At 29.0% G+C, this 576716-nt stretch overlaps 2 protein-coding genes across 9 annotated transcripts; one reads left to right on the top strand and one right to left on the bottom strand.

The window, feature by feature from the left end:
• The first annotated feature begins 174521 nt into the window (after window positions 1-174521).
• LOC126740528 (acid sphingomyelinase-like phosphodiesterase 3b) lies at window positions 174522-495599 on the top strand. Its single transcript, XM_050446601.1, has 9 exons — window positions 174522-174868; window positions 359760-359828; window positions 367064-367238; window positions 438022-438230; window positions 445136-445293; window positions 468533-468728; window positions 481699-481811; window positions 491356-491543; window positions 495145-495599. The coding sequence occupies exons 1-9, from the start codon at window positions 174772-174774 to the stop codon at window positions 495377-495379; spliced, it is 1440 nt and encodes a 479-aa protein (XP_050302558.1). The 5' UTR covers window positions 174522-174771; the 3' UTR covers window positions 495380-495599.
• Window positions 495600-548631: 53032 nt separating this feature from the next.
• Window positions 548632-567704, bottom strand: LOC126740504 (uncharacterized). 8 transcript variants are annotated; one of them, XM_050446561.1, is made up of 22 exons: window positions 567658-567704; window positions 567439-567605; window positions 562411-563424; window positions 561517-561861; window positions 561356-561463; window positions 561108-561299; window positions 560934-561050; window positions 559128-559205; window positions 559003-559074; window positions 558893-558952; window positions 558744-558836; window positions 558444-558524; window positions 558243-558389; window positions 558134-558193; window positions 557954-558064; window positions 557749-557895; window positions 557640-557699; window positions 557472-557579; window positions 553374-553499; window positions 553144-553227; window positions 552985-553089; window positions 548635-549135 (listed from the first exon to the last, which is right to left on the bottom strand). In XM_050446561.1, exons 1-22 carry the CDS (start codon window positions 567687-567689, stop codon window positions 548951-548953), a joined length of 3492 nt encoding a protein of 1163 aa, XP_050302518.1. In that variant the 5' UTR covers window positions 567690-567704; the 3' UTR covers window positions 548635-548950. The 8 variants fall into 8 exon arrangements, with proteins under 8 accessions (XP_050302521.1, XP_050302518.1, XP_050302519.1 ...); XM_050446562.1 differs by having other exon boundaries at window positions 548637-549135; window positions 558893-558946; window positions 560934-561056; XM_050446563.1 differs by having other exon boundaries at window positions 548638-549135; window positions 560934-561056; window positions 561517-561753.
• Window positions 567705-576716: the final 9012 nt, after the last annotated feature.

Below are 576716 nucleotides of genomic sequence, written 5' to 3'. Positions count from 1 at the left end.
GATTGAAACAGCTTTTCTGGATTTTAAAAATTACTAATTAGTATTAGTTTGCAGCGTCAAAATCTAAGGTAAAAGGAATGCACTTTCGTGCATTCTTCGGCTTATTCTAATTTCCTCGTACATATTCTATGGGATAGTGGAGCTCTAATGGGACATCTAGCATAAAGATTATTTTCATGTGACCTAATGCTTATTGTTTAGTAATGGCACTAACGCGATGAACATTTTGAAGCTCACTTTTTAGCTGCTTGGCAGTAATACTGAAGTTTTCTAATGCTTAAAGGCGAATCCTTTCATGTATAGATTCTGTTCCTCTTGTTGGACCAGCATGTACTTCTTTCACATCACCAGTTTCTTCCAACCTTAAATAAACCTAATAACATATGCGATGAATTATTTAAAATATTTATTTATTAATAACAAGAATAAATTAATATGATGAAGGTTTTCTTTCCTTGTCCCCTAAGCAATTTTGATGTGTGCATTTAATTAATTACTATTGGATCATCAAAGGTCTTTTATATCGGAAAACCGATCAAGCTTAGACATGATAAACATTTCGAACCCTTACTAAATATTTACAAAACATGACCTCCGAGGATTAGGGCAGATAGATCTGCAAATCCAAGCCAATTTATCAGTTGCCAAAATGAGACCCGGAGCCCCGCTTTTGACCATTTACCTTGGCAACCGTAAAACCGAACCAATTTAACAAATCAAAGGGTCTGGGCACGCGGCGTCCGTTAAAACCGATCGGTAAACCTCGCATTTTTCACCCACTTGTGCCCTTCTTCGTAAATTTGCATTTCGGTTAAAGAAATGGGCTGGTTTTTGAAGTAAACAATCACTTAAGGAATGGGGGGATTATTGTTTAATGACTTTTAAATAATTTTGGAAAACATGCTGTTTTCAAAGTTGAGTAATTTATTTTAACCTATTGTAGAAATCACCAAAAAAGTTAAGAAACCAGAAATTACTTTTTATAAAAGTTGCATTATAATAGAGTTACTTCATATTATTGAAAATTATTTTTAAAAAAATCTTTATTAAGTTAAATAGCTACCGTTTATAAAAATTGTTCAATATTGTCCCCATTTGTTCGGTTAACATACAATTTTGCTCGGCGAATCCACGACTCTTTAGAAGATTCGAAAATAGAATCCTAGTGTCTACGAAGTTCTTTCGGAGTATTAACTGCTTCATCATGACACACTAATTCTTTCAAATAGCCCCATAGAAAAAAATTGCAAGGCATTAAATCTGGGGAACAAAGTTGGCCTCTTTGGGTTATGGAAATGGGTTAATTGCGCCGTATCCATCTATTCGGCTATCTAACTCATTATTTAGATGTTCATGAAATTCCCGTCTAAAATATTGTGGAGTTCCATCATGTAGGAGCCATATATTCTGTCTGTGTGTTGTTTAAAAGAAAATCTAAATAAACTTCACCGGTTAGTCAAAGTAGAAAAAGTATGGTCCAATAACGATCCTATTTACTGCCCAAACATGATTATTGAGAAATTTTTTTTAATGCAATTTATTGTTTTACTATCTCTTTTATTATGCAACTTTTATACATGTAATTTTTGTTATATCAATTCCTTTTGATAACTTCTACAAACAGTTAAAATAAATTCCTTAACTTTGAAAATACCACATGTATATTTTGAGTAGCCTAAACATTTTTATAATTTTTCTCAATTTTGCAAAGGGCTTTGAAAACAATTTCTTTTTTTACTAGTATTTCATAAGTGTTTTATAAGAATATTCAATTGTACGAGATGGTACACCTTATATTTAAGGAGTGCATTTAACCATAATCTAGGGCATATTTGCCGGTGTTCCATGGGTTCCATAGAACACCGTCCTGGAACCTCAAGGTTTCATTTACAAGTTAGCTTTCACACATTTTACACACGTCACATCACGTCAGATTTTTACACAAACTTATAATTTCTTTTATATTATAGTATTATTTATTAACAACTTTTTCATTTTATCTCTTGCCGTGTTAAGGGGATTTAAGAAAAATTTTTTTCAAAGATTTTTTGTGCTGAAGAATTGTCAAATTTAAAAACATTCTATACAAAACCGTTTCAAAGTAAAAGTCTTTTATACAAGTTGAACGACCGGGAATAAATCTGTGAAACTTTTAAAGAATTTTCGAAGGATGTTTTAGTAAATAAGTCGGTTTCTACTGATAAATTATATCGGATGGGTAACAAATTTTACTTTAAATATATTGTACTAGTTTGATACAATAATAATTTTCTTGGAATTTCTTTACTTTTTCCATTATACTGGCTGTCACCCCCAGTCTATGGCGTATCCGCTGGTGAAGTTTACTGCAGGTGAAAGTTAGGTTGGATAGAAGTATTTTATATTTTCTTTTAAAATATTTCAGAAATTAGACAGTACAAGCTTCTAATTTTTTACTTGCAATTGATTGAATTTTTAGCATATCTACTAGTATAGTTTACCTTATTGCTTCAGCGCTAGTAAGATATTTTACTTACTGATTTTAAACTAAAAATGTGTTTTGAGTGTATCCTTAAATATTATTTATAAAATATGAAGTATTAATTGACATAAACAAATATCGTGATCATTTGCCTTGTAATGACCATGGTATTAAAACATAAGTAATCATGATAAGGTTTAGCTTAAAACAAGTTTCAAAAATGTAATTTTTTATTTTAAGTGTATTTCATCAAGACACTTGCTATCATGCAGAAAAAGTGTTGAAGATATATTATTTGAAAACTAAGAATTTCACTTTTTGTAATGTCTTAAAACTTAACATATTTTGTATGTAATTCCTTTTAAAACAGGAACATAATATATAACTTACATTTACATTAAATATTATATATATTTACATTAATTATTTAAAACAGGAACATAATATATAACTTACATTTACATTAAATATTATACAGTATTTTTCTGAAGTTAACTTTTCACACTAATTTTATAACGACCAAAACTAGTAGGAGAATGAACTGACCTTTGACGAACAGGATATAATATATCGAGCATAAGGAAATATTTCATAGATAGTACATAGATGGTATATTAATAGCTTCAACCACTCAGAGTTTCATTGTTACGTATGCCTATAATATTTTGGTATAATATTACATTAATATTTCATAGCCACATACCTTCAATATAATTTTCAGAGCGCAGTTGCCAGAGTTCTTCGCTCGCAAGTCGGCCTATATTATATTAATAGTGCATCGCACGAGAGATTTCATATCACAGTATACAGGTTGGAGAATTGAATATTACGCATTGTCCAAATTAATGGCAGCACCGCTACCTTTCGTCAACAAGCGGCCGCCTGCGGTCTATAGGTATGATAGGCATTTGTTGTTTTAATTTTTTAGAGAAAAACTCATTTTACTGTTTGGATGCATGTCGAAATGTATAAGCGCTATTATATTTTCCTTAAATGGGAAACACTAATATTCGTTGTTCGATATTAATCTCGGAAAAAAAAGGATGAAAGTTTTTAATTCTGTACTTAGTATCTTCAAAAATTGCAAGTTTCAGTTGGTATTTTTAGTGACTATATTATAGAGCAATGTGACCATATTATAGATTTAGACCTAAGATCGGTCTATTTTTAACAAGATGGCTATCACGCTCATATTGCCGTTATGGTAAAAAAAGTTAACAAACCATCTTATTAGTGGGCTTCGCGATATTAAATAGCCTCCTAAATTTCCAGATTTTTCCCCAAATGACTTTTATATTTAAGTATATAGCGGGTTAGGAAAAGCGGGATGACTTTTCTCCAAAATGGCTTTTATGATAAGTTAACTTATTGCTTTTCAAAAAAAAAAGAAGTCTATTTGAGCTTTATATGTAAGCAAATGATTTCTGTTAAGGTTATTTCTAACAGTTTCAAGTTTATTTTTGTCTACTGTTTAAATGTTTCTACTTTTATTAAAGTTTATTATTTTATTTTTATTAAAATAACGCTTTAAATTTCATTATACACAGCACATTTTGGGAATACGATTCTAAGTGGGTTTTATACGTATGTAGGATGTATTTAAAGGCTGTATTAGAAAAATATTTTACAAATGTCTGAACTTTCGCGTAACATTTTGCTAAATTTTATTTCAAGTAATACAGTAACTCTTATTAAAATAAGACGTTTACTAACCTTAAACAGGCGAGTAGCAGATCTTATAAAATACAAGCATGCGAGTTGCCATATTTTTCCTTTAAGCACCTCTTTCTGGGTAAAGATCAATCCCCCAATCTGTATATCTGTGCTAACTGGGTTACCTAAAAATATCTTTGTAATTTATCAAAACTTGGGAGAAAAAGGAAAAATCCATTATAGGTCTCATATAGGTTAGTGTAAAACTTATTTGAGCAACTTGTTATGCCGCTTAAGTATTAGATGAAAATGTATATTTAGTGTAAAAATTTTGTCTGTAAAGGACAATACTTCAAATAATCTTGTCAAATATCTATATCTAAAGTAAGCAATGTTGAGACTTCAAATTTGTCATATCCATTTAGGATATTGCTTAAGGAAACTCGTAACCAATTACTTCGACCACGTACTTCTATAATTATATAAAATATGCCGCAACGTAATCGGAAACCTACGGATAGACTTACATATGACTAATATTGATTTGCATAATCGTACAAACTTTATTGCTTACTTTATGTATTATTAGATTTATGTATCAGTGCAATTGCACGTTCTATGCATAAGGAATGTTAATTTTGTTGATTTAAATTAACGATGGCAGTATGTGACGCTCTCTGTAAAATAAACAACACAAAAACATAATGGAAAATGCAAATTCTCTTCTTCTCTAGTTTAGCTTAATACACTGGGAATAACATTATAGATTTTTGTATCGTATCGAGTATTACTATTCTTACTAGTTCTAAATAAGTTGTTAAAATAAAACTTATAACCACTGTTTTCTTTATTCAAGTATAGTACATCATGTAAATAGAAAAGAATTAGAATATATATAAAAAATTTTAACTACATAGGAGCTTTAAGCACTATTTCAATACCTACCATATGAAAAATTATTTGAAAAGTCCACACCTGAAGAGATATGGACAATTATTTGCAATCTCTAAAATACATAAAACCATAACTCTAGCATTGAAAGGGCTCTTTTATGTCTGGAAATTTAAAAAAATAAATCTATTGCAACACCTGGAATGAAATAAATAGTTATTTAAGATGCTTAAAATGAAAAATTTATTTTTAATACTTAACAAACATAAAACCATGACTCTATAAAATATTTAAAATTATTTCAAATATCCGAAAAATTAGATTAAATAATTATAATTATCTAACTAATTAAAAAAATATTTTGAAGTGAACATGCTAAATAGCTGGAATAAAATATTTTTTTTTATAAGGTTGGAATCTTTTAGGCGATGTCAGATGTTCTAGTTATAAAAATGCTCAAAAAAGCTAAAAGTTAAAGGATCTTGGATCAATAGCCTAGTTTGACGAAAAAAAACTAAATATTATTTTTTTTTAACAAAAGTTAGGATATCTTATAGTAAAAGTAAGAAGAAAAAACTATAATTAATTATAATTAAAAATGTGATAATAAAGTAAAATTATACTAATAAAATAATAAAAGAAAACCTATTTTTCATCAATTCTATGTACACGTGCAATAATATTTTTTTTAAACAAACTGTCAACATTTGAATAATAATATTTATAAGTTTATTGTTTCATCTTCATAATACAATAAACAATAAAACAAAAACAAACTAGTGGCATATTAAATATACAAATTAGGCAAGTTTTCAAACGCTTAATTTCCTGTTGGATCTGAGTAGTGCTGTATATAATCACTAAGGACCTCCTAAAATGTTTAACATATATAAATATTTTATAAAAATTTTGATTTTATGAAGTATAGGTAACTACTATCAAGCCTAGATTGATTCAGACTAAATCTTTTCTTACTAGTATATATTACAATAAAATAAAATATATTTTTCTAAATAAATCAGGCGGAATAGCGTAAGATATTATATTCTTCTGCAAAGTTTAAAACCATATTTTAAAATTTACAACTAACCAAATCTCCAGCAAAGCCAGCTGTCAATATTTCACCCTTATCAAAAATTCTAAGATAAAAATCCTTAATGGGAATAAAAATAGTTTCCATTATGTCACGTGTCATATTTTACCAGAAATCCCCCATATAATCCCAAAATCCTGGAAAGGTGAAGATTCTCGAGACAGCAGCGAGGAGGAAATATATAACGCACGTCCCGACAATTGCCATCTGTTTTCGTTATTACCGTCTGAATAAGACGCAAAGTTATATGGCAAAAGTTACATCCTAATGGAGATGTATTATTGCATGTATATTCTTCAAGTTTTATTGCTTATAGTAAACCTATTATATACTAACATTACAAATTCGATTTATGAATAAATCACTCCGATACAAAGTTCGAGACCTTAGGGTGTTAAACATTAATATTAAGAGATAATAAATGTATATTTCGAGTAAGTTTTAATTGAAATTCTTCACTTGATGATTGATTGATTTGTTTAAAAGTTGTCGCGAAATCTAAAATGAAGTTGCGTTGGAAACAATATCACGTATCAATCTTAGAACTCGCCTTTCAGATTAGAATTTGGCAATTAACAGCGTTTTAAATAGAAGTTTTATTTAATTTAAGTTGCAATTACACTTTTGTCCTTGAATTTTTTAACTGAATTTTTTCCAGAAATTTGAGTCTCAAGTCAGAAAAAAGAAGTCTCAGGCATCTTAAATTTCTTGCACTTGTTTAAACTTATTGTCAATTTATGTTTCAGACTTTATTATATTTCATAATTATATTATATTTTATATAATAATTTTGTCTTATTAAAAATAATATATTTAAATACATCCAGGATTTTCTATGCATGACAGTTGTCCTTCCTTCTGTCCAGAGAGTTTTTAGTGGGATTATAATAATAAAAACAATAACTTTACAAGAACCTTTTAAAAAATTGGGTATTTATTTAATATGGCTTCTTATGGATTAAAAGAGCAAAAAAATATATTGTAATTAGATATGCAAATATTTACTTTTGCTCTTATTCTTTTAAATAGTATATTAAATTATTGAGTTTTGGCTAAATGCAAAACTGCAAAGCCAAAAAACTAACAAAACAATCTTACAAAATATGTAGCCCTATCCATTTAAGTTATGCACAAAAAAACTAAATTTGCCTTTAAAATGTTAAGACTTTTAGTAAAACTAGAATCGTAGGCTGATTTAGCAGCTCGACATATTCTGCCATAACCGTTAGATGAATTACGTTTTTTTTTTGCAAGAGTCACTAAACAGTTTAGATTTTATTTGATAACTGTTATTAAAACTCAAAATAAGTTTAAAAATATTCCTCAATGTCAAAAGTTATAGCCGCGTTCAACCTTCTGATAACTAGAACATAAGATGTATACGTATAACTGGTATATGAAACATTGGATCCAGCCATGTTCTTCTTCCAAAGTTCGTTACTAGCAAAACATGTATTCCGCATCATTAACTGTTCTGGCAGATATGTTTTCAATTTGGTTTTCGTTGTGGCACTAAGCTTTTAATAATTCATCGCGTAGTTAGTATTTTATTTATTTTTATAACCTGAAATAGGTCTGATTTTTATATTTTGGGAAACGGTCGGAAGTATGACGTTTTTCCTATAATGCAGAAATAGTGTAGTTATTTGACCTAATGATCGAGAGAACAAAATCTAAAAATTGCATTGCAGATAATTATATTTTTATACCTTTTTATATTACTAAACAATTACAAATCCCGAAGCACTTTTGGCAAGAGCTGGAAAAATTAAAACCAATTTGTTAGTCCTCGTTGTAACTTACTAACTTACCCATAATTCTAATTGCTTACTAGAAATAAACTTCGGATTCCATGTTAAAACATATAGACATGTAGAACATAATATAAATGATAAAAATTATAAACATAATGTATAAAATCAAGAATAACCAGATATAGAATAGTTAATTTTTTCTTATCAAATGGAATGAGTGACCTGACAAATAAATCGGAGAGCCTTTTTTAGATAACAAATTACTTTTGAATTATGTAACTATTATTCAAAAGGCAAGATTTAAGAAGAGATTATCGTTTTAAATTGAGGAATAAGCTGAACAATGATTCTTATAGCAGAGCTAAATAACAGTTTATAAAAATCCTGCCAAACCAATTCCCAATTGAGAGATTATTGATTTGTAAGAGTGGCTGTGTACACGTAGATCTAATAAAATGCAAGATGAGATTTGTATAACGTGTACATATTTTCGATCAGCTAATAGCAAAGCGCTTTCGGCTAATAAATAGCCATCAATTTTGACCCGTAGCACTGACGATGGGTATCTATAATAGCAGAAAGCGCTCTGGTTGATCGAAAATATATACACGTTATACAAATATCTTCTCGCATTCTATGAAAGATTGTTGATATTACAAAGATCTTATTTAAAAAATACCAATTTTGGCTTTCTGTAATTCAGTATTCATAGGAAACATCTAATTTTACAGTATGTAGATCCTCCGAGATTAATTACCGAAATGCAACTAGTTATAGCGCCTGCCACCATAGTAGTATCGTCTACGAATGCCTTATTTTGAATTGGGAGTACTACGAGGGCAATATTATATGAAAGAAATAGGACAATCCAAGATCCTAAGATATATCTAGGATAATATCCTAAATCTTGAGGTACTCTCCACTAAATTTGGTGAGAAGAGCACTTGGACCCTAAGCAAACTCGTTAATGTTGACTCAGCTAGAATAAATCAAAAGAAATTTTTGTTAGACCATAAAATTAAACCTTTCTTAATAAAGTCTTATGCTCGACCTAGTCAAAAGAGCCAAAAAGGTAACAAAATCTGCTGCAGAAAACTTCGAATATTTTTAAACGTGACATATTTTCCCAAAATAATCAAGAACATGAGGATCCGTCATAGTTCAGTTCTGTTCAATTCTGGTAAATGTTCAGTCATGAAGCCTAACAATTATTTTATTTATGTCAAATTTATAATACTACGAATGATAATTTATTCTCAATTCCAAAAGGTGTTATCTGATTCACAACAATTTGTTAGTGGTTTGAAATACATGCTCAAATTTTCAATAATTTTAATGTTTGTTTCATCAAGTCTAAGGATGTAATATTTTATTGATTTCGCGTTGATGATCATTTCCATCATGTCAATATAATAAGTATTTAATTAATTTCAAGCCGTTTCATGTCAATAAACTTTCAAACTTCAATTATTAACAAACTATGGCAATTGACTTAATTGCAGCTATATTTTATTAAATAGGCAATTCAATAATTAACTGTATTATTTTTTATCAACTCCAGGTTATTTATTTTAATTATTCAGATATTCGTTAGTTATTTAGATATTATTAGTTATTTTATCTTATCTTTTATTAGTTATCTGCAATTATTGTATGCAATATTTATTCAGCAAGAACCATAATTCATACTCTTTTATAACTTTTTCATACTCTTCCGAACTGTTTTTACTTTTTAATGTAAGAAACTTGCTTTTCATTTAGATCTGATTACTTGATTTTATTGAAATAACTTTCATTCATACAAAGCGCACATTATTCAATACTTGTGTAAAGACGATCCTCAGGGAAGAATCCAATTTTGCGAGTCAATTACAGAAATGTTAAAGACTACTTTTTTGGTTGTTTCTCAAAATGGGTCCGTCAAAAAGATAACTGTAGATACTGGAGTGATGAAAACTCATACCGAAGTTTAATTGAATGGTTGGCGAGATCTCTCTATGTAACACCCCTTGACTTCTTTTTGTCTGGGGCCAATTGAAAATTGTTGTCTTTTATATTTTAAATTACAATCTGGATTACTAGAAGATGTTCGGCAAGTTTCAAAAAATATTGGAAGAAAATTTGAAAATAAGTTATACTTGAGGCTACAAAATGGAATGCATTTTAAACATTAGCTCATCAAATAAAATATAGTTTTATATATTTAGTAGTTTGTTGGGAAATATTTCTTATACATACCATAACATTGTAGGGCATTTAACATAAAACATTGAACATTATCTTTTAATCTTCTAAGTGTACAGATGATTATTACTCAATAAGACATGTATTTAATTGTATGGTAAAGAGGCGCTCTTTGAAATTGGACTGTTGCGATGGGGTATCCATCGCAAAAAAATAGAACTGTTGTTCCCTCAACCTTTGGTGAAAGTTACTCCAAACCGCGTTTTTGCAACTCTTCTACTTTGCTACTAATATACTTTGGACTGTTTACTAACGACCTATCGTATTTTTTTCTTAATAAGAAATAAACTGTTCTCTATTGATCGATCCACAGTCCTTCAGACGCATTTTTCTTTAACTTTTTAAACGTTAAAATTCTAATTTTTTTTTGTTCTTATTTTCCATCCCTCAAAAATAGCTTTGACAAAGTCGCTTAAATTGACATTACTGCACATGGCAGTGACAAAAAGGATGTCAAAAACTACTTCACATACAAAGCAATCCCTTAAACTGAAAAATATATGGTCTAATAAGGCTGAACATGCTAAACCATAATTTACAAAAACAAATAAGCGTTTCGCAGTAGGACGAAACAAATAGGAGGACATAACTTAAAGACATCTTTCAAACGGGCGTGTGTATGTGTCTGTGCATGCGCGCCATTTCGAGGATTACGAAATTTGCCTTCCCCACTAAATTTCTGTTATTTATTATTTACGCCGCATTCGCACGCGAGATGCCCGTCTGGATATTTGAAATTTTCATCCTCGTTTATGTTAAATGCGATATATTGTTTCTATTCATACCATAGTTTCAGTGAACTGAATCAAATAGTTGGCCAGATTTAACCATTTCGATGAAACTTGGACAAACTACGAACCGGACGTTAAATAAAAAAAAAGAACGAGGGAAAACAAAAATTGTTTTTCCTCGTTCATTAAAATTTTTTTCGCTTTTAACCCATTCGCATTTGCGCGCACTTTTATTATCTTTGCCGATAAAAATCCACCGAAAAATCGGATGAATTTGCAAATCTCTGAAGCCCAAAATATGTTTTCAATTTCGATCGCGCTTAAAACTAAATCGTAATAAAATATACCTGGTAACCAGTTTCTTTTTACTACTGGTAAAAACAACTAAATTAGGTGTGATAGGTAATTTAGGTGAAATATTTAAAGTCACATTTGGCAAGTTTTAAGCAAAATGAATTTTAAAGTTTGAAAATGTCCTGTTATTGCATACTGAAAAAAACAAAATATCTATTTGGTTTACATAAATGATTTATTAACATTTTGTCAAAAACAAAAGCAAGTATTAACACGTTAACTGCCAGTCCCAATTAGAAAAAATTTACCGGGTCCTACGGGCGAAGTAACTTTTTTATTAAAAAGAGTGTCTGTGTGCATCAAAACGAACGCATGTGTAAAAATTTATGTAATTTTTGCTTTTTTTTAGTTTAAAAAAGCTGTGTCCAAATATGGTACACATGGCACCTGATTGTACAGGTTTTATTTTTTGATGTCGTGTGCCATGTGTACCTTATCTGGACACGTACAAGGTCAATGTTAATTCGCCTGGAGAGATCGCCTGGCAGCAGTTGTACGGTTTTCACTAGAAGCGCAAATACCACGTGCATTTTATGTTTGTTGCCTTCTTCAGTCATTCTTTCTATAAAAATCGGTGTAAAAACATCATATTTTGTGGGCTATAATTTGGAAGAGCAATGGCGGCAAAGAAAAGAATTATTTCTGATACTGAGATGCAACAAGCAGTGGAGGCTGCAGCAGAAGAAATAGAGATTTATAGAGACCTCGACATGAGTGACGAGTTTTCAAATATCTCAGATTCTGATTTAGATCCGACATATTTGGCCGGCGAGATATCTTCAAGCAGTTCTGAAGAAGACCGCCCTGAAAAGAAAAAGATGAAGTATGTACGTCAGTTAGGTACGTAGGAGGTTTGGCAATTCCATTTTTTAGACATAGTTTATTTTCTAAAATGTTATTAGAAAAAAAGAGTGTTGTAAAAAGTTCCAATATACTAACTCGCGTACGAAACTAAGTGGAATACTTATGTATATCAAATTTAACATCTAAAATTCATATTTTCTCTTCCTAGTAATGATTATCTTCTTATACACTACCCTCCGTTTTTTTCGATACTTCCGAGCCTTCAACATCTGCTCAGCTAGATATAGACATAGATTCTTCAGGCAATGATGAAAGACCGGAGTGGAGACCAGCTTCAGGAAATTTTTCGACATTCACTCTACCAATGAATATTGGAATTTCACTAGCCTGGCAGACCCAAATGCGCGGTAAGGATGAACTTCATTTTTTTGAATTACTTGTATCCGACGATGTTATTAATAAGACCGTTGTTGAAACAAATAGATATGCGGAACAGCAAATTATTCTTGCCATAACGAATGAAAATATTGGCCAATATTCTCGCCTAAATGCATGGGTGGATACTAATTATAACGAAATACGAACATTTATTGCTATTTTAATTTGGATGGGATTGGATAAAAAACCATCACTAAAAGATTATTGGCGCAAACATCCATTATATAAAAACGAAATATCAAAATATTTGCCGTGGAATAGATTTGAGCTGCTTTTACGTATGTTTCATTTGGCAAATAATGAAGATTGTCCTCCCAATGACCGGCTTCATAAAAATTAATGCCTTGTTGATATGCTGAACAAGAATGCTTCTTTCTGCATTATTCCAGAAGAGTCTCTTTGCATCGATGAAACCATGATATCTTTCCGAGGTAAATTATCCTTTTGACAGTATATAAAAGGAAAACGACATAAGTTCGGCATTAAAGTTTATAAAGTATGTCTAGATGGAGGATTTACTTACAGCCTGAAAGTATATTGTGGTAAAGAGAAAATAAATGGACACTCGGTTGCGGAATCTATTGTTATGGAAATGTTGCAACTATTGCTTGATAGTTGCCGGCCCCTTTTTGCAGACAATTGGTACACCTCTATTCCTCTTCCGGAAAACTTGCAAAATAGATCAACTCATCTAGTTGGAACGATTCGTCAAAAAAAAAGAAGAAATCTACCAAAGTCTGTAGTTGATGCAAAATTAAAAAAAGGGGAAATTGTTGTCAAACAAAATAAAAATAAAGTTGTTGTTATGAAGTGGCATGACAAAAGGGATGTGCTCTTCTTGTCCACAAAACATACAGATAAACTAAAGGAAGTAGACCATAGAGAGGGTCCTGGGCTCAAACCTTCTGCAATAATCGACTATAATAAGGCCAAATCATTTGTTGATATGTCAGACCAAATGTCAGCTTATTCAAATTCTCTTAGAAAGTCAATTAAATGGTACAGAAAATTACCTCAGTCGTAAATGCCTTAAATCTGTACAATAAAATTAACGAGAAAAAAATTTCAATAACGACTTTCAAAGAAAATCTTGCTATGCAACTTTTGGAAACGGCAGTACCGCTAATCCCAATGAATCCCTCAAAAGAGCACAAAGTTTTCGAAAAAACAGATAACGAGAAAAAGCTAAAAAGAGGCAGGTGCAGATATTGCTACGAAAAAAAACTCACAAGAACAGGGGCGTAATTATGCTGTAAAAAATACCAAAAGAGTTTCCTACGTATGTCTAGGTTGTGACGAAAATATTTTTATTTGTATGGACTGTTTTTTCCAAAAACATGTTTTTAAAAATATAAGATAATCTTTTCATTTTAAAGTATTTTGTTGTTAAAATTAGTTTGTTTATTTTATAATTATAAATAACAATTTTACATGTTAAATTACTGCCCATTGAAAAAATAAACGTATCATTTAAAAACGTCAATATTTTGTGTCATATTATTTCGAAAAACAAAAATATTCCCGAGCCACTCTCAAACAAACTATTTTCTACGCCAGACCAATCCATAAATACATTTCAATCAACGCTTAATGTGGCCGCCCCATGTACACATGGCTTGGAAGGTAAGAAGTTCTGTCTCCAGTGGTGGTACACATGGCGCTGAATAAAAATTGACTCTGTCCATGTATGGTACACATGGCAGATAACTGTAAAAATGACACAAAAAAAATTAAAAAGGATCTCCAAATCAAGTCCAAAGCAAATTTTGTTCAAGCTTCATTTGAGATAATAAAAATATCCACTGTCATCTTGCTCTGTAATTAGTTTTAGATGATAAATTATCTATAAGCATGTGAACAAGAGGTTTCTGTTTTCTAGAAAGTATTGTTTCTTTATAGTCTATACAAAAAACGAAAAAATGTTTTAGTTTTTGTCAAAAACTTATACAAGTAGTATATACTAGTATAGTTTTCTCTTTCCTTCTGTAGCTGTTGGTATTTTTTCTTTGGCACCAGTATAGCTTCTTTATACAGGGTGTCCATTTAATATCGCGGTGCTCGATTGCGGCCAAACCGTGAAACGGAAAAAACCTTTAATAGTTGGAATGTTAATTGAGTTAGAGGGAACAATTTTTAAAATTAGTTTGGTTGATACAGGGTGTCCCAAAAAAGCGTGGTACATACTTTGAACTTTTTTTTAAATGGAATTACCTATATTTTTTTTCTGAAATGGGAGTCTCATTTGACTCTCTCTTTTTAACCCTAAAATTGTTTTGCTCTAAAATGCGATGTTGCCTAGTTATTAACAATTTAAAGAAATTTTTACGAAAATAAATGTTTCACTTAAATATTAATATTTACCACCGACGTTGTTTATCTTTTTGAAAAATCTATGTAGAGTCCTTGGCTAAGTTCATTTTATCCTATGAAATTCCAAAATCTATTTATTTTTATACAGGCTGATCAAAATCGTTACTCAAATAACAACATCGTTACTCAAGAACACGGTGTCCCAAAAAAGCGTGGTACATACTTTGAATTTTTTTTTAAATGGAAATATCTCATTTGACTTTCTCTTTAACCCTAAAATTATTTTGCCCTAAAGTGCGACGTTGCCTAGTTATTAACAATTTAAAGAAATTTTCACGAAAATTAATGTTTCACTTATTATTTTATCTATTTTCTTAAATGGAACACCCTATATCTAGTAACGCATTTTGATAGAGCATTCTTTTATTTTCAATTTGATACCAACAAATCTGCATTTATCTTTAAACGTTTTCTCAAAATTTGATCTTAAAGGAAGAGTGACACATATTTTTCATAGGCATTACGACACTTACGATGGAAAACAGTTAATAGATATTTTATGGAATCAGATCTCAGATTAGTAAGAAAAAAAGTCAATAGTTGTGACCATAATAAAATAATAGTAGTTAGAGACAAATAATATTAACCTCTGATGCTATCTCATTTAAAAATAAGAAATTTTGTCTTAAAAATAAAAAGTTGGCCATAATTCATTTATTCTTTGTTGTGTGACGTCAATTATAATGTTTACTTATCAGTCATGTTAAGTAGATTTGTGTCAAAATGAATTACTTTCAGCGATAATGAGTAAATTATTTACGTTATTTACGGTGAATGCCTTGGAAAGTGTTTCTTGGCTTCAAGAGTTTATTAAGAAAAATTTCCTACTAACCGACACGCTGTACAAAAGCAAACTAAAACGAAAACAGTTTTAAATGAAGAAAACCAATTGTTCACCATGTCGGTTGTTGCAACACTGGAATTAAGTTTGTATAGAACGAATAAGTAAGAACTTAAAAATATCGAAATCGTCCGTGGGAAAATATCCCAAGAAAAACAAATATGATCCCTATCATACACAGCTACATCAAGGCACAAAATAAAGCAGCACATTTTTTTTAAATGTGTGTCCCTCACTAATGAATGTACGTTCCAAATAAAAGATTTTGTAAATCTCCATCGAGTTTTTATCAATAATTTTAAACAATAATGAAGCATCAATATTTGGTGGTGCAATATTACATGGTTTAACAGGAAAAGTTTTTCTAAATCTCTTTTCCACGCTTCCCGAGTTTGTTAGCCATCAGTTGAAGGGTGCACAAGCTCACATTTGTACTGATATCAGGGAACATATCACACACATTTGGTAATAGATAGATTGGAAGGCTAGGTTAGTTATTCAAATTAATTTTTGTATACATATTTATTAAACTTTATACTGGATAGGTCCTATGTCACCGGAATTAACGCTTCTGGATTTCTTCTTGTAGGGAAGTCTGTAAATCTAGGGAAGATATATCTACGCTTACAGTATACTTTAATAATTCTCAAGTAAAATTAAACGTTGTAATGCCTATAAAATATATGTAATTTTTCCTTTTAGAACAAATTTTGATAAAACAGTTAAAGGTAATGGCAAATTTATTGCTATCAAATTAAAAATAAGATAATGTTTTATCAAAACGCGTTACTAAATATAGGATGTTCCATTAAAAAAATGTAGATAAAATAATAAGTGAAACATAAATTTTCGTGAAAATGTCTTTAAATTGTTAATAACTAGGCAACGTCGCACTTTAGGGCAAAACAATTTTAGGGTTAAAGAGAGATTCAAATAGGACTTCCATTTCAGAAGAATAATATAGGTAGTTCCATTAAAAAAAATCAAAATATGTATCACGCCACGTTTTAATCAACAAAACTAATTTTAAAAAGTGGTCCCTCTAACTCAATTAACATTCCAACTATTAAAGGTTTTTTCCGTTTCACGGTTTAGCTGCAATCGAGCACCGCGATATTAAATGGACACCCTGTATAACAATTTTAGAGGTCCGTTCCAAGTCAAATTTGGTGCCAAAATATTGAAGCCTTATCTCGCTCCGATAAATTTCTCTTATTTCTATTGTTCTCGGATAATCATGACTTATGCGAATTTCCCTTAGTAGTCTTGTAGAAAATGGGCACTTCTTTTTATAGGTTGGTGCTCGAAAATCGGTCCAGAAAAAAAACATCTCTTGCTTGCATTCTATAACATCAAATGGTCGTGGTTTGCATCTGACGTTTTTGGTTAATTAGACCAAATTCCTTGTCACATTGTAGGTATGTTTATTCATAGTATGATTATCCTCTTATAGGGAATGTGACAATCACCAAATGTGACAACAACCAAAGCACTTCTTTTCATGCACTAGGAAATGCAAAAATCGTAAAAGCGCATAATTTTTGTTTTGCCCAGCACAAGAAAAAATCCACGCAGAAAATCTCTAAATGACGTAAAAATGGTTTAAAAGGGACACAATATCATCTGCTTCTTTTTTTAGCGGCAGTTTCCAAATATGTATAAGAAACGTACAAACCTATGAATATGAAGATTAAAGTGTACAATTGTCAGTTGCCGTTTATAATAAATCATTACTTGTAAAATTTGGGGTTGGTAAATTCTTTGAATAATCTATTGTTATAGTTTTAATTGTTCTCAGATTTTTTTCTATATCTGACTTTTTCTCTTAATTCTCGCCATCTACGTTTTTTAGTTGTCTCCTAAGAAGACTTTTTTGCTTTAACTTCATTACGGTAAATACAGGCATCTGATCTGGGAACCAACCGAACCCAAACCCATTGTTAAATTTTGTCGTAAAAATTACTCTGTACGACTTTTTTTAAAAAGAGATGCATCTTTTCAATATTAAGAGTTTCCGGAACATAACAAGGTTTTCGTGACGTTTTTAAACTTTAATGAGATACACGACCTTTGAATGATCTGAGATATCCCTTTACAAGATACACCATTTCTGAACCCTTTGTGATTAATTTTTATGCCTACCGACAATTAAGAAACTTATACAGATCTAATATTTTAGATTTTGTAATATACACAGCTTATCTTTCATATAAAAACTACTTTTTATTGTTATTAGTCTTCTGTTTGTTATTCAATATGGACTGATACATGCCTGCTGACTTACTGACATTTTCTGTATATTACATTAAAATGTAATAGTTATTTAATATACATTTTTAAACTGATCATGTTAATATTATAACTATATAACATGTTAATATTTAAATTTTGAACTATTTTTCGACCGCATCCATATTTACAGCTTCCACATTTTTGTCAATAGTCCCACTTTAGTGTGTGACTAAAACTTGTTTTAGGAGCTACACTGATTTTCCTTGCTGGATTAAGACATGGTTTGTTAATTCTTTCATTGAGAATAAAACTCTTTGAGCACTTATTATCTGGGTAAGCCTGAAAAATCATGTGGGAAAACCGTCTTAAAAATTGTTGATAATTGTTGATCTTCTAAGTCGTTAAAAACTAGCTAAAAATATGGTATTTAAAGCTAAGTATAGGAAAAATACGATGTTATCTTACCATTCTATGAACTGTGTTCTTTTATTTTCATCTAATTGTAGCAATTTAACAAAAATCATTAAATCATGATTTTTTAGGAAAATATTTTCTTAAGAATATAAACACAACCATTTTGTATTTTTTTATTTCTGAACTGACAGCAGGAGTCGTTTATCAACCGGCAGCCGGGTCTTAGGACTTTCCTTCTTTGGGGCGATTATAGAGGTCCAGCAAAGTATCAGTATTATTATTTTTAGCAGGTTTATTTTCCCATGTCTCCCATGTTCTTAATGGAATTTTGTCTACTTATTTTCTTTATTGATAGACTTAGTATCCATGCGGGTTTTCGTTGGAATTTAGTTTCTTTAATTGTTTCTTTTTTAGAGAAAACCGATTCTACATCGGTTTTAGCTGACTAGAGGTTTTTTATCTTTTATAAGCGATAAGGATGAATCAATTATATAAATTATAAGTTTCGGTCTTGTTGTAATCGTATTCAGAAATCGTAATTTCGGCGAGAATGGCATTTTATAACAACCTCCAGAAGTTTAGTTAAGTTAAATTTCTAATTTCTACTTGATCCTTTTTTCAGACAGGATAATTTTTATAGGGCCTTTTTTTCCTTTTTTTTCTTGTTTATAGTTTTGTCCTGGACTTGTCGCCTTAGTTTGCCTTTTCAGTAGCTCTTTCTATCTTTATGGATTCTGAGACAGCAATAAAACAGACGAAAAACGTCAGAAATACATCGACGTTAGAAAGAGAGCTAATTCTAAAATAACACAAATCAACAAAGTATATTGGAAAAAGTTTTTCACCAACATGCAACATGGCCTGTATGGAAGACAACGGAGAATACGAATTGTCATTAGATCGTAGGAAAAAACCAGTTAACGAACAAATCGCAGTCAATATTACCTGAGGAATGGACAAACCACCTCAAAAGTTTGTAACAGGCGGAAATATGGACCGTGTCCAACAATCTTGACAACTACATTACAAACAAAACAGAGATGAAGACAACAACCAACAAATTAAAGAATTGATATTCAGGCCCAGATAAAAAACAAACGCAACGAAATTAATGATAAAACAATGACACTCTTACAGTATGATTTTGTCTAGTAGCGAAATACTCCAGACTTTATCATCAATCCCTATCTTTAAGAAGGTAGAAAACAAATAAGTACATCAAGTACATTCAGCAATTACAAAAGACAATAGGGCTTTAGGCAGAATAAAATAACAATCAATGCTATATTCATATTGCGTCAAATCCTCGAGAAGTCCATAAAATTTACAAACTTGCGTTTCGCTGCGTTGTTGACCTAAAGCACTTGATAGAGTGCACTTAAATAATGTGCTAAAAATCAATTTTTTTTTAGTTTATGCATATCTATTTAGTTTTTAATTGACCTAAGTTACTTAGTACATTGTTTTTCTTTTTCGTTATATTTTGCCGTTAGAAAAAGCAAGTACTTTTTGGTGGCGATTTTTTTCGATATTTGGAATGAGATATATCATAAAAAAAATAAAAAAATTTCGATTTGTTACTATTTTTAAGATTTTCATCTTATTTTACTTTTCCTCAGTATTGAATTATAACGTAAATGACTGAACGCAACAGCCGTGAGTGAGCCAAACACGCGTTTGCTCTTAAGTGCTTAAAATATATTAATTTTTCGTTACTTAAACGTAATAATATCAATTGTAGACAACGAGAAGAATTTTCTATTACAATTCTTTATGATTGTTGGGTCAGTTTAATGAAAAACCATGTTAAAGAATTATTATAAAATTTATTTATTATATTGTTGTTTTTATTACAATTTTATAATTTTTATGTGCTTTTTTATAATTCTTGGACAAAGGGAGAATTCTTTAATATTTTGCTCTTTTCGTTAAATATGAAATGAAGAAAGTAGGTGGTTATTTGGAAACCAAATTGAACCAATTTTAAATATAAAAATGAATGAATTGTCAATTTCTAACAATTCTTTGAGTTTTTACTGCAGCTTATTTTTTCAGTTATGGTCTAAGTTACCTTCAAATTATATTTTTTTTCAGTTAAGCTAACGGAATCATCTTTTTTATTTGATTTTGGAAACATCGATAGATAGATACCCTCTGACACTGGCCATTTGACTCGTCGTGTAAATGATGTTCCCCTACTTATTCCTACGTCTTCCTTTACCAAAAACTCATTAATTTACATGAGTAAAAAAATTTACAATCATGTTCCTCTATGTGTTAGACATATATCGGATGTTAAGAAATTTAAAAGAGAATTAAAGACGCTTTTATTGGCTAAGGCATATTATAACCTGGATGACTTTTTTAATTATAGGTTTAGTAGTAATTTATTGTTTTATTTAGCTATCTTTAATTCAAGTATATTCAAAAAGTTTTGTCTTCTTGTGTTTAATTTTGTTCATTGTTTTGTCAATTTTTGAAATTGTATTTTTGTTTTGTTTTTTTAGCTTGTAGGATGCTTGTACACAAGATTATTCTTACGTAATATAGCACATTTTCTTTCTTTCTTTCTTTCTTCTAGATAATGGCTTTGTTGAACAAATAAACATTTTTTAAAATAATAATTATAGAATAAAAAAAGATACAATTTCTCTATTCTTGTTTAAATAGATTCGTGAAACCTACCGGACGAAGCCTAGCCCTAGGCTACTTAACCCGTGAATTTCCGTCATTTGATCATTTAATTAAGATTATAATGATAAATGACAAAACTGATCTTTCTAAAATATCAAAACTATTTGCTTATGCAAAAAAGAGTAAATAAAAAAAAGTACATTTTTATAACATTACAAAGCTTACAAAATGTAAACAGTTTACAACTGAAATATTGCATTGCACCCGATAGTATACCCTTTGTTGGTATTACTGCCCAATTTGATTAGGAAGTAATGTTTCTAGCACCTTATTTTTAAACTCATGGAAATTAACTTTCTAATTTAATCTAATAAGGAGTTGTAAGGTTTAATCGAGTTGTATTTGAAAGATCTTTAAAGAAGGTAATACTATGAAAAAGCTTATTTATTTTTTTGCCTTACATTAATATTATGTAAATTTTTTAGGACAGATTTTACTTTTTTGAGATGAGAGTTTGCAGCATGTATTTTGTATCCTTTGTATGTTATTTTCATCAGTGTTGTAGAGGCAAGGTTCACATATAAAATCGCAGTATTCAAATAGTGGAAGTACTAAGGTTTAAAATAATATTTTTTTTAAATTACGGCTTAGAAAGTGACGATTGCTATAGAGGAGTTCTAGGGAACCAAATAGTCTTCTAGGGCTGTTTTTAATGCGTTTATTAAAACTCAGGTTCTCACCTTTTTAAGCTTCTTACAAAAGATGAAAGAGAGTTTTGTAAAGTGAGAAAAATATATTTTTTTATCTATTTTAGATCTATTATCAGAATTTAATTTTTATTGTATTTCTGATAGATCAAATGTGTAGTAGAGTATTTGTCGCCGGCCTATGCTTTAATTTTGCTGGTTTCTGTAGATGGGTTTGTACTAATAGTGTAATAATAAAGAGGAGAGGGGACAGAATACAATCTTGAGAAGTTACAGAATATTTACAGTCAATGATTCTTTGTTGTTATATGATAATTTTTGTTTCCTTGAATTCAGAAAACATTTTACAAGTTCAACAGAATCTCCATAGTAGTACTTTAATTTTTCGAGTCGTTAAGTGAGAGTTTTAAATGCTTTGGGAAAATGCAATGATATAAATACATTTACTAACCCATCGTCATAGGCTTTAATTACATTATTTAAAACTACAGTTAGTACTGTTGCGATGTTGTAATATTTACCAAATCCAAAATCAAGCAAATGCTTTTTTGTCAGTGAAAAATTGAAATATTTGATTATAAAGTATTTTCTCTGATATTTTGTATATAGTCATAATAATGCTAATTATGCGCAGAAGGAAGTACTTTTTTGAACTGTTTTTTTTTTGGAAGGCTGTTGCCTATGTTGATAAATCTTTAATACTGGAACGGTATTATATTTAATTATGTTTATTTTATTATTGACTTTTTTAACTTTTTTCTATCGCATTTCATTTTCGAACTATAATCTGAAATCGTATTAAAATATAATTTGGTTAGGTTCACTAAACATGACAATAATTATTTTCGGTGTTTCTCGCTTTGTGTTTCTCCAAGTTCTCTCAGGAAAACAGTTGCTTTAAGTAACTTAGACTGTTCAACCTAGTTTCTGTGTTCTCGTTTCTAGTACAGGGTATGGACACATGTAAAGGGGAAAGCACGATCACGTGTTGATTTAGTCGAGCATAGTTTTAATGTGATTTTCTTTTAATGCTGCAACATTTTCAATTTTCTCACATACCTATTGAGTTTTTATTAAATTTAGTTTTTCTTACGTTATTTAACCCACTACAGAAGCACCATAGAAATTTTCCGTAAATCTAAAAAAAAAATATATTTTTCTTTCTTTTTTTGGATTTTTATTGTATATCATGTTTTAATTGTCTTCTTTATTATAATGATTTTTTAAAGAAGTCAGTAAATTTTTTTTAAATTAGCTTAATTATATAATTTTTAAATGTATGATTAAAATTTATTATTTCCTAAAATTGTTGACATTAAGGTTATTTTTTATAATAAAAAAAAATAGTCATACAAAATAATAATCTAAGCTTCATTCCAGTAACTGACGTTCTTTTATGTTTTAATTTCTTTCAAGCTGATAAAATAACTCATTAATTATTTTAGCTAAATGTCCTTCTTGCTTCACTTAAGTTATTAAATTTATATTGGTTTCTTCGTCTTTTTTTATTGATTGCAAGTTACTAAACACTTTAGGTCTTTTGCTTTTTTCTAGACTATTGTAAAACATTGTTTTGTCTTTCAGATAATAATTATTCCGATTTTTTTGATACTGGTATAACTCCTTCGGTCGCTTCCATTTTTATTCTAAGTAAAGATTCTATTATTAAAAAAAATTTCTTGTTAAAAAATGTAATGGCATAGAACTTTTTACAGAATATACAGTATAGGTAGATCATAACAAATATCTATGAAAGACAGTAAATTTCTTATTTCATTTTCTTTTCTAAAAAAATCATTCCTCTTCAGAGACTCTTTCCAATTTCCACACTTCAATTATGGTTTAAATTGTTTTGAAATGTCATTTTTCTCATCCACACCATACGTCCATTTCCGTGTACTATTTTAGGTTCACTGAAATGTCTATATTTGTACCAAATATTAGACCTAAATAGCTACGTGTGTTTGTAAATAACGTAGTGCTTATTGGGCTGTTACTAAAATAAACTTTATTTGGTGGGATACTTTTTAATTAAATTCTATATGTAAAAATTAATTTTAAATTAAAATAGACCTTATTTATTTTAAATTCAAATAAAAAAAAAAAATTATGTAATCATACCGAAAGAACAGGATCGTTTACACATTTAATAGTAGGTATTTTATAATTTATCATAACATATACATATCCTTTAAAAAAGTCCTATATTTATGTCTATCAAACTGCGAAGAAGTATATAAAATTTGATGCCTAATCCAATATGGTTCAAAAATATATACTCGCTTGTTACTATTTTCCTTAATTAAGGCCCAAAACATAAAATGAGGCATTCAAATAAAAACATACGAACAAACACTGAATAAAGATTTTTAAATCTTAAGCTGACTGAGTTTCTAGTTTTCAATTGTTGAAACTGAACCTCAGTTCGTATTAATGTGAGTTATTAGTCAAAGGCTTTTAATGATCAATTATGGGTTTTAGTATACAAGCTTATATATTTTGGGTTCGTGGATGGGTCAGCTTCTTTAATTATGTCACACTTATTTAAGAAATATCAAAAAATTAGCAATAAAGATAATTTTTCTGAAATTTTTAATATGTTATCGGGTATATCATACAATATCTATATTAAAATGTTTGTTTTTTACAATTTACACTAATTCAAACATCCCTCAAAATAAAAAATGTCATGTCATGGTTTATGCTAATGACACTTTACTATCTAATCTCTTTTAACCCTGATTCACTTACTGAAGCATCTGACTCTTTAGATGATGAGCTTAAAGTAATATGCGAGTTATCAGATGAACATAATTTAAATATAAATTAAAAAAATCGAACTTAATGGAGTTTGAAAATAAAAATGCTGAGCTGAGCGAGTAAAATCAAACATAAACCTCAACATATCAATATAAACCCGCAATTTGCTGTTCTCGTTCGCAATCTATGTGTTAATTTTAAACTAGGATTCAGCAGAACAGTTAAGGCGGAAAACATTTTATAGGTTGAAAATCCTTATTATAAATATGCCATTTTAAATTCGAGTAATAACGATATCTCTTGAATTATTACTGATTTGAAATGGTTTTGCATAGAAAATATATGATAGTATTGTATTAACAATTTTACATATTTTTAACTAATCCTAATCGTAATTTTAATATCTTGCGCAATTTCGTTAAAGCACGGCATTCCCTGCACTCTGTGCATATTGGACGTAAGACAAAGTATTCCATGCCTGGTTTTTATATATGTTATACTAGAAACTTTGACTATAACGCCAATAAGTTACTTACTCAACTTACTTTCGGATGAATTATGCATGATGATTATTGCATAACCTTAAATAATTTAAATTTAAACTTAAATCACACTTTTGTGATATAAAAACCAAGTGCCGGTCGGTAGATTACAATCTATATCAAAGTTATTTTAAACAAAATATGCTTAGCTATGGCTGCATACTCCTGTAATATCCTTGGTATTGAAAATCTTAAGTACCAATTAAGATTTTCAAGAAAGAAATAATGAACGTGGAAAACTTTTTAATTGGTTTATTCCAATCACTCTACAACCATTATTGACTTACGACTAGCCTCTCGTCCCTAGTTCACCCAATCACCTAGTAATCTAATTCTATGATGTATACATCTATAGACCAAACATGCATACTAACCTAAATACCATTCTACTTGAAATTCATATTATTTAATTACAATGAAATTTCGTACCAAATCTGAAAGTTACCTAATATTAAAAGATGCCTTAAATATTTAGCAATAACTATATTATAGATACTAATCTATAAAATATACTTCAATAATATCTAATACTTTCTTTTTTCCATCTCATTTTTTTAAGGGTAGTCACTAAATAGCTATTATTATTGTATTTGCTCTATTATATATTATTAATTTAAATACGCTATATAAATAATTTGTAAAAAACACTTGGAGGCAAAGGCTTGCATTTTTCTTGACCCCGCATCCAACTTGAACCTTAAAACTCAAAACAATTACATAGTTTTTTAATGACAATGAATTAAATAGTTCCAAGTTTATTCTGAATGGTTTTTCTAAGTTCTTTCAGTAGGATACCGAATTCAACACATAAGTGGAGATTCGAGTAATTCTTCTGATCTAAATATTAAAATGATTAAGTTTTGAGACAATCATTTTAAAATACTGACTAAGAGGATAAAACCCAAACTGACCACTGGTCCTGCATTATCAAATCTCTGCATTTTCTTCATGATGGCAATTCAGTTATAATTAGGCCTCCATTTCTCTTGTTTAATTTGTTTTTCAAATCTAGAATTTTTCCAGAAATATGTTCTAAAAATAAAAATCGGTATACTATTTTTAACTTGCTAGTAATTACACAGCATATTTTAGAATGTATAGACAACCAAGAAACAAATCGATGGAATATAGTCTTATTTTTTGGATCTATCTGGACCAAGCAATTCTACTAAATAAATTTGACTCTTTTGGCTTTGATAACTTTTAATTAGAATTATTTTGGTTTCTGTGAACGAAAATAATAAGTTACGAACGCTTACTTTAGTCAGCTCAGGCGTATTACAAGGTTAGGTACTAGTGCCTTCGATATATTTATTAAAGATATTGGTTGGAAATATAGCTATTATTTTTTGATCCTGCGATGATTTCAAAACTCATTTTAAGGTGAAAACAGTACAAGACTGTAAGAATATTCAAAGGAATTTACAGGAATTGCATTTTTCGGTATATTTGACAGTAAACTAACATTTGTGGACATTGATTTGTAGTTGCTAAATCGCTTAGAATGTATGATTTCCTAGTGGTGTGTACTCTTAGTTTTGAAAATATTTACACTATTAAGACACTTTTCTTTGCTTCTTTGCATTTATTAGATAGAATATGTTGCTGTAATCTGGTCTACGACACATCAAACTTCATTTAGAAAATATCCAGTAATATATTTAAAAAGTATCGAAGTTATCCTTCGAATTTATCCTTCTGTTACCTTAAAACTTTTAAAATTTACATTTATTAAAACTTTACTAAATATTTTTAAAACATTTTGAAACAAGATCCTTTTGCTTTTTCATGTTTCGTTAGGTATAATTTTATATATTTATTTTATTTTGTCAAAATCACAAGTGAGTTTTAATGCTTATTTTAATGAAATACTCGTATATCTCTATTATCTAGTGTTAATTCTATATTATTTTTATTTAGATGGAATAAATTTAATTATTTGCCTCAGTTCGTCGTGGGACACCCTATAAATACCAACTAACGAAACAAATTTACAACTTAAAATTGAGAATTAAAAGTAATTAAACAAAAATAATGTTCAGTTCTATATAACATTTTACTAAAAAGTAATAAAATTATTTTAAATTGAAATCTTTTAATCTATATGACCAAGCTAAAAAATACCTCTAAACTAACAAAAATTTGCAAGATTTTTATTATTAAAAATAGGTAAGTTATCGAATTTAAGGTGTTTTCTTTTGTTGTATATAACTCATTCTTTAATTGTGATCTAAAACATAATTTCCTATGATATTTTGTATATACGCATCTTTTATCATAGTAAAGTCAAGTGAGCCGGCGCTCCATCATGCTGAAACCACATTTGCTATCTAACGTTTAGTGGAACATTTTTAAGGAATTCTGGGAGAACTTCCTCCAAGAAACGCAGATAAATAGGTCCTGTTAACCGTTCCGGTAGAAGGTATGGCCCAATTAAATAATCATCATAGTCCTGCCCATACGTTGACAGACCAACGATTCTGATGTTTTCTTGGAAAAATTGCATAAGGATTTTCTTCGTCCCAAACATGGCTATTCCTACCATTAAAAATACCGTCTCTTATGAAAGAGGCTTCATCGGTCCACAAAACGTATCGTAAAAAATTTGGTTGTGCAATGATGTGATCCAGAAGCCATTGACAAAATTGAACTCTAGGATGATAATCGGCTGCAGTCATACCTTGAACTTTCTGGAAGTGGTAATGATGGAGTTATTGCTCGTGTAGTACCCGCCAGGCAGAAGCGTTACTCGTATTCATATGCTTAGCGACGTCACGTGTGCTATTTGATGGTTCATCGGCAACTCGCTGAAGCACCTCTTCTTCAAATTCGACCGTTCTTACGGTTCGAGCAACACCAGTATCATGCATCTTGGTCTTAAACATGCCTGTCTCAGCGAGCCGCCGATTAACCGCAATAAACTTTTTGTATCCAGAATGCTGTCGTTCGGGATAACGTTGCATTGCAGTTTGTTGCTCCGTATGCCAAATGCATATCCGCCAATTCTTGATTGGTAAAGTTTTCCATTAGCAATAAAAGTTTAAAAATTATAAGCTATAAAATTTTTAAACATGACATTGAGAATTGACATTGATAAGCATTGATTTTAAATAATTGTTGTTATGGTATCATATACAAAAGGTAAAAATAAATGCAGCAGATCCTATTTAGGTAATTAATGTTTTTTATAAATTTAAAGACGCGTTAGTCTTAGGGCCGTAGTGGCGTAGTGACGCATTTCCGGACATGGGTTCCTATACTCAAATGGATTCTTCTGTTCCACTGAACAACTCCCAGAAGTTTGATCCCATAGTTCTGAAACACCCTGTATAAAATAATACTATAAATATTCTAACAGCTTTAGAAAAGATCTAAAGATGAATAGGGTCACTAATGCAACATACAGTTTTTTTTAATTATTTTATATTTAGCGAATTTTTCATAGAAATGTTTCCAAAAAGCTATAAATTATTTATTTCCCGTTCATTCATTTCTTATTCTTTTTAACTTTATAAACCCCTCCATTAAATTGTAAAAGGCCATTACCTGCTTCTACGCTACCAAAAGATTTCCGTTTACTTACTATAACATTCTCATTTACTTATTTTTATTAACTCTACTTTAACTTTAACTACTAATGATACTAATTTTACCTTTAGGCTTAAGGTCGTCACCGAAAAAAAGGCATTGTTTGAATTGTATCTTTCCGTTTTCATACTTTCAACTTTAACTTTACTTAGAATTATTAAACTTAATCCTACCTCTAGAGATTAGGACATTTTATACTACGTATAATAGAATATTCTTAGACTATAATTATGGCCAATCACCATAACTTTTATGTGTATAAAGTCAAAGGTTAAAATATTGTTGGGCATTCTTTTGGATCAAATTTGATTACGGATTTAAAAATTACTTATAACAAGGTTTGCTCGCCTTCTATATTTAAAAAATTACGAAATATATAAAGAAATAGTGAACAAATACGTTTAGGTTATCCAAAATTAAATACTACAACCCTCTTTTTAATTGCATCAAATTTTTTAATTTCACGCTTAGAGGAGGGGTCGTAGTCAATCAATTAGGGTCTAAAAATATTTTTTTAAATTTCTAAATACATGTTTCAAGAACACATTTAGCAAAAAAAATTCTAAAAAAGTAATTTTTAACAAGGAGGGATATTCTTTATCATAACGAGGACACACTATAAAAAAAAACAAGCGGTTTACTTATTGGTTTTTACACTATAATTTTTTTAAGCATTGGAAGTTTTTTGAATTTGAGTGTATACAGTTTAATATTGGTGCCCTTTCAAAAGATGTATCACAACACACCGCTTTCCATTTAAAAAATAAGGATGAATGTTGCCCCCGTTAAGGGTTTGAACTTGACAGATTCAACGGAACTTTGACGGATGCAAGCGTTTTTGTTTTGTAAATCAAAATCTTTAAAAACTAGCGCTAAAAGTATTGAACAATGATATTTTCTCAAAATCTTTGACAAGCTGTCATACTGCGAAAACTCAAGTTTGCAATTTCAAACTTAGCAGTTGTAACTAGAATGAAATAACCTTTAAAATAAGCTATTACTTGACACCCACTTCTATTTAAGATTTTAAGAGTGTTTAAAATTTTTAAAAAATGGGCTCCAAACCTTACTGGAATCTTTCCGATGGGCCACCCTGTATATAGTAAGCATAAAATTAACTACAAAACTTAAGTAATTCTTTAGACGGACCGGAATATTGCGGTATTCCTTGGATTAACCGGGATGCTGCTGTTCCTGCTAAAACCGGGGCGTTGCAAGTGTCGGGGATCGGGATACCCAGCATTTGATATTTATTGCTTATTTATATATGTACTCTTGCTGACTAAATATGTTGTTGAATTAGCTTTATGAACATTATTATTGATATATGTATTTTTATTTTTATTAATTTTTTGGGAAATTTGTTGTTTTTGTATGTAGCTATTTATGCTAAATAAAGATTATTATTATTATTATTATTATTATTTAAAAATTTAGATATCTACTACGTAAAATTTTAAAATTGCTATTATTTATCTCCCACCCTTTAAAGCTTATCTTAAGCCTTGTGTTTGTAGATTTTAATTTTAATATATTAATTATTATAAGCCTATAAATAGTAAATAGTTATCCAGCGCCTAGAAAAATATAATGTAAATGCTCTAGAAATAATGCATTTAAGTGTTGCTGAAATGGTGATAATAAATTAAACAGAAATTTTATTTTTGGTCTCTATTTTAGTAATATTTTACTTTAACTACGCCATAACGCACCACCTAGCTCTACGGCTATTCTGGGCTAATACTGGTATAACCTTTTTATTTTTTTTCATTATTCATATTCCTAATAACAACTGATTTAAATAATGGTCTCTCGCTGGACCGAGCCTGGACTTTCCTTTCATTTAAATTCAGAAATTTAATGAACATTTAAAATATGCCTTCAAGGGATTAATTTTTTAATAGTCCAGTTATTTGTTTTTTGTTGGAACTGTAAGCTGTTTTAATTGCCAAGTTGTGTGGAGGGGTTTGTTTTTCTCATTCAGGTTTTATGGATTAGTCTTGGGACTTGATTAAAAATATAAAAATTAAGATTAAACTGCTGCATTATGGTTAATTGCTACTTGAAGTTCTTAATAAGATTTTTATTAGTTGGGTAAAAGAGTTATTACCATAATTTCTGTTATAATTATTTGTTTAAATTTCTAAAAACTAATATAAGTTTTGAAATAACCGCCAGTTTAATTTGTTTAATGGAAATATACTTATCATACACTAACTGCGTATCTCTAGTAGTGTCATCAAGCGGCTTATGATATGAGCTCTAAAAATCGTCAAAATTAGCACAAAAAGTTCGGGCGATTGCTGTTGTTGCGTCCTAGAATGTAATTTGCGAAGCACGACAAGCCGTGGAGTTAGCTTCTATAGATTTCGAATAAACATTTAATCAAGCGCTGCCAAAAGTGGATCACGTCAGTACGTCAAATCGCGTGAGTAAAAGATAATGAAAAGTAATTTTTTGTTAGTTTTTTGTAAAACCTGATGCTTACAACTAGTATTAGAGCTGAATAACTTAAAGAAAATACATGTTATTTGCAGAGACGATGGAAAACCTTGGTAGCTCACAAAATATTTAACAATTTGTGTAGTTTGCATTTTGTTGAAAGTAAGACATTCGAGGATGCGCGAGTAAATGCCAATAACCCAAGAAGATTCTCTGATAAATATAGGTACTGGCAAGTTAATATTTTTTTGTTACTTTAGAGGGAGTCGGTAATAACTTAACTTTTTTAATAAAATTTTTTATCCGATTTTATTTTTCAATTTTGATAACTTGTCTGTAGATAATAATTAAGTTTTAACTCATAACGTTCAGTTTCAAATTAAAGCAATCGTAGTTGTACTGTAAAAGACGCTAAGAGTAAAAGAGTAATTATTGTTGCACTAAAGTCAGTAGAGACGAAGATAAAAAGTGTGGATCCAGATAAACTTAGTCAAAAAGGATTTATGGATTTCCTAATATTGCTGATGATGTTTAAATAAACCAACTAGGAGGAGTCTGTTCTGAAGCTCTATTATTACTCTTTTTAATGAAAATGAAACTCTGACTCTTGGAACATGGAATACTTGTTTTTTTTTCAATAAATGCGGAACAACTGGTTCGAGAATTTTTAACAATATCTTAGAAACACTTTTTTATTTTAAATAGAATCGTGGATTTTTTGACCAAGTAACTTAACGATTTAAAACATATTGCCAACTTCGTTCAGGAAGGAGCTATCCAAACTGCAGAGATTTGATTGCGCGAAAATTAGAATAGACGTTTCTGTTTACTCATATTTTTGTTGTATCAATGTTTTATTTAAAGATCTTTTTTAACGTGAATGTTTATTTTTTTGTTGTTTTGATTTGTAACGTTTAAAAATATCCATAAAAGTTTTATTAAATGTAATAAAAGATTAGATTTTAGATCAGTTAGATCACAAGGCCGATCATCGTTTGTCCCTTTTAACCAGCGATTTTAAAACTAATACAAAATATGATCTCTGCTTGAGAACAGGTTTTAATCTTCATAAATAAACGATATGCTTGAAACCCTCGTTTATCTGATGTAAGAAATAAGCTTTTACTTCCAGATCTCATAAAAATACTTACCTTTTATAGTTTTTCTTAACGGTTTTCCTAGTTTTCTATTTTCGACTTTTTGTTGTGGTATCAAGCTTCTCCCAACTTGGTTATCCTACTCCAGGGATTTAAAACCTTGGAACGGATCTAAGTAACTGGGATTTTCTTTGAGCTTAGTAATAGCTATTACTCGACTGTCTGTTACCAGAAAGGCCAGCCTGGGATACAGTACCGAGTGCAGGAACGTGCAAGTATCGCATTAATTAATCATTTAATCCTACGAATTAAATTTATATAATTTTTCTTTGCATATAACTTGATTCAATAGATTTAATCTTGGTAAAAAACCTTCTTGAAACATATTATAAATTACATTACATTTACATTTGTAAACTCATTATGATGACATGCGGTAAAAGTAATACGTAATAGGTGTGTTTAGATATTTAATTGTTCTTCCTTGCACCCTCTTCTCAATTTACTTAAATAATAAATTACGTTGCATAAAGAAAATATGTGAATTTGGAGAATGTATGACATGTTTAAGAATGTTTCAAGGGTCTTAGTATTCGATTCTTGTAAATTGGCGTTAATTAATAGTAAAGCTGATTAAAATTACGATATTTCAGATATTGAGTTTCCTTTGTTTGACCTTATGGACAATATCAGTTTCTGGTTTGTACCGCGCTTATAAACTAGTAGCGCAAACCCACGAGCCGGCATTTTGATATCTTCAATTGGCAAGGGCAGGTCAAATAGAGTGACTTTTATTTAAATTCTTCATAAATCCTTGACTAATAAATAAATAGATACATTTCTATTTTCTGAGTTTATTTTTTGTAACTAATAAATAATCAGGTAGCATATTATTTTGTTTTTTCCTTTTGTTCCATTTTCTGTTGTAAATATTTTAGGTAACAATACTTGTTAGAAATACTCGACCACAGGATAATAGAAATTTTCAGGTTTTCGAGACCTATTGTTTACCCCAGAAGTGTTTAGCCTTTAGCTTTAAGACTGTTCTCTGGATAGTATATCTTCTGGGTAAATATAATGTCGTCTTGTCATTCCTCAAATACATCACTCACGTGAAATTCTGTCACCAATTGTCTACATTTTCTTATAGATTTTTATCGAAACCAACTAATTATTATAGTTTAAAAGTGATTCTTAATAACAATACTCATTTTTTGATTTTAAATAAGTTCAGAATCACTGAGAATTTGAAAATGAAAGTACTGAAAAATTGTAGTTTTACATATGTCTAATATGCTCATGACTACTGCAGCGCATTAAGCTTACGAGCGCGGCTATCATGAGATGTCGCTTCAGTCGTTAAACCGAGATATGCAGTCAGCGCAATGACGGCTTTGGTACTGTAGAAAATAACAAAAAAATGTTATTTATGTATTAAGTTTATAAAATAATACTTTTTGGTAATTAACAAATAAAGTAATAAAGTAATTTAGACTTCATGCACAAGGGCGTATCCAAAAATGTTTAAAAAAATCATACAAATATCTAAAAATTAGAATGTAGAATGCCGGAAGAGGACCGTATTCATATTTAAAGTTCGATCTATAGGAAAATGGTGCAGAAAAAATAATAAGTTCTTAGGTATAAGCATAGTATATAATATATAAATATAATTTACAAAAGTATAATAAATATAAGTATAATGTACCTCTTATGTGCAAAGAGGTGCGTGCGAGCATATTTAGAGCCGTATAATAATATTGTCTTTTATTTAGAGGACAGAAAGAAAGACGATAACGTTATATAAAATAGTAAAAAATTTAACAGTGATCTAGACAATTACTTATGCCAGGTTTATATATATTTTACAAGTGTGAGTACATTTAGAAAACTAAATTTTTAAAAGTCTCGGCAAGTTAATGTTTATTGTGTAATAAGAAATGAAAGCGTCGCATCGTGGCCTTAGAATTTTATGAAGACAATTTAAATTGTAAGTGAAGACGATTTTACATGCTTCTAGTTATAAAACACGTCATTTATTAATCTAGGTGCGCGTTATCATTACATCTTTGACAATTTTAAGATTAACTATCTAGAAAATACACCGCTGGCTGATCATTGAAATAAATTCTACCAACACGATTTAAAGCGCCTCCATATAACGACCATTAAGTCAATAATCGGCTTCAAAATATGTTTTACGATCAATGGATATCTTATCTTTGGCTGCTCCGCTCCCCAGATCTGACAGTACTCGTTTCTTTGATCTGGAAAACACTTAAAAATATTTATAACCTTGCAGTTACCATCAAGGAAGTTTGCATGCGTAGAGTTAGAACTGCATTTGAAGATGCCAATTCTTAACCGATAAAGAGTCACCGTAGATGCGAGAAATGTCTAGAAGTTTAAGAGAATCAGTTTGGACATAACGTATTAACTAGTTCATTTTTTGATAGTTTTTTTTGTCAGTAATTTTTTTAAAGTTGATGTTTTTTTTTCGGAAATATTTAATTTAAACTAAGTCTAATAATTCTTAAATATGATAATTTAAGCCTCTTACTTCTTCCCTTTGAATTTCACCGTTTTGTATCATCCGGCTTAATAATCCCAATTGGAAATAGACACAAGTAACATAACACCAAATGTATGTCGTGAAAATACTAAATTAAATGAACTCCTCAGGGAAATTTAGTAATTAAACGTCTATTAGCGTCGCTTAGTTTCACTAATAATAACCACAAATATATCTATATAACCACTATGTGTACATGAGACCGATAATTTAGGCCGTCATAACATAAATAAGAAATTCGTGAGCTAATTTAAATATTTTTATTTTTAATATATTACTTTATCTTCATTAAAAACGGTATTTATGCAATTACATATTTAACTGCAAGCCCGCTATTAATTTGCCTTATCTTTGCCAAATAATAAAGTGAATCTACTTTGGTGTAGCAACCAGTGAGCGAAAACTAGCCATTTTCCTCCAAGATAAGCGTTGATATATGTTTTGCTTACTGCTACACCATTCCTGCTCGCTTAACTTTCCTTAAAGCAAACAGTACACTTGGAAAACTTTATGCACACGTAAAATATAGACTGGAAAGATGTATTATTTAACTTACATTGGTAAACAGGATGGAAGTAATATTTTTTACAGGTTTAATTTAAATAAAATATTCCATTATAGGAATATTATCTGAGTAGCAGATAATAATTACATTTAAGTAATTAAAAATGTTATATAATGGAAACACGTTTACTATTAAGTTCTTATTTGATTTCTAGGCATTCAATTAAAATCATAATTATTGGTGGTCGTTAAAGTATTTATTTAACAAGCACCAATCATTATTATATTAGACTCGTCAAATTAGCCTACAAGAAATAAATAAATACTCTAAATACCTAAAAGAAATAACAATATAATTTTCACAGTGAGTGTATAAGCTCTAGTCAATAAGTCGTGAATTTTTAATTTATTTCGTCTAGACAGATTAAGTTAAATATTTTTGACATAATTTAGGTCATGAGAAAATTTTTATGTATTTTATTTAGGGAGTTAAAAGTTTAAGTGTGAATTATATTTTAAGTATACTGATAATATTAAAAATAATAATATTAATAATAATTAAAAAAAAATATATATATAATTGTTTTTTATTTCGTAATATATCATATGTATTTATCCCGACATTAATCCCTTTCCTTCCCTTTCTCGTTCCTTATCCCTTAATGCATTAAATATGTGTAAATGTGCTTGCTTCATGCTGCTTGCATTTTTAACTTATATTTTATTATATTTTATTTTAACTTATATTATCTCACATTTTTATATAAGTTTTTTCACTTTAAAGCGTCATTCCTTTATTTTGTTAGATTTGTTAATAGATATTTACTTGGGACTAAACAGTTTCTGGCATCGCTTGAAGGCTGCATTGACATGGCCTTTTACTTTTCATGTTCTATTACTATTTTCCGTATATATTATTATAAATCTGTCATAAAAAATAATAAATTTTGTTTATTATTATTATTATTATTATTATTAATAATAATAATACTAAACCACTCTTATTTTAAACAAATGTTAATATAAATATATATATATATATTTTAATATATAATTATATATAATATATTATAAAAATAAGATAGAAAATACATCTAAGCTATAAAAATCTTATTTTTTAAGATTTTTTTACTTGTTTTTCTTTAAAATAGGGTTAAGTATTCAAGTGAAGATTTACGCTAATCTACCCAACAAATGTAATTATATATTAACACGTTTACTATATATAAGTTCTTATATAATATATATATATATATATATATATATATATATATATTATATAAGAACTTATATATAGTAAACGTGTTAATATATAATTACATTTGTTGGGTAGATTAGCGTAAATCTTCACTTGAATACTTAACCCTATTTTAAAGAAAAACAAGTAAAAAAATCTTAAAAAATAAGATTTTTATAGCTTAGATGTATTTTCTATCTTATTTTTATAATATATTATATATAATTATATAATTTAATAATATAATAATAATGCAAATTGCTCTTCTAGTAGTTGACGCTTAACAATTTTACGAAAATAAGATGATGAAAGTCAGGTGTAAATTGGTTCTTCAAAGCCACAACATTATATGAATACCTACGTGTATATGGTAGTGTAATTTAGAAGCGTCATAGTCTTGCGCTTTACATTTCTATCATGAGCCTCACTTTTAAGTATCTAGGAAAAATCCTTAGCATGACTGGAAAACCAAAAGCAGTCCCCAACTGGTCTTAAGTGATCAGGAAGATCAAGAAATAAATTCTGGAGAATGCCAAATCAATGACCATCATATCTACTAAGCTGGCAATGACGAGATTAATTACTACAATGGCGTGAAGCTCGTAGTAATGTAGCATTTTGCCCGTTCGTTAGGTGTGAATTAAAACAATTGAAAATAGTCAACTAATTTATTTATCTCCTTCACTACGAAAACACGACCACTAGAGATATTTATTTTTACTGTATTTATTTACAAGTATTTAAATTTCGCGGAAATATTTCGAACTTTACTTCACTGACTTATCGGCGATGCGGCTATACTTAAATACTCGGCAGGCTGTTGCGGAAGATTCTCGCCAACCTTCGAGACGTCGTGCGGTGCATTAACATCCAATGTCGCGAAATCAAAGATCTGAAGGCTAAACATGACACTTTTAATATGTGTAAGGAAATTACGGAGGCCGTTGGCATATACAAATCGCGTCAAATCGGAATTCTCGTAGATATTGAAAATATAATTCTTGACGTTAATGACAAAGAAGAACGGTGGTTATATTAGGAGCCTTTTTCATAATAAAAGCGACCATTCTTGAATAGTGAAGTCGAAGTTCAGATAAAATTTACTTAAACTCATTGAAACCGTTAAGAATGAAGACTCGCTAACCCGATAGTGAAGCTCTTTATTATGGTCTACCGATCGGGCGTCATTCTTTTCGAGTGGCTTCAATTAATATTTATAACGCTTCCAAATAGGAGCACGGCAAAAATATGTAGCGATTATTGACATATCAGTTTGATAAATCACTTTCTTAAGATTTTTCTAAGATTATCCACAATAGAATATATGTATGTAAAATGCGAGTTCTTTATGAGCAAATCTGAGTTTTGCTTTCATAACGGGTTTGGCATAAAGGAGGCCCTGTTTATTAGTTAGTACAGAGGTGCTGTTCCTGTTGCAAATAGGTTAGGGTAGATCAACAGATACCAGGCGAAGTTCGAAAGAAAAGGAGTGTCCCACATGGTTGCATTCTTTCACCATTACATAAAATGTTCGATAGTTTCTGGAATTTCCATTGCGGAATAGATTTGATAGTTTCTGGAATTGAATTTTGGCATTTCGTCAGAATCCGATGTATCGACGGATGCTAAAAATATCCTGGATTGATAGAGTGTGAAATGTGGATGTGGTTGCAAAAATGTCAAAAGATCTCAAAGTTATGCTTACAATTAAAGAACGAAAGATTGAATACTTTAGCCACATTCGCAGAAACGAAAAGTCCGGACTTCTTGTAAAAGAATATTCTAATACAAGGTAGAATCGAAGGCAGAAGAGGACTCAGGGATAAAAGCATATCGTGGCCTAACATTTTGCGACAGTGGTATGGTGAGACTGTAACAATTCTCTTTAGAAAAGCGGTTACCGTTTCGTAAATTTTTGTACTTTGCGGAATATATCCAATTTAATTTTGTGTCCGAGTCTTATTTTTAATATATTTAACGATGTCAGTAAAAATAAAAAGCTAAATAAAAGGGTAATGTCTATTTTTATTAAAAATACATATGACAATTCCATATTTTATCCAACCTACTTAGTTCATAGGTTAAGTGCGATAGCAAAATATAAGCAGCGCTAAAGCAAAATGTAGTATCTTAAGTAAACAGGCACCTACCTTTTCAAAAAACAGTGACGAATGATCAACCAAAAATAATTTCATATTAAAGCGCCAAACACATTTCTGTTTTTTCATTATTATGCTGTATGCGCCAGCAAGTTCTTTATCCCTTTTCGTTACTTAAGTTTATTTCTATTTGGTTTAGTTAGAATAGCTCAAGTAAGAGTAGTAGAAGTAGTAAAGTAGAATGTATTAATGTATGTATATTAGGTGAATTTTAAATGTAAAATATTAAATGTTCTTCAAGTTTAGCATGAATAATACCATTGCAGGAAATTACAATCATTTTTATTTAAACTAGTTTTAATCTAGCCTTCAGTTCGTCAGTCAGCAATCTGTATTTTTGATGTTTGTCATTGTACTCCCTACCTATGTTTTCATTAAGGGGCACTGTGAAATCATTTATTGTGGCTTTTTGGTCTAATATTATTAGATCTGGCTTATTATGTTCAATTCTCCTAAAAGTTTGTATTGATGCACACCAGTAAACTTTTCATGTCTCATTCTTAACCACTATTTGAGCCTCATATTTATATGTGGTATTTTATTAGCCTAGTTGCAGAAGAATTTTAGGATAAAGGGGTTTGTCTAGACGGTTATGCCGACTAGGTAGGCTGTTGGTGCCGATTGGTGACATGCTGATATAATATGCTGGATTGACCCCTGTTTAGTTTTGCAACGGCTGCATATGGTGTTTTCTATTTTGCTTTCCAGGATATATTTTTGATAACATCTTGTTGAAACTACTTAGTTCTGTATTGCATGAAGTGCTTCTTCAGTCTCTAGAAATAGGTATCCTTGGGTATCCAGAACAACCAGGTGGCTATAGAAAGGTAACTTTTTGCCTCTGAAATATTTATGTAGAGTTTGCGTTTGATTGAGGCAAGGTTGTTTAGAGCATAAAAGTTTCCTTTTCGCTTTTTTTTCTAGCTAAGTATAGTCGTTCTATTGCTCAGTTTGGGTGGTCCATTTGGTGTTTAATATATCAATGCCAGTTCGAATTTAAATTTTATCTGTTTTATATGTTTTAATATTAAGCGTTATTTTCCAGGTTTCCATACTGATCTTAAAAAGCCATAACTCAAGCACTTTTATGAGCCAAGAATGTGGTACTAAGTCGAAAGCTTTTTTGTAGTCGATCTAGGCCATCGACAGATTTCTTCTTTTATTATTATTATTATTATTATTATTATTATTATTATTATTATTATTATTATTATTATTATTATTATTATTATTATTATTATTATTATTTTATTTATTTTTTCTGTTTTAGCTCGCTTATAGCGGTGTTGTCAATTTCATTGGCCTGAAGGCAAGATGAATTTTGCTATGGAGATTTAGGAACTTTCGAACAATGTTGCATGTATTCAGTATAACAGATTTCTGTATAGTGACAATCGTCCGGGAGGAAAGATCCAATGCATTAAGGTTTTTGGACAGCGTTAAAGGGACAATTCACTGCTATGTGCAACTGACAATGCACTGCACTGCTATGTCAATTAGAAAGGTTTTCTTTTGGGCTTTGTTTATTAAGATTATATCTGGTCTGTTTGAAGTCAGCGTCCTATCGGTCAAAACAGTTCTGTCCCAGTAGAGGCGAAAGTCGTCATTTTCAAATACAGTTTCTGATTTGTACTGGTAATAGGGGCAAGTTTCGCCAATTAGATGATAAAGTTTTGCCAGTCTTGATGAATAATTTTTGCCACACAGTTATGTCGGTGCAGATATTCGGCAGCTGATAGTATCCTGATGTAATATGTTGAATTGTCTCCGGTACGCACAGGCATTTTCTACATCGATCGTCGATTACTTTCTCATCTTTAGTAATGTTCTTAAGGTAATTTCTTGTAGCAATCACTTGGTCTTGTATTGCCATCATAAAGCCTTCAGTTTCAGGAAATAGATCTCCACGAGTCAACCAGTAGTTTGACGTCTCATAATCGACATGTTCGCCATTAAGTTCGTGAGGGTGCTTTCCGTGTATTGCCTTCTGCTTCCATGTGTTAACTTTAATGGCTGTGTGCTCTGATCTTACAGTAATGTGTTCTGTTATACCTGCACGGAGAATCAAGGGTGTGTATTCGCACCACTGCTCTATGAAGAGAAGAGTGGTGCAGATTACTTTAATTAGTAATACGGACGTGTTATTATTATTATTATTATTATTATTATTATTATTATTATTATTATTATTATTATTATTATTATTATTATTATTATTATTATTAATATTATTATTATTATTATTATCAGATTTTATGCCAAATAGCAATCGCATCCCTCCTGGGGAAGGGAGAATCTTGCATGCACTTATTCCATATATCTCAGATAGCAAAAGGATGGAGTGCTTTCCATGTTATCGGACTTTATTTTTTACCTTTATTAACGAATAATAAACTTAGACTAAAAGTACATGATATGTTTTTTAACTAGTTAATGTTATCTGCGTTTCCAATGAACTTTCTGATGATTCGAGATGAGGATAATAGCATCGACTTCTGCATCAGCTTATAGATGCTTTCCTTAAGGTTGAACAGTTTCATGTTTTCGATAAGGCTCTTTGGTATTACTCCTGTTGTTAATAATTAGAACTGTCCACACTTCCCATTTTCTTCCTTCTTCATATCTGGTATTCTAGAACCCTGTACCTAATAATCCTTTCATTGTATTGCGCTCTTAGCTTCTTATTATTAGGAATAGCCACATTAATAAGGGTTGTCTTTCTAGAAATTATATTGATTAGCATTAGGTCAGGCCTATTGCTATTTATTCGTTGGTCTGTAAGTACAGTGCGATTCCAATACAATTTGTGTTGCTCATTTTCAAGAACTGGTTCTAGCTTATAGTTCTAATATGGTACCTTGGCTGCTGATAAGAGAGTTAGTTTTTCTGAAAGCTTTTGATCTTTGCAACTAAATAATGCCGTTCTTTATATTTCGTATGTGCAAAATTTGACATGCTGAATGGATTCCGCTATCTCACCTCCATACTACATCTATTTCTTTGTACCGTTGAGCCACGTACGACAAACTTTAAATAATTTCTTGTATTACTTGATCTTGGATAGCCACAGAAAACCCTTCAGTTTCGGGGAAAAGTTATCTCGAAATCAACTAGTGATTTGACGCAGCTATGTCGACATACTTTTGTTAAACTTCATGAATATGTCTTCCATGTAGTGGTTTTCCCACTCAAGCTTGCTTATTTTCTTGCTCAGTTCTTTGGTGTATAAGTATCTTAAGCTCCTAGAGTTTAAGTGGTGTTGAGTCGTCTGCTTCACATACGGCAGAATGAATATCTGATGTTTTAGTCTTTCTTAAGAAAAAGGATGGCAAGTTACTAATTTGCTGATTAGTCAGCTGCTTTCCTGTGTCAGGTTCCTCTTTCTCCTATATGTCGAGTTAGCGTAGTTCATTTTACGCACTGCGCGGATGATGCCTACTGGCTTACGTTGCAATTCCGTTGCTTTTCTTTGCAATTTTTCGATGTTCATTTTAGTCCATCCTATAATACCAGAAGGTAAGTTAATAAACCGACTCCATATGTATTAATATAACATTATTATTATTGTTATTAATATTTTTATCAAAATTATTATTTAGAAATTACTCTAGACTCCCACTACTAATTTTCAATTTCAAGTTTTTAATTTTATTTTATGGTAACTCACAACCTAGTTTAAAAAAAATCACAAATTATTTAGAATGTCAATAAACGCTGCGGGCAGGACATTAGCCAACTGGCGACATGTTTTGCTTGCATTTCGGCTAACGCTGTTCAATATATAATGTTCTTGTTCTATATGCATTTGTATGTTTTACACTCCTAATTGCTTCTAGCTTACTAGAATAGTTTATTTAAAATTACGTTTTGTATATTCCAATCTTTCGGAATTTTTTTTTTAATATTCTTCTGTATTCATTACTTTGCAAAAAGGTATATTAAATTAATATAAGATTTTGATCGTGCCTGGGCGCTCTTAGTATCTTTTAACTTGCTATAAATTCATTAGTTCTTACACTTACCCTATATAAACATTAATTGCCGCTTTAAATCTTCTTTTAAAAGTTAATAAATAGTAATTTACCTCTATATATATTTTGTTAATCCATACATTAAATTTAATATCTTGTATTCATAAACCTTCATTAAAATATATTCTTAAACTTTTTAAAACATATATGTATTAATAGAACTATCTTAAACCAAGTACATAATTTATTGCAGTATTAAGGCTGGATAGAAATAGAACTGTAAAGTTACTACCAAATTGTCCCAGTCAAGTCATTTGGGGCTTTAAAAGTTCATTTCAGAGTTTATGCCCTTAATGTGTAAGAAGTTCCATAAAAGTTTTGAATGAGGTCGTCGAGTTTACCGTTAAATCTTCCAATTTTTAGCGTAAGTTTGATTTATCTTTACAAAATACGATGACCAAGCTTTCGCTTCTAAAAATAATATTTTTCACTACAATTTATTTTGTTATACGCATGGCAAAAATAAAATATATTTATGAGAATTAAAGAATAGTTTTTTTATAGAATCTTGGAAGAAATTATATTTTATAGTTTAAAATGATGGAGATGATAAAATAGAGATTACATAAACTAAACTTAAATAAAGGAGATTAAAATACAGTTTAATTCTAAATATGTTTTTAAATTATTGGTTAAATTAACAAAATATACCAATCTAAAAAAAAGTAAAGAAACCTAACTTTACCTTATTTTTTTAAAGAATATAATGTACGTAAGAAATATATGAAACTCCTGAAGTACGTTAGCAGTATTCATTATCCTCACTAGTAAAGTTTTATAAACAATTATTATTTATAAAAAGCTAATTAAATTTTTTTGATAAAAGCTTCTTGCATGGATATAACTCTAAGAAGCTAAAATTAAAGTTTGTTAGATTCAGTAAGCGAATTTCACCAATGTAAACTTAATACTAATCTAGCCGAACTTAAGTATGTTCTTCTTGCTTTTCATTAACAAGAATAACAACGTCATGTTTGATTCATTCGATATGATTACCACAAGAGTTGTTCAATAACGACTTCTTATAATGTTATTTCTTTGTTAAATTTTCCCTTAAGCAGATGTCTTCACCGCAATATAGATTCTTTCTACATATTATTTTTTTTATCTTTGATTCGAAACTTCCTCTTCTAAGCTGCCCACATTAATTAAGCCAACTCAGAATACGCATTCAAAATATAGTTGGTAGCCTTTTGAAACAAAAAGCATTTATATTATCATCTTAAAGCGATCATTAAAATGATGAGGCCAAAGATGTTTATATGAAGATCGGTTTAATATTTTCTATTACATGTTTGTTTCAACGTTTCAAAGACTAATAGTTAAGTTCTTATTGTACCACATATATCGACCATGAAATAGACTAACCGACGTTCAATTTGCAAAATAAATCCCCATTTTCGACATGCAGCCCATTAAATATATTTTACCTGTCGAAAAACAAGCATTTAATGGGTAGAGTTTTTCTGATAATATCTTTTTCCATAAAAATGAACTTGAATGAGTACAACCACACCTTATCAGTAAATGGAAAGCAACGCATAAAGACACGATTGTGGAAAGAGAAACAATGATGAATTATGTACGCAAAACTAATGGCTGATAAGAAATAAGCCATTTTGGAGAATTAGTTTTTTTTTCAGTTTCTTTTAAGAAAAATTTTCGCTATTTTTTCTTGTCTTTTACCGAGGCACAAACATTTTTTAGGTCCTTATTTTAATACCTTTGATAATATCTGAAGACATATGAAATAAGAATATTAATAAAATGCTATTTTAACAAATGTGATTCTCCAGTAGCTATAAGCTGTATATCTAGATAAGGGTCCATTCAGGTCATTAGACTTTCTGATATTAATAACAGTTTCATTCTCTGCATATTGAGGCTGCAGGGAAACGTGACTATCTTTTGATGTAGTGCACGTGAGTTTTTTATTTCTTGGTAAATGAAAAACTACTGAAATCAATAGCGGTGAAATTTTGTTTTGTAACTGTAACTTTTTTACTATATAGAACTGGCAAATTTTATTATACCGCGTGTTTTTTGTCGAGAATTTCACAGATTTTGCATTTTTTAAAACTAGACATAAAGTAAAGTAAACTTTTGCTTAAATCTTAATTCAGTGTTTTTCCAGGTTTTTCCCATATTAATGATTTTTAATTAAGGCGTTAGTTGTTTTTAAACTTTATATTTTTTCTGCAATAAAAAGTTAAAAGTTATTTTTCAAAAGCCTATCCGATAACAAAAACAAAACTAAAATCATTTTTAATAACTAAATTCATAAGACGTATTTTTTTATCATATTTACTATATAATTATAAGTTTCTTGCATTTTCAATAGAGCTTAAATAATATTCAAGTTTTTCATGTATTTGCAAATAATTTATTTATTTATGTTGGCAATTACTGTTTATTTAATTTTTTATTGTTATGTTGTTTAATTATTACAGTTTATTTCGTCAATAGTTAAAAAAATAATGAAAAATTATGTTCATTTAGTGAGAAATACATAAAAGTAGATTTTTTAGCAATCATTTTAATCAGGCTGTTAATGTGGATTTATTGGGTCCGATTTTCTAAATTTTGTTTAAAACGATCATAGGCATTTTCTCTTGTATTAATTATATCAATATAATGCATAATAAAATAAAGGTCATGACAGAATCAAATGGCTTAATTGAATTAATGCGAAGAAACATTAATTTCGATCTAAGCATATTAAAATGTTTTTTTTTATATACGCTAATATAACTAATTAATCCAATTGGAGGTGATCCTGTCTCGATCCATTAACAGGAATATATTATTTATTAAAGCATGTGAATTCGAGACCGCATATTAAATTAGTTTGTTTTGCTGTAAATATAAAATAATAGGAAAAATATCTTTAAATAAATGTAATGGTAATTATATTTAAAAATAAAAGTGTATATTGATTAAGATGAAGCATGTAAATATTAAAATCATTTCTTCTTAAATAGAACCAGAGAAGTGAAATTTGACAAAAAATTAGTTCTTAAAGAAAGGGAAAGTTAAAGTAAATAATAGCTAAAAACATTATCGCAATAAAAGGCAATGTAAGAAATGAGCGATATACTTCCTATTTAAATGACTTTTATTGGCTCTATCCATGCACTAGGCAGTTTTATTTTGAACACATTATATAACCGTTTTAAGATAGGAAATTACGATTATTACCTTGTAATAGTCCGTAGCTTTTTAAAAAAAGAAAAAACATTTAAAAAATACGTCCAAACTATAAAGGTAAAAATGGTGCACACCTTATTTCATTCGAATAATAAAACTCATTTTCTAGATACGTCAGAATTTTCAATTCAATCCGGTGGAAAAGAATCTTTTCAAAATATCCAGTCTTGCAGAGCGTTTCGCTCCGTTCGTCAGCATTACGAATTTTCTCAGCCGTGACTTAACGGTTAAAGAATTGGTTAAATAGAAATGAAAATCTTTTAAAAACTATTCACGTCTTAGACAAAAAAATTATGGCTTATTATTTCCTCTTAAATAAAGAAAGCTTAGGAATTTTCTTAATAAATACCCTGACTTTCATAATTTTTGCATTTTTTATAATATTTTACATCTGATTTTCAAATACAAAAGATTGAAATTATATAGACAAAGTAAATGTACAATATATAAATATGATAAATATTAGGATTCACAAAATCATATAAATTGGAGCAACATTATAAAAATAATCCAAATCATAAGACTAATTTAACTACTAACTTTTTCCTAACAGTATTATATTATCAACTTTTATTACTTTATTATTCTTTTGTCATTTGTTGGGCGCCAAACTTTTAAGGGCCCAAAAAGCTAATATTACAGCAAAAGCACATCTTTAGTTAAACCACTTTTCATGCTTCTATTTTTATACAAACCGCGCAAAGAAAATTAATTTAGGAGAGAATAACAAATGCTGCACGCCAACATTCAATTGTTGTTCCCATCCTTCAGGTAAATATAAGACTTGAATCTAAATTGGTGCTCGCTGGTGTTTCGAGTTATGATTAATTAACTTTTACAATAAGACGGTATTGTAGTCTTGAAAATTACAAATGATGATAATTTGATATAAAGTACTGTATAGTATGAATGAATTTTTCAGGGTAATAGTTTTGTAGAACTGTTTAGATATTAGTAAATAAAATATTGATATTAGTAATGAAATATTGCTAAGAAAACTTGGCAATATGAGTTTAATTAAGTATCAATCTAAGTCAAATATATTCTACAGAAAAAGTTATTATTTCATTCAATTTTTATTGAAAAAGTAAAGAAAATACAAAATAATACATAAAATGTATATAACTCATACCGAATAACGTTTGAACCACGTTAATCTTCGATCCATATGTGATGTTATAATTTAGTTGCCAATGGTACAAATTTTTGACATGGATAACAGATTTTAGAAATTGAAATCCTATCCCATTTTTTTCAACAAATGGAATATTCGTTGATTGTCAAGTTTTATTTGTTTACTTAGGTAAATTCGGTGTTCTCCTAAACTTTAAACTTGCAATCGACTTTTTCATCATCTTCAATTCAGTCAGCACAATCATGGTGATGTTTAGCTTTTTTTTCCCAAATCCGTAGTCAGACCTCTTCTTACCCCTAACCAATGATTAGCTGAGTCTATTCCAGCCAGTAACCAGAATAGATAATACCGTAGATAGGAGGAGAAGCAGACTACAGTGCCACGTTAGGTTAGTAACTATCTAACATCACTACATAGGTGGGTGTAAGTTGGAGAACGTTTCGTAATTATCATACTAAAAAGAATGACGTGTAGCACAGCGCACAAAACGCATGCGTGCACGTTTTCACATATTGCCTTTGAGCAGCCTATTATTATGCATTCCCCAACCTGTATATTAATATGTACTGTACGTAGAGTTCTTCTGAAATAATACATAATTTCATTATCCTATTTTTACAATAAAAAAAACATTGGTTTTAAAACAAAGGTTTTAATAAATTTTTGTGGGACGTCCAATATTTTCGTGGTCACTTACTTCAAATCCCGATAATAAGTAAAACTTTAATTTAAAATTGAAAGAAAAAACTAGTACAAAATATAAAAGCAAATTAATTTAAACTTTTATAGACTTATTAATAAATGTATGTATCATAATTTGTGCATAGGCATTAACCATCACTTGTGCATTTTTAGTGACACGTAAAGCCTTCTTGGTATAATTTTATTATAAAACTTGAAGACAAAGAATACGAAATAATATTGAAACTTTGTACCATTTTAAAAATATATACTAAAAAGGTAGAACTGACGTCATTTACTAAACTATTTTTTACTGATTATATTAGAAGTAACCTAGAACCTGGTTTTATTTTATGCAAAGATAACATCGGTGCAAATATTATATTAATTCGCGGTAATATTACTTCACATATAGCAAAAGTGAATAGACATTTCTTGTACAATTCTAAATATTTAGTGCTTGGGATTGGCCCGGTCAATCGCCCGATTTGAACCGTATTGGATATTATGGCTTAACGAAGAGTTCTTTAATATCAGAACTAATTTTAGAATCAAGGTTGTTTTCTGCTCTTTAATAATTCTGGGTTGTAATTCTGGAAACAGAAAATGACAATTTGATACTGATTTTTGAAAGGCTTTGTAGAGCGACTATAAATTGCAACCCTTTTTTTGCCTTAATTTCAATTAAAACTAATTTTTTGTCTCTTTATAACGTATAGATATATATATTTATTATATTGCTTGATTTTAGGCATACGTATCCAATTTACATTTTTTAAAAGGTGACCAGAAGTATTTAGATTTAATCGACAATCGAAATTTAGACTTCGAACTCCCAGGTATTTATGTAATTCAATGTATTTAATCATTGAGAGATTGAAGTAATATTATCATTAGTAACGATCAACAAATTTTATCAAAATATCTCATAATTTATCTTTAACCATAATAGATGAAAAGATTTGTCAAATCTTCGTCTGCAGTCTGCTTCAAAAGCCAAATCAGCTAAAATAAACAACTTGACCAAAATTCGAGTTAAAACTGTGAATATTAATTTATTATAGACTTTTAAGCTTCCATAATTAGAGCAAAGCACCACAAGTAGCTATCATATGATTTAGACAATAAAAAGTGGAATGCTTACTCGAACTTTAAAAAGTAAATGGTACAAATGTGCCCTGTGTGATGTGTTAAAAGGTTGCAGAACTGTTCAGTTTCATTCGGTGCAGTTCAGTTACGTTCTTTTTTATCTACAGTTTAACGTGAGCGAACCTACTAATAGACTGGAGATGATTAATACTAAATTAGATATTTTTTTTTTACTTTATATACAAAAATACAACTATGCTCAAGCTAGGATTCGAACCTGGTACCATATGATACGATAGTCTGATGATCCCTCGTGCTACTGGAACCGGCTTTGAGAACCGTTATCTATAAGATATTCTAAATAATTTGCTTTCATCTTCTGATCACTATTTCTGGGCTTAAAACTTAATTAGAAAAAATTACCACCTCTATTTAAATCATACTATTAAAATCTAAGCAATATTTTTTAGTTTATGAATTATCACATCAGTGATGCAACATCTCAACAGATCGCCGATAATATCTTCTTCAACTATGTTAGGGCCATTCACCAATTCATTGTTATTTCTTATAGAAGGCTCCTCCAGGACGTCAAAATTATAAGAGAGCTGATCAGGGGCTGCCTGCAGAGAAGAATGCAATTGCTTCGCGAATAAATACTCGAAATGCAACGAACGAAATGCAAATGAAATTGTTTGCGGAATATTTCCAATCCATTAATCCTAAAAAGACTAAGGTAGTACTTTTCACTCAGTCACTCTAAATATTAAGCACTTAATTAAGTTATACTTCGGAAGTAAAGTATCAACAACTAAATTAGAACTCTTATATTCTGAAGATTTTACGGAAAGTAAATATCTCTTATAAACGGTGTACGTGCATAATAGGCAGTATTTATGTTAGAAATAGATTTTCCCAACTATTGTAAGATCTAGGCTAATGTATGGCGCTATTATCTGGGGCCAAAAAATGAATCAGGTCACAATTAATCGAAAAGTAGACCATATTTAAAAAGTGGCGCACCTCAACATAACGGGAGTAATGAGAACCAGCAACTAGAGCTTTAAAAGTTATGCTGTGTCTGGTATGCTCCTGAATATATAGAGGTCGTGTAGTACCATGTATTAAAGGCCTCTTAATTCTGAATATAACTGCCTCCTTTGAAGTGGCTGCTGTTATTTCTCTGGATATGATAGCTTTTCAAAATTTAATAACAGCGAAAATTAAAAAGATGGTTTAGACTCAAACCATCTTATCATCAAAAAGGCACATCTTATTTCCCAAAGGATAAACCTATTAACTAAGAGGCCATCCTGAGACCTGTACGAGGTAGTAAGAAAGAACTAAATGAGGACGATTATGAGAGACGAGTGAAATTTTGTGAAACCCCTAGAGATAGAAGTAGATCATTGTTATTCCGCGTCTTATTTATAACATTTGCTTCTCTGATTAATATACGTTTTTACTTATTGGAAAATTAAATCGTAATAACTACCGCTACTGGTCAGATGCCAATCATGAACAGTTTTGGGAAGTTCATACCCTGTTTCCTGAGAAGTTAAATATTTGAGCGATAATCTTTGGGAACTCCATTATTGGGCCGTTTTATTACCCTGAAATTGGTAAAATGAAATCTCTTGGAAAATGCGGTCAATCCAAGAATGATTGAAGGGTAAACGATTATGATGAACATTAAGTCATTTTTCAACAAGATAGAGCACACTATGCTTGTAATGTAAGGCAATATCTTGATAAGATATTTCTTGATCATTGGGTTGGTAGGAGAACTCCTTTTATGGGCAGCTAGGTCGCCTGATTTGACGCCACTTGATTTTTTTTATGATGGCGTTTAAAAACTAAAGTTTACGCTACCAAACTAGAAGCCCTGGATCCCAAAGAATCATGAATGAGGTCTAGAAAATGTTATACTTCGTTTTGACCAAATCTTTATTCCTGTATGGAAGTAGGCGGGGCTCAATTGGAGCACTTAATAAATTGACTTAATTTATTAAATTTGTTTTATTTAAACGACTTAAGGTAAGTATTTCCTATCTATCTATTACTTAATTTATAACGAATCAGGATCAAATAATCTTTTTAAAATTTTGATAAGCTGCCATTATTAAAAAAAAGCCTTAGTTACTTTAAAGTATTTAGTAATATTATGGAAAAAAACATTAAAATTAGGTGACACGCGGCTGTTTTTGGCGATTATAGTAACTATACTAATTTAATATATTTTAGAGGATATTTGATTTCCTCGTAGAAGGCTGCAGAACTAAAGACGATTATTTTATAAGTATTCTCTTTAAAAAATTAAATTATTTCGTTTAAGAATAAAATAGATAAATTATCTAAGATACCTGTAGTTAATTTTTAACTATTTTCATAATTTTGAAAAGCTCTTACACCCAGAGAAATGACAGCAGCAACTTCAAACTTGGTAGTTGTAATTAGAATTAAAATAATTTTAAAATAAGGTATCACAAAACCCTTCTTTACATTTGAGATTTTGGGAGTGATTGCACCCCTTCCTAGGATGTTACTGGCATAAGGGTACCTCGCTCATTAAAATTGTCTCCTTCAAAAATAAAATCGACGTGTTGTTTTCGCTAGGACACCCTCTATATCAAGGACGTCGTCCTACTTACAAAGAACTTGGCTCTGATAAGAAGCAATAAATTTGTTTTTTCTATTAGAAGCTCCAGTCTTATCTCACTATTCTTTCCATTTAATAAATCCAATACAATTAACATAAAGGGTATCAATCGAATGACGGGTATTATTAATATCGATTCGAACGGTTTCAAAACTAAAACAAACTCAAGCTGCGGTCTATACTCCAAAGATCTCCAATTAAACACAACTAGTTTCTATGCTAAGTATTATTTATTCTAAAATCTATGACATATCCCTGGAGGCAGAGCAACTAATCTACATGTAACATAACACACTGATAAAATAGTGATTATCCATACAGACAAGCAGCTCTTACGCTGTTAAGACCACGCCTCACGTTAGAGCTACTGCAACAATGCTATCGTACCCTTGTGAAGCTTCGTTCAAAAACACGGTGTGAGTCAGCTGGATCAAAGAGCATAATCACAGTAATGAAATAGGTCTGCTACTCTTTAACTAGTAGGTTTAGAGCCCTACTGGATAAAAAGCGTAATTTGTGGGTTTGGGGAACATCAAAGAACTAATAGACGTACAGCCTCACGAGCTTTTCAAATTTCAAAAAGCGGTGTGTAAAGATTTAAGCCTGAAATTTGTTAAGAAGCTCCTCAGCTACCCGGAGCAACTAGAGACTTCAAATTATCTTTCCAGCTCCAAATTATCTTTGACTAACGGGAAACAATGTCTTAAATCAGGCATAGTTACTGGTCACTATCAGCTTAATAGCCACCTTTTCAAAAGGAAACTAAGGAGGTATCCATTATGTAGAGCAGGCTACCCTGAAGACCAGACAGTAGAATACATCTTTTGCGATTGCTTTGCTCTCTCGTTAATATGCAGCAGAATTACCGATCTCCACCTATCCCTCATTGATTTGTTGACCTGGATGACAAGCTGTGGGAAAGGTTCTCTACACTTTTAACAGAGGTATATAACGGGCCTATTGCTACTTCAGTGCAGTGGTGTTTGCACCACCTTCTGCAGTAACAGATGCAAGTACGTATAGAGTCACTAAGTCGCTCATAATCAGTAAGAAAAAATAACATACATATACTATTTCAAAATGTGTTCTAAACAGCTAATCTATTACAGATTAACTTAAAGTAACTCCTTATTTATTACTTGTAGTTATTATACTATTAAAACAGACACCTTTAGTACCTTTACTACCAGTTTTCTATTTAAAATAAACCATTTTAAATAGAAAAACCCATTTACATAAACCCCGACAAAATCAAATAACAATTATAAAAGTAAATGGGAGCGATAAAAGGAGCTATTTGGAGTTTTAATTAAATAAAGTTTCATTCGAAAAGGGGGCCCTAGTTATGGTTGGAGTCAGTTCTCGATAAGCACTCGCAATGCTATTAAGTGGCTTTCAAAAAGAACAGCCAGGCGGGAGTAATAAAAAAGTAAATAATGATCTAATTTTCCGGAAGTTGGGAGTTAGGAGAGGACTTAAAGTTGTCGAATACCGATTCCGAATGAAATTTTATTGGAGTAAGATCAGCGATACAATTTTCTTGTTAGTTAGTAATTATTTTTTAATTGCGCCTGTATATAATTTTAATTGGAAAAATTGATCATCATTTGCAAAGTATATATTCAATAAAACAGTAATAATAAATTTGATTTTATTTAGTAATATTCCTACTATAAATGATACTTTTGCGTCAGCAATTAAAATTTGTTATTCTGTAGTCTCTATTAATTTTTTATAAAAATAATTATCTAATTGAGTTCGGTCTAAGTGCTGTGCTAATTAACTTTCACTTAATTAATTTTCATTTCTTAATTTGAAATTCATTTATATTTGAACATAAGCTAATGAAACCATAGCAAGAGACTGAATAAACCCTAAAATAATTGAAGCCTAAAAACTTTTGGTATATATGCTTGGAAAATCTTTCATAAGCAATCATTTATCTCTATAAATTTTATAGTTTAAGAAAATAATATATGTCGATTTAATTTATAGGACCACATTATTAAAAACCTACCTGGATTAACCTAAAAAAATTAATTGATATTACTTACAAAAGTATACACGCCTGGCCAATTTTTTTCTTGCTTACCGAAATACCCATACATTAACATGCAATAAGAAATCATAAAAAAAATTAAAAGAGATAACGATAGTAGTTTAATTATTCCAGGATTGGTTCATTTGCGCTGGCTGCGGAGACTGGAAAATGTATTTTCACTTAGAATGCCTTTATATTCAATTTTAATTAAACTTTAGTTAATAAATGGTTTTACGCATTCAAGACCTGAATTGACCAAACGTGTATATCAAAATCCTGATATGATACTCTTTGAGAAAAAATTAAAATTAATATAGATTAGTCGACTCGAGTTGAAGTCTTAAGCTTAGTCCAGACCGGACGATAATCGTCGGCAATAAAGCGATTTTCGATGTTGTCGACCGATGTTGTTATTGTGGCGGCAACTTTGCAACATCGGATAAAGCGACGACGGCATTAACATCAAAGAATGTTGGTTGTTGCGTGTTTCCCGCCTAAAATGGGTAACATCGGCCAGTGTGGACCGTATGTGGCAAAACTGATATAATTGTGTTGATTTTTTTCGGTATTAAGATATATACATCAGATAAAGATATAGGATATAGTTAAGCATAGGCAGTGTTAAAAATTTGCTGTAGGTAAGTAGCTATTAGTATATTTTGTATATATCGACTTTATTTGTATTTTGATTTCTATTTTATAAATTAATGTTTATTTATAGGTTAAATGTGGACCAAAAATAAAGTTTTAGAACTTATAGAGCTGTTTCACGCAGCCCCTGCATTGTGGGATTTGCAAGAAAAAAGAGTATAGAGATAGAAATATAAAGTTTGATGCGAAATAAAATATCTAAGCATTTTAATGTTGAGAGTGAGGAGATTTAAAAAAAAATAAAATCTTTAAAAACTCAGTTCCACCGTGAGCATAAAAAGAAACTTGTCGCTGAAAAAAGTGGGGCCGGAGCCAATTCCCCAGAAACTGAATGGTTTGGTTATAATCCCTTAAGTTTTCTTATTAAAAATAGCGTTTCCATAGGAAGCCGTAGTACTCTAGAGGTAAGTTTCGTTGTTTCTGATCTTACATTTTTCACTATACTATATTTTCAATATTAATAAGTACCTTCATTGTTTTTTCGTTGTACAAATATAATTATGTACTTACATGGGTTGGGAAAATTATTGAAGATTAAGTTTTAGAAAAAAAAAGTAAGGTGTTCCGTTAAATCTGACAACTAGTTTAACATTTTAACGATGGGATGGCATGTATTACTAAAACATCAGTTTTTATTTTTTCATACTATATTTTTACCTAATGATTTAAGATAATAATTATGTAAAATTATGTTGCCATGATACCATTCCTTGAGGTGAATTAAAATATCTTGCAAATTCATTTCTGATCTCTTTAGCATTTTCAGAGCTCCTTCTAGGAATGTTTTGTAAATTGAGCATAGCTATTCCGTCTATTTCACTACGCCAATTACCTCTAATAACCGTTCCGGTTTCAGTATCCTCATAATCAAATATACCTGGTGGATTATATGAGCGGATCGATTCTAAATTCCTCCTAAGATAGTTAGGTATATGAATGCAAGCAAGAACAATAGAAGTAACCTTTTTAGGCTTTAAAGCTCTAGGTCTTCTAAATATCCTAAAAACAGGAGCCAGTAAACCAAATATATTTTCAATAATTCGTCTTGCTCAAGATAGTCGATAGTTGAAAGCTACTTCATTTAATCCTTTTTCATAAGAGCCAGGGAAAGGTTTCCTTAAATTCGTGCTTAATGCAAATGCATCGTCAGCTACTAATACAAATGGAAGGGGTTTCTGTAAGCTGTGCAATGTTTTATAATTAGGTATTTTTAATTTGTTATTAACAAACTTGTCGTGAAAATCCGTACTATTGAACACAGCACCATCTGAAATTCTACCTTGGCAGCCTACATCGGCATACCTGATCTTATAGTCTGCATCTGCTATAGCCATTAAAACAATACTATATGTGCTATGGTAGTTATAGTAGATACTGCCACTATTTTCTGGTGCTTCAATTTGTAGGTGCTTCCCATCAATCGCTCCCAAGCAATGTGGAAAGTTCCATTTCTTTTCAAATCCTGCCGCGATTTTTAATCATTCATTTTCCAATGAAGGAACCTGAAAAAAAAATATTGAAAAATATTTATTAAAATTTGTAAAAAATAAAAGTATTTTAAAAGTTCTTTTCTTAAGTTTAGATGGAAACTGCTGAAAACGACAGCAATATAGAAACTCTTGTGAAACATAATTATACTGCTTCGGAACCAGAAAATCTATTAAATCCTGGTCCTTCTAACATTCAAAGCCCAATTGCAGTAAAAAGAAAAAAAAATGGTTTTTCAATGCCAGGAATAATAAATAAAAAACTTAAGAAAAAAGCTGAAGATGAGAAAGTCGATGAAGCGTATAAATTTATGACAGATGTAAGGCAGAAAATAGAAAACAGAGATGATTATGCCGTCTATGGGGAAAATGTTTCTTGAAGGATGCGCAATGCCAAGCAAAGCCACCGAGCTGTATGTTTAGCTAAGCATCACATAGATAATATTTTATTAAAATTGGAGATGGGTGAATATGACGATAATCAAAAAAAAACCTACTGCATACAATCAAACCCCCGAGCACTTATCTGTATATTCATCACATTCATCAATCCTATACTCATCAGTTTCAATCCTATAAGTGCCAACCTGCTCATACCACCAGGTTAAAAACTCAATACTCTCAGCAAGCCTTAAAGCAAATAAACTCCACCCTGGAAAAAGAAATGACTGAGCAAGCATCAACCGCTAAATATTCAACCATTGGTGAATTCTCAGTATTAAAACCATGTGATGTTTATAAATAAGTGTGTAATAAGTCATTAGAAAATATTGAAAATTAGTGTTTCTTTACTTACCTGACAATATTCTTGTAAAACTGCAATAATCACTTCACAAACTTCAGGAACAATTAAAGATATGGACTGCTTTGATATTTTAAATAAGTACATCAGACTTGTGTAAGAATCTCCAGTAGCCAAATATCGAAGAGTCACTGCTAATCGAACTGAAGGTGAAATTGAGGCACGGTAATTCGTGTTCTTTTTATAGATTTTTGGAGCTACCAATAACAATAATTCTTCAAAATCTGTTTTAGTCATTCTCACAAAGTTTTTAAAACCACTTCCGTGATTAAGAATTAATTCGGCAATTAAATTATTTCCATAATTTTCATTGTTTTTAAATAATTCTCTTCTCCACCAATGCTTTTTTTTCTTTGTTTTTGATGAGCACTAATTATAATAAAAGCTGCAGTAATTCCAGCGGCTTCCAAGCAGTCCATATTATTTACTAAATGTTTTATTGTTGCTATAATATTCAAATTTACATTTAGACGCGACACATCTAGTGCATCATGTTGACGGATACAAGCCGTCAATGGAAACTCGATGTTGCAATGTTGCAAAGTTGTATGTTTCTGGCGATATTTCTTGGTCTGGACATACCTTTACGCAGCATAATTGAAATGTTCATAATCAACTCCAACTATATCAGTAGATAACCTTGGTTAATCTACTTCAACAACAATCTGATCTTCAGTTTGTTTGTTACTTAGAAGACTAGTCTCACCACCTTTAAGTGCTAAGTGCCTAAAGAAAATTATTATATTTAAGAATTATCGAAATTTAAAAGCTTTTTTCCTCCTATTTAATACCTGTGCTTATGAGATTAGTATTTTACTAAAAGTAAAACTAGAATATTTTTTTATTTCAATATCTATTTGTACATGTTATTCCGTATTTTAAATTACTACCCTTTTTACTAAAGTTTACTTTATGCTCTTAAAATTTGAACCAACGAGAGAGAGAGTCTGATAAAAAATGCTTACGAGTTCATTAGAGACATAAAATGTTATTAAAACACTATCTCTACATTCAGAATTATATGCCAGAAAAGGTAACATCCTTATTTAAGCATGCATTTAAGAGTACAGAGGTAATACTCTTTAGATAAAGTATTTGTTTCGAAAAGTGACTGTTTTTATACGTTCTAACTAAGTTGTTCCCTTAGTAAACTAATTCCTGAAAATAAATTTCTCGCCGCCCGTAGTCGGCATTTAATTTTATCAAGACGTTAGGGAAACTTGCAATAAAAATGATTATAATACAAATGAGGCTCCGAGACGGTTTAATTACTCTTGACGGGACAGTTTTATTTCACTAAGTAAGAAATAAATTTTCAGAATAGTGACAGTTTCAACGCTCCAGAAGCGGCGATTAACATTTTTGAGCGTATGGATATAGAGAGAACTTCTTCCGCTTTATTTGTTTTATGGGATTATTAAAAAAGAAATATTACTATAATGGGGATATTTGACTCGGTAAGCGCAATTAAGGTAACATTTTTATAAAGAATGGTAAAGGAAGCCTAGTCGTTAAGACATCGAATAAAAAAAAAACCGCATTTATTGACGGGCAGGCTGTTAAGTGGTATCGGTCAGACCTTTTTAATATATAAATAATTCACCCCAGTAAAACCCTCTATTAGGTAGACACGTGCCTCTAATCCTTAATGTTGATGCTATTATGTTTTTCCACAATAGAAATGGAGTCAACTATAATGGAAATGCCAATACAGAATGCTAGTAAACCCAGTAGATGTTAATCTAATGAATGAAACTTATTAAACGTATTTGTCATTTAATGAATAAATAAATATAAAAACATATTTCAAAAGTTTATGCCAATAATATCTATCTGAATAAGGTATTTAAGATCTTTCTTTATGATGTGAAGCCTATGGGCATTTAGAACAATTGTAAATTAAGATAGAGATCTTTCTAGAGTATTTTCACTGTTCATAAAAAAATTATGATATTAAATATAGTTACAAAGATATATAAAGATTGTTTTAGACCTTAAAATAGTACAGTAAAGCCTGGACAAAAGTTTTTTAGTCAAAACTTAAAAGATATAAAGACTGTAATTAATTTGTATTAAATTGACATTAAATAAATTTTAATTTTTTTTAAATGAATAAGTCACTTATTTTGTAGATTATTTTAGTTGGTTCTTGCATTATTAAGAAGATATTCTTTATTGCCTTATTTTGGAGTCTTTGTAGTGTTTTGAATAGGTAGACACTTCTGTTAACTCCACATGAAATTAGGTATTTTAAATAGAGTATTTTCATATTGCGCCTAAAAAAGGAACTGTTTTATTAGTAAATAAATAGTGTCACTTATAACACTATTAATTGAGTCGCTTATTTTTAAATCTTTGTAGTATTTTAAATAGAAACATACTTGTGTTACTCCTATCATTAAATTAGGTACGGTAGATGTGGTTCAATAAAACTTTTATATAGCATATATTTAGCTCTTAAATTTTATTGATGTGAGTATCTTATCACACCTATAAGAGGAACTATTCAACAGATGACACTATTCATATGCATTTCCCAACTTAATTTACTAGTAATTAATAAATCTAGGTATTTGAATTTTTTCATACGGATATTTTTTAGTTAAATTACTGGCTCTATGTTCCGTTTTCCTTTTTGAGTATATTTATCATCACACAGCCATACTATTTAATTTATACTTAGTTTTTATAGCACAACTCTTAAATGATTTCACCAGGTCATCAGTAGCTTGTTTTAGGTCATCTTCATTTTCAGCAAAATATACCAAAACATCAGCAGCAAATAGTAGGTATTTTGAATTTATCAACAATAGATATTGAGGACTTTGTACATATAAAACCTACTCAAAAGGACCCAATACAGACCCCTGAGAAACACCAACATCTAGATCTCGTTCTTTATTACCTTTTTCTTTATAATAGTAAAATGCTCGCTGGCTTTTGTATATGATTCTAATAGTTTATTAGAAATTCTACTAAAGCCTATTTTTCTAAAAGTAGTTCATGATCTACGGTATCGAAGACTTTTTTCAAATCAATTTTTTGCTGCACCAAAACTTATTTTTGTCCAATTCAGTAGTAATCTGTTCTAATAAGTCAAGAGTTGCACTAAGGATATTGATCTTTTTTTGAGAATCATATTGATTTTTGTCATAAAGAATGTGTGTATCTATGACATTTACAAACCTAATACTAAACCTAATATTCAGAGTTTTTTTTAACTTTAGAGAAACCTAAGTATTAAAACTTAAACCTAAATATTCAGAGTTTTTTTTAACTTTGGAGGAAACACTAATTGACATTTTCTCAAATTTTAATAATAAAATGTGTCTAGGTGATTTTAACATTGATATATCAAAATTAAATTACAGTCATTTAACTCAGCTTATTTCTTTGTGTGAAACTTTCGATTTGAAGCAGCTTATAACCGAGCATACTCGTATGACCAACAACAGTAGTTCAATTATAGATCTTATTTTTACAAATCATGTTGGCATTTTGAAATCTGGCATAATAAGCTCTACATTTTCTGACCATTTTGGCGTTTTTTGTGAATTTAATGTCACGGAGTCTATTGTACAACCGCACATAGTATCTTATAGATCCTTAAAAGATATAAACCTAAACAACTTTCAAGAGGATTTGGAGGCTGTCCTACTTAATTTAATATATGAATTCGAATCCATAGATGATAAGATACATTTTTTAAATAATAACTTACTCAAATTGTTCGACAAGCATGCTCCTATTAAAACTATAGTTGTTCGAAAAAAAAAAGATTTTCCGTGGCTGACAGATAATATTATACTATTGCAAAAATTAAGAAATAAGGCATTAAAGGATTTTAAAACAACTAAACTGCCAGCTAAATGGAATTATTACAAACAGCTTAGAAACTATACAACAACAGCGATTAGAGCGGAAAAAAGGGCTTTTTATAGTGATAAGTTTGAGAATTGTACATACAAGGACAAGTGGCGTAAACTAAGAAAAATATTGCCATCAAAGCAGAAGGAAATTCCTAAATCTTTTGTAAATACCAACAATTTTAATTCATATTTTATGGATAGTACAAGAATGATAAATATTGATAATTGGGATGAGTTAATTAATTTTTATGATCGGAATGCATTACCAACCTTAAATAAGTTTTCTTTTCGTCCCACTGATTATAATACTATTTCTACAATTATATTACGTATTAAGTCTAAAGCATTCGGGGTGGATAATCTTAATATTACGTTAACTCAACTATGCTGTCCTTTTATTATACCCTTTATTTTACATATTATTAACGAGTGTATTATTAAAAACTACTTTCCCAAATGCTGGAAAGAAGCCTTTGTGTTGCCATTGCCGAAAGTGCATAATCCAACAGATTTTAGTCAAATTAGGTCTATCAGTATTTTACCAACGTTTTCAAAAATTCTCGAACGCATTCTAGACTCTCAAATTCGTAGTTTTCTTAATAATAATGATATTTTACCACCTAAGCAATCTGGATTTAGAACAAATTATAGTTGCATTTCGGCTATGGCGGACGTTATTGATGACGTAATTCGGGCTAGGGATGATAGTAAGATTTCTGCTCTGATGTTGTTGGATTATACTAAATCTTTTGATTTCGTTAGCCACTCAATTTTAAAGTCTTGAGTGAAATGAATGAAATGGTTTTTCTGATGCTGGTATTAATTTAGTTGCCTCTTATTTAAACAATCGGATTCAACGTGTTAAAATAGATAACGAAATATCTGATCCTTTGGAAGATGAAAGTGGTGTGCCTCAGGGTAGTATTTTAGGACCCTTGTTTTTTATCATTTACACGTCTAGATTTTATCTTAAACTAAAGCATTGTGCCCATCATTTTTACGCAGACGACACGCAGTTATATTATTCATTTTTACCAGAAGATTTTAAAATGGCTGAGTTTAAAATTAATAACAAATTTACAAGCTATTTGTGATGTTTCTTCAAAGCATTTATTAAAATTAAATCCTTCGAAGTCATCTATAATATTCATAGGTAATCGAACTAATGTAAATAATATTTTAAATTATGGTATAAACATTAAATTGGGGGGCGAAAGAATTCCAGTTGTTGATAAATGTAAGTGTTTGGGCCTTATAGTAGATAATAATATTCGTTTTAAACATCACGTGTCTAATATTCTTAAAAAGGCATATCTTGCTTTAAAATTAATTCATTTGCATATACACTATTTAAGTAAAGATATTAAGAAGCCTTTATGTGATTCATTGGTCCTTTCACAATGTAGTTACTGTGATCTAGTGTATGGCTGGTGTCTTGATTATGAGGATAGGGGTAGACTGCAAAAGCTCCAAAACTCTTGCATTCGACTAATATTTGGCATTCGCAGGAGAAACCGCATTTCCTATAAACTTCACAAACTTGGATGGCTTAATATGCATAATCAAGGAATAGCTAATTTCTTTAACATTTTTTTATAAAATTTTAATATATCGTAGTCCGCCCTATCTCTATCAAAAAATAACTCTTAGAAATGATGTAAACCATTTAAATTTAAGAAGAAATACTATTCTTATTCCGAGACATAAAACACAGTTATTTAAACGATCATTTTCTTACAATTTTGCTTATCAAATAAATTCTTTAAATTTGGATCCGGACCGATTATCAATTTCATGTAATACTTTTCGTAATAGGATGATTGTACATCTAATGAATCAGCAGAGTATATAATTTAAGTTCTTCTTTTTTAACTTTTTGAATGGTTATTTTCTTGAGTAATTTATTACAATTTTTGGTATTGGGATCATTTTATTTATTTATTTATTGTCTGTAATAATTTTTCTATTTTTTGTTATTTAACAAAAATTTAATCTGTTTTTTTTTGGGTATTTGCAATGTGTATTGTTTTGCTTGATGTTAAACTGTCAAATTTAGAATTTAGAACTTTTATATGTAGGTTTATTAGGTATATGATTAAAGAAAAAGCTGTATTTAATCAGTTATTAGTTAAGCGTTGCTGTTAATGAGCGTTACTGAAATTACCATTTTTTAATAAAATGTGGGGCTACAATGTTAAAGACCAGAATCTGCCATGGCAGAATTCTGAATTTGTAGGCCTTTTATTTGCGTAAATTTATTACTAGATTTTGTAAACTTGTATTTTATTTTGTTTCTTCTATGCAAATAAAAAATATTTATTATTATTCTTATTATTATTATTATTATAATTCTATGCTTATATTCCTAATTGAAAATGACTATATACCTAAAGATACTAACATATTTGACAATATAAACAAAAGTAAAAAACATAAATACCAACTTAAACAAGAAATTATTTTTTAAATTTACAAGAAGATATATTTAACAATATGTTTAATAAAAATCAATGCATTAATTTGTAATAACAAACCTAAGCCTAAAGTTGCATAGAGAACGTTACCATTTCTTCTACCCTCCTCTATTTAGTAGAGTTAAATGCAAAAAACATAAAATGAGGCGTATTGTATTTACCCTCTTATCAGCAAGGACAGATTTAAAATCAAAGAAGCACTATCGCGCTCTCTTTAACCTAAGGCTTCACCTTGACTTTCTGTTGCATGTTCATGTATTTATTATATTCATTATTTTTGTTATTTTTGGTTCTTAATAACTTAGATGGGATGGCCAATAAACGAAAGAGATTCCGGACTTTTAATATATTTTATTGATGATAACTTAAATGCACAAGTTTGATCGGATGGTCCTTCGGTCAATATTTGTGTGAAATTAATGTGCTATAGGAGCGAGGCACATTTACTTTATTTTTGTAAAAAGTAATTAAGTCTCAAAAGTCATTTTGATTCATAAGACCGTAGTGTCAATAAGATCAGTATCTCTTTTGCCCACTTTTTTCAAAAAAATTGATAAGGAAACATGTTATTTCTTTTTTACAGGCCAACAATTAAGATAGCATGAGAACAAAAGTAACAATAACGCCGTATATCGTTTTCTTTACCGGATTTATTCCCAGATAAATAGTCATGTTGTCTGGTCTGCAGTTTTCTTCGACCTATCAAAAGCATTTGACTGCATCTATCATAGGGTTATCTTATGAAAGCTTCATCACAATGGACTTAAGAGGAGTAGCCCATTCCTAGATAACATTTTACTTAGAAGGAAATCGGCAGCGTGCGCGTTGTCTCTGAACATTCTGAATATCAGTTAGTGAGGTCTACCGTATGGTTGTGTGCTGATTAAGTTTCTCACCGACCTTAATATTCAATCAATCAATTAATCAAATCAGTTAAATATGCTTTAATGTCAAAAAATTTTAAAAATTTTGTAGACAAAGCTATACATAAAAAGCAAAACACACAAATATAGAAACCAAAATACAAGTACTAAATAAATATATACAAAACTGGGTACAAAAGACATAAATGTACCTGGTCAAATTTCTTATACTAAATGTAAAAAGTAAGAAAATAGGAAAGTAAATAAAAATAGTAACAAGAAAGTAAAATTCAGTATTCATTGCACATTTAATCTGTTTGCAGATGATAACACTCCCTTTTGGCATGCTTTAAGCATTCGATTACCGCAAGGAACCATGAAATACTGTCACTAAATCACAAAAAACTTAATTGTTATCTTTTAAATACCTGGTTGGTTAATCTGTAATTTACTTTTAGAGCTGATCGTCAATAGGGACTTTAAATTCAAGGAGCATATGGTTGCCCTTAGTAGGAAGCTATCTTTGGGATGTTTTACAGTTCGAGTGGCTACCCAGCAGTTTGGCCTAAGAGTTGGAAGGTCAGCTATTTTTCTCTGATTAACTTTCGCCAGATATGGTATTGGTTTCCGGGGTAATCCAGCTAATTACTTGCTACAAAAATTGTTTATCCTCGAAAACCGAGCTTTAAGATACGTCTGCGGAGTTATGCCAAGAGACCCCTGTCGCTTACTTTTTATTAAAAAGGGCCTTTCTAACGATCTTCTGCCTATATCTTGTATGTAAGAAGCAACGTTTCTCTTTTTCTTAGATCATTTGAAATGTACCACTCTTAATTTGCATATTCTATAGGCCAGCTTAGCCATTAGCTAAACTTGTAAATCCCAATAAGCAATTTGACTAAAAAGTCAATTTTCTATCAGGGTGTGAACATATTCAACCACTTCAGAGGCATAAAATCAGCAAAACCTTTGAAACACTCTTCAATAGGGTTTTTTGTTAGCAAAGCCTATATATTGCTTAGCTATTACAATGTTCTATTTTAACTTGTTTACACTTTTGTTTTAAATGTTTGTTTATCTGTTGTATACCTATGTATATTCAATATGTGCATTTAAAAAATTACGATTTATCTCTATTTGACAATATGTTAATGTGAATTTGTATACTGGCTATTAATGATTAAATTAAATCTTTAATCTTCAATCTTTATTTTTTTAAGTTAGTTTCTAAAGCTTTATTCAAAACAATTATTATGACAGCAAATTTGATTGACTTGATCCATACTCATAACTTCTATGGATATTTATATTTTTATTCGAACCCAAAATGACATCCGGAGTCTTAATGCACACTTTGAAGTGAAATAATATAAATAAAAGTTATTAAAAAAATTATAGATATTCTTAAGGTCTAAAAAAAATACTTTCGTTAAATCGTTAATCGTAAAAAGTTTAGCAGACAATCTGATATTAATATCTGGTAACTTCAAATAAGTGAACAAGTGAACATCTTTTTATACCAATAATTAATTTATCTAGATATTTTTGATGATCACTATAGAGCCTAAACTTTGTGGTTTTAAAACTGATTTTGGGCGTAAAAAGTTAATTTGAGAATGTCTTAAGTATTAATTGGAATGTGAGAGAAAAATTAACCGGGCCTCTCCAAAATTGCATTATTGTCTTGAAATCCGGTATTTCCATAAGTTTTAAAACAGAATTTGTCACGCTTATATTATTACCTAATAAAAAATTAGGATAGTTGTAGCTGCATGATATAGCACTTAATTATTTGACAGTCATATAACGCTATATCATGCATATCCCAGAAAAACATACTAGTTTTTTCCAATAACCAAATGAAAATCATCTTTTAGAATCTAAATTCAAGATTGGAAGGTCAAAGAATACTTTAGACGGGCATAAATAAATTATGCCAAGTTTAAAAATAAGTTACACTGCTAATCCTCATTAATCCAAATTAGTTCTAATATTCCACCTACTAAAAAAATTACATTTATTTGCCTTAGCTAGCAAATATCACTAAACTGTATTTAAATTAAAAAAAAATACCTAAAGGCTAATTAAAGTAATTAATTAAATTAAAAAAATATATTATAAGCTCTTGATGATTTTTTATTAATATATTAGAGGAATTTTATATTTTCACATTTTTTTCTTAAAATAACAATAAAACATTTCAAACAGAATTTTGTTCCGATTGTCTTGTTGTCTTCTCAATCTCAATACGTTTTCGCACTCACGCTCTTTTGTGGTGACAGACAGCGCTCGTTGAGTAATGCTTTCAGCCCAACGTACTTTGCAAACGCCAAGGCGAAGGATTTTTTTTGTCCGATGCTAATAGCGTTTTAGTTCCAAGTGCCTTTTTTGTTCTGCATTCTCTCCGTTCTCTAAAGTGGGTTTGTGACATATCATTTTACGATTCTCGAGGGGTTTTTTCGCTTTGTTTTTTCGCGAGTCAAATAAGGTTTGGGACATTATTGAATCTGATTTTTCACTTATAGTAGATTTAACTTAAGCCTCAACGAAAACCATTTAACCTTATGATCGGCATTTTGCTATTTCCGTTATCATTTTATGTATAAAATGCCCACCTTATAGCCTAAGTAAAACAGAAGTGATTAATAAAACATTATACAGTATTTAGCCAATATTTAATTTTTTTAAATAAAATAAACAAAGTATAACTTAAATGGGTATGATGACTATTTATTTAGAATTTAATCAAAGTTCATATAGAAACAATTTGTATATATAATTTGTTATGGTTTATACTACTATTACGTATATACTTGTTATGAAAATACTAGGAGCTGCAAAAAAAACTACTTTTATAATTTAAAACTCCAAGGTACATTTTTAAAATTTATTATTAACTCGGGGCTTGGCAAATTAACGAATGTACGACTTTTCTAAAAAAGCACCCTTTGGCTTATATTTTTTAATAAACGCTCCTGACTGTGCTAATCCCATTTCACTAATATTTTTCAATTTTCACCCCCAGCGAAATTATTAATAACGCCTTTATTAAGAGCGCTTCATACAACGTGAGACCCGAACCCCATGTCGTTCTAATATTTTAAGGTATACGGTTGTTCTGAGACGCGTTTTTTTATTTTATTTTTTTAATTAAGATATAATGAAATTATTTATAACATTTAAATTAATATAGTCGTCCTCATAAATAATTTCTCTTCAAATTTTGTGCTCGGACCATATAAAATATTTCAGGAAGCCGCAATGATAAAAATAAAATATAAAAATTATATCTTTAAGATAACAAAAAGCGGAATTTTATCATTCCACGTGCACCGCTTGGAGAATTTTTGTCGTGCCAAAAAATAGGGCCATTAATTAAATTTAGTCGTTTTTGCCTCGTCTTACAACCGGAGAAAACATAATTTGCTACAAAAATTGCTAAAAACACAATGTCGCGTATAAATGAGACGGGGGGTTCTCTTAATTATATTTTTGATAAGACCCTAAAAATTGTCGCCCTTGTTCTCTACCAAATTTAATTTTCCCTCGTTAAGCGCTTGTCATTATGATTGTAAAGGTCGGTTTGTTTTAAACGATGCCTCATATAGTATGTTTAAGAAATAAATGATATAGTTTTTTGTTATTATTAGAGTAGGATCAACCCACATAGTGTTCTAAAACTTTTTTGAGCGTAGTATCAAATTGTCTATTTGATTTAATTGGATAATTCAAGATTTTGTAAAACTTAATTTTTGCTATTTTATATCATCTTTAAATTTTGTAATAATAATTTTAAATACTTAATCAATCATCCTGAACTATTGTTGACTTGAGACCGACAATGATGTGTATAAATGGGTTACTAAATGTTTAATAATTTTATCCATTTTATTTATAAGTTACTACCGAAATCAACTTCTCATATTATACATATATGCTTATATACAGTGACCGCTTAAAGTTCGGCATAAATTCGATAAAAATTAGAGACATGATTTTTTGAGAAAACGCTCGGACCGGTTGATTTTTATTTTAAGTTGCGCATTATTTCTCATAAATATTTGTATACAGTGTGGAACAAAAAAAAAGATATGACGTCATCGGTTATTTTTTTAAAATATAGTGCTATATTTTTTATTGCATTTATGAAATATAGGTGAAATTCCAAGCAAGTTTCGTATTACACACCTTATCTCAAAACTCAACTGCTTCCGAAATATTTAAAGTTAACCAACAAGAAAGCAAGTAAGTACGTCTATTTACAAATAAAGATAAAATGGAGGATAAAATGTTATAAACTGTGAAAACTCTTATTAATGTATCAAGTATACAAACTGATCCCCATTTACTTTTTGGCAGAAAGCAAGATGGTTTACAAACTCATGTAAAACACTATCAATTATTTCGGGTGATATACGTCTAATTTCATATCCAATTATATTTTTGAAATCTTCTACGTTGTTTGGCTTCTCAATATAAACTTTACTTTTCAGGTACCCCCATAGAAAATAGTCGCAGGGATTTAGGTCTGGTGACCTGGTCGGCACTCTATTGTCTCTCTTCGTCCTATCCATCTTCCTGGGAACACTGTCTGGTCTTGTTCGTTTGGGTAGCAGGCTTTTAAGATGCGTCTTACTGACGTTCCGGCTATATTATTATCAACTGAAATTTGTGAAGTTGGATTATTTGGATTTTCTTCGATGGAGAGCAGCACGTTTAAATTTGTTTCTTTTGGACGTTTTAATCGTTATTTTTGGACAACCTCATCTTGGCAAATCCCTAACATGACCTGAAGTGATGAATTTGTGCTCTATTCTACTAATTGTTAACTGAGAAATAGGATGATTTGGATATTTGGTATTAAACAGTTCACTTACTTCTTTTTGCATGCGCACTCGATCCCCATACCCTAGCATCATCAAAATTTCAGTTCGTTGGGTTTCCGTTAAATTAGCCGAACTTATTCTGATAAAAACTATTATTTTTCGAACTGACACTGACATTCGAAAATGGAGATTTTTTACAGGTGTGCAACCATAAGAATAGAAACAATCGGCAGGGTTTATAACATTATTTTTTTCCTCGATTTTACCTTAATTTGTAAATAGACGTACTCATTTGTTTTCTTGTTATTTAAAAGTAAATATTTCGGAAACACTTGAGTTTTGAGATAAGGTGTGTTATACGAAACTTGCTTGGAATTTCGCCTATATTTCATAATTGTAATAAAAAATATAGCACACAAACAAATGGGTCACACTGTGTATACAGTGTGACCCATTTGTTTTCGGGTCACCCTAATAAAAAGTTTATTTTTTGTGCAATTTTGCTTTGGTTTTTTTTAAATGTTAGGTCCAAAAGAACTGCATCATTATAATAAAAAAAAATCTGCCATGCAAATTCCAAGGCCTACTAATGTCAGTTTTTGAGGGCCAAATTTTAAGAAACCATGCTAGGCATTTTTTTAGCAAAAAAATTTGCACACCACTGGATTTGACATCCCCCAAAACGGCCTTATACCAAATTTCACCAAAAAATATTAAGTAATAAGAATTTTATAACAAAAACAAAAAAGGGAAATTATGCATTTATTTAAATTTAAAAATGTGTAGATAGCCATAAAAAAAACAAATTGAACAAAGATAATACAAGCAGATAACAATTCCAGACTAAATACAAATAAAAACAAACAATAAACTAACAAAAATAAATGCAAATAAAATAAAAACAACAAACAAAAAAATTAAAAATTAACCGCTACTAAATTTTTGAAATTTCTACTAATCCACCATTGTTTTCTATGCATTTTACATTCCTTTTGCCTACATTTAAAATAACTTTACGGACTTGCTCTGGAGTAATTTCTGAATAAACCTGGATTATTCTGACTTGTAGATCTTCTAAATTTTGAGGTATTGATTTGTACACTTTTTCTTTAAGTAAGCCCTAGAGAAAAAAATCGAGTGGCGTTAAGTCAGGGGATCTCGGTGGCCACTCAATAAAAGGACTGTTTCGTCCTATCCAACAGTTTTCAAAATGTTGATTTAACCAGTCTCTTACTAAACGAGCATTATGGACAGGACAACCATTTAATTGAAATTTCAAATTAAGGTGATATCTTAAGGGTAAATCTTCTAATGCGTTCGAAAATTCATTCTCAAGAAAATTCAAAAATTCAATTGTATTCAAATTACCATTAAAGAAAAAAGGGCCAATAATTTTGTCGCTTAGTATTCGACACCAAACGTTAATTTTTTGCGAATACTGTCTCCTTGCATTTATTATAAATTCTGGATTCTGCACGGACCAGTGGCGGCAATTTTGACTGGAGACTACGCCATTTCTGGTAAAAGTGGCTTCATCGCTAAAAAGGATTTCATCTAGAAAGTTTCTGTTGTTTAAATATTCTCCCTGAAGCCAATAGCAAAACTCTAATCTTCTTGCCTGGTCACCATCCTCTAAGGTGTGCAAAAATTTTGGCTTAAATGCTTTTATGTTATTTTTTTGCAAACATCTTCTTATACTTTCTCTGGGGATGTTAAGGACCAAACTAGCCGTTCTGACACTACTTCGAGGATTGCCGTTAAAATATTCCAAAATGTAATTTTCATTTCTTCTGAGCCCACGCCGTCCATTATGTCTATTTTTAAGTAGATTTTTCGAAACAGATCCTGTTTCATTGAAAATTTTATTAACACGTTGCATAGTACTTAGACTTATTGGTCTATCAGGATGCCTAATATTAATTTCTCTGACAGCTTCTCTCATCGAACCCGTGTTACCACCAACAAGACGAACAATTTCAGTTTTTTCTCTTAAATTTAAATTTTCCATGATTACTAATACTATCTAAACACGTTCTATTACCACTTTTGACAGTTAGATGTCAAATGTGATAATTCAATATTTCAATAATTTTTAGACACAATAGAGTTCAATATTTCAATAATTTTTAGAGACAATTTAGAAGTAGCGCATTTCTTTTTTTTTTTATCATAAAATTGTTATTATTTAATATTTTTTTATGAAATTTGGTATAAGGCCGTTTTGGGGTATGCCGAATCCAGTGGTGTGCACAACTTTTTGCTAAAAAAATTCCTAGCATGGTTTCTGATTTCTTAAAATTTGGCCCTTAAAAACTGACATTAGTAGGCCTTGGAATTTGCATGGCAAAATTTTTTTTTTGTTATAATGATTCAGTTTTTCTGGACCTAACATTAAAAAAAAACCCGAGCAAAATCGCACCAAAAATAAACTTTTTATCAGGGTGACCCGAAAACAAATGGGTCACACTGTATAAATATATCATTCAAAGAAACCTTCAAAAAATAAACATAATTAATCTTGGAAACAAATTTTTTCGTCTAGAAATAAAATAGCGTTTTTTCTTGTCTGTTATTTTATAGTCTCGTATTGCGCTTACTTTGTATAATTTTATTACACGGAATACTAAAGTTTAATGTTATCTCTAATTTTAATAAAAAATTAAAAAAAAATATTTCAGTGTGAAAAATAATTATAATTTTATTGGCTTTAGTACATCAGTATTTAATGGGTATTAATTGGTCCTTAAATATGTATTTCTATTAAATCTTTTTTTATATACCATTTTAAATTTCTTCTACTAGTTACACATATTTTAACACTAAATAAATTGAAAATTAAAAATATGATTTGGCAGCTGTGCTTTCCTGTAATAGTCACGTTTGTTTAAATATTTTTTTAGTGTGAATATTAAGGCAGTAGCATTTAGCAACTTAGTAAGTGTGATATATACATTTTATCAGAATGACGAGATAATGCAGATCCTAAAGTCAAGGAATTAGATTGATGATGGTTCAACACAAATTGGTAAGTCAGATAAATTGAAATATCTGACTAGCAAACATCTTTCAAAAGAACTCATTTATATTTTTCCCAGGCATATGTAAATTCAAAAATTTAACCTTAAATCAAACTTTCCTTAAGAATATTACTTGCAATAGACTGGCTAATTAAACACTTACTAAACTAGACCAAGCACTTATTAACTAAGCATTTTTGTAACAAAACATCCCAATAACTAAAATAACTTTCTTTTCAGCTATCCGTGCTTAAATGCTGTTTGAAACGGCTTTTAGGATTTATGACTGCCAAGAGTAATACTAAAGATAAAAATCAGATGCAGCCAAATCAGGAGACCGCACTGACCAGTTCAAATTTGTTAAAGATGTAATGGCTGGAAAATTTTGCTGTGTTAAACTTCAAAACGTTCCTATTACAGTAACATAATTTTGTCATCTAATTTCTATCTTTTATAACCATTACCTCGATGTGTCATTACCCACTGATAAAAATAGGAATTTATGTTGCCATCGTTAATATAAAAAAAAAAAAAATATTTTATAAGCTCTAGCATTTTATTAGTAAAATAAATTCTATCCTTAACATGATAGACGGATTTTCATGCGGGAATAATCCGTCCGTGCATTTTCATATAAAGCTTTAAAGACTCTTAAAATTTTATTCATGCTGTATAGGGTATGTTGGATTCAAATTGAGTTGAAATGGCTTTTGATACGATTATAATTAAAGGACTTAAAAATAGTGATATATAATTTTTGTGATATGAAGGTAAATCTTTCAGAAAATCTAACTCTGCAGTTCTATCAAGCAATATAATATAGTATATAGTAGTAGTAGTATATAGTAGGTATTTTTGTTAAGATTTTGGAAACCATATTTGAAGAATACATTTTTGTTTTAGTGACCAAAGTATTTGCATGTACATATCTAAGATGTCCAACTAAAAAGGCTTCTCTGCTGTATTTCTGGGAGTAATAGTCAGATGACGTACGGAAACATTTATTTGTTACTAAGTTGTGAATATTTATTTATTATTACTTATATATTTTTTTCCATCAAAATCATATTTAACTAAACAAGAAGTAAAATTATAGAACCGAGACTTTGTTTAATATTTTATAACTCTTTGCCTCAATCGATCTGATTAATGATTAATACTTTTATATTATATTTTGGTATACTTTTTTTACTTAAGTGGCTGTCTTTATTGTTCTGTTAATTTGATTTTGTTTTTATAATCTTTGTAAATTTTTAATTATATAAATAAAGCTGATATACTTGCCTCTAATAACTAAGCACAAAATTTATCTAGAATAAATATGTATTTTATATAACGTTTTCAAACCATTTGTTACTGAGGGATTCCAAAGAAACCAGTAAACCATTTGCCTTATTTTAAAAAGAATTTATGTTCTTACCGTTTCCCAAACCCAACAAAATAAAAATATCAAATAACTCCGTATACCCACTGGAACAAACAAATCGTCCATTTAAAACCAGAGACTTCGATATGCTCAATAAACGCGGTCAGGAATAAGAACAAACTCAAAGAAAAAAAACCGAAAGACATCTATTTAACAGCAAACATCCCTTTTCTCGGCGCTAGCGGGCTCGCTTAAAAAACTTTCTGGATCATTAACCAAACCAATTGTCTCGTAACTGCCATTGAAGACACGTCTTTTTAATTTATTAAGCAGTTTGTTTCGGCTATAGTTTTTACAGATTTTTGGTTTTCTTTTAATAAGACTTAATGGCCAAACAAACAAGAAATAACCCGAGCTAAGTAAGATGGAATAATATAGCTATAAAAATCAAACAGGATCCCAAAAATCCAAAGTCTTTTGATATTTGTGACTTTTTACATGTTATGTATAGTATTTTTCAGAATAATGCGACGTTTTAAGGTAAATATAAAAAAAATCTTTTGTATTTATTAAAATTAAATGAAACATACGATCGCCAACTTTTAGAAATTTGTTAATATTCCCAATACGCAATTAAGGTTATACTGTTTAGCTAAAATATGACAATATCAGTTGAGGAGTTTGCGTGCATAACCGGATATATCCACTTTCAGAAAATTTTCAGGAAACACGCAAAACACCCTGTGTGTTTATATTTAAAATAGTAGTATTTTAAAAAAATAGCTTTAATTAATCGGGGTTAATCAATTTTTTAACATAAAAAGAAACAAAAAAATTAACAATTCGTCATTATTAGCAATAGAAGTTTCTGTATATCCGTTTTTGCACACAAATGAGACATGGTAAGCAAAAATATATATTTATTTATCTTTAAGCAAACTGGATCAAGTAGTATTTGACAAAAGTAATAAAAGGAAAATTAAATATGTATTGCAATTTCTTCGCGCAGGCAATCGCATAGCTCATTTTCTTCTTGGGTCTCAAAATTTACGGAAGTATCCACATTGGCTCCGGTATTGTTACTATCTAATAGGTTTTTGTACCGCAAAGAATCTTCTTTGTTTTGCCCATCATCCTCAAAATGCTTCTTTATCAAATGACTCAAACTTTTTTTTCTTTTTTTCTGGTATGGAATTACCCAGCGGTAGCGTGCTAAACTGTATGTTGTCTTCTGATTTTCCTTTCTTAAGAATTGATTCCCAAGCTGTGTCACCCAATGATGTAAACCGATAAAATTGAGACATCTTTATTTTAACAATGGTTTTGTTATATTTATTTTCATTGTGAAATTCTCTTTATTTTTTTATATACCTTTTCCACTTCTTTAACATTATACATTTGCCAGTCAAGGCCCAGTGTTTTTACCAAACCTACCTCCGAATATATTTCAACGTATTTTTCTTTTATTGTAATGACTCGATGTCTTTAAGATTTTCTCCACTCTACCAAATGATCGGTCCGTAGGAAGAAAGCTATGCCCTTGGACTGGAGAAATTATTTATTTACTTCTATCACTTCTTTTAAATTATCTGGGGATATGTTTTTAAGTCAGTATATTAGCATATGAATAATATGCGAATTCTTATTCTGCCTCCCATCGCAGAATAGTCTGGGAATGTGTATTCCTTCATAATTTAAGTTTTGAAAATGACTGAACAAAGCAGAGTCAATTTAAGTAGCTCCTCTGTTTTTTTATGACCTAGATTTTTTTATGTACATAAAAATTATTACATAAAAAAATCTAATTAATTCGTATGCTTTTAAGAAGCAAGCATCTAACCTTACTTCTGCTTTTTATGCACTTCTCTTTTGCTTTCGCGAATTTTTTTTTCTACTTCCATCACTTCCTTCCTTTATACTTATTGTCTCATTTATGATATACAAAATTCAACTTCAAATACTAAAAAAACACTTTTATTTGACTGGTCTTACAAAAGTTGAAAGCGCATGGAATCACAACTCAACGTCCAAATAACAACTACTAGAATAAATAATGAAAAGTGCAATAGAATATGCACAACTTGTTTATTTGAATATATTCGATTTTGTTATCAAAATTCGGATATAGCCGGTTTTGCTCCAAATGTCGAAGTTTACTTAACGTTTTAAATGAGATTTATTTGGTTTTGCTTCCAAACAAATATATGAACCTATAGAAACGATAACAAAGAACCAAAAACCGTCAAAAAACGATTTTCAGTAAAAAGTGGATATATCCGGTTTTGCACCCAAACTCCGTAGCTGTTATTGATCAATTGAGGCACCAGTTGATCAATTGATAGTTATATTCTCTATGATTTTAAAACTCAGATTTGAATTACATAAATTAAATGTTTCAGCTACTTGGAAAAAACTAAATTGGTTTTGTTCCCTTTGATTTGGTCTTCTACTACTGAGGCATTCAGTTCTTCCAGCTCTAGTGAATCCTTCCTAAATTTGTGTTGCCTTTTATGATACAGCACCCTTTTTGAAAAAGCGATACGTCAGATCTCCGGTATACACATTAATTTTATATATATTTCTTAATTGCCATGTGTATCGTTCTATCGGTGCATTTATCTTCAGTGAATTTTGTGTTATTTCAAGTTGATATTTCTCTACATATAGTAGCTAGTCTTTGCAACCCCCAATGCAAGCTCTGCTCCAATAACGAGACTAGTAGATTCTCTTCTAGCAAGTTCATCCACTTTAAGTCTATTATTCCTTTCTGTCCCGGTACCCAAATAGGTTTTAATTTACTACAGCCTTCTAGTTTCTTAAGTTCTAGTAAGTCTGATACCAACTTCCAGATATAGCCCCAAGCAAAGATTTTTAATTGAAAGGCTAATGCAAGAATCCTTGTTGGAATAAAGGAGGTCAATTCGATTGAACTTTCAATGCAAATATCTCTGAAACTAAAAAAGTTAGAAAAACGCAATTTTATATAAATATTTAATAAAGTTGGTTAATCATTAACGAAGATAGGCAGTCTTCTCGTCGGCAGTTGGTTGAATCGGACTTGGGGCTCGATGATTTTTCTAATATTGCTGGAAGCAGTTCCCGGTGACGGCGATCCATTGCAGAATCTTAATCGGAATGCTATTAACCAATCATTCTTTTTCCACCCTGTAGATGCCACCGAGGTCCTTGAAATAATTTAGTGCTTGAAGAATCATAGGTCTTCGGGTTCCGATGGAATCTCTTCACGTCTGCTGTCACTTCTGCCTGCGAGCGCTTTAGGTGCTTTGGTTTGGGCAATCAATCAGTCATTTCTTCGGGGCGAGTTTCCATCCTGTTTAAAGGAAGCTATGATTATCCCTCTTCATAAGGGTGGTAGCTTGGACTGACCCTCTAACTTCCGTCCCATATCAATTTTGTCTACCCTCTCCAAGGTTCTTGAGCGGCTTGCAAAAAAGAGCACATTATATTTGGTCAAAAAAGAGACAATTTTTTGTCCAAATATAATGTGCTATCCCCTAATCAGTATGGATTTCAGTCATCTAAGGGCACGCAGGATGCCATTTTCAGATTCTTGGAGAGTATCTATCTATAAACTCCAAGGAGGCTGCAGCAGCGGTGTTCTGTGATCTGTCCAAGGCCTTCGATTGTGTGGATCATGGAATACTGCTGTCAAAGCTTGATTTTTATGGATTTAGGGGAATGGCTTTGGGGTGGTTAAAGTCATACCTGTCTGACCGCACCCAGAGGGTGGTTGCATCTGGATTTTCATCAGGGATAGCACATCTTAAATGTGGTGTACCTCAAGGGTCAGTGTTGGGTCCTATTTTATTTTTATTATACGTTAATGACTTAAGCTCTCTATCGCTGCATGGACTAGTGGTTCAGTTTGCCGATGATACTACAATTCTGTGGCGTAACAGATCAAAAAGTAGTCAGATCTCTCATAGTAGAGGACCTTCACAAAATTAAAGAGTGGTGCATCTGCAATCAGCTTGTATTCAATATTGATAAGACTTTTATTCTGGGCTTTAAGTGTAATGTAGAGGGTTTTTTGTTTGATGAGCAGAGCCCACTACATGGTAGGGATTATTGTTGATTTCTCGGCCTCTTCATTGATGAGAGTTTAAGGTTTGACAACCACGTTTTGGGCCTCGCTGCTTGTTTTGCAGTCACGGTTGCCAGGCATGAGTTGGGGGGGTTGTTTGCTTGTTCAGTTTATTTCGCCTTGATAGACTCTCATATCCGTTATGGGTGGCCATTTTGGGGTTTGTGCTCCAAGGGACTCCTTAACATAGTTTTTACTATTCAGAAAAAAGCATTAAGGTATCTGTGTGGTGTTGGTCTGAGAGTCTCTTGTAAACCTCTTTTTGTAGCTGAAAGAATTTTAACAGTTTTCTCACTCTTTATATTGGAAACTGCAGCACTCATATATAAGTCCGTAAGTCCACCATCCTACACCAGTCATAATACTCGTCAAGTGGGCAACTGATCTCTTCCAATACCCACCTCCTCACTTACGAGAAACTCTCGTATAATTATTAGTCGTAAAATATTTAATCATGTTCCTTTTTCGATTAGGACTGTTACAGACCTTAAAAAGTTTAGGAGAGAACTAAAGAAATTAATCTTACCAAAAGCTTACTACAGCATTGAAGAGTATTTTAACGACTCATTTTAATGTTTAAAATTAATTATATATCTGTTGATCAGATTTATTTTATTATTATTTTTTTTTATTATTCTTATTTTTTGTTGGTTCTTGCCTTTTCTTTTCTTGTTTTTTGTTTTTTTCTTTGATTATATAAAATATACTTCTATGTACAATCAAAATCGATTCTGTATTCTGTTTTTGTCCTGTATCCTGTATAACCAAATAAATACTTGTATTATAAATTCTAGGATTAGGAAGCTTTTAGCACAAGTTTGTAAAGAAAGAAGTAGAGGGAACTACAACCACCCTACTTTTGATTATAGGGTGAGTCACCTTAACTTCAAAATTTTCAATGGCACTATCTGTTATATTGATACCTTAAATTTAAGGTCTTTTTGACTAGGATTCACCTGGACAAGAAATTTTTCGAAATTTTATATAGGGTCATAGAAAGCTATAAGTTAAATAATATAAACTAGTGTTCTCAAAGTGCATTTCATTTTGTGCTAAACAAAAGTGTATTTTATTTTCAAACTCATTTCTAAGATTTTGAAACAGTTATTTTGGCACATTCTGTAATAATTCGTTGCAGAAGATCATCAAGTGCAGCTGGTTGCGTTTTAAGCAAAACAGTTTTTAAGTGACCTCAGAGAAAAAAGACGAGGGGCGTTAGATCTGGTAATCTCACCGGCTATTTCATTGAATTGCTTTAATGTTCTGTGAATTCGATTTGACTGTCATTAAATCTGATCCATTGTAGTCCTTGTGTAGCTTTACTGTAAATAATCATATAAGTGGCGGCAAGTCTAGCAGCAACATTTAATTATTTTATTTAGAAGAACTAGAATAAAGTTCCATAAATAAAAGCCAAATAAAATATTTAAATGTAATAAAAATTAAATAGTAATCTATATCTTAACAGGGATTTATTTAGGTCACTAAAATCGTGATAGTATTAAATGTCCAGTAAAAGAATTCATATAATGTTTCATAAATCATGCAATATAACAAAGACTTATTTCTCAAATATCTTTAATGATATATTTCGCCAAGCAGAGGGCATCATTAGAGCTACAAATGATACTTATTACTATTGAAAAAATAAAAAATAATGACAACCCACTTTATACATACAGACACATGTAATTGAAGAAATATTGATGATAACCGTTTGTAATACCATATTTTAATTTTTTATTTTTCAAGGTTTAGTCAACCCTAATAATACAGGAGATCCTTTAAATATGCTATTAAGGTTCTTTCAATAATAACTGAAAAATGGGTTTATTAAATGTTTCTTGCGGTAAATTCTGATATTCGACAGAAATCCCATTATTTTCACAATAATGTAAAATTAAGGGCGCTTTTAGCAGAATTGTGTTGCTTTTTTCTTAAATTTCATACTTTCAAGTTTACCCAACTATGTTTGCAGTATTCTTTAGGAAAATTATAGGACAAAATTAAGCACATTAGACACATGGAATGTCTTTAGGATATTTTTCAAATGCACGGTGCTACAATAGTGCGGGTTGCTGGTTCAGAGGCGTAACATACGCGTTTTTTTAAAACAAATATTAGTTTTTTTGTTCTTTCACTAATGAAGTAATTTTTGGCTCGTAATCCTTGAAATAAACATCACAAAATTATAAAATTAAGCAAGCGGAAAAAAGAATACGATAGGATATACGAAGTGTCGAGGAGCGCATGCACCTATTTTTTTTATAATTTTATTGTTATTAAGTTAAAATTTGGCACGAACAAGCCTAATTCGGAAAAAGCAACACTTTCATCTAAAAATAGGTACTTTTTAAATAAGTGACTTTTTGAGCAAAACGCATTTGAGAAAAATCTGCTATGCGTATAAAATTCTAATCATAAATTAAAAAAAAATAGGTAGACCATGAAAACTTTAAAATTTCCTATTTTATCTCATCAAAACGTATGTAACACAAATTGAAAAGTTACTTACTTTAATGTAAGTTAAAAACATAATATACACCCTAACTTTATTTTACAAATTTTTAATTCGCCTACGAAGACTATTTATATTGCCAACAGGTGTGGAGTAAACAATTTATTTTAAACGACCCAATAAAGAAAAGTCAAACAGATTGAGGTCGGGAGATCTAGCTGGCCAGGATACCGGACCGCCGCGACCTATTTATCGCCAGTGATAATTTTCATTTAAAAATTGGTTAGCAGTTGCCCTAAAATGAGTAGGTGCACCATCGTGCATTATACAGATTGCTGCCTCATCATTAATGGAACATTTTTACGTGATATGGGTAAGTTTGTTCTTTAAAAAAAATCTGTATCCCCTGTCAACCTCTAAGGTAAAAAAACATAAACTAATTCTAAAGTTTATAATAAGCCCTCCCCAAATGTTTACAAAATTATTATAAAAAAATTAATCGATAAATGAATTGATTAATCAAACGCATAACCTCTTTAATTCCTTATCGACTTTCAACAAAATTTCTAACTTAGCAGTGATTCTAAAGGCTTGGCCGGTTGACTGACCAAAACAGTTTATTCTTTTAGTGGGTAGTGGGTAGCTAGCGGTTCCTTCTTATTTTAAATTGAATTGCAATATAGAACACCACAATATATTTTTTAAGTTTATTAGATTAATTTTTTTTAAGAAGTTTTGATCCATGTTAATGAAAATCGAAGATTTTAGCTGACACATTTTTTGTTTTAAATCCTTACCTTAGATAGAAAAATATTGCTCAATTCATAATACAGTAAATTTTGGGGTATTTAGACATTTATCAAACTATTTTAGTTAAAAACTACTTGAGTGGGTAGTAAGCCACTACTCTCCATTGAGCTCGAGATTATTTTATTTTCATGAAGCATTCATGTATTTAACTTATAATTTTTTTCCGAAAATAACAAGCTGCATTTGCCATATTTATCTATTTGAAATAGTTTCAGCACTTAAAAATATCTGACGTATTACAGAAGTTAAGCTATAAACTAAGTTAAATAAGACTGTTTTAAAATGCGATGGAGGGAACTCATTATCTGATAAAAATTTGGATATATATCAATATAGTATTTTCCTATTTTTTAAATTTTAGGTAATAACTAAAAGAATCATTTTTAGTAAACCCTATGAAAGGTAGGAAATCCGACTTTATCTCTATAGCTATATAATTCCTGTTAAAATCCCTTTAATCAACTTCCATTACGACCGTTTTGAGTCAAAGATCTAAGCATTAGAGCGGAACACAATTAAAAATTCCAACGATAATTACAATAGATAAAAAGTTTTTTAATTGAAAAAAAAAAGAGGCAAAGGACGGAAAACAATAAAAATTAAACTAAAGCAGCACTGAGAAGTTTAATTAATTCTATGAATTCCGGATTATGTAGAAAACTGGTAATGGTTCGGTCCGGCCGGGGGCCCGGGCCATTATTCAAATCAGACAATGGCCTTTTCAAATCTTTGAATGGCCAGAAAAAGTTAGAAATTGCTTGTCATTTGCACTAGGTTTTAAATGGCAGACATTTTAAATTGATAGTCGATAAAAACTACCGCATCTTGGGTTTCGATAAGCAAATAAACATACGACATGTAAAATAAACATTAGTTTGAGTATAAACTGAACAGTCTTATGGTAATTTTTGACCCATCTTTCGTTAAAGAAGGGTTTTTGTTTGAGTTTTTTTCCAGACTTTTTGACCTTCATTAGTTCCAGTTTTCACGTGGTCTATCACCATTAAACTTCTAGTCTTTTCTAGTTAGAACTAAAGCTTTAAAAGTTGTTGTCGCAGTGCTTTTTTCTTATATATGACAAAAAATTTTAAAAATTTCTTAAAAATTTAAGAAGGATCTCCATAGATGATTTTAGTACAATTTTTAATATTTCTGTTAAAGACTTCCTTACTCCTATGTAAATACTGCATAAGAAAATGAAATATCATTATATTTTTGTAGATTTAGTGACATCCCACAAATTTTCTTGTCTCATAATCATAGCATGGATCACTTTATTCTCGACTGTATTTTTTGCACTGAGATAGAGCGTAATGGCTAAAATGTGCTATGTGATAAGTTTTTAAAATATACGCATACTTTTCTTTCAAGGCTTTAAAGGTGAATAACACGTAATTCTGCAACAGAAAATATATCGAAGCAAATCCAGAGTTTTCCCAAGCGCATATTCGTAAATCTTAAAAGTTGGCAATGCCGGTTGATATTTCTCAATGATTTAAAATAGGGCCAACATCATTCAACGTACCTATTTGACAATGATATATCCAAATTTTTTTTTCTTTTGCTGACAATATTAAATGTTTATGTTATTTGCAGATGACTGCTATATATAACCATAATTTCAGTAATTCTTCTAGGTCAATAATATTTTCTATTGAATATCTTGAAACTATAGATATTCAAGGATTTACTAATGGTAAGTTTTATGAATATTTATATTATCTTCCTATTTATCGCCGAATTAATTTTAATTTATTTAGCCCCCATTTTTAATACAAATATTGTCAAGTTTTGTATTACTTTTTAATGATGTAATCTATGTTACGCTACTGCTTTTAGACACGCTTACAAATAGTGTAGGATTATATTTTCTCTCCGTCACACCTAGCCAGCTCGTGGGTTATGCGAGAGGGACGACTCGCGACATTTGACATTTGACATTAATCAGAGAGATCGTTTACGTATCTTTTAAGAGCCAGAGTCACACGTGTCTCATTGATCTTTTATAAGAAGTAGCATTACCTTCCTTTATTTTGTTCTTATCAATTAAACTTGTAAAATTGAACTTTAATTTCTCTCAACCCTACAAACATATTACCTGGAGTATTTTCGGCATAAAAACTAGCGTATACTAACTATTTTAACCGAATTCAATAAGTACGAAGAAATTTTTAAAAGGATATATATTAACTATAAGTAAAACAAACCCTTAACTAAGAAAATGTTAAAACAAGTAAAGCAGATAATTCGTTCATTCGCACCAAACCATAATGCCATCAAATATGAGAACGAGGTTCGGCTAATAGCCCGACAAGACATATTGAATAGATGGAGGGAATACTGTGAAAATCGATGACGAAGGAATATGAAGAGAATCACTAACACAAGTAAAACACAGTTTTGAAAAAGAACCTACCAGCAGTAAAATTGAAATAGAAATAAGAAGAGAAAAGAGTCATAAATCCACTGGTATAGATAATATACGCACCGAAATGATTTGGTCCTAGATGACGTCGAAGTGGATATAATGCACCAAATCTGCCAAAAAATATAGGAGTAATATGCACGTAGGTCAAAGACTGAACAACATCAATATATATTCCAAGTCATAAGAAAGGAGCAAGGGACTTATGCAGCAACTACCGCATAATAGCACTGATCACATATTGCAGTAAAATCATGTTAAAAATAATACTAGTAAGGATAAAACCCATTTCTCCTACCTTAAATTCCAGAAGAACAGGTCTTCTTACAGGATGCGACACTAAAAAGCAAATATTTGACATAAGATTCAGGGATTTTAATATCACTACATACTTATCAATTAGAGCAAAACCTTTAATCTGGTGAAATGGAGGAAGTTCTCACCGAAATGGGAGTGCCATTCCATTGATTCTACTTATCAGAAATATATATAAGGATAGCTGCGTTCGGGTTAGAGTAAATAAGGAACTAATTGAAAATTTCTGTGTTACTAACGTAATAAAGCAGAGCTACCTATTTAATCCAATCTTATTTAAAATGTACGGCAAATAAATTGTGCAGAAGTGAAATGGCGGTATCACTATTGCCCAAAGAAAGATTCTTATTCTGAGATATGCAGATAATACAGCAATTTTTACTTTGTCTAAAGAGGAACTGTGTCAACTATTAGATATAACAGAAAACAGATATAGAACTAACAACGGAAATAAATAATGTCGGCGTTGTAAGTCAGCTTGTGTACCTGGGATCTGCAATAGCCAATACTGGCACTGAGGAATTTAAACGTAGATTAGCAATTGCAAAAAATGCAATGACGAAACTGACTAATATCGGGAAAAGTCATGAAATCACCGTAATGACCAAAATGAGACTGCTCAGATGCCTAATCTAAGGAAACTGACAAAGAGAGCATATAGATGCATTTTGCTGAAGAGGTATGCTAAGAATTACTTGGACAGCTTGCATAACAAATGCGTTAATATTAGAATAATTGAATTTTAAGAAAGGGCTGAAAATGCAAGTAATGGAGTAAATAATATGCTATTTTGGACATATCTTCCGAAGAAACGGTCTTGAGAAGCTTGTGACACAGTCGTGGCATGTAAAAGAGAAAGAAGGCAGATCTCCCACAGAATACACCAACTACATTATCGCAACAATTGGCATTTCATAATCAGAATGAACAAGATTGACGAAGACCGAGACATCATCAACACGAATTTATGGTATCACAATGTCATGGTTAGCGACTAAAAAGAAGGAGAATTATAAATACGATTTTTTTATCACTCTCTACGTCGTTTTGTTCTTTAATGAAAGCCAGGAAAGACTAAGCTTACGTAAAAACGCTTATTAAGGGTACTAACGCTTTGGTCAATTGTCCATTATTACCTACATTACATTCTTAGTAATAGTTAACCATTAAGAATATTTTCCTATATAAGATATATCAAGATTAACTTAATTTTATTTAAGATTTTTTTTTGTATTTACCATTAACTTTAAATTTTATAACAGGTTTTCCAAACTCTAATTTTTAAGTGGCTATATCAATGTAAGACTAAATTACACATTTTTTTTTCTAAAATTATTTTTTTAAGTCAGTTACGTCAGATATAAATAAAAATAAAATTAGCAATTAAGTATTATAGCGTATTATTGCTACTTCTCAAATATGACGTAGATTTAATCGTGCATGATTTATTCTAAGAGATAAGCGACATACAAATATATAGAAAATGAAAATTCAAATTTTCCCTAAGATTCTTGAACAGGAAACTTCTAACAAGAACTTTCTTTAAAGAAAACTTTAAAAAAAAAAAATTTGTGACTAAAAATAAATTTTAACAATGAGTGAAACAAAATATAATTCATATGTATTCTTCTATTATCGTTCGTAATTCTCAATCAACAAATAGAGAGACCTAAGATTCAACAAATCAACTATTACGTATCTTTATGTATTGTCTGAGTGTATCTCTAATTCTATCTAAAACAAACAGCAGCTAGATGTTATCCATAGTGATTGCTCAAAGGCATTTGAAAGAGTTGATTATGCTTACAGCATCTGTCAGCCCGAACGCAAAGAGTTAATATCAGCAATGTATTCTCTTGTAAATATAATGTTACGTTTCGGATATCATAGGATATTAATTTTGGATTCTTTCTATTTTAAGTATTCATCAATGACAGTACACTTAGCTCAGAGAATTAAGAGAGGCCTAAGGCATCAGCCCTAGCTTGATTTCTATTAGCCAATATTAATTCGCTGATAAATTGAAATTCTTTAAATCTTAAATTATAACATTGAGGATACAGTGGTTACTCAAAATGATTTAGACTTAGTTCTGAGTTGTTTTGAAAAAGACGCCATGTTAAAGAGTACTCTATGAAAAATTGTAAGCCTGTGACATAAACTAAGGTTAAAGATTTAGTTAAGTTATACATCATAATAACTATAATGTTTATAATCATTATATATATTCAAAAAACAAAGCTTTTAATATTAGGTTTTGTTATACTGCCTTAAATAGCCTATATATATGGCTATGAACATGAAGAATTGCAGAATCTTCTTTATATCTTTGTAAAAAGTAAAGTAGCTTTGGATTTTGCAATCGGTCCAATTGTACTCATTTATGCAAGGAGTAAGGTTTAATCTACAATAATTATACACTAAATAACTACAAGTACTTTTATGGCCGTTTGATCAATTTTAATAATTTCAAATTTGCAAATTTAAATTAAAGATTTTTAGAATCCTCTATGGATTAAAAATAAAATCCTGCAACTTAAAACTGCATCACAAGAATTGAAATCCTATTTGACTATGATATTTCGCTTTAGGTTAATGTTTTTTTTATTACTTGTTATTCCTAACTGTTATCTTTTCCTTTTAATAACATTACCATTTCAGGTAAGGAAACTTATTGTTTTCAACATTATTAAACAGCAAGAAAGTATGTTGGTAAAGTAAAAATCTTATAAAAAGGTTTCGCGAACAAATTACCTTACTAAAATTTATTATATAAGCTTTTATGATATGAAATAAAATTATAACATTTCTTCCCCTATTCGCCATGTGAAGCTATAAATTTTTGGGGATATTCGCATATTATGTAAAGCTACATCACGTCGCATCAGTTTCCTGCCTAACCAGCTTAAGATAAGATACTATAACAATGTTGAACAAAACATTATCGCCCTATAAAAGTGCCAATTCCCTTAAAAATATCGCTTAAGGTCATTTGGGGTAATGCTGTCGAAAATAAGAGTTATGTCAAGGGATTTCAAACTTTATAGATCTACAATATAGGTATTTTATTGACGACAAAGGGCAACATTGTCTTTATCTTATACAAAATTGTTCACCCAAAATAATTTTCTTTGGCTAGATTGCAAAATTAATTTAAGAGATTATTAGTTCAAACAAAGCCAGCAAGTTCATTAATTTTTTCACCTCCACCGCAAAAAGGTTTTAATTGAGTTTGGTAGAATATTCATAAGGTAATATTATGCAATTTCTAGCTATATTAAAAAGATATCGCGAGCCAATTATCTTAGGGTAACAGCGGTAGCTTGCCCACGTAGATAACGGTTTATTTAACCTTTTGGAAAATTTGAAATTAAAGCCACCGAGGGTGGCTTCATTAAAATGTAATTTAAGAGCCGAACAGATGATGTAGGGGTTTATTTTAAAACTTAGTGTGTGGAAGTTGTTGCTGGGTACTAATTAAACAGCGGCAAAACTTAAAGCCTTTTAAATACATCACATATACAGTGCAATCCAGAAATGCACAAATTCAATATTAATTAAACGAGGATGTTTTTGGGAAACGTTCAGAGTTATTGATTTTTTTTTTAATTTATTTGTTTTAGAGAAATATTTTTATAAAGGCTATACTACCTTTAACTTTTATTACTATTACTATTCAGTTTTGAGTTTTGTCACAACTATTTTCTCTATCGTACTTAAACATGACAAAGGTTGAGGTTGCATAAAACTACTATTTAAACCATTGAGAGCCATATTAAAAAAATGTCGGAAGAACTAGTTATATCCTTGAAATTGTTAAAAAGTAAAACAATGGTCAAAACTCAAACGTTGGTTTGCTAATATATCCAGATTGGATTCCATTCTCATGTCTTTGGTCAGTAGTACTCAATGGTAATGCCAAATTAAAATTCAGTAATTAAAAATTATCTTATAGAAAACTATTTATTCATTTTTTCAGGTCGCCTTCTACAGTCAATACTTTTTTCATACAATAAATAACTTAATACTATGCCTATGAAATAACCTCATTCACATATACCTTGAGTAACATGTTTATATAATACATCAATAAATATTTTAAAATGAAGTGAATAATTTCCATTTAGGTTATGCGTAGACTAGTATGAATGCGATAAAGGTGAACAAACATTGTTTTGTTCATTTACTTGCTTTTTGAATTAACCTTTTTATTTTATTATTCTCTTGCATTTTGGATGATATTCTTTGCTTAGCTTATTCCTAAACACGATGAATCCTACATACGACAATGTGAGAAGATGTGTTACTTACTGTAGGAACATGAGAAATGATAATTAAATGTATTAAAATGTTTGAATAATAAAGCGTTTCTATAATATTTTTATAAACAGATATTGGACAACAACACATATATCGTAAGAAGGATGGCTATTTTTATGTCCTCTCTATGGTACACAGAAAAGTAACTACCAATCTTAAATGTATCATGGTAAAAACTCACCTTGTACTCTCTATCATATATGTCTATTGAATTTTTGTTAAACATAGGGAAGACAAGACTTTTAATTTCAAATTTGGTTCAACATCAAAATTTAAAGTTTAACCTAACCAACTTGTAAAGGAGCTATAAGCATTTGCGGAGAAATGTAAGCTTTTTCTATTTATAATTCATAATTAAAGTCTCAGAAACCTCACATGCTTATGGAACTATACTCACAAATCCTAAACACACTCATAAACTGCATTCATGCATAATCATTGCATGCATCTCTTCAACATCGTCTGCGTAACTCTAAGTTACTAGGCTATTGTTGTTATAAGTATCTGGACTTCTGAGCCATACACACTGACCGAATATCCTCCTTTTCAGATTGACGGAAAATCACTATTGAAAACGTCTTTAAGTGTTCCAAGAACTATCCATAAGAGAGTAGCCCTTCTATTTAGTTCGCATATCTGGTAATCTATGTATCTTCCATGTGAATTTCAGCTCACCAATCATCAAGCCACAGCTGGGAACAAGTTTGTCATGAATTTTGTTTCTATTAAACTGATATTAAGACCGACTTTTTTACATACCTCTTTCAGATCTTACAATATCGGTCGCATTTCACTATATCATCGGAAACACATAAGTTTTTAGATTCTTGCCATCTATGTTTATACATCTCTGACTTCAATTCAATTACTTGAATGTACTCTCCATGACTGTAATAAACTATTTTAGTGATCTCGTAGCGCCTTGCCGAACACCATGTTCAATAGTTATATTATACATATTACCGAAGTGTATTCCACTATTCGTTTACTTCTATTGCATTGAAGACTTTGTGGCAGTCCACAAATGTCTCTTTTATAAGTGTCTTAAAGCTTTGGAGATTTTTTCACAACGAAACCCTGCCTGTTTTACAGGTCGCCAGAAATCTAATTTGTGTTGCAGTCGGGTAGTAATAGTACGAATAAACTATTTGTAAAGGTGACTCAAGAGGCTTATTGGCCAGTAGTTCTTTAGTTCTGCTATATCTTCTATTTTGTGAAGCAGGACGACAATGAATAATGCCAATTTTTGGACATTTTACTACTGAATAGACAGAGCTTAAAAAGACATTTCATTCATAACATAACACGTTGGCTTTTTTTTTGTTGTGCCTGTAACTATGTTGTGTTCTCTTGGCGCTTTATTATTTTATGTATTTTTTAGTGCTATTTCTATTCTCTGCATGATAATATTAAGGAACTTTCTTTATATTAGATTGATAATGTCCCTCTTCGATGACAGAAATTCGGGTTTACGATTTTCTCTGTCACTACCACCATATTGAGTTTCGTAAAGGAGTTTATAGATTTCTGTTCATTTGCAAGTTTTTTTTTAAGTACCTTCATGTTTTCGTTAGTTTCTATGGTTTAATTTCTTTCACTTTGTATCTCTTCTTATTACCGAGATTTGCCTGTTTATTTTCCTTAGCTTTTCTTCGTGGTTTTTTCTTTATTTCTTTTATTTTTTCTTTCTTGCATTAGTTCTATAGTTTATTCGCTTGTCCTTTCGTCCTTTTTGGCCACTGGGAAATGTTTATCTTGGCCTGATCTCAGAGTCTTCACTATAGTCTGGTTTAAGATGTTTATCTTTTACTCTCCGGTTATGTCCGGATGATTATGTTGGAATTTATAAGTATCAAGCGACGTCTTGACCATTTTGTGTCGCTCCTTTTTTAAGTTGAGATGAACTTTCACTCTTACTATACGATGGTCACTACCAGCGGTAAATTTAGTTTATTCTGATACATCCTTAATATGTTTATTATCGGTTATGTTAAAGTTGATCTCTTTTTTCATCAAACCCTTTGGGTTTTACTAAATCCTCCTCCATTTGGTTTTTTTGTGAAAGAAACTACTACCAATACAGCGCGAACATGTTCGGAGTCATTTGGAATATTATAAAAATAATCCATTTTTGGCATTTGCATATGCTTGGAATAAAACACACTTCATATAGCTTTACATGAATCGTAAATAATTTTCTTTATGGTATTATGCCACATTCCTAACAAAAAGGCAATCCCCGTCCATAGAAACCTAAAAAAAATTATTCAATAATTTCTGCTTTTTTACAATGGAATACTATTTTTTGTAATTAGTATGCTCTTAACTCCAAAGTTATTGGGCTACCAAAAAAGGGATTTTTTCTATATTTTACAATAAGCAAATAAAAGTTTGGTCACCAATGTTACTTAAAGTGAGGACATCAAAAATAAGTGGCAAGTCTTCAAGATACCTACCCCAAAGAATATATGAAAACTTTGCCTACCGATTTTAGTATAGAAGGTACTATTTTTTTTTATAAAAATATTTTTAATATCATTGCTAAATGAAAATCTAGCATCAAGGAATAATGTTTCTTATACACAAATAATGGCATGCTCTAATTCTTTAATACTTCAAGATCAAATTCTCAATTGTGAATCTGATTTAAATATAGAGTATGAGGTTGTTTCCAAAGTATAATCTACATCACATTCTGATACAACAACAAGATATGTTGGGAATGTATCTGTTCCGAAAAAAGGGATCATTTGGACATCATTTAAAGCACCAAATATTAATAGTTATTAAAAATTCGAAAAGATATAGACTATTTTTTTCCTATATATTTGCTAACGTATTTACGTCTGAAACTCGTATTAAGATGCAGCAACTGGTAATAAAAGAACAAAAAGTTTGCAAATGGAGATTAGACTTGTCTACTTGTCTTTATCCAACTCCATTGCCTGCAACAATTTGGACCCAGGAAGCAAATAGTAGTTACGATGAACACCAGATCATCAACATATACCATACCAAGAATTACATAGAATACAACTAATGATGAATTTAATTTTTCTTCTTTTAATGAATTTTTACGCGTCCCTTCAGATTAATAAATATTGTTTAGTTTTTTCCACTTGATTGAATTTTATTAAAAAATTTTTAGGTTAACTTTAAAATAAATTTATATTGTTTTCTTTTTGTTTACATGTTACTGTTGTCTTGCCGCAAATACAACTCTAATTTACTCTATAAAATTTGATAGTACGTACCAACACGTACGTAGGAACAACGAACTCTCTGGAAATATATATTGATAAAAAAATTAACTGTTTTTGAATTTTTATCGAATGCCTTCTCATCTATAATAAAAGCTCTCTTTGTCCATTCACATATACTTAACAAATTTTGACGGCTGTTCCAGTAGTTGCGGAAAGAGGGTATGTATTCTCTAAATTTTGTCCTGGATCGAACAATATAGTTATTGTGATATTTCCTCTTTCTCATTAATTAATAATAACTTTAAGTCGTCATTTTGCGACAAACGTAAAATAAAAGACCACTATCAAGTAGACTAAACGGACAGACTATGTTGATCGAAAACATTCGGCCATTGGTCTCATAAAATATTGACATAAAAAATACTTTATTTTTTTATTATAAAATACAGCTATTTAATATTATATTACTAATAATTTAATACATAGATTACAAATAAATCAGAAATTTATTATCTTAGTAAAATCTTTTGATAAAGTACGTTAAATCCTAAGTATTGAAAACAATCAAATACCAATTTATCAAAAAGTTATATAGATTCTTTTCTGTATTTGCTCGCTGTAGCTGGAATTGTAAAACTAGTATTTATTAATTATAGAAACTTAGAACTATTATAGAACACCACTCTAGTTTTTCTAATGTAACGTTTAAACAAAGAACATAAGGTAATATGTTGGAGTCGTAATTATAGGTAATAAAACAAAACTACTAAGAAATGATTCAATTTCACTTCCTCTAATATATCAAATTAAATCAAACCATAATATTTGGCTCTCTTTTCCTTGAATTTAGTTTACTTGGTTTTACTTTTTTGCAAGTACCTTTTTACTTACATTAATTATATAAACTATAAATCAAAACCTTTTAACTTTAGGGAAAAAATTAAGGAGAAAAAAAACTCTTTATATATAAGAGCACTTTGCTTCTCCATCCACTTACTATGAGTACCCGATAAAACTAACCAGTCAAACCAATTTTGTCATATAATAATTTTTTCTCCATACCATAACAACCCAAGTTTACCCGAAATCAAATGCAATGACTAGAGTGCAATGACAAAATTGTGGTGCTCATTTTTAAATTTGTGCAACATGACTTACGTAGAGTGCAGTCTAAATAATTGAAACATTCCGAATAGTGTGAATTTTAGTTTCTCTTGGAGTACCAGTATTTTATTTGCTGGCATTGAAATAGTTTTATTATAAAATGTTTGCACATGTTGAAAAACGTCGTATCACAAAAAAAAACTTTCAAAAAAAGCCTAAGCGTCCTTTTAACGTTGACAAATTGCAGAACTGACACAAAACACAAAAAAAACAATAAAAAGCAACTTCAACTAACCCGTTTTTCACGCTACATAAGTCCCAGCGTTCGTACGTATATATATACATATGTACTTGCGGCGGGTGAAGTTATTCAGGGTTTAAAATGTAGAGAAAAGCTTAAGTAATTTCAAGCGAAAATGCATTTGAGGGAATGAAATGTTAAGCGTACTGTTAGGTGTACAAAAACACCGGAGGGATAGAAAAGGAAATTCGTATTTGGGTTAGACAAATGCAATCATAAGAGTGAGCGAGCGCTTTTATTTCCTCGGTTCGGGGAAATTCTCGGATAGTCCAGGGCAATTGTTTATCTTTTTAAATCGCCAAAAGCCCGGTTTAATTATCGTTTGAGTTTTGGTATTTTTAAACAGAATATGCAGTGCGTCGGAAAGTAAAAAAAATCAATTGTTGGTTTTTGTTTCCGAATTCAGTTCAATGCAAACCTCTGAATTAAAAATACTATTATGTAGGGCAAAGGGGAAAATAAACAAAAATGGTAAAGTCAAAGCATTATTACACACCAATACAATAATATTTACTAATTTATTCCTGTATAATTATCCCTGAGCAGCATTAATTAAAAAAAAGAAGAAACGATCTTAGTCAGAAGTAGGACAGACTTAGTTCTCAAAAAAAATTATAACAGAATGCAACAAGAAAATTCATAGAAGGTCAAATTAAAGAAACAAAAAAAATATATATTGAAGGTATACTAAAAATGATCTTGGTTTAAGATAGTAACCGAACTGCAAAAGAGAAATTACGTTTTTTTTAAATTCTTAAGAAGAAAGAGAAAACGGTTAATAAGGCTCTGGTGAGAAAAAAGAATTGCAAGAGGATAATATGAATGTTAACCTTCCTAAGCGACCGTATTTTTAACGCTAAAAAAATTTAAGGAAGGATAAAAGAATCTGTAATCACCGGACTTTGAGTTCGAAGCTCTAAAGCCAAAAGATGCGGGGCGAAACTAAAAATTCTCTCTCTGTAAGTACTAAAAGTGACCGCTAGTTATAGAGTACAGAACAATTTAGAGGAGATAAGTAAATAAGCACAAAAGTAAATAGGGCAATTTAATCAGGAAAAAGGGCTCTTTTCAATGAGAGTTTAAAAAAAGTGGCTTTCCATTTGAAAAAAAAAAGTTTGGGTTAATTTGGACCCCCCCTGTAGGTGAAAAAATACAAAAACTATCTTGAAATGTGAAAAAAAATAAACAAAAATCGACGGATCTCAGGAATTTTGCGAGATAAAATTTGATTAGTTTTAACTGAATTTATTCCAGTTAAAGTCACTACACTGTATAAGTGAACTCGAAACTATTTATTGGGTCAATAAAATGACAAATGACGTCACAAAGAAGGCAAGTCACTATTGCAAACTAGCACGAACAATACGTAATTATATTGAATTATCTGTTATATCGGTGTTTTCGTTATTATACCCCAAGAAATCGTTCCAAAAATATCGAAATTACTGTCCAATGTTATATTCTAAATATTCTTGCAATGATATTATAGAACATAAAATAATTGCTATAGACTATCGAATGTTGCTTGTTGAGTTCTAAATATTTGGTGAGTATCTATGAACTATATTTTTTTAAAAAATATTGGTAGTATTTGTAAATATTAGTATATGTTAACAAAAAATAAAAAAAATAAAATAATATAGACGGCTTCTAAATAAATGAACTCAAAAGCGTTAATAAATTATCAAATAACGTAATAAAGAAGCCAAGTCACTCAACAGATCAAATTTAATGTAGCATAAGCATATTTAAACCTTACAAATCTGCTGGTCCTGATGGAATTAATCCCTGGATATAGAAGACACGTTTGACAATACAACATTTAAATATAGAAGAGATACAAGGGGTCTTGGAGTTGATGCAATCAGTATAAAAGCAAAATACAATTATTGCGTTGCTTAACGAAAAGACTTAAGCCCAAGTTACATGTAGATTTCTCCAGAGAGTTCTTGTCTTCCCTTGTGTGAAACATGGTGATCAACGGGCTTGGTTACTATAGCACAACGCAAGTTCAGTCAGTAATTAAATTTAAGAAATCGCGATCAAATATGTCCTAAAGTTATTAATAAAATCTGTGAATTATCACACAAAAAGTTTCTAAGTAATAATTTTAAACAAAGCAAGGATCATAAGAATCTCATTATTTTAAATGTTTTGACTGTGATAACTAGTCTTCCGAAAAAACCTCCGAAAGTCCTAAGCATTTTTTAAAAAGGTCCTAGTAAGTTATCATCTATTTTGTAGATTTGATTATGCAAAATGTTGTAGGAATATTCTGAGAAAAAAAAATATCTTAGGAAGTTATAATTTATTCTAAAGTTTTGAATATAATATAAAATCTTAGAGAGTAGATAAATTACCTAAAAAGGTATAAACGATTTTTGTATCGTAACTGCTTTAAAGAGGCATTATATAAAAATGAAATTTCATCTTTACTGATTAAGTTTAAAACTTTGGTAAAATAATAAAGTTTAGATTTTAAAGTAAATCATTTTTAACCACACGAGGTTTATTTAAACGGTCGGTCTTGAGTAGATAAAAAGTTATTACCTATAAATCACCAGCTTTACGCAGAACGTGTCGGCTGATTTAAAGCAAAATTAAAATGGTCATAAGACTTAAACTACTAGAGAGACCACTGAGAACACCTAAAAAGATTTCAGTTGATAGTCACTCATATATTATATTTATCACTGTAACTACTAAAAAAGATATCAAAGATTTTCTTGTCCTGGCTATGTTGAAAAGGGAATTTTATTTGATGGCAAATAATAAACATTATCAAAATATTCAATCTGTAATTAGTCTATTAAATATTACTAAAATTTAAAAGAACATGATATTTAATTAAATGACTTTAATTTAATAAGTCTAGCTTTAGTAGATATAAAGTTATTATTATAAATCATAGCTCCTAAACTACTAATAGGAGATTCTGGTAGATGCAGTCACCTATTCTATAACTTAAATTTAAAAAAAAATAGTGTGGATCAATTAGCAAAAGACATATAAGCAATTTTTCTATCATTGCTTCTTTAAAGGGTATATTGTGTTTAAAAGTCATTTTATCTTTGGTGATATTTAATTTAGAGCTTTACCAGATTTAAGAAAAAAATACTTACCATATGTCGTTTATTTCAATGCTTTAGCTTGCGGAGATAAAAAATTATTAACCGCAAAGCATAAGCTTGGCCAGTAAGAGTCTGCTGACATGAAAAAAAAATTGTCATAACTCTTAAAGTAGATTCTGGTATTTTGACCGCTTGTAGGACACGTCCAAAAAAGTTGAAATATCAAAAATCACCTATATAAAAGTTGCATAATTAAAGAGATAGTAAAACATTAAATATTTAAAAAAAATAAGCATATTAATAAGCACATTTTTTAATATACTTGGCAAATGCCATGTTTATTCTTAACATTTTTTGTTTACTACTGTTACTTTTTATAGACTATTCAACATAGATTTTTATTAAATGTTTGGACTGGCGTGATAAATAGCATGCTAATTAGAGCTTACTTTTTTCCACCTTGACTGACTGATGAAATTTAGTTAGATTTTCTTTGACATAATCTGCCAAAAATATTAGAAGATGTTTTATCATGGGTTTCACTACATTTTAGACGAGAAGTTCATGAACATCTAAATAATGAGTTTCTGAATAGATGAATAGGGCGTAATAGACCGATTTATGGCCTCCTTGGTCCCCAGATTTAACGCCTTGCGATTTCTTCTCTGAGTCTCTTTCTGCAGTTATATCAATTAACTAACTAACTTAACTTAACTTATACTAACTAAAACATAAAAAACATAAAAAATTATAAATTTTATTTATTATTATTATTATTATTATTATTATTATTATTATTATTATTATTACTAACTAGTTTTAAACTATTTCGAATTAGCCAATAAAGAACTCGTTGAAAACGCAATAAAAATCCTTACTGAGATCTAACAATTCTCCTCTATCTGCTAGTGGTTGCTAATTTCAGGCATGTTAATCAGTGCTATCTATGTATTTAAAAGAGAAGCTTTCATGCAAGTTTCCTTAGACATTTTAATTAACGGTAGGAAAATGTAATTAGATTAAATAAAGATGTTCTGGAACATTGCTATAAAAAATTGATGGTTTGCTCCAATCTCTAAATGATAAACATGAAATGACTTTATTCATTTATACTAACATCCATATTAATAATTTCCATTAACCAATTATAAAACTAATTATTTTCTTACACAAAATCATGCTATTTTTGCTTGGGATCCAGTTGCACAAAACTCAACTAAATTTGACTTTTCTGGGTCTCTTGATGCATCTATATCTATCACTAAAAGTCTCGAAAGGAGGCTTGGAAGACTTGGTGTATCATGATAGAGCAATTAATACTCTGGAAAAGTTTCAAGACCACATTGAAAATTCTTGTGATTTAATTTGTGGTCGCCAGGATTTCATTTCTAACGCTTGTAAAGCTTCCAAAACTGAACCAAATTATATTTATCGAATAAATGGGGACAGTTACGAATAATTTATGTAAAAACAGTAACCATTTAACTGCATAATTTTTTTAAAACAATTTTTAGTAATGTGAAGTAGCTCTTTTATTATGCAACTTTTATATAGGTAATTTTTGACATATTAACTTCTTTCATATGTCAAAAATTCCTTTATAACGAGTTCTATAAAGTGTGAAAATAAATGAGTCAACTTTTAAAACAGCCTATACATTGAGTTTTACAAGGCCTTTAATCGTGTTAGTTGACAATAGTTTAGGCAGTTGTGTATAGTATAGGCTTATGATTTGATTTTTAATTAAGTTCAAATGCCCTTATTACAAAAATTTTAACAATGTAAGTGACATTACTCCTAGCTCTAATGTTTACCATCACTAACATTGAAACAATAATTACCGGCGGAGCTGAGCGAAGGAGTATATTCTTTAATTTTAAATCTAATGTAAATTAGTGAAGATTAATCAATCATTTGTTAGGCAGATCAAGAATTTAAGATATCTTTAGTGGAATTAAGTCGGTTAAGAATCTTAGTAATATTACAAAAGTTTACAAACATAACCTTCATAAGCAAACAGAGCCTCTTTCAAGAATCTATAATATTTTAAAATATATTAAATCTAGAGCTGTTCCCTACTTTCAGCCAGAATCACTTTACCTCAATTATTATTACAGGAATAATCTGAATGGTGCCCTAGTAAACAAAAGAGGTAAAACTAATAAACAAACTTTTTAGTGCCCGTGGAACTTTTTAATTTCCTTGCGACACAATGAGGTACGTAACGCTAACATCCATTTAAAATGAACTATTTTATGCTCCCAAACAATAACGGTGCGAAAACAGTAAGAAAATGAAGTGCGAGAGCATAAAACTTTGCGCTAGACTTTAGTTCAAACTGTGAGACAGTAATTAAGTTGAAAGCTTAAAGTTTTACGACAACTTTACAATATGATATTACAATGACGTAAGCTTTAGGTTTAGTTAGAAAATAAATGTTTGGTATTCTATTTAATGTCTTAATATTACAATAGAATATTAGTTTTAAAAATATAGTTCCAAAAAGGAAATCCCAATAAGTTCTTCTGGTTTGATATTTTATATTTCTAATTAGCTACATGTAATTGCGCATCAATAGTCAGGATCCTTGTTTCTGCCTTGTTTGTTTCATATAAAATTAGTTAACAATTAATAAACTGGTTATGAGTAATATTCCAAAATAAAATAGAAAGAGATGCACTCTACTACCAAAAAAATTATCAAAAACAAATATTCTTAATAACTAGTATTGGAAAAAGGGCAGTATGTACGAGCAAGTGGTTACCCAATTAAAACAAATCAAATAATATCCTGTATCAATAGCTAGTTAAAATAGTACTGACCTAAAATAGTATATCTCTAACTGCAAAGAATGAAACGAATTGAATTAAAACACTATCCAGCTCTTTCCATCTCTTTAAAAGAGTAATTTTAATATATTTTGTGGCCTAAAATTGATAAAAATTAGTGGAATTTTGTTGACGATTATGTTCATATCTTGTAAGAAACTGACATTGATATTAAGTATACAGGATCTTGTGCTTATTCATAATTGAAACATTTTAATAAACAATAGACTAAAGTGACAAGAATATACCTACAGTTGATTAAAAACTATAATTTTCTCATATAAAGTTAATCCAAAAATATGTCAAGGGTGTTAGTAAACGCTGCTTATTCTAAGAAGTCAAAAATTAACTGTTTGAATATCCGTGAGACCTTGTGGAAAAGGTATCTCTAAGTAATATTTTTCGGATGATATCTTATTTAATATACATTATCTCTCATTTAATATAAAATGGTAAAGAAACACGAGAGTTTTTATATGGTGTCTACAGATCTGACCATAAATTTAAAACTGTTAACGCTACGTGGTGTTCTTACTGACATACCAAGAGACATTGTCCCATAACGTGAATAATGGCTATAAAGCTTTTTAGGATATACTAAATTGTATATTTGGTACATGCGTTTTACTTAAGCAAGTATAACGACCAACATTTTCCGTTTATTATTTTGAAGATCTTATTAACAATATACCAGATGACACAGGAAAAAAGAAACACTAAATAATTTTTTTACTTTTCAAGGTAAAAAAATTAAATTTGGTGTATCGACAGAATAGTTATAAAAGCAAAATTTGACATATTTAGTTGTTTTTCATCACTTCCTGTTTAACTGAAAGTGACACTAATTTTCTTATTTTAAATGATAAACTTGGTATATTAGTACGTATTTAAAAAAAAATATATTCTGAGAACAATGAAGCTGCGTTTGGTACTTTTTGTTTTATACTTATAGAAAAAAAAATAGTTTTGAAATAGGGCCATGAATGCGTTAAAAGTTTTAGTTTTTAATCAAGTAATCACGTCAAAATAATATTCATTGTATTTTATTACTTGTGTTATGTGACTTAGGTTTTTTGTTCTTCTGGACTTATTTATCAACCGACCTGAAAAACTAGCCATATCAAATTATACAGAAAAAAAATCTGCATTTTAAAAGTGGTTGTTCCCAATAACGTAATATTTAAAAACAATAAAGTAAGTGCCAACATTACTGGTTTAGACATTTTAAATTGGCCATTTTTCCGTGATCACCTAATAAAAATTAAGACATGGCACCCTATTTTAAAATTTAGTTTTAATACTTTAAAATAAAAATTAAGTGTTCCCTTGTTCTTGAGTTACCCGGATTGAATGACCTTTACATAAGAAATAATATTTGTCTACTAGTGTGAGAGGTGCTTTAGGAAATCCTATCGACGACGCATCACAGGCATATAATAATCTATCAAATGAAATAAAACAAGAAATTATTATACATTTATTAAAAAACTAACTAGCATAAACTAGCATAGTGTGATTTCGATTTTAGAATCAGTATATTGATTGCAGTCCTTTACTATGAATAATTATTGTTATAATATAATTTTGTAATGTAGTTATTAATTTAAAAAAATGCTTGTTAAAATTAAAGTTAAATGTAATTATATACAGTTATATTAGTGCTTAATGTATGAAGTGTTTTTTTAAATCGTTTAATAATTTTTGGGAAATTTTCTTAATAACCTTATATATTTTTATATTCCAAACCTTAACTGCATAGAATAATATTAAGTAATTTCAGTCCAGGCTGTCAAAGGCTCCTTAACAACCTAAGAAAAAAGAATTCTTAATACATGTGCAAAAATGTTTAAATTTTAAATGCCTCCAACTAGTTTGCCAGGTATCGTTTTTTTAAACATCATTATCCACCTATTGCAGGGTGTTCGGTCTGGGATTGCCTTAAACATACTTACCATCGTTTTTTTTTAATGTTTTAATGAGGTTAAAAAATCTGCAAACAGACACCCCAGGCCGGCTCGGCCTTTTCCAGCCCCGATCCACTAAAAACTATTCCTCTAAGTCAATTCCTTAAGGGAAAAGTACACTGGTTACATACTAAGTCAATTTTTTAAGGGAAAAGCACACTATTTACATGCTAAGTCAAATTTTCAAGGAAAAAACATACTGGTTACATGCTAAGTCAAATTTTCAGGGTAGAATCACACTGCTTACCAGCTTTGTCAATATTATTAGTTAAGTCGAGTCAAGTCATCTCAAGTTATAATTCTTTTTAATAAGATAAATAAACTAAAAAATACTACTAAAAAGAACGCTTTAAAATTACAAAAAATATAAACGTATGAGGTTATGCTTCTGTTTTGTTTATTTGTGAATTTAACTGAATAAATTCACGAGAAAAGTTTTGAAAAGATATTTAAAGATTATAAAAATTTTTACTTATATGTTATCCCCCTTATAAATTTTATTTGAATGTGAATTTAGCGAATAAATTTACAAGATACAAGAAAATGTTTCACTGTTTTAAAAGGTGAAAATTTAACGAATACATTTTCCTAATTATCAGAAAATTTTAAAAAGAGGTTATCAAAATCCGTATTTGTATTATAACCCCTTAGGGTTTATATGTAAATGTGAATTTCGCGAATAAATCCACAAGCACTTTTTGAGAAAAAATATTAAAGTTTTTCTATAAACAATTTGTCAAAATGTTTGACTATTTAAAAGGTGGAGATTCAGCGAATAAATTTCCCTACAAAAACCATTTAATTTTTAGAAAATTTTGAAAAAATATTAGAGTTTATTAAAATCCGTATTTGTATTATAACCTCTTAGTCATTTTATGTTAATGTGAATTTAGCGAATAAATCTACAAGAAACTTTTGAGAAAAAATATAAAAATCTTTTTATAAAAAAATTGTAAAAATGTTTGACTTAATTAGTTTTCATCATTTAGTTTTCAGAAAATTTAAAAAAAAAATTTTAGAATTTATTATAATCCGTATTTGTATTATAACACCTTAGTGATTTTATATATATTGGAATTGACGAAACAGTGGGCTGCCAAGGCAGTTGTGCATATAGGTCTCCTGATAGACCCGTCATGCCCCACCGGTGTTTACCAGAGCCCAATGGCCTTAGAGAAACCTATAAGGCTCTCTGGTCTGAAGGACTTAAAGTCGCTCGGTACACTGAAAGTGTTACCCAAGTATTTGAACCTGGCGCGCGTGAGTGCTGGGCACTCCCCGACTACATGGTCAACGGTTTCATCCTCCTCACAGCACCATCGGCATTCCGGGTTGTCCGCAATACCGATAGTATGGAGATGGCTTCTTAAGTGCCAGTGACCGGTTAAAAGACCTGTTACTAGCCGAATTTTATATATATATAGATTTGTATCATAACCCCTTTTGAGTGATTTCATGTAAATATAAATTTAGCAAATAAATTCACATAATTTGTTTTATTTTTTTATGCAAACTAAGGCAATTCAATCATAAATAAATATGTTAAGAAAATCAACACTAACAAGATTTACCCAGAATTGGATATGCATTTATAAAAATATAATAGTAATTTAAATTTGAATAGATTTTATTGTTACTAGAATTATTTTGTTCTTTAAACGTAAAGTTACCGAATAAAAAGCTTCCGACCTACTTCTACCGATTGCGAAACAAGACGCAGATTGCGGAACATGACACAGTATAAAAGATTGTCTATCACATATTAGTACTAATGTAGTCAATCGTTCTAGAAGGAAATTGTGTAATAAGAGTGACTAAATAAAAATTATGTAACGAATTAAACAAATAACACAAAAGTAAGATATAGATAGAATTCCTGTCAACCTAATTTATATTAAGGTCTTCAGCCAGGATAATGTGTGCTGTTTGAGGAACATACTTTGCGATTGCCCTACTTTCTCATTAATACGCAGCAGAATTTTCGACGTATCCACCCATTCCTTGGAGAGATCAGGAGGTCCCTTCAAGGTTTTATTGATTCATTGGGCTAAATGACAAGCTGAGGTAATGGTTTCCTACTTCTTCAAGAAAGGCGCATAATAGGCCTACAGAGGCTTATTGAGGCTCTGCACTCTCTGCTAATATACATATATACAAAAATATACAAAACATAACGATATCAGAAAAGCTCGTGATACTACCTCATTTTCTCTTAAATCTTTTATATTTTTTACACATTCCTACAAATATATAAAATTAAAAACTAAGGCATTTCCTAAACAATTAAGAAATTCCCTGCTTAATAGTACGTTCACGTATTCAACTAATAATACGTCTTTTTATCGATTCGCCACGTTATTCCATAAAAGGGGGAGCCTTTACTAGATTGCTTATGTGAAATAAAGTGCAATATTGTGCTCTAAACGAGCACCTCTTTGGAATTTATTGTGCTCTTGAAAAGACTAAAAGATTTTTCCGGTTTTAAAATCCCGGATGTACAGAATGTGCTTGAACTTTTTAAAATGTAATAATGGATACATTTTTAAATTCACTCCATATACGACAGCGCTTTCTCATTTTGTGGGTCTAATGTTATTGGTTGTGTCACGAAAGGGCGCATTGGATTTTAAAACGGTTCAATAGCCTAACAAAAAGATAGTTTTTTATATACAATTCTTGGCTATTAATAAGAAAAAAAACATAAAGCAGCATTATTTACAGAGTATTATATTAATATTGTGAACAAATTTGGGACGCGTGCTTTCTTAAAAATCAAAGAAAGTCTTATAAACCTATGTGCGGAAATGCTTCGCTATATAAATATAGGGTGTTAAAGTTTAATTTTTGAAATTATACTGATGTTTGAATTAAACTTGATATCTGGAGGTTTTTTGACATGCAAAATTCGAATTAAATGCTAAAAGGATTCCACATGTAGGGCACGCTACCTACATGGATTTTTATATTTTAATCAACATTTTTTTTATGCTAGCTTGAATTAAATCTTTAAATTAAAAAAAAATTCTCTGTCATTCTCAAGTAGAAGAAATATCTTGGTAGAAATTGATATGAGCGACCGTTTTTAAAATATGTTGATTTTAAATAATCAAGTTGTTTTTTTATGTACTTGCCTAAATATTTCTTCTTCAATGTAATGTTACAAAAGATTCTAAAAAAAATGTTAGATGCACATTCCTGTGTTTTACTCCCATGTGTTTTATTTTCATGTTGTCAATTTTATTGCAATAAATTACGCAAATAGTAAGATGTGCGACATGCATTTGCCCATTTGCCTTCTTTATCAATGCTTTAATAAAACTAGAAGTTTTGAAAAACATACTATGATAACAGAAAACATCGCAAATTAAGCAAAAATTGATGAAAGCCCTACAATATCTATTCAACAGATTGATTTAAACGTAGAATTTCAAAATTTTACAGGCATTTTTACTGAATAATTTTAAAAAGTCATTAAATAAAACCAAAAATTGACAAAATGTCTCAGTTTTAAGAATGAATAATAATTAGTGATTAAATAAACATTTTCAGAAAAGCTGCAATAAACAAAAAAAAGGTTGTAGGAAAAAAACTGGCTTATAAATCTTATTTTAACATCTAATGACAAAACAAATATTATCTAAACATTTATTTGATTCACCGACATTTTTAAAAATATTATAAACTTTTTTATAACCTAAGAATATTGTCATTTTTATAAAATACTATGAAGTTATCTAAATCATTAAAATTACTACTACAAAAATTACTGCTAAAAAATTCATAGCCACTGATTTTCAAATAAAAGATATAATGTCAAACATTTACTGCGATCCTTTATATGCACTTTTGTTTTAATATAATATTATTTTATGATAGTATGTTCTTTTAAATAAAAAATGATCATCTATTTTTTAATTTTTGTTTTTTTATTAACATATATAAATGTATCTATATATGTTTCATTTAATTTGTTGTTGTCTGTATAATTTATCAATGAGACAGCCATTATAGCTCATCGATAAATTTTAAACATCCGGTGTCTCATTAAATTGCAGTAGTGTTTGCCGGTTCAATAAGAAGCATTTCTTAATAATTGTTTTGTACCAATTGACTTCGTCGTCTATTAATTCGATCTGATTAACATTAAAATTGAAGAAATTTTATTTTTTCCAGGAATGTTTTAGTACGTATTATACAGGGTATCCCAAAAAACAGTGTCAAGCGAGCGCCCAGAGATAGAGCAGCCCTAGGGGAATCCGAATCAGCCCCATATATATGATCCGATTTTTTTTAGTTTAGGAGTTATTAAATTTTTTGTGATTTTTTAGTAATATTCGACTTTTATGTTTATTTCTGCTATATTCATAGTAAATAGGTAAGGCGAATGCCTGATTTTTATTTTATTATTTAGATAAAAGTTGACTCTGACAGGAACAAAGATAATTTGATCCAGAAATTAAAATATTGCTTACAAAAATAAATAAATTATGACATAAAAAACAAAAGTAAAAAAAGTTCAACAAAGTTAAAGGCGTTTTAAAAATTACAGCATTTTTTTTTTCAAAACATAATTATTTAAGAAACCTTATCGGTCTATCAGCTTTTCACTATAAAAAATTCATTGGGCTACCCTTATCGCATCTTATCTAAACAACAGTTAAAAGGAAAACAAAAAAAAGATTTACTAATAAATGAAATAAAACGAAATGTGTTTTAATCAATTTATCTTTAATTATTACATAAAGTTTTCAAAATGACGACTTTGTTGTTCAATAAAAATACGTCATCGGCGAAAAAAATTATCTATTAACTGTCTAAATGCTAATCTGTTATTTTTTACGGTTTGTTTTGCTTCATTAATTTTTATTCTTAGTTCTTCTAAGTTTCTTTACTCTTGAGCGTACACGACCTCCTTGTAGTAACTCCAAACAAAAAAATCAATTGGGTTTAAGTCCGGCGATCTGGGAGGCCACTGAATTGGTCCACCTCGACCGATCCACTTGTGTCTAAATTGCCTATTCACGAATATTTATCGCATAATGGCAAGGAGCCCCATCGTTCTGAAAAAACATGTCTCTCCTTGTCTCCAAATCAACATCTTCTAACAGCTCATGGAGATTTTCTGTTAAAAAATTTAAATAGGATTCTCCATTCAATCGGTCGGGTAATTCAATGGGACCAATTAGTTTTTCATTTACTATCCCAGACCAGAGGTTTACACCGAATTGCTCTTGAAAATTTGATTGTCGTGTAAGTTGAGGATTTTCAATACTCCAGGAATGATAATTATGAATATTAAAAAATGACAGTGCGCTTGAAATTCGATTCGTCGGTCCATAAAATTAAATTAAAAAAATATTCATTTGCCGCTTGACGTTGCAACATTTCTTCACAGAATCTTACTCTTCTCGGAAAATCTTCGGGTTTTAATTGTTGCACCCTTTAAATATGATATGGATGATAACCCATCTCATGGAGTATTCTATGGGCCTTCGATTTCGGTATTCCGATACGGTGCTCAATTGCTCTAAGGCTTACATTTGGATTTGCTTCAACTTCTTCGACCAAATCTGGGTCTCTCATCCCTAACGGTCGTCCAGGAATAGTCCCCGGTACTCGCCCTTCCCTATAAGTATCGCGAACTCTTAGTATCATGCGATGATCAGGCCCTCTCTGGTATTGGATCACCTCTGCGTTCTACTTGCCTCCGGTATAATCTAGCTGCTTCCAAAGCATTTCCTCTCGCATATCCGTAAAAGCAATGCATTTGTTTAAAGTCTTCGCTTGTAAAAGGGTCCGCGTGTCTAGCCATATTCACAAAATACAGTACAGAAAAAAATCGACTTTACCACTTACAAAATAAATAATCTTAAACTTGAAATTCCACTTAAAAAAAGAAAATAAAAAAACTAAATTAGATCAATGTGCACACAAATATAAAAGAAACCAGTTCGTTAAGACATATTTATCAAAAATCGCTAATGTACGCGAAATCGCTACTGTACACTACTATACAAGTACTGCATGTGAAAGAATGTGAAAATAGTAACGGGCCAGTGGTTTATTATTTGTTAGTATATGGTTTAGAATACTTAAAATACTAAATTTCTTAAGCAAAAACTTGTTTTGGCAATTGCATTTTCAGTTACTCAAATCAATACGGACAACTTTTTTTAAAAGAAGATATTAATTTTAGGCATGACAATATTTGAACTTATTTTCAGGTATGATGCAATAAATTTAACTAGATTAAATAATCGCGGTAAAAGGGTGATAAATTGATAAAGTTTTTTTAATACTTTGGTTTAAAAAAAAATCTTTTAATTTTTAAAACGCCTTTAATTTTGTTGGACTTTTTTTACTTTTGTTTTTTATGTCACAATTTATTTATTTTTGTAAGCAATATTTTAATTTCTGGATCAAATTATCTTTGTTCTTGTCAGAGTCAACTTTTACCTAAATAATAAAATAAAAATCAGGCATTCGCCTTACCTATTTACTATGAATATAGCAGAAATAAGCATAAAAGTCGAATAATACTAAAAAATCACAAAAAATGTAATAACTCCTAAACTAAAAAAAATCGGATTATTTACATGGGGGTGATTCGGATTCCCCTAGGGTTGCTCTATCTCTGGGCGCTCGCTTGACACTCTTTTTTGGGACACCCTGTATACTAGTTTTCTATCTTGGTACACACATCTGCATTCTATCTCAATTATTAATTAAGGAGTATAATACTTTTTTTAGAAACGATTTTTTTTTCTATTATTATTAAATTCATTTACAAATACACCTACAAAACTAACCATCAAAGTTCATTCAAGGTAAATATTTATTTATATTTCATTCCCTAGCATGACTTAATATTACGTCCTATTTAAAATTATGTACCTTTCCTAACACATATTAGTTTATACTGCATACATTTAAAATTAATAAATAAAAAAACACAATTTTAAAAATAAGGTACATATTTATTCTTTATAATAAGTACTTAAAAAAAACAAGAAAATTCAAATAAAAAGTGAAATTTTATTTATCCAGAAACGTTTTAATGCATTATAAAAATTCGTTTTCTATGTCGCTTCACATTGTATCTACATTATATCACAATTAAGTATTTTATAGATTTGTATATTTTCGTTATCAATGCAACTCTCTGTTAATTATTATTAATTCAATTTTCATACAGATCGAAAAAACCTGAACACTACTTAAGCTTGACGTTTGCAGTAAATTTTTCTTTTGTAAATACATCAATGTTATTATCAAAGTAGTTAAGAATTTTGCAGACAGTGTAAAGAAGATCTAAGCAGCATATTAGTGTTGGGACGCTGACACAAATATAGATTTATTAAATTTTATCTTCGATTCTTGAAACTTACTTGATTAAGCAGATTAATGCAGTCGATTCTATGATATAATAGCTTATATAAAAATGGTATCGCAATACATTTGCGATTGTCCAATCTAATAATATTTATCTATTTAAAAGAAGAGCTTGAAAGGATTTCCCTTAAAGGATAAAGTCCATCCTGTTTAAATGCCAAATACTTAACAAACTCTGTTTGTATTAATTTAAAAGAACTTATTTGTATAGGTTTGAAAAATTGGATACCAAACAATTATACAGAATTTCAACGTTAATCTTACAAATAGGACAGGAACAAAAGATAGGAGCAATTTTCCAACAAATTGGACAACTCTCAGAGGTTGAAAGTAAAATATAAAGGTACCGTAAGGACGTAATTGCAATTCTCAACGATAAAGCTGCGAATTTGATTTATACCCACACTTAATTTATTTTTAAGTTATTTGCATGTAATGGTCAGATCAACTTCCTCAATTTTAAGAATATTAGTGGTTTAATTTGGCTTGATTTTAAGATTAAAAAACTAGAAAATGCATTGACAATCTCCTAAGATGAACATCTTTTAAAACACCTAGAATACCAGAAAACCCTTTTTTGCCTGTACAAAGGACCAAAACTTGGTGCTGTCTCATTATACGTTAAATTATATAATTATTTTTCAGATATACTATAGTTGAATTTTTAATTTTTAGTTCTATTGATCAAAAGTTCTATGTTTACGGGAGTTTTCGTATATCCTTTATTTATTTTACATCATATTTTATGATATATCACATTTTAGCTCGAAAAAGACAAAAATTTATCGTCGAAACATTAATAAATTTTTATAATATTGATATAAATATGACAATCCACATCCAGGCCATTTTTTTGCTTCTTCTACGCCCATTCCTTCCATTCATTTACTACTGATGCTTACTAGAGAAGTTTATTGTCGTTTTCCTAAAAACTAATTAATAATACTTTTTGAATGCATTCACCATAATGCCTAATTTCGATTTAATAACACGTGAATCTTTAAATATATACTTGTATATCCAAATCGTTGGATAGGTGGAAGTAGAACTTAACCTTGCTCCTTAAGACTTAAGTTCCTTAAATTTATTTGTTCGGAGACCCCTCATATGTTAAGTTTATAAGACCCCAGTAAAAACTGTAAAAGAATTACAAAATCGCATTATCGCATCCTTTAAAATAATTAGGCCTACATCTGGAATATTTAAACGATTTCGCCAGTTAACTCGTAATAGGATAATATAGGCCTGTAATAAGTGATAAGGGAAAAATCTTTTTTTTTGCTTAAAGATTTCACTTAAGCTTACATAAAAAAGTTATGAAAAGTTTTCAAAACCATGTAGGTAGCGAGCCCTATTAGTGCATAAAATTTTAATTTTGCATATCAAAAAAGCTCAAGATACCAATTTTAGTTTTAATACCAACATAATTTAGCAACAGACTCATATTAACAGTTTTTTGGAAATTTTAAGTAAGTTATTTTTTGCAACAGCTTTCTTTACAATATCAGTGAAATACCCACCTAATATGACTTAAATAACAGCTTAGAATCACAGCATTCAATTATTGTATAACACGTTTTTACACTTTGATTTTTTTTTCGTTTTTTTGGCCTTGTGCTTGGCCTTTTATAATAAAAATTAGGTCTGGTAACCCGATAGTTTCTTAACACTATCTAATTCCATCATAAAAACGCACGGAAATAAACTTTTTTATGCTGATAGATTGTTTTATGTTGAACATAAAATGCTGCCTTTCCTAATAAAGCTGTTAGACGAGAAATCGGACAAATTCCTTTTGATCTTATCTAGAGGCATATAAAAGAGGCACGATAGCGTGAACTCGTGACTTATGGTTTATTCAAGCGAGAAGGCATGATATGACTGCTGATAAAACATTATAACATTAATAACAGAAATCAGAATATTTTTTCAATTACGTCAAATTGGTAAAAAAAAATGCTTGGTAATAAAATTTTCCGACTAAACAATAATTAATTTCGGAAAAGTGGCAACATAAAAAAAGTGATTAAACCTTTGGCCCAAAAAATAAAAATCTCATTTCATTTTCTTTAATGATGTCGATACTTATCGGATGTTTTCTTTTGCCATCAGCTGTTTTCTATAGCCGAGTTGGGGCGAGCCCGATAGTTTTCCGCTTCTTATCAGGATGTTCTCACCTAATTAGGTTTTGCCCTTTAGAAAAATAAAACTTTTGTATTCTTTTTTCTTAAAGAGAAGTGCTTTGAAGATTTTTTTAATTAATTAAAAAAAAAAGTATCACAAAAACAAAATAAATATTCAGACGCTGGTGAATGTGTTAAAAACGTGAAATTAATATTGATAAGCATCAGGGTTTTTTTGAAACCTATATCATTTTTGATCTACTTAGGTATTTAGTTACTACGCTGTTCTCTTCGCTGACGAAATTTATTCGACAATCAAATTTTTCACTCCTGCCGGATATTCTTATTTTTAACACATTAACTGCCATGTGGATTAAGTGTGTCTCACAGGTAGCATATATAATTTTAAGCTTTGAATCAGTCGTGATTGAGGTAAGTCTAACCTCCGTTTTTAAATAAATATATTTAAAAAAAGTTATTTTGGTGTTGTCTACATTTAACTCACTAGAAACTTTTTGAAGCAGCACAATATTCAGGTATTGCCATGGCTTGTGCATTCCTCTGACGTAAATCCTATCGATCAGGTTTGAGATAGATTAAAAAGTTTTATATCGTTGCCCTAAGGTGCAAATTGCCTAAGTCCATTTTTAATAAAAACAAAGGTAATAGTGCCATCTGGTTACAAAAGCATAAACTCATGACTTGACAATGGCTTAAATCCCTAACTGAACTTTTACGCAGGGAAATTATATAAAACGCATTTTGCTTAAGTCCGCTGTATGCAAAAACAAATGCGCATTTTGCCTAAGTCCCATATTTGTATTGAAACCGTAATCGTTGAATGTAAACAAAACGTGGTTTCAGTTTCAGTACCTCTTTAAATTAAAAAGGTAAGTAAAAAACTTTTTAAAATAGTGAAATCAGAATTTAAGCTAAACTATAATAGTTTTAATATAATAATTAGATAAAAGATCTAAAGAATTTTTGCCGTTTTAACTAGTTTTAACATCGGCGTGGAGTTAGGCAAATTTCTTCCTTAATTATTATAATAAAAAATGGTAAATGCAAAAATTTTACAAAAGCGTAGTTATAGGTTTTTTTTTAGGGAGGTACTATATTTACATCCCCTCCCCGCCAGAAAAAAGATAGGAAAAAAAGCATGCCGCAAGCGCAATTTGGGGGTGTCATGTTCAATTTTTGTTATAGGTATTGCTTTCTGTATTTTCTAAGGGCTAACTAAGCCTGTGCTGTTTTAAACATTAAAGATTGAAAAATTGTGGACACACCGTTTTGTCTTGTATAATATAGAAAGGAAACATTGGACTTCAGACATAATAATACAGACTGCAGATCCCTTGTGTACTAAACCTTTCTGCTTCTTTGTCTTATTCAATCAATATTGTTTCTCACTTGTTGCTAGGGTTTTTAAATATTTGATTTTTTTAGTTTTGTCAAGTGTTTTTTTTTTAATTTATTTAGGTACATAAACTCAAATATGGTTTTGGGATGAACCCCCATATTTACGCCTTTACCTGGGTACATGTCAAAACGTATTTCTTTTATAGGTCCAAATTTAGGCGTTCTGTTTTGTCATTGTATTTAGGTAAAAGTTTGCGCGTTCTTTATTGTCAATTTTTTTACCACTTAAATTAAACTTTTAATTGAACGTTGAGTATTGTAGTCTAAAAAATAAATTACAACTTTTAAAAATCTTATTTTTCCAGAAGGCTACGTTTTTAAATAATTTATTCATATCTTTGTCTCAATTTTCAAAAAATACTTCTTTGTATGTCGGTATTGACTTCAGGACTATAAATTTCGATTTTTTGCAGAATGGATCCACGGTCCAGGGCATCCAAAATGTTATCCCTTGCTGGCGTAAGCTTAACAAGAAAAAACTTTAGAGCTAGAACCTTCTACTAACTTTTTGAAGTGAAGACGGCGGCGGCGTTCTCACAGAGTTCGGAGCTACACTAAATGATGATGAATTGCTTAAAATGGCTGATGACGCTGTTAAAAACCTACAGGAAAGTTCCGAAAATATGCAAGTTCCAACAATGGATTTTTCTGAGCAACTTCCTAACAGTGGTGATGGATCTTGTGAGGCTCGTTTAGAAAATGTTGAGGGGCAAACAACCAATGATGATGACTCAACTGACCCAAGCTATGATATTCTATAAGAAGAAGAACCTGATTCTTCCGACACTGAAGGCGATAGTGAAGAAAGTGACGGCGTTGTGTCTAGAGTTAATGAGGCTGGAGTCCGAGGAAATGAAAAAATAGTTAAAAGTAGAAGCAGAAGAAAGAGACGTCAAGTAAATCAAAATGACTGGAAGAAAAACTCCGAAAAACTTAAAAGGCAATCAGGGAAAGAATATTTAGGAAAGCGAAAAAATGAAGGACTACCAGATAGTTAAAAAAAATAGAGTATGGGAGAGAGGTGTAAATGTGAAAACAAAAGTGGCCTAAATTGCAAAGATTTAACAGAAGAAGATAGAGCTCAAGTTTTTGATCACTTTTGGAAGCTGTTGTGGTCTGAGAAGCAAATCTTTGTTACTACACTGGTTAACAAATGTCCAGCTAAAAGAGCTAGAAACCGAAAACAAGAGGAGCAGTCAAGACGAGCGTATTCATACTCATACTTTCTTAATAAGCAAAGTATCAGGTTAAAGGTCTGCAAAACGATGTTTTGTAGTACACTAGGCATACCAAAAAGAACAGTTGGCTATTGGCTTCTTGAAAAAAATATTGATAGTGCTAAGGATATTGGAAAACAAAAAGAAAATAATCCTAGGCAGGTGAAAATAAACAAACAAAAAAAAAGCTTAATTTCTTTTTTAAATAGCTTACCGAAGATGGAGTCGCATTATTGTAGAAAGTCTACTATGAAGCTTTATTTAGAGCCGATTTGGACCTCCAAATTAGAACTTTATAGGCTGTATAAAAATGAATGGTGTACCAAGAACAACTTGTTACCATTATCTGTTGCATCTTTTACAAACATGATTAAAGATCAAAACATTGCATTATTTTCACCAAAAAAATGAATGCGATAAATATGTAGCCTTTAAGACGGGAAATATCAGCCAAGATATATTTGAAGAACATCAAGTCAGAAAAGAAGAAGCACGAAATGAAAAACAAAAAGACAAAGAAGCCGAAAGTCCAATGTATCCTCTCTATATTACAAGAAAAAACTGGTTGCCCACAATTTTACAATATTTATTCTTAAAACCTAGGATGGTTATTGCTACATTTGGCACGAGGGACAAGGAGGACTGACAGCCAACATTTTTACATCAATCTTGTATAGCTTTGTCAGAAACCACGTAATGCCAGAAAATGAAGCTTAAACCAAAATTATTTTTTATAGTGATGGTTGAACCTGTCAGAACAGGAATGCATTGCTCTCAAGCGCCCTTTTAAACTTATCACAAGAATGTAAAACAACAATTGAGCAGAAGTACCTTGAAAAGGGGCACACGCAAATGGAATGCGATGCCATGCACTCAAGTATTGAAAGGAAGCTGAAAAAGAAAATTATAAATATCCCTGCTGATTACGTAGAAGTATGTCAATCAGCACGTCTAAATCCAAAACCCTATACTGTCCAGTACCTAGACTATACATTTTTTTAAAATTTTGAGAAAATGCAAGTTCTTAATTCTATAAGACCAGAAAGGACAGGTGATGCAGCTGTTACTGACATAAGAGCTTTGAGATATAGCCCAGATGGTTCCATCTGGTTTAAAATTCGCCACTTAGAAGAATGGATATTTCCTTTGCCATATCGCTTGAATAAAAATAAAACTGTTTCATCGTATGACGCCCTTCCCCAACTTTTCGATGCACCTATACCAATTCAAAAGCAAAAATTTCAACATTTAATGGATTTAAAACTGTCTTAAAAAAAAGACTATCATGCATTCTACGATAATTTGTCCCACTTATAAAATGTGAATCATTCTATTACTATTATATACTAATCCCAAATTTAGTTATTTTTTTGTTTAGAATCGTTACTGGTACTGGTATACCGTAAACAATAACCTTATTAAAAACACGCAATGTTAAAACATAATCAAATTTTATTTTCTTCTTATTAAAATAACAATTGAAAAAGTTTTTAGGCTCTCCTGAAAAACTGTTATTTTGTGAGTTAGGCAATTTGCATCTTAGGACGACGATATAAAGTTTCTATTCTATTAAATTTTGTTATTTTGAGTTTTAAACATTTTACTTCCTTAAATGCCATACATTATTAATCCGTGGCTACACAAGATGAATTTTTGTATTTTTGATGAAATAATGTTCAACAATGTTTCAAAATGATTTCAAATGTCTTTAATTTTATTATCCACATATAATTCCAAACTTTAATTTAATTGTCTTTTAATATCTTTGTCCCCTAAAAATTTTGATGTATGTATAATGAGAGCCAACTAGAGCTTTAGGAATAAAGATGTTTTAAAAATTTAGAAATTATTAGTATCTAGAAAACCTTAAGTGCTACGACCTTACCAATAGTCTCGTTGGATTGAGAACAACGAGAATATAAAGAAACCATTAAAATTATAATGAAATATCTTATAGCTTTCCCGTCATTGTTGTCAAAGTTTGTGATTTTCTTTTTTGTCGGTAATTCTGGGCAATTGTTTTCAACAAAAAATCGATTGTGTGGTTTTGTTTTTATTAACTTAAGTTTTTATGTAGATTTTACTCTACAAATTACAAAAATGCTAGATTATAAAGGAATGTGGGCGGAGTTTTATTATTTACAGAACGAATACTAGATTAATTAAAACCTATTGAGAATTTAAAAAATAACATTTCGAAAAAGTTAACTTTTTTATCGATTCCTTGACTCAAAAAATGGCACAAAATCTTTAATACTTTAAAAAATATAAGTTTCACGATCTTGAGGAAGGTTCAGAATATAAAGAAATCGATAGATTAATCAAAAAATGGCTTAGAGTGTTTCTGCATTTGATTTTTAAATTTAAAGATTTCTAATTTTTCCGGGTATTTTGTTTTCTCTAAACGTGGATTTCTTCCATCAATATAATTTCTAATGACTTAAGAGCGTATAAATCTCACTCTATAGATAAGAAAAATGCCAGGTTAAGATAAAGTAAAATTATAGTAATTACAGGTAGTTTTGATTAATAAGTATTGGTTTTTCTTTAAAGTACTTTTCCTAATATAAGTAAGATTTAATTTTCTTCCGAAGATGCTAACATCGTTAGCGAAATACGTATCGAGAGTAAAAATAAAGAGTTTTCGTTAGTGGTAAAATTGTCCCGTAAAGTAATTTTACAATTTTTTAATCATACTTAATAATACAAGTTAAAAAGAAATAAAATTAAATATATAAAAACAGCCACTTTGGACTAAAATGTTTTTACTCATCTATTCATAAATATGCATTTACTCTTATAATAAATAATTTATGTGTGAATAAACAATTTTATATTTAAATTCAAATGTAAAATATTAATACCTAGAATTAAATATTAACAAAAATGATAACGTTCAAAAATATTTTATTAAAGCATTGACGTAGATTCTTTTATTAAATAATACTTAAAAATGAGTTCTGAAGGCCATTGCTTTAGATTGTACGAAACTATAAGTATTTGTCAATGTCTTAAGAATATTAGATTTTGTGTATGAATGTATAAATATAGAAAATAATATATAACAAAAATTATTATAGATACTTAAAAATACCTTAAATTATTTTTTCCTAAATTAAATAGCAAATCCAAAAATTAAGTTTTCTGTGGTGCAAAAGATTGAAAAGGGAAGTAGGAGATCCTAACCTTCAATATCTACTACACTGGATTTTTAAAAAATAATTATTGTCAGTAGTGTACCTTCTACAATATATTGGATATAAAATTTTATCGTTTCTCAATAGGGAATAGAAATAAGTTTTACAGCAAATAATTTAACAACTATTTAACATGGTAAAATTTAAACTTGCAGAGTAACTACCTTTTAGAGTTATTATAGAGCAGATTATGCATTTGAATTATGATATTGAAAAGACTTTAAAAGGTACTTTAAAATGTTTTAAACGATAACAGTATGTATCAACGGTGTTCAGCAACATAATAAATAGGTTACAATGCGCCCTCTTGCGTTGACTCATATTTACAATTTTTAACACTTATCGAATTTACTACGTGAGCTATTCAAAGTCAAAGTCTTTAAAAAGTTAAATAAATAAGCTTAGCAACATAAGCTTCAGACGACTTTAATGAAATTTATCTTATTCTGTTTATCTACTATAAGCGGCTATAATGCCGCGTAACTTTAACAGGGATTACAACCCGAGCAAAACTCCCCAAGGCTTTTATTTCGTTCGATTTTAGTAATCTGATAAGCAGGCCTATTATTCAGTTTTTCCGATAAAATTTTTATTACAGTCCATAACGAAACAATAAAAAAAGTTGATGTATACCTATAATAAAATGGGTTTTAAGCTCGAACCATAATTATTTACGTGTTTTTTGATACTATGCAATATTTTTTTATGTGTATGCTTTTCAATGTGAAATAAATTCGTCTTGTTTTTAAATCTTTTTAGATATAATTGTCTTTTTAGATATAATGAGCCTACTAGAGAGAAGAAGAGAAAATAAATAAATGTAATATCATAATTTGTGATTATTGTGAAATAAACATAATTCTTTTTTAGAAACTTAAAATTACTTATGAATTTTAATAGTGTATCACAAAGATGCTAGTCGTACGTTTTCTAAAAACCAGCAACACAAAATACAGCTGTAGAACACCTTAATAAAGATGGATTTTGATTAAATTCAAATTATATATAGCTGGATTTATTTTTTGTGAATATACTGTAGACTTAGACGTAATCGATATTTTTATTTATAACTCCAATAAAGTAGGTTTTATAATTTATTAGCATAAATAGCAGATTGTACTTATGTCATATAAATTTAATTAATTGTTAGTTATTCCCATATTTTAATTTTTTATTATCTTCCGTATTGTTATAAATACAAAAATAATCTCTTTACACAAAAAAGAAAAAAAAATATTTCACTACATGTTATTAAAAATTTCAAGATATGTAAATTTTTGAAGTTAAAAATTATTATTGGACTAAAACCCAAGTAAAATAAATTGGTGCATTAATATAAGAAAAAATACAAAAACAACAATAATAAGGGCGAAATTCTCAATTACCATATATTTTAATGTTTTTTGTAATTCTTTTAGACCTACGTATCTGGTTTAATACGTTAATTATACATTTTTTAAAATTAATTATTTGTTTTTAATTATATCTCTGCATGGCAACATGCCATTCCCTTATAAATTCCGGAAATAGTTCTGGATTATTGTTATTAAATGTTAATAAAAATTTCTAAGATATTAGATAATCATATTAAAAATTAGAATACCTTTATATAAAATTCCGTTTAAGGCTTCCATTGATTTACTATTATATGTCTTGTACTTACTATTACGTATATATACGTACGCTCAGTTCATGAAGTATTTTTAGTTCAAAGTAATTTTTTACTCCATAATCAATATAATAACCTGTAGTCAACTTTCATATCTAGAATATTAATAATGAAACAATGAAGAGTCATGGAAGCCGAATGTTATCAATTGAGGTTTGACTAAATAATTGTTGTTAAAATCAAATTTTGTACGACTAGGACATATTATATGGGTGCATTTTGATTTATGATTTAATGTGTAATTCGATAATTATTTTTAATTCGTTAATGTTTACCATCATTGTTATAACAATTGTAAATATTAATAATAGGGTATTAAGTTACACTAAATCACGTAACTAATATGGCCTAACAACAACTAAAAAGCAGTAATACAAAAATTTAAAAAAGGTGCAGTATTATTTCAATTAAAAACGTTTTAATTTCATACAATTAAAATTCTTAAATGAATAAGTAGGTTAAAACATTAAAAAATCAAAATTCTTTTCTTACACTAAGAAATAAATATTAAGTTAAAATAAAAATAATAAATAGTCGTAGTGACTTATATAATAGGGGTACCAATGATTTAAATTGCCTTCAGTTTGCACAAGAAAGTTGTTTGAGTAAACTTAATAGAATTCGTATAACCTGAGTACAATCTGCTTTAAATTCTCTTGTGAAATGATACTCAAATCTAACGCATATTTAATATGGCATGCCCAGTATGTAGACAAATCGATTAAATTGGAATGTTAACTTTTTGATTAATTTAACCTTAAATTCCCACCATGACAGTTTACCATTATACGTTTACTAGACTTAAAATCTATATAAAATTTATATTGACCCAAAACAAATCTTAAATCCAAGAACATATTATACTAACATTCTTTGCTACTAAATTCACAATGCAAAAATGATAAAGTGGATGAAGCAACAGTATAAATAGATTTTAAGGGTAGTAATAAGGTATAGATAAGCTTTATAAAAGAACCATATATAAGATATGTAACCGAGTAACGTTTTAGATAAGCAAAATAATTTTTAAATAAAATTTCACTTCTTGAAGGTTGACGCCTTTATAAACTTTGAACTAAAACCAAAATAAGCGCAAAGGTTGAAAAGTTTAAAAGAAAAATTATTAAAATGATTTAATCATGTGCAATGTGCAAACTTGTAAAGTTAGAATGTGATGTTTTCTAGGACATATGACATAAAAAAAACACAAGAATTCTAAAATTTTTTTAGTCTCTTTCTTTTAAACTACTCTAGTCAAGACTATAAATCAGACTTGGATAGAATTCTCTTTTAATCCGCTTAAAACAACCATTAAAGTAATCATCATCTCATAAATGAAAAATGATTTGTTTACCCGAACCTTTGGTTCAAATCGTCTGACCCGAATCTTTGGTCAAAATCAACGGAACCAAAGGTTCCTTCCCGATTTTGACATATATAAATCATATGTCAATCTTAAAACCTTACTACCAAAATCATAAGCAGAAAATTAATGTTTTATTTAACAGTTAATTTGTTTACAATTCTACTAAAATGTAAAGTCAATGTATTTTACCTACAATAAAAATATATAAAAAGAAGGTTCATATAATTTTGCTAAACCCATTACTGCTGACCTTACACAAAATGAAATCTCATTATAATTTAATTAATCAGTATTGACAAAGCAAACCAAACAACCCAGGCATCTGCAAAACCTTCAAACCGCACCAGTTGCAGTATCAACAACCTAGTCCAAATTATGTTTTAATATGAATTTTACTATCCATAATTTGTTACTGTTATATAAAATATATATCTTTGTGAATAAATTTTCCACGTAAAGTGATTTGTTTTAATTGGTGTTATAAATATATATGTTATAGTAATGGTATGAAAGTAGTTACTTACTTTTAAAAAAGGTATTGATGTAATAAATATATTTAAAAAATTGCATAGATTTGTGCATAACCTAAATGGGCAGGATTCACATTTTCTGGTCCGAAATTTTAAAAAGTTTATTTAATGAACAGAGGAAATTATGAGACACTCAGAAATATTAAACAATCTAAAGTAAATTTATTTTATGTACTGTGTTCTCGTAATATTTTGGCTAAAATAATAACGCTATTAAAACTTATCCAACAGCGAGACATATTAAATCCCAACCCTCTAATAAATTAAAAGTTTCAGACATTGTTTATTAATAACGTCGACAATTACAAAATAACTCAGCAGTAAATGACGGGACAACCACAAATATGTAGGGGAATTTATTAATACCGTTACCTCCCTCTCGATTAATTATTCCAGGTTTAACTATTTTACCTTAGTTCCTTCCAACGTGGAATATTCCAAAGTTAATAGAGGGGCGTAAAATAAACAGCTAACATTCAGCTGTGAGACACCTTCGTCGTGGAATTTACAAATTACATCTGCGTATATCAAACGGTTATTAACGGAATTCCTTGCGGGATTCAACTTCATTATGGAGAACTGTGATATAGAGATGTGAAATTTGATTTTGAGATACAACTATGCATACAATAGATATAACATAACATAAAAAATTAATACATTTAAAACGCAATGCAATACTCAGCAGATCAAAATAATTGTATTTTATTCTTAGCTAAGTACATTTAAAAATAATTACAATTACAGTCAATGCTTATTTCTATAATGTTAAACCACTATAACCTTTATTATAGGAGCTTATTATAAATACATATTAGCTCATCAGGCAGCTTACTTATTAACCAATAATGCCCATCACCTACGAAAATTCATATTCTAAGAGGCTTTTAGTTTGTTATTCGAGGTAAAATTTAACATGCATATAGGTTTGTACATGCTTTAAACTGAAAATTTAAAATCCTTCATACTCGTTCTCTATACTTAAGGTCTATATGCTCCCTAATGAAACTTTAAGTATAACTTTGCTGCTATACTTCTCGAAATAATTATTTAAGAAACTTATATAATACCCTAGATCAAAGAACCCAGTTACAAAGACATTTTATAAGTAGATATGCGCTTTTGAAAGCTCTCGCGAAAGTTTTCTTGTTATCTGTATTTTCTTGTGCTACAGGTTAAAATTTACACCATGCTCTTGTATATATAATAAGTAAATACGTAATATTTGAAATTAACTTTAGTTGCTCCAATTTTTCGGCTCATCCAACCCTATTAATTTAATTCAAAAACCTCTATTCTAACCTATAGAGAAACGTTGGAAAAAAAACGAACAAAACGCATCGAAACTAAAATTCCAGCCAAATAAATCATATAAATGTATTTTCCGCGAAAATTACTCCGCAATCATAAAATGTACGATCCAAAATTGCAACAGCCTCCAATTTATTCTCCGCAAGCTTTTGGCGATATTCCAAAACTAAATGAACCGAAATACGCCCATTAGCCTAAGTGCCTTTTGAAGGGCATAATCTGGGATTTTCTTACGGGCTTGATAGAGTTAAAGTAAACAAAGCTAGTTTTATAATAATGTAACCATAACAAGACATTAACCTAAATATTAATAAAGTTTCATGAAAAGACTATAAAATTGAATAAAAAAGTAATTTGCTAATTTAACATTGGTAATTAGGTTTTAGTGTTTAATTATTAACTTAATTAATTTATTCAAATTAAGTCGACTCATATATTTGTTATATATATAGAATTTGGATATAAAATATTATTAACTCTATGGTCGGGCCACTAAAACTACGCAAAGAAAAACACTAATTCTAGAACATCCAATACGTAATTCAAAAATAGAACCTCGCAAAAAGTTCAATTTTAATAGGTACATTTAAACGATAAAAACTAATCTCTAACTGTAACAAAGAAATGTAATTTTCTATTTAATTTAGAGAAACTCCTCTGGAAAAACACAATATAATACACAATAATTTAGAAATTTAACTGTGAAAACAAATAGAAAAGTTCAAATTTTATTTTTATATTCGGGCTTTTCATAATATCTATATTTCTACAGCCACATGGAGCATCGTGGAAAATGGATACTCTTAATTATTTTCGTAATACATGCTTAATTAAAAGTTATTCTATATCCAACAGCAATTTCTGTAGCCCACTAATAGCAAACATCTGCAAGACTTTGAAAAGAGAGTCTTCGCATAATCTAATTCTATAGGATTCCTTAAAAAGATAGAAAACATGAGTCGAACAAATTATTGAACCCTCTGAATATACGCAGTTAATCATAAATCTGTATAACCTTACATGGTTTAAAAATTTCCTTGTATAAAATATTCACCTACAAACCAATACATTAAAATGAATATTTTAAATTTGTTTGTAGAAAGAAATTTTTAGATGTTCCAATCATGGTAGGTTAAAAATTCTTTCATCCACTCCCTTTTTCATAATTTTATTATAAAGTTTCTATCTAACCCCAAAAATTTTGCTCATAATTTCGCCACAACTCGTGCAAAATTTATTTTATGTCACAATTACTTGCACTGATAAAGCAATTTATATTAGCCAAGCAATCAGCCAAGAAACAGCCCTTTCCCTATAGCTTGTGTATACATAATTACTAGGCTAAATAAAATGCAAATTTTAACAAAGAAACTTACGCATACGTAATTACCGCTTCGCCTTATACACTGTCAACGTCTTTCTGTTTTACTAACGAACTAATCAATTTAAATCCAAGCTTGAAAAAAAGTCCTGTAGGCTTAAATGTAAAGAAAAATAACAAAGAACAGGGTATATTAATTATTCATATAACGTTTAAATATAGATTTGATTTTTGGATATTCTGAATAAAACTGAGATCATTAAAAACTCAAATTTGGTTGTCTATGTTGTCGATGACAAAATAAATTTATAACTTTCCAAACTCCTTACAAATCATATTATAATATAACACACCCACTTAATAATGATTTTCCATATATAATAGCAACTAAATTTGGCTTTACTGGGTAAGCCATAATTCCTAATGCTACATAGTTTGAATTTGCACACAAAAGAAGTTTTAAGCCTCCGATGCATCGGTTTTCCAGGCCAATGAGCAAACGTTGGCGCGTGAGAAACGTATAATAGAAACCTGTCAGAAAATGGAACTGGGATCCCTCAACGGTAAATATACAGAAGGTGAATGTTTATAGTATATTGGGCCAATCATTTTATAGGTTAAATAGTAATTAATTACATAACAGTGTGCACAGAACCATTTAATTTTATTTTAAAATTCACCGTATTAGTAAAGTAATTGCTCAAACTGCTGTTGGTCAACCTATACAGGGTGTCCCAGCGAAAACGAAACAGAGGTATTTTTGGTATGAAAAAAAAATTTTTTACAAAAATCTCGAACACGTCGATTTTATTTTCGAGGGGCACAACTTTTCCTTACCAAGGCACCCTCATACCAGAAACCCTCTTCGAGGGGGTGGGATCACCCCTAAAATCCTAAATAGAAAGAGGGGTTGTGTGATACTTTATTTTAAAGGTCTTTTAATTCTGAATATAACTGCCAAATTTGAAGTGGCTAAAATTTTTTATCCGGATATGACAGCTTGTCAAAATTGTAGAAACAGCGAAAATGAAAAAGGTATTTTGAACTCTATTTTGGAAAATATTTTTAAAAGAATAAGAAAGTCCTAATTTCAAAGGGGTCACTTATTAATTAAGAGGCCACCCTAATACCTGGAACCCTTTACGAGGGGTTGAAAGCACCCCTTAAATCTTAAATAGAAAAAGGGGTCGTGTCATTCCTTATTTTGAAGGCCTTTTTACTCTGAATTTAAATGGTGACTTTTGAGTGACTGATGGATATCTTGTGGATATAAAAATAGCAAGAAATATCTTTACTGCCAGTAAAAGTGGAGAGATAAAAAATACCTATCCTTTTAAATTTTAAAACAAGTTTATTTAAATTAAGTCAATTTATTAAATGTTCAAATTGTGCCCCGCCTACTTCCATGCAGGAATACAGGTTTTGCTCAAAACGATGCCTGACGTTTTGTAGAACTTCAGGTGTTATCATCTGACACTCATTTATAATTCTCTGGCGTAAGTCTTCTAGGGTGTCTGGTTGGGTAGGGTAAACTTTTGTTTTTAAATGCCCCCATTAAAAAAAATCTAATGGGGTTAAATCGGGTGACCTAGCTGGCCATTCCATAAAAGGTCCTCTCCTTCCAATCCAACGATCAGGAAATATCTCATCAAGATATTGCCTCACACCAGTAGCATAATGTGGAGGCGCTCCGTCTTCTTGGAAAACGACTTGATCATCATCAGAATGATTTTCGCCTTCCATTATTTCTACTATTCTTGGATATACGGCATTTTCCAAGAGATCTCGGTACATTTTTCCATTCAAATTTCCGGGCAGAAAAAACGGACCAAAAATGGAGCCGCCCAAGATTCCCGCCCAAACATTTAACTTCTCAGGGAACTGGGTATGAACTTCACGAAACTGGCCCGGATTTGCATTTGACCAGTAGCGGCAGTTATGACGATTTACGTTGCCATTAAGAAAAAAAGTATATTCATCTGAAAAGCAAATGTTGTAAATAAGACGCGGATTAACAGTATCACTATATCACTAAGCGATTCACAAAATTGCACTCGTCTGTCAAAATCGTCCTCATTCAGTTCTTGCACCAGATGAATTTTGTAAGCATGGAATTTATTATGCTTAAGTATCCTATGAACACTACTTTTGCTTACTCCTGTACTCGTCGCCAATTTTCTGACACTTACCTGGCTCGGCATGAAGTTGACCTAGGACAGTTATTTGCATTGCTTCATTGACAACAACAGCATTTTGAACCTTACGCTTTTTATTTAAGACACTGCCAGATTCCCTAAATTTAGCAACTATTTCTAGAACGTATTTTCTGTTGACTCGTTTTTTTGGATGAAGGTCATTAAATTCTTGTACCGTTCTATTGGCACAATTGTTATGCCAAAAGAAAAACTCTATCATCTCAACCCTCTCTGCAGTAGAATAAACCATTGCTAACAGTGTTTCAACACGTAAAAGACTGGGTAATAATTTAAAACTATTTAAATAAATGCTGCTTTATGAAAAAAGTACCAATGATATTTAGCAAGCTAAATAAATTCTTCAGATTCTTGTGTTTGTATTTTATTTGGTATTTTGTTTTTATTTATGATATGCTGATAAGGTGTAATAACAATAATATTAACAATACTAAAAAAATTTTAATCATGTTTTAATGATTCAATAAAAAAAATTGTAAGAAAGGGTTTCAGGCATAAAGGTTTATTTAAAGCATTTTTTCCAGAATTTTATTTGGCTTTCATATCCAGAAGAAATCCATCAGTCACTCAAAAGTCACCATTTAAATTTAAAGTGAAAACGCTTTCAACATAAGGTATAACACGATCCCTCTTTCTGTTTAAGATTTAAGGGGTGCTTTCAACCCCTCGTAAAGGATTCCAGGTATTAGGTGGCCTCTTAATTAATAAGTGACCCCTTCGAAAATAGGATTCCCTTGTTCTTTTAAAAATATTATCCAAAAAAGAGTCCATAATACCTTTTTCATTTTAGCTGTTTCCGCAATTTTGACAAGCTGTTTTATCCAGAGAAATAATTTTAGCCACTTCAAATTTGGCAGTTATATTCAAAATTAAAAGACCTTTAAAATAAGGTATCATACGACCCCTCTTTCCATTTAGGATTTTAGGGGTGATTCCACCCCCTCGAAGGGGGTTGCTGGTATGAGGGTGCCTTGGTAAGGAAAAGTTGTCCCCCTCAAAAATAAAATCGACGTGTCCGAGATTTTTGAAAAAAAAATTTTTTTTCATACCGAAAATAGCTTTGTTTCGTTTTCGCTGGGACACCCTGTATACAGTGATTTAGGATATGTTCAAATAATTGTCGTATATTCTGGAATATTACCGGCGTTATTTCGCGACATACGTTATTGATATATGCTCACAGAAATGCCATTGTATTAAGTAGTTGATCTTTGTGTACCCACACAAAAGAAATCCAGGAGACTAAAATCTGGTAACTGAGAAAGTCACTTAATTGCACCTCTTGAAATTGTCCTGGAAATGTCTGACTTTAATTATTGCGTACATTTAGCGAGTAATGCCAATAATGTCGTCTTCTTACGAAATCAGTACGTATTCATTATTTGTAAAGTGATGCTCTGCGATAACTGTTAGAATCTAGCTCTAAAAAATATCGCAGAGCATGGCTTTACGATAGCATTTGCATTCAATATAGTACATATTGACTGTAACATTTTCGAAAAGGAAAAAACACCTACAATAGAATTTGACACCAGTCCATACATTCAACTTGTGGGGATTTTGTGTGTGTGTGTGCTTCGTGAAAAATCCTTGGATTGGTATTAGCCCAGTAAAGGCAATTACGGGAATTTACTAAAGCAGTCAAGGAGAATACGAGCTTATTCATAAAATAGGGAAATACCATCAATCGCTCATCAATGCAAAATTGCAGCATCGATCAATTCATTTTCATTATGTTCTTGCAGTAATCGAACCTTACTACCGAACAAGAATATAATTTAGATTTTTTTTAAATATTCGTTGCATGAGATACAAGTGCAAGACCTGTTTCGCGAAATTCAGTAATTAGTTTGCAAAAAATTTTCATAAAAATTTGATTGTTAGCATGCAGTTGGTTAAAAAGCTCTGTAAACCAGTTTTTACTTTTTTTGTTTTTGAAAAAAAATCTGCAAATGAGTACACCATAACTCACAAATATAAAAAGTTCAATAATTTCCAAATATATTAATCATGAGTCACTAAACAACTAACTGACCTGAGTAAATATAAAGCAAGAACCCGAGAATTGTTTACTGAATAAAATGATAAGTCTTAAGTCTTCTGAAAATTAACAAAAGTTGCTTATTCTTTTTAAATAATTTATTTTAATTAATACAGTTTTGAAACTGATTTAAATCGTATAATGAATTAGCAGTACATAGGCGATTAAAAGAAGTCGATCATTTAATTTAAAAAAAAATTGAAAGACGAAGCCATAGCTTGAAGGATTAAAGATTATGCAATTTATTCTGCGTCAGAACTTATCTCTTTTAGGAACAAACTTCATGTATTTTGTATCTTGCCAAAAAGCTTTTTAATACCTCGTAATGCAGTAGGTTTTCGATGTATCACCATCTATAAGATTTTAATGTGCATTCAACAAAAGGCTTAAAATTATCTTACCAGTATATCTTAAATTTAACCTCCTTTTCTGATAAAGTGGTAGAGGTTTATTCGGATTACGGATATAAACTTAAACTTTTTAAAGTTAAATTTATTAAAGTAAGGTCAAACTGTATCCGGGAAATAAAGAAAATATAGCCTGTAGGTGTAAATCGATTGGAAGATAATAATTATTTATCTATAACTAAATTATTTTATAGCAAATAAAAGTACCGATATTTTTATACTAAAGAATTTTACGGAAACTACGTAATAATGGTCATTCACTATTGTGTTAAACCAATCGAATTATAATCATAAATACCAATGCCTCAGTGGAAGTTTATTGACGCTCTGAACTAGAATTAATCTAAAATTAATCTTGTGTGATCTGGAGTAGTTTAGTCAAAAGGATGAAGGGTTCCAACGAACAAAGTCGACTTTGTACACCTGTTTTCGTCCAGTCATAGCGAACTGGTAAATATTTTTTAATAATTTACTTAAATGTAGAGAAATATATTAGGTACGAAGTGTGTTTCTTTTTAAAAAAAAATTCTCGGCATGAGCCGTAGGCGAGTCTGAGAATTACCCTAAATACTAACCTAGACAATATTAAAAAAATTAATTAAATTACGTTACCCACTAGCTTATAAAATAGCCTATAGCTCAAAAGTTAAAAAGTTTAAGATCTATGTTTACTTGCACTTTTATACTTAGAATGACTAAGAGTAAAGATTTGTGTATTCGTCATTATTTGTACACGAGTTCTAGTGGACGTACAGATCCTTAGCTGTTCGTACCGATATGTTTGGCCTTAAAAGGTATCGAAGCAAAGTTCATTTTACTTTATTTTTTATTATTTTTTCATATTTCTTGGTTAAAGTGAGACTCCTTTTCCGCTTTTTATTTTGAAGTTCTTTCCAGTAATCTTCAATTTGCCGAAAACCCATATTTACGCGTTAACTCTATAAAGAACTGCTGAGAATCGCTGTTTCCCGGCTATTGAGTATATCTTTAAAATGTTTTTGCAGCTTTTTTCGCAGTCCTATGTGAACTACGTGACTTGTCCATTGTCACTGGTGTTTGATGATTATTGCCTTAATATGTAGACTTGCTTTTTTCGAATATACTAATGTTTGCTTGACCTTTTTGCCATTTTATTTCTAGTATCAGCCTGCGAAAACATTTACCATATTTCTCAAGGACCTTTACGTAAGTTGTCCAGATATTATTCATAGATATTTTTCACATTAATGATATGGTATATTGGATGTTATTTCCGCGATAAAAAAAAAAAGAAATCATCCTAACTTGCGGCGTTATGGTGATGGAGCTTTATGGGTTTGTGAATGATGCAGGTGCAGTAGAAATATTGATGGTACTAAAGGCGCTATTCAAGTAAAGCTAAATATTACTTATATTAAAATAATTAAGCGCTATTAACTATATTAAAATTTATAAATAAATAAAAAGCAGAAAGTAATGCACTTAGGACTAAATTCTAAAATGTATCACATCAAGTGAATATCTTGGAGCAATATATCATCGACTAAGCAACATCAAATTGTCAGGGACAACTGAGCATGCAAAAATCTAGTTCACGTGGAACAAAATGTTAACACTATGCTATTAATAAAAATATGTTTGACGCTGTTCATTGTGTTCTTTCTCTCATCGTCCACTGCTCAAGAATGTCATGTTAAGGTTAACTTGCAAACGCTGATATTCTTTCCGCTACTAAAACTAAATAATAACACACATATTATACAATAGGATAAGGTTGTGTTTAAAGAAGCTAGAAGCATTTCACGACAAAAGGATTTTAAATTTGTTTTGGTTAGAAATCGAAGTATTTTCTTGTGTCAAGGCGAGTGGTATGAAATAATATATATAGGTTGGCGAATAGAAGAGTACACATAGGCATTATAAATAGCAATACCGCTTCTCGCTTATTTTCTGGTTGATAAGCAGCGCGGTGGTTTCCGATTGTCTATTCCTATTTTCGGCACGGCACAATCAGCCGACCTCATTTAGATGTATGATTGCACACTTAAGCGCTATTTTAATTTTTTTTAATATTTATCATTATGCCTGTTTATAGCCCTTCCGAAAAAGTTCACGTGATTAAATGGTGTAATGAAGACAACTCGGTAGTAAAATGCAGCGATTTATTCTCAGTAAATTTGGAAAATAGATTACTTGTCCTAAAACTATTTTAAATGTCGTATGAAATGTTTTTGAGACTTCTTTTTGCCTCCAAGAATATAGAAATTATTATATCAAAGCTTAAGAACCACCTATTGAAAGGGTCCAGGAGATAGAACAGCGGGTGGAGATATTTTGTAGTGCTTTAGACTTGAGTTCAAGACAATCGAGCAGAAGTATTAGAAAAGAACTGGGTATGCACCATAAACCTGTGAGGAGTATTTGGAAAAAATATGAATATAAATATTTTAAATATTCCAAAACTCAAGAGATGTTTCCTGAAGATCAGTGGCGAAAAAAGCATAGTGTGAAACCATGATGGAAAAGGAAAATGAAAATTTCTTAAAAAATATTTTGTTTTTAGATGAGTCTTTTTTCCATTGCCTAGTAAACATAATACTTTCATCGTTACTGGTCTTAGGAAAACAAACATAGGAGTTTTCAATTTCGTACCCTCAAAAGTTAAATGTTTGGGCTGATATTTTGGGCGACCATATCATTGGGCCATTTTTCATTGATACTTTAAACGCCGAAAAATACCTTGAGTTGTTACAAAACTAGGGTCTTTCTGTCGTTCAACTCCTCCCAGATATACGAGTATATAGACCTGGGATCAGTCTATTTTCAACAAGATGGCTATCCTGCTCATAATGCGATAAAACTAAGGGAATTTTTAACAAATACTTTTTCTAATCACTTTATTAGTGGGACTGGCAATATACCTATCTTAATACTAACTTTGAGAATTTGTACTTTTATCCCTCCTTTTTGCAATTCATATAGCTACTTGCTTCAACTATTGTATTGATTATATTGAGAAAATAAACGCCATTATTAATATTATTGTAATATTTTACAAAATTTTGTAAATTACTGTATTTTGATTAGGTATTGAATTTTTGGATTAAGTGGCCTTTTGCACTGTGCTTAGTTTGTACATTTGTTGCTGTACTTTTTTAATGTAATTAAGTCACTCTAGTTCTATAAATGTAACATGTGGAGACATTTTTTTGGCGATAGCATATTTAAAAGAATTTGATAAATAAATAAAGATATGAACATCTAAATAGAGATTCTGTGGAAAAGATGTCAATATTCTCTTAATACATCCCATTATTGTTTATTTATGAAATACATAAATAAAACCCATAATTCATAAATTACTATAAGTTTTGACTCAAAAATTTTTGATGCGAATAAAAATTAAAACAGCTTTAATAAAAATTACTAAAAACGCAAAGCGACATTAAAAAACAACTATAAGGTGTGCAAACTATAAGGGGATGAATGCATTTATCAGAAACATTGAGTAATTAATACTACCGGAGGGGTGAAGGCGATAAGCGATCTATGCAATAACGTGGAGGCTTATTTGAATTTTGCAGTTTGAATAGGGTAATTAACCTCTAATGATAATGCACTTTTGAAATAAAAAGCTTAGTTTTATGTAGTTATTGATAAAGTCAATTTACCACTATATATACAAAACTTTTAGATAATCAATTTGTATTTTTTTAGGGAAGATTTATTTTTTATTTTTTATAAGTAACAATGTCGCTAAATAGCATAATTCCATTTTAAAACAGTATGCAAATGAACACGCTTGGCAAAGTCCGTTCTCTGTTCTCTCATTCAAAAAACTTTGGCAAACTGTTAGCAAATAATTTCGACTGTCTTCTTGTCGAGTTTTTAGTTTAACCGAGAGACCACAAATTAGGATAATGGAGTGTATCAACTCAAGTGAAGAGTTTGAATTTACTTTAAAAACTAAGTAGAGGAACGAACGTCATTTTCGGTTTACTCGGAAAGTTTCTTTTTGATTTAGAATATTTAGCGAAATGATTATAATTTTCATCTTAAATAGGCACATAAGAGACGAGGAGAAGTTTTTTGTGAACTTTAATTGATTATTAAAATTCAAATTACGATATTATTTAAAAATTTGTTTGTTTTTAGGTTTAATAAAAATAAAATGATTAGTGGTGAGAAATACTGGTATAGAGCTGTTTGATTCTTTGGTTACTATTTAAACATTATTAGAGAGATTTGTCGGATCGCTATATATACAGGACGTTAATTAATATAATGCAGCTATTTAAAAAAGTCATAAATGCGACATTAAATTGGAATCCTGTATATAAAGTAGTTAATTTTAAAGGTTTAATTTACCGAAATACTAGAATGGTGTAAAATAGTTTCATTTGCCGTATTAATTAAGCTATCGATTAAGTAGCGAGTCCCGATTTAAATTACATTGACAATATTTGGAATATGTTAAATCAGAGAATCTGGATCATACTCTCTGGAGACTCTAATGGAACAACAGCTGGATCAATAAGTCAATTGAAATTAGGTTGCCGTGGAACTATCGGCATTTTGTTTGCTTGCAACATCTCTGATGCAATGATGCTAAATGATTATGTAGAAATGGAAAAAAAACACCATTTATAAAACAAAACAATACTATTCCTCTTTAACAAAATATGAAGCATTTTTTTTAATACAATGTGATAAGATACTGTATAAAGAAGTCAACATTCAAAGTTAAATGAATGTAGACAATTTTAGAGAAAAATGCAACAACATCGCAACGCCGCTCGATCGCATTGTTGAATCCACTCGCACAAGTAATCTTTACCAGTGACGTCGTCAAAAAATATTTATATGATAATTATTTATTAGTAATAGAATATGCTTTAAATCTTAAACAATATTACCGGTTATGTACTCTTAATGTGTTTTTTTCACGTATTTTATTAGAGTAAAGATACTTGTCTAATAAAAAGTATTTTTATGGAAATATTTAGAGGAGATATTTACTTGTCAAAAGATCAGCTTAAATTGCCTTTTTCCCCATGGTATAGTACCAATGGCACACGTTTTTACTATCGTGACGGTTCACAAAAGCAGTAAAACAACTCAACCTTTTTCCCTTTTTAACCAAAAACTAAAGAAAAAGCACACAATTTCACAAATTCCAAATGTAAATACAAAGCCGTTTGACAAGATGACATCAGCTTTTGCCTGCGGTGTTGCCATTTTACATCTCTTAGACGCAGTGTTAGGAATAAGAATGTTATTTTTTTTGCTTTGAAGATGTTATTTTTCCGCTTAGAATATATGTCTATTTCTACTATTTATTTTTATGTCAAAATCTAACATCAATAAGTTAAATCAACACGATTATATGTGTTGATATATAGCTGAAAATTTCCTCTTCTGAAAATGCGTGTAAACTTGACAACATAGAATCCAAGAATATGTTTGTAAACAAAGCAGCCCCTTTGCCCCTATGCCCATGTTGAAATCAAAGTCAACTTATTGTTTACTAATTATAGCCTGTCAATGTTCTAAGGAGCTGATATATGATAGTTATTTTCTTGTACAACTTTCCATATTTTGAGATCAAATATCTAGTTTCAATTAAGTAGCAAAACCTAATAAAATTAAATTAATTGAGACTCTGTATACATAATTTTTTTCGAATTCATTCTGGTTCATCAAAGTTGCTACGTAATTTACAAGGTTTTTACTTCATATTTTCTGAAATAATTTTTGATTAACGAAACGTAAAAAAAGCATTATGCTTCTGTTTTTTTAAGGCATTTATTTACAAAAAACGTATTTTTATTTAATTAACATTTTTGCGTTCTAAGTTTGTTCATGCGTATTTTAATTATTCGCTTTTTCTGCGGTTCATTCATTAATCAAGGGGTATCGAGTCCACTTAAACCGAGACCGAAAACCTTCGACAGTTTTGGAAACATCGATGACAATTTACGAACGACGAATGCCAGTCGTCGTGGTTGTACAACTAATTGGATTATCTTAAACCCAAAAGTGTTTTAATTATGAAATCAGATTTACTTTTCGTAATAAAAGTTGGGGTTTTCCAGCAAGATAATGAACATCTTAAAGCATTTTTTGGGTGAAATCAGTTATTTAATTTTAAATATTAGTTCATAACAAGCCTTATTGTAGGCTTGAATTAGTTATTGTGAGTAATATTTTAAAATTGCATTTTTTAGATATTGAATAATATGATATAAGTAAATTCTCAATTATGTACAAATTTTGCGAATATGTAGGAAGTATCTTCTCAGGGTGGTGACCAACTTTAAAAGTATTTATTCGACTAAGAATTCTGTTGATCTAACCAACAGTTTGAAAAATCTTATTATCCCTCATGGATCTAAACTTATTTCCTTAGATGCAAAAAATCTTTTTCCCAGCATCCCTGCCAAAGTTTGTTTAAAGTTAGTGAGAACTCTCCTGTTAAAAACATTTCTTAGTCGTAGAGTCATTGAGGATCTTTTAGACTTACTCGATATAGTGATCAACCAAAATTTTTTCCAGTTTGACAATAACATTTTCAGGCAGATCTCAGGTTTGGCTATGGGTTCTTGTCTTTCCCCTCTACTAAGCGAGATTTTCATGAGTCATCTAGAAAGAAAAATAGTTGAGGGTAGGTTTAGAGATTGCCTCACGGTATATAAGAGGAATTTGGATGACTTTTTTATAATCTGGAATGGCAGGGAGGAAGACCTACCAAATTTTCTTAGTTTCGTAAATTCCTTACACCCTAACATTTCATTTACCTCCGAAGAAGAAAAAGATGGTTGTTTGTCTTTTCTTGACCTTCTAGTTAAGAAATGCAACAATAAACTTATTTTTGAAATATATCGTAAGCCCACTACTATCGATAATTTAATTCAGTACTCTTCAAATTCTCCCTACTCATATAAATTTGCCTCCTTTAACTCATTTTTCTATAGACTGTTTAATATCCCCTTGTCAAAAGAAGCTTTCGCTAAAGAATTGAATATTATAAAACATATTGCTCGCAACAACGGATTTCCCCTTCATTTAATAGACAAAATTTATTACAAATTTTTAAATAAATATAAATTGACCTACAATATTGTTCATAATAACGACTCAATAAGTTCCTTTAGATCCTTGACCTTTTTTGGTTCTATTTCCGTAAATTTAGTAAGATTCTTTAAATCCCTAAATGTAATAATCGCGTTTAAGATAGTCAATAATTTAAAGAACCAATTGGTCAGTACAGTGGACAAAGCAAACATCCTTTCAATCATCTTTTCCGCAGTATACATTAAACCAGTCTGGAAGAATAATCTTTACATGCATTAAAGAACACGTAGCGATTTTTGAAAAATTTAAAAATACCAATGTCAGTGATACCATTTTGTGGGTGGGAGCTGAAGTGCTTCATGAATGCCCTCAAGGTGTAAGAAGCTTGACCTTCTGGAGAAAATAGAAATTACAAAAGCTAAAAAGAGTCCTGTTCTCGTGTGCGTGATTTACGTGTGTACTTTTGAACCTAATTTAATTTTTAACAATTTAATTTAGCTAAGTTAAATAGCAGTAGCAGTAGTTAATTTAGCTATCGTTTAACATTTTCCTTGTAGTCACTTTCTTCAATTTATATTGGCTAACGTGATAAGTTGTTTTAGCTTTAGGTCCGTATAGCCGATAGGTTTTACACTTCTTGTACTTCTAACCTTGTTGTACCGGGTTCGATTCTCGTTGAGTCTATATTGTTGCGTTCCACTTTTTAATTTTTTATTTTTTGCTTTGTACCATTATAAACTTAAAATTATTGTTTATTTATGTACTGTGAAGTGTGTGGATGGCTTCTAAAGGTTTTTTATTGTTTTTAAGTAAGTTTTTAGTTTTTTGTTAAAGTAATATTTTTATTTTAGGCCATTATTCTCTTAGAGAATAATGGATGAGATTTTTGGAATAAATGAATGTTTTAACATATATTTATTTGATTTAAAAGTTTTATAGTCTATAACCTCTATTTTCTTTAAAATTTCTCTATATCAAAAACATTAATTTGAAGCTTAGGATAAAAATGCTAAAATGCTATTTTTTCAACTGTGCTATAGCAAACTGGTATGATGGAAAATAGGGAAATGGATCAACTTGATGTTTTTGACAGATCGTATGAACTAAATGAATATAGAACTGAGTTCCCCAATTTAAAGGTACCTAAGAAGGATTAATCAACATGTAAAAGAACGCAAAGTTTAAATAATTTCTTAAACTTTGAAGAAGGGGTCAAATGTGGTTTACTTTTATACCAAGTTAGTTATTTGAAGTTGCCACAAAGACCAACAATGCTATGATGATCTTCAACCTTTAAGATGGAGATGGAATGAATTTGAACAAAAAGAGAAGTATAAGAAGTATATATTTCGACCCCTTATGAGCCTTAACTTTGACAATTTTGATTACCAATTGCTTGAAAAGCGGAATAAGATCCGATCATTTATCAATTATCGAATCGGCTTCTTTTGAATGAACTATAACAGAGCAATTTTTTCTACCATAGATACTGTCATGCCGACCCCGATGGCACCGTGGGCAAAATGTTTATGATGCGATCTAAGGTTCGAAACCTGGCGTGGGCTTAGTTGTTTCTGTTTGTCTTATATAAAAAGAAATACTTGGGGTTCGGAATCCACGTTAAATTGTAGGTCTATAATAAACAACAAGTTTGGGCAGCAGACTACTAATATATTTGACTAGGTATATCAATATTTAACTTTTTAAGAACACTTATTAAGATATGTATTATGGGCAGTTTTTTAAAATTGAATAAAATGAATAGATACATTCACACCTTGCTGCATAGTAAGTCAAGATTTTGTTCTCCCACATTTCAATGCAAGATTTCTCATTCCTTTCGAATACCTTTTTATTATTTTTACACAAAACATATTTTGAAAACAAACAACATATTTATTTAGCTTTATGCTGAATCGCAGGACAATACAAAAATATTTATTTTTACAGAATACACCAATGAGCCTATGCTCATTTGACGTGTATGTTATTAACATGTCTAAATTTTTGATTTTGCAGATAGTCCTTAGACTTTTATTGTTGGCCCAGAAATAAATCAAAATAAAGTTTTGACTAAACGTGATTTGTAATATCCTCTAAACCAAAATCTATAAATTATTTTTGATTCTATTTGAGTACGATATTACCCAGGGTATCTGCGAACGGTTAAGAAATCTTGAAATTGGAGATATTGCAGACCAAAATACGTTGAACAAACACAATTGAGCAAACTTTTGGACTAAGATATATTTGGATCATTTTATATATTTTAGTCTGTAGTACCTCTGATTTCGTTCCCAACCTTTCGCAGACACCCTACATAACTTTAATTCTTATAATTTGCATTTTCCTCGATATAAATTAACGTTTTATACAAATTTACGCAAAATGGCAATATTGGAAAATATGCAGCAAATCCGGAACAGTGAACTAGATAAACTGAGTAGTATTATGTTTGTAGGTATAGAGGACTAATGGACTCTAATATGAACCAGTAAAACTACTCATCAGCTCTTTTAAAAGCGAAATAATTTTATGTATATAATTGTATAATAATAATAATAATAATTATAATAAACGTCTTTTATTTAACAAACAAATAATTTACAATTGTGAGTATCATACATATATTTCTATAGGGATATAGGAGAGGCGAAGTCTAGCCGTCTGGCTATTCTAACTTAACATACCTAATCCCTTTAAAGTGAAAATAAAACCATATCATGCGCTAATAAGCGAATAACTCTTTAAATGTACGCACACATTTTAGAAAAAGAAAGTTACTTAAAGAATCATTTTACACAAGAAAAACTGTGCGATACAAAGGACCGTATTATAATTAGATATAAGATTTTCTTTAAAAAGTAAAAAGTTATATTGTGAAATAATTTCAAAACCTAGTCGAGTCTAGCATACAATGCCAATACCTGTTTATAAATTCTTCATATATATTATAAGGGTAGTTTATTACACAAGTTAGATATGCTTTTCTTGATTATTTTTCCACTTTTTTCATTAAGTATTACCTCAACATGCTTATTTTAAGTGCCTTTTTGTCTTTAATAAGAAAAAGAAATCCTTGCTTATTCATGGTGAGTTTGTCGATTAAATAAAAACAAACTCATTTTGTATTTAAATTTATTAATATTAAATATTTTAAAATTATCAGGTATGGAATTATATAAGGTGATTGCATTATATGAAATGGATCTTTCATACATAGATGTTTTATGTAACGGGATGGAGAGTTTGTTTTTCTTTCTAATATTTTGTCCATGTATGCTTGTCCTTGGCAGAAATTTATTTTTAAGAGTATTTGAACGATGTAGTTTTCTACGGCTTTCCATATTTGGCCAGTTAGATTCTACAATTTTATGAGTATGGTCATGCTTCCTGATTCCATATAATAATCGACAGCATGCGTTGTGTACCCCTTGTATTTTCTGTTTATCGAGAGCTGTAAGACATGGACCGTATATATAGCTACCATAGTTAAAATGTAAGAGCACTAATGTGTCGCATAAACTTTTTTTCAACGAGTAGTTAATAATGTGCTGATTATTATATTATAATTTTAGCGCGCAAAAGTTTTTTCTTGTTATATTCTGAACGTGTGCACTAAATCTGAGATCTTCGTCGATACATAAGCCAACATTTTCTGCGCTGGATACAAATTTTAATGTAGTATCATTTATTTTTAATTTTAAGTTGTTTTTAATAGAGTTTATTTTATTTTTGCGGCCAGTACATAATAGCTTAGTTTTGTCAGCATTTAAGTTTAGGTTATGTTCAGCAGATAATTCTTTAATTACCTGAAGATGAGCGGTTAATCAGCCATTTCTTGCAATTTGTTATAATCAAAAGAAACATTGGTTTTTGTGTTATCCGTGTATGCTTGTGATTTATTTAGGTGCGAGAATTATATCAACGGTTTAAATAATAAATAGAAGGGGTGACAAAATAGCTCCTTCTGGCACACCCGACAGAATATCCAATGCATTCGACGTAATATTGTTATAGACCACCTTTTGCGACCGTTTGCTTAGAAATGAATTAATTAATTGAACAGAGTCCTCGTCGAATCCATAATATTTTAGCTTAGCTAATAGGAAACGGTGATTAAGTACCAAAGGCCTTGGAGAAGTCTAGAAGTACCAAAATATTTATGTAGCTTTTATCGTAGGCCCTAAATATATCATTAAGCACAGATGCTAAAGCCTCTCTCGAAATCCACATTGATTATCAGGCAGGATTTTATTAACAGTAAAATAAGTGAATATTTGGTAATCAAGGATTCGCTCAAAAATTTTTGACAGAGTGGGAAGAATACTTTTGACCTTTCACTCAGAAAAATGGGAGGGCTGGCTGTTCTATGATAGTGGGATTCCCAGAGCTATTTTCCAAATTGTTGGAACTTATTTCTTCTCTATGGCCGTGTTAATAATGTGTAAAATTATATGATCTATTACATATTTTAGCATTTTTGCATTAATTTGATCCGTACCAATAGCGTTACTTCGGATGTTATGTAGAGCGGAGTGTATTTCATCTATTGTAGCTAAAGAAAAGTTGAAGTTAATTTCTGGACTTAATATATGGGTGTTATCATATAAAATTGGATGGATTGTAAAAAGATGTAAAATAACTATTAATTTCCTTAGGATTTGAGAGGTTACTTAGTATAATGTGTTTTTTTTATGAGCGAACATTTAAAGCCTGAAGAGTTTTCCACAGTTTAGCTGTATTGTTTAATTGAGAAGTATTTATAATATATCGCGTTTTTGCAGCTCTAGTGGGAGATAATGTCTGGTTACGAATATTTTTATAGAGTAAATGATCAGCCTCCGATCTAGTTTTTTTATACTTTTACCAACTTTTATCTCTCAACACTTTTAGGTGACGAATTTCATCATTTAACGAAGGAGCTTTTGGTTTTGTTACCTGGACCTCTATTATGGGAGTATGTTTAACAAAAAAGTTTTATAATGAAATGGTTGAAAAGTTCTATTTCACTTTCTTAGTTCTCTTCCCATAACATTTGATGCCACGGCATATTTAAAAGATCATTTTCAAAATTTAGTTGATTAAAAATTCTACATGATCTAAAAGAGAATATTTTAATATTAAGAGACTTATTAACATATACTAAGTTATGGTCAGAAATTACATTTGAAGATATCATTCCACATTGTTTTACTATGTCAAAATTATTGATAAATATAGGATCAGTAAGAGTACCTGAGGTCTTTGTCACTCTAGTAGGCTCATTTATAAGCTGTTGCAGACCATAAGACTCAAAAGTATCCAGTATAGGATTAGATAAATTAAAAAAGTTGATGTTAAAATCTCGCACGTACAAAAGTACATCCGCTTAAAGAAATGTGTCAAATATTATGTTTCTAAAATCATTTATCATGTTGTTTATATTTGTGTTAGGTGGTCGATAAAAAGCTCCAATTATTATATTTTTATTTGGAAGTGTGATTTTTAAAAATATGTATTCCAGTTGCATCTTTTAAAGTATTAATCAGAATGTTCAGATTATATCATATATCAAATAAAATTTTAGCTAGAACCGATATGAGGTTAGAGTTTATGACTACCGTGAACATCCGTTATCATACCAGAACTACGATTTACATTAATCTCTAGTCCGTCCTCATATCTAACTGAAATGGCTAAGAACATAGCAAGATAATGCTGGAAAGACTTGGCATTGGCTTGTTAGCTAATAACTGGTGGCACCAGGAGTGACCCTAATAGTCCAAAACCAAGGATCAAACTATAATTGATTTATAAGGACTACATGCGGATATGCCAACAATGAACAAACATATGAAGATTTTCATATGTTTGTTCTGAATATCATGAAACTATTTCCATGCTATGATGAAAATACTTTTTTATTTAAAGATAGTAATAAATTTTTTTAATCAGGACATTTGGTGATAAAGAAATTCACAGATAAGCAGATACCCTAACTGGTCAAAGAAAAAAACATATGACAGCCCTATTTAAAGAGTTTACAGAGTTTCTTAGAAGTAAGTAAGTGTGAAACAAAAATCTGGCCTATTCGAGTAAACTTTATCTTAAGCAAAAGATATTTGATATCCATCAAACACCTAAGCAGATACCATTTGCTAAAGGAAATCCAAATAGTTATACTATAGACTCACAGGAAAAAACAGCAGAATCAAAAAAACTGAATTAAAACGTGACCTAAAATCATCTGTTAATGTTTTTTTAATGTTATTTACTTAGTGTTAAAGCCATTAGGGCGATGGCAACGTGCGTTAATATATCACTTTACCGCAAGATGAGATACAAGCTGGACATTTTTCCGACACGACTAAACCTGGATTTACATTAGCAAAGGAATCTGTTTCAGCTATTTTAAAAGCACTGCGAACCGTCACTCGTTATCGTGCACAACATTCATCAGGCCTTGCCGTGCGTTTCACGGATTCCGTGTTCGCTTAATTCGGGAAACGTGTAGTATTTTTTAAGCTTTTTTGATAGTGTTACGTATAAGCAATAGTAGAGACATATAAGCTAAAATTCACTTTTGTATATTTTTTTGTTGTTAAAGTTTTTTTATTATAATCCAAAGTAAAAATTCCTTTATACATTTATAAAATCACTTAAAACTTAATTTTATGATAGGAAATGCTATTCAGACAAAATTTTTCAACCTTGCTGAAAATCTAATTGCAAAAGAGGTATTATAAAAAAATTGATTGATTGTAAATTGTACCTATATTTTCTTACTACTGAATATAATTTAACGGTAACATTTTGCCAAAGATCTTCCGTATCGGTTAAACTGGAAACATTATGCGAAAAAGGTTTGTCGATACGATCTAGTGGCACCGACTATACTGTTGTTAGTAAACAATTTGAGATAACATGAATTGAATATCCCCCTTTGTAGAAACCAGCTATCCTATGCACATCCAATATTGTCCAAATGAAATTCAATTAATAGGATAGCGAGTCAAACGATACACTTTTGGACCTCTATTTAGAATCTATTATTTGTCTTATAGTGTATTAGAACACTCCCGAGTCCCTTAGCCCTATATTAAATTAGTACACCTAGTTGTACCTATTTTGGACAATAAAAATTTGTAATAAAATAATTTATCTCTTAATAAATGATCAATATGTTATGCTTTAGTGGTATAAATTTTGTAATTATTAATTTCTAGATACTTCAAATATTTCTGAAAAAATTATAAAATTCATGAACTTAAAATCAAGATATTAACATTTTTCTCACAGGGATGCCTGCTAAAACCAAAAAATAATTTTTCTCTTATAGGCAAGTAAATATCTGGAGTTCTTGTGTCTAAAATTTTGTATTTATTCATTTTTAGGATACTTCCATACTCGCGTTTCTAGGCTTCTCAAGCAACTAATGAAAAAAAAAATTTAAATCCATACACTAAATATTAAAATATTGATATTTTTCTGACTGGAGTGCCTGAGAAATTGGCAACATCTTAATTTCTATTTACTAAAATATTATAATTGTTGATTTTTGAGATACTCTAATAGCGTAATGGCCCTTTGGCATTTTTTAGAAAAAAATATTGTTCTTTTGTTAAAAACTCTTCTGTACTTTTAGCTCAAATACACAACAAAAACAGCTTAAACTAGCAGCTAGATATACTAAAAATTAAATCTTGAGCTGTCTTTTTCAAACAGATATTTGGCAAATACGTGCTGGATACAGAAGCACTAGGTCCCACAGCGGTAAAAGATCTGCACCGGCTGGTACAGGTCAGCAAGGCTGAGTAGTATAGATGAAATATCGGGGTGAGCACAATAAACCTTTAGGCTAAGGTGTATTCGAGCAGAATGGACGAAGCCCAAAAAGACGAAAAAAAACTTGCAGTTCTTGTAAAATTTGAGAATCTAGTCATAATTTAAGCTTACTGAATAGATTTTGTTTTCAGTTTTAGCTAACATATTTTTAGTATCGTAAAATTATTACATATGATATTTTACACGGTAGTCCCCAGGAAATTTATCGATCGATTATGGAAACATACAAAACAATAAAAAAAATTTTTAAAATGTATAACATACTTAAGTCGATGGGGGCAACTAAAATGTTTTCAAGATTCGGTTTTACCGGATATGCCAATATTGCAAGAACTACAAATTTTCGGAAGTATTCTATAAGATTTTATAGAAGAAAACCTTATGCAAAGTCTTCAAATTAATCCAGGGTTAATTTAAAACTTCAAATTAATGCTAGGGCTTCATCTGGGTAAATTTTAAGAAGAGGCTTTTTATCATGACAGCACTTTTAATATTGCTGGTTACAATTTTGTTAGAAAAGACAGAGGTACTAGGAACGGGGTGTCTTGGTATTTACGTCAGGAAGGAACTCAAATTTCACATGGTTCAGTTTGATATTGCTTCACAATCTTTTAAATTCCTTATTTATCGGCCACCCTCATCGAATGGGAACGAATTTTTGGATTCTTTTGAAGACTTGTTATCTCTAACAATGCCATTTTATGACCATACAATATTCGTAGGTGATTTTAATATTGAGTTTCTTAAAACGTCTCCAGCAGAAATCAAACTTAAAAAAATTCTAGAGATCTTTCATTTATCTCAGCATATTAATGACTTTACCCGAGCAAATACGTTATCAAATGCGGGTAGCCTTATTGATCTTATAATATCTGATACCAAGTTTTCCATAAGAGATAGGGGCTCTATTACAGTTTCTGAGGAGGTATCAGACCACTGCTTGGTACATACACAATTTCATTTAAATACTCAAAAGATAAATCATAAAACCTTTCAGTTTAGAGACTACAAAAATATAAATTTTAATAGTTTCCATTGTGATGATGAAAAATTGCCATTGGATCTTAGATATCTTAGATTAGATCTCATCTTAGATGGGATGAAGATATTTCAATGGGTGATTCCTTGTAAAAAAATATGAGAAAAAGTTTTTATAAACATGGGTCCAATTTTTTATTAATATTAAAAAATATATTTACTCGATTCTTTTGAAATTTGGCAGTATTACTTATTGTATTAAGAGGCTAATTTAGCTCTAGTGTTATTGAGATGAGTTCTAACCACTATACTAAAATGAGGAGGAGCTCCATCCTGCATGAAAGTTATTTGATCACGTACATTTAGAGGAACTTCTTCCAGCAGTACGGGCAATTCTTGTTGAAGAAATTCTAAGTAAGATTCGCCGTTTAATCTTAAGGGTAAAATGAAAGGCATAATTAAATTGTCACCAACAACACCCATACACACATTTAAAGAAAATTGCTCTTGGTGGCGACATTGTACGTAAGAATGGGGATTTTCGTCACTGAGTATTATGAAAAATAACAATTCCATCACGCCAAAGTCCAGCTTCGTCCGTAAAAAGTATGGTTTTATCAAAATTTCTGTTAATATTAACTTTTTCGTAATACCATTGGCAAAACGGGGCAGTATTTCTTGGTAGTAATGCCTGCATACGTTGAACATGATTCGGATACAAAAGTTGTTCGGAGTGAACCTGCCACACAGTGCTATTAGAATAATTATCCCCTAATCGAGCTGCTATAGTCTTGGTACTTACACCAGGATTTTCTTTAACGGCACGTAAAACTGCCTCCTCAATCTCAGGCGTCCTTACGGACCTCGGCCGGCCTCTGTCATTGTTGGAAATAGCAAAACTTTCTAAGTAATTTTATTGTCAAAAACATCACAAAAAATAAATAAGAAAATTTACCTCTTTCCCGCAATCTACGGTTTACGCTTTCAAAGGTTTTACTATATGGAAGTTGCCGTTGGGGAAACGCTTCTGCATACAGGCGTCTGTTATATGCATGTCTGTGATTTCCCCAAAAAACTGTAATTTTCCATCACAAAAACCGAGATAAAAACTTTTTAGAGAAATTTCACCAAGAAAATTAGGTAAATAATTACTACTAATTATTTACCTAATAAAAACCTATTAAAATTAGTTATTTAACCTATTAAAATTGGTTTATTAATACCAAAAATTAATAAACCAATTTTGTCCAGTGCAATAAAACGGTATTTATTTTTTTTTGTCGAAAACGAAGTGAGATACGAAAAAAATACAAGAAGCAAAAAAGTTGTATTTTTAAATGCCTAACCAAGCAACAAATATTAAAGTTGAAAAAAGGCAGTGGCGTACATTTTTTTGCCAATAATATTTGCTAAGATATCCCCCGAGACGCCACTGGACCTTATAATTTTAATATAATTAGGGCTAAATTAGCCTCTTAATACAACAAATAATACTGCCAAATTTTAAAAAAATCGAGTAAATATTTTTTTTATTATTAATAAAAAAATAATATTTAAAAAAAATTTATCACCCTGTATCTTGAAAACTGTACATTTCTGGACTTATGTCTATAAAAACTCTTTCTCATATTTTTTCACAAGGAATAACCCATTGAAATATCTTCGTCTATTTTTCAAACACCCTGTATATAACACCGAGAACATATATACAAAAGTTGACATGTTTAATAGAAATATATTGTTTTTAACTAATAAGTATGCTCCAATTAAGACTAAAAAAATTAGAGAAAGGCCCTTTATGCCATGGATTACAGACAATATTAAAATTTTAATAAACTTAAGGGATAAGGCACATAAAAAATATCTAAATAAAAGAAATGAAGCCAGCCTTCGCTACTATCGAGATCTTAGAAATTACACCAAACATGTAATTATTCGCGAAAAAGCTGCATATTTTAATATGGTTGCCAATAAAAATGGTACAGTTTTGGTCAAATATGAAAAAGCTTAATCTTACTAAAAACCAATCTATGGAAATACCTTCTGCGAACTACGATAAAACTTCGAATTTCCAAAAATCATTAATATACATTTTCATCTAAAAAGAGTATTAAAAGTAACTTATAGACCAAGCAAGGAAATATCTTGTGATTTATATATTTTTTTTTGTATTTCTTATTACATCATTATAAGTACAAATAATTGTTTTATAAAAAAAAATTGAATCCCTCCGTTATTTTTTAATTGAATGTGTATGTGATTGAATTAAATCTATTATAGATTTCTAATTAATACAATACAATCTACGGTTTCTTTTAGCTTTTTAAGTAAAATAATTTAAGAGAACTGATACTCCGCGTGTTAATACATAAAAGTTTTTAGGAGTTTATTTTATTTTATTTTATTGTAAATCTAGGTTTAGGTTTAGGTTTTATGTAGACTTAAGTTTTTTATAATCGCTATGCTTTCCCTATTTGTCATTTTTCGAAGAAAAAGTGACTATTTTATGTGTATATTTTGGACAAATAAAAAGGATTTATTTAATGAGTCTGAAAATGTCATTTTAGATATAAAAACAGAAATATTTAAGAAACAATAAGACTTAAAAAGTATAAAAGATATAAAAAGCATTTAGATTCCCATTTAGAATTCAAAAATGTAATAATATATAGGTTTTCCATCCAAGTTGACACAATCATACTTTCGGTATAACCAGAAGTGCAGCCATCTTAAAGATATTTTAACTGTAAAATTTTTAGGTTTTTTTAATTATAGTTTTTAGACTGACCAAGGATGCAGTTCCTGGAAACTCACCCTACATAATTTAGTTGTACTAACATTATGAAATATTAATATTAGTATAAGAAAGAATATATCATATAATTTGAAATATCTCAGAAACCGTGAAGTGCTTAAATTGATTTTTTCAGGAAAAGACAATAAGCCAAAGCAAGCGTACTCTCAAACTTATTATTTTCTCATTTGACTTTGAGCGCCATCTTCCGTTTTTTGAATCTAAATTGATTCAAATTAAGGTATAACGCATAGCAGCTGACGCTTCCTTAAAATGGATGTTATTCTATAAAATAGATGTATAGATGTTATTTTCACTCCTGTTCGTGATCTCTTATGGAATTTTTTTATCTTTTTCTTTAATTTTCTGGTTGTCTTGCCCTAAAAAAGCTAATAACTAAAAACACATTTTAGCAATCTATATTTTCCTGCCTTCTAACTTATGGAGTATTCAAACAAACCTATCTTCTTATTTTGGCAACTCCTACGACCTATTAAATTGGTTCTAATCAACACCTCTTCTAACAAAGATAATAAATATTAACGTAAAATATTTGCTCCACTAATCGTTTATTCGCATTCGCACGTTGTTTATTTTCATTTTGATTTTGATTAAAATTAGTCATATTCTTTTTATTTCCCAAACTTTCCCATTTATTTTACCATAGTCGACCGTTGTGGCTCCGCACGTCATATTTTACATCTAGAGTGCAGCTCTCCACGATGGTTATTGCTTTTATTGTCTTCCTCTTGGAGATTATATATATATTTTTTTATTTTCCACGAGGATTTTGGCGTGTATAACGTGAAACCGTAAAAAATAATAGCCGCAATGAGAACGAAGGAACTTGTAATATGTGTATATACTTGCCTGTTACCGTGTTTACTATTTTGTTCATAAAAAAACATAATTAAAAATATAATATGATGCTAAAAAATAATATTTTCTTCTTGAATATGAAGCATTTAAATTGATCCTAAGTAATTAAGAATTTAATATATTATCCAGTTTGGCCCTGGGCTAGAGTAATAGCTTTTAACTTTGGCATTTAGATTATAGCACAAGACTTGCTCCCCTTACATCCTAATTTACGCCATGCTTGCCTTTATAATTGTCGCAGGTTCCCTATATATTATGAACGAACTATTGAAATTGATATCTTTTGTTGCTACTAATAATTATGGGCAAATCTTACAATAACTCATTATTTCCTTTTAGTAGCGGAATTTCATATGATTTAATGACAAATTTTAATTTAATAATTATAAGCGTTTGATAATATACTTGATAATTGTAAAAGGGTAGGAATGCTGTAGTACTAAAATCATTGTATATTCAAAGATGCATTTTATTATTAGGTTTTCTCAGTAAAATTAAATAATATATTGTGAAAAGTCTATTAGATACCAGCGAAAGGTGTTCAAGAGCGGAATATATAAAGAGAATTTATGTAATTTACTTTTAGCGATTATTATATTTCCAGTCTATCATTCGTCAAAAATTATTTGACACCAAAAACTACATCAAACAGCCTGACAACGATAAATTAAAAGTAAAAAACATATTTTTAATAGCCATTAGGGATTGGTATTTAATTAAATTTTTTGGATGTGTAAATACAATAAATATAAACCTGTTTTTTGTTATTAAAATCACATGTTATAAATTAAGCAAGCATACGTTATAAATATATATAACGAGTAATATGAAACATACATATTATTTGTTTCACTGTTTGAAGTTTCAAACATAATTAAATTTAGATGTAAAAATAATAAAGACTACATATAATTATTTAGTTTAATTTTCATTAATATAGTTGAATTAAACAGTAACCATTTATTAAGAGGATAATTAATAAATGATATATTTTTATTATTATTATAATAACAAATACAATTTAAAAAGAAAAGCCTTGAGCCCTTTTTTCATTTAAGTATATTCTAAATGAAAATGTATATTTAGTTAATAAATAATAATCCGATTTATTTACAATTAAAATATGTTAATTATTATATTTGTGTTTTTAAAAAAAGGGCTGGTAAATTTGATTTTATTTAAAATTCAAATACAAAAGTTTTTAAAGTTGAAATGATTTTTTTTATATATATTAAAATTTTTAATAAAAAGTAATTTATTTATATTTTTTATTTCTCCTAAATTTAATATTACTATTAGGTTCGTTTAGATATTTTTTAGGTATCAAGTCGCAATGCTTAAGTTACGGTTTTCTTTTATAAACAATATACCATTTTAAAATACTATAGATACTAATCCTATTTAATTTTAGAAATATATATTTTTTAAATATTATATAATGCAATATAAATAAAATTAATTGTAGTCTAATACAGTCTCGAATTTAATCTAGTTTCAAATATGAATTTAACAACTATTAGATTCCTATAAATATATTACATGAATTTAATATAAATATAACAGTTATATTTAAGTAAAAACATATATAATTAAAAAATATAATGATAATTCGATAATAAATAAATGATCTAGGCATAACTTTAATAAATAATATATACTCATAATCTAAACGGATTTGACTATTCAATTATAGATACCGAATTTTATTATTTATGGCATGTTTATACCAATTTAGTTGGACTTCATAATAACTATTGCTTAAATATTTGAAAATCATAAAATGGAAAGAATTTCTTTATCAATGCACTTTTATCAACTCTTACGGCCTTAATTTATAGTAGAATTTTCGGTATAAAATGAAGAAAAAATACTCTGGGATCATTTAGTTTCCTTAGTTTAGGATTCCTCTACATTAAGGTGAAAACTGGCACTGCCTTAGGCCAAAGGCTCTTCGACAAAAAAATTATTATTTTTATTCCTGACTAAATAAAGCAGCCATCAATTGTAAATATATTTACTGTTTAGTAATACTAATATTGTAATTAATATAAAATAAAAAACAATATAATAAAATAAAAATATATTAAGCTTAAAAATAAGCAAGTTAACTTTACTAAATAATTATGTTAAATACCTACTATTCTATGCATAACTTAAATGCATATGTCGAAATTATTAAATACACATGTATCAGTAATCAGAATGTCTTTTACAGAATGTTTTAAATGTCATAACAATTACTGATTAGGGTTTTTTATTTATTGCCTCATTTTACTATTTGAAGGAGCTTACATAATTTATCTTAATAAGGGCGCACTTTGGCGTTTTTTGAATATTTTAGGAAATTTCACTTATTTAAGTAAAAGGTAAAAAAACTCTTTACCAGTATTTTTTTATAGAATCCAGAATATTTTTCTTACACATCATGTTTCTATGACCTTTTTTCAACTCTTAAAATATAGTGCCCAGTGAAACATAGTCTATGTTTTTATGAGCATGTTTGTTATTCTTTAACTAACTCAGAGATAAACTAAAAGGTAATATTTTGCAAGTTCCATATTTTATATATTTATAAATATCTATATACAAATCCAGGGATCTAAATTAGCTAAGTGTTATTGGCTCCTATTCTAGATTATGCTAATCTATATTTAGTTCTCAAAATACGATATAATTTATCTTCTCTGATGTGTTTTTTAGTATGTATAAATTGCCTAATATGTTAATTGGAAGGCCAGGAAATATACTTGAAAATATACTGAGCAACTGCAGTACATTTCTAATAGGGCATTTATTTGAATTCCTGGAGTATGGAAATACTCTTATGTGTGAAATTGTTTTAGAATTTATTATGCGATTAACTTTTATAGCAATGAAGAACAATTGCCAATTACCAATAATTAGGGTTCCTTTCTGGAAAATCCAAAACTGGCAATTTGGTAGAATATGAATGTGATCTGTTGTAGACTTTGGGAAGGAGAGCTTAGCTTAATGCTGTCTATACCAACTTCTTTAAGGCCTTAAACACAATCAATCTTAAACTGTTGTCCAGTCGTGTTGTAGAAAATTTTTATAAAAATGCTGAAAAATTCTTTAAAAAGAAGGGCCACATGTGTGATATATAATATATCTACATCACAACTCTGAACTGGTATTTGTGAATTATAGTTTTTGTATCAGTCATCGTCGTACTAATAGTTTGAGGCTCTTTTATTTGTTCTTGGTTAGATTAAAATTCAAATTATTCTTTAGTAGCCTGCTCAACATTTTTAGGAAGTGCAAAATTTAATATTGGCCATAACTTTTCTATTGCAGTATCGCAGCGAGGACATGAGAGTACAACAATTTAAAAAACGTCAATATTATCGACATCGGTGCAAACTGACTTGTTTGTTTTTAGGGAAGGTTAAAAAATCCCTACTTAGCCTAATATAAAGGTAAATTTGGTTTTAATACGTGTTTTTTTGGATACACATTATACATATTAGTGTTTAGTAATTCGATATCAATAAAGAATAAAAGGTATAAATAAAATAAAAAAGGCACTGACAAAACTTTCCTGAATTACTTTCATACTAATCTACGAATAACTTAAGTATTTATCTCGAAAAACTCATCCATTATCCCAAAGATGCTGGTCATACACTTTTATAAAAGGTAAAAAACACGAAATCTACAGCATCACAAATACATTTAATAAAATAACGAAGGTTACATGTTTCGCTCGACTAGAGCATCATCAGACCGTAAAAAAAAAAAAAAAATTAAGTATTTATGATACACTTAATCTAAACGTACCTATCTAATTGCAACGGAAACGTGTTACAAAGGGTATTTTTACTCCTTAGCATGTTCTTAATTTAATAAATTTAAAAGCATGGTCTATGATGAATGAGATGGAATAATGAATGTGAAGCGATAAGCCAGTACCAACCTAATAACACTATGTACTTTTTAAAGTGATTAGATATGTGTACTAAATCTAAAGTTAAAATATCTTGGAATCTCCTCCTTTTTTATAATTAATGAAATAATAGCACTAAAGGCTTAAATCTCCTTAGATTCAAATAAATGATATTACTTAACACAAAATTTGAACTATTTCATTCGCAGTACTCGTTGGGATCTCACTATAGTATTTTAAAAGCGACAATTTTTGTCTTAAAACAAACTCGATAGAGATTACGATTACGGTAAAGTTTGTACAAAAAAGTCGATCCCTGATTTAGAATGTAAAATTAAGTTTTTGTTATTAGTTAATTATCCTCAATAAAAATCATTCAAATAATCAGTATAATAGTAAATCTTAAAAATTTAACCAGAGTCTATATTTATAACCATAAAAAGATGAAGAAATATTCATAAAAATTAAAAAAAAGCATTTTTGTTTACCAAAAAAGTATATTAAGCTTAACGAATATAAAAATACAGTTTTTGTAAATATATTATTATAGAAAAAATAATACTTAATCATATTTACAAACCAGGACAAGCTTGTAAACTTAAAATATTTTTTATAATATTCTTAAAACAAACTCTAAATCTATGTGATTTTCAAAAAAAAATTCTTTACATAAATTAACATTAAATAAGCTAAACATTTATTTATCCAAGTTATTTTATTTGTTATATAAATTCCTTAATTTTTTTCTGAAACATCTTTGAATTTGCTTAAAACAATTTTGCCAATTTCCCTAGATTGCATCTTTATATTAAAATTTAAAAAATTTAAAAACTAAAAAACGCTTTTCTTTTTACTGTATTTACTTTTTACATTATTTACCATTTACTTTTTTATATTTCCGATTCGCGTTTCAATTTACTAATAAATTAATATAAAGTTTTTGTAGTGTTAACTGGCAGATGCATTTGATAGTACTTTTATAAAATTTACTAATAATTTTTCAAGATTGATTTTACTCTTATTTCCACCTTCTAGTGGAACAAAAAAAAGCATTTTTTAAGTGTCACCAAAAAGTACATTCATTATCTTTCTTTCAAAGTTATAAATTTATTGTTATTGTGTTTATCTCCAGAAAAGCATTTATCCAAGCTTTCACTGTTTTATAACACATAAAACTATATTAAGACATAGGCACTAGAAAATTGTTCTTATAGTATATAAAATAATGACCATTATTATTTAAAATGATGCGGGTTACGAATGTTCACATCGATAAAGATCTTCAATGGTCAGTCAAAATTGCATCCTTGCATCTTTCATTAAGTATTATTTAACGTATTTTATTTATTAGCTACTATATAATAAGTTTCTTGACAATAATTAGATTGATAACGTCATACCGCCTCCATATTGATTTAAATAAAAATGGCTCTTGAAACGGCATTTTACAAATTCTAGGTCTACTTATAGCTACATCACAAACATGAATATTTTGGTAATAAAATAAACAAGGTGCCAGTTAAAATTTTTTTGAAGTGATATTCAATTGCTTCTCTGTGAAAAATGTGAGTCTTAGGGACTACAAGAACGATTCAAATTTCAAAATATTAAAAAAAAAATTAAACAAATGTCACCCTAGCGAATGATTTTCTTGTCATCATGTATTTACGACTAATTAAATTCAGAAGCATTTCTACTAAATCCTTAACTTGAAGATACACTGCCTTTCAAACGAAGGCAAATTTCATGCTAATTTCAAATATGCCTCGTCCAGGTGGCCAGGTAACTCGAACTCGTTTATTATCATTAATATCTCCGCAAGTCATATTTCATTTTGAATTTATTTGACGGCCATCTGTTTTCAAAGTTTGTGGAACGGACCCAGCGTCAAGGATAGTTATTAATTTTTGTTTGAAAAATCGCCAGCGTATAAACGAAAGACTATAAATCTCTATATTGATCTTCTAGGCTGCCCCTACGAATATATTATCCTAGAATATTGAAAATTGAAGTTATTTATTAGTTTTTCGAGTGCAGTTAATCTTTTTGTCTATACGTAAAATAGTTTTATAACAAACTAAAAATGGAGCATATATACATAACTTAAAAGCCTTTATATAAAGAAGTTTTTATTCTGGTAAATTGCTGTCATCAAAATACTTTTATCCAACTTTTTATGGATCTTTTACAAAGCAAACCAGTATTCAAAGCACCCATTGAGCGATATTATTCTTCAAAAAGAAAAGCCAAATCGTTTACGTAAAATATTTTTTTCTGTTCCTAAAAACGTGTTTCGCCTTCAAAGAGGCAGCAGCGTGGAAAAATCAAAAAAAAAGGACCATATATCGTGGCCATGTGCCGATATATTAAAAGAATAAGGGCGGAATTTTACATATTTTTCCTCATGTCTGGTTTCTACAGAATGGAAATTTTAGGCTATTAAATAACAATTAAATTAAATTATGGTGAATGTTAAAAGTTTGAGTGAAGGTTTTTTTTTCAAAAAAAAACTTATGCACATGCCGAGGACTGGATTCAAATTTGAATTTAAATTAGGCTTTGGGTAAAATGTATTTGTTGAAAGTATTTCAGTAAAAAGATTTTCGCGGAAGTAATTAAAACGAAGCTCCATCTACAAAAAGGAAAATAAATAAAAGCAAAGTGTATTTGCTTAATTTTTATTTACACTTAAAATAAAGCAATACCAAGGGAAACCAATTTGCAAATAAAATTTTAATTAAAAAGAATTTCGAACAAGCAGTTTTGACTCGACATAGATTATATTTAAATTAACAGCTTAAAACTCTGATTTTGACCATAATGTGAGTTTCTGTTACCAAAAACAATGAATTTCACTGAATTTACTCACTCTATTTCTACAGGGTATACCAGAATATAAGGAAAAAAGATGACTTATTGGCATTTCTAGCAGACTCACGTATTAATATAATTATTTAGTTATTTAACTTGTATAAGATATTTTTTCGTTTTATTTTTAAAGTGTTTTTTAAAAAAAAATAACTTTAACATTTAGGAAAATTGTACAAATATTTATTAGGAAGATTACAATTATTTTGCATTGATAATTTTAATTTTTAATCAAGTTATGACGGAAAAATAATAATTTACATTGTGTTTCATTACGGTTTTTCAGAAATATAGTCAATAACCATTTCAAATATTAGTAAACACTGAATTTTTTTCAAAAACTACGGCTAATTTATTTAAATAACAAATAATAATTGAACTTAACAAAATGTTAGGTATTATGTCAATTGAAAAATAACTTAAGAACGCGTCAAAGCGCAGCCTCCTAGTCAAGAAACCAAAGTCTTCTATGCTATTTCTATTAATTAAACGCGATTATTTCTACGACTTAATTTTTTCTTCTTATGGGCTTATTAATCAATCGATGTAAGAAATCAGCATACTAAATTATTGGGAAAAATATACCGTATTTCAAAAGTGGTTGTTCTCAATAATATGCTATTTAAAAATATAAAGTAAATGCTAAAATTAATGGTTTGGGTATTTTAAATAGACGTATAAAAGATTTAAATCATAAAATGTAACGAACCTATTTGTCCGTGATTATTTGATTAAAAATTGAAACTTTCAACGCATTCATAACACCCAATCTTAAAATTAAAAAAAAAATTAGTATAAAACAAAAAGTGGCAAATGCAGAATCATTTAAAATCCGAAAGTTAGTGTCTATTTTATTTGTGTTAGTTAGGGTGTATTTTATTTATATCCCTTACGCTACCCGATGTCAAAATTGTGACTTCCTTATTTACTAGTGTTATAAGGATCAAAAAATGTTTAATCTGGGTGAAGAACCGTGCGACATGATTGTGAATAGTGCATTTTATAGGTGTGCATGCGCAAATCGTTTATTTTGCCGGGAGTGCATTCTTGTCATAATGAAAAGTTTCAGATTATTTTCAATAATGGCTCGTACAGGTAAGTTATTATTTATTTATAAAATTTAAGGGAAAAAAAGAAGTGCTTAATATTAAATAGGTATAATAAACTTCAATTATTTGTATTGTTTTTAGAGATTGAAAATATCTTTAAATTTGTTGATTTCAAGAATGGTTTTGTTATGTATATCACAATTGTGAGCCACGGGAGTTAACGTGGTTTGGTTTTAATTAAGTTGGATACAATTAATTCTTTGTTACAGGAAAAAGTAAGGAAATTATTGATTTGGACCATCTAAGGGATGACGAGGAGGTATTGTTCCAACTTGTGGACGAAGTTGGGTCGGATTTAGAGTCCGAGGATGAAGAATATGAGCTTGAAATTCACGAAAAGATCCCAATTGTAGCACCAAATGAAGCTGATAGCTCTTTAGATTCAGAAGATGATACATTTTCAGACTCTCCAGTGGAAGCATGGAAACTTTAGAAGCAAGGATTTTCCTGTAAAAGAGGACTATACTCCATCCATTGTAAAAACTCCAAATAAATATTTTGCTAAATATTTGGATGATGGTTTGTTTGAGTCAGCCGCAAATTTCACTTTCCAGTATTTCTTGCAACAAAATGCAAAAGAAAACAACTTTACCTCTCAAGAAATAAAGAAATTTTTTGGAATGAATGCTTTGCTGGGATGTATTCATCTTCCAAGGATACATATGTATTGGAATGGAAAATATAACTTTCCATTAATTGATGGGGTCGCCCGATAAAGGTTTTACATGATACGTGTAAATTTACATGTCGTTGACAATCTTAGCGTATCAGAAGAGGAACAAAAAAAATAGATTGTGGAGAATACAGCCGGTAATTGATTTGGTTCGCAATAGATGTAAAGCCATTGAAAGAAAAGAATAGATAGCTTTTTCTATTGATGAACAAATGATTTCTTTTTTGAGAAGAGGTCCAGTTCGACAATTTGTTAAAAATAAACCAAGACCAGTGGGACTGAAGAATTTCGTTCTTACGACATCCGACGGACTGGTATTGGATTTTAAAATCTACCAGGGCAATACTACCCCACTAAAAGATAGGGATTTAGGCTTGGGACCCTCAATAATATTGCGTCTAGCAGAAACATTACCTCAAAATAGTTACCTGTATTTTGACAGGTACTTTTCAACTATTGCTTTGATGAACAAATTGACGAGTTTAAATATAGATGCAACTGCTACAATTATGTCCAACAGAGTGAAAGGGTTTGATTTTAAAAAAGACAGTTTAATGAATAGGGGAGAGTCAGAAGAAGTTGCTAGAACCGATAATAAACTTTGCATTACAAAGTGGAAAGATAATAAATCTGTTTTAATGCTATCCACAGCTTTTGGAACACAGCGGGAAACTGAGGTGCAAAGACGGAATAAAACAGAAAAAAAACGTTCAGGCATAGCATGCCCCCAGCTGTCGTTAAATCATACAACGAAAACATGGGTGGTGTAGATGTTTGCGACCAAATAATGGAATACTATCGATCTTTCTTTCGAACCCGGAAATGGACTCTTAAAGCCATCCTACATTTGTTCGACTTAGCAATAGTAAACAGCTGGATGGAGTATCGAAGGGATTGTTATAGTCAAAACCTTCAAAGCAAAGATATTATGGATCTTTTGGAATTTAGACTTAATCTTGGGGAATATCTGATTGCCGGTACTAAGAAGCGTGTTTTGGAGGAAACAGAATGCCAACAAAATATAGAGGAAGAGACTAGCGTTGAAGAAAATGAAATAAAAAAGAGAAGAATGCCTTCCAGTTTGCCCTGTGCAGACAAACGCTTTGATGGTTTTGAACACTGGCCAAAGAATGAAGAACCCAGTTAAATGCAGGTTAGAAGGGTGTAAAAGTCGGTCTAGAATGCGTTGCCTAAAATGTAATGTTTTTCTTTGTTTAAACGAAGATAAAAAATGTTTTATTTCATTCCATACAAAGTAATGAATTTTCTTAATAAAAGCACAATTGTGATGTGCTTTTCTAATGTTGGCTCCCTAGACACACAATTGTATACTCCCTAAATTCCTCCCTTAACCCTTTCCAATATTTTTTAAAATAATTTTCCGTACCTTTTGACCCAACTTTATCGGCGTAAAATAAGTATAAACCCCAAACTCAATTTTTTTTATCTCGGTACTGTAAGGGATATCACAATATTTAGGCATTTAATTGCAGAGTATATTTTTAAATATCTTTCACACCACTGGTAGAATGCCTATTATCATTAAATAAAAAAAAATGAGAAGATGTGTCAGTAATTGGCAGAAATCTTTTCCAGGTTTAGGTGTGAAAATAATTCTAGCCTTTTTCCATGTTGGTATACAAAGCAGAGGCAATAACATGTCTTTGCTGCTTTGTATCTTTTAAAAAAAAACCTATTGCCCATTCTATTTTTTCATAGCTTTTCATTTCTTCCCAATTTTATCTTCGTGCCCTGGTAATTTAGTCATCCAGGTTCGAAATGTTTATAACTGGTTATACTTCAACAAATTCTAGGAGGTGAATGCTAATTCTTGTTGTGTTGGGATAAAAAGCAATAAGAACTATTTGCAGATATTTGTTTGATATATCTAATAAGTTTGATGACTATCTAGAAAAATAATAATTAAGAATTGAGTATTTTTTTTGTTAATAAAGTTATATAATACTCTCAATAGACTCTATAATGCAAAGCAGTTTATTGCAAAATTGCTAAAATTGTATCTCATGGGGATCGCTGAGAAGGTGGCTTGAATGATCAGAATTACCCAAAAAGTCTTAAATGGTGACCAAGAGTATATGCAGCGACCAGAAAAGCCAAGATGGATAAAAGTACGTTATTCAATTAATTTGAAAACTTTTATTAACTGGTTCCTTTAATAACGATGCTTTTGCCAAAATAATATTCTTAAGCATAATTTTATTTGCGAAAAAAACTATTTAATAAAAATCCAATTAAAAGAAAATTTTCAGAAGACAATTGAGGAATGAATTTAATCACGTTAACCTTAAAGATAATCACTTTTCCCAGATTCGCAAAAAACCTTCCCTCAATTACCAAGAGTTAAGGCCCTTAATCTGGGCATGCATAATTAAAAGTCCTTAGGGTTCGGGATAATCCATTTAGTTGTAAAACATTAGAGGGATTTGGTTTTACTCTTTTTTTATTAAACTCAGGATAATAACGAAAATAATTAACATGTCGGTAATTGATTTTTCCGATACAAAATTCATAGTAAATAAAAAGAAAATTACAAATTTATAGTTGCTTTTATTAGTAATCAATTATAACATTTCTCTTTGAACTTCTCTAGCAAAGTCACTTCTAGCGATTAGTTTTAAATTGACTTTGTAAAGTGAATTCTCAAGAGAATGTCAAAAGTTCCATCGTCGAAATCGGTTTATCACCATTGTTCATGTCGCGTCCTTTATATATTTTTTAATTAAGAGAGTAAAACTAATTGGGATATTGTGCAGCACGTCGCAAGGACTATTAAAAACAAAATCTACATAAATTTAGTTATTCTCTTAACATAATTTGTCTATTTCTTTCTTTTTTAAGTTACCTTAATGTATGTTAAGGATTTCATAAATAATTTTAAAGGAAATCTCTCTTATAATAAAATTTTTAATTTCTTAATTAACTCATATTAATTTTTATGATCTTAGTTTTTAATTTCTTTTTTATTTAGTTGTAAGCATATTTTTTCATTGTTTTTCTTAAAATAAATTTCAACATTTGTATCTAAATATTAACTTTAAAAGTTTGCTATTCCAAAGTCATTGAAAAGGGTTAAGAAAGAATGGGAGAAACAGAGTAGAATTAATATGAGCAGTAATTTTTAAATGTCTTTTGACCTGAATTTATTACAATAAATAGAAGTGAAAAAATTAAATATTTATTATATTAGTAATTTAATAAAATTTGTAAATTACAACTGTTTGAAACATAATTTCCTCTCTTTTATACTGTCGGCTTAAAAGTGATAAATTATTTATTTCTGAGGACATTTCTACATTAAGAGCACATTAAAACCAGTTAAAAATTCTAATTACAATAAAATTTTATGGTAATAACGTCCATCTAACCTAACTAAAGGACATTTTTTATTGGCATAGAAAAGATCAAAGATATATCTCAGTGCTAATTTTTGAAATCAATTTGAACAAACAAACAAACCTAAAAATCAATAAAAGAAATTACATTAAAGTAAAATTGATCGGCAATATTACTATGAATTTAAAATTTTATTGACCTGAAAGTTATGAGAAAAGAAGTTCTTATAGGCATAAGAAAAGAAGTTAAACTTGAAAGTAAATCAAGATGAAAATAATAAAAAGCTTTAGTTTTTTATTTTCTGGAACTTAAAAGCTTCTCCATATAGTTGAAATAGTGTAGTCTTGTTGGTTTTTGAAGAAACGAGGAAATGGTTCAGTTTTACTTTATTTTATTGAGATTTTTTTTATTTCATGCCTAAATTTGAGAATAAATTTTAATACATCTGCAATAGGACTAACCAATCTATTAAAAAAGAGCGCTTAAGATAGAGTGAACAATAATACAACAAAATAAATCAAATTTACAGGGACATATAACTTATTATTATTTTATTTTCTTTACAACACGCCAATGAAGTTTATGGACCATCTATTCAGCTGAACTATGTAGGTATAAAATTACTTTCTATTAAGGGTTATGTTTTAGGGTTTTATTTCTCATGCTTGAACACGACAGATGAAAGCCTTACAATTTATATCAGCAAGAATTGTAGCTTTAATAATTGTAAAATGCCTAGATTGCGTAAAAAAAGATTTAATCTACTTTTTGTTGGTGGTACAAATGGTTACACAGTTAATCATAGGACATCCCCTTATTATAATAATTATGTAAAGGACCATTAGCTGTCTGTAATACAAAAGTAGTGGGTTGTAGATCCTATCTGTTGATGCTGCAGATTTCTTCGACGCATCAACTTTTTTTCCTCCTTGTGTTAAACTACTTATCTTAATAATAAAACTTTTTAGTAGCACCATATTTAACTTCGTCTTACCTGTTTACTAATCAGCAACATAACAATGCGGCATCTTTTTCATATGGTTAGATAATTATGGTTCTTTCCTTGCCGTAGACAAGGTTCCAATCAAGATCCCTATATTGCAATAAAATCTATGATTACTTGGTTGGATTTTATGACGCAACAAAAGCAAAAATCAATTGAACTTTTCGATTTCAAAAAGTAAACTTTTATTTGTGTTATCATATAAAGTCTACCCTCGATGATATATTTACTACAATTAATAAAAACCTCTGTCGTCTGCGCATGCGTAGTTTCCTGTAATTATTCTGATCACTTCATGCAGCTTATTTCGGTGCGTTTGCTGTCTAATAATATGCACTGTTTTTATGAAAAACCGTCTTTACACGAGAATGATATTAGAAAATTTTACTCTACAATTTGAAGTTTACTGGAATTTGATTTTTTGCAATGGATCCTCCATAGATCATAATTTTTATTTCTTTTGCCTTAAAAAGATGCGATCCTAAAAATTGAATCGCCCGAAAGCCATGATTCTGTCACAGAATATCAATTTGTTTGGAAGATAAAAAGATAACACACATAACGAGAATAATTTTTAAAGATATCAAATTTTAAACAAATAACAAAAGTTTAAAATTAAAATAGTATAACTAAGCATACCTATTATAATGAACTTGTTGCCAAATTTATATTTCAAACAGTATAGCAAGTTACTAATATTTTACTGACGATGACAGTACAATTAATAGGATGTTTCTAAATGATTAAATTTTTTTTTATCGAATCCATAAGTAAAATTACACATAATAAGTTAAATCAAAATGAGGAATCTCTTCAAAAATTTACGATCTATTTTTAGTTTTTTAAAAAATTAGTTTAAAGTTAGTAGTAAAAGTTCGGTAGGTCATGACCGAATTCCTTGTTTTCTTCTTAAATGTAGTTTTTATAGAGTTTTTAGGGGCAGTTATTTATTTAAAAAAAATAAAATTAAGACTTTCCCTATTTGTAATCTTTATATACACATTCTCCTATAAAATATGGACTTCTATTCAACAAAAAATATATATGTTTACACAAAATTTAGTAATTTTCTGCTAAAAAATCTCGAAAAATATAGAATTTATAAACAAGCCTTTAAACTTGTTAAATAATCTACCTGTTCTATCCAGCTCAGGCTTTAGACAATTACAATTCTGAAACATTTTACCTTTGACACAGCTTCAATTTCAAGGTCTGGACTTGAAATTGATTCGGCTAATCAAGTTAAATTATGACTTGTTGGTATTAGTTATAGCAAAAGGAATAAAATAAGTTTTTTATTTATAAATTACGGTTTTTGTAGGTATATTAAATGATAATTTATTTAAATATAGCCATTGTGTTATGACATCCTAAAACTGTACCCTTAGTATTTAGTAAAGAATTTGCTTGATAATGAACTTTAAAATTCTGTCCTGTTTCTTAAATACCTCTTAAAAATCTTGATTGCTGGACCTCTTACATATTATTTAAGGAGATAATTAAATAACGAGGAACAGTGATAAAGGCCTTTGAGAAGTCGAGGAAAATACCCAAGCATTTTTGGTTTTCATATAGAATATTATTAATTTCAGAAGTCATGTACATGCCATTAGTTGTACTGCAATTCTCAATTAACCCAAACTGTGTAGTTATTTTCTAGGAGTTTTGCAATGTTATTAATTAGACTAATTGGTCTAGCATTTTCTATAAGCTTTTTTGAGTCTGACTTGTGAACTGGAATAATCAAGGACTGTTTGAATAAATCTGGACTTATACTTGTTTTAAAAGTTAAATCTAAAATGTGAAGTACGGAAACCTGGGAATATTTCCTTTTGATGTCTTAATTAATTTTGTGGAAATATCATTCATATATCTTGGTAATTTGTTAATTCAAAAAGGATTATTTTCTAATTAGTATACTTTTTCAATAAATACCAATTTGAATTCAAGATAAGTGGCTTTACTCAGGATGTAGATTTATCTCTATATACATGTGTTTTATCTAATTTTGAATTAAATAGTAAACTTCTAAGCCTATTGTGATAATCTAAAGGCGTTCTATGTAATAAATATTGTCCCGATTTAATTTTTTTTCTTATTATTTATATATAATTATTATTTTTTATATTGGGGTAAGTATTTTGGAAGTAATGAGTTTTTTAAAGGCGAGAAGTAAATTACGTTTTTTTTTAAATTTAATGTTTATGCTTTTTCAGATTTAATAATTTTTAAGACAATTATGCATGTAAGATTAAACTTGGCGGATATTTCTTTCTGTAGCATCTAAGCTAAAAATTAATCTGAAGTTGAACTTACTTAAACATAAATTAATCAAAATAAAAAAACAGTTCATTAGTTTTACCTATTAAATTAGATAATCATTTTTCTATTCAACTGAATAAAACAGAAAAGGTTATTACTTTATTTACAAAAAATCTCATTAGGATCTCTCATCTCTACTTCCTTAGTTAGATAATTATATTTGTTAAACATTTTAATATTATTATTGTCATTTAAAATTTTTTTTACTTATAGTTTAATTTGTTATTCAAGGCCTAATTATTTTTAGTATTTTAAGGTTTATTTAGTATTGTTTGACACTCTCCAATACTTGTAAACTCTATGGAAATAAATATTTGCCTATTGTCTACGAGCTCAGGCGTATTTGAAGTATGTTTACCTTTTTTGGTTTTTATCTATGGATTTGTTTTATTAATGTGAAATTGATTTAACATTAATAAAACAAACAAAAATTTTTTTTTTTTGATTTCTAGGTCTGCATTTAGCCACTACTTATTAATTTAATACATTTTTATATACAAAAAAACTAAGAGTTAGTATTTGTAAAATAAATTCTGCAATTCAGATCTATTATTTATGCATGTATAAATACTTAAGCAGTATTAAAAGAGGACATTCATTGAGCCTTCTTTGCATAAATAAATTAGGATTAATTTTTTGATTGCATAAATTATCAATGCCAGATTTTGTCTAGAAAATTTGTTATGACTGTTAGTAATTTTTTTAGGTTTAGGTGGCTTATCGTATGTTAAGTTAGGTTGCAAAGCTGATGTTCTTTAGAAATTTATTCTGGAATGTTTTATCATGAAGTTAAATATTTGGAGAAATTGCAGTGTTATGCTTTCTGGGGATTTTTCTTAAGATTGTTACAGCGTCATGTCCAGGGCAGGCTTAACTACTTGGCAGGTTTTTAATTATTGTATTTAATAAATACAGTTTCAATAATTATAACAGATTTAGTGAGTTCATTGGCAGATTTTAAACCTTTAACAAGAAATTTTTAATTTTAGCATTTAAGTTGCGGTTTTAATTTACTTGTTTTGAGTATGCCATATCTTTGTCATCGGTTCATATCTTTTTAGATGTATGACAAATGAAATTTGAGATTTTTTCCTTAGTATTTTATTTAATTGACAATTATTTTATTGGCATCTTCCTCTATTTGCTCTAAATAGCTGTGCAAGCTATGATTATTAAATTCGCTTATACTTTATTTCATCTCTTTTTTAAGGTAAACGGCGTCTTTTAAATACTGGATTTAGAAAGTCTAATGCTTGTGTATCTTGGTCCGTTTCTTGCTTTCTAAAGAGGCTAAGAATGTAAACTAAAGAGGCTAATAGTTATTTCAAATAGAAATTCCTAATACAGTTTACGTCTAAATAATATTTATAAATAAAATCTACCAATTATCTTAAAAATAAAATAGCAAACTAATATCTAACCAAATATTTTTAAAGGTCACTTTCACCATTAAAATTACATTAGGACCGTTACAAATAGAATCACGCAATAAAAGATATGTAGGGTGTCAATTAAGTATATGCTTTTAAAGTAATTTTGTGAAGTTTGTAACTGTAAGGCCTTATATAAAAATAATGATTTCATTGAAATGTATCATGAATGTAATAATTGATGAGTGTCTGGAAAAATAGTTATACATTTTACTTCTTTAAATCACAGATTCATTGCAATATTCTTGTATGTAATTCATTGCAATTAATAACATAACATTACAACTGATCACATTACAATGATCAGTTGTAATGTGATCTGTGTAGGTCTAGGCCTGATGATGCTCCGATAGGAGCGAAACACGTGTAGCTTTAAAAATTATATGGATTTGATGAGACCGTGACTTTGTGTTTTTACCTTTTTTTTGTTTTATAATCCTCATATACCTGTAGTACCTTAGTGTTTTTTTATTTCTTTAATATACAGTACCTGTAGTGACTTAATGTGCTATTCTGACATTAAATACTGTGCCTATACTAGCACAGTAGTCAAGATGTGGTTAAATAATAATTTTAGATATATTAAATCTACCTGATACATTCAGAATTTTATTCATACTCGAGAAACCTTAAGTTTTTTTCCTATTATTCTCTTTATAAATATAAAATTGTATATTTAAAACTTAAGATATTTGATATGTTCAACCTGCTCATTTTTTTTCTTATCAATTGCTATAAGAACAAAATTCATATCAATTCTGTCAAGCTTAGGTTTAATCTACGTTTCATTTACCTTTGTTTATTTTTATAAACTCATCAAATCTCCTTAAAAAATTTCAACAAACCGTTTCAATTTTTAGCAAATAATAAGACAAAATTCCAGTTTTTACAATAATAAGACAAAAATCAAAAATATTAAAATGATTGTCTTTTGATGTCTTAATTAATTTTGTGGAAATATCATTCATATATCTTGGTAATTTGTTAATTCAAAAAGGATTATTTTCTAATTAGTATACTTTTTCAATAAATACCAATTTGAATTCAAGATAAGTGGCTTTACTCAGGATGTAGATTTATCTCTATATACATATGTTTTATCTAATTTTGAATTAAATATTAAACTTCTAAGACTATTGTGATAATCTAAATGCGTTCTATGTAATAAATATTGTCCCGATTTAATTTTTTTTCTTATTATTTATATATAATTATTATTTTTTATATTGGGGTAAGTATTTTGGAAGTAATGAGTTTTTTAAAGGCGAGAAGTAAATTACGTTTTTTTTAAATTTAATGTTTATGCTTTTTCAGATTTAATAATTTTTAAGACAATTATGCATGTAAGATTAAACTTGGCGGATATTTCTTTCTGTAGCATCTAAGCTTAAAATTAATCTGAAGTTACTTATACATAAGACAAAATATAATAATAAGACAAAAATCAAAAATATTAAAATGGGCTTCATAGCCATTTAAGTTATGCATAAAATAACAAATATTAAAATAAAAAAATAATGTTTATATTTCCAAAGTAAAGATTAAACTTAAACTGGAATATGAAACCAAAAATCCTTCAAGAAAATACCATTTCTCCTTGGAAAGAACATTCTGTCGTATGGAGTCATTAGAATATAGAATGTTTGGATTATAGCCTTTAAAATCTATAAATTTAATTTTCTCCGAGGACCAAAATAACAAAATTAAAAAAAAATTATATTTAAAATGAAGGAGAAACACAAAAATGGTTGATTGAGTTGAGAAAACATTTACCCTATTGTGTATTTCCTTTCTAAGACATTTTCATTTATAAATTTTTTATATATTTATAAGCGACGCAGTAATAGTTCACGTAAAAACCTGCATTGAATTCACCTATGATTTAACTTAATAAAAATATAACTAATACTATAAAATTACTTAATTTATTAACAAATTAAGGCTTTAGAGAACGGTATAAGTCGGGTGATATTAATTTTATCATTGATTTTCACATTTTATTGTTTCGAATGCTCTTTTAAAATAAAAAAATATCACTACTACATATTTTCAGCTTCCTTTAAAATTTTCCACTTGAACATTGTTAACTGTAATAAATTCTTATAAGAGTTACCTTTTTTAATCCTGAGATTTATTATACAGGGTGGACCATCGAAAACAAATTAAAAAATTTTATTCATTTTAAAAAAATTAAAAAATGATCAGACCTGTTGATTTTTGATTTTAAAAGAACATTTTTTTTAATTAATTTCAACCCCTTGACATCAACTTCTTAGCGAAAGTTGCAACCACCCTTAAAATTTTAAATAGGAGTGGGGATCAAGCGATAGCTTATTTTAAAGGTGTTTTTATTCTAATTACAACTGCCAAGTTTGAAATTGCTAACTTGAGTTTTTGCAGTATGACAGCTTGTCAAAGATTTTGAAATAATACTATTGTTTTATACGTTTAGCGCTAGTTTTTAGAGATTCTTGATTTACAAAACAAAAACGCTCGTCTTCGTTGATTTTTGATTAAAAAAAAAAGGATTTTTTGTTTAAGTTTTTAACTTCACAACTTCAACCCCTTAGCGGGGGCGACATTCACCCTTATTTTTTAAATAGGAAGGAGTGCGTTGTGGTACATCTTTGAAAAGGGCATTCAATTTTTTTATAATAGCGCTTTGTTTCTTAAATATGATCTGCGGGTTTCATAGAAATCTAATTTAATTTAATTTAATTGATAAGTACTTATATCTTATTAAATATTACTTACGCATTATCTTATTAAATATTAAAAATAGCCGCCGTTTACCTCGATACAATAGTACAATAACGGTTCAAAGTGTTCTCGGACATTGTGAAGAATATCAGGTGTTATTTGTCGGCATTCATTAATGATACGGTTTCGTAAATCTTCTAACGACAGGTTGGGTGGCATAAATTTTCGATTTCAGATGTCGCAATAAAAAGAAATCAAGAGGAGATAAATCGGGTGATCTCGGGGGCCATTTAGTAGCACCTTTTCCCCCAATCCATCTACCAGGAGATGTTTTATCCAGAAACTGCCGTATTGATAATGTATAATGGGAAGGAGCCCCGCCTTGCTTAAATATTGTATTTTCTGCTTGCTGAAAATAGTAAAATAAAAAGTTTTGGCATGTGGGTACTATACTAAATTTTAAATCTGAAGACGGTAAGGCTTTAGTCGTTTGTTAGGCTTATGTTTATTGAAAAGTTTTTTCCTATTCTTTATATTGAAGTTTATCGCCAATCGCAAACCGTAATAAAAAAAATTTCTACAAATATATAAATAAAACACTTTTAAAACTTCTCCGAAATTTAAATTAATTGACACCACCTACACCTGCACTTCTTGTGTATCATTGTATATAAATATATTTATCTGCAGCCACTAACCTAAAGCATGTTCGAGGCAAGCAAATATTTATCATTCATATATTCGTACGTAGTAGGAAGCGAATATCCATAATAAATGCAGACGTTAATGTATTTCCCGTAGATGCATATTACAACCTTAAATTCTAAACAAACAAGCGCTATAGCGCCTCTCGAAAGTTAAATACATGTAAAGTAGTGGTTTTCATTTTAAAAATCCCAGGATTAATTGGGCAAGTTGTTGAAATGGTGAAAATTTATTTTCGATAATAAGCCAGATTAGTGCGGGTAAACAAAATTATGAATTTTAATAAAGTTTTATCTATATAAGGGCAAATTTAATAGTGGTCCCTGGGATAATTAATACATACATTTAAGATATTTGTCAAAAAACAATAAATACAGTCCACTTTTCTCAACAGTGAGCTTTCGATACAGTACTTTCTTCGCAAAAAATTAAAATCAAATAGACTAGTGTTTTTAAGCATCTGCTAAAGTATTTGTCTTAGAGGATAATAGTGATTTCTAAAGTTAATGTTAGCAGTGTCAAGGGTGTATCAATATAAACATAATTTTAAGCTTCAATTCTAATCTCAATGACTTTCTTAAAATAAATATAGTTTTTCATACTTCCACGATACATACCTAGTATAAATTAGTAAATGTAATATTAACAAATGTTTATAAGCGGTTTAAAATGAAGGGTTTATTTTTAGCAAAATCTGTGAATATATACATAAATTATTCTAATCTTTTGTCGACAAAATTTTAGCGCTGAAAAGGCTGCATAGGAAACTACGAAAAGCTGAAATATTATCTTAACTGTTCTGTAAACACTTAACGTATTTAGTCGACAATGACAATGGTGAGTTTAGTTTGAGATATTAAGAGATTAAAATATTAGTTTTGTGTTTCTGAAATTTTAGAAAATCAAATTACCTAAAGTTGAAATATATTTGTTTTAAATTTCTAAGGAAAAATAGAAAAACCGTTATATTTTTATTATCATTAAACAACTTATATCATTTAAGAAGTGATAATTTACGTGAAATAAAATTCAATTAAAAATAGAGTAAAAATACATTAGGAAGATTAGCACTTTAAGTCTCAGGAAGATTGACATGATAGATTAGGATCTAGCTCATCTTCTTAGCTAGGCCTAGATCTCAGTTAAAATATTAAATTACATAAACGACGATTCCTTGGATATACTACTAGACTTGTTTTAAGGCATAAGCGCTAAAGACTGTTATAAATACAGAACAATATTTTCAAGTCACCTCCTTAAGAAAATTTATTTAATTTAATTTTAAAATGTCAAGATTTTGAAAGGTAATACCTGAACGCATTAATAAAGAAAAGCTAGAAAAAGGAATAGATGACAGTCAATTATGGTTCAGACAGACTAGTTATTAGAAAGGGGTTGTTTGCATTGAAATATCTAGAGATGGATAAGGATGTGCATGTCTGTTACGTTAACTTTGAAAAAACCTTTAATAAGGTAAAACAAAAAAACTAGTCAAAATTCATAAACAAAGTCAAAACACGACAACAGAGTTAACAAATATTATCAACCCTTTACTGGAATTAACTCGTACAAATCATGCTTATAAAGAAAAAAGTCTAGAAATAGAAATAAGGAGATAAGCAGAGGAGATATATGTTATTTCACGCCTCCTCTTCAATGTATACAGTAAATGAATTCTTGAAGAGGCACTACTATCTAAGTATGAAGGAATAAAAACAAATGGCAAAGTTACAAATAATATAAGATGTGATATAAGATACAAACAATGCAGATGACACAGTGATTATGGCAAGGTCTGTGGAAGACCTTTAAAAACTATTAAATAGAACCAGTATATTTTGTAAACAGTATAAATTTACTAGAACGAGAAGTAGAAGGAGTTCCTAAATGCAAATGCCTGAACATTTGAATTAGAGAAAATAATGACGAAAGAACACAAATAAGAAGTAGAATAACAGCAAGAAATACATTTGTAAATTTCACAAAAGAACTAAGAGTGAGGATATTAAGGTGCTATATGTTTCAAAACTATATTATGGGCTGAACATTAGGGACACTCAAATAAGAACACATGAACAAACTGCAGTCGTTCGAAATGTGGTGTTATAAAAGGATGCTTAGGATATCATGGATTTCAAAACCACGTAACCATACCATCATGGTAATTAATGGCGTTTGAAGTTGTGATTAATAGAGTTAAAGAGCGCACCATCACCCACATGCACGTAAATAACATAATCATTATCATCAAGGCCGACGATAAAATGTTAATAATTTGACTAATTAAAATATTACAGAGTATTTTCGTGCAGGTTCAAAGAACATTCCTTAAAAGGTCTTTTTAAGGCGAAACAAATAATACTTTTGGACCTAAAATTAACTTTTAATCTTTAATCCTTTTTTTGGTCCTTGTTCTTTTCAAGACTTCTTTCACCACAACTGGTTCCAGTTACCTTAAAATTCATCTCACATGTAACTCCTTACTGCTACTATAAGATGACTCCTAACTACAACTATAAAATGAGAATAACAACTATAAATACCGAGGATATTAATGAACTGAGACAAGGATATGTCCGAAAAATTGACCATAAAATCTAAATTTTGGCTCTTCTAAGTGGTATATCCTGGACGCATTTTAAAAATAAGCGAAGAATTATTGTAAAACGAGTGTGTCCTACTACGGTCCTGTTCTTGCCGTACTTAATTCATTGCAGAACAAGATCGGATTTTCGTTATTTAAAAGAAAAATAAAAAGTAAAAATTTACTTGTACGACTCGACAGTACCAGATTTTTGATTATAAAAAGAATTATTAACTTATACCCCCTTGGTATCTATAAATTCTACACTTATACTTAATATAAAAATAACTTTTTTTTAAACTAAAAGCTACTACGATCCATGCAGTATATTCATTCCATTGCGCATCTCGATGTGGCAGGGCCATATTACGTTACTCAAAAAAAATTCTGTCAAATATGAATTCACAGGCCAGATTTTTGTTAATTAAAAAAATTCTTTCAAATATAAATTCACAGGCCAGATTTTCGTTAATTAAAAAATGCTTTCAAATATCAATTCATAGGCCATATTTCCATTAATTAAAATAATTCTGTCAAATATAAATTCACAGGCCAAATTTACCGTTAATTAAAAAAATTCTTTCATATAAAAATTCACTTATATGACTCGACAGGACCGGTTTTCCGTTACTCAAAAAAAAATCTTTCAAATTTAAATTCATAGGCCATATTTCCATTAATTAAAATAATTCTTTCAAATATAAATTCACAGACCAAATTTACCGTTAATTAAAAAAAATCTTTCATATAAAAATTCACTTATACGACTCGACAGGACCGGATTTCCGTTACTCAAAAAAAATCTTTCAAATTTAAATTTACAGACCATATTTCCGTTAATTAAAAAAATTCTTTCAAATATAAATTCACAGGCCAATTTTACCGTTAATTAAAAAAACTCTTTCATATAAAAATTGACTTAGACGACTCGACAGGACCGGATTTCCATTACTCAAAAAAAAATTATTTCAATTATAAATTCACAGGCCAGATTTCCGTTAATTAAAAAAATTCTTTCATATAAAAATTTATCTGTATAACTCGACAGGACTAGATTTCCGTTAACAAAAAAATTCTTTTAAATATAAATTCACAGGCCAGATTTTCGTTAATTAAAAAATGCTTTCAAATATAAATTCATAGGCCATATTTCCATTAATTAAAATAATTCTTTCAAATATAAATTCACAGGCCAAATTTACCGTTAATTAAAAAAATTCTTTCATATAAAAATTCACTTATACGACTCGACAGGACCGGATTTCCGTTACTCAAAAAAAATCTTTCAAATTTAAATTTACAGGCCATATTTCCGTTAATTAAAAAAATTCTTTCAAATATAAATTCACAGGCCAATTTTACCGTTAATTAAAAAAACTCTTTCATATAAAAATTGACTTATACGACTCGACAGGACCGGATTTCCATTACTCAAAAAAAAATTATTTCAATTATAAATTCACACAGGCCAGATTTCCGTTAACTACCAAAATTTTTTCATATAAAAATTCACTTATACCACTCGACAGGACCGGATTTCGGTTACTTAAAAAAAATTCTTTTGAATATAAATTCACAGGCCAGATTTTCGTTAAAGAAAAACAAACATGGAAATACTTTAAGAAATTGGTGAAGAATTAGAAAGAAAGTTACAATATCTGAGGCATATAATGAGAGGAAAGAGGTATAAAATGCTTAGAGTATTTACGCAAGAAAAGAAAAAGAGAAAAAGAAGCATTGATAGAAGAGGATCATGGTTAAGAAATTTAAGGGATTAGTTTGTAGCCAAATAGAACTTGTTAAAGTGGCGGCAAATAAAGTAAGAATAGCAATGGTAGTATCGAACCTCCGATAGGAAATGGTACCCAAAGAAGAAAATTTCAATTTTTAAGTTAATGTCCTGTATTTTTAAAATAAATTGACTAATATTTACATAAAAATATTTCAAATTATACCTAGATTCAAACAAATAAAATATATAGCATATTCTTCTTATACATTTCTTGCTATTAGGAGACACTAATATGGTATAAAGTGATTGGTGTTGCCATAACGTACATATGTGTTGTATAGTTGGATAAATAAATTCTCGTTAATTAAAATTCATGCTTACTGCAAACATTTTGGAAATATACAATAATTGGTAAAGAATAAAATACTTAAACCCAAGGAAGAACAGGGCGTAATTTAGTAAAGAAAAATATTTTATTGAGTATTCAGTTAGAGCTACCTAGTTAGTTAGTCAAAGTACATATTTTCTCTAAAATATGTACATCTAAGAGACAAAAATACACACAAATAATAAAACTATTAGAAAATAAATATATATAATTATATACAAAAAAAAATATATTTGTTAAGAGAAAGTAGTGAAAAAAAGCTCGAGATTTTTTTCAATGCTATTTAAAAAATGCTTTCTCTTGTTCATATTATTCCTCCTGGCAATGAGTCTGAAAGGTTAAACATTATTCGTAATATTTATTTAGGTATATTTTAATATATAAAAAAACAATCTTATTAGATTAGGAAAATAATAGATAAAGTATATTTTGGCATATAACTTGATACTTAAGCCAAAATCGAGAGTGACAAAAATCTAAAAAAACACTTTTTTTGGAGCTTTAAAAATTTAATACAATTCATATTTAACTACAAGTGAGCCCACATAAACATTTTTAGTATACTTTCTACCCCCTTAAAGATTATTTTGTTCCAAGAACCCTTACTCGATTAAATTTTCAAACAAAGTAAGAGAAGAAACGAATTCGGGAGGATTACGTAGAATTACCTCTTGTATTTCGGAGATAATCGGTTTACTTAGGTAAGATTCAATTTAGCATTGCATCTATGCCTTTCTCGGCCCGTCGGGAAAATTACCTCGGTCTAAGAGGTGTTCTTGCTCGATAATATGTTTTTAGGTATTATGGTAACAAATAAGGATTATAAAGTAAATATTGGATTAAAGAGATTATTTCCAAAAAGTTTTAATTTTAGTAGTACACTATTTACATTAAAAAATAGGGCTTAAAAAGATACGTATATTACGATAAACATTATATACCAACAAACTGAAATAGTATATTATTCATGGTTGGTGCAACAATGATGGCTGTTATTCACCTAGACACATATGCCGTAGAAAAGTTGATATATTAACTGAGGGAATAATAATTATTTGCAAATAGAATATCTATGACTAAGTATAATGGAAAAAGTTGATTAAATTGCTTCAACTAGTTTTCTATTTTAAGAATGCGTAGGATGCACAAAGTGATTATTATTCGTAAAGTACTTAATGAGTTTATCAATTAGTGCACAAGAATAAGTCGACAAAAATCAATCTTTTAATTTATAGCTGAATAGAAGTCCATATTTTGTAGGAGAATGTGCATATATGGATTTTTAAATGAAGAAGTCTTTATCTCCAAGGAAATTTTTTTCTCGATCTATTTAATTTTTAGCTTTATAAAAATTACCATTAAATACATTTCATTTTAAACATGGCAGATTATTTCCTATTAACAATAGACAACCCTGATATTCATGTAAAAGAAATTTTATACCGAGATATAACACATTTTATTGCAATCAAACTTTAACTGGACTTAAATGCACTAAAACTGGTCCAAAAATTTAGTAAAAGTTTGCAAAAGAACTGTAATATTCAAAAAAGTTAATAACGTATCTAAACAATACCTGAATTGGATGATATTTCAAGTAATAGGAGGTAAAGGCACTAAGCAGTTACAAAAATTGGGAAAATAAAAAATATCTACTAGCAACAAAAATAAACGAAGAAGAGATTCTGAAAAAAAATAGAAAAATGAAAAAAATAATTCGTTCAATAAATAGATGTGCCATAAGGGAGCGAATTTTATCTTAGCGAAGTCATCTTAAAATTCGCTGTTCAGAACGTTTTCGATATAGATAGTATAGAGAAAATTTGTGTTATTCCTGGTTTAATAGAATGCTATTTTATGCTCAACAAAATAATAACCCCTTCAAACATATTTTCAAAATATATGATACTAAAGATCTTCAAACTTATTTTAGGAACAATAAGTTGTATTTTTGGGTTATTAAGAGCCAGTTTGCGATATTCTGGCAATTCTGCCTTCGACAATATGATGTCATTTAAAGGTAGAAGAAGCAAATCAAGATATTTGAGTTGCACATTGGAGGTGCCCGACAGACCGATGGGGCTAATCGGTTTAATGCCTCCTAAAATACCTATAAGTTCCCGACTTCACATCCGATTAAATGAGACTGGATCTACCATAAACAGGCTTAGGGAGAGCAGATCAAGATCGAGAAATGCTAGACAGGACAGAAAATTGGTAAGAAGAGCTTAAAAGATTAGTAAGAAGTCTTGGATAATCTTAATCGGTTAAATGAAGGTTTCTTTGATGTAACAAAAAAGCCAACTGGAATGATGTACTGGTGAATACTCGGAACTAACTGCCCACTAACCACCAGCTCAAAATGTAAGATCACTGAGGCAACTTCTTCTATATTTAAAGGACGTGAGTCATTTAATTTTAAGTATACCCTATCGAGTTGACGCAGTTTTAACCAATAAAAGTGGAATAACTTGCTATTAATATGTTTTATTCCTTTTTTTGTTTTGTTACTTCATTAGAGAAAAATTGCCTATAAGTCATACAATATATATTTTTTGACTAAAAACAAAACTAGATTTTTTCAAAATTAGATGAAAGTAAATGTATGTTATATGTATATGTATTTTTGGAAAATAATTTTTCCTTAAATAGATTAGCAATTAATGCTTATATCTAAGTTTGCTATCAAATGTTAATTCTAATCATTTAATAATATTTACATAGTCTGTAGCATTGTTGTTTAGGTACAGCAGTGGATCATAATGAGGTTTTCTAAGATGGCACACATTGACACTTTTTGCCTTTTATCTAGAGAATTTAGAACCGGATTTTTGTCTATTTTAAATTATTTTATTAATTGATTAAAGAGTTTATAAATTAGTTGCAGAATTCATGTAATTTAACTGTTTTCCACTAAAGAATATAATGACGTAATACATGGAACTCCATTTTTTGCTATTTAAGTTGTGTATAATTTATTTGATACTCTTAAAATATTTGTTTTATGATCAGTTGGGAATTGGTTTTTTCTATGTATATCCTGTTTGATAGGGCACTAACCAATTACTATTTTTCTAGATATCTAGATATCCTTAAAATCTATTATTAGCAAGTCTTTGAAATATCTTGTCCAAATAACAGGTTAGGATTATTAGTCTTAAATTTAATGATAATATCCTACTTTTATTAGGTTTAGGTTTACGAATTAAAAAGGCCTTCTTCCAAGAATTTAGATATGTACCTTCATTCGATAGTTTGTTGTATAAATTGGGTAATTCTTCTTTGAACTCATTTGATAAGTTTTCAAGCATTTTATTTGTGATTTTATGTGTTCCAGTAAAAAGTGAGTTATATTCTAGGTTATTATACTTTAATTTATATTTTAAATGTTGAAATTAATGTTTATTATGAGATTATTTTTAGTTTTCAGGAAATTGGCATCATAGTTTAGAGTGCAACGAGTATTCTCAAAATGGCTCGCTATTACATTTGCTATTTGGTAAGGATATTATTATTATTATTATTAATAATATTAATAATTTTTATTATTATATAGTTAAGCAACATATGTTCGAGATAATTTGGGTTTGTATGGTTAATTTTCTTTATCGTGCGTTAATTTTTGCAATAAGTCAAAAGACAAATATTATTTTCCAAATAGTTGCATAGTTGATATAAAAAAAATTGAATATTATATACAGTGTTGTATTTATAATAAGAATATTGATATTTGTCATTATTAAAAATCGTTCTGTTTAAAAAAATACTTATTTACTTACTATATTAACTCAACTTAGTAAAATAGTATTCGAAGTAACCAAGCGTTTTTTCGAATACGCTCCTAGTCATTCTTTATCGCGTTTATTTTATGGCCAATACGCACGGTATATTAAACTTTGTTTAAAATGAAAATTCGTATGATACATTTTACTGCAATTTCCATCTTAAAGAGTTTTTCAAATAAAATAAGAGCTCATAAAATAATTTTCCTAAAATGAAGAGGCAGAACTCGCTTGAGAAAAATAATTCTTGGTAATTATAAAAACGCTGAAAATATACTTTAAACAAACTCCGCAATTTCTATTTGGCCAGAAACCTTTGAAGTTCCCAGAAACTCATAGAGAAGTTAAGTATTAAAGCGAGATTGGGATAATAGGACATGTGAAACCTACATCGCTATTTTCTTTATATCTTTTCCTTTTAATGTATTATGAAAATGCAGTTAATACCAGAAAAATGAACCAAAGTTTCCGAAGAAGTGCATTTTTTCATTAAAAGGCCCAACCGTATGCGCGTAGGACCGCCTGTGCTCTACGCCGTATCTCAGCAACTCCCATGCATACAAGTTGAGGCTGAAGTTAGTTGCTACTTTTCCCGCGTCTGGATCGCTTCACGACAACGAGATTTAACTCTGCGCCAGACGTTTACGTTATCCAGGAGTTTTGTCGTCCGTGGCTTTCCGAATGGAAACGACAGGTCTTCGCGCGCGTTATCACTTTGACACTTGTAGTGTTACGTTAGGAGACTGACTAAGCTATATAACAATTAATTTATTTATACGAACATAGAGATATTTAATTGTAAGAATTTACTTGATAGAAGTTTTTTGAGAACTTTTGAAGTGGTATAAGGTGGACAATGTTGTGCGGAAGTGTTAAAATTATTTTTTTGTGCTTAGTGACTTTGGGACTACCGTTAGTTGTTAAGGGCAGGGGAGAGCTTTATGAAAAAATTGGTAAGTCATATGAGATTAGATGTATTGATTTTTGTTTTTCTTATTGAAAAATTAAATATGCATAGAATTTTGCAACAGTGTGTCGATGTAAATACTTTAAATTTTTTTTATATTTGTATACCTCACATAATCCGACTATAAACTATCACGACTGTTTAAGTTTATGAAAAACGTAACTTATTGGAGTTGATGAGATGATTTTTTTTAGATTCACAATAAGGTTATAAAAGTTTCTTTTTAATATAAAACTATGAAAAAAAATTAAATATTAGTTTAACAAAATAGTATACTTTAACATAAGCATAAGCCTTATTAACATAAGAAACTTAAAAAGAAAATTAAAAGTAAAGTTCCTACAAAATATATTTAAATATTATTTAAAAAAACCGCTAGAAAACTTTTTGAAAGTCACAATAAAATATTAGTTTGTAAAATTATAAATAAAATAATAGGAAATTTAGTATAAAAAACATTTGATTTAAACTGAAAATATATAGTAAGGATGGTGTATGCAGGTAAACAATTATAATTATTATTTTCGCATTGCATATTATTTCGCAAAATATTTTTTCTGTCTTTACGAACATTAGTTATTTTTTTTTTAATCTGTTTTTATAAAGATAAAGAATTTTAAAAGTTAAAACCGATTGTTTCTATTTTAAATAACATATGTACTTTTTAATATTTAAATAGGACAATGGTTTCAAGCTTAAGTATACACTTGGTATTGTTGGTATATATTGGTATTTAAAATATTTAAATTAAGTGCAGCTTATATATAATAATAGTATCAATATAATAATAATTATAAAATAATAAAAAAAGACAAAAATTAATATTTAATGTTATATTGAAGGCATTTTTTAATATTGCAACAACACTAAGGCTCCTTTGGGTCAAGCAAAAAGGTTCTCAGGAATAGATAAATAGAATAGAATATAGAAACTGCGTATTAATTTACACAAGCAACTATATATGTAACAAATTTATTTAAATAATATTAAATAAATAAATGCGTTTTTTCTCTGCGAAGTGCAGCATAGCTGTTTGCTTAACTGAACATGCAAAAGAAAAATGAAATATAATTTATCTATATATAAGCTTTAAAATAAATAAAATAAATTCCTGAACCCTACTACTACCGAAGGCTAACTAATGAAATATACGTTTTGTGTTATAATTATAATTTGACTAAATCAAAAACGAATTTGCATTTATACCCTGGTTCATCAAAATGTAAACAGTTAAATACAAAAATACAGATACACAATTACCTTACCTTAATATTTTGACAGTAAATAATTTTTAAATTTTTGCAGGATAAGTAGACAAAAACATTTTGCATTTCACTATTAAATAATTTAAGGATAACAGTATGAGTACCAGAGCGAAATGTAAGCTTTTGATATAAGTGCTTGGGTTTCCTTGTCTCAAACAACTTATGCAAAAAACATGCCAAATGAAGCCTAATGCTATCTTACATATTCAACCAGTTTAATAAGCTCAACTTGTGACTTACAAGGTCTATATTTGTAAGTCACAAGTTTGTAAGTAAGGAAAAATATGAAACGAATACCAACATTTTGTATTCTTTGTAGCCTAGCTTTAGACTTGACATCCAAGCAAAAACTATACACCATATTTGTGTACGAACAGTGGGAAACAACCAAAGACTCAGAAAGTTGTCTTTAAGGAATAATATTTAATATGCCTTAATTTTTATAGAAATTTTTGAGTGAAATAATTGACCTCTGCATAACTTTGCTTACATGGCTTTTAAACCTTTAATGAACATTAGGAATTAAACTATTGTTCATATAAAATTGCATATTTTGTCGAGCTGTTAAGTTTTTGTCTGGACCAAAACGCATCACAGCTGATTTGGATGAATTAAGTTTCAACCATCGTATTTTTCTTGATACTGAATATATCCAAAACGTAAAAAGAATCATTTGGTTTTTTTCGTAAAAGCTGTGAATACCAAATTTAAATTAAATTGAGAATAGGTAACAGTAATAGATTAAGATACTCTAGATTATTAATTAGAATATCTCTAATGAATTCCAAAAATTAAATTAAAATCAAATCGAAATAATAGCTAAACGGTTTAGTTATCGTATTTTCTTAATGTCTTTGGTTTTTTGCAATTATCAACTTAATTTTTTGTTATAAACGTAATATTGGAATTTTAAGCAGATTAATAGGCTTTAAAGCGGTAGTAAAAAAAAAATATCCTATATTCTGACAGTAATGGTAAGAAACACAAAGAAACTTACTTACCCTATTAAACACTTGGAGAATGTCCTTAAAACCATAAAAAATACATTAAAACATTATAAACTATTTAAACTATTATTTTTGTATATATTTTTATTTCTTGACATTTATCTAACTTGAACAAACCCTACTAACCATACTTAATAATTGCAACTTTTCTTAAGGTATTCAGTCACTATTTCAACACTATTTTCATTTTGCTACATTTTGTAATAATCCGGCATCAAACCCAAACTAATTAACATTTTTTAAAGCTTGTACTGAAAATTTTTTAGTCGGCACAAAGCAGTCGTAGGATGGCAAAAAGTCATTTCCGGGCCAAACGAAAGTTTCGGAATTTGTTTACATTTTTTGAGGCCTTTTTCATTATCCGCCAGCTAGACTTTTTTACGTGGCATTCCAGATTAGAAACAATGCCAAATTAAGCCTATATACCTAAAATTAATTGCTACCAGAATATTGAGTGGAAAAATACATCATTATGCACCATTAATGTATTATAAATATTGCACTTTTTTATTTCAGCTTAGTTTGCAATTCATTTTACTTTTGTCATTTTCATTGTGCCTTTTTGAGAAATTTGCCCGCATTTTGAGAAATCGGCCGAGAGTAATTCGATTAAAAATTGAACTAGCTGTAGAGATTACAAGTTACTAATTCGAATTATACATCGAAAATTTAGTTAAATAGTCACTAACCCAGTCATAACACCAGTTTCTTATTTTAATTTTTAATACTTCTTAAAAAAATTTATCAAAAATTAGCTTTAAAAATATTTATATTTGGTCTAAGGAAACCTTTAGGCACTACACTACAATATTTGTGACCTACAGATCTAGTAGAATCTATATGTGTATTTTACAGAAAAATAATACCAAAATAATACCATAAATGTTTTCAAAATAATTATATTATTAACAGTTCTAGTAATCTTAATAGGAACTCGAACCTGGCATATCAGCAGTAGTATTACAGCTCAAGACAAATATTTATATAGTGTTTTGCATCATATAATATTCAATGAAAAACGAGGAATAACTGTCCAAATTTCTAACAATAATCTTAAAAAAGACATTTTAAATTTTATGCAAGAACTAATTTTACCCACTAAACAAGATTATTTTTACTTTATCAGTCCCAAAATCTATAAAGCTAAATTTTATTTCTTTTCCTGCAAAAACCTTTTAATACACTGTTTTTGGTTTTATTAAAACCGGACAATATACATAGCACATTGTGGAGGAAATAAATCGGCTTAAAATGTAAGGCTGTTAATTAAGCTTATCGCTAAAAAGACTGACAAACAGTATATAAATAACAATTTATTTACACATTTTTTTTTAAATTTCCGTCTTACTATTTTTTTCTATATAAAATGATTCTATATGACAGATATTTTCTACATTATCAAATATGCATAACTTAAATGGGTACCAGATACACTTCATTACCGTATCATTAAAAAATAGTGTATTTTTCATTGTGTTCGGAATTGAACACAATGGAAAGCACTTTACCTAGTCTTTAACACTTTGCCTCTCTACTTCGTTTACTTTAAGAGATGTCGGTACTGATCAGTATTTTAATATTACATGTTATCTTATTTATTTGTTGTTGTTAATCGTGTGTTTGGATATGTAACGTTATGGTTTTGTAATTTTTATGCTCTTTAAACATTTTGAAACTCGTATAAATTTAACTCTGATGACGCCTAAAATATTACAATACCTTTCAAAATTATTTATATACATTTACTCTTAAACAAACAAAATTCCTTATCATGATTGACAGCTTTTCAAAATATGTACAAGTATCCTCTTTAAATTCTTTAGCGGCAATTGAGATTCTTGACAACTTGTTAAATATCTTTTTTTTACTAAGGCATCCCTAACCAAATTAGTATTAGTATTAAAACCAAATTTAAGAAGATACTATTGCAATCCAGCTATTAATCCCCCATCATGCACAGTGTGTGTAGATCGTATTATCAAAAGATTACATTCAACTCAGCAACAGAACATATAAGAATTCTTAATAATCATAATTTTTCAAATAACTCTATAATCCAAAATATGATTTTTGCAATTTTAGCATATAACCACACCATTCACTTTGCAGCAAAGTTAAAAGCCATAGATTAAAATATTAAAAGTCATATAACATCTAATGGCATTTTTGATATGAAGTTAGATTCGTTAACTTTAAGTGGTTACGTTAGAATATATTAATAAGGAAAAGGGTAAACTTCCTTATTCCCTAATTAATTAATCAAAAGGAAAAGCTTGCTACAAAATTAAATGTAAATAAAGATAGCCCTGAAAAATTCCAGGAAAATTAATTTATTATTACGATTTTAGCCTTATCATTTTAAAGGTTAATAAACTTCATTTTAATTTAAACGTAACTGCATCAAAAAATTTAAATGTAGGCCATAAAGCCGGGACTGCTAACTTCTAACTACGTTTATTGAACAAGTATAATTCAAATATTCAACTCTAAATCATGAAAAGTTAAATTAAGTAGAATAAGCAGTATGGAGGAATCAGTGAATTATACAAATTTTAATATGGTTTTAAACTTGACAATTGCTCCTTTTACAGATTCACTATACTAAAAATAACAGTTATAGTTAAAAGTAGTTAAAAAATGAGAAATTTTCTGACATATGTGAAAGACAGTACGAGCGTTATAAATAATCCGGAAATAAACTGTATTTAAAAAAAAGAAATTATAATTTTAATAAACGTCTCATTTTAGTCAAATTTAACTGGAAAGCTGAAAATTCTAATTGATTCTGAGAGGTTAATTTATAAAGCTAAACCAACTGCTAAGTGACTAGTTGAATAAAGAGAAAATAAAAACAAAAGATAATTTTGCACATATTAAAATTTAATATTTTTTTTTAAGCAAGATCTTAAAACAATTCAGTTTAGTCGGAACAAGAAAACATTACAAGAAAAGCATCTTCTGGTGCACATTTTTGTTTCTCAATAACGTTTGCTACTTGATGTTCCTAGCTGCTACTGTACTCAATAATTGTATTTTATATTCTATAAATTTAGTTTTGAGCCTTCTAGTTTGACTTAAGCTCCTTACATAATTTAAATTTATTCGAGAAGGAAGTTTTCAAGATTTTCTGTGATGGGGTATATTGGTTTTTGCATGTAGTTCTTACATCTTCTTCGAATCTTAAAAAAGATTTTATTGCTATCTCATTAATTTATTTTATATTTTTTGTCACTTTATATTTGAGTTATTATGGTTAGACCTAACTGGAGCAGATTTTAAGTTATGGTATTTTAAGTAATTAAATCTCTATAAAACCTATTAAATTTATATATATTAAATGACTTAGCAACTAAATTTAAAAAGGCTTCCTGATAATCAATAATCATATCAAAAATAGAATTTCTTTTAATAGACATCAAATAACCAAACATAAATAATAAGAGATAATTATAATAATTTACATTGCTAGAAAGTTTTTATTCTTTCGGTTTAGCTCTAGTAAAAAGTCTAAAAAACCAGTCTTTTTGTCACATTGATTTTTGAAAGCTTCGAAATTAGATTGGGTACAAACGTTAGTGGAATTTTAGAGTGCCGCTAAAATGTTTTGTTTCTGTTGGCCCAAAAACCTTTTAGTACTCTGTTTTCGGCTTTATGAGAACCGGACAATATACATGGCGCATTGTGGAGGAAATGAATTGGCTTAAAGTGTAAGGCTGTTAATAAAGCTTATCGCATAATAGACTGACAAATAGTATATAAATTGCAATTTATTTATATATATTTTTTTAAATTTCAGTCTTACAATTTTTTTTTACACAAAAAAGACTCAAAAAACATTTAAGTTATACTTTATTTAGTATGCATAACCTAAATGGGTAATATATACACTTCATTGTTGAATCATAAAAAAATGTTGTATTTGAAATTAAACACAGTCAAAAGAACTTCACCTCATTTAACACTTTGCCTCACTACTTCGTGTACTTTAAGATATATCGGTAGATTAGGAAAAACTTACTCAGACCGTTAATTTTTCTTTACCATGCTTCAGAGAAAAAAGTTGTTACTTTATTTTGAATCTAGCACTAACTGGGACCTTTATATATTTCTTGCCGTCAAATCTAAATAAAGGTACTCGCTGTTGCCTTGTTCAACCAAGAATGAAAATTTCATAATAAACCATATTAAAAATACGGCCTATTAAACGCCGAAATTGATGTCACGCAACTTTAATTAAAAAGTTTCTAAATTTACGTGACGTTTCGTTAATTCAATAAAACTGGTAACTAAAAAGTACTAAAACAATCGGACAATGTGTCCGACAGATTCAGCACGAATTTTGTATCACGTGCACAGCGTGACTCCGTCCACCTATTTGCATTTCGTCTACACAATAATCATTTGAATATGCTTTGTACAAATGAATGTGCAAAAACTTTAATAGGACATTTTATGTTAGTTTAATTACCATTTATTTTTGTTTTAACTTTAAAGTATAAAGTTGTTCACCTTTTTAGAAAAAATCCATAGCTCCTACATTATAAATTTTAAGCAAAGCCATTAAATCCAAAGAGTTTTCTTAGTTGAATTTCAATAACATTTTTAATCAAAGAATTTTTGCAATTACTTACAATTCATTTTTGTCCATAATAAAATAGGCGAATTGTATGTACAGAAACTTTAATAGGATATTCCCATGTAATTTGAAATGCTTGCATAAATCCTACACTCCTACACTAAGAGTAAAATAAAAAATGATGACATATGCACTTATGCCCAGGTTGCTTCCAAAAAAGCTATATAGCTTTCTAGTGAGTCTAGGATAATTCTCTTTAGCATTTTGGTTGCACCAAGTAACAGTCAACGCTACTCCTGGTTGATCCAGAAACTCCCCACCCAGTCCCTTATTTAATTCACTAAAAAGCTACTTTTCAATTTTTTTATAAAAATATAATATATTAATAATTTTCTAAATTAAAATCTATACAATTTCGTAAATTATAATTATGTACATGTAAAAAACTATATCTTATTAGATATATAAGCAGTGCATTATTTTTTATTTCATAAATAAAAGCTCCTATTGCTTAGCATAATTGAAATAGGAGTAAATCTATCATACCTTAAAGTAGTTCTAATTATTTTAAATAAAATGTAACTGCTCAAATTAGGTAATCCAACTAAAAGTTTAGCACAAAATTCCAGGTGAGAACTTGCATTATTAACGAGGATAACTGACTTCTTACCCTGGCAATAAAAGTATCTTTCTGGTGATGTAGTCTGCATGAGCAAAAAACCAATAAGATAGTTTCCCGTTTCTTCCATTTAAGCTATGTCCCTTACTGTATTATAGCTCATCGTACTATCAGCAAGAGTATGAATCTAACAGCATTATTTATCTTACTGAACTCTCAAGAGATCTAATATACTATTTCCAAACTTCCTACTTTTTGTTGTCGATTATATAAAGGATTTTTCTTTAAGCGCTTTCTATCTTTAAATTGAATTACAAAAGTGCATGAGTCGAATATCATCGAAATTTTGTAAACCATTAGAAGGCCATTCAAATCGATTGTAATATATGGAATATAATATCATGCCAATTTCCGCCGTGGCTTCGCACGGTGGCGCGCATTTGAAATGTGCAATTTTTAATGACAATCGCGTATTAATCAGACTAAATTTGAGAGATGTCAAAAGTATTATTAGCTTTGAGAGTTGTGGTTTGTCGTTTATTTGTATAGACTTCGGTTCGAGTTATGAAAACTCTACAAGAAAATGTCTTAATAGGCTTAAAAGCTTAAGCTTAGTTCGATGTTGGTAATCAGGTTATATTACCTTAACATGCGATGACCATATTCTCTAATCGGGTTTATATATCCTCGACCATATCCTAAATCGGTTTCTAACATATTCGACAGGTTGAATTTTAGTGATTGAAACTGATATGATTAAAGCCAATATGATTAAAGTCAACCTAAAGCTCTATATTTTTGGACTTCGGAAGCTCACTACTAAAACAAAATAACCAGTTTTCAAACTTCAAAAAACCATATACAGTGTATCTAGAAAGAATTTCGAAAATCAACATTTTTCTAATGAAAGCACCTTTTCTAATTTCATTTTTAAGTTTCGTGTGAAATTCTACGTATGTTTCATGCATCATGTCCTATACCTACAGTCAACAGTTATCAAAAAAAACATAATTCATGTACAAATAAAAAAAATTAGCTTAAGTATCCGAAATAGTTGCCATTCATGGCTTGAGAATATCCAAGGTAATCCATAAACTCTCATTGCACATTTTCAATCATTTCCCTAGTTACGTCGCGCACTTCTCTGCAAATCCTCTCTTTCAAATCGTCTAGATTATTTGGCCTATTAATAAATACCTTCAATTGGAGCAATCTTCGCAAAACAAAGTTCATTGGTGTTAGGTCAGGCGACCTAACAGGCCATTCGATGGGTCCTCTTCTTCCTGTCCACCAACTGGAAAATTGGATGTATGTACACACATTGGCATCATAGTGAGGAGCACCATCTTGCTGGAAAATTAGTTCTGCTTTAGGACAGTTTGGGTCTTGGAAAATTGAGATTTTTTTTTTCCAAAGTCCAAAAAACCAATCGCAATATTTTTGCCAAGTCCAGAAATATTGCCATTGGTTTTTAAATTTCATTTATTAAACTGTACATAAATTTGCTTACCTCGTAAAGTGCGTCTTCCATTGATTACCCTTTAGTTAACTTTTGCAAAGAAAATATCAAAGATATTGATTACTTTAAACTCAGATGATTGACGTTCACGTCAGTTACGTAAAGTAATTAGTAAAATATGTAAACTTTTATAGTATATTTTAAATTAATTTATTGATTATTACTTTTTATTATAATTAAAAAAATAATAATTTCATAGCATATTTTTTAGGGCGACCATGGTTCCGAATTATAATTCTTTAACAGGGCAGCTAACAATTTTCTTTTATGTAAAGACTTTATTGCTATTGTTTATATTTTTTTGTAAATAGTAAAAAAAAACAATTAAAAAAAACAAGAATTCTTGACATATCACTTCAATACATAAAAACTTCCCATACATGAATTCAAGGATACTACACCGCCCCTGACAAAGTCGTAATAAAAATGGAGTCTCAAACATAAAAACTGAGTTTACTGTGCCACGAGTGTAACAAGGGGCTTTAACAGAGATCGAGTCGGAAAAACTCGACCCGGAAACTCTTTACTGCTTCGAAACTAGATTACTTGCATTGTGAAATTTTCTGGTAAATGCGGCCCAATATTTTGTTTCCTTTGGTTCATACGCCATTCTGTCTGTTTTAGCGTTTTAATAAAAAAAGAAATAGATAAAAAACCTGAGCGCTTTCATCTTTTCAATTTAAACTACAATGTATTTTTTTTCTTACCTACTTTATACTCATGAGTAAATTACGGCAAGTCTAATTATGTACTTTTCGTCACCAAAAACTCTTTTGAATATTATCTATAATTCAGTAAACTACAGTAATATTATGTATGATAATGATTTCAAGACGTCTTAAAGGAAGTCAAGAAGGTTACGAGTAAATGTTACGAATAAACATCAATTATTATTTTAATAAGAACTTCGATTAAATAAACTTTAGGCATTTTATAGCAAGCTAATATTTATTTCACTGACTGTAAAAAATAATCACTAAAAAAAAGTATATTTAGGACGTTTCTAATCTCTTGAACGTTTAATCAAAAATGGCTAACTTTTGGGTATTTAGTTTAAAATATAAAGAAGTATTTCACGTTATTTATTTCTAGAAACCAATCTCGCTTCATCATCCATTAATCTCTCTATTTTCTGCGTCTCGGTCAGAGCTATCTTACAATATAGTATGTAATAGATCTTGTCCTGTGTTCAAAAGCTTTTTAATTACAGTCATTTTTGCTCTTGTTTTTGGAACTGCCTGAGCGTGAGTTGAAGTATAGGAACGAAACTACTTAAGGTTAATTCCTCTAAAACCATACAGCTCTAATTTCAGAACACACTCTAAGTTACAGAACACTGCTGCTGCTAGTTGACCAGTGTTCAGACTGTTATAGGATCGTTCTTTTTTTTCTTTACTTTCTACCGTTTCTACCGTCAATGACACTTTTAATGTACACTTTTAATATGAAAAGTAAAAAAAAAATATGTTTGTTACTCGTATATGAGAATTTATGTTTCATTAGATAGTTGAAAAAATGATGTAGGAAATTATGTTCTTACATAAATACTTATTTTAATGATTTATTTAAAATAAAAATCGACGTGGAAATTCTATGTGCTAAAAAAATTCTTTGGCTCCCTCTATTAGCGCCTGAGTATTAAGAAGATATTTATATGGCATGCTATTTTATTTAATTTCTCAAATACCTAACAACTTTAGTTAAAATAAGCTCATTTTAAATATGGAGAGCATTCAAATATTACGTACCGCACTTTTTAGAGTTTTTGATCCCTCTTCCCCTCCTCGTAGCGCAGCATAACAGACTGACCACCTTATCCCCCTTGGTGCCTGCATGCCTGCATGTATTACGTAGCATAAATTTATTATATACTCTAAAGTGTTCCGTCAAGTGATTTTAATATAATAATATTACATTATGTGATTAAAAAACTTTTGAGAAAATATTTGATTTTCATGAAAATGTCGATGTTCTTCAAGACTCATGCCTACCCATATGCAACGGTTATAAAGGCGATTCTTATTTAAACTGTTATTCAAACCTTCACTAAACGATTAAGACTTAAGTGTTCGAAGACTGAAATATTAAACTCTTACGTTTTGTGTGTAGTATTTCTTATAATTAGTGTGCTAGCAAAAGGTAATTGGTATTTTCATCACACAACGAATTTAGAAAATCTTTTTAGTTCCTTAACATAATTTAAAAATCTTGTTTCATCCATGGTTGGTAGACTAAAAGCTACAGAGAATGAAACATGTGTAGTTACAATCGTTTGATTGCGGTTGTCTCTTTCAAGTCTTTCAGCATCGTTAAAGCTCTTGTCATTTTAACAATGCAAAGTATTACCGTCTTTTTATGCGGTAATACGTCTAAGCCTTTGTCTGTATTAAAGGAGATAATTGTGAAGTTAATGTGTGTAACACGTGTTGAGAGAAATTTAATTATCTATGTATGTATTAGTGGACCAAAACACAACTTTTCTGCCTGTATGGAAAATATAAATTTTAAGGAAGAACTCATTCGTTAATAAATTGATGCGTGGACTGTTAATTAAATGTCGTCCTTCATTGCAAACAAAGTACTGTATGTGAATAATGACAGTATCATGCATGTAGAGTTGACGATAATGCAACTGTTATGTTATATTAATCATTATGTTAGGAAATATGGAGCATGGAAAATCAACCATCGGTATATTAATGTAAGTTCGTTGCTGCTTGCTCGTTTAATAGATTTCCTATAACGCAATCTGCCAGCACGATTTTGAGATTCGGGAAAATGATCGCGTATGTGCCTTCGTATGTACGTGCCTAAAATGTGCGCGTATGCGTATGTTTCCCAACTCGATAACTTTCAAAATTCTTAATTCTAAAATCGACAATGACGCTTTTCCCACGATGCATCCGGTATCATCCGGCCTGGCTACCGGCGCGAATAGGTTCGGCTACCGGCGTAAATAGGTTCAGCTCCGAAAGAGAGAAAAGGATAGAGCGACCACGTGTTGACTGGACGTTTGGACTAGAGAGTGACGTGGAAGTGGGATTAATATTTTAACAAAATTTAATTCTTAAATGCACGTTGTCGCCGAAGGCAATGGATAAGAAAGAATCTAAGAAAAAAATCCGCAGGGTAGGAAAAGACAAATTACGACCACGTATTGTCTAGAGGAAAGATAACGCGAAAATGATAAGTTCGTTTTTGAAAAACTGGGGAAAACAGTTATGCTCGTTACTTTAATATATTAAAAGCGTCGACAAAATTCATGACCACACTAACAGATATAGCGGAATTTCCATCATGTCCACAAACAACATTTCCGACAATAGAAAAGTTCGCAAACTAACATATATAGCTCGAAGAAATGCAAAAAAACCAACCTCTGCACATTATAAATATTTAAGAAAAATTATAAGTTCATTAATACAGATTATATTTTCCGAATTATAAGATCACACTTTGATGCTATGATCCTTTCACCCTGTACACATGAAACTCAAGAACATTTACTCCAGATAACATAAATTTCTTCCATGTGGCGTTATGCTCATTTAATGAATCTAACCAGTTTAACACGTGTAAGCCATAGATGAGAGGAAATTGAGGGCAGATGTAATTACAAGTGGTTTGACGGTAAATAGTTGCCGGCAAAAGAGAAACAAGGTACTGATGCATTTTTAATGTATTTATTTTTCTATGGATCGTATTTGATCGAATTACGTGAGGCCAAATAATAACATAGTCGATATTTCCTTTATTATAGACTCTGCAATAATCATTACTGATTCGGGTAAAAAGAGTCATATGATAATAAAGGTTGAGTAAGTATAGAGACGATGTTCTGAACTTTTTTGAGGAAGGCGATGATAATCAACATCTACTTTATAAATATTTAGAGCCGGATTTACCATTAGGGAACATTCTGAAATAAGTCATGCTATCACTTCACAAAGCACTACTGATGCTGCTTGTAATACTTAATAACATTTTTGTAAAATTATTTTTCCTTTTAAGCTTTGTAAATAAAATATTTTTTATAAGTAATTTATATTTTATATTGATGACAATTCTGATGGCAGGATTCCTTTACGAAGAAATTTTCTAAATGCAGTTCGTAGCTAGCTGCAGCAGGAATCATCTTCACATTTTACAACTTTTACTAATACACTAGAATACTGGAATTTGCGAACATGCTCATTCAACCAACCTTAATGTTTGACAAGAGGATCTTTGTGATCTTGATCTTTGGTGCGATATTCAGCTGTAACATCGTAACCATCTATTTTTATTTCACTTTAAATTTATGATTCGCCAGTTTCTTAAAAAATCTACCTTTCGAGATCCATATCGATTATAGTTTTTTTCGAATCCAGATGCAAACCAAAGTGTTCCCCTGATAAGATAACGCCTGAGAGATGTTAGTTGAGAGGTATCATACAACGTTCAGTGCGATTAAATGTACTGCGACTAGGAGCATTGGTAGCAATATGACGAGTATCCAAATTGCAATTTAAGAAATGTTGAACTGCGTAATTCTTCACTTTGCAATAACGCGGATTTTCATTTGGCCGCCTATTCACAAAAACTATCAAAATAGGCTTTGCTTCATCTGTATGAGTCTTTATGAATTTTAAATACAAAACAATATGAATAGCTGTTCGCTTCATATTCTGTATCAGTTATAATAAATTTTTTTTTTAAATATTGAGAAAAGTACATTCTGAAATAAAACATGCGCAGGAAAACTTTAAAATTTAAAACTTTTGCGTTAGGTAATGCAGGGGCTTTATACCTTTTCTCCTCCCTATAACACACCGTAACATTCAGCCTGATCCCTCCGCCTTCCTCGTGCGTCACGTAATACTCAAATGCTTCCATATAAGCAAAAAACATGATTTTGGAGGAAAACATATTTTAGTCATAAATTCATAGTTTTTCTCTACCTAATATTTTGATCAATATTAAAATAACTCTTTAACTCTACTTTTAATAAATAATTATAGGAATTTTATAAAGTAGGTACCAATTAATATTAAGCAGAGAAAAGGAGGCAGATGTCGGAAATAAATTACAGTCGTTTCAGACGGCTCGTCTGCTAAAAATTGCGAAAGTTTTATCTTTTCCCCATTAGATTTATTTTCACGTCATCCCCGACGTCTCGAAAGGAATTAGCGAGGATTCTAATAAAACTATGTTTGAGCATTTTGTTTCGTTTTAGCAAACGTTTAATTAAATAAAAAATGTAGCTTTTAAATTGCTTTTATGGTGAATTTTTTCTGCATGATTGACCCTTTTTATATAAATCAAGATCCGAATTCAAGGGGCCTTTGTTTCTTTTTCTCATTTCTGCGATTTAACAATTTCCATTCAAATCACGCGAAATCCGACCGTTAGAGGCTCCTAGACATTGCTATGCGCCGGCTGCCGCTAGCCAGAACACGCCATATTCTATTTTTACTATTTTCCTCCTTCTATCAAATATCTTATTGATAATCGGGATATTCGTGCCGGGTTGCTCGTTGCATAGATACGCATAGCAAAGGAGCACAGAAACCTGAACATGCATAATAAATGAATTATTTGAATATTTTGAAGCCGGATTGTATATCCATCTGGCAAACTATAACTACACCATAGCACCTTTTTATGTTTTTTTTATTAGTTTTTTCAATATTTGCTTATTTTTTTAAAAGGAAAAGTTTTTATTTGAAAACAAAAATAACACTATTTTGATAGGTACATACATAATAAAATGTCATTGTAAAATTTAATACAATATTTTTTAAAATTTTAGTCCTTATAACCATTGTTTAAAATAAAGGTTGATTGGTAGGTGGTGTGATGTGCTAAACTTAAAGGGTTGATAGGTGGGAGCTATAGTCAAGTTAATATAACTTTTTCTACTTTCAACAAGAAATACTAACATGAAAATGTTCGTATAGTAGATAAATCGTAAAAGTCATAATTTATTGTAATAATGGTTAACTGACATATCTGCTTCTGTTAAACTGAGAGTTCTATCCTTTACAAATAAAATATTTGACATTAATCCACCGTTTAAATAAAAAGTTCCAAAAACAAAAAACCAACATTTCCTGGATTCTCAATAAAAATTATATTTGCTTATTAAGTCAAATTGACTCAAATTTTTCAGAAAAAATAACAGCTCTGTTCTTGGAACTACGTTTCTAAAAGAATATGTATTTAAAATTATGATTTTACACCTTAGTAGTTAATATATATCAACTTTTGAAATTTACCGTCATATTCACAAATAAAATTTCTATTACCGCCTTTTTTTATGAATTTTAATTATCGTCTAATTTAGCATTTATTTTGTTTTTTGCTAAATAGCATTTTTTTCAATTATATAACAATAGCAGGTATATAACGAGATATGGTCCACTCAGTTCCTGATCTCCGTCAATGTATCCCCAGCCTTACTCAATAAATATATACAGGTTGGGAGATCCATCGTTAAGCATTAGAAGATATAGAAGGTCATTAAAATCGCCATTCCCACTAATAAGACGGCTCAAAACAATATTTGTTAAGAATTCTTTTACCATAACCACAATATGAGCAGGACAGCGGTATTGAAATCCCAGGTCTAAATTAGAAAAGATTTAAGTAGAAGGAAGAATTTGGTTTTGCAGTAATCTTGTATTTTTGAACGTTGACAATACCATCAATAAAAAATTGTTATTTGATATGGTCGCACAAAACACCAGCCCAAACAGTCATCTCAATATCATTAACGAACAACTTAGATTGTGATTCTCTAAATTTTTTCACAAATTCCATTCTTTGTCACTGGTATTTAGAAAATATCGCCTCAGTTTTGGAATTATCTAAAAATTTGTATCCATGTTTTTCCTAATGCTGATGAAATTTTTATGGTCCTTAACCAGTTTCACTTTCAAAATTTCTACTTGATCGTGTTGAATATACGTGTTGAATATTCTAGGCACTACCTTGTTCTGGACCCTGAACCCTCTCGATATAAGGTTCCTGCTCTTTAGTGTGGCTTGATATAATAATCTTGCAAAAAAAAGGATGTGTTATAATTGAACACCACACTTCGTAGGAAATTATTCTATTTTCAAATGTAATTAAAATCAAATCGCTACATTGTACTGCCGAATTGCCTCTATAAAAGTTTTAATACTAGCTATAACCGGAAGAGGCTTATGTAAGGCTTATGAAAGGAAGTGGTGTTGCTAATCTTCAATTCCTCAACCTGTACTATATTGGTATAATATTATATATTCATCTAGAGTGAATACAGTATGATCATAAGATTTTTTAAAATGTCAAATTTTCCTACTCTAGCAAAGCCTTCTCTTAGATTCAAACAGATATCCAAAACTTTTATCCCCTTATCTAGCTCTTTTATAATCTCTGTCGTCCCAATGCATAAAATACTATTGTACTGATATTCTGTTAAAAAGCAAATTATATTTTTGTCTTCTATATTGCGCTTTTGTTAGGAATCAGTGTGTTAGAATTATTTTATGGTCAATAATCAGACCTTAAAAAAGATAAACTTTTAAAAGCTTAAATTATTTTAAGCATATTTTAGAACAGGTATAATACATGTACATATTAGAAAGACGAAAAATAACCCATGTGATCCTATCAAATCTTAAAAGCGACTATTACAACCCATCACTAAAGTTCCTATTAAAAAATCATAAACTTTTGAAAATATATATCTTTCTTTTATCCATTGATATGTAACTCTGATTTTATTTAGGCAAAATTATTAAAGCACCAAAATATTTAACAATTTTAGTCTACTAATAGACTAATAATTTTAATAATTTTTCTCATATGCATCAAATAAAAATAAATTTGTTTTTTTTTTCAATAACAATAAAGGTAATAAGAGCAAAACTTACGAAGATGCTGAAATTAGCTCCAGACTCAATAAATAAATATAGTCAATAGATACCCATACAATGAAATTATTCATTGAAAATCCCTCTTTGAAACGAAATAATAAATATCCTCGGCCGGTGACTAAAGCTATGAAGTGAATAAAAGAGGAATCTGGAGTGAAAGAATGCAAATAAAAGAAATTTTAAAAGAAAAGTGTAAATGAAAATAATTTTTAACTGTTTATTTATTGCTTGAAAAATTCCTATTAGCATCCCATTTTTAGCATTTCAATTCAATTTAGTAAAACAGTCAATACTTCAGCATCAACAAAGGATATTTTGATCATTAATTACTACGGTATAGTATGATTTAGCTTCACTTCATTCGAATTCAGCTTTTTTTAAATATAAGGACAGTTAAGTTAAATTTTTTCCCAATATTTTCTGAGTAATTCCACAAAGCTTCACACTAATATATTGTAATCAGTAATTTTGTTTCTACTTAATAGTCATGGTATATTCCATTTTAGTTCACTTTACTCTATTCACATGATACTATAGGTTTGCAGCACTCTATATAGTTTCCCTACTTTTGGAGTGTCCACAGAACCGAATTTTTCATCATATATTATAATTTTATCTTCGTTTTCTTTTCTGTCTAATTTTTCTGTTTTGTTCATTGTAAAAACGGCACAGTCCGGCGTCTTAGCTTTTTTAGATACAGCCAACTCTTAGCATAATAATAAAATGATACTTGTTGTAAGCATAAATAAATTGAAAAAAGTTTTTATTATAAGGCGAGTTAGAAGAAAATTCATAATACCAGAATATTTATGTAGAATTAAAAAAAAAATTCGATATTTTAAAATATCTGTGAATATTATAAGGATATTCTGGAAATAATTAGTATTAGCAATTTAAATATTTTTGGATCATTTTATAGCAAAAGTCACTAAATGTTCATTCAATACAAAATTACAGTTTAGCGTTACTCCGATAAGATACCTTAATTAATTTATATTTTTCTAAGATAATCTATTTCAGTCTTACCTAGTAAAAATAAGATACGATTTTTGAAATTTAGATTGTCATGGACTGAGCATATATCTGCAGCTATCTGGTAGCTCTGCGTTGACGGTTGTCTCTAAAATCTATTAAAGATAGTTTTAAGGAATACTCTTGTTATCATCCGAAATGGCATTAACTTAATTTTTTCATAGAGTCAGATCTAGAGAAGGTAGTGACTTTTCTAGGTAGTGACTAGAGGTTATTTTCGTTTTATATTTTTAACCTTTATCTATATCCTATAAAATGAAATGCTAAGTTTCGACTTATTTGTTTGCTTTCAATATAGTGATGTAAGCCGAGCTACGCATAGTTACTATACATTATTTGTCAAAATCAAACTTCACCTAGGTGAGTTGGTTTAATCTTGTAATTAAATTTATTTGCCTTTGTCAATTTCTTAATTTTTTAAGGAAATTTTTTATTATTAAGTTTAAACAATAATGATGACATTCCTATAATTTTAATTAATTTTTGATTTGACTTTCTTTTAAGATATGCCAAAGCATTTTAACTGTATAAAAAGAATTGTAAAATTCCAATCAAGAGCCAATTACGAATTCGCTGGATTATTAAAATTTAATTTAAAACTTCAGTTTTCTAAACTTTTGTAGCGTGGTAGGATCTGAGATAACACGGAATTTAAAATATGTTAAAGCAGACTCTTAATATTTTAATAAGGTAGGACATCGCCATTTAAATTAATGTTTTAATTAAAATGCCAACAAAACACTGAAGAGAGTGCGCGGTTTGAAGGTAAATTCACTTGACCCAGTTTTGCTTTATACTATCTTTATGTTAATCACATTTTTTATTTTACAAACAGCCTCTTAAAAACTCTTTGTATTTTAGTTTGTTTGTCTTAATTATTATAATAAGTTGTACTTTTTTGGTTGCAAAATTAACAGATCTACTTTTAAGATGGAATAATTCAATTTAATCTTAAAAAATTTGCTGGATCGACTCATAAAGATTATCTTTAAGGGCAATTTATGCTTCAACTATTTTTAGGTGTAAAACCATTTTCTCCTTCATCATTATCAACATCGTCTACTTCTCACCCTGGTCTTTTCTGACCTAGCTTTTCTTAGACTAATATAAATAAACTAAAAAAAGAACTTCTAGATCGTATCAATGTTTAAGCAATTAGTACTTAATACATTTTTCAACAATAATGACTTTCATAAATTTTATTGCTGACATAATTATCTTGATGTATAAAACCGTATCCTTCTTTATTTAGTAAATTTAAAGTCATAAAAGTTCAAAAGATCTATACTCTTTACAAAATTAATGTGAATATAATAACAACGAAACGACATTAGCTACGCAAATTGTCCAATCACTCATTTTAAAAACCATTAAGTTTATTATAAAATCGACTTGACTATTTGTTATCGTATCTTTAATAGTTTTAAAATTAAATTAGTTTTTAATAAAGAAATACAGCAGCAGCTGTCCCTTTTATAAAACGTGGTATTTTAAAATCTCAAAAAAAAAAATTTTAATTGCATTATACGTAGTTGTTTTTATAATTTTAAGAAATATCCAAAAAAAATGTAACAAAGTTTAAAATTTATTGTATTTACTATTGTTGATTATTATTTAAAGAAAAATTAACTAATAATTTAAGCATTAGAAAAGAAAATGTGTGATCTTTTTAAGTATGTATATTAAAAAGGATTCATAAAGTAAAATAATTTTCGGCAATTTTTTTTATATTTTTTTCTAAATTTTCCATGAAAATTCAACTAAAAAGAATCTTTAAATAATACTTGTCTTATTTGTTTAAAAAAATATCTCTAAGTAAAATTTCTAATTTTCTTTCTTTCTTCTCTTTTTCTTTCTAAAATTCCCCAATTTTAAAGCATATATCGTCGGTGCAATGCCACACCCACGAATGTGCAAAATGGGCGTTAGCAGATTATCTCAGTTTTAAGCTTTTAATTAGTTGTTAAAAATCAGGATTTAATGCGACATCTTTTTTCTATTTTTATTAAGAGATGTTAGAATTATATTTTAGAAATATGAACAGGAATTTATGAAAATATCATAAATTTTCAAAATATAGTGCAAAGTAAAACACTTAAATCATATTTTAAAATAATTTAGTTTTCATCTGAATCTTCGCTTTCGTTTGGCTCCGGTAAATTGTGTCTTATATTTTTATCAGCATTTATGGAATTATAAAAGTTATGATAGTTCTTTGGAATGGTTAAGTCATTGCACATTTTCTGAAGATCCTTATATTTGGCAATCGCAATTGGCAATTGCTTATCATAAGCTTTCTTCAAGTCAACGTTTTTGGGTCGTCCACGGCTTTTCATGCTGTCTTCTTATTGAAATTCATCTCCAAAAATTTTTTTATAGGTCATTGTCACCACGTTATCGGTTTTAATGTATCTTAACCAACAAACTTGTTGCCAGGGAATTTGGTTCAATTTATAATTTTGTATTCCAAAAGACTTGAAATTAAAGACGTCATCAAACATCATGAATCTGACTTCAAAAGGCTGTCGGTGTATTCGACCACTTCTTATTATCTGAGCCCAACCTTCGGGTGAATAAACAGGAGCATATTTTGATTTTTGTTGGATTTTCGAGTGGAGTGAATCACACACCATCTCGGTATGTCCTGTTTCAAAAAACTTATGATCAATAGTCTTTAAATTGGTGTGATCCGTAAGAAGTTTCAAGCACATAGCAGCAAAATGTGAATTTTTTTGTTGGCCGCCACACCGGTCCGACATCATTCGAACTTCTGTAATGTTTTGTTGATTGATTATGTAATTATAAATACACAAGGATATCTCGTTTGATCCCCTTTTTCCTTGGGTTTCATCCCAAAGGTAACAGATTCCGTCCTGATTTCCTAAATTGTAGACAGTCAGGTTGAAAACCGCCAATTTTCGTAGGTAAAATATTTGTCCTGTTGGACCTTTTGGAGTCGTTAGCACTGCCAAAGCCACAAGTTGAATGATAGTACCTCTGAATTTTTTTTTGCAATTTTTTTGTCTTCGTCTCGACCCTTACGAGCTAATTTTTTTCTTAGCATGTGTTTGCGATGAACCTCTTCATGTGCCTTTTTTTCCTCCTCTGTCATATTCGTATATTTTAAGCACTTTTTATGCTGGTCCTTTTTGGGTTTATGAAACCCCAAGTTATAACTTCTAAACAGTCGTCGATATTTTTCAAAAGAAGCTGGATGGACATTAAATTCGAAGCACTTTGATTTGTACAATTTGTGCATAATAGAGACGTTTAGTGAAGAATCCAAATACCTTTTTGTACTAAAGGCTTTACAATAATGGGACTCTACGGCTGAAAATGAAAGAATGTGCTTACGAATCAGCAGTTTATCATCATGTCTTAATTTATTGTATGGGACACGTTTTCCACGATTTTCATTTTCAACTATGCCGCTGGAAGAAAGCTTTGCCACAGCTCCGCGCGTAAATTCATCTGTAACATTGAGTGTAGCCATAAAAAAGGCCCGGCATACTTGTCTTTTTTCCCCATTGACGGTAACAGAGTAATTCATGGTAAACGTTCTTCTTGAATTTTTAATGTTTCTAATCACTCTCTTTTCCTTTTGTTTATTAATATGACTATTTGTGAAAATTCGCTGATCATCAACCAAAATCATTTGGCGGAATTCATTGTAAATTTTGAGTCGGTTTTCTTCGTTGATAAAAGTATCACATTGGTGGTTTGCTTTACCAAAACATGGGGATGGTAACATGGGACGTGCTAGTCTCTCTTTATTTCTAGAACAGACATAAGACTCTCCTTTTAATCTTTTTTATTTCCTTATGTTTTTCTTCCAAGCGTTTATGTTTTTCTTCTTCCTCTTAGGGCACTTACCTTATAAAAAAGAAAAATAGCTTTAGAATATTTTTATGTTTGCGTCACACCATTCTAAATAACTTACTTAATTAATTTTCTTTAATTTCATTTTGATCCTCTGATTCGGATGTATCGCTAGAGCTCGAACAAGAAGAGCAGGAAGAACTGCTAGAAGTTAATTCCTCTTCGGGATTATAGTTATCTGATGAAGAGTCCGAAAGGTTACTCGAAGCTAGTTCGCTATCCAACGTGGGTTCCCTACTGGAGGTGCCCGAAATATCTACTAAAGATTATGCTAAAAAAAATTTCTTTGTTGAATTTATCAGTAATGTAAAATTTTATGATAAAAAAGCAGTACCTTTTAGATGGTTCTCTGAAACCGTTGGACGCAGTATTCTTTCATTATTTGGTATAGAAGCAAAAACGTTTGATGTTCCGGGTTCATTTTTTTGTTTGGTGTCACATTCGTCATTACTTTTCTTTGGAATCTAACAGAAAAAAAACCTATATTAGTAAAATAAATCTGGAATTTCAAATACTGAAAAAAATATCAAACTTTATATTTAAACTAGTTGCCAAAGGGACATCTAAAGTGCAGTACCTTGTATATTTTTTTTGAAAAATTTTGCAGAAAACGCAAAAAAAACTATATATAAGTACTACCTCCTCCGAAGATGAACAGGAGGAGGTACTTATATGTACCTACCTCCTGTTCATCTTCTTCTGGTGAGACCAGACGTGGCTGTCTCAAGTTTTTAAATATTTTAGCTGTGTGGGCGTTCATTTTTACACACAAAACTGGTAAATATTTAGTAAAAACGAGACAACGAATGTAAAACAAATGCAAAATTTACACCGTCACAAACACGAATTGGTACATTCGCGATGCACGCGTTGCAAGTGTGCGATACAGACCACAAAATATTACCCTATGGATTTATATCCGTAGGTTAATATTTTGTGATACATATTAACTTTCGTGAAAGCGCAAATCTCCTCATTGTCTTGAATCACATTTGTGGGTGTGGCATTGCACCGACGATATGTAAATATTACCTCAAACTCAAAAAACCATTTAGTAATTTACTATTAGTAATGTTCTCCTATACCATATCTAAGTATAATAAAAATGATGGTCTTGTTATACTAGTAAAAAATAATTTGAATATTGATTTTTCTTTCACTCAATTGACTAACTCAGAAGCAACTCTAAGTAAAATGAATTTTGAAGTAAATGGCACAACTTTTGGATTAACAGCAATATACAAGCCTCCACCCATTTCAAAGACAGATTTTATAAGTGATTTATTTACATACTTTGAGACATTAACTTTTTCTAATATCGAAATTTTTGTTGGACACATCAATCTAAATATTTTAGAATTAAATGATAATCATGTTGTTAATTATCTTACTATGATGAACTCATTAGGCTTCATGTCATATATTAACTCAGTCACAAGACTGCTTTCAAAAACTTGCCTAGATCACTTGTTTATCAATGAAAAAATAAAATCTTATAATTTAATAAATTCTTACAATGACATTAAAACTAAATTGGATATTCCTAAGTTTAGATGACTACTACGAGATTTTGATTGATCGGTCGTGATGAAGAATCATGACTCAGAGATGACAACAATAATGTTCTTAAAAAGTTACCAACAATTATTAATAAACGCTTCACAAACCTCCAATATAAATCACAAAAAACATAAAAAAATAAAAGATTGGATTAGTAACGGTATTATCATATCAATTAAGACTAGAGACCGATCGAAAAAAAAATTATTGAAAAGATTTGATACCCAATTAGATAAAAAATATAGAAATAAATTAACCAAACTCATACATAAACAGAAAAATAAATATTATAGGAAAAAAATGAAAATAACAAGGGTAATATGAGAAAGTTGTACCAAATAATCAAAAATGCCACATACGAAAACGTTAAAAAAAAAACGATGTTTTATTAATATAAAAAATAAATATGGAGAAAATTGTAATAGTCTAGTTGAAGCATCAAATTATTGTAATAGCTATTACATCAATGTTGGAGTAAAAATGGAAACAGCAATTGCGCCACCACAACATGAACAGGAATTGGATGCCCCGATAACAAAATCAATTTATTTTAACCCCATAACAAAAAAAGGATTAATAAAGTGTATTTCAACAATAAAAAATAATAGTTCACCAGGTTATGATGGTATTCAAGCTGATATCATTAAACAGACACATTTAGAAATAATTAATCCGCGATTACATATACTAAACCTTATATTAGAAACTGGTAAAATACCCCTCGAATTTAAAACATCGATAATCACACCCATTTATAAATCAGGTTCCAAAACATCCATTAATAATTACAGGCCTATAAGCCTTATAAGTAATTTTGCGAAATTCTGTGAAAAATTTATAAAGATTAGACTAATGAATTTCTTAAGAATGAATAATGTTTTCTCCTCAGGTCAATATGGATTTCTTGACAGGTGCAGTACAGAAGATGCCATGCATTAACTAATAACTGAGGTAGTAAATAATTTAAATTCAAACAGAGAATGTATATATTCCTTGATCTTGCAAAAGCCTTTGATACTGTGCCTCATAATATACTTCTTAATGTTCTTGAAAGATATGGAATTCGGGGTACTGCTTTAAAGTTGTTTTCAAGTTATTTATCAGGGCGACTACAAATGGTTAAACTCAATAACGTCCTAAGTGACAAACAGGAAATTAAGATTGGCATTCCACAAGGAACAGTTTTGGGCCCAGTACTCTTTATAATATATATCAAATCATTATTAAGGGTACAGGTGGATGGTCTACTAGTATCTTATGCAGATGATAAAGCGATTGTGATTTGAGGAGAGTCTTGGGACATTGTGAAAGATAAATCTGTAAATAATTTAACTATAATAAAAAATTGGCTTCAAACGTTTAAATTATCATTAAATTTAGCTAAAACAACATACATAGCCTTTTCACTTACTAATGCAAATAGAGCACATTATAGTTCTATTTTAGTAGATAATCACTGTATTAAAGAAACTTCATGTACAAAATACCTTGAAGTTGTAATTGATAAGTTTCTGAAATGGCAACCACACATTGATTATCTTTCCAACAAAATTCGAAAACTAATTCATAAATTTTATTTATTGAGGGAAATACTAAAACTTTAAAAATGTTGTATAAAGCATTTGTGGAATCAATTATAAGATATGGTAGATTGGTGTGGGGAGGACTTTATAAAAACTGCCTGTACAAATTAAATATAATACAGAAATATATTTTAAATTTTTTTTTTAAAAGATAGATTGTACCCTACGCATTTACTATTTAAAAAAGATATTTTTAACATTCGATTAATTTACACTCTCACAATCTGTTATATACATATTCGACCTAATTTAAAGTCTTTTGTTAATCATAATTATAATAACAGAACTAGGTGCAATAGGCAAATTAAACTACCACTAAGTACTAATAATCTTAGATACATAAATTACTTTGGACCTAAATTGTATAACTTGTTGCCGGGTGCTTGTAGAGGTTGCACTTCCATAAAAAAATTTAAGTTGTTGTGTAAGAGTGTAATCTCTGAGAGCGCTTACCAATTTGAAAAGTTTTTCGTCTGAGCATTTAATCACAGATAGTGTCCTGGTTGGTTGTATTTTAAATTTTTTAATATATATGTATGTATGAATAATTATTTAATTATGTTTCTCTCTAACTTGCTTAGTCTCTATCTTTCTTATTTTTGTGATAATATTTATAATAGAAAATATTATTAATTTATATCTAAAAGTAAGTAACATGATTTGATACCGCACATACAGATGTTTCACATCTAGGTGCTTGAGTGTATCAATATTAAAACGAATCATAATTCGATAAAAACTATAATATATGATATATGTTAACTAGTCTATAGTAACTTTATATGTAATTACTGTTAGATGATATTTGTAAAGTATTCAATAAAGTTAGAGTATTATCAAACCATTATATAAAAAATATTGTAACAAAATTCAAGAACACACTTTTATTGGCAACGTCATCAAAAAATATCAAAAACTCGCGTTGACTATCGTTTCATTGTTTCCAAGGTAACAACTGATTAAACAATTAAAACTAAATAAAATGTCACGAAACGCGTAACAGTATTCTTTTAATTAAAAAAAAAATACTGACACTCAAAGCAAGCAAGTATACAAATTCTTCTCAAGTAATACTTCAATTCAAGAGAATGTAAAATACAGGCATTTACAATAATAGAACCTAAATTGGGGCCAAAATGAGGCCCTCAAACAAGATGAACTACTTAAAAACTAGAAACTATAGATGCAAATATTAGGTTAAACGTAAGTTAGTCTTAAATAAACCCTACTAATCAACTTTTAATAAAATAGTATTAAAACTAGGAGAATAATTTACGTATTTACCCTTTATAATAATATTACAGTTTTAACTAGAAAATATGTGGACACTGTTATGGATTAATTGTGTTTTAATTACATAAATATTGTTTGACTGCGTAATTAATATAATTTTTTTAAATATAATCAGCTTTGAGTTAGCGGCTCGTTTTATTTTTTTAGCAAATATTTGACATTAACGATTTTCTGTTGACTATCTCATATTGCATATAACATTCTATTAAAAGTAATTGACTATACTACTGTTAAACCATTAGTTATAAATGTCTCTAGCGTTGAGGTCATAAAACCTAATTTTTTATCCTGTCAGTTGTAAGCATCACGTCAGAAAAACTCATTTCCGATGCCAACGGATAACGCCACGAATTTTCAGAGAAGGCATAAATATGGAACAGGATTTTGCTACTGTTTTTGTTTGACATGGGATATTTCGGCCCAGATTTTTTTTTTATAAATGAGTTGGTTGTCTCGTCTAAACAGAGATATGTGTTGAAATATTTGTTCTCTGTAGGGATGTATGTGAAGAATTTTTTATATTTTGAAAATAATGCTACACCAGAAACTAATTCAAACGATATTCTAAGCTCTAAAAGTAAATTTTCCGAAGCTCAAGAAGTTTCAAGTCACGGAGCGATGACCGCGACGGGTAATGCAATTTGGCAAAGATGATAGGAAAACAGGCCAGAGTTGTTTTAATCCAGTGAAGTGGCGCACCGTTGAAATGAAAAACCCTCTCTCGCCAATCCGATTTATTAGAATTACCAAAGATTAAAAATTAATGTTTTCTAGGAAAAGCGGATGTATGGAGCATTAAAATGCTGGATGTGATATTTAGTTTATAGTGAAATTCAGTATAGTATCAAAATACTTTTGTTTCTGTTAATAAAAGCCGGCACATAAATATTGAAGAACAAGGGAGTTATTAAATTTGAGTTTATTATTTATAGCTGCAAAATTACCTCTGTAAAGCGAGAGCAGGCGAAAACATGAATTGCTAGTAAGCTTGAACATTATTTGCTTGTTTACATACTTTTATTATTGCTTTTCGAGTTAATATAATAATTAGTTATTGTTATTTATTATGATGGAATTTAATTATGAGTATTTATGTACTTTTTTTAATTTTTTTAACTACATTTAAACTATTTAGATTGAAACTAATGAAAACTAAACGTTAATATTTTAGGAAACGAATAAGCGAGAATTATTTAAGGTAAACTATCATTTTCGACGTTAGTTAAATATTTAATAACTAATAAGTTGACAAAATCAATTTTGCTTAATATTCAAAAAGTCATACTTGAAATTCTTAATTAATAAAATAAAATTTGATATATCTGCAATAGTGCGTCAGCTTTCCTTAAAGCCTTAAAAGAAAATAACATTTTCTAACCTCAAAAAATATGATAGCGCATGTGTGAAATTTATCTTGTAATATACAGGGTACTTTAAAAAATTGTGGCGATATAAGCGGCATTTTCTTTAAATCGAGTGCCAGTTTTTTTTCATTTTGTGGCCTAGCTTAGGCTACTTAGCATATGCACTAAATATGGCTATTTTGTCATGGTATTGAATTTTATCTCAACATTGAAAATTTTAATATGTTGTCAAAATTGAATTCGGATTATAGAAGAATGAAGGATTACTTAACTTTCTGTCGTATACAGGCTGTTCGTAGTTATCATTCAAATTTTACGAATTCCAAAGCTTCATTTTTGCTTTTTTCAAATGGAACACCTTGTATATCTTTTATGCATTTAATGAAGAATTAATAACTAATAATTTTTTGTTCATGTAAAGATATTAGCTATTTTTAGTGTTTTTTAAAATATTCACGACATTTTATTTAGTTTTTTCTTTATATGAGCATTTTTTTCTAAAAAAATAATAATATTAAATTCAGTGGCAGATTAAGAAGCTTAAAAACATAAAATATTATTATAATAACATTTTTTGTTTTCTCAATACTTACAATGCGGTTAATATTCACTTCAATATTAATGAAAAACCGTATGTTGCAAAAGAAATATATTAGAACATATTTATTAAAAAAAGAGCGACTTTTATTAAAAAGATAAAAGAATATACGACAAATATTGAACAAAACCACATTCACAAAAAGTCTCTAAGAAGAAGGAAAATTCTTTGTACGATATCGTATCCGCGTCCTGACCTTGCGGTCTGATTTTAAATCAATTAATTAAAATGCCTGTCACGGAAAATGTACATAAAGCCCATTGTACATAATGTACAAGGACTATATTGGCTCGCCAGCTTTCTTATGCAAATTATTTTGCCTCGGGGTAAAAAATTCAATATTTCTTAAACGCGATTTTCTAGTTAGCGTTCGACGGATTAGGGTAGTAGGATTTTGATTGCATTATACGTAATAAAAACGTTTAAATTATTTGATTAATTTAGTTTACGGAAATTTATTAAATAGAACAATAAACTTACGACAATTTAGCGCGTAATTTTTTAAGTTGAACTTTTTTTATAGAGACCTTAATTGTAATATTATATTTAAGGCTAAGAAATAGGTTAGTTCAATATAAAGTTTATTGTTGTTGAGATTATAAAAATTAACATTTGTATACCTATTTTTCCATATCACTGTTTAATTTTTACTATTTTATTTCATTATTACATTCAGTTAATTATGTACATTTATATTCAGACTTTGTCTAGCAGTGAGCTGTATTTTATTAAGCGAAACATGTCTAATATTTTGATTAATTAAATATATATTATAATATTGACACTTATTATATTATAATATTGCGTTTTGTTTTAAATTATATCATGGTCTCTTTGATCAAAATAGAGGAATTATTTTAATTTCATTTCTTATTAATTTTCTGGATCTTCGAATATGTATTTCTTTAGCATAGTTTGCATAATTATAATAAAAAAATATTATTCTATTCCGATTCTTTTAGATGTCATAGAATGACACGATTGAGTAAAATTATATTTTTTTGGGCACAGAATAAAGCTATTTACATCGCACAAACATCACTAATTTACTTATTTTACAGTAAGACGAGGCTTATAAAGATTTTAAGTTTTATGCCGTTTTTTATCTTTTACTCCATTTTGCATCAATTTACTGCCTGAATCATCTCTACCGCTAGATGTGCAATTTGTAATAAAAGAAAAATTGCAAAATGTTGCCATACGTTAATTCAAAAGAATATCTAGATAAGTAAATTTTTTCAGCGACTCTTACTTACTTCTTTTATTTTATTGCCTGCTTATGCAGTTCGCAAAAAATATATAATAAATAATTAGTGGTTATAGGTTTTACGTTACTTTTAAACTTTTTGTAATTTATTACTATACAGATTGGGGAATCGATCATAATGCATAGAAAGGTGCTTTAGGGCGAAATGCGACAACACGCACGCATCCAATTCCTCCGATCTGCTAGTCGCTTACTACGTAGTTATTGTTCATTACGAGTTCAGAAATTGCTAAAACATTTTTTCGATACAGGCTTTACATACATCAGTGTACAGGCCACATATAATTTACGTAATAAAAATCAAGAATACATTTAGGTAAAAAATAAATTCCGACAAAAGTAGAGACATTTAGATACTATACAAAAAAAAAATTACAATAACTAATTCTTAAAAAAAAAGCTTAAGGAGGCCTTCTTCTTTATTCAAGCATTTGCAGTAACTTAAAATATTTTTGGGCGTTTAAAATATCGTCAATAAAAAATAGTTTTATAATATGGTAGCCCAAAATACCAGTTCCAACATTTAATTTTTAAGGATACTGAGAACGGCATTAAAAACATCTGTGTTTTATTTTCTAAGACCGATATCGAACAACGAAAGAAATGTATTTCTCATGTAATGGAAAAGAAGATTCATCTGACAATTTGAATATCTATAAAATAATTCCAATATTATTTGGCTTTTCTCTTACGGTTTTACAAGAGTTAATTCTTGATTATTTGAAACATTTGTAACCATTTTTTTTCCAAATAATGGTATAAGTTTTAAGGTCTATACCCAGGTTCTCTCCAACACTTCTACTTAATCGTGTTGAATCTACTTCTAGGGTATTACAAACTATTTCTTTTAGTTCTTTTACTTCATTAAAGCATTTTTGATAATCTCGAGGACAAAAAGATGTCTCAAAATTCGACACAAGATTTTTTTTTCGCAAGAAATCGGTCTATTTTCGAACGTTAATGAAAGCAAATCTCTACATTGTACCGAATGGTCTTCATGAAATTATTTAATAATTTGCACTCTTTCTGTGTTTTCTCCAAGCTGTATAGTTGCGACATATCCGATTATCTAAATTCGTACTTTTAAAAAAATTTAATTAAATGATTTTAATAAATTTGTATAGGTGGCTGTATGTATGGATGGCGAAACGTTATAATTTGGTATGCGATATATTCATTGAGCATAATAAATCCGTATTTTCAAGTTTTTAGACCTAAGGGCCTATACGTGAATGAATATCTGTATAATAGCAAACAAAAATAAGCAAATAAAAAGTTCAAACCAGGTATATAACTAAAAGGGACTCTAAAAAAAGTGCTTAAATGAAAACAATTTATATTATGAAAAAAAACAATGTATTTGAAGCTACTTTTAAACAAAAAATATTCCTAGAGCTTTGAAAATTCCAATTTTTTTTAAAGTTACATTATTGCTTATACAAGATATATACAACCTATATAAGAAACAATACTTAATTAAAAAAAAAACAAGTTATTTTGGAAATAAAAGCTTTACTATTTGGCTCTTAAATTTCTTATAACCCAAATTTTTATGAATCATACAGGGTAAAAAAACTGAACTTTTCCCAAGAAGGTCGGACATAAAGTTTTAATACTCTTTAATTACAATTTAAAGGCGGAACTTTAGATTATTATTATTTAAAGACGATTTATAAAAAAAATTAAACTGCCATAATTTTACATCACATACGTAAATTTCAAGATTCCGCGAATAATACCCAATAAAAATAAAGTATACAAGTAAATAATACAAATAAGTCCCAAAAAAACGCGTTTTTTCAGGTAATTGATGGTGTCAACTATCAACCCAAAGAAATGAGTGCTGGGACCCATTATAGTAATTACCTTTTTTTGAAAACGTAAGTTAAAAAAAGATTGGTTTTATTACACGACGAATCAGTATTAAATATGCATTTTTTTATTCTATTCTATTAAAAATGGCCAAATTTATATACGGTCAATAGTTTTCACCTATTTAATTTAAATTACGGATTTAAGTATCTAGATAGTTAGTTCTAAAAATTATTTAGTTTCAATGCGGCTATTTTCACTTTTTTGTTATTAATGCAATTTAGTATTTTAGGTTTATTTATAAGATATTTAATGATTTTTGATATATTGGGTTTTCCGGTTACGCTATATTGTTCTAATCGGTCAGTTTGCTATTATTTCTAATTTGGTTGAAATTTGATATTGTGATATGATGATTCGAAAAATTTATTCATTATTTTCAAGAGACTTTAATAATATTTAAGAAGAAAAATAAATTCAAAGTCAAAGTCTTACAAATGTAGCCTCTATTAATTAGATTACGTATTTCATCTTACGGCATCATCAGACCTTATTTTAAGTACAATGACACACATTAAAAAACACTTATGATAACATAATAAAGGTAAACGTGAGATGGTAACTACATCGTGTATCGTTATTAACTAGGCTAAGATGAGGTCTAATGATGCCGTAAGGGGAAATACGTAATCCAAATTTTAGACGCTACATTTGTGAGACCTTGACTTTTATTCGTTTATTTTCCTCCTTGTTAGATACAATTGATAAATTTTGAGAAATATTTACCATGTTATTAAGTTTTAAGGTGTCGGGCCTACTATATTTTTTTTGCTATTTGTGCGATTACTTTTTTAATTAATTTACTTTATGATTGATTTACTTTAGATTTAGAAATTGCTGATTATTAAGGATGAATCCAACCAATATTGATAATTTTTTCACATCCAAAGTTAAATTTTGTGGCCACGTAATACCTATAACTTTATTAATTTTATTGTTATTTTCTGAGTTAATTGAAATATTGTATTTAAGTTTTACGCAATTTCTAAAAATGTTATTTGCTTTTGACATATGTAATCTTCGAAGTTTTTTTGTTTTATTTACTTTCTTGTTATTATTTGGTAAGGTAAGTTAATACACTAAGAACGACTATAGAGTGCTTTCATTTCAAAACGGTCCACCCTTAATAACTTTCTTAAAAAAAAAAAAAAAAAAAAAAAAAAATATTGGCTTACACTGATTTCAATTTTAGTACCGTTGAATAGAGAATTTTACGCTCCTTACTATGATGTATCACACGATGGGGGTTCCCATTTGACATATTAAAGTGGGGTTAGCTGGAGGTGAGGAGGTGATTGACAGAACTTTAGTAAATACATAATTAAACTTCCCCCTGTATATCTAACTTGACGTGTTTTTTTTTGTTTTTTTTTAAGAAAGTTATTAAGGGTGGATTGTTGTGAAATGAAAGCACTATATAACGTACTTCTTGAAGCATGATACCCCAAGAAGTCATCCTTTTTTTCCTTCAACCTGAACTGCGGCTATTTGACTAATAAGACACCTAATAATTTATACTAACAAGACGTGGATGTTCCAACCTAGTTTTCACGTATCAAAAGTATAGCGGCGAAACGACTATACTTGCTTACATAATCTTTTTATAAAAAACTGACAAAAAGACTTACAAAATTTATGTCAAATAAACGCCCCGTAAACAGTTTATAGATTCCTTAAAAGCCTCCCATCTATAAAACACAAACCATTTTACCCTCAGGTCAACATAAATTGAACCCCCTTTAAATCCGTCTTTCTTCGATGCCATCCTAACTGTAATAACAAAAATAAATAAACTTTTTATATCGCCTATATCGAGTTTTATTTAGGGCCACCCACCGGTTTTGCCAGAGCCTTGAGAGCTCCGAATCTGGATTGCGGCGATATTGGAATAAATACATTTCGTTGTCGGCGCTATACAAACTGAATTTACATGTGTTACGTGCCGATATCTGAAACCCTGGATATTTTATAGGGAACCTTTTTATATTGTCAACTGTAAGGGACGATGTGGATTTCTAAAAGATCACGAGTTTTGAACCAATGACAAATAAATATGTGTATATTTAATTACATCGAAAGGTTAAGTACTTTAAAGGGGTGAAAACATGTCTAGTATTCAAGAAAAGTGAAATGCGCAATTATTGAGCAATCACTTTACATTTATTTTTGTGTATTAAAGAAAATGTACACGAACTTCTAGCATCTATATCAACTACAAGCAATTCGAAAAATGTTACGCAATATATTTCTAACGTATTAAGTAAACGGGGGCAAGCGGATTATGAAAAGGAATTTAATAAGGTTTCATTGAGGTTGCATTATATTAATTTTGTGAAGTTATTGGAATCATACTTGTATTATCGTGATCGTAAAGTTAGGATTAAAGATTATATATAAGAATCATTATATGAAAATTAGATAAAGCGCGCGGTTTGTGATCCTTAGTTCACTTTTTTTAAATTTTGTTAAAAATATTTCCAAAGTAAAAATAATATATAATATATTCAAAATATCCGCAATATTTTTTTGCTGACGAGCATTATGAAGCTCTTTAGCAAGATATAAATGAAATATTTACATTATCACAACACAAAAATCTTATCTCTTATTTCATCGATAATAAGCTTTAAGAGTACATTAAGAAGTAACCTTTGCTTCCAAGTTAATATCCACTGATTAATTAACCGAAAAAACAAATAAGGTATTCAAATTGTATAGGCTCATGGTGCGAAATACCCTAAATTTTAGGATACATATTGAATGAAAAAATGACTTTCTATACCACAAAATTTCGGGATATCCTTTAACCATCTACTTGTTATCTGTTTCGTAGCCCTGTAGTATGATTTTCGTGAAGTAATAAATAAACCTTAAGCCAAACTTCACAAATCGCAAGATTTATTTAAATACGAAATTAACACTCATGCTATACAACAATAATTAAAAACAAGGACTGCTAGAAAAGATTAAGGTTTTTTTGAGAAAAGATGTTTTTAAGCTACAAGGAATCTGGATTTTAATCTTCTTGTCCTTAAATTCTACATTCGAAATTTCAAGAATGTAATTATTTTTATACGTTAACCAGTTGTTAAAACTAGCAATATACAATATTTCTGTAAGAGCAATTCGAACGAAATAGGATGGTCATCTAAATTACGAGCAGGCTGCAACCCAACTGATAGATCCCAAAATCTCTGATATCTAAATAATGTTTGTCTAGGTCTATTAACTTCGTTAAAAAACCGTATTATAGGGAGCTATTGCAGACCCTTAACCCGGCGTCAGTGTGGTGACATTTATCTGCTCTTTTAGTGTGGTGGGGTATGTCATACCCCAAATAAATTAATTTAAAATTAAAAATATTTAGTTGTTTTAGGTAGATTTTTTTGATGGAATATTAATACATCATATCAGATAAAGAATAAGTAGTAAAATAAAAGTAACAACAATAAAAAAAAATTATTACGAAAAATTGAACCTATTGTCAAAAACAAAGTGTATTTTTTCTAAATCAAGATATTCAATAAAATAATAGTTTCTTGGAGTAAACAGTATTAATTTAACCTCAAATATAAGTACAAAATGAAACAGAAAATAACATGCTACTCAGAAATACAATTTTGACAGTTCTCACATATAGTAAAAGAATGCTGAACGCAAAGAAAATTTGAGTATTTTACACAAGTAAAGAAAGATTTACGATCATTACTTCGTGTATAAATCGTGCATCTTCTTGCAAATCTCTGGCGTTTTCCTGGTGGATCTAATGCCTGTTGTTCATGTTGCCTTTTGAACATCTTACCTTGCAGTTCCCTTGGTAACCTTGGATTTTGGGAGCGCGTTTCAGTATAATCAGCAATGAGCTGATTTTCAGGCTAGGTTTTTCAAAAATACTCTCCTCTTTATTTCATTTTGAGTATTAGCTCTATATATGACTAAAGAGTTAATTCCCGTGCAATTCAATAGAGCATAAAATATAGTGAGTGGCCAACGCCTACTATTACGGGATACATCATAGGACGCAGAGAGTTCATCTACTACATGTACCCCACACTTTTTCTTTTCTGCGATTGACGCATCAATATCATGAGTGTGATGTAAAGTGGACATAACTAAAACAACTTTTTGTTTGTTTGGTATGTAGGACGTGAGCGTAACATCTTTTTGAAAGCCGAATTTACTAGAAAAAATTTCACGACCCTTAGAGACCAGAAAAGTTAGAGGCAACTGTCTTTTATTTTTTCTGACTGTACCAACGGCCGTAAGCTTATGTTCCTTTAACAAATGCAGTAATATTTCAAAGCTGGTAAACCAATTGTCAAATGTGACGTTTCTTCCTGAGCCTGAAATTGGTGCGACAAGTCTATTTACGACATCAAATGGTTTATTACTATCTGTATAGGGTCCTTCAGGTTGCGCACCTACATATACTTCCATATTCAAAACATAGTAAGTTCTTGCACCAACCAAAGCGAAAATTTTAATGCCGTATCTTGCCGGCTTGTTAGGCATATATTGCCAAAATGCACAGCGTCTTCTAAATGCTTCTAGCTTTTCATCTATAGTTAGATACTCGCTTGGGGTATAATTGTTTTGACTGTTTTATATAAAGCGCTCAAAGACTGCCCGAATAGCTAATTTATCAGTTGCTTTACGTTCATTTCTATTCTCAATATCATCAAATCTCAAACAAGAAAGAAGTATAATGAATCTTTGTAATGACAAAGACCATGTCATGAAATTTTTCTATTCCAGAACCATCCGAACAAAAGAGATCATCTAAATTTAATCTTGCCGATTTATATTTCCCTGCTAAAAACAAAAGACCAATTACTGCCTTTATTTCATTCAAACTGGTATCTTTTACAATAAATTGATCATTTTCATTATAAAACTTAGACTTTTCTGCAAGTTTTTTATTAGTCCACTTGACAATATTGTTAATCATACCATTATGCATGAATAACTCAAAGCATTCTAAAGGTGTTTTTGCGTTTTTGCCTTTAGCTTTAACACCTGGTAAATGTGTTATAATATTTTCACTACGAGTCCTTACATTTCTAGGGTTGCATACCTTAGCCCATTTTGTCCCATCTTTTCCTATGTAGTGCAGATTTCGTTTCGCCTTACCTCCATTTTCGGTTGTTGTTTCTTGCGTTTTTTCTTCTTTGATCTCTCCCACATGTGCTGTTTGAGTCGTGCTTAGGTTGTTAATTTCTTTTTCTCCCTCTCCATCATTTACATCTATCATAGCGTCTTCCTCGCTATCACTGCGGTGATCACTTCCGCTTTTGTAGTCCTCTTCTCCTTCACTTTCTGAACCTTTTGGTGCTTCTCCTTCGTCTAACTCTTGCCATAACTTAATAAGACGCTCTTGCTCTTTTTCAAAGTCACCCATTACTAAAAATGCAATAAAACTTATTTAAAATATCACCCACTAAAAAAAAACTAACAATTTCACAGAGTATTGAAAAATTTTTTAGTAAGAGTAATTTACCTGTGTGGTGGGGTATGTGATACCCCAGACAACTTTGAAGATGTGTGGTCGCTACAGAATCAACAGGAGCACTGATTTTGCCGCGGGGACAGGATGACTGAAGTATAATTGGAAGGTACTAAGGCGCTCGGCGCGCTCCTACAGTGTACTAGAAAATCGCGCTTAATTTAAATTTTCTGGGATATGTTATACCCCACCGCACTGACGCCGGGTTAAGTATTTAATAAGCTATAATAGGATCCCTTTTAAAAATGTTTTAACAAAATAAAACAAACTTTCACTATACTAAGTGGGGGATCTAAGTCCTTTATTTAAGATCAATCCGACTAAGCTTTAAAACTAGATAATACTGTTTAAGATCTCTGGTTGTAATAAAACCGATACATCTCCCATATTTTACTCGAAATCTTATCTAGACCTTATTTTCTACCCACCAATTAAATCATTAGTCAGCTTAGAGTCTAATGGTTTATTAACTAATAGTAATAAAAATAAGGTATATCAAAGTTGAGAGATCGAAAGAGATGTACCATATCTTCAACGTTATGACTAATGATTTTCTGCAAAACTTTTAGCAGTAAAGTAAAGGGCGAGAAAGCATAGGCATGCTGGCTTGAAGAGACTCCAATTCATTTTTATCTGAAGATGATGATACGCAATATTAACTCAATTTACGATTCGACGTTCACTACTAAAGAAATGTATGCTATATGAATGTAAATATTTTTTCTCTTGCACCATTGGCAAGTCTGCTTTGTAAGTTTGTTTAAATTCTGATGTTAAACACTACCTATGCAACCATTGTATGATGATGCTATCGATCTCCATGCAAAATAAATCGATATGAATACAACCTACTATATTCCGTATTGGGTGCAGTTGTTTTGTTTATCAAATTATAATTTTCCTTTTCAAATTTATTAAGGACTAGAATTTTTTCTGTTTTCAATTATTTAGTAGAGTGCAATTATTTCAGAAAGAACCACCCTTAATAACTTCTTTAAAAAAAACACTTCAATCTAGATGTACAGGGGAACATTTAATTGTATATTTAACAAAGTCCTGTCAATTAAAATAAAATCTTTTCAACAGTGGAAAAAAAATTAAATCGGTTGACGTACCTGCGAATAGTAAACTAAAATGTCTGGTAATAATGAATATTTTATCGACATCATATTATGGTGTCTCAAACAGTATCCTATAGCGTGAGATATCTCATTTTTAAGGGCATACAATTTACCACTCAACGGTGAATAAAAAATGTAAATTAATAGATCTATTAACAGGGTAGTAAAAGGTGTTTAAAAAATAAATAATTTATTCAGTTAACAGAATTAATTTTGTTAAGTGTTTAAAATGGACTCCGTTATTCGCGAGACAATAATAAAATCTAAGTGTTTTAAAATTCCTCACGAATAATGACGAGTATTTGTCTGCTAATATCTCTACATTCGCGAGGAATTCGACCTTTTAATTCATTAATAGTTTTAAATGGGGTTTTATAAACTTTGCTTTTCAATTATCTCCAAAGGAAAAAATCTGGTGCTGTTAAGTTTGGTGACCATGTGGGCCATTCGCTTACCCCCGCCTGTCAATATACATTTCTAGAAACGATTCATTAAGCGACAAAGTCACACGATGAACCGATTTTTTTATTAAGAAATAGTTATAAAAGAGTGTCGTTTTGTTTTTCATTAAATAAATGCACTGTATATTTTGATAGTGCCCGAAAAACTTGAGCCACATACCATACCTACATCTTCAACCTCTTAGTCAGAAGATTTCTTCTAATAAAAAAAAAATAAAAAGAATCTTTGACAAGTACGGGGTTTTATTTTTTTTGTGATACACTTTTAATACACACAATAACACTTTTAATATCTAATTTATATTTTTTTCAGTTTACATTATTTATTTGCATTACTTCTATATTTTTATCTATTTTTTAGCAAAATTAATATTTCCTGATTTTTTTTTCCTGGCTTTTTTTTCTATTTTTGTTGCGAAAATAAAATTTTTGCAGTCTTGTAATTTTAACAAATTTCTTAAGATTATAGATACTATAATCGAATTCAACAATAAACAGATATTTACATTTACAACAGGACCTTCATGCGTGGAAAAATAATCCTAAAAAAAAACAGGACAAGGATACTATTTGTTCAAATTATTTAAACAATGTAGTTTATTCTTTGATATCTCATTTAATGTAATACTTCAACTCATGTTTAAATGAATGTATTCTAGGTATCACACGTACAAAGCTAAATATTTGTTCATAAACAGAGAACGACAAATACGCAAAAGACCATTAACCAATAGTAAGACAATTAAGGCTAGATGTTTAACTCCTAAAAATAAATCCGTTTCCTTTTCATTAAAAATTGTAACAATTCATGTTTAAAACCAAACAATTAAACCACTCTTACTTAACTCATGACAGGTAACATGGCATGAAAGCCCCAATTACTAAACAGAAGACATTTGGCAGGTTAAGCGCGGAGAAAACAAATATAGCGTGCACTTAGTTTGATTTTAATAACTGCCTTTCGAGGCAATTTTAAAATAGCTTTGATATTTCGCGTGCACCAATGAAACAGATACTAAAATAAATTTAAATAAAGATAGGCCTCGCCAGTTTATCTGTTATTAGGCGTAACACAGGGATAATTTATTGTAAAACTTTTTATCCACATAACTATATTTTTTCCAACATAGAGATGACCATATTAAGGTCATCAACATTACAATATAGGATTTATACCTAAATGTGCATAGTATCCAAAGACTTTTAACTAGAAAAGGATAATAATTGCAAAGATTTTAGATAAATATTCCTATTTTTAAATTTGACAGACTTCGAACTACACGGTGTTTAAAGTATTAAAAAACCATATGAATGTACCATATAAAAAGAAACAAAAGTTCTTGTAAGAAAATTAAATTAATGTTTAAACATAATCCTATCGTTTGTATGCCATCTTTCAAATCAGTAATTTATGAAATACTAATATATCTGAAAAATATTATATCATATTAGTATACCTGTATGCCGAAAAGCTTATATTAATAAAATAAAAGGAAATACATTGATTTTATTTAGTAGTGAAGAGAATTTATTAAAATTTTATTTTATTTTCAGTTGATTGCGGTTGGTTGAGAAAAGCGTTAATTAATACAAAAAAACTCTCCAAATATAATTAAAAACTAAAAATAATGTTTGAACTTTTTTTTTAAACTATAACCCCAGTAGTTAAAGAAATTACACATAATGTTTATACACATTTTCTTTAAATTGGAAATTACCCTTAAAGTTTATCAGTAGAGTTTCTACATACATTCTTTACAAGATTTGCATGTTTAAAGAAAATGCAGCGGAATTTTTAAAGGTTGTAATTAATCTATTTTTAAACTTGATATTAGCATTGATTTTAAATTGTACCCTCTCCATTTCTGGGCGGCATCAACTGTATCTATTATGATTTTTTTATCTAGTCTAAAACTTTTGGAGATGTTAGGATATATTTTCGCAATAATTATTTGCTGCAACTTAATTTTTCGGAATTTAGTGCATTATTTTGTAAAATTTAACCCCTTTAAGTTTGGAAATACCTTTCTGAAACTAGGTCCTATATAATTCCTCTTATTTAAAAAAAATAGCTATAGATGGACAATTTCCTACCCCAAGAGAATCTATAAAAGTTTTAATGTACCAAAATGTTACCCTCCTCCCACAATGCCCTATATTTTAATTAAAAATCTAAAAATAAATTAAAGATACATTATACCCAACGTAACCCAACTCAAGTTTAGAGGCCAAAGTAGATTTAAATATTCAAGGATATACGAGTACCAAGAAATAATTAAAATTATAGTTTTAGAATGAATTACTTATGGTCTGCAATCCCAGTTTAGACGTCAAAATAAAAAAAATTATTAGGCCCGAAAATATAAAAAGAGGCTAATTAGTTCTAAATAAAAAAGTCCTTTTTAAATTATACTCTTCGTAATGTAATTGAATTGATGTGACTAATACAGAAGTTTATTTTTGTCTTCTGTGGTGGTTAATTACCAAATAGCGAGGTAGCAAATTAACTACCTTTCTGTAAAAATACTAAAACAGTAATTAACGATTGTAAAAAACTTGAGCAAGTTGTTAAAAGCTTTTGCTAAGTTGAAATGAGCTACACCAGCGACCGGTAATTATCAACATTATGAATATAAGTACTTTGAAATTCCTTAAATAAACAATTAATAGTAGATTTAATATTTAAAAAATTAAAATTAGATCTTAACGATATCTTTTTTATTAATTGCTATTGCTTAAAAAATAATTTATATTTTCACTTTCGTATTTTGTTTAAACATTTTTTAATAATATATATTCCCTTACATAATGTATTTAATTAAACATGTTATATTGTTATTATAACATACCTAAATATTTTCATTTTATTAGTCTACGTAAGCAAAATGGAAAAAAATGGAAATTATATAGGAAAAAAACCTTTTAAGTTTTAACCAATTAATGTAGCTAATGGATATTTTCTTGTTTGATGTTTATGGTATTTAATCAGCAAAGAGCGACCATTAGCATGCTTACCACCTTTGTGTCCCATACATTATTAAAATACTGGTCTAGCAAATAAATATTATTAAGAAAACTGAGAAAATTAATGAATTAATATTATAGAATTTATTATAAAATAAATTTACTTCCGACTCATTTAAAAGAACCTAACGAGATCAATTCACATTTTGTTAGCACAACAAATTCAAACTCTACTCCTAACAAAGACCTTTTAGAATTCTACAAGAATCATAAAAAAGTCAATCAGGAATTTTGTTTCACTGAGGTAACAGAGGATATAATTTCCAATATTGTGCTTGAAATCTAAGGCTTCTGGAAGCCATGATATTAACAGTACTACTTTAATGTTATGCTGCCATTTTATCATTCCTTATATAAAAGATTTAATTAATTATTGTTTACGATTCTCAACATATTCGAGTGCTTGGGAGTTAGCTATTGCTATTCCTTTTCCAAAAGTAAATCAGCCCAAAGACTATGGACAGCTGAGATCTATTTCTATCCTACCAGCTATGTCCAAAATATTAGAGAAACTTATGGCAATGCAAATTTCTGTCTTTATTTCAAGTAAGAATATTTTGCCAGAAAAGCAGCCATGATTTTGACGTGGACATAGTTGTACAACTGCGTTGGCTGAGATTAAGACCCTATTAATGAGGAATTGAATAACAGCAAAGCGAGCGTTCTTGTTTTTCTAGACTAATCACAAGCTTTTGTTAAATCATGATATTTGTTGAGTATTTTGGTTTATATTGGTTTTCGGTTTAATGCCCAATCTATAATTTAATCTTTTCTAAGTAACAGGATGCAGTGGGTATTAGTTGATGGGTCCATTTAGTCCATATTAGTTCATTCCACGTAACATAGGAATGACTTCATGTACATACATTTTGACGATACAATAAAAGGGAAAAATATGATATTAATTATTTAAAAATTTCGTGTTTTAATAAAATATAATAAATAATATTAGAGACCCTATATTACCCTATACCAATTTTAAAATCGTTTATACTTTTCACACCTTGTATAAATGATTAAATTCACAGCTATAAGTACTACAACCATCATTTGCTAAATAATTGATGATTAAGGTAGTTACATAAATAACAAAAATATTGGGATTCATCATCATTGCTCTATTAAGATATACGAGAAGGTGTAGCATATTTTATTGCACTAAAAGGCCACATTCTTTTTTTTTCTCATTCTTTAATCATAGACACTTTTTATGTATATACCGTATTACCTATTTTTTTTATTCTGAATGTTAAAACATTAGTTTTATTCTACAGATCTTTATAATTGTATTTAAGTAAATATATATTTTTTATATGCAATAAGTATCTTGTCTGCTTGCTTTTTTTTAATGTTTATATATTATATAATATTTTTTATATAGTATCTGTTGACTATTTTTGTGAATTAAGTATTCTAATTTACACTTGCACAAATGCTAAATATGCTACAATATAAAGACATGTTTTTCTGGGGGTTTTTTGTTTTTGCCCATTATCGATAAACAATTTAAGTGCAAATATAGTTTAGGGTCACGAAAACTTTTGACCTAATTAAATAAACTCAAATTCAGTATTAAGTATTACTTGGTTTTTTAATAATGCCGTTGCTTGACTAAATTATTTTATAATTTATATATATCTTTTGATCCCAACATGTTAATATTTACTCTTGTCTAAATTATAACACTGTACATTTAGCAAAAGTTAAAAAAAATATTTGGGAGATTAACTTAGTGTCACGTTTTAGAGATAATTCAATTTAAAGTTGAAAATCTTAGAAATATATTCAAATTATTGGTGAATGTTTTTTAACTTAAGATGACAAAAATATAATTAAATGTTTCTACTTGAGTCAAATGACTCTGCCTATTGCTTATATAGATTTATAAGAAAATGATTATATTAAGTTTGTTGGCTGTAGTTTTTTACTTGTAAAAATTATTTGAAAGATAAAAGACTTAAGAGGGATGATAACATCGACCTTTCATATTTTAAATCATATAATCCATTAAAAACATTTTTATTCTTTTATATTTACAGAAAAACTCATTAGTTCTTTTTCACATAAATCATAACCGTTGGCTTTTTGTGTATATTTATGTATTTACCAGTACTACCTACAGCACCAAACTCAATTAGAAAAAACTAAAAAATTAAAGTTACAATACATACTGACAAGATTAAAATAATAATTTCTGTAAATAATATGAGAGGAGGTTATATTCTATACTGCCTAAAATATTCTTTAGGATATAACAATGAAAGTTATAATCCGGGGACCATACGTATATTGAAAAATTGTGCCTATTGGAGATATTTATTAGTAAAAGATTAGTGTTAGTAAACGTTTAAAAAAAATTAAATATGTAGATTTCATTCGTTCCTTCACTAATGGATGTAAAAAATAAAAATAGTTATTAACCTCAAGCCAAAAGTATTAGCTCGCTTTAACTCTAACAACTTTCATTAAAATTCGAGAAACGTTTCTTTAAATGATCAGGTTAACGCAAAGGTAAAAGTCAGTAATAACTTGTAATTTATTTCTGACTCTGCCAGCCTACTGGTCTGGCCTGCATTGATTCCGAACTCCGGCTAATTTGATACTCGGTTCACGTGGAAGGAAAATGTGCTATTTTAGAATCGATAGTGGATTACTATGCACAGATTCTGCTTTTTATGTTTTTAGGTATTTTGAGAGTTTTAAAATAGTGCCAATTTTTTAAATGGGAAAAGGAGTAAGCTAGTAAAGGGATAATATATTTTTTCCTAATTTAATTTATTAAATAAAAAATGTTTAAAAGAAAAATTTAGTTCATATTCTAAAAGATTATGCATGAATATTAGGGTGCTTTTATTGCGTCATTTATTTTTCTTTACTGCCGAATTGAAATTTTGTAAAAAGTACGTAAAAAAATTCTCAAGTAATTTCTTAGCAAGCATCATACCTTAAACTAATGCATAAATACTGTATGCAGGTACTATTTTAAAACATGCTTTTATCCAACCCTTATTGAGGTTTACAAAAGAAAGAAGTATATATTTGCTATATTAAGGCGCACTCATACATTTTAAATTAGCTAAGCATACAGCATATACATAATATTAGTCTATTAACATATTATTGCAAATCTAAAATCGGGAAAGAAAATAATTATTTTACAAAATAATAAAAAAATTAAAAACGACGACAATAATCGTAGATTATTGAGAAAACTTTAGATTAATTTTTTTAAATTATGTAATAAATTTAAAGAACTTAGCAAAACAAATTTTTTCTTTCTATTATACCATAGATTTTATCTTGCCTATTCTGAATTTTTTTTTTTAATTTTTAAACTAAAAATAAAAAAGCCAAATTTTTGTCTAATTTTAACAAATAGTTGTAGATACATGCAAATATATTTCCATGTTACATATGTACCAACATGCTAATAATTTAAACGGATTTCCCTGCTGTCAAATTAAGTTATTACGCAATTAATATTTTACGCAATTACTAATAGCGTCATCTAACTCAAACCAGTTGAGTTAACTTAATCATTTATAATAAACTAATATTTAATATGATTAACTTCCTCAAACATATGATCTCATTTCAAGAGTTTGTAAAATTATTTATTGTTTTGTTAAAAACTATCAATATACTAAAAGTATACTATCCTATAAAATACAGGATGTCCGGAAATAACGTTCGAATATAAACTAGTTAATTTAAGCGATAATTCTATATTAAAATAAAAATTAAAAAATATTGTATATAACTTAGGTCCGGATATGTATAGTTTTATAAGTCATTATCTTTAAATTAAACTTTCTAAAGAAATATAAATAATAAAAAAAATTAAATAAAAAATATAAATAATAAAATATTTTTGAAAAATATCTTAAATGTGCCTTTACCGATTTTGTTGAAAATAAATAGTGTTATTTGTTGTGATAATTAGCTTAAGAATAATAAAATTAGAGTTATGAAGTTTAAGCAAAGCAACTAAAAAAGCAACTTTGTATTCCAGGCATTTTTTTTATATTGGGATTCGTTTTCGAGAAAAAAAAATACGCCTGTATTAACACACAATAAAAGCATGCCCCTAATTCGCAATAAATTCTAATTGGTATTTAAATAGAAATATGATATAAAACTTGTCATGTTTAAATAGCAATTAAAAGTTCTCTTAGATATTAATATTTTACTTAGTGAGCATTTTAGTGCATCTAAATTGTAAAAAACTTTAATATTCACATAAATAAATGACCGACATGATTTGCAAATTATTCTAAGAGATCAGGAGCGCAGATTTTTTGTTTTCAAAAACATTCAATTGAGTGTCTCGGGAGACACCATTCCACTTTATAATCTCAACTTAATTTATTTTAAATTAGTTTCTTATTACAAGAAATAAGATCCAATTTTAATAAATTCGGTCAAACGATAATTAAGGTAACTTTTAAAAACCCATTTTTTTTCAATTTGACATTTTGTATTTTTTTAAATTTCTGCATTTAATTTTAAAAGGAGAAAACTAGGTATATAATAACTATTTTAAATGCCTCCATTATTGAAAAGAGATACTAATACTAAGACAAGAAAAGTATTTATCTCACTCAACACCATACAAAACAAAAACATTTCCATGGTATCAACAGACATTTAAATTACAAATAACGTCGATGTCATTTGGCAACCACTGCTCAGCTAAATCTTTTATTGTATTTAAGGTTCCTAGTTTAAGAAAAAAAATAGAATGATCAATAATTTAATAAAGTCATTTGTTTTAATAAATTATCACGAACTAAGACAAGAAAATTTTTAAGAATTTACTTGGAATGAATAAATTATTATAAGTTTCAACTCTGGGTGTCAGGTTAACAAAGGTTGACGAAAAATTATAAATTTTCTAGACTTTTTTGTCCTGCTGTAAAAAAAGAAAGTTATCACCCAGCTATCAAATTTGACTTAACTATGAATGTAGCAAAATAAAGCTCTAGCTACTATGATAGCTTTAAGAAGCTTCAGTTGCTTTAAATTAATGAAACGTGATTTCGATAATTATATTAAACTTACCCTAATAATTATAAAAAAATCTGAGGCTTTATCGTATTCTAAAGGTCCCTGTGCTACACCATCGAAAATAATCTTAGATATAGATTCAAATCCTTTAGATACCTCTTGTAAATAAACTATCTAAAATCAGTGTGGATGGTTCTTTCTTAAAATGAATTACCTCATATTTAATTAGTCGCAAGTTTAATGATTACATAGATAGAATTATTTCTAACAAATTTTCATTAATATTTAAAATACCTTAAGGATCTCATATTGGACTTTTGAGTAGATAATCTGAAAATCTCGAAACCTGTTGGATTTGTTAATCTGATTGGATACCAATAAAAGAAGATTTGACACGACTTGCAACCCCAGATAAATACTATTGTTTTATTTTATCAAAAAAAAAACAATTTTAAAGAGAATGCAGGAAGTCAGAGACCTCGATATACTTTTTGATGATCAGTTATTATTTAATAAATATCTCGATTACTTGCTTCCAAAATGCTTACAATTGCTGAGATTTATAAACAGACAACCAAAGTGTTTGAAACAAGTTAAATCATATCTTTTTCTCTAATATGCATTTGTTCTATAGTAGATTAAAATTTGCCTTAATTATATGAGTCCTGGTTACTTTACTTACACAAGGTAAGGAAGAATTTAAAAAGTGCAAATTATTTTTTTTTAAGTTTATCTTATAAGCAAATTTGAAATATAAGTTACTTACAATATAGAAGGTATAAATTCATTTTAAAATATTTACTCTCATGGCAGACATAAAAAAAGACAGGAAAAAACTATATACAGCGCTTTTATTTAAAAAAAATGACCCTTACTAACTCCTTAAAAAAAAAGTTAATCTAATCATACAGGGCTACGTTCAATTTTATATTTGGCAAAATTCTGTCCATCACTTCCTCATCTCCAGCTCACCTTACTTTGGTATGTCAAATAAGAACCTTTATCGTGTACAGTATTAAAATGTCTATTCAATAGTGACAAAAAATGTTAAATCGGTTGACGTACTAGTGGATAGTGACCAAAATTGTCTGAGAATAATGGATATTTTATCGACCTCCAACCTTTGTATTTGGAATGTCTATCCTAAATATGATACATCATTTTATTTTATATTAAATATTCAGGTTGATCCTTCTAAGAGGGTGCAAAAATTTGTACAACACCTCACTTGTTGGAAAATAGCTCAACAACACCTTTTTCTGACAACAAAAGGTACTTATTCTTATTAGCTTTATGACCACAAATTCAAGGACACCAACGATGTCTAAAGATTCCTCATAATATGGTAGCTCTTTAAGACTATTACCGTAAATGTCATCCATAAAACTGTCAGGCACTTAGCTGTTTTCTCTCCTAGCTCCTTTCTCATATCTCTGTTTAATAAAATATTTACTTAATTAGCACTTTTGAATCCATGAACAAACTAGTAAAAAGTCACACGGTCAAAATTAAAAAAAGCTGTTACAGTCGATCTTAGAACCTGTCGCCGAGATATTGTGAGAGTCGAGTGGCAATGGATGATGAAAGTAAGAAATTGCTCACAAGTTACCTCTATTTCTGATTACTCTTTAAACCCTAATATGGGTCTCTCTCTTTAGACTCTTAATGAGCAATAATTACTGGCCCGACAGTTACAGTACATGTTCAAGCTTAATTGCTGTCACTCAGATATAGTAAGTTAGTCAAATCATAAGCCGTAGTCGTGGTCAAATTAAGAAGTTGCTCACGAATTATCTGTAAATATCATTTCTCCTTAATCATTGATAGCCTTTTCTTAAAACTTGGATCAGTCTTAGTGTTCCAACCAAAAACGGTTCTCTATCTTTACACTTTAGTGACCTAGTGAAGGTTCGTAAAGGCCCTTGCTTGTGTAAAAGACCTTTATAAGAATAAAATGGTTATCTAGAGTTTGGTCTTCGTATTCGACTATAGTATTTAACTGATTGTGATTTGAGTTTAAGGACCTTTGTTACTAGTTAGTAAGAAGTGAGTACAGTTACTTGCTAAAAAGCAACAGAGAGTGTAAATAAAATTGAATTAAGTATAAGTAAAGACAGCAGGGAGCCCATAGGTTACATCTGCTATGCTCATTTCTAAACAATTTTTGGAGTTAATAAATGCGCATGATTTGTATTGTACGAGTTTGTTTTATTTAGTATTGTTAATTGGCTCAGCGCCATATAAGCTGTGGTCCTTCGATGAAAATAAAATTGTGTATTAATACAGTCTACTAGTACAATTCAGTGGCATAGTTAAACAATTGTATCCCCCTCTTTTTGAGGAAGAAGCTAGGCAGCAGCTCTCCCCCGAATAAATGCAATAAAATAACGGTTGAAGCACAGGTTCATGGTATTAATCTTTTCTTTTTTGAATATCCCTTTGGCAGCTTAGGTACGTTATCTTTTCCATATAAAATTTTGGCAAACCAAGAGTTCACATTTTTTATTAATTTGCAGGACACAATATAGAATACATTATTTTTTAATTTTAAAAATACCTTGAAATAATACATATATTGACGAAGTGTTTTTCAAAATCGTAGAGTTAATTTTTATTTAATTTTTGCTGCTCTGATATTATACTTGATATTATACTGTTTTCATTTTTGATTTTTTTATATGTTAAATACAGTAATTTAGATTAAAAAACTAGATTAGAAAACTGTAGTAGATCTATCTGTTTATGTCCCAAAAAAAAATAAATAACTATATAATCTATTTTAATTCCCTAATGCATAATGCTAAAAATATATTTAAAACTGAAAACAACTATAATGTTTTAAAAATTTTGATTGTATAACAAACCAACATAATATTTTATAGCAGCAATACTAATTCAATTCTTTAAAACTATCCGCAACATTTGTCATTATAATTTTAATTTTATTTTATAAATATTGCGTATGCTCAAAAATAACCCCGGCAGCAGATCTATAAAGAGAACCAATTAATGATATTCGAAATAAATTGCCACTAAATTATAAATAACCAAATCTGTCATATTTATTTGTCCCCATCGGGTATGGAAAAATATAATTTTATCGAATTTCATAAAGTTTTATAACGTCAAATAAAATAATAAAATAATTTATTACAGAGTTAAAAGTTGAATGTTTAAATAAATTATTTTATATTCTATACGTCGAAGTAGCTTAAGTGACTTAAACGTTTCAATTGCCCTTTCTATTATCCTCTTAAGTCAAGTTTTAGTTACATAATTTGGTACAAAATAAAAGTATAAATTTAAGACTTGAAAATAAGAGCATTTATCTATTTATATAATAAAAAAATTACTATTTAACTCGTTTTTTGTAATCCATTGTTTGAAACCTTATAATATATTTTTGTCGAATGTGTTTTTATAGTAGTATATATTTCATATTAGCTTGAGACCAGATTTTAAGTTAAATACTACATTTTTGCTAACTATGTACGTATACTTAGCAAAATGTATGTGTAAAAAAACATGTTAAAGAAAGATAACTTACGATTTGACAAAATTCAGGAATTCAGTGTACTTTGCAGAAACTTACACATAACAATAAAAGCAAAGCATTAAAAGTTCCAATAAATATAATAATATGTTCTGAATGTCTTAGATTTTGAGCTATAGGGTGATCAAATTAATCAAATTAATCAAATTAAGCTCTCCCCCGAATAAATGCAATAAAATAACGGTTGAAGCACGGGTTCATGGTATTAATCTTTTCTTTTTTGAATATCCCTTTGGCAGCTTAGGTACGTTATCTTTTCCATATAAAATTTTGGCAAACCAAGAGTTCACATTTTTTATTAATTTGCAGGACACAATATAGAATACATTATTTTTTAATTTTAAAAATACCTTGAAATAATACATATATTGACGAAGTGTTTTTCAAAATCGTAGAGTTAATTTTTATTTAATTTTTGCTGCTCTGATATTATACTTGATATTATACTGTTTTCATTTTTGATTTTTTTATATGTTAAATACAGTAATTTAGATTAAAAAACTAGATTAGAAAACTGTAGTAGATCTATCTGTTTATGTCCCAAAAAAAAATAAATAACTATATAATCTATTTTAATTCCCTAATGCATAATGCTAAAAATATATTTAAAACTGAAAACAACTATAATGTTTTAAAAATTTTGATTGTATAACAAACCAACATAATATTTTATAGCAGCAATACTAATTCAATTCTTTAAAACTATCCGCAACATTTGTCATTATAATTTTAATTTTATTTTATAAATATTGCGTATGCTCAAAAATAACCCCGGCAGCAGATCTATAAAGAGAACCAATTAATGATATTCGAAATAAATTGCCACTAAATTATAAATAACCAAATCTGTCATATTTATTTGTCCCCATCGGGTATGGAAAAATATAATTTTATCGAATTTCATAAAGTTTTATAACGTCAAATAAAATAATAAAATAATTTATTACAGAGTTAAAAGTTGAATGTTTAAATAAATTATTTTATATTCTATACGTCGAAGTAGCTTAAGTGACTTAAACGTTTCAATTGCCCTTTCTATTATCCTCTTAAGTCAAGTTTTAGTTACATAATTTGGTACAAAATAAAAGTATAAATTTAAGACTTGAAAATAAGAGCATTTATCTATTTATATAATAAAAAAATTACTATTTAACTCGTTTTTTGTAATCCATTGTTTGAAACCTTATAATATATTTTTGTCGAATGTGTTTTTATAGTAGTATATATTTCATATTAGCTTGAGACCAGATTTTAAGTTAAATACTACATTTTTGCTAACTATGTACGTATACTTAGCAAAATGTATGTGTAAAAAAACATGTTAAAGAAAGATAACTTACGATTTGACAAAATTCAGGAATTCAGTGTACTTTGCAGAAACTTACACATAACAATAAAAGCAAAGCATTAAAAGTTCCAATAAATATAATAATATGTTCTGAATGTCTTAGATTTTGAGCTATAGGGTGATCAAATTAATCACAAAAAAAAACATTTTTTTTTCAATAGCTTTGAAATCACTGTAGATATTTTTCTAAAAATTAATACGGAGTTTCTGAAATACCTCTTTTTACCACATCCTTCTCTTTTCTCAGATAAATTAGGTATTTGTAACATTTGGTGACTTTTTAATTTTTATAAATACGGTTCTTCAGTTATCATTGGCCTCGGATATAGATATACACAAATAATGGCCAGCTTTAAAAACTTACCGCTGGAAATGCATATTTCCATATAGTAACTCCTGAAATTAAAAAACAGACATTGCTCAACAAAATCATCTCACCACAAGCACTAGAAAAGTTGATCATGGCTAATGTTACACATTAGCCATTTTACAATTTAAACTATTTTTGAAGGAACACCTTGCACACTCTTACCATATTCAGTAGATCGCATGCAAGATAAAAACTTATATGTCATATTTGAAAGTCGTGATTAACACCACTTTTTACTTAATATACGGTTCGGGATTATTGACAATTTTTTAGGTCCATTTTCTTTACCAGGAAAGTTGACTAAAGAAATCACGAATTTCTTCAAAATTAATTACCAGCAAACATAAAGAATTACGTTGCGCCAGCGCATTTTAATTTCGTTGCTCCTCAGTATTTCGATAATACGTATGCAAATCTATATATATAAAAGAGTTTGTCCTGACTGACTCATCATCGCAGAGCCCAAAATACAATAGCTAGAAACGTGAAATTTTGCCAACGGGTTCCTTTTATAATGTAGGCACCGGATAAGAACGGATTTTTCGAAATTCCACCGATAAGGGGTAAAAAATGGGAAAATTGTTACTCGTGACCTCGAGAACTAAGGGGGCGTGGCTTCAGAGTTTGAACGGAGACTGTACGCACCAAAGAGTTGCAGGCATCAACTTAAGCAAAAAAATTAACTGCAACAATGTTTTTTTATAATGTAGGCCCCGGATACGAACGAACTTTTTGAAATTCCACCGATAAGGGGTGTTAGCGATATGATAAATATCGCATAGCGGCATTAAACTGATTAATAAATATGATTGGAAAAGTGCCTCTGTATTCTTTATATTTTGGTAGACATAACAACAAGGCGAGTCCATGCGAGACTGATACCCGAGAGGTGACTTGACTCAGTCTTACCGCTCGCTCTGCATCTAACGAATCATTTTTAATATTATTTGTGTCTTCAATTCAATTCAATTCAATTCAATATATTCAACTTCAATATAAAATATTACAATTCTAAGAATATAAAGCACCTAGATACCAGAGTATCTGTATGTGCCATGGTAGAAACAATTCAAAAATTCTAATATATTAATGTTGTTACCCTTAGCAGACTAGCCGTTATATAAATTAGTTCACAATATTTAACATTTTAAATAAGTTTACTCAAAGCTACATAACAAAAATCAAAAACCAGACAAATAAAAATGAGAAAAAGAGAAAAAAAAAAGATTCATATACTATATACACATATACATTTTACCTACAAAGGTATTATGTAGTATTTTACAGAATTTTCTAGTCTTTGGTACCTAAAACCTATAATATTTGAAACAAAATAAATAATTGAATAAATGTCCATACTGAGATTCTTTTTTTTGTCCCTTATGTATTTATGTTGTGATTGCTATCGAGTAAGAAAATAAAAAGTTTGGTGAAAAGCAGATTATTGATACAAGCACTTATGATCAATCAACAAAATTTTCTTTTGTTTCCTAATATATAACTTAGGGCATGCTCATTAAAGTCTTGGTTTTATAACAATTATATTATATTAATCGCGCCCCTTGACCTCAAGAAAAACGGCGTGGCAATTAAGGGTTGCATGTACTATCAATGAGGCGAGGCTTCGGATTTTATTTTCGTGTATTGTGGGTTGCATTTACTATTATTGGAGGCCTTCTTTGACTTTTCTTTTATTTTCACGCGAGCAATGCCGCGGGCATTAAGCTAGTCGTTGAATATATCGGTGAGGTATCGAACCTTGGCCCTCACTGTTTCCCGATGTAATTTTCGCTTGTTTTGTTTGTGGGGCAAGAATACCTTAGAATAACATCATATTTTTGATAACACAATTAAATTTTCTTTTACTTCAACTAGTTTTACTAAAATAACAAAATAGAAGTGAATCAAATAAATGCTAAAACAAATTTATTGTATAAATATTAACCAGAATGATATAGCTTTTGCGAAGACTGATAGTGCAAAGAACTTGTATATTAAATTGGATACTAAAATGAGATTTCACGATTATATAAAATTAATAATTCAAAAGTCGTTCTTATTATTCTGATTAAGTTTCCACATTCATAGCAGTATGTAGTAGAATAAAATGCCGGGGCTTAGACATCATTTATAAAAATTAAATACAAAAGATTTAAAGTACGTGATAATAGATAAGATTTGAAATATGAAAATATGACTATAATTCTCATACTGTTTTGAAACTTAACTGGTTAAGAATAGCCTGGTGCATAAAGTTACATATGAGTAAACTCTTACATAAAATTCTATTAAACCCGCCATTTTCATTAGACTCTAAAATTAAATTCACACGCTACGATATTCACTCCAGAGAAATCAGATACTCTAGCAGGATAATAATGCATTATCATTAAACTATACTACGTTTCGACGTGTATTTACTTTTAAAGCCATAAAACTATATAACTATACTATTACAACATTGTTATAGCTCATTACGGATTGAATTACATTAATTGATCAACATCCTCTAATCAAAAGCTCTGTTTATCGAATATGCAACACAAGTTGGCGTTTTTTTTCTGGTAATTAACTTAATAAATCATTAATTTGGTACAATAGATTGAAATGTAATGAAGACATTTAGGGGTGCATACTTTACACTTCGATTCCATGTTTGTCTTCCAGATTTTTGTAGTGTCTGTACGTTGCGTTTGCCAGGAATATTTTTGATAATTTTGAAAGAATTTTCAGAAATCCTGTTTCACCAATTACAATTGAAACCACTGTAGTATGTATATGCCATAATCTCTAAATCTTAGTTTGCAATTTCTTTTATTTAGGTAGTTTTTCTGCTTCTTTTTTAACGATGTTGTGGTGAAATCGGATAGGTACATCTGTTAGTTAACAAGTTTTTATCTTTTTAATTTTTAATAATTATTATGTCTGGTTAAAGCTAGCCCTTATATAGTTAGTTGCTATGGCTTACTATTGACACGCTAATATTAATGCTACTGTCTCTGCTTTGAAATTTTCATTAGTAATCCACTTTTGTACCACATGTTTTCTAATAATTATGTGTTTTTCAGCCGCCTTATTTATTTGTTGAAGACTTTTCTTTTCATCTGCTCATTTACTCTAAATTCTTTTGCTTCTTTAGCTTTTTTTAAACAATTTAACCATTTTAGTTTTAAATTGGGATTGGTGAAACTCTCTTCTTTTATTATTATTTTTATTATAATTATCATTATTATTATAATTTTTTTTAAGGGTCGGGTATTTAAAACGAACATTTAAAATTTTAACTCTAACTAAGCAGTTGGTCAGCTAAATGGCGAAATCTTATTCTAATTAGTATTTAACTGTGTTTACTTCTCTTCATTAATGATTAATTCGTTAAAAGATAACTCAACAAAAGCAACTGCCGAATAATAAAAACAAACGGAGCTTTGAAGTCCCTACCAAGATAAATAATTTCTTAATTCCAAGCTGCTTAGAAAACAAAGCCGTTTGAATTCCGGTCGATAAATAATGGGATTAAATAAATTTTAAAATAAATTTCTTAATATTACCTGATACATCTTAATTTTTTTAAGGTAATAAATAAAATTACTTTTTACTAGTTTCTTGGTCGGCGTTTTTTTTTAAATCATCAAATCTTGACTTAATTTTTTGAAGAATCCAGTCAAGATTTGATAAAGAATATACACAGCAATTTTATTGCTGCTGCTTTTAAAAAAATAATACTTCTAAGTTTATAAAAAAATTGCAGAAAAAATCTTGTTTCAGTTGAAAAATATTTAAAATAAATAATAAGTCAACTTAAGGACAATACGAATTTTTACAAATATCTAAGTTAATGAATCTTCAAAATCATTATTGATTACATATTATTTTAAAGTTTTCAAGCTAATAAAGAATTAAAGCTTGTAGATTCTGATCGGTAAATTTTTGAAATAAATCATTAAATTCATATGTAATATTTTTAAGCTCATATGAGTAATCATCTTTTTACAGGTTTTAGGTTAAACCTATGAATACACACTTCTATAATAAAAATTTAATTATTTTTAATCCAACAGAAAACAAACAGTCGTTTAGAAGCTTTGCATCGATTGTTTCTAATTTGAATTCCTGCTGAAATAAAGCTTGTTATTATCTTTATTATTAAGAGAACAATAAAGTATTTTTTAAATCGATGAATTGTTTAATTACTGCCAAGTCAAGAAACAAACAAAATTATTATTTTTTTATTTGTTTTATATCATGGAATTTTTAAAATTGCTGCTGAAATAAATACTTTTTTATTTTTAAGCTAATGACGAAATAAAAAGTTTTTTAATATTTTAGGAAACATACTGTAAAATATAAAAATTAACAAAAAAGAAAAGAACCAGGGAAGATGCGGGCCTGTCTCCGCCTTCACAGGACGGAGGCGTGCCAGCCTCTGAACTGGTTAACCCTGAAGAAATAACAAACAGAGAGCCAGTCCCCTCAACATCGTCAGCCTCAAACCCCACTGAAAATTCCACTCCAAAGCTAAAAAAAAATCCACTTTATATGCCCCTAAACAACCTTTCCTTAGCGGGTAAGAGGGGAAGCGCTGATCCCAACATAAACAAAGTCCCAAAGGTAGTGCTAAGAGACACAACAAATTGGGCCACAAAGTATAAATTATTTTGTGACAATAAAATCAACATTGAAAAAGTCCTAAAGGATAGATTGGGATTAGCGCTTTTACCCAAAACATCAAAAGGTCATAGAACACTTACGGGGCTTCTCAAGGAGGAGGGAATGGAACTCCATTCCTTCTTCCTTGAAGAGAACAGGAAGCTGAATGTGATCCTGAGAGGACTGGACCAAAACTTCAACCTAGAAGAAGTGGAGGAGGACTTAAAACGATGGGGTTCGAGCCGGAGGAACTGGGTTGGTTTAAAACTGACCCAGGCCGTAGAAGGCCCACGGACCTCATCAGGTTCCTCGTTCCTAAAGAACAAGAGGCTGTGTTTAAGAATGAAAATCTTATAAACATTAGGGTCCGTGTCGAGCGCTTAAGGACTCATACCATTGAGAATAGGAGGCAAATTGGGCAGCGTCATCGCTGCCAAGAATATGGTCACGTCATGAGCAATTGCAACGAAAAGCCGCGTTGCCATAAATGCAAGGGCGATCACTTTTACGCAAACTGTGATAAGAACAGAGCACCCCCGGCAGAATGTTGCAATTGCGATGGCGACTATTCGGCGAGCTATTGGCTACCATTATTTTTTATTTACTATTATTTAAGTTGGTTAAATTAGTCTTTGTTATTCATTTTAGGTAAATAATATTATTAATTTATAACATTTTAAAATCGTCAGGCACTGGATGCTATAACTGACTTTTAAATGAGGCTACAGGTGTTCATTCCATCCAAAAATATTGTCAGTTGCACTGCTCGTATTTGAATATAATTTGCAGTAAAATCATTTATGTAGGTATATTAAGAATGACTCAAATACTGAATTACGTCTCTATGCAGTAAGATAAATCGTTCGTGTAGCATCTGCCAGATCGGCTCATTGTTTAATCGGTCCATAACTTTACCAAAACATCCGATAGTTCGGCTTTGGGGGAAGACTAACTGTACAAGGAAATTCCGCCCGCAAAGACATATTATCAACGCACGTTCGATACCGCTTAATTACCGTTAAAGCCTGCCTATTTATTATCCCAGTGCTCGGGTTACAAAATCCTGAGAGTCATATTAGCCGCTTGGATAAAATTTGACGATAATTGGTATAGGCTTAAACAGCAGCTATAAGAGCCTAAATGTTTGCCCTTTAAACATTTAGCTCTTATGGCTGTTTATTTTGATCATCAGTAGGGATATTTACAAGCTAATTGATTTAGCTAGGATCTAAGAATATTCAAATTCGAAGATCTGTCATTGCTTTTTATGATTTACAGCAGTATCTTAAGCTTTTGAGAAGCCAAGGAAATAAATAGTTAGAGTTACAGTAATGTTCTATTCTATTGCATACAGATCATTAAAAGCCATGAATTGTTAAACAACAATAATTCTTAAAACAATTCCTAACAAACTCTCTGACGAACCAATTGGAAAATTAAAAATCAAAGGCCTACGGGCCATTGTTTCAATTATGTGCAGATGCACTTGTTAACTAAACAAGAAAACCTAAACATTTGTCTCAATTTTATGCTAGTTGATGATTTTATGCAATTTTATGCTAGTTAAGTACTAAATTTTGAAATTACGCGTCTCTCGCAGGGAAGACCACTAATTTTAGGTTATTTCCACTTTCTAGTAAACCTTTGATAAAAGCAACGGCTAGCATAATCTTTTTTAGCTCTATAAATCTTATTCACTCTTATTTACTCTTATTCGCCACTTATAAAAAACATTTTACATTATGAAATGATATGATATTAGGTCTTATTATTAATGTAAATATAACATTCTTCTTGGCATCATTAAAGCATTAAAAATTCTTGTATTTTAATAATATAAAAATTCCTATTAACTGCAGCCTCTACATGTCTCCTCATATTAACAGAAATTTTATTATAATTATATAATTTAACCAGATTGGGAACTAACGAACTTGAGACTCAGAAGACCAACATTTACCTACCTTAAAGAATTATATAAAATTTCCTGAACTAAAAGTTTTATATTTGGATTGTATGGTATCTTTGGTTATATTAAAGTCGTTAAAACTTATTTAAAAATTAGAGATTATGCAATTTTTTTTAAATTTTTTTTTAAGAAAAAATGAAGAATAAAACTTTTGATTAAAGAAGGTTGAAATACTATTTGCCATGATTCTATATCCTTCCTAAGTACTTAAAGCGAGTAGAAAACCTAAATTAAAAACTGGGCATTTTTACAGGACAGACGCAGATAATTTAAGAAATTTATAATTAATGCTTTTTGTTCATTTAAGATAAGTTAGTTATGTCTGTCTTTAGGCCGCACTCCTTAATATGGACTTAAAATACTTGAGATAAACTTAGTCATCTATCTCTGATGTAGCTGTCTTACCGATGGTGTTACTTTTAATCAAATTTGCACAAAAAGAACAGTGCTTGTAAGCATACATTTTATCTGTGCATATAGTTTTGACTTATTTATACTATATCCAATAAAATATTTTTAAGCTCTTCTAACCAACATTTATTAATTTTATTTTGTTAATTATAAATTAGACTCTTTCAAATTATGCCGTTTTCATCTATTATTGAACGTATGCAGCTCGATGAAGACCACGAATTCTATAGATAACCCGTTTTTTTTAAACAAAATTTTAATGCCAATAAATATATAACTACTTTTAAACATAATTATTATAATCATCCATCATTTTTGTATTGGTAAGTCAGCTAAATTGACTGCTTTGTAATTTATGGACCTTTTCGGATTACGTCTTTTATTATAGTTTGTTATAAGCGCACTTCTTCCGGTAAAAGCCTCTCTACTATATATACTTGGAAGGCTTGCTGAGAATTTTATTATTTTTCTTTTTAACCATTAATTATTAAAAGCATTTTTTGTTTTTTAAATATCCCTTAAGTAATTATCATTGCTTTTGCGTAAATACTACTCACAGCTTCAGCCTACAGTTAATTTCGCTTTTTGTGTTGCAAAAAGCTTATTTCCCTTACTCTAAAAAAATTTTTTTAAGATATTTTCTTGCTTTGTCGAGCTTTTGAAGGCACAAAAAATATTTCTATATTAATTAATTGGTATATAAAAAGAGTTTATATTCTAGCATTTCTAGACGTTTATAATTGGAGATTTAAAAAAAAAATTGGTATTTGCGTAATTATTTTGTCAGCATTACATTTGTAAGGTTTTAGGTAAATACAAGACGATTTAATCAAACTGTACAATTTTAAAGAAACAAAAAAAATATATGTTTCTACTAAATATAATAAAAAAACATATACTACATGGTTAAAAGTTGATGTTCAAGTGCAGAAATATTCAGTTTTTGAAAATGACATTGGAAAGAGGGCATCTATTTCGTCGGACACATTCTTGCAGCTATGGTACAAAGCTCTTTACGACAGTGAGTAACATTTTTTGACGTACTGCTTCCACTTTTCGCGTATCCGTTCTTTCTAAGCCTCGATAGTTCTTGGGGGTTTACTTTAAAACACTTTCGACATATCTCTAGACACAGTTGTCACATAGACAGAGATCCGGCCTACGAGGTAGCCAGAGAATATTGCCTTGTTTATTCATAATACGACTGGGGAACGATCTTCTCAGTAAATCCATTGAAACTCGTGATGTGTTACATGTCACGCCATCCTGTTGTTAGACCTTGTGTTTATTTCTGTAAATCTCGATTACCGGAGAAAAAAAATATTTAATATCTGCACGTGGCCATCAAAGTTTACTATTTCTGCGTGGCCATCCTCATCCTCAAAAAAAAGGGTGCACACCACACGGTTACCTTTTCTAAATATGGGGTAATAAAAATAGGAAGTCTTTCGTGTAATTGCAGTATGAGTAAAAAAAAAATCATCCAAAAGTATAAAAAGTTTTATTTTTTTTAATAATAATAATATAGATATTATTTATTAGAATTTAAAATTTATTTTACGTAAGATATAGCAGGAAAATAACTTATTTGCTATAATACTTTCATCAGAAAAAGAGCTTCAGCATATGGTTTTACTAATATTACATCTCAAATTGTTAAATTAATTAAGTTATTTTTTTTTTAATTAATAAAATTGTTTTATTACTTTTCAGTAAATTTTATGCAAATAAAAGCGAAAGAGTTTTCGAAAAGTGAGTAGCAACAGAGAGAAAAAAAACCAGTTCATTTAAAAGGCTTTAATTGGCAATTTGTAGGGAAATATTTAAAATGAAAATACTAAAATAGTGCCTTAGCATTGTAAAACTTTCTAATTGCAATAACAAGTAAAAATAAAGCACGGATGTTTTATGAACAACCTTGATATTTTCTTGGCATTTGAAAAATGCACAGCCCTTGCAAACTTACCTTATGAACTCATAACAGGTAAATTGAAAGAAAAACACCTGGCCTTGAGGACTATCAAGTTTTATTGTTAGCTATTTATTAGAAATAACATTTGTGTTTTGGGTTTATTTGCCATGTTACACTATAATTTTTCCAAAAATTCTCAAAATAGGTAAAACATTTCCGGTTCATAAAAAATCTGATTAGCATGCTTTGGAGCACTATCCATCTATTACTTTATGCTCTTCTTACTTAAAGATGATTGAGTATTGCTTCTTAGACAGGTTTACTAACTTTACAGCAACACATAATTAATTTCAAAAAGGGAAACACGGATTTTAGCATGGTTAATTAGTAATACTGCAGCTAATAAATTATATTACATAACGAACCAGTATATCTGTTCAAATAGATAATAAATAAGTGAGTGATGTTTTTCACTCGATGCTCACCTATTATATGTGTGGTCCGCCACAATTAAAAGGCTGCCCAAAAATTAATATCTCAATAAAGCTATTTAAAAATTTATATACTTATGTTTTCAAGATAAGTGAATTGCAATTTTACCTCAAAATTTTTAAAAATATATGGTTTACACTCGGAATAATTTCATGTTTAGGAAAATCAAATTTAATTCGATATTTGAATCTTGAGAAGCAAAATGGTGAATTTTATGTAGCAGTTCAAATTTGCTAAAAATAACGTGAGATGCGCTAAAATAGACAGAAACATTACAAACACCAGAAAGCTCAAAATGATCGCTTTAACACAGAGTAGCGTACGTTCTTTAGGAATGTATATTTTATCTTCGATTACAATTAAATATTTAGAGATTAATAGCAATCCGTATTAAATAACCATAAGCATAGAAAAACACCAAGGTATGTACATAAATTTTCGATAGTACACAGCCCTGTAATATATAATTTATTATTCGTAACTAGTTACAAAAATTCTTCCACAATTTATGAACATGTACGCTTATCAACCTAGTGCGAAGCATTTATATAATCAATATCATAGAATTTCTTTTGAATCATTAAAAACTTTTATAACTGATCCAAGTGATTTAAAAAATTGCTACATCTTACTAGTTGCTTGTTTTTACTGTAGTTTTTTGCAAACTTAAAGTAAAAGGATCTTAAGATGCTAGGAACCTTCTAAAAAAAACTTTAGCCGTTTTTCTTCGTGAAGACTTTTTTATGAAATTTTCGCAGATTCTATTGATGTTTTTATTTCGGGACTCCTATGCATCTTCAGATAGTTGCTCGATTAGCAAGGGACCTGCTTTAATACAATATGCATCGATTTTGGCATTGGGTACCACTTATAAAATTTTACATAATAATTAGCTTTAATTAAAACGTGGAAACGAACTTCCTTAGCATTAAAACAGCAAAAAATAGATTTATTTGGAAATTCTTATTTTGCAAGTCTAAAAAGATGTAAATTTACATCTTTGTGGTTGTATTTCAATATTTCGACCATCCACAAATATTTTGGAAAATGTGCCACTGCAGTATTATAACAATAAGTTAATATCACAGAAAGTTGCATCAGGTTGCAGCTACATTTAATAATCTTAACTATTTATTATATAGCAAAGTCTACGATGCACTTTTCGCAGCAATACTCTACTAGAAAAGTGTATGTGTCCTCCGACAAACCCGATTTTAAGATAAATTAGTTTTTCCTACGGCAAATTAGTTTATCCGAAACGCGATAGGGTGAACTAGAGTGATGGAATTACTAACTTTTAAAAAATTAAATTTATTAAAATAACTCTGCACAAAAAAAGGTTGACGATCTATTTAACTACAATCTTTACTACTCAAAAATTAAAAGATAAGTAAAAGTAAAACTAATTATGGGAACTAATATTAACTTATAAATGCTTATTTTGCGATACAATAATAATGCAAAAATATTATATGAATAAGCAAGATTGTCCGGTTATTGGAGTTATTAGTCTGGTTGCATCACATAACTCTAGTTTATCCTAGCCTTAACTAGTTTTTTTTTTCAAATAAATTAATTATGATTAGGAGAAACTAATTTGTGCTAGTCTAAACTACTTTGGACCACCGATTTTACTAGTCTGATCTCGTTAAAAGATAGCTGGCTCCCCGATTACAAGAATTTAGTTTGCACGGGTATGTTGACTATTATGGAGTGTTCGTCTCCCTGTAAAATCTTTGCGTATTTTGCGTGCTCTTAAGTTAGATATTTTGAAATATTTTTTTTTTTATAAATCTAAAGTTCGTAATGTATTTCTGTATATCTTTTTTATGTGTAAGACTTTATCAAGTGAGCACGTAGCGCAAAAATAATAGAAGCAGACATTTTTGATAGAGGTTTTAAAATTTGAGGACAAAAAGTCAACTGAATTTAATACTTTGGCAAAGATAATGTATTTAGCACTTATGCAGCAAGTGTAAGAGGCTAAAAAACGGAATAGAAATCAACCTTGTAACAAAGAAGACTAAAAAGATTTGATGTGGTGGCTATCGGAGGTTTAAAGAAACTTGAATAAAAGTAACCACCAATAATATAAAGTATTATCTCACCGCTGATGAGTTATATGACGTTATTGACGCAGCTCACATAGCAGTGGGATATAGAGGTCGTGTCAGAATGTTGGCTGAAACTTTTGCAAAACTTTTTTTTTAAACTAAAAATTTTGCAAATGTCACAAAAGAAATGGTGTATCTTTTTTATATAATATTTGCGTGGGGTGTCAACAAAAAAATACAAAAAAAGAAAAAGGATTCACCTTCAAACAACCGATTTTGTACTCCAACATGGATAGCCGATGTCAAGTGGCTCTTATTGACTTCCACACACAACCAGATTAAAAGTTGAATTTATACTGGTGTATCAGGACCACCTAACAAAATCTGTTTTATTAAAAAGAGAAAGTTCTACAATCTGATAGTGGCTTTGAATTTGTGATTTGTGTAATTTTACAAGTGACAAGCTTATAGTTAAAGCTCAAAATGGTGCACGGAAAACTACGACATAGTCAAAGATCAGTCAAAAAAGTAAACCAAGATATTGAAAACATGCTGAGTAATTGGATGCATAATAGCTAGATAACTAAATGCCTAGAAGGTCTAAGGTACATACAGTTTATAAAAAATCAGGCATTTCATTCTGGAATTAAATAAGCATCTTATAAGGCAATGTTTGGTATGGAACCCAAGGTTGGCCTCTCTACTACTTCATTGCCTTCGGAACTGCTAAAGAACAACAAACGAAGGCGGTCACGATCTTGGAAAACTATGGACATGAGTTGAATGAAAATGGAGCCGCTGATGGATATGAAGATAATAGATCGATCCGTACTATATTCCATACTGTCCGTATGAAGGTACCAAATAGAGTTTTAAAAGAGTGCAAATTTTTTCTACCTCATCCTCTATATAGGCTATTCAACTTGTCCTTAAATTTATTAATTTTTCCAGAAATATGTAAAGAAATCCTCGTTGATGAAGAGCATGGATTTAAGAAAAAGCGGTCCACTTTAAGCAATCTACTAATTTTTCACGGTAGACTGGTGGATGCTACTTTGGATACGTTTACAACCGATATAAGCTGTATTCCTGCTGTATCTATTTTGCTAAAGTACATATTTACTAACAAGGGTTCTCAGAGCATACTTTTTCTTGATTACTAAAATATTTAGTATATTTTCCTGAAGGAAAAGTGAATGAATCCCATGGAAATTATCAATAGGAATTTTTCTATTTTTGGCCAACATCTTGGCAGCTTTAAACAACTCTGTAATGCCTAAATCTGATTATATTATATTAACGAATGACGAATATACAGATTTAAAAGTTAAGAATTGTAAGGAGAGTTAGATAGCAAGAGAATAGGTTTATCGAAATATGCCGTGAGATGAGAAGCAGAACAAGTAAAGACGGTACTTGCCGATACGTTATTCTTCTTTTTGGCTTGGCAACCAAACCTTCTTTTGGCAACCAAAGAAGCAAAAGAAAAAATAAAGGAAAAAAAGCATAAGGGATCACGAACAAAAATGTTAATTGTTAATCATAAAATACTGCAGGAAGATCAAAATTATTAAAAGAAATATTTTTTTAACTATACCACTCTGTTATTTAAAAATCTTTTTTAAAACACGCTTAGGTCAAAGACAATTTTTTTCCTTGATTTTATTCCAGAAATGCCTTCCTGAACCTCCGCAGTATTAAAAAACCACATTGTAAACTGGTATTAAGCTCATCTATACTAGTGTCAAGACAAAACAATAAAAGCATCAACGACTCAACGATGATCAAATGCAAAATTAAATGAGAAATAAATTTAAATATAAAAGACAAGGGATTCTCCGAAATTTATTTATCCGTTAATCCTATTTATCCTATCAGCCCTAAAAGAAACCTTTTATCCAATTTAATTCCAATAAAAGCTTTCTTCATATTACAGCAAAATTGCAAACCATTTTATTCAAAAACGGCGTGATGGTATTAAAAGAGCGCCAATTACAATTCAACGTTCGTACGAGGAGGCCAGACACGCCATGTTTGCTTTCTGCAATTTCGCCTGCCAAATGTCTTATTGATAATGGAAGCTTTCACGCTATGCACACCATATTCGGCTGTGAACGAAAAGCAATGAAAGATTTATAGTTTTAGATTCGTTTGTCTGTCCCGCATCGAACACGCCTTTAATGGCACGCCAGGCACAAATTGAAAATAACCTGTGTAAATTATTTAACAAACTTATAGGTGTTTATAAATTATTATGTTATAATAATTAAACCTTATCTTTTATTTATCTATTATTATCTATCTATTATCTATCTATTATTTATTACCTTATGTTTTATTTTTTTTAGGATTTTTTTTGCACCCTAACTTGTAAAAACAAAAATGTCATTACGACATTTAGCAGCGAAAAAATTCTTAAATATTAGAAGCAGTAATTAATATTATACAATTAATTCTTAAAAAAAGAAGTGGTAAACTCTATGAAAAAAATATTGAATTTAAGGTAAAATCTGTCCCGATTTATTCTTCTCTTAGCTTAGGTATTATTTAGATTAAAATTGTGTGCTAAAATAAAAAGACTTCGGGAATTTTTTTTTTATTTTCCAAAAATATTAGACTGTATATTTATTTTATTAAATTTATAAATATTTTGCTTAGTTTTTTTGTATCGGCTTTTAAAATGAATTCGTCTATATTTTATGGTATTTTTGTCAATTTATTACGCTTTCTATGTTATTAAATATTAGGTTTTCTCTTTCATAAATGTTACTTAACGTGTGCTATATATAAATGATTTTTTTATCATTTTATTTTTGCTATAATTAAAAAATATATCATTTTAAAAATATTAGTTATCTGAAAGAAAATATGATAACAAGAAATAATCGTCTTTCCCTGAAACTTTTCCCTGAAATTTAAATCAAAATTATTCAAATTTTTTATTGCACTTATGTTGTTACCATTAAATCTAAGCAATCTAAATTCAGTTACTGCTTGAATATCTGATGCAATTTTACTTTCTCACTAGTGGTAAAAGTTAGGCTTAAAATGAAAGTTTAGAATTTAAGATATTTAGCTAACCAAATAGACTTGAGGGTAGTGATTTTAAAAAATTAAATAAAAATCTTAAAGACTAAAAGGTCGTTCTTGTAGCCAACTAGATTAGATATGCAAACACTTAATATTTGACTCTACTCAGAAATAATTTTGTTAAATCCAAAATTTTACCAGTTTATTTAAATTTAATTTAATTAAACGTTTGAAATATTAATGAACGCCACTAATTTTTTCAAAAGTCAAAGAGGCTCAGGGCGTTATTTAAAATTTTACTAAGAGAACAAAAAGACGCAAAAATTAAAGTGAATATTCAGTATTTTATAGGAGAATTGTTTAATATTATTTTCCAGCATTAAAAAAGCTACTGTGCAAAATAGGAATCGCAATAAAATTACTTAATTAATTTAATTTGGTTTACATTATAGTGACTCGCCCAGTACAAGTACCACTTAATTATGAAAAGAAGAAAAGAGCCTAGTTATTAAATTATTATAATTAACTTTATTTTACTGCTTAATAGTGAGGTTCGCTTAATCATACGTTTTTTTCATAGAGTACCAACAAATTACTTAATTTAAGTAAACTTAATAAATCGCAAGTCTACAAAGTAGATAATCAACTAAGGAGAGATCAACTAAGCTGACACAATGATTACAATCCTAAAAATTTTCAAGATTCAACTCAACCACTAGTCAAGCCAGGTACATCATGTATCGCAAAATTTCAAAAGATAAAGATTTTATTTAAAAGAGCAAATCAAAGTTCATAATTAATTGACAACCAAAAAAAATTGGGAAGAAACAAAAACATAAAAACCCTAAAAGAAATATTTTTTATTAAATTAGGATCAAGTAGAAAATACAAGTCTTACCAAAAAGAGAGTTACAAAAAACGTGCCACTAAAAAATCGACACAGTGGATTTGGTCTTAAATAAACCCCTGGAGGTTAATATAAGGTCCCCTTTTGGGCCAAATTACTGTTTTCGAGACAAAACTATAACTATACCGCAATTTCAAATATACCTGAACAACTTTTATCTCTTATAAAATGTAAAATTTTTAAAAATTATAAGGCAGTATCTAGTTTTAACTACAATCATCTCCTTCCAAAAGAAAAACTAATTCCAATGCTTAACCCGCATAAAATGCTAAACTAAACAAATAATGCAAACGCCAGAACAAAGTTCTCCTAATTGGACATTTACAAAAGAAAAAAAAGGGAAAATGGTCTATTGGCAACGTCCACAGTAGCCCTAAGATCACGAGCTAGCGGTCGACTAATACCTCGACCGTCAACTCAGAATTAAACAACAAAAATGGCTCTTTATGCTTCACAGCAAATACTTTGGTGGAAACCACCAGCTCTATGAGAAATGCAAGAAGGAACTCACTGTAATTGGATGAAATCTAAAAGAGCACATCCCAAAGATTGATAAACTCTATACGAGGCATATTAAAAATACCACATTTACAGGTACTTCCTAAGAACTCAAGATCAACAACCATCCATAATCTTTAAGATGATTTTTCCTAAATGATTTTTGAGGCTTTCCCAGACACTAAGTGATTATAAAGTAGTTGAAAGAATCAACAAACCAAAAGGTCAACAAGAACAATCAATTCCCAAAACAGGCTTTAAACACTAAGAAAAACAAAGTAAAATAAAATAGCTTTTAGACTTTATTAACAGATTAGGACTATTAGTTGAACTGCTAAGAAAAATCACTGGAGCAGGATGCAGCATTTGCTATGGTGTACAGGATGCACCATGTGTTCATGGTTAGTTTCTTATTTCCACTGAACATCGGCAGCAATCGCTAATGAAATTATATTATTACTATAAAACAAATATATTAAACTACAAGAACATAGTTGATTTTAATATGATTTATATATTAACTTAAGCATATTAAACAAACTAGGCCATAATAGTATTTCTTTTATTGAATAATTTTTAAAATTAGTTATTAAGTCTACTTGACCCCTTGTTATTAATTTACTTATATGTTTTTTTTTTAATTTGAGTTTTAAGAATGGCCGCATATATGTCGAGTAATAAAAGCTCAATCTAAATTATCAAAATTATAAATAATCACTAATTTCTTATTAAAATAATAAATATCTCCGATAAACAAATAGATATTTAGTGATTGTGTTTTTAGATAGTGGAGTTTTAAAAAGAAAGATGGGTTTAGTTTTATATTATTTTTTTTTTGATAAACCACTTCTTTCAACCTATTTAGTTTTTTAGAATGTCTAGATTATTATTCATATGATTCATGATTTATCATTCAAGTTCTATTTTATATTAGTAAGTTCTCATTTTATATTTATAGTTAAAAAAAGATTAGAAAAATCGAAATTTGTATAACACTCTATTTTGTTAAAAAAGTTAGTCAGTACGTTAACCGTCCGTTTACTGACAGAATGAAATTAATGATGCTATCAAATTAAACGTATTTGGTTAACAAATATCTTATTAATTAAAAGAAATTATCTAAACCACAATGAATGATATCTACAGCTAACTAACGAACTTCAAGTTAGACTTTAATGTAATTACCTAAGGACAAAACTTTCATCTTCTGATAGTTAACTTACTTTTAAGAACTGGCTAAAGATAAAACCTAATAGAATAATTGAGTTTTGAAGGTATATCTTTATAAATAATTAGTAAGAGTTCCACTGTATTTAAACACTATTGTATTTATTTCTAATTTGCTTAAATATTTGTAATCATAAATTTTAGTGAAAGGATTTTGTGACCAATTAAAGGATCTTACCAAAATCATTAAAGCTACTATCCTTAGTTTTAATTTATGGATATTATATCTTAAAGATGGATTTGCACCTAATAATAACTTATCTAACTCATAAAAGTGAAACTTTTTTCATTAACTAACTGGTAGATAATATTATTAATAATAATGATGGCCTCCAAAGAAATCAGCTACTACAAGATAAAAAAAATATTTAAAAAAACAGTGAGCAATGAGGAATAAATTATATTTTTTAATTTAAAAATTAGAAGAGAATGTAAAAAGAAAAAAAAAGGGAGAAATGAAAATTAAGAACTCAGATATATAGAGATAGCATTTAGTGACGACAGAACAAGCTAATGGTTTTAAATCAATTTGGCTTTAAAATTTATTTTAAAGACTATATTGATTTGATAGGTTAATAACTTTTTTAATGTTTCTGCTTTAAAGTGTTTAAAGGTAAAATTTTTGTGTTATTATATTATGAATATCGGAGCGATATTTAATTTATTCTGGTAAAGAGATGGAATACATTTTAAATTATTAATGTTATCAAAATTTACTGCCAAATGCAAAGTGCGTCGTGTCATCATATTAAGCCATCAGGGTTCTGGCAATTTGTGAGATATTTTTTGTCTACGGCTTATATCAAATTTAAGTCATAGACAGCAATTTTGCAAGATAAAAAATGATGAAACGAGTTTATCATAGAGCATATCTCAGGTTTCTTACTATATATAATATATATGCAAATAAATAACATCGAATATGCCCTTTTCAAAGAAAAAGTAATATATTCGATAAATTTTAATTTACAATCTATTATTAAGCCTAGATTTTTAACTGGGTTTTTATCATCATCATCATCATTATCATCATCATTATTTAGCTCTTTGTGTTCTCTGCTAGATATATGCTTTCTTTATTTCTGTCTTTCCATGATTGTTTTATCCAAGCTCGGTCTCCACTCGAGCAACGTTTTCGTATACCGCATGCGCGTCATTCGTGCTAGATTTCCAGCCCTTAAGCTTCGCAAACTTCCGCTTAAGTTTGCGAATTTAGATAACTGCATCTGTGACGCCGGTTCTGCTTCGTGCATTTTTATTTTTTTATATAATCCTACAATGATACCCCAAGCATGTACCGTTTATACTTGCGCTATGTTATCATAAGTTTCTTAGAACTTGCCTTGGTCAGTTTTGAGGTTTCAGCTCCATAAGTCATGACCGGCCACATTCATATAATGCAACTCTTCTTTTCTTTTAAACTTGGTTGCTTCTTGAGATTTGAATTTCATGAACAATATAATCGTACTTACTTACCAGAACTACTTCCTTCACACCAATGAAAATTTGTTCACTGAGAACTAAATTTTTGATATTTTTTGTTTTTGAGATACTCATTTTTAAACCTACGTCAGAACTTTGTCTTTTGCAATTAGTATTTTCATGAAAATTTACCATTTTTTTGTAGATATTTCAAATTTTCTTTAAAAAGTATAAAAATACAAATTTTCTTTATAAAAGTATCTGTAATTAGCTCGATATTCTATGCAATGCACTGAGGACCTCATTTAAATCTCCCGTATCAAAGGCCTTTGGAAAGTCTACAAAAACAAGGAATGAGATTAACTTCCAATTAAATCGATTTATGCTTTGCAGATGATCATTTGTTTCAAATTTAACACGATAGCCCGCCTGCTCTAGAGATCCATTTTTTTTTAAGTTTTGCTATATCTTATGGACTAATATATTGTAATATTGCATATTGCACAATTAGCATTGTGCCATTTGTCTGGTATTGTGCTAATATATATGTGCAAGTTAAATAGCACTGTGATCTTTTCTAGTAAACACAGACTAGCGATTTTTATTGTCTCCGCAAATATATTGTCTTCCTCAAAAGTCTTGAGTATTCTGAGTCTTAAGATTATATCCTTGTCTAGGTTAAGTCTTACCGAGTTTTGTAATTGTTTTTTAAAATATCCACTGCAAAATAGAATGGCTGTAGATTTGCTAGAAATTATGTATTATAAGTAAATGATCTTCTAAGTTTCCAAGAATACCCTTAAGTTATTATTAATTTGCTCTATCTAGATTGTAGGTCTAATTATGATATAAATTTAAGTGTTGTTGGCATAAAACTGATATTTGCAATGTTTTGAGGAATTCACAATATTAGAAGTATATATGTCGTATAGAAAAGGGGCCAAGTGTACTACTGTGAGGTACTGCTGATTTCACAGTCAAAAGTTCTAATTTTTTTCACTTTAGGCAATCTCGCTGTTTTTATGTGACAAAAATTAACTAATTTAAAAGGACGCAGCTTTTTCAAAGCGAATATACTTTAAAATATTGCAATTATGACGCTATAATCCGTTATTATTCAATACTTTGAAATAATCCCGTTGTATCTAGACAGTTGCACTTTCATAATCTTGAGTGTTTTTTAGAAATAAAAGTTTATAACTGGTAGGATATTTTACAATTCATTAACGATAATAAGAGCGTACTATTTTTTTTAAGATTTATTTTTTTGCAATTTGTAGAAAAAAGGACTTCAGATCATGTATCACAATGTATTTTCTTACTGATTTACTCTTATGCCATAACATTTAATTTGACGTGCTTTTAAAAGTTTTTCAGAAAATAAAAAAAAAGTGTTGTTAGAAATCAAAAAAAAATTGAAAATTTTTTTTTTTTATCTTTCTTCCTTTTTATATTGGCATTGCATTTAACCAGGCAATCATCTTATACCCTGTAAAAAGCTATTCAACCAAAATCAGTAAAATATTGCTTCATTGCCTTTCTTTATCTACTTAGAGGTACTTTAATAAATAATTTTCTAGACGCTTACCTAAATAGGAAAAAAAATTTTTTTTCAATAATAACTTAAAAGATAATGTAATATTTATTTGATAAATAATTTTTAAACTAGTAGAAATAGAATTTCCTTTTATCTTACTTTAACACATATTTGTCTATGGTAATTTTAAGGGTTTTTTAACCCAGAACCTGAGGAAGCTATTTAAGTTGTAAATAGTAACAAGTAAATATTATATTAATTTTGGCTTTTCATAAAAAAATAATATTTCATTACTTTTTGGACTTTGGTTCATACATTCATATCTTTAATAACCAATATATTTGCAACCTTTTTGCTTTAAGTTTCACGATACTTATACGAACTTTTATCAAGCTTTTAGAAACTATATAAAATAAGATTTAATTAAAAAAAAAAATTTACCATGAATTTTATATACAAAAACATTTTGCTATTTCCATTACATATTTAATTCATATTAAACAAAAAATACAATTAAATTTCATATATTATCCTGTAATATATTTTATGTATTTCTACGTTCATTTACACTAAATATACATTAAACAAAACTGGCATTGTTTAAGGTGAAATAATTGGTTGTTTTGTACAAAATATTTAGCAATTTCGTTACAACGTTAATATATTGCTTTCCAAGCGAAATAATTAAAAACGAGGAATTATGAAAATTAATGCGCTGATATGAAATTTAATCGAATATTTGTTTAGATTTAAGAGTCCATTCATTATTTTTATTTGATTTTGTGACAGCAAAGTTTAATTTATTGAAATTTCATAAGATGTTATAAGAAAAAAATTTAAATGAATATTTAAAAAAAGTTAATATTCGCCTATGAAGATATACTAAGAGTAATATAACTAATTAGTTAAAATAACTAATAAGAATAACTAATTAGTTCTAGCCAATAACTAATTTTACGTTAGTATTTTGCTGCGTTAAAATGTATTTATCGCAGCTAGAACTAATTTTTTTAAGGAAACCTTGGTATCTTAAAGGGTACTATAATACTTAAATTTAACTTTTCTTCAGGAAAGCAAAATTATTTTCTACTTTTACCTTCAATTAACTGTAACCAGTAATAACTGTTACAAGGCATAGTTTCGTCTTAGGCAGAGACAATTCATGGATTGCCTTTGATTTGTCAGGGGAGCTAAGAAGCAGCAACCATTTTAACTAAGGTAACGGCTGTTCCCAACCCTTGCAATAGTTGTGTTCCTGGATCCAACTACCTCCTACATATTTGGAAGAAGCTTCTACGGAAAAGAAAAGACTGCCTAGAATCTGTAAGAATACTCATCGTTTTGTTAGTAATATTACTGGTGATTAGTTGTTCTGCAAAGAATATATTTCTGTTTGAAAAACACTTGGAACATAGTACCGAATGTTTGCAATAAGTTTAGAGGTCTTTGGAAGTTTTTAAAGTATACATCGTACCCCGAATTTGTCTTAACCATCTAAGTCAATATTAGTAACACTTGCCATTCGATTGGTATAAATACTCTTTAGGTTGAGTAATTAGGGCTTGTTGAATACAAAGGTTGGCAGAATCCACTCGACGTCTAGTCAAGAAAGCGAGTTTGGTGCTTTCTGCCTTTTATTTTATTTTCAACATATATACATCCGCAGGCCTTAGACAAATAATTACTAATTGGATAATAATAACACATAAATACATTCTTATAGCTTGCGTTATGTAGAGGCATACCAGTCATTGAACATGGTCTTGTCTAGTTTTTGGCAGATAGTGGACTGGTCTACTTTTGGGGAGAAAATAGAGAAAATTCTATGTCTTACTTGCTTTTTATATTTCATTTGTGATGTAAAAAAATTAATTCAGTTTAATATTAAGAGTCACACCAAGCTTTTTGCAAAGAAAAACTGAATGAGATATGTAATAGTTTAAAATAGGTAGATAATAGCCAAGGGGTAAATATATGGAGAGTATTTTGCAAAGTCATTGTTCAAAGTCATTTGCATAAGCTATTGTGTAGGTCGAATCAATACTCATCAAGTACCATTTTCTACAGAAGAAATAATAAAAGATAAAGACTCCTCTCTGCGGATAGCTTTATGACGACAACATCTACAAAGAGATTGAATTTTATAAAACAGTGTTGTATTTTCTACATGAAAACCAAAGGTTTACTACGATATTTTCTTCCAGTTAATCTCTAAATGATAGATTTTTTTGACAATTAGATTGTTCGAGAGAAACAGTAGGTTGGCCACTACTATTACCAGAGAAATTGCCTAAAATGCATCTAAGACTACCTGGAGGTTTGGAAGATTTGGAGAAAAGAATATTATCTGCACGTAAGGCTGATTTTGTTCAAAAAGAGCAAAAATAGGAAATGAAAGCTTCAGAGCAGACTTGTTTAAATATTTGGAAAACAGTGGATAGTATTTCTAATAATTAATTAATAAAAGATGATTTTAGTAAAAAATATTATGAAAATAGGATACTAAATAAATTGTTAACAGGAACTTTTGATCCGACATAAATTTTTTGTCCCCTTCCTCACTGTTAAGTAATTTTACATAAGTTGGCAGGATTGTAACTTAAGCTAAAATATTTCCTTCACCTTTTGCAATGAATAGCTTTTGCCAGCTCGAAAACCTGACGTTGTAAACTTATTTAATTTTATGATGACCCGTTTTATTTGATCACATATAACTCTCTCAAAAATCATGGATAAGGATAGAATGTTACTTACCGGTCAATAATAGCAATACTTCATTGAATTATTAATTGCAGGAATAGGAATAACATTCTTCAACTTGTAAAGGCTTGGGAATTTGCGGGATTTTCGGGTAGTATTAATAATACTTGCTCATAATTTATTCAATTTATTAGAAACACAGTGTCCTCATAGTGTGTATATATATACATTAGAGATTTTACCATGTATACAACCATACGAATCATTACCTTCAACGTAGTTTAGTTATAATTTATGCAGTATTTTCATAAAATTTGCATATTCAAATCAATATTCGTTAATCCAAGTAGCATTTCTATCCCCCTATCAATAAAGCATGAGTTGTCGAATACACGCATTTCCCTAATAAGAGGGACAAACTGAGCGGAAACGGTCGTACGTCCCCATTTATTTCGGACAAATCAATCAGATAAATTACCGGCGGAGCCTGTAGCTTATACATTCCTATATAGGAGTCGGTAGAGCCGATTCATATTATTGGAGCCACAGTAATAATTAACCGATGTCCGAAGCACTTGCAAATTGATTTAGACTTGGATAATTATTTTCCAGCCGCTTTGAGTCATATAGAATAATTAATTTTCTGAAAATATGGTCAGCTTTGATCTTGATTATTGAATAAATTAAAGCTTTTGATATTATTAACGTATGATTTAATTCAAAGGTTAGTTATGAGTTGCAAAAAAAATTAGTTGCATTAATACAGACATAAAAGGCATCATAAAAACAAAAGAGTTTATTTTATATCAGCTCAGTCCGATTCGTGATGATGCATAATTTTAACGTCTCTTATTTTATCATACACTTTCACCTTAACGTTGCTCACAGAAATCACATTAGGCAGGGTGCCACGCTATTTTGGAGGCATAAATCTGGGCCCTTAAAACTTTATTACTTCCTCTAGATATCACATGTGGTTGTTAAAAGAAAACATAATAAAAAACATTGTTAAAAGCTTTAGCTTTATAAAAACATTCTATGAGAGTTGCTTGCTTCAAAAACATAATTATAGTTCATACTATATTTGTTGACTTTATTATTTTAATTAAAAAAACAAACCATAATTTATGCATAACTTAAATGAAGAAAGTACCCATTTCTTTTCTAACTTTAAAATAGAAAGATCAACTGTTTGGTTGCAAAACGTAATTTTAAAACATTTTTATCAAATAGGAAAAAAAAATTGTCTAGGTTGAAATTGGCAAATTGAGCTATCTGACTTATTATAAAATAAAATCCATAAATTCAAATTAAAATTATTTATAGATAATTAATGTTTATTAATATATAAAAAACCACTTAATAAATAAGCGTCAGGTAAAACCAATAAAGGGTCTATATAAATGAGAAGAAAAATGTTAAATATTAAAGTAGCTTTTCTTTATTATCTTTTATAGTTAATGCATTTAAATTGCATGTAGTCATTAGTAATTTCTCTGATAAATGATATTAAAATCCTCTAAATTTCCCTCAAAAAAGCTTTTTTGTTTGATGTTACTAGATAGTTTCCTCGCTTGCGTTTGAAAGGCTGCAATACCAAAAATAAATATAAAGAATCAAACCTCCTTATTTTAAAATACTAAGTAATTAATAAAAATTTGAAAATATTAATTTATTGAATTTTTTATCATTAAACTAGACTTAAATGTCAAATCAATTAGCATTAACAATGCCAATAAAATATCATTTTGCATAATCTAAATAGATAGGATTCATTATTTTCTTTTTTTTATGTTTAAGATTGACTTGTTTATTTAAAATATTAAATAATAATAAAAATTAAATAATATTTTGTAATTGCAGAATTATCAATAAAATTTATAAAATAGTTTTACAATTAATTTTAAGCATTTTTATATAGACGCAATTTCTAGAAGGAAAAAATTTAAATTGTTTATTTTAGAATTACTTAAATTTACATTTTTACTTAAAATAACTCTATACCAACTCTTTTGATATAGCTATCAAAAACCACCGTGGTGCCTACACAAAATTCACAACTAGAAAGCATCCCCTGCATATACTGAACTTTTTAACAGTCACGGTAAATAGTTTCCGAAGCAAAGACGCTAATGGGAGCCAAACTCATTACCGGGAGTGCTCCGACGTAGTTTAATGATGGCGCTCCCATTCATCATCTCACTCTAGTCATGTCCGATCCCGGACCAAAGACGAATAGCCCGAATATTTGCCCTTTTAGATGGCGTCCTGTACGTTTTAAAGAGAACACGTTATGACCTAATAGAGCATTAGCCATAGAACACGGACCCGTCCTCAGGATAACTCTATTTGCTAATTGCTCCCTTCCTTCTTTATTGGTGTTTTACTATTTAATTTAGGTTAGTTTATGTTTCATAAAATAAGGCGTTTCATTAAATGCGAAATTTTTTTAATGGAAAACATTTTTTATCTTATGTTTTAAGCAAGCTACTTATATTTGGATGAAGTGCTTACTCAATGTTTATTAAAATAGTGAAATCTGTTAGAAAAAAATTGTTCTTAAAATTTTTTTGGCATTAATTGATTTTAGATTAACCCTAGCAATATGCATGGTGAATTAGGAACTTGTTTAATATTGATCTAAAAACACCCATAGTAGGTAGTTCTCGAATGATTCTTTCTGAAAGACTTCTTTTACTATTTATGACTTACTGATCTCTAGTTTTTAGGTAAGAGTTAAAATGAATAAATCTATGAATAACGCAATGAACTTATTCTAATTGATTCCGAGCGCTGTCAACATCTTGTTCCGATTTTCCGTTCCGATCCAACATTTCATTTACAACAAAAAGCTGTTTAGGTATATTTTGACTTAATAAATCCATGCTAAATAGATAAAAGAAGGGCGTCCATCTCAAGTAATTTATTAAGCTAGTAAAAGTCTAGCTTAAGTAAAGTTCAAAAACTTTAGACAGTAGGCTAATTACATAGTAATTACTATGGAAATTGAGTCACCTGTTTTTAAACTAGGAATAACTTAACTAGCTTGCTATTAAATAAATAAGTAATGAGAAAAAAAAAATTTTAACACTTGTTGATTAAAAATATTAGGTGCTTTATAGGTAATAGTAACATAATTTAATAACGTTGTTTAAAATGCAACCCTGGCTACTTGCATTTTCCATAATATTTTTGACGTTATCTGACTACAGGATTTTTTATCATGTCTTGCTCGAGACTATTGTTCTGTAGTATTTAAGTTTATATACGGTTTACTTTCATTTCAAAAGAAAGCACACTTAATTACTTCTTAAAAAAAAAAGACACGTTCATTTAGATATGCAGGGGGACGTTTAATTTTTTTATTTAACAAAGTTCTGTCAATCACCTCCTCACCTTCAGCTAACCCCACTTTGATAGGTCAAATTAGAATCTCCATCGTGTGACATATTAAGGTAAGCAGCATTAAAGTGTCTATTCAACAATGCCAAGAAAAAATTAATTTGTTGACGTACCAGCGAATAGTGAGCAAAAATGTCTGGGAATAATAAATATTTTATCGACCTTTGTATTGTCAAGTGTTTGTCTGGTAATATATTTACATTCGCGAGTCATTCGAAACTTTATATCATTAATATTTTCTGGTAGGATTTTATCTATATATATATATATATATATATATATATATATATATATATATATATTTATATATATATATGTATTTCTATATATATATATATATATATATAAAGAAATACAAACTTGTTATCAGGTAGCGGTCTATGACTAATAAAACTCATCTGTTACTTACTTCAGAAGAAAATACAAGTTTCTCCTGTCAAGAAGAAGTCACTAAAATATAGGACGAAATATTGAGAATAAACAAATGAGTTTGTCCCAGACCGCTATCTGATAATAAGTTTGTATTTCTTCAAATAGCACGGTCGATAATCACAATTATTTCTAATAAAAGCATAATACTTTTGGCCATTAAGCTACCTTCAGAGCCAACTAAAATTAAAGTGAGAATAAATACAATTTTTTTTTACAAATTTTAATAATAGGATTAAGGCTTAATGTATAGTAAATATAAAAAAATTATCTTATGACTCGCTTGTCACCGGATTGTGACTTGCCTTGCCTATATGACCTTCCTAAGATCCACAAAATTAACTGTCCCATCGGAACAGTGATAAATTTTACCTACTAACAAGAATTAATGTTTTAACTGATCTCATTCTCAAAGCTCAGACACAAATTACTAACTTTACTGCTAGATATTGTATTAATAATTTCATGATTCAACAGTCAGATACATTTACTCTTTCGATATAGCTGATCCTTACAGCACAGTACCTAAGATAATCAACCACATAATTAATGATGAGACCAACCCTAATACTGTATCATCTATTAAGGATTTACTCAAATTCTACATTTTCTTAAGATTTCGTCCTTTCAAATAAAAACACATACCAACAACCCGATAGCGTAGCCATGAGAAGTAGTTTGTCATCCATGCTGCTGGATGTGCCTTCAAAGGACTGCACTGGAAAGACTATAAACACAGATAATGAACACCTAGCAACTATATAGATAGAATGCTACTTCCAGACATAAAAGACAATATGAAAGATATTAGGTAGACGCTTCAGGATTTACAGAAATTATGCTCTGAGACTGGCTTATAAACCATTTTTTCAAAAACAAAATACAAGACAAACCTGGTTTCTTGTGAAAGTTTAGCTGCTGATAGACAAAAGAACTTGTGAATAGCTACTTATACTTGGGTTATGAAATAAAAATAATGAGAGACAACCATTTCTGTTAACAGAAGAGAAGAATAACACTTTCCTGTGCTGACTATGAAAAACTAAATGATGTATTTGAAGCAAAAATACCAATACCACTAAAACGGAAAGTCTACAATCAGTGCGTCTTCTTAATGTTGACTATGATGTAGAAACTTTAACTCGCGCCTGTCAGAAAGCTGAGAACAACTCAATGAAAAATGAAGAGGTCTCGTTTCGGGATCTAAATCGAAGATCGACGAAGAAGAAATAGTGCTACTAATATTATATCACGAATCTCTAATCTTAAATAAAATTAGGCAAGGTATGTTTTTTGAATGACAGATGTTGGTGGACAAAGAGTTTGCTGGAATGGCAACCAAGAGCGAATAAAACCTAGGAAGACTACCCACAAAATGAACCGACGACATCAAAAGAATAAAAAGCAATTGGATGCAGAACGCTCAAGACAGGAGGCAGTGAAAAATATTGGGGAAGGCCTATGATAAATGACTTTGTTTTTTAAATAGCAACTCCTTTGAGGCCCAAAATCTTGTGAATTAACTAAATAATATTTATCAAAAAAATTCATTCACCCTAAAAATTGTAAGTCAATGCTAGCTTTAATTTTATCTACTTAAAGTTAACGAAAGATTAAGAACAACCAGTTTTCCATTTATAGAAGAATGCAATGAAGATCGTGTCCTGTTTTACTACTCCTACTATCCTTAACAACGTAACATAGCCACTTTCCATTGGTATACATATCGTCTTTTGAACTTACTTTTTTTTTCTTTAATACTAATAGTAACAGTTCTTTATCTAATAAAAAAAACTTCTCTGCTTGTGAATAAGAAAGACAGGATTGAGCCAGTGTCTAAAGGTGGAATTTTTAAGCTGTCTTGTAGTTCATGTAATTGCACGTATATTGGGCGCACATATAGACTTTTAAACAGCTACCTGGAAGTTCCTAGCAGGCATCATCGATTTTATATCAGGTCAATTCTATAAATTAGAATAGCATAGATTCTTTGAAAACCTTAAGAAAAACTCAAATCTAACATTAATTGTTTTAATTCAAGAGCAAATCTTCAAAAAAGATATTTCAAACCACTTTAAAAGCATTTTTAATAGCCACTCATGATAATACAGCTACCTTTCTGCAATGGAAAAGTCCAGGTGTTTCTGGCCTCTAGTTCTTTTAATATTAAATTTCGCTTTGTTCAATTAAGAATTTAAATAAATTACTTTAATTCTCTCCCTCCCTAATTAATTCCTTTATTTTAAAAAAATTCATTGTCACTAAAAATAATTTTACTCCTAGTGATTTCTCAATTAGTTCATATTCACCAGATTACAGATCTCTGTATTGTCTCCCCTTTACAATATAACATTACTTTAAAGATTCCTTTATTACTGTCGTTTTTGAAGTTCGAAATTGTTATTGTCATGTAATATTGTTAAGGTTTCTAAGTTTAGAGCTATGCGCCTTTATTGGATATTAGTGAACGAGTCAAATAATTATTATTATTATCCGGCATTTATTGCAGTATAGTAATAACATACAAATAATTTTCTTAATACAATGAAACCATAGGTAAAATGTGACTGAGCTTAAGCATAGTAACGACATTTAACTTGTTGCAGATTAAATATACTATAATAGACTTTAAATAAGGGTAATAAAAACCTAAACTTTCTATTTGCGTACTACATATAATAAATATCAATAAAAATTCCTAAATATTTAAATCTTATGCATTGACTTATTTTAATTTCTTGGAAATAATTACAAAATTCTAGTGTATTGAAGATAGGTAGAATAGCTACAAAAAAGCATAAAAAATGTTCTAGAAAACTTAATACTCAAAAAGTTATTAACAAGCCAATGAATATATTTTGGGATATCTTGTTGAATTAACTATTTAATTGCTTCTTATAATTCAGCCGGATAGTGAATACTATATCGTTAGCAAAGCTGGTCAATTTGACTCTATTTCCAATAGATCGTTTACATAAATGTTAAACAAAATTGGACATAAAGTGGTTCGCCGAGGAACACCATGCGTAACTGTCCAAAGATCACTAGGAGCATTATTACCTTACCAGATTGATGGGTTGCTTTATCCAGGGTTGTTTTATCCATTGAATCATATATTTTAGACAACAAATCCATTGTAGTTGTCTCCTGTTGATCTCCCCTTTCGAAATGCATATTGGCTATCTGACAAGATCTAATTGCTTTCTAAGTAATTAACAATACGTTTTTTGATTATTTTTTTTTAAACTTTTGACATACTGCTAATCAATGCTATTAGCCTAGAGTTAGCTACGTTACAACTATCACTTGCCTAAATAATGGTCTTACTACTGCCTCTTTGAAAATATCAGAATATCAGGGTAAATACCTGCCTGTATAAATTTATTTGTAAGATGTGTCTTACAACATATTGACTTATAGTTATTAATATCATTGATAAAAAAAGATCCTTTCCAAGCAATTTATTTATTGTTACAGATTTAATTGTTTTAAGAAATTCTTCTTTTGTAGCTTTTTTAAAAATACGTTTATTTTCAACTCTTCAAAAGTTTGTTGTTTACCAGTTATTATGTTTTTTTGCTAAATAAGCAGCAACGCTACCAAATTATTAAAGTTTTATCATTTGTTAATTTTTATCTATCGTTGCATTTAAAATTTCCGTTTTCTTGTATACGTTTTTATTTTTTTCTAGCTGAATTTGGAAATATTCTATTTTGGCATTTCTTAGGAAGTAAGTAAGTATTTTGTTATATCTGGAAAATTCTTCTTTTATGATAAGATCTTGCGAAATATTTTTTATTGTTTTATGAAGCTTGTTTCTCTGATTTACTGATCTAATTTTTTTATTTTTTTATTCAGTTTGATTTTTTTATTTTATTTAATTTTTTAGTTTGGGTGCAATGGGTAATAGCTTTTTTAATCTCCTTTACAAAAAGCTTGCGCGTATATTTATGTTTTTGTTGAAGTATCCCAATCTTATTAATTTCCTGTTTTAAAAAGTATTAAATACACTCAGAGTATAGTAGCATTGTTATAGCTCCAGCATCAAAGAAAAAAAACTTTTATGTAGTGTTTTTTTATATTTTTTACCTAATAATCCTTGACCCTGTTATCAGAATTTGACATGAGTGAGAATAAACACAAAAACATTTTTATTTATTTTCACTTTACTTTTACATGACCTTACTTAACTTAATCTAAGATCATGATCATGACCAGAATTAGATCTTTTCTCATGTCGGTGTTATAGGGTACACATGACTATATTCTATCATTACAGATTAATTTAAAAACAAAACAGATGACATTTCTCTAGCAATTTCAGTTTAAGAAATTCGTATCAATAATAATTCTAAAAAAATCCTACTAACATGTCATTTTACTGGTAAACCCAAAACACCTACACATCGCAGCACCTATAACACTTCATTACAAGACTTTTGTTTTTCGAATGAGTATTTTAGTCAAACTACTTCTTGATTCCTGAGGTATCTTTCACGCTACCTCACTGTACTCCGAGAATTAAGAACCCACAAGCATTGATTGCTGATGTACATGTAAGTATAAACTGCACCAGGATAAGACCGGACATCTTATTCTATAGATCTAAAGCTTTTAAAATAAATTTGTATGACTAAGGTAATCGAAAGCTTTTAACTAGGTATAGGAAATTGTAGCAGGAGCTCGACTACAAAAATTGTCTGGATATTCACCATATATAGGAACTAGTAGTGAACTAGATCTTACTGATAATGTCATTTAGTTGTAAAAAAGGACACTAAGTGAACCTTTACTAATAACTGCTTAGATAGGGTAGAGAATAAAGAAATTAATCTAAAATTGATAGGATCATTAAGAATTCCTTACATGTAGATCAAAATAACTCTGGCAGATTTTAGATATTGTGACAATATTTTCATTCTTCATAATGTATTGTTCGAGAGGAATTTCTGGTAGGTTTAGAAAGATTTTAGCTAATAGATTATTCTCTCAATAGAACATTATGCTTTTTAAAGAATACCAGAAGTTTTTTATTGCCTATAGGTAATTCTAAATCGTTAAAGCATTATGTTAGTAAAGCAGTATAAGTTACTGTTAAATCTTTTTTATACCAAAGAAATCGCTGATGATTTAAAAAGAAAAAATGTCATCTACTTAAGTTTGTATCACAGGCTCTTACCGAATGCAATTCTCACAAACGGCGCATTTTCTTATCCTTAGATGCGATTTACATTTTTCTCATTTTTCTTGTCCAATCCAGGGTTATTAGCAAGAAAGCTTCATTAGGCGGATTTGCAATTCAACGATTTGCATTTATTTGTTTCGTTTTTCTACCAGGTCGAAATGGCAAATTTACGCAAATTGGTTTCGACCAACGGAAATAATAAATGGTTTACATTCATTTTATCTAGCTTTAAAGCCGATAAAAGGTTTAAAACGACTGATGATGTAGATAGGAACTTTATATTGAGCTTTATTTAAATAACCAGATATATGTAGGGTGGTATAATTAACTTGAAAAAGTCTAATACTTCATTTATATTATCTTACCAATGATACTTAAAACAATATATTTTTAATTATTCATAATTAATAACTGCGCTTCGCACTTCATAGTAATACAAATCGATGAACCAAGATTATTTATTATTTAATTTTTATGGCTTACTATTTTTTTATTTTAAAAAGAAAAATTCCATTTGCTCGGGCCTGAATTTTCAATTAGATAGAATTTATTTTCCATTTAAGTTGCTATATTTTTCGTACAAGGAAATTGTTTAAAAATATATTTTCTTCGTTCATTGGTATTTCAAAAATATAACATAACGTTGAATTACTTTTAAAAGATGGCTTAGGTGAGATTCTCACTACTTTTTCCACATATTACCAAAAAACTTTTAGAAGAAACTTAAAAGACTTCCTGTTATTATTATTATCAATATATTTTAAGTCAATTAAACCAGCCTGAATAAACCTCCTAAAGCTTGATTGAATATATTTTGCATAATAAGTCATTTCAAACTTAGTTCATAGCATAATCAATTGGCATAACTTTCATCGATTATTACCTAAAGTTTCGTCGACGTTGACAATATAATATTATAATTATTATGTAAATAGCATTTTCAAGGCAAATTTTGATTTATTAAGCGAATTGAACTCTAATTTGTTCGTGCCATGATGATGATGATTAATTTAGCTGCTACGCAAAAACTTAAAACAATAAATTTGCATGATTGCTTGCTCTTAACGGCTAATCCATTAGTGTGCGCTAAAAAGTATAAATACAAAGCCGTTACGGAGCTTTATTTAATAATATTTGTAGTAGTAGTAATTATGTATCTATATTTGCCCTTACATAATAGAACAATTAAATATTTCTGAACACTATGAATACCGGTATGCAAATGAAAGCGCCGATAATAGGAAATTACATAGTAAGTTAAATCATATGTAATAGTTGAGGTAAGGTGAGCATTGCTTTGGCTGTTTTGTCTCGATGTATGTCAAGTCGCGAAATCACTCCATTCCAGCAATGAAATATAAAATTTGTATACTTGCGCTAACAAACAACTCAATAGTTACAAGAATATTAAACACATTTTTGAAATCGCCTTAAATACCTCCACAAATTCTCTTTTATATCATATATTGACTAAAACGGTTAAAAACGACTGCCTTAGATTAATGCACCAGGTAACGCTCAGATAATACTATTTAAGTAATCTCTCTTTCTGGCAAGAACTCTAGTAATGTTAACACTTAAATAATTTTTCGGCTTAACTGGAAGGGTTCATTCTGAGGCTTATTGACTGGTTTTTATATCAAATTCATACATATCTCATCACCAGTTATAATGCTTTTCATGAATGTGAGTCTCCATTGACCCATTCTAGCATGTTTTCAGTGATCTTTTCGCAATTGAGTTTTTGTAGGAAATTCATGTCTTTTAACACTAGTCAAGTGACAACGCAATTCACACTCAAATAATTGTTAACAAAAGTAGAAATTTCGACTTTATCCTTTAGACTTAAATAACAATTTTCAGTACCTATTTTATTTTTCTAAGCGATTCGACCAATTTTAAATGCACTGTATCACTCATACATACGTGTTTTTTAATTAAAGTTGATTGACGAAATTCTTATTCAATATTTTTAGCGCTTTGACAGACAAAATCCTATTTGCTGCTAAATTAAAATTAAATCAGATGCTTGATTCGATATTGTTATCTATTGTGAAAACTGCAATACAGATTTCAGCTAAATTAAAAAATTTAGTACATTATACAAACATATGGATTATAGAAAAGAATTGTGCCAACTTATCTATTAAAACCCCTTTGACAATCGATTTAGGCTGTATTTTAAATAATTAATTTTTGGTACTTTAAAAAATTACAATTAAATATTAATAAATTATGTCTCAGTCTGGCAAAACCCTTTTAATATAATTAACTAAAATGTAAATTGTTAATCTTTGGCAGCATTTTGCTTTTATTATTCTATGAGAATTTGCCACTAATGTTGAATCTGAGCTGAATAACTATATCAATAAATAAGTTAAATATTTACATTCTACTAGTTTTTGTATCTCTATTGCCCTAATTACCATAAGGTCTATAATTTGATCTCCGATTGTTGTATTTGAGAGATGTAATTGTGTCTAAAATATTTTTTTGACGTTGTCTGCGCTCATACCTCATTTACTTTTCAATAAATCCCCGAAATGCATTATATCATCAAATATAAACAATTTCTTTATATTAATCATTGCTTTTATCAAATTATTACACAGTGCACCAGAGAAATACGCAAAAAGTGTGTTCTCTTATTTGTACATTAAGTTAATCTAAAAACATCCGATTTTGGAATATTAACTTTTAAGACTTGCATTATTTAGAAATTAAGTTTCAAACGATGGTACCATTTATAATCGAAAGCCCATTGTATAATTATACAGTATGTACGTATTACATACATAATTAAATTTTTATCAGACTTGTACAAACAACATTATGATGTAAAAAACATGAAGAATTTTGTAGTAGAGCTATGGGCACCAGCATTACCAATAAAAGTTGGGAGCCAATAGTTCAACTAACTTTCTTTTTCTTAGGAGAATAGAACAAAAGTAATAAAATTTTACCAACTTTCGGAGGGTATGAATCAAATGGTTAAAATACTTGTCTGCTAGGAATCTCTCTAAGGCAAAATAAGTCATGAAAATCAAACTTTTAAGATTTAAAAGAGACTGTTTGTATAGCGAGTAAGCCTAGAAAGAGTAGAGGTTATAAAAGGGTCGAACTTACATAGTTTAAGGGGATACTTGAAAATATTTTGAAAATACCTTTAATTTAAGGTATCACAAATGAAGTAGTGTCATTTAAGATTAAGGAGTTGGGAAGTTCTTGCCCTTTGACTTAAATATGCTAGTTCTTCTTCCCTCTATCTATAAACCACTTTGGTTTTTACAATTTGGACAAAACTCTTTTAGTTTCAGAGATGTTCGCATTGATATTTTCAATTGACACTCTATATATAACTAGTATTTTTTTTGTATTAAATACGGGATGTAAATACTTACATTTAAAAAAATATCAAAAAATTATATTTTCCTAAATCTTGTAAAAGAAAGTTGTATAGTTTTAGTTCCCGAAAGGTCTGTATTAAATCAGCAAAAACTAAAATAAAATACATACGTTCCATATTAAATAACCCACAGTAAATTTTATTTCTAAAATGTTTTTATTATGCACAAAAAAAATACTCGAAAAGCAAACCCTTGTAAGTGAAAAGGCTTTACGAGAGACAAAGTCGCGCCCGCGGCGATCTAGTTTTTATATTAAACTAAAAGGTCGGGATAAAAACGCGATCCCAATTTTCCAAACTAAATTTCCAAAATAAATCCCTCGGAGACGGTCTGCAAAAAGTGCCTTAAATTGATTTACTTTGATATCCGCCTGGACGGCTGCCAGTCTTCCAAAAAGCATCGTTTTATTTCTTAAAAGAATGTGCAATATACATTTTAAAGCTGTTTTGTTGTCTAAAACGTAAGATATACAGTTTCGATTTTTCTGGGACTCGTATAGGATTTTTTTATTATTTAGGAATAAGTAAGAATTAATAAGAAGGAATTAATAAGAATATTCATTATTTTTTTTAGATATTTGTTGCCATTATTAAAAGAGTTTAGTTTGTTGTTTTGCCAGTTTGATTGGCAGAAGCATGTATTAATGTCTTTCTTAATGACTTCCTTCTTATGTAAGGCATTGCCGAAGATAGCCTACCTGATTCTCTCTAGTGCCGGACATCTGAATAATATGTGGTCTGCAGTTTCGTCTTCCTCCATACATAGTTTGCATTCGGCGATTTCCACCAAACAAATCCTCTTCATGTGGTGACGCAGTCCGCAGTGGCCGGTATACATTCCCATTAGGGCTTTTAGGTACTTTCTGATGAGTTCCCTTATGGTATCTGTTACCTTCCTGTTACCTTGCAGGTTATATCCGGTATGAAAGCCTTCGCATGGTTCTGTCCTGTAGTCCTCCCTGTAGCGCTTTGCTTTGTTATGCACCAGGTTTGTGATTGTGTGTTTTGTCATATTGTAAACAATGCTAGTTCTGGGCCTATCAAGTTGGATTCTGCTTTTTCTTGACTAGCTTGTAGATACTAGGGCTTTTAGAGCTGCCTGACTGTCACTGTAGATTTTGATGGTTCTGTTTTCAAGTTGCATTTGGTTAACCATTCTTTCACAGATTTCAAAAAAAAAATTGATTATTGTTTCTCAAGGCAGATAGATATCTCTGTCCTTGGGTTAGTGCACTATATTCCAGCTCCTACTCCAAAATTGGTTTTTGTGCCGTCTAAATATACTGCGATGTCTGCTTTCTCTAGTTCTATCCGTTTATAGATTAGACAGTATAAACTTGTATTTAGTATTTTTCTTGGCATTAGGTCTGATGGCATACCAAGTATGCTGGGGTTGCACACCTTCTCAACCAGTTCAGTTGATTCCATCCAGACTTTGTTTGCCGAGATACCATTTATGACATGGTGCAGCGTGTAAGTCGTTCTTATAGCTTCTCCCTGCAGGTATATGTGCAGAGGCGTCAGTTCGAATAGCACTTTTATGGCGGCTGACGGGGTAATTCTGATCGTCCCCGTAATAAGCAAGCAGGCCTGCCTTTAAAGGCTGTTAATTTTTGTTTTCGCCATCTGTTGTAATGCTTTGCTCCATTAACAGCTTTTTTACAGAGCCGTAGGATATCATAGGTCTGATAACCTGTGAACATAACAACTGCATTTGTTTTTTGTTCATTCCCCAGCTTATGCCTCATATCCTGCGACAGTTCCACAGCACAGTTTTGGTTTTTTGGTCGATTTGTTTAGGATATGAGTCCCAATTAAGCAGCCTCTCTGAGGTTATCCCAAGATTTTTTACCTCCGTTGCAAATTGGATGGTTTCGCATCTCAGATTTGGCGGTTTGCGGTAGTTCTTTATGTGGATTAATGGAAATTTCCTGCCTTTCGCATCATTTTAAAATGATGTTCAGCACTTCATGCAGTGCTGTTAATATTGCTTTCTCATTCCTTATAACAGGATCACCAGAGCATCTGCGTAAGCTTGGATATTTCGAACTCTTACAGTCGAATTATGGCCAACAGGTCGTCAACGAGTAGCGACCACTGGAAAGCACATAGTGCCCATCCCTGTGGGGCATTGCAGACTGCCTATTCTATGTCTAAGAAGGCCATCACGGCCACTTCGTTTTATTTTAGCGAGTGACTGATACACATACAAGATCGTTGAGAGCTAAATCTGTTGATTTACCTGCCTGATAGGCGTATTGGAGAACATTGAGCAAGTGTTTCCCCTACGCCACATCTCTGATATGTTTATCAATGACCTGCTCCGGGGTCCTCAACAAAAACGATGTCAGGCTTATTGGTCTGAGCGAAGATGCCTCGGAAATTGGTCGCATGGCTTTCGGTATGTTTATTACGTTGGTGACTCTCCAGCACGTTGGAATGTACCCCCATGCTAGACTTGTCTGTATAATGCTAACAGATGGGGTAAAAGTAAGTCCAGGCCAACTTGAAGAAGTGCTGGTTGGATGCTATTTCCTCCTGGTGATTTAAAGGGTTGAAATAATTTATTAGCATCTTTAACCACACAAGGCAAAATTTCTGGTAAAAAGCTAGTTTTTTTTGGATAGTCGCCAAGGTTCTGGCCCAGCGTTTTCTTCATAGTGATGAAGCAATTTGGACCTGGAAAGGTGTGTTTGTGTCAGGACTTTAAGCGTCTCTCGCCTGATTTGTGTGAAAGTGCCATTGGGGTGTTTTATCGATGCCAGCTCCTGTTCATTTTCCCTAGAGAGCACGTTTGAGATCCATGCATTGCGAGGCGTTTCATTTACGTGCTCGCAGAACCTTCTCCATGAATCCATTTTAGCTTTACGAAGCACAACCTTATTGTAGACGGTAAATGTCCTATGATTTGGCTCCCAGTTGTTACTGGTTTTGGCACGGTTGAAGAGTTTGCGTACCTCAGAAGGCATTTTGTTAAGACTGTTGTTCTACCAAGGTGTGCCGCAATTGTCTCGCTTCATCTTTAGTGGACAGTTTTTATGATATTCTGTTACAATAATTTTAAACATCTTATCAGCCATGTAATTTAGCTGATCATGATTCTTTACAGTCTTTATAGTTAGTAAGTTTCTCTGTATGGTCCAGTTACAACCGGCCCAGTCAGTACTTCTCACGTTCCTGTACTCAACTATGAATCTGTTACTGATAGATATGTTAGTGTATGTAGATCTGTTACTGATATTTCAAACCGTATGTGTCTGTGATCTTCCGATGCATGATAATTCCGATGACACCACCCAGTTCCTGATCTTACTACCGATATATGTTTCCCTTTTTGCAGTATGCAATTAGATTTAACACCATCTGTTGGGAAGGTTGTTCTGCTGCATCGCTTGGGAATTATGCAGAGCATATGATTGCTTCGTATCCGTATCATCCGGAAAGAAAACGTAAGCCGCTATGGTGTCCCTGTCCCAGAAATGTGAGAGAGTAAAATGGTTAATGTTATTCGTGATAACACACCAAGGGTGTGTATGCTTATCATGATTGCGCATTTTTGCCAAGGGGTGATTCGATTACTTTCCCAGTGGTTATACCTAGTCCACGGACTCGACCTTTATTGGAGTTCTATGGTTCTTGGATAAGGGCGATGTTGATTTTCGCTTCATCAAATATTTTTGCCAGTATAGTGCTTGCAACCGTAGCATGCTGCAGATTGGCTTGTAGTACTTTGAGCATGTACAAGCGTGTGCAATTTAAAAAAAAAAATCTTTTTTAAGCAGTTTCCCTACCACCTGGCTAGGGCCCTTTAGGTCTCCTAGGTCCACCCTCTTTGGGCGGTAAACGAGGTGGTTGTTATCGCTCTCTAAAATAACTAAAAGTACAATAAAAATATGAAGCAATTACAAATATGGATTTCCATTTTAAACGGGACAAAAGCATATTGATTTTACATGTAAATTAATTAGATGTCAGACTTCTAGGTTTAATTCCTACAAAAAATTTTAAATAATGATATACACTCAGATTTATATTTAGCATTTGATAACTAAAATAAAAATTAAAATTGTTTGTAAAAAAAGTTTGTAAAACTTCCAAGCTGTTGGAAAGCATGAGTTTAAAGTGCAAGAGAGAATGTGTATAATATAAGGAATAATTTTAGGTTAGAAGAAGATAATAGTATCAATATTAATCTGGTCAGACCCAGTTGACCTAGTTTTAAGCTTCTGTAAAATACCAATAACTTCATATTCAGTAACAGTGGATAAATTCAATTTCTCTGCTATTCCATCTCCCGTTTAACTTTATTTAGACGTGCATCATCAGAACAAAGTTGCTCTTACTTGATTTTATAAAGAATTTGTAAATAGTGTTTACATAAGCAAGAGACTCTTTCTCATTTTAATTAATGCAGGTTGAAAATTTCTGTGAAAAATAAACGTTTTTTTTTCATGGTGGCAGAATACGTATTATTTTGTAGTTGCTTGTAGTACTCTTAGTTTGATTTATTAGCTTTACGAACAACGGCGTCATGTCATGTTTGAAGTAATTGTTGAATTGTTCTTAATTGATTTTCATTTTACGAAATTATTTCCAGGAACAGTGCCCAAAAAATAGTTAAAGTTATTAGCAAAAACTTTAAAATGGCTGGTTAAAGTGATGTTAAACCAACGTTTTTTTTTTGAGCAATTTGTTATATCATGAAATCACCATTATCGAAAATATGTGATCTATTAAGATAATTTGATATAGTCTTAATTTGCAGTTATATGTCACATATTTTTATATATATTTTAGGCCAGTGAGACAAACACGTGTAGCCTATATAAATTAAAGTAAGGCTTTCACTTTGTGTTTTTTTTTTAAATATTTGTTCTTCGGTTAAAGGCATACAACATTTTCACAAAGAAATAGATACTCGGGGACGAGACCTGATTAACAGCTTATTGTATGATTATCCTAAAACAATTCCTCTAATATTTACATTTTAGGCATAAAATTACATAGCCTTGCCAGAACTGTTTTGAACCTATATCTCCAATGCTTTTCAGGGGCCTTTACTATTAGAAATTTAGTTTGGAAAGTTCAAGATTCTGTAAGAATTGGTTCAATCCATTATCTTCCTTCAAGGCCTAGAGAGCTAGTAAACTGAACTTAAATTTAACACTTTAGCATCTCTGGCTTTTAGCTCCCTCGAGATTAATCTATTTATCTTATTTAAGTCTACTAAAAAAAAACCTAATTTTTAATAACATTTTATTTAAAAAAAAGCATTTAAATGGACCAGACCCTTATATTACATTTTTCTAAACTTTATTACCCTATTAAATTTAAGTTCCTAAACTAATAATTTTGTGTTGTACAATGGCTTTGCTTTGTCGGCCACATTCCGAGCGGTTTCGAAAATAAGTTCTGACAATCTTATAATAGCGTCGGCGAAAGAGCTGCTTTGTCTGACGGATACTTCCGGTTTTTAGTCACAACAAATTTTTACGTTTATAGGGCAAAAGTACGCGTCAGCTTAGGTAAATATTTGCTTGTACTATTTATTTGACTAAAAGGTTGAAACAGAAAATGTCAGACGAAATATATTTCTATTTTTTAAATATAACCAAAAAAAGTTAACTTCTAAAATTAAATACTACTCTTATTAAATAAAAATTATTTTATCATGAATTAAATAATAATAGCTATATAAGTATTATTACAACAAAGTATATTATAATATATAAAATAATACATAAGTATATTATATATATATATATATATAATAATAAAGAAAAATGCAACAGAGCATGAAGAGGGATTTATAGGCATTTTCTTAGATGTCGACTAGGATAGATAGTTGTATTAAAAATAAAGAAACTAATCTGGACACAGCACGTGATTTTTTTTAAACTTAAAATATATTTACAATATTATCGCTATCTTATGAAGAACTCTTTGAAAATTTTCATAAGCTATTATATATGTGTAGTATGTAGCACAAAGAAAAACTTCAGTACACACAAACAGGAATTGCAGTTCGTGTTAAGTTTCTTTTTATATTGGAAAACATAATCTTGCATCCACCATACTAAATACGACGACATAGTGAGTAGGGATAATTTTACAACAGAAAAGTTGACATATACATAGCTCATCAAAAAAGCTTATGGTTGACTTAACACCAGGAGAAGGTACTTTCTTACTAAAGAAAACTGTATCTCTTGAAAAAGTCGACAAATGCAAGTATCTAGGATATGAAACTTAAATAAATAGAAGCGATCAAACGCAGGAACTACAAAGACAAAATTAGTCTGGGATGGGAATATTACGTTGGAGACTCTGCTGAGACAAGTGAAGTAGGGTCAGAGTGACGATTTTAAAATCGTAAAAAGACACTGGATTGGAGAAGCTCAAGACAGAACCCAGTGGAGCACTTTAATTGAGGCTAATAATGTAGAGCAGTGGACCTAACACTGATGATGATGATACAAAACATGTGCCATAAGTTTTTATTATATTTTTTTAGAAAGAAGTTAAAAGTTTTTTTTCTCCAACGTTTTTCGATAGCGGGTGGTGCATCGCCAAGATATTTACAGGAAATATCATATACATTTTGATACTTTTAAATATTGGCACCTCTGTATGTTTTACAGAAAAACTGTATTAAAGATGCGAGTAAGATAAGCCGTTATACCAAATTGGATTACTATCTAATAAGCGATTTAGAATATATTTGAAGAAAACTAAAAACTAACATATAAAACCACCAGCCAAATAATCAAAATTCTATGTCAAAGTGTTGTTATCTATTTATTTAGTGGTTAGTATGAATATATATTATAATAATCAAGAAGATAATTACTATAAATAAGTGGTAATATATATAATCGAAAAGTCTCCAAAATTTTCTTTTTAAATTTTCCTGATAGGTATTTTCCAAGTAAAATAACAGCGCAGAATAATGTTGATAACTTTGAGTACTAATTAAATGCAAATGCTGCAGAGTAAAAAAAATTATGATGACAGAGCTGGAGAAAATAATACAGCTTTTTCTTTATGTTGAAAAAAATAAATGAATTTGCAGCAAAACTCTTCGAGAAGTTGTAGGAAACGATCATAATACAGTATTGCCCACACTAAAAAAATACAAATACCATTCCTTTAAATATTGAAAATATCAAGAACTAAAAATTATGAAAAGGACAAATAATAACCACAGGGATTTTTTACGCAATATTTGTTTTACGGACGAAGGCACCTTTACCTTTAATAATGAGCCATATGCTTTAAATTTTCGTTAAAGGAGTAAAGAAAACGAACACAGATAATGTTCTTACAAGGACCCCGTACCCTTAAAGGGTCAATGTTTATTCACTCAAAGGTCATAAAATTATTGGAAGATTTTTGGGAGGAGACGCATTCCTGGAACTTTACAAAATCAAATTGGACCAGCATTGGAAGTAGTTGCACCTGAATATGAAATTTGGTTTCAAATGGATGGCTGTCCTGCGCACAATTCGCAGTAAGTCAGGGAATATCTTCAAAACATATATAATAGACGCGTAATTGCGTCTCCGGACCTTTCACCAAACGATTTTTTCCTGTGGGGTCACATTAAAACTGATATTTATGAAAATGTTCATTATCAAAATTATAAGAGTTAAAGATGGTAATTTTAACGTCATGTAATCAAATAACTGCATATCAGCTTAGTAATGTAAGAACCGAATTTTACAACCGATGAGGATATTGTTTGGTAGTAAATGGAGGATTGTTTCAGCATTTAATTGAGAAAAATTAATGTATGTATGTACAGTTTAAAAAATGACTTTTTATTTAATCCTAATACTTTTTTGTTTGTCTTGTTTTGCTTTCTTGTATGTTTGTTGTTTGTAAGTAGTTGCATTTATTAATAAAGTCCTTTAATAAAAAATTATAAAATTTGTTATGGTGGCTTATCTTACTCGCGCCTTTAAAAAATTCTAATAGAGTTTTTCTGTAAAATATGCAAGGGAGCCAATATTTGAAAGTATCATAATTTATATGGAACTTTCTATGCCAGCTTCGCGATGCACCACCCGGTATGATTTTCTACAGTTTTGTAATAGATAACACTATAATTTTCTGTTGCCCAATGAGTTGTTTATATCTTCAACATACAATAAATAAGGAAAACATTTCTTCTTGTATTTATTTACCAAAACAAAAAAATCTGTTGTTCAACTCTTTATTATTATTAGGTTATATTATTTTTCCAACTCTCGTTCACCAAAAACTGACAAACATATTTCTGTCTATTGGTTTCTTTATGGGAAGATAATCAGGAAACCAAAGCAAAAGAAAAAAAAATTAAATACAAGTGGATGACAAACTAATTTGTGCAATCAGCTCTAATAGTATTATTGATATAACTGGAAATCCTCTCTTCTATTTACTATCACTTGTAAATAGAGTTTTCAAATCTCATAAAGATATCTAAATTTGGAGAACTTATTTTATGGCCTTGTTTAACTTTTGACGCAATATATCATAATTTGTTTTTAAGAAAGCTTAATGCCTTAGTGTAAGAGATGTAGCTCTTAATTGGGTTGAACTTTATCTGCAAGGAAGGCAGTAGAAAATGTTCAGTCTAATCTGGGAAGTTGTGACAGGAAACTCCTGCAGAAATCACATATCCTTTATTATTTTTATGAGTAAAATATATGATCTTTTTTTGCCGTCTTACCGATGCCTATTGTCTATTAAAAAATGATAGAGCTGCCAGAAAATTGTAACTTTGTATCAAGTAAATTGCATAAATACCATATCAATATTAACCTTGTTTTAAATCCCAGAAAAACCATATTTATGCCAGTATTTCCCAAAGATACTACGATAAATATTGATCCTCTAAGTATGATCCTCTAAGGGCACATATTTTGGTTGTTCAACTCGGTTTGATAGAACATCAAAAAATCTGGTTATTCTATGAGAATTAAATATTAGAAATATTGTCGGATCACATGATATATACCTTTGATTCACCCTTCAAAGTTGCGTATTTAAGCAGGAAAGATTAGAATCATAACAACCGCAGAATTTGTGGAGATATGATTGGGTTCACAAATGGATCAAAGACCAATGACCGTGACCTGGAATTTTTGGAGAAAACTCCAGGCAAGAACTATTTTATTTTTTAAGGAATGTTGCATTTGTTATACAGACAGAAATCTTTTATAGCAATATTTAAATGTGCTAGAGATAATAAAACTAGAGCCCACAATAACAAGTAAATCCTAATAATATCACCCAGCCAGTCAGCACTAAAGTTACTTGTTAACCTCAGAGTTACGTCGGGATTCTTATAGAACTGTCTACTGAAACTACACAAGCTGGGACCAAATAATGCATTGGGGCTGTCAAAGATTACCACAAGTACGAAAATACAAACCTGATTTAATAGTTCGGTCAATTTGTGAAAAGTGTCAATTTCTGCAAAAATAGGCGAAATATTGATAATTTGGCAAAAGTTAGTGTTCATTATAAAAAGCTTAAAAACAAAAAATTGCGATACCTGCCCCCATAGTTTTTTGGAAAACTCAAAATTTCTTTTCAATTGATTTTTTGCAAAAACCGTGAGATTTGAAGAAAAGTCTCCAAAACTAAAAATGTTTATAACTAAATTGCTTATAATTTAAATTTTAGGATCTTTTCTGTAAAATCGAATGCGCAGAACATAAAGGGCGCCAAAGTTACCTAACATTACTTTTTCCAAAATTTCACCCTAAAATAATTTTTTTCAATATTTCAAAAATTTTCAACTGAAAAAACCTACAAGTCTGCATTTTTTTCAATATCTCGTTATCCAGATACTGTGGCGTTAACTTTACAGTGTTACTATTTTGCCAAGAGTTTGCAGACGGTAGCTCAGAATTATTGGAGGCTTGGAAATGTTCGAAGGTTCACTTATGACTGGCTATTAAAAAATACAAACTTGATTATAACTATTAAATAAGAGGGCGCCACTTAGTTTTTTTTTTTATAAATGAAAGAAAACTAAAAAAAGACTTGATATACAATATATGTATAGGTTTCAATTACCAATTAAATGATCCTGGATAAAGTAGATTTAAACAGGCAAAAAAGAAATATCTTAACAATACAGCCAAATTATATTTACATCAAAGATATGTATACACCACATGTTCTAATCTGTTAAATGTGAATAATTTTTTTTTTATGAATTAAAATATGAATAATGTTGATATGATTAAAATAAGTTTGACAAAAGTAACATTTAAATTATGATTTCGCTACTAGGTAGATTTCAGCACTTAAAAAATAAATTGCAATTATTAAAGTTTTTTGTATATATTTGTAGTACGCAGGGGAAAATTCATGAACCTTTTTACCTAAGACATATCAGCTTTAACCGAGTTATATCTACTTAACTACCAAAAAAGGTACTGAAAAATACTGAACAAAAAATAACTAAAATTATAGATAAGACGTATTCAATTATGATATTGATTAAATATTTGTAGCAATAAATTGAAATTAAAGTTATATTAATAAAAATTTAAATAAGTGAGACAAATCTATGGTTAGTAACTTTTAAATAAATAGAGTAAACTGGCCTGTATATTCCTCCAAGAAATGAACGGCTAGCCTTCAAAACCAAGGCTGTAAATGTATGCCATTTGTAGCTCAGCTATCCGGACTGGGAATCTCCAATACTAGCTCTAACTCTAGCTCTAGCTCCACCGCTTTCAGCAATTTCCCAGGTAGATCAAAAGTAAAACCCTAAAACAATGGTTGCCATTGTATTCACTGCCCATAAAAAAATTAATGGCGTTCAAAATGTGACACACTCACCCTGCTAAGTTTCATTCTCTCTCTATCAAAATCGTGGGCATCCTGCACCAGAATTATGAATTAAACGGTTCCCTAAAGGAACAATATTAAGGACTATAAACTACAAACCATATTGACCACTTCCTGCTTCACAAACTTCGGAAATAAAAAACTGGCCTTTTAAAATCACGAAAAATTTATTTTCATGTTTTATTGCGGTGTAATGATATTTTTTACATTTGAAATGTTTTATTAATTTTTTATTATCTGGGACGTATAGTATGAATAAACTTTAAGTGTTCTTGGCATCCTCTATTTTGTGCAATTATTGACGTACAGCGACAAATACGGGCAGTAATTGTAGACAATTATATTCTAAACTTTTTTGTCTTAGAAATTGTTATTTAAAGAGTAGTTTTTGTATGAAATAGAATCCAAAAAATGTTTGACTAAACCAAAAATCATTCAAAAGAAGGGCAAATAACACAATTTTTTGGTAAATTACATGCTCCGGAAACTTTAAATATATTTCACTAAATAGAGCAGTTTCAGTAAATTATTACGTGTCATTTATATTGATATAATAAGATTTTTGGAAAATAAACGTACTGTATCTCGATAATGAGACATCGGAAAAAATTCATACATCATTGAAAAAGAATTATTTCAGGACGAAATTTTTTGGAAAAAGTAATTTTAGGTGACTTAAGCGCCATGTGTCCTGGCGTAAAGATTTTAAGCAATTTAATCGTAATTATTTCTTCTTTTGGTCACTTTTCCATAAAACCCACGGTTTTCGCAAAAAATTGATTACAAAAAAGTTTTAGTTTTCCAAAAAAGTACGGGGGAAAGGATCGCCAACTTAAAATACTAATTTCACTGGACAGAATGGCGACAGTTGTATAGAAACAATGTGTCCATGTAATTTTCCATGAACCAATAAATTGTCAAGACCTTTTGATGTTCAGAAAAGACAAACTAAGAACAATTATAGAGCTTTAAACGAAATACATGGCAATTGAGGAAATATAGATAGAATATCGACTTGTTGCTTTTAAAAAAGAAAATTAGAAGTTATCCAGTGGTATAGGAAGAACTATATTACAAGTTGATGTCCAATACAGAGTGAAAGCTAGACGATCTCCAGAAAGCAAGAAAAATGCCAAAACTCACTTTCATGCATTTAGGATAGGATGTCAAAACTAAATGAAATCCTTAGTAAAAACAGAATACAACTGTAAAAAATTGATAAATAAAGCAATAGAATTTCTTTATTCAACATGCCTTGTATTTAATTTAGGAATTTTTCGATTTTATAGGTACTTCATTCAAATCTCATTACAATAATAATTAAACAGGTATTATATTAATTGTTTTCGACTGGTCATATAAATTGCTCCTATTTATTTTTATAGTTATTTTTATGAATAAAAGCAGTAATTTGTTTTGCTTTGATGTCTCTTGACAGTAACAGATCTTAAGAAAACTTCATTACAAAAATCATATATTTTTTTTGTTACAAAAAGGTTAACAGTATTCTAATCAAATCCATCCCAGTTTTTCCTTGTGACAGCGTAATATAAAACCTAAAATCATTAAAATTTTAAACCACTTATCCCTTTTTTCTGATAATTCCCTATTTTTTCTTTTTGAGCGGGGTGTATAAGCCGTCCTTTGGTAGCTTTGCATAAAAGAGTTTGTCGCATTGTACCTTCTACATTCTTTATATGACAGCGGAAACAGGTTTTAGGGACTAAATTTATAAACACTTACCGGAATTCAAATTATCGATTACCAAGACTTTATTAAGAAGATGCCTAATTATTTATTTTCCTTTGTCTTTATCGTCTATTGTCAAACCTTAAAAAAAGAAAAAAAAGGTTTGTTCATGTTTAAGTTACACCTTCCCAACATTTTATATTATATGGCTTTTTTTATAATTTCAAAAGAGAGAACAGAAGATATTTCTTGAACAAAACGATGTTATCATCATTAGGAACAAACGTAGATACCTGGATTTTATTTAACGAGGCTCTGCTCTCCACAGTGCCGCCATTCCAGAGACCGAGCAGTGAGAAACGAAATTAATTATACTTTTCTGTCTTTTTTATATCATTATTTTTCACGGGCTATGAAAATGAGAGCACTAAATTACTCTTGTTCTCGAGTTAAATGGGTTTGTTTTCAAAATGAAACTCGACATTGCACCATTCTGGCTTTATATGCTCCTAAAAATGGATATGCAGTTAGTTAATAAGTTGTGCTTATGATGACTATTTCATACTTCTATTATATTTTCGTAAACAAGAAAATTATGTCAGAAACGACATATAATATAGTTTACTTATAATTTATATTTAAAAGTAAACTTAATCTTTTAAAGCTTTGGGCGAAAATTAATATGCACAGTGTGCATAAGGCAGCTGCCAAGGGTTTCCAATCTATATTGAGGATAAAGGTAACCTTCAAAACGTGTTATACAATATTTACCTTTCATGCCTTGTTGAAGCCTTTTGTCTAATGCAGGAACGAAGGATAAAAGCTTATGATTCAAGTAGAATAAAAATATGCCTAAAATAGGCCATAAATTTTTTAAAATATGAACCATATACAATGTCTTATTAAAATAATATCGTAAAAGCAATAATTACTTCCAATTCCTCCCAATTAACAACGTTAATAAAATTATATAAATTTCCTTTTGACTACCTACAAATAAAACTAAGAAGACGGTTCATCATAGTACTGGCAAAGTAACCTTGTTTATTGCCTATTTAGCCTAAGATTTGTACAGACATTTAAATGATTAATATAGAAAGTAGCATACATTTCTAATGTTTAATACTGTATTTTTTAATGCTGTAGAAAACATCTCAGAGGAACTTATAATGCTTAATTGTTTAGCACTTATGACAATTAAGCTCTAAAACTTCACGCAAAATAAGCAGATAAAACTTGCTGAGGGTTCGAAAAATCCGACTTTATTATTATTATTAGTTCATTAAGAGAAACATAAGGCTTACTTGGGAATTATTGATTTAAAAAAAATGATGTTAGACTTTCTCTGATTAATTATTTTTTGAGAAAAATCTAGATCAAACTTTAAATGGCATTTTCTATTAGTTTATTTGGTAATTAATAAAATAAACAGTTATCACCTTACTACTTTTTTATCTTTTCTATTTTTGATATCAATAATATTTGCCCTTATGATTTTTTTAACGCTTTAATTTTATAGATGTTAATAGTCTTATCCTAATTTATAATATTCTAGCATATCTATGTACACTATCGGACAAAAAGTAGAGCAACAAAATTAGTTTTATTCATGTTTGAATAAAAAAAATTATTGGGTTCTGATTTTTCGCTAAGCTTAATGTCACACTATCCTTACACTGAAAGTAATATTTCAGTACATTTTGGTGTACTTTTAATCATTTTAAGAACGGTAAATATTAATGATTATAAAAATTGATAAGAATGGGGGCGACTAAAGTAGAGCAACAAATTGTATTTAACAGTATTTTATTTTACTTTAGTTCAACAAAAAATATTTAACACATTTAACAACAAAAACAATTGAAAGTAATACATTAGTAATTGATAGAATATCCATTATTATTAATTACTTGCTGACAACGGCGCGGCATTGAAGCAATTAACTTCTGAATGACATTTTCGGGAAGACTTGTCCAAACTTTTAATTTCTAAAACGACTAATTTTATTTATTAAGGATTGTTTATTTGGAAACACTTGGGTACGAATACGACGTTCTACTTCTTCCCAGAGATTCTCAATGGGGTTAAGATCTGGGGATTGTGCTGGCCACTGTATAACACGAATATTATTTTCCCGAAACCACTGTTGAACAACTTGTGAAGAATGTTTTGGATCGTTGTCCTGTTAAAAAAAAAACGCAATGGCATTTCCCATTCTGCATAAGGAAGCATAACATTCTGCATGATATATTACAAATCGGTCTATCGTATCATTAATAAAGTGCATAGGACCTACCCCATTCCATGAAAAACAACCCCATAAAAATACACTACATTTACCATGCTTAATTGTAGGTGTTACGTATTTAGGATTAAACCTTGTATTGATTGGTCGCCTCATTCCATCAGAATTGAATATTTTGTAGCGCGTTTCATCACTAAATAGAACTTTTTTCCAGTCATTGACGGTCCAGTTTAAATGCCAACCTTACTGCTCTATTTCTTATTAAAACTAACGGCTTTTTAGCTAGACGTCTACTAAATAACTTTGCCTCTACTAACCTTCTTTGTACTGTTCGTATATCAACAAATTTCGGCAATAATTCGAGGTGTGGACTTCCAAGGATCATTTTGGGAAATCCTTTTGATGCGTCTGTCAGTCATTACTGATGTTTTCCTTGGCCTTCCCGATTTTGGCAACTTCTCTAAATATCCCCTCTCATTATACGATGATATTATTTTGGACACAGTGTACCGGGGTAACTCAAACTGCCTTGAAATATCGGCTTGTTTGTTACCTTCCATGAATCCATTCACAACTCTTTGCTTCAAGTCTTTTCAAATTGGAATTCCTCTCGGCATGATTAATATTACACAGAAATGTTCAAAAAAACATAAAAATCACCTTACACAATTATTTTATCCCTTTACTTTTGCTAGAACTCATCTTTTGAACAAATTATTTGAATGTTCCTTTACTTTTGAGGCGTTACTATGAAGCATATAAACTTAAACGTCAAAATAAAATCATTTCTTTTGATTGCGAAAATATTTGTTGACATTGATAATCATAGCCCACTTTGTGGTTTTAAAACTTTGTATACATTATCATGCATTTATAATTTTAAAATCGGTATTTGCAAATATTTCTGGAAGTGTTGCTCTACTTTTGTCCGATAGTGTATATCTAGACTAAAACCATTACTAATGCAAAAATCTTTGCCCTCAAAGCATCTGTGAAGACTGAAGAACAAGCCTTTAAAGAAGTTTGAATTATTGGTAATTTTGTTGATTTCCCTTTATTAAAAGCGTATTTTAGTTAGTTCATGCTAAATACTATACTATCCTAGTGCAGTTAAATCCCAACTTTTTTAAAGCTTTATTTAGTATCCAGCTTTGTGATTTCAAGAAAGGCCAATTCTGGCAATTTGCTTTATTTTTCTCATTTATAATGAGCCATTTAATTAGTAAACCATAGCAAGTGTAGTAGCTTATATTATACAGACCATACAGACTAGCCCCATAAGCAATAACTATTATATCACCCTAATTTTTAAATTGAAGTACTCTACTATTTATTTTCGTATATTTTTCTAATAACTAAGTTTAGATTAGTTATCTCCCCAGGGTAAACCGTGCAGATATACCTGTGAACTAGGGAAAAAGGCCTAATTCAAAGCTATTTATAAAAAATTTTAGCCACAAAAATCGGGCTATAAGATTTTACCATTGGTACATATTGATTTAAAATTTGAAGAGAGAAATATAAGTTCTATCTTTAATATTAAATCATTCAAGTACATTACTAATTTAATCATAATGACTGTACACAATATTGTTTTAAGCTAGGGTTTACAATGTATTTATAAATTTCTCCTGCAACCAAACAAATTTTAAAAATCTAAGTTTTTATTCACATATATATTTTGGTTTAAAACGTTTTATACCTTACAGGAATTCCGAGTCAACTCTGCTTTTGTCGATTTTTTAGGAAAAATATGAATTTTAAGCGAAAACTATTATCTTAAAAAAGCGTATACTATAATCGAAAAAAAACGTATATCAAACCCCTGATAAGAAATCAAAAATAATAAAAATTGCTTAAATATTTAAAAATCATAAGCGATTATATTGTTTTAAAAGGTAAATTTATAAAGTCGAATAATCTAAATTAAAATTATGCATACTTTAAAAATACTTTCCCTCTCCTGTCCTAATTTCATATTTCAAAGTAAATGTTGTTAACAGGATCTTTTATAGAAAACAATAATTTCTTTTTTTGACCACAGCAACTATTACTGCAATCAATTTAAAAAGGACTGGAATAGACTGGAAAGGACCTATTTTCTTAGACATTTTTTAAAATTGATTTTTTATATCCATTATATAAAATTGACTTTGAAAAGCAACTATTTTACAGCCTTTGGCTGATTTTTCACCAACAGCCAACCGAAATATGCTTATTTAGCATATTTTCGATTGCTCATAGAGGTTTCAGGCAAAATCCTATAAAGATATTCAATATGTTGGAATTGCAGAATAGAAACAGAAATATTATAGAGAAGTAAGTAGTCTAAAGCTGGCTAAAGTTTTATGCAGATCGAAATCAAACAATTCTTAGGAAAGGCACAATGCTTGTGAGATATTTCATTGAAATTTATAATATTACCGACCAAGGAACAATTCTCTAGAAAATTTTTTTGGATTCACTTTTAAATGTGTTGCTTGGGAATGCTTCTATTCTAGGAGATTTAGATCATTTTTAAGAAAGATTCTTTACTAAATTACTATTACATATTGTTCAATTGATTCTACACGAAAAACAGAATAAATGTATTTGGAGAAGTGTAATAATGAATTATAAATAGATTAACCTAGATTAATAATTTTGAAGCACTGAGGTTAAAAGCAACAAAATCAGGTACCAAAGATAAATATACAGGTTGGAGAATCAAAGATTACGCATTGGTTAAAATATTAGCAACACCGCTTTCTCTCGTCAGTGACGAGCTGCCTTCAGTCGTCTGATTTGATTTATTTTTTACAGAATAACAATAATAGTAGCGGCATGCCACATTTTACTTTGTAACTAACTGCATTATTGAATTTTAAAGTGATTTTTTATTTTTTCTCAAGTTTTTAGGGTTGTTGATACTTCTTCCGAGAGTTTAAGTTAGTTTATAGATTTATGGAGGCAACTCGACAGTAAAGTTTGAGGGTTTGTTTTCAATTGCATTTAAAAATACACCAATCCCGGATCTAAATTAGAAAGGATTTAAATTGTAATGAAAACTTGGTTTTGCATGAATTAAAGAGCGCTTAAAGAACCACTTATTAAAAAAATTATCACTTAAAATGTCAGCGCAAGCATTCAATTTGTTTCTTGCTTACCATGCGAATATGATTAAAAAGTAAAAAAAAATACTTTTCCCAATTTTCTTATTAGTAAAGCTGACAATATTGAATATTGAAATATAAAATAAATAAATAAATAAATATGCCGTTATATTGAGGAAATAAAAAATTACAATAACAATTATAAATGCGGCGAGATCTAGCCTATTGTACTTCAAAATAATATTATATTTATATATATATATATATATATATATATATATATATATGGAATGCATTATAGATTTTAACACCGGTATAGCTAAATGAGGCTTGAAATTTGGTAGCTCTAGGCTTTGGGACACAAAAATTTTTAGAATGACGCATATCACGACCATGAATGCTACTGCAGCTTACCAGCTTCTCATACAAGTACCTGGGGACTCCACTGTGGACAGTTTTATAAATGAGACTAGCCATATAAACTTTAAATCGTTCTTCCAGCCTTAGCCATTGAGATTCGATAAATAATGGTGTTACATGGTCATATTTTTGCTTACAATAACTAAATTTTAGGCCAGCATTTTGTAATTTTTGCAAGCTATATTTATCTCTTTGAGCAAGGGCTGGCCAAAATAAAACGCTTCCATAACTGATCACTGAGAGGACTAATGATTGAGTTAGAAAATATATATTGAACGGCCTCCCAGATCTCCAGAATTGTCCCCAAATGACTTTTATTTTTGGGGCTATCTCAAGGAGACCACGAGAAAAAATTGCTAAATGGGCCAACTTCAATTTACCAAAAACTCTTTTGGAAGTATAAAGTGGCTTTTATAAAAGCTTATCTTGTTGATTAGCCAAAGAAAGAAGTCTGTTTAAGTCTTTTATTTTAAAAACAAAATTTTTGTTATTCGATTTTATGTGGGTTGTACACAGTAGTATGCGAAAATATTTTATATATACCTGAATTTCCGCGTAATATTTTTTAAAATATTATTGCAAGTAATACAGTTACCTTCATCAAGTCAAAACCTTACTAATGTCGTACTGAAAAACAACGACATAGCAGACGAGTATATAATAAAAAAAAGTAAAGACACGGTCTCATTAACGATATATAATTTTATACGCTGCACGTGTTTCGCACCTATCGGAGCATCATCATGCCTAAAAATATTTTAATTCAATCAGAGAAGTTGTTATAAATGAGGTGAGGTTCATACGTGAAAATTTCGTTAAGACACACAAGGACGGGGTTTAGTCGTTTTCATTTCCTCCAGTCCCGATTTTTTTTTACTTTTTGCTGGATCGTTCCCCACTTGTGACATCTTACGTTTCTCTTTTTTATTTCTTATATATACGGTGGTTACTCTTGACCTAACCTAGCGTTTGATTTATTGTTGGTTGTAATGAGATTTGTGTAGATGTAGGTTTAGGTAAAAAGTTTTATCATATTTTACATGGGTGCTTGCAAAATTTGTAACTTTAATTTATTTTCAGGCCTGATGATTCTCCGATAGGAGCGAAACATGGTAGCATATCAAATTATATATATTTAATGAGACCGTGACTTCGAATTTTTAACTTTGCTTTCTTTTTTTTTTGGTCTATTGGAGAAAATGGATAATACGTTTCTTTTTATATATAAATTATTTGCAAACAATTTTACTTTTTGGTTTTCAGTTTTTGCTATAAAATATTAAACTAGAAGAGAAGCTCAACCGTTGGCTAGCTCAACCGTATTAAATAAACTCTTTCAAGATAGAGAAAGTTTGATAGTTACCAGAAAATAATTGCTACATTACACTTTCTTCGGTTTTTTCCCGAAAGTATTATTTCAAATAATTTAAATTTTGTTTTGATATAATAAAATTTATACAGGAATTAATAATTAAACTAGAAAATCTTCTAGTAAGAGACGTTAGATGATTAATAGTACGAATAAGAGTTAGAAAAAAAATCGAGATTTTAGGGATTTACAGAAACAAAACATGTACAAGCCAAAAAATATACTTACCATGCATTTTTCTGCTATTTACTTTAAGGAGATAAAACTAATGGAAAACAGGCATTAATAATAGATTAAATATTTATCAATAAATCAAGACTCTACTTAAAATGTTTTAGGAGATTAAAAATAGTTCTGAAATAAAGCTCTAATCTATAAAAGATATATGCGCAGTTTTAGTTATAATAAAGAGAAAAAATATTTTAGTATAACACGTTTAAAAGCTAGATAATTACTTTACTTTATTAGATGTTTAATTCATGTTTTTAATTATGTTTAATAAGCACAGCCTTTTCTGTAATAAAGGATTCTCTTTATTGCTAGGAATGTATTTTTATATTAGACTTTATCGTATTCTTAATAACTTTACGAATAATACTTAGGAATTCCGATAATATCATTATATTGCTTACCAATTATTTTTTTAAAAATTGCGAGATATGAGATATGAGCACATTTTCCTGTAGAAAGTCCTAATTTATCAAGACAATTAACACACAAAAATACTGAAAATAACTTTCATACATAACATAATTACCAGTCGAACCCACCAAGGGAAATTCAATTATAAGTTATCCATATTGCCAGTATTCGGCAAAAGCGAACCGAGGGAAATAAAAGTTGGAAATTGGATTTTTGTTGATAAATAAGCATGCAGATCAGATTCATTTTTTACGTCCCATGAGAGCTGCCATATTAATGTTTTCCATCTGCTATACACGGTAAAGTTGATCTTTTTGAGATGGATCTGTATCTTTAATCAAACATGAGTATAAAGCGAATGATATGTAAATTGCTGTAATAAAAAAGTCATGTTTATAAAGTTTCTTTGCATCGACACTTCCAAAAGGTGCTTTTTTAGGTGCTACTCAGTATTTATATTATTAAATGATCCTATATCCTTTTTGACTTTGTTAATTAATCTATTTTTCTACAGTATGTAAAGGATAAATTGGATCAAAACTCTTCAAATGAACATCAACTTTTTATTTTACTACATAACGTTTCTAAAATAGCTTCTTATACTGCCAACATTATTAGGAACCATTGATTTGCCTTCTAACAAAATTTATGAAATTCTGCCGCATTTCCAATAATTGCCGCTCCAGCTATAAACTATAGATATTGCAATATACTCTTATTAGAAAATAGCTTTACGATACGGGGGCCTTTCTGCAATTTAAATTCTAGTATGTAATACGCGATATACTTAAGTTGAATTTATAATAAATGAATTTCTTTAAAATATAAGTTATTTACAGATTTCTTTGGAGAGGTATTGGAAATACTATTACACAGTAGTAATTCAAGAATTAGCCGATTAAAAAAATGCTTTATATTTCAATTACCTGACATTATTTATATTAGTTGTGCACTAAAAATTGCAAATTTTGATGCAGTGTAAGTAAAAAACTTTTTTGTTAACTATTATTATGAAATATACCCATACAATACGGTTAGGTTATTAATAAAGAATAGATTCATTTCATAATCAGTACTAAAATATCGATTATTGCCCTTATTTCAAAATGAGTCCTTCCTACTACCAATTTAAAAGTTACGCGTCAAAACATTAAGTAAGGTTATTGGATCTGAAAAGTTAAACTATTTAAACAGATAATATATGTAAACTGATTCACGTGCAAAAGATCCATGGTTTAAATCTGCTCAACATTACATATTTTTTGTTTTTGGTTAATTATTTTATTGCATTAAATTATTACAGTAAAATTATTTATTACACGTTTAAAGAATTATGTAACTAGGCATGTATCTAGAATATTTCTATTACTTAAACCTGTATTATTATTAAAATTAAAAATATGTTTGACTTACATTTATGGTAGTATATCTGAAGTCCTTTCAATAAGAATTAATTATTTGAGACATTTGTTCTATCAACATAAATAAAATAGGTAAATAAATCAAAGAGTTAGTTATTTTAAGATTATAAAGTTAACAATTTCATTGTAAAATTATATTACATCATATGAATTTTAAAAGATATTATTCGTTTGTTATTTAGTGACCTTTAATAAAATACTAAAATTTTTAGTTAGTAAAGTACGTAAATTATCTGACTATTTTTCTCGACCTCGTAAAGCCCTTTGATACAGTACCTAATAATTAATTGTTTACTGTTTCAAACATTTTTGAAGTTAAAGGTGTTAAGTTGGATGTAATTGAGAACCAACAAAAACATGCTAAATAGTCGTTTTATTCTTAGCCAAAAATAAAGATCAATAATTTTTTTAGTAATTGCTTAGAGATTCTTATTTTATTTAATTAGAGAGATATAAGTGTACATCTCTTCACTTATTGTTACAAAGCTCTTGTAGAATCCTTATTAAGGTATGTTATAATTATATAATGAACTTTATAGAGAAAAAGTAAATCATTTGAAAAGAGTTTAAAGTATATACCAAATATGGTATTTAAAAAAAAAGATATTCTCATATATATATGGAACTCTGGCAATAATAGGAAAACATGTGAATTTCTTCTTGCTTTAATGTTGAGAGAAACTTTCAGATTCCCAATAGCTTCACAAATTTATATCTGAAATCTATTGAAAATTTTGAGGTAAAAATGTACAACATATTGCCAATGATAGTAAGAATAATCAACAAAAGCATGTTTTTCAGGTTATGGTATTTATACAAATTTTCATTATTGTTTTAGGTATCTTATTTGGGTTTACTAGAATTGACTTTGTTTTTAATTTCATTATATTTTTTTAGTTCTAATATACTATAATGTAGGATTAAGATTTGATATAAAACTATTAAAACTTACTCTAGTCATATACGCAAAAAATAAAGTTTTTCTAGATACCTAGGAATATTATTTATAAATACATTAAGGTTTTTATTTTAAGTGTATACAAGTATATAAAAGTATAGAATAGCCGAAAGTGTACACAAGTAGGTAGGTTTGTTGAGCGAACTGTTAGGCAAGCAAAACGGCTTAACCTAAGACTATATAGAAATCATTTCATATTAAAAACAAATTTTCCAATCTATTTATATTTTAACTGGGAAATTTTGAAGAATCTACTACTACGGAAGTATATGTTTTCTAAATTTACAGCAAGTGTTCTAAACTCTCGATTTGTGAACATCTAGATGAAACCTTACTTACCATTCTTTTGCCCTCAGCTATCATTTATAATATTTTTTATTCACCAAAGAAATTTTAGAGTACTTAATTTCAAACAGGTCACTTTTGTGTCAATAAAATCTCATCTGTTAGAATCTGTAAATCGCATTCTATTTATAATTTAGCCTATAATTTATGTATTTAACTTCTTACTTTCATATTCAAAATATAACAAAAATTTAATTTTTTTTGATAAAATATGAATAGCTTAATAAATTATTGATAATTAGGCTAGAAATAAACTTAGAAGACAGTGACAATGAAAATACACAATTTAATTTAGTACACAAGTTAGATTATAATATTCAAGCTATGTAATATTATTTTCTTGAGTTTAATTGACAAGTTAAATTCTACATTATTATAAACGTAAATGTATATTTTATCATAAAATAGTGAGTTACAATAAAATTAATCCACTCTTGATATACTATTTAATAGTCAATAAGAACAGGTTAAGCAAAGCAAATATTAAAAGGTTTTGAAAATTACTGGAAGCAATTTTTACAGCCTTCTACTTTTATAATTTTAATTAATTTAATTTAATTTAATTAATTAATTTGTGTATAATTTTATATAATATTTTTGTTGTTAATAGTTTAAGTTTAATAGAAATCCGGGAAAATAAATATATCAAAATATAATAATAGAAATCTCGGTTTAATATTTGCAATTTTTCATTATTGATCAGTGCACTTAATTAAATTTTACAAACGAGGTTTATTTAAATTTTTTAATTATTATATAATTATTTCAAATTAGCTAATAATTTTTACAATATTGCACAATAAGATGTACAAATAAGAAATATGCTTTAAAAGATGTTTTTTTTATAAATATTTAACATGTTTCCTTTATAAAAATATTAATTTATTTTTAAGTATAAAATAATTAAAACATTATTAAAGCCACTTAGACATACGAAGGAGAAAGTCTCATAACCTTTGTGTTATACTAGTGCAAAGACCCATGATTTATTTAAAAATTAAGCACGCTATAGTTTGGTTTTTATATAAAAATCGTGATAACAAACCAAAATACACGCAAGCACGCATTTTAGAACACAAACAGCCTAATCGAATCGAAAGAAACGATTGTGCGAACGTTTCTTTCACTCCAGACGGCGATCCATCTTGTTAAAGCATTCGCCTTTTATACATTTCCACAGATGTATGGTTTAACCGTAATTAAATTTCTCTTTAGATTATATCTGCCGTAATTACATGAACAGCAGGTTTGTTTTCCTTGAGTATATGACTCAACGCGTCTAAGAATTTTTTTTGCGGTTCCGAGTGACTCAGGATAAAAAGAACTTTAATTTATTCGCATTTTAGGCTAAAAAAGTTGAATTTAAATATGTACAAATGTTGTGTAAACGCACATTTTTTAACGGTTTAATTTTACTTGAGATAACCTCCATATTTTCATATATGTCAATATTATTTATTTGTCTTAATATTATCTGACATACTAAGATTAAAAACTTCATTGATTTGGTTATTCCAAGTTTTTTTTTTCATTTTAACAAAATACGTACAACAAATTATGATATAATTTTTTGTATGACTAATAAAATCCTACTTACAGTGACATATTTTTATAGAAAAATAGAATAAATATATAAAAAAACATACTTTTCTGTTGTGTAATCAAATGCTCGTACAATAAAAGCTTAATCCTTAAGAAAAACTTTTTTATATTTAAAATTAATAGTCGGTATTTCAATAAGTTTATACATGTAAGTGATTTATTTAAAATATTTTAGGATAAGAAGAACTTTCATTTATTTGCATTTTAGGCCAAACAAATTGAATTTAATAATTTACTGTTGCGTAAACCCACATTTTTTAACGTATTTAGTTCCTTTTTATTTTTCTTACCGGTTTAATTTAATTTGCGATACCTACCATATTGTTAACATATGTCGATAGAACATGCTATTCTAGCAACAATTGTACTCCTGTTGTCACTTCTTAAAACAGATATCAGATAAATAATATCTTAAAATAGATTATTATGAATACTAGAATAAACTGGTTTTCTAAGCAGAGTGCTAATTACAAATAATAAAACCAAATACAGGGTAGCCAACATGAGATGACATTCCAGCTTTTCTGAGAATGCACACAAAACAATTAAAATATTTATAAAATATTAAAGCAAAATCTAATTCATTTGGTGGCCATCGACCCAACAATTTTTACAACGTGGTGAGTAAGCATTTAAATTTAAAATTTTATAAAAATTAATAATGAAAGATAATATTCACGTTGCCTTTAATAAATCAAGTTTTATTCCTTTTTCCAAACTTTACAGCTTTTTTATGAAAACCTCATTGAGTCCGATTTCATCGTTCGGTATTAATATTCGCAAAAGCTTATTGTTCGCCACATATTGCGCCCAAACAACAACACCGAGGCCGATGCAAATCCTCTTTCTGTAGTTTCGGCGTGAAACGGTCCGATTCGAACCGGTCGGTACAAAAACAAACAACATTATTCAATGCCCCGGTATTCTATGCAAATTGTTAATATTAGCCACTTTATGTATGACGGCAAAGCCATTAAATTTGATTTAATGCAATCTTTTATGCACCGAGAAAAAATCTAGTTTTTCAACGATTAACATAAAGTAAATAAGCGCTAATTAATGAATATTACCATATATTGACGTACATTTACTATTCAGAGTTCTTATAAAACTTTTTCTCAATAAATTTAAAAATGTTAAGATGTATAAGATGTCTTATTTAAAATTTATAAATAAAAGTTGGTAGAGCACTTTTCAGATATGTAATGGTAAAACTTTCATACTTAAAAAAAAACTGTTTAATACTAATAAACCTCCGTATTTAAATTTTTGTTTAGTCTGTAGATTCTGAGAAAAAGGTGTAGAGTATTAAGTCAATTTACTCCCAAAGTTAAGTTTAAGCAGCGATATTTGTGGACAACATGGGCATGATACTATTATTTCTAAATGCATTTATAACTGGTTATTGCTACAAACTTAGCTTGTAATTTAAAATAAGAAAAATCAACAAAAAAGTTTTAATTTAAGAAAGTTATTTACCTTATAATCTAATTTAAATATAAGTTTAATATTTAGTAATTAATATTAACATATTTTATTTTTAAAACAGCCTAGCGTACTTACCTTCTAAAGCTCAAAGGGTAATCGAGAAAACGTTACTTTGGAATAAATTGTATTTTTTTTAATTAGAATTAATGTGTGACAAACTTCCACGAAACTCACTGTAAATATTTTGCAGCATCAACACGTTACCCAACGTAAAAATTCCTGAAATTTACAACGAGTTTCGAGTCCTTTTCACGTTCTGTAGTGGTAATTTACATGTTTTGTTTTGAGTGCTCCCTCTTGTTTTATGATAAAAATAAGAGTGAAACGACAAAATAAAATACTGTAGTGGCATCCATGGTAACCGCTGGAATAATTCGCTTGATGACACTAGATTTTTTTTTAAAAAGATGTGTACTGAACGAATTAAATTTACATCATTCTATTGTTAACTTTCTTGCTGTTATAGAGTAGCGGCTCAAAAATTAAAAATTATACAGTCTTTAATATTTTATGCTAAAACACGTATATTTTCTTTTATAAAACAGGTATATTTTCTTTTCATACATGGTTGTGGTTATTATGTCATTCTACGCTTGCATATAAATAAAGACGTGGAATTAAAAGATGTTCGGAATTCAATATACAGAGTGTGTTTTTAATACAACGACAAAATTTGGAATGAAGGAAATAAAACAAAGAAGTTCATATGAATATTTGTATGTCCTAAGCGTTTTAGATTTTAAACTATTGGAATTTGAAGATGGTAAAGAAGAACATATGCTGATAATAATACTACTCCTATCAATTACACATTTTTTTTCCATTATAAAATTAAAATATGGCAATTATCAATAAAATGTTCTCTATTGGTTATAAAAAAATTTTTTTCTGGTAAATTTTTAATCATTGAGTTTTGATTTGGGGTAGAACATGTATATCATGTCGAATCTTTGTAGTTAAGTATTATAGATATGCAAAACATATAAAAATTTTAAATGAAAGTGTGGTTTTTAATTAGTTGACCGTCACTGCAATAACTGAATCAGCAAACGAGTTTTTTATATCGATTATAAATGCAATAAAAACAAAACAATTGACATACTAGTAGGCAGATTCTCGAAGTTTTTTTTAAAAAGAAACTTTCTTTTCTTATATGTCGACTCACCAGCTGCTTAAATGTTAAATGAAAGTCTTATATGCCTATTTTAATTGTTTTTAATTTAACTTAAAAAGTAGCATTTATTTATCCTAATATTATCTGAAAAGTTAGGACAAACAATTAAATATACAAACAAATTACTTGACAATTACTAAGCACTTGCTCATTAAGAGTTAGGTCAAAACGTAATTCCAGTTCAGTATAATAAGTTGCATAAGTCAACTGGATATGATACAAATTTCCATAAGATTACTAATATCCTACTTATAGTCATATGTTTTTGAGGAGGAATAGAATAATTATTATAGAAAAAAAAACATGATTTTCTGTGGCGTAAACAAATGCTAGTACAAAAAAAGCTTAACACTTAAGAAAAGTTCTTTTATAATTAAAATTAATAATCGGTATCTTAATAAGTTTATACATCTAATTGATTAATTTCAAATACTATTTTTAATAATTTAACATTTTATTGATTGCAAATAGAAAAGAAATTAATGTATTGCTTTTGCTAGATATCAACAACAGTATCCTAAATCATTTACTTATATATGAGAAAAAAAAGCCTGAATCTTAAAGGTCGATAACACTAGATCAGAACCCAGAAATTTGGATAAAAGTCTGTTAAGAATTTTTTTTCTAAGGTCTAGATGATCGGGGTTGTATCATGAACGTTATCCCGAATGACAGCATCCTGGATGCAAAAAGTTTATTGCGGTTCATCGGCGATTCGCTGAGACAGGCAAGTTTAAGACCAAGATGCATGATACTGGTGTTGCTCGAACCGTAAGAACGGTCGAATTTGAAGAAGAGGTGCTGCAGCGAGTTGGCGATGAACCATCAAATAGCATACGTGACGTCGCTAAGAGTATGAATACGAGTAACGCTTCTGTGTGGCGGGTACCATCCTTACCACTTCCAGAAAGTTCAAGGTATGACTGCCTGCAGCCGATTATAATCCTAGAGTTCAATTTGGTCGATGGCTTCTGGATCACATCATTGCACAACAAAATTTTTTACGATATGTTTTGTGGACCGATGAAGCCTCTTTCATAAGAGACGGTATTTTTAATAGTAGGAATAGCCATGTTTGGGACGAAGAAAATCCCTATGCAATTTTTCCAAGAACACATCAGAATCGTTGGTCTGTCAACGCATGGGCAGGCATTGTTGATGATTATTTAATTAGGCCATACCTAATTATTATCATGCGGTTAACAGGACCTATTTATCTGCGTTTCTTGGAGGAAGTTCTCCCAGAACTCCTTGAAAATGTTCCACTAAACGTTAGACAGCAAATGTGGTTTCAGCATGATGGAGCGCCGGCTCACTTTGCTGTACAGGTACGCGAGTATTTGGCTCAGCGGTTTGGGCACCGTTGGATTGCCAGACATGCAGCAGTTTCTTGGCCTCCTGAGTCACCCGATTTAACGTCACTCGAATTTTTCTTGTGGGGACATGTAAAGTCTATAGTCTACGAAACTCCAGTAGAATCAGAGCTAGACTTAATTGGACGAAGAACAGCAGCATTTGAAATCATTCAAAACGAGGATCTAATTTCTAGTGTAGTTCGCCGAAATCATGTGCGGCATTTAAATCGGTGTATTGAAGTTGGAGGAAGACATTTTGGAAAATTGTTGTGATGGTATCATCATATACAAAAGGTAAAAATAAATGCATCAGATCCTATTTAGGTAATTAATATTTTTTCTACATTTAAACGCGTCTTAGGGCCGTAGTGGCGTAGTGACAATTTCCGGACATGGGTTCCTATACTCAAATGGATTCTACTGTTGCACTGACCACCCCCTAGAAGTTTGATCCCATAGTTCTGAAACACCCTCTATAGTTGAAAATGAATTAAAGTATATTGGATGGCTACTATGTAAAAATTATTAAAGAAAATTAAAATATTTAGATTAGATATAATTTATAAATAATACCTTATAATATGTAGTGTTTCTTTGTATTTATTCTTTTATGTTAACTAATAAATGAAATCATTTTATATTTAATATTCTAATAATATTTATTTTCTTTGTACTTAAATTTTTTAGTAGCAGTTTTAGGGTAAATATTTTTTCACTTAAGCACTTTATTTACCACATGACGCGTGTTTCGCTTATAGTGTGGAGATCTTCAGGAAAAGACAAAACTTAACATAAAAGTATTTAGGAATTTTTTTTTAATTATTTTTCGAGAATATATCATGCCAAAATAAAACGATATTAAAAAATATGCCTATAAAACGTGTTAATAATAATCATAATATTAAGTTAGATTAATTAAAAAATTGGGTGTTCCCAGAAATCATAAATATCCTAATTTTATAGTCTAAAATAATGAATATTTAATTTATCTTTAATATGAAGAAATATAATATAAAACCTAATTGCTAGTTAACCAACTTTGCAATATTAGTTTGTAAGATTTTAGCAATATATCATTTAAAATATTATATTAACAAGAGCTTTACTCTTTAAGTTTCGCATTTTATTGAGTTTTCACTAGCATGCCATAATTTAAAAAAAAAATTAAGTGTCTTCTGTAAAAAAATAATGTAATTAAAAAAAGTTAGTTCAGGGTAAGGCATCGTAATAAAGAAAGTGCAACTATCGATTGGTTTCTAATAGGCGCTAATAGTAAACAAAAATAAATCTATAACAGTTAGCAAATTATATTTTTAAGACTTGTCTTACCCACTTAAAGAATTATCAGACCTGCAGATACGAACTCCTTATACATTTATTTTTTCTTAAAAGTAACTTTCCACATTTGGATAAAAATTGTCTAAAACTGTAAAGTTTAAAATTCAAATGGTAAAAATTAAAATTTACTGAATAGTAACAAGTATAGAAGTATAAGAATTCTATATATATACGAGTACTTAAAGAAAGTTTGCACATGTTTGGACATAGATTAGATGACATTAAACAGGTAACATAGAAGTTTCAAACCATTAATTTGTATTTTCCATCATGACATGATAAAATATTTTTTTTTTTAAATTGGTTCTTTTCATAATAAACAGTAATAAGAATCGCTCCAGCAAATCGCTAAATATTTGGCACATTGTATACAATAATTTAAGAAGGCATAAAATAAATAAAAAATCGTAGCTTAATTATAACTATTTAATTATATATTTTATTAGCAAGATTTAATGTTATGTTCTAGTAGAGTTTATGCTAGAAATATTTATAACCTAAAAATTATTTTAATTTATTTGCTTGGGTTGACCAATATGTCGTAAACTAAAAATATACTAACCCCTTATGAATTATTTACATAATTTATGACCTTTCTCAAGCATTCAGACCACGTCTTTTGCAGTCCACTATTTATACGGTTTATAGGACATTTGTCTCAAGCCTTCTCTCGACATCTATAAAACAGAAATAAAAGTCCCTCGCGTATGTTGCAGTCTAACATTTAAAATTTAAATTTCGTCGCAACCAAAAGAACGACTGTCCACCAAAGACACTTTTTTTATTAATGAAGTAGTTTATATTCAGGATTGTAAAGTTTAATGAATAAGAAGAAATCACTATTCAGAATGTCTTTTTTATACAGTATTCCAGATTTAACCTATTTCGTACAGTAAAAATATATAGTGAAAAAAAAATAACACACCAACCCATACTCAAGAATAATAATAATAATAATAGTCGTGCCAATTTTTCACATCAATTTTTTGTCATTTATAATCGTTTCATGTTATGCATAACCAGTTTTACAATTTTATTATTAAACAGATTATTTTACATTTTCAAAAGTTAAGTTTTAACACGTATGGCTAATTCTTGTTTTAATGCATAAATTAAAAAAGGCTTGTTTATTTACTTTTAAATTTTTGATAAGAATCTGCTTTTAACTTATATTTTTGCAAATGACATGTTTTTATGTCACATAGAAATACTTTGAAAGCATAAGCTTGTGACTTTTAAGAGAGATTCTATATAAAACTATATAAATTTAATAATAACAATGAGTTGCTTGTTTATAAAACCCAAATTATCTTTTAATGTTCTTATGGATTTAAATGTTTACTAAAATAATAACTCATATTGCTCTTATTAGCTCACAAAACATACTTTATTTACGACTTGCCACATCTTTTATCAAGATAGAATCTTATATATTTACCGCAGATTTATGATTTTGCTAAAAGTTAATTATCTAAAAATATTTGCTATTTATAATTTTCTAAAACTCTTTGAGAACACCTTAAAATAATATTCTACTTAGTTTGAGAAAAATAATACATATTATTTAAAATATGTCTAAAACTTATGATTTTAAGCAAAATAATCGATTTAATAAAATTTATACTTGCAAAATATACCTAACAATAAAAAAAAATAACATTACTAAATCCATTGTCTAAACCTAATACATTTTGTCTAATGCATAACCTAAATGGGTACGAGTTCGCTTTTGCTAATTTATTTACCTGTAACTAGAAACCTGTAGAGGTAAGTAGTTTAGTTAAATGTGTGCTTTAGCTCGTATTTTCTGTATATAGAAATATCAAAAAGATAAAATGGATGGAAATAGTACGTGTATATAACTAGATTAATTTGGTGAGAGTTAAATTTATATAGAGAATAACTAAAATCCTAAAAAGCACTGAAAAATAGTTTAAAGCTAATGATTAAAGAACTAATAATAAAGAAACATTCATGATATATCTTTTGGGATGAAAACAATAAGAAAAACTAAAAATGTTTATATTAAATAATTTAATGCAATATTAAATTATTTTTTATTTAAAGGTTTTTTAGGTTTAGATTTATAATGTTTTATGAATATTTAAACTTATCGTACTGGTAGGTAGTGCATTAAAATTATATATGTATATATTAGAAATAGATCCCTAATGTAGGGTTCTAGTAACAAACATGTAATTATAATGTATTAAGCAACTATATCGCTTACTCGTACCATCTTTGTTTCTATTAGCATGCCGAGAAAATTTATATACCATAAACGTTTTAAAATACCTCTACAAGGTAATAAAAATTACATTTTCTTTGCTAAAAGCTTTAAATGAATTAAAATAAGGATAAAAAATAGCTGTCGTGTATACTGTGACATGCATACGGTGTTTGACCTTGCGTGCTTTAAGTTTTAATTTATTTTTTTATTGTTTTCGATGAAATATAATAAAAACAAAACTACATATTACTCATTATAAGGGTGAGTAAAAGCATTATAATTGAAATAATGTAAAAGCAAAATTGTTATACCTTAAATAAGGTTTTTTCAATTTTTTCATATAGTTAACCAGTTTTGAGTGTTGAGTGTATTTAAATGAAGTATAAAAAGCGTTTCTACCTATTCTATTTAATATTATACTTATTTAAAAAACTTCATTATTAGCGTTAAAATCATAAGAATTTTATTCTTTAAAAAGATGGTGATCACTTATTATCCTGGGCTTTGGCTCTTTAAAAAACTTTAGTTTTACGTGATATAAATTAGTCTTTTTACTTAAGTTGCATCAAAGAAGTTGAGTTACTGAGGAATTAAAAGAAAATTAAGGTGACATTTAACAATATATATCAGAAATATTTATTTTTTATGATTAAAATACAGAAATTTAATACGTCGATTTATCTATTTTTTTAAGCTAAGGCATAAGTTAACAAAATTTTACAATTTTCTATAGCATATGATAAGGAAATTAATAAACATATTTACTTATTTATCACAATCTGTAATTCTAGTTGACATTATCTGAATCATTATTAGTTAAATTACGGTCCCTAAATCTCTTCTTTTTATAGGTATTATGAATAAATACCGACATTCATAAACAGATTTTTTAAATTTTAATAATAATGCTCTTATTAAACCATCTATTAAAAATTAAAGGACGTTGGTTTGGTCGTTACTGTGTTTTTTTTATTTCCAATATAAAAATTTATATATATAATTTTTAAATCGTGTTATGCCGTGTGGCTACAATTACCGTATAGTACCCTTAATAATGGTAACTATTTATTGTGATTTGATTAATTAAAAATCATATTAATTATCAAAAAAATAAGCGAAGGCACAAAAACAGAGTTCTGTGTACTTTGTACTGACTAACTTCTTTCAAAAAATTCTTTGTTTTGGCTCAGTATTACCTAAATGAGAAATGCTTTAGCAGCTGAGAGTAGAATTAATATTCAAGATAAATAATAAAAACAATTACTGAGGGATAGCAAAATAGAACTTAGCAACCCAATAATTGATAACTTTTTTAAAAACACCGGGAAATTCAACATTAAACTACCCAAATTAACAAGCTCCAAAGGAGACCAAAAAAAAGCAAAATTGAATACCTCGGCCTTAGGTCTTAAGTGTAGAAATCAAGTTTATAACGTTAAAGTAAATCCCAAGTAACTAAATTTAAAAAAAAATAGCAGAGTTCTTTTACTTCTTCTCTAATAATTACAAATCAATCCTAATTGAAGCATTGTTATTCTCTCTTTAATTTAACGTTTTGCCTGATTTCTCATTAAATATTATTGCATGGGTATTTTGACATCCAAAAAGTACCAAATTCCGAGCGACTGTACTGAAACACACATAGTTGAACTAGAAATCTCAGAGGACCATAGGAAATTGATCTGGATACGTATTCAATTTATAATTTAAATGTTCTTGACAGGCTTTCCAGCGAAGTGTTCTCAGAGGTGTTATTTTGTTAAATAAATTTTAGCTTGTTTTCGATTATTTAATGCTTAACGTAGCTATGTACATCACTGCTATTGGAAATTATCTATTATGTCACTCGCCATTTAAATATCAAAGTAGTATATTCTTATATTGAGAATCTTACTATTTCAAGTCGAACTTCAATAGTGTAGTAACGGCTTACCTTAATTATTAATATGAATAGGGTGTTTAAATTAAGGTGGCAAGATAATATCTCAATAATAAATAATCCAGGAGCTTTGGGAAAAAATCGGTTAATAATAGTATTCAAAAGATATTGCCAAAAAATATTTTTAAATTCTGCTGCCAGGGGGCATAATTTTGTAGTGATAATAGGGAACTTTTTTTTAATGTTCTTAGAAAAAAAATATTTTATCGATAATTTAGCTACAATTCTATATCTGCTTGGTATAACAATTTTTGTCATAAAATATCAAATTAATGCAGGAAGAAAGGGAGAAAGATTATTGTTTTTATTATTTTGCTCTGGGATCGAGAAGATTTTAAAAAAAAGTCTGCACTTCTTGTAAGTGTTACGTATTTTTTCACTCTTTATTTAATTTTTTAGGACAAAACTATGTTTAATTATGATACTTGAATGTTTTTGGAGAACTTTGTTCATCTTATCTTCCTTACCGAAATTACCAGTGAAATTGTAGAGTCTTTGTTCAACAGTCAGATTTATTTTAGTTCTATAAATAGATTTTCATATCTTGTGATTTTTCTTCTTTTAGTTTTTGTGAAGTTAGGGGTCAATGGCACTAATACGTCGATAATAAGAGCAGTTTTCTTATTTTCGTCGATATTGACGATGTCAGATCTAGTGCAGTAAACTGTCTTATTTGTCGTTATAGGTCAATCTCAGCATAGCTCTATTGTGGGTGTTGCTAAAACTGCTTATGGCTCGTATTTAAAATATGCTCGACATATATAAAGAAGACCATTTTTAAGTGTTAATTAATAGCAGTTTTTGTAGCTTGATTGTGGCGACCTATATAGGTTTTGTCGACAGCTTGCTTAATCCTGCTAATAAAATCTTTGTTATTGGAGATCTTAAAATCCATTTTGATACAGATTTTACACAGTGTGCAAAATATATGAAATATAAATATATAAAACATAGTTTTGGATTTCATCCACATATCTTCAAAGCAACCAGACTTGAAAACTGTCTTGATCATGTATTTTCCAATGTTGATCCTGAGGATCTTGACAGATTGTTATAGCACACATCTGACCATAAAGCTGTGTATCTGGAATGCACCTCGGTAGGACGAGAGCAGTTTTCAGGGCCTCAAAAAGTTACTGTTAGACCTATTACTGAGAGGGGAAGACACTCGTTTTCACCTCATTTTGTTCACCTTATTTCCACTGCATTTCTGGATTGTTTTCCAGAAAAGACCTTCTCTAAGAGAAAAGGTTAGGCGAGTGTGGTGAATTGATTTAATGTCGGCTTGAGAGCAATGTAGGATAATATTTAGTTCTCTGTTGAACTTAATAAATAGATTGATGTAGCCTATTACTTACAAGCATACAAAAAAAATACAAAAAGTTAATACTGAACAACAATAAAAGTTGCAAAGAAAGCTAACAAAGACTAAAATTTCTCAATCTGATAACCCAATAAAAACAATGTGGAATGTGGACTATTATTAATGAATATAGGGGCAGCACAACACCTGAAACTACTCCCAATGTAACAACTACTTGCTTTGTTCTATAAACTTACTTCACTATATTTCATTTTCCGCATCTGTCTTTTACTTTAAGTTAAAGGAAGTGTTTCTTGTAATTTTGTGTTCTTATTATTTCTATCTTGGATGGCTATTAAGAAAACCCTCAGTCTCTGGATAATTACCAGCGCTTATCCATGCTAACTATGACGATTTGTCAATATTATGAGGCTGTTGACTCTTAAGGAACTTGCCACTGTAGACTTGCTCCATCCACGCAGCTTGATCTTGTTAAACTGACTTTATGTTAAATTCGAGATCTGTTTATTACAGATTTAAAGATGTATGCCCTTAGTCTTCTCCTATTTTACATCGTTGTAGTCGAAGAGGAGTCTCAAACTTTGATCTTGGTTTCTGCATAACTTGTAGATGTCACCATTCCCTGAATATATCTTTTTTGCAAAACAGGTAAAGTCTTTTAGTTGATGTTTTTGTATTTTGGCATCGAAACTTGATCAGCATTCGGCTTATCGTTCTATGTAGCTTATTTAGATCAGTATCGGACTATTTTAAAATCCCGAAAGTGTAGATACTACTCAAGTATTGAGGGCAGCGATTTGTTTTTTGGCGAAAAGTTTGGTGCTTAAAATGTTGGCGGCTTTAAATTTTATTCTCTTAAGTTGCATGTGGTCAATACGTTGAATTTGTGGCATTTCCAAATATTTATGAGGTTGCAGAATATTAATGCTTAAAAGCTAGTACTATAATTGGTTCTCCATTACGCCTTTTTCAATGTTTACAATAGCGCACTTATTAGGTTCAAGTCACATGTATATATTAATACTGAATATTTTAACGATGTTTATTAAAGAGTATAGTCCGCTCTGATCCTCTCTGTAAAGCTTCAAATCATCGACTCACAACAAGTGGAATAGCCTGAAAGTGTTACTTGTATTGAGCAGGTATCCAATATTTATATTATTAAGGAGTATTGATAGGGCGTTTAATGCTAGGCAGAACCATATCAGTGATCAAGAATCTTCTTTGATAATTCCTCCAAAAATTTTAACTTTCGCATTGTTATTTTTATTAAGAAGAATATTTATTATTATTACTAATCAAAAATACAATATACAAAAAAATTAAAATTATAAATATAATTTTAATAGGTTATACCTAAAAAAACTTTTTGCTAAAACCTAGTTACAGTATTTTCTTAATATAGTTTATGGCGCCCAACATGTGTGAACTTTTAAATATGTAATTTTTATGTGGGGTACTTTAGATGAGGTGTTGTTAACCTAACTATTAACAATTTGTATTTTAAGCAAGATAAAAATTGTGAAATATGAAAAATTGAAAAAGAGAGGTGTTAATAATAAAATAATTTTTTAAATATAAACTACACTTTATGGTTAGTCATTTTTAATATTTAATTAAGGACACAAATAGAGCCTTAATTTTTTGAAATATATTCAAAGTATTCTTAGAAATCTAAAATGTAAGCTTGGCTAAAGCTTTTACATTATAAGACTGTTTATTCTTTGTACATAATATAATAAATATGCATTAACAGATTCCTTTGTTTTCTTACGACAAAATCAGATAATAGTAAAGATAATAATATTATTATATATTTAAATGGAAATTTCTCGGTTAAACATTGATTGCCAGAAAAGTGGTTATTTATATACATAGGTCTGGAAAAGCTCTTTACATATAAATTATGCATGGAGTCTAAAAGCATATAAATATCTGCAGTATAAAAATAAGATTATTTTTTTATTATAAAACATTTATGAGCAATTAGCAAAGCCCATTTCAATTAGACCTGATATTTTCAGTATATCTTCACAATTTGCAATTTAAAAGATATCCACTGAAATCCATTTATCAACCGGTAGATTCGATAAGCAGAAAATATTCGACTGCATTACAATTACAAATCTGCCGGGTGATAGATCTTCGGTGATGCATTATCCTACTCTGAATTTATTATTCTTATTCCGTATCGATACGTTTACATGTATTTTGTATGCAGTATTTCTTAATAACGCCTCGTGGAAAAATACTTTTCTTACGAAAACTGATATACAAATATATATGGCAATTCAGGCCGATGGGTATTGACGAAAATGTGTTGAATATCGTGTTCTGGCATTTTTATCTTCTTATAAGTGTATAAAACTTTTATGCCAATATTAAACTTTGTACTAAATTTAAATAAAATTACTTAATATACAATATGGTTTTATTTAAATATAAAATGTAAACAACCGACTATATTTTAAGTAATTAAATTAAAGGAGTATTGACTAAATTAAAACAAAATTGTTTTTATTGTAATTTAGGATAGCCTTCACTTATTAGTAAATTATTTTATAATTTTTAATGTAATTTATGTAAATTTCTAGATGTTATATAAGTTTATGATATTGATAGAGAAAGGTTTTTTATAAGCCGTCAACATTTACTTTTCGTTCTAGAAGTAAATAAAGCTTTCGTGGAGGAGTTCCAGGAGATCCAGAAATCACTCTGACAAATACTCAAATAGAATAGGTCCCTGTTATTAGCTTCCCCTAGAGTCCATTGAAGAGATTTTACCTGTAGTATAAGAATATATAGATATTATTTAGAAGGTCTAAGAGGTTAATTGAGCATTTTATAATCATCAGCATAAATAAAATCTCTTTTGGCAATAAAACTAAATATTATGCCCTAATTTAATTCTTCTGTCGAATGCAAATACCACGTTTATTAAGATCCTTTACAATTCTAACAATTCATTGGTAAACTGAACTTTTTTAACTGTTATTTAATAAAGCATCTTTAAGCCTTAATTCCAGAATTGGCTTTAAAGAAGCAGGATGATTGGTGAGACATCATTTTTTACAACTTATCATTTATTAAAGGTATTTCTGTAATCACTAGATTTACTATTATTAGTATTTAGCAATAAATAACACATAATATCAAATAATTTAATATGGTTTAAAAACTAATTTTTTTCTTGAAAATAAAATTTTTAAGATATAAACAATTATTTGCTAATTATACTAATATTTTATATGACTTTCCCTCTGCAGATAGTAAACCCTTTTTCGTTCGCAGCAGTAAATAATTATTAAAGTAAACTATATAGGCGACATCGACCCGATAAAAAGCTAATATTGACCATGTTGTCGTTTCACTCCTACATAAAAAAAATTAAATGGTCTTAAATCAACTCTATATAATTTCCACGAACCATTTAATACCCACGTAGTATTTGCATTTTTTTCTTTTTAATTTTATTTGGTTTTGTCTAGAAGCAAAAGGTTTCAGTAATCCTATTTGTGGGTTTCTAGGCATAATCCTTAGGATAATAATAGGGTTTAAATACAATGTTCTTAAGTAATTCTTTTGGCAATATTTAGAATTTTTTTAAATTGATAATAAAAATAATAATTTCTTTGTACTTTACCGATTCCCTTCGTTTTATATTATTTAAGGTTTTTTATATATTTTTGTTTAATCAATAAATTTATTTAATGAAAAAAGTAAGATAAAATCTGATCTATGTCTTGAATAATATATTTTGTTAAAAACATGCGACGTAAAAATATAAACATTAGTTAAATAAATTTTAGTATAAGGATTGAGTAAAAATACAAAATAAAAACATATTATATATATGTATGAGCTTTATAATGATGGTATTATGTTGATTAAGTCATTGGAAAAGTTACAAATAAGTTAAGTTGATAAACTTTTTCAAAAATACCATACTAATACTATGGTGAATGATTGGCTTTTCAGTATATCTCTTACTATAAGAGGTTAAATATGAGGTAGGTTGATTTTGATTTATACTTTTTTTGTAAAGTATGGTTTTGATTTGTTACCTAAGTAAAAGTTAAACAGCTAAAGTAGTCCATGTCTATGCATTAACAGGCAACAGAAAATGAAAAGCAAACCTCGATTCCCCATTTGCCTTTACTGATAAGTGAGGAATTAAGTAGGCTGCCCATCTTGGCCTTCTTAACTTCTTCAGGTTGTGTTAAACTATTGTTATAAGGGGACTAAGAGAACTGCTATCGTTCTTTTTTACATGTTACTTAGATTTTTTTTAATTAAATTTACCAAATTTCGCACGCAAGATCTTATTTGACCAGACGTATATAATTAATTTGAGTAATGAATTTTAGTGATGTTAACTTTGAGTTCTGAATTAAAATAGCGTATAGTTTATCAAAAATCTTTGGTTCCAATTTAACCATTAAAAAACTTCTTACAATAAATTTAATTGCAAAGTATACAAAAACTTAAAAAGATACTAGAAGTTGCAGAAGTATGACTTAAAAAGCCTTAATGCTATTTCTCCACTGATAGAAATGCCAGTTATGTAAACACTTTAAAAGCTTTCGATATATAAGTTCGATTCTTAGATCACATTTTTTCCCGCTTTCGTTAGTGGCATTACATAATTTCCTCTTAAATAAGCGTTAAAAAAGTAAATTAAATATGGAAAGATAAAAAGATGCTGAGAAGCATCTTTAACTAGCCAATGGACCTTTTAATTTAGCTTCTATGAAGTTTTTTGTCCTGCAAACCGTAAAGTTGCAAGAAAATGGGATAAGGATATTGCTTACAGAGTAAAAATATATAAATATATAAAAAAGCCTATTATTTCTTTTGATATTGATCTTAAAACTAGATACAAGCATATTTGTTAGTTATACAATATGAAACTTAAAATAGTGTTTCTTTGATATTAGAATTCCAATAATTTTATAAATTAGTAAGTAATTACGTTCACATGTAATTGATTAGTTACAATTTTATTGGGCAATTTATATCAATTCATAGGTGAAAAGAGGAAGGGTAAAAAAAACTTAACAAATAGTTCGCATCTTCATGTAGTTAAATATTATTACTTAACATCTAATCTCTTATAGGGCATAAACTACAAAACAGGTTTCTATGCTAGAAATTATTCTTGAAAAATTAACGAGAATGATTTTCCTTTTTTTTCCGATTTTGAAATTCATAAGAGAAAAATATAAATAAATGAAAAATCCTTTCTCTTATTCCATTTTGTTTTAATAAATACCTGACAGGAAATAAAATATTTTCTTTTCAAAATATGTTTTTGACAATATTTATTTAAAGAATTATATTGCTTAAAATACGCTCCCAATAACTTTCCCTCGAGAACTCTCTTCCCCAAGCTGAACTCTTTAGGGAGCGAGGAGGCCAATAAGAAATCACTAAAAGCCTTCAATTTATAAAGCCATTATAATATTCTAAAAAGAGATTCTGGAAAAGCATCAGGAAAAGTTATTTTTATTGATATACAATCGCATTTAATTTTTTAGTAAAATTGGTTTTTTGATATATAGAAAAAAGTCTTAGCAATTAAAAAAAATAATTTCAACAAATAAATGTGGCTAATCCGAAGTAAGTATTAAATACAAGATAAGATAAGCTTAAATTTGGGAAATCAAGGAGTATTTTATAATTAATTAAAGCCCGGAACATTTTCCTAAGAACTTGCAAACGTGGTAAACCCTAAAGGAACATTTTCAAAGCCCAAGGAACTGAAATATTCATGAATTTATTTCATTGCTCGCGAGTAAAGATCTAATATGTAAATTTGGCTTACTTCCTAAGCAGTTTTAAGTCGAGCAGCGCCACCAGAGGTCGTTAGTCTGCCCTAATTGTTGCAACTTTAAGAATTTCCGGTCGGATCTGACTTATTTACATAGTAGGCTTTGGTACACAATGTGTCACGTCTAATGAAGTGGCAAAGTTTTTAAGTAAATATCACTGAACTTTGTAATTTTACTTTAAAAATTATTTCGCTCTAACAGAAGGCGATGGCTACGATGAGAAAAAAATTAACTTTTTAAGTTCAGTAAGCTTTTAAGCAAAAAATAAACTTTTAATTTTGTAAAGGAAAGTTTAGGTTTTGACAAGATTTTTAATTTTAGTTAACTTTGGAAAATAAATTGTATAACTAGTAATGAGTAAGGGTACTCTTAAAGATTTAAGGATAAAAACATTATCACCAGTCAATTTTCTTAATAAATTTATACATTTGGTATATTTGTCGTAAAACGTATATATAATTGCTTATAAATACACAATTTGCTTCACTAAAAATTTTTAAAAGTTTTGTGAACAATGATAGTAAAAAAACAACAGTACACAAAAATACATGCTATATATCTTAAAAAAAAAAAAAAAAATTGCGTGGACAAAATGTAATTATATTATACAGTCGTATTACAAATAAGAGACTTAAATTCAAAAGTGATTTACTGCTCATAATGCTCTTTGCAGTAAGTATAATTAAAGCATTACGAAATGAGAAAAAAGATCATTTGAATAGTGAACTTGATTTCAAATAGCACTCGATTGTGTTTTTTTTTGCATTATACACTATAAAGTTTTTAACTAATTTTCACCGTGGGTTTAAAAATAAAGATCATGCTCCTAATCCTGATCCTAATAATTATGAGATAACCTTTTTGAAGTTGCTGATACATGCTTGAAAAATAGGCAAACATTTTTAAACTTTTTATTAGATTTTATTTAGTACCCTAATATTCGGATTTCTTTAAGTTGAACTTCTATTAAACTGCAAAAAGACAGACTTTATCGCTGATTTCCACACTAGCGATGTCATTTAAAGACAGTATAAGCAAAGGGCAATATGCTCTGGAACTTAAGGTACCTACTTCACATTATATCGGCTTACGAGAAAACGTCATGATATTAACCCTTACAAACTGATTTCTATTAATTTATAACTTTAACTATTCCAGAGGTATTTCTCTGTACCCGTAATGCTGGATTTTATCTATTAAAATATTATGATTTACATAATAAAAAGTAATAAAGAAATTGCAGAAACTTGTTACTGACGAGTGACTCTTGTTTAGAGGTATACCCGTAAGCGAAAACATAGCATCGATGGTAAACTTATTACTCCAGAATTTATCTTATTGGAGAGTAAATATTTTATAATTAAAACAAAAAGAAAGAGAGCTTTTTTTAACCAATTCTTTAATGATATTCGATAACGTTAAAGGAAGTAAAATTGGACGATATTTCGAAACTTGTTCTCTATCACCTTTTTTATATAATAAGTACATACATATTACATTTCACGGTCTCGTCTAAAAAGATCTCAATGTAAGAATACTAGATAGTAGTGCGTCTGCATACTACAAGGCTATAAAATTTAAAATAAGAAGCAAGCCTTCGAGCGACATGCACTCTTACTTGTTTCGGTTTTCCTTTTTTCATTTTAATAATGTCAAACCTCTTTGATATTTCTATGCAGTTCTCTTTGTAAAACCTAGGCCTATTTGTCGTATTTTTTAATATTATGTGGTTTTGTATGTACATAGTTTGGTGATAATATTTAGGTAGCTCCGTTTCGCATGTCAAATTTTTATACCCATCGAAGTTCTAACCTTCTTTAATGTTTATTTTTAGTTGTTTTTTTTAATGTAGAGAGTAGATAGTCCTTTGGTTGGAACCTTTGATGTAATGCTTAAATTACGAGACAGTTTTACCACTAACCAAAACTTTATTTTTAATCTCGACGCGTGTTTCGCTAAGAAGATTAAAACTAACTTTTATTAAAAATTAAAACTCAAATTAAAACTTAGTTTTAATCTTCTTCTGAAGATGCTAACATCATTAGCAAGATACGTGTCGAGATTAAAAATAAAGAGTTTTGGTTAGTGGTAAAACTGTCTCGTAATTTAATTAGACGGTAGATGTCAGGATACAATAAATTTAAATTTTTGCCGATGTTGCTGTGGTATGGCGTTCATCTTCCTAAGAGCTATTACAAAAGAATACTTTTGTTATAACTAGGTCAAAATTGCAAAGAAAAAATTGTTTTATGTGCAAAATATAAAAACAGCTAAAATATACTAATAAAATCAATCAAATTTATTTCAGCAACATCAAAGTTATAGGATACATATCAATAAAATAGAGGAACAAAAGACACAACTTATCCCTTACAGTACCGAGATAAAAAAAATTGAGTTTGGGGTTTATATTTATTTTACGCCGATAAAGTTGGGTCAAAAGTTACGGAAAATTATTTTAAAATATATTCGAAAGGGTTAAGGGAGAAATTTAGGGAGTACAGAATTGTGTGTCTAGGGAGCCAATATTAGAAAAGCACAATTATGAAACAAAATTTATTACTTTGTATGAAATGAAATAAAACAGTTTTTATCTTTGGTTAAACAAAGAAAAACATTACATTTTAGCCAACGCGTTCTGGACCGATTTTTGCACCCTTCTAACCTACATTTAACTGGGTTCTTCATTTCTTCATTCTTTGGCCAGTGTTCAAAACCATCAAAGCGTTTGTCTGCACAGGGCAAACTGGAAGGCATTCTTCTCTTTTTTATTTCAATTCCTTCAACGCTAGTCTCTTCCTTTATATTTTCTTGGCATTCTGTTTCCTCCAATACACGCTTTTTAGCAGTCCGGCATTCAGATATTCCCCAAAATTAAGTCTAAATTCCAAAAGATCCATAATCTTCCATGATCTTTGCTTCGAAGGTTTTGACTATAACAATTCCTTCGATACTCCATCCAGCTGTTTACTATTGCTAAGTCGAACAAATGTAGGATGGCTTTAAGAGTCCATTTCCGGGTTCGAAAGAAAGATCGATAGTATTCCATCATTTAGTCGCAAACATCTACACCACCCATGTTTTCGTTGTATGATTTAACAACAGCTGGGCATGCTATGCCTGAACGTTTTTTTTCTGTTTTATTCCATCTTTGCACCTCAGTTTCCGGCTGTCTTCCAAAAGCCGTGGATATCATTAAAACAGATTTATTATCCTTCCACTTTGTAATGCAAAGTTTATTATCGGTTCTAACAACTTCTTCTGACTCTCCCCTATTCATTAAACCGTATTTTTAAAAATCAAACCTTTTCACTCTGTTGGATATAATTGTAGCAGTTGCATCTATATTCAAACTCGTCAATTTGGTCATCAAAGCAATAGTTGAAAAGTGACTGTCAAAATACAGGTAACTTTTTTAAGGTATTGTTTCTGCTAGATGCAATATTATTGAGGGTCCCAAGCCTAAATCCGTATCTTTTAGTGGGGTAGTATTGCCCTGGTAGATTTCAAAATCCAACACCAGTCCGTCGGATGTCGTAAGAACGAAGTTCTTTAGACCCACTGGTCTTGGTTTATTTTTAACAAATTGTCGAACTGGACATCTTCCCAAAAAAGGAATCATTTGTTCGTCAATAAAAAAAGCTGTCTTTTCTTTTCTTTCAATGGCTTTACATCTACTGCCAACCAAATCAATTACCGGCTGTATTCTCCACAACCTATTCTTTTTTTGTTCCTCTTCTGATACGCTAAGATTATCAACGACATGTAAACTTATACGTATCATGTAAAACTATTAAATCAAATTAATGGGAACTTATATTTTCCATTCCAATACATGTGTATCCTTGGAAGATGAACACATCCCATCAAAGCATTCATTCCGAAAAATTTTTATTTATTTCTTGAGAGGTAAAGTTGTTTTCTTTTGCATTTTGTTGCAAGAAATACTGCAAAGTTAAATTTGAAGCTGACTCAAAAAAATCATCATCCAAATATTTAGCAAAATATTCGTTTGGAGTTTTTACGATGGATGGAGTATAGTCCTCTTTTACAGGAAAATCCTTGCTTGTAAAGTTTCCATGCTTCCAATGGAGAGTCTGGAAATGTATGAGGGGTAAATCATCTTCTGAATCTGAAGAGCTATCAGCTTCATTTGGTGCTACAATTGGGATCTTTTCGTGAATTTCAAACTCATCTTCTTCATCCTCGGACTCTAAATCCGACCCAACTTCGTCTAGAAGTTGGAACAACCTCCTCGTCATCCTTTAGATGGACCAAATCAATAATTTCCTTACTTCTTCCTGTAACAAAACATTAATTGTATCTCACTTAATTAAAACTAAACCACGTTAACTTCCGTGGCTTACAATTGTGATATACATAACAAAACCATTCTTGGAATCAACAATTTTAAAGATATTTTTTGAATCTCGAAAAACAATACACTTAATTGAAGTTTATTATACCTATTTAATATTAAGCACTTATTTTTTCTCCTAATTCTATAAATAAATAATAACTTACCTGCACGAGCCATTGTTGAAAATAATCTAAAACTTTTCAGGTTATGACAAGAATGCATTCCCGGCAAAATAAACGATTTGCGCGTGCGCACCTATAAAATGCACTATTCACAATCATGTCGCATGGTTCTCTACCCAGATTAAACATTTTTTGATCCTTATAACACTAGTAAATAAGGAAGTCACAATTGTGACATCGGGTAGCGTAAGGGTTATCACAAAAAAATTGATGAATGGTATATATCTATATATTCTTACAATACTGTTTTTATGTTGATGACATCCTTTTGTCTCATTTTTAGACTTAGTAGTGATAAGAGGGTACGTAGTGGTGATAAATTAAAATAGTCTTTTAAATTACAACTTTTCTCATCCATTATGGCAAAAAATTAAAAGTCCTTAAATCAAATGTTTAATGCAAAGAATTCTTTTATAATAAAACATACTTAAACTATAAAATAATTATAGTTTGAGGCTAAATGAAGACTGAAGATTGTGAAAACTTATTAATGGATATTCTAAAAATTAAAAAAAAATAGTTCGAACAAGATAATGTCCAAAACCAAGAGCAGAAAATGTCACGGCGTAGCAACTTTATTAAATATTGTCATGGAACACGTATGACATAAATTAAATGTTCAAATATGAAAAGAGAAAAATTTGCCAAATAGAATAACTGAATACTATGCATGAGGAAGAATGTTAAAAAATATCAAAAAATTTTTGTGAAATTTCTGAATATTATTGGCATACTGATTAAATGATGTCATAAAAAAATACTAAAAACAATAATTTAAAATACTAAAACATCAATGGGTGTATGATTTCTCCTTTTACTTAATTATGAACTATCTGTCGTTAGTTTTATTTCAATGATTAAATTTATAAAAAGGAAAAATTATAGAGCATATTAAATTCTATAATTAAAATAAGTCCCGCAGGAGGCTAAAATTGAATTTTTCAACGTCCACATTGTTAGTTTAATTACTTAGGCGTGGTTTATAATTACATAGTTTTAGCAATACTAGACAAATAAATAGTTAAAGATGTTTTAAAATATATTTATCAGCAGTATATAACATATTATATTTATATAAAATTACATAGAATAAACAACAGTTTACTCGTATTTCAACATTAAGAGTAGGGCAAGCTTATATGTATTTGATTTTCCATTATAAACGAGTACTAATAAGAAACTGTATTTTTACAAAAATAAAATATTTTTTGATAAAATGGCTTTTGTCAGGACTTTTTGAACCAGGATTATCAGTTTATTTTTTTGCACCAAAAGGCTATGGTGGCAGATTTACATAAAAAATATTGTTGAGTATAACTAAGTAGGAGATTGAAGACACAAAAGCTTCTAAGCGTTTCTTTGTACTAAAATTTTAGTATATACGTCGCTATCATATGGCTTTTTGGATGCCGAAAAGAGCCATGCATTAACTTGAAATAGAAAATTAGATAGCGAAACCTTAAGTTTAAAATAAAATAATAATGCTTTACCAATTCCTTGATTCTTTTACTTTTGCCAGTTACTGAAAGGATCATCCAATCACTTTTTAATTAAGTAGATAAGTAATTTATTCTTCTTAAAACTAATATTTATGACATTGCTATCTTGAAATGCTTCATTATGTTAACCATAATCTAAATGATAAATTTTTATTAGCCTTAAGTTTTAGTGTAGAAATAGCAACTTAATCTCTAAACAAATGACTTGATAAAAATTCTTCTCTCTCATCTTTTAATAACAACTTAACATTATCAATGTTTTGTTCTCGAAAATACTTTTTTGATTGTAAGAATATCTGCTTAATATTACGAGAAAAAGGCTGTAGTAAATGGGTGAAATGTGTAGAATTAACGTCGTATGCGACATTAATAATTTTACTCGATATCGTTCGTAAAGTCTCACCAGTCATCTCTCACCTCTGGGTATACAGGTTAGGGAATTGAAGATTATGCATTGTCCAAAATAAGGGCAACACTGCTTCCTCTTGCCGAAGAGCGGGCGACTTTTTTGTTTTTTTTTGATCCGTCTGTTGTTCGATACTGGTCTTGGTAAAATGAGCACAGAATGTTTCAATTCACTACTTTAAACGCTCAAAAACCTTAAGTTGCTGCAAAATCAAGTTTCTTCTACCATTCAATTTTAATTTTAGACCTGGGATCAGTATATTTTTAACAAGACCACTGTCCTGCTCATAATGCGGTTATGGTAAAAGAATTTTTAACCAATACATTACCTAAATCGTCTTATTAGTGTGACAATATTCGATTACTATTCCTAGATCTCCACATTTGTCCCTAAATGACTTAATTTTTGATAAGGATTGTCTTAAGGAGACCATTTACAAACATGAATTTAGTAGGGCAAAAAATTTAGAAGAGTCGCGAGAGAAAATTGTTAAATGTGCCAATTTCATTTAATTAGAAACCCTTTTGGAAATATGTAATTGCTTTTATGATACATAACTTAATTAATTTTTGTTAAGTTTATTTAATAGTTTTAATTTTATTTAGTGTTTCAATTTTTCTACTTTTATCAGAGTTATATTTTAGTTTTATTAGAGTAACGCATTAATTTTCATTACGCAATACAGAGCATAATAAAGATTTTAAAATTTCGAATCTGTGTGCGTTGTATGCTGATATATGTAAAGGTTGCATCAGAAAAAAAATAGAAATACCTGAACTTTCGCGTAATATTTTGTTGCAACTAATACAATTACACCCAATAATATTAAAAGCCTACTAACATATACGAAATGCATGCGTGTACATTGCTATATGGTTAAATTTGAACCACCCACTTAGTGGCATTGTTGGCGTTAAGAAATAAAAATTTTATTTCTTCATTTTACGTGATTGATCAACCTAAATGAATAAAGAACATGATGATCTAAGTGAATCCCCTTCAAGTCTGGAATAAACTGAAGGTGAAGGAACTCGTCACTTTTAGTATACTCTATAGTAAAGAATACTGTAATTGGTTTAATAGCCCAGGCAGCTAAGACCATAACCATCTCTTGAGGAACGTTGCGATTGTTGGCTTATATTTTAGATTTATAAGTAAAATTGTATTAAGAAACCAGACTTAAGTTCATTTTGACTACTGAATTTAAATTTGTCATTGTTTGAGATAATTAGAAGTTTATTTCTGTATATATATAAAAATGTTGTATAAAAGTATTTGGGCAAAGCCTACTTGTTGCTGTACAAAATATTATGTTGTCGTTTTGCCTGTAAACGTCAGTACTTAAAACTGCAATTTTTCTTCAAATTTCACTTCTAGCATTTATACGTTGTCTCTTTTAAATAAGAAACCAAAATATTTATTAGGAAATTAATTTCAAGACATGCCATATACGAGAGAAATATGACTCTGAACTTGAACTATGTCGGAGCATATCAAATCATATCATATCAGCTATCTCAATTCGTAGTTACTTCTTTAATGCTTTAGTAACAATGTGTACTAGCTTTAAAGCTTAAGACTTTATTTTTGGGTGAAAGGTTTGAATACATCGAAGCTAGCGCTAATTTTTTTTACGCTTGTTTCGTCACAAATGTAGTTATTGATTTTTTTTTTCAATATTTTTAGGTAAATTATAACTGCTTTATTATAAATACATAACATTCCTTATTATTAAGTTTTCTGCTTTAGTTTGTATAATATTTATTGGTTTATTTTGTGTGTAAAGGTTAAGAGTTAAATTAACATAAGCCTATTTGCGCCTTTTAGGCCTATGTAAGGCCTGTGTAAGTTCATTTAATAATTAATAAATATATATGGCTGAATTATTAAAACTTAGTTTCTTATATTTATTATAAGACTTTCAATAGGTAAAAAATTATAAGTGGATTTTTTTTAGAATAAAAAACGAAATACTATATACTTACATAAAATATACCATGTTTTTTTCTCTTTAATTATCAAACAAATACAATTACACAGTAAATCCTTACAATTATAGGGTATATAACAACCCTGAATTAGCTACGCCAAAGGATAAAACTCCGAATTTATTATTCGACCGATGATTTCCATTTTCCGGCAATATCCGAACATGCATTTATTATTATGGCTTAGCCAGCAATATAGATTATAACCTTCCAATTTTGTTTAGATTCTTATTAATTCGTTTGAAAAATTGAGGGCTTTTTTTGCTAAGCCATGAGAAAGAACTCCGTATAAAGGCAAAAACAAGAATAAAAGTAATATATAAAAAAAAACAAGTAACCCCACAGAAAGTAATCCTTATCCCAGATTCGTATACCTTAATCCCTGTTTTTAGGCCCTCTTAAATGTAACACTCTTAAAAATTCGAATTTCGGAAAAGAGCGACACAAAAAGCACCGGATATAATGGAGGAAGGAGCCTAGATCGTCATCTGTGATGGCATTACCGCTGGCGAAAACTATTGAGCTCCATGTCTGAATAACTGAGATTTTCCGGTGATGAGAAAATTCCGCTTCTATAGATATTATGCTCGCTTATAAATCTGGAATAGAAAATGGGAAAAATGAATGTATGGGATTTTTAGTTTAATGCAAGAATGCACGATTGATTTTAGTTGGATTCTAGACATGGAAGTTATTAAACTTGATAACCGCAGTTTATATTTAATACATATTGTTATGTATTATTAAGTAATAAATACTAAAAGCTATTAGCTTATCGAGAAAAAAAATTGGATATTAAAAACCTAATTAAAAATATTGTTTTCGGCATAATTTATATACATCTATTTTTGCAACAATAAGGCTACATTTTATCTGAAAAATATCACGTATGGAGAATTTCTGATTATAAGAAGGAAACAATATTGTCAAACAGACATTAAATTATTTTATAAAATATTTAATTAAAAGATAGGAAAATAATAATTTACTAGAGAGTTATTGATGTTAGTTTATTTTTTTTAAGTGATATGCATCACTGTTATATCTTTTTGTAGAAATTAAAATAAAAAAAAAAGTTAAAAATGATCTAGGAAGTTTATTAAGGAAAGCTTCTTAAAACAGTAAAGTTATTACATGAAATGCAACATGTTTACCAATCAAGCAAACTTAAAAAAATAGCTCTGTATACTTGTTACCAAGAGTTATTGTCAATTAATAATTTAATTATTGTCGTTTAAATCTATTTATGGTATTATGTTACAAATTCATGTTATGAGTATCATAGAGTGATCAATATTATAGATATTGGAGATAATTATTTACGAGCTTTTTTTATTAGCTTTAATGTAAAACATATTATTACTTCTATAATTTAATGATATATATATGAATTAGCCTGTGAAAATATTAAATCTTAAACCTCACCAATTATCTGGGAATAAAGCGAAAAATAAAAGACGTATATAAAAAATAGCTTTTTTAGTTTTTTGTTCTTACTGCTCATTGTTAAAGACATTTCACGAATTTTTTGTCACCATATTAATTATGTAGCTTAATAAAAATTGCGTTATCGACTTTATTTACCCAACATTTTTACAAAAGGTCCTTTACTAACAAATTAACTCTAAAGAACTTTTTTTTTAAATAAAGAAGCAACCTTGCATTAAACAGTTTTCTTTTACTGCCTTAAATAAAGCTATTTGACGCTCTCTAATAACGATCATATTTGTTTTGAGTAACAATTTTTGCAGATCTTTTCTAAAGACTGCAGGGTTATTATATTTGCAAATTGGTGCTGATTTAATACAAAAAGAACACATATTCATTTCTAATAATTTATTGAGTTCTGTTTTTAAATTATTTACTGTTAAGGTACTCTACTTAATAACAACTAAAGAAAAATAAACTATATTTTGTATCCATTTAAGTTATGCATATTTTACTCAAAATATCTTTTTGCTTTAATTAAAATATTTACGAGGTGTTTTCTGAACATCAAAGCCCTAATATCAATAACAGGAATAATGAAGTAATTTCTATATAGATAAGATCATCACAGGAAAAATATAAAATCACTCACTAGTAAATTTTAATAAACGTAAATAAAACAGGAATTAAAGTATAAATAGTCTTTAAGAAATTCAGCCTTATAAGCACTGAAAATTGAGAAGATCGAGAAGTACTTTATCTATGCGCAATACTAATTTCGTATCTCCAATCGTGAAATCACAAACTGCTATTGGACGTTTTTCTTATACTTAATATGTACAAATATTGCCGATTTAAAAATTTCCTATTAAATATTATTACTATATCGTCTGCCAAAAAATAGACTTCACGTTATTCTTTTTTTTTTACTGTAGTAGTATTTAATTATTTAAAGTAATAAAGTTTTAGTAGTTTTATGTAAACTGAAAATAATACAGGACCCAGACATGCGAAATTGAACTATAGTACACTATACAGGGTGTCATTGAAATGGTGTAAAAAAATTCGGGGGGTGATAGTACTCCTAAAAATTTTAAAAAAAGTTCCTATAACTATAGGGCGGAAAATGCATATTAAGGGAGTTAAGGGCACTGAAAGGGTAAATTTAAAAAACGGTTTTTTGAAATTGTAGGCTTAAAAAACGAGATAAAATTTCGAAAAAAAATCCTCTGCCATAAATTTTGACCCAAAATCAAATGGTGATACTGAAAAATAATTTGGAAAATCGGAAAGGGTAGTTTTTGCAAGGGTAGGGGGTTAATTCGTGAATAACTTTTTTTAGGTTATTTTTTTCGCAACGTGGGTTCATTTTTTAAAAACTACATACTTTTTCCTACAAAAAAGGTACTCTTGTTGCACATCGCCCAGAACGATGGTTTTCGAGAAAATTGAAGGCAAAAAGTTTGCTCTGATGGGTTGCTAACTGGTTAAACAACATAAACCTATGAAAGTTATGGGGTTTCAAAAGTAAACACGTAGTTATTAAATAATTAATTGAAAAATCTAAATTTTATGATTTTTAAAACATCTTATTGCTTTAAAAAACGAAATAAACCAATTACCAAAATTCCTTATTAAAATAATGCATTTCTTAATTCATTCATAGTAAATGTTCAAAGTGACCTCCATTCATTTCAATGCAGACATCTGCTCTTCTTCTCCATGGTCTGCGTACCCTGTGGAATATCCCTGGGGTTGTACGAATTTGATTGGAACAGTCGATAATGCGTTGACGTAGTTGCTCTTCAGTATTAATCGGCACTGAGTAAACCAAAGTTTTTAAGTGGCCCCAGAAGTAGAAATCTAATGGATTAAGATCTGGTGATCAAAGTCACAATTTGGGATAATTTACGTGTAAACTTGTCAACTCGCGCACGTTGAGTTTGAGAATAGGGGATTGGGTCCGCGTATTGAATATTTGGTACTCGCGGTGTAAACTAGGCTAATGAATCAAATAAGTATGCATTCAATAAGGAATTTTGGTAATTGGTTTATTTCGTTTTTTTAAAGCAATACGATGTTTTAAAAATCATGAAATTTAGATTTTTCAATTAATTATTTAATAACTACTTGTTTACTTTTGAAACCCCATAACTTTCATAAGTTTATGTTGTTTAACCAGTTAGCAGCCCATCAGAGCAAACTTTTTGCCTTCAATTTTCTCGAAAACCATCGTTCTGGGCGATGTGCAACAAGAGTACCTTTTTTGTAGGAAAAGGTATGTAGTTTTTAAAAAATGAACCCACGTTGCGAAGAAAATAACCTAAAAAAAGTTATTCACGAATTAACCCCCTACCCTTGCAAAAACTACCCTTTCCGATTTTCCAAATTATTTTTCAGTATCACCATTTGATTTTGGGTCAAAATTTATGGCAGAGGATTTTTTTTCGAAATTTTATCTCGTTTTTTAAGCCTACAATTTCAAAAAACCGTTTTTTAAATTTACCCTTTCAGTGCCCCTAACTCCCTTAATATGCATTTTCCGTCTTATAGTTATAGGAACTTTTTTTAAAATTTTTAGGAGTACTATCACCCCCCGAATTTTTTTACACCATTTCAATGACACCCTGTATAAGTAACTTTAAGTAAATCCAAAATTACCTATAATTTATATATTTTTTAAATACAGTCACCAATTTGTGCAATGTTTTTCTTTAAAAATATTAAAATAATATGTATTCATTATTATAAAGTTAGAAAGAGTAAGAAATATATACTGAAATATAATATTAGATTTGTTTCAATGTTCAATAATCTTTTACAGAAAGCTTAACTTATTTCAACCTCTGCACCAATGCTATGTTATTTAGTGTAGTATTTATTTATCGTGAATTGAAAATCCGCAATAAATTTAATGGCATTTCATTCCCGTAATGTTGCAATTGCGAAAAGTCTTTAGATGCAATAAAAATTGATGCTATATGGCTCTCTAAGGGTAATAAAAAAGCATCAAAAGCAAAAAAAGGTAGTACTTACGATTTTTATTACAGATGTACTAAGAGAGGAATATCCAATAAATAAACATGCATCAATGGAACATCGTCAAAGAAGAAAGGGTTTATTTTCTATGTTATTCTATATATTTTTAAATAGAATTTATTTTTATTTCATTACTTACAGTTATTCTTTCCTATAAAAATATTTATTTCATTGCTAATAAATATTTTAAGTTAAAATAATGGTATATTAATATTTCCGATTTCTTTTATCTAAAATATAACAATTAGACTTAAAAAGGTACGATTTCGTCAATCTCATCAAAATTTTTTCTCTCAATTAATCGTTCTTTCAAAACAAGGTTCTTCCATTATTCAGTGAGACTGGTAAAGTAATATAATCAATCTCTTTCCGTCGAGTAATCCCGCTCGATGTATACCCATCATTAATAAAACACATGGACGTGATATCGCTTAACAGTAATCTAAATTTCAAATGCGGAATTTTCCCTACTTTTGGCTCTCATATGTCAATGAATCATTTATAGATTTACATTAGAACAAGAACTATGATTTTAAATTATGCTTATTGCCTTTTCTTTTTCGTCTTAGCTTAAAACAATATGCAATTTATCTGTACAAGGTATTATATTTAGGAGACAAACTACGTATATTTTGACTTCCATTGTTTTTTTTAAGAAATTTAAGATAAGCACTTAATGTATTTTAGCTTGAAGAATTTTTAAATTATAATGGAAAAAACAACTGCATAAAAAACAAAAACGTTAATAAAAATAATTTAATATTACGTTAATAAAATCAAAATATTGAAGATGGATATATACTACCCCTAATAAAAAACATTTAAAATAGATGTTTCATTTTAAAAATGCCACATTTATGTCTTTTGTTTTTTATGTAATCATTTTTTAATTACGATTTTTAAATTCTTCAAATTTTTTTCAAAATATTTTTTAACAAGCTGGTTTATATTTAACAGATTTATAAAGAATCCACCATTTTTGCATCTCTTAAGATGCAGCAAATCAAATTTCTAATTCATTTGTCTTTTTTTTTAAATTTTGTAAATCAAATAGTAAAAAATTGTGCCTTAATTCACAGGTCTCAAATATATTGAACATAAGATCAGAGAATTACTTGTACTTAGGACACTCATGCGATACTTTCACATTCTACTACCATACATGAAAAAAGTAAAAAGATAACTAGTATCCGTCCTATTTTAATTTTTACCCTAGAATTCTCACATGTAGTGTTATTTCTCTGTTTTTCTTTAGTAGTGAACACACAAGGTATAAAGCTTGTTATTAGTTTGTAATTTTAGTGTAAATTAGGTTTAACGAATAAGTGTTCGTTCGATTATTTTGATTTCTATCTAACTAATGGCGACACACGTGTGATGCTTTGACCTTATATTCAATATATTTGAGGTCTTTGACTCAGAGTCAATCTCTTTAAAAAATAATTGACTATTTCTTTGAATTCTGTAGGTACTTCATATTGGAAAGGCAATTTCTTAATGATGATTGACAAAACGCTCGTCAGAAAGCGAGAAAATCTGCCTTTCATTGATGTGATAAAAGCAAATTAATAAGGAAAACGAAATTATGTTATGTATCCATTCAAGTTATGCATATTTACTTAAAATATAATTTCTTTTTTATTTTAAGTTCTTATATAATTTTCATAATTATGCATAAATTAGTAAATTAAACCAGTAGTAAAGTTATTTTAAGTTAATTCATTTAATAATAAAAAAACTAAAGCCAAATAATAGAATCAACAGTTCCACAAATCATAAGCAATTAAAATTTACTTTGGAAATAATAATTAGAACTTTATTTAATAAGTTCGTCATTCTTAATAGGCGTACTATGCTTTTTAAATTACAATGCTAATCATAATTAAATTTGTTAAAAAGAATTTTATTATCCCTTGAAAGGAAAGTGGCTTCTAAAAAACCTTTTACAAGTTTTACCTTGTAAACTGTCGACTTTACTTCAATTTATTTTTATACAGTTCCTGGAGAAAACTTTTCTCGGCAAGTAGATATTATTATGTCTATCCCGTTTGATTTTCATATTAAAGTGAAAATTTCTCTTTTTTATATAAAGTATATTACTTTCGTTGAAACACACCAAGAGGCTTGTTTCTTACAGAAAAGCAGAATTTCCTCTTGTAAGTTAACAACTTTTTATGAGGCAGAGGAAAATTAAGGTTTTTTACAAATTCCAGTATTTTTTTTATTTGGGTATAATAATAAAATCTCATGTGTTTTTAATTTAAGAAACTAAAAAAGCTGCATTTTTAATAAAAGAATAAAAACGTAGTGGTAAAAGAATAAGGATTAGCCAGAATTTTTACATAATAAAATATTGTTTATATTATATTATCTTATTTAAAGTACCAGTTATTATACCTCAGCTTAATTCAGATGATAAAAGACTAGTTACTATTTGTACAAATGTTGATTAAAAGTAAGAGTTATGCATTTCGATAAGTTCACTCATCATCATTAGACTCTAACACTACATAGCTGTGATGTTTACATGTTTACATTTTGTATATGCTATTTTAAAAATCGTTTTTTTTTTGCCAATTTTGCTATACTCGTAGATGTCTGGTGACAATAAAGGTTATGTAAGGCAGGTCATTAGAAGTAAATTACCCTGGTATGGACATTAAATGCATTTGGTGGTGCCCTACTTTAGGTCACATACAGTTTTGAAATCATCAATTTGCGTAAATGAATTCGAATGGTTCACCTTTGACCTTGCACTTAAAGATTTGGTCTTGATGAATTGATTATGAATTTCTGTGAGAAAATTTCTGTGAGAAAATCTTCATTTCATACAATTAAGGTCAATTAGTTAAACACTCATTTCTAATAGCCTATATAGTATATATTTAAATGTTCGCTCGCTTTGATCTCTTGATAAGCTTGAAAACTAACTATTTGATGAAAATATAGATCTACTAGATCAAAAAATGATATTTCAAGAGTTTAAAAAATTTAATAAAAAAGTCAATTGATCTTAATTAATAAGAAATATAAGAAAATTAAAGGCACTTGCCAATCTTTGAATTACGTTTTAAATAAAAGTAAAAAAATGATGAAGTTTCAAAATATCACCAGGAACTCTGGAATAAAAATAAAAATTAGGAGAAAATTGTAATTATTTTCAAAAACTACTTACTGCGTACTTGCCTCTATTTTTGCTTCGCTGCGTACTTGCCTCTAAAGTTTATGGTTTGGAAGTTTTAATAATTTTTTTCATACACTCTTTCTATGGAGTTAGTAGCCTCTAGAAGACAACAACTCTGAAATGTATGTTTTCTTACATATGTTTAAAAGTACTTTGCATTTCATAAAATTTAAGTACGAGGATGAGTAAATATTGATGTTTTTTAAAAATCCAGCTTTATCAATTCAAGCTATTATTTGACCGAATGAAGTTTGCATTATTTTGAATCCTATTCAAAACTCAATTTAAAAAAGTTTTCGAATAAAATGTTCAGGAAGAAGTGCATAGACTAGTTGTAAATAGTAAGGATGCAACTGTTACTCTATAAGAATTGGATGAACCGTTGCGCTTGTAGCAATTAAATTTGACTGCTAATTTGCACACACTTGTAGAAGGATCTGCATCTACAGCAATTAAAATATATTTCTTTAAATATCTGCACCCTCGCTATGATTAATGTAATTTCTTTAAGAAAAGGAGCAAAGTTTATAAACAAGAACTTTTAATTTCATATAAGTCAAACAAAATTAGTGCAAATTAGAGTTGGTATCGAATTTTGCGCTGATTTTGAGATATCCAGTAACATTCGTGCATTTTAAGCATTTTTACTTAACCTATTTTATATCTATTTATTATTAATTTATTAAAAAAAAAATTAGTTTACTTTACTTTTGTAAAAAATTACTTTTTTAATAATTCATAAATTTAAACGCAAAATTTAAAAACTATAAAAAAGTACAATTGTTTGCTAGTAATGGATTTAAAATCCTAAATATTTCCTAACAAGTTGCTTTTAGTATTTTAACTGTAAAAAAATTAAGTTGCTTATCTTAAAAATGCATACCTCTGAAGCTTTTTATTTAACTACATTTATTAAAAATAAATAATTTCTTATACCTTTATATTAAGGAAGAAAAATATAAAAAGTTAACATAAGTTATTTAATTTTTAATAATAACATGCATTTTTAAATTATAACAATGTACAGTTGTTTGCTGATCCTATTTTTACATGCCTCAATTTCATATAACAAGCTACTTAAGTATTTTAAATATAAAAAATAATTAATAGTTCTGTAACATGCCTGGCTTTAAGCTTTTCACTTAAGCTTATTCTATATGTATTGGTCAATAATTTATAATTTTGCACTCCATAATTTTAAAGGTGAAGAAAGACCTAAATTTAAAAAATATTTAGTTTAAATAAAAGCATACATTTTTAGAGTGTAAAGAGTGCAACCGTTTGCTAATAAGGTATTAAAACTTGTAAATTTTACATAACAAATTACTTCTAGTACTTGAAATATAAAGAAATGCAAAATACTTCTCTCCAAAATTCATGGATTATAAGGAACAATTTTAAACAGCCTCGCTTTCTAGCTGCGAAGGACTTGATTAAAATGTTCCCTTTTACGAAAATAAAATTTTGCCTGTTTAAATATTTAGCATTATTTGAGGAGGCGTCCTCCAGAGGCACACAAGTACGGGTAATGCATAATTTAGCAAATAATAACATCATTTATTTTTTGTTCTTCTCAAGGCCCGTGGCAATTTTATCTACTTAAATAAATGAGCTTTTAAAAAAATAATTATTTGGTAGAGGTAGAAATTTAATGTGCATAGCAATGTATATAAGTAATAAAAATAGATAAGTAGGAACTATTCGTTTTTTGATTAAAAAATACATATATGGCTTATGTTAATCACCTACCATAAAGTAATTTAATGAGTTGTTTCTAACCAAAATTTAATTAAAATTTATATTTATATAATATTATTATACACCATACCGGGAATTATTAAAATACACACTATTATTTATAATTCGAAATCAAAATATAGTTTCGCTTAAATTAATGTATCAAAATTTAAGCAATAATATTGACAATTAATAGAGTATGTATAAATATGTTTAGATAATTTTTAGAATTTTAAATAAATATAAGCTGCTTATAACATAAATGATGATAATATCAATGATATAGCAACCGTTATTTTATAATTTTATGAACCTTAGTTTTTAATCCTAGAAATTATTTTAAAAAAAATTACTGAATTATGTTATTTTTTAACATTTCGTTCTCACTAGAATTTTGTCTAAAATTCTTAACTATAAAAATCAGTAAAATTAGGACAAAGTCAAATAAACAATATTTGAAACAACATGAAAAACAGTAAATACTTTCAGAGATATCCAGAAAATACCGAAAATTGCGTTTTTACTTATTTTTTTTAAGCAATTTTTTATCTCTAGATAGTTGCTTTGAGAGCATTTTTACAAGACCCGAAAACTAGTGAATATTTTACCTAGATTTGTTACGTTTTATATTCTAAAATATGTAGCCTAATATTTTGAATATCCGATATATTGATCTAAAATATTGGTCATCAACATTTAAAAAACAAATAACAATAATTTAATATTTTTGTAAATCTAATCAGATAAAAAGCTTTTCTATTATTTTATTTTTCAATAAAGTTGACTTTAGTAAACCTATAACACACCTATATATAAAAATTAAATATATAATTTAACAATAATTCTAACATTTTGTCCGAGGTTTTCCTTGGGTTTATAAAAATTACTATTCTATCCTTTTCACATAAAGGTTAATAGCCTAGGGATATGATATAATAAATTAAAGAATCTTGAATATTTTTTTAGTAATTTTAATTTGCCACTTGTAGCTATTAAAACACCCTACTTTATATTGATTTAAAAAAAGGGAAAATATATCTATTTAGGTTATGCCTAATAAGACAGAAAAAAAACGATTTTTTATAATTTAATGGGACGATTTATTTAAAAACAATATTTTTAGTCCATACTATACTATACTACACCATACTATAATGATTAATTTTTTCTTATGTATATATTTATATCTATTTCTTATCGATCGAAATAGGAACAATATTTCCTTTTTACATAATTAACTATTTATCAAGTTCATTATAAGGTACATATCAGCAAAAAATACACCACCTAAAAACCTAATTTTCCTTAAAATAAATGATACTGACTTGAAATGAATTTTCCCTCAGTTAGATTTTTTATTCGTTCACAATTTTTAAATGCATGTTTTAAGTATTTTAGTAGTAAGGCATTAATATATAACTATTGTAACAGTTTCCTTTAGGATGCTTCATAAAAAAACAAATGAGATTTATGAGTGTGAAGAATATAATGAATTTTATTTAATATTTTTCTAATCACACATAAAAAACATATATGATAAAAAATTTTATTAGTTAACTATTAAAAATTATATTTTAAAAAATTACAGCAAATATTCATTTAAAGGATTCTTCTGAATTTTTGCTAAGGTTTTTTTGAAGCGCTTATTGATTAAAGCACTAATAACTTTTAAGAGTTCTCTTAAGAGAAGAATTAACTTTTTTTTATCAATATTTCAACTAATGAATATTATGGGTTCCTTTATTCTTTTATAAAAGTCTAGAGAAAAATCATAATGGTTTACCAGTTTTCTTAGAATAATAAATCATCGTCACAAACTGTCATCGTTCATCTGACGGTTGCTAGCATTTTCGAAATAAATTTCTGTTAAATATGACTTTATATAGCTCTCTTGTCATTTTGTTATAAGAGAACAAGTTGCTAATGAGATAGAACAAAATAAATTATGTATAACCCATCATTTATTTTCATAAATTATTTAAAAAAAAATATTTTTAATATTATTACTTTACAATAATATCTTATTATTATTACACAATAAGATAAATTGGGCGTAAATTACCTCTAAGTACCAAATTTTTTATGAGCAATTACTTCACTTTACTAGCAATAATACATTCTATTATGTAATATTCGTACTAATACACTATCGTGTGAAAAGACCATCTTGAATCTATTAGTGTAAGGTTATTTGTGACTTTTAGTCGATAGAAGAAGTAAAATGATCCTAAAATAAATACTTACATTTGTAAATTAAATTACTGTGAATCAATAATTAATTTTAAAATCTCCTCTAACTATATCAAATTTTAGGTATATTAATAGTCATAATATTTAAAATATTTCATAGTAATTAATTAATAATGTATTTCATAATAAATTAATAATTATAAACTACTTAGTGGTTATATATTATATAATATTGTATACCTACTGCTATAGTAGGTATATTAATTATTAATGTTACTAGCGTTTTATCATATTTTTAATTTTCAATGATCTTTCATTACAATATAATTATTTAAAATCTAAATTAGGTATTAGAGTATTTTTAAATTATGTATTTTACAGAAAGTGCATTTTTTTAGGGTTGGGTGCATTTAAAATTTAATAATAATTTAGAAGTTTGCATTTTGACTATGAACTTGAATTTAAAATTGCTAATTTTGATATAAAGTCTATTTTTACAAGGCTTTTTGTAGTTTAAAAATGTGGGTGTTTTTGCTATTCCCACTTATGGATTAATCCGTAGGGCTAACCGATTAGCGTAGGTGTTATAGAGGAGGTGTTGCAGTTTATTTTAAGAAAATTAATTATTCAGGTGTTATTCAATTAGACTTTCTGACTACACGTTTATAAGAGTTTCTTATTTTTTATTTGAAAACAAGAAAAAAAATTGTTCTTTTTCTATTTTATCGTCCCAATACAAACTTTAATAATTTAGTCATTATCACTTAGAGAATGTTTTGTTAAGCAAATATTATATATATCCAATTTTAACATTAACCTAATTCCTTAATATCCTTATTTATAGATTTTGATTTAATTTAAATTTTAAATTGATTCATTCGTATATTAGGTAATTCAGCATCACTGCTGTCCCCTATATTTATGACTGATGATACTTTAGTCAAAGATTCTGGTTCGTTGGAGATTGTTGGAAATCATTGTTTTATTTACTTCAAATATTTACATATAGAATTTTTATTAATTTTAATGCTGACACTGCTTACACTGACATTCAATTATTACATTTTCATGATCTTCCTTATTTAATCAGCCTCTTCAGTTTATTATTGACAGCATGTTGCTGCATTTAAAAGATCAAGAATAAGTTAACCTTGGGCTCAATGGTTGACACCAAATGTAAAATTCTTATGAGGCAATGAGCATTACGAGATTTTAAGAGAACCAGTAATATAATTAAGTGAGACAAAAAGTTTAAAAATCTTACACAGTCGATCATAAAAGGAAAAAAAAAACATATTTAACAAAAATTCAAATAATGTATGTCTTGGAATAAGCTTCACAAAAACTTAGAAGACTCTAAGAGCTTCTAACATATGTCCAAAAAAGGACTTAAACCTCATTATTAATTTAATTGATCCTAATGATATAAGCAAATTTTGTATTGAATTTCTGCAAATTACTTCTGATTGCTCTTTTAAAATAAGCTTTGTAAGTGAGCGAAATATTTTTAAAAATGCCATTCAATTTTCTTTTAATTTATCTTGTGTTAGTAAATTAAATAAAATATTTCATAGTATTGGTACCATTCATTGCTTCAGGGGTGGATAGAATTATTGTCAAAATATTAAGTCAAGTATTGCAGTCCATATATAAATGGTTTATTACTCATATGAATAAATTTTTGCATAGAACAGAATTACTTTTCCAATTAATAGAAAATCTCCATCGGCAAACAAAAATCTATATAACTTCAGTGGCCTAAAAAGTATTTCTCCATTTTTATTAAAAAAAAAGTTTTTAAATGTGTGTTATAAAACCAATTGATTACATATTACAATGTAACTAAAATTATTCTAAAAAATCAAAGTGGCTTTATAAAATATCTACCGGATTTGCTCTTGACACCCTCACAGATGACTTAATGGTCTCAATAGATAAGAAATTATTAACAGCACTTGTTCTTTTAGACTTTTTAAAAGCATCTTATATGATCAATCACAACCTTTTATTAAAAGTAAAACTTTGGTGTTTTTTATTATTTACACTTCTCTTATACTTTAAAATATTGCAACTTACAAACTTTTGCAGATGACACTTAAATTTACATAATTTTTTAGCATTAGTGTTATTTAAATCCATCCTATTTATTAAATCAGACTATAAATCTTTTTAGGCAATTCTTCATAACCTTAAAGTTAACACTTCTTTATCTAAAGTTATAATATGAATATTAACCTTGATGATTTGTCTCTTATTTAGGTTGGTGGTGCAAAGAGTTGTGATATTGTTCTCTATATTGAATTTAGATTATGTGTAATATTTTTAATTTAGAATTCATTTTTATTATTAAAAATTTTATACAAAAATCGTTATATTCCTAATTTTCATGTTTGCAAGATGCTTTGTGAATCTCTGGTCTTATTTAATTTTAACCATCTTAATTTTAGTTATGATGCCTGCTTAGACATTATTGCTAAAAATCAAAACACCTGCTTATGGCTAATATTTCAATTACAAAAATATGAAGACATTTTGCGTACTTTTAAAGAGCTTAACTGATTGAGGATAAACAGGCGTATAGTATTTTCAGAAGGCATATGGTAATTTCTTATTTAGAGTCTTAATAAACTCATTATTTCTACTAGCCTCTAAATCTATATTATAATTTATAGCATGCTTTAATATATACTTAGAGATATCAGATGCTTTAGTAGGATAACGGTACCTCATCATCGGACTACTACGTTTGAGTGCTCATTGCTTTTAATGCCATTAAGCCATACAGCTCATTATTATTTGTATTATTTATATTAATATTAAATTTATATTTTTAATTTTTTTAAGAATATTGAATCTTCATACATTCCATTTCTAAAAGCTTTTGCCTATTTGTTTTTATTATCGCTTTTGTTATTGCATATGAATTTTAAAAAAGGTAATTTAATTTAAATACCCTAATTAAATAAATAGAATAACATGTTATAGTAATTCATATACAGCATGCAGAAAATTCAATAGTTGTAACATATTAATTAGTATTTAATTGGGATAATGCAACCAATATTCAAAACAGATCAAGCGTTCACCGATGAACATTGCGAATTAGCGTCGTTCTGACAGCATGATATATGGTAATTATAATCTGCTAAATGCTTAATATTATACATAATTAACTGTATGAAAATATTATCGGAAACTGGTCGAATGCGTAAATTACATCTGTCATTTAGATTTTATATAAAGCACAGTGCCTCATGATCTTTAGCTGGTATTGATATAATATGTTTTAAATGATTTATGATCATCGCTACTAAATTCAAAAATATAGTTTTTAAAATTCTGTCGCTTTCGTCAGAGAGTACATTAAGTAAGGTGTAGTGGATACAAATTTTTAAGACACATTGTCAAGTTGATTGAGTTCTGTATTATTTTTGAACTTGTCGAAAATAAAACATATGCGCGTTACAAAATGAAAAAACCATAGCACGTTAATTTTTTTATTAAAATACCCCGTATATTTTTAACTAGAAAACAGCTGTTATAGTGATTTTAAAAATGTAGTGATTTATAGTACGTGTGATGTTGTGACGGATAGACCGATGTTAGAAAAAATATGAAAACGGACAACGGGTCTGATAATTTCGCAACAATGATAACAAACGTTTTTCTATCATTGGATAGTGGAATACAATTCAAAATCGAGTAATCCTATACTATTTCATAAATAAACCAAGCTATATAATGTCAATATAATTGTGTGACTAATAGAATTATAAACATTAGTATGTGTTTATTAGTAAAGCAAAATTTTCTAATGATGGAAAAATTAATAAAGATAAAATTATTTATTTAAAAAAAAAAATAGGGTTTATTACAATAATTCTCAATTTGCAAGCAGTTGAAACAAGATAGCATATTAATTATAAATTAGATGACAGAATTTGTTTGTGACTTATGGGTAAGTACATTTTTATTAAGACAAATATCTAAAGCTACTGTATTTTCTAAATATTTTCAAAAAAAAAAATTGTTTCGTAGATCTAATGTTTGCCCTTCTTCTCTCATTAGCATTCAGTTCTTTAAAGTAATTGATATACAGGGTTACTGGTAATTCGATACATTCCTTTGGAGATGTGATAGGGGAGGGGGTAAGAAGTAAATTGAATCCTAATATGTATTATGCAAAAGTTGATAGTCTTCGACATATTTAATTTTTTTTTCTGTTTTTCTTCAAAATGTAGACCTTAGTGGTTTTAAAGGCAGTTTCCAGAAAATCTGCTGTATATTTTTTTAACTTTTTAGGCAAAATACATGCTCAACACAATAGTGTTACGTTTGTAATGGCAAAAGTCCCGCAAATAGTTGTAACCATAGGTAAATTCTCGATGCCAAGTGTAATTTTTTTTTCTTAAATAAAATACTACACTTTCTAGTGGATATTTTTTGAAAAAAAATTATGCTATATTCTTCAAAATTTCCTTAAAACTTCCTTATTACCTAAGCTAGCTCACAGGATACAAATGCTTAAAAGTTAGGTGACATGGTTTTGTATTTTTATTATAAATTGTAAAGTAACGCATTTATCAGTATTTACCTTCACAAATCTTGTTCAAAATGAGAGCCTCTATTGCGAATACAGGCTCGGCAGCGCCTTCTCATTTCAGTCTTTGTTGTTCTAGTTGTTATGGTATTCCTGATCTGCTGGGCAGGGTTGGTTATTCTTTGGATAAGATCTTCCCGGGGGGTTGTATAAACCAGTGCTTTTATTTGACCCCATATGCTATAATCAAGCGGGGTTAAGTCAGGGCTTCGTGCTGGCCAAGCTATTGGACCTGACCTACCAATCCAACGATTCGGGAAACGTTCATCCAGGAACTGCCGAACTGACCGCCGAAAATGAGCTGGACAGCCGTCATGTTAAAATATCATTCGTTCTCTAACGGCGAGAGGAATATCGTCAAAAAGATCTTGTAGGTCATGTCGTAAAAAATTTTCGTAAATATCCCCGTTTAAATGGTCTGGGAAAAAATGTGATCCTATTACATCCCGGCCAATAAGTCCCATCCACACATTTACAGAAAACTTTCTTTGAAAACTGGTTTCTCTTGTTAAACGGGGATTTTCTTCGGCCCAAAAATGAAGGTTATGAAAATTTGTAATGCCCTCATGACTAAACTTTGACTCGTCCGTCCACAAAATGTCGGTTAAAAAAGTTCTATTGTCTGCATCAGAATTTATAATAAATCTGCAGAATTCTACCCTTCTTATCGGGTCCCCTTCTTCCAATCCTTGGACAGGCGTATAATGGTAAGGATGGCTTCCCATTTGCCGAATCGTGGACCAAACTTTCCATTGCGATGATCCTGTTTGCTGCGCTACGGCATTAGTGGATGTGGTTGGATCGTTTTCAAAATGTCTTAATATTTCCTCCTCATCTTCTGCTCGATATACGCGAGGAGCGCCAGCGTCACCTCTTCTTGGTTTTACGGATCCAGTTTCAGCGATAGCTCGGTAGGTCGAAGCGAAAACACGGACATTTGGAATGCGGCGGTTCGGAAAGCCACGTTGGTATTCTCGGCGAGACTCCGCGGCATTACCATTGCAAAAACCCTTAAACAAACATAATATCTGCATATTCAGCGTTAGTAAACGTGGCCATAGCGCAGAAACCAATAGAATACCTTCTTTGAAAACACGAGAAAAATAAACTATTGCTGTCAGACTATCTACACATCAAATTTTTAACAATAAAATTAAAAAAACAAATTGTTGCTATAGTACTTAAATAACATAGAAGTAAATACCACTTGGCATTTTTCAAGTGCGTTCTTACTATCAATAATAAAAATACAAAATTCTGTTAAAATTTTTGGTAGCATTTATAGCCTATGAGTTAGCTTAGATAATAAGAAAGTTTTACGTAAATTTTGAAGAATGTAGCATAATTTTTTTTCAAAAAATATCCACTAGAAAGTGTAGTATTTTATTTAAGAAAAAAAAATACACTTTGCATCGAGAATTTACCTATGGTTACAACTATTTGCGGGACTTTTGCCATTACAAATGTAACACTATTGTGTTGAGCATCTATTTTGCCTAAAAAGTTAAAAAAATATACAGCGGATTTTCCGGAAACTGCCTTTTAAACCACTAAGGTCTACATTTTGAAGAAAAACAGAAAAAATTAAATATGTCGAAAACTATCAACTTTTGCATAATACATATTAGGGTTCAATTTACTTCTTACCCCCTCCCCTATCACATCTCCAAAGGAATGTATCAAATTACCAGTAACCCTGTATAATTGCAGCAGATCTTTTTTACTATGTAAAAGTATTTTAAACTTTTTTTATATTTTGTTACAAATACTGGCATAGTTCTAGGTGCGTTACTCTGATTACTGCACATAAATTAAATGCGAATTTATAAACAAGTAATATTATGGCATATCACAGTCAATTTAACAAATTTCTTACAAATTATTCGAGCATTAACGGTAAATTGTTTTACCTGTCTAGAAAAAACTATTTATTCCTACCTACTTTTTCATGAAAAAAAAGATTAATAATAACTAGCGATAAATAAGGGATGCCGTATTGCAAAAATACTCAAAATTAAATAGAGGATTAAAAAGAGTTATAATCTATGGCAGATTCAATTAACAAAATCAAAATAACCGGTACTTTTTGATACGAGCGGCAATATTGCAAACACGAAAATATTTAAGATTAATCGATTCAGCTTATCTAAATTAAAATTTAAAAAATATAGGAATATGGTTGTGTTAAACAGCCATACGCACAATACTCGAATATATTGTGATTAATAAAAAAATAAAAGGTTCTTAAAGAATATCAGCTGTATGTGAAAGCAAAATACAATATATCATCAACATTTTGCATAATTACTTATATTAATGATTTTATATAATACATACGAATGTATATACTAACGATATTTGTTAAAAGGTAAATACTGTTTTTTTTTTGCTATGCTGCGATAATTAAAAGCAAGTTAAACATTAAAATAGTAGAAGATTATGAGAATATTCAAAACAATTTATAGAAATTGCACCAATGGTGTAAAAAGAATTGGCTTAATCTGAATCTTAAAAAATATAAAGTCATACAGCAAAAAAAAAAACATTTTTCAATATGACTATCACATGTTAATGTTATCTTGGACAGGGCGACAAACTATTAGGACCTCAATTTATAGTTTGACAGTAAATTGACATTTGTGGACCACACTGAGTAGATGGTGGCGAAATCGTTCGGAAATGCGAAATGTATGGTTTCCTCATAAGATGTACTAATTATTTTAAAAATATCAAAATCCTTTTTTTGCATTTATAAGAGATAATTAAAATATGCGCCAGTAAACTGGTCTTGGATACATTAAACTTATAAAACTCCTTTGGAAAATATACACAAAAATTTCTTAAAATTTAGCATTTTAAAATGAAAGTCATTTATTCTACGCAAGATTATCCTGAAACTGAACTTTTAAATATATTTAAACTTTGTTACCTACAAAATAAAACAAACAGATCCGCTTAAGTAATGCAACATAAAATTTTATATAACAAAATAGATTTTCCATTTTTTCCCTTATTTCGCATGGCTTTTAAGTCACATTTGATAGGGACAATTTGCTAATATGCATTAAACCACTTTTTTATTAAATAAAAATAAAGGTTATAAATATTTTTTTAATTTATTTTATTTTTTTACTAAATTTTTGACTTGTTTTAGTTATTTTTTTGTTTGTATTCTTATATTATGTTAATACATTTGTCAACAATATTTTTATTTTTTTAATGTATATATATTTTTAAAAATCATATTTTTCTAATACAGTTTATCCAACTACAATGAAAAACATAATTTTTTCGTTTCATTACCATTCTTTACGATCCTTTCTAATTAATGGAGCTTTTTCTTTAAATCGCCAATATAATTGACTTGTCTTTGTCTTCTGATCATTGTCATTTTTTGTTGTAGTTTATACAATTACAATAAAATATATTTAAGCTTATTACCATTTTTTACGACAACTCCTGCTCAGAGGCTTCTATAAGAATGAGAATTGAACGTTTGTATATTTTTCCTGTCACGATCTCATTTTTATATTACGCTTCGGATCTTCTAGGAACTATTATCAATTTATGCACTTAAATAGAAAAATATTATTTTATTACCATCTCTTAAGATATCTGAGAATCAGATGTAGGTCTTAGAATAACAAATGCTCATTTTATTATTATATTACACTTGGAAATTATATATGGCGGACATATATGATATAACAGACTTAGATGGCGAAAAGAATCAGGCAGAAATTAACTTTTTCACATTTTTCTTACGACATATATTTCAATTTTGGTATTAATAAAAATATAGCTTATAAAATGAAACTTGAAAAAGAATTACTCTGAAAAAGAACCTTTTTCTATTAAATTTTATCAACTCCCATATACCGTAACAAATCACCCTTTATCTAGGTAAAAAAGCTAATGTTTTTTTATCAGGATTTATAATACCCTTTTGTATGCTCTATAATGTATATATTTTAGGCCTCGGAACTAATTTTGTTAAAAGAAGATTACAATATCAGTTCTTAAATAAAATATGTATGGTGGCTGAAAAATTCAAATCTAAAATTTGTCGAGGAAATCTAATTAAATCCTGGAGTTAAATACAATTTGAATAAATAACGATAATCATATAATGGTTAATTATTTTCTACGATATAAGAAAACATAGATTTAAATAAAATATTATTTTTACAATACTAATATTTTTTTTCATTTAAGAATATCAGAATGTATAATTTTATAATTAAATATAATATATGCTATATGTATAATATACCTATATAGCAGTTTGTGGTATGGGCATCGCTAGAGTAATAGCTTACATGCAAGAAGTTTTTTTTTAATAATTTTTTTTGAGTGAAAATTAGACATAAAGAAATATAGTAAAAAATCTATATGTCTTAGAATATATATACTAACATATTATAAGTATAATAATTTCAGTCGTATTTGTATAAAATAATAATGCCGGCTCCCCTATTAGATCATTAAAAAAATATTTAAAGCTGCTACTATAAAAAAAATTAAAAAGATTACCATCTCTTCTTCTTGTATTCTCTTCTTTATTTTCGTTGCAGTGGTGTATCGCCTTCCCAAAACATCTATAGCAGAATCAAATGCGCAATTCCATACCATGTTATCTGAGATTATTTCGGTTTGTGATCATGTTGTAGTAACAGGTAACGTGAATCTCCTATACCTCAGTAATCTCTAAACTCTTAACTTAACGTCTTAACTCTTGTAATGTAAATAAAGTAATTAATGAGCCAACAAGGATTACTGAAACAACAGCCGCTTTACTGGTTAAAATATTGGTTAGCGATTTATCTCACGTTATGAATCGAAAGAGTCAATCAAGTTATAAATCGAAAGAAATATCTCACGAGGGTATTATAAAAACAGATATAATGCAAGATCATAGCCTTACTAATTGTCAACTTAAGGTGTTATTAAGAAATTTAACACAGATATTTTGTGTAATTGCGTTAAGAGCTTTAGAACTTTGCCCTAGCAACCCTTACGGATGTAAGGCAAGAAAAAGCTGATGTCTCTAATCTGGATACAATGACTATGTAGAAATGTTTAAATACATGTATCGTTATGATAGGGTCCAAGCCAGAGTTACCAGTATTACTGCTTTTTTTTACTAAATAGACGTGACTCCACAGATTTTGACTTTTTGGTACCTACTTAAGAAGAGATTAAGGTCAAATATGTTGAGTATTGATGACATTTTTATGTTAAGGGTTAGCATCCTTATTCTATTTGATTATTTTACTGATTTTATTACTGTTATCTTTCCTCTACCCAAAGTACTTCCACCATATCAAATTACCGTGACTTTCAGTAGGTTTTTGTCCCGGGTTTAGTGCGACAAGCACTTTAATAAATTTAAATCATTTGATGATTTCAGCCATAATATAAAGGACTTACTCGTTTATTTGAAAGCATTCTATTATTTTGATCACAATCTTATGTATGCTAAACTAAAGTACTTTAGATTGTCGGATAGTGGTTTGCTTTTTTAAATCATACGATTTACATACGTTTTTCATACGTTTGTGTTTTAGGCAGCAAGTTGTGCGTACGCAAGTGGGAATATCGCCATTGGGCACTGTAAAATCTGTTAGGCCATCAATTTTATTATAAATATTTGATATGAATAAAACAACTAGATAATTTCAAATACAGTTTTATACCGATGACACAAGTGTTACACACTTTTGATCTTAAATATTATAATCATATAGAAATTTAAATGTTGCTTATTTATTATTTGTCTGCATAGTAGATAGCACGAACTGAGGTTAAATATTAATAAAACTGAGGTCTTGCCATTCAAACCAAGCCCCGACTAAGAGTTTCTTAAGGAAAACATTCATTTTGAGATGGAGGGTCAGCAGCTTGTCTACTCCGAGACAAATAAAAATTTGGCAATTGCATATGACACAAGGCTTAAGTTTGAGGATCATATTTCAACACTAAGTAAAAGGAGATATGTAAGTTTAAGAGTTTTATACCAAAGCGAACATATTTTGAACTTCGCAGTGCGTAAAAAATTAGGCGAAACACACATATGTTTTACCAAAATTGTCTTACATTTTAACTTTTTTTTATACACGTCTTCTTAGGATGAGATAGTACGGCTTCAAAGAAAGCAAAATAACCGTAGTCGATTTATTTATGGGCTAGTCAGTTGAATTGGCTGAAAATTTGCTTCAGTATCCTTTTATAGGTTTATTTATATAATATCAGATACAAGCTTGTATCTATGGATCTAAATTAATATTTATGGATGAGACCCATCAGCGCTCTTTAAGAATAAGAAATAAGTTAATTGTGCTACAACATACTACTGTATTATTTTAGAGAAGTTTTTTGGTAATAACTGTGTTATTATAAAATAATTTTTATAATTATTTAAACATTTTTAATTCTGTCTCAATATTTCGAAAAAATATAAGTTAGTTATTGTTTCATCAAATGTAGTTAGTTTTCTTCTTTTTTCACTTGGACTAAGATTACAGTTTAGTATAGCACATAATAGAATTGTTCAACTTCTAGTAGATATTAGTAATAATTATATCTATAAGAGGGACGTACCAGTATTTTTTTTTCTTATCGACATTTAATAATTTTTTGTTTAATATAAGCGTTAATTTAAAAGTAGCGCTTTGGTGAACTAAACAACCTAGAATACACCCTTTAAGATTTAATAATGAAATACTTTTATTATTCTTAAGAAAGACATTATTTATTAATTTATTCTTGTCTTGAAAGATATACGAAATTACTACAAAGACCTGGAAAACGTTAGAAAGTATACCAAGGATATATAGGATTGATATACTTAAAGATAAAAAAAATTATTAAACTTAAAATTACTTCAAATACATAGCAGCGTCAACCTAATTCATTTTTTTAAATAAAAGGTTTAAATATCACAATCTTTATAATGTAAGAAGGAATGATATAAATATATTAGGGAATTATTAAGCTAATAACAACCATAAAGGCATTGTACATATTATACACAGGTCATATTACGTTATATTATGTTTACGTATAAGTTTCATATTTATACTCAAAGAAAAAAATATGTTTCCTCGTGTTTTTTTTTTTGTTTTGTTTTTAGGTGTAAACTTCAATAGTAACCAAATTGTACAGGGAAATAAAAGCCGCCGCGGATAATTGTTTTTTTGTTGAGAGTTTCTTTCATTTTTCGCCCCTCTATATCACCGGCTGGGGACGCCCTTGATATGTGCTCTTTTACAGCAGATAAATACTAATATTTTCTTTGTAAAATTATGAAAGTTTATAACATAATGCACCAAACATTAATTATATGATCAAGTAATTTTATAGATATAGCTAACGCGTGTTTTCTTAAAGCCAAAGCTTATTTACCTAATGCATCTACAGTATACCTTAGATCGGCCTTAAACTAAATACGAGAAAAAGAGAACTCTTGTCTAAATATGAGATTCACGAGCAAACAAAATTCAAATAGTCTCAACCTATTTCACCTTGAGAACTATGAAGGGATATTAAATTCCATAATTTATTTTTCTCTATAATTAACAAAATATAATTTTAACAGCCTTTAGGCATTAAAACTTCCAAATCGCAGTTTTCAACCAATAAGCCAAGAAAGTTTTGTGGTGTTTTTCCTAAACTTTTTACCTTTTCAGAGTGCTTCAGTCGAAACTTTTTGAACATCACTTAGTTACGACTTGAATAAGACGTAAAGGAATTAAGTTAAAATTTAGTAAAATTCCATGTAAAATTTTTAGTTACTTATAACTTATAATTAGGTTTTTCTCACATAGATTATCTAATTTTAGTCATTTTTTATCAAGGCTTACAATAGCCTTTTGTACGCTATATAATAAACATATTTTACCCCTCTGAGTTAATTTTGTTATAAAAACGTGCATGCAGAGGTGAAACAAAGCAAAACATAGGGCATTTGCCTATTAAATCAAAATAAGGGGGCAAAAATGGTCATTATTAAATCAAAGCGTATAGTCGCATGTAACGTTTTGTAATTAACCCAAATGAAGAAAAAACTTAAGCAGAAATATTTTTTGTTACTAGATATATATTTGTTAAAATTTTTAGTTTTTGCTAAGTACTTAATAAATAAAATTTTGCCCTTTTTGCATTTAAAATTTTAAATTTATAAAATAAAATCGATAAATCCCCAAGTTAAAGAGGAAAGGAAATTCGCCCACCCATTAATTTTCAAACTTGTGGCCACAACATCTTTGGGTTTACGTGTCCAGATAAGTTTACTGGTATTATCGCTTTCGAGGCGCCTGTTTATACTCGATACGCCATGCTACCACTAAACATAGTAGGGCAGACGTTCCCTTTTCGTTTTATCCGACACTTCCGGCTTTGAGAAAGTTCTGAACGGTGCGGTTTTCGTCAATTCCGGCTAGGGAATTGCCGTAAATTTGCTTTTTGTTCGAAAGAGACCTTTAATTTAAGGATAACCGTTCAGCTGGAGGTAAATTCCGTCAAAGTACAATTTGCGAATAGCGATGGTTGTGGACCATCTGATATTATCAAAGTTTTTAGAAATGTTGTTACTACAATTTACTAGCATAATATATAGTATGTATTAGTCAATTGGAATCAATAATTCTAAAAGATCACTCAGATACTAGTCTACCAGTTCAATTACAACTTTCTTATTTTAAATGCAACGTTTTATATCTTATTTAATTCTGATTGTGAGTGCTCTTCACTTCATGCACATGCTAATTAGCAAAATTGTTACTATTGAAATAGGGAAACTTTGCACTGAATAAAAAAGGAGTACCCATAAAACTTTTATTATTCTGAAAAGGTTATTGTTTAAGCATAAATTGCTAAAGATAATATTATAGGTTCTTTTTTTTTATTAAAAGCAGTAATACTATTTACTATCTAAATGCCCTGGAGGTAAATTTCTTCAAGTTATAATTTGCGAAGAGCCATAGTTGTGGACCATTTGATATTATTTGGTACTACAATATATGTACATACTAGCACATTATGCAGTATGTATCAACCAAATGTTAATGCTTGAGCATGAATTGTTAGAGATAATATTATAGGTCCTTTTTTATTGATACCATACAAATTTGACATAGAATTACATTAAAAAAATCTACTGAAAATCTAAAAATTACTATGATTTTATTAATAATATTAATTATCTTAGATAATTAACTCCTTTGGACATAATACAAATTTATTTACTTTGTGCCATTAAGTTAAGATATTTGAAATTTATCAGTTAGTTATTTATCAGTTAGAGATTATTATTAATAATTACTGATAAATATTATAACAAATTTTACTATTAGTAGTCTTATTTTAGTTATCATTAGATTAAAAATAAGAAAAACAAAGTGAAGAGATGAATTAACTTATAATAAATAATAGAATTTTATTTTTATATACCTTGGGGAACTGGAGTAGTAGTAGAGTAGAGCATAAGACTTTGAAGTTCTATCAAAATAGCAGTACCCTTAATAGCAATAATTCTTCTATTTACAGAATAACTATCATAAATTAGTGAAGATTTTAAAAAATCATTGCATTTAATGCTTAAAAATAAAATAATATGTTACTTTTATTCTTTTGCTTATTCTTAACTTTTTAAGGAGCTAGTTAGTCTTTTTAAATTGTTAACTAGATGAGATACGATCAGACATAGGAGATCAGTAATACAATAGAGGCTGTAACTCACTACGGTTTCGTATTACCAAATCTATACTGTTACAGCATTCAGTTATACATATATATTATTAATTATTATTCAGCTACTCCTATCTGGAACACATTTTTTGTATTGTGAGTAGTAGATTACAAAACTTGTTGGCTCGTGTTAGCTGCCTACCTTTAATTGTTTTCAAGGTAAACAACAGAAATGACACTAAAATTAGTTCCTTTTAAAGACCCTGAGGAATAATTTGAAAATGAACATCTTGATTATTCTGGCCGAGGGGGGCCAATTACTTTAATAATACTAGCAGTTAAAGTAGTAGAAGCCTAACTAATTCTAACTGTAAGTAAAAACCCTACTAACTTAAGTAGACAACTTAAACTATAAAATAAGAGTATAAATCAATACTACATCATATTTATCACACAGATATATGTATCTCAGATCAGTTAGGATCCATATGAGGTTCTAACGCTGCAAAGAGATTATTTAAAATATTTTTTTATAATTTAAAATTAAAAAAGAATGAAGTTATTAACATGATTTAGAGGTGAAGGATAATAAAAACAAAACATAACAATCTTCAGAAAAAAAGAATAATTTGACTTTTTTAAATTTTATAAAGACGTACAATATAAAAATATATATATTAATAAAAAATAAAAAAAGTTCTTTATTTAAATATCTTAAAAAATAAAATACTATGTGGTAAAATCCTAAAGTTAAAATTATTTATGAAATTCTCTACGTTAAGGATAATTACGTAAGTTATCTTAATATGTTAAGATTTGATTTTTTTTATATTAGGATATAAAAAGTTTATTTTAGCAAAACTATTTCTCTAAAATTCGACTCTATCCAATAAAGTCACATCTGCATGTCTTCAGATTATTAAACAAATCGTTGTATAACATTAAATAATCAACGTTGGATGCATTAGTATAAGATTAGAATCTTATACTAACATCAATTGATCTTCCAATAAAGTATTTTGTTGGGTTTCAGAAACTTTAGTAATATTCCGAAAAGCGACAGTTGACTAATCTAGGGATAGGGGTCAATTTATCTAAAGCTCACCAATCCGAATAATTATCTAAGTTTATTAGGGCCTCATAAATTATGTATATTTCTAACTAATATGTTTACTTAATCTGTTTCGCCTAATTAACAGCCTTTAGTTAAACTATAGTTAAGTAGTTATTGTAAGAAATATGTTCTAAGATTTTTGTTTATAAAAAAAATAATAAGGATATATTACATTTATATACACATATGTAACGTACTAACTACGTAATAAAGCCATTAAAAAAGAAATGTTTATTTGGCTTAGTCTGAAGTAAACAGATTTAATATGATCTTTATCCTTAAGACTAGGATATTATAGACTTCATGTACAGAATTTAGTGACCTACAATGGCTATGGAAATTATATCTAAGAAAGCAAAAAATATCTCTAAAATAAATTTCTGTAATAAAAAGGGGGAAACAAAATAATGTAGTTGCGGACTTGTTGTCACTTACTGCTTCACTCTAAGCTACCTCAATTTTATAATCCTAAATTGCAAGGCCCTGCGTATGATACCTACTCTAAAAGCTTTAAAAGAATGATTCTTAATAATATATTCGATAGAGTAGTTTGCTTACTACATGAATATTCACGAAATTAAATTTAAATTGTATTTTTTTAATGTTAATTATTTATTTAATTATTAAAAAAAATCATAATCCTATCGTAGCATTAATCTTAAAAATCTAAAACCTTTTATAGGTACGCTTTTACGTACGTGGAAAAATTGATATAATATTTATTTCTAGTAGACAAGAAGATAGAACTGCTGATAGTGGTATGTTTAAGAAGAAAATGTTTTAAGATATTCGGCTTTAAAAGGTGTTTTTAAATTCTTATACTTATTTTAAGAGAAGAAACGTTCCTCATCAAGGCATTCTTATTAATGGATATCAATTATAAAAAGACAAAATCTATTTAGCATATGACGTCTGGCTGCACTTTTCTAGCTTCCAAAGATTACACTGGCCAACAAAAGTGATGCCACACGGAGCCAGCTATTTTAGCTACAAAACCGGATTTATTTTGTTTTAGTTACACTCAGTTTTTCTATGATAAGGACATGTTTATTTTTAATATTTTAGCCAGAAACAGTTGCAAAAAATTAAGATAATAAAATTGTTTATGAAAATAATTTAAATAGTATTTCACTTTATTAGTCTTCGTACATCTTGAGAAAATAATTAAAACTAAAATAACTATAATATTAATTGTAAATAACCTATAGAATTAGTTAACTATTTTAAGTAATAAACTAAATAATGTGATTTAAATATCATTTACATTTTATTTTAAATTAAATAAGAAAGGCAAAAAATATCGGTGCTGGCCAGCTTGGTAACACGTAGGAAAATGAATGTTACAAATGTCTTGTCCAATGCTTAGGAATATTTATTAGGCTATTGATTCAAGTGTTTCTGTCATGAAAACTACTACACGCGTTTTTCAAAAATATGTTTTATAATCCTGCTGTTACAATGGTGTACAGCATACTTAAATATGTGAAAATTATTTTTATTTATAATAAAGTTGATCAACATTTGCTTAAAGCAGCTTAAGTATTCAAATTAGGGCACCTGGAGAAAAATTTAAATCTTTGAAATTTTTCTACTAAACTAGTAAAAAAATATGATTAAACTGGTTTTGTCACAAATAAAAATGAAAGGACGACTACTAGGCAAAATAACATAAATTGAAGCATTTAAACAGTTTGCAATAAATCTTAGTTCATCGATTTGTCAGGCGATTATCCCGCGAATCTTTAAGAAAAGCGCTTACATACATTTCGTTCATATAAAATGCAAATCCTTTAAGAATTTGGTGACGTTGACTCCGACAGAAGAATAGTTGACAGCTAAAATTACTGCTGAACCTTGGCTTATCAATATTATTTACGTTCGTGGAAAAGTGTATTTTTTAGATAAATGAGCATATAAGTAAACAAAACTCTCGTTGCCGGAATGACGAGTATTAGTATTTAGGGAAGGATATAGGTAAGACCCTTACAAAATGCCTTTACTGGTATATTAAAGGATGCAATTAGTATAGTTAGAAAGATCTATTATAATTACTTAATTTATTGTATAATACATTGTATTAATTTTATTCCATTATTTTTAGTTTGGCAACATGTAGAAATTTAATGTCTCGATCAATGGATTTAAAGAAAGATCCCCGTGAATGGCTTACTAGATCCACAAACCTATCACCTCTTAATTTCTGCCTCTGTGGTCACTAAAATCTGTCAAAGCAGCAAAGGAACTGAGAGAAAGAATAAGTCAGGAGCTCTGAGCCATTTTCAAAAAAACAACTTAGTACGAGTTTGAAAATAGACTCTATTATATTGCCTTAGAAATAATGAAAATACTTTTGAATGTATCCTAAAATATAACTAAAGGTAACAATTTTAATATCATAAAATAATTATTTATTTGATAAACACAAAACCAATAAATAATACTGAATATAAAGTTAGGATGGCTGAAGAGTAATTAAAAAGAAATTAGATTATTTTGATTTTTCCTTGCTAATATATAAATTGTTTTCAGCTAATATATTTTTTAATTTACCAGGTAAAGCCCCTAAACGTTTTTAAATGATTACCCTGTGTGTTACTTTCTCAAATCAATTGATTAATTACTGATTTAGCTTCAATAGAAGACCAACTTAGAACTATTAACTAACTTGTTTTTTTTTTTAAAGTTAATGTTATGTCTTAATATATTCGGTTTTTTTTACAAAATAAAATATAATACGCCTTCATTTAGTGTTAATTATCTTTATTTTTCTGTATTAGAGGATTTTCTCTTTTAGATCGTTACATGGAATAATAAAGTTAAAAGCGTATAGCAAGTATTCTCTTTCAGAGATAAACAAGCACCTCTAGCATATTTCTTAAGATCTCGTATCTACTTCAGTTCAAAAAACATTATGTTAGCACATCATAATATCACCATTTAGAAATTTAAGAGTTATCTTTGTTGAAAATCAAAAAAAAATATCTTAAAAAATATATAAATAAAGAAATATATTTTTGCAGAATTCAATTATTGTTTATTGATCTTTTATTTACTGGTTACAATATGCCAAAAATATCTCACGTCGGGTTACCATAGACAATACAGCATAAAGTATATGCCTCTAAAGTATTTTTGTATTAAAAATTATGTAAGGCTATGATCTAAATTAAATTTCTTAAGATCATTTTATGCTTTAAAATATAGGTTGCATTATAAAAACTTATGAAAGAACAAGTAAAATATCCAAAGCCATTATCTTCTTTGTGGCTTTGTACGTTCGTAATCCTTTAACTAATAAGTGATCGCTTAAAACTAATCCACGAGCAGCAGAAAAATCGCCTGTATTAACCTACCCCGCAACATTTTCTAGTGCATTTCTCTTCGGACATTACAAATCCTCTAAAAACCAAAAACCTTCCATTTGCTGGTCAAGGATCAGGAAGTTTCTCTACTAGCAGGTTCATTTTTACTTAATCCAGTAATAAATTGGCTTTGATAAGGACTCCGCCGCCGGCACACTCTATAAATTACATCAAGAATTTCCAACAATATTGATAGCTTCCTCAGGCCCTCTTATATTGACCTTTAAGCCGAGTTTTGCCCTGCGGGATAAATTTATTACCCAGCCATAATGGAGAAATGAAGAACACATACACCGCCGTGCTGCCTTACATTGAGAAAAAGACAATACGGATATTTTATGATTCTATCTTGGCTTTCGAAATACCAGCCAGGCGGAAAATAAAGTGAACGTACGGGAAATACAAACTATCCCCAAGGATTACGTAGTCATAATCCTTTCGGGTTTGCATGTCAGTAGGTTATTGCCTTAAGTTTTTCTTGTTTTTATTTGTTGTTGCAGACAGCCGAAGCCACATTCGGCTGATGTTTTCCAAATATTGAAGGGTTTTTGAAGTATATTCAACCATTTTAGTTTACCTCTTATGTATACTTTACTTTCGGGCATTATTTGGAGTTACGGTATATGATATAATATTGTTAAGTGTATATGGAAGCTTAAATTATTATTATCCATACTTTATATCTTGTTACAAAATTCGTTGAAAAATTATGTGTTAAGTGTAAAATCATAAACGCAAAATGCAAACTAAAAAAAATTATTATCCTAAATAGTGATTATCCACAAATATTTATACAGAGTGTCTCATAAGCATAAGAGTAAAATTTGTATACTTCGTGTTTTCTTGGTAAATTCGTGTTAAAAATATTGTATCGTTATAATTCCTTTCATCTATCTAGAAAAAATAGTGTAAGGAAGTTCTTTATATAAATTATAGTTCTTCATAATGTTTACTTTTATGGTTTAATTAAAAGTAATTAACCCTCGTATACATATTAAACGCTTTATATTTAAAGTCTCATTTAATAGATAAATTACTTAATATACAATAAAAGGACTTTAAAAAATATTATGGATTAACAAGTTTTTTTTTTTAGTTCATGGTGAAGTGAGAGTAATAAAACCCATAACTTAAATGGTCATGATATACGTATTAATATCCTAAATTGTTTTTTTTTGTTTGTAGGTGTTTATATAAATAAATATTACTAAAACATGATGCAGACAAACATAAGTATAATATAATCTATATTTATTTAAAAAAATTATAATGAATCTATTTTTTAACAGATTATGTATTGCTATTAGATATCCTTTTTTTATTTTTCCATTCCATATTTATCCTCTCTTCATTTTTTAATAATGTTTGAGCTAAGGCAGATAATAGCATCTTATCGCGTTTTCAAAATATCTTAACGTATAGAATTATTATATATATATATATATATATATATATATATATCTATATATATATATATATAATAATTCTATACTTAATATAATAATCCTATAATAAAACAAGAAATCTATTAACTTTAAATGTAATCGTTAAGGTATTTATGATGCGAAAATAAAAATTCATAAAATTTAGGTTTAAAGTTTTCTTCATTATAGTTTAGAGCTTTCGTGTTAAAAGGCATAATTATTATTTTCATAAATATACCCGGTTTGTACTTCTTATTTTGAATATAAGATACTATAATATTAATTCATTATTATATTACTAACAATTTGCATAACTTAAATGGCTACAATACCCTAATTCTATTATTTTATTTAAATTATATTATTAATTTTTCAATAGATTTTTTTGTTTCTATATATTTTTGACTTATGTAAAAGTAATCTGTGATTAGGTGGTTAAAAAAAACAATAAAAAGCAATGTAGAAATTAATAATAATGCGTAATAACCTGAATCAAAAATTTAATATTTTTCAAACATTTCTCGAAATTTTTGTCTTTATATTAAACTTTATTTTTAATATATGTGCTTTTTATTACAATTTTATCATTATTATCACGACTTGCAGGAATATGTCTAAAATTACTATTTCCAAGGTCTTTTAAATTTTACGTTGCGTATATGAATAAATTAAATATGAATTTAGATCTAACTCAAGTATGGTGCTGTAGAATTCACGTAGCGCCTGAAGTTAATTTATTAAAATTTTGCTCTCTTTAAATGTTTTATTATTTTAAATATTATTACCCATAAAAAGAAGTAATTACATTCTATAATTAAATGAGTTCACTTCTAAATATTATTTAAGTGGACGCCACAGAGATTGTGCTCTTAGATCTGTGGTAGTACAAATAATATTTAATATATTAGGTATTTCACTTTATAGTAAATAAAAAAATTATTTATAATAATTAATAATACCTATAAAAGAAATAATATTGGCTTATGCTCAAGATCAAATTTTACGAAATAATTATCACATAATCTTGATTAAACATTAACTTATAAACAAGAAGCTCAAATAATTAACAATTAATATTAAAAAACTCAGCAATAATTTATTAGTGTATATAGAAAAAATATAATAAAACACTGGCAGTATTATTTTATAGTTTTTAAAGCATCCTATAATATCATATTCCCTAAACTACAATTGAGTGCACGTTGTCTTGAACCATTGTTCTATTTCATCGCAGTTTCGCATTGAGCAAGGCAATTCCTCATATTTCCTAATGGACTTTCTCCGTTATATAACGCTTGTTTTGTCCGCTTTAACGGAGTAATTAACTAAGAGTGGAATAGCTTCCTAACTCGCACTGACACTTTTGAGACACTACCAGTATTTACTCTTTCCGCTTTTGGTCATACATAAATGAAAAACGCTTTAGTGATTTTCCTATTAGACACTCGTAAGTAATGAGTCTAAGAGCTTTAATTTTAAAAATGAAGTTTACCATAATACCATCATTTACTTTTTATTAGAAGGAATTATATTTTTTAATTTATTTTTATTCCATGCGATTATTTGATCTATCCTGAAAATATACGCTATATTATTGCAAATTCTTGCACCAATTAGTTTTATTGCATTCTTCTTTTTATTATAGAGCAAAATAGAGAGTTGAAATTATTTTTTATTGTTTTATCTGCCTATTCTCATTTGCAAGGGCTTAATTGAAATACAGTTCTTGGAAGTTTAATAAAGTTTATTGTTTAGGTTTAATAAACACATAATTTAATAACAAAAGACATAACATATTGTGGTGCCTCCAAATAAATGAAGAAATAATAAAACATATGTGTACAAAAGAAATTTTATGAAATATGAAACTGTAAAATGAATGTTTAATTTTATTGTTAAGAATACTGGTGTAGCATACAAATTATATTTATATTATATATTTTACTGTAGATTTAATGGTACTTTAATTTTCTTGCATACTACCATCATTATTGTTTAGACATTAGTTTATATTTTCTAATATATTAAAATTAAAAATTATTTCATATTCAATATATACAGGGTATTTTGAGGGAAAGGGAAATATTTTGGAAACATGTTCAAAAGGTAAAAATATGATAAATTAACCAATATATTTTAATCCGATTCTCAACCGTTTCTAAAGTTTTTTTTGTAGGATTTTTGTATTTTAAAAGCAACACAAACAAATTAAACTAAAAAGAACGTTTAAATTTTATAGTTTCTATTAAATTAAATAAAATTTTATAAAACAATATCCGAACATTTTAAGAACATTAAAGAGAGTGGACAAAATACTACAACAAAAAGTTTTCTAGCTTATATAGTTACTCGCCTTATGTCTTTTCATGTGTATTAATTTTTTGCCAATATTAATATTTCATCAGTTTTTAAATATAGCAATTTAATACATTTACTTTTTTTCTCGTTAAGTCTAGTTAAAACCCCAGACGAGAATTATTAATGCTGAAAATTTAAAATTCCAATGAATCATTTGGAAGCGGAAATTAGGAATGGCATTGGAACCAACGGAAGTAATTCCGAACGTTTGCTGTTAAATAAAGGGTTTTTAGTTTTGATTATTATCTAATTTTATGTATGGCAAAGTGTTTGTGTAATTTAACATTAAAAGTATTGCTAGTTTTAAAGGACAGACATGGATTCCAGAAAATTACAATTTGTATAATAAAATATATGGATTCGAGATATTGTTTAAATTTTACCATATTCTTAAGACTTTAATGAAAAATTTACAAGACAAAATTATAAATAATCTAGTAAATGACCACATAAAGAACTTTATTCATGCATGATATATAAAAACAAAACAAGAAATCTAATAATTTATTTCTCAAAATGTTTCCGTAAAGTTATTTGTAATCCCAAAATTAAATTTGATAGATAATTGAATTTAAATCTAAAGTATATTAAAGTTTAGCACTTCTTGTGCTTAAAAACGTATAATTCTTTAAATTTTCTATACATAATCTAAGTACGCTTTGTTTTGAGTATACTAAATTCATTATTATATTAATAACAAATTGCATAACTTAAAAGGCTATAATATGCCTCATCATTTTAGTAAATTTAATTTATGATTAAGTAGTTAAAAAAAGATAATAAAAAAAATTCTAAATAAATGCTCAATAACCTAAATTATAAGTAATAAAACCTAATATTTATTTAACGTTTTTCAAAATTCTTGTCTTTTTCTTATAGTGCTTATATTTAATATATGAACTTTTTATTATAATTTTACCAATATTATCATAATTTTCAGACGAGAATTATTAATGATAAATAATTAAAATTCCAATAAATCATCTCGGAAATGGAAATTAGGAATTGCATTCGAACCAACGGAAGTAATTTTAAAGGTTTGCTATTAATAATAAGGGATTCTTAGTTTTGATTATTATCTTATTTTGTGTATTTATTTTAAAAGTTCTTGTGTAATGATACGTAATCCTGCAAATTAAAATTCATTTAATAATTAAATATTTGGAATCTAGATATTTTTTTTCATTTTAAAATTTTCTTAAAACTTAAATTTATTTTGATTTATGTGAAAACTATTATGCAAAAAATTACAATAATTTGAAAAATAATAATAGAATATTATCGAGCAAACTACATCTTGTTTTGTGATTATGAAATTTGTTTTTTATAAGTACTGTCTCAATTAAGGAAATGGATTCACTTTTTTATATTAAACTGATATATTATTTATTGTGTTTTATATTTAAGAAATTTGTTTTAATTTTTTTTAGTAAAAATTACAAGAGGAAAAAACTTGAAAAAAAATGAAAAAAAAATTCCAAACAAAAAAAACTCCCGAATTACAATTTAGCAACTTAACCCAACTCAACTCATGTATTTTAGAGTGATGTAAAACGAAGTTTTTGAGATTTTTTTTTATTTGGAAATTTTTAATTAGGATATTATAACTCCGGAATATTTTAAATAAATAAATAATATCTCTATTTAGCAAAAAAGCTACTTTCAATAAAAACATAAATGAAAAATAAAGAAAAAGTATAAGTTGGCCATAACTGTATCAGGATACTCCGGTTTGTCCATGGATGATCTCGGTAATCTAGAAACAGTATCCCGGCTCCAGAAATATCCTGTCAGAGGTAGACCATAAATTAAAACAAGACTTAACCTAAATATTATTTCCTTGCCTCGCTTATTAAAAGCACAGTTAATTGATGTTGCCTTGCCTTATAATAATAAAAATAATAAAAATAATGTCGACTCAGGTTGATCGAGCGGTTCGGTTGCAAGCAGCCGATGACACACATTTAAAGCTTGGTTGACCTTGCTGACCAGACCCAATAGGATGGTGGATTAGTTAGGTACAACTATTTTATTTATATTACAATGTTTTAGTTCAAGGAGTTCAAGGAGCTTCTCATAAATAGGTATGGTGTTAATTGGCCGAAATTCATTACACAATTTAGTGTTTTGTACTTTTGGAATGGGAACAACAGTAGAAAGTTTCCAGGCTTCCGGAAAAACCCCAGTACTTAAGGATGTATTGATAATATCCAAAAGACGATAACCTACAACATAAGCAACATCGCAAAGAACCTGCTTAGTAATGCTTCTCTCCCCACCACCAACGTTTTTTAGATTTTAAGGTATTTCCTTCATTTTAGTCATAAAAACTTTATTAAATTGTGTCAAGATATTCTGGACTATAGGTGGTTCAATGAAATATGTTTCACCATTTGCTGCTGGTGGAATATCTGCAAGAATAAGATCAATACTATTCACGAAATGATTATTAAAACTATGTGCAATATCATCCTCCTGTGTAATGATTTCATTTTTAAACTTTATTTCATTTGGCATGTTTTGGTTTTTCCTGGCAAAAGCGTCTTCAGATTTTTCCTGAGTTCTTTGTGATTATTTTTATGTAGATCTATCTTCGCAAAAAATCTGTCTTTTTCTACTCTTATCTTGCATACTATGTTATTTTTTATAGCCTTATATTCATTTCAAATGTTGTCGTTATTTTGTATGGTAGCCCTTTTATATAATCGATTAGATTTATTTTATAGAATTTTTGACTTTCTCAAATTGTTAGACATTCCACCTATATAAAGGGCACAAGCTAACGAAGCAGTATTCCAGACACAGTTCTATTCTCCTTAAAAAAACATTAAATACATCATCTACAAATATTAGGCCTCTACTGTATCTCAATCTAATAATTAAATGTAATAAAAAGAAGCAAAATGGCACAAAACTACAGTGAAGCGGTTCAGACAAGACTTCAATAGCGTCAGATATAAAATCATAAAAAGAAGGATCTACAATACTCAAAAGCGAGAATTTTCAAGTCAAAAATAAATTTAACACAAAAATTGAGTTCAAATCAGTCGAGTTTTATAGGGTTGATTACATTTCTAAGACTTCATAAAAGTTTTTCGTTTACAAAAAATTATACAATTTTGGTATTTTTAATTGATACAAATTGCACCTAATGAGTATTTTGATCCCTAAGCCCAAATTAAATTCCTTTTAAAAACGCTGTTTTTTTATTATGTCAAATATCCGCTGTATTAAGGTTTTATTAAAAATATGAAAAATTTTTAAGTCGATATTTTTCGCAGACCGGATGAAGGTACTATTTATCAAAAATGTAAATGCACAATGGTTCACCGATTTATCAAACTTGTTTACTCAGAGCCTCAAACCAAACCAACTCTTTTAAAATTTTTGATAAAAATATTTTATCAAAAGTTCGCCTGATGCGAGGCCATCGAAAAGAAATCTAACTTTTAAACTACGTTAAGGCAAACGGCAAAAAACTTCGGAACACAGAAGTTCGTGATCTATTCGAAAATCGGTATTTAAGTTCCACAAAGTTACATACTCATTCGCCATGCCGGGGACTTAACTGGCATGGGATTCCTTTATTATTCGGACAAGTTGAAAAGTTTTTGAGTTGGATTCCGGAAATCGTAACTTAACTCTTATTCTATTTAGGCGCTTCCTTAAATTTTACTAAAAGGAGTCCTGGATTTTTGGTAAAATAATGTTAATTATAGCAAAGTTCTAAATTAAGGCCAATAATGCTTTGTGATTTATGTTATATTTGTTTAAAGTGTAACCACATATTTGCCCATCACAATCGACAAAAAAGCGTTTTCACAGTAAACATGTAATTTTTATAAAATTTTTAATTTGTCATGTTTATAGATATTGTGATTTTAATGTTGTATTCTATTTTATTTATTTATTATAACAAATGTCCATTTTCATTGCTCATAAATAAAGTAAAAAAAATATTTTATGTCTATAATTTTGATGTTTTAAAATTAATATTCAGTTACGTGCTTAAAAAAAAATTGTTCTGTTTCTTAATTACAGCCTTGAAAAAGACGTAAACGTCAGCATCTTTTCAAGAAGTTTTTGATTCTTGGTCCTTAACCTGCGAACTTCATCTACGCTACTTACTAAGGACGCTACTTTTACTAAATAAATCTAATATAAGACCATTTCTATATTTGGTAATTTAAATACGTTAACATGAGCCTTTTAAGAAAAATTGTTTTATTTTAAATTATCTTGTATTTAAGTGAAATTTATTTATATTTTTCTAAAGTGTTTATTTTAATAAAATAAATTAGTTTTGTTTTATTTAATAGTGTCTTTAAAAACAAAAGTATTTCTAATAAAATAAGTTATTAATCATAGTGTACTTGACCATTTAATATTCATCGAAAAAGTAACAAATACTTATCAATATATCAGGTAGAAGGTAGTTTACATATAGCCAAGTATAAAATTAACTGCTTTATTCTTATTTTAGTTTGTACAGTAAACATGAAAATATATTTTTATTTAATATTTCCCTAAAATATTTTTATGTGATTGTTGCGATATTATTTAATATGATAAATTGGCTTGTACGAGTTTTTTAGCCCATCTTGTTACATTTTATGCCAATAGTATTTTCTTTTTAATTAATTATTTAAATATAGTACCTTTAAAGCTACTGGATTATGAAAAGGATTATATCCTCTTTAACTTTTTCCTCGTGAACTTTTAAAACTATATTTATGTTTGCGCTAATATTATTTTAAGAGAAGATTCTTTTTATGATTTGTTAATTAATTTTATTCGATTTTAATTTTTCCTTAACTGCTTCTTCTTGTGCTTTTATCTGTTATTTTTACAAGCTGCACTTCCTGGCTCACGAATTTAATATCACAATATTTAATTTCGGTTTTTTTTTTGTTTGCTTTCTTTATTCTAAGACATTCCTCCTTTTTTTCAATGTTTTCTTTTCTAAAATCAATATCTATCATAGAGGATAATGGAATAACTTATGGGAAATATATACCCTAATTTGTTATTCAGATACGTTACATATAGTGACTAAAAACATTTGAAGACTACCGTCATTATTGATTCCACTATATATTTTATAAGTATATAAATAACATTTTGTTAAAACTTATTATTAACATTAACCAGCGCTTCAACTATTATTTTATTACATTTATTTGGCGGAGAACTGCTGCCCACATTCATAGATTCTTTCGCAGATAGAGAGGGATACAATTGTTGTATTTATACGTAGCCGATCGAGAGTTCTAGCCGTGACACTGGTTTCGTGTCGTCAAAATTGAAGCCGAGATTTGGTGGCGCACGCCGTACAGTGGAACGACTAAGCGGAGATACCGCGGGACCTAATATTTTTTACATTTTACAAGATAATTTTTTTTTTATTATTACGTATTTTTAGGTATATGATAAATGTTTTAAATATTTTTTATTATTTATTTTATTGGAAAAATATACATAAACGGTGTTTCAAATTCGTCTACGCTCAAAATACGAAAATGGATAATTTACCCCAAAGTTGCACATTATTTACTTGTAAAAGAATATGCCATATAAAAAAATATCTATATTTTATTTTATGTGGTTTTGAAGATAATTGAAAAAAAAACAAATTTTCAAAAACTTATTCGTGACACTTTTGTGGGTTTTCTTGGTTGCTATGGGAAAGTTTTTGCATTGCTGTATTACTTTTTCGTAAAAATGTTAATGCCGAAAACAAAATTAGGTAGTACCTACGCCAAATTTTTGTTGCTTATTTAAAAAATCGAAAATTTTAATGATTCTGAGGATAATCAAAAAAAACCAAAAAAAAATCCATTTAAATTTTTTTCTGAGCTTAAACAGGAATGCAGTAAGAGGTAGGCATTATTCTAAATAAAATTAAGATTGTAAAATGTAAGTTAAAAATAAAATTGTCAATTTACCCACCTAATTTAAATACCGAATTTTTATTCTTTTTAAAACTCAAAGCGAGTATCAAAATAGTTTGGTAGTTTAAAATTTTAAATGCGTAATCTTACTATAAACTACAATAATAATTGCAGTAAAATATTATTTCAAATCAACGCAATATATGTGCCCGCGGAAATTTTGCCATCGCGATGCGGTCGTCGCCTCGCATGATTTCGGCTTCTGTTGTGAGGTATCGATGGAAGCGGGGATAAGTGTCCAGGCTAGAACTATCGATCGGCTACGATTTATACCACTGGAGAGTAGAAGTGGACTGTATTAATCAATCAATAAAGGTGTAAAGAGAGAAATATGGAGAGGGTAATAAAGAAAATAGGGAAAACTTGCTGAGCAATTTCTCTCGACTACATTCACACACTTTCTCCGACAACTATACTGCAACTCTTGTATCTGTAATAATTAGTCACCAAGGGTCTTGTGAAAGACCCATATTAGAAATAAAGGAATAATAGGGGTAACTTAAAAGCAAATTCTTCACTACAACTCGCGAGTCGACTCACACTCTACATCTGCTCGGCAGTAACAAGAAAACTTTTTGTACTACAACTCTTGGATCTGTAATTGGTCACCAAAAGTCTGAAAGATATTAGGACTTAAAGAGTAATAAAGAACAGGGATAATTCGTAACCAACTTCTAACTTAGAGGGCGACTACAACTAGCGACTTAACTCACATTCTATATCTCGGGGACAGTAATCCAATTTGACTGTGATAGCAAGTAAGATTGACTATAACAACTAAAGTTTGACCATGTGACCTGGTTTGTTTACTTACCGTATTCACAAGTACTGAATAAATGCATATTTGATTAATAAAGGATATAAGAAAGGGTCTAAGAGCTAAGAGCCTAGCAGCTTTATGGTGATTTATGGGTAATACTTTTAGTAGCGTTTAAAAGTTATCATCAGTCTAAAATATGGGACGTTTTCCGATATTTTTTCTATCTTTCTAGAAGGAACTCTATATACTTGTATTGTCCATTACCTAATTTTCTTACACTCATTTATTTGCAAATTCTCTTTTTGCAGATTAATTTTAGACACCTTTCTATTTTCCGATAGTATGGTATCCAGTTCATTGTTCGTCATGCGTCATTGTCGTTCATGCATTGTACATGTGTGTACCAGATAAGTTACTTTTTTTTGATGTCAGTTATAATTAGGTCCTCAAGTCCCATTTATTCTCGGATATTTTTATTTCTAACCCTCTCTTGGTTCTCAGTGCTTCCATTTCGATTGCTTTTATTATTCTTTTATAATCACATTTTCCAAGTTCCTGAATCATATAATAAATTGCTTTTAATTAGAGTATTGTATATATATTGTATTTCCTATGCTTAGTCATATTTTTCATCCGGAGAATTCCGTTAATTGACAGTTAATTACTTTCCGTGCCTGTTTCACTCTCGTACTTAATTCTTTGTCGTTTGAACTCATTTTATCCAATGTAACCCCTAGGTACTTAAATTCTTTAAATCGTTCTATTTCTTTTAGGTTTTTTAATTCTAGATTACAACTTCAATCTGGAGGTTATAGGTATTACTTTAGATCCAGAAGATTATGTATGAACAACGTATTCTGTATAAGGCAGATAATAATAGTAAGGCAGAAAAAATAGTAGTTATCTTAGAAACATATATTTTATTCATTGATCGCTTAAAAGCCTATGATAATTGCAAAGTACTTCCATTAATCAAAGTCTTATAAATTCTATCAAAAACCTTTGTAAAAACTTCTTCTCTAGGATAAATATGGAAAATATTCTGTCTAAAGATTTTTACGTAATAAAGAAGCTTCATCAGAGATGCTGTGTATCGCCAGCACTGTTTAAAATTTATAATAAAGAAGCTTTGCCAAAATGATAACAAAAATATTTGGAAATGGGATTACCTCTAACTTGTTGAATAGCTAATTGAACAGTATCTAGCTTACAGTTTGCAGACGACCAGGCAGTACTGGCAGGGAATAAAGAAGACGTAAAATATATGGTACGAAAACTAAGAGAAACCTACGAAGGTTGTATACTGACTATGAATGTTAAAAAAAACAAGTTCATGTGCATAAAGTTACCAATTAAAACTAATTGCCCTATGACCTCTGAGAACCTTTAAACATCAAAGATGTCCTTAAAATTTCGGACATAAACCTAATAAGAATAAATACATGTTAATGAAGGAAAACAATGATTAAAAACCACCATTTACACCTCAATATAAATACATTACAAATAAAGCATTTCAAATGTATGGGTTCCTAGCAAGACATACTAAAGAGTTCTATAATTCAGCTGGTTTGAAGCACCTGTACTATGCTTATATAAGAAATTTAATAGAATATTTCTGTATAATTTGGAACCCATATTATAAATATTACAAATAGGACTTTCAGCGTACACAAACGAAAATGGCGCGCAACATGTTCTTCAGAGAAAACAAATATTACAATAATAATGCCTCTTCAATTGAGTTATATAATATTTACAATATGGACTTACTTAAGAAACGCAGATTCAATTTTACTGTAGTGCATCTTTTTAAATGCTAAATGATCTTATTGATGATGGTGTATTAATTTTCTCTTAAGGTGCCCACATACTATGCCAGAAATACTTCGATATGTAGCCAATAATAATAGACATCTAAATTCTCCTCTTTTCAGTATGTGTAACCTCTATAATAAAATATACGATAAAATAGACTTATTTAATGTTACTTTACTTCAACTAAAAAGAATTCTAAGAGAAATGTAAGAACTTTATAATTCGGTGAAATAATTTAGATTTTGGATTGTACTTTGTAATAGAAATAGTTAGTTACCTAGTGTAACATAATTTGTAAAGTGTAAATCAATAAATAAATAAATAAATAAATTAAAGAAGTAATATTTGACTATTACCTATTATTATTTTTATATTTTTTAATATGAATATTGAGAGACCAATTTACAAAATTATTCAATGGATCAAGTGATACAGTATTTGTATCTTTAGTTGCATAATGAGTTACTCAATTTTTATAGCAGATAAGACTTATATTACCTATATCAATACATGTGGCATGGTATTAATGCAATTACAATAAATTACTACTAATAAATTGTAAAAAAAAGATTAAATAGCATCGATAAAGATACACATATTTTGTCAATAATTTGACAAAATAAGGGTAAACATCGCTAAAGAAATGAGTAATGGAGTTTTTGTGTTATTTGGTCCCCTTTAAAATAAAAGTAGACAAGTGCATGGATTTTTTTGCAGTTTCAAAGCTGTAAACCTTACTGAAATATTTTCGATGGTTAAAAAGTAAAACAACATTTATATCAAATAAAATATTTGTGTGGCTTACTAAAATAGGAGACAAATTATAACTTAAGCAGTTCTAAGCCACTCTGGCCAATAAAATATATTTTAACATTCTTACATTATAGTCATTGGCTGGTTGAAAAAGAGCAAAGAAATTGGGATAACTCTAAAGTTTGTTTTAGTAATAATGTATAATGAAAGTAATTTTTTGTCGCCAACTACTGTTGACTGGCCAATAACCCTATATTTTATCCTATTAAGAATAATATTCCTAATTTGTTTATTAAAATATTAATATAAAAATCCCAAATACCCTTTATGTAAACAGAAAGACTAAGAACCTACGGAGAATCTAAAAATAAAACAATACCGAAACAAAAACATTTATCTGATATTTTTGCGATTCTCTCCATTCAGTTCTCCAGGAAAACGCGCCGCAATCATCGCAACCGTATTTTTTGCAAATGCTGCCTTGCCGTAGGGCTTTTTAGTGACATTATTTGTGATATATGTGGGGTTTCAGGTTGGTTTGAGTTCCAAAATGTAATATTCGTTCTATTTTTAAATTGTGATTGCAGTTTTCGTATTACGAATATACGGGCAGATAAAGAATATTGTTTTAAGCCTGCTAACTGGGGATAGTGGGACGATATTAAACCTACCTGATCCTATAAACAATCCATTTTAAGCTAGAACATTATTGAAATAATGACCCATGTAATAAGTATAAAGAATGTTCTTGTTATATACGACTGAAAAAAATCTCAGTATAATGATAAAAGCTATTTATAATATTATTTCATTTATTAGATAATATGCTAGTTCTTCATTGACCTATAATTTGGAAGAAAAAAATTGACGTCACGCAAGTGAACAATCTAAAGTGCGGTAAAATCATTTATGGATCGACAAACCGATAATTATATTTTTAGCTTAATTTTTTTGTATCGTGACAAAAGGAATATTTGATCGAAGAGAAAAGAACAAACATATGTTTCTAATATATAAAACTCTTTATATCTGTGTCTGACTCGATTTTTTTATGTCAGCATTAAAATCAAAAATTATCTAGTTATGCGGTAGTTTTAAACGTTCATTGATCGGAAACCAAAGTAAATTTAAATAAGTTTGTTTATTTCTTTATTAGCTTAAAAAATAAATAATTTTTATGTAGGATACAGTTTTTTAAAATTATGTCAACATAACAGACATAACAATTATCCTAGTGTGGTAATTATGTGATTTTAATGTTTGTGTAGACCCTGTTTAGTCACTTTCTCGTGCATCTCAATATACCCTTTTTATTTATTGTTAGTAATTTTAACCTTTGACCTTGCCAGAAGCACTGTGGCTTTTTATGTGTTGTGATGAAAACCCTCTTTTTATATCCCTGATGATGGACATCTTATATGTCCGAAACATGTAGGATAACTTGTTTTTCAAATAAATTTTAGTGGAGGATGACCGAAACTATTTTAGTTACCCTTTGACCCTTTATTAAGCCAACAGAACAAAAGGAACCTAAGAGGTCCGAAGATTTGTTTTAGGTATTTCTTAAGTTTAAATCTAATATTATAATACTGTGACGGTATTAGAAACGCCGCGAATACTAGCTATTTTTCGTGATTTCAGAATCACGCAAATGGGGGCACCACACGACATCTCTGAAGACGCGTGGAAAGTTAGCGATTCTCCATGATCGCCTTTAGGAGTCTAGTTGAAGTTCAATTCGAAATATTGGCGCTATATTTAAATTGGACATAAATAGTAGTAAATAAATACGCTGTAAATAAATATTTCTAGTAGTAATTGATCGTGTTTAGTAGTATAAGTGTGTAAATAGATCAACTGGTTATTTTTTTTCATCAAGTATTTTAATTCACATCTTAGCGAATGATTAAAGCTCTAAAAATTTAAGAGAATATAGTTAATTATATCTTATATAAAATATCTCTAACATATAAATAATTTAAGCTACTAATATGTTCACGGAATGCACACAATAATAAAAATCCAATTAGACCAAACAAAATAGTACCATAAGACAATTTTTTTTATCTAAGGGGCGTTGCAACAAGAAACTCTATTCCGCACGAAAAATACAAAAACAGCAATAAATCTGCTTAAGATCTATTAATCTATTAACTCGTGAAGCATTTCTGGATTTAAAATCCCAGTTCTTAATTTTTGCTTAAACTAAAATTTTTGATTTCAAATGATAATAGTAGGATAAGTCTTGGTTTTAGTCAATGCATTAATAAAACTAGCTTGCATTCGGCTAAAGTAAATATAAAATAAATATGAGAAGTCGAGACTACTACAATAACATAATATAAAACGAAACCATGTAATATGTTTTCATGCAATGATTAATGGGTATCCATATAATTTCACCCTTGGCATGGCACTTACGTTGGTAGTATTAATCACGAAATCGTGTATACTCTGTTTCTTGGAAAAGCTTAAAAAGAATTTTATTAGACGTTTTAATAAATTATTCCCAGTGTGTTTATTGAAATGGATGAAATTAAGACATCACATGCAAATAATATAATGTTTTAATAATTTACAGGGGTTCGTCCGATAATTATATTAAAGTAGTATGTATATGTAATGTTATACATATATTATGTAATGTTAATTTTTTACATCCTTTGGTTAGAATTATTTTAATCAAATGCCCTTACTAGAATTTTTCCTATTATCTTCAAAAAGTAAATCTAGACATTTAAGACAATTTTAGACCTATTAAGTATACTCAAGCTCAAGAATCTTCTATTATCGCTTTACATTATTGATTGTTATCTATACTTGGATTTTTATAGAATACTTTTTTTTTAAATTAAGGTTCTTATAATTATGAAAGTATAGAATATATTATAGCATTTCTTTTTCGATTTTCTATTCTTATCTAGTTTTACTTAACAACGTTTTGCCAATAATGAATAATTAAAGACTTAATAAATTTTTAAAAATATTTATTAAATCAGGCAAAGCGCTTTTAGCCTCTATGCCACCATCAGTTCTCGTAAAACAGTGAGGTTAATGTAGAAAAATAGATATTATTTGAAGCAATAATGATAATGAATTAAAATAATATCACTAAATGACGACAAAAATTATTTATAGCCATTTTTAAAATATAAACTATCTTTGAAATAGAAATCTGTTAATTATAAATCAATGAAGGAAGATAATATCAAATTAAATTTGCCTACAAAACCTTAACCGGTATGTATGACATTTTTTACATAAAATAGCTAATAAGAAGGCAAAAAATATATGAGCAAATAATCTGTATTCAAGATAAGATTTCTTTATCTTAAGATTTCAATAGATAATATGTTAAAGTTAGGATGAGTTATTAAAAAGTTAAGTACTCACAAACTTTCACAAAAAACTAAAATCTGGCAAAATAAGTTTTACAAGAATCAATTAATTTGTATGCTGTAAAACTCATCTTTATTATTCTATTTTGTTGGATATTGCATCAGTATTTAAATATATATTAATTTATTAATCTAATACGCCCAAAAATTTTTATAAATGAAGAGAAAGAAAAACCAATTTATTAAATCAAATGTCCTAACTTTATATAAAAATATAAAATTACCTAACTTTTTGTCTGATTTTGATAAACTGTTTCAAAAAGTAACAATAATAAAAACTATATAAAAAAATACAAAGGTTACTTTTCTTATTATATACGTGATTTTAATTGATTCCTATTGTAGATTTGAGAAAGCAGCGGAGTATAATCTGTAGTTATTTTTAAATACTTATTGTGGTATTTAGTATTTTTTTAAATTATCGTGTTCATTTGTAATTAATTTTAGTCATATTATATAATTATTTTTAGTCACAGTCTACAAGTTTTACTTACGTAAAGTTTACCACAAGCATAAGGAATTTTATAAATTACATTTTTATTTAATTCATTTTTATTAAAAAGTTAGTTTTTTTTAACTTCTTGCTAGTATTAAGGGTACTTTTAATGACAAAAATTTCGAAAAAATTTGTTTCATATTTATAAATATTTTTTTGAGTTATTTCTATTTTTTAATTATTTCAAAATTACTTTAATCATTAAAATTATAATAAATAAAAAACTAGATTAATTGTTTAATGACATTTCCTTAATTTTACTATATTAGTACAAAAGCTCTGTGCTTCTGTTGAAAATTAATCTTTGCAATAGTGTCACAAAAATCTAACTACAGTTTATCTTTAAAAATGTGTCAATATTAATATAAGTAAAATCTATATAGTTTGTAAATTAGAATAGATTTACCTCTTTTAAAAAATATAACTTTTCGCAATATTCAAATCGATCAATAAAATATATAGAATATTTACATCTATTAAAAAATTGTTTTAAAACTAGGTTTCATTTAAAAAAAATAAAGACATTAATTGGTATATTTATATCATTTCCCGATTTGCAATATATAATATAAAAGAAATATAAATACTTAGCTTTAAAATCTTTATATATTATAAAAAAAGATAAATTATTAAAACCTTTTCCTTTTGGATTATGCATAGAGCTTTTGTTTTTTAGATTTTTTTTAATTTATGGGTTATCAGTGAACATTTTTTAAATATACTACAAATTTTTGTTATGATATTTAGGTGACAAAAGAAAATTAATCTAGGATGTAATAAAATCATAAGCTAATTCAGTTAAATAATATATTTGGTGATTCTAATATATTTTAAGTTATTTAAATATATATTTATTGATATTTTTTATTTATTACAGCTTACTTCTGGCATATAACAGACATCCACTATGATGGACACTACAGTTCATATCCAGAAAATAGAAAAAGTAAGTATTATACCTAATAAAAGTCCTTACGCTTACACTACTGAATTTATTTAAAAATTACAAATATATTTTTAAAGAACTTCTCCTGGAAATTTCACATCTTTTCCGAATAACCTATTTTATAATGCATCTGTGCGGCTGTTATAAATTTTACGAAAATCGAAATACTTTTATGATGTCCTAGGCGAATTTAAATTACTTATTTATACTTACTGCATAATACTGCCTTTTAGCTTATTGCAAAAAATGTAATGCTTAATACAAAAATACAAATTGGTATTCCAAAATCCACTGTGTACATGCTAAAAGGTGATTTAAAAGAGATAATTCAAAATACTCCGAAATGCATGTGTGCATGCATGTGTCAACATTTTCATGTAAACCTAAATGCACTCACTCTTTGTTTTGAGAAACAACAAAATAGAATTTTCAGCTAAAGGATTATGAAATTTTAGTGTTTCACAAAATAACTGAGTTGATCTTCAGCTGTCTTTTTTACGGCTAGTTCCTTTGAATATTGATTGTGAATTTATTTCTTTTTTATTATACCGTTGATTGAATATTTGAGTATATTATACTATTCTTCTTAAAAAATTCTCAAACTGGATGGCAATTATTTTTCTCTGATCACATTTTTATTAACTAAACTTTAAAAATAGTTTGCATTTCTAATTATATTTCTTTCTTATTTTTTTTTTAAATTTAAATTTTCCTTAAAACTAACGTATTAAAGTTGCCAAAAGTAAGGACGTTAATAAAAACATAAAAAATGGCAATGCTTTAAAAAAAATAAATATATTATATTTAATTTTTAAATAGCGTATTATAATTAAAATCAAACTTCTTAAGGTTTTTGATCCATATTTAGCCCTATTGTGATCAATAGAAAGTAAATATAGTTTTCCAAGTTATGTATATACAGATTTTATTGCTTGCGTATTGTTTTGATATGCAAAGAGTCTATGGTTTAATCAATATTAAATAGCTGATTATCAGAGTCACAAATTTCTAAGTTTTTCATTCTCATTTAATGTAGGTGTTAATTAAAACTGGTATGGGCTATTAAAAAATCTAAAATAGGATATTTACCTATTGGGAAATTATTTCTAATAACTACAGTATTTTTAACCAAATTCTTCCTATTTGAAGTACATCCATTTTTTGTATTACATATTTATTCTAGATATTTCTTTTTCCAATATTTAAAAGCGTCTGATAGGATAAAAATAAATATTCTCTGTGGTATACTTTAGATATAAAATTATCTGAAAAAAATTTTTTGCTTCCCTATTTACCAACTCATATCCAATAAACCAAAGTGACATTTTATCCATATAAAGATAACAATTTTATTGTTTAGACCAAGGTTAACTAAAGTGGTCCTACTTTTAAAGATTGGTGGATGGTTAAAGCTAAGTCAGATTTTTAAGGACTACATGACTGCGTTGAAGTCTAAAAGGAGAAAGATATTACGAAATAATTATAATCCCATTTTAACTTCCATTTTAGGGAATATGCACATCATGTGCCTTTACATCCTAAGATACGTCCATATAAACTTGTAAGTAGCATAAGCACTTATGAAGGCTGTCCATTAAGATCTTATTATTTGTCATAACACAAATTGTTAATCAAGGTTACTTGGTTCGATATAGTTATTGCCGTTTGGGAAATTCAGAATCCATTATTTACATCAACAAGTTAATAAGTCTGTTTAGTGTTTGCGTAGGCCTCTGCTAAAAGCGGACTGCTTTAATTAATCCAATATTGAATATATAAATTAGATAAGTCTATTAAGGTTTGTTATAAAATGGCACAATAATTTAATTAAAAATCGTTTAGCTAACATACCAGTATATCATTCATATATATGCTTTATATATATAGAGGTGGCTTATAAGTTTCTTCTAGCTGGACCTGTACTGGTATAGATTGCAGGGTTTCTGTAAACAATCTCAATGTTTTATATTGCATATGATTAACAGTCAATAATCTAATTTTTGTAACAGATAATAAATATATGACTTTATTATCGAAAATAAATCCTGTCATGCCTCCATAAAAGATTAATGATGTTTTAGAGTCCGAACCTCATTTCTTTGCAGTAACTGTCTTTAAAATGTTAAAGCTTTTAATGGCTTTTTAACAAATATAATTAATTTGACTGTTCCAAGTTAGTTTTTGATGTTTCTATATGGCTAAATATTTCTTTTAATTAAAGTAAGTTTGTATCGTTACTTATTGATATATTTTTTCTGGTAAAAATAACCACTGTTAATTATTTATTCGATAAATGAAATCCGTTATTTAGAAAATAAGCTTTATATTTAAAACTAAAATTTTAAAGATTAAAATAAGATGAAATCTAAGGAGATTAGTCTAAAATCGGTTATAGTATTGCATATTCTAGTTGCATACAGATTGGTTAGTATATAATCGCATAAGATTATATGCAATAACCTCTTTTAAATAGCTAATTATAAATATCTAAGAATAAAACTGAAGAGTTTATCATTTACTATTACCTGTTTTGTTATAATGGATCCTGCATATGTAAGTTAAATAATGTTTTTTGCTTGTCCCCTAATATTAATTATGTTGATGGACCGAGATAGGTGTAACTTTATCTAGAAATACCTTAGCAATTTCATGATTTATTTGCAATTTATTATTTTTACTTAGAAAGTTCTATTAAATTTAATACTGATTTTTTTTATGATAAGCTTTGTGCAGTTAGACTAACAAAACAAAACTTTTTCCAATTATCTTTAAATTTATTTTTTAATAAGCACATATATGCACCTGCTAGATATTATTTTCATGCTGTAAAGTCCTCTATATTAAAAAAAAATTATCTGCAACTTCAGAAATAATAGAATTATTAGGGACTAATATAATAATTTCATTAGCCTTTTCAGGCCCAGAAGGTAAGCATCAGATTTTATAATCAAAATTGAACTAGTTTCAATCAGATTTTCGAAGATTGGGGTATAAAGGGTATAAATGATCTACTGATTTGAAAATGATTTAGGTCATTTGAATCATGAAAAATTTTCCAAGACAAGTTATGTATTAAATTAGATAAAATATTAAATATATCTATAGCTGAATTGTTAATATGCACTTGTGTCCTCCGTTACTAATAATTAAATTTTGCAAATTATCGAAGAAGTTTATCAAAGTAGTACGAAAAAATCTCTTACTACGTTAAGTCACACAATGTGCATAAAAATCTACTTTAAGAACGCAATATTTTTTTAGGGGGGTTTTATGTTATACTGAATTTTAATTTTGCATACTTCTAGTTTACGATTAAATTTTAAAAATATTTATTTTATATAAAATAATAATGATGATGATGAATAGATTCTACTTTCAGGATAGCCTTACTGTATTTACAACAGTAAAACTACGTGAGAACCATTGAATATACTCATATAGAAAAAGCCTATCATTCATTAATCGTCTTCCAAAGTTTGTGATTTTTTATTTATTGACTACCTTTAGGCAAAACCATCTTTTAATAGAAATGTTCTTTTTAAAAATTAAACGAATTACATAAATATCATTATATTTATTATAAAAATATATACAGTCCTTTCAAAATGTTGCATTTAGAAAGATTTTCTGACCCAAAAATTCCAGTTATTGGAAACTGCAAGAAGCATAACTCTTCGGATATTTAAAAGAACATGAATATACAACTTCTATTCGTTTCAGATTTGTCACTTTCGGATACTTTTGAGCATAGAAATTATTTAGCAAAATATGTTTTTGAAAAGCTACAGTCGGCTTCATAAACAAAATGGATAGGTTAACTATTTATAGAAATAATTATTTTATAGACAAAAAAATCTTTATAAAATAACTATTCCTCTTTACAACAGATATAAATGGAAATTTTATTTTTAGCTATATAAGAAAAACAAAATTTTGAGATAAATAAAAAAGCTTCTAAAAACTAAATTAAGAATTATGTTAAAGTATTTATACATTTAATGTATTTTGAGATATATATTTGTATCTTAGCTGCAATAAAATCATATCATGATTAATGTTTGCAGTGATCAAAACTACGTAAAAAAGAATTGCATTTTAAGGCATATTATGACGGTAAAAAAAGAGTAAATTCGTGGAATTAAAAACAAGATCAGTAGCAATAATTATAGAAAATTATAAAAAAAAACTATAAACTTGATATTATTTCATTTGGAGAAATGATTGTCGAAAAAAATTATAGTAATTGGAATAATGCTCTTTTAAAATTGCCATCATTTAACTTAGTTTTACCTTAGAACTACATAATTTAAAAACTTTTTTTTGTAACTGGTATTTTACTCTATAAATATTTTTGTACGCGTTTAGATCCAGCCTAATAATAGTAGAGATAATCATTAATTAATTAAAAACTTGTTATGGTAAATAATGTTTATCTTAAACTCTTATACTTCGTGCGAAAATATATCATCTTAAAAAAGTAGCTATGATACATCAATATTTTTTTCTTGTACACATTTTTATAGTGCAATAATAAATCCAAAAAAACCACAGTAATAATATGTATAAAAACATATATTTAAAATTAAATTTCTCTACAAGCTAAATATTACCGTATAATTTAATTAATGGATTTATTCATAATAAATCTAATGACCGAATAAATTATACGCGCAGTTATAATGAGACACTGGCGATTCGGTAGACCGCAAATTGGTATCTAATTACCGGCTTCTCTTATTGTGGCCAACCGTTGAGGTAGAAAAGCAAATGAAACATGCAGTGAAGTTACCGTGACGCGGCTATTTCTGCTATGCAATCGATACTTTAGCAACCAGACCGTTTAACTAAAGTTATGGAATCTGAAATTTTGCACTCTAATAGCCATAAAGCCGAAAGTTTTGGGATAAATATTATAAAATTAATTATTATCATAAATTATTATATTATATTAATATTAGAGTAAAACAATAATTAATAGGAGAGTAAAAATTTACAAAAAATTTAGGTAGAGAAAGATACATACAGAGTGTCCCACAACTTAATGGATAAAGAGCAATAGCATATCTGCGCTAAAAAATATCTTAATAGATCTAAAAAATAGCTTATAAGCAAGGTATAGGTACAGTTTGAATTTTATTTTCATTATTTTTTAATAGCTTCTGAAAGAGTAGCATATCAGCACAAAATTTAATAGTAAGGGGTTTTTGGGGCGAGAAATCCAGAGCTAAGCACTGCTAATCAAAACCAACCCAAATAAAAAAAATAATAAGGAAGCATTACATTCTGCATGAACCGTGACTTTTGGATACACGCTTTAATAGAAACAAATATGGACCGTGTTTTGGTAATATCAAATATTATTTTTGTCAAAAGTTTGGTGCTTGATTACAACCATTATAGCCTTTTAAAAAGTTTTCCAAGCAAAAATTTCTTTTAAAAGTCGTTAATGCCCTGATACAACGTTTTTTTCTAATCTAGAATTGCGGGACATGATATGCGTATATACCAGAGAAAATTTTATTGCTCGAAGAGTATCGACGATATGTAGATAAGCTTCCAAATAGAAGGTATTATAATTTTAAACGTTTCAAAAACTTGTACGACTTGGTGAAAGCAATTCTTTTCGTCGGAAATTTTATTTTAGTTCATGTTGCTAAAAATCTGGAAATTAGATAGAGGCTCACTATGTCACGGTTAGTAACTAAACAATTTCTCGAAAATTCCATACAGAAAAACTACATCTTCACCATTTCACTCCTGTTCAAAGTTTGCTACCCTTCGACCAAGAGAAGGAATTTGAAATCACTCGTTTTCGTTACAACCAACAAACGCCGATCCATATTTCTTATGACTTTTACTAAAAGAGGAGTTTTTACATTCAGAAACAAACTTGCTTGGTATATTGAAAGCCCTCATTTGAAAACAGAACTTCATTTCCAGCATGAATTGAAAATAAATGTTTGGTGTGTTATTATTGGTAATTGCTTTCTGGGGCCAACAGAGTTACCACCAAATTTGAGGTGCGTACTCTATTTTGATCTTTTACGAAATAAGCTGATTGAACTTCTGGAACCACTAGTAATTGTAATTCCGAAGATGCAACAATTACTAGTAAAGCATGAATTTCCTGCAGGATGTTGCCCCTGCTTACTTTTTTAAACGCCTTAAGGAATATCTTGATCAAGAATATTCTAATTGCTAGATCGGACATGCGAGCCAAATACTTTAGCCGCCTCAAAGCCCTGATTTCAACCCTCCTGACACAATCAATACTCGGGAAGAGCCATGGAAAAAAATTCAGAATGTAGCAGAATTATTTCTATAAGACAACATTATAATATTTAATATCAGGCAGTTTTTCAATATTTCCAATAAGTGGGTAGGTAAGTATATTGAAGTTAACGATGTCAATATTAAACCAGCATGAACCAATGTGACTGATGAGAAAACACGTATATTTAGAGCCTGAGTAATATTAATAGTAAAGGAATTTTAATTTTTTTTTATCTTCCGTTGGATATGTGAAATCGTCGACAACTCTGCAACTATGTGATAACTAGTCACGATAAAACGTATTTACGCCTTAAAAAAACGATTTCCCGATCTACGATCAATGAACGAGGTCGCACAACACTCATAGACCCTCATAAATATTCAGAATAAGTAATTTCCTTAAAAAATTGCAACTTTTGCAGAGCATTGTTGCCCACCGCAGATGGTGTTGTTGTTATACGCTCTATACCTCACATGGACCAATATGGCGGATGATAATTCCTGTACATCTAAAGCTCTAACATTTCAGTTTTGTTCTTGTTCTATATTCTTGTATGCAATCATATTATAATAAATAATCATTTTTATTTCATAATAAATTATTGTATTTAACACATATTTAACAATTAAATTAAGATATCATGTGTTGACAAAACACATGATTGTACTTTGTAACTTTGTACTGTCTATTGAAGTGACTAGTTTAGTTTAAATTTTTACTTCATATATTTTGTTTTGTTTTTGACGTATGTAAACTTTTTTTTATGTTTTTGTTATTAATAATGATTAATTGATTAATAAACTTGTAAGGCTACAGTACTAGTAACTAAAAATATATTAACTTCTTTCTTGATTTTCCTCTTTGCAAATATGTTCTAAATACATTCCTTAATAAATAAACATAGTTGTTAAACTATCTAGACTCTTTACTAAATCACTTGTTGATATATCAATTTTTCTAGGCTGTTGGCGAACTTACGATCCATCTAATTCCCGATCAAAGAGTCAAAGTCAAAGAAGTCCATCTAATCCGTACGGTGATTATAATTGTGATTCCACATGGGACTTAATTGAATCGGCGGCTAGGATGATGATGAGCAGACAAAATGAAAATGTTGAGTTTGTTTTATGGACTGGGTAAGTCAAAGAATAGGGTCTTCCATTCTCTATATCTCAGAATAATTTTAATAAAACTATTTAAAAACAAAAATATTAAATCTAAAACATCGTAAAATATATACAAAAATTTTAAATTCAGATCCAGTTTATACTCCCATCTTAATAAAATAGTCAAAAAAATTACAGAAACTGACTATATTTCATCATAATCCTCAATTACACCCTTTGTTTTAAAACCCAAAAATCACATAAACTAATGGCATACATTTTTTATGTTCTATCATGTTCAAATTTCATATACACGTTTCTTAATTGCCATTAGCAATTAAGATCCATCAGCCTTCATTTCTTTTTCCTTAAATAATTACCTTTGCTGTCTAACTATAGGGCTCGCCTAAATTTGGTAGACATGCAAGTCCATATTTTGATTTAATGATATTTTGGAATAAATTGGACAACATATTTATTCACCTATTCATAATAAAATTAATTTTGTTTTTCCAAATTTTTAAGAAACACAAAAAAAATAATGTAATACTTTTATATTTTTGTATTTTATTAGAAGCAGTTGTTAGATCACCACGTTTAATAACATCTAATAGTAATACAGGAAATTTAAATATGATACTTATGATAAAATCTTCTTTCCGAATCTACCCTCCATCTTCAATTAAAATCCGGAAATTTACTGGCGGGAGAATTTTTGAGGAAGTTTTCCTCGGCTTAAGCATCGAGAAGAAAGTTTAGAGCTTGGCGAGATTTTCGGAAGCCCCACCCATTTCTCGAACTTATATTAAATAAAGCATATATGAAAATCTAATAACTTTTACGAAGTTTTAAGGATGTCAAAACAAACATAATAAAATAACAAATCTTATAACTAGATGCCGAATGATAAGCAGGTACTCAAACAAATGCTTTTCTTCTTACAATATATAACTTTCAAAGTTGAGATATAGAGTTGCGAAAGTTGGAGTTAATATAATAGGACTTAACTCACTACCAGTTCCATTACATTTTGCTTTTAATTTAATCATTTTAAAAATGGTGTAGCTAAGAGGATTTTTCATATAAAGTTTCGCTTAAAATTATTAATTTATTGAAAACTACTTATTGCTATTTACAAGCTATTTTGCTTGAAGAGAGAATCATTGCATTATTTGTTTAGGTAAAGGCTTAATAAATTTATCAAAGTTTTTGCATATACATGTTTATTTTTAACAGGCAGTTTTCCAGAATATATTTTTAAATGCTTAACCAATTAGAAAAAATAAGACAAAACTTTTTCTTGGTCTTACAATTTTTGTATTTGTAAAACTGTTTATATTTTTGTATAGGAATAATCTGGAATTTTAGTGATTTAAAATTTAAGTCCCTGATGATTGCCTAGGGCCTAAAGCGCTAGTAAGATATTAGTATACTACTTTTTACGCTAAATTCGTGCTTTAATTTTATTTCGACTTTCCTAACAGTAACATGAGATTACTAGAAATCCTTATTTATACTCTATTTATTTCCTATTCCTTATTTCAATTTAAAAGTCGCGCTAAGATTTAGACTTAACACCTAGCGGCGACAGTTTTTTACATATTAGGTGAACTTTCTGCGTGTGTCCAGAGATGTCACAAGATGTGCCCGGTGCTCTTTCCATTCTTGTCACACCTTCGAGTCTAAGCGACGGATGTGATAATTTCTGAAGGCCGAAGGGTGGGTGATATATTCGCGGCGGTTTAGATTATTATGATGCTTGTTCTTTATTTTCCTTGTCTATATTATTATCCAAGTCTAAGGATTACTAAATTTTGTATAATTTTTATCAGAGCTTAAAGCTTATTTTCGGAGTTATAATGGTTATTCTTGCTAGCCTATTCTTTTATCTTGCTTCTTGAACCCTTTTGAGTCTGCAAAAAGTATGTTTAGAATTATTACCAGAAGCAGAAAAACATATTCCCGTTCCAATATCGTCTGGGAAAGCCTAAGAAATCATGTTGGAATATCGTCTTAAAAAATTTCGACGATTACTGTAAAAAGCATGTAGAGATTTTTAAGTCCTTGAACAATAGCTTAAAATATGGAATTTACAATTCCATATGTAATGAAGTGAAAAACACCACTTATAGAGCTTTTTATTCTATGAACTGTGCTCTTTTACTTTTATTCCAATCATAGGAGTAAATTACTTCTTGTTTTGAGTTAATTCACCTTCAAAATTATAGGCAATAATACTTTCTATCAGGGGGTAAATTTTATATAGTTAAAAAAATTTCTCGCGTCACCGAATTTTCAACAGCTCCGAAATAAACCACCATCAGGAATGCTTCTTTATCGACATTCTTCCATTACTAAGAATAATTCTAAAAAAATTATGTCTTTGCATGTCTAACTAGTATTCTTAATAAGGTTTTGTTCTTTATTGATTGACCTCAGCAGTCCTTGCGGGTTTTCGTTAGAATTCTGTTTTTTATACCTATACTTTATTTTTTTATTAATCTAATGTTTCCTTTAGTTTATTACATTGTAAAACTTTGTTAAGTGTACTTATATTGGGTAAGTTGTATAGCACTTGTATATATTTGCATGAAAACTCGCTGCAGATAGAGGGTAAAAGTGTTACTAATATTTTAAATCTTTCTATCTTATCATAAGATACTCCTGCGAGTAAACCACTATATCTATATTAAACATATTTCTTTAGTATTTAATTGTGACTTTTTGGGATATTGATTAGATTGAATATTTAGGAATATTCATTCAACGATATTATGCACCATGATTCTTTGCTGGTAGAAACGTGATATTTATTTATTAACCTCTTAAAATTTTATAATATTATAAAAATAAAAGTTACTATTTACTTTTATTTTTCTGTACTTTTATTATCTATTCTATAAATTTATCCTAAATTTTTTCTTTCTTTAAAAAAAAAATCCTTGGCTATTTTTGAATGAAAATTTGATCGCACTCATTCATATACATATACAAATATTGTCTTTATATATCTATACAAATAAACTGCTCAACAATCGAAGTGGATATTATAAAAATCTGCAATTTTAGTTTGCCAATGATTTACAATAAAACAAAATTAAATGTAATAAATAAATCTCTATTAAGTTCACTCACAATAGCCCCAAAAAAAATAAATTATAAGATATCTCCCAAAAAATTTAAATTTTTAACACACAACAGGAAAAATTTAAATAAAATTACACCCAGTAAAGCGTGCCCCAAAGTCCTGTCATGAAAATTAATACCTCGTAGGTCCACCCCTGGCTCGTCTTAGTGCTGTCACCCTGTTTGGCATAGTTCTTATTAAGTTGTTAATGTAGTGTTGAGGAATGTTTTGCCATATTTCCGGTAATTGATTGGCTAGTTGTTCTAAGGTTAGAGGTGGCTGTTCGAGCTGGTTTAATCTTCGAGACATTTCGGTCCATACATGTTCAATGCAATTCATGTCGGGTGAATGTGGTGGCCAGTCCATTCTGGTAATGCCATGAAATTCAATTCGATTATTGACAATTCTCGCACGGTGCAGGCGTGCATTATCATCGATTAAAACGAATTATTTGCCAATTGCACCAAAAAATGGTACAATTATGTTCTCTATAACAATGTCTCTATACCGTATAGCGTTCATTGTTTAATTTCTTAACACCACTAAATCGGTGCGGCCATCGAAACATATGCCTCCCCAAACGCAAACTGAACCGCCACCCAAAAGGGTAGTGGGCGCCATCAAATTTTCATGGTATCGCTGTCCCCTTTCCCTCCACACCAAAATTCGACCAGCACACATATGTAGCCGAAATCCGGACTCATCCGTAAACATACAAGACCTCTAGTTTTGAAAATTCCAATTACTGTGTTCTATTGCCCACCGATTTCTGCATGCACGATGTTTCCCCGTCAACCGTAGATGTGTGGCACGTCGTCTGGCTCTTAAATTGAACGCATGTAATCTTCTTCTAACAGTCTGATTAGAAATGGCCCTCCCAGTAGCATGCCTTAAGTAGCTGTTAATCCTCGAAGCCGTAAATGTTCGGTTTCTTCTTGCGGTTACTGTTATATAGCGGTCTTGACCATGAGATGTAGTACGTTCTCGGCCTCCACCATGCCTGTAAGCTGCAGACTCAGTCTCTACATATCAATTCCATGCACGACTCACGACCTTTGGGACACATTTAGCCAGTTAGCAACTTCTTCTTGAGTAAGGCCCTCCTGTAGCCAACGTACTAATTGCTTGAGTTGCACTGTTTCTAACCGTCGTAGAACCATTATTTTTAAGTAACGAGATTTATTGGTAACAATGAGAATATTAAAGTCTCTACAAGCACTTTTATGTGACTAAATTGTTAGGATTTTGAAACCAAATTCTTTAAAAGAGATAAGAATGTATGAAAAAAAGGAAAAAACGACAAAAAATATTTGCTATCAACAGGATTTACTCATAGCATAAATCGCAACTTGATGAATTTTATTTTTTTAGGCAAATTTCGGTAATTTATAAAATATCCAGTTCGATTGTTGAGTAGTTTATATTATATTGTATTAATACACACATAATGTATTTCGGGTCTTCTTTTTAACCTTTGATGAACTTAAATTTGGATAAACTGGTAAAATTTTGGATGTAACAAAATCACGAGTAAAGTTAAATATTGAGTAGTTGAACTTCTAATTTAAATTTTAGTTGAGACCAAGGACGACCTTCCTTGTTTTTAAGATTTTACTACAGCATCCAATCATATGGGATTAGTTAAACATTTTGAAATGTGATCTTTGTGATTTTTTTTAGTTTTGTCTACTATTGGTCATTAGTGAGAACGTAAAATTGCATCGGATATTTAAGCATCGGATTTATCACTAGTTAAGTAAAATTTATTCACTTGTTACTAGCAAAGCGCTTTTACCTTGTCAGATTTAAAACACAAAAACTAATGATTTGGTTAAATAAATTTGAGCACAATTTATGATAAAATGTTGGGTGAAGTTAGCATGGTCCAGCTAAACTCAAAGTATATTTATACTGGACCGCTACCAATAGAGTACAAGTTTCTGTTTTTTATATTTAAATTAAAAGAACCTCATAAATAGCAGAACAAAAGACAGATAAAAATCGAACAAAATTAAATATACGGTGTAAATCGTCTAAAAAGTTAAATCTTAAGTTTTTTTTTAATATGAAAAGCAAGGAAGTATTGTTTTTTATCATTTTATCTTTCGCTAAATATACGTTTAAAATTTATTTTTAGGAGTTTTTACACATTTTTAAATATTAGTTTATAGCTTGTTCATTTCAGGTCGAAGAAAGTTTTTAATAAAGAAATCTGTTTTTGGTTAAGGCTACAATGAGTTTTGCGTTTGGGCTTTTATTGTGTTTATACGACTTATTATTAGATAATCAAAATTCAGCTTGGATAGACACTAACGTTAACGTATTTTAATTATTAATCAGCTTGATTTTGATAAAAGTCTAAAATAATAAAACTTTATTTTATCGATATTAATGGAGCTGTAACCCTGAAAGAAAATCACCGTATCATCCTTACACTAATACACTGGGCTTATCAAGGCTTAAAAAACGTCATTAATGTACGCGTATATCGAAAATGAGAGTGGACCGGCAACCGTTCCTTCAGGAACTCCTTTTAAAGTCACAGTACGTCTCCAACTCTTACACAGGTTTTGATCTTTAATATATTTTTTTAACTTTAGAACTTAGTCCGTAGTATTTTGTTAAAGGATGTCGTGAAATATCGTCAAAGGCTTAGGTTAAATTATGGAATATTGCAGAATTCAGGATGCAAGACAGAAAAAGATAGTACTACTACTCGAGCCATTTGACATCATTGCTAAAACGGTTAGTCAAGAGTCTAAAAGTCCGTTCGATTGTTTTTTTTTAATCTATGCAATATTTTGTAATCTAAACAAATATTTTTCTTTTTAAATTAAAGGAAAATCCTTATAAATTAAACAAATACTAATTAGAATTCTCTTTATATAACACGTGTAACTCTTTGGAATTAATTTTATATTGTATTTTCACATTCTGAAAAATAATTTACTTTCGTGATTATAATCAATAATTAAAATTGTGGGACTTAATTAGATTTTCTTAATAACGACCTTACTTTGTTGATCGAATAACCCAATTGAGTTTCCTAGACATGCGATGCCATGCTTTGATTTAATAATGACCATTTTCGTCCCCTTATTTTGATTTAATAGGTAAATGCACTGTATGGCTTAGTTTTCCCTTCATATATTGTTTTTTTGGTAATTAACGTATTAATTATTAGACTCGCTTGACAATACATGTATAGTTGTCACGAGATATCTTTTAATGAAGAAATAATATTTTCAGTTTTTTTGAATGCATACACTTCAGGCATAAATATATATTTGATTTAAGGTGCATAAAAGGGTATTATGTCATTGTAACAGAAAATATTCCTTTTTTTTAAATAAAGTAAGATTTTGAAAACTGTTTATGTAATACTACTTCAGCATTTTTTTAAAGTAAAAAATGCGTCTCGAACCACTAAACAAAATAAAAAATATAACAGTTTACATTTAGGGGCATCAAATGAGAACTTCTGTGTTTAAAAGTAATATAAAAAAGCAGTCACTCCACTTTATTAATAACTTCATAGAGTTAAGCTTTCAATAATTTTAATAAATATTGTGTTTACCCTATTACGTTTATATGTCAAGATTTTCGAGAATAGCAAGAGGACAATAACGCATTTCAAAAGTTGTATCCTTCTTATTCTAGTATTTTTATAAATTATAGGAAATTTATATAAATTAAGTCCATACATTTAAAACACACAAAAATAGATACCGGTCCAATAGTAACTTAGTGATAACAAGTCACGGTAAAAATAGTCAAGTAAAAAAGAGAATGATAGTATTTCTCTTACAAGCCCTCTACCAATAGACTTTGGCTCTATTATCCCCAGTTTGACTTAAATTGAAAGTAGAGATTGGCTGAGACGTATGTATTGCATTTCCCTTTTCAGGGCAGTTAGAAAAGGGGAATCGGAGAATAGATAATTCATTTTCATTCTCTCTAGCGCTAAGTTAAAGTGCTTTAGTTTTGAATTTCTGTTGCATGTTAACTCAAGGATATTTTGTCACCCAAGAAAGAAATTTGCCGGGAATTTTGTTAGAGCTAGGCAAGTCATCATACTACTGGTAAACGGATACTTTCTAATCCTCCCAATATCAATATTTTTCAATTTATTGGCTCAAAAGTCTGTATGAAATTTTAAAGATAAAATTAGGTTCATATTATATCGAAGCAATTAACAAATATTCTGATTACCATACTCGTAACAAATAACACAGTTTGTATTTTAGTATTATTCCATGATTCAATTCAAATCATTTTTAGAGAGTTTTATTTACTGATTTCTATAATGTATTAGAACTAGTCTCATCTAGTGACTTTTTTTTCCTTATGATTATAGTACTATACTTTTATACAGGTGAGTCGGGAGGAAACCACCAAGCTTTAGGTGAGTATTGTACACGTGAAAATAATTTTAAAAAATATAGCGTAATTAAAATGTTTTAAATAGTTTACACCTCTTCTGATCAGAAATGCTGTAGGCATCAATTTTTTGGTCCGTTTTGTTGTTCTGACATGTAGCAGCTTCAGTGTGTTAAATACGTTTATTCTCAAAATTGTATTTAGTCGTATTAAAAGGCCACAAATCTATTTAAATTTAGAATATGTAATTACGGCTTTTGTAGTGGGAATGCTGTTTGAGAATATCGTCGACGATTTTCACATCGCAGAAATCCGGATAAAAACGTGTTTATTAGTTTTTAACAAACTTTGCAACGCCGAGGCTCGGTCTAGTACTAACATAACACCGAATGAACCGCTCTACAAGGTATAGAAGAAGTAGAAAATATTTTAATTTGATAGAAGATAGCAACGACCTGCTCACGAAAAATTGGTACTCATTTGATTACTCCACAGAACACAAATATATAGAGAAGTGGTGGTTGCATACAAACTGATAGAAATTCCTCTGACAAATCAGGTACCGTCCTTTCGCTTGGCAACGGAAACTGTTGTAACTAACTTGACAGATTGTCATGCCTAATTGAACCAATCAAAATGGTAGAAAGACGTGGCCAAATTAAGGCGGGAAATCAAATTTCATTTATTCTGATAATCTTATTATTTAAGTAAAATTTAAAGAAAACGCCTAAAGTTACTAATAGAGAAAGGGGCCTTTTTGATTGGTGTTAGCATCAGATATCAATCAGAATAAAAATAAAATTCTTCAGCTTTATTTTACATATCTAAATGAGTTAATTTACTGCAGTAATCAATTGAAGATTTGTGAGCTATTTTCTTATCATACATCTAAAGAAATTACCATTAGGTTAATAATATCCCCATTTTACTAACACAAATATATATTTAATAGAGGATGAATTATCCTTGTTTCTGTTTCCTAAAGAAAAATTAAACAGATTTTAAAAAGTAATTAAAAATAAAACAAAAAAATTAATTTATAACAGTAATATCCCAAGAAACAATAAACCTCTCTACAAAACAAAATAAACTCTTTGAAAATAAAAACAATCTATTTTAGTATAAACATATATAACTTACATAGTATATATTTGTTGGTCTCTTATAATACTAACATTTCATGAAACTTTAATATTAATAACAACTTAATTGAAACTCTTAAAAAAACCAAGTTAAAAGAAAAACATTCATTCTGATCAATTCTGGGTGCTCAGCTTTCTTAATCTCTATACCTATGTCTCGTCTAAGTAAACACAGGAAGTTGTATGATACAAGCATGAAATAAAATAAAAAAATAGGCAGTGCAAACCTTATAAATAAATTCACTTAATGATTCATTTGAAAAAAAAATGTTTAAATAAATATGTATCGTAGTGTAAATCCAGCAGTAGCAGTAGTATCAGCGTTATTAAAATTTGTTGGAGAGAACTGATAGGAACAAATTCTATACATTTTACCGTAATGGCATCAATAATATTCACAACTATCATGTCAGACGAAAATCTACACACAACAATCGAAACTAATTTTCAGCACAAGTTTTCGGTAAACGTGTGGTGTGGTATTGTCGATAGGTATATTTAATTAGCCCATATTTTAGAAAATCAACTCACAAGAGGGAACTACCTATTTTTTACGAAAAAAGTATTATGAGTATTATGAGATTTCTTTAAACATCAGCATAATGAAGCACCCACACATTTTGTTCATTAGGTCAAGCAATATTGGGACGAAGAGGTTCCAGGATTATGAATTGGTCCCAGTGATCCTATTAGTTGGCCTTCGACATCTCTAGATCACACACCACTATACTATTGTTTGTGGAACTAGTTTAAAAATCAGGTTCACAAAGAAATGAAACTCGACACTAGGGAGGCCCTATTTCAACGCATAAGAAATGCGGCAGTGTTTGTCAAAGAATGAATCACTTAGAAAAGCAACAAGGGTCCTTCGCAGCCGAATTAAAATGTTTAGAGGTTAATGGCATTATTCTTGAATATTTCTTAAAACAGCGCTATAATTAAAACCATGTTAATGTAAAAAATTTTGTTTGTTTGTAATTACGCTATATTTTTAAAACAAATGAGAATGGCATAAGAACATATCGGTTTTTTCAAACTACTTTCACGTGTACAATACTCACCCTATATAATTAAATTTCTATCTATAAACCGGTTTTTTAATAATATAGTTTCTGTTTTCAGGTCTCCGTTCAAATTTGAAAATGGAGCAATAGAACAAAATACACATTATTAGCTTACTCTATTCAAGAATTAATTAGAAATAAGATAAAAGTTTTTAAAAGTATTGTTTTCACTTGACAGCTGGCATCCATTGTACAAGATTTAATATTCACTGTATAAGAAAAATAAAATGAAGTAATTTGATATAATCTTATTTAAGATCTGACTTTATAACCCTTCCGTTTCTATTTTAATAATCCTTAAAATGATCAGATCACTTCTTGATATCAAAAATAGACAAAAATTTAAAAAATCTATTTTTACTTGGTTAAGCTATCTTAGAAATAAGGATATATTAACGCGGAAAATTAATTTTTTGATGCCAAAATACCCATGAATCAACATGCAATTCATAGTCAAGTTCTTAACTTATTATTTAGCTTGTAACTGTAAGTTAATTTTATTATAATAATAATTTCCATACACAAGATCACTGTCGGCCGAGAAAATCCAGGCTAATCCTTCAGAAAAAAAGTAACTTTATTTTTGACGAGAAAAATATGAGTAGCTGCACGGATAACGAATATTTTAGCCTGGGCAAAGTGGTTGCAGACAAACTGCATGAATATTGAATATCGTTATAACTTGTATTGAATAAGCGTAACCTACATTATTGTAATTCATATGATGGCACAAAACTAATTATTCTAAACTGAGAAATTAATAAAATAGAAAATAGGTTAAAAATAACTTGAAACATAAATGTGAAAGTAGATGGCATAGTGATAGTTCTTAGACTTAATATGAGATCGCGTGTTAAAATATGAGATGCTCTGGCATCCTATTCTGGATTCCAATCTTAAAGTGAGATAATTTTTTACTTCTATTAACCTTTAAATCAAGAATATACTATTATATATTTATTCTTGATAATAGCAAACCCTTAATTATGCTCTTCATTAAGATGCTGACGTCCTTAGACTATACATATTGATCATATATTTGTACAGTTCTTTGATGTAAAAAAATTAAGCAATTAATGATTTAATTAATACTTTTAGTTGTCTATGCAAAATGCTGTTAAGAATAACTTAATATTTGAAATGTTACATTGAGAGTACTGTTTCAATTGCAATGGTGACAAGAAATATACAGATTTTACTGCACTGCTTAAATTATTGTACTAACAGTGTAGTTAAGAAAAAGCGAATATTGAATGATAAGGAGTTTTGAAATTAGGAGTTTTAAATTAATCAGAATCAAGAAAAAATATTTGATATTAGATTTAATCTTTTAGCACCAGGCACAGGATTTTAATCATAATTTAAAAAATGTTTTTGCTACGTTTTTATATTTTAAGTCTCTAGATTTCTCAAAGGCTGTTTTTCATAAATGGCAATTTTAAATAAACTTATAGTATTTAATATGAAATCACTATCTTTTACCGACAAAACTTAAATTGAGGGTAGAAAAAAAGTTCTTTTAAGTATTTTTTAGTAGTCTGTTTAGCATTCTTCTTTTAAAATAGAAATAGGACCATGTGATCTTTACATTAAATATTAATAGTACTGTCACAAAAGTATTTACAAATTCTGATGCTTCACTTGAAGGAGAAGCATTGTTGTGCAGTTAGAAATATATTATATAAGATGACCTATCGAAAAAGTACCCTAAGGCATTAAAGTTTGAGAAAAAAATCACTAAGATCCAAAAACACGTCAAGTTCTAAGTTCCTATTTTTTAGAGGACAAGTCTTGACGCAGATATAGCAAAACTTTTAACTCTCTAGGCGAGGGGTTATCCCACAGTTTTGATATCGTATTTTCATTTTGTATTAGCCAAGTTAATGCTAAAATTTCCATCCCTCAACCTTCAAGTAATGATACAAGTTATCTTTAAGTCATTATCCTATATTCTGGAATATTTGAACGTTAATTCTTCAATCTGGAAATATGAGATTTAAATAAATACGCACATTTAGTGAATAAAGCACAGGAGTTTCTTGTTGAAAAATGAGTTCTTATTCATTGCAGGGTCGTTTTCTATGGTATTATATTTGGTAGAGCTGGGCCATTGCCTGTTGAATTTGCAGATATGAAAAAAGGACCTAAAACGAAATGGAATTTCGAAAGCTACTAGTTTATACATTCAACTTCTGAGGATATTGTGTATGTGCTTGTAAAAAATTATTTTATTAGTATTAGCCCAGTAACAAGAACTATGGCCAATTAGTAAATCATTTAAAAAGAAACTACACTCATTCATAAAACACCAAATAAATAGAAAATTATAATAAATCTCTCATTCAGTTAGTTAGGCCATCGAAGTTGTCTTTCATTAGCTTTTGCACTAACCGAAGAGTAAAGTTATAGAAATTAGTTTTTTATTATTCATTGGGCACTTGTACTCACGCCCATTGTCTTGTACTTAGCGTACTATCTATCGTAACTTGTAAAATACTGCTATCTCCATAAGTTCATTTAATACATGAATTATATGCTGCTGCTGTTTTGCACAGAACCTGTTTCGCGAAATTTAGCCACTAATTTGCGAACAATTTTCCCAGAAACATGTTAATTAGCATGCCGTTGGTTAAATAACTCCGCGATTTGATTTTCATGATATTTTTGATAAAAGGCTCAATAATTTCCAAATATTTTAATCATAAGTTATTAACAACTGGCTGACCTAGTTTACTATTTAAAATAAGCCTAAATTATTTGTAAATAATTAAAAACAGTAAATTCTTTTCAAGTATTTTGATTTGGATTTGTTCGTCATGTTGGTATTTCAAAACTCTATATTTTCTAAAAGAGTGGTCCGAATTTTAAAAACTATTTCAATAACATAGAATCATCGCAGGAATTAAAATTACTTTATAACAAAATTTTATTTAACCCCATTCCCACATCAAAAAAATTAATGAGATGATGACATCCCTTCTTGAAGATTTTGCTATGTTTTTTGCAATAAAACTTATTCCCCTCTAAAATAAACTTGTCTTAATTTGCGATCTCATCGATAGTGTTTTCTCACCCATTAATGCCTTATAGCAGATTTTCGATTGGCAACCAAGAAAAATTTTATATACCTAAATCTTTTTACGAGACCCTTTATATTGATAAATTTTTCAATATATAAGGCAACCCAATAAACATAAATAGTTAAACAGTTTTACAACTCAAATTAAAAAATTACAAAACGAGAATGCTTTAACAAGCAAAAGGAACAGTATCTTAACGCAAAGAAATATGAAATCCGATTCAAAAAGTTCTCAAGGTACAAAGAACATTCATTTAATCCTGCGGCGACTCAACCTAACTTCCGTCTTCAGAAAACTTCGCTGCTATCGTTGAGTTTATATTGCTCTCCATAGAGACAACTTAGCTTTATTAGAGCTATAAAAAAAATTACGTTCTGACATTTCTAAGATTTGTGTTTCATTTTTTTTTTAATTTTAATTTTATCTTCCCATTACAAGACGCCTTTACAAACGCTTTATTAAGATAACCACAGCTTATTTATATTAAATAATAAAAAAGGCTTTTAGTGCGAGTGACAACCTTATATACCCCTAGTTTGTTACTCTCGTCATTAGAAAGTTTCGCAATTCTCCCACAGAGCGGAGAAAAACCGCTACGAGTTAGAAACTTCCGAGCTGGTGAAATTAAATTTAAATTAATTTTATTATTTTATGTTGCCGTCGCGATGAAAACTGTGCTTTTACGGATTTTTCTAGGTATCTTGTCAAAAGTTGACGAACGGATGTTAAGCTGAGATTGTGGTTTTATTTGTCATGCTTTTATAATGAAGCATTACAGTTGCCTTTATATAAGAGCTTTAGACTCGTAAAAATAAGGGTTTCTGAAAAATTATTTTGTAAAAAGTTAGGTATTTTTATTTTGCTTAAGTATTTTTAAAAGAAATATTATTTTTTACGTTCTGACCATAATTTATAGAACTTAACATCACAAAAAAAAATTTATCTTAGACTTTCCCAATTATAGTTACTATCTACTATCATACAATTTTTTTAAAAATATAATAGATGCTTTAAAATAAATACTTCTTTTAATATTAAATAAAAATCTAAAGATGGAGCTATGATTCTTCATGTTGTTATGATTTATCTTTGATTGTAATTGTAAAATTTGGAAAAAATTATTGTTTGTTATTAAAGGGTAATTCATCAAACATAAATGTTAGTTGGGTATTATGCCAATGGGGGCTTAATTAGGTTCTAAGTTATACGTATGTTTTGTAAACTGTTTATTTTCTTTGCTGCTTATAAAACTGCTTTGGCTAATTAGAAAACTTTAATAATTGGAAAACTGTCTTTTCTATTGCATAATTCTTTTACGAGATTAAAAATGTATTTAACTAAAAAATAATAAACTATCTCTAAGAGATAAAAACTAGCTAAAGTGTCTGGTTTAAACAGAATATTACAGTTTCGAAAGGTTAAAAAAAAATCTAGGATTACCTGAAAATGATGACTTTCGTTCGTGGTGTCACTACCTGCAAAATAGTACTTTTTAAATTCCTTACAGTTAAAATTCAAATTGGTTAAAAATAATTATAATACTAAATAACATAGTACAGTAGCTTAAAACTTTCACTGGAATATCTGCAAATACTAATATAGATCCTGTAGTGGATAATTCCAAAGTTACCATTATATGCAACACATAGATACATGCGCACAAAATAATCATAGCAAACAAACCAGACCCAGTAATAAAGGATAAAAAAGAGAAAACGCCTTCTTATCGACATGTTAGTTCTATCCATGTAAAACATAATGCAGCAAGAAGAGAAAAAAGTAACTTAAGTACAAGGACCTACAAATAAAAACATATGTAATATGGAACATGCGTACCAAAGTTATCCCTAATAATATCGATGCATCTGCCCTTATCTCCAAGATTATATAAGAGCTAGTAAAAGAAAACCTAGGTCGTAGTACGAAAAATGCTATAATTCAGAGAAGAATATCACTACCATAAACGAATTATCCTAAGTGAACGGTGTACACTTGAATTTGCTAAAAAACAAGCATGAGTACTAAGTGGTTTAAGGGAAAAAATAGTTTCCTAATCCAATTCTGGCTTTGCCTTGCCATGAATCCACTCTTAAGCCGACTAAAATTAACGAGGTAATTTAATATCTTATGGATACTATTTATCTTAGAACATTGAAAGGCCTTTCAATGTTCTAAGCTATTTATAGATGATTTTAAGTTGTTAATGGCTACTCGGAATCAATTAGACAAAATGACAAAAATAATGAAAAAGTTTTCTGGCAACATAGGAATGACCTTTTGAACACAGGTAACATAGTTGAGGATAAGTTGAAACCAGGTAATTTTCAGATGAGCAGATTATTGAAGCCACGGATGCCTAAGAAACCTATAAATATTAAGAAATACATATCCTACTATTATGAATCCAAAGAATAGATTATCGAATTATACGAAATAAATTAGAAAGCAAATTAAAATTTATTCAAACCACGAGTCGCCTTCTAAAAATCTTAGTAGTCTGTTTAAGGCCATACACATATATGACTACATTAATTTATATCTTTGGTTGTAGGACTTTTTGTTGTAGGAGGGGCTAAAACCAACATTAATAATTTGCAAAAGAAAGCAAGAACACTATTAACAAAAGATTTAAAAGCATCACCCGCGAAGTGCTGTTGAGCGAACGACATTGACTTGAAATTTTGCGACATAATAATATTAATAATAAATAAAAAACAGCAAAGTATATAAAATGTATCAATAAATAATATGTGCTTATAATAGAGTGCTTTCATTACAAAATAAACCACCGCTAATAACGACATAAAAAAGACGTCAATTGAGATATGTAGGGGGACGTTTAATTTGATATTGGACAAAGTTTTTTTACATCCTCACCTCCTGCTAACCTCACTTTAATATGTCAAACATGAACCCCCATCATGTGAAACATCGTGCTAACAGCGAATCGTGACCAAACATGTCTGGGAATAATGGATATTTTATCGACTTAACACTTTCGTATTTCAAATGCCTACCCTAAGTGTGATACATCATTTCAAAGGACATACAATCTCCTATCTGACAAAAAAAAATCGGTTGGCGTATAAGTGAATAGTAAGCAAAAACGTGTGGTAATAGAAGACATTTTATCAACTTAAACTTTGGTAGGTCAAATGGTTGCCTCATATTATCACACATTATTTTAAATGGCAAACAATTTTTCATCTTACATCGCCAAAGAAATTGATGAAAGTTAAAGCGATTTACCGGTTAAAATGTATAGTAATAAACAGTTTATTGAGTCCAAATATTTTTTTTTAAATATGCATTAATTATTTACGAGAAAATAACTAATGCTATTTCGAAATTCTTTCCAAAATTTTTTGCAGTTTAATATTTGGCATATTTTTGACAGTACAAGAATAATACTGCAGTAACTAGCATTTGTAATACGTTTAAAAATCAATTGATTATTATTGTTAAAATTGTCATTCTGACGCGTGGTGCAATTGAATGGCCCGCATGGTCGTAAGACTTAGCACCACTAGATTTTTTCCTTTAGAGGTATTTAAAAAGTATAGTTCTATAAAACTTACCTGAAAATATTCGTGAAGAAGATTAAAATCCTAACAATAAGTAAGGAGTGGATATTTGGATGGTTACAGAATGAAAAGATTAAAGAAGAGACTGAAGGCTTTAAGAACTCAATATTACGAGAAGAAAATATTGAAAATAAATACTGACGGAAAATGTAGAATATTTCAAAATGTCACAATACCATCTATTGATATTTGCACTGGTAATATGCAAAAAAAATATCAAATTGTCGCTTGTGACAAATGGTATAAGCATCATTCACAAGATGTGACAAGCACCGATACCGTTACATCTTATACGACTAGCAAATACATATGGACAGGACAATTATGGCAAATAAACCAGACATTAATATTAGCAACAACCATGATAGGACAGGTCAAATTATAGAAGTTTCTATGCCAGCTAGTGATAATGCCTATGCCATAGAAGCTGAAAAATACCTAAAATACATCTTGCTATAGAAATTAAATGAATGTGACATGTCAAAATAACATCTGCCGTAGTCGAAGCACTGGGAACTACATCACAGGTATTTTCCAGGAACATCTAAAAAAATCACAAGCCATATACATGTAAATCTTCTTTATGCGGGACAACCCATATTATTCGGCACGTATTAGGTTGACACAACACATTTAATTGATCTAATGAATCGGATTGACCCTCAGTCAAATTTACACCGGCAAAAAATCGTTATCATAAAAGGAAAACAATAATAATATTAAGTAGATTATTGATGAAGGGAATTATATCCATTTTGCTTAAAGACTTTCACACACCCTCATGGTATGCTGCCAATTCATTTTTGAAAATGTGCTATGGATATATTTCTCTAGGCCTTATGAAGTTCTGATAAAAGTTCGCTGATGTTAGAGTACGTACGTAAGCACTTCATAAATACATGGAACCAATTTGTTATTAATGATTTTGTGGTGTAAAAAACAATCCACCTGTTCATCGATTTATTCAAGAGCCCTACTCCGAAAGCTAAAAAGCATCCCTATACCATCATAAAACATCCAAACATGTGAGTGATGAATTTTTTGTTCAACCTTGACCCTACAGCACGTTGAACATAATAAGGCTTATCTCTTTGAAATTAATAAACTTTGATTCCTCACTAAAAACAACTTGTTTTGTTTCCAATGACCTGCCGTTTATTGGATATGTTCTTGAGCAAGTCGTTATCGCGGCATCACATTCTTCTTTGATAGAAGCTTTTTTTTTGATTGAGCTAAATAAAACAAAATTCACTAAACCTTCTATCTAAAATCCACTATTTCTTCCAGGTTGGTTTTAATTTTTGCCAGTTCTTGATGAACGACCGTCTCAAAGAAGGAATTAGAATCATTGTCTGAAATACTTTTAATATACATAATATTGGGTATGTCTCAGCTAATATCTAATCAGGTTGGTAGCCATATCTTATTGTGAAATTCTTTAATTACATTCTAAGTTTCTTTATGCTAATTTTTTCCTGCATTCAGAATCTCACTTCTATTATAGGCATCCTTGGCAGATCTGATTGATTTTCTAAATATGCAATGATATATATTTATTTATTATGTATTACAATAGGTAGTAAATAAATACCAATCACTAAGCAATTCAAAGAGCCAAGTATTCTTGCAGATACCATCAGACCCTTAGTGAGCCAACCTTTGTTGGCAAAAAAAGCAAAAATATTTTTTTTCTTAATTAGGCGCAAAGGAAACACTTTTAGTAGAGAATATGGATTCAAGAGTTTTGTTCGACTAGCAAGGAAACTTTGTTAATCCTTATAACAAAATTAAATCTCAAGTTTTAAGTAGCTAGGATCTATACTTCGATACAATAGAAAGTTTTCGTGTAGGCTTGCAGCCTTCTTTATTGGGTACATGTTCTTTATCTCTCGAAGCTACGTTGATAAAGTGATATTTTTCCTTTGCAAACTATATTAAAAAAATTGAGTTATAAGGAAATATGTGTCAAGGTTTTGTCAAATACTTTTAATCTGAATTACTTAGATAGATGTTGTATAGACATAGTGAACTTATTTTCGTAACAATTAGTTTAGTTGATTCTCTAAATCTGTTGAGTCTACTGAATTTATTCTTTCTGTCTTTCTCAGAAGCAGTTATCTGTTTAGATGTCAGTACCACTAAATTAACTATGATGTTTACTTTATTACTGGTATATAGGAAATTTTTTAGTTGTTTGTTTTATATGCTTATTAAGTTCGCGTCACATTATATTTCAACCAATTAAAAAACCAATCAAAAAATTATATTTGTTATGGCAAGTTATATGCATTTATCAAAAAAGCATTTAACAATAAACTATATATTTACTAAATTGAGATGACGCTTATACACAAGAGCCTTAAAATATATATGGGTACTTAAAGTGCCGCGATGATATCACGCTCGGTTTACTATATGCCAATGCATCTTAAAAGTAGATTTTACGTCAAAAGTACGTGCATTAATAAAAGTAATGTGACAACATTGATTTTTCCTCGACGCGGCTCCTCGCCATCTCGGTGTCTTATTTTCCATGAATATGAGCTGCATTTTGATCTGTAGATTAAGGCATTTTAATAAAACGTAGAGTTTTCAAGTATAATATATTTGATTTATATTTGTCTTATGATTTTTTAAAGAAAGGGGTTATGAATAACTTTAAGTGAAAACTTAAGTTAGCTTTTTAATTTAATCAGTATGAAAATTGAACCAAACATAAGTTTGCTTTTTGTTGTTGGGCTGAGTTGCTTAATGGTGACCCTACATATTTATTTACACGGCAATAATGGTGATCATGAGTTAGATAGACTCTTAGCTTAAAAAAGCTGATTTTTTTTAATAAAATGTCATATTCTAATAACACAGCACCACTAATTTGCATATATTATTTATTCAAAAGGAAAAAATGAATAATAAGTATTTAAATACGTGCATACAAAAAAAATATATTTTTTTTAAACATGAATTCTATAACAAAGTAATCTTTAGTTAATTTAAAATAACACGTTGTGTACTTAACTTAAAACTGATTATATTTTATATAAAAAGTATAATAAAACTTTAATTAAAATGAGAAAAAATAATTATTATAATTTTTTCTTACTGCAATTTATGCATAATTTTCGGGAATATTGCAAGCAAATTAATTTTTCACGATAAATACATAAATATGAAGTCTTTCTCCTTAATTTTGATGGACAAATGTAGCAACATATTCGTATTACGAGTTTTTCCTCATCTTCAACAACTGTTTCTGCAGGTAGATCAATAATGGGTCTTATTAGTGCTTTAATTTACTTTTGTAGCGTTGGCATTTGGAATCTTTGGTGTAAATGTGAAGAAACCAATTCATCTTCAACTAAAAGCAGATCCAATTATTTTCCGGTAAAGAAGTAAACCTAATAAACAAGTTTACTCCACAAATATCCACTAGTTTATAAAATACCGCTATATGCCATCTACATTTTCTGCACCTACATGAATATTTTACACGCTTTTCGTTAAATTAGTTTACACCTTGTTTTGTTAAGTTATAGGAAGAATTTATTTCTGGTAATTCTCTTGATCTACTTCTATGGAGTGATGTGTTGATGAAAAAAAGATTATTACAACTCTGGTTTTTTTAGAGGCACAAGATACATTTTTTGTAAACTCGTATAAGGTGTCACCCTCATTACGATTTGCGAGAGGGAGGAACTAAAGCGGTATTTCCATCTTGTTATTTCTCATTATACCAACGTAAGTTAGTTTATTTTTTTGCAAATATTCAGTTATTTCAATCGAACTAAACCAATTGTCCCCAGTCACAGTTTATTGGAACCATAAATATGTTTTACTAGTTTTATAACTGCTTGGAAAGGTACACTTATTTTCCAGCATAAATGTAATCATTATGTAGATAACCAGTTTTTGCATCAATCATGCAAACAATCTCTATCCCGTAATTAGCAGGGTTGTTAAAGATGTACGTCTTAAATCGGCATCGTCGTCTAAAGCCTTTCTATTAGCATTTCCTGTACATTGGCTGCAACATTAGCAAGATTTGTTTGCATTGCTGCTAAATTTATCAAAAAACTCTTAAATGGCAGGAGCTAAATTATCTTTTGCTCTTTGCGCTCTACTTAAACATCAAATCTTAAAGCAGCCATTATAGTTAGAAAACGGTTCTGAGACATAACTGCCCTAAAGATAGGTCTACCTGTTCCGTTTGTAGCAAAAAGACTTCATACGTTCTTATGATTTGATTTGAGTATAAAACTATACAAAATCAGTCCCAAAAAAGCTCCTAATTCTGATTCATTAAGGTCAGATAACTTAGTTTTTTCTTTAGCATTTTGTTTATATTTGGGTCTTATGGTAGCCAGTCTTCCATTTTAGAACTAACCTGGACATATCTATAGTACGCAAAGCTATTTGATTTTTTCCAAATATGAACGCATGGTTGGCAAAATTATGTTGTGCGCCGAATATCGGTAACCGTACGTACATATTTGAGCCGTTCAGCGGAAAAGTGGTCTAACTCCCTTAAAGTAGAAATTTAGAAAATTGATATTTTGCATCTGGATGAATTAAAAAATCACATATTCTTTACTTTTTTGTACATATTTATAATAACCCTGTACTAAAATTTCATATGGTAAACATTTTTACTGATTGCGCCCATTAATTACATTTTTGCCGCCCAATGTCATTCTTCCAGTAAGTTTTTTTCAAAAACATAGCGGAAAAGTAGTATAACTTGGAGAGTTATATCACTTTTCCTCGTAAAAGTTAACCAAATTTCACAAAACTGATGAACCAAAGAAAAATAATAGCTGTAGTATTTTTACTATGATATCTATTACTGATAAAAGTGTTCAAAAAAATAGAGAGCTTGAAGAGCAAAACATTACTACTACTTATCTCACATACTAAAATCAAGAGTAAGAACAAGTTATTAAACAAATTAATCTTCATCAGAATCGGATAATGGACCAGTGTCGGACAGCATCTTCTTTTGTCAGTAAGTCCAGAAAGAACTGATGCTGAATCGGGGGAATCCAGTGAAGAAGTTCTATCATATCTTTTTTCTTAGCTACAGTAACTGATCTACACACTACGTACCATAACACTAAAAAAACCTGCCTAAACAAGAAAAAGCGAGTTTAATAGGACGTGGCGCGACATCGGAACAGCGTGGTGGCTTGACTTATACCACTATTCCAGCGAACGAATTCATTATGTTGAGAGGAATAATGTTAGGAAGCTCTTATCTTAGCTAAGTTAAAATTTTGACTCATACCAGTTCTCGACTGAATATATTAGACCAGTAGAAACATAATTAATGGTATAACTCAAAAATTAAAAAATACTGACATATACCACTTTTCCTCTAAGCGGCTCATTTTGTAGGTTCTTTCTTACTCTATTTAAACCTATTCTTGCCATCAGTCGGCGATATTTTTGCTATTTCACATAGAAAACACCGGGTGTATTATATTTTTAGTAAAAAGGAAATATATTGAGAAAAAAAGAGATAGAATAAGACATTCTTAAAATAAACTGAATTTAAAAATAACTGGTGTTTCCCTCTTTATATTAAAAGGAGAAATAAGCTCAGAAGTCGATAGACAGAAAGGCGACTACTAGCCAACGATTTTCAGATTTTCTTTCGTATAACCCACTTTTTAATTTAAAAATAAAGCGAAAACTTATGTTGTGCATTTAAACGATGATTTTTCTATAATCTTGTTGCTTTTAAACAAAAAATATTAAAAATATGCTATGGTATTGTCAGGGTCTAATCACTTTTATATTAATCTAAAATATTTTTATTTCATTCTTATAGCAGTAATATAAATGACTTTAACCTATAAAAAAACAACGTTATTTAATTTTAATCAAAGGTTATTAACTGTCAATTCTTAGATATTACTTTAGTATATGGGGGTTTCAGTCAAAGGTTCTATTTCGTTTAATTTTACTGATGATTTTTTTATGCAGGTATTGATTGAGAATTGGTTGACACTAGGATTGGAGTTGATTAGAATTATGTGGGGTTTTGTTGCAGACATACAAGCTCTTAGACTTTTAAAATTTCTTTATTTATTACGAGATCGATTACTGCGAGATCGTTATAATTTTTCTTTAAAAAAATTATCTAAACAGTACGTGTTAAAATTAATAGTTAAACATTTATTTAATAATGCTTATATTAGTTAGACGAGCATTGATCAATAAGATATTCATTTATAATACGAAATATTAAGTGCACAAAATTGTTTATCATTAATTTCGTTGATAACTGTCGCCTTTTACATAAACCTTATAAAATTTTGTAAAGTATGAAAACTCTGCTAAATACATTGTGAAAAAAATGACAGATTTTTTATTGCAATGCTCTGAAAAGAGCGTCTTTTAATTAAATTTCTTTTTTAAGTTTTTTTAGTACAAAATATGATTTATTCAATTCTTTTTCAATTTGACAATGTTGTATAGATCATAGCGTTTCAAGAAGCAAACATTTTTTAACAAGTACCGATAAAAGTTTGGTTCTAAAAAAATTATTATACCTCAAATAAATTATATATTGTATTTAAGAATTATTGAAATTCGATTAAATGAAATATCACAAAGAGTATCATTAAAGGGTTAATGTCATAATACTAATTATTATTATAATTATTGTTAATTAACGAGTTCGTACAGCATAACCGGTTAACGAAGATTACACGCATATTAAAGAATCTCTAACGGAGATAATGAAAACCTGAAAACCGCAAATTACCACGCAAACTCTACATCCGTCGAGGCATCTTTTAAGGTGATGCGCAGATTAATTTATGATTCTGCATGTGCCTTTGCAAGTCTACTCTTGAACACACTCAATGACTTTCATTATAGCTTTAACATGAAACATCAAAAAACGGCACAACATAAAACCTCCTGTGTATAGACGATATAAAACTCTATGCGTTACCGAAAAGAAACTTAAAGGGTTGCTCTAAACCAAAGAAACAGTTACAATAGATATACAAATGTAATGTAATGTAAGCAATCGAAAAGAAAGTGAAAATAGGGGAACCATAAATAATAAAATACTAGATAACATGACAAAACGAAAGTTTGCCTTGGATTCCAACAACAAGATTACCGACACAGAAATAAAGACACAATTTAAAGAAAAAGAGAAATAAAAAATTACGAGCCGTTCTTAAAACCCCACTTTATTCCTATAACTGAACAGAAATGCAATCCGAATACTCACAAAGTAGTTTAATGTAATCAAATGGACCCAAACCGACCTGAAAAATATCCATATACTTACTAGATCAGAGCACTCGAACTATAGAAAACACCATCCCAATTCTTGTAAGAAAAAAGTTAAAATAAACAAAAAAAAAGGAGAAAGAGGTATGATCTATATTGAAGCACGACATATAAAACAGATTCGGCAACTTCGTAATTTTTTTCTTTCTAAACAAATATCCCTTCACCGGGCAGTCTGCAAAGCTGACAAAAATTACATACCTCTTGATCTATCCTCAGCTAGGCATCCATCGGATATGTATTCCTCAACATAAAATATTGAGGAAAGATTTAATACATGGACACAAAAACAACTTCATAGAAAACATAGATGCAATATGCAGCCCAACCACATATCAAAAAAACTCTTGTTTAAATGCCTCTAAGATGGAAAACTATTCCCCGAGACCGAAGGTTTTCTCCTCGCAATATAATTTCTATAATCATAGAAACTTCCAAAATATAAGAAAAGATCCCAACGTCCACACTGATATACACAAAGACTGTCCCAATATAAGGAGATGATCCCTCATACAACTGGTGGATGCAAGATCTTTGTAGGCACAGAATACACGGAAAGACACAATATGGCACGTAAAATTATTTATCAGGTACTCGCAAAGATATATAGGCTTATTAAATAAAAAATACTATACAACAAATATTGCGCAACCACAATTATAGATACTAACGAATACAAACTATATTGGGACGTAGAAATTCGCACAGATTAAACAATACCATGCAATTAACCAGACTTTTTTAAAATAAAAAAGAACCAACCACCTATCTCATAGATGTATCAATACCCAGCGGCCCCAATAGTTTAACAAATTTAACGAAAAAATGGCAAACTACATAGAATTTCAGAAATTCAGAGACATTGAAAACAAATATATAGTAAGATTATTCATCGATTCGAGTAATAGACTCTGAGATGATTTGGTATAGCCGATGATCTTAGAAATACTAAATATTACTTGGTAAAGTAAGAAAAAGAAATAAGATAAAATATATTATTTGCCATACTACATAAGCATATCAAATTACATCATTTACAAGCCGAATATAAGATACACAAAAAGAAATAAATGATATCCGTGTAAAACATCCCACACCTAAGTCTGAATAACGATATTTTATAGAAATAAATCTCTTTAAAACAAAAGTTTTTAATACGAACTGGATTTCTGGAGAATGAAAAACTATAGTGGATATATAAGCCTCAAAACTTTTAAAAGTTCTTACGCTTCTTCGACTTCAAAAAATGTGCAGGACATCTTTAAGCATGTTAACTTTTCAAATTATTATTTCACATTAATTTTTTTGTGAAAAAGAGGATATGTACAGGTGACCGTATATTACCGTCTATTGTACCTACACAAATGAAAGAAAACCCCATATTTCCCTTTTTTAATGAGCTTTATTTTCTGAGCGACAAATTATTTTTTATTTTTTTGTAATATTTGCGAGAAACTGATGGAAAACGTGTTTTGTGAGAAAAATTTTTTTCGTAAATAACTCAGAATACTTTCCAAGATTTTAATATAAGATTTTTATGAATGAGATTTTTTGCTTAGACTTGTACTATATAATCTTTATGGTAAATCCTGCTTATCTAGCACATTTATTGGATTAGTTTCGAAAAAACTTAAAACCCTCATTTAATTGACTATTTCTATAAGATCCAAAGCAATATACATATGTATAGTAATACTATTGAAGAAAGTTCATAAACGATATTAATCGTCACAATCAGACAACATCCTGTACCTAATGTGTGTACAGGATGTTATGGGACAACATTTTATTAAATGTTCTTTAGGTAAAGTGAAAAATGTCGTATCTATATGGATCTGAAATGCTTCCTTACCAAGTTTGTCTATAAATGTAATAGTGTTATTATGTCGGAAACTTTAATAATGCCAAAACATAATCTTATCTAACAAAAAAAATGTTTACTACTGTAAAAATAACTGTTCGCAATAATTTATTGTTCAGTGTCCGCCTACATATTGTCAGCATATATGTGAGTGACTTATAGCTATCACAATAATAGGGTGATTATTACTCAGGTCGTTAACGATTATATACTTTTACGAAACAGTAATGCTATAATCACATGTTTTATCTTCTTTGAATCAAAATATCCTCTAACAGCGCAGGCAGTTCCTCTCGTAAGAACTGAAGATAAATTTCAGATATCAAACGACCGTCAAACACATAAAGGCCGACTAACTGATCCACACTAAATATTAACTATAACTTCGATTATTGCATGCGGATTTTCAAACAACCAAAAATGACAATTCAATAATTTATTGAAAAAGTCTTGGGTTAATGTAGCCTTGTTCACCGATAGAACAAAATGTTATTAACCAAATTACGCAATGCAATGAGCCAACAGCAGAGATTGGGTTGGTAGCGGAAGAAATTGGTACAAATCAAAGTTAAGAGAGTGCTCTCTCCATATAGTCATGTAGGCTAAATTAATGGGACGTGATATAGACATATGAGAGAACCGTTTAAAAATGTTTCTGTTGCTCTGAGTTGATAAAAAACTCTCCCATATATTCGTCTATATTCGTCGGGTATTCTTTGATTTGGGTTAATACCGACGGCGGTATTTAATCACGCACTTCCGCTACAATATCCGTATTCTAGCAGCATTATTCTTCATTTGTAAAAACAAACATGATACTAATTTGTGCAAACTTCTGTCAAATTGACACAACTACTATAACAAAATAACGAACGATAAAAGTATCCCTGTCACTCGGCCTACTTGAGGTTGATAAAACATCATACTAAAAATAATTAGTATTATAGCTTTGTAATTTCGGCAATATAATACCATTAAGTTTTTAAAAAAAAATAATATCTTGGAAAGGACATTTTTTGCAAGGACCCATGTTTATTATTTTCGGCTCGAATTACATAAAGAATACGTATTGATGTTTTGTCCCTTACCTCGCAGGACACTCTGTATATAGAATATAGTCTGTGTTTTTTGTCATACTTTCATATCGAAATTGTTAGACAAGATTAAAATGAATTATTTACATTTTTTTAAACAATCAATACTGAGACACCCTCAAAACTAATTTAATCACTTATAGTCAGATCAATAGGTATTAATATGGAGTTAGGTAAATCAATACATGTCAATATCACATGCTCACCTCTAATTTCATCTGGTCATAGGTTGTCAGGTTATATTAGCCATGTAAAAGCATATAAAATCAATAATATTATATTGAGGTAAGATTTATATATACGTAGAAGTCAAAACTTATACAGTTATTAAAATAAAACCGGTTTTCGAAACTTACTCTCATTATTCAGGCCCATCACGAGTTCTGCCGATTTCGCTGCTAGGGGCAAAACTGTATTCTGGATTTTTCTGAACAATTTATTTTACGGAGTGGAACTTTAGAAGTTGTAGTTTACCATAAATTCTTCCTAATGCAGCTCCGGTTTTTTAAATATTGCACATAGGTTCATGTCATATGTAAAGAATCCATTAGGTGACTTGAAAGACCAAGCTGATCCAAACTATGTTTATATACAAGGACGACAGTACACTATACGGGATTACATAAGTTTTGAAGTAGAATCCGAAGCGAAATTAATAGCATATATACACAGGGCATGCCACATTCGACTTCAATTATCCTCCGAGGCCCATAAAGTGGATTATTGAAATACGCTTTGTTGGAGTACGTAAGTTTCCGGCAAAGTTAAACAGCGAGTTTTGGCGCACAAAAGTCGAGAGGGCACGGAGACTCCGCTTCGGAGGCTGCTGGTGCCATTTTGCGGCAACATGTTGGAAAAGTTTTCTGTTTTACTCGGTTTATTTTTTTTTTTCACTTTTTGGTTAAATGAGGAATTTATTTTTTACCATGACACGGTTCGTTAGTTTGCTTTTAAATTTTACGCTTCGTTTGTCGACATTTTAAAGTACGATATATACATACATACGATGTAACAAACTACTTATTAAGCCCTCATAGTTAAGTTAATCTCGTATTATAGTAAAGTCTATTATACGTGTTATTGAATTATAACATTTTATTTTAAATAGCACAATTTTCGGTGTGTCTTAGTTTTCCTCCCAGAACTAGAGAGGAGTTTTAACTAAGTACTATTATGCGAGTTATAGGAAAATTAGTACTGAAAGAGAGCGATTTTAGATTTAGGAATAGAGTAGAGGCTATTGTGACCAGTGAGACGGTTATGGATGTCTGAGCTCTTTGTGAGTTTATCGACAAATATTTTGGTTCATTAAACTGCTTAATTTTAAAAACTAAATAACATATATGTACAAAAAATGTATCCTCCAATTTAAGCCAGTGACACTAACCGTAAGCAGCGGAAATATGATCGTACTTTTAGATATCTAAACAATATCTCAAGCAGCTATTCTGCAAAATCCTTAATTTTGCGAAAAAGCGCAGGCCAATAGTGTACGTCATTATAAAACTACAAAAAGAATTAGAGTTTTACACAATTTTAATTTGACTTGTTGATCTAGAAAATCTAGTTTTTAATTGACAATAACTTTTTTGCTGTAGAAAGAAAACATGTTTTTCAAATCTCAACTCACTATCAAAAATTTAGTGTTAATAAATACCTAGATTTTTGCAAAACTCGGTAGCTATCACTTTAATATTATTAGTATAACACTTTGGTTTTTGACTCAATAAATAATAAACCGTAAACCATCGACAAGTCAAAAATAGTAAATAAATCAAAATTTAGCCACCTTTAAGCAGATTCCCATTGATTAATATTAAATCAATAATATAGTTGGGCGTCATCGGCAAATTGGTGTGATTGCATGCAACTAATGTAAGTTTAAAAATCTGCTGTATAAGCTGAAAATAATAAAAGGCCCATGACACCTCCCTGTGGAATTCCTCGGTCTACTATCACTAGTTCTTATAATTCCTGACCCTTTGCAATCTATCACTTAAATAATTATGAATTAGTTTAACTGAATTCTTTCCCAAACTGAAGTAACTCAATTAGGCATATGAAATTGTATACTCCAGCGTCTCGAAGGCTTCACTGTAATCCAATACTACTGAGCAAGAACTATTTTTAGATTGATAGAAATTATCTGAGACCTTAATCAGAGCCGTAGTTGAGCTATGATGTGCTCGAAAACCGGGCTGAGTATCTGGTATAATTTTATTACTAACGAAGTTTTCATTTAGTTGCTTAAACATATTTTTTTCTAAAATTCTGGATAGGCAGAGAAAAATGGTTATTGGTCTAAAAGAAGTTATGTCTGTTGCGTTATCAATTTTAGGTATCGGCATAATATTAGATATTTTCCATTGAGAAGAATAGGACTTTATCAATACCATCCTTAAATTAATACCATCTGCTTTGCAAGCACTTGGTTTTAAATGCGATTATATATTTTGAATTTTTGTCTCATCAATCTGTAAAAATTCAAACCTATTTATTGCCAAAGAATTATTTAAGTACTTCTTCAAAAATGGAAATGTTTTATTGAGTGTTATTTTAGAAACACTATTTAAAAAATAATTAAAAAGGTATTAAGGATCTGAGAATCCTTATCAGCCCAAGAATTAGAAGATGAATCAATTATATTAACCTTTTCTGAAATGCGCCAAAATCTTCTAAAATAAATTTTAAACCAATGATTGGAATAAGCTCTTTTTTTATTTCTAACTGTCATAATAACTAAATTTCTCAGTTGCTTGTACTCACATAATGATGTTTTTGAGCCACTTTTTCTATACATGTAAAGCGCCTTTTTTCTTAGCCTTATCATTAGTTTAATATTTTCCGTTATCCACGGAGCTCGTGGCTTAGTTATACGTAAAGTTCTTATAGGTGCATAAATGTTAAAAACACGTGTAATAATTTCATTAAAATATTTAATAATTAAATTAAAATCATCTACACAGAACATTAAAATCCAATCTTATTAAATTCGGAACAAATTGATCATGGATAAAATGTTTGTAATCCCTATAAGTTTAAATATAATGTTTTGCTGGTACTTTTTAGCATTAATACTACACTTTACCAGACAATGATCAGAAATGGTTTTCAATTATCAATGGTCTTATCAACTTTGACACCACTAACCATATCCACTAAGAATGACGTCAGAATAATATTAATAGGAGAAAAAGAATTTTCAGTTATGCGCGTAGGTTCATTGATTGTTTGGTAAAGATTGTTACATAAAATAAATAAAAAAGACTGTACATAACAAAAATCAGTGATTGCCTAGGTATTCTGCTCCATACATCAGCTCTTTTTTAATAGACGCCCTCAATATAATCGTTTTTATATTCAGTATTTTTATACAATTTTTAGGGTATAAGGTACATCAATATAACATTGAAATTTTTATAATTTATAAATAAATGTATACAGGTTCCGATAAATTACTTTCTTGGGTGCCGAAAAACCTACTTGCGGCTGGTCGTTAGTATAGGAAAACAGGCTTAATACTAAATTTCTCTTCTTAACATGTGCGATTTGAACGTATTGTTGCAAATTAATACATTGAATTTCCGCACCAAGACCTTAGTTTTCCTCGCATGTATATTTTTTAAATTAATTATCTAATTGTTTGCTTTTAACTAAATTATTGTTTTATCTTAATTCTGTATTAATAAATTACTTTTTTTTCTATTTAATATTTGGGGTGAACTTTAATTATACATTTATCAAAGCAACATTATGGCGTATTGCGTTGAAGAACGTAGTTAGAATTGATAACACAATAGTGATTATTATCGGATGTGATTGGGATGTTATGTCTGTTTGAGAGTTACTTATTATTACTGTAGTTACTAAAGAGAAGGTGCTATTCTTACAACAGTTGGTTTGTTAATCTTAATTTGAATCTTAAAGAGAAATGAGTTAACTAGACCACTAAACTAACTTTTAGTGAAGACTCTTAGATGATGTATACCTAATTACTTTAGTCATTAAAATCGATATACTAACCATCTCAGTAAATATAACAAAAGATCTATGTTTGTCAAAATTGCTTAAGAGAATGACAAATCTCGGTTAAGAAAAAAAACAAAATTCAGATTATTATAAGCTATAAAATTAGACATTCCTATCATGAAGAATTTAAATATCTTCACTAAATTTTTAATTTATTTTAATAAGCGAAGTATTTTTAAGAATTTAATTTTTTTGTATTAACTGAGAATTTCATTAACTTGTTTTTAATTTGAGTGGTATTTTCTGCTCCCTCCATTCAAATAATTTCTTAAATTTTACAGAGAAAATTTAATTTTATCCTGTTAACATTGTAAATTTATATTAGAAAAAGAATTTGAAATAGGTTTACTAAATTTAATAGAAAAGGATAAATAAAATGATGATAAAATTTGAGTAAACAAAAAATCTAATGTATAAAAATCTTCTTTTATTATAGGTTTTTAAATAAAGCGATGTAAGTTGGTAACTAACTATTATAATTACCTATTCTTGCCTATTCTACCCTTTCTTTTTACTATAAATTCTGGGTCTCAAGTACAGCATTGCATTCTGGAAATTGGGGTATAGAAATCATAATTGGTTCTGTGAAAGAAGCATCTAAACAGATAAAGATTTTTTAAGCGAAAGAAAATTAGGTGACATTAAAATTTAAAAGGCATATTAAGTTGGATGTATCAAATAAATTATTAATTATTACAGGCAATCGGTTATAGGTGCATTTCACTCTGTATAATTATTAAAATAAATAGACTTGTAACAAATTGTAGATATAACCTTATGAGCATGTATCGAATTAATATTTATTATATTAATTAAATACCTGCATGATTTTTATATATTAACCTACAATAAAGATCTGAAATATCAAAATGTATTCTGTTAGAGTAATATTTGGAAAAATTTTCTGGTATTCTTTGAACGTTCTCAAAATTTACCTCATAACTAGGAGAACAATACTCATAACATATATATAATACTCATAGACAATAAAACCTTCATAATTTTAAGAGAGTTCCTTAATATTACGCTATATAAATCATAACTGCTTTGCTTTGACATATACGACAGTAATATAGTTATGAAAATTCAACTGCTGATCAAATATGACATCCGGGTCTTTTATAACAGATGATCTGTTTAGATTTACATTGCTAATATTATATGGAAATTTAATGATCTCTGGTCAATATGCAATCTAGTCCAGATCATTCTAAAGTTGTACAGTATTATTATTACATTTAATACATTAAGAGATTTCCAAATCAACTGCAAATTTTAGATGCTGGGAAAATTAGTTATAACTAATATCAATACTAAAAAGAGAATGAATCAAATTTTAACCTTAACTGGATACAAAGTTACCAATGTTAACAAAATGACATGTATCAATCAAGAAACTCTTTAACTAGTCTGGAACAGGTTAATTTACCTAGACATTCCAGTTTACCCAGAAGCAAGGAATTGCTTTTTATATATGGAGCTACGAGGATAATGATTCCCTTACAAATGGTTATGGTTATCGAATCATTAAGAACTTATCGTTAAATGCTTGCATATGCTTATATAATTTGACTACTATTATTTACATAAGCTTGTTAAATTACATTTATCTGTTTCGAAAATCAGGTAAGTATAACTATATTCTTCCAATATAAAAGAAAAACACCAGATTTTAAAAAGAGTAGGAATAATGGAATGAGGAACCAAGTTGGGTTTATTAATAGAGTTGGAAAAAACTTATCGATGCATGCAAAGCTCCTGCTATATAATGCCATTGCTGTTGCTCATTTGCAGTTTTGCTGCACATTATTGTTCAACCTGCCTAATTACAAGGTGAAACAATTTGAAGTAATTCAAAATAGGGCAATGAGACTAATTCTAAAATGCAATGTCATTATTATGTTAAGTGTGCTAGGTATGATGTCTGTCAGGCAAAGGATTATGTTTCAAAACAACGTCTACTACCCACATATATCTGTAATAAAATAAGAGTGTTCGGAGATGTCCACAATTACTGCACCAGAAATAATACAGACTTTGTCCTTGATAGATGCAATACTAGTCAGATGTTAAATTATGTATTCAGCAAGGGACTTATTGAATTTAATAAGTTGCCAACTGAAATCAAAATCTGTAATAATTTAAACCAGTTTAGGAGGGTATTGAGAAAAGCCAAAAGAATAGAAATAGATAGCTTGTCTTATTTTATTTTTATTTTTATACATGTAGACATTTTATTCTTAGTTTTAGTTGTTTCATTTTACTTATACATTTTTAAACAGTAATTTTAGTTATTTTTAAGTTTTTTTTAAATTTATTAACATTTTTTTATTATTCTTGATTTAAGTTTTTTAAATATTTATTATATTATCTATATATTATGTATTACCTTTTGTAGCTCAAGCTAAACAAATACACATTATTATTATAATATTTTAGGATAAATGGCGAAACTCACTAAATTTTGTTATTTCGAAATTTGGATATTCTGCTTTTTTAAATTGTCATAAATTAGTTCCGCGGTGTACTCCAATGAATTTTTGTGTGTTTAAATAAATATTCAATAGTCTCTCTACAATTATTTGAAATGTATTTAATTTTAGAATTTTCCAAATAATTTTTCAAATTTAAATTTTTTTGTCTTTTAAATCTCTGTCCCCTAGGCCATTTTGAGCAGCGGACTTTTTTTAAGACTGCCTTTTTTTGTACTATACAACTTAAAGAGCGCTTTCCTGTCTTTCATTTTTAGACTAGCAAATCTATCAACGTAAAGACAAAATAAATTAAATTTGTAAAGGGTCTTCCATATAATAAGAATACAAGACTTAAATTGCGCGCTTATAAATTAATAAATATTTTATTATCATTTATATATTATTATTATTATCAATACTTTGCCACAGAAAAACATGTTTTATTAAAAACTGAAATATAACGCTTTTATTAAAACACTCTATTTATTAGAATCTTAAAGAGAAATGAGTTGCATGCTTACTGTTATTTAAGATTCTTGGATATTTTGTGATTAAAACTTTAACAATTTTAGATACGTCAATTATTTTAATGAATATGATATAAGGAAGATCTATACATTTGTGAAATGACTTAGCTGAGTTAAGCAAGAAAATCCAGATTAATATGACCTATTTAATTATAAATACTTATGATTTATTTATTTTTTAATTAGTTTTACTAATTTTCAATTAATGTCTTATCGGTTTTCCTAAAAAGCATTTATCTGTTTACCTAAAAAGCTTCATAATTAAATAAAGCAATCCGATACCGCCGCTAGCATTTATACTCTATTTTTATTCTTAATTAAAAGTTAATATGTTCTGTTTTATGTCTAAATCTCTTTGCATTCTGAAAAAATCTGGTATTGATCTTAAAAAAATGAATTCCAATTATAATATGTTGATTAAAATTTGAGTAAAAATAATGACAATAATTAAAATAAAAGAGCAATGTTTAGAGCAATTTGTGCTAATATCTCAGAAACAAATTTCTTTTATTGTGTTTTTTTTTTTTAATTAAAACGTCATGTAAATGTAGAGCTAACCATTTTTCTATTACTTACTCTCCAGAAATTCATTCTTCTTAAAGTAATAAAGACTTAACATTACTCTAAGAAGAATTGCCTCTGGTCCAGGTGCAGGTTCAGATTGCTTGACTGCTTTTTATGGAGAATCTCATTTGATAAATTTGATATGTATAGACGTGTAAAGACACTTCTATATGAAAAGGTGTAATCAATTTGATACGCAGTTATTTCTAAAACCCTATACTGGAAAGTTTGAAAATTGCAAAGTGTTGAGAGGTTGATAAGCACATTTGATCAAGCATTCCTGTATAGAAAATGCGAATTGTTTTTAAAATATTAACCAAGTCACTAGGATTACTTCTGTTGGTGGTTTAAGATTATTTTTTATTTTTGATTAGCCCTGTAGTAATTTATTAAGGAACAATTTTTGTCTTTGGCAGCCATTAGGAGTAATTAGTAGTTACTAATTGTTAGTCAGCCCAAACATACTTAAAAAAATGTAATTGAGACTTGGTATTCTATCTATCCTCGTAGATGTTATGGTGATAAAAAAGAACAGAGTAGAAAATAGAAACAATGCTCGTAATATTTAACGTAATAAAATAGAAGAAATTATGGCATCTGCATGTGCCATACCTATATTAATAATTAGACAATAGTTGCTTAATGAAATCACAGGAGAATTATTATTTATATCCAATAGAGCTCGGTAAAATCTGATGGCTAAAGGAAATAATTTTAAAGCAAATAATAAACCAGCCAACTAATTTCCATTTAAAGTGTTATCTGTTTTGCTAAAAACCATTTCCCCATATTTAAATGAAACCATCCGATACCGCCGCTAGCATCAATTCCGGGTTTCCACCCTTCCATTTAAAAGTCGACCGGTCTTGTTTTATTTTTAAAACTGTTTGCCAAACGTTTGCATTTAAACAGTATTATAATTACCGGTAGGTACGGCAAGCTTAATTTACCCTTTCCGCGCCGGCGATGAGGGCAAGATAATAATAAAAAGGCAGCGTTATCTCGGAACGTTAAAAAGATGTATGCACGAGTCGTTTTCCTTTACTAACGCTTCGAGATTCGGATAAATTGGGAAACGAGGGTGTAAGGCGAAAAGCAAATATGCTTTTGGAATATTTTTAGTTAGGGTGTGTTGGTAATAAGACATTCATGAACGATAACGTCGGAATTTTATTTTTTTGAATATACTTTTACATTTTTTTATGCGGGATCATTCAAGAAAAATTGTATTAATTTTAAAAAAGGTAAATTTTTATGAGAAAACTTAATACAAAATTTGCCTAATAAAGTCTAGACAAAAGCTGGTTTTTTTATTTTTACCTTAAGTTTTATACCCTCTATTGAAAACCATAAATTTTCTTACATAGACTAACGTAATATATTTCTAGGTAATTTAATTTTTGCATCTTCTATTTATGTGACAATAAAAAATGTTTATTTAAATCTTTTTGATTTATGGCTTAAATGTTTCTTGACGAAAATTTTTTTAGGACTTGAAATTGTCTTTATGACTTGTTACCTCCTTATGATTATAACTATATGGCAAATATTACAGATATAAGATTAATGCATTAGAAAACAAACTACATCAGTGTATTACAAAACACAAATAATAAGAAAGAAATGCGGGTTGCTTTGTTAACGCGGAGAAATTTTGGCCCTCTACTTAAGGTGCAATAATTCAAACTAATTTTGACATTTGTAATCCATAACTATTAGCAACTTTCTAACGAATCTAAAAACCGTCTAACCAATCATATTTAAATAAGGCGTGGCTAAATCTAGCGCCAAATTTGATTTCAATTAAGCGCGGGAAATTCAAATTCTAAGGTGAACCAAACTTGAGAAAACTACTAAAATGTCACACCCTAGAGTTCTTCACTCGATTAAAACAGATTGTCGTCAATACTTATTCTTTCCAACACATTTTATATTTGTTAAATTACAAAAAGTATAAAAAGAACTTGCACAAAAAAAAAATTTCCTTTATACAAATCTATTTTAACCAAGCAGAACACCGCTGGACTGTGCAATTTGATGTGGTTTCTTAAATTGGGTAAATATGTATAGAATATAATTCGTAAATTTTCCTTTTGGAAACAAAACAATTAAAAAACCTTCGTAACATCAAACAGTTTTACGCTTTTTCTACTTCAAAAAATGTAGTCGGGTAGTACTGATACACATTTGTAATAAAACATATTTAAAAAATAATATTTCATTAGTAGTAATGTTAATAACAACTAGTCGTTTAATAACATTATATTTTAAAGCAATAGATTGCTCATTAAAAACAAAGTGATACGTGTACGCTTGTTTTCCGGCTACATTAGTACTATCTTGAACACAAATAGTTGCAGAGACCTTCATCCCAATCGACTGCAAGTTTTTAATGCTGTTATATATTAGGTTTCTTAAAACCTCTGTCTTAACTGGAAGTTGTGTAAAAAACCTGACATTTTAAAGTTTTTTTAAGGCCTTGAATTATGAATACAAGAGCATGATTTGCTTGGTTGGTGTTTTCACCCAGAGAACCTAAGTCTTTAAATTCTGAAATTCTTTGACTGGAGTTTTCACAGAAGAATTCTTGGAGATGGTAATTGGAAAAAGTTGTGGAGAAGGAAGAGGAGGGGAGAAGGAGTTAAAGGAAAGTTAAAAAAGTTCGTTAATGAATTAAAAGGGCAAAGGTTTTATCTTTTACTGACCGCCTGCGACCAAAAGGTGGACGATTTGCATTTAGCAATTGAGAGTTAACGAATTCTTTAGTAACTTCAATAAAATTCTCTTCAAGAAGCAATATGTGCTCTTTTATTTTCTAGAAGTAACCTTAATTTAAATAACTTACGCATCGTGGAATTATAATCATCATACACTGCTTTTCAAATTGTAATAACAATTTCCTACTTACGAGTTCTACTCGAGTACTACAAACATATCTTTTTCTAAGAAAAAGGACTATGTATCAATATAATTTGTGGAAATATTAAAACAACTCCTTGATCTTTATTGATGCTAAACAATTTAACTGGATATTACAATGAGATGGTGAGATAATTAATATGGATGAAATAAGTTAATTGGACATACTACTAAATTCAATTCAAATTCAAAAACCTTTATTTATCTCAAAATAAATTACACTTCATTTTTAAATATAACAATAATCTCGGTTGATGATAAATAAAGGACTACCCTGCGATTAATAAACCGATTCACAAGTCTGGAACTTATTTTCAGAAATGTGTAGAGCGCCCCAAAAACTAAAACCTAAAGAAAAAAAAAATCACTATTTATACTTAACAATAAAGTTAATAATTTTCAGTTTATGACAATAATTTTGGTATCCGGTCAAGCACAAGAACCCTCCATAGGTCACTAGGAGAATAGCACTAATAATTCATTATTATTTATAAATTGGACTGACAGAGAACGCACAGATCTAGCCACAAATAGTCAGATAATTTCAACATTTTCTCACATTTTCATTAAATTGTACGTTGCTCTTGCAAAAGTTTATTTTTAATGTGTTTTGAAAATGTAGATATTGCTAAAGTTTTTTTTTCAATTGGAATATTGTTCCATATTTGAGGTGCAACAAAAGCAAAGGATTTTTGGAAATTTGCAGAACGGTGTTGCGGTACAAGAAAATTGCCAGTATAGCGGGTTTGGTGATAGTGATCTCTAGATATGAAAAGTTGATATAAATATGGCGGTTGCTTGGATTTTAAAACTCTATAAATAAAATTGGTTAAATGTAGCGTACGTCGATTAGCCATAGATAATATTGAGTGTTTATTTAAGTGTGGAGTAATATGATCTCTATACAAAATATTATATGAAAATCGCAAACACGCATTTTGCAACTTCTGAATAGATTTAGAAATTCTGTTAGTCAAAGAGCTGTGATAAATGATGTCACCATAATCCAACAAAGATAAAACAAGAGAGTTACATAAATAGTATTTTGTTGTTAAGGGCAAAAATCTGTTTACTTGATATATTTTCTTCAATCTTAAATAGGCAATGCAAAGTTTCTTTTTTATATGCGTTTCGAAAGTTAATCTTGTGTCAAGGTAAACACCTAAATTCTTGACTTCTGTGACAACCTTTCATTATCTATCATAATATTTAAATGTTGATTAATATTTGCTATTCTGGCTTTGTTCTCTCCCAACAATATTACACATGATTTTGCAGCATTTAGCTTAAGATTATGATTATTTGCAAAACTTCGAATTTTTTTTAGGTCATCATTAAGATTTTTCTGAAAATGCTGCAATAGATCTTGATTAAATGAAATGTACAGTTGGGAATCATCAGCAAACTGTTGCATTTTGGAATTTATAACCTCTTTGTTCATATCTGCAACGTATAATGAAAACAATAATGGCCCTAATATCGACCCCTGTGGGACGCCCGTTGTCACCGGTATGTAATCAGATTTAATTTTGTTGGGCCCATTATAAAGAAGTGTACTCTGAACACGCCCGACTAGATAAGATTCAAAGAATTTTACAGCTTCCTGAGAAAAACCAAAACCAATGTTACTAGTTACTGCAACCATATTACTAGTGTCTACATTCTCTGAACTTGCAACTTGAATTTCATTATCAACAAGTTTGTGATCAACACAATCATAACAGAACCTGATGTTTTAGCGGAGACTATGGAATTGCATCAAAACCTAAGCTTTGTGCTGAGTCTCAGAAGGAACATCATGGTTATTATAATATAAGGCAGCAAAATGGTTGGAACAAACTTTAAAGTTATTGCAATCCTTTAATGAATTAACCTAGCATACCTCCGTTTATGATTTCTTTAACATGGGGCTTATAGAAATTGTGAAAAATATTTAAAGTCCCTAGACAATTAATAACATACATATTTTTACACAATATTTACATAATACTTTTATCCAAGTCTTTTCTAGAAACCTATGCCTAGAAAACTTACTACAAACCAAATTCTATGCTTTTTTATGCCTTAGTTTCATGAAAAATTAAACTTTAAACTAAAAATTATGGTCAGTGGAAGGCCATTAATTTCAAAAAACTTTTCTTAACCCACAAGGCCACGCCTTTCTAAAACTAAATACAAAAAAAGTCGACGTCAAAACTGTCAACAGTGTCATTTAACTTAACTACTATCAATTTTCCTTATGTCAAGTCACCCAAAGACGGCCGCCATCCGAAATTCCGTTTTGACGAATCAAGTTTCATCGAGCTCCAGAATGCTACTACAATATGACAAAACCACATGAGCTGGCAAATTGCTCAAAAGGAGCAGAAGCTATAAAGATGAAGAACAAGAAAAAGAAGAAATGACAAAGAAAAGACTGTATCCCTACCAGATATCGCTGACCACCCCTGGTCACACTTGAGATGCGTCAGACTGCGTGCCGTGTACTCTTCTAGGTGCTATTGTGTTAGGTGGAGAGACAAATCAGCAAAATTATAATTTTCTTGAAAAGATAGAGTTTGTGCAATATTAATTGTTTTATCTAATAATGACTGTTCAAAGAAAAGAGAATGAACAGTGAAATATTTACCTAACTTTACATTTCTTCTTTTAAAAGACTTTTCCCTGTTTAAAATACAATTAATAAAAAAAACTTACATCAGCAAATCATAATATTTTTGGGATGCCTATTTAAAATATTATTTCGATACATATTTTTGTACTCACCATACTTTAAAAGAAAAACAATTACTTTTATTTTTAGGCTTTTAAGTATTATTTTAGTATTTATTTTTAGAATTAACTCATTTTCATGCAGCTTTTTGTTCACGGGACAGTAAAGTAAACAATATTTAAAAGTAAATTTAATTAAATTTATTTTAATTTTTTATTAATTTAATTAAAAAAAGTAATAGTAATATTTAAAAGACAAATTATTCTGCTGAACAAAAAGTAAATAATATACTGATTTTTTAGGGCTGATTGTGCTCAAGTCGTTGGCCAGTTTGCATTAATGCAAAACTACCCAGCCTAAGCCGGTATGCAGTAAATTCCATGAAAAAAAATTACCCAATGCCTGAAGAAATAATTCATCTTAGTATGCGCATTTGTGGAAGCAAATTTGACTAGCTCTAGCAACTAAATTTCCAAAGAACTTGATATTCCAGGCCGAACGGTAAAGCATGGTTTGAAAAGCATGCCTATATATCCTAAAAGCTACCCAAGAAAATTTTCCAGACCATTATTTTAGCCCACTACAGTTTTGCGAGGTTATGAGGGAAAGAATAGTTGCGCATATAGAATTTTTTAAATAATTTTCCCTTCATGGCCATCATAATCCTGCAGTCGCCAGATACTGGCCTCAAGAAAATAAGCATTTAAAAGTACCATTAAGAACACAATATCCTCAAAAATTAAATATTTGGACCAGAATTTTTGCTATATAATATTGTTGGACCTTTTGTTATTAATTGCAATGAACTTAAATGGGGTAAATTATTTAGCATTATTGCAAGAGAAAATTTATGAAGTCAAATTTATATGGCTGTCCTTCATAGAATACAAGAACAGTTCAAGAATTTTTGGCAATCACATTTCCTGGACGGATTAATTGCGGAGTAGGCATACCTTGTAGATATATAAGGAGGCATACCTTATAATAAAGGACCGGGATAATAAAGGAGGCATACCTTGGCCTGCAAGATCACCTGATTCGACCCCCGTTTTGACCTGCCTCGACTTTTTTTTCATAACTCTAATTTTTAACAATTAAAACCAGTAAATAATCTCAAGATTATTTACTGGTTTTACTTAGGAATATGTGTACTACCGAAGGATACTATGCAAAGCTAAATCTAACTCAGCTTAAACTGAAATAAATATGTACACCCAACTTTATTATGCAGAATTTTTTCATTTTAATTATTAGTCAAATAACTCTAAAAACAAGTAATATCAAATATTACCTCTAGAAAAGTTAAAATAATAGAAAAATAATAGTGACCTGGAATTTGACCTTAAAAATAATTTTTCATATTTAATATCATATCGGATGTGACATCGGATGATCAAGCATTCTAACAAACGGATATTTCACTATTACTCAGCTTTTATTTAACTAAAAAAGAACGATTTTTTGATAGATATTTAGGACCTTTTTGAGCATTTAAGGTTAATTTCAGAAAAAAAATTAAATACCATTTTGAACTTAAACTTCTTTGCTCTTTTCAAATCCACTAGCGAACATAGAAAATTCTATTTAAGAAAATAACTTGCAAATCATCTTGAAGATGAACACCAAGATGAAATTTAAGGTCACCCCCATCGTACCCTCTTACCTTCGTAAAGATCTCTACGAAGACTCTACTTTTCATATCACTTGCTTTATCAGAGTTATTTGCATAGTGAGATTGAAATAAATCACCCTGTAAATAAATAAAAGATAACCTTAAAAAAATATATTTTTTGCAATGCTCTGTTAATTTCAGACACCAAAAATATTATATTCTTAGCACTTACCCGACGTACAAAGAGATATAAAAAAATCCAATATAATTTTGCTTGCTGCATAAGCTAAACCCCATTCTTTTATAAGCTTGCATAAATATAAAATATTTTAAAATAAGAAATTTATTACTTTTTTAATGTTCGCCTATACTTCATTTAAGTTTAATGCCTCAGATTAATAATCTGCCCAAGATTTTTTTTGTGGTTTGTATTATTTTATATAACGCTAATTCTTTAATGATCATTTATACTACTCGTATCTAAGATTGCATCCAAAGTAGTTTTACTATCTGTATAACATAAATACTATTTTTCTTACGTTTCTTTCAAAATTAGGCGCCTTTCCCTTTTTAAATTTATTAAATTAATTCAAAATTTTAAATATCAATTTTACTTTTAGAACTACCTGGTTCATAATAAATAATATTTTCGTGAAGCAACTGCTCTTAGTGCGTTCTATTATATACACCTAATATTTCCATAAGAAAGTCAAAATATTGCAATAGTCTTAAATTCATCAATATTTATTTTCTCTAGATACCAAGTCCATTTTCTTTTTTTTATTAAAACTCACTATAATTTGAAGCTAAATAAATTAAGTTAGAAGGACCTGCTCATAAACACTTATTACATTCAGAAAGATACTTATAACAATTCTACTTTAAGTGAAGTATTCCTGTAAAATATATATTAGAAAACTGTTTCCCTTTAAATTTACTGTTTGGATAAAAAAGGGCCTATATGGAATTCAAAACATCCAGGGAAGCCGTTTGATCCGATAACATCTAGATGACGGTTCAGGTGACGCGAGACACTTTTTGAATAACGATACACACAGTTCAGAGGTTGGGCAAATTCAATTTTTGCCGGTAGTGGCAATTTGTTGGCGCGTTACGGGGCTCTTGCTTTGCTATTTGAAACTTTAGTTTCTGTGACATGAATTTTATGAGTTTTACTTCGTAAGTTAAACACTAAAAAAGTTTTAGATAGGAGCCTATTTACATAATACACAAAAGTATATGGATCCAAATATAGTCATTTGAATTTAAATAATAAAAAAAATATCTAAGATGAATGAATGCTTTTGTTTCTGTCTTGTTAGAAATATAAATATAAGAATATCTTCTGGAAACGCTCTGTACACAATACCAAGAAAAAAACGTGCAGTTAAGAATTTGTTAAAATAAAACATATACATAACTACGTATACCATTAAAAGCTTTATTTAGTAATGTAATACTACTAATGTCATTTAAATACTATACTAAAAACCAAGAACTCTTATCAGAACTTATTGCTTTGTTACATCTATAAAGATTTTCGATTTAAATCTAAAATTTTAGATTCGTCTTGCATACAGGAAAACATTTATTTTCGCTAGAACTATGCAGGCAATTTTAGACATCGACACTACCATATTTTTTAAAATAACGATCTTCGTTTTTCAAGTCCTATAGCTCCCTGAGTTTCTTATTCTTTTGTTTATGATCCAAATACGGTTTATTACGCGTCTGGAATAGGATGGTTTATGTGTTTGTTCATGTTTGAGTTACGGTCCGTAATTTATTTTAGAAAACATACTTTAATTAACATTAAGAGCGTCATAAACGAGTTATCTTTTTATCTTGCTTAGAAATTGCAATTCGGCACAAAAGAGAGTTCATGAGATGTATTACACGTCTGCTTATCTGATTATACTAAATATATATGGAAAGACATATTTAGGGAGAAATCTGTTCTCCTTTTTAATTAATTCATTCTCTTTGTGTAGATATTAAAAATTGTATTTTTTTGAATAAATTTTTATTTATAACCTTTAATTAGATTACCATAAATCTGGCATCAAACCCAGCTCTGATATTTAAATATAACAGAAATAACAATTTTTAAATTATGATAATAAAAGGTTTAACAATTTGGTTTTTTTGACTAGCTGTCTCTGTTTTTCCAGAAAGTCTTTAGGCTACGATACACAACCTTTTCATTTGATTGTTCATGGTGTTTGGTGTAAAATTAAATGATTTTTAACACTGTTAAAGACTTAGAGCTAAAATTTCGTTTTTTAGTAGTAACATTTAGTTAAACAATACTTTTTTACGTCATTATGTACTGTATATTCATTTTCTGTTTTAGTGCCACATCCACTATATCACTTAAATATATATAAATGTGACTTCTATATCTAACACATTTGAATATAAACAAATATCTTATATTGAAATAAAAGATAAAATATATGGTTTAAATGTGCAACTTATAAAATCTGTAAAAAACTTAATGTACATATCACACTTGTGTTTAAGAAGGGAGACAAAGACCAAGTTACTAATTACAGACAAATTTTATTACTGCTGATTATATGAAACATACTTGAAAAGATCATGTCAAAATAAGTTGTTCAGTACTTTGAAAACAACAAATTATTTAGTGACCATTATTTTGGGTTCAGACTTGGTAGAATAACAGTTGTAGGAATTCTTGACCCTATGGATGCAGTCATGGGCCAATTTAAGGGCTTAGAGTACCCTAACGCCCTATTCTGCGAACTCAGCAAAGTTTTTAAATCTGTCACATACTTTCTTCTTTTAGAAAAATGAAAGTTCAATAATTTCAGTGAAAATAGCATAAACTTGCTGATACAGAAACTGCAGCTGCATGAAGTGTTGTCTGCGAATGCACTTTTAGATATTAGGGTACCGCAGGGATCAATATTGAGCCCTAGCCTATTTCTGATTTTCACTTAGAACATTGAAAGACTAGAATTAGTAAACAATAACTTTGTTTAAGTTCTACAATTGCACAGGGGCAAGGCAGGTATTTTGTTTACAAACGAATTCATCTATTTTTTGTTGTCAAGTTTACACACATTTTCAAAAGAGGAAATTTTCAGCTATATATCAACACATATAATAATGTCAATTTACCTTATTAATGTTAGATTTTGGATAAAAAATAAAAAGTAGAAATAGATATATCTTATTCTAAGCGCAAAAACAACATTTTCAAAGTAAAACAAAAATATTTTAAAGTTCTATGTTTTTTTAATAGTTTTTGATTAAAAAAGTAAAAAGACCTTATTTGAGATTTTTTTGTAAACTGTTACGATAGTAAAAACGTGTAATGTTTGTGCCGCACCATGCAAAAAAGGCGATTTGAGCCATCCTTTCATAAGTAAATATCGATACTGTCATAACACTATATCAAGGGAGAACGATCATCATAAACGTAGAATAATAAAAACTTATTAAGATACCTATAATAATTATGAAATATTTAGTTATTATTAAAATGCTTTTTATTTGATTATCACCTTTACTATAATGCGTACGTAATAATTTAAAGCATAATATATTATTAATAAATATTAATCATGTAAATATTATTTGACGTCGTCACTGATAAAGATTTCTTATGTCGGTGGAATGAACGATGCGATTAAGCGACATTGCGATGTTGTTGCCTTTTTCTCTAATATACGGTGTCTGCATTCATTGACTTATTTATAGAGTTTCTTATCATATTTCATTAAAAAGGAACAGTAGTATTAATTTGTGACTGTCAAAATAAATGACAACTTTTTATGATATTGTAAATTTGCCATTTCTACATACGCATTTGGTAGCATTGCAAAACAAACTGCCCATAGTTCTATGACAATGCTAATTCTAGCCTTTCAATGTTCTAAGGATTTTAATAAATGCTCTTTCTCCTAGTTTTGAAGGTGCCAAGTATCTGCTTTTCGCGAATAATACACATGTTAGAGTAAGTGGTAAGACTCTACCGGATATAGAGACAAATTTAGTGATGGCTCAGGAAGCTATGGGGGAGTGTCTGTCCAATCGCTTACTTCTAAATACAGAAAAGAAATCAAAACATGGTATTTTCATTGAGAGAAATCCATAGTGAATAATGTGAATGTGTGAGGATTTTTGGTGTAGAACTGGATATGAGGTTGACCTGGGAGCACCAGATTCCAGACTTCTGTGGTTGACTTCTGCAGTCTTACTTTGAGGGACGTAGTGGAATGTGTATCTTAAGAAACCTTGTGAAGTGCATATTTTTTTCCACGCAGTAGCTATGAGGTTCATATCGGCTTTGAGGCACAAAGAAGATTGGAGGGTCATTTTTACACAGTTGAGTTAATACTAATTTTCCTTGTTCATGTCTTGAAACATTTCTTTCATACAGTTCGTGTTATCGTGAGCTACGTATTACCCAAAATAGTGGCAACACTGCTTGGTTGCGGCTTGCAGGCGGCGGAATTTTTCGTTCTTATTTTTTGAACCGGGAGTCAGCAGACCTCACTTTGCTGTGTTACTGCACGTTGCATAATAATTTTTGAGCATTATTTTCGTGTTTTTTTCACTATGGCTATTTATACCCCTTCCGAAAGAGTTCAACTAATTGAATGGTTTTATGGAGGCAATTCGGCAGTACAATGTAGAGATTTATTTTCAGTGACATTTGAGAATAGACCAATTTCTTGTGCAAAAACGGTTTTAAATGTGGTTACAAATTTTAAGACATCTTTTTGTCTTCAAGATTGTAAAAAATGCCACACAAAACGTCAAGAACCACCTGTTGAAGTGGTCCAGGATATAGAACGGGGGGAAGAAATGGTTTGCAGTACTCTAGAACTTGATTCGACACGGTCCACTAAAAGTGTTGGAGAGGAACTGAGAATGAGCAATAAAACTGTTGATCGTATCTGGAAAAAATATGGGTACAAATGTTTCAAGTATTCAAAAATTCAGGAAATATTTCCTGAAGACCAGTGGCGAAGAATGGAATTTTATGAAACCATGATGGAAAAGGCAAATAAAAACGAATATTTTTTGAAAAATATTCTAATATAAAAATAGTTTTCATGTTTGTATAGTTTTTTAAGTTTGTGCAAATGCTTGTGCTTTTAAAATTTGTAACATATATTTTTGTATTTTTTGTATAGTAACTCCCAAAAAGATTGGCACTGTGTTACTTATTTTTTAAAAGCTAATTTAGGAAAGAATTATTTGATGTATGATCATGGTTATCTATTCTTTTATGTAATTTTCTTAATATGTTTAAATTTAATTATTTATAATTCTTTTGCTTTGCTATTTAATTATTATATTTTTTGTAACATTACATAGTTCATAAGTAAATATCACTTTATTCAAATTACAAAATAGTTTTGCCACTAACCAAAGCCCAAAACTCGACACACTATTTTATACTCGACACGTATTTCACTAAAAAAGTTAGTATCTTCAGGAGAAGATTTAAACTTTTAAGTATAAAGTAAAGTATTTAAATAAAATAAAGAGTTTTGGTTAGTCATAAAACTATTTTGTAATTTGAGTGTTATACCAAAAGCTCCAACGATAGGACTATTACTATATTATCAACAACTTATAAATTTTCTTTTGCTTTTTCTGAAATTTTTTCTAAAAATTATTTAGTTAGTTTTTGGGCCAAGACTTTTTAAAAGAATTTCCTTAAAAGACAAAAACATTTGTCTTTCATTAAATATGTATGATGTATTTTATTTATTTCTACATGCTTATTAAACACCATTGATCAAGAATCATGGTGTGATAATAATAATTAGTAATTTGTCTTAAATATTAGAAGAATTTGTTAATTATATTTAATAACTTATTCATTATATTTGTATGACCCTCCTAATTAAAACCAACTGCTTCATTTTTATATCATTTTATTTAATTAATGGAAATGCCAAGCTTCTTATAATTTTTTACTACCTTGTTTGGTATTTAATCATTAAATATATTGTTAATTGCATTAATTGTGGCTAATCCAAAGTTTCTAAATATTTCTTGGTAATTTTTAGGACAGGAAGATAGGAAGAGAAAAAAATAAGAAGTTTTATTTCTTCAGTGGATTTATTTAATACATTCATAAAAAGTTTCTTAAAAATTCCATCTCTATTTTTCTTTTTATTATTATTTATTAATGTTTACTGGTCATTTTATTTGACTGATTTGTTTTATCACATAGATCGTTTTAAATTTTGGTTATTAATTTTTTTTATTTAATTAGATATATTTTCGACTATATAATTAGTTTTTTATTTAAGTTATATCTACATCTGTATTTTTTTTTTATTAAGAATTTTTTTTTGTCATAAATATTGTAGTTGTATGGTCTATATTCCGGTCTTTCTTAAATTATTTTTTATTTTGTTTTTTTTTTTACAATTAGTTAATATAAACTTCTAGACTTTTTAATTATTTTTCTTAATAAAACTTTGGTTAGTGAAAAAATTTAGTTTTTTTTTAGTTTTATTTTCTTAACTAATGTATTCAGGTTCTTGTAAATTTTACTCTTTATTTTATTAAATTAATAATAAGCAGTAATTATTTATAGTTTTAAACAAGTTTTAGACAATTTTTTTGGTGACCTTTTCAGTTTATTTTGACGTTGCTATTTCAACATCTTGAACAGGGTGAAATTGACCCGTAACTTTAATGGAGTATTAGTTCGAGTGTTCGAATTTTTAACGCTCCCTCGTTTTTTAAATTTTAATCAGTTATTTTTGAGAAAAACACCTTATATCTTATTTGTATTTCGTACGAATTTGTTAGAGAAATTTAATGGTTTTTATAAAAAGATTTTTTAACTTAATATAAACAAAGAAAAAAATAATATAACTATTACTAGAGAACATTTAACTAATAATAAAAAGTTTGCATTCTCATATTGTCTATTCAAGACTACTTAATAAGTAATTTTACACATTCCGTACCAAATTCGAGACTAGAATTCAAGACAAGCAAAAACAAGCTTCCAAGAAAGTTTATTATTAAATTCTAAAGTTTCCTTATAAATCTACTTGGAAAAGTTTAATAAATCTGTACAAAGTTACAGCTAAAATACGACTAGTAGCAAATGACGTATATCAAATTCCGGAGCTTTGTGACGGGACGCCCTGAGTCTTAACCTAATTTTACCTCCCGCAATTCGACAACTCAAATTAACAGGTGCACCTGGCTGTTATTTGAACATAAAAGGCAAGCATGCGGACAGTACTAATTAGAAAACTAATTTTAAATTCCACGTAGTCTAATGAAGAGTTTCGGTAAGTTTAATTTCTATATTTTACAGATTAGAGAGTAAAGGTGTTAACATTCGATGCTCGGATTTTCAGATAAACTTGTCTTCTCTTATCGATTCCATGATAAATTTCGTTTTCTACGACTATATACGTGCCAATATTCCAATAGTTTTTGATTCACTCATAAGTACCTATACCGCCATCTAAAAATTATACTTTAAAACATGAATTAAGGTAACTGGATTTGAAAATGTAAACCATTGAAACAAATATAATGTTTCGCTTAAGGTGTTCCAATCAAGATATCTAAATTTAAAAAAATAAACTATTCAAGGAAATATCAATTGAAAGAAAGTTAAAATAAAACTAAAATGATAGTCCCGAAAATTATATACTTACACCTGGAACCGTTCATCTCACTTAACAACTCAGGCGACAAACCTCTTGACTATACGACTTTTAATTTACATATGTTTCAATTGTTTCCAAATGATTTTTGTTTGGATAGGTTACGCATTTTTGGCACCATACATTTCAATTTATGTTTTAAAGCATCGCTATCAGTTGGCCCTATATTATAAAAGAAAAATGGGACACATTATTTCTATGAATGATATAATTAATTTTTTTCCTTAGAACATTGAATACAGTAGAATAAAGATTGGCTGTTTTGGATTGAGTGCAACATCTACACAGGAGAAAATAAAAAGATATAATAAATTATTGTAATTAACAGAAAGTGAATTGCATTATTTATTATAGAGCAAAAGAAAGAGTGATATTCATTTAATAACGAGAACTATTTTGTGCTATAATTATAGTAATACTGATAATAATTAATATTTTTAGTTTGGATTCTTTAAATCGCCATTGTCCACACAGAACGGCAACGCTGTAAATAATACCCAGAAATATTCTCTCAATAAAGGTATTTGGCAACTACGCCCGTCGTTTACGTTTGAATGGTGTATATTAGTATTACAAAATATTTTGAATGATTTTCGTCCAAATTATTTCAGTTTTTTCAATTAATAATAAAATTAAAAACTTTCTTTTTGCTAAAAAATAATAAAGAAGTCTGAAGTAGGTCACATATTTTGGGAAAAAGGAAATTGTTCCTATCACAAGCGAGTTAGGTGTCATCCTTATAGGTTATAGACAACATATTTGTGAAGTATCTATTGCGTATTGAAAAACAAAATTAAGTCTAAGTATATTATCATTCGAACCAGTAATCGTCGCAAAAATAATGTGTGTGAAGCTAGTGTTCGGTCGATAGTCAATATCCAGCAACCAAATCGAGAACGCAACATGTGTCGTTTGCCATCAACCTACTTATAGTCCGCGTTCTATGTTATTTATTTGATATAATGCCCGTAATTTCTGGAATTCCCAAGGAATTTTCATAATTTTTTGTTCAGATATTAACAATGAATAACTAAATCGATATTACCTGGAATACACTAGAATAAATAATCCTATACTATGGAGAATAGAGAAGAAAGAATAGCCTCGAATGTTCATGGTGACCGGCATTTAGGTAAAGAATCCCGCAACTCTGAGTTACAGTCTTCCGCAAGTTGTAGCCGAATAAGTGGCGCCGCCCTGCGTATAACCACCACATCAAGGAAACGAAATCGCAACACTTTCCAAATTCTGGCGGCATTTTCAAACGTCGTTCTTCGTGATCATCTTTCTGTTGCTGCTTTTCTAATTCTGTTTGCCAAAAATGGAGACCTAAATACAGAAATGCACTACAGGAGTTAACAAAGCACTCATACACAAAGGCTACAAAGACCCAAAGTTGGTAACAGATATGGTCTTGTATAGAGATATAGTGTGCATCGCCAAATTTATTTTCCTCTATCCAGAATATAATACTACGAAACAGACAAGAGCGTTACAAACAGAAATTTAGTCCCCAGTTCGACTCTTCATCAGATAAAAAATGGCGTATAAAAAGAAATAGGAAATTTCGAAAATATCAAGATATTCATGAAGATGTACAAACGTTGCAAAATGATCCAGAAATAACTGAAAATAGCATTCGCGATCCGCTAAAAGTTGAACTAAGACACAATTTTTACCAGGCATCAGTTCACTAAATTATCCAAAATAGCTAGTACCCTTCGAAGCTTATGAAATCTAAATGAATTACAGATGTCCACACAATTGTGCACTGCTCTACGGCTGCATGTTTGCAAAAACGCTAGGAATAAAAACTATAACCTAGAACAAGACGTATTCCAAATCTTCCTGTATGGAAGAAAAGGGTCGAAAACATAAATATAGCCAATTTTAAAAAAGATATCGTCAAACTTACAGAATTCTGAAAAAACGTAAAAAAAAATTACTTCGTTTTGTTAAAATCATCAAGTCTAAATACTCAATACATGCGAGAGGTACAAACACGAATGACCAACAGATTTTGGATACAATAAAACAGAGCTATATGCTAGCAGATCCACTCGCTACTTGAAAAGTTACAAACGAATTACTTAAAACAGATTATCTGGAGAAATAGAAAAAGCATTTTATAGAAAACTGAAACCAAAAAATTAATAACCAAATGTACTGCTACTCACAGAGTATGAACTTTAAAAGTTTTGGGAGTAAATTTATACCAAGGAAGACAAACATAATAAGAAAGCTTGGTGGTTACGAAAAATTAAATTCACACCTGAATATTCTATAAAATACCACAGCATAACATTAAAAGATGTGGAAAAAGCCATTTTCGAAGTAACAGGTATGGACAAAATTCATAGTTTTGTGAAAACAGATGAAATGCATACATACCAAGTAGATAAAATCGCTGATCCCGGAAAGTTCGTTAGCGATTTCATAAAAGCTATAACGTACCTTCTGCCAGAAGATGTAAATAACCTAAATGACCCTTCCACTTATGGTCATATACAATATAAGATTTTGACATCTTATATAGATGGTTTAATTTATAAGTACTTGAGAGCAAATTAATTTATTGCGAAAAAATAAAAAGGATGTATCCAAAATTTTCAGTTACCTAAATGGGCGTAACATGATCAAAGCAATTAACACCTATGCACTACTAGTTTTAACATGTTCATTTAGATTATTAAGTGGTCTAGCATGGCCACCACCGTCCCAACGCATGCACTAAAAGGTGAACATTACCAAAATAAGAGGCTTGTAGAGTACTGCTGCACATTCAAAACCTATATAATAACCAAATCATAAAAATGATACAGTACTTTTGCGGTAACATTGTACCACTATACCGTGCGATTACCTGCCTGCAGACAAAAATTATACTCCACTTAACTTTAGCAATGAACAATTATCATTTGACATCGAAACAGACCCCATAAAAGAATTGGTCTAGAAAAGCCATTCACGTAAATCATTTTTTAAATCTTCAACTTGAGTTGAGTATGTTCAAATATTGTCGTCAAACAAACGGCTGAGTCAAAGTAACTTATTTGCTGAATCTGAGGATACCTAATAGCTATTCCAAATAGAGTATTTCCAATAAAAAACTATCTAAAATATGTCATAAATCTGCCAATTATTGAAGATAAATGTCGAAGATGTGGAAAAATCGGTGAAACAACATGGAACATGTTTTGAATGGTTGTGAAAATCTGACTTCAAATAAATATAGTGGACGACAAAATGACGTCCGAAAAATAATTCACCAAAAACTCTTACTTAAACATGCCCATTTACTGGGAAAGTCACCCAATTAAAAATACAAGCCTGAATCAGTATTGGAATTTGAAGTACGCAAAATATTATTAGATAGAGCGATTAATACCACTTACCTTATAGAGATTGCTCTCTGGAAATAAATATATTCTAAACACATACAACAACAAAATACATATATATACGTACCTTGAGGATGAAGTCAAGAGAACTTGGTAGCAAAATAAAGTTTTAATTGTCCCAGTAATTCAATATAAATAATAATATTAATAATAAGAATATTTGACCTCCTTGAGAGATCCAGACATAATAATAATAAGATAAAACCCAGATTAATAAAACAACATTCTAGCCCGTTTAAACCCTTTCACAAACTCATCTATGTCACCACTTCATAAACATTACACCCAACATACAACAAACTAGCCATTTTCTCAGATTAGAAACGACAAATTCAGCATTATAGTAGGGCCCGAAAACATAAATACTGACCCTTTAGTTAAAGTATAAACAAGGCTTAAATTAGAGCCATCCTAAATTTAATATACTTAGCCCCGAACATTGCGGCCATGTTTCATTTTAGATAACTCTCAAAAGATCACTTTTATACCTCAAGTGGTGTAAATATTTAGGGCCTTGGGGTTTTGCTGATGCAAATTATTGTGCCCTTTAGTTAACTCCTGTATATACCATCTAGAAATAAGTAAAGGTAGATATTATGTATTCTCGTAAAATATGGTTTTGTATTATTTAGATAAGCTCGTTGTTGCCACTTTACTTTTAGGTTAGGTATTGCTTATTTAAATTTAAGATAAAGGACATCTTGAAACAGGTTGAATTTGAGAAGAGTCCGTTAGCGTAAATTTTATGTCTGGCTTTATGATCAATGGGTATTCAATTAGGCGACTATAAAAGTAAGTATAGATCATTGATTTTATTAGTCTGTTATGAGTCTGAATTGGTGTTTGAGGTCATTATGGCAGTAAAAATATAGAAGGGCATTGCTTCATCTTTATATAATTAGCAACTGTTGTCAAATATATTAGGGTGCCCAAATTCGTTCATGTATCCTTTTATTCAAAGAAAATGTTAGCATTAGCTTCTTGTACGTTTAATCACAAGAAGCTAATGCTAGTTAACTTTAATTTAAGATGTTAATAAAGTGAAAGTTTTTCTGAACATCTAAACACTGTGTTTGTTTGATATTTTGTTAGTTCTTGATGGAAATAAATGATTTGATATCTTAAAAATATAATAGTTTATTAAATAATAATATTTTAGTATCTTCATGACATTTGATAAAAACAAATACTAAACACTTGTATAAACAACCCAACTAGAAATGGTCATGAATCTATAAAATTGTATTGATCTGCAAATGTTATTACGGGCTTAAATAAGTTCAGGAAATGTCTAAGGAATATTCACCTTTTCAATTAATTGTATTTAAGGACGAAGTCTGATCTTGAGGGTAACATATTAAAGGATAAAATCTAAGAAATTAACATGACAATTGTTGCAAAAAAATGTGTTCAATAATTTTAACTTTCTATCAAATCCAACTAGAACTTTAACGAAGTCATTCATTTCCTTTTTGTAATTGTCAATTAGTTCAAGTAACTTAACAAAAAATAAATTATTATAATTTTTAATAAATTAATTTACGTATTATAGGAACCTCTAAATATTGTAATAGAATCATCAGTTAAGAAAAAAATGATGATTCCATAGCTTTTGATTTACTGAGGGTAGAATCATTAGATAAGCTTTATTTAATTAATGGGGAAATTAGTAGATATCGCAATGCTTGACTTTTTGGAAATAATTTTAAACGGCTTCGAGTTATCTTTAGGTACATTTCTCGATTTGTCTGTTGGCTACAATATCTTGATTAAAATATTTTAGGAATAAGGCATACATGGCCCAGCTTTACAGCGGAATAAATCACATCACATAACAAACCAAGAGTAATATTTGAAACTAAAGCAGACAAATATTATTTGAATGAGGAAGACCCATGGTTTTTCTCAAAAGGCAGCATTGTAGGCTTCCTACTTTTTATATTTGACATAATAAGCTTGCTTAGTGAAATATTAGATAAAAGTTCTCAACTTTCTAACTTTGCAGATGATATAAACTTATCGGTGGTTATATCGGTGCTGTCGAAAACTTCTTGAGATGGCTACAGAACGACTTATAGCAGTTCAAGGCTGGTTTAATAATATACATTGATCGAAACCTTGATTGAGCACTACAGTTTTCCAGTGTCTGAAATAAAGTAAATTCTGCATGTTACACACTGAAAATTCTCTTCAAGTATCTGACCTTATAAAGGTTGAAACCCGGTTAAAAACCGTGGTTCCGTTTGTCTTATATTTAAATACGGTATTATAATTTGGATTGATAGAGCTCTTGTTATAAATTATGTTTAATTTTATTAACCTGTTTTCATTATTTCCAACCATAGGGTTCATTTGTACTTATTATCTAGGGTATATTTATACTTATTTTATTTATGGTATCAATTGCATTAACTGGCATTATTAGTATTATAAGCAATTGGCGATCAGCTTAATTTTGTGATCTTCTGGGAAAAGGTATTGGAAAAAAGTTGCAATGACGTCAATATTTCTTTTTTTGAAAAAGTAATTTTTTAATATTCTAATACAGTTTTTGGTAGGGAACACATCGGAATTATCAAGAGTTTAAATTACCGATTGTCTTTCACACATGCGACGTGCAGTTCTTTTCTGATAATTTCGGGGTTAATATCAATAATGGTCTGAATGAATTAGCGTTTATATAGTTCGTTTATAAATATTTATTATTGAATTTCTTCTGAAGAAAAAAATGTAGCTAAGCTAAATATCATATGAGAAACTATAAAATGAAACTGTAAGCTGCAAAAGTTTCAAGGATAAGTTAAGGGTTTCTTTTTTCTTTCACAAAAATACCGCTGCAGACTAGTGCTTTATCAGGGTTGTGTCGAGTCTCGCTAATTTATTAATGATAGATTTTTAGCTCTAAAGAAAGAGAGCTGAAAAATCAGAATCATGTCATCTTTATTCTTTATGGTCTTTACATGTGTGAGTATCTCTTGTTTCCGTATAGCTGTGTAACAAGCTTTGTTCAGTATAATTAAGTCACATAGATTAAGATGCTTCCGTCCTGCTCATTACAAACTTGCAACTACTAGAAGAACTTTAATCAACTTGTGTCTTGGCCCTTTATAATATTGATGATAATTATTGTTGTATTGGATCGGAAATTCGTGTCTCCTGAGTTACCTCAGAAACATGGTAGGACCTAAATTGGTATGGCTATTTAAATCATTGTCTGTGCTTTTATCTTTAGTAGTTGTATAAGGAATTTTAGGGCAGAATTCTTCAGGAACAAACAACAGAAAAAAAAATTATAAATTTTCAGTTAAGTGTTTCGCGCAAAATCATTAAAAAAGACTTTATAAGATATTAGGAAAAGAGCTAATCAAAATTGTTACGCCCCTATGTTTGTGTTTCACTAAAAAGTTACAGGTTAAGGGTAAACAAAAAGCAATTTTATTTTACCTGCTGTCTCAAATTTTAGATAAGTTCCAATGGAACTTGACGGCAAAGTACCTAGATAAATTTTTAAATTAGTTTTAAACTAGGGTGATTTTAAAATCATTTACATTTAAGGTGTATATTTCATAGTATATATAATAATATAAGAAGCTATGTTTTAGTCACAAATCTCGTATCTGTCTATATATATTTAAAAAGATGACACGTATTTCAGTACAGGTATTTCTTAAGTCAGCATTGTTGAACAACCAATCGTCATTACAAAATTGAGAGCAAGTTGATGACAGGCAAATAAATCTATGCCTATAACCTTTCGAGGGTAAAAACTAATTTTCATACGGTTCTGTATTGTGGTTCTCAAGTTATAAGCAAACATATTCACAGATATTCACATTTGTAGAAAGGGTGACAGTTTAAAAACTTGAAATCGGCATATATTAGGAACAAAAAACATATATATTAAAAAAAACGCTGAAAATAGTTTCTGTTAAACGAATGGAGGACAAAAAAATCATATTATCTTATCTTATCTACAACAAAACCCAACTGCGACTGATACATCATCTTAAAGCTCTTGAAAAATTATTTTCTAATGATACCATAGAGTTTCACACACTCTACACAAACAGAAAATAATTTCCTGAAATCTGGTTTTCTTTAGTATCACTCGACCCCCATTTCTATTTAAGGTTTTATTGGTGTATCTTACCCTCTTAAAGAGGTTGCAGAAAAGGGCGAAATAAAATGTCGGTTTTTTTATCCTCCTTAGTTCAATAGAAACCATCTTTAACGATTTTTTATTAAGTTTTTCACTCCAAATATAAATCCATTTCAAGTTACTCTCTATAATAGGGTATATGTAATAAAATAAAATTTTATAATAACCTTTAACTCTGTACTGTAATATATAATAATATTTTTAAAATTTTCCCTAAAGCCAATTTTCCACTAAACACGTTTTTCCATCTTTTATATCAACATATCTCTCATATCTTACATATTTCAAAGCACTAGCTTACCAAAGATCTTATGTAAAATATCATTTGATATTACTGAAGCAGAGGTGTATAAAGGGTCGTTCATGCGAAGGCTATAAATCTTATATGAAAAGTTCCTAAGTAGATTTTTCTATTGAAAGTACATACCGAATTCCTACACAGAAGCTTGGGAAATACAAGAAAAAGCAAAATCGTCAAAGAAATTCAACAATATTTCTGATAAAAGAATATGTGTACTAAGGACATTTTTGCTTTTTGAATAAGCGGAATTTCTAAATTTATCTTTTATAAGGATAAATATCATTGAAGATATTTTTCCAATATTGTGAGATGCTCCCTTTGTCATTTTTTTTTAAATATTCCGATAGGATTTTGATTAAATATTATATACACAAAACGTATAAAAACGACTTACATTTGTAACATTTTAAAGAACTTTATTTGCAGCCTTTTAAATAAAACGTTCTTTCTCTGTACTTAATTTATTGCTGAAAACTTAAGTTTCTAATGACAAAGTTTCAAACGAATCGGTGCTGTTGTCTCAAATTTCAAAGTTTAGATAAGTTCTAATGGAATCTGATGCTAAAGTACTTAGATAAGGAATCTTAAATTAGTTTTAAACTAGGGCGACAACTAATTTACAACTCGAGTATTTGCTATCAATATGTTGAAATATGTTCTTGAAATATGTCTTTTATTTACACAACCTGTGTTATAAATGTATTTTCTATTTCAAAATTAAAGAAAATCTTGCATTATCGCAAAATATCCTATCAAAGTAACCTGAGTTATATTTAAAAATATTATTTATCTAATCAGTGACTTGTATTTCACTGTGCCATTAGTTTTCCGACAAGTGGTAATAAAACAAGAATTTTTAAATTAATTTTAAACATATATTAAAAAAACTTCTATTAACAAATTTTAAACAAGTCATTGCTGTTATCCCAAAGTTCACATTTTTATTTTTGAGAAAAACTAATGTACAGCTTAAAATTCGTAAACTAAAATATACTTACAAATTGTATAATATTTTAATTCTATAGTTGGTTATTATTTTTAGTTTAAATTTTAAAGTATTTGTGCCACAGTCGTATTCAAAGCTACGAGAGTTTATATTTAAATTTTCTGCCCAATAATGTAAGGACAGTTATTTGTTTTCAAAAATTACTTTACTATATTCCTCGGTGATAATAAATATACCTTTGCGTGAGCTTGAATCCATTTATCTGATACAATTTACTCCGATTAAGATAGTTTTAAAACACAGTTTTAAATGCATTAATAGCTTAGTTTAGGTGCCAAAGAACCGGCCACGTATTTTGTTGCATAAAGAAGTAATTTTGTACTAGATCAGGCCCTAAGAATAACCCATTAATACAACGTTTTAGAAGTGTTTTTTAGCTGACCTGTATATTTCACTATATGATAATTATCTTCGATTAAAATTCTCGTTCGTTGCCGCTTATTCGTTCATAATTCTCTCTCTGCATTATTCTAATATTATGTTAACACATGTACAGTTATTCTTAAGAATTAGGGAATAACTTGCTTCGATATGGTTTGTACATGAATCACTTTTATCAGACTTAGCTCATCTTGAGAGACTCTTAGAAAGTTGATACGAGCATCTTTTTGAACTGTCACTAAATTATGTGGGATTCAACATAAACAAATTTTTTTCTTCTTTCAATCTTATTGATGCTCGAAATTCTAATCCCCAAGCATGCTTTATGCTTGTCTCAAGATAAGTCACTTGGCGATTTTTATTTAGTAAGACTTGCACAGTGTCACTGTTTTCTGGAATAACAACTGAGAGAATGACATCCACGATATAATTCATTATATCAGCGCTGTAGAATACTGCGAAGGATAGTGCTTTATTGCTAAAAGTAAAAGACAACAAGATTATTCGTAAAGGTTATTCAAGAATATTTCTCTCTTGACAATTCACGTCGAAAGTCGTAAAAAATCATGTCACGAAAGTGTTTACGAGCAAACTCTTTTTTCGCTAAGAGGAAATTTTTGAGTCGCTAAAAATAATGCAAGTTACTCGTAAATGACAAAATGTGCTAAAGAAGGTAAGTGTCTAAATGGCCAAACTTTTAGATGAAAACGTCAAATAGCTCCTAAAGGACGTGTTTCTAAGGCTCAAAATATAAATAGCAACCCTCGTATTAAATATGAGGGTCGTCAGTATAAACTTGTAAATATTGTTTTGGGGTCTTGTACCTTTAGGGTTTTGTTTACTATATGACTTTTTCCTTTTGTAATATTTAATAAATGATTAATTTATGGAAAAATTGCTACTAAATAGATTCCTAAAAAAATGTATAAATATTAAACAAATCTTGGTAAAGTTTAATGTGCTCCTGTAATATAAAATGCAAAAGAATATCAATCAATAGAACCCGAATTAATTTTTTTAAAATAATTTCTTTATCTTTTTTAAGGATATTTTTACAACTTGAAATACTTAAATGGAGTATTTACTAATTTATATATATAAAATAAATTGTAGATTTTTTGAAGCTAAAACAATTACATAGATCCATATTCATTCATTTACTTTACAAAAAAGTATTTTCTAGGAAATATTTTTGTATGAAACCCATATTTCTGGGTCTCTTGCTTTCTGGTATAAAATTAAAAAATTAGGAAATTATTATATTTTCATTAAATGTCAAGATTTTTAAGGATCACTAAAAAATATTTTTGAATACCCTTTTTTATGCGCAAACAAAATTGTGACTTAGTGAGAATTGTGTGTATTAATTTTTAAGATAAAACTAGCTTTTCAGCCAGGATCGCCAGTGCTTAAAAATTTGACTTTCTTTAGAATAAATGAAAAGCTTTGAATTATCTTATTATCTAAAATCGTCTTAACTAAAACAGTGTTGGTTTTAGAGAAATTTGATTACTACGTTTTCTAGAGATTACTTAAAAGTCTAGAAATTTAAAATGAAAAAAAATGAAAATATAAACGCACTAACTTAAGTTATATTTAACCCCCAAAAAAATATTTTTTAAGATTAATTGCATAAAGTCATTTTTGTCAGGTTAGTTTTAGGTATCTGAGCTACAACAATTTTATTCAGCCAAATTTAAAGTTTTCGCAATAAACTAAAGACGAACAATAATTTTTAAATTATTTTCAGTATTTTTTTTATAAAACTTTAAGCTATAAATAATATATGCAATTTTTTTGCAAAATCAAAGAAACCACTACATATTATGTAAATTTTATTTTTATTAAAAACCAATTTGTAAAAAAAATATTCTCAATCATTTGTGAGCCGTTTGAAGTACTTGAAATGAATTTGTTACCTAAAAAAAACATGCTTTTTACCATGCGTTTGACTATTTTTCAATAAATTGTTACCCTGAACTTCTTCATTTTATTTTTTAATTTATTATCATATCATATAGCCTTTAGCCAAGCTCTATCAAATATTTTGTAATTCCTTGAAAATAATATTAAGAGGGGGTTTTGAAGATAAGCTCTATAAAAAAAATTATCGTAAGTTTAAAATTGTTCGTTTTAAACAAATTTTCAGTTATAGTTTCCACAAGATTTGAGAATGTGGAGTGTACTTCTGTCAGGAATCGTTAATAGCATAAGGCAAAATATTACGTAAAAAATGAGTTAAAAGTTACAATTAGCATATTAAATAACTTCAGAAAAATAATAAATGCAATAATGTTACAAAGAAACTAATGAATTATCATAAAATATACTAACTAATTGCTTAGTAATGGCTTAGCCTAGGAACTTATATTTATTACAGTAAGCCACTTATTTTCCTTATTAATAAAAATAGATTTCTTATTTATTTTAGAAATGCGGACAGAGTGAATTTCTTAGGTGAATTTAAATTTTAAGTATGATGTACTTTAGTCAAAAGGCAGAAGTTTTGAGGTGGATAATATACTATTTTTAATTTTTTTTACAGAAAATATAATATATTAATAATAGTCCAAACTAAGAAAATCTAAAAAATAATTGCATTGGATAACGTTTGTTGCGTTGGTTCAAAATCTCATAAGTTTCAACAAGAAGTTCTAAAATTATGCTCTTTTACTGTAGTAGCATCTAAAAAGAATGTCTTTTATTTAAGTGTCCATTCATAAGAAAATCTAAAATTGTAAAAATGAATAGAAATAATCCTATAAAAAACAATTCATACAGGTATCACGAACAGGAAAATCAATCAATCAATCAATATACGCTTTATTGTCATAAAAGTAAATGTGTTGACAAATCTGTAAAAAAGAAAAACATATACACAAACATGTAAAAAGGTTATTTAGCATGCTATTGTTCATCATCCTAAAGGCATTCTGCTTCCATGAATATGGTTTAGCTATACCGGTAAAACCAACAACATCCCCATTCTTCAGAATACTCCTCCAAGACTCTGAACCAAAACATACAAAGCTAATGTAATGTCAAGAGTATCAATATGTATAACACAAACAGATATTATTCACTCCCGAAATATACAATTTTATTAAATGTTAAACTGTAAAAAAAAAAATTAATCACAGAAATAAATTAGGCGAAATGATATGGTGTAAAAAATATAAAGAAAATACCTAAAGTCCTGCAAGAAAAAGGTAAAAATGTCTAAAATCTATCCGACAAAAAATCAGTTATTTTATAATAGCCCTTTGCAACTAAGAGTTTACAAAAAAGAAAGATATACAGGTGTAACAAACAGGAGCGAACCGATATTGCCGGAAAAAAATAAAGCATCTGCAATAAGATAATTTAGAAGTTATTGTTTTTTGTCCTTTTTATCTTTGGTATAAACGAAAATAAAAATATACATATATCAAAATGGTCTAGGGGAGAAAAGTACTAAAAAACAATTAAATAAATTATTATTTGAAAATATTTAAATTAAATATATCTGAATTGATTTTGGAAACACTGCTGAATATTAATTTACCAAAAATTCATCGTACTATACCAGTAAATTTATAATATAATTTAAAGAAGTAAAATATCAAAAATTCGAAGTAATAAATTTTAAAGAAAAGTTAATAAAAATGAAAAAGTCCAAAATCCCTGAAAATGACAAGCTTGTATGACTGTTCTGCTGGTATAAATATAAGCTCGATATCTGTTTGTCATGCTCTTAATTAAGCTGACAATATCGTTTGCTCAATATATAGCTATTGCTCTTCCATACAGTTCAGCAACTCTGTCCTTCACCTTAAACACGCCTTTTCAACATATCCCAATTAGGGATTGTGCAGGCTATAGCAATACTTGAATGTTGTGTTTCTCTAACAAGTTCCCACCGGTTCTTGTAACATGCAGATATGTACTTCATAAATTCTGTAGCGCATGGATGAACAACGAGTTCCAAAATTCAATTTGATTTTTTATTTGCTAATAAAAACCCTTCAATAGGAACTAGATTAGTCCGAAAACCTATCGAAACTCCAGCCCAAACCATTAAAGTTCTGCCTTGATACCTGTCAACTTTTTGAACGTTTTAAAAAAAAAAATGCGTAGTGAAGTGTTCGTAATACCTTCAGCCTTCTTCAATCAGGATGTGAATAAAATCTTGATTTATAGGTGCACAGAATGATTCTTTACGCTGTTGTCAATTCTGATGTTCTTCGGCCCATCTCAATCTCCTTGGGCAATTTCCACTGAATAGTATTTGCGCTCTAACAATGCATCTGACATAAACATTAATTTCATGTAAGGTTTTTTTTTTTTGAAAATGCAATTTGTAAAATACAAAAATGTTAGATTTAATAAACACAGTATACTTTAAAGGTAATGGTCTCAAGAATCTTAGCCTATATTACAGTTTGTCAAAATTAAAAACAAAAAAATTACCATAATACTACTTTCCTACTTAAATCTAAACACAACTTAATTTTTGTTCTGTTTTTTGCTCAAATTTCATTATATATAATGCTTAATATAAATGATTTTTTAGACCTATATTAGTTTTTACTGCACTTTAATGAAATAAATTAAATTCAGCTTTAGTATTAAAAATATGTACATATTTCTTATTGTTTGAGCGGTGAAACTAACGCAATGAACATTTTGATGCTTACTTTTTAGTAAGTGGGCAGTTATATTGGGGTTTTGTAATTTCTGAAAGCGAATAAATCTGTATATATCATGTATATATTCTGTTGCTCTTGGTGGACCTGTTTATATTTATTTCATATTACCGGTCTCTTTAAATCTCTTTCACAACTTTCCTGTAGTACTTCTGGTAGAATTTATAGCTTCTACGAAGGGGCGCGGATGTTGATACCAACAACGTATTTATATTTTACGATCAAGACGATTAAAACAAATTCTCATTACACTGAGAACAAAAATTGTATAATACATTTTTCAGTTAACCGAATACGCCTTGAAGAATTTGGACTATTTATTTAATATGCGATTAGATATGTTTAAAGAAATTTTCAACAAATAATAAACGCAATTTGTCTTAGAAATGCTTGGTTCAAAATATTAAATTAATATCAGGTTATTTACGATTCAAAAAAATCGAACGAAGTTATGTCTGGTGAACAATGAGCCACGAAACTGTTGTATGTGATCCTATGAATTTTCGCAGAAATCTATTCGGCAGATACTCATGCACGATTACGGCATTGTGCGCAGAAGCACCACTTGGCTCTAATTAACAGTTTCTAACCTTTGCAAGCGGTAAGTTGTCCAAGGATTCATCCAAATCGCATTCCAATAATTGGCGATAATAATCCGGTTAAGAAATTTTTTGTAAGAAAAGGGGTCTATTAAATCTGTTTAAAAAATCCCAACCCACAAATTAAAATCAAAACGGTGCTAATGTGTGTTATTTGGTTGATTGAGGAATTAACGCTTGACCAATAATGGATTATTCTTCAGTTAAAAGTTCCATTATGTGTAACCATACTCTCGTCCGACTAGATAATCCTTTGGGGACATGTTTCATCTTCCTGACATTTCGCTTTTCCTTCCTCTGCCTTGACTGATTCTGAATTTGATCTAGTGGAATTTTTGTTTTTTTTTTCAAAATGTAATTAGCAGTAGATTTCGGTATTCCAGCGGTATTTTTAATTTTTCTAACAGATATTTCGGGATTTTTAGTTACAGCTAATACATTATTTTCTTTTTCTTTAATACAGGGCTTATTATTTCTTGACGATACTGGTTTCTTGAATGTACCATACTGCTTAAGATTCGAAGCCAATCCTCCCAACACTTTGGTACTGGATTATTTTTTCTTTAAAGAGGTATTTACATACGACCAGCTTCAACGGTGTTGCTGTAACATAAGATATATCACTTTATAATAGCGCCGAAAAAAAATAAAAACGAAATTGGCAAATTTTGTTTTTTTTTTGGCATATATTCGGAACTAAACTCGGCATTTTTAAACTTTCTAAATAGTATATTGTTAGTCTTGAGAATGCGCAATTTTTCTCTACTTTAACAATCTTTGTACCTCGATTGTTTCTTAAGATCTCATGATATACATCCTTATAATGGACACACTGTATAAATGATGATTTTTACGTTTTTTTGACAAACAAAAAAAACAAATTTTTTTAAAATCCTTACTTTCATTAGAATTGTAAATTTGGTCGAAGTCGGTCGCTAATTTGTAAAGCTTGTCAAACTTTGCCGCAACCGCTAAACTTGAAGAAAGTTTCGTGCTTTAAATGACCGACTCCCGCCTTTCTAATTATTTGTCATCAAAATTCAGCAGAATCTCTGAAATAAGTAATCAGCAAACAACACAAATTTGTAGCTGGATGCCGTTCTGTGTGCTTTGACTGTTCGCCCGTGAAACTGAATATCTTTGTTCAGCTGATTAGTTTTGATGTGTTGTGTCAGCTGGATTATATTATGTTCTCGTTGTTAATAAGAACATGCAATATAATTATTAGTATAGCAATTTGGTTTATTCTGTTTGACAAAACAAATGTTAATAAAAGAAAAAAAGTGTATATTTCAAAAACTTTAAACTTGCATAAAATCCGGTAGGTTGCATTTGAAATTTTAAATCGAATATCCCAAATCTTTGTCAAACTTTTGGTGCACACCACCAGAATAATTTTAAAACTTTCCAAGGAATCTATTGACCGAGTCCGCTTTCCTGTTCTTTTGACCGTGACAATCGGTTTTCCGTAAAGTTCTTTATATGCGGGGTAACTTTCGAGAACTGATATATTTTTAACTGGGGCTTAAGTTAGATCTACATATTTTCGTATAAAGGAGTCAAGGAAGGATAAAACATTGAGAAATCAATATAGAAAAATTGAATTTTGAACGAAAGAGCAGAGTGTCTCTTAGGGTTGATAGACCAATCAGACATAACAAAAATAATAAATGTAGAATTATTTTAGCTTACAGAAAATTCTTTTAAACACGTGATAAAAAATCATGTCATAATCAATCAATCATAATCTTGCGTGGAAATACGAAATATGAGAATTAAATGAAAAGTGATATATGTAAATTTTAGAACTACTTTTATACTAATAAAATCCAATAAAGAAAATACAAATTTAAAAAAAAACATTATAGAAATACAAAAAATATACTTTTTTTTATATATGAAATATTTTTATTTATAAGTTAAATAAATATATTTTCTTTAAACAAATATGATTACATCTAGACGAATAAAAGTTTTTTTCTTATATTCTTTTCTTATTTTTTTCAATTAACCATTCTATAGGTCTTAATCTTCTCATATTCATTGCGGCTTTTTTTTTATATTTTTAAGTTACAAAAAAATCAAATTGTATGTATTTTACGTTCAATTTAATAAGGTCTTATTTATCTCTAAACATTTCAAATATGTTTATCTAAAAAAGTATTATTTAAAATACGACAGCTAACAAGGGAAACATTTATTCTAGTTATCCAAATATTTTCAGAAAAAGCAACCCTCCTTACTACCTTGTTTTTGGAAAATATTTGACTTTATCTTCTACCCCATTTAAGACCTGAAAATGGGTATTTGTTTTGAGTATTATGTTCATATTTTCTTATTTAAATACTTGAACTGAAAGGTACAAGGAAAGCAACATATTTCTCCGATCAGATTCTTAAAACTTACTTAAACGTATTACCTTTAAAATTTTTAGTGTATATATTTTATTAAGAATTATCATGTTAGTATCATTTAGATTTATTGACATCATAAGGCATAACTTAACTCGATGTGATCTCCATATTAAAAAAAAGTTATTTACTCTCTATGTATATATTTATATGACTTATACTATATATCTATATGAGCCCTATGTATATGCGCTGGTTAGTATTCATTCAACAAGCATTTAATATGTCTGGATCTTGTTATTTCTAAATTTGTAAGGTATGAAATATTTTATTAATTATTTTAAGTTACATAATATATTAATCCTATGGTTAGAGCCTTTGGTGTGACAGTTAAATTACATCAGTTAGTCACGCCAAACATAATTTATTTTAGTCAGAACAAAAAATATAAATAGGTGACTTAGTTATGACAACCTGAAAGGCAAAAATTTCGAAAGATGACCTAAGTAAATTATGTCTCATGATTATCTTATACTAAGATTTTTTTACATTAAATTTAATATTATGATAGTAATAGGTCAACGTAATTTGGAAATGAATGTAGTTATTTTTTAAGGAAATATAGTCCACACTAAGAAAATTTTAAAAATAATTGCATTGGTAATGTATAAAAAATAATGTCTCATTTAACCACTCATTTTAAAGTCCGAAATTTTATTAATTTTATTAATAAGAATATTTTTATGAAAAAGAAAATATTTTTAAGAAAACTCTCTACAATACTTATTTTTAAATCAAATTAGTTTCAATAAGAAACTCTAAATTATTGCCTTTTTTAAGTAATAGTGCCTTAGAAGAATGTCTTTTATTTAAAAGTTTGCACTTACTAGAAAGTTCAAAACCTCAAAAAAGATAAAGGGACAATGCTATGAAATAAACATCAGAATATGCTCTAGAATCATATCTACAAATTTTTCTTGGAATATAAATCAATTTAAATGAAAATTTGTGTCTTTTTTATTTGTTTTGTTGATAATATAGACAAGATTTTAATTTAAAAAAAAAGTTATGTTAGAATGTTGAATAATAAAATTGATTTTATTAATTAATTTAATTTTTAATAAAATAAGTAGGTTTTTTTAAGTAAATTCAAATAACTATTAGCCTAATAAAAGTTTATTTTCTGTATTCTTTTACTATTTTTCCCAATTAACTATCCTGTCAATCTAAATCTTCTTATATTTATTGCCTTTTTTTAAGAAAGTTTAAAGAGGTAAAGTTCTAAAAAAATCAATTGTATGCATTTTGCGTTAAAGTCAATAAGGTCTGATTCATCTATAAATATTTAAAATATATTTATGTAGAAAAGTTGTATCGAAAATATGACAGCCAACAAGGGAAATATTTATTGTAGTAATCCAAATGTTTTCAGGAAAAGCAACCCTCCTTATTACCTTGCTTCTGGAAAAAATTGTACTTTATCTTTTACCCTATTTAAGACCTGGAAACGGGTATTAGCTTTGAGTATTATGTCCATATTTCCTTGTTTAATTATTTTAACTGAAAAATACAAGAAAAGCAAAACGTTTCTCCGATTAGCTTCTTTAAACTGACTTAAACGTTTTACCTAAAAAAAATTACTTTTTTATATTTGATTACGAATTACCAATTTCATATTATTTTAAAAAATATTTAGATTTATTAAAATTTTAAGGCATAACTCAACTGGATATAATTTTAAAATGATTAGGACTAATTAATATTACGTTCCTATAAATCATTTGAGCGCTGTATATGATTAGTATTTACTCAATAGTTATTTAGTATGCAATGTGAGTATGAACTTGAATCACATTAGTTTTACCTTAATCAAAACTGTTTATTTTACTCTTGATATGTGATTCACTAATGATTTTGCTAGGATTTTTAAGAGAATTATATTGTTGGCAAAATACATGTCAAGAGTAAATTAAAGAGTTTGGTTGGTATTAAATCTGGTTTAAATTATATAATATAATTATTTATTTTAAAAGAGTAAGCAATACCGCAAAGTTTGGCTGATTACAATCGAATTTTAATTTTTTAAAAACCAATTTTGCCGGCAAAATGATCAAAATTCAATGAAGCTTATAAAGCTTTAGGTTTATTTTAATTTTATCGAGAAATCGTATTAAATATTATCATTATAGTAATGATAATTTGTAAAACGCTGATTTGGTAATATAATGCCTAAATTGCAATTTCCTATTTAATTTACTTTATACCTTCTATAAATAGAATATTTCGAGATTAAACAAAAAAAAGAAGATATTTTTTTCCAGTTAAAGCCTGAAGTAGTTTTTATGTATTTCTATTTTGAATGAACTAAAAGAGTAAACCATTTTTTTTAAGTTAAAAAAATGAACATTGCAAAGCATATTTTTAAAAATATAAATAAATAATTGCTCAAATAATCTATTGTAATATTGTTAGTATTTAACACAAGTATATTTTATTTCTTTATGCTTTTAATGTCTGATCGTAAAGCGTTTTATGTGCATATATTTGCTTGTATTTTAAATTACTTTACTACAATGTATTGAAACCCATAAAGCCATTTTAAGACTGCTTCAAATAAAACTGAATAGGATTTAGAGAAATTACTTTACCAGAAGATAAACGCAATTAAGCTGCAGTCATATATAATCTATATATTTTTTATACAGAAAAATCTATAAGACAAGAAATAAAGGCAATTCAAAATTATTTAATTCAAAAAACTCAACAATTTACCTTTAAGGGGTAAACCGATACAACCAAGGGGGACAATAAAATAAATGTGAAAATTTCAAACAATAAGATACCAATAAATGCATTTTAAATTAAATTGACCGCAATTGAGAAATTTAAAAACTTGAAAAAGAATAAATAAAAAAATATTGTTTTATTAATTTCACACCCGCTAACTTAGTCGTAATTTTAAAAATTCATTAATTTTTTGTCAGGTAATTTTTTTTTCAATTTTTATCAGCTACCATAGTTTAAATTTTTAAGACTCGTAAATAGAAAAATAATAAATTTTATTTTATATTTTTATTGAATACAAGAATATTATTATTTCAGCTGTGATTTCAATCATTTATTAGCTGCTGGTTAGTAAAAAAGTGTTCTTCACTTTTCGACTAAGCACAGTATCGATTTTAGCAGTATGTAATTTTAAACGCTCTGCTACCAGGAACAGTATTAAAAAATTATTTTTTAATCTGTTCCGGTGAAACGGCTTTGGTTAGATAACATCATTAACTCAGCTATAATTTTAAGAGTTTACTGGAAAGTGCAAAAAGTGTTTTTTTACTTAATTAAGAGATGATGAAAAATTGATCTTAATCGAGATTGCAAAGATATATCCGCTTATATCAAATATAATAAAATGCGCTTTTTTGTAGCCTTAAATATGATAAAATTTCTGTTTTAAAAGAATATCTATTCTATAGTTAATAAACAAACCTCTTTTTTGTCTTATTGGCTTAACTGCTAATAATTATTTTTATAAACATTAAAATGATAAACTTATAATTTTGTATAATTATACTATTTTCTTTATAGTAGGTATTATATTATTATATAAGCATATACCAATATGAGTTTAATATTAAAGATAACATAGGTTCATTTTTTAAAAAAACATTTAAAAATTATTCCTTTTAACAAAAAATCCTAACTAGACACAAAAAGTATATTATACACACTAACTAAATGTATGTATCAAAGTCGCTTACCGAACCGGTACTCTCAATACGTTTTTTTCTGAAAATGACGCCAATACATATATACTCAAGCATCAATTTTTTATAGAAATTAATGAAATATATTTTTAAAGTCATCACAGTTGTCCATTTTTTCTTTCGCTTTAATGTAAAGATTTTAATATTTCTTTATTTAAATTAAGGTGGTCTACTAAAATTGACATATCTCGTACAGACAATCACAATCTCGAAATCACTACACTCCCGTATATTTTCATAAAACAGATATCTAAGTTATTGTTTTTTCAAAATAAAACTTGAGTCATGAGAAACCTTAACAAAGATAATGTAACGTCATTTGTATACACATTTTAGTGCGAATTTCAATTTTTAATTAACTTACAATAATTAAGTTACATAAGCTAAAAACGGAATAATAGTGTTCCAACACTCCTTTTCTACTAGGTAGAGTTTAAATCAATTTAACGCAGAAAAGCCCGAGATGTGCAGCGTATTGCATTTTAACAAGGACAATTGGGAAATCGGTGACGCATTGTCATTCTTTCTTTACCCTAAGTTTTTGGTCATAAATTATGGCATATTAAAGTATGGGTGGGAACTTTTGACTTGCATGATTATTTTAAAATTTTGTACATTCCTGACTCTTCTACATTTCTGTCAAATTTTGAAGGTCACAAAAAGTAGTACCTAAAAAAGTTCATCCTCAATGTCCTTAACTTTGTAATCCCACGACCCTCCAACCAGGGCTAAATCCAAGTTTTTTGTCCAAATAAAATTATATTTTTTTTTAAATTTGATGTAAAACTAGATAACAAGAAGTTGGCAATTTTAACGTATACCTTCTTTTATCACCCTACACCTATTTACATACATATAGATCCATAATTTACCTTTGCGCTACCTTAAATTCCAAAAAAATATTTATTGGCCTCCCCTTGAGTCATTTATTTAATAGCCTAAAGTGTAGTTTTATGGCACGTTAAAAGGCTTCAGCAATAAAAATAAATTACTTTATTTTTAGGGACGCGATATCCCATCATGCAATGCGACACCTAAAAGAAGAAAAGCAACTGGAAATTATCCAAAATGTGACTGATTTGCTACGAAAGACGTTTTCATCGCAGTTTGTTTTTCCTGCCTTGGGACATGACGATCCTTTGCCAAGAAAGGAATTGGGAAAAATGTGGAGGCAATGGCTGCCGACTGACGCTATGAAAATGTTCGAAACAGGTATTTAATCTATGTTAACCCTTAACATACTTACCAAATTATTGTAGCTTTAATTAACGTTTATAATGACAGTCAAACTTTATTAACTCAACCATCAAAACCTATGTCAGATTTATGTGCAGCTGCCGATGGTCTAACCGAAGTCGTATTAATCACACACATTTTAGTGATAAATTTTCCCGGTCTGCAAGATTCTGGCTCGCTGAGCATTCCTCGAATTAAAAACCGGGATTTATTGGGGACACTGGTTTGATTTTATGGCCCGAATCACGACACGCTCGGCAAAATTTTGTCTGCTAGCAATTGTTTTAAATTAGCGGCCTATTTTTCCTATTTATTTGTTTGGTAAACGTCAGATATTTATTTTAAATATACATTATACATATAAGCCTTAAAAAATGTTTTTTAGTTATAAAAATTTTTTGACTTTAGGATAACATCTTTTAAGGGGCAATTAAAGAATATTATTTCATAGGGGCTTTAATTAATTTACTCATCTACACCTTTCACTGATTTATAGATAGTTTTGTATCTGAATATATATGTTTGTATGGGTATGCTATGTAATACTTTTGTAAATGGATTCCGTTAATAAATAAATAAATAAATAAATAATTCGGTAGCTTTCCCTAAATTAAAAAATCTAATTTTTTATTGCAATATTACTTTCTAATTAAAAATACAGCATCCACTAATTAATTGAGAAATATATTTTAGTAATAGGGCAATGCAGAAAAATGGTTTAAGGTTAATGGTAAAAATTTGGGAAAAAATGCTTTAACTTAAAATTTAAAAAATTACTAAGAAAAAGGCTAAAAAATTAAAAATAATAATATTTTGATTACGACCATGAATATTCATTATTAATCTGACTATTTGTTCCACTTTCACAGTTCTTATATGGGCTTATTACTCTTTTGAACTAATTCAGTTACATGGCTATAAAAAAATTTTATAGCCAAATTTTTAAAAAATACAGAACATATGATAAACTAGATGATAAACTTCTTAACTATCTTAATTTAAAATTTCCGTCAATTTTTATATTGCCTACGTATGTATTGTCTACAAGTATCGTGCAAATTATAATTTAATCGATATCCTGTAGACTGATTGAAAAAGAGAATTTTATAATAGTCCTGTTTATTATTAAATATTATCTTGAATATTTTCCTTAATATTTAAGAGTACTAATTATTTACAAACATTAATTTAATTCCAAACCAAACTTATAAAAACAATTTTAGGTCAGTTTCCCTTTCCATGTATTGGTATCTGAAAGCATTTAATATTAAAGATAACTAAAACATATCTGGAAAAATAATGAGTATTATAATTATATTATATTTTCCATCAAAAAAGCGTTTAAATTAAAATAGCTATAAGAACCGTTATTTAAAGCAAATTCAGATATTAAAGCTAACTACTCAAATTGAATTTCAAATTGAAACAGATCTTGCCAATTCAGTCAAGCCCTTTATTTATATGTGTATTTCGTTAGCAAAAAATCTTAAGAGAAGAATATCTTTTTAATCTCTTTTTAATTATTTATTTTTAATTATTCCAATTAATTATTTATTAATTTCTTTACAAAAACCGTTTAAATTAGATAGAGACACGCATTAAAATGGTTTAAGGGACAAAAGTATTAAAAAGCAATTAAATAAAAATTTAGAAAAAATTGAAATTAAACATGACAACCTGAATTAATTGCGGAAATACTGCTAAACATTTATTAAGAACATAAAAATTTATCCTTATTTACCAGGTGATTAAGAACATGTGACAGAATTTCAGAAATTTGAAATATTAAAAAATAAAAAAGTTAATAGAAAAGAAAACGTTTTGTCTAATAGAGTTCTTCCTATTGTAAATAATAGCTTGACATATGTGTGGTATGCTTCTAATTACATTGTCAATGTCGTTTTGCCCGGATCACTTTTCCCTGATTTAAAATACGCTTTTTCAACGCATCCCAAAAGTGCTCAATAGGATTCAAGTAAGGAGATTACACAGGCCATGCCAATATCTGAATATTTTACTGGTCCAAAAAATTTGTAGCAGTTCTTGCAATATAAGTAAGTATATTATTGTGCATAAGTACAAAATATTTATTAAAATCTGTAACGCGTAGATAAGACAGAGGCTTCCAAAATTTGATATTGGTGCTAGTTCGCTATTAAAAAGCTTTTATTGGGAACCAGGTTAGCCTGAAAATCTATCGAAACTTCAAGCCAATCCATGAAAGTTTTGCCTTAGTATCCGTCAACTTCTCAAATGGTTTATAAGCGAGACGCGTTACTAGGTGTTTGCCAGACCATTAATATTCGTAACCCTGGACGTAAATGAAATATCGATTAATCGGTAAAACGAATGCCCATTTACGTTAATGCCGATTCTGATATTCTTCGGCTGATCTCCTAATCTCCTTTCGCGAAGCGCGATTTCGATGGGATAGTACTGGAGCTCTAACAGGACATCTGGAGTAAAGATTGTTTAGATGTAACCTATTCCTTATTGTTCGGACAGTGACACTAAAGCCATAAACTTTTTGAAGCTCACTGCTTAGCTGGTTGGCAGTAATATAGCTCGCAGATGTGTTTTACGATCAAGATGTTGCCTTTGCATATTGTCTATATTACACGTATAATTAAAACAAACTCTTACTATACTAACAGCAACAATTTTATTGAATATTTTGTGAGCTTACCACATACTTTTTGAAAAATTTAAACTTTTTCTTAAATAACACAACATCAACAAGATTAACTTAATATGATGAATGTCATAAGGTATGTTCAAAGAAATATCCAACAAATAATAAATATAATTTATCATGGAAACATTTTCATTTAAAAGTAAGACGTTTTTGTCCTTGTCCTCTGTATTATTTTGATGTGCGTATTATTATATACATCGAATAAAATTACTATAAATCAATAAATTCATTTTTTTATTCATTTTTAAGTATAATAATTTATGATCTCTATTGTCATATAAGATAAATGGAAGTAGTTAAAAAAGAAAAGAAGATCAAAGACCTTATAACACGGGCTGTTCAGCGACTGCACTAAACTAGTCTAACTTTAAAATTTCCTGGAGAAACTAGCTAGAAAACTTGGTTACTTAGTTTATTTGCCGATCCAATCCATTAGCAGCGGCCCGGAGAAGAATTACATCGCCACAAAATGAAATTACCGACTCTTATTCACATATTCTAGACTCTGGAGCGCTTTTAGAAAACACTTCACAGTATTTTTCAAGTTCCGGCTTTAACTAACGCTTAAACGCGCATGAATTTTTTACCCCATTATTTTCCGTTTAGGGGGAATCGTAGCAACGTACGATAAGGAACTAAAATACCTTTGCAAGGTTAAGTTCTTGGTATTTGTAGTATCAGAATAATTATTGAGCGGTTTTAATTAATTTAAAGCATAACAATTTTGTTATTTTTAATAGGATATGTCATATATTATATAATTTTTGCAATTTACTCTTTAATCAAATTATTTTTTAATAATAGACTAAATATAACGACTTAAAATATTTAGTATTTCTAATTTTTTTTGCTGGAATCGATCTTTCATTTGCCATTGTAGAAACTTTTTTTTTAAGTGGGACATCTTATATATTTTATTGCTATTTATTATTTAGGCTCTTAATCCATTTTTAGTTTTTTTTTGACTCGTAAACATTATATATATTTCTGAAATAGGCCACATGATATGTACCTAAAAACATGTTTCTAATTTGTTTTATAATTAAATGTAAAAACACTACTGGCGATATATAGAGCAACATTTAAGAAATCAATTTTTTTCTCTTTTTTAATCCCTTTGCAAAAACAAGTCTGCTAGTTTAATATGTAATAATAAAACAACTTCATTGAAAACTTTTAAAAAATGTATGTTTTATAAAATGTATGACTTAAAAGTAACGCAACTTAAAATAAACATATTTTCCTAAAATAAATATACAATTTATTTAATACTTGGTAGCATATCCTTTATTTTTAATATAGTATTAATAATTAATAGCTTCTCCTATCAGTTTCTTTCCATTAATTCTATATTATGTTGAGATCTGGGCTTTGGGCTAGGAAAAGCATACCGTCAAATTTATTAGCCCTTAATCAATGTAATCAACTAGTTTTATTGTGTGCTTTCGGTGGTTGTCATTCTGAAACACCCATTTTAAGCACATATTATTTTTTGCCTAAAGTAGCACCTGGTTTTCTAATATGCTTTTGCATATTAGAAAATTTATTGCATTTTGGTACATAAAACTATCCGTAATATCTTCGATTTTGACCAATGGATCCATACCAAAGCCTCCAAAGCAACCCCAAACCATGATACCAGCACCATCGTATTTTCTTATGAGTTGCGTATATTTTGAGTTAAATCTTTCATTCGCTGGTCTTCTAACCCACATGCCTTAGAATGCTCTTTGGCAAATGGAAATCTAGTTTCTCTGTTCATGATTAATATGAAAAGTTCCTTTGCCTTTACAACCAATTTCCTGATCTTCCACCACACTATCAGTTTTTCTGTTTTTGCCACTTTTTGAAACTTCTTTTCGAAGCTATCCCTTCTATCAAAGTTAGGAATGGTTCTAGATACTACTGATTTATTTAAATTTACGTCATATTTTTAAAAAGTTGCTCTACATATGGGCGATAGTATATGTTTGTGCAAATGTAGTCTATATTTTATTATGCATAATTTAAATGATGATGATGTACTTGTACACATTAACAAGAAAAAATCTGGGTGTCAATAAAAACACTATTAAAATTTAAAAATTACTATAATCTTAAATAAAATTTTATTTTTTGAAGTTAACTTTTAGTATAATTTATATTTTACTGATAGCATGTTACCATATGATGATTGATTAGCCTCAATAATTTCTTGTCTATTTTTGTTTTGGTGTAATGGATTGTTGCTAGTTATGCTATCTTTAGGTTGCCTCATAGAAAGAAATATATTGGCGTTAAGTAATTATCGTGTCTTATCGATCCGTAAGACTCATGTTTAATAACGATTGTTAAGTTATTTCACAACAGGACTTATTGTGTTATTAATTCTATAAAGAAAGCATGCATTCTGTGGAGAAAAGTGTTGTGTCTTAGTCCTATATAATCAGCCATTTTATTGCAGGAAACTTGTGTGTGACAAGATCGCAAGTCCATTAATTATAAATAAAATGAATTCCACAATTTTGTAAGCGTTGTTATCTTTTTTTCGAGGTTGCATCTAGAGATGGCCCATACACAAAATTAAAATTTGCAAGAACCCGGGTATATCTTTACTTTTGCATAGATTTGACAATAACCTTTGAAATCTGGCTGCCAAATCGTAAATTAAGAGTGATGCCGAAATTCTTACATTCACTCACGATCGGAATTGTAGTTTAGAATACATAAGTAGCCAAATTATTTGCCCAATGCCAACTTATAACCAGTACTAAAGTATATTACCACTAACCTTAATGGATCAAGTCATATCCCAATATTTTTAAAATATCCAGCTACTGTCTCCAAATACGGCTTTACTGCATTTTTCTCAATATCCTAGAACATACACACACAATAAACCTATAGATCATAAGTCAGAAAACTTCACTAATTTATTGTTTTTACGCAAAACAAGAACTGAAAATGAGTTCTGCTGATTAGGAAATTGGCCATACAGAATGCCATGGTCAATATTTTTTCTGTCCAAGTTGTGCTTTATCATTTATACACGCGAGATCCAAAATCTGTCTTCAATCTGTGTTTATTCACTCGAAATATTAAGGTATCGAAATATTTTAAACTCCTAACTACAGGATATTTAGGCCTGTCTGGCTTGTGACAATATAAACGAATAACTAAATTTACCAAAATAGAATTAGTTTTATAAAGGCGCGTTACCCTACTGCCATAAAAAAGTGTCCAATTTTGCCTATTTTTTCACACCAAACAGTAACAATCTTATAATTCTAATCCTGAATATATTTCACATAGTCTTTAATTTATTATATGATGGCTTATTGGAAATAGCTTCATCTGTCCACAAAATTTTTTAAATTATTTTAGAACCAAATAATACTTTAGTATTTTGATCCTCTGCAATCATTAATTGAACAGATAGAAACTCATATGCTTTACAATAAATAGTGGTTTTGAGCAATTTTATCATTTTGCTTAGTCAGAACAACCTTTGGCTTTTCTGTGAACTATTCTTAGCAAACTTCATCATAATAAGCAATCCGTAATATTTATCCAAAAATCTTTGTAGCTGGTTTTTTTCTAGTTACATTCTTTTGACTGTATTCCCGAAGAGCTAAATCAGGACTTTGTTCTTTAATGGTATAATATGTAACGGGAAAATCTGTTAACGGAATAGGATCAAGTTTGTTGATAAGACTTACTTTATAAATCATAGCTTTCTCTAACTAATATAAGTTTTTGATTAAAATAAAATTATAAACTAACTAAATATAACTTCTCACTATTTTATATTAAATTAATAAGTAAAAATATCCTAAGTAAAATCAGATGCAAAATAGTATTTTAATGTCTTAGAGAAATCTTAGAAACCATTCATCAAATAAAAGAGAATTATACACCTTAAATTAAATAGACAACAGTAATATATATAGAAGTCCTATTTAGAACAATAAAGTTTTCTTTAATTATATTAAAATTTGAATGTCAATATTTAACGCTCTATAAGAACCGCCAAAAAAAACACATTTCAGTTTATTATTTAGCATTATAATTGGTAATTAAAGCTACTACGTGCAAACTTATTTTAGATTTTCATTATATTAAAACAAAGGCTTATTCTTTTTATGAGGTTTTAATTTGAATAAAAAACTTACTTTAAGCTTAAAAATAATTTTTTTATTAATTTTAGGTGGCTATTACTTTATCGAAAGGAAAACCCAAAAACTGCAAATTGTGGTTTTAAATACCAACTTAATGAAAAGGCAGGATGACAATGATGAAGAAGCTTTGAGACAATGGCGATGGTTAGAGGAGGTTTTAGAAAAGTTTAAGAAAAATGGACAAAAGGTATGTAATTTTTTTTTAAAAAAACCTAATTATTTTGCCAATTAACAAAATTTTTAATAATGATGACTTATGAGGATCCTTTTATGCGAAATATTGCATCTTAGACATATAAAAATACTCGTTTTTATACTTGTATAGGTCGGTGAATATACTCCAAATACATATGACCCGATATTTTGTAGACTGACTGTGAACGTGAATTTACCAACCACTATATTTCTTGTTCTTTTTTGAAGATAATATCTTCTACGAAGTATCTATCGATTCCAAACCAGTATAAGGCAAATGTCTTACTGTGGCTATCTAAAAAAAGTAGTGGTATCTGATAGCAATAATTTATCTTTCAGATGCAAACACATTTCAATGAAAACCATAATACTCTTGGTTAAGTTATAGATAAAATATTTCCAACTGTGTTTACTCCAGTTAAAAATTATTTAAGAAATACCTGTCATTTTAAATAGCAATATCTACAGACAACGAATTCGTTAGGTAGCATCTGTAGTCACAATCCTGAGCCATAGTTTAAAAAGTGTATATAATAATATTCTTATTAATAATAATAGGGTGAGGACATCCAGCTGAAACTGCTCACTTACAAACAGCCACTCATTTTATAATTAAAAATTAGTTTAACGCAACATTGATGATGTAATAGTCACTAAATAGTCTAATATTCACCAAATTTACTATACCGATATTAATTAACTGATAGAGAGGAATAGTAACAAATGTCTAGTCTTTTTGCGAAAACTAAATGAGGATTAATTTCTGGTAATACTAGAAGGCAACGATTTAAATGTATGAGTTGTTGATTAGCTGAAACATCTTTTAAATACAAACTACGAGACGTTTTACCACTAATCAAAACTCTTTATTTTACTCTTGACACGTGTTTGACTACCGATATTATCGAGACCTATCGAGAATAAAATAAAAAGTTTTGGTTAATGGTAAAACTGTCTCGTGATCTTAGTGTTATAGGTTCCAATTATAGGACTTTCTTTTAAATAATTAATTTTTTAAAAGAAATTTTTGTCTCTTGTTGTCTTGTGTCATATTTTATAAAGATAGAAAAATTAATAATTAAATCTAGGAAACTTAATATAAATTAATAATGGCTTAATTTGTACTTTCTAATAGTGTACATAGGCGAAGTCTAGCCAAAGGCTAATCTACTAATTAACTAAAATAGAACAGTCTCACACTTACAGTTAATAAATTCTTATAGTTAAACATCACAGGTCTTATAGAATCATTCATTAATTTTAGAAATACTAAAATACTTGAGGTGGTTACTCAAAGACTACAGTTCTTAAATTCGAAATCATATAAAGGAGAATTTCAAAACGAATATCTTAAAAACTTTTTTATTATATCTCAACTCGACTCTACTGTTTAACGAATCTTACCTCGACGGTCTACGTCAAGCTTATGCAAAGATATGTCTGTAAAAATAAATATATGGTGGAGGTTATATTTTATTTTTATAGTATATAAGAATATAAGAAAATAAGCTGATAAAAGTAGACCAACCATTTAAATTCATAAGGCGGAAACATTTAAATATAGCGGGTCTAGACTTTTTAATACCGTTTCAGTAAAAGTTCGACCGAGTTACTGTCTAGGATTTAAAAAAATTGAAATTCCTTACTAGGCCTTAAACGATGATCAATTGTATTTATATTTAGAATAACAGAAAAATAAAATTTCAAGAATTTTAATTTTGTAAATGCAATTATAGTTGGTTTTTTATCTTTTCTTGCTTTTGTTAATAAAAACATTAATATAGTATTTTATGTTTTTTGGTACAATCTTTGATCGGTAATATAATAATTAGAGTTCAGATGTATTTATCTACCATTGTCTCCATGTCACCATATTGTACAAAAATATTAAGCTCTTTTGTTTAATATTATAAAATTTAGTTATTCAGGGGCAGACTACTTCCTACCTAATACATCGTTACTTTTGCCCCCTGTATATTAAAAAATATTTGGAGTTTTCTAGATATTACAAATCTTAAAAAATAATATGAATAAAACGAACGGTCTTCGAGAAAAGGCTATTTTTATTCAATCAGGTTTACATTAAAAAACATATAGAGTATCTATTTATATTTATGCTACTGTATCTCAAAAAGTATTCGAGTTTTCGTTTAAAATTTAAAACAAGTTTTGTCTATAGTTTATTTTTAAAACATTGAATTTTTGTTGTTTTTCTAATGGTTTGATATTTGTTTCTATGCTTTATTAAGATAAATTTGAATATATTTGTCATAAAATACCTATTATTAATAATTTAGGTTATTATTTCATAGCCATAAAACTTCTTTACAGAAATTTTCTTATCTTTATTTTGTATTATTATAATAGTCTTTTAATTTAATTATATAGAATGCCTTGAATATATCTTACGTCCGGACTTTTAGTATGTAATGCTTTAGTGGCCAAAAGTGTCAACAAGAAAGAATTTCCGAATCACAGAATTTCTTAAACGAAAACTGGTAGACGCATTTATCATTATTTAAAAAAAAGTGGTAAAAAATTATGCTTTATTAATTTTTTTATTACAAAATAATTGATTTGCAAAATTTTTGGAATGTTTAAAAAGCTAAATATAAAAATTATATCACTCATGGTGAGGGTGCAAAAGAAAATGTTTTAAATGCAATAAAGGTAGATCCTTCTACAAGTGCGCGAAAATAAGCAGTCAAGTTTGATTGTCTAAAATCCATCATTTATGGAATTCTTTAAGAACAGTTACATTTATCATTTACAGAAAGTACATACACTTTTTCGTGATGATTTCCTACTACTAATGTCGAAGTTCTCAAATTCGCTCTTGGATAGACATAAAATTAGAGCAAGTTTCACTCGATTAATTGTTTTTACTGATTCGAAGCTGTATTTTCAAAAAATGGTTTTTTAAACTCACAATTTAATTTTTTGGAATACCAGAGAATTTAAATCTATTAACGTTGGAACCGGAGTCCTGTGGCAAAACTGCTAGGCGATGTGCCACTGGCAATACCTGCTAATATTGTGCTTGCAAATCGTTAGGTAGGAAAGTTGGACTAGTGCTTTGACCTCCTCAATTACCTGATCTATATCCCTCAGATTTTTTTATAGGGATACTATATCGCTTTATACTTTATCCACTTTACACTAGAGAAAATTTAATAGAGAGAAATCATCACAGCAAAGAAAGAAGGACCATAATTCAATAATTGTGGAAGACGTAACTATCTTTCTTTAAAGAATAAGGGATTGCAGATATTGAACCTATATAAAAAAAAATTATACATATCACTTTTAATGTATGAGAATTTTTAATTTTTCAGTTAGATATTTTAAAAATTTAAGCCTAATTAAATAAAAATAGATTTTTTTCGAAAATCATTAATTTTATCTTTTTTTTTAGATTTGTACTAGGCACCTAAAATCGTTTTTAGGGACCTAGTACAAATCTTCAAACATTTTTTACTATTTTTGTACAGAGTATAAAAATATGGTAATAATGTGGTAAAGATGGTCCATCCCTGAAAAGCAAAATTATCCAGAAATACCTTTAATCAGTTTGTGTTTTTAAAGGGGCTTTTCTAATGAACATCATACGCATATTTTATAAAATTATACAGAGTATTTTAGAAGAAATTAAAAAAAAACCTGATTTTTAGGTGTCGTTCGTAATAAGATCGTGTAGGAAAATTTTTTATGAAAACTTTTTTTTTCTGAAGCTTCCAAATCCGGAAAAAACCTCACAAATTCTGGGACAACTTAAATAGTTTATGCAGTTACATGTAAACACAATTTACTCTTAAACACCAGACAGATAACCTTTTAATTTAGGAAATAACTTTCTCAAAACTATCCATTTTATAGTCTCGAGTATAAACTCTTTTTCATTCTACACAGCAATATTTTACCTATTGTCTGAGGGTTTGTGTTTGGCTTCATCTTTTAACCTGAGTGAAACTGGTTGTACGGAGCATATGACATGTTACTGACTAAAATGCATCCTAGTCCATAGTCTGTCAATAAAATCAAAGTCTGTGAAAAATGTGTCGACAATTTTAGCATTTACTCCGTGGTTATCTTAGGTGAGTTATTCTGGCTAAATCCATCCAATTAATTATATTGTAATACCCTAAGTAAACATTGAATGTTCTAACAATTTTATTATTAGAGCATTTATTCTATATAGGGTTATATGCTAACGTATATTTAAGCTATGTGAAGAACATATTGGAAGAACGCAATTATCATCTCGTATGTGATCGGGACTTATAAAATTGTAGTAAATCTTCATTGGGGTGAAACAGGAAATATACGAATAGAAGCAAAGACAGCGATGTAATCGACATACAAAAAAGAATACGACAAGCATAATTTTCTCACCTCTATTATTTATCCAATAATCAGAAGAGATCAAAACCAGTAAACTGAAAGAATTGCATCATAAACGTACCTCAGGTGCAACACTAAATGAATTTTGGGAATTCTCGTGAAATCAAAATTGCCAGATTAGAAAATCCCTTGCAGCATTTCTAAAAATGTCAAACTTTTTTAAAAGTCAGACATTCATCAAACAACAAAAGTATGCTTTGCTATTTCATGTTCGCAGTGATACTCTATGGACCAAAATTATAAACTCCATACAGAATATTCCACGAAAAAGGTTGAGGTATTTTAGATGTGGCTAGAGCGACGAATACTTAAAATACCTTAAACACGCCAAGTCATAAATGTTAGAGTGCCCAAGAAAATGAAAAAAGCTATGAAGATCATAAAAAAGATCAAGACTAAGAATCTTAAGTAGTTAGGTAAAGCGGAATGGAAAAAGAGCTGGTTCTCCAGGGGAGAGTTTTAGGGCGGAAAAGGAAAAGAATCTCTTGGTTAAAGAATTTGATAGCTTGGTTTCATACCACAACGACCGATTTTTTTAGAGCTGCTTTTTCAGAGGTTCAAGTTGCCATAATTATTGCTAATATTTGTTAACGGATGAGCGCTCAAAGAAGAAGAAGAAGAAAAAAGGAGATACTTTATAGCCTAGAATTAAGTGAATGTTTATCATTAATAGTTCTGCCTGAAAGTATTTTGAAAATTGAGATGTTCATGTGATTCCTTTCTAGATAATATTTCTTCCACTGTTTCTAGTTTATATGATCAAATGGATGCTAATATTAATTTATATTTCTTCTAATTTATTTGCAAATTTAGACAATTGTTTCAAAATATACCGATAAAAGTCTTAAAAATCTAAAAGCGATAATGCTAAAATATTAAAAAATAAAAAAAACATTTATTTTAAAACTATTAAAAGGAAGTAATTATCATATAATTATCCTATTATTAATAATCAAAATTAAAAGGAGTAAAATTAAAAAAAAGTTTTTTAAGGTTATGCTATATTCCAAATCTTTAATTCATTTACAAAATAATTATTTATTATGACAAGCAAATTAAATAAAGTTTCGGGATTCTCGCGAATTTTACTCTATATTTATAGTGAATGGGTGCGCATTAAATAAATACGGTCGGCAAGTTTTAATTAAATTATACTCATTTCGACATCGCTTCGGAACGAATTATGGCGATTTCGTTTGAGCACACGCGTTTTGTTTGCCACTATGTTATAAAATTGTTCAAACATACATATAAATTGCGCGCAAGATAAAAGTGTTCAGGTTCTTTGTGTGATTTTGCTTTGTTGTATTAATTAGAATTTTAAAATACACATCGAACTTGTTTTTAAATTATTTTTGTTTAAATAATGATTTTTTCTGGTTTTAGACACATTTAATTAAACTAAACGTGTTTGTAAATTACAAATATGTGTGATATACGTCATAAGTAAAAACTATATATTTTAGTTGTTATTAAATTTAAAATGTTTATGGATAAAGCGAATTAAGTTTTAGGTAACAGCTCTGTTCGGAAAATAATTTTAAATGATGTTTTATCTATAATTAGTAAACATGATACATTTTAATGGTATTTTTAACATGCCTTGGAGAATCATTTGTATTAAATACACATAAGTACTGTTTTTATTAAAACTAAAAACTGACAAATTAATTTAAAAAAAAATTGTATTATGCTTGTTATCTCAAAAATTGTAAAATTATTTCCTGATGGGTACTTGAGGAAATTAAATAATAATAAAAAAAGATAAATAATATTTTTTACTTAAAAATAAAATAAAACAGAAACTGTTCACTACATACGCCATTTTTAAGACATTGCAATATTTAATAATTGTTTAGGTAATGGTCAACTTAAATCCTAACCTAACCAACCCCTACCCTGAAACTTTTTTCAGTTTTCAGTTTAAAAATACCATTTATAAATAATTTTCCAAAATAAATAATATGATATTGTGCCACAAGTTACTATAAAGTACATCGAAATAAAACTTAAAACTAAACATTTCTCTGACCTGAAACTTTCTGTACTTAAATAATATACAGGTTGGGGAATCAATCATTACGCATGGAGAGGCGTTTAAAAGTAAATAACGTTTTATTTTAAGGGTTTATTAAATTCAAAATATTTTCGTGTAAAGCAAATCATAAAAACAAAACATGAAAACATAAATAAGTAATACATATAAAACTTATAATTTCCTAAATATTGGGGAAAATTGTTTTTATAAAACCAAAAAAATATAAATTTATAAAAAAAGCAATTTTTTCAAATTTGCAATTTTTGTATTATGCCTGATGCCTCAAAAATAGTAAATCTGTTTCTTTATAAGTACTTTAGTTATTTAAGACTTAATGGTACGATCTATTCATTTTTAAAAAATTAGATAAACCATATTTTGTACCAAAATTTTCTCTAAATGATATCATTTTCAAAGCATTCCAATGCGCGAACTCTTTATCAATTCTCTTATTCCAAATAACTCCTACCCTAAAAATTGACGAAATTCTAATTTAAAAATTTTGTAATATAAATAATGTGAGGTAATAATTTGAAATAAATAAAAATCTTCATCATATAAATGCAAGTTTTCATACATTATTGTATGCCCAATGTATTTCATTGTTAATCACATCTTTGTCATTTGGTTTATGTCTTACCCTTCGATTCCTAATAATTAATAGTAGTCTTTTTCCTTTGATATATTATACTATTTGAATTGGGTTAATGCATCTTTATATATCTACTCTACTCTGTGTTACTCGTTTGCTTCTTTATCTTATTACTTACTTTATAATAAATCATAATTAGCATTTGCTTTTAATTACATTTTTTTTTTGTAGTTGTACAAGTTATCATATATAACATATAATTTGAAAAAACTTAATGTTTTTTAATCTTTAAACAGTACCACATAGTTATCAACATACTGTTAGGTAAATATCATTCTTTTATTTTCTAGTATTTTTTTCTTCACAAGTTTTCAAAATATTGCAATTTTTTCATCTTGCATAGCTCTATAATAACTTACAGAGCCTTATACTACTATTTGTAAATACGATAAAAGAAATAACAATAATAATGATAGATACTATTAGTTCTAAGGTCTGTATATACTCTTTACAGTTTACTTTTTTTGACAATAATTTATTTAAATCATATGGAATATTATTCAAAAAGTGATACTGAGTCCAGAAGTTCCGACAGAGCGGTTTTGGAACAAGCAACTATGGCTATTCAATTACTTATTTGTTTTAAAAGCCCTTTTCTTTGCCTGGTCCCTTTCAAATCGCCATTCGGAGATCTTTTCAGGAGACTTCTTATTTATTTATGTGTCTTCGCACCTTCGCTATACAGGATAGGGTGTTAGGATAGAGCGAGGTAACCTCTCCAGACTGCCTCTAGTTTTACGAATAACCGACCTTTTTTACCTTTAAAGTCTTAAGATTTCGTAAAAACTTTAATAATTAAATATGGCCGCCATATACCATTTCCCTCGTGTCTTCCAATAACTCAAGAACTCTGTATTAATCTAAATCTTTGCTCATAGTGCCTAATTCTGGTTGCAGCAGTAACTTTTTCAATAGGCTAACTTGCGGAGTTTGCACAAAATGTATATATAAATTGCCACTTATGACAAGTGACAGCTGTGATTCTTATTTTCAAATGCAATCGATACCTTCGATTTATGAACCTTATGACCTTAACAGTCAAGTAAGTAAGAAACTTTTTGTCAACATTAGGTCGTTAACGACTTGTCTTAGTGAGACATAGTAAGAAATATCCCAAAGCTTTTTTAAAAATGTCTGTGATTGTTGACATTTCAGAAGAAAGTTATAGCTGTTATTTTAGAACTCAACAATCGGTTTTTTTTATTCTTTTGTCATTTGTGCACTCATATTTATTTACTTACGTGCCTTGCCTATTTATAATACAAACATTTAAACATCTTAAAAATAATTTAAGCTTAAGAAAATATATGCATATACATAAATGATCAATACAAAATTTTTATAAGTCAAACAAAAACAGATACAAAAAATCACTAAAAAATTAAAATATTTAAAATATGCTTTTCCATATCACAAGTCTTTTCAATCTCACAAATCTTCAAAAAAACTTACGGCATAGGTTTGCCATTCGTGAAACTCTTGCAATAAATGAATTAAACCCAACAATAGAAAGAATCTCCTACTATTACCCATGTACTCTCGGACGTTTTTAAGCTATTTAAATTTTTCACTACAATGAATTCCCTTTTATTTAGTCCATATATTCCTTTGAAAGAGAAAGCTGGATCAAATGTAAAAACTGGTTATCTATAAAGATTACGGAAACAGATGTTTCTTTTATAGGAGTTATTTGGCTTTCTCTGCTCATCCTAAGGTCATTATTTATTTTTACTTTGATTCTAGTGAAAAATTATCACAGCCTACAAGTTAATTCGATATTTTGTGATATAATACCTAAAGCAATTGATGGCAATTAATTCATATCAAAAAATTTACATGTTTAGTTTTTTTTTTGCTATAAAAACCCATTTTCAACGGATACAAACTACGAACACCAAACATAACCTAATCAATCTTTCATGGCGACCACTCAATAATTTGGCACGGACCGCTTTTTCAGTTCACAAAAAGAAAGAACGGTTTCCGAAAGGAAAATAAAAGAGCAAGCCGGATTGCCCAATCAATTTATCCCCCCAACGTGAAATTAACGACTTCTTCGTTGTAAAAATAAAAATTGCATCAGCAGAGGTTGTTTTGTGCTGCAGTAAGTGAAATATAGTTTAATTTTTTATCGGGACGTTTTACTTAGATAGGTATAAAAGTCTGGACTTTTACGTATAAAAAATCCAAAATATAGCTTGTAATAATCCTAAGAAAGATATTTTTTTTGTCATTACAAAGCTTAAAAAGTCTAATATAGACTTATATGTATTGACTTTTTACAATTTTAGAGAAGACTAGTTTAAATGTGTTTATGTTAATAAGAAAAAATATTTTTAAAGGGCTAGTGTTATTATAATTTTTTTCCAATTATTTGACTCTCATTCACAAGGTCAAATGATATCTTATTAGGAAGTATTTTTTATTTCCTATACGTTGTTTTTTAGTTTTGAAAAATCAATGCACTCTTGTGGATTGTCTATATTAAAAAATAATATTTTACTGTTTTCGATTTAAATCTCAAAAAAAAACTCATACTTTTTAATTAACAAATACTAAATTTTTAAGTTTCACGGAAAAGGTAAGATAAATCAAAGTAAAAAAATTATGAGCTATATAACACTTAAAAAAGATATTATAAAAACCAAAGTTACAATTAATTTTTTGTGTTTTTTCATTAAAAAATTGAATAAGGATCTTATTTCCATCCATATTAAAAATTGTGAAAAGTTCAAAAATCTTGAAGAAGTAGAAGAAGGAAATACTCCCTATATTTCATACGCGTTAGAACATAAATACACATTCATTTCGAACAAATACATATCAAATCGGTATTAATTGTTCTTCATGCAGTTTTGCTTATAATTTAAGATTCAATTTAATTTATAAATAAAGATTATAATTATATTTTAATTAAAAATTATTTATAAAAAGACCTTAATTAAAATCAGAATCGAAAATAACGAAAAATAAAATTTACGTGTTTTTGCATTTGAATTATTCATATAAATTAACAAAGAATTAGAACTCTTACATTTTTATAATAGAATATTTAATTATAATCATGCGCAGTACAAAATGACAATAGATATGAAAATAATAGTATATTAAATTTTACGCAGTATAAAGTAGATACATATATAGAATGAATATATGTAAATGAACAATGGTATCGTTTTATGATTTTTAAAAAGCCTTAAAAATAATTGCATTATGGCTATCTTTACATATTTTGAACGCTACATAGAATGTTTTTTTGAATCCATTTTTTTATATGCCAATTCAACCAAAATCTTCAAATATCCTAAAAGATCATTATTGGGGGATTTGCCAGAAATAAAACAGATTTTACTCAGAATGTATTTTCTAGATTCTACTTATGTGCAAAAAACAACACGGTATCAAGTATGAATTTACATTCGAATATCGAAGATATTTCAAAGACAGTGGCAATTCGAGGTTTATTTAAAAGAGATGTCATTAGAAGCTACTAAGTATTATAGTTATACATGCAGTTTTGTTTCATATTTTGTTACCCTTGGGTCCTGCTACATTATTAAAAATAAGATTGCCCTTAAAATATATAAATTACTCTCTGTATATTTAATTTCTCTGGAACTTACTTAAAGTTTCGAATGAATAAATGTCTGTTGCGCCATCTAAAAGTCAACTTTTAAGTCATAAATTAAGGTCACTTTATCTGAAAAGGTAACCTGTTTAACCAAATACTGTGTTCCGTTTTCACTTTTTAAAAAAAATAATTTTTGGCTTATTCTAGATATTTGACGTAATTTTATATCTTCAGAACTTGAAAATATTTTTTCGAATCTTCAAGCTTTCGCAACAATCTTTTTTTGTCTTTTAGGTAACTGATATAATTTTTATGTCTTGCAGGTATTTCAGCAACGTTTTTGCACTTTGAAGTAATCTTGCACTTTTCAAATCCTTTTCAAGGCATTTTTTATGTGACCAGCAATTTTTTCATGTATTTAAGCTTTTAAGATCTCTATCTGTTTTAAATACATTTTTTCAGGGACTCAATAATCTTATCTAGGGGTGCCGCCACTATTTATCACTTATTTAAAATAATAAAAATTAACGCGCATGATATACTGAAAACTATAATAAACAGATAAAATTGAGGCAACTTTTTAAAACTTTAATTACTTGAACCTGAAGCTTGGTTTCATTAATATATCTTTATTTTTTATGCAACAATTATATTTAGTCAAGCATTGCAATAATTATGTCTTGTTAGTACTCATGGAGTGTATGATTAGAATTTTTTTCCTTTAACCCATTAGTGCATATAGTTCCCCATAAGGGACTCTCTAAAATATGGCGACACTGCTTGTCGACTTGCAGGAATAGACATTAAAATATTGTTTTTATTTACTTCGGTAGTCTGTTGACGAACTTTGAACGAGCTAGTCGTACTCCAGTGCCATATTGTATTTTAATTTGTATTAGGAAAACAGCATGGACCCTAGTTTATACACAACAGCACGTGGCGGGTAAGTATTGTTTTATTTTTAAGTAATATTTTGAAACTTAACGCCATAAAATTTGGTTAACATCAAAAACAAGGCATTTAATTCTGAAAATCACTTTTTCAGTTGGTGTTTCAATTGCTCCTGTTTCTAGATTAAAGTAATTTGTGGCAAATATTTGTGCTTTTGATCTATTCGGGAAACGACAATTTTCGAATGAAAAAAATTATAAAATTTAACAAAGCTCGCGAGGAACTATATTTGTTCTGGTTTCGTCTTCAGTTTTATCTGTATTGACATTGAATACCTTCGTTATCGTTTGACAAGTTGTAGTCTTCCCTGGAGTAAATGAGGTATATATTAATTTAAACCAATTCGCAATAAACTCGGTTGCATTACTTTTAAAGACGACCATTGATAATGTTGAATAAATCTTTCTTGATTGATTCCCTGATAAATTGATTAATCATGTATATGTTTTTATCTTATAATAAGATTTTAACAAATGTTTGCCTAATACGAATTTTTTCCGTCCTTCTTGAGGGACGTCATGCATTTTAGCCACTGAAGTTCGGTTTGTTTTCAGATTGAGTCTTCATGAATTACTGCTAGAATTAGAAGATGATGAGCCCGAAAAATCCTCCATTCACTTAATTCCTCCCGATAACGGTGCTTTAACGGATGAAGACAGCGATAAATCGGATGATGAACATGAGGCTATCCCAAACCATTTGGAAGCGGCAATATTGAGAACGGAATGTGAAGCAGTTATTTACACCATAAGGCCAGCAGAATATGATTCCGAAGATGACCTTCCCCTTTCTCATTTTGTAAAAAAAACTAAAACACAAGGAGAAACCTCAACAAAGAAAAAAAAAGCTTGGAAAATCAACTCAAACATTACGGAATTGAAATATCGAAGAGCCGTCTTTTATTATAAATTCCACTTGTGTCCCTGAGCAGCCACCAGATTTAGTGATTTAGTGAATATTACTTCCCCACTAACATTTTTTCAACTTTTTTTTGATGCAACGATGTGTGAACATATTGTGACCCAAACAAATCTGTATGCATCTGAAAAAAATTTAAATTTAAATTTATGTCATGACGAACTGTGTGTTGTATTCGGTGCTTTAGCTCTTTCTGGGTATGCTAAATATCCAAACAAACGAATGTATTGGGGAGCTAATAATGATATTCCGAAAATATTAGCAGAAAGTATTCACCTCAACCTTTTTGAGACAATATTACGGAATTTGCACATGAACGATAATTCCAAAATAGATAAGGATGATAGACTTTATAAGCTTCGACCGGTTATTGGGCGGCTAAATGAAAATTATTGGAAGTACGGAGGTCTTGCTAAAAAACTGAGTATTGATGAGAGCATGATTCCTTATTTTGGAAAACATTATGTGAAACAATTTATTAGGGAGAAGCCCATAAGATTTGTTTTCAAAAACTGGGCTCTTTGTACTAGTAATGGGTATCTTTTAGCTTTTGATATTTATATAGGCAAACAAAATAATTTAACTCTTTCCGAGAATAAAGAATATGGAATAGGAGGCCACGTTGTCTTATCCCTAACTCAACAAGTTAAAATACCACCAAATGAAGGATATCAATTTTACTTTGATAATTATTTTACTTCGTTAAAATTACTTAGTCGATAGTCTCAGGATGGTTACTGTGCCACGGGTACTTTACATGAAAATCGAGTAGAAAATAGCCCACTAAGGTCAAAGCAAGAATGGAAAACTAAAAAAAGAGGCTCCTGTCATAAGTCTGCATGTCAAGATGTTGTAGTTGTTCAGTGAAAGGACAACAAAGTTGTAGCAGCTGCTTCAAATTTTGACGTATCTGCAAACAAAACAGATCCACGTTACTGCAGAGAAACTAAATCTAAGGTAAATGTTCTACAGACAGGCATAATATATAATTATAATAGAAGGATGGGTGGGATAGATAAATTAAACAACATGGTTGCCAACTATAGGACCCGAATAAGACAAAGAAAATGGTGGTGGCCAATTTTTGCCTATCTTTTTGATGTGTCCATAGTAAATGCGTGGCTACTTATAAGAATAATTCACCCTGAGGATCGAATGAGTTCTTCTTTAGTTATATTTCAAAGAAACATAGCCCTAGCTTTGCTGCATTCATATGGCGTAAAGTCTGTAAAAGGGAAACTAAGACCAACCTTACCGCTGGATGTTAGATTTGATAATATCAATCATTTGGTGGAATATTCTGAGACTGATAGAAGGTGTGCATTTTGCAAAAAAAAGGCAAATTTTGTTTGCGTAAAATGTAATGCGAGCTTACACCCCAAAATATGTTTCAAGGCTTATCACACTAAATAGGCAAATCAAAGAATAAATTTTTTGTTGAATATCAGAATATTTTCAGAATTTTTATTTTGTTATTTTCAGCATAATGTCCCTCATAAGGGACTGTTCTTTTTTTCATATGTATACATTTCTAGATTTTTTTTTTCACATTTGCCTGCTTATTTGAAGTATACTAAACAAATGTTTAATAAAAAACTTATGTGTTTCTTATTCCATCCTACTTCATGCGCTAATGGGTTAATATATGGTAATGGTCAAATGCGAACCAAGAAGTAATCTGAACCCAATAGAAAATGTGTGGAAAATAAGAAAATTTAAAAAAATTACAAATTCTTTACAATTATACAAAGACGTTTAAGATGTGTACAAGCCTGTCAATATTTTCAATGATAATATTATATTGTAACGATATTGGCAACGCCGCGAATACCAGTTGTTCTCTGCCAGTTCGAAATGACACAAATGGGCATGCGGCACGACGTCTCTGAAGATACGTGGAAGGTCAGCGAATCTTCCGGAATTATGGTCAGTCGCGTATATAAGGAACCGTTTCGCCGCAGCAAGAGGTTATTCAGCTCAGTTATTACAACGAAATATTTAAATCAGATATAAATAGCAGTAAATAGATACTGTGTAAATAAATGTTTCTAGTAGTAAGTGTATAAATAATTTTTCTGTCTCGAGTATCTTAAGTGACACATTGAATGAGTAAACGAATGAGTAGAAATGCTTCAATATAGTAGTAGTATAATAGTAGTCTAAACCTGCAGCTTCGACTTTGTGTAAGTGGTACCGAATGATGTTGCAAAGCAAAATTCACTCCGCAAGAATACGCTAATTTATATGACTCTATTGTCCCACAATGTTATTGCAGAATCAATGACAAATACTCTCTTAAGATTATGCCTATAACCTTCCTCCGGCAAAAACACGTAAGTGTGCTCATTTTCATATTATTCCGTAGCACAGTTTAGACGTGATCAGCATCACGTCTAACACAGATATTCACGTTAATATATTAGATCAAAGCTTTATATGTTTAATCTTTTCCATACATTCCATACGTTCACGCCATGATGGACAAATAACCACCTACACATGCAGACCGCTATAAAGCCGTTAATAACCACAAACTGAGCTGCCTACTGTATTCAAAATCTGATATTGCATATGTTTGCGTGTTAAATCAAATAATTAGAGGTTTGGTACTGCTGTGATCCTGTCAGAGATAAAACGAAAGTAATTTAATGACAAAAAAACAAATCAGATAACTCTGTTTATTAATTTAAAAGCGATTTGAAATGAAAATAGCTAAAACTGTGTAACAAGATGTGCATCTAATTACTTTCAAAATATCACCCATCACCCTTAAAACGGGAAGTTGTTTGTTGAATATTTCATGGTATAACAGTTCTAGATGTGCTTATGTGCAATTATTAACAGATACAATTATTAGATGAATAAAAATTTATAATTTAATGGAATACGAATTTGGAAAATTCCATTTAGTAGATATAAGCGTAAAAAAGTTATATTTTGTATGGAATTTTATTTTTTTTCCTGACTATTTAAAAATATAAGGAGAATGTATTACATAAAGGTGTTTCTTTTAAGTTAAAATGTCAATTCATTTTATTTTTTGAGATGCTTGTTATCATAAGTTTGACCCAATTTGAATATTTTATAGTAAGCCAAGAATTACACCATAATATTTTTGAATTTTGACAGTTTTTTACCTATTTTCTTATTTGAGTAATATTAGAATATTAAAATTTGAATTTAAATATTTTTTCATGCATTAACATGAATAGGTACGGAGTATTGCTACTAGTACATGGATTTTTATAAATAATTAATTGAAAGAGATTATCCTATTAGAATAATATAATTATTGAAGCATTTTTGAAGGAACCTTCATTATTAATAAGACTTTAAAAATCTCTTTTAATTAAAGTTTAAATGGCTGATTTGGGCCATAAACTCATACTCTGTATATATATCCACATATTGTATAGCCATATTTCGATCATATGCATACCCCCAATCGGTCGGTTTAAATTAAAGTTAGAAAAGTTCTTACCTCAAATATAAATTAGTTTAAAACTTGTTTTCGTACAATAAGGTATATTGGCATGGGGAGAAACTTTTTGCTCTATTCTTGGAACCCCTAGTTCTCGAACTTTATATTAAGTTTATTAAGTTAAAAAAAAGTTTTGTTTTGATCTGAGACATCGTCTAAATTACGAATAGTCTTGGGTTTGGAAAAAGTAAAAATAAAAAATATGTTATTAATAAATAAATAGTTAAGGATCTGATACAAAATGAAAAAAGCAGTTATGGTAAAAGCAGGTATGGTAGTACAAAGAAAATGATTAAAGTTTACATGATTGGATTACGAATATGTAGACGTCAAACATCACAAAACAGTTAAGGACATTCAGCACTTTCATGATTGACAAGTTTGTGCAAAAACAATAACTTGCTACAATGTTTTGATGCTGGAAACCATTGTCTCAAACCCGAGAAACTTGCATTTCTTGCTGAATTGAATTTAGAAGACCTTAATCCCCATTGTACAAGTCAGCAGCCTAATAAAACCAGATTTAAAAATACAATATTAATGTTACACAGCTCGAAATAAGTTCGTAAGAGTAGCTAACTATCAGAGAATACTGTTTTAAGAAAAGAACTAAATAGATTAATTTATGTCTCTATAATTTATCTTTTTTAGGAAACTTTTGATACTTTAGATAGCTGTTCAAGTCTTTTTAAAACATAGCTGCAATCCATTTTGGGGATATAACTGTGATTTCCCTGCATCTGCTGCAGAATTTATAAATGACCTGGTAATTTGTAAACCCTCCTAATTGCTTAAAATTTGTATGAGTCTTTTTTCCGTTTATGTGTTCGTCGGGATCTGATACAAATCTATTAAAAATACTAGATCGAAGAATCTACCATTTATATTAGAAAATATAATATAAATAACAGATGCTCAGCAATTATGTAAAAATCTATTATCGCACTCTGATTACACAGTGCATTAATCATCCGCCAAAATTAACTTGTGATCAGGATGACTATAATGTTAAATGCATAAAATTAAATAGTTACAATACTGACCTAATGAAATTTCTAAAATAAAAAAATTTTATTTGTAAAATAAGGAACTGAGATAAATCCATTGCGCAATTTGAAGAGTTAGTTTTCTGGATATCTATCTTGATGCTCAACCTTATTGGAGGCATCACTCTAAGTACCTTATTTTATAAACCAGAAGCAGCTTTACTCTTAGCAAACTTTATTAACCTACAAAATCAGGTAGAAGCGGAGAGTACATCAGGTAAAAGCAGAGAGTAGCGGATGCATTTTTTCACAAAAAAAAATACGATGAATAGAAGTAGATACCTATTTAAAATGTTATTGGGAGAATAGAATTCCTTAAGGATATATTGTTTATTCATAATTAAAAATAATGTCTTTTTAATTTTGAAAAGTTTAATGTACTTGTTAATTTTGTCTTTTTAATTTTGAAATGTTTAATGTACTACACATATTTGAACACGAAAATATGGAACAAAGACAATTGCCAGACACGTCGTTAATAAAACTCAAGTTTTCTGACAATCTTGTTAAGTGAAAGCCAACAAATAAATATTAAACATCAATTTTCCAGAAACTTTTAATGAAATCAATCAGTTATACAAGTAAATATAAAATATTGATACATTCATTAGTATGAGATATAAAAAGAAAGAGTTTCGTGCTTGCCTTAATTTTCATATGTTCTGACCTTCCAGTTTTTTGTTTGAATATCAAAAATCAATATACCTAAATTATTCATATTAACTTGCTTGTAAATTATCTTTTGTTGCTAACAATAAAATAAGGCATGTAATAATAGTAGTGAGTTATAAACTCATATGTTAAATTCGAAGATAACCATTGGGACCAAGAAAATCGTATAAGGTATAGGGGTTATTAAATTGATCATTATTAATTTTTTTAATGGACGTATTATATTTGCATTTCCAATAAATATTTCGTGCATTTTTTATAGGACCTCGATGAGATAGAGAGAAAAATGTAGACAATTTTTCATATAAATTATTGTTAGCGATGAAGTGATAGATCTTTAAGAAAGTAATTAACAGGACATAAGGCAAAAAAAGGAAGTTGGTGAAAGTCACTAAAACAGAAAACGTCGTATAATCAACTTTAATATAGATCATGATTAAATCTACCAAAAAAAGTATTATTTAATTTGCTTTAGAGCTTTAAATAAAATAATAATAATAATAATGGTAATAATAATAATAATGGTTTATTTACTTCTAAATATACATACTTATATATTAAATAATACATAATAAAACTATGAACTATTCATAATAAAAAGCTACATCAGCTTACCTCCAAAAAGAGGCAGCTGCTAGAGCAAAGGAAAAATTATATAAAAAAATACATGGCCGTAAAGCAGTGAGCAACGAAAAAAAACAATATAGTTTTCAGTCTACAAATTACAAGAGAAATTAAAGAGAAGATAGAGAGAGAGAGGGAGACAAAATAAAACAGAAGATAAGTAAGATCAGATAGAAATGAGATAGCATAGTGAGATGATGTGCAAATTAATCCTCTTGAACCAATTTAGCTTTAAACTTTCTTTTGAAGACTGGTATCGATAAAGAAAAGTCCATTATTTTGTATTTATTAATTACAGAGACAATTTGATAGGTAAATGACTTCTTAAATGTTTTAGTTTTATAAGGTGGTATAGTTAAAAGGTTTAATTTTCGGCTATTGATGTTATGAACATCGGTGCGATATTTAACTTTGCGGTAGAGATATGGACATTGAAATTTATTAATTTTATAAAAAAATACTGCTGAATGTAAATTGCGCCGTCCACTCATATTAAGCCATCCTATTTCGGACAATTTGTGAGATATTCTTTGACTACGCATTATGCCGAATATGAGTTTCAGACAGCAATTTTGCACCTTTTTATGTGTAGACTGTCCAAAAAAGGCTCATATACGTGATCAGCAAAAGTTAAAAAATAATAAAACCATTATTTCACAGAGCATAGCTTTAGTTTTTTGCGATAAATAATATCTATGTGAATAAATTAGTTTTAACATCGAATATGCTTTTTTTAAACAAAAAGTAATATGTTCTTTAAATTTTAATTTATAATCCAATATTAAGCCTAGATTTTTAACTGAGTCCTTAAATTCTATTATATTGTTGCTTTTTATACTTAAAGTTTAAGTTTTATACTATTCTGTAAGTGGTTTTTATAAGTTTCATTACAGAATAGAATAGTGTGAAATAACGTGAAGAAAATAATAAGATTTTTTAAATATTTAAATTAATAAATCGGAGCAGATTACATAATACAGTAAACGATTCTCATTACACATGAACACTTCCAAGACCAAATTAATTATTATTTCCAAGATTATTATCAACGAAACGCTTTTCATGAATGCTACAAATATTGAACAGGTATCATCCTTCAAATATTGAATAAATATTCAATAAATTGGCGCCATAATCAAGTCGCTATGCGACCCGAAGTGGGAGATGCGTTCTTAAATAGAGCAATCCAGGAAATTTTTTACCAGAATGAAGCACGAGTTCTGATTTGAGCTTGGAGCTTACAAAGTGCATGGTCAGGTACTATGTCTTTAGTGTATTACAATACAGTTATGCAGGGTACATTGGAATGAGAGCATTTAAAAAAGTAATTTTTTTACCTCATTTTTGCCCAGAAATGGGGCCTAAAAATGCGAGATTTCGGCTAATATGAGATCTACGCCCTTGCGGAGGGTCTCGTTGGATTCACAAGGACAAAACTAAGACTAAATTGTTGAAATTTTTCCGAGGGGCTAGAAGCCAAGATATCGACCTCTAAATTTAATATTTTTTAGTTTTCGGGTATACCCCCTGTATCAAATTTTTTCACCAGAAATTGATTTGTTTCTATTTCAAACTAATTCTACGAGCTGCTTATTTTAATGACATACATCACGAAAATACCTTTCTATGTTTATATGTGGGGTTATAATGGGATTCGAACTAACTACTTTGAAAATTCGAAAAAAGTAAGTTTTTACCTTGTTTTTGAGCCCAAAGATGGGTCTTAGAAAATGCAAGATCTCGTATCGAATTTTTTCACCAGAAATTGATTTGTTTCAATTTCGAACTAACTATACCAGCTGCTTATTTTCATCACATACATCACGAAAATACTAGATTATAACGGGATTCAAGTCAATTTTCGACCTCCTTTTCAGTCCTGGGGCTCAAAAGAGGGTCGAAAAGAAAATACGATGCTTTCAAAATTTCTGGAAATGGGCTAAGTCTACAAGATTTTGCGGATGGTCTCGTTGGATTCATAAGGACGGAACTAAGACAATACCATTGGAATTTTCCTGATAGTGTCCATAGAAGCCGAGATATCGACCTCCAAAATTGATAGCTATAATAGCTATAATAGCTATAATAGCTGGTATACTGAACATTGAAGCGCGCTTGGTTTAATTATCTGGGAAAGTTTACGGTTTTACCAGCGTCACGTTGTTGCACAACAGACACAACTGTCCCACAAATCATTTAATTTTTAGGATTCGCTATATATTTTCATTTTATAACTGTATCATTAAGCCTAGACATTGAGCTGTCACAAATATGATTCTTAACTGAAGAAATTCTTCTTTAACTCACAGTGATTCCAATTCTGTTCCTACCCAAAGACAATATCCTATTTAGTTTCGGAGACCGTCGCATTCTAGAGCAAGATTTTCATTCTATAAAGCTATTTTTTTCTACTCAAATTAAATTCTTTTAATTAATTAATAGTTTTTCTATTCATTACTGGCATTCTTTAGATAGTGATAATGTATACCGATTCTTTGTTGCGTCCACAAGACAATTAGGTATCTTTGTATCTTATATTTTAGTAATTTTTTTATTATATTTCATGTCAAGTAAAAAAATTATCAATAATTCATCTATATTCTCTTAGAACGCGCAATGTCTTTACCTTATGGTAGGTAATTTACTATTTTATTTGTCACTTAATTTAGATTGTACTTTGGTATCGTGTTAGTTAAATAATATGCGCAATCACACGAATTAGAATAAAGTAGGCTAGACTTATTTAATTTAAATAAAAACAATAAGTCAAAATTCATCAGAGGGTTTATCTGCAGCTGCTTTTCCTATACGACGATATTTGTCGTCCAAACGGTTTACCTCTGCTCACTCTCTTAAGGTCACAGGATAAGGGTGGGAAATTGAATAAATGGGAAATTGTACGTCTATCTTAAAGAAGGTGGTAGAGAAAGTGAGAAAAAGTGCTGAATCAATCCCTAAGTCGAATTAAATTTTAGTTTGACTTGATTCAAATACTTAGTAATTAAACGTAAAGAATAAAATAAATAATTTTGGCAAGTAGTGAAACCGTCGTTTGATTTTTACATGTTCTTATTTATCTTTAAGATAAAAAAAAAGATGGGAAACTGGAGTATCTGCATTACTTTTTAATACCGCTACCAGACCCTACTGATCCAACTAGAAATAATAATGTATACAAGGTGTCTACTATAAAAACCGCCAAACTTTAAGAAGTAATTAAATAAAAAATGTCGTATAACATTTTTTATTTTTTCGAAAAGTTGTTAGTTCTTTTAGTATTTAACATTTTTTTGATTTTATAAAATTTCTTTGTTTTTTTTTTCATATAAACAAGAATATATCCGTTATTCTTACCACCACATAAAATTTAGATATACCATCCGAAAGAGAATTAAATTTACTATATGGTGTTATTAAAAGTTAAAGGTAACATTTGGGAAATGTGCAAAATTAGTGGTATCTTCTTCGTTGTCGTTTTTCTAAAATTTGGTAAACACAAAAGGTAAAAATAAATGCATCAGATCCTATTTAGGTAATTAATATTTTTTCTAAATTTAAACGCGTCTTAGGGCCGTAGTGGCGTAGTGACACATTTCCGGACATGGGTTCCTATACACAAATGGATTCTACTGTTGCACTGAACAACCCCTAGAAGTTTGATCCCATAGTTCTGAAACACCCTGTATATAACAAGAGAGGGACACGCATTCGCTTTTAGAATAAAATAATTACTATAAGTATGAATTATTAAAACTGGTTTGGAGTGTCCATCATACTTATCTCTCGACGTTCCATTCAGCCCTATTCAGCCCATAATTATGGAAAATTATTAATAACTTAGATTGCCTTTTAGCGCACACTCGTGCAAATCTTTGGTTATTTTTTTCACAAATTATTGATAATCAATATAGCATTTAACTGACAAAATCTTTCTCTTAAAATCTTGTAATCTGTAATTTGTAATGAATGTTATCTTTTTTTTCCAGCAATGTATTAAAACTTTATGATAAATAAATTGTTTTTGAATTAAATATTAATTCATACAGATTTTTAAATAGATTTTTAGATTATAACTGGAGTGAGTTGTTAGTTCTATTAGTATAGCATGTCATATCAAAAATACGTAAATTTAATAGAAATAAGCTAAAAGGATTGGTTTCAAGGCTTATTTTAAATGTTTTTAATTAAAAAATATTTTTCCAAATTAAAAACATTTTGATCTATTAATAAATTAAATATTTTATGACAGGAGATACAATAAGATGAGATTAAACTTCACTTCCCGAATTTTTATACCGTGATTATCTACTTCGAGATATCCGGTACATGACATATTTTCTACAATCACGTTTTTGCTACTACATTAATTAAACAGACGTATAACACACTAATTTTAAAGCAGATACCGTTACAAACAACATCCGACCGTCGAAATTTGTTCCCGCAAAATACTAGTTATTGATGTTATTATTGCGTTTGATAAATCCATATACCATTAGCAACGGCAAACATACGATGTCCATATTATCCTACGCATTTTAGTTGACAAATAACTGCACAAATGCGTTGGCCGTACGGACACCCTACTATAATAGCATCCTTCGATGTCGAAAATTAAATTTTGGTTAAACAGATTAAGTCAAACAAATTATTATTTTATTTATTTGGAAATTTAAAACAAATATTTTAAACACAAAAATAAATATAATTTAACATATTTTTGTTAAAACATGACATATATAAGTTTTTAATTAACTATATTTTCCATACAGAAAATTATCAAATTATATTTCTTGTATTATGTTTGTGTCGTATAATATGATTTAATATTTGTTCACTTCGAAATGATACAAAATCATTGTTATATTTATTTTTAGGTGTATTTTGTGGGGCATGTTCCTCCAGGGACAGATGAAAGGCATAAAGGAATAACCGCGCCAAACCACATTATGTACAGGGACCATCACAACAAGCGTTATCTCCAGATTGTGAGGAAATACCACTCGATGATTGTTGGACAGTTTTTTGGACATCTTCATTCTGATACCTTTAGAGTCTTTTATTCAGAAAATGGTAAGCCGTTTGATAAATTTTAATATAAAAGTTAAATCAAAAATAATATAAGCTATAATATTAATCTTAAAACTTAAATAATACGTTATAGATTATATTTTAATCATTAATATACTGAATATATATAGTTAGAGTGCTCCGTTCTAAAAAGCGTATAATCTGTTACACAACTAAATAATATATAACTATGATGTGATAACTCCTATACATAATAATTTAAATTACACCCTGCAAATTTAAATATTAATTTGACGTTTCTCCAATAAATTTAATTTTTGATGAATCCATAATATATTAAAACAGATTTTAATCAAAAATTATTTTATATTTGGATACTCGGGTCATTGCGACATCGCCACGGAATTTAAATACTTGATGAAATATAAGAAAAAATGTCCACGTCAAAAAGTTTGAAATACAGGGTGGTAAATTAAACTAGTAAATAAGGAAAATGAATATTTTTAACTAATAAATTCAATACAATTGTAGATATCTTCTGAATATTTGTATGCCTCTAGAGTTATTATTCGAGGCATCAGATTTTCGTATTTTATGTTTTTATTTATTCGAATAATGCATAACTTAAATGGGTATAGATCAACATTTACGTAAATCAGGGAATTTTAGTTTACTTTAAGTTTGAGGCCAGAGTTAAATTGGATTCTCAAGGGTTAGTAAGCCCAACATTGTTTTAGATTTTAAGAAAAGTTAAAATGAATAAAAAACTTATTAAAAAAGTACTCGATATCTTCTACATTGGACCAGAGCCTACCAGAACCTACCTTTGATAAAGCTAGCTATCAAAAAGTAAAATTGAAAAAAAAATACTAAAAAACATTGATACATAATGGTTTACATAATGACCGACCGTAGGTAGCTCCTTCTAAAAGTAGTAGCCCTACTAGAATATTAAATTAGACTTTCGCATATAAAAAGGCTCCAGTTACCAATTTTAATTCAACCATCGCATTTGCTGACATAGGTTTATAAGATTTTTTAAAGAAAAGAATGTTATTAATTTTTCCATAATATTAATGAAACAGTATATAATACAGTATTATTGAATAGGGTCTAGTTTATATTGTTTATAGTTTCTTAGGATATTTTATTGTAGTAAGTATTGATAATTTATCTTTTTTAGATTCTCATGCTTGCTTTAATTTTTGGTATTCTCTTGAAATTATTGGTTTTTATAGACAGGAACAATGTAAAATTTTTACCAATGTGGAAACCTAGCATTTCAAAATTTTATATGGGTCTTTAAAAAGGCGCGTTTTCCCCTTTTTTGTTAGTTTTGGTGTTAAAAACTTAGATAGATAGATAATAAACATCAGTTAGATGAAAGTTTTTGTTATCTGACGTTGGCAGTAAGAAAAGTGTATTGCAGGCATTAATTCATAATTTAAATGGATGATATGGCGGTTATTTATGATAGAAAAGTTTTTAAAACCATTATAAATAATGCCTACTTGGCCTTTTGAGCGCAATAGTTATGGCTTTGCTTGACCAGTAAGCAATAAATTAATGAGGAAATAACGATAAAAAAAACCTTTAAAATTAAATATAACAGTAAAGAATAAAGAGATAACAGTCACCAGCAAAAAAGAGGGTGTAAGATAACAAATCTTCTAAGTTAATCTTTTTAATACAAATTGATTTTTTTAGGATTATTGTTTTGAAACTTAGTACACCTGGTATAAAATAAACCAAAAAATAATAATTTGTAGATTTTAATTTTTAGTTTAAATTTTTTTTTACGAAAAATGATGAGACATTAATGTTCCAGAAAGTTTTTTTAGCAGTATAAATTTTTAGGTACTAACTATCTAACTACAGTATGATATCGCGTAATTAATGTACGCGCATACTACATTACACAACCTGCACAAAAGATTGGTTCTTTTTTTAATTTTCCTTTGAAAGCACTAGCGCCTTCTTGTCATATTTTAGGTAAATCATCGGCCAACTTTCCTGGTTCTTTTACTCTTGAAATCAGTTTTTCCAAAATATGCTATCAATGACTCATACTTATTAAATAAAAGTATTTGGTATGTTTTGTTTTTAATATGATAAAGAAATTATGAAATGCGATCAAGATATGTAGTCCACTTTTAACCACCAATTTGTAGATTTTCTTTCGGTCTCGTATAAAGAAACCATTTGAAGTTAATCAAATTCTACACTTAATATATGTACACTGAATATAGTTATGGATGCTTTATGTTGTTGTAAATCAAAATAAAATCTTTAGTTTGCTATCTATTAGATGAAGTTCTCTGATTATTAATCTTATTTAGGATTTCCCTCTTATAATTTTACTTCAAATTTTGACACATCCTTACGATTCCAGTCAGCCTTTTTATACGTTCAGCGAGGGCTCCTTCAGTGACTTCCATTTCCTTACGACTAGGAATATTCAGAACATTCACGTACGCTTACAACGAATGACATCTCGTATATATATTTTAATTCTACGTTTTTTGAATTTAGTGTTATTTATTGTTTGACGGTTGACCTGTTCTTAACTTTTACTACTGATACGTCAATTGTATGAAACGCTGAGTCACTTCTTGCCTAAGGAAAGGTTTTTTTGAAGCACCCTGTACAAGTACCTTGTCCCTGTAGTATATTTTAAATGGGTTTTTCAGGTTCGTTTAATTACAGTTTCGATAAAAGCAATTAACGCCTATCTTCAATTATAGCTATTTTTATTGCCTCCTTACTAAGAGATTATTTGACCAACATATGGAAAAGATTGGTACAGACGTCAGTTACTAGCATAAGTTATTGCAATTGTTTTTTTCAATTTTTCATGAATCTCTTGTCTTTGATTTGTGCAATAAGCTATATAAAGAAAGAGCCGTCACGATATAGATGATGGTATAATAAACTGAATAATAGATTTTACTTCAGAAGATTTGTAGACCTTCAGATATTGTCATCTAGCTATTGATGTTTTTATCTTCTTCAGCATTTTCCATTTTATTATTATAGTTAATTACTCACTTCTGACCCAAGTTCAGATAATGTGATAAAATTTCGATTTTGTATGCTATAGGGTCGGACTTATACGATTCTCCCTCACTTCATCTAATGTTTTCACATAGTACTTCAACTCCTCCTGGGTAGAAACTTTTTTTTAGTGCTCATGCTCTACAAATATCAAAGGTAAATAATGTGTACACGCCTAATGGGATACATTTACATATTTCGCTATGAATACCTGTTGGAACATATATATATTTCAGGGACAAACAATAGGATAAAACACTCACATAAACTAATTTATTGTGGCATATTTATGTAAAAATGCTTACTTTGCGCATTCTATAAAACAGCAATAAATAATTAATACCGACCACTGGAAATACAAATACAATACTAAAACATATACTGATTAGATGTACACACTATGTACACACGCGTGTTCAACTCCTGGTTATTTATTGGCCCGTGTTGCCAACTCGTGAGTTATTATCCCAAAATCATGAAACACTAATGTCCCAGTGGGAAGTATTAAATACGTGAAACCCATTTTAGAGATGTATGAAAAGCTGCTGGGACATATATCCTACAGGAGTTTAAAGGTTAGAGAAATAAAATATATTTAAAACTCATTATAATAACATAATTATTGACAAAATACAAAAACAATATTATATAATTTAGTGAAACATTAATTACAACGTGTATTTATTTTACATAAAATATCAAATTTACCTATAAATATCTTTGTATATATGTATTTATTATTGTTTTGTTTACTAATAAATGAGATACCATATGAAAAGTTTTGAGTCAGTAATTAATAAAATCCATTAATCCCAAATTATATATTCTGCTTTTTTGTTTTACGTAAAGCTTTTCCAAATTAACGCTTAATGATACTTAATGATCATAATTTAAATTTCTGATCGTGAAATTCTAGAAACAGTCCGTCACTAATTATTTCGATATTTGACTGGCAGTTGTTGAAATTCGATTTAGTCGATAACAATTTAGTATACTTCGCTCAAATGGAAAAGGGCTGTGAAATGAAATTGGTTGGTTAATTATCTAATATCAGATGATATGAAATTGATGTTTTATTCAATAGGGTCGAAGTTTTGTTTCTTTATTATTAAAAATATTAATTATAGAATTATTTTTAAAGGATATATATGAAGAAGCTATTACTGTACCCACGAGTTATATCCTTCATAGTTTTTGTAAATATTTAAACATTCTTAGACAACTTTAAATGTTTTACAACTTCGTTATTGACTGCAAGCGCCACATTAAGCAGATGAAACGATACAAAAATTATCAAATTATCTTAGGATTTGACAATTTGAGAAAATTAGACAGGACCATAATATCACTCTTTTTAGCTTGTGGCTTAATATTGCAAGTTAATACTTTGATTTTTGCACCCAAGACATTTGTTGGCCGGGCGGTATTTCGGCACTGATTCCTTCGATATCAATTTTGTTATATGAGCTAAATGATTATTAAAAAGTTTATATTTAAATTTAAAAGATACGGGTTCTGGACAGACCTATATGGTTGACACATTTTGGAGTGATTTGAAAGAACAAGGACCATGAAAAATAACAAAAATGTAGAGAAAAAGTGCACAAACTGAAGAAAATATTAAGAGAACTATCAAAAGAATGTTCTTTCTCTTCAAATCTAGCAATGATTTTGTTATTTTAAAAGCAAACAAAGGCAACGCAACTGTGGTAATAGTTACAAAATTTAAATCCGAGATATACAGGGTGGCGCACTGAAAATTTCCCATCCCGAATTTTTTTCCGAGACTTTGTGAAAAATCAAAAAACGCGTTAATTTTTAATTTTAGGGGGACAAAATAATCTGGAATTTATAAACCTTAAACGTGGGGGTGAAAGCTACTTTTAAATGGGAACTGAGGTCAAGATATCTCATTTTAAAGGTCTTTTCATGTGGTTTATTATGGCAAAATTTTAATTTGCTGTCTTAAGATTCTGTGATATCTCAGCTTATCAAAATATTAAAAAAAAGATTTTGTTTTTATTTATTAATTTAATACCCATAAGACTAAGCCGTTTTGAGGTAGGGTATTAAATGATACGCAACAGACCTTTCAAATAAATTATTAGTTTCAAATTTTTAAAAGCGTTTTTTTTTTAATTTTTAAATGATAAAAGTTTAAAATAGTGATTTCATATTATCACTTTCATTAATAAATAATAATATACAGAATAAAAAGAAAAATTATGTATTTCATTTACTTTCACTGAATGCCTAAATAAAAAGAGTGTTGGATACCTAAAAAAAAATAAATTACCAATAAAGTTGTTATTTATGTATTTAGTTCTAATCAATTAAATGTTGAAAATACTCTCTTCCAATATGCATACAAAAGTAGCGATACTTTTGCACATTATGTAATATTTCAGGTATAATGTGTTGGCACTCGTGCGCTCTATAACATAAATTTTGGATTTTAAATGACCCCTTAAAAAAAAAGTTAAGGAGTGACAAATCAGGAGATTTGGCAGGCCATTCAGTTGAACTTCTCTGTCTAATCCATCTTCCATAAAAAGTTTCATCCAAGAATTGCCTTACTGAAAACGCATAACGCGGAGGTACTTCGTCTTGCTAATAAATTCAATGTTCTGGACAATGGCACTCATTTTTCTCAATGGCTATCTCCTATTAAATTTCCAGGTAAAAATATGGCTCAATAATCCGATCACCGAAAATTACAGCCCATACATTTAGTTTTTCGGGATATTGGGTATGTACTTCCCTAAATAATTAAGGGTTGAAATCCGTCTAATATTTGCAATCATGTCTGTTTATAATACCATTAGGGAAAAAGCTGATTTCATTAGAAAATGAAACATTAAAAATAAATTTTGGATTGCCAAGGATTCGTTCACTAATAGTTATAAAACTGTAATTGGTGGTCATTTTCATCCTCGTTAAGTTCCTGCACTAGTTTAATTTTGTGGTGATAAAACCTGTATTTTTTTTAAATCATCTGGACACCTCTACGCGAAATACCTAATATTTCATTTACTTTCCTTTTACTGAGTGTGGGAATGATTGACATATGACCGAAAACTATAACTTCTACATCTTTATTTAGGACTGGATTGGATTACATTTCTAGGTCTGTTTATAACTGATCCTGTTTCACGAAATTTTGCCACTAAGTTTATGACGTACCTATATGAAAAGTATACATCTGGATGTAATTCATTGTAGGACAATGAAGTTGCTCTAGCACAATTGTTAATTCTAAAGAACATTGAAATAATTTCGACTCCCTTTTGAAGCTTATAAGTAATTTTAAATTTAATAGTTAACAAAACGAAAATATGGCAAAGCTTAAAATTCTCATACCAATCTAACTCTAAACTCTAATAACTAGCAATATTTTGTACAGTATGGTAACATTTCAACATTCCAAAGTACTATGTTATTTGGTATTATTTTGAGTATTAAGACAACAATTTTCTGTGATTTTTCTAAAGCCTTTGATTGGGTTAATCATGACATTTTATTAAAAAAATTGCAATATTACGGGTTCAGAGGAGCACCTTTTGAGTGGTTTAAGTCGTATCTCAATAACAGAAGTCAAGCTGTGAGAATTGATTCGACTATGTCTTCTTGCAAGCCAATATAAAGTGGAGTGTCTCAAGGTTCCGTACTTGGCCCTATTTTGTTTCTTATCTTCATCAATGACATTGCTAATCTAAATATTAACGGTAAATTCTGTCTATTTGCTGATGATACTAGTTTTACCTGGAGTAATCCGGATATTTCTACACTTCATAGAACCGTATCAAATGATTTAACTACTATCAAATTATGGTGCGACTCTAATCTCCTTTGTCTCATCATTTCCAAAACTAAAATGTTGTCCTATAAAAATACCTTGCAATATTTTATACTTGGTAATGCAACAATTGACGAATTTGGTTCTGTAAAGTTTTTAGGGCTAACTGTTGTCAACTCGTTAAAATGGGACACACATATTGACTCTTTATCAAGAAAATTAAATTCCGCTTGTTTTGCGTTAAGATCAATTTCTAAGGAGCTTAGCCTGTCCAGTTCTAGAACAGTTTATTTTGTTCTTTTTGAATCGCACCTTCGATACGCCCTTCCATTCTGGGGTACATGTAGTGTAACTTAATTTGACCGTATTTTTAGACTACAAAAGAGAGCTTTACGTTATACACTGAGACTGAAATACAGAAGTCATTGCCAGCATTTCTTCAAAAAATTTCAAATAATTACTTAAATATAACCATCTTTATTCATATTTAAGTCCGTTTGTCTAATACGCAAACACGGTTCAGCATCTGATAGGCCTTCCCATAGTTATCCACTTAGAAACACGGAACATGATCTATACTTGCCTACCCCACATTCAGAGTTGGTCAAAAGTTCCATATTATATAATGCAAAAAAAATGTACAATCATCTGCCATTGGAAATTAAATCCATCACATCTTTTTTTGCATTTCGTAAAGCATTAAAAGCATTCTTACTGGAGAGAGCTTTTTAGTTACACTTAACGATTTTTTTTTTATCATTGATTTGAAATTTCGCACTAGCTGATTATGTATTTTTACTATCTGTACATGTTTAGGTATACTGCTTTGTGTAGCTATTTTTTGGATTTTTTTTAATTTTTTTACTTTTTTAAAAAAATTTTACATTTTTTTTTAACATGGAGAGATTTCTTTAATGATTTTTTTTTGACATTGTATACATTAAAAAGTATATTTTTGACTACTTACAATTTCTAAATTGTATTAATCTGTATATATTGTAGATATTCTATTCTATTTATTTATTTATTTTTTTTAAATTTTGTTTTGTTTTTCTTTTCTTCAATTGTGTTTTGTTTGTATTTTTGTGTCTTTTTTGTTTTACAGCTTTGTCTACAAATTGTAACAATTTCTTGACAATAAAGCATTGATTGTTTGATTGATACTAGGCATTAACGTATGAGTATTAAGTACATTAAATAAAAATTGATAAATTTGTTTAACATTAAGTTTCTTATAAAAAGTCAGAAGAGTTTATTTTATTTTTTATAAGAAAAATCAGGCTTTACTTCATTAAGTAACACCAGTTTAGATAACAGAACTAAATCACAAGCATTTCAGTCGGAAAAATGTATTAATATTTTCTTAGGTTTAAAGTAGCTTGGACATTATAATTGGGATAAAATGACCTTAAAAATGAGATATTACTAAAAAAACCATAAAATTTTAAGGGTAGCTATCACTCCCGCATAGGGGTTGATGGTAAAGGTTTATTAATGATACGGATAGATTATTTGGTCTACCAAAAATCAAAAATCGATTATTTACGAAATTCGTGGTGAAAAGTTTTCGGTGCGCCATCCTGTATATTCATATAAATATTACTATACAGAAGAACCCTCTCTAAAAAGAAAAATCAAAGAAAACATCGAAATATTAGATATTATAGGACAGTTCATTTCATGAAGTGCGATAGTGAATGCAAATATAGAAAGTTACAGTTTGCAGCCTAAGATTATTATTATTGCTTATCGCTTCTTGGATTGTTCACCACAATTAGTTTGAACTAAAAAATTCTTCATTTTTGAAGGGAAGTATATATCATTTCGAGAGGGAGATATTTTGAACAAAACTTTTTACTTAATATTTAATTTTTGTATTTCGAAGCCTATTTTATTGTTTTATAAAATATGCAGGTACGAATTGCACTTAATTTAAATATGAAAAGTATATACCTGACCCTTAAAACCCAGAATATTACCCTGCAACTGTAAAGGTAAAACGTCAAAGAAACTTTATTTCATAAATTAATTTCGTTCGGCAGGCTGTCCTCTTAATTTTGGCACACCGTCTGGCGAAACACGAAGACGACGAGAGGCGCACCCACCCTTCCTCGTATTTCCGAACTAAGGGTATTGCTTGCAAGTTTAGACGGTATTAATGCATACTTAACTAAAGCCGGGGACTTAACTGAGTTATACAACTATTCCAAGCTACGGTGCTTGCGTAATAAATTGAATTAGGATTGCGCGGTGCTTTTGGCGGTTTAGACCTCGCTTTGATAAGAAAATTTACTGCACTGCTACATTTTTTACTGTAAATAGCCTTTTGCATTTTTTTATTAATTAATTAAGCTAATTTCGTAAAATTGTTACAAACAGTTTCTTTCAGTTATAATGATTATATTTTTTAACGTGGTTTTTCACGGTACTCAATCAAAATAAAACAATTTTCTTTCAAATTACATAGGGAATTTATGCCTTGTCACTATTGGCAATATTTTGGATGCTAAATTTACTTAAGAGTTTTAAAATTTAGAGATCTCTAAAAAATATGATCTCTTGGATTGTCTAAATAAAATTAGATAAGTGAGAAAATAAAACATCTTTGCAATTAAAGGAAATGAGCTCTTGCTACTCACATAATCGACAAAGATATTTATATTTGAGAAAAATTGAATTGGCAACGTTTGACAAACATGGCGCGCAATTAAAATCTGGCGTTCTTATTGAAACACCCTTTAGAAAGCATCGAATCGGCCTATTATTATCAATATAAATAAACTGTTTTTTTATATATTCTTTTAACTGGACTGTTTGTTAGAAGAACAGCTTAACATAAACTACACTTATGCTATTATAATAATAAATTGGCAATCATATCTCAAATTATGACCATTCATTAATATAAAAATAAATTCATATAAAGAAAGTAATTTTATTGATGCTGGTATAGTTGGCTCCGCCAATATTCTATTTTCCACTGCACTTTTAATGATAAACGATACCGCAAAATAGATTATTGGTAGAGTAAACTATACTAGGATTTACGTTATGGTTACATGCAATTGAAATATGAAAAAATGTAAATATCATTGACGATTTTTGCTAGCTTTCAGTGTTTCTGAGATCCCAATACATGCATAACTAGGATCCCAATATATCAGGAGTATTAATTTTGTTGAACAAAAATACTGAAGGAATTCGTGATTTGACCTATGTATTTAAGGAAAAAATATATTCGATATTATTTGCTGTTAATGTGTTGTTATTCGATGTTATCCGCTACTTTACGGATGCACTGTATAAATTAAGGGAAAAGTCTATTCTAAAGAGATGGAGAGGTCTTTTCTCCACAAATAAATTGAAAATCCTAATATTCCTAGTCATGCATTTTGGCGAATGTTCTTGCTATCATCAGACTAGAAAATTACTGTATTTATCTTCTCATTTATTAAACCAAATCACTCCTGGCAATATGCGCTGTTGTCAAATATCGAGCATTAAAAATGGAAAACTAACTACAATAAAACACATTCTTACCATCTTATTTTTAATTATTTATCGTCTATTATTTATAGGAAGTTATTCAAAATGACCGCCTTCGAGTTCCAAAGACTTTCTTGAAATGATGGTTTTCGTACCCGCTGTAACATTGTTGGTGTCACTTATAAACAAGCAGAACGAATTCTGTTTTTTATGTCAAACATGGCTTTTAACGTTATTTTTCTAGCAATATAAGATAACAAATTTTACTTCAAACATCCAAAGTTACTTTATGATTAAAATTAATTTTTTATTTTAAACATTGAACATTGAAATGCTAGAAGTAGCATGAGCAGGTTGTTTGCTTGCAATATCTCTGATGCATTGATGCCAAATGCTTATGTAGAAATTGCAAAAAAAAAACTTTATAATATGATAAATAAACCATAATAAGATACTCTTTAATGAATTCGATATTCAGCGTTAAATGAATGTAGATAATGTATTTTAAAGAAAAGGGTCGATCTCATTGCTCATACTATGGACACAATGAATCACTATTAGGGACGTCGTCTAAAAATATTTACATGATAAATATTTTTTAACAATAGAATAATGCCTTGAATATAAAGTAATATTACCATTTGTGAACTATTTATATGTTTTTTTAATGCATTTATTAGATTAAAGATTTATTATTAGATTAAAGGTACCTAATAAGAAGTGTCTATGTAAATTAAATACTTTTGATTTTTTTAATAATTCATGTTTTAAAATACAAATTTTTAACATTTTGCATAGTTTTATTATTTTAAATAATTGCCAATTTTACATTACTTATTTTATATCACATCAGATAATATATACAGGGTGCTCACTTCTTCGAAGGGACAGTATTGCTATATCGGAAACTAATCTATCTTCTGTATTTATTGAAAATACATATTAACTATTGATAGATGTACATAGGTATTATGCCGTTTTTCTGCCAAGACAAGAAAACATGAAATAAGTCCTGTTAGTAAAACCATGCATGGACAAAATTTCAGTTTTCTTTTTTTTCTGGTCTAATAATAGTTAAGTATTTTCAAAAAAAATATTTAAATTAAAAAAAAATATTTTATTTCACTTATACTCGTATTTAACGCACATTTACATTCAAGTTTTTATTTACGTTGAGTTCTAAGATCCCCTATACTACGTTTATGAAGACGATTCCCCCATAATGTGATGTTATGAAAGCACCGGCATTTACTTGTGAAAAGATCGGCTTTAATTGCCTTTCTTCCATGGTGTGGCACAAGTTTATACCATCGTAAGAGTTCAAAAAAAAAACACCCAATTTTCTTGTATTCCAATTTTTGCCCTTTTAAATAAATAAATGTTTTAAGGTTCTTAAAATATAATTTTTCATTTTTATTAGAATTAAATGTAGTAAAAAAAATCGTTTCCAAAGAATTAAAAAAAAGTATTTGTCAAAGAGCAAATGAGTATATATTAAAAAAATAAATTGAATTAAGTCATTTTCTTTAGGCACAAAAAATACTTTGTAATAATAATACTTTTCCAAAAAAAAAAACAGCATACATATTTAACATACCTATAGGATGTAATGAGGAATCGTGTTTTTAATAAACCACTGTACATTTTCCAATTTATCCTATCGTAACCTACATATTTAATATGCGTAGCACTTAACATTAATTCAATATTATTTTTAGATCCAATGAAATGCAAATTTCCATTAACGAAAGCTCAATAATTTCATTTTAACAATAATATGACGGGCAAATCAGAATATAGATACTAACAGGCCTAACTGCAGCAGCGGCAAATATTCTATTTCGTATCGATATTATGCAAATGTGTCAGAAATAACTGGAATTGATGTTTAATTTCTCTGTTAGTATCATTAAAACATTATGGTGATGAAGTTTGTGCTACAGAAATTTATGCAGCAAACATTAATTTCGGACTGAAACTGTTTTGTCTCTATTATCTATACCGAATGAATATGTAGGTTTATTTTAACATCAACGTGATGACAAAATTACAACATCGTGTTATAAACTCTATAAAGGTTATGAAATATAGTATGAGTACTTTAAATATCGATAATCTTAAGTTTCATTTTTTGATCTCTTTCCGATAAAACACACATTAATTATCAGTTATTTTTAAGCATAGTGCTTATTTTATATTTAGCAGGTATGTTGAGTGTTTACATATGAATAAAATTTCGAATATTATATATATAGCAAAAAAAAATATGTTGAAACATTATTTTTTTCTTAATATCTTTTTCTGGGTTTTTATAAGTTTTTGCATTTGACTTGCATCTACATTTATGCATATTTTTTACTTAAACTTAACACTAAAAAATAACTCCATAAAGATATGGCATTAAGTATATGGAAAAAATATCTGGAATATTTGTATGTTATTTTTGTCGTGAAGTTTGATTTACAAAAAGTCCAACAATGTTTATCTACTATTGTTCGAAACAGCTAAAACTAAGTTTTCATTTTTTCTACTCTTTTCAGCTTGTTTCAAGAATTTCTCGGAAATGTTGAGTGCTTTTAGTAATTTTTTATTATTTTATTTTAAATAGCTTATTAATGATATTAATCAACAAACTTATTTTCTTCAGTTTTTATTGAATATTTTCTTTAATTTCAGGTCGACCAATTTCTTGGTCTATGCTTGCCCCCTCAATAACGCCTAAGAGAAATCATGATGGACCCAATAATCCTGGATTAAGAATTTATAAATTTGATAGGGATTCTGGACAGGTAAATATTTTTTTAAGAGCCTACCCGATATTTTGATTAAAGTTTTATTAAGGGATCAGTACGAAATAAAAACGTAGAAAACGTGTTTCGTTGATTACGTACCAAAAATGTTAAATAAATCGACATTTCACCTATTTTCAAATATGCTTAAAAATCTTAAGAAGTGGCTGTTAAACATGAAAAATTGACTTTTAACAAGAACTAGACTGTAATTTAAAAATTAAAGTGGAAAAATCCTTTTGATTGTCTTTGTTTTGTCTTATTTGTGTGCATAGTCTGTACGGTACAAAATAAAAAAATCCTTTAAAAATAATGTTTAATAATTATATTTTCTAATGGCTTTTCCTTATGTAATTTTTTTTTTGTAAGAAATTAATTATTCTAATATACGTATATGAAATGTTAACTTACAAATTTTTAAGATTTTTTTTCTTTTTTTAAGAATTATTCTCGCCTGATAATCGCCTTTATATAATTTTTTTTATATAAAATAAATACTGAAAATATAATTGAAAAAAATTTATATAAAGATTTTTATTATGCAGCCATGTGGCTCTTTATTGCTCAAAGCGAAATATTGAAAATAAAATTTAATGAATGAACATTCTGTTCATGTGCTTGGGTAGTTTTATCTTTTATACTAATTTTCTTTTAAAAATATAATGATATTTTTAACGAAGTTTCGCTGAATTATTCCCATAAAATCCTGTAATCAAAACAAATTCTGTTAACAAGCAATAAAAATTTCGAACTATAATACCAAGAAAACATAATTATAATTGAAATTTCTATTTTAATCAAGAATCTGTAATATAAGGTATCGAGAATATGCTTGATATAAAATAGTAAATAAATAAGATAAAAATAGAACAAAAATTGTTATTTTAGGAGGGTATTTATATGGATGTACTTTATTCTCTCTGAATATTTTGAATTTTAACTTCCAGGAAAAAAACTCTTATTAGGTAATAGAATACGTTTGTTAAAAAGCGTCTCAAGTTAATAAAATATTTTTTGCAAAAAACTCATAAAAATTTTATTTATATACAGATAATATTATTGATGTTTTTCATTGATATTGATAAGCAATTCAGTTTAAAACAACCATGCATAAAAAATATTATAAAAGTAACAAAATTGTTTAAAAAGTGAAAAATAATATATGAAATAAGCAGTTAGATGACAACAAAGACTTAGTTGTATATCAGCTATCTTCTCGTAATGGCATAAAATCATTTAAAGTTGGTGTAAGTGACAAATATTATAACATAATTTCTGATCAATCTTTTTGGCCCGATGGAATTGTATTTCGTCCATTTGAATATAAACCCAGAAATTCAAATGTAAATTTTCAAAGACCAAATGTAAACATACAAGGCAATTGATAGCTCTTAATGAGGTGACAGTTTATTATCAGAATGTAAATGTAGTTGGTTGAAGTTTGCAAAAATGCTTCAACTTTAGTATATGGTGTGATGATGTTAAGTGAAACTTCATTGAACAGCAACTTCTTGGACAGTGAACTGGGTCTGCATAGCTTTACTATTTATAGACGGGACAGATGTCTTGAACGGACTGGTAAAACCAGGAATGGTGGAGTACTTATTGCTGTTCGCTGATCTCTAGAGTCTGAATTGCTGCCTGTGGCTCATGAAGAATCTGAAGCCATCTGGGTTTCCGTTATTTTTGGTAAAGTGAGACGAGTTTTTTGTTGCTTTTACACACCTCCCAATTCTTAACCCGAAGACTACCAACATTTTTGTGAGACAACCGAGAGGGTGGCCGAAGACTTTGGTGACAGCTCAATTTTGATTGCCGGTGATTTTAATCTACCAAAATTGACTTGGTGTAATGACTCTCTTGGAATGTTTAGTAGTGGTGTTGCGGGGCCTGCAGAATCTTTACTAGAAACAATGCCATACCTTAACATGTATCAGATCAATAACATTCAAAATGCAAATGGGGATATCTAGATCTAGTTTTTAGTAACAATAATAATGATACCCTATCATGCTCAAATGATCTTTTAGTTAAATGTGATCGACATCATCCTACATTGATGATTTTTATAAAGTTAAACAATTTTGAATCTCTTGATTATTGTGAAGAAATACACGACTTCAAGAATGCAGATTATGCCGGTCTTAACAGCTACCTTCTTGATGCGGATTGGGATAGTTTATTCTCGTCTGATGTTAACGCTAATGTGGACTGTTTGTATAATGCATTGGACAACGCTTTCACCTATTTTGTACCTATCATAAAAATTAACAATAAATTCAAGTTTCCAATATGGTCCAGCGCAGAATTGAAATCAAATGTCTTGCAAAAAAGATTGGCACATGCAAAGTATAAACAGTCTAAGGCCGTTGAAGACTATGAAATGTTCAGTAATCTTAGAGCAATCTGTAAAAATCAGGCCGATCAGTGCAACTCAAACTAAATTGAGCAAACCCAATCTTCTATTTCCGGTGACCCTAAATATTTCTGGAAATATATAAGAGATAAGACACAAAATAACAGTTTTCCATCTACTGTGAAATATTTAGATGCAGTGGGTGAAAATGGCTATGGAATAGCATCTTTGTTTGTACAATATTTTTCTTCAGTACGCATTGCAATTTACGCATTGCATGTTATTTTGATATTAATGAAATGCATGTACAAATATCTGAAGTCTTTGAAAAGTTAACCAATGTCAATGTTAATAAGGGCCCTGGGCCTGACTGTATTCCAGCTGTCTTTATAAAACACTGTGCTTTTGCATTGGCACGTGCACTATGGCTGATTTATAATTTGTCTTTCAAGACAGGTAGATTTTCCAACCTCATGGAAGTTAAATTATTTGACTCTTATATTTAAGAATACAGGTCAGAGGGATGATGTGAAAAACTATCGTCCTGTTTCTCTGGCTTGTCACTTTGCAAAGGTTCTTGAAAGTTTTGTCACAGATTTTTTATCAGAGAAATTTAAAAACATAATCTTAACTAGGCAGCATGGGTTTGTCAGGGGTAGGTCCATTACCACTAATTTGTTGCTTTACCAAACAGCTTTGTTGGGGGCCTTGGAGAGCGGTATGTCAGTTGATTCCATATATACTGACTTTTCCAAGGCCTTTGACAGGGTTAATCATGCTCTCCTGGTTGCAAAGTTGTCACTCTATGGCATTGGTGGTTGTCTTTTGGCCTGGTAGAAGTCATATCTGTCTGGAAGAACACAGATTGTAAAGGTAAATAACTTTTATTCTAGTCCTTTTCCAGTGAATGGGGTTCCTCAGGGTGCCCATCTTGCCCCTTTTTTATTTAATCTTTTTATTAATGATGTTGTTCATTGTTTTGATTATTGCAATGTGTTGCTTTTTGCTGATCATGTTAAGATATTTAGAATTATAGACAGTAACTTGACACATCATGAATTTTGTTCTGATCTTCACAAATTTGAGTTATGGTGCAAGAACAATAGAATGGTCCTAAATGCTAAAAAATGCTGAAAGATGAAAGAAGTTTTAGTCCACCATTTCATCAGTACCATCTAATGAGTTCACTTATTGATAAGGTATCAGAGATACGTGATCTTGGGGTGCTTTTTGATTGCAGACTAACTTTTTCAAAAAATATTGAAAACCTGTGTAATAAGGCTTACAAAATGTTGGGTTTTATTAAGAGGCACATTCATGATTTCAGCAGTATTGATTCCATCAAACTTCTGTAATTTTTCATTGGTTCGCAGTCAACTTGAGTCGAATTCATGTATATGGTCACCTTATTATGCTAAATATATAATGCGTCTAGAAAAATTTTAACGTAAATTCATAAGATACATTGCTTACAAGCTTAATATTCCTTGTATTGATATTAATTACAGTGAAATGTATATATTGCTGAACATTGAAAAGTTGGAGACTCGACGTAAAAACTGCGATATTGTCACAACATACAAGATTCTTCACAATCTAATACAGTCTCCCGAGTTGTTGTGTCAGCTTAATTTAAATGTTCCTCCTACTACAGTGCTCAGCCAGACTAGATTATTCTACCTTGAACAAAATCGTACACTGTATGGTGAAAACTGTGCAATAGGTAGAATGATGATTAACTCAAATAGTGTCAGTATAGATTTGTTTCATTGTTCTCTGAGTTCACTTCAACGAGTTTTAAAATCTGCTTAAGTGCAATATAATTTTATATCTTTAGATATTTAATGATAGTACTAATACTTCAAGTGCTTTATTGCGATATAAAATCTTATTTTGTTGAATATTTTATATACTATATTTATTTTGTAAATTGTTGTTTAAAAATGTTTTTAAGAATTAAATTTACTAGAAATTTACTTCTCTCTAAAAATTAAATTTACTAGAAAGCCTGTTTCTAGTAATTTTTGTGAGCAACTCGTATATGCGAGTAAATTAATTGAACGATAGTTTTCTATGTTGTTGATATCTCGTTTTTTGTATAGTAATATGACTTTTACGTTTTTATAGTTTTCTAGAGTTATTTCTAGTTATTTCTGTTTAGCAAACCGTACACCCTCTCATCTTTATTATTTCATTCATAATTCTTTCTTTGCCCGAGCTTTTCTTGCTTGTCATCTGGTTCAGTGCTTTTTTTAATTCCTATATCCTATAATATCTTATATTTTAGATTAGGCATCTATTATATTGATGGTTCTGAGCTTTGAAGTTTTTGTAGGAAGTTTGTATAATGATTGTGATTTCTTCCCGGTTATTTACCAGTGTCATAGCTTTTGGATTTTTCTTTTATCTCTTCTGTAATAATTTTTCCAGGTACCATAAATCAGGTTGATAAATGCAATGATAAAAGTAATGCAAAAACAAACTCGTCTACCTTGACGGTTCCTCGAAGAAGTCAAATTTCTAAAGCCTCTGGCTATAGGTGCCTTAAATAAATGCTTCCATATAAAGTATCTTTTATAATTATCCCTAAGTGAGACATATAAACACCAAATAATGCATGTTAGAGTACATTAAACTAGTATAAGGCATTGTTTCAATAGTTTTTAGAAAAGAAATGATACTGATAATTATAAGATTTTAAATAAGTTAATACTAACACAGCTGTTTTAAGAAAATAGAATAAAGTTAAACCGTACTGACTGAGTTGATTAAGGTAAACAGACTCAATTGTTACATAGGTGCCAAAAAAATCAATACTTGGTAGTTTACAATTAAATTCCAGCTAATAATACTTAGGTTAACAATAACAATTCATCCAGGTTCCCGGTCCAAGATCCATAAATTGATCGCTATTAAAACTTTGAAGATTCGTCTTCTGCTGCATCATAACAATAAAAAATATTGGAAAAATACTTTGGTTGAATCAAAGTAAATATAGCGTTAGCCTAATTTTTTTTAGGTTTAAACTTTGGGAAAGTATTGTATATTGGCCTGTTACACAAAGTCTTGCGAGACCCTGCTAGATGAGGAATTTAAAAAATGCCTGTTGAAGATTTCATTCATACAGCTGGAATTTCAACTGAAAATAATTCGTAATAACTTCGATTTTAAAACTTTAATGTTTTTAATATCCTTAACAGTGCTTTTTTACTAGATTTGTATTGTATCGCCCAATGTAAGCAAAAACGTTTTTTTTAAGTTACAAAAATTTACATAAAGTTTCAAATATAAAACTAGTCAATAATTTGGCCAATTATTACTTCTTATTATTGCGAAGGGTTGTTGGGTGGGGTCAGAAATAAAACAGAAACCTGTTTGCTTAAATGTCGACGTTTCGACTTATATTAAATCATCCTCAGGACACTGAAATGGATTCAAGTATTCACAAAGATAAAAAAAGTAATTTCAAGTACATAAAAAACACTATTAAAATAAATTTTCTTTACGCGTACAAAAATTAAAACAACATAAAACAAAAACCACGACACAGTTGAATTTACATTCAGGTACAATCCCTTAAAAAATATTTTATAAATAAAAATATAAAATTTATTTTTTATACATTACACCTCTTACCTAAGTCTAGATTTCTTTAGTTATAATTTTAATTTCTCTTAGTTATAATTTCTGACCCCACCCAACAACCCTCCGCAATATTGAAGATATTGGGTCACAAACACGAAACTGAAAATTACTTCTTATAACTACTTTATCTGACCGTTCTTGCTTATCTTTTATTTATCTAAAATTTTAAATAGTAACATCGAAGTCAAAACATCTAAAGTATCAAAAAAAAATTGTATAAGATTCTTTATTTTTATTTTCGCTCTATCTCGACGCTATGTCTGACAAATATTAATATTATTATTAATTAGTAAAAACTATTAATTTTTGGATTAGTTGTATTTATACAAACTGATGTTTATTTTCATATCTAACTAAGACAAGATATTCAACTTTTTTATTAACATTTTTAATTTTTTCTATTCTTATATTCAGGACTAATTTTTGAATATCCTGTGTATTAATTTTCAACAAATTTAGTCACAAGATATGTGTCTTCTCTTCCAAACAGTAAACTCTAGTTCGTATTAAAAACTTTTGTTTAGAAAAAACTTATGACGTTTTCAAATTTTCAAATGCTTCCAAAACCTACTTTTTAAGAAATCCATCACCGCAGTTCATCCTGAGATACCCTATATATATCTGTCAAAAATTGGTTTACTGTATTCTCCATGTTACTTTATTCTCAAAAATAATTAACGTGCCTGAAATTGTAAAAATTATTTACTTATTCAGTCTTTCTTGAATCTCTATTCCATCATTAAGGAATAAGTTGATTTTACTATTTTTACTCAAAAAAAAACACTTTTTGTGTAACGTAATAAACTTGTGCTATAGCAACTAAAAGGAAGTGCTCGAGATCTTCTCTTATCTTGCTAACAACGACGGCGTCTGGCTCGGATTTCCTCACCCATAAACCTATTTTAGCACCATATTCGAAAACCATATACATACGGAGCTATAGAGGTGTGCGAGAGAACCAAGAACGATCAGATATCTGCAAGTCTCATTTCCGTATCCGCACTCACACTTCCTTTCCGATGATGGCAGCGTGAGAGCTGGTTTATACGTAAAGGATTTCGGGATCATGAGGGTCTCGACAGAGTTTAAATAAATTATGAAAGTACCGCAATAAAAGTTATTATTAAACCAGGTTAAAAAAACGCAAATATTAAGTTTACTCTATGTTGACTGAGGATAAATCTTTAACTTTAGAGCTATATATCCTCAGGCAATGACAAAAGATGAATACAATTTTACACTCACACCAAGATAAAATATAAGTAATTTAAAATTCATTTTACATATCATTAAACAAAAAGGATTATGGAAATGTTGTTTACAGAAGTTCACTTACAGCGTAAACGGCAAATTCTATTCAAAAATTACAGAACTCCTGTTTACGTTTTTTTTTAATATAACATACAGGAACAAATGACGCCTTACTTGAATAGCCTTTCCATTTTATCAATGACTAACAGGTGAAAATGTCATTCGCTGAGTTTTGTGCATAGAGTTTTAAAAACTGGTCAGCTACCTTATTTGTGTCAGTTATTTTACTGTAGTCGACATAACTATGATACGAGGCATATAAATAATTTGTTAGTTCCGCAATCATTCAGTTACGTAGCTATTAAGTTATAGAATGAACTAATAAAATAAATGAACGAAATAAAATTACAAACATATACATTTACATTTAGGAACAAGGAAATATCTTGTGATTTATATATTTTATTTTTTTTGTATATCTTGTTATATCATTATAAGTAAAAATAATTATTTTATAAAAAATAAAAATTGAATCCCTCCATTATTTTTTAATTGAATGTATATGTGATTGAATTGATCTATGTATCACAGGTTATTGCTTTGATTAAATCTATTATAGATTTCTAATTAATACAATACAAGTTATGTACATCTACGGTTTCTTTTAGCTTTTTAAGTGAAATAATTTAAGAGAACTGATTACTCCGTGTGTTCATACATAAAACTTTTTCAGATTTTATTTTATTTTGCTTTATTGTAAATCTAGGTTTAGATTTAGGTTTAATATAGACTTAGGTCTTAATTTATATAAGTATAAGATTTTTTTATTAGACACTTTTATATTGCTGAAATTAGTATATTTATACTTTTAACGATCGTCTTTGTGGTGTTGCATGTATCTGTGTATCGATTTTTTATAATCGCGATGCCTTCGTTATTTGTCCTTTTTCGAAGAATTGATAAGATTATTCCTGTATTACTTACTGTATTTTATGTATATATTTTGGACAAATAAAAAGGATTTTTTTTTAAGTAAAATAAAACTCAACTCAAGTCATTCATCACCAAACTGTTAAAATAGATAGTTAATTAACAATATTTGTTTTCGTTATTTCTACATTTTCCATATGTTTATTTTACGAATAGTTATACTAATTTATCCGAACGGAAAAATGAATTATACATTGCACGATAACGTCTCCATACAATTTTATTATTGTCAAATTCATGCCAAAAAAAATGTCAGACATTTGGTTGTGTAAATCACTGGATTCTACTGGAGAAACTTTACCATTATGGGTTTGCAGGTATTGCCTTACCTTAGTTTGAGTCTTATCTCTCTGGTCGTAGAAAAAGTCTGCATAAATTCTGCTCAGTCTAAGACTCTGGTAAATTGTTGGGGAGCCCCATAACGACTTTAGCTGACATTAATATAATTTTGTGTTATTATAACTTACACGCAAATAAAACAAAATCTTTTAAGTAATTTTTAACAGCAATCAACCATTAATTTAAAAAACAAACTCTTTTGTTACCAATACTACGAAAACATAAATTGGTAGTTTGCTTAAGAGACCTGAAATTATTATAAAATAAATCGCATTGCTAGCAAAATTGCGGAGAAACATTTTTAATATCAACTGTTACTTCCAACGATTGTATATTTTTTTGTTTGCATGTGTTTTTGGGGAATTCTCATCCTATTCCTATAAGAGCGTATTGTAATTCGTTCGCATCTGGACTTAACCCAGGCCACTCCAAAAGAAGAATATCTACATCGTTTAAGTATTCATGAGTAATTCTCGCGGTGTGGCGTCTTATTCAGTCTAATTATTATGCATCAGAATCAAATTATTTGCAAGAATTTGATTCTGATGCACCTTTTTTAAGAACCTATTAAGGGTGGTTTGTTTTGAAATGAAAGCAGTGTATAATCTTAAATATGATCTAAATAAATTACTACTTTGCAACTCTTAGTAATACTGTTAGAAGTGTCTCAATATTGTAGAGCATTGAGACGATTCTAGTTACAGTTCAGTTTCTACAGCTAGTTAACAGCTAGTTAAGCGAAATAACTAATTGTTTTCTTTTTATCATTAACGTTGTATCTAATTTTTTTTTCCTAAATACCTTCATTCAATCATCATTAACTTAATGTGGATATTTTAATTAATGTGGAAACTTTTAAAAACTGCTGAAAAAATATTATATGATAATAGTACAAATTGGGATAAATAGACCAGATTGTGTTTCAGTCACAAACTCCAACAATAAAACTTATCGTTGTTGCAGGTGTTTGACTACACTCAGTATTACCTTGATTTATCAGCTGCCAACAGCAACGGCAAAGCTGAGTGGGTGGTGGAGTATAACTTTAGCACTTACTATGGAATTAACGATATTACGCCCTTAAATTTGCATACGTTGGCCGACAAGTTTACGCAAGAAAGTGGGTCTGGTGAAAATGGAGTTTTTACTAAGTAAGTATTTTTTTGTTGTATAGCTAATATTAGTTTTGATTTTATGTATAGGTTTATTTATTTACGATTTCAAAGCTGAATAATATTATTTTGTTAAAATTTCGCAAAAGTGAAAAAAGGTTTAAAATTATTGAATCTTTCAAATACTAATTTTAAAAATTGTATTTATTTATATTTAATATTTTTGTATATTAGTATTTTATGGATAAAAATATTTTTTTAAGAATTAATTCTTACCGAGGAGGTTTCAATTAGCTGAGAATAAGACTATTCAAGACTTATAGGTTATTTATAATGTTTATCAAATCATTTTTTAAAATGATATCTTTAAAATCATCCGTAATATTAATCGAACAAATGTTAACGATAACATTAAATTAGGGGACAAAGGAATTTTAGTTGTCGGCAAGTGGAAACACACACACTATTTAACTTGGTATATTAAATTTTTTTTAATTGGTGGTTTGTTGCTGGTGTCTTAATTATTAGAATAAGGGTAAACTACAAAGGCTTAAAAACCCTTAACTCTTACTAAAGCTTTTACTAGTTCTATGTTGTTAGTATTTCAGATCATGACTGGTTTTTGTTTTTATAATATTATTAATCTCTTTATATTCAGGGGTGCCTTAAAAATGTTTCTTTTTTTGTTCAAAATGTATTTTGATTTTTTACTCATTTTTGTTTTTCTGGGATTTCTCGTTGTTTTTGATAGCCCTTTTTATTTTAGTTTCTAGGTGTTTTACTTTCATCTGGGTTAATTTTATTCTTTATTTGAAAACTTACTTTTGAGATCATTTTGGTCATTATGGATTATTTGTTGAATTGTTTTCTCCGCGGGAAACCTTTGGTTTTTGATTATTTTCTTGCATCTTGATTTAGAATTGATTTTAATTTTTGCTTTTACTAACCTGTTATCGATACCGGTGTTCAAGCGATTTAGGACTGAGACATCTTTTACTGCGTGTTTTTAATTAGTTAGTATATAGTCAATCTCATTCAGTATTTGAATTTGCACTATATTAATTACTGAAATAAGTTTTCCTAATAATACTAGCCCTAGTCTGCACTGTACAAGAGTGTGATATGTCTTATAGCTTTTCATGTTATATGTTGTAGATAATAAAAGCTTTAATCAAAAAATTTAAATCAATAACTACAAAAAATAGTTAAAAACTTACAATAAATACTAGTTAATCATCTCTAAAAAACTCCTTAAATTTTATTTACAGAAACGGTATTTGTTTACCTTCTGAGTGTTGAACGTATCGAAATTAGTGTGTTCTATCAGAAGAAATTCATTCTAGTTTTTTTCAAATGTGTCGGGTTAATTAAACGACTTATATAGTAAATAAGTAAAGTGATTAATCATCGCGAAAAAAATCCTAAAATTTCAGTTAAATCAACGGTGTTTTTTACCTTCTGTTCCTTAAAGAAATTATTGGTAAATTTTTTTTAGAATAAAATTTATATAATTTTATTAGTTGTTTCGAAATTGCAAAATCAGTAAGCAGTAATTTTTTTGTAATAAGAATAATATTTAATTTTCTCTCTTATATAGCCATCTCAGTTTGAGGTGTCAGACAGAATGCATAATTAATATACACATTAACATACAGAATGCATAATTAATAGACATATTCAAATGATGTTTGTTCAATATATATTGATAAGCAATTCCAAAAATATATGATTTTTAGAAAAAGAATTGAATTGAATTTATGATATATAAAAAATTATCTCTCTCTCTTTCTGGTTTTAGAAATAATATTATTTAATGCAGGTAACTATTTTAAGGAACTGCTAAAAATGTTTCTAATTACAGTTCTTCAGTAACAATAGATTTATTTACTGATGAACGTTGTACGCCAAACGTTACCCTTTTTTTGTACGTAGTTTAAACGGTAAATTAGTTTTATAGGAAACTGTTATTTATTTATTTATTTATTTTTTATACAAAAAAATTGTAAGCAACAAACTTAGCAAGCTTATCCAAGCAGTTTAACTTAATTTCAAATTGATTATGCGATCCTACGAATAAATATACTATTTCGATTTTTTATTTTAAGCAAACATATTTTGCAAAAAATTTTTTTTTCCTCTTTTAATTATATTAAGCATTAACATAACAAGCGCTTATAGTTCCAATGAAAAAACTTTATTTTCCCACTGCACGTACCTATTACATGCAGCAAGAATTTTTTTCATAAAAATTCTTCACTGCTATTAAATACCAAGTACATAATATTATAAAATACATGCTCGAATATGCGTGTACTATCGCGTTATATGAAACCATTTATGTAATGAAATTTTAACTAAGCTTAAATACGTTCAATATATTTACAAAATAACTTTTTTTAAATATCATAATCCTGGTTGTAATCACTTTTTTAATTGAACTTTTATTTAGGCTTTGGCTCTTAAGTTTTAAAAGCAAGAAAACGAAATTTTATTAATATTTTATTTTTTGGTAGCCTGCTTAGTTAAATAGTTTTAGGAAATAAAATCTTCAGATACCTTAAAGTTTAATTAGTTTCTCTGATAGAATTAATTTGACTTTTTTTTGAACTGATTTCTTGTTATATAAAAGGTTCTTATATAAAATGTACACTGTTAACAATACAATTGTAATAGTGTATTATTCATGAAGATGAGTAAAATCGGTTGCTTTGTTCTAGTTATTCGAATAAAAAATAATATTTTATAATCTATTAGCTAAGACTAATAGATTATATTAGCTAAAGCTAATAGATTAGCTTCGATATAATATGATCCCTCTATTATGAAATGCATAACTTTAAAAAAGATGACTCACAAGGATTTATAAAATAGAATGGAAGTGTAAAATGCAATAATTTTTTTATTTTATTATGATTATTATTATTATGATTATTACTTTTAGTCGCGTTAAATGAAAAGTCTATGGCTGAAGATGGCAACGTAAAATTAAAACATACTACAGTCAAAACTAAACATTTTACGTAAACTAAAAGGTGAAGTCTATATTAAGACATTAAAGGCTTAAAGGCTTTTGATTTTTCGACTAAGAGTCCCTTCTACTTTATGGAATACTTCTTTGGGGCGCAGGTAAAATGTGAATGTGATCTGTAAGGCACGAAAAGGGGTAAACCGCAATATTTTTGGTCTGCATCTACGTACGTCCTGCAGACCATTTTTCGACAGAAACTACAAATACTCTCGGTAACTTTCCTTTGCTTACTAAATTATGTAATGAAAAGTCTTAAATTATTTCAAACAAATTCTGGTAAATATTTTATTGATATAGGAATAGTTAGTTAATTTTTTTTTACAGAGGACCACAATACAAATGTTAAAGAGGACTATTAACTTGACAGTTAATAACTCTAGGTAGATTTGATCGAGACGTCAAGGATTTTCTTAAGCAGTTAAATTTTTATTGTTTAAATTTTAATTTTTGACAGAATTCTTTTAGTACAAACTATGTTATATTATATGAAACACACTTTGTGTAACTTACGACGTTACTTTGTCATATAGTATTTAGAGTTTTGTGGAATTGGAAATAACGACATAATATTATTCCTATAAATATATGTATAGTAAGTATTTTTTTTTTCAGATATTACAAAGCCAATTCAGTACGTATCAACAATAAAGCATCATACAACTGCGATGATACATGTGCACATATGCACTATTGCGCAATTACTAGAATCGATTATGAAGAGCACGAGCAATGTTTGAAGATTGCCGCTAGTGCACTTGCATCTTCTTCTTCGTATTTAGTTTTAGGGACGGTATTTAGGTTGCTTCTGACCGGATCATTTTGCTTAGTATTTAGGTTTGCAGACTAAATATTTATAGCGTTAAATTCTGCTAAGAAAATATCAAGAATATAAATTAACTTTTTAAATTTAAAATTGTTTAGGTTTATGTAAATAGGTTTTATTATGTGAAAAAATTTGGCTGCATGAATTTTAGGAAAACTTTTTTCGGATCTATTAGTAAAATTTAAATATTCTCTAAAAAATGTAAAATTATTTGTTGATCTCTTAAATTTCATGTAGCTCTATAAATAAATATTACTATATGTAAATTTTGATATATGGCTGTGGTTTTTTACACGTACCTACTAAGTTGATACATATTATATTATATTAAATATATTTAACAAATGTGTAGGCTTTCATTGTATGTAATCAAGTGTTAATATTAATACAAGTATAGTTAATTAAGCTGTATATAGTCGTAAAAATTATAAGAAACATATGTACGATGAATAAAAAAATATTATGTGCGTAAATGGTTTGTATATTATATTATAATAAAATGCTGATTTTTTTTTGCCTAAATATTTTTGGTAAATATGTTTAAAGCATTAAACATAAATAAAGAGAATAGATTAACGGAAATAGATATTTATCTGCTTGCTCAATAAGAGAAAATGTGGTTAAAAAACGTATGCCAAAATTAAATAATATATTCTTTATATAGATTGAAACCATTTATTATAAATTATTTCAATGATTAAATAATTTCATAAATATAAAAATTAAACACCCGCTAACTATTATCAATTTTGGAGTAAAAAATTTCACTTCGATAAAAACACACTTTTAAATTTTTTAAGTACCTACTTATAGAGTGAATTATCTCAAATTTAAACTAATAAATGTATGCTGCTAGTATTATTTTATACTTTAAAAACCACTCTTTTTTTACAACTTCAGTAAATAATTTATATATTATTATATATGGGAATTTTTCATATTATTGCAGGCATATTAAAGATATATTAAGGAAAATTGTAAAAATAAATTTTTTTTTTTTTTATTAAACTTTTTAATTTATGACTTAGAACATTTTTATATAAAATAGCATTCACATAGAAATTAAAATAGAAGACCTGAATTTGAAAAAACCCCGTATTTATCATAATGATTATTTCTGTTCCAAGAAAACTAGTTTAAATTTAAACACTAAAATTAGAAATGAAACAGCTGAACTACGGATCAAATTATCAAATGCATGAAGTTTTAGCAAAAAAAAAAAACATTTTTTTACGAAATTCATTTTTAAGTAACTCTGGTTGTATAATAAATTAATTTAAAACTCATAAAAAAGGAAATAAAAACCAGTTTATATCAGTCGAAACTTCGGTCATATTAAAGTATCTTCTCCTTCTTGCTTTCTGAGAAATTCAAAATTTATATTTTTTTGTTTTTGAGTAAAATTTTCAGTTTAAATTATATTTACAATTAATCGTTTTATTTGAGTGAATCTTGGCTATATTAATTTAGTGGTACATATTATAAATAAACTTAGAAATGGCAACAAAAAAGCATTAATCTTGTAACTTCTTTATTATTTAGCAGATTTTAAATTGTAAGTAAAATTTAGCAGAAACATTATTATAATTTTTTATTAAATTAGTTTGTTATTCATTCTAAAATCTAATATATCTGTTTAAATAAATACTTTTTATACATTTTTGATCAAGGTGTCCCAAAATCAAGGATGATCAAAAGTTACGGTTTAATTTAAGCAAAATAGCGTAGCTTACTTACTGACACTCTCTAATAAAAACTGAAAAAACTTTTTAAGAAAATGGTTTAAATCATGCAATGAAATTTTTTTATACATACTTCTTTATGATCCTTTTATAATTAATCTAGAAAAAAGTTAATTTTGGCCACTTTAATCCTCTAAAAGTGTTAAAGTCATATAGTAGATAAGCCACTAATATATTAAAATTAACGTTTTTCTTCTAAGTAATTAAATATAAGAATGGTTTCAAGAAATGTTCCAAACTCTGTTAAATTTCATTTTACACACATGATGATGTGGTTTTTAAAATAAATATAAATCTTCCATCTACGAGCATTTTAGTATACTTAAAAAGATGTTAATACTGTTTTCTCTTTCTTACTTTGCTTATAGGGTTTAGCTCTTAGATTAGTACATACAAAAAAACATTTTTCACTTGTATTATCTGTGATAATTTATTATGTAATTATACGTGAAACTGGTCCAATAGTGCTATTTTTGTTTTCGAAATTGCATTGGTTTAAGCTAGGTGCTTTAATATAGGTAAACTATGTACTTTGGTGTTTTCTTTTATTTATTAACAAGTGCGAGCAAGGTAATTGTTGTTAAAAATATATATATAATTAAATAATAAATCTATATTAATTGTCTTTTGTGTATTATTTAAAAAAAATAAATATCTAACTCTGACTAGCACATTAACAATAGATTCCTATAGAGAATTGGTAATATAAGGTGTTCCGAAATTAAATCGAAATATTTTATCACCTGCATCTGCAGCTATAAATAATACAAAAGCGTCATATACAGTAACGTGGCCTGGTCATAATTATATCAAATTTAAAGCACGTTTTACTATTTTGTTATTAAGTAATTTTATAGCAATTTGTGCTAAGGTTTAAACAAGATTGGATAAAATTTGTGGTGGGTAGATATAACAATCTTACTTATTTTTTTTGTTAGATATAGGTAAAAAACCGACCTCAAACAATCAATTTATACAGGATGTTCCTGAAAAACGTGCTAATATTTAAGGGGGTGATTTCTGGACCTATTTTAAGAAAAAAGTTCTCATGAACATATGTTCTAAACGTCTTAACTTTTGAGATAAGGGTGTTAAAGTTTCCAAAAAAAATCAGTTTTTTAAACAAAATAATAGACATTTGTATGAAATTCAGTACATGCATCAAGACGCATTTTTTGATGTGCGAAAAAAAAGTTCTCTGCCCGTGGCGTCCCTACAGGTTTTCTCCTAAATATTTTTAGTCAAAAAAATATTATCCCACTGCTTTTTCCTAAAACAAAAACTATTTTTAAAATCCTCAAATACAGATCAATTTTTTAGCAAATTTTATCTCTTAGTTTTTTCCGTCTGACGCATGGTTTTTGCTTAAAAAAATAAGAAGCAAATTTATTTCCCTAAAAAGACAGCTCAACGGCCAGCCCATAGCAACGAGCAATAAAAAACATGTGTGAACAAAGAAGTGTAATTAAGTGAATCATGTTCTAGATTATGACTTAATTACACTTACATTGTAGCAGGATATAATTGCATATTTAAATGTAGTCTTAAGTTTTAAACAACTTTCGTTATTGTTAAAAATTAAGGTGCTTTACTTTCGAGCAAAATTTACCTTCTTTTGACAAGCCTCCTATACAACTAATATAGTTTGATATTTGATTATTACAGTTTACAATACAATATATACAAGTTTTGAATCATCTAGAATGTTTTATAAAGAATTTTTTTCCTAAAGCTAATAGTCAAAAAGTCTCCTATATTTTGCAAACTTTAAAACACACACTATATAAAACTATTTGAAAATCAGTTTTTCTAAATAAAGTTACCTCAATAAAACTGTCGTAAGTAGTGAAATCATTAGCCAAACATCAGGTTTTTTTCTTTAAACCTATGCTTAAGAACTCCTCTATATTACAGTAAGTAAGATAGAAAAATATTTTATTTGCCGCCCAAATTACGCTAAAAAAATATACTCGAACATTTCAAATCTTGAAATTTGATAGTTCTTCGACCTCTTTAAAATTTACTCTAGTTCAGAAGGTACTTGAAATTTTTTAGTACAGTACAAGATTTCCTTTATATAGAACCCTTATTTTTAATAATTTATGAAATAAATTATCTAAGAAAAGTAGCGAAAAATTCACTAAATTATTACGAAACTAAATTATATTTCAAAAACATTTTAATTTATTGGGAGAATTTCATTTGAAATCATCATTTAATCAAATATTTAATCTACATTTCTAAATAAATTCCCTAAATTATCTGTGCTATCAGGGTAATAACAATAGTTAATTTTGCATATCTGAAAATTTAATTATGGTCCTATATTTAAACAAAAACTTAATAGGTACATCTACTAAAACTGTAAAATTATTAAATTGAATTATAAAGTTTGCGATTGCCGCTTGTCCTCTATAATTGTTTTATAATTAATATATGATAATGAAAAATTTATAAAAACATATCTTCTTATTTTTCTCTGTACATAAAGCTCCTAATTTAATTAATTTGTTAAAATTATTTCAAAAAAATAGATAAACCTTTTTTTTCAAATTAGCTGGCGAAAATTGACCTAAGTTTGAAGAAAAAAATCAGTTTGAATATTTATATTTTCTGTTATATGGCTGCATACCATTTTAATTTTTGTGCAGGTCCGTATATATTTGGAAACATTCATAAATCATATAAGCTTACTGTGCTCCATTGTTGCCAAACGCCTTTAGAAGTAGTTAATCTTTTTAAAGTCCAATTTTTATTAACCTTTCCTATCTGTCAATATTAGCCGATGTATATAATTTTAGGCTATATATGAATAACTATGATTTACAGATTCTGTTCGAGTTCGCTTTTCTCATAGTGGCAAAGTATAGTTAAAAATACTCGACTTTAAGTCAGGAATGATAACCACTGTTTATGTAAAAAATTATTAAATTCTGAATTACTATTAATTAAAATTCACATAGGGACGTTACAAAAAATGTTGCAACGTTCATTTACTATTTGCCCTCTCTATACCAGTTGCCATTTTCAGAGCAGGTAGGATGTATCCTACCCTATAGGCAAAGTCTTTTTTTTCATCTTGTTGAAATATATAGAATTTGCTCTAGGTGTATTTTTTATAATATATTCCTAGCCGAGACTACTTAAAACAAAAATTTAGCCATGTAGTAATGTTATAAATTCAACTGTACATTATAACGTGATGTTTTTACGTGCAGCCTTTTTAGGGCTTAATGCATGAAGGCACTGAAACTAATTCCCAACTTGTTATAAAACTCTCACGTGCTTTACTTTATAAAATTTTTTACGAAGTTTAATAAAAGGTCACGCAATACGAGGGATTTTATTACTTTAAAAAAAAACTATTAAATCTTCTATATTTGTAAGGGTTTATGAAATAGAGAGACTAAATGAAAAAAAATCTGATTTAAAATTCCTACAAATTCGGTTTTAAATGCGAAACTTTATTGAACAGATGTAGGTCAACGATCCTAACTATATTAAGGCAATAACTTGCAACATAAGAAGTATAATATACAGGGTGTCCGAGACAAAACAGCCCACCATGAAATTCTTGAAAAGTGAATTGTTTAATCAATAACGTCCAAAAACGTTAAATTTAATATTAAGAAGGACATTTATTGTCAGAAATTGCGTTTCTCTAACGTCATCCACTTACTCCCCAGAGTCCCATGTCAATTTTTTTAAATAAGAATAGGGGTCGAGTGATACGTTGAATTAAAGGTAATTTTATTCTCTACATAGCCCTATTTTTATTTTTTTATGTTATCAATTTCCTTCTCAAGAAATATCAATGTGTTATCTCTAATAAAGAAAAAAATTAATTCCGAAAATTCGCAGTAAACACCTGCATATTTCAACGCTTTCGTTGGTATAGTTATTTTTATTGTGTTTTATTGATGTAAGCAATAACAACTAGCCCGAAATATTTCTTTAATCTAGTAGTGATATTGATAGTATTGATAACAAGGGTTTATACGCTGCAAAAAAGAATTGAGTTTGTGATTGAGTTTGTGGGTCTTTATTATCAACAAAATAAGTCTGCTATAGCAGCAGCACGTGCTTTTAATGGTCATCATCCAGATAAAAAGGTAAATCATCTTTATGTAATGGATTTTATGAGGAATTTTTAAGAAACGGAGTCAGTGCAAAACAGAAAAAATTAAGCTCAGCATCCATTGAGAAATGAAGTGGTAAAAATTGCAGTGTTGTGTCATGTTGAGATGGAACCTAATACATCTGCTCAAAAAATTGCTACCACATCTGGCGTGTATAAAAGTACCGTTCACAAAATTTTTAGAAGTACATAAATATCATCTGCAAAATCAAACTAGCACATGAGCTAAATGAAGATGATTTTGATCGTCGTGTACAATTTTGTGAGTACTTTAGTGACAAGTTAAATTGTGAGAAAAATTAACAATGTTTCTCGATTAATACTCCTTTTATTCACATAGTGGAGTCAATAGACACAACTATTGATACTGAAGCGATACTAACCATTTATTTCGACAAACACATACACAGCAACTTCAAAAATTTAATGTATAGGCTGGTATCCTAGAAACTCATATTATTGGACGTTTTTTTATTAATACAAATCTTAATGCTAAAAATTATTTAAAAATTCTGCAATACGCCATCAATCCCATATAACTAAGTCACTTAAACAAAATGATAATCTTTTAGAAAATTAACTAATATTTCAACAAGATGGGACACCACTCCATTATGCTGCTACGATTTGTCATTTTTTAAACGACGTATTTCCTGGACGATCGATTGGCCGAAGAGGTACCGTAGAATGGCCTGCTGGATCTCCTGATCTTACCCCTTTGGATTTTTTATTGGGTCATTTGAAAATCAAAGTTTGACTCTCTTGAAGATCTTTGAAATAGAGTTGTTAATGAATGTTAGTTAATAACGCCCGAAATGTTTGCTAATGTGCGCAGACGTTTTCAACCATAATTGTAATTATGTGTGGAGGTCAACAGAAATTATTTTTAACATTTAATAAAATAAGTCTTAAATAGTTTTTATTTTTTTCATTTAAAATTATTTTTATTTGTTTATCCACATTTATTCATATTTCTTAAGAACGAATTAATAAAATAAAAATACCTACAACTAGGTTCTACCTCTATTCCCATATTAAAAACTTGACATGGGTGCTCTGGGTAAGGGGATGACGCCAGACAAACGCAATTTCTGTTAGTAAATGTCCCTCTTAATATTAAATTTAACATGTTGGGCCGTTTGTGGCTAAACAATTTATTTTTTAAGATTTTCACAGTGGAATATTTTGCCTCGGGCACCCTGTATATTAGATAGGGTGTATTGCCTTAATATATAAATAGTTTTTACAGAAGAGGGACTTATTGGTTAAAATATAGTTGCATGCGAATAGGCAACAGCCGAAACTCTGTTAAGCCTTCCGTCCCTGGACGTTGTGACGCAGTTCGATGACACGAGGACTTTATATAGGCTACATGTCCTTGGTGATCCACGGGTTGGTGATACTTGTCATGGAAAAATTTGGTCACAGGCCGTTTCAGGAATTTCCTCTATTTCTGGTGTGCAATGACTATTATATCAAGGTTTGTTTTACACAAGGGTTTTGTGACCCTTGAAACAGGACAAGTGGTAAGCCTGTAATTGAACTACATTGCTAAACAGGTGAATCATCTGGTATACAAAGGGCTCCAGAATGAGCAATAGACCTGGTGCAGGTTTCTGTGATCACAGTTATGGATGGAAGAATTTGGCAAGAAACAGGCTAAGGCACACATTTATGAACCCTCTGTCTGTCTCATTTGAAAACTTGGTTTTTAACCAGATCCTGGCCTTTAAGACGTCATCTTCACACCATACGTATTGCGAACAGTCCGGAATACAAATGCTGGTGGAAGGAGAATGAAACTGCAGACCACGTTATTGGGTTTGGCGCTCCAGTTTCAAATACCCAGTGATGGGATTTGGGCTGCATCCAAACCCACAACACTTAAGGACTTTCTTGTATCTCTATTTAGGGCTACGAAGGACCAGCTGGCTATGTGAAAAGGGCACCAAAACAGAAACGCGAAAAGTACTTTAAACAATTTAATTTAAAACCATTTAGTTTTGTGTGAGAGAATTTGTTGTTCTTATTTTTAAAAAAAGCGAGCGGGCGGGACGGATGGCGAGAACGAGAATCTTCTTACACAACCATTATCTAGGAGCGACTGACGCAAAAAATCGGATGATGCAATTTTCCTTAAAAACCGTTACCTGCGCGGGGGTGTGAGGAAGCTCGTCGCGACCAATAAAGCGAAGGGGAATGATTCCGGGAATGTATATCTTGTGACGAATATAAATTTTTATTTAAGTCGACTTCTATTGTAAATGTTGTGTTTTATTTAATTTGGGTATGTATAAAGGTGTGGATGGTTTATGTGTGTATTTGAATTGTTTTTCTTTATGTTGCAACTGGTTTTGCAACACCCAGTGATATTAAATCTTTTAAAGTATTTTGCCTCATTGGTTTTTCAAGGCTACTCGCCTCTGGTAACCCTCGGTAGGGCACTGCGGGTACACTCGACGACCTATAGCATAACAGCTCTTTTCGCTGCCCACTGCCTTACAATTACAATTTACAATACAACATTTTGAATTTATTAATTAGATACAGAATATCATTGGTACCAATACATAATATATAGTGTAACGATCTTATGCGCCGCGAATATAGCAGCTATTATCAGTCATTCGGGAATCATGCGGCGGGCACATTGCGCGACATCTTAAGAGACACTTGAAAGGTTGACAAATCTTTCAGAATAGTATTAGGAACCAGTTCAAGTCGGAATATTGGCGCGACTTTTAAATCTAAATAAATTTAAAGTGTTTCTAGTAGTCTTCGTAAGTAATCGTGTTTATAGCGGACATGAGAAATTAATTAGTAGGCTATTTTTGTGTACTGAATGTTTCAATTCACACTTAAACGAAATTTAAAAGCGCTGTAAAATTTAAGAATCGAGTACGAAAAAAAATTACACTAAAAGTCAAACTCATTAAATAATAATTAACCAATTATAATTCATCATGAATAACAAATTTGCTAAAAACTAAAAAAAATAATTAAAAAAAAAGAAAGAAATTGCTTAAAAAAATATTTCCTATTAAACATTTAAATCTAAATAAATTTAAAGTGTTTCTAGTAGTCTTCGTAAGTAATCGTGTTTATAGCGGACATGAGAAATTAATTAGCAGGCTATTTTTGTGTACTGAATGTTTCAATTCACACTTAAACGAAATTTAAAAGCGCTGTAAAATTTAAGAATCGAGTACGAAAAAAAATTACACTAAAAGTCAAACTCATTAAATAATAATTAACCAATTATAATTCATCATGAATCAACAAATTTGCTAAAAACTAAAAAAAATAATTAAAAAAAAAGAAAGAAATTGCTTAAAAAAATATTTCCTATTAAACATTTTGAAACGATATGTTTTAATCAGATATTCTAGAAAACAAATAGCAAATAGTCATTTTTCATTATGGTTTGAAAATAATAAAGTAAGTGAATACAAAATATTTCTGATAAAAAAAATTATTATCGTTAACTATAATAGGTTCAACCTAAAAACCTGAACATTATTATAAAGTTAATAATGAACATTCGTTTTCATTAATATTTCGGAGTTGAATTTCTATTTAAATTATATTATAAATTCATAATGGAGTACGACTTGAAAAACATTCATAAACTGTATGGAAATAGAAACAAATATTAAATTATTGTTTAAATTAAAATATTGTTTTAGATCAAAGACTATACAATACCATATTTTTTGTAGAAAGTGTAAATATAAATTATAATTTATTCATATCCGCTTGTTATATTCAATTAATATCAGGATTGCATTTGCCTTTAAACAATAAAACAGTGTAATAAAAATAATTTATTTTTAGAAATGAAATTAGATGGCCATTTTTACATTTTTTAATTAGGGAGAATTATTTTAGACTTATATGATTTATTTTTAGAATATATCTATTTTGAATTATAAAAATATTATATAAAATGACTCATTAAAAATATGTAACAAAATCGATATTTTTTTAAATGGAACGCCCTTATACAAGACAAGGTTCTTCAAAATCATTAGGTATATGAAAGGCTGTCCTTTACTGTCAGAAATATTATCAATCCAAAGCAAATCGATATTAAAATTTTGTTATAGTTTTGAGTAAATAGATGTTTTGTTTAAAGTCGGTAATGCCTTAATATTTGCTAGTAATAAAGGATTTTAGAAAGTGGGGGATTAGGAAAATGCTTTAAATCTTTAGAAGAATCAAGATTTTAAACATTCTGAAATTTTTTCTGTATCATTATTTTAATTCTAAACTACTACATTCAGTTTTATTGCCGTGTTGGATTTATATATTACTATTGTAGCTTTGCTAATTTTAGAGACATTTGCAGGATGAATTCTTTTTATTTAAGGTAAAACATGGCCTCTCGCCGTTGGGCTTTGCCAACATGAACTTGATATCCTAAGAAACGAAAAAGAATGGAAAGGTAATAATATTTTTTTTATAAAGTCAAATACCCTAGAAGTGTGAAAATCAGAACCTTTTCCTCAAGCATCTTGACACTGCAAAGCGAAATAATTGATCTGCCTATAACAAGTTATACGTCGATAATGAAGATTTCACCATTCTTGATCTATAAATTAAAGCACTGGATCAAAACTATAATGTACTTACATCTGAAGCTCATGACGAAGTATTAATATTAATAACATTTAATTTCGCTTGTACTAGTACTGTCTCGAAAAAGCAAAAGCCAGCAACAGTAGCTATAAACGAGCATCATAAACCATCAAGGAGTAAAAAACTAATTAATAAGGTATAAAAAGAATTTTAATCAAAAGAAACTGTTTGTTGGTTGAGTCTTATTTCAGTTTTTTTTTAAGTGTTTTCAGTTGTATTTCAATTGGTTTTTTTTTTAAATTCAGTTGGTAAGTAGACATATTTTAAGTGTTATTGCATTTTTAATTTTTTATTTATTATTGTTTCAATTCAATCAATATTTTGAAATTTACTTGTAGTTTTTAAAAAAGTATACGCCATCATACACCAATAAAGCGGCCATATTTATCTTTCGTCTCACTTATGTCCCGCAGATGCATGTATCGTTGTTAAATAATGGTATTATTTACCAAGCAGTTTAAATTAATAATTATAAGATTGTTCGCTTTGATAGACTTCAACAACATCGCGGGAGTAATATAGCATTTTATATCAAAAGCATCATTAAGCCTACGTTAAGTATATGTTTTTAAGAATTGTGATTGGAGATAAAATAGTACTATATATTAGGCACCAAACTCCGACTATAGTTTCATTTTTTCAGAAATTGATAGTATTTAAGCAAACATATATAGGGATTATGACAAAATAATCTACTACTAATGGAGATTTTACTGTAATTTTTTTGACTTTTATAGATTTATTAACAAAACGACTTGAATCGGTAATGAATATATTGGATTGGGTATATCAATCATTAAGGGTTGCATCAATTAATTAGGGCGCCTACAAGAGTCACTGCTAATACAACTGTGCTTGTAGATTTAATATTAATCAATATTGAACAAGTTAAATTCGGAATACACGACAACATAAAATAATCAGCCCCAGTACAATTGACATTTCGTTAGCTTAAGACCATAAATTTAAATTACTTTAATAGAGTTGTAGAGTCCAATATGGGCGAAAAAGTTGAGTTTCCAAATATACTACTAATTGCAGAATTGAATGCGTATGCTTCTCCAAAAGTGTTTACAACTAGAAATTTGCTTAAATACCACAAAGTAATTGAAGCTTATCTTTTTGAAAAAAAAAAGTATTTTAAAAACAAATTCTAATATTAAAGAAATAGTTTGATTTGAAAAATCTTAATTTAATTAAGAACAATTCGTTTAATATTTCAAAGCATCTGTTGAATGCAGACAATATAAATAAGACTTAAAGTAATAAAGACTTATAATTTTATAGTAACCAACCTTCAGAAACCCTTTGAGGAAAAATGTGACTTACAGAGTTGAGAAGATCAAAATGAAGCTGTAGTGTGGGAAAGTGTTAATATTATAAAATTGTGCTCTCCGTTTATATTTCGCTTTATAATTTACATTAAGAATAAATGCCTAAAATTATTATACTTTCACAAAGCCTGAAAACAAGCTAATGCTCGGCCACTACTAAAAATAAATACTCGAAAAGAACTTAGATACAAAATATCTCCCATCAATAAGCATTGAGTATAGCTACGCGACTTTTTCAAGTCAAGGTTTATATAATATTCTTCCAGTTTAACAAACTGTATTTCGTACTAACCATAGCTGTGCCATAGCGATTGCTGGTGTAGTTGATGTACGACAACTTACGAGACTGAAATCAGAGTAAAATACTATTTAATGACCTCATGCATTCTACTGTTGCATATAATTTTATTAGATAAAAATAATGCTGCACCACCAATCACCAAAGTTCTTTAAAAATAAATAAAATAATTTTCTCTAAATTCCGTAAATGTAACGTCGCTGTATGCTGACGTGGCTACCGACGGGAATATACATATTTGTTTTAATATTTTTAGAATTAAATAATATTTTACTATTTATAGAAAAAATAAACAAGGGAATATTTTTTAATAAAAACTTTAAAATTTAAATGTTAAAATCAATTTTGTTTTTAGCCCGTGGGGATGCGTGCTCAAATATTTTATATTTTAATGCTCTAGATTGGTCGTTTTTTTATTGGAAAGTAATTTTAAAATTCCGTACTCGAATATTTAGCGTTAAAAATTTAGTTTTAATCAAAATAAAGCTGTTCAATCCAACGAAGAACTATTACTATTTAGTATTACATAACTTCAGAAATATAGCAAAGAACACAAATTTAGGTAAACATATTATTGCGTTCTTATTAGATATAACCAGCTTATGTCCCTATTTATAAGTAACTTCTTCTTATTTTTTTTTCATTCTACTTATGTCTCTTTTTTTTTCATGTACCTTCTTTATTTCAAAAGTTGGCAACTGCCATTGCTATTTTAATTTTAGAAACTGCTGCCTTGACTAGATCACATAATCTGACGTAGAATTATTCTCTCAAGTTTCTTAGCGAAAATATTGTTTTCATTTGGATAGATCTTTTTCGCACCATGTTTTCTTGTATTGGATCTCTTATGATCCTGCCAAAAGATTGTAATTTTCTCTTTTTTATTTTATATAAGATCTTTAAATTAATCTTCATTATACTTGGCATAGGTAATACCTGTCCATCCTATGGTAAATCTGCATTTTAAAAGCTTCTAGTTTTTGTCCAGCAATATACATTAAGATTTTAAAATCAAATATACAAAAAAACTACGATAAATAACATTTTACTCAATTTTACACAATTTTAATATCCAATCTCAGACTATAGAGGAGCTTCTTAAACATAAAGCATCAAGAAATGGTTGACTCTTTCCAGCCTTTTAGCTTTTACCTACAGTGATGTTGAATGGAAACTTTAATTTTGGTGACAATCATGTATTTGATCTTCTTAATATTAAGTGTTGGACTATATTCTTGACTAGTTGTGATGATAATATCTAACATATTCTAAACATATTGCACGTTTTCAAAGAGAATTACTAGCATAACTTTTGATGGCTTTGGCGAAGAATTTATCTGGTTTTAAAATGTTAAAAAATTGGAATACACAATAAAGGAATACACGCTTGCCGACTCTTCATTTGAGTTCTGCTTCACTCGTCAGTTTAAAAAATATGGTTACTATAATATAAACAAAAGAAAAAAATTACACAGACTACACTTGGAACTACAGTTTAAAATGGGTTCAGCTGCTACACACATATACAGATCGTGTTATCGTGAGCTCCGTATTACCCAAAATAGTGGCAACACCGCTTGGTTGCGGCTTGCAGGCGGCGGAATTTTTCGTTTTTATTTTTTGAACCGGGAGTCAGCAGACCTCACTTTGCTGTGTTACTGCACGTTGCATTAATAATTTTTGAGCGTTATTTTCGTGTTTTTTTCACTATGGCTGTTTATACCCCTTTTAAAAGAGTTCAACTAATTAAATGGTTTTATTATTTAACCACCTGTTGAAGTGGTCCAGGATATAGAACGGCGGGAAGAAATGGTTTGCAGTACCCTAGAACTTGATTCGATACGGTCCACTAGAAGTGTTGGAGAGGAACTGGGAATGAGCAATAAAACTGTTGCTCGTATCTGGAAAAAATATGGGTACCAATGTTTCAAGTATTCATAAACTCAGGAAATATTTCCAGAAGACCAGTGGCGAAGAATGGAATTTTGTGAAACCATGATGGAAAAGGCAAATGAAAACGAATATTTTTTTAAAAATATTTTGTTTTCTGATGAATCTTCTTTTCCATTACATGGCAAATACAATCCTTCCATTGTTCGTTATTGGTCTCAGGAAAACGAGCGCAGAAGTTTTCAGTTTCGTACCCAGTATCCTCAGAAATTGAATGTTTGGGCAGGTATTTTGGGCGACAATGTTATAAGGCCATTTTTTATTGATGGCACTTTAAACGCCCAAAAGTACCTTGAATTGCTGCAAAACCAAGTTCTTCCTACCATTCAAATCCCACCTGATTTAGACCTGGGATCGGTTAATTTTCAGCAAGATGGCTGTCCGGCTCATAACGCGGCTAGGGTAAAAGAATTTTTAACAAATACTTTTCCTAACCGCCTTATTAGTGGGACTGGCGATATTAAATGGCCTCCTAGATCTCCAGATTTGTCTCCAAATGACTTTTATCTGTGGGGTTATCTTAAGCAGACCATTTACAAGCATGAATTTAGTAGGCCAACAAATTTAGAGAAGTTGTGAAATAAAATTGTCGAAGGTGCCAATTCCATTTTACCTGAAACTCTTTTGGAGGTGCGAAATAGCTTTTACGATAGGTTAAGTTTTTGTTTAGCGAAAGAAGACGGTTTATTTCAGCCTTTCATTTAAAAAATGATATGTTGTTAAGTTTGTTTATTAGAGTTTTATTTCTGATTTTCTATTATATTTTTATCAGAGTTGATATTTTATTTAATAAATATTTTAAAAATGCCTGGATTTTCGCGTAATATTTTGGGACATTTTGTCGCCAAACGACGCAGCTCCCACGAAGGTCAGATGTTTGCTAATCCCGTCCTCGGGCCGGCCGGGGCCGTGCTCTGTCGTAGGCACTCGTACACGCGCTACGTTTCAAAATTTCGCCTCTATGCGGTTTCCTATAAGTAACGAATGAAAACACGATCTGTATATAATATCTTAGCAGGTATTTAGGTGGACAATTTAGATAAAAAGCTAACAAATTTACTGTGAAAAAAAACGTTTAAGATATTTTTTATTTGAAAAGAAAACATTCTAATTTTTTTGATTGTATAATTCACCACGAGAGATATAAACGGATGGAAAAATTCTTAAAAGGAAGGATGTAAAGATTCTTGAACATTAAAATCTAGCTCTACAATCTTTTATGAACTTCATTCTAGTTAAAATCGTTATTGCCTTTCCCTGGAGTACAGAGAGAGTAAAGAGAGACTGAGCACAAGAAGTATGACTCCAGATTAGCACAGCATATGACATTTGTGCATGAAATATTGTAAAATAGACATTTCTTAACACTATTGACCATTAAAGCCATCAACGCTCCCCAGAAAACCATTCACTCAGTCTTCAACGTCAGCTTATCAAAAAATAACAATTTTTCTATTACCTCATGCGCTTTCACGGAACACAAGTCTAAGTATTTTAACAGTAACGAAAACTATTATAGGTCTCATCGGCTAGAAGTATGTAATTTACATTAGGGTCTACAAGTGGCAAATCATTAATATAGGTAAATCATAAATAATATTAGACCAAGAACTGAGCTCCGGTACACCTGTTTTCTGGCTTGTAGATTTTACACCTCTGTATCGAAATCTTTCGTATCTATTTGTTAAGTATGATTCTAAAAATTTAGCACAATTATTATTAAAGTTATAAAACCCAAGCTTCTCTAGAAGGATCCGATGGTCGATACAGTCGAAGGGCTTGCTGAGATCACAGAACAAGATTATATCCTAGCATCCCTTGCTAAAAACATCTATGACATTAGTCGTTAATATTAGCATATCTAGTTTTGAGCTTTTATTTTTCTTAAACCCAAACTAAACCACTCACTCAATAGGATATTTTCCTTAAAAAACAGCTGGTCTGACAGATATTTTAAATATTTTAATATATTAGGAAGAAGATAAATGGGTCTATAATTTTCAACATCATTCGGATCCCTCTTTTTAAAAATGGGAACTAAAGTCCCCTTCATGCAATCTGGGAATCAATTTTCTTTAATACAAGCCTATTTTTAGTAAAGGAATCTTTAATAGATTTGAACACTTTTACATTAAAGCTATAAGTGTTCCTTCCGGCTGCTTTTATTCTTACGTTGCTTTACTTTATTGGAATGATATTGGGAACGCCGTAAAAACCCGCTATTCTTTATCATTTTGCATACCGCACGCCATCTCTGGAGATGCATGGAAGGTCAGCGAATCTTTCAGAATCATAGTCAGCCGAGTATACAAAGAGCTGCGTCGCCGCTGAGAGGCAGTTGACAGTTCAGTTCAGTTCTCTTCGGTATATTGGCGCGATATTTAAATTGAGTAGTCGCAAGTGATCATGTATAGTAGTGTTTATGTGTAAATAAATTGTTGACTATTTTTATACATCAAGTAGTTTAATTTATACCAATTGAACCAAACAGTAAAAACATCATATCCGCTGCAATATTAAAATTACCTTTCTTAAAGCTGAAATTTTCTAAATTATTTAAAGTGCCAAGAATTACTGAAGGACATATTTTTGCCTCAGACATGTTTTTGACAAGAGGATTTGCAGCATTCAAAAAATAATTCATTAAAGTAAGGTCACATCTGAAGTAAGATTATTTCATTTACAATAATTATGTTTATAATTTCTTATGTGTTTATTTATGATTTGCCACATTCTCCCTATAGGATTCTTAAAGACAGCTATGATACCAACTTTTACAGCAATTTTTCTATAGCAACAAATACTTACTTATGGCTTTTCTATATTGCTTTTTATACTGCAGATAGTAAAATTTGTTTACAATACTAATACTACCCAACAACCTCAAATGCTCCGAAGATCCTAGCAAAACCAGCCGATGTTTTTTACATATTTCATCATGTACTGTTTTCATTAGCCGTTTCTTTGCCGAAGTCTGGAAACTCTGAAAAATCCCACGCTACTTCAGAAACAATATCATTGACTTTTGTATTGAGTTTTTTTAGTATTTCTACCAGTGTAATAAAAGTGTCACTTAGATTTATATTAATTTTACCAATATGTTAAAAAAAATTGATATAATTTGTAATTGATATAATAGGAAATAAAAGGAAATACTAGGCACATAGAATTGCATAAAAATTTATAACAGAAAACAAATTAAAAAAATCACAAAGAAAAAGACGCACAAGTTAAAAAAGATGCATTATACACGTTATTATTTTTCTCATTTCACAATTAAAACATTAATTTTTTATTACCATTTGGAAAAAAAACTTCTATTGATAAATATATACTACATCTTTGCTTTAAAATTATTAATATATTTTACTATTTTACTCTATATATAGAAAAAATATAAAGAGGAAATATTTTTCAACCTAATACACTCTAAAATTTAAATACCTAAATTAATTTTATTTTTAGCCCGTGGGGATGCGTGCTCAAATATTTAATATTTTAATACCCTAGATTGGCCCTTTTTTTGATTACAAAATATTTTAAAATGCCAAATTCAAAAATGTTTACTATTATTTAGCTTTATAAATTTCGAATTTTATTTATGCATTAGAATAAATCCGTTTAATATAAAATATTGGTATATATCTGAAATTAGTTTTTATCAATATAATTTATAAATATTTATTTAAAGCAAGAATAATCTTTATGTAAAATAGCAGAAATTCGGATATTTTAACTTAATATGATGAATGTTGAGAGAAATATTCAACAAATAATAAACGGAATGTTTATGTATGGATCACTTTAATTTGTTAATTAGAACCTAATATATTATTACGAGTTTATTTTTACTATTGATGAGAGTCAGATATATCCATATAAAGATATAAATTTTATTATTTTATTGTATGTCTGAACGTTTTATTGGCCAACCACAACACTAACAGGAAGGGTTTTTTTAAGGAGTAATTATTCAATAGGCACCAAGAAGTTAGGATATCGAAAGGTGATAAAAACTTGAAGTTAATCTAGAAAAGGCTCAGAAACTTATGCAAACGGTTCTTCACTCACTTTTTTCTGTATTTACAATAGATATAACTGTGCTTATTAGGTTAAAAGTTTATTGGTTTTCCTAATGATTTATTTGTATACGTCGTTAAGTAGCTCTATAATACCACTTTAAGAACTATCGTAACAAAACTAAAGAAACCACAAAAGACCTAGAATCTGTTGCAACTTAATAAATAATGCAAAATATGATCCGAAGCTCCAAATAAGAAAATCTCCGTAACAAGCATTTAAAACTTTTAAGTGGGTACTTTAAAAGCCGACTTCGCCTGGAAATGAGAAACTAAAATTTAGTGTTTCTCGTAAAGAATGATGTTTTCAACTTCTTGTCATACTGAAAAAGCAATTTTAATAAAGAACCTCTTGTATTATATTAATATTCGGGATAAGACTTTTTGGAAAAAAACAAGTTGGCCTATTAAATTTCTAGGTGCTATATAAAGTGTCTATTTTTAATAAAAAGTTTTTAGGAAGGTTGTTTTATTATATTACGGTAAGTTACATAGGTTTTAATTCATATTTTTGGAAAAATCTTTATTTAGGTAATTGTATTTGTCATAATAATAATATATAACTGTCAAAGAAACATTGACTTTAATATATACGTTTCAAGTAGAATTTTTTTTATAGCAAGCTTAAAGGCTAGATTATTAGTTTTCTCTATATTACAAGTATTGTTGAATCTTAGCAACTAACTTTATTAAACTAATCATAGATTGTAAACTCTTATGTAGAGGTGCAAAAAATAAGCAGTTAGCAACCTACCTGTAATACCTAACTTACCTACAGTATTATTGCAACGATACCAGATCGCACCCTTTTATTGATTGCAAAATATGGTAAGTCTGTAATTTATTTCTTAAATATTTGGTGTTGAACAGCGAAATCAGAACTTTGACATATTAAATTATGTATAAGGGATTGTGAAGTAGGAAGGGATGTATAAGGAAAGGAGACGCATTATGTATAAGGGATCTTTTCAATATGTTTTTAGTATTAAAAGGAATAATTAAATTATTTTTTGTATCAACAACATATAAAGCACACTTGCAATCACCTCCCAATTCATCCATACCTTATATCATCCATAGTATGAATGAATTCTATAAATAAGAAACAATGAGACTAAATCAATGGACATTTCAATAAAACCAAAATAATATAAAATAGATTTACCAATCTTAACTAATTTTGCATGTATACCGATAGTCTTTTAGCTATCTCAGGACTAAATCGTACACTCCGTATATATGTTCTTTTTCAAAAAAAATTGTCTTATGGTTGGTTGTATTTTGACATATTATTGGTTTGACGAAACAGCCTGTATATTTTTGTTTTTTTTTTTTAATTTTTCGAATAAATAGAATTTAAAATATTTGTGGGTCAAAGTCTGAAAATCTCTTAAAACTATTATTATGGAAGTCTACAATAATATTTAAGAAAACAAACATTTATTGCGTTCGCGAACAGTGTCAACTTAAAAGTGGTCCTTTTTTTGTTTTAGTGTAGTTTACGTTATTTTTTGTAAGAATTTAAAAATATATTGAAAAATAAGTGATTTTTTTGTGCATTGTTTGTACTTGGTATAGAAACGTTTGTGTCTTGACTTTGATTACACCTAGGTGGCGGTTGCAGCAATCGTCTCTTATCTTTAATTTCTGGAGCAATTTTCAATTTTTCCCTTCAATATAAGGAAACTGATATTAGATCCATTCACTTTTTCGAAAAAATAGTACGAGTTCCATATAGAATGACATCCAGCATATGAATGATCACCTTTTTATGGCAAAAGAATGGTTTTTTCCTGGCGAAGAATAAATTTCCGGGCTATATCGGACATGACCTTAGTATATTCAACAATTTCAAGAGGCTTAATTTAAGGATTCTCGTTTTGTTAGAAATGTTTATTATGGCAGAATGATGCGAAGTATTAAGAGCTCTTTATACTTGGCGCTTGTACTTGAACTTCGTCACATGACATAGAGATTTCCTTTTCGCAGCCAAATGTGCTCTTCAGGTGATAATGTTTTCCTGTGAGATGGGTTTTCAAACCGACAAGTTTTTCAAAAAAAAAACACTGGTGCAATAAGTGGCCATGAAGACATGATGCCCGCAATTGAGATATTGGTACAAGAGTCTTGTGACTAAGGCCTCAAATTCCTTGGTTCAGTTCCTTGTCCTTTAAATTTTTATGTTCAAAACGTAACCTTCGGGGGATTGCAAAGTTCATAGAATTTAAATCCATACTTGATCTACTTGTTTTTCATGTAATTTCTGAAAGAGAGACGTCCTCTAAACCGCATTGATTCACCAAGAGACGCTTTTTTGTTGGCTTATAAGCTTTTTAAAAGTTGTGAAGGCACATATCGAGATATTCCTTAATTCGGTGTAATCTATCTTGGCTTGGAGGTGCGTTTTTATTGTGTGCGCAGAAACACCGCAGAATTTGTTCGAATCTGCGACAGCTCATCAGTCGATGAGAAAATCGGATAGCAATATAGAGAGGGTGATGACTAAAAAGTTTCCTTATATTGGGGTAATGGATCAATTTGGCCATCTTAATCGGATTGGACATGTTGTGAAAATTCTAGTCGTGGGAGAAATAGGAGGGTATTAGTCTGGGGAGACACATTAACTTGTTGTTCAGAATCGGAGGAATAGGTCACCTCATTTGTAGGATCATAGTTGTCGCTACTTCCAGAGCCGAAAGGATACGATTCCTCATCGGTCGACACTTTATCAAACAGGCCTCTTCCCTGGGTGCCATATTTACTACCAGTAGTGAATAATAGCAATAATTAAAACAAGATTTATAATAAAACAAAACCAATACATATCTTTTAAGAAAGCCACTCTTAGGAATACACACACAAGAAAAACAAAAATGTCCCTCAAAAAGTAAATATGGCTAACACTATTAATGCACAAATATGTAGAGAAGTGGTGGTTGCATATAAACTGATAGAAATTCTTCTGACAAATCAGCTAGCGTCCTCTCGCTTGGCAACGGAATCTGTTGTAACTAACTTGACAGTTTGATGTGCCTAATTGGACCAATCAAAATGGTAGAAAGGCGTGGCCAAATTAAGGCGGGAAATCAAATTTCATTTAATCTGAAAATCTTATCATTTAATTGTAATATCTAAAGCAAATGTCTAATCAAAAAAGTTACTCATAGAGAAAAGAGCCTTTTTGATTAAGATAGCAGATATTAATCTGATATTGATCTGAATAAAAATAAAACTTTTCAGCTTTATTTTACATATCTAAATGAGTTAATTTACTGCAATAATCAATTAACAATAGTGTACGACATATCACCAATTGGACAAATGAAAATAAAACAATGTTTTTCTTTAATACATTCATTATTTAATTTTCCTAAAAAAAAATTACTTAAAATGATATACATAATATACAATAATTTATTATAACAGACATTATATAACTTAGAATCAATCTAAAAATGTTGTATAGTATTTAAAAATTAATTAAAAATTATATAGCAGTGTATTATCCAAAGTAGCAATATATCCACCTACAAAACAAAATAAACTCTTTGAAAATGAAAAATACTTTTTAGTATAAACATGTTATCACTTACATAGTATTATATATATTTGTTGGTCTCTTATAATACTAACAACATTTCTTGGAACTATATTATTAATAAAAGCTTAACACACGGACAGATGCTTACATAAAATAAAAAGAAACTTAAAAAAACATAAGTTGTAAGAAAAACATTCAAACAAGTCTGATCCATTCCGGGTGCTCAGGTCCCTTAGTCTCTATACCTATGTCTTGTCTCAGTGAACACAGGAAGTGGTATGATACGAGTATGAAATAAAATAAAAAATAGGCAGTGCAAACCTCATAAATCAATTTGGTAAATGATTCATGTGAAAAAAAGTCAAAAAAATGTTTACATAATAAAATTTAAAATTTACATTTAAAATTTACATTGCATATCGCTCTCCATGTTTTTCTTGTAATGGGAACTGAAGGAAATTAAAAAAATCTTTTATTACTATGTTTCTCAGAACCATTTAAAATATACATACTCTTACATCAAGGAAATTTTCATAAAAATTTTAATCAATTTTTAATTGTGGAATAGAAAATAAGAGACCAGACATTTTGTAATATATATTTATAATAATCAAGTTAAAAATTAAATACTTGAAAAGTGAAACTTCTTCATTGAAATCAATTGAATTCGATTTTATTAAAGACTAAAGATTGACAATACAAAAACATAATAGTAATAAATAAAATCAGATTTTCTTACCAGAAACCTAGAGTTGCTTGCTGCAAATCAATTAAAACATTACTCCCAATACTGAAAGAGAACTTTTTACAAAAAAGTCATAAATTTAAAATAATATCGTTAAAACAAATAGCAAATTCAACCCACGCTTGCATTCATTCAAATGAAAAACAAACTCAAATGGTATGACAATCACAAATGATGTTCTATCAGTCAATGTCAACAACTGTCTGTCAGCTCCCTGTCAATTTTGCCAAGCAAGACGACATACGATTCATAGCTTCATACATGTGATGACTAAAACGTAAAAACAAAGCGAGATCGCGATCAATGCTTCCCGTCATACGGTAATAATCGCCTTATCCCCACCATAACTTATACCGTAAATGTCGTATCAACTAACGAATGTTATTTTTCTCTGTTACTGGGACAGGTGACTAACTGCCATAAGACTAACATGTAACATGTTAGGCCGGCTGCAGCCGTTTAAGCAAATTTAAAAATGACTACCATAGCTGGTATGTCATAATACCCATGACGTCTGTGGCAGGGCTATCCACGAATGTGTTAAAAGAAAATCTATCGGACATGGTGTTAGGAGAATGTTATATTCTTATGGCTATAACTTGCCTTACCCAATTTTACGGCAATAACTTTTTAAATGAGTGTTTATAGCTTCGTTTATTAGTTCTTTCTTTTTATAAAAAAAAATAATAAGCGTTTCTACATATTATAACTTACCTTAAGTTCTAGAAAAAATTTTTAAATTCTTTCTAAATCTGAGATCTTTTTTGTTATAAAAAAATAAATTGAGATAAAAAATCGTACAGAATTAATAAACAAAGAATATTTTAAGATAAATCTATTAAGGGAATCATGGCCGCTTTTTATTCAAGTCCATCCGTTTATTTGTCATTTGACACTCTTGCCTAATTATTATGAATTGCAATTGACATATGTTGGGAACCGGATTCTTTTGGTATTTTCTCTTCTGTACAAATCTGGAGTATGAGAGTATGGAAGTGTTTGATAAAAGCTTCTCCACTATCGGGGCCCTACACAAAAAATGCCACAAATCGCAATGTTCTAATTATCGGGAAATATTATGAATAAATACTGAATATAAGGTTGGAACATCATTATTTTTTAAACCTTGGCCACCTAAAAATTAAATACTTTCTAAAAATTGAATCTGCAGCGGATGTAGGCTTCTGAAATATATGAAAGTAAAACCATGAAGTACATGACCACATCAAGAGCTGAGCGTAGGGCTCGAATAAGACAAAATTTGGCGATGAACCAATACAATTTCGAAAGAGTCTCCTATCTCCCATCACTGTCTGATGGGATCTGCCACTATCCCATCATACAGTGACATAATTAAGAAAATCAACATCAAAATATAAAGTGCCAATCATGCTTAGGTTGCATGCATTAGGTTGTAAGAGTTACTGAAACAGACCAGACACAACACAACTTCTCGGCCTTTTAAATTCAAATTTAAGTTTTAAATAGTTTTTTGCTATGTATAAAAAAATTGATTATAAATATAGGCAACCGAATTAACAAATTGGACAATCCCACGTAGTGTGGAACTACCATTTTCTAATAAAAAATAATACAATATATTATATATAATACAATACATTATAAATACATTAATGTTTTATTGTACAAAAATATTTGTTTATTAAACATTAATCAAAAGGAAAAAAAAAGTATTTTAAAGGAAGAAAAAAGAAAATAATATTATACGGTAATTTCTTTTTTTTTAATTATACTAACAAAAAGTCAAAAGAACAAGAAAAAAAATAAGTGGGGTTGGTGGATGTAAAGGTGGTGGTGTATCATGAGAAAAAAGAGGAGCGCATTTGATTAAATAAAATCCTTTTTATATTTGTTCCTAAACAAGTATCTAATTATATAATTACATAATATATTATATTATACTAAAAATATATAATTATATATATTTAAACATAAACATATTTCAGGTCTCTAAACCAAGGTTTAAGCTTGCAAAAATATAGTCTTAATATGTTTATAAGCTTCTCATTAAAAAAACTTTTACCATATTGGAAATGTTATCCACATTCTAGTAATAAGAGTAAATGATCTTTCGTAATTTGTTGAGTGATGTAATGGAATTCTAGGATAAAGGTGGAAATTTCGGGTCTGGTGTATATTAAATAAGTGGAGCTAAATAATTTATTAGGTAATTAAGCTGTCTACGCTTAATGGTTCTAAATATAAATGAAGTTTTTTTCTGTTTTTCATATTAAGAATATTATTAAAATTCAAATAAGGGGTAATATTTTTAAGCTGTGGAATTTTAAAAAAATATCTCATATAAGCGTTTTGAACTTTTTGGCAGAACAGAAGCATATACTACCCTGAAATCTTAGAACATTGAAAGGCTTTAGTGGCTTCAGGCCTTTCAATGTTCTAAGCTTGAAATAATCAAAAAGAGATAAGATAAGAGTTTTGTAAAGATAATATCAACAATGTTAAAATATATAGACTTTGGTAATATTTTGTTTTCTGGGCAATGTGGTTTTTTAAGTGTTAAATATTTTTTAAGTAACAATTAAGTGATAAATATATCATTATTTATTTTTTAGTGTGTATGTTTTTTAGTATGCTTCAGTATTAATCATTTTATTGTTTTGCGTCTGTTTTTTTATATAGCTATTTATATTTATTTTCTTTACTTATTTTAATTAAATTTAACTAAGAAATGATTTTAAGAAATAAATATGAATTAATTGTAAATATTAAATTATCTGTAAAATAATTTATTGTTAGTGAAAACAACAACAAGGTAAAAAATGTTCTTTGTCCTTTAGCCTTGATAAAGACAAACAACGTCGAAACGTCGGCAAGTTAAAAACTGAAGTTTAATTTGTTGTTCTTAATCCCGCTATTTATAATTTAATCATTTAATTGAGGGACACTATACTCCTCACGCATAATATACAATAATATCTTATGATTAAATTACATTTAGTTTTAAGTTGTAATCCTTGGAATATTGAAAAATGTTTTTAGATTAAAATTAAGTTTCTATTGTTATCCTTTATAGCCTTCGCAGTTTAGATTAATAGATTTTTTTTCTTTCCAATTTTAATAAAAAATAAAGTAAGATCGAATATTGAAAAAAAGAATCCAGCTCTGATATCGATAGCTAAAAGCTCAGCTCCTGAATATGTAAAAAAAATATTATATTTCAAGTAAATTATAATTTTTAAGAATTATTAGACTTGGATTGAATTAAGTGGAATAAAAGGTATGGTTAAAGATTTAAGTTCACATTTCTTCTAAATACAGAGTATTTTTTCCGTCTATTTTCTTCTTCTTTTGCATATAATAGTATTTTCTAAATTGATATTTAATAAAATAATGACGTAATACCTAACAATAGAGGAAAATTATTATGAATTTGTCACAACAATGTAGTTTATTTTACATAGATATATCTACATTATTTTTTATATTAAACATTATTAGCATAGTATAATCACTGAATTAATAAAACCGCATTATTCATTTAATAACGTAAAATATTTCCACAAATGCGCTCAATTCGTGAGTAAAGTAAAATAAATCCTGGTCGTAATATTATTTTATATTCCTCGGCACTCCGGGCATGGAAATATTCTATATACACTCACGAGATTAAAGGTAGCTTAATGTTTTTGAACTCTTAATACCCTAATTTACATTAACAAAATATACGGGCGCGAGACGTAGATTTAAGTTTAATAACATGGTATTTGGATATTATGGTAATTTTTCATACAGCGTTTGTTTTTATAGGATCGTCGTAAAATATTATTTTTTTTTATTATAATTCATGCTGTTTGCTAATATATTAAAGGATTATGCAACTATCTTATAATTAGTTTATTGGATTTGAAGGTATATAAATATAACATTTACATAAGCTCAAATCTCTTGAAATTTTAGTATTGTTCGTCTAACTAAAATTATTTTTCGATTTTATTATACTTACAGCTATATTTTATGATTCTCATTTAATCTCCATACTGGATAATATATAGAATATATTATCCAATATTCATTACTTAAAAACAAATATATATTTTAATGTGAATTAATGTTTAATGATTAATTATTTAAAAAAAAAAACTTATTAAAAAAATATTTTAAATTAATAATATTCGTCTACTATTTTTGAAATTAAGAATAAAAATTTTAATAGCATATATTTATTAGGATTTTAAAGTTATTTATATTTCTATTATATTATGGCAGAATAAGCCCTTTTTTGTAAATTTTATTATTTAAACAATAAAAATTACCTTAACAATATTTTGCTATGTTCTTATTTTAATCAGTTAATTATTCATTATTTCTATTTGAATATATCTTACCAAAATTATTTATATAAAAGATATATAAAAGGTGATTTTTATAAATATAAAGTAACAAACTTAGAAAAATCTATTTAATATAAAATATTCTTTTTTAGTTTAGTTAAGACTCAATTAAATATTAAGAAACAGACCAATAAGTTTTTTTTGTTCATTAATTAAGTGTATGATTTTTTTCAGGGTCACGTAATATACGCCCGATGAAACAGGCAACTTCCTTGTTTGGGTATTCTGAGTAACGTACACTTTATTGTCTGTTAGGTAATAATTAATTAAGTCTTAGCAAAGTTATCATTCAATCTTTAATGAGTTTTTCTTTCCAATTTATTAAAAAATCAATGTTAAGTTTCCACTTTACTCCAGCATTTTTAAAGATATTTTATCTTCGTTTTACGTATTTATAGGAGTTAAAATTTACATTTTTAAAGGCTTTTGCGCAAGAAATAGAATTTAAATCATATAAAATTATAATGCCCCATATATCATGGAATACATTATTAAAATATGCTTCATTTTAAGGGAAATTTTCCAGGAATTTTCAGATATATTTCTGCGGATGCCCGTAATTTTGCTGTTGGTTTGTAATATTTTATTTAACTTGAACGCTATTCTCTTGCTTATACATTTCCAAATTTAAATTCTAATACCGTAAGGGATTTAAGTAAAAAGCCGAAAAATTAAATGCGTAGTAATTTTGTTGGTGCTCTTTTATGATAAACGGGGATTAGGATATTTTATGATATCATATATTGTATATCTTGGAGGAAACTGTCGGAGCTGATCGTGTTTATGAAGCAATTTATCCGATCCTTACCAGCGGAGATTGACGTCGGGCGAAAGAAATAAAGTGCACAGGAGGTTAATACCTAGCTAAAATTTCTAATAAGTTTCTTTATAATAATATCATATGAATGAACGTTTAAAAAAATGTATTTTTGCAAATCATGACTTTAAAAGAAGAAGGTTATGTAACTTCATTTTAAAATAATCTACGGGGTGTTTACTAAATATGCGGCAAAAACTTAAGAGCTTATTCCTTGGACTATTTTATGATTTTTGATAGGACGCTTTGTTTCAAAGCTATGGTGCGAAAAAGAATTTTGAGAATAACAATTATTTATTACCACAAATTACGTGTAATGTTTTTTAATCTACAAGAACTGTTGAAAATGACTATCCCCCGCTCAGACGCAAAAATCCAATATTCTCACAAGAATCGTTTCTAATTGCGTTACATCCGGCAATTATCCGATTTCCCAAATCTTCTACATCTTCCACTGAAGTAGTATAAACTAATGACTTTAGTTTAAGTCCGGGAATCGAGCATTACGTGAGGTCCACCTTGACCAATCCAGCGATCTCCGTTTGTTACTGTTAAAAACTATAGAGCCAAAATGCTTTAATGCGCTGGTGCATCATCGTGCATAAACCACATTGCATTTCTTGTAATCAATGCTACATCCTTCACAAACCGAGGTAGCGTTTATAATAAATAATTATTGTGGTATACCTCGCCGGTCAGTCTTCCTGGCAGAAATATCGGTCCAATTAGGAAGTCACCTATAATTCTCAATAGATTTTTTCTGCCCAAACTAAAAATACCTATGAAAATTTCTTATTGCATTTCTTAAGAAACTGGCTTCATCGATAAAAAGAATAAGAGTCAGTAGTCGAAGGATTTGAACCAATGTGTGCAAAATGCATTGACAGAAGAAAATCAACAGGAAGAAGTAGCTTAACGCGTTATATGGTATAGGTACAACAAATATTTCCTAAGAATCTTCCAAATTGTCCTGTAACTTGCATTTAAATTATTTGCAATGTTTCAAATAGAGGTACCTGGCTCTTCTTCTACCATGGGCAGCATATTCTCTTCTAGTTCTACAGTTCTTACTGTCTAAGGTTTTCTATTAGGCACATTACGATTAGGAAAACGTTCACGGTAGAACTGACTAGCTTCTAATGAATTGCCATCAGCAAGTCCATAAATGTAATGCATGTCAGCTATCTCGACGTTCGTATAGCCATTCATGATAGATGACTTCACTAACAAGACTTTAAGTATTAAATAAAAAAATACACGTCTAAATTTTTCTAAAATTTTGACACTGATTAAACACAATTGAATTTGAACTCAAGTTTTATCGGCTACGTTAATCGCAATGTTTTTAAAAGATACCAACGGAATTGTTAGATTTTTTATAACTTTGAGATCCAGTATAGTACGTTACACCTTTATTTCGGCTACGTTAATAATTTTAAAACTACCAAATTTGGATGGTTGAAATTCTTTTTCAACTTTATGACTTTAAAATAAATAAAAAATATTTGGTTTCATGCGAAGTCCTGGCAACAGCATAAATATGAAAACCAATAATAATGCATCATCTCCTTTCACCTAACTCTCGTAGCAAAATAGCCTATTTTAGAATAATTTTATTATCTCTTAAAGTATTAAAATTAAAAATACTTATTTACTGAAAATGCTTTAGATATATCTGCAAAGATGCTAGCTGCAAAACTAGTTTTTTCCATTATTTAAATATATTTTATATACATTTTCCTAATATAAAAAAACAAAACATGTTGCTACTATTTCAACGGACATTAAATAAAAATTCAATATTTTAGTTTTTAGAGTTATTCTAGCGTCAGTAAGGAAATAACTGCGATGGCTTTTTCGGATTTACCATAAGTATTTGATGTATTAATTAGCGAATGTGATGCGAACACATCATTACTATGAAATTTGAGGTTTATTATTTTTACGGTTTCGATCCTATTTGTCTAAATTATGTAGATAAAATTTATTTTAAATGTCAAACCCATTTCGGATCCAATTAAATTTAGATTTTTCTCATGGATTTTTAATCAGAATATACAGGGAAGTGAAGTAAAATTTCGTATTAGATTACAGGTTTACCCAAAACTACTTACGATCATATTAAAAAAATGCATGCCATAACTGAAAACTACGATAACTTCGAAACTTTTGGAAGTACTGTGATATAACATAAATAAATTCGCTAACACCTTCCTAAATAACTTAAAATGGCTCTTCCTCGAAAATTTTCTCTCTTTTTAATTTGTGTAATGCCAAATAGCTTTTCCGGTTTTGATTCTAAAGAATCTTGATTAAACACTCCTCCAAAAAAAATGAGCATCGGGTACCCAAGACTTATGCATCGTATTTATCGATATTGACTTAAAGTATCTTTTTTTAGAGTAAGATTCGTACTGTCTAAAAAGCATATATTTATTACTCTTATTTTGCAGAGTGTAAAAAAAAATGGAAAAAAGGTGGTAAAGGTAGTCCGTCCCTAGAAAGCAGAATTATTCATGTCTTTAATACATTTATTTCAAACCGGATTTTCTACTTATTATCTTAATATTATTCAAAGTATTTTTTAGAGGTTTATAACTTTTTAAGACGGAACTGTAGGAAAAAAATCCCTTTTGCTTTTGCAAAAAGAAATTGCCCACATATTCTGGGATATAGGGTTATAGGGCTGTATATAGGGTTGAATTAACTTTTTTTAAAAGGAATCAAAAACTTCCTAAAAAATAAAATAACAAAATGCAGTATATAATATTTTCTTTAATACATCGCACATATAAAATCAGCTAAAATAGTAGCAACCTTATATATAATTTTTAAATATGTTGTTTCGAGAAATGTGCTGCTTTTTCTGCTATTTTTAAGATTCCATTACCATTCTCCTATTTTTTTCTGTAGTGTTACTATTCAAAACACCAAGGGTGTTATGCAGTAGTTTTTTTATAGTACTTAATGCATAAATAAGATTTCATAGTTTGGCTCTTCTTTTGTTGTAAGTTCCAGTTATTCTTTTTTTATAATCGATAACCTCAATTAAATTGATAAAGAAATCAAGATTGCCAAGATTCCCAAATAATTTAAAATTAATTATCCTTTCTTGCTGACTAATATGAATTCTTAAATATAATCAATAAAATTAAAATAAAAAATATTATGACCTAAGCTTAAACAAGTGTCAACCTTATTCCTACCTACACGAACATTTGCTTAGCTAACCTGTCTGGAACAATATTTTCCCTTCGCGTGTATATACGGAAGTACCGAATTTTTATTGTTCTGCAATTTTTTTTTTTCAAAACGATAGATAACTTTTCTTTTTATTCTTTGATAATTTTGTCTTCAGACTTCGTACCGTTTAGTATACGATCGTACGACAGTATCGTTTGGTATACGATCAGTGCTTATGAGTGCTATCTGATTGTCTGAATCACTATCACTTAAAATTAGAAAAAGTTTTTATTTATTAATAACCTGATTACCCCAGTGTACCTTAAAGGACCTAATATCTGCATCTTTAACTTCTGAGTCATCTGCATCAAAAGGTTCTTGATCAAGTTCTCGTAAAAAATATAAAATAATAAGATTATCTAGTATATTCTGAAATTATTACTGTACTTATTTATCATAAACTAATTGACTGGTTGACATAATCTAGCAATTTTACATATCATCCGATCAAGTTTCAAAAATATTTAAAAATTGTAATCTTTAAGAAAGAAAATTTTGCACGTAAGAATATTATTGTGATAATAATTAAAATTGGAAAATTATACCCTAGAAACGCTTTAACACTATCCCATAATAATATAGATAGATTTAATATTTACCTATGTTCAATAAAAACAATACTGGATACTACTTTATAATAAGTTCAAAATAATAAAGCAACCTACCAATGATGTCTAAATTTTCGATGACAGGAAAGCCAATACTTTCTAAAGCTCTTTATTTGGGTGGCATATCTAATATTTATTTGCTATGGAGCTTATTTTGGAAGAAAAATGTTGTACTTTTACGGTTTATTAACAGATCAGATATACACACAATACTTATTAAACCACAACTGACTGCTTTTAAAAACAAACCAAACAACGTATCCTAAATCAGCCAACTCATCCAAACAAGTGGCTAACTTCAGAGCGCGTGAAAATTTTAAATTTAATAAAAGTTAGTTCATTCCAGAACAGAGTATTTTTTGGACGCATATGGAATTAACAAAAGTACATTTTTACAGTTCCAAAACTAGCTAGATGATATTAAACATATTTGAACCTAACAAAAATATTTAAAAAGTAGATCGACACTTTGTAAATGCAAGTTTTTATGTCAAATTCAAATTCATTCATAGTAGTTAGTTAGAAAATAAAATTTTTGTAGATAGTAGCCATTTGGAACCAAACTGCCGATTTAATATCGCATTTTTATCAACACAAAGATTTATAATATTGAGTGGATAATTAGCAAATTAGGGACAAAATTTTAAAAAAATTATGACACAAGTTAAAAAGAGAATCATGAATAAAATAATATATTTAAAAAAATCTAAGGTTTTTTAAAAAAAGTATATGAAAATGAATAACGCTATATAAAAATATATACGTTTTCTTTATAAGATAGTATTTATAAATTTAAAATTCAATGTGTTACAGAAACCATTATTCACTTAATTTTTTAAATAGCCTTAATCTCTATATATAAAAAGACTTCGCCTGACTGATAATTAACATACAGCCCAAACGGTAAAACCTCGAAATATGAAATTTGGGGATAACATTCCTATGGTTATGTAGGCGTCCACTAAGAAGGGATTTTTTGAAATTTCAACGGGAAGGGGTTGAACCAACCTTTTATGTATCATAGCTTCAAAACTATATACTTTTTTAAAAAACGGTGAAACACGTCATTAATATATTTTTACACCTAATTTCCACTTTTTTGTTTTTTTTTTTAAAGAAGTTAAAACTACCCTTTACGATTTTCATATTTTTGATCCTTAAATTCATTGCTTTCCGGAAAAAAACTGCAAAACACTTCAATTTAATTTCACTTTAATGAAAACAACAGATTCTCGAAAATTCCGCCACTCTGAAGGGCTGAAAACTTCAAAACTTTTAAACTTGAAGCGTTGAAAATTGATACTTTTACATATTACAGGAAGGCAAAACAAAAAAATGTTTTTTATATAGAAGTCCTTCAGTAGAAATTTTCTTTTATTTTTAAATTCCACGCGAGCAATGCCGCGGACATTCAGCTAGTAATTTATATTAATTTTCATTACTATTAAGTTTTCTTATGATTATATATTATAATAACTATAAAAGCAAAACAAAAAATGTATGCAAAAAAACAAATTAAAATAAATATATACCTAGCTATGTCTCACGCATCATTATAGCATTAGATTTATCTTGATCGAACTTAAAAAGGTGAATAAGGACAAATCAAGGCTTATTTATTTAATGGTAAATACTGACATTTTCATTTAAATTAAATTTCTACTAGATCTTTTACCTTAGAATGAAATTTTAATTAAACTGCAATTTTGTCGCCTTTTTCACAAAACAACGAGTCTGAGAGAGCCGACTTATGAATGCCGACAATTAATATATTAATAATTGTCTAAAAATAGTGAAAAAGACTTTTTGTAATATACTTTTTTCATATGTTATCTTATGTTGTTAGTGATGTATTTATAATAATTTTAAATGGTAAATTTGAATATTTTGTTTTTGCTATTTACAACGCAGCTTTTTTAAAGAATTTCACTAAATACATCAAAACAATCATTAATTTCTTTATAGTTTGTAGTGATACTAAAACAGTGGCGAGAATTATTATTTCAATTGAATATATTTACATATTGCATATTAAATAAAGAAAGATTTTATAAATTAAAATTTAATTACTATTAATAACTACATAGCAATACAATGATCTACTATTAACTGTTTTTCCCATAAGTTTGCCATAAAGTGGCCACAACTTAAATTTCCCTAGCGAGAACGTTTATTTGAGATCTCATATTCCTGATTGCCCAGTATATTGAACTAAATGTGTATACTAAGTTAATTTATATTGAAAAGATTGATTAGTTAGCACTTATCCTCTACCTTTATTTTCTGTTTTTATAATTTAAATATATTGGAAAAAATATTTGAACATAGATAAAAATTTATATTCTAAAAGAAGTAATTTAGTAATTAAATACCTATAATCTAAAAGCTTTTACCAAACTGGCCCTACTTTAAAGGATTTGCTTTTTTTAAATCTTTTTAAAGTTATAATTTGGTAAAAAGCATTACATACATTTTATTTTAAAAAGTATGTTTTCCAAATTTTTTACGTTATATTTACTATTTGGCATAGAAACAGGCTTTTTCACATATAAAACGTGTTATAACATGACTGTATATTTACGCTTATGAAGTTGCCTGTGCCACTTTAAAAAAAAAAGATTATTTAATATTTTTGTTTTTATGTAAAGGTTTTTGTAATTAAAATTTCATGCAATGGATCAAAACAACAATTATTTTCCGCACCGTCACGCTAAAACAGATAACACGAATAAAAAAAAAGAATTTTTTAAATGGATTTTGCAATTTATATTTGCATAGATGTCGACTATAACTAAAATGGGTCGTGGGTATTTTTTCAATTATCGAATATGAATTTTTTGTTAACTAGACGTGAAAATACCGATGCGAAAATAATAGGTCTATAATTCAGTTACATTTTTGTTTATTAGAGACTGCTGAAAAACTATATTAGAGAGAGTAATTGGTAGACATTTGTTAAAAAGCCATGAGGAAAAAAAAAGGTTATAAAGCTGTATTAGTTTTAATTATTTAATAGTAATTTGAGCAGAATATGTCGCACTACTGCAGAATAAAATTATATCCTATTTCTTTTTATAGTGTTTTATTGAATACAGAAATGCTTTAACTGACATACCACACAATGTTTTAATCATTTTAAATTAATCCCAGAAAGTAAAACTCAAAGACTTTAATTTTTGAATGTATTGTTTTTAGTACATGCTTATGTTGCATTACATCTTATATATTTATAGTATAAGTACCTATCATACCTCTACAATATCACAATATCTGTGATACTACCGATGACGCGTATTAAGTACAGGTACCTGTAATACTGCAGTTTAATGTTTTATAATTAAACAAAATTTTCTTATCCACATAAGTACGGAAGTTCTTCTTAAGGAAGTCTTTGAATAGAGCACCATAAGTCGGACTACACATTTCACAAGGTATTTACTAATTCACGTAGATATTTACCAAAATTGCTTTAAGTTCAAATAAGCGCATTCCTATAGTAAAAAATACAACTGTTACAAAATTCTTCCACGTATAAAACAGTATTTTTTGTTTCTATATTATTATTCCTATTAATATTTTATATGATAGATGAAAACAACAATTATTTTTCGTACTGTTAGGCTAATACAGATAACATAAATGAACAAATGTTTTTTAAAGGGATTTTGCAATTTATATTTGCATGGTTGTCGACTATGACTAAAATGACTGTTTTTCAATTACCGAATATAATTTTTTTTAACTATACGCGAAAATGCAAAAATGAGAGGCACAAAGTAATATTTTTGTTTATTAGAAACTGCTCTAAAATATTTTAAAAAAATCACACCGATATATATTTGACTAACAACAATAACTACAATTTAGAGTAACATTAAGCATCATCAGCAATTTTTTTTCAGGTAATCTGTCGAGTGAATGTAAATGGTCTCTGTAATGTCACATAATTCCAGTGTGTTATTGCATTTTTATCAAATTAAAACATGTTTTACATTGCAGACGATATGGGATTTAATGACACATTTCATTTCAACTATTTTATAATAGAAAAAAAAGTGAACTGTAATAAATCTGCCTTTATCCCATTTATACAAAACCGTCAGGTTTTTTTAATTTGTATTCGTGTTTGAGCCCTTTTATTAATTATCTGTTGGTATTTTTTTTGGAAAATTTAACTTGTTATTCTTTTAATTCCAAGCAACGTGTTCAATAATGTTAAAAAAATAATATTTATTTATTTAACACGGGTATAATGTGGAAAATTCGCTCTCCGTGGAAAATAAATCCGATTCGTAGCGGTGGGCTTTAACCACATCGAGAGATATAATTGTTCTTTATGTAAATATGCGAAATTTTATTTATTCTACACTTTGAGGGTATGTTTTCGGAATGATTTGTGCTAATGGAAATATACAGGGTGTTTGGAAGGTAAATAGCCAAACGGAAATGGTGAATAGGTGAGGTTACTGGCTATTTAAAACGCATAGTATTTTTTTGTTTTTCCTCAATTTTAAGGAGTAATCAAAAGGCCTTTCAATGTTCTAAGGGAGTAATATATTTTTCCCTTTTTTTATTAGAATTTCCCCGTTTTTTTACTTTAACCTTCAATTTTTTTTTAATTTTTGATCAAAATGGCGCACAATTAATTTTATTTTAAAGACTAATGTTGTCTCATTCAGATTTAGGTAATAACTAAAAAAAATATTTAACGAAAAACTAATAGTGGAGTAACAGACTTCCTCAAATCAATAGAAAAAAATGTTACGTCAACTTTACAGTGGAAAAAAAAATAATAAAAAAAAGTTGTGGGGTTTTTAAAATATGTTAAAAAACTTCACGTATTTTTAACTCCGCTCTATGCATATTGTTTTTGTTGTTCATTTTTGATAACTTTGTTTTATTGTTACTGTTGCCTACTACTATAGCTGATGCCTTTACAAACGAGGAGTACGCTGATATCCTAATGGCATATGGTAGAGCTGACGGAAATGGACGAGAAGCAAAAATAATTTACCAAGAGCGTTTTCCCAATAGACGTAGTCGTATCGTCAAACTTTTGAAACGACCTTTAGACGCAAGAGAAACTGGTAGTCTAAATCGCTATGAACCTGGAGTTCGCAGACAACGTAATGTTGCTGATGACGAACGAATTCTGGAAGCTTGTGACGAAGAGCCCACAATGAGCTGCCAATCTAAACCTAAGTGTATGGAAGGTCTGGTCTGTTCTTCATGCCAACGGAAAGCATCCCTTTCATTACACTCCCGTGCAAAATCCTGAAAAAAACGACTACCAAATACGCATTCAGTTTTGCCGCCTCCTGCTACATATGAACGTGGATAACCGTGATTTCTTGAAAAACATACTGTGGACAGATGAATCCAAGTTTTCAAGGGAGGGAATTACCAACTTTCATAATTTGCATTATTGAGCCCCAAAAGAAGAAAACCCAAAAATGAAGAAAGTCGTGTCCTTTCAAAAGAAATTCTCAGTAAACGTTTGGGCAGGCCTAATTGGTAATACCCTTATTGGTCCACATTATTTACCGGATAATTTGAATGGGGATAATTATCTAGATTTTTTATTAAATTGCCCGAACTCTTGAACGGCGTTCCAAATTTTCTCAATGAAGAACAAATGACGTTCCAACACGACAGGTGCCCAGCGCACAATGCATTTCACAAGTTTTTCTGCAAGATCACCGGACTTGACGCCGCTTTATTTTTACGTCTGGGGCTTTTGTAATAATAAGGCTTTTGTAATAATGAGACGGGATCTAACATTACAGTATACCACAAGAGAAATAAGAAAGCGATCTTACGCGTGTATTAGAAATAATGGCCATTAATTTGAGCAAGACTTATAAATAAACGATTTGAAGTAAAAAATATGTTTTTCTTTAATCAACCTGTAAAGGAATGGGTCATGGAAACGAAAGGGCACAATGGGTTTAGCTGTTTTAGAGCGGTGAAAGAGATAGCGCAATAGACTTAGCAGTGTTAGAAACAGACATAAGTTTATACCTGCTCAATTAGGTTGCTTTCAAGAAATTCGTTTACGCATACTTGAAGACAAACTTATTTGTTTTTCGTAAGTTACCTAATTATTTTTGTTACATGTGGCACATCGTTAGAAAGACTATTAACTAGAAAAGTTTTTTAACACATTTTAAAGTCACACAACTTTTTTTATTATAATTTTTTCTATTGTAAAGTTGACGTAACATTTTTTTTCTATTGATTTGAGGAAGTTTGTTACTCCACTATTAGTTTCTCTTTAAATATTTTTCTCAGTTATTACCTAAATCTGAAAGAGACAAGATTAGTCTTTATAAAAATATTAATTGTACGCCATTTTGGCCAAAAATTAAAAAAAATTAAGGTTAAAGTAAAGAAATGGGGAAAATCTAATAATGTAATAATCTAAATCGGTATATATTATTTGGATTTTTCTTTATTCAGAAATGTTTTAAAGTAAAACAAGATAAACAATTTAAAGAAATAGTCACCCTTTAATGGTAATGTTATGTAATTGTTTATGTTTTATATATTAATTAATTGTAGGAATAAAAAAAAAAGATAAATATGAAAGGATTTTCATATTCATCTATGACAATATCCCGGTATATTTTTAATACTTACATCTCTATACCAAGAATACCAATAATACTAATAATTTATAGTATTTTAAAACTTACTGTGTTAGTCTAGCATTTACTGCTTAAATTGTTGGCCATTAAAAGGCTTGCAATAGATAACCAAAAATGGACTAACATTACTTGCTTATTTATTCATAATTTCGTAATAATTTAAAAAACAATTCAAGTCATTTCTATTTGAAAATCATTAAAAATAGTGCTCCAAGTTACTTGATTAAGAAACTCCGCTTTAGGAAAGACGTTATTAATCTGAATCTCTGGCTTAAGTTGGAACGCTTCTTTTTGTATTAAATTCTGAACGTATGGAATTGGTTCCTTTAAGCAGTCGTCAAACAAAATGTTCAAAAATATTATAAAAGTGAAACAACAAAAATTAAATATTCTCTTTCATGCCTTCATCCTTGAGATAATGAAGTACTTTTCATAGTATTTTTGTAGGCTATGTACACTTACTTTTAGTTTAAGTACATTAAGTAATTTAAGGGGTAGATGGAAGAGCAGACTCTTTATCCGTTTACCCACAAATAAACTGAATCTCGCCCAAACTACTCACACTGTAAATATTTTACTTTTTTCTGATCAATAAAGACTTTTAATGTATGTAGTTCTTGCCCTAACCGCACCTTATAGCAATAAAACTATTTTTTAAGTACTCATTGAACACTTTTACGAGCCACGCTCGTTATAAAGCCCAATTAGATTTATTTGGTTCGAGATTTTCAAGCTGTCTCTTTTTGTTATTAACGGAATTTGGTCCGCGATATTTCACCCCCAATTTGCAAACAATTTTTCCAGAATAGAGATATGTCAGGATGCCATTGGTTAAACAGTTACGGGATCCGAATTTCAAATTAATTAATTTTGAAAACAGCCTAATAATTATGTGATAAAAAGTATAATATAATTTTAAATTGAAAAAAAATATTCATTTGAAAACACTTTAACTACACAAGAAAGGTCTCTAGAAACCACCTGGCTTATAAGGATAAGTTTTTTTGATCGTACTGTAATAGCAAAAAGGATGATTATGGATTTTCTCTAAGATTCTATTACGGTAGCAAAACTGCTCTTGTAAGTTTTAATAAGCTATTTGTCGAGTATTTCTATATTATTAAGAGTAGGTTTATAGAGTTACCTTTTAGTATAAACAAAATTTTCTTTCATATAATTTTAAGAAGTACTGTAGAAAGAGGTTAAATAAGATCGGCTTTTTAAAAAAGTCTGGATCTAGAGTTCAAAATACTGATTACCGTATAGTTTGTAACCTAAGTTTGTACCTAAACCGCTTGGTTATATTAAAAGCAAAAACCCGCATGCATTCTTAAACTCTTGAATTGTCTAAAGCCTTTAACCTATTACGTGATACTTCATTACAAGCTTGATGCTTTGTTGATCCTTTTTTATCATTATTTTTTTTTGGTTATTGGAAAACGATAATAAATAAAAAAGTTATGGTTTTATAAGCTATTAAAATCTATTGACTGTAGTACGATTTGTTTTATAGATGAATACTAGATTGAAATATGAAAGGTCCTTAATGTTTGCAGATTTGAATTATTTTTTTGAGTAGGGTATAAAGAATAAAATGACAATATAAGCAATAAGGTTACTTTTACAACGTAATGAGATCCTGTATATTTTGGTTATACAGAGTTAGTGAAAATTGTGGCATAAAATTAATTTTTCTTTAGCAGTTTTATTTTTAGCAAAACGAAGAAGCACGGGAAACACTTTTAAGGTTTGACAACCGTTAAGATCTATTTTGGACTTTGCTTTTTCAACCCCTTTAGCAGGGTGAAATTGACCCTTAAAAACTTAAACATAAACTACTTGGTTCAAGAGTATTTAGTCCTCTTTTTAACGCCGCCTTATTAAATTTTAGTTCTTTGTTTTTGAGAAAAATATATTATTTCGTAAATATCAAAATTGCTAAATAATGTATTCTGTCTCTAATTTTTATTACCCATTGATTCGATTATATTGACACTAGGTTTTTTATTAAGAAGTATTTTAAAATAAAATCGGTATTCCTGATCTGTCAATTTCTTTAAAATTCCTATCTCGTTATATATTATTCCTATATCTCCTTATTCAATTCAATTCAATTCAAGTGTTAAGGTGGTATCGGTCAAAATTTTTGTGTTACTTTATTTTGTAAAAAAATGATTTTGTCGTTTCAAGTCAAGCAGGAGGTTGTGTGTGAAAATAATGCCTTTCCACACAATATCCTATTTTCTGAATAACCAATATTTTATTTAACTGACATTGTTAATACACAAATTTATTGACTTTGGTTTTAAGAAAATCCACACTTGATACATTAAGGAAATACCTAGTATTCTAATAAAGTGAATGTATTGAGTGGTAGTATCAACAATAACATTTTGGGCTATACTTGTTTGAAAATAATTTTACAACCGAACCAGACATACCTCATGACCGAATACGGTTTCAACAAGATGGTGCTGTATTTTGATCTCAATTTTCCGGATCGTTGGATTAGTCGATGAGGTGGTATTAAATGGCCACCTAGATCTCCTCATTTAACACTGCTGGATTATTTTCGTTTGAAATATATCAAAGAAAAGATTTACCAAAATAAACCAGACGATATTGACGTACTAAAAGAGAAATTAGAATAACGTTTAATAATATGTCAATTGAAGCTATCGAGAACGTCATAGATGACTTTGTCATGGCCTTACGGCTAATTTAAGGAGGTGGTCATTTTCAACATATACATCATCGATTAATTACGGAGGTATGTCTATGTTGTGTTTACTTTGAAATACGTCTCAAGGTCATCCGAAAAAGCGAACCTAATGGCTCAAACAATATTAACTGTAAACAAAAATATCTACTGAATACTTTGTTTAGTAGTATTAATTTTTACAAAATATACTGTCAAAGTTATTCCGGCGTATTTTTCTTAAAAACAACTGATTAAAATTTAAAAACGAAGTGGCATTGAAAAGAGGATTTCATACCCTTTTATACTGGATCCGTTGTTCCATTTAAGTTTTTAGGGGTTATTTCACCCTACTCAAGGTATTAAAGCAGCAAGATTCAGTATAGACTGAAAAGATCACCAAACTTATAAAGTTTTTTTTCCTGTATAATTGACAACAGATCTATTAATTTAAAATTGGGAATTTAAGGCCTTGGAGTCATAAAATCACATTATCAGTTTTCAAGTAAAGTAATTCCAGTAAAAAAAGTGTTACGTTTGCGGTTACGAATATTTAAAAATACAGAAATTAACTCAAAGACATCAAATTTAATATGTCATAACAAATAAACTGCAATATTACTTTATAACACTTAAGGAAACTTTTCGAATAAACATTTACTCACAAAACGTTAAACCTTTTCCGGGGCCTATAAAACGTTCTTCATCAAATCATTTTTTTAATCTGTTTTTAACCAAAGTCTTACTTTCAACTAATATTTAAATTAATGAAATACTAACACAATCTATAAAATAAAAACACGTATCAAACATAAAGGTAAAATTATAGTAAATATTAAGCATATCATAATTAACAAATTTAATGATATCTTTTATTTATATTTAAAAATTTAAATAACACTCGAAAATCTGTATAATAAGTAAAAATATGAGTTGGGTTCAATTAGTTGAATTATAAATAAAATTGGGAATTTTTTTATTAAGAATTAAAGCACGGAACCTTGGATATGGATAAAAACGCTGCCCCCATTTAGTATGTCAAAAGCTTTTTTTGGTAAGAAGCCACTTGAACTTTAGGCGAGTACTATATGAATAATAAAAATGGTATTGGATCTTGAAGGTCATAATTTTTTTATTGGGAATTGCAATTTTTAATCATGTTTGATAGCTTTACTTATTGTTAGACTCAAGATAGATTTAGAGCTTTTTACTTGACGTAAACACTATACTTAATTATTACTTATTTTTAGTTACATAATTTCTAAAAAAGCTATGTAGTAAATTTTCTAGAATAATAACTAATAATGAAAAAAGCGAAAATATCGTTTAAAAATCGAAAGCATTACTTTGCAAACATCTATTACCAACGTATATCGAGAGGAAATGCTTTACCGACATACTTAATACTTACCCACGTGCTAACTTTATAATGTTCCAATTTAGGTAGGACGCCTAAAAGTTTATGTTTTGGAAAATTCAAGTTAAATTGGTAATTTTCAGCGGTTGGTATAATCTATTCCCATCTTTATTTTTGCCTTTTTTTACAGGTTTTATAATAATTAGACTAATATAATATAATATATGCCAATTTAGTAATAAGTTATTTAATTTCATAATGAAGACTTTTGTATGTTAATTTAAAAAAATAGGTATTCAGGATGTGACTTTGGTGCATTAATTGATCATTAAAAAAATATTAAAAAAAAATAAATTTGATTTTAAAAACTCATATTTTTTACATTGATATCGAGACTTCAGTGAGCTTGTTAATTTTTCAAATTATGACCAATCACTTGATAATGATTATTTAATAGTAGACTAATTATAATTTATTGTGAAAATATTGGTGGCATAGATATTGAAGACGGTCAAGAAGAACTTTCAGTTAGCTTAAAATTACTAAATATTTGAATAATAATTATTTAATCAAAATAAAGGAGGATCAGTCATGATTTTACTGTGGAAATATTAGCGGCATAGATACTGATGATGAAGAAAGAAAACATGAAGTAAATGACTTCGGTGCGCTTATAATGTCTGCAAATTATGACAACGTAGACATTTTAATATATGAATGAAAGATTTTTAGAGGATATGGAAACTTCTAGATAGCAATTTGAAATGTCTAGATACAAAGAGAACTAAAGAAGAAAATCTTTGGGAATTTGTTTTAGTATGTGATTTATGACCGCCATACATACTTTTATGGTGTATAGGAAGGATACCTCTAGGGTATACCGCAACAAATAATTTAATTCTACTGTACAAAATCCAAGGTCATTCAAATAAACTAACAATAGGAAACAGCACCAGTATTCAAGTATTATTTATTTAAAATATAATGGAAAATATAGATAGTGCTTTTCTAATCAATTGACAAATTTACTACGTATTTTCTTGATAATCAAATAAAGTAAGCAAAAAGTAAGTCATTTATTTCTGTTAATTGCCCTAAAGAAATAGATTAAACAGCGAAAAAAGGTAAAGGAGATTCTAGGAAAACGTTTCTTACGAACAAAAGAAAAAGTAGACAAGTTCGCAATACAACGTCTTGCTAGGAATAGATAGTAATAAATTGTAGTGGAAAATACAAATGCCCTGATCGTTTTTGTTCGGGTTTCTGTAAAATGAAATGCTTAGGTATACATTTCTGCATCGCCAAATTAATTTTATCACTGATATAGTTATTTAATGATCTATAATATATAATATTAAATAAATTAAAAAAATAAGTATAAAAACTATACAAGAAATTAAAACTTTGAACAAAAATTATTACGACTAGAATACGATAAGAGTATAGCTAGCTATTCAAACTTAAATTAACTTTTTTAACTTGGAGGATTCTCAAGTCAATGTGCCTAGTTATATGCGGAATCAAACCAACAAACAAATTTGAGGATCATTAAAAGTTTTCATATAGGTTGGGAAATACCATTAAACTCGTATTTACTAATTCAGTTTTAAGTCAGAAACAGCAAGTTAGGTAGATCGCTTCTGCAAATGAAATTGAGCTGTTGGAAAGTTTTGTTGAATGTAGTTCAGAATTAATGGGATATTTTTAATAGACTTGATAGCTTATTATATTACCTTTATAGGCTAGTCCTCCGGAAACTTAATGAATTTCATAAATTACATGAATTACATAAACAATGAATAGGACAATATTGAAAATTTGAAGTAGATATAAACTTCGTTAATTTAAATGGAAAGCCTTTTATATCTTAACGTTTTTAAAAAATGCGTGAGAATCTTAGCAGCTAATATTTTAAGTTTTATTTAAAAATGATGGTTGTCAGCTATATGTCAAATTAAAGCCATTTTTTATTAAAAAATTTGGAGTTGATTTGTTATGAAAGAAGATCAGATTTAGTGGCATTTTTGGTACAAAAAAAATAGTTAAAAGTAATTTACTTTTAAAGAAAAGAATCCTCCTATTTTTATTATATTTGTAGTTTTGTCGTATTGAGTATTAAAAACGAATACTAAGTTTGTATAAGGATATCCAACTTTACAGTTTTCGAAATATAGCAGAATTATTTATAATAAATTCTATAATTCCATTTTTACGTTCTGAAAAGAAGGCCATTATTGTGTTTGACAACAATTAAGGTCTATACACAACCCGATTTCAATGACAATTTACAGCAACCAGGTTGATAGTCACAATCCTTTAATCAATTATTTAAATTGTATTTATAATGGCACTCATACAAATAGCTTTACACATTGTGCATTCGGCCGCATACCTTAACCTAAGTTTTATGTATGTTATCTACTGTACTACATTATTTAAGGAAATTTAGACATTATGACAACACTTTTCACGTCAAGGAGTCTATCAAAGCGACTAATACATATACACATAGCACCTGACCGATTGTTACATAAAGTAAAACATATAGGAGAACTCAATTAAAGCATTCCTTCTACTATTTTTATACAATTAAATAATAAATGGTCTATTTTGCTGTCGTCATTTGATATATTTACTAAATTACATGTAGATGCCCATTAGTTTGACTAACATCTAAAGAGCCAAAGGTTTAAATCGTCAACAGTAGTTATTTTATTCATATGACACAATACGGATTTTTGACTAGCTTTATCTTGCGTAAGAAGTATCTTACATTAGCATGACTACAGATAATAGACGTATATAGTACAATTACTTCTGCTAAAGTTGGTATTTTCAATTGATGGCTCCAAGGTAAGTTGCTTATTGATCTTTGTATAAAAATTACAGTTATTGACTCTATATATTTGCCAAATTTTAGTCTCTATTTTTGTTTATTGGTTTTCTTAAAACAACATAGTATTTTACAGAATTGTAGTCCATGAACGGATACGTTTTTATCAATAGCTTGTTAAGCTAGATGGTCAGCAATTTCATTTTCTTGAATTCCAGAATGTCCTTTAACTCAGGATGTCCTTTAAGCTTAACGGCAGAATGATACTCTAATTTCATTTTTTATTAGAGCTGAAATTTTTTGAAACATTTTAAAAATAATAGATTTTTTTATTTTTGATTCTGTTGTTTAAAGTTTTTAAATAAGACATTAAATCTGTAATTATAGAATACTGTCTGGCTAATGAATACTGAGTTATATATTTTATGGCATCAATAATATTATAAGACTCGGTAGTAGAAATAGAGCGGCGTTAATTTATTCCAAAAGATCTTTTGACTTTATGGTAATGTATTATCTTCAATGTCTTGGATGCATTTGTGTAAACACTAACAGCTCCTTGATGCTGGTACAGAATTTCTTTAACTACATTATTAATATTTTTTGGATTTTCTGAGTAGGTAGGTATTGAAATGTATATATATACCCAAGAAATATTTTCATAGTCACTCTCAAAAAAATTTTGATGTTTAACAATGTCAGAAAAAAAAATGCGAAGGTTCTGTAAATGCTTTAGTCAGCGGGTTTTTATGGCTTCAATATTCATCAAGTCGCTTTGCTAATCTGTAAAGGCGCTTTGCAGTAAACTTTAAGATATTAGGAGTTTTCTTAACCTTAGCTTTCATACTATTGATATGCCGTTCCCATGTTAAAATGATCCAAGGCACTTCCTCAAGGAATGATCAAATTTCCTAGCTGTAAATTTTCTCGATATTTAACTCTATGCCTCATAAAAATTTAATTTGCTGACTTCGATGTAGCCAGTTCTAGAACATTATTTTTAAAATAATTTTGACAGTCGTTGATGATATACTTGAAAACATGCAAATACCATTCTAAGGTTTTATTTTTTGTGCACATACAAAAATCATTAGCACACTGAAGTATGCTTACTTCATGCGGTAATTTAGTAAAAAGGTCATTAGGAATGAAGCCTTAAAGAAATCTATTGCTTGTTATTCGAGGTCTAATAAGCTTATCATATAGTCAAAAGAAGAATTTTCTATCATTAAAAATTTTAAGTATATTATTTACAAAAAAATTAATGTTGCAAAGGTTAGTCGATGTATATAGCGACATTATCATATGCGCTTTAAACGTCTAAAAAATCCATTTTGAATATCTAATATAAGACGAGAAATACAATCTATCATACCCTTTACTCTTCTAAACCATAATTGCCTTCACTCCACTCTTGTATTAATAATTCTCTTAAACGTCTTATCATATTTGGAGAATTTGAATTTTGAGAATTAGTATGAACCTTTATGTAGCAAAAGGTCTTTAAGCTTCTTGTTAAACAAATGCATTGACAAGTTGATTAGATTAATGTCACACATTCATAGCACGGACAATGTTTGAATTTGACGCGACTACGCTTACCCAAAATAAATGAATGCGCATTTCTAGTACTATAAGAATGAAATTAAATATTCCTTGAAAAGCATGTTATGAAAAGTGCTTTAAAAACCTAGTAAATGTAAATACTAGGAAACGTTATAATTTTGTTGTCTAGGAACACTGTTTGCAAATATTATTCTCTTTTATAGGAAATACATGAAAATGCTCTACAGACCAAAGGTATTAAAAAAAAATTAAACTAAAATTTGGAAAACCTTAAAATTAAATGCAATTCAAATTCATTTTGGCAACATTGCCAAATATGTATTTTATCAAAAATTCCTGGCAGTACACCAACGGATTTATATGAATTATATTTAAGAAATTAAAATATCGAGAATTCGAAATACTAAAATTTAAAGGCAAGTGCATAGAAATTAAAAAGTTTTTTTAATAGATTGTATGATCACTCTTTTTGTTAATAACAGAGCTGGACATCTGTTTGGCATTCTCCCAATTAAATTGTCATTGCAGTCTTACTCAATTTGTAGCCATTTCTCTTGCATACAAATCAGCAACTCTTTCCAGGAAAAGAGTACTATTACTTGATTTAAAACACGCGTTTTCAACATGTCCCAAACGTGCTCGACAGCATGAGCAATACATAAAAAAAATTTAAGCTGCTTCAAAAAGGGTATAGCAGTTCTTGTGGATACATATGCTGACGTGCATTGTCGTGTAAAAGTACCAAATGTTTATCAACTTCTGTAGCGCGTGGATGAAGAATATGTTCTAGAATTTAATATCGATATTAGTTTGCTATTAAGAACCTTTTATTGGAAACCAGATTATCCGATAAGTTATCGAAACTCTAGCCAAACTATAGAAGTTTTGCTTTGGTAATAATCAACTTCTTAAATGATTTGCAAGCGAGACGCATTGTCAGGTGTTTGCTACAGCCTCGGCCTTCTTGAACCAGGACGTAAAGCAAACCTTGATCCATGGATAAAAATAATGCATGTCCCTTTATTTCCTTGAGCGATTTCCAAGAGTGTTTTCAAATCTTATTGTTTAAGCAGTGACGCTATACCCTGAACATGTTGAAGCTCACTTCGGGGTCTTGTAATGTCTGAGGGCGAATGAATCTATCATGTATAGGTTCTGTTGCTCTTGTTAGATTAGTATATCTTTCTCTCACATCACCAGTCTCTTCAAATCTCTAGCATAACCTTCCTACAGTACTCTTGATAGAATTTACACCTTCTATGACATCGCGGATTTTCATACTACATTGTATCGTACTAACAGGTCGTAACTATGTTTAACAATCTAGATGTTGTCCTTGCATATTTATTATAATGCACGCACAATAAAAACAAATTCTTAATACACAAGAAAATGAACTCATGTTTCAACAAAATGGAGTACCACCACATCACGCTGCCGTTCGTCATTTTTTGAATGACGTATTTCCTGGACGATGGATTGGCTGGAGAGGTACCGTATAATGGCCTGCTAGATCTCCCGATTTTACCCCTTTGGATTTTCTTCTAGGGGGTCGTTTAAAAACCAAAGTCTTTTCTACGAAGCCTGACTCAGAAAATCTTCGAAATAAAATTGTTAACGTGTTATGTCAGTTAATAAATAACGCGCGAAATGTTCTCCAATATGCGCACACGCTTTGAACAACAATTGTATTTTTGTAGGGAGGTCAGAGAGTCATTTAATAAAATAGGTGTTGGAAACTATTTGTGTTTTTTCATTTAAAATAATAAATATTTTTCATCATCATTTGTTCATATTTCTTAAAAATAAATTGGAAAATAAAATAATAAAAATTGGGCTAAACAATTTTTTTTCAAGATTTTCAGGGTGAACTATTTTGTATCGAACTTCCTGTATAACAAAGGTACCAAAATTCCCAATATAAAGAACCTTATTTATAGATTTCCCTGCCCAGAATGGTGCTGATAACACATATTATAACATCATTTCTATGAGTCCAACTTATAAAAAAAATTAAATTATTTTAAGAACAAAATAACAATATTCAATTGAATAAAGGTTTATTTAAAATTCCTTAATTTAAACTGTCTTAAACTTAACCTCTTCGGAAACTTTATTAAAGCTAATTGCTTAATCAAGTTAAGTGATTTGTTTAGTTTACCGTTTAGTTAAAATCTGGACGTTTTGAAGAATGGTTGCTGGATTTGCTGACGCTACAACTAATTCAACAAACAGTAATTTGAATTAGAAACTTTTACGTCTGGCAGAAATAAATTAAAGTCGCTAATTGAATTTTTCGTGCCATACCGTTATGCCTAGACATTCATTTATCACTGTACCGCGTAGGAAACTAATGGAAATTGTTATTTGGATGCCATAAAAAAAAGAAAAATAATTGGCAATAAGCAGTTTATGATTAATAAGTAGTAAGGATAATATATACTTGATGATTTATTATATTATTTACCTTTATTTTTATTCAATTTGCCTTGATGGTAAAATCAATAGAGTTTATATATTTGCACACCATTAGTACTCAATACATAAATAATTCACTTAAGCGCAGTTATAATTGTCAATTTAAAAGACTTTAATATAGACTTTAATTATACTCACTTAAGAACATAAATGATATGGGCCATATTTTAGAGGACTGGCTTCTAATAAGCCATTTCTTGAAGTTCTTTTTACGAATTTTGCATACGAGGCTCGATAGAAAATGCGAAGAAGTTTCGGAACAAGATCAGTAATATTCAATACAGAAATCTTGAAACAAAATTGTCAGGATCAAAAAAAGGATGTTTTTATGTGTTTCATGGATTATGAGAAGGCTTTCGACAATGTAAACATAACCTTCTGATATCATACTTTGGAATCTGGGACTAGATAGTGAAGACATTTAATTAATTAGCAATCTGTACTAGAACCAGAAAGCAGATATTGGATTAAGCAACTTGTTAACAACCGAGCAATTGGATATAAATAGGGTGTAAGACAAGGCTCTATCGCTTTATCATCGATGTTGTTCCAACCTTTACTCGAAAAGAGTGTTTTTTGAGTCGATTTTAGATTACCCTATAGGTATTAAAGTGCACGGTATACATATTAATAATAATAGATATGCAGATTATACTGTAATAATTGCAGATAATGCGAACAATATTTCGAAATTATTAAATCAAGTAAACAAAACAAGCACAAGATTAGGTCTGAAAATTAATCTAAAAAAATCATATTTAGAACAGATAATAAGTAAATAAATAAAAATCTAATTAAAAAAAATATATGTATATATACCAAAAATCTTATTTGGCTATTAGTTTCATTTAACGTACAGATTAAAAAAGAATAATGGAAGTTAATCTTTTACCTAAATTAACAGAAACATTTTAAAGTTTAACAACGAATGAGATTAAAAAAAAATTAAAATTTAATTAAAGTATGTAAATCAGTATATAAAAATAAGTGTCCTTTTAAGTTATGCACTAATTTACACAAAAATTATCAGTTAGTTCCACATTCAATAAAATGCCCTTAAACGGACTAAGTACTCACCTTAATTTCGAAATTAGTATTTTATTTGACTTTTATCACATAAATTTAAAATATAGATTAATAGAAAATCGTAGAAAATTAGTCAATAAGTCAATATTTATGTAGTATTATTTTTCAATACAAAGGAAAACATTTAGGCTTTACATACAGTTAATTGATATTAAATATCTGATTTTTTTTGACATACAAATTCAATAATTTCTTACTTATATTTGAAGAAATATGTCCAATATTAACAACAATTTACACAAGATTAATTTTTAAGAATAAATAAAAATAGATGTGTCGTATCCATTTAGGTTATGCCTTAAATTATCAAATAATATAAATTAAAGTATACTTCCAGCATTTGATAAAATAAATTTTAATTATTTGGAATGTAACGTAATTAATAATTCACGTTGCAATAAAGTGTTCTTGCAACATTCCTGCTTAACGTAATTATTTCGTGAACAGTCGAAGATAGGTATAAGGCTTTATTTTGACAGGTTCAGAATTTTTCAGAGAATTCCAAAATGCAAAAATATGTAATTAATATATACAGATTATGGTACCAAATACTACTGGTATGGTACCAGATACTACCAAAAATATGTAAAAAATATATCAATTATTTTTTATATCTATAGTTTTATTTGTTGCTTTTTTTTATCAATTTGATGGAAAATTAATCTAAAAGAAAACTTCAGACTTAGGACTCAGAACATCAGACTTGGAACATAGAGAAGAACGCTATGAGTCCCAGTGCCTTATCCTTCAAGGTAATATCGAAGGAGGAAAAAGGGGAATAGGAAGAAGGAATTTTTCGTTGCTGCTAAATATTAATATAGATAATCGACGGTAATAAATAGACGGTAGTTTTCAGGACGAAATTTTCAATTGAAATACCATTTGATTAGCAGGCATACAACTATAAGATAATACAGGAGGTTGCTTTCCAACATCTGTTATCTTTAATTCCACTGATGTAAAGCATCTGACTTTTGGTTTTATCTAGTTCCATATTTTATTCCATGTGGACATAAGCCTTGGCCAAACCCCAGATTACATTTCTCTTCCCAGAGGAAAGTTTCGTTCTCTTTACAACTTCACGCTTTGCCTATGAATTTCTGTTGCATGTAAATGTATAAATATTTCGGCACCCAAAAAGGAAATTTGCTGGATGTGTATACAAGACTACGCGAAGTAAAGCCTTTAAGTGTGAAATATGGTAAATTTGCGAGTCAAGTCTGATGGTTTATCCTATTCTGAGCTCTGCTACCTGACAAGACAAGACTTTGTGGCCATTATTCTAATAAATAATCATTCGATACACAACCTGTAATGGTGGCATGATAATATGTTGTCTTCTATTTAAAAACATTCACTTAAGAACTCTAATTGTTGTGATCCATTCTGGCTAATATGCGTAGGCAGTTTAAAATCATTTTCGAATATTTGATATTATAATTTTTATATCTACCGATTTAAATGGGTGTTTTTTAAAGCACATAATGATTAATATCTTTTATATGTTTTATGCTGCCTACAACAACTAGTTAAATCATTTCGAATATGTAACAATAAACTTTTTAGAATACATATTTAGAAATCTGGTTTATTTAAAAACGTACATATTTCTGAATGGTAATTGAACATTCTAAACTATCCAACGAATAATTCAATGCTTTTAATGCGCTTCCATGACCTAAATATTTTCATATTAACTGGCAATGGAATTTGTTTTATTCGGGTTTTATTAAAAAGTCAGGGTTTAACTGAGGTAAGTAAAAAAAAATCATTTAAAAACGGTTTAAATTATATCATACAGCATTATTGTGATAAAAATTTGTGTAATAACCCTTTAAAAATAATGAAATTCAGTTATTTGTCCAACAAGAGTGGAATGGCAGTTGCACCAACGACGTGAACATTATTCGGAAAAGCCGTCAACGGCGAAAAAATCGTTAACACGAGTGTTAGTTATGAGATTTCTCTTTTCTACATTCATAATTTTTAAAAATACACAAAAAAAATAAAGAAGGTTTCATTTATTCAGTATATTAATGAAAAGCATTATTATTGATGGTACATAAAGAAGAAGAAGAAAGAGAAGGTTGCGTTACATGAAATTAAGACTCTTCGGACCTGGTTTGGGTTTAGCCCAATTGACGGTGCGTTTTTTTCTGGGCATTTTAAATGGGGTGTTTTAGTAATAATAATTAAAAATACTTTTACCTTTTTGCCAAAAAACTTTTAAATCTTTTCACTTGTTTGGCTAACTATGGAATCCGGGAGAATCAGGAGAATTAGAGATAAAAATTTGTTTTAATTAAATTAACTAATATTAAAATAATTTGAAGTTAATAATAACAAAAACTTAAAGTGACATTATTGGGTGGAATTTGTTGTCTTGTTTTGTGTTTAAGTAAAAGCTATTTCTCTTAATGATAAAATATATTTAAAATTATAGGTGATACTATAAATCAAATCCACATTTAAAGAATAAAAATTTGTTTAACCAAAAGTATATAGAAACCCTATTTGTTTATGAAACAATGGTTTTTCAAACAAGTATTTTATAATAAAAAAAAACACACACGCACAAATTTATATGATGTTTTTCATGTTGTCCCTTTTTTATGTCAAGGTGAGTGGCGCTATTTTAGGGTTGTTTTCCTTTTCCCTTTTTTTATGGGGTGTAAAAAATATGCGTTTTCCTTCACCAGTGTTAAATTTTTATGTTACGGCAAATGGAATGTTTTTACAAGTTTCGCAGAGGGGGTCAAAATTTATAAGAGCTTTTTGGTGTTAACGTTGAAAAATATTTAGTAAAAATTGTTTTAGAACCAACGAAATGTTCAAGTTAAATATTAATTTAGAAAAAAACTTTTTTCACAGAAATAATTTTATTTTTTTTTAAATAAATATTGTTCTTACAATACATAAAGACTTATAGATTACATAACAAATATTAATATATATTTAAAATATTTATAACAAAAAAACAACAATTTTTAAGATAGTTCAACTATTTCCTATAAATATTTTTTTATATTTTATATAGTATGTATATTTTTTTAATCAAAAACATCTTTTTTGGCTTAATTTACTCAATATCATACTAAACCTTACGAAATATGTTTTTAAATATTTTTATATTGTAAATAAGCAAAATATTTTTAAAATATATACCTTTACAATATAAATAATAGGTTGACGATTTTAATTATAGAACAAACAACAAATATTATAAAAATACAAAATAAGTTAATCGTAAAATAGACATCACAAATCGACCTGCGTTTATCTGCCTGTTTTACAGAAAAATCTCCTAATAATCAATAAAATAATCAACAATATTAAATCTATTAAAATAATTAAAAAAATTCCTAATAATGTAAATAAATTTTCTGTTCACATAACAAAACTTACTTAAAGAATATTTTCTTATTTATTTATATTGATCAACTAATTCTTTAAACTCATCTTCATAACTATGAAGAGAATCAGCATCTTCTATTAAATCGTCCAGTAACTGTTCTTGACTATCTGAAAGTTTGAAATCGAGTTTCGTTTTGGTCACAGCAGGTTCTTCGATTTCAGTTATTGTCACGGTACTTTCTTCTTCATCAGGTGCTATAGAATATATTTATTAGTTCAAACTTTATTATGATATGATATGATTAAGATAGAGTGTTCAATTTTTCAAAAGTCACCTTTTTTTAATAGCTCAAAATAATTAATAAGGATTTCTTTAATACAGTTTAATTTGATGTAGAAATGTCAGTGATAGAACACTGTATTTAATTTTTGTTGTATCTTTAATAGTAAGGTATTTTTTTATTAACTTTCAATAGCCTTTCACTCTATTATTCTATTTTATTCATCTAGCAACATTTTATTATGTTATTATGCTATACTTTTTGTAATTATGTTTGCATTATTTAACTATATCAATTCTTTTATAGTTATAAACAGTATTCTTTTATGTTAATTAATACATTTATTAATAGCTCGATCAATACAGTTATTTTATAACTTGTTTAAATATCACTGGATTAATTATTAAGAGTTAGACACAATAATAGATTATCTAGGAAAGGGTTAGTGCTCTATCCGTATCACCAATAAAAAAGATGAAAATCCTCAAATGCCCGCAAAATAACATAATTTACTATAAAAAACGCAATAAAACTGCTTTAGGGAAAACAGAAGTTGTAATTAAAAAAAGAGGGTTAAATACTAAAGAATATAATGTTTAGGAGAGTGGTGATCCCAACACTTTTTAGAATAATAAAATTTATTACCAAAAGGTAAATTAAGGAAATAGCTTATGCGATCTTATTCTTAGAAAGACTTGCATCTCATCTTAATGAGTTATCCTAAAAAAACTAAATTTCAACTTAATTGCGATAAAAAATGACATAACCACTGCAATTTTTATAGCGATACGCGTTGCTTTCGAGAAATAAAATAGAGCTTTTTCACGTTTTACTCGAAAACCTTAAGGTTATGCGAGAAAAGTACATATTTTTATCACCTATAATTTTCTTAAAAAGCATGTTTTTCTCAGGCAATTATTTTTTGCGAAAAAACGTTTTTCATTAGCTCTACCCTTAGCCCCCCACCCACCCCACACAACTTACCAGTAAGAAATTGTTTTCAAAAATCATTATTTTTCAAAATAATACGCATGAATAACACCTAGTTTCGTCGTTAATATCTAATCTAATAACACATTTTGTTTATTTTAATTTGATATAATTATATATATCTATATTAATAAATATATTATACAAAAACAGTGCTATTAGATATTATGGACGAAAAACGGAGATTTTTTAATAGAATTTTTTACTAGGAAAAATTTTCGGGTGAGTTGAGGGGTAAGGGTTATGTTGATGAAAAACAAATGATTATTATAAACTTATAAAAATTTTAAAAGTTAACTTAAATGCCATTTTTTTTGTTGCGTGTCTTTTTTTAATTCAATAAAATAGATCAAATCTGACAAAATATGTGTGTCTCAATTATATCTAAATGTACAAAAAGTATAAGTCTTAAAATAAAGTTATTAAATGTAAATATCAAACTTTATTAGTAAATAATAAGAATTAATTGAGCGAAGACAGAAGATAAATACAATTTTTTATATTACTTACGTAAAAAGCGTTTAATTGCCTTTATTTTCAATAAAAATGTACTAAATTAATATAATTAATTCTACCATATTTTACTTATGGAAGTGTAAGAGATCACAATAAGAAAATGTTTGCTATAATAATATATATATAATAATATATAATAAGCTATAATAATATATATATTATCAATTTCTTCGTACAAGAAATAAGTTATTAAGTTTGATTCGGAAAAGAAGAAAAAGACAAAAGAAAATGGTTAGAAATCCAAAAAGAAAAACATGAAAAGAGAGTGAATGAGTTTCAATTGTAACATATATTTCCCAATTTAAAATTGGGGAATATATGTTATTCCAATTTACCTTTAATGTTACCTTTCAAAAATCAATGAAACAGCAGTTTATGCATAACTTAAATGGATACTAACTTTACATTTGACACTTAAAATAATACTTTGATGAAACGGACAGAAATTTAAGTATTAAATTTTCTAAGAAATTAGGTATATTAATATTACTTTAAAGAGAATTAAAAATTGAAAGCAATTTTCTCTTAAAACCCAATAGCATACGTCAAAACACAAAGAAAAATTTCTCGAAAGTTGTAAACCGTATAGAAAAATGTCATGCACATATAAAAGAAAGTCATAAACGATTTTCTAAACTAGAATATAAGAAACAGTCCAGTTATTTCCAGGTATTCAAGTACCTACTTTGGAATTTTCATTAATCGCATTCAAGACCTCTTTTTCTATTTTTATATTTCTTGAAATATCTTGAATAAACCTTTTTTAGTTGGACAAGCAATTGAAATAATTTTTTTATTTTGTAAAATAAATTAGGAAAAAAAATTAGAGACTATTGTTTTCACTTATTATTAATCTGTTTTATAGTAAGACTTCAACTATATGAAAAAAGATTTTTTTAAAAAGCAAGTTTAATTAAAAATCTTAATTTGACTTGACTGAAAAAAGGTGATTTTTAAAAACTTTAAACTTCACACTTTAAAAGAGTATAGTAAAAATATAGCTAGATTTATGTGTTATAATTAAAGTGGTTATTTTTATAGTAAATTGGTGTAATTTTTTAAATGTATAATTGAGTTTTTGAATTGTGTAATTGTGGAACTAAAGGTATACCGGAAAACATTTCTTTTTGACATATCAGACTTCCTAACAAAAACTTTTATCACACTTTTATTAATAAATTATATTAATTACGCCTTGTTCTAAATTTTGTAAGAGCCAAATAACAGTGTAGCGAGATCTTGTATCCCATTACTTTTGGAAAGTCGTGTTAATGTCACGACTTTAATGTTAAAAAGAGAGAATAGAACGAGTTAACTTAAAAGAATCTTTGAGCGGAAGCTAATAAAAAATTCCAATTATAATAGTTTCGAAAAACTCAGCTACTATATCAACTCCATATTGAAAAGGGAATATAGTTTTGTCAATTTAATAAAATTATTTGCGTAGAACTGAAATGTAATTTCTCATCAGAATAACAACAAAACATGTTGGAAGTTGATCAAGTATTTGAATTACTTTGCTCTCTTTCACATTCCTTCTTTATGTTTTTGTGCGTTGTTTTTAGCTAAGTCTTGAATCTCGCAAATCTAGTTTTGTACTTTTACTTATATCCACTTTTTAACTATGCATAAAAATGAATAATTCTGATTTTTATTTAACTGCTAGGTTAAAAAAGCTTTAGGATCTCTTTGTGACGAAAACTAGTGCATATAAATGACCGATGATGTATCTATATTTTGCTATAGATTCGGTCCGATTTTCACTTAAACTGTAAACATTATATCCCACTCTAATTTTAAGGAATCTATATATCAAAATGCTTTACTACTTTTACTGGAACTAATTTACATTTTGTTGCTAATCTCTAGATATTCTTTCTATAACAATCATCATAGTATCATAACTATTTTACTATTAAACTTCTTACTTGCTTAAATCGATTCGTTACATATATGAGGTGTAATTCATTGTAGTAGTATCAATCTACCTTTTATTATTTTTCTAACATTTGCATCTTTTGTTAAACGTCGTCTATTTTTTATCGAAACTGTTTAAATTAGCTTCTTGCAATATAAAAAATTTATAAAATTAATAATTTTAAGAGTAAGATAAATAAAAAACGCACAAAAATATTGTTAGAGGGTCATCTTTACCAATAATGAACATTACCATAAATACCAAAAATACCAAGTACGAGTATATTGCGAGTATATAAGAAAGTGTAGTGTATTATAGAATATACGAATAATGTGTTGATATAGTAATAACTGTTTATTAGTGTTTTTGTGTTTTAAAGTAAAATATTAAAACACTTACAATCCAAAGAGTTCTTTGAATAAAGTTCATTGTAACTTGAATTTTGGGCATGAGAACTTAGCGATGAAGACGATACTACTTTGTGTGAAACTTCTGTGGAGGATGCTATAGAAATTTAAAATTATTTAGGAAATAATTTTTTTTTATTATTTTACTTACTATGTTGCACACTAGTTTTTTGAGAATAAGATACCGTTACTTTTGAGGAGCTGCTGATTTGTTGGCTTTGATTTAAAGAGGAACCTATTATAAATAAATTTTTAAACAAAATTATTTTGTATTAAAAAAAAGAAACTATATTATAATCCAAGTCATTTTAAATTAATTAATTTGATGGTAATTTATACCTTATCTCTGACAAACACTAAATCTTGGTCAGTCATACTTACTTGACATTAACGTGGCCATTGCCGTTGGAGACTGTAAAATTTGTAAACTTCCTGTACTGCTCTGCAATTGCTCTCTGCTAGATGATAGGGACTTAGTAGACATAGAAACTCCTTCAGATTTAGAAGCTGTTAATAAATATATGTGTGTTATTAAGCACATATTATTAAATGATATTTAAATGTCTTTAAAAGATTTAGATAGGCTAATCCCTAGTGATTAAGGATATCTTATGTGTGGAAGAGAAATGAATCTAAATTAACTAAAAATTATTTATAACAGTAGCAAGAATATGCTTATGCTGGCAGATAGTGTTGCTAATTCTCTGAATTAGGTATCAAAAGGTCTAGAATTGGATACAGATCAAAAATGTTAATTTGATAATACTTTAGAATTTTATAAAGCTATATAGAAAGCATTTATTTATATTAGTTTTTAAAAATTGCTTTTTATTAATTAGGATAAATTTATTATTTTGGAAATACGTGAGATAAAAATTTAATGAATATCGTATTGCTTATAATAAAAGTATAGAGCAGAGAGTCATTGAGAAATGTTATAAGGAAAAAGCTGAAAAACTTCATTTTTATTCTCATATTGCCATTTTAGTCTAAAATAAAATAAAAAATTACACAAATTATATTTTTTTAATATACCTAAACAAACTAGGCTAGGAAAGCACAATTTTCAAAGGATTCAGAGAGCATCATAGAAATAAAACAGTTATATAGGAAAATTGAAGAAGTTCAGTACTCATTTTCAGAGTAGCGATCTCAGTCTTCTATATCATAAGGAACAATACTAAAATATTATTTATTTAATGTAAGTACACAAACTCATCCAGGAAAACATAGTCTATGTCCAAAATATTCTGAGCGTACAAATGCATTAGTGATATAGAGAAAAATGGGAAAATTGAATATTTATTTTTATATCGGCATTTTAACGTAAGGTAGGTATAATAAAGAATTATACTATTTTTTCCCTGATTTAACTAAATAAAATAGGACAGAAAATCAAAATTTAGACCGCAAGTTAGAAATAAATGTAAGGCATTGAAATGGAAATTCATTTGATTATTCCTATCGTAGTCTGAGGTCATCTCCATACAGAATGATACTAGAATAACATTTGCTTAATATTCCTAGAAAAACTCTTCCAGAAAAATAGCACTAAGTTATGACCGTAAGTTATAAATGAAATTTATTTTATAAAGATGAAAAGGTTTAATTTTAATTCTTATATACTCCTCTCATTGATGAAATTGAAGCAATAATTTAGAAATTATTGGAAAATTAAATTATAATGAAGTATAGTAATCAATGTGTGTGATCGCCCTTAGAACTGAAACGTTTAAGACAAAGTTGCTCTTTAAAACTGCGACGTTAATATAAAATTTTAAAAATAAAAATTTTATTGAGAATAACTTTTAATGAATGTACATGCGTACAGGTATTTTGTCAGTAAAAAACTATAAAACAATATATATAAAAAAAATAAAACTAAACGTGTGCAGTTACGTACTAGTATATACATAATAAGAAAGCAAACAATAATATTCGTATATTACTCTTATCACCGTGGCATTTCGGCTAAAATTCCTGAGATTTAAAGCGATACAGGCGTTCATACGGCGATTTTACCTGGTACATAAACTTAAAAAAAATAAAAAGAAAATTAGACAGGATATTTAGAAGTTAGAAACTAATCTTTCAGAGCAGTTCGAGGCTCTTAAACAGGAGAATTACGAGTTAAAACAAGAGGTGGGTATTCTAAAAGATAAAGTGAAGTAGCTAGAAAAAAACGTCAAAAAGTACAATATAGTTTTTTATGCCTTAGAAGAAAACGAAGATGAATTGCTAGATCTGCAACACGGCTTAAAGGTCATTAAAAGTAAAACGCAAATCGACTGCGAATTTTGCAACATGGAACTTTTTGCGTTTGGAAAAAGCAAAACCAAATAAAATATGACCTGTACTGGTAGAATTTACAAATTTCCTAAAGAAAGAAATTTAAAAAAAAACGTAAAGAACTTAAAACATTCAACGTATACATGTCGAACGATTATCTACAATATTAAATGGAATATTTAAGGTCATCTAAAGATTACTAGAGTAAATAACCATGACGCCTATATTTAAAATAGAACCTTAATCCGGAGTGGGAACGTATTGACAATGGATGGCATAATAAAGAACCAATAATTGGTAACCAAGGTAACTCAAAAAAATAATCATGAACGAAAAAACTCCTCAAACACCGGCGAAGAAATAGAGAATCCCACAAGAAATCTTTAAGAAGTCGAAACAAAGAATAGAATAATCTAAACGTATTAAAAATATGTTATTTTTGTTCTAATTTTAATTAAAAGTTTTAGGACGTAAGTTCGTTTTATTTTTTTTTTTGATTTTGGTATATTTGTCATAACGTTTTAGTTTTAACTTGATCTAACTTTAATGGTTCGTGTATGTTCGTAAATGGATGAATAAATTCCAAATTTTAATTATTTAATGCACATTAATGAATCTCATGCTACTGAAGCTGACTGACAACTCTTAATTAAGTACCATGTAACAATATATTTGAAATCTTTCATAACAACATTTATAGCCTAAATTTTTACTATAATGGATTGATTGTCACTCTAGAATGACTGCAAAGAGACTTTGAAATTAAGAAATTGGCCAACTTATCACTATTGAACATTCCTAACTATAGACTAATATATAACTTTGAGGCTTTTAATAAAAATGATAGTGTGGTTATTTATATTAGACATTAATGCTAAGTCGAATATTCTCCTAGTCATTTATTTATCGCTCTGATATAAAGATGTAAATATTTCAATAGATCCCTACCTAACCCACCCATAATCGCTTTTAGCGTTAAAAAAATCTATAGAGGATTCTAACCGTAAATTGATATGAAGATAATAATAATATTTCCAAAAGGTATATGAGCTGTTTAATTATGTATTTAAAATGGCGGAATAATTCCGAAAACATGCATTTGCTTTAGAAGGTTATAACTTATTCTGAAGCGGTTAAATATATCATTCATCATATCATAAATATATCATATTAAATATATTATCTATTGTTATTTAAAAGAATTTTAAGGGCATTTATTTATTCAAAAAATATTTCACATATTTTAAAATAATAATGATTATTATGCAAATTTTCCTAGTTTTAAAGGAGAATCTAACACAAAATATGTAAATTTATAGAGTAAAAATATATTGATATGTGATTGAAGAAAATATTACATACATATCGATTGAGTTAAACTTAACACGGGATTTAGAGTTGACTGTACTTAAAAAATTAATCAAATATAACCATAAGTCAAATCAAAACATTTTTGGGTATAAGACTATTTTTTTGATATATATGCAACAATTTTTAATAAGAAATTTTTAATGCAAAAATTTTTACGAGATTTAACAGTCATGCGGGATGCTCAAGACAAGGATCATAAGCATGCGGATCTCGGTATCTATTAGAGATACAACTTAGGTTGAATTGAAAAAAAATTGTGTTCTTTGAAGCGTATTCACCTACCGTTGAAAAAACTAAATATCAAAAAGTTTTTAACACCTTTTCATTACCACTTTAAACCTTATATACGATGGTATTCTTAAATTTTATATCGGACGTTTCGTTCTCAAAAAAACATGAAAAACTTTATGTTTTTATACAAGCCGAAATGAAATAAATTTACCAAACATCAGAAACTAAAAACGAAAATACGCTTCATTATTTTAATTTTTATACACCGTTACTTATTATAATTTTGTAACTCGTGTTTTAATGGATGTAAGATAACTGAATTTTTTAAATAGAAATAGACAAAAGTTACTAAGAAATATCATAAAATCAATTTCTCAATTTTTAATAGAAATGATGACGCTTTCTTTTATTATTGTAATAGAGAAGTATTTTATTTTAATTCCAGTAATACAGGCAACCCCGATTAACTTGAAACTTGTTAACGTTCTCAGAAATCTTAATGTTTTCCAATCCATAATGTTGTTGTTAAGATTAAGATTAATTCTTAAATTTGTTGTCGCCTATTATTGACACTTTAAATATACATACCGTAGATTGATGTAGGAAACTCCTCATCTCTTAGTCTTAAATCTACAGGTACTTGCAAATGAGTCCTATCAGAATTTTCTGCCACATTCGTCAGGCTGCTGTTATGGCCTACAAAAAGCACTTTTTTTACAGAAAATCCTAAATGATGTCATATTAATTATTACTTACTGCTTGAATAAATAACGGATGTAGATTGTTTAGAATTTAATGGCGAGCTAGACTCGGACACTAAAAAATAAATATTTTAATTTTGTTGATGAACATTAGAATCCAATACCTTTAAAATGTTCTTCAATTAGCTTTGCAGTTACATGTTCAGTTCCTTTGTTAGTATCATCATTATTTTTTACATATTCTGTTACTTTTTGAACTACATGCTTTATATTTTCAGAGTTTTTATCTTCAGATTTTGTGCTAAGGTGTTCTAAAATAAATTATACTTAATATGAATTAATTGATGCCACATGAATTATTGTATATACCGAAAGTTTGCTTCAAGGTTTCCACAGTACCATTTGGGCCTAAGTCTACAGATACTTGCATATGAGTCCTATCAGGATTTTCAGCCACATTCGTAAGGCTGCTATTATGGCCTACAAGAGCACTTTTTAAAAAAAAAGTCCCAAGATTATAACTAAAAATCAAATTATAGTATTACTTACTGTTTGAGTAAATAACAGATGTAGATTGTTTAGAATTTAATTGGGAGCTAGCATCGGTCACTAAAACAATACAAATTATAACTTTTTGATAAAGATCATAATCCAGTACCTTTAAAATGTTTTTCAATTAGCTCTGAAGTTACCAGATCGGATTCTTTACTAGTACCATCAATATTTTTTACAGGTTCTGTTACCTTTGGAACTACATGCTTTATAGCTTCAGAGTCTTTATCTTCAGATTTTGTGCTAAGATGTTCTAAAATTAATTATAATATGAAAATAGAGATGCTACATAAGCCATTTTATTTACCGAAAGTTTGCTTTAAGGTTTCCACTGTACCATTTAAGTTTACTTCTTCTTGGATTTTCTCAGATTTTTCGGTTATGTTTCCTAAATAAATATAACATACATCCTATTACCAAAATTAATACAACTAACGTTAACTGTCTAAATTAATAATAACAGTTTCAGAATTCAAGTCATTTAATTTAAAGTGGTATAAGCCAGTTTTGCTTCAGGTCCAAGTTTTGCAAATAAAAACATAATACTTAAGTGATTTTTTTTTAATTTAAAGTTTAAGAATAATTTGGATCTAAGCCTTATATTTACCAATTTGAATTTCTAAATCAGAATCTTGGTAAACTTCTTCAGTAGCTTTGCTACTGACATCTGTGATTTGCAAGTTTGATTTTCCCAGTTTTTCTAAAAAAATTTATAAAAATCAAGGAAAAATTTATAAAAATCATTTTAAAACTCACCAAAACCATCTTTAAGTATTTCAACAGTCCCAGAAGAAAATGACTTTTCAGCCCCTGACTCTAAAATATCATTTATATATTTTTTTCTTAATTTCCGTATTAATGCTTACCATCTAATTCACTAGTCCAAACATGCTGGTATGAAGTGATCTTTGGGGCTCTACTTTGCGGAAAATCTACAACTATAAAATTACTTATTGGCATATTTTCTTCAGCAATTCATCATGTACTTTACCGGTTCTTTCAACATCCGAATTGGTTACTTTTGGGGTATTCCATTCAACTTCCTCGGTTTCAATATTCGTCGTAGTTTCTACGTCAAAATGAGTTTGATTATAAAGAGAAATTATGAAGTAAGCAACTGTGAAACAATTTTCTTAAAATAACTTTTTTGATCAAATGAGTTTTAGTACTAAGCCTACGATATTCCTTGAAAAGCAGTTATTAACTAATTATATATGTAGGTAATTCCATAAAAAGATTATTTTTTAAATGCACCAGAATTGACTGTAGTAAATACAATATTTACTAATTAACTACAAATTAATAACGAGACATTGATACAGCATAAATACTTGAATCTAGTAATATTCGAACTTCAATTGTTTTTACTCTTAATTTAGTTCGATGTTTCCGTTGGGAAGTCTCTTCAACTGTTATCACGCGTAAACTGATCAGGTTATTATGTCTACCACTTTTAAAAAAATAGGAATGTACATTCTCGAAAAAGCAATATACGCATATACAATACATAAATCCATATTCTTCTTCCAGATAGAAGGGTTCCATTGATCTTGTATCTGTGGTGAAAATGTCCTTTTATACGACTAATAATAGAGCAATGCAAACCAAAGCAGTTTGTATCATTAGTCTTGTCATTTGGTTTGTGTAGAACTCCGCCTAAAGAGACCTCCATATAGACCAACTTTTATAAAATCAGAAATTTGACCACTGGACTTTGCCACTGTTCAGCTTTTCGGTAATTTGTGCCTTCAGGACTCCCATATTTGCTGCTAGATTTGTTACTAGAACACAAACGACTTGACAGATCTCATCAGCTCAATACATGATAATTGTTTTATCAACTAAGACGTATCACTTTGCAGTAGCTAATTAAGATATTAGAGATAAACAAGGGATTGACGTTTAAGAAAGGAAACTGAATACTAGAATTAAAAGATACAAAATCCATGGACGATATTAAAAATGACGATTAACGACGTGGATCGTTTTAAAAGCATTAAACCTTAGAAGATTTTCGTTACATCAGGCTTTTATTTCGGTAAAATCATCTGTCATATTGCTCTAAATGAACGACATCTGAATAATACCAAAGGGGTACACTGCAAATCATTTACATAGATAAGGAACATCAGTAGACCCTGCACATTGATACTTAACTTCTTGGAAGTAATACCTCTGAATTTAACATCTTGAACGAGATTTGCCATATAAGAATTAAATCATTTAAGAGTAGTTTTCCTGAAACTATTTCCTGAACAGTTAGTTTTCCTCGTCATTACAGTCAAATGCCTTTTGCCAATTACAGATTACCGCTGCAACAACTTTGTTTATGTTTAGCTTATTATATAGGTTTAGGAAAACTAAAGCTGGATTTAAAAATTTAAATATACTAACGAAACTTATTAAACTCAACCCATCAATAAACGCCACCATCCTAACTTTAATGGTCCAATATTTTGATTATTTAAGAAAAGCACAATTACTTCTACTACCTACTAAACTATAGAATTACTAAATGTATATGCGCTTATTGCTTCCTAATATATTATACAAATAATGCTAAATATCAGAATGACTTGAATTAAACCAAAGTTGTTTCAAGGAGAATCTATAACTTATGTGTCGAAAATTATTGACAAATTGACATTTAAGACATTTTGGCAAGGTAAAGGGTAGCAGATGAGATGCACAGTATTATACAACTAAACTCTATACAAGAAGAAGGATCTAAAAAAATCCCATTTATGCACACTGGCACGTAAAATACTATGACCAATATGTAGATTATGTATCTTACCATTATGGACTGGAAAACCTCGTAGTTGAATAGGTACTTTTAAAATGGGTTCTTCCTGTTCATTATTTGTATTTGGTATGGGATCAATTGTTCTGTGGATTATATGGCTTACATCATCTGTTTCTAAAATAATGCATATTAATAAAAAGTTTGAGAATATTTGTGTATATGTACCTTCTGAGCTTTCCTCATGAAGGCTATGATCGATCCACCCTGTTCTCAGCTGAATAGGTACTTTAAGAACTGGTTCTTTTGTAGAATCACTATTAGGGATTGGATCAATGGTTCTATGAATGATATGATTTATGTCTTCTGATGTATATTTAAAACTGTTATTGTTTTTGCTAGTACTAGTATTAAGACTTTCTAAAATCGAGTTATGTCACAATATTTATTCAAAAACTAAGTTGTGATTCTCTTACCAAAATTCTTTTTCAAAATCTGTACTTTTCCAGGCATGTAAATCTCATCGTTACTTTGAATAGTTTCTTCTTGGCTTTGACAAATAGTGCTTGATTGGTGAGTTTCAGCTGAAAGAATTTAATTGTTATAATTTTCTCCTAACTAGACGTTTTATACTAACTACATTTTAAAATATTATTATTCATCTCGCTTGCCGATTTCACTTCATCTATTGACACATGAACATAATCCTCATTATCATCATCATCATCATCATCATCAATTTCGTTACTTAAATTTGTCTCCTCACACTGATAACTCGAGGATTTTAGGTCTGACATGCTTTTACTCTTATTTAAATCAACTTTTTTCTGAATATCGATTTTTCGCAACAGCCCAGTGAAGTTCATATAATTCCCTGAAATAGTTCGTTTAAGCCTTAAAGCCCCCAAGTTCGCCTCTGTGTAAGGTAGGATGTTAAAATCGGTTCGTAATTCAGTTTGTTTTTTTGTTAGTAAACCTACACCTGCAATCATTGGTTATTTTTAGGTGACAATATCTTATCTTAGGTATGTTCTGTCTAATTATTCCGCAGATTATTTTACGTTTAAGATTTTACAAACACTTATAAAAACAATAGTGGATAATTTATCGGCTGACTATAAAAACTAAATATTAGAAGATCTCAAATATGAAATTGAAAAATAAAAATGAAAAACTTCTTGTTTTATTAGAAATAAATGATTGCAGACAAATATATTTGAAGAAGTAGTATTTTTTGATTGAACTTTTATTTATTTCATTAAACATGTATATTGTGTATTGCCTAAATAAAAGTAAATCCCCATAAGCTACATAACGTCAGTTTCAATTTCTTATTTATTGGTTATTTTTAGACCACACTTAATTTTTACAAAAAAAGGTACTTATTGCTTGCATTTGATTGATAACTAAATAGTAATATAATGGTTTATAATAATTTGTTAGTATACTTAATAGATAAACTTAAATCTACTTAAAGATAATAACAAATAAATGTTAAACGCTTTTTAAATCAATCTAAACAAGCACTCACCTTCATCAGTATCTTTCTTAACATCTTCAAACATATTTTTTAACTTGGATACTGAAATGTTATGATGAATATCTCCTTTTATTTCATTGCTTTCTTCACTTTTTATTATATCTACATCATCTGTTTTTCCTTCTTCAGAAATAATAGGTATAATAGTTTCATTGGAAACAGTTACTTGTTCATTTTGATAATTTTTTGTTACATATTTGCCTGATTTTACACTAAGAGATTGTGATCTGGAGATACTAGGATGAGTTGTCGGTACTGCATTAACTGTGGGACGCTCATCTCGTCTAAATGAAAAAAACTTTTTCAGTCTCGAAACTGATGGTAAATACCCTTTGGTTTCTTGAATAACTGTATCACTTTTTTCTTCTTTAGTTGGCCCCTCGACCATAGAAGAGGAGTCATCAACTTTTGGTGAAAATATGTCTGAATCTCTTGTGGAATTTAATGAATCTTCTGATTTGAAAGTTTCATTTATAGTTGATTGACTGGCAGATAAATAAGACCTTTGAGAAGTGGTTGTTACAACAGCTTCTTCTTTCCTTAAAACGCTGCTATAATTTCTTCTTAACCCTTTGGTAGAAACATTACCGCCAAAGGGCAACTTAGCATTTAAAATTCTAGCCAACTTCTGAGTCTCATTAATAAGTTCCTTTTTCTTTAGTATGGTACTCTCATGGTCTTCAGGAACAATATTGACAATAGTAGTTAATACATTAAAAAGCTGTTCTTGAAACGCCACATGAGTTTCCTTCTCGTAGACTTCATAATAATTTAAATGTGCCTCAATTCTTACCAACTCTTTTTCAATATCTACCATACTATGAATATCCAAATCAGGTTCTCGGAATAACTTGTAGGACAAGGCGTTGCCTATGGACTTAGCGCGCTTGCGCCCTTGAAATTCCACCGGTTCCAACTCACTGTTTTGACGTTCGTATGCAAAAATCAGTTCCCGTACCTTACAAGCAGAATCTTCACGTGTTTCGGCCATTCTTAATGCCACCACTAAAAATTAATTTTAAAAGTTTGCTAATAATAATGGGACTGTATATTTAATCAAGGATTAATGGTGTTTATTTTACTACTAAATACCCGAGTAAATACCTGAGTCTATAAGATTTTACAAAAATTATCGGTTATTGATAAGATAGATAAACGGATATTATGGCAAGATAATGCCTTAAGACAAATATATAAGGGGCGTACTAGTTAATTTTAAAAATGAAGGGTTTATTTTATACATATATGTAGTAAAATAGTCATAAGCATTTTTATATTTGTTCAAAAATTATAGATCATAAAATTTAGATTATATAATTTATTTGATTATATAGGTAGTCGACTTCTGTTAAATAAATGAATAAATCGTTTTGTTAATAAAACGCTGTTTTTATGATTTATATCACGGAATTAATATCGATTTAAGCAAAGATAAAAATATTTTTTAAGAAAAATTATCATTGAACCAAAATATAAAAAATGTTTACTTGCAAGGTTAGCGAATCATCCGGACAGTGTTCCGCCGAGTATATAAGGAGCCGTGTCGCCGCTGGGATGTTAATTGACCGTTCAGTGTAGTTCCGGTTGGAATATTAGCACGATATTTAAATCGGACATAAATAGTAGTAAACCAATAAATGGTCATATATTTCCAACAGGTAAGTCACCCAATTACAGGAAATACAAAAATAAATCTTGATAAAGTTAAAAAAAAAATAACAAAAAAAAACCAAAGAGCAAAAAGAGCCAAAAAATAGTTTACCAAAATTACTTAATACATCATAACTTTAACCTAAACTATAAAATAAGTAAATAATAGAAAAAAGTAATAAAACAATTACCCTTGCAAATTATTGCTTTCAAAGAATCATAGAAAATATCCCAATGTTGTACAATAAGTATTAAACAAATAACAGATATAATTTTTTGACGCTCTTATTCGCATATTAGTTCTAGCACGTTCACAACAAAAAGTTAGGGAAGATCTTGCGTTTAACTTGGGAATTAAGTATCTTATTTGATTTAGTAACTCGGTACAATCAATTTTATTATTTAAGAGTTTGAATAAAAAGGTAATTTGCTAATCTATGCCTTCTAGTTTGAAGGGATACCATTCCAAACCTATCTAATAAAAAATCATTATCTAGTCCTCTAGCAGGATAAAGATCATCCTCTTTGAAAGCTAAATATTTCAAAAATTTGCGTGGCACAGACTCAAGTTTTATAATATCGACCCGATAAATTGGATGCTAAATGAGACAACCATACTCTAATTTGGATCTAACCAAACTAAAGTACAGATTTTTTAATGCGTTAGGGTTATGAAAATTTTTGCTATTGCGAATAATAAATCCCAAAGATTTAAAGGCAGCTGAAACGACATTATTTAGATGAGTTTGAAGTCAAAGTTACGATCAAAAATAATCCCTAAGTTCCTTATCTCACTACATCTTGTTATTATTATCTATATATTATTATCAACTGCGTAATCAAATATTATTGGATTCTGTTTTCGAGAATAGGTTAAAATGCAGCATTGAGATGTATTTAAGTAGAATTTGTTTGTTTTACACCATATATTAGTTTTATTTATTTGATCTTGCAAATCAATACAATCGTGGATAGCAATTATATTTAAAAAAGTCCAGGGTCGTCCGCAAATTTAAATCTCGCAGATTTAATAAGTTTAGTGAGGTCATCAATAAATATCAGAAAAAATTCGTACCTAAATTAGATCCCTGTGGGACAGCTGAGGAAACCTCAGTAACTGTGAGTACAGAAACCTTTAATTTCGACGAATTGATGGCGGCTAGTTAAACAAGATTGTACAAAAGCAACCAACACGTATGTAAAATCCCCTTTTTTTTATTCATGGAAATTCGCCTACGCCTCATGCGACAAATTTCCCATTCATAAAAAAAGTATCATTCTACAGACTTGTTACATAAATAACTATTCTAAAAAAATAATACCTCGCTTGTTATTTTTTTACACATAACCTAAATCTAAACATATATATTTTTCAATTTTGAAATAAAATGATAAATTTCGTAATAATAAAGTTACCATGGAAAAATAATTTTGATTTTATTTTGTTTTTTATCTGCTCTAGACAAAATTTCGAAACTGCGAAACACGTAAATTTTTTTCAGCATTTTTATGTAACCTTCATTAGTATTCGTCAATGAGCAATTGGATTATTCGTTAATAAATAATTGAAGTTTCGGAATTTCATATGAGGCTTTTCGCCAAAAGTGAGATTTTGTCGCAAATTATCATCACATCACCGAGTTAATTACATTTCAACGTATGTAGAAAAAAATCAATAAGCATTTTTAAAGCTTTTGACAAATGTTATCACTTTTTCATTATAATTCACTGCAATTTGTGGAAGTATATTAATTGTAGATGTCATTAAAATTAAAATTAATTTTAAACCGGAAGTAAATCATGTGACATAAGAATAATGAACCAAGTTATATAAATCCTTTAAAATAGTATAGAGATTAAAATTAATAAGATTTGCTTTAGCTTTAACAGGTGTCAACTAAAATATACCTAAAAACAAATTTAAACTCACTTAGCAATGAAATATTCTTATTTATATTAAATAATTTAAAGTTTTAATTATTTACGAAAAATATTTATACTATAATTAAATATAACTTTAATTTTCCATCTGCGAAGCTAAGAGTTAACTAACTGTATATAATATGAGAGCAAAAACTTCAGGTAAGTTTTGAGAAAAGCGACATATAAGTTTGGAAAACTTGAATTTATTATCATCGATCTTTTTCTTGAATTAAAAACGGCTATGAAAATTATTTAAAAGTTAAAATTGTACTTCTTATAGAGGGTGTCTCTTTTATTAAAAATTACATCGCAATATTTTAACAGCCGCATTTTTGTTTAAAAATAAGACAAAAACTTCATATACAGGAATCTTGAAAAGTGAATCGTTTTCATGTTACAGGGTGTTTTAAAATTCCTATTAAAGATGGTTTTTTTGTTAATATTTTCGAAACGTCTGGTCTTTATTTTTCGAAATTTTCATCGTATACTACTATTATTGTTACTAAGTGATTTTATAACTCTTTATGCTAAAATGTATACAGGGTCGATTAAAATTAGTGGTCAGCACAGATAAAAATGTCATTTTTTTTTGGTTACTTTTTAATTATGTGGATAGTAAAATTAAAAAGAACCAACATTTTTACATAAAAAAGGTGCTCTTGCCTTATTTCGATAGGAGCATCCGTTTTTGAAATAATCAGATATAAATTATTTTTTATTACATTTAATAAAATTATAAAGTAAAATTTATCAGGTATAAACATGACATAAGACTATTACAAATATTAAATTTTAAGATCAAAAACTGTTTTGTTTGTCTAAAATATTTTTTCAAAATTGTAAATAATGTGTAAATAATTGAGAAAAATTAAAACAATTAACTTATTAGCTAAGAAAAAAAACTGAAAATACCAAACAAAAGATTCAAACAAAAAATTTCTTGAAACCAGAGGCTTCAAACGCAATAAGACAAGAGTACCTTTTTATGTAAAAATGTTGGTTCTTTTTAATTTTACTATCCAAATAATTAAAAAGTAACCAGTAAAAAATTTATGATATTTTTAATCTTTGCTGACCACTAATTTTAAACGACTCTATATACATTTTACCATAAAATGTTATAAAATCAGTTAGTAATAATAACAGTAGTATACGATAAAAATTTCGAAAAATAACGACCAGGCGTTTCGAAAATATTAACAGAGAACCATCTTCAATAGGAATTATAAAACACCCTGTAACATGAAAACGATTCACTTTTCAAGATTCCTGTATATGAAGTTTTTATCTTATTTAGCCAAAATGCGGCTGGTAAAATATTGCGATGTAATTTCGGGACATCTTGTATATTAATTAAAAACTTCAACAGAATTTTTGTAATAAATATTATAAACAAATGCTTTAAAGAATATTAAGGTATACAATATAACATAAAAATAAACTTACTTGCCCGTATACAAATTTGACAAATTATCCTGCAGACATAGAACCAAATTCCTATATGCACATGCACATCACTCTTATTATTGTAGGTACGTATACATAACATAACACAAACTGTTTTTTTATTTCGGATAAACAAACAAAATGGCATATACACACCGGAAATTTTCCTAAAATATAAATTTCAAACCAATGCATTAGTTATAAAACATTAATTCGCACCGATGCACATTAAAACGTCCGTTTTCCCGCATGTAGTTTTATTATTTATATTAAAATCCTTTAAATTATAAACAATTTGTTGGTTTAAAATAAAAATTTGGGGAATTTTCGCTATTTTCGTACCATAGCGGTTATTACGAGGGGCTTTTAGTAGATAGAGTATGTTCACTATATGTACAAAAACTGTTTGTTATAGTTCTCCGAATCTTATAACAATGTTATAGACATAAATATTATTTAAATTATTATATAAGCAGTCAACTTAAGGAAATTATAAAACAATAAATATTGCAACGGTATAAGAGATTATAAATTTTACAATTAAATTTTTCTTAAGTTAAGTTAATATTAATATTTTCACTCTCCTGCAGCAAATAACTTGATCATTTGATCATATATTACGTATCATTGTAATGGCGGTGTTAAATTCATTGGTCATTTATGTACAGATGAGTGTAAGCAACTAAAGGCATTAGTTGCCCAACATATAGTTCTTTCATTTCAAAACAAACCACTCTTTATAACTTTCTTAAAAAAAAATAATTTAGATATAAAGGAAAAATGTAGTTTTGTTTTTATTCCTTAATTATTTCCTCACCTCTAGCTAACCTCACATATCGAATAGAACTCCTGTGGTGTGCTATAATAAACATTAAATTGGTTAACAAGGTAAGCAGAAATGCGTGGAAAATTGCAATAGAAATTAAAAAAATATTAATTTTATCCGATCTGTTTTTAACGCTATTACCAAGGTAATTAATATTTGCAAAAATCCTTTAATCTTTAAAGTCTATTAATTAATAAACCTTTTTAACCAAAATTATTTGCCTGTGTCTTTGTCTGGGCAGAATGGCACTCTGAAATATGTGGAAACGAAAAAGCTGACTGAGAAGAATGGGTATTCTTGCATTAAAGTCAGAACTATAGTTATACGATACACTTATTCAACTAAGAGGTATTTATTATTAGGCAAAAAAAGGAAAATAAATATCGGCTAGACACTATTGGGAATAATTATAATCAAGGTAGTAATTGATTGCCGACAAGACTCACTATTAAAATAAAATGATTTAATAAAGCGAAATTTGTAATATTTATGAGGTTAATAGGTCATGGATAGTTTTACTCTTATTGCATAAAATGCCTATTATCATGACCTTAATTATTTTATATTAAATTGCGAATACAATTTACGAGCATCAAATTTTTTGAACCAAGAATGTGTTGTACCTTTAATGTCTGTATCCTTTTTATAATTATGAAGCAAAATTCAGAAATTTTTTATACCTATATTTATTCAATTTATAAAAATTAGGGCTTAGAAAATAGTTATTTGGTGGTATGTCTCCACAATTTTATCTCATTGCATTGGCCTTTTTGTTTATCTTGTGAAAATATGTCCTCCTCCTATATTTTGTGTTTTTTCAATTTCTTACATTATATTATAGTCTAGACTCTAAAGTTTTATTTTAATTTTTCCAACTTTGGTGTCATTGGAGTATTTGAATGACTTAGATATAAATACAGGGTATTTATGAGGGAAAACGGAGTTTTTTTTACTTTACCAGTATTTTTCAAGAAATTCGAGATAGCTAATCGATGCAATTATTGTAGAATTTGAAAATCCTAATAAAGAAAACAATTATATGAAAAACAGAGATGATAAATATTTTGCAATGTTGACTTGCCAAAATGTGTGCATTTTTAAATGGAATATTTCATTGAATATTACATTTCTGAAGCAGTATATTAAGTTACAAAAAGATAAAGCTGAAGCAAAAGGAAGATATATTGCCAATTTTGCTGATAAATACGTAAAAATTATAATAAAAATTTTGAATTTATTTGAAAAAAACAAATCACTACATAACCAAAAAAGAAACTTGTAATTAAATATAATATATTTAATTACATCCGTCAATGAAAGGATAAAACATATAATATACAAACGATGTTATTCATTATATTAACTAAAATTTACTTAGCTAAAAAAAGCTCTAACCTAAATACACTTGACTGAAAATTGGGCATGCACAATATGACTTGGTTAAAAATACGTTAAATAATATTGAAATGAAAATGTTAAAAATTTTGATTGCTATTTTGCTAACTATATGGTAATTTAGCAGTGTGAAACATAGAGCAACAAAATCTTCAACCTGCTTCATGTGATGGTGGTGGATGAAACCATATTTAGTATATTTTTGCTATTTTTTTTAATATAGACCAAACTTTGCAATATAAATATTGAATCAAAGGTTGCAATTTTATGGTGAGTAAAAACCTGTCTGCAATCATCCAATCATATATCCAAGGCCTGGGACTATTCCTCTCCTTTGCTCTCCTTTGAAGGCCAAAGATTCTATCCATATAAGTAATATGTCAGATGATATAACAGAAATTACAAGGGCATAACATTCAGACCTTAATAACCTTAGGCCAATGGAATACTCCAGATTTCTAAGAAGAAAAATGTTTGATCAAAATTTCTTTACCGGTTTATCAATGTAGAAATAGTCTACTTTGTCTACTAATCCACATATAGACCCAAAAGTGATACCCACATTTACATCGACCAGATTGAGAACAGCCTAAGTGGTGTACTTCCCAGCCCTAAAACCATACTGCCCCTCTGAGAAAAGTTCATTTTGTTCCAAATAGGTAATTTGATTTGCCATACACTTGCGCAAAAACTTCAGAAATTGTTGGTAAGGTGGAGATGAATCCATCTAATCGTCTTTGGTGCCTTCTTTGTCATCTGATTTAAAACTCGGACCAACAATTTATAGTTTTAGTTTAGAAGGAAAAATATCTTCATTGAGGCATAAATTTATCAACCCAATGAGAGCGTAAAGATAAAGGTTTTTGACTTTAATTACTTTATATACTCTTTAATGGAAGACACATTTTCCATTATTCTCCAAAAATTTAACATTTTGCAAAAACATTGGTATTCCTCTTGCAGCCTTTCCAAGCGTGCAATAATAATTTCATTTTCTTGATTTATTCTGTTATTTTCGTTAAAAAAAAATTCCATTGTTTCATTAATTTGGTAGGTCACGCTCTTAAGGTAACTTTAGAGAAACGTATCCAAAAGGAAAAATTAGAGCTATTGATGAGCCAAGAAATGGTTTAATTTCTTCCTATCAAAATAGGGTCAAAAACTCTTGAACATCACCGGTCATGGCACGTGTAGAAGTATAAAATTAAATTTCGACTTTTCTACAAAAGGTTTTTAATTTCACAATCCACGTTACCCCTGAATGGTGATTAGTTGGAAAAATAGGAGTCAATGGCGCTATCAAATGGGCAGTTAGTGAATTTTATCCAGACAAGGTAGCTGTGCTAGAAGAAATAATCCCAAAGATGCTCCAGTCGGTCCTGGATATAATCACTTCTCAACTGAAGGATATTTGCTGAGCTAGCGTAGCAATGGCATATGGAGAGCAGCAAATGTGGTTTATTACCAAAGTGGAAAAGAAGGACTACATCAGCTTGATTAAGTGTTATAGGTCTTAACGTCTTTGCTAATGAAAGCTCTAGAGAGGGTTATTGACAAACACTTAACTGTGGCAAATCTGAAAGTAACTCCACTTCATAGGAATCAATACGCATACACCAAAGGACGGTCTACTAAAGATGCTTTACATGCCGTAGTTGAAAACGCTCTTCTTTGACGTTGAAGGAGCCTTCGTTAAGGCAAAAATCAAAGAGATCTGCAAGGCCCTAGCAACCCCTGAAACCACTAAAACCTAGTCAGGCGCTATTTACGCACTTTAGTCTCCCTAAGCAGGCGACTTATGCTCCTAATAAAGGAGAGCAGGCTCTCAGTTAAGTATGACCCCATCTGTCCAGACAATTTTTTTTAAGAAAATGAGTTTTGCTTCCTTGGTAAATTACAGTTGAATGTGGAACTAAACGTTTGCAAAAAGGTTTATTAAATTTTAAAATTCTGTGAACAGTTACCAGGCTAAGCATTCGATGTAGAAAAAGACGGCCGACCTGTATAACTTGGTATAGTAGTTTAAAATAGTTGCGTCTCGACAGTTTTCGTCAAAATTTCTTGTTTTTTTTCAAATAGGTTTTTAATTTTTATATTTGTTTGAACGGTTATATTTTTATGAAAATAAGAAATGTTTCTTCTGGCTGCTTCACTGGCATTTCTTTGACACTGGTAATGCATCGTTACTCCCAATAGATTTCCATCTAACAAATAACATTTATGACACAGATTTTTTGTTTTTCATGCAACTGTTTTTTTATTCTTGAATACTTTGACGTAAATAATTAATTACAATATAATAATACATATATACGTATATTTACTACCATATTATAATATATTAAATTATCGAGTCGTAACTGAATGTGGAACTGAAAACACAAAAAAAAATCTTTAAAAAATTATAGTCCTGTTCAAATAATTATTTATACTAAAAATCATTATTTTACAAATGTTTAAATTTTATACGACCTGTAAATTTTGATTAAATATCATAAAATACCGGTGTTTAATTTAATACAAGCAATAAAAAGACCATAACAAATTTAATACTCCCCTTCTTTAGGGAAATGGGCTTCGGTGAGTGTAAATTTCTTATGTATTTAGTGTTATGGCTAAATAAACAGGCATATAGGAGATCCTTGCTTTTTGGTAAAACAAAGTAAAATTAGAGCAGGTCTGGAAATTGTTACGGCTCTATTTTATAAGCTATAACGTAAGGAGTTATGTACTCTCCGGTTAATACGAATTCTCGTAAAAACTGTAACACATTGTATTGGTAAGAAAGTTTACTTTTGTTAATCGCAGTGTTTTTTATATAGAGAGGTTTTTCAGGAACTGCATCGGTCGATTAGAGAAAACTTATAAATAGGATTTATGAAACAATTACATTTACTTCAAATTTATTACGTAAACGTACTTAGCAATTGTTTTTTCGTTAGAATTTTCAATAGTATAGATAAATATTTAAGATAATTAAGTGTAATAAGTACGTAATACCTAATTTAATTTTTTGTTAATGCTTAAATTATTACTATGTTAATTCATAACCCCTCGACAAGACTTTATCTTTTGTAAATCATTTATTTATTCAGGTACTTGTCTTTTAATTTTAGTCATTATTCTATCTTCCTATATATTATTATGTTTTTAGTTTCTAGGTAGATATCCAAACACATTTTATGTTTAATATCCTATGCCTACTTAAGATAAATAGTTTGGTAGTCATCAAAAAAATCATATCCATAAACTGGGGTGCTCCTTAGGATTCAGTCTTGTTCTTACTATATACCAGGTACGGTTTTGGAAAGCATATTTGTGACTTTCGATAAATGTACCCAAGTGCCCGTTACGTTGTAACAAAAATAATTTCCGCCCAAGTTAAGAATGATATATTCATCAAAACCTGGTCGAACGATCATAAACAGTGACGTAATTGTCCGTAATCGATCGACTCTAAACCGATTTTGAATTTATAAGCTTTCATTGCAACGGACAGTTGACAGTGTACTCTAGAGGAAACAATTTGTATCACGTTTGCTACGGATATAACTTGTAATCTGGCATTTTTGGTAAGTTAACTAAATTTGTTTCGTAGTATATTATATAACGTGTTATTTCTTTAATAACACAAAACTTGTATTTTCTAAATTTCTTTATAATCTTTTTAAATTTAATTTTAACATCAGATAAACTTGCTTTTTTAAAAATTTAATGTTAACAAACAACAGTCAATTTTGTTGACCTTTAGCAATCAAGCCAGTAATCTGGCAAAAGCCAGTCTTGTTATTGCCTGAAATAATGCTGGTGCAAAACGTCTGTATGGAGAGGGAGCGTGTTTTTTTTAAACTTGGAAGATGTCACAAATCTTCCGCGATTGTTGTTTTGTTTCACCTAACTTCGTTATTAAAGAAGAATTATTAGATTCAGTAACATTTCACAAGTCAACCCACTGGGTTAATAAACAAGCATTAGATTTAGCAATTAAAACATTTGATGTGCCTCCTAATAAACTTGTAAGCATTGCAATCTCATACTCGTCCCCATACCATTTTCAAGACTTGAAATATTTTAAATTGTCTCCTGATTTTTTTCTGAACCGTTTGAAATTAACATAATTCAAGATGAGTTTTTCATTTCTAGTATATAGTTTAACTCTAAATAAATTGTAAGAAATAGAAGTGCAAGAATTTAGATCCTAATAGATCATAATTCGGTGGGCTGCACAGGAAAATTAATTTTAAATAAAGATCGACGGAAATTTTTTCCTGTATCTGAAAAGGAAGAATATTTTAGACGTTCATTAACTATGTTCACAATAAATAGAATAATATGTGGAAAATAAAATCTATTAAAATTAATATTTATATTATCTGAAGAAAATGCAGTCGGCTTAATTTACCATGTAATATAGATTATATCAAATTCTTTAATATGTTTTAATAAAAAGGAATTGAATATATTATGTTTTGAATATAGAAATTTAAAATAGATTGCTTTGGAGAAACCCATCATTTGCTACAGAAACAAATCACTAATTAATGATAGCGATGTTTGATAAGGGGAGTGGAATTTCAAAATGTTTGTCTTTTGTTAAATTTAGTTTTTAGGTTCATTCAATTTTTCTTTCATGCTATAGTTTTAAAATTTGTTCCCAATGTAATTTTTTTTTTTTTTGATCTGTCAAGCAAAAATTGTGTAATTTCTCTTATCATTGTTCATTGTTTAAAGATAATTTAAATTTCAATACAGCTTTATTTCTAAGTTTTTGAAATAATTTTACATTGTCGATTATCCAGAAAGCATACTTCTAGTTTCGACTACATTTAAGAGTCTTAACTGATTCATGGATATCAAACAATAATAAAATTTTACTGCCAAAAAAATATAAGAAATATAAATATATACATTTTCTTATCCTTAACACCAATAGTATAAATATCAAGGCAAGGGAAACTTTGTAAATCGTTATTGAAATGAGCTAATAAGGAGTTAATTGAAATGAGTTCCTTATTAAATGAGGTCAATCCTAAATTCTCATTTATTAAAATGAACTGAGATCTGAAAATTATGTACTCCATAATATACCTTCCAGGTTTCAAAAAGTGAGATCCGTAAGTGATGAAATATTTGCTGAAACTCAAGTAGCACTTTGAATTAGCTGATTTAAAGCGAAGGGTGCTATTGAGTCTAAACGTTCGGTTGAGGTTAAATAGGCTTTATTGTTTCAACAGAAATATTCGCAACTATTTCAGGTTCTGGTAGGAAAGTATTTTTGTAATTAAAAATCATTTTATTTAATTTTTTTTTTATCATAGCCTACTTATTATGAATTTTGCTTTAAAAAAATTAATTTATACCAAAATATAATTTAATACCACGTTTATAGGTCAGCCTTAAAACAAACTTAGAGGTCATTTGTCTTTTACGACCATAGGTGTCGAATAATAACCGAATAATCAAAATAAAACTTTTGGTCATAAAATATATTTATTTGCTGCAAGCCATTGGATCCACATTGTATACATTCATCTGATAAATGTTATTTTAAATTTATAAAAGTTGTATTTAATTCACGCTAATAAAAGCCAAATTTTAGACCGTACACTTTAAATGATAAACGATTGTTTATGGGACAGTTTCAGTGCGTACTCGTCTACTTTATTACGGCTATATATTAGTATAGATTTGTAATAAACTGCCTTCATTTCGAAAACAAAATGTGCATGCATTGTTTCATTTCGACTAGCAAATTGGTATTTACATCAGCTTTTTCACAATTAATAGTCGAAGCGAGTCTAATAAATTCAGGATTTTAGAAATTTAGATAGTTTTATTTATTTTTTTTCTGTGATAGGCTTTAATAAGTCTTAAATACGGATTTATATTACGTTAAAACAAAACGTTAAGTATTAATAGTTTTTGCAAATTTTTTAGTCTTGTTTTGTAAAGAAGGTTCACAAGTTTATTTAACGTTTTACGTTGTAAAACTTAATAGTTTTACGTATAGGTCTTAGTTCTAAGTAGTTTATCTTGTTTGAAAAGCCCAGTTGTGCCCCAATTTAGGTAATTTAGGTCCTATTTAGATTTTATTGTCCTATAGTTTCAACTTTTCAGATGTTTTGTACTTATTTCCTTTGACTATCTGTCAGTCAGTTGGTCTTTATCAACAGAAGCAATTTAAAGTTTGGCAAATATTTCTTAATTACTCCAGAGGGCTACTCTTATCTTGGAAACCATTTAAAAGTAGACAGTCGATGCGAGGCAGACAAAAGCATAATAAATTATGGTTAAGAATAAAAATGTCGCTTATTTTATTTCTCTTATACTATATTATTTTTATAGTATAATTTTAAGAACTTACGCAAAACATTTTGTTGTTTGTGTTTATATCTCAAAAATCGGTTCGCGCTTTGTAATAATTTGTTACACTGGGGTATGACTTCTACTTGGGGTAAACATTGAAAGAAAAATTGACGGAAAATTTAAGTAAAATTCGTTATGTTTTTTTATAAATGCTTTCTTCCTTTTTCTCTGTAACCTTTATTTGATAATTTAAGGAAAGTTGTCTAATATGGGGATATAAGTATAAGTGTATAATAATTATAATAATGTCCCCATATTAGGGACTATAATTATTGTAGTCCCTAATATGGGGTAGTTCAATTTTGAGCTAGAACTAGTTGTGACAGTTTGTTTGAAAAATAAAGTTTTTTTGCCGGTTGTAGATTTGGATATTTTAAGCGACTTAAAGGTAAGTTTTAAAACTTTTAATAATACTATTCTTTATTACATTTTGCGTAGTTTATGAAAATGAATATGATTTTTAAAAAAACATCTTAATATTTATAAAAAGTGGCCCCTTCCAAAAATCTAATTTGCTCCTAATGTGGACGCAAAATTGTTTTTTCACAAGAAATGGAATCGCTGCTCGCAAAGCACTGCTTAGAAATGGAAAGAAATTTTTTTGGTATTACACAAAAAGATGTGTGCAGATTGGCATATAGCTTATGCAAAGCTAATAATATAAAAAATCTATTTAGCGTAGCCAAAGAAT

This window comes from Anthonomus grandis, chromosome 9, assembly GCF_022605725.1.
Source record: "Anthonomus grandis grandis chromosome 9, icAntGran1.3, whole genome shotgun sequence".
NCBI lineage: Eukaryota > Metazoa > Arthropoda > Insecta > Coleoptera > Curculionidae > Anthonomus > Anthonomus grandis.
The sequence above is the reverse complement of the archived record's forward strand: the minus strand, read 5'-3'. Positions and strand labels throughout refer to the sequence as shown.

What these genes read in the sequence shown, in the direction of transcription:
- LOC126740528 (XM_050446601.1), top strand. Translation starts at nt 174,772, where the DNA reads ATGTTGTGCGGAAGTGTTAAAATTATTTTTTTGTGCTTAGTGACTTTG. An exon ending in TTAAGAAAAATGGACAAAAG is followed by an intron (nt 445,294 to 468,532) that starts GTATGTAATTTT and finishes ATTTATTTTTAG; the next exon opens with GTGTATTTTGTGGGGCATGT. An exon ending in TTGATAGGGATTCTGGACAG is followed by an intron (nt 481,812 to 491,355) that starts GTAAATATTTTT and finishes TCGTTGTTGCAG; the next exon opens with GTGTTTGACTACACTCAGTA.
- LOC126740504 (XM_050446559.1), bottom strand. Translation starts at nt 567,689, where the DNA reads ATGCGGGAAAACGGACGTTTTAATGTGCATCG. An exon ending in TCATGAGGAAAGCTCAGAAG is followed by an intron (nt 561,057 to 561,107) that starts GTACATATACAC and finishes GCATTATTTTAG; the next exon opens with AAACAGATGATGTAAGCCAT. An exon ending in TTCGGATGTTGAAAGAACCG is followed by an intron (nt 559,075 to 559,127) that starts GTAAAGTACATG and finishes GTAATTTTATAG; the next exon opens with TTGTAGATTTTCCGCAAAGT.